Here is a 477,431-nt window from a genome sequence, read left to right on the forward strand (position 1 = left end):
CAGAGGGAGGGTGGCATTGGAGAAGGGGTGGTACTGAGGGAGTGGGAGGGGTGGTACAGAGGGAGGGTGGTGTTGGAGAAGGGGTGGTACTGAGGGAGTGGGAGGGGCAGTACAGAGGGAGGGTGGTGTTGGAGAAGGGGTGGTACTGAGGGATATCCACACTGAGGGAGGGTGGTACTGAGGAAGTGGGAGGGGCGGTACAGAGGGAGGGTGGCGTTGGAGAAGGGATGGTACTGAGGGATATCCACACTGAGGGAGTGGGAGGGCGGTACAGAGGGAGGGTGGTGTTGGAGAAGGGGTGGTACTGAGGGAGTGGGAGGGGCGGTACAGAGGGAGGGTGGCATTGGAGAAGGGGTGGTACTGAGGGTGGTACTGAGGGAGTGGGAGGGGCGGTACAGAGGGAGGGTGGCATTGGAGAAGGGGTGGTACTGAGGGATATCCACACTGAGGGAGTGGGAGGGGCGGTACAGAGGGAGGGTGGCATTGGAGAAGGGGTGGTAATGAGGGAAGCTCACACTGAGGGAGGGTGGTACTGAGGGATATCCACACTGAGGGAGTGGGAGGGGCGGTACAGAGGGAGGGTGGCATTGGAGAAGGGGTGGTAATGAGGGAAGCTCACACTGAGGGAGGGTGGTACTGAGGGATATCCACACTGAGGGAGTTCAAGTTCAAGTTTAATTGTCATTCAACCATACATGAACATGAATATCCATGAACACAGCCAAACATAACAGCGTTATTCCAGGGCCAAGGTGTTAAACACAACGCCAACACCCATACACCGTACAAGGCGCATATAAGATATCAACATAATACAGTCATACAAAAAACATATAGAGTACAACATCCTGTATCCATGAAAGTTGCATCAGTCTGCAGTCGAAGACAATACGGCTTGTATTCTGCTGAGTGACCCCTGGGGGCAGCACTGACTCCGGCTTGTACAGCGGACCACGGTCATTCCATTGGAGCACACCAATTCCAATTCCCCTCTCCTGGGACTTTCACTTTAACAATGTCCAACAGGGGCTTGCGATCACAAGAAAAGCAACGAAGCTCTTCACCTGCTGTTAGACCGCGCACCGCCTTCACGCGGTGAATCCTCCGATGCCCCTCGACACAGCCAGCGGTGTATTCTGCACCCAGACCCTTTGCTTCTCCGCTGACGAGCAACCCGCTGACTTTAAGGCGGTACTGATGGGGAGTCGCACTGAGGGAGGGGCGGTACTGAGGGAGAGGCTCTGAGAGAGGGGTAATACTGAGGGAGGGGCTCACTGAGGGAGGGGCGGTACTGAGGGAGAGTCACACTGAGGGAGGGGCGGTACTGAGGGAGAGGCTCTGAGAGAGGGGTAATACTGAGGGAGGGGCTCACTGAGGGAGGGGCGGTACTGATGGGGAGTCGCACTGAGGGAGGGGCGGTACTGAGGGAGAGGCTCTGAGAGAGGGGTAATACTGATGGGGAGTCACACTGAGGGAGGGGCGGTACTGAGGGAGAGGCTCTGAGAGGGGTAATACTGAGGGAGGGGCTCACTGAGGGAGGGGCGGTACTGAGGGAGAGGCTCACTGAGGGGTAATACTGAGGGAGAGGCTCACTGAGGGAGGGGTAATACTGAGGGAGAGGCTCACTGAGGGGTAATACTGAGGGAGAGGCTCACTGAGGGAGGGGCGGTACTGATGGGGAGTCGCACTGAGGGAGGGGCGGGTACTGAGGGAGAGGCTCTGAGAGAGGGGTAATACTGAGGGAGGGGCTCACTGAGGGAGGGGCGGTACTGAGGGAGAGGCTCTGAGAGGGGTAATACTGAGGGAGGGGCTCACTGAGGGAGGGGCGGTACTGAGGGAGAGGCTCACTGAGGGGTAATACTGAGGGAGAGGCTCACTGAGGGAGGGGTAATACTGAGGGAGAGGCTCACTGAGGGGTAATACTGAGAGAGAGGCTCACTGAGGGAGGGGTAATACTGAGGGAGAGGCTCACTGAGGGGTAATACTGAGGGAGAGGCTCACTGAGAGGGGTAATAGGGAGAGGCTCACTGAGAGAGGGGTAATACTGAGAGAGAGGCTCACGGAGAGGCTCACTGAGAGAGGGGTAATACTGAGGGAGAGGCTCACTGAGAGAGGGGTAATACTGAGAGAGAGGCTCACTGAGGGAGGGGTAATACTGAGGGAGAGGCTCACTGAGGGAGGGGCGGTACTGAAGGAGAGGCGGTACTGAGGGGGAGTCGCACTGAGGGGGGGTGATACTGAAGGAGAGGCTCACTGAGGGAGGGGTGATACTGAAGGGGAGCGGCCTATTGTTAACCTTGGTAGGCTAGTACCCAAGATGGAGCTGACTAGACTGACAAGCCTCTGCAGCTTCTTTCGGTCCTTGCAGTAGCACCCCCCCTGTACCAGACGGTGATGCAGCCTGTCAGAATGCTCTCCACGGTACATCTCCGGAAGTTTTTTGAGTGTTTTTGTTGAAATACCCAATCTCTTCAAACTTCTAATGAAGTATAGTTGATGTCTTGCCTTCTTTATAACTGCATCGATACATTGGGACCAGGTTATAAAGAAGGCAAGATTACAACTGTACTTTATTAGAGTTTGAAGGATCAGAATCATATTTTATGTATGATATTTGGTATGTCAACTAACACACTCAAAAATTTCTATGGATGTACTGTGGAGAGCATTCTGACAGGCTGCATCACTGTCTGGTATGTTGGGGGGTTTACTGCACAGCTCATATCAAACTGCAGGATAAGCCCCAGTTCAATGGGGGTGGGCACAGGAGGGCAAAATGGGATTCAGCATCAGAATACCTAAATGAGTTAACAGCCAACTTAAACTGCAATACTATTAACCAACAAAAACAATATTCAACAGAAAAGTTTAAGTGCCCTCTAGCAAAGAAAACAGATTAAAACTCAGCAGATGAGTTGTAAGTGTTGGTGGCCGGTTAAACAGGTAACGGGAAGAGTACCTCCCAAGTCTCTCCATTCTCGGAGAAGGCTGGAACATTTAAAACCAGATTCACCAGGAGGTGCTGAGTGGATAATCGATTGCAGCTTCCTGTTGACGCTTCCAACAGCACAGAAGCCAATTTAATTCACTCCACATGATATCAAGAAACAGCATCAGGCACAGCAAAGACTATCAGGGAAAACAACATGCCAGCTGTAGCACTGAAGCTGGCCCAGAGACAGAGAACAAATTGTTTGAATACAGTTAGTACCCTGACATCTCCCCGATAACGTGGAGCATTGGCCAGCTATGTCCTGTTCCCTGCAAGCAGGGCAATCCAATCCGGCTAATCATTGCCCAGTCAGTCAGTGGCAAAGTATCATCGACCCTTCTACCGTGGAGCCCATTCCTTGATACCCCTCTCTCTGATGCCCGGTCCCACTTTGCCAGAACCATTTAGCTGCAGCCTGAGTCGAGACATGGGTCAAAGGACGGACTTCGGGAGGCAAGCTGAGAGTGACAGCCCGTGATACGAAGGAGGCGTCGATCGGGCACGGCACCAGGGAGCCATGGCAAAACTGCTCGGAGGGGAGAAAGGGGACGCACAGCTCTGGCTGGGGTCATACCTTACACAGTGAGAGATGGTTATGGCTGCCGGAGGTCAGACACCCCATCCGTGGGACAACCTCCTCCAGCTGCTTCATCGCCTGAAGTGAATGATCACTGATAATCGCAGAGAATTTAACTCCATTTGCAACTCCAGTGAAAAAAGTAGCAGACCCTAAACATCATCCAGGCATGGACTGATAAATAACAAATGAGATCCAGGACACAGACATCCCAGACAATGACAATCTTCAACAAGAGAAATTCTGACCCCTTGATCTCAATGCATTCGCCATGTAACTCCAACCATTGTTGACACCACTGGTACAAATCCACATCAATATTCTGAGGTCACCATCGACCAGAAACAAAACTGGGCAGTCACATGACTTTTTTTTGGCTTTGTGGAACAGTCCATGTTCCAAGGCTATACCGGTATCCATCCCCCCTCCCCACCCTTTCCTTCGCTACATCGACGACTGCGTTGGCGCTGCCTCCTGCACGCATGCTGAGCTCGTCGACTTCATTAACTTTGCCTCCAACTTTCACCCTGCCCTCAAATTTCCCTGGTCCATTTCCAACTCCTCCCTCCCCTTTCTTGATCTTTCTGTCTCCATCTCTGGAGACGGCCTATCTACTGATATCTACTATAAGCCTACAGACTCTCACAGCTACCTGGACTATTCCTCTTCCCACCCTGTCTCTTGCAAAAATGCTATCCCCTTCTCACAATTCCTCCGTCTCCGCCGCATCTGCTCTCAGGATGAGGCTTTTCTTTCCAGGACGAAGGAGATGTCTTCCTTTTTTAAACAAAGGGGCTTCCCTTCGTCCACCATCAACTCTGCTCTCAAATGCATCTCTCACATTTCCTGCACATCTGCCCTCACCCCATCCACCCACCACCCCACTCGGGATAGGGTTCCCCTTGTCTTTACCTACCACCCCACCAGCCTCCAGGTCCAACATATAATTCTCCGTAACTTCCGCCACCTCCAATGGGATCCCACTACCAAACACATTTTTCCCTCCCCCCATCTGCTTTTCACAGGGATCGCTCCCTACACGACTCCCTTGTCCGCTCGTCCCCCCCCCCATCCCTTCCCACTGATCTCCCTCCTGGCACTTATCCTTGTAAGTGGAACAAGTGCTACACCTGCCCTTACACTTCCTCCCTCACCACCATTCAGGGCCCCAGTCAGTCCTTCCAGGTGAGGCGACACTTCAACTGTGAGTCGGCTGGTGTGATATACTGCGTCCGGTGCTCCCAGTGTGGTCTTTTATATATTGGCAAGACCCGACACAGACTGGAAGACCGTTTTGCTGAACACCTACGCTCAGTCCACCAGAAAAAGCAGGATCTCACAGTGGCTACACATTTTAATTCCACGTCCCATTCCCATTCTGATATGTCTATTCATGGCCTCCTCTACTGTCAAGATGAAGCCACACTCAGGTTGGAGGAACAACACCTTATATACCGGCTGGGTAGCCTCCAACCTGATGGCATAAACATTGACTTCTCTAACTTCCGTTAATCCCCCTCCTCCCCTTCTTACCCCATCCCTGACATATTTAGTTGTTTGCCTGTTCTCCATCTCCCTCTGGTGCTCCCCCCCACTTTCTTTCTCCTGAGGCCTCCCGTCCCATGATCCTTTCCCTTCTCCAGCTCTGTATCACTTTCGCCAATCACCTTTCCAGCTCTTAGCTTCATCCCACCCCCTCTGGTCTTCTCCTATCATTTCGTATTTCCCCCTCCCCCAACTACTTTCAAACCTCTTACTATCTTTCCTTTCGGTTAGTCCTGACGAAGGGTCTCGGCCCGAAAGGCCGACAGCGCTTCTCCCTATCGATGCTGCCTGGCCTGCTGTGTTCCACCAGCATTTTGTGTGTGTTGACTAATTCTAACTGGATTTTTACAGGAGTGCCATCAATAATGCCCTGACCAGCTGCATCACTGTCCAGTACAGGAATTGCAAGTCCCTACAAAGGATTGCAAGGAATGCTGAGAAGATGGTCAGGGTCTCTCTTTTGCCCATCAGAGTTATTTATCAAGAGCGCTGTGTATGCAGGTCCCTTAGCATTGTCAGCGATCCCGCCTGCCCATCCTACAATCTCTTTGACCCCCTACCATCAGCAGAAGGTACTGTACTATTAGGACAAGAACTGTTAGGATGGAGAAAAGCCTCATCCCCTTGGCCAAAAGACTACTGAACTCCCTCCAGCCACCCAGGTCTTATCACATCGGAAGCACCTGTCACATATGCAATTTATCATTTCTTAAAGTATTTGCAGAAATACTACTTTATGTGTTACATGTGTGAGCTATATGGACTGTGTTTTCACTTTTTCCGGAGGAACGTTTTTTCATTCGGTGCTGTTCATCTGTGTGTCTGATGACTGAATGACAATGAACTTAAACAGATCACAAGGGTATCTTAGGTCCTGAAGAAGGGTCTTGGCCTTAAAGCTACTTATTCTTCTCCACAGCTGCTGCCTGGCCTGCTGAGTTCCCCCAGCATTTTGTGTGTGTTGATTGGATTTCCAGCATCTGTGGATTTTTTCTTGTTTGCAGAAGGGTATCTTGCTGGGCAAATTACCTCCTGATATTGCACAGTTTATCCACAAAGCTCCAGTCCGGAATGTGATGGAATGCTCTGAATTTGCCTGGAAGCATGTAAATCCAACCATTATTGACACCACTGGTACAAAGAAGCCCAACTAATCACATCCCACCCACACCCTAATGTACATCCCACCCACACCCTAATGTACATCCCACCCACACCCGAACGTACATCTCACCCACACACTAACGTACATCCCACCCACACCCGAACATACATCCCACCCACACCCGAACGTACATCCCACCCACACACGATCGTACATCCCACCCACACACTAACGTACATCCCACCCACACCCGAATGTACATCCCACCCACACACGATCATACATCCCACCCACACCCTAATGTACATCCCACCCACACCCTAACGTACATCCCACCCACACCCTAACATACATCCCACCCACACACTAACGTACATCCCATCCACACCCCAACGTACATCTCACCCACACCCTAACATACATCCCACCCACACCCTAACGTACATCCCACCCACACCCTAATGTACATCCCACCCACACCCTAACGTACATCACACCCACACCCTAACATACATCCCACCCACACACTAACGTACATCCCATCCACACCCCAACGTACATCTCACCCACACCAGAACATACATCCCACCCACACACTAACGTACATCCCACCCACACCCCAACGTACATCCCACCCACACCCTAATGTACATCCCACCCACACACTAACGTACATCCCACCCACACCCGAACGTACATCCCACCCACACACTAACGTACATCCCACCCACACCCCAACGTACATCTCACCCACACCCGAACATACATCCCACCCACACACTAACGTACATCCCACCCACACCCCAACGTACATCCCACCCACACACTAACGTACATCCCACCCACACCCCAACGTACATCCCACCCACACCCTAACATACATCCCACCCACACATTAACGTATATCCCACCCACACGCGAACGTACATCCCACCCACACCCGAACGTACATCCCACCCACACCCTAACATACATCCCACCCACACCCGAACGTACATCCCACCCACACCCGAACGTACATCTCACCCACACCCGAACGCACATCCCACCCACACCCTAACATACATTTCACCCACACCCGAACGTACATCCCACCCACACCCTAACGTACATCCCACCCACACCCTAACATACATCCCACCCACACACTAACGTACATCCCACCCACACCCCAACGTACATCCCACCCACACACTAACGTACATCCCACCCACACCCCAACGTACATCCCACCCACACCCTAACATACATCCCACCCACACATTAACGTATATCCCACCCACACGCAAACGTACATCCCACCCACACCCGAACGTACATCCCACCCACACCCTAACATACATCCCACCCACACCCGAACGTACATCCCACCCACACCCGAACGTACATCTCACCCACACCCGAACGTACATCCCACCCACACCCTAACATACATTTCACCCACACCCGAACGTACATCCCACCCACACCCTAACGTACATCCCACCCACACCCTAACATAAATCCCACCCACACACTAACGTACATCCCATCCACACCCCAACGTACATCTCACCCACACCAGAACGTACATCCCACCCACACACTAACGTACATCCCACCCACACCCCAATGTACATCTCACCCACACCCGAACATACATCCCACCCACACACTAACGTACATCCCACCCACACCCCAACGTACATCCCACCCACACACTAACGTACATCCCACCCACACCCCAACGTACATCCCACCCACACCCTAACATACATCCCACCCACACATTAACGTATATCCCACCCACACGCGAACGTACATCCCACCCACACCCGAACGTACATCCCACCCACACCCTAACATACATCCCACCCACACCCGAACGTACATCCCACCCACACCCAAACGTACATCTCACCCACACCCGAACGTACATCCCACCCACACCCTAACATACATTTCACCCACACCCGAACGTACATCTCACCCACACACTAACGTACATCTCACCCACACCCGAACGTACATCCCACCCACACCCGAACGTACATCTCACCCACACACTAACGTACATCCCACCCACACCCGAACGTACATCCCACCCACACCCGAACGTACATCTCACCCACACACTAACGTACATCTCACCCACACCCGAACGTACATCCCACCCACACCCGAACGTACATCTCACCCACACACTAACGTACATCCCACCCACACCCCAACGTACATCCCACCCACACCCTAACATACATCTCACCCTCACCCGAACGTACATCCCACCCTCACCCGAACGTACATCCCACCCACACCCGAACGTACATCTCACCCACACACTAACGTACATCCCACCCACACCCTAACATACATCTCACCCTCACCCGAACGTACATCCCACCCACACCCGAACGTACATCCCACCCACACACTAACATACATCCCACCCACACCCGAACGTACATCCCACCCACACCCTAACATACATTTCACCCACACCCGAACGTACATCCCACCCACACCCGAACGTACATCCCACTCACACCCGAACGTACATCCCACTCACACACTAACGTACATCCCACCCACACCCGAACGTACATCCCACCCACACCCTAACATACATCTCACCCACACCCGAACGTACATCCCACCCACACCCTAACATACATCCCACCCACACCCGAATGTACATCCCTCCCACACACGATCATACATCCCACCCACACCCGAACGTACATCCCACCCACACCCTAACATACATCCCACCCACACCCGAATGTACATCCCACCCACACCCTAACATACATCCCACCCACACACTAACGTACATCCCACCCACACCCGAACGTACATCCCACCCACACCCTAATGTACATCCCACCCACACACTAACGTACATCCCACCCACGCACTAACGTACATCCCACCCACGCACTAATGTACATCCCACCCACACCCGAACGTACATCCCACCCACACACTAATGTACATCCCACCCACACCCGAACGTACATCCCACCCACACACTAACGTACATCCCACTCACACCCTAACGTACATCCCACCCACACCCCAACGTACATCCCACCCACACACTAACGTACATCCCACTCACACCCTAATGTACATCCCACCCACACCCGAACGTACATCCCACCCACACCCGAACGTACATCCCACCCACACCCGAACGTACATCCCACCCACACCCGAACGTACATCCCACCCACACCCGAACGTACATCCCACCCACACCCTAACATACATCCCACCCACACACTAACGTACATCCCACTCACACCCTAACGTACATCCCACCCACACACTAACGTACATCCCACTCACACCCGAACGTACATCCCACCCACACACTAACGTACATCCCACCCACACCCGAACGTACATCCCACCCACACACTAACGTACATCTCATTTACCACTCAGAGCACTTTGTTGTTTTGAGAAGCGGCCAACTGTCGATCTGAAGCCTGAGAAGAAGAGGCTTGTTGATGCAGTAGGAAATGCACTGGCTCACAGAAGTTAGGCGTTTTGAGCAGATGTCATTCAGTGATCAGGACTGATTGGCAAGAGCAAATTAAAACAAGGCAGGGGCGAGCAGAGTGGCAGATGTTGGAGTGGACAGAGGTGGAGTGGGACTTTGAGGCTTTCATTCTTCAAGGCTTCAGTACGGAGAGAAGCTTGAATGAGAGAAAGCCAGAAGCTGTAGGTAGAGTTCCTCTCCCCCACCACACACACAGTTAATGTATTGTTTTTCCTTCTATATATTTGCTCAGTAGGAATGCCCCTCTTGTGGGATGTGGGAAGGCGGGGAGACTTGTCCCTGATGGCTATACCTGTGAGAAGTGCATCCTGCTGCAGCTTCTAACACTCCGCATTAAGGGATTGGTGCCGGAACAGGATGAACTCGGGATCATTCAGGAGGATGAGGGCGTGACAGACAGGACATATAGAGACGTAGTTACATCCAAGGTGCAGGAGACAGGAAACTGGGCGATAGTCAGGAAAGGGAGAGGGGTTAAACAGCAAGTGCAGAGTACCCCTGTGGCCATCCCCCTCAACAACAGGTATACCTCTTTGGATACTGTTGGGGGTGAATGACTTAGTGGAAGAAAGTCTCAGTGGTCATGTCTCCTCCGCAACTCAGAAGAAGTGAGCTGTGGTGATAGGGAATTCGTTAGTGAGAGCAATAGATAGGAGGTTCTTTGGATGAGTACGAGATTCCCAGACGGTATGTTGCCTCCCAGGTGACAGAGTTTAGGACATCTCGGATTAAGTCCTCAACATTCTTAAATGGGAGGGTGAACAGCCAAAGGCCGTGGTCCTTGTAGGTACAGTGACATAGGTAGGAAGATTGATGAGGATCGACGAAGTGATTTTAGGGAGTTGGTGCTAAGTTAAAGGGCAGGACCTCCAGGGTTGTCATCTCAAGACTCCCTGCCACGTGCTAGTGAGGGCAGACTTGGGAAGATCATACAGTTCAACACGTGGCTAAGGGGTTGATGTAGGAGGGAGGCTGTCAGAGTTTCAGATCATCGGTCTCTATTCCAGGGAAGGTCGGAGCTGTACAGAAGGGATGGTTTGCACCTGAACTGGAAGTGGACTATTATCCTGGTGGGTGGTTTGCTGGTGCTGCACAGGGGTGGGGGGAGGGAGTGGGAACTAGAGTGCCAGAACAGATAATGAAGAGGTTGTGGAGACAGATATTAAGGCCTCAGACAAAGTCAGGAATCGAAAGGTTGAGCATGGTGTGACGAATGTGCTGAACTGTGTACATTTCAAAGCAAGAGGTATGGTGGGAAAGGCAGGTGAGCTCCGGGCATGGACCAACATCTGGAATTATGACATGGAAGCCATTGGTGAGACTTGGTTACAGGAGGGTCAGGACAGGCAGCTCAATATTCTGGGGTTCCGTCGTTTAAGGTGTGACAGAGTGGGAGGAATTAAAGGAGGAAGGATGGTGTTACTAGTCAGAGAAAATGTCACAGCAGTGCTCTCTCAGGACAGATTGGAGAACTCATCTAGTGAGGCATTATGGGTGGAATTCAGGAATAAGAGAGGTAAGAGGTAACTGGGAGAAGGTTCAGGAGCATGAAGGTATGCACGGCCAGATTTGGGAACATCTTCTTTCCAACTGTGATAAGACTGCTGAACAGATCCTGACCCGGATCTGGGCCGTACCTTCCAAATATCCGGACCTGACTTGCACTACCTTACTTTCCCTTTTCTATTTTCTAATTATGATTTATAATTTAAATTTTTATTATATTTACTTCGATTTGTACTTCAGGGAGCACGAAGCGCAGAAACAAATATCACTGTGATGATTGTACACTCTAGTATCAATTGTTTGGTGACAATAAAGTAAAGTATAACCACATTAATGGGGTATATTATAGATAGCCCATGGGATTTAGGGTACAAATCTGTAGAAAATTTACAGATTGTTGCAAAATTGGGGATGTAGTGGACAGTGAGGAAGACCATGAGACCTTGCAGCAGAATATGGACCAGCTAGAAATATGGGCTGAAAAATGGCAGAGGGAATTTAATGCAGACAAGTGCAAAGGTTGCAATTCTATGAAAATGGACCAGGGAGAGCCAGTGGATGTAGTGTATCTGGACTTCAAGAAAGCTTTTGAAAAAGTCCCACATAGGAGATTAGTGGGCAAAATTAGGGCACATGGTATTGGGGGCAGAGTACTGACATGGATTGAAAATTGGCTGGCTGACAGGAAACAAAGAGTAGTGATTAACGGGTCCCTTTCGGAATGGCAAGCTGCAACCAGTGGGGTACCGCAGGGTTCGGTGCTGGGACCGCAGCTGTTTACAATATACATTAATGATTTAGATGAAGGGATTAAAAGTAACATTAGCAAATTTGCGGATGACACAAAGCTGGGTGGCAGTGTGAAATGTCAGGAGGATGTTATGAGCATGCAGGGTGACTTGGACAGGTTGGGTGAGTGGGCAAATGTATGGCTGATGCAGTTTAACATGGATGAATGTGAGGTTATCCACTTTGGTGGCAAGAACAGGAAGGCAGATTACTATCTAAATGGAGTCAAGTTAGGAAAAGGGGAAGTACAACGAGATCTAGGTGTTCTTGTACATCAGTCAATGAAAGCAAGCATGCAGGTACAGCAGGCAGTGAAGAAAGCTAATGGCATGCTGGCTTTTATAACAAGAGGAATTGAGTATAGGAGTAAAGAGGCTGTACAGGTGAGACCCCACCCGGAGTATTGTGTGCAGTTTTGGTCTCCAAATTTGAGGAAGGACATTCTTGCTATTGAGGGAGTACAGCATAGGTCCACAAGGTTAATTCCCGGAATGGCAGGACTGTTTATGTTGAAAGATTGGAGCGACTGGGCTTGTATACACTGGAATTTAGAAGGATGAGAGGGGATCTGATTGAAACACAAAAGATTATTAAGGGATTGGACACGCTGGAGGCAGGAAGCATGTTCCCGCTGATGTGTGAGTCCAGAACTAGAGGCCACAGTTTAAGAATAAGGGGTAGGCCATTTAGAACAGAGATGTGGAAAAACTTTTTCACCCAGAGAGTGGTGGATATGTGGAATGCTCTGCCCCAGAAGGCAGTGGAGGCCAAATCTCTGGATGCTTTCAAGACAGAGTTAGATAGAGCTCTTATAGATAGCGGGGTCAAGGGATATGGGGAGAGGGCAGGAACGGGGTACTGATTGTGTATGATCAGCCATGATCACAGTGAATGGTGGTGCTGGCTAGTCAGGCTGAATGGCCTACTCCTGCACCTACTGTCTATTGTCTATTGTCTATTATCTAATTCGGTAGGATCATCCACACTGAACGGTAGGGCACTAAGGAGTGTGGTAGAACAAAGGGATCTGGGAATACAGGTCCATAATCCATTGAACATGGCATCATAATAGATAGGGTTGTGAAGAAATTTTTGACACATTGGCCTTCATGAAGAAAAATATTGAGTGCAGGAGATGGGATGTTGATGTTGTATAAGACGTTAGTGGGGCCTAATTTAGAGTATTGTGTGAAGTTCTGGTCACCTACCTACAGGAAAGATGTAAGTAAGGTTGAAAGAGTACAGAGAACATTTACAAGGATGTCGCCAAGACTGAAGGACCTGAGTTACAGGGTAGGATTGAAAAGAAGGACTTCATTCCTTGGAAGGTAGAAGATTGAGGGGAGATTTGATAAAGGTATGCAAAATTATGAGGGGTATAGATGGGATAAATGCAAGCAGGCATTTTTTTGCACAGAAGCTGTGTGAGACTGCATCTAGAGGTTATGGGTGAAAGGTGGAAAGTATAGGGGGAACATTAAGAGAAACTTCATCACTCAGAGATTCTTGTGAGTGTGGAATGAGCTGTCAGCGCAAGTGGTGCATTCAGACGATTTCAACATTTAAGACAAGTTTGGTGCCTACGTGGTAGGAGTATGGAGGGTTGTGGTCCTGGTGCACGTTGATGGGTGTAGACAGTTTGAATGGCTTGGCACAGACTAGAAGGGCCAAAAGGCCTGTTTCTGCAGCTCTAACACATACCTCACCCACCACCTTAACATACATTCCACCCATCACCCTAACACAAGCACAAGAAAACCTTCAGATGCTAAGAATTCAAGCATCTCCCTAACATACATTCCCCCCACCACTGTAAAATACATTCCATCCACCGTGACCCAGGGCATAGAATTGACAAAATGCACTGCTGACCCTTGCCTAGGCTGTTCTGGTAGCACCTCCCAGACCTGTGAAAAGGGCAGGAGGAGATTGGAACAACTCTACCAGCAGGATTTATAGTATCCTGATTTGGAAAAATATCGTCAGCCCTTCAATATCACCGAACTGAAATCCCAAAACTGACTTTCCAATGACACTGCAGCAGATCAAGGCAGTAACTCACCAGCATGTTCTCAAAGTAGTTCAGGATGGGTGATAAGCGCTGGCCCTGGACAGGTGAAGGCCAATTTTGATGAGAGGTCATCTATCAAAAACAAGAGCTCTGTTTCTCTCCCCCCCCCCCCCCCCAGATGCCACCTGACCTGCCTGTTTTGATTTCATATTTTCAGCATGTTCTGTTTTTCACTCCCCTTGGTTGGCTGGACCTCTTCAATTGTGTACTTGTTTCTGGCGCATTTGTTTCAACACTTCACTTCCATTTAGCACTTTACATTCATTCACCTCTTAACTTGATTCATCACCTTCCTGGGAGTTTTCATGGAGTCATGGAGTCACAGGGTTACAGAGACAGAGTCCAGCCCAATGTGTCCATGTTGACCACCCATACTAACCCCATTTACCAGCACTTGGCCTTCAGCCTTCAGCCTTCTTGCCTTGGTGATTCAAGTGTGATTTAAATTCAATTACTCATTGAGATACTTCTGAAATGTTGTGATAGCTCCTGCCTTCACTCCAGCCTTTCAGAGAGTGTTTCACAGATACCAGCTGCCCTACACCTGAAAATATTCCTTATACAGCTTTCCTCCTATCTTAAACCTATGCCACCCAGATTTTGACATCTCTGTGTGGAGAAGAGTTTCCTAACTATCCCGTCTATGCCTCTCATAATTTTGTAAAGCTCTCTCCATTCCCCCTCAGCCTGTTCTACTCCAACCCAACCTATTCAGTCTCTCCTCAGAACTTAAATATTTCATCCCTCTGATGAATTCCCTCTGCACCCTTTCCAGTGCAATCCCATCCTTCCAACGGCGTGGCAAACACAACTGCGCCCGGCAGTCCACGTGTGGCCCAACCAAACTTTTATAAAGTTGCACTATAGTTCCATGCTTTATCGTCCATACCCCAATTGATGATGTGTTGTATACCAGTCATCTTCCTCATTACCTTAGCTACACGTGCTGCCACCTTCAGGAATCTTTGAACTTGTACTTGAGACCCTTAGTTCCTTCATATTCCCTAGAGTCCTAGACCCTAATTTTGATTGTAGGTGTCCTATGATCATTAATCCTCTCAATGTGCCTCACCTCACAATGATCAGAACTAAATTCCATCTGCCTATCTTACTAAGTGATCACTATTTTCCTGTAACCAAAGACTACCCTCCTCATTTTCAACAACACCAGCAAATCTGTGAGCTTGGTAATAACATTGCCTCCTGCACCCGTCACAGTTGTTCATGAATATGACAATCAACAAAGGCTTTACTTGCATACATCAGTGTCTACAAGCTTCCAGTTAAAACAAACCAATCCGCCATCATCACTGCTCTGTCTCGCACTGCCAAGCCAGCTTTGGACACAGACGTGTCAAAGACCTCACTGAAATCCATCAACTGCACACATTTTGCTACCTCTTCATCAGACTGGTCAGACAGTGCTTCCCCTGATAACTCCTGAATAATTCCTACCTTTACAAAAGTAGATTAATTTTCCCTCAGGGCATTTTCTGAAAACATCCCCGGAAACTGGATGGCAGAGAAGAAGCTGTCCCTGAAACGTTGAGCGTGTATCTTCAGGCTCCTGTACCTCCTCTTTGATGGTAACAATGAGAAGAGGGCATTCTTGGGTGATTTGGATCCTTAATGATGGATGCTGCAATCAAGTATAAACTAGTCCTCAGATCTGGAGTCCTTTACTCTAATGACTCTAACTCTCTCACAGAACAACTGCTTTGCTATTTATCAAAAATACATACCCTGCTCTGGACAATCAATGCTTGTTTGTTCTCTTCTCTATTCCTGAGCTGTAGCAAGGTCAGCCCCCTACATGGATGACAACGTACTAACAGCTCCACTGGAGAACAACTGGCAGCAGGGTATGGTATCATTTGTATTCAAGCAAGAAACTACACAAGCTATGATTCATTGTGAACTAACATATCGCTGGAATAATTGTTTCTTCAAGGCTTCTTTTAATATTCATACAGATCTCTCTGTGGCCCCGATAGAAGCACAGGGACACAGGGGAATCAAGAGATGATTACAGTAGCATCATTAAGAATCATCAACGCAAAGTGAAGAATTGTCCGCGACTGGACACTAATTCTACCTGCGCTCCATGTGTAGCAGATATCCATCACAACTCTTCAGCAGTAACTGCCAGTGTCCTCCATTCATGTTTGACCTCAAACCATAAGCACATGGTAGCCATGTCCCCACTGCTGACTAAATTCCGCGTGGACTTTGTGGAATGATCTGATCAATCACTTCCATGGTTCTGAACCAGCGCTGTTGTGTGTGTTGAAAGGCTACACACATGCTAATCTCCTGATGTGGGCCTTCATTCAATGACTTGTGTTTGACATGTGATCCATCTGTAATCCCTTCACTGAGGACTTCAGAAATGATTAGTCATTTCCTATTTTAAACATCATTGGCTGGTTCCTAATCAATGCTGCAATGATTAAACTTCATTTGGACACATAGAGACTGGTGACCTTGACAAGGTGCCATATGCAAAAAATTGTTTGTATTATTGATAGTGAGGAGGGTGGTCTTAGATACAGAATGAAGTTGATCAGTTGGTAGAATATGGATTGGAATTTAATTCAAATAAGTGCGAACTGTTGCATTTTGGAAGGACTGCTAAAGGTAGGACACAGGCAATGAATGGCAAGGCCCTTGGGAGCATTGAGGAATAAGTTCAAGGACAGAGAAGATGGTGACTGAAGACATGAAATACCAGGACAAAGAACATAGGAGCTGCAAAGTTACTTCTAAAATATTGGTTATGCCACATTTGGAATATGCTGCGGACTTCTGCTCACCACATTATACAAAGGATATGATTCAACTGGAGAGGATATAGTGTAGGTTCATAAGTAGGTGACTTGGGATGGAATGTTTGAAGACAGAGGAGGCATTGAATAACTTGATTTTGTTTTCCTTGAAGCAGAGAAAGCTGAATGAGGCCTGATATGGTTATTCAAAATTGTAAGAGTCATTGATAAGGAGGCTTTATCCCTGCAGCAGAGATGTATAAAACTAAAAGTCAAAAAAAGGGGAAGAAGGTTTTGAGGAGATCTGGGGAAGAATTATTTTGCCCGTGTTTAAGAGGTATTCTAACAGGCTTGTAAATAAGCAAAGCATAGAAGGGAATGAATAAATGCTGCAAATGTGATGAGTTCAGATGGGCAAACAAGTCACCATGGACATGGACATGGGCAAAGGACCCTTTTCTGTGCTGTACATGTCCACACAAAGGTGAATCGGTAGGAATCTGGAATGCTTGAACTGTGAGGGTGGTTGGAGACAATAGGATCGGGTTAAACACTCAAATTACCAAAGTGTTGAAGGTTGTGAACCAGGTGTTGGTAAATGATTCAATGGTTGGAACTAGAACATTTGGGAGGAGCTAGAGAAGATGGCACCAGAGCTTTTTGCCGACTGAGGTGACTTCTTCCAGTTCGTCTGCAAAACAGCTTCTCTCGTGTTGTTTCTTTCTTTTCAAGGTGGCTGGGGCCCTGTTGGAGTCCATGACCTACAGCTACGACTCAAACTACCATTCACCATGAGCAGTGGGTTCTCATTCCTGGACTCGCTGTGGGGTCTTGTCTTTCGTTATGTCCAGTGCAGCTTGGAAGACATGTGCCTTTGGGGTGCAGCCTCGTGGACAACCCAGTTCCTTGCTAATATCAGCAAATGGAGGCTGAAACATCGAGTCAGCAGGCGGTGTGTGCTGCTGTCAGAAGAAGGCCCCTGTACTCGACCGATATCTCTGTCCTGATGGAGGGTGAGAACTTGTTGGTCCTCAAGTCAGGGACTCGGAGAAGTGACGCGGAAGATTGTAACAGCAAATCAGTGAGCTAGTGAGAGAAAGGATCTTAATCAGAATTAGAATCAGGTTTAATATCACCAGTATATGTCATGAAATTTGTTAACTTTGCAGCAACACTACAATGCAATACATGATAAAGTAGGAAAAACTGAATTACAGTGAATATATATACTAAATAGTTAAATTAAATAAATAAGTTAAAAACAGAAATAAAAATGTAGTGGGGTAGTGTTCATGGGTTCAATGTCCATTCAGAAATAAGATAGCAGGGGGAAGAAGATGTTCTTGAATTGCTGAGTGTGTGCCTTCAGGTTTCTGTACTTCCTGATGGTAACAATGAGAAGAGCGCATGGCCTGCGTGATGGTGGTCCTTAATGATGGAAGCTGCCTCTCTGAGGCACCGCTTCTTGAACATGTCTTGGATACTACGGAGGCTAGTACCCATGATAATCGGACTAATTTTACAATTTCTGCAGCTTACTTCGATCCTGTGCAGTAGCCCCCACCTCTCCCATACCAGACGGTGGTGCAGCCATTCAGAATGCTCTCCATGGTACATCTGCAGAAATTTGAGAGGTTTTTGGTGACATATCTAATTAAATATAGCTGCTGTCTTGCCTTCTTTATAGATGCATCAATATATTGGGACCAGGTTAGGTCCTCAGAGATATTGACACCCAGGAACTTGAAATTGTTCATTTCTGATCCCTCTATGAGGACAAGTGTGTGTTCCTACATCTTACCCCTTCTGAAGTCCACAGTCTGCTGTTTGGTCTTACTGAAATTGTGTGTGCAATGTTGTTGCGATGACACCACTCAACTAGCTGATACATCTTGCTCCTGTACATCCTCTCATCATCATCTGAGATTCTGCCAATGATTGTATCATCTGTAACCTTATAGATGGCATTTGAGCTGTGCATTTGAGCCACACAGTCATGTAGAGAGAGTAGAGCAGTTGGCTAAGCACACACTTCTGAGGTGCCCCAGTGTTATTGTTAGTGAGGTGTAGATGTTATTTCCACTCCACGCAGATTATGATCTTCCAGTTAGGAAGTAGAGGATCCAATTGCAGAGGGAAGTACAGAAGCCCAGGTTCTGCAGCTTATCGATCAGGACTGTAGAAATGATGGTGTTAAATACTGAGCTATAGTCAATAAACAGCATTATGACACAGGTATTCGTATTGTCCAGGTGATCCAAGACCACATGGAGAGCCAATGATATCACATCCACATAGACCTATTGTAGTGATAGACATATTGCATTGGGTCCAGGTCCTTGCTGAGAGCCTGTTGGAGATAGTTTTTGTTGATCAAGGTCTGTTTGGGGCTTTGTTTTTGTTTACATGGTGGGGGGAGGTGCTTTTGCTGGTGCAGTTGGGGGGATGGGGGAATGGGAGGGTCAATGCATTTGCTGCTGCTTGTACATGGAAGGGGAAGGGGCTTTGATGTTTCTGTCATTCATTCTTTGGTGTTTTCTCTGTTTTGTGGATGTCTGTGAAGAGTAAGAATTTCAGGTTGTATACTGTATGCATTCTCTGATATTAACTTGAACCATTGAAGTGAGACCAGTATAGATAGTCAGAGTGGACACGGCCTATTTCTAAGCATTTCATCTCAATAATTCCAAGATATACAGCACACCACATAAAACCACACATACACACGCTACACACTCACAAACACTAAAAATGCCACAAACTACACACTGACACAGAGCAAACCTTCATACGTACCGTAGCACATATACCCAGATACACCATCCATCCACACACATACAAATACATTCTCATACACTCACAAACACTAAAAATGTCACACATCCCTACACACACTACACGCTGATGCAGGGCAAACCTTCATACGTACAGTAGCATTTGTTCACACGTACAACATATACCCAGATACACCATCCATCCACACACACACACACACACACGTGCTATACAATACCACTGTAGATTGCTGCACACAGGCAAATGAAGATAAAGTGCTCTGTATAAGGAAAGACATGTCACTTCATGCATGCTGAATTCCTTTGGATCTGTCCCAGGGTATTCTGCAGTCTTGTCAGAACCTTACTGAAAGACGGCTGCTCAAGTTTCCCACATGAGGTGAGGTATTGCAGCTGTTTCTCCTTCGGTCCCAGCACCACCCTCCCACTCATGGAAAGTGCACACTTCCGTGGCTCTCCTCAGCCTCGAGAAAACGCAGCCATGGTAGGCCAACTTTCCTTGTTTAATACCTACTGCAAATATCCCAATGTGCTTCAGCAGGTCAACTTTCAAGCAAGTTTTAAAGTGTTGAGAGTTAAGAAAAAAGTAGACAGCTGAAAATTTAATCTAAGAGCTGGCTTTAAGGAGCAGCTTAAACGAGGAAGGGGAGAAATTTTGTCCTGGTGTTCTGGAACAGGATTTGGCTGATGAGGTAACTACATTCAAGGATGCTGAAGAGGCCAAGTACTTTAGAGGGAGAGATTACAGAGCTATCGAAGGTGCAGATGAACATGAGGCAGTGTCTCTGAAAGATGGTCAGCTAGATGGTTATTTAGTGCAGCTAAATGGGATTACTATGTGAGAAAGTGTGTGACATGAGCTTGTGTGTGCGTGTGTGTGTGTGTGTGTGTGTGAGAGAGAGAGACGTGAGTTTGTGTGTGTGTGTGTGTGTGTGTGTGTGTGTGAGAGAGGACGTGAGTTTGTGTGTGTGTGTAAGAGACATGAGTTTGTGTGTGTGTGTGTGTATAAGGGATGTGAGTTTGTGTGTTTGTGTCTGTGTGTGTATGTGGTGTGTCTGCTATATATGAGTGTGTGTGGAATCAGAGCTACTACTCCACTCTCAGATGCCTGAATTTTGCAATGGGGTTTGTGTGTGTGGAGTCACTTGATAAAACGTTCACTCACCTCCCAAGAGGAATTAGATGGCAGTCATGGGTTGAAACTGCCTGACGTATTCCTCTCTGTCTTGTGGCCAGTGTGAGCAGTGGGTCTTTGTTGTAGTCTAGGTGGTGCTGGGAACTCTCCCTCAACTCCTCTCTAGGCCCCACACCCTTCACCTCACTCATCGGCCACTGAAAAGGCCAGGGTTTGTTGGTGACAGCTTTGTGCATAGATTTGATAGCACGTTGTTGAATGGCTTGGGGGTGGGAGGGAGCAGGTGATAATAAACTGAGTCAAATAGTTTACAGGGGATTGGCTGCTGCCGGGGGGGGGGGGGGGGGTTGGGAAATTGCTGTAAGCAGCAAGCCCCCAGAATTAACACCCCTTACCAAAGCAGATTAAACAAAGGGTGTTGGTACTAAATGGGGAGCAGCTCAAAGCCATGGATTAACAATCAAATGGCTTCCATGTGCAGGGCCTGCAAGTGCTAATGTTGTACGTACATTTACCCTTTGCGGTTGATTTTTGTGAAGTGCCTGTTTCTCTGAGCACAGCGTGCCTGAAAAAACAACTGTCAGAGGTGCGCTTCAGCCCCCCAGCTCCAATTGCATTCTGAGTCTGCTAAAGGTCAGATTCACTGGCAGGCATGACTGACAGCCCGTTACCTTTGACCCTGAAACAGATATCAAGTTCAGGTTTCAAGGAATATGTGGGGGTGGGGAGGTGAAAAAGGCTGGTTTCCTGCTGAGTAAAATCACAGAACATACCAACTCCCACAGGATTTAAAACACGGCAGGACAAGAACCCGCGGTACAAATCTGCAGGGAAAAGAAGTGAGCTTTCAACATAAAGAGCCCACTAACTGGCAACTGAGAGGCAGATTTTAAACACAGCATCTGATGAACAGAGAGTGTCTTCTCAGCTGACCATCAGAAAATAGCCGTCACTCGCCAGAAACGGAGATGTGGTATCATTTAGAACATTAACCGAGATGTTAAAGCTGTGTACATTTTAAACAATATTTCTCTGTTCAACTTTTTTCCTTTCACTTCTCTCTTATCCTCTCATTTCCATCCCTTCTTCTCCCTTCCTCCCACCTGCCCTCCCTCACTTCCCCACTCAATACTCATTCTCCCTGGTGACTACACCAACAATGGAGTCACGCAATGCCAATTAACACGTAAACTCAGCATGGAGCAGATTGTCTACCAACATATAATGTCCGTCTGACTGAAATATCTTCATGTGGCTGAAAAGAGTTTAAATCACCTGTTTCAAGTCGCAAAACCCATGAGAACAAAATATATGAAACAACTACCCATTACTTAGAGGGAAAATATCTGCTGTAATGAAAAAAAAATCCTTTGTTTGGATTCAAAACAGAACCCTGATTTTCATCTGAATACACACAGAAACCACTGTGGGTCTGATTTTGCAGTGGATTTTCACAACTTCTAGTCGCCTCTAAAGTTACCTTCTCCATCTCTATAAAATGAAAATACCCTGGACATTATTCATGATCAACAGATTTTCTATGACAATTCACATGCAAACAAAATGCCCCACACATTCACTACCTTGAGATTTATCTTTTTGCAGGCATTCACAGGAGGGCAAAGAAATACAACATAATCAATGAAAACCCACAGACAACGAATGACAACCAATGTGCAAAAGCACAAAAATAAATAAGAAATAAAAGAATACGAGAATAAATACAAGATAAACGAACAAATATATAATGCTGAGAACGTGAGTTGTAGAGTCCCCAAAAGTGGAACCATAGGTTGTGGAATCAGTTCAGAGTTAAAGTGAATGAAGTTACCCATGTTGGTGGAAGAGTAATATCTGTTCTTGAACCTGATAGTGTGGGTCCTAGGGTTCCTGTACCTCCTTCCCGTTGGCTGCAGCAAGGAGAAAGCATGGTCTGGATGGTGGGGGTCTTTGATGATGGATGCTGCTTTCTTGGGGCAGCCCTCTTTGCAGATGTGCTCACTGGAGGGGAGGACTTTGCCTGTGATGGACTGGGCTGTGTTCACTACTTTTTTGTAGGTGTTTTCATTCTTGGGCATTGGTGTTCCCATACCAGGTCATGATGAAACCAATCAGGGCACTCTACACTGTGCACCTGTAGAAGTTTGTTAAAGTTTTAGACGACTGCCAAATCTGTGCAACTTCTAAGCTGCCATGCCTTCTCTGTAATGGCACTTATGTGTTGGTCCTAGGACAGATCCTTCAATATCATACCACCATGGAATTGACCCCCTTCCACCTCTGATCCCCAGAGGAAACTTTGCATTAGTAAAAGTATCATGGACAAAATGTAATAGGGCACAAATCAAAAACTCCATTCCTGCCACACTGGACATTCACCAATATGCTTACCAACTGAACCACTCTACAACAGAAGCCATAGCATCAGCCATGCACCTGGCCCTGACACACCTTGAAAACAAGGATACTTAGGCCAGAATGCCATTTCTGGATTTCAGTTCAGCATTCAGCAGCATTGTCTCACAGTCTTTGGTGAACAAGCTTCTACTCCTCGGTCTAAATACACCACTGTGCAACTGGGAGTTAGACTTCCTAACCTACAGACCTCACTGAGATAGTCAAGATGCACAGCTGCCACCTCCCTCCCGATCAGCCTTAACGTGGGAGCCTCCCGGGGTCGTGTGCTGATCCCACTGCTGAATGCTGCTCACACATTACTACTTGGCCAAACACACAAATAATCAAGTTTGTCGATGACACAACAGCGGTGGGGCTCATCACCAACGACAACCAGAGAGCCTACAGATAGGGGATGGAAGAGCTCAAGGCCTGGTGCCAGGCAAATAACCTCTTCCTCAACGTCAGCAAAGATTATTGACTTCAGAAGGACTCACTCTACTCACACCCCTCTTCACATAGTCAGCGCAGCAATGGAAACTGTGAGCAGCTTCAAACTCCTGGGAGTGTGCATCACACACAACCTTTCATAGTCCCTGACACATCACAGACAATCAGAAAAACTCACCAACGCCTCTACTTTCTGAGGAAGCTGAAGAAAGCCGGACTATGCACATCTAGAGTCACTTTTTCCTGCAGATGTGCAGCGGAGAGCATCCTAACTTGTTGCGTCACTGCATGGTACAGAAACTGCTCTATAATGGGTCATCAAAACTGCCCAGACCATCACCACCAGCACCAGCCTACTTGTTATCAAAGACATATACATTGAAAGGTGCCAGAAAAGGGCCAGTAACACCACGAAGGATCCCCCCCCCCACCACCAGCCTGCTCATGGAATATTTGTCCTACTCCCATCAGAAAAGAGGCTATGACTCTATAATTCCATGGATGAAAGAGAAATGGAAGGCAATGTGGCTAGGAATGGTTCGATTGATCTTAGAGTATGTTAAAAGATTGGCATAACATTTAGAGGGAAAGGAGATGTTCCTGAAACATTGACTGAGTGTCTTCAGGCTCCTGAACCTCCTTGCTGATGGTAGTAATGAGAAGAGGGCATGTCCTGCGTGATGGAGTCCTTAATGATGGATGCTGCCTTCTTGAGGAGTCACCTTTTGAAGATGTTTTTGATGCTGGGGAGGCCATTGCCCATGTAGCACTCACACCAGGACCACCAGACTCAAAAACAGTTACTTCCCCAATCAACACCTCCACCCACTAACCCACCACCACTACTTTATCATTTCCTGTCAGGGTCACCTTATCTACAGATACTCCTGTGCCTAGCGTCACTTTACAGAGATAGGCTCAATCTAGGAATTGTTTATAAGATATCGTATGTATATGTTTATATTTATTGTGTTTTTTATCATTGTGTTCTTTACCTTATTTTATTTTTACTGTGCTGCATCAGATCTGGAGTAATGATAATTACGTTCTCCTTGACACTTGTATACTGAAAATAACATGAAACATTGAATTTTGAAACAGTACGTCATAATTCCATGACATTTCCCATCTCTTAATCACTGTATCTCTGTACCTTGAAGAGGTATTTGTAATACTGTGCAAAAGTCTTAGGCACAGATATATAGCTAGCATGACTAAAACTTTTGCACACTACTGTTTATAGTTAAAATAGGAAGGTGGTTGGGAAACAGCAAAAAGAGTACTCAGCTTTGGATTAGCTCAGTAGTATTAAATGTTATTTGGTAGCTGGAAAGACCTAATATGCAGCACTGTGCAAAAGTCTTAGGTGTCCTAGCTATATGTATGTGCCTAAGATTTTTGCACAGTAGTATAGATAGAAAAGGCTTAGAGAGTGCAAGCCAGATACAAGAACATGGGGTCAGTTCGGAGAGGTATGTGGGTCAGAATGGTAATTAGGCTGAAGGGCCTCTAAAACCTGATAAATCAATGAGTCGTTGTACCAGGATCCATACAGTGTCACAGCCAGAACAGTGACCCGTGTTCAGTCCTGACCTCTGATGGTGCCTGTGTGGGATTTCCATCTTCTCATTGTGACTAGGGCAGGAGTCACCCAACCAGGAGTCCACAGATCCCTTGGTTAATCGTAAGGCTCATTGGCATTAAAAAGCTTGGAAACCCCTGCTCTAGGAGCTCCTGTTTCTTCTTACATCCCTAAGACAGGTTGGTCAGTATACTGGCCACTATAAGTTGTCCCTAGCTGTTGGTTAGTAGATGAGCAGTCAGCTTTTGGAGGAGCTGTTGGGAATGTGGGTTGAAAAGGTAGGATTTGTGTTCATGGGCACCTTAACACATGGAGTGGACTCTGTGCACAGTACAACTCTGAACAGAATGTATGTGTGACATTTCATACACATTTCACATGGAACGGTTAAAAGTAAGTTAGAGAAGACACAGGCATTAAAGTGAGAAAACTGGGTGTGAACTATGGTGTACCCATCTTGTAGACAAGATAAAAACATATTAATCACGTCTTTATTAATAATGCCTGCAGTTGCCACATCTTCCATTCCCCTGAGCCAGGAGCAGAAAGCCTACCAAACTAAATGAGTGTTGTAACTCCAGAAACAAAGTGTCCATTCATGTACTTCTTACATATAATCTGCAATGAATTATGTAAACAAACAATGCTTAATGAAACAATGTATTTGCAATATTACTGAAATATTAAATATATACACACAAAAAAACACAGATTAATATATATATACACACACAGTAAATATATGAAATAATTACTATATAATCATGCACAGCATAGTAAATTTCAAATCCTCCCATTCTGGTTTAACGATTGAATCACTGTGGAAGACTTCTTACTCGTGTGGGATAATGTCTTCCCTAACGGGGGGTGGGGGGTGGGATGGGGAGGAGGGGGTGATAGGGGGACACTCTGCTTGGCAGGTGAGACTTGAAACAATCTCAGGTTCTGTGGCCTCCTCTGTGGTGGTTGTAGGAGTTGACTCTGGGACAGCAGGAAGTGATTTTGACAGCTCTGGACACAATTCTTCTCTAACAATTGACTCTGCTCTTCCTAACTGATCGACTGTTCAATCTCCACTGTGTAGGACAGTGGTCCAGTTCTGTCCTTAATCCTTCCGGGTACCCACTTCCGATCATCTCTGTAGTCTCTCTTCAGGACTGCTCATCCAGGAGCTAAGCATCAAACCTCCTTGTTTGAGGAGCCCTCAATTTGTCTCAGCTGTTTCCCCCGAATCCACATGGTTTGAGGAGATCCAAGTGTGAATGCAAAGGACGACCCAGGAGCAGCATACGTAGCTGGTGGGCCATTGGCTGTTGAGCGTACTGCATTGCGATGTGCTAGGAGGAAGTTGGCAAACTTCTGATTCAGTGCAGTGAATTCTGCTAACATTGTTTGCAGTGCATTCTTTAGGCTCTAGACAAACCTTTCTGCCAAGCCATCAGGAGTTGGGTGTTATGATGCTGATGTAATGTATCTTATTCCATTTGTTTCCAGGAATGACTGAAACTGTTCCACGACAAACTTCGGTCCAATGTCACCAACTACATATTCTGGAACACAAGTCCTTCAGAAGAGACCTCGCAACACATCAACAGTGCGCGAGGCTGCTGGGAACTCTTCAGGCCACTTTGTAGCTGCATCCACTACTACCGAGGAATTTGTGCTCATGAATCGTCTGGTAAAATCCACACGGATCCTCTGTCAGGACAATTCAAGACATTCCCAGGGATTGAGAGGCACTGCTCTTGGCATTGTCTGGACGTGTTGGCCATCGTGAGCCAGACATTCCCAGAAGTAAATGGGCATATTGTGTTTTCAATGTATTTGGCTCCGTCTGCCTGGTGAACACTTCCTGTGGCAGAGGTTAGATTAGAGTGTCTGATCAAAGGTAGCTACACACCCAGCTTTCTTTCTTCATTTTACCCAGGTTGATATGAAAGTTCATCCTTGTTCTTCTAATTGCACTTTCAAGTATTCTTCCACAACTTCTATGTAACCAGGTGACCATCAAATGCTATTCATTATCATTAAAAAGTGTTCTCAGGGATTAATCTGGGTAATGCTCAAAAATAGTTGTCTGTGCCTTTAAGTGGAGATGGTGATGTCATTATGCACACATGGGATAGCAGCATTTTGTTTTCTGCTGCCAAAGCTGTTGGGGCATTGGAATCAAGTCCCCCCCCACCCCCAAGAGGTACTGGGCTTAGTGAGGAAAGGTGAGCACTAATTTACAATATCCATGTGAATTCGTTTACACTTGTTGGCAAATCGAGAATATCAGTAACTTGAGATGTTTTACGTGTGGATGCTTTAGATTTTCACGAGTAAAGAACTCGACGCTGGATAGCGTGGCTTGCAAAGTTCCTCACCAGCCAAGTAGGTCAGTCTTCCTGTAATTTAACTACCAGGCAATATCTTGTAAAAGTTGTGCCAAAGTGTACCTTTTGTCTAACTTTATTGTATCATGACTGATTGTGCATGTAACCGCGTAACGTGAATGTTCAGTCTCGGTTCAGGGGTTCGGCACGTATGTACTAGAAAGTAGTAGACGTCTTAGATGAGAAGTATTCGTAGGGCTCACATGTCCAAGGATAAACTTGCTCGATTTTATTCTCATGTTAATCCAACCTGTGACAGATGTCATTCTGAAGACGCTTCATTGACCCACATGTTTTGGTCTTGCCCCTGTTTGCAAAATCATTGGAAAGATATTTTCGGTATTATTTCAACGTTTCTGAATATCAAATCGCAACTGCATCCTATTACTGCAATTTTCGGTTTACCAATGGTGGATAATAGTAGTTTATCCCCCTCAGCCCGGTGGATGATTGCATTTGTCACATTAATGGCTAGAAGATGTATCCTATTGAACTGGAAAGAAATTAATCCTCCAACTATATTTCAGTGGCTTTCTCAAACTATTTCTTGTTTGAGTTTAGAAAAAATTAGAAGTGTTGTCTTTGACCCTTCAGTTAAATTTGAGGAAACTTGGAGACCATTTATTCAACATTTTCATATGAACTAAACTGACTTTTCCTAAGCCTTACTTTTATTATCCTTAATCATTTGGATGGAGGTTCGGAGTTATTGACGCTACTGTGTATAGTTGATATAATGCAATGGCCCATGTTGGTTAGGGTTTTTTTCTTTTTTGGGGGGGTGTTTCTTATTTACTCCATTTTTTGTAACTACTATGAGTTTGGGAGGTTATTATACATGGATTATCATCTATTTGTATTTATACCTTGACCTATTAATTATGTACTCTCAAGCTCTTTGTATTCATGTTTCATTTATGTTTGTTTAAAATTAGTAAAAAGATTTAAAAAGAGATGTATTAGTTTACATTTTTCGCTGCTATGTATAAGATCCAGGGTTGGGGGGATTCTAATGTTGTTTGTATTGTGTTCCTTCAGAATTGCCACCACCGTATTAGTACTGTATTAGTTTTGTGCGATTTTCTTTGTATTTTTATACTGCATACGCAATTGGTCGATACACTAGTGTGTGGATCGAAGGTTAAACGGAGATTGTAACGGCAGGACCAGATTGTAAAGTTTTAAGACCCTCTTCTGGCACTTAAACATCTAAAACAGATAAAGGAATTAAAACCCGAAAAAGTATTTGTTGTCCTGAGTACTTTTCCCCATCTACACTGTGGAATCCTGTATTAAATGTGCTACTGAAAGGAAACACTGGACAACAAAGATTTTGCTTCCTGAATCTTATGAGTGTATCTCATGGATTTTGGGCTGCTGATCGTGAAAATCGCTGTGAGCCTTCCCTAACATGCACCATAATTTTTGAATTGCTTATATTTGCCATTTCAATTCATAATTCAAGTTGATTAAAATGTTGCACACAATGTAAGCTGAAAAGTTTTCTATCTTGTCCAGGCACGCCTGGGTATGCTTTAGGTTGCCAGCGTGACCTGCAACAATGGCATCTTTTTATTGATTGTTCAGTGTTAAGCCTGAAAGCTGTGCTGCTACACGATGGCAATGTCCTCACTTCAATACCAATCAGTTGTGCAGTACACATGAAGGAAAACTACCAAAATTTGGAAGTCTTGTTGAAGCACGTACTGCACAGCAACTACAACTGGAACAACTGTGGTGACCTGAAAGTAGTCGTGCTGTTACCAGGAATGCAGCTTGGGTACACCAGGGACTGTTGTTTCATTTGTGCTGGAGAATCTCATTACATTAAAAAGGACTGGCCTCTCCATAACAAGTTGATTTTGGGGCAGAAAAGTATGGCACACAAGCCATTTGTAGACCCAACAAAGATACTTTTACCTTCTCTTCATATAAAACTGGAGCTTTTGAAAAATTTTGTGAAGGCAATGAACAAAGAAGGTGAAGGGTTGCAATATTTGAGACAGTTGTTGTCCAGAATAACTGATGCCAAGATTAAGGAAGGCATTTTTGTTGGTCCACAGATCAAACAGGCCATCAATGACAGGTGATTCAAAGAACTTCTAATGGGAATGGAGACAAATGGCATGGAAGACATTCAAGAACATGGTTGAAAAATTTCTTGACAACTACAAAGCAAACTAGATGCAGCTGGTTGATAACATGCTTTAATACAAAACTATAAAGTGCAGCATGTCACTAAAGATTCATTTTCTGTATTTCCATTTAGACTCTTCCCTGCAAATCGTGGCACTCTAGGTGACAGGCATGGTGAAAGGTTTCACCGGAACATCATGGTCATAGAGAAACAGCATCAGGGCAACTGGAGTCTGTCATTGATGGCCGATTATAGTTGGACACCTGCTCAAGAAGCCTCAGACACTGAGTACAAATGAAAATCATGAACGAAACAGTTTTAGCTTAGTTGATCTATTGCAAAATGTCAGCACCATTATGCGATTAAACACATCATATTCAATAAAAGTTAATTTCTTGTTTCTCCAAATTCCTACGTGATACAAGCAGTCTGAATTATCTTTGTGTTCAGCTCCAAGTGGTCTATCATAACCAAAAAACAAATACTGAGGAAGCAACACTTCTGAAAAAAGAATGCAGTCCTATGAAATTAATGTTGTTCTGCTTCAGCCTCTCTTTTCTCTTGCAATCAATACCTCTTAACTACATGCCATTGCCAGGTTACAGATACTTAACTTACTGACACCAGTAGTGCGAACAAGTTCCCATAATATTACTAATTTCAAAAGTCTGATGTGTTAGTTCCTACAAATGGTAGAACTAGTTTCCTTTCTCATTAAATGCTCTTATCAGACTTTTAATGCCATTCATTATAATACTGTGGAGGTGTAGTTAGCTCCTTGAGTGATATTTGTGTATTTTCCGACTTAAAAGAAAACATTGATTAAAGGCCATGTGAAAAACTAGAACTGATTCATTACCTGGGAATGGACTGGATATGCTTTCAAGTTTATTTTGTAATTTTGACTTGGCTCTCTCAACCTTTTAAAGCTCAGACATTGAAATGAATTGACCTAATACAGACTGCAACAAGAGACCACAAACATTCCAAGACAATGATGCTGAAACTTAAACGCTTCGGTAATGAAGGTAATATGCACTTACGTTTCCCTAAATACAATAACTAGAGCCATATTTTTTTTATTTTAACTGACAAAAACTGGAAAAAAAACATACCCAAAGGCCTACTTGGACATTTTCTTATTTTCCAATACAACTAGTGATAAATAGGAACTGTGCAGGACTTGCATTTCACTTTCAATATGTTTCATGTACCTTTCAAATTATTTGACAGGCCTGCTTTGCAGAGGATGTTTTTTCTTGTAGGAGAATCTAGAACTAGGGCTTACCATTTAAAACAAGAAGTTTCCCACTGAAGGCATAAATGAGATTTCCCCCCCTCCCCTCCCTCAAAAGTCAGTGTAAGCAGAATCTTTGAATATTTTTAAGGCACTGGCAGATAGCTGATAAGCCAAAGGTTAAAAGGTTACCACACACAGACAGGGTTGCAGGGCTGAGATTAACATCAGATAATCTATGATTTTAGTGAATAGCAGAGCAGGTTTGAGGGGTTAAATGTCTACTCGTGCTCCTGCTTCATATTTTGATTTTGCCATTTGCAATATCCTGCTTCTACTGTCATGAAGAGTTCTGAGTGGTTTGTCATGGCTGGGATCAACTCCTGCCTGAGCAAGGATTTTGACCAGCTGTAATTTGCCTATTGCCATAATAGGTCTACAGCAGTTGCAATCTCACTAGCTATCCACTCGGCCTTGGATCACCTGGGCAATGTACTTACGTCAGGCTGCTGTTGATTGACTACACCTCAGCATTCAACACAATCACACCCTCTGTTCTAACCAACAAGCTGCAAAACCTGGACCCCTGGACCTAGCTCTGAAACAGGATCCTTGACTTCCTCACCATGAGACCATCGTCTGTGTGGACTAGAAATAAACACCTCCTCCCCACTGACAAGCGATACTTGTGCACCTCAAAGATATGTGTTTAGCCCATTGCTCTACTCTCTACATCCTCGACTGTGTGGCTGGGCACAGCTCAAACACCATCTACAGTAATGTCCAAAGGTTTTTGGCATCCTAGAATTTTTTTTACATGGTTTCAGATGGTGTGGCCTCCACAAAGCCCTGATCTCAACATTATTGATGCTGTCTGGGATTACCTGGAGAGACAAAAACAAGCAAGCAAGACAGCCAACGTCTACAGAAGAAACGTGGCAAGTTCTCCAAGATGCTTGGAATAACCTACCAATCAATTTTCTTATAAAATAGCACAACAGTATACCTAAAAGAATTGATGCAGTTTTAAAGGCAAAGAGTGGTCATACAAAATAGCAATTTGATTTAGGGTTGTTTATTGTTTACTAATCTTTATAGTTTTTTTTGATATTTAGAAACCTTTCATTTTTGAAAGCATCTTAACTTTACAGAATATTTTTTATATGTGCAAAAGACTTTTGCACAGTACTGTATAAATTGTTGGCAAAATTTCAGATGGTGAGAGGAGGTGTACAAGAGTGAGATATATCAGCTGGATAAATGGTGCAACAACAGCAGCCATGCACTCAACATCAGTAAGACCAAGGAATCGCTTGTGGACTTCAGGAACATGAAACCAAGGGAATAAACACACCACTCCTCATCGAGGGATCAGCAGTGGAAAGGTTGAGCAGTTTCAAATTTCTGGGTTTCAACATCTCTGAAGATCTATCCTGGGGCCAACATATTGATGGAATTACAAAGAAGGCACAACAGCGGCTATATTTCGTTAGGAGATGTGGAGACTTTGAAGACCAGAGGCTCTCGCAAATTTCTACAGATGTACTGTGGAGAGCATTCTACCTGGTCGCATCACTGCCCGGTATGGAGGGGCCACTACACAGGATCAGAAAAAGTTGCAGACAGTTGTAAACTCAGCCAGCTCCATCATGGTCACTAGCCCAGCATTGAGGACATCTTGAAAAAATGATGCCTCATAAAAAGGTGGCATCCGTCACTAAGGACCCCCAGGACATGCTCTCTTCTCATTGCTACCATTAAGGAGGACGTACAGGAGCTTGAAGATACTCACTCAATGATTCAGGAACAGCTTCTCCCCTCTGCCATTAGATTTCTGAATGGACTTTGATCTTATGAACACTCCCTCACCTCTTTTTCCTTTTTGCACTACTTAATTAGTTTTTAAGAATTTATACTTGTTATTGTAATTTATGGTATTTTTATTATTATGTATTGTATTGTACTATTGCCGCAAAACAACAAATTTCATGACAGACGGTTTCTAGTGACATTAAGTCTGACTCCAATTTAGTAGCTTGTTTAATTAAATGCGTACTGGAGAGCATTCACAACATTTCTGCTAGCCAACACAACCTCTGTAGAAAAATCCCTCAGCCTGAATAATCTGATCAGTTACAAAGGAAAAAAAAGACGTATTTTGTTTTGCCAGCATATGTTTCTGACAGGGTACATCATGCCTTTGAATCAATCAAAGTTTCAGAAAGTGAAGCAACCCATTTTCATTATTAATGCCAGTGGAATGAGAATAATCACAAATACAGTTAACCCCGATAATCCAGCACTTTCAGAATTTTGATAGTGCTGGATTAGCTGGTTTTCCAGACTAATATGATACTTCCTATGAATACACTCTTAATTAACTTTTTTAAAAGAAGGTACACAGTATTATAATAAATTTTCCACAGGGACCATGGAAACAGCCCCTCTAGGTGAAAGGGATTCTGGGGTCAGAGGTCACCGGCCTGGGGACTTGGATGTGAGTGCAGCACCCATCACCTGACAGGCCAGATGCCAAATCATTTCCACGTCCAAGTCATCATATCATGGATTATCACAGTTTTTACTGTGGTCTTCTTTGCTAAACTCCCAATCATTTACCATCTGCATGAAATTTAAAACCCCTATTAAGCCTTTGCAGTGTCTAATGAATACCACCACCAGCAGGACAGTTAACATAACAAAGTATAATAAAGGAGCATGCTATCTTGCTCTCGAGCCTGCTCCACCATTCCATAGACAATAGCTGGTCTCCTGCCTCAATCATTTTTTTACTGCTCTATCTTCAAGGATAAAGAATTCCAAATGTTCATCAAAAGCAAATTCATATTTCAATCCTGGATTTTGATACTGTGACCCCCCAGTTCTAAACTCCTCAGCCAAAGGAAACTTCCTCCCCTGTTAAGACCTCTAAGAATTTCAATGAAGTCATCTCTCTTCTCAATCCCAAAGGATAAAGACCTTAGCTACCTAATCTGCTTTCATTTGACAGGTGGCGACCACAGGGGTGGTCCGGTGAATCCCCACTGTACTCCCTCTATAGGAAATATACTCTCTTCTTTTGGTGTGCAGTACTCAATACCACAGGTGTAATCTCACCAAGTCCCTCAGGGCAGGCTTTCTCCAGTCATACAGCATAAAGTATTTGACAGTCAGAAGACCTTACAGGGAGTTCCACCTGAAATTGGTGTCAGTGTGTTCTACCAATGCTATAGATTGCATTCACCTTCACTCTCTGGGACGTCTGCAAAATAAGGTGAGGAAGAGCTTCAGAAAAATTGGACCTTGTTGTCCACTTGTGGCCTGGATCATAAGGTGGATCACTGATAACATCTCCTTCTCTCCGACAGTCAACACAGGTGCACCTCAAGGGTATGTGCTTAGTCCACAGCTATATCCCCTCTCTGCGCTCATGACTATTTAGTTAAACACAGTTCCAAGGAATTGATTGCGGACTTCAGAAAGGAAAAGTCGGGGAAAGGAACTCGCGAGTCCACGTTAAGGGGTCAGCAGTGGTAAGGGTCAGCAGCTTCAAGTTCCTAGGCGGTCAACATCTCAGTAGATCAAGCCTGGCTTCAATACATTGATGCAATCACACAGGAGCCATGACAGCAGCTCGGCTTCATTTGGAGTTCGGAGAGATTTGGTAGTCAAATATACAAATCTCTATCAGTCTAGCGGAGAGCATTCTGACGTTGCATCACACCCTGCATGGAGGCTCTGATGCACAGGATTACAAGAGTCTGTTGCGGGTTATCAACTCTACTAACTCCACCATGGGCAAAACCTTCCCCACTGTCAAGGGCATTTTCAAGAACAGTGCCTCACAAAAGTGGAATCTTTTATTAAGGATCCTCAGCACTCTTCTCATTACTACCACGAGGGAGGGGATTTAGGAACCTGAAGACCCACAGCTTCTTACCCCTCCACCATCAGATTTCTGAACACCTCATCAACCCATGAACACTAACTCATTTTTCCTTTTCTGGTATTATTTACTTATTTTTTTGATTTATAGTAATTGCATGTTTTTACGCTGTACTGTTGGTGCAAAACAACTAATTGTACATCATCAAAGTCAATGATAATAAATAACTCTGATCTGATCTGACCTGCAAGCAGAGTTTGTTGATGATTATTGCTGTAGGTTTCACAGAGTGATGGAAGCAAGGGCATTGGAACAAGCTGATAACTGAGCCAGTAGAATCAGATAGACCTTGTCAAGTTCATATCAGTAGAAATTGTAACAAAAACTCACATTAATAACCCAGTGCAATACTACGCAGTTTTGGTCTCCAGGAGGCAAACAGTAGGAGATTTACTGGGCACGTTCCTGGGATAAGAGGGTTGTCCAATGAAGAGAAGGTAGACAGTTAGGATCTGAGATTAGAATAATTGGAGTGATATTATCAAAACATATAAGGGTAAGTTTTCCAATGTTTTCACAAATGGGATACAGACCAACAGGATGACAGAGACATAAAAGAAAGGACCATTCATTTAACTCTGATGTGTATAAGAAATTCTTTTCTCAGAGGACAGAAAGTCTCTGGAATTCTCCACCCCTGAGGGCTGTGGCAGCCAAGTTACTTAAGGTGGAGATAGATAAACCTTTGAAAGCTCAGGCAATTGAGTTTACAGGGAGTGGCACCAACGAGGAACTGAGGTCAATAAAGATCAACCACAATCAAACCCAATAGTGGTATGGTCTTGAGGGTGTGGGTTGTCAACTGTTGCTCCTATTTTCCTGGGCTTTTGTGTCCTCAACTGCCTGGAGTCATACCTTACAGATGGTTGCGGCTACTGCAGCTTGATCACTCAGTCCTAAGAGATTAGTGTGGTGGTGGTGGTGGGGGGGGGGGGGGGGGTTGTAATTATGACAGTGACCAGGGTCCAACCAGAATCTTCCATCAAGAATCTGATCCATCAAGAATCTTCCTTCCATTGATAATAATCCACACTGTGGTTATCAGCAAACCTGTAAATTTCACACTTGGTCTCCTCATAAAACATATGGTCTATATCCTTCCATTCCTTGTCCCGTTCACATGCCTGTCCCTTAATCATTACTACTGTATCTGCCTCCATCAGCCCCCCCGCCAGCATGTTCCAGGCACCCACCATTCTATACGGAAAATAAAACAGCCTTGTAAATCGCTCCCCCTCTTACCTTAAACCTACGCTTTCTAGTATTTGATATTTCAGTCCTGGGAGAAAGACTGACCCTGCCTCTCATAATTTTATAAACTTTTATCAAGTTCTCTTGACCCCCCTCAGTCTCTGGCATTCCAGAGAAAACAATCCAAGTCCATGCAACCTCTCCTCATAGCGAATCCTCTCGTATTCCCTCAGCTAGATTATTTGTGGAATTCGGGGAAAGGCTTTGTTGTTAATGTTCAAGTTGTTGACCCTCTTCATAAGGAGTAATATGACAAACCTTGAAACGCTTGAATCCCCAGCACTTTGTGTGTGTGTTACCTTGATTTCTAGCATCTGCAGATTTTCTCTTGTTTGTGAAAGCTTGGGTCTTTCTGCTTCAAAGCTCACAGTGTGATTCTTATGGGCTTTGCTCAGAAAGATCACAAGGTGCTGCAGGTCAGTTCCTGGGACGTATGAATGCTCACTCAGGCTCTCAGAAGTCCAGTCAGAACATCCAGGGGAACATGCACCCAGGGGAACATCATGTGACCAGACAAGGACAGAGCCTGCGGTCAGGAACGAATGCAGGTCGGTGGGGCTGGGAAGCAGGAGCCCTACTGACTGTGCCACTGTGCTACACAGGAAGCTGCCAGCCATCGACAGTGCTCGCGATCTGAGGCCAGCTGCCAATGTGATACTCAAGGCAGGACTGTACCATTTGGAGAGCAAGCTGTTGCCCGCGTAGCAGGCACCTCCTCTTCATGCAGCTGATGAAACCAAACAGATGGCAGTTTGGCACCAGCAACGTTGCAGGAGTTGCCAGCCAGCTTCAAATTCAATATAGGGCTGTCTTCGGGTCTCCAGCTCCAGATTGTTCCCTCGGGGTTTGCTCCTGAAGCCTTCCCCATGAGGGGGTATAGCTACAAGGCAATGGAGGTTTGAGATCAGAGGTTTCCTTCTCCTAGGTGAGCTGCCAAACCACGGCTGATGAGTCCCGACTGCCTGAAGAAATCGGTTTCTTCTGTCGGTAGAAGTGGTTCATATGTAAGCCACACATGAAGACCAAGAGCTGGACTTGGCTGACAGAGGCTACCTGAGGCGCCATTGGGAGCATTTAATAGGTAGCGGGAGCTTATCCCCACTACCACCCGTGACTGTAACAACCTTAAGGAACCAAGTGCTCACAACCACTGCAATGTAAAACATTTCTTCTCTGAGATAAATGTCATCAGTGACCTCAGAGAAAGAGCATCAGTATCCGCAGACTCATTAAAAATGCATAACATGATTTACTAGAATGGATTTTTACAATCTTGCATGTGGAAACCTGCAGTCTGACCCAGCTTTCATGCTCATCGCTAGATGTACTTTATTTTATATAAATTATTGTTGTGTAAATAGGCAATCAAATATCATTTAAATATCTCAAGTTAAGAAAAAAATCCACAGGCAGTGAATTAAACACATTTTATCAATATGAATTTGAATACATGTAATTTTGATTTATTTGTGCTTTGAGCCCAAAGATTGACAATTCTTAGTAAACTCTTTAAAAACTAAAATTAATTGATTTGGCAGAATAATAAAAACTAAAAGAACACCGTGATCCGAATCAAAAACAAAAATCTCAAACCTTTCACTGAGCTCCTCCTATTCCATCTTTATTCCCAAAAGGAGGTGGCTCCTGCTGGACTACCAACACGCACTGTACATGGAAAATTTGGATTGTCTAGGGCTTCATGGAGATCATAAAGTATTCGCCGAGTTTTAATTACCAAGAAATTCTAAAAGGAAATATGATGGACCACCTCTTGGTCCACCCCAAACACAGGAGTCTGTGCTCTAGGTGCTGTTCTGATGGCCACAATGAGACAAACATCAAATACTGCTGGAAGGTCAACACCCCAGTGAAAGATCTACATTGCTTTACCAAAGACTTGCTGGTCTTCCAGGCGTAATGAGGGGACTGAAAGAGAATCCTGTCAACTGGCACTCCCAGGTGCAAAGATCCAGGCTAAGGGATACACTGAAGCTGGTGCAGCTATCTCAAAAGCTGTGTGGGGAAAGGACCACAGTTTAGGGTCCTGCCACCAATGAAAACTGAGGGGCTGGACCTCGGGTAGCAGTTGCTCAATTGTTTCATGGATGCATTGTCCAAGGAGACATGGATGGTATTGACACATTGTGAGAGACTACACTTGAATTTACTAAAGACATTATCAATGGAATATATTCTTGGAAAAAAGAACGTCATTGCTTCTCTGTCAAAACTTGTTCAAAGTGGGCAGTCATCAATAGTGAACCTTGTCAGGAAGCTTATGAGAGCAGAATTAGGGTGCAGGAGCTTTAGGCTGTAGAGTCCGCTCCAAACTCTCTGGCATTTTCAACTTCCAGTTATATGACGCTACAGAACCTGAAATACAGCCTGGTGTCTCAGGACCACTCAAGCAAAATATGAAACTACCCAGCATGGGGACATTTTAAGTAAGCTCAAGGACGTGGGCTTTATGGAAGGAGTGGTGATGCACAGATTTTTAAGGAGGAAAATCTGGAGATGAAGCCTTGGCAGATGACGTACCAAAGGGAAGGAATTTGGGGAAATTGACAAAGCAGCATTGAAGATGTGCAGACATTTCAAATGTTTATAGAAAATGAGGGTAAAGCCATGGAAATACTAAAAGTATGAAAACTGATTTTAAAAGTGAAGAATTGATTAATTAAAGCCAATAAGGTGGGGTTCATTTGTTATGCATCTTGTCGTGTGACGTGGGCAATCACAGTCTTTCAATGACCATGGTTAATCTTGACAGTTTCTTTTACTGGGCAGTGTCTTTGCAAGACGGGTGACCCCAGCCATTATCAATGCTCTTCAGAGATTGCCTGCCTGGCATCAGTGGTTGCATAACCAGGACTTGTGCAACAGCTGCTGATACAATAATTCACCAACGGCTCCCAGGGATTCAAGAGATCCTGATCTGGACGTCTAAATGGGTGCTACACCTTGCCCAAGGGTGAGGCTAGCGGAGGGAAGAGACACCTTATACCTCCTTTGAAGGACATATCTCCACCCTGCCACCAAAGGTACAGTAAACAGTATTTATTGCAAATTAGGTATAGTTGGCCCAGTTTTGGATGACCCCAGGTTTAAAAAGGGAGGTTGGATAGGGAATGAGTGGGGATGGACAAGTCCAATGCTACCAAAAATGTAGATGCAGGGTTATGGTTTATTGCATTACCTTGAGGCCTGATTTCATAAGAAGCCAGAGACAGTTCATGCTAGCTACCACAGATTAAATATAACTTTCTTTACGGAGCAAACACGAGGAAATCTGCAGATGCTGAAAATTCAAGCAACTCACACAAAATGCCGGTGGAATGCAGCAGGCCAGGCAGCATCTCTGGGGAGAAGCACAGTCGATGTTTCGGGTCGATGAAGGGTCTCAACCTGAAACGTCGACTGTACTTCTTCATATAGATGCTGCCTGGCCTGCTGCGTTCCACCAGCATTTTGTGTGTTGCTTTCTTTATGGGGAGCTACTTTGCAGCTCAAACAGGGAACTGTAAATCTTTACAAGAGCAACAACAGAATGGCCTTTAAATATTCAAACAGAACCTGTGCTGTATCCTCTGGTGAAACACAGATGACATCAAGTACACAGAGTTTTGAATACTGTATAGTCTGAATGAGGTGGAGAGATACATTCGAAGATCACAATGACAAAACAGCTGCTTAGCATAATAAATCAAGTTGAAAGAGTATAAGTGCTGGCAGTAAGAAATTGAATGAGCTAATGTTCAGAGCTCCTGCCACACCAAGCAACTCACACCCACCATTCTACTCTCTGACAACAATTGTACAATACACCCTGAGCAAAGCTTTATGTGAAGGAAAGTGGGAACATTGCAATTGCTGCCAGGGCTAGTTAGTAACTGTCATAATGCTCTGAGTGTGGCAACAGAAAGCTACCATTGGGATTGTAGTACTCAAATCAACACCTCAAGCACTAATATACAGTTCCACAAATCGCATTGCTGATGTTTTCAGCATGAACATCACTACCTGTCAGTGAAGACTATCTACAAGACCTGAAATGCAACACCGATCTGCAGATTGTGAGATGTTACAGATAAACTTTGCAGCAGTTTTGGAAGTTCCAGTGGTCACAGAAATTGATGGTAAGTGTTATCTTTACAGCCACTGGAGATACAGTTCTGTTTTTGCAGCTGCAGAAGGATCAGGTCTTTTGCTTATCATTGGTCCATGACGAGGATCATGTAGGAGAACAGCTCAATGAATGCCCTTCTTGAATTGGACTTCCTACTGAGTGTTTTTGTATCCCCCTCCTACACTCTTGGTCTGGCAGCCATCCTCTGTTTGCCCTCTCCTCGTCCTCATGCTCAGTTTGCAATCCTGTTGGGACGGTCAGCAGAACTTACTCCTGCAAAACAAATCACTTGCTACCCTCCCCAAATAATTCAGTCAGCCGGCAACGTGGAAGAAAGTGATGATCCCTTTAGTTAGAGCAGATGGAATTTTTCCTACTGCAATTTGCTGGTCCTCCACGCAAATCCTTGTGAGTTGACGGTCAGGTTTTAGTTGAACTGACGTCTATTTTGTAGTTCTACCATCAAGTGAACTTTGCACACTTTGATGTCAGAATCTGACTGTTGTGCATCTTGCTGCTGTACATAACCATTAAATGTGCTGCAACGTTTCCGATTTGAAAGACCACACAAATCGTACTTCAAAAGTGTACATGAATTATCAAGGTGTTGTCCCAGTGCCCCGGTCAATATTTATCTCTCCATTCATGTCTCCAAAGAAATGAGGTTTTGTCATTTTTCTCATTATCACTTGTAAGAACATGTAAAAACTATTATGTTTGTGCACATGATAATATTAATTGTTTAAATTGAAAAACTGTCTCTAATATAACCTTCTGATATCCTGATAATACAAAAAGACATGATATAAGGCAAATTCTTTTTTTCTCTTTTCACAACAAGATGAAAAAAATGATCAAAACACAAAAATACAACTACAGATGCTGTGGATCAAAGAATACGTACACAATGCTGGAAGAACTCAGCAGGTCAGGCAGCATCTGTGAGAAAAGAGTAGCCAATGTTTCGGGCCGAGACCCTTCATCAGGAATGGGGGGGGGGGTGGGGGGGAAGAGAGGGCTGAAGCCCAGTAATAGAGATAGGAGAGGGGGAAGGGCTAGAGGTGCCAGGTGGAGAACCAATCAGAGGAAAGATAAAGGGGGGAGGGGATAAGCATGAAAGAACTGCCAACTGTCGAGCACCTCCGCTCCGTCCGTCACAATAGACAGGACCTCCCGGTTGCCACCCACTTCAACTCTGCCTCTCATTCCTATCTAGATATGTCCATACATGGCCTCCTCTACTGCCAAGATGAGGCCAAACTCAGGTTGGAGGAGCAACACCTCATCTACCGTCTGGGTAGCCTCCAGCCTGGTGGTATGAACATTGAATTCTCCAATTTCTGGTAATTCCCTCCCCCTCCCCCCATCCTAGGTCCCTCTCTGCCCCTCTCCCCATTCAACTTTCTGCTCCTTTATTGCTACAGTTCTTTCATGCTTATCCCCTCCCCCCTTTATCCTTCCTCTGATTGGTTCTTCACCTGGCACCTCTAGCCCTTCCCTCTCTCCTAACTCTATTACTGGGCTTCGGCCCTCTCTTCCCCCCCACATTCCTGATGAAAGGTCTCGGCCCGAATCGTTGGCTACTCTTTTCTCACAGATGCTGCCTGACCTGCTGAGTTCTTCCAGCGTCGTGTACGTATTCTCTGAAAAAAATGATGATTTATTTTCTGTCAGAGGAAATGAAATCCCACAACAGTTGATACTATGATCTGAGGTTCATAACCAATTAATGAATGTATGGAGAATGTTGCATCATTAAAAGAATTACTATACTTTTCTTACCCCTACATTTGTTTTAGGAACACGTTTTTATGGCTGTCAAGTACAAATGATTCAATTCCCAAACCAGCTCTGATCTTTATGGAAACTGAACAAAATGTCAAAATTCCTCTTAAAAGGTACATTCTTCAGAAATGTCGATGCACTACCAGTACTTCCCTCAGCCATTAGCCAGTCAACACTAGTCCTGAGGGCACCTTGCTCATTTTTCCCCAATGTTCTCCAGCAAAACAGTTCATTTTGTCATTTAAAAAAAAATTGAGATTGTAAATTTTGAACCTAACATGGTGAAATGTTACATTGGGTATGAACATTTAGGGCATTCAGTTAGAGTAGTGGTTAGTCCCAAGTAGAATAAATTTAGCCACAACTTCAATAGAATACTAGTTTTACAGTATAAACGCCCACACCAGCCATTCAGTGGTCTGTGAGGTAAAATTGCTCTGAAAAGAAATTCTGACATAAAAACAAGGATATAGGGCTTCACTTATGTGGGAGAACTAAGGAATAGATTAATGTCCAGTACAAGCCCAGAGGCTCTGTTATATTGAGTACAATCCTTCTACCTTTTAAGGAGTCAATTTCATTTTCCCAATTTTTCCAGGTTTGTTGATAAGAATATTTTCCATATTGTTGCTTCTGAGATTCCTTTCTTCTTCTTTAACTGTGGTTTTCCCTCCATCAAAATTGACAGCATCTCAACCACATCTACTTCATTTCACTCTTTTCTGTTTTCAGTCTATAAACTTGGACAGGTATATAGATGAGGAGGGTTTGGAGGGATATGGCCCAGGTGCAGGTCAGTGGGACTAGGCAGAAAAATGGTTTGGCACAGCCAAGAAGGGCCAAAAGGCCTGTTTCTGTGCTGTAAAGTTTTATGGTTCTGTGGTTCAGTCCCTCTCTTTCCACACAAGTGCAGAGATAGAGTTCTAATTGTCCTCACTTTTCACAACGCCAGGCTCCACATTCAGAGGGTCAACCTGTGTAATTTCTTCCAGCTACAGAGAGATGCCATTTCCAGACACACACTCCCTGTCCTTCACATCCAGAGGGATTTTCGATCCATCGGATGGACCACACAGAGTCTTCGGGCAAGACGAAGGGACGTAGTGTCTGCCTACTGATCAACACTGCGTGGTGCTCGGACACAGTGGCACTGACAAGCTCCTGCAGTCCGGACCTGGAACATCTGTCGGTGAAGTGTCGTCCTTGTTATCTGCCACGGGAATTCACCTCGGTAATACTGACAGTGGTCTACACTCCCCCCCAGGCAGACGTGGAGTGTGCTGCGAATACATTGTATGCCAACTTCAGTGAACTTGAGACCAGGTATCCGGAGGCTTTGCTCATTACAGCCGGGGACTTTAACCAGACCAACCTCAGAAAAGTGCTGCCAAAGTTATACCAACATGTCTCCTGCTCCACTAGAGGCCCAAATATACTTGACCACTGCTACACAGCAGTCAAGGATGCCTACCGTTCCATCCCACAACCTCACTTTGGAAAATTGGACCATCAGGCCGTACTCCTCCTCCCCGCTTACAAACAGAAACTGAAGCGGGAGGGCACGGTGTCAAAAATGGTGTCGTGTTGGACAGAGGAAATGGATGAGGTCCTCCGTGACTGCTTTGAATCAGTGGACTGGTTAGTATTCAAGGACTCAGCAGCTAACCTCGATGAGTATGTGTGGTGAACTACATATACCTGTCTGGACACACTCCCCCCGCTGACTGCTCCTGTGGCTCCTCCCACAGACCCCAGTATAAAGGCGATTGGAGCCACAGACCCTTCCTCAGTCTCCAGGATGTCGTGTGATGGTCACTTGCTGCTTGTGTTTTCTTCCAGCCTACCTTAACCCATGTCTCGGTTATTGATGGTGCATCAGTATGCCTCAGCTGTCATGGACTTTATCTGGAAATGCACAGAGGACTGTGTGTCTCGTAAGACGATCCAGAAACCTTGGATGAATTATGAGGTCCAGTCCCTTTTGAAGGCTAGAGCTGCAGCTTTTCGGTCCGGAGATACCAGTCGCTACACGGAATCCAAAGGTGAACTCCGGAAAGCCATTAAGAGGCAATACCATCATTACCGGAGTACGGCCTGATGGTCCAATTTTCCAAAGTGAACTCGTTGGACTGAACAGTGGGCATCCTTGACTGCTGTGTAGCAGTGGTCAAGTATATTCGGGCCTCTAGTGGAGCAGGAAACATGTTGGTATAACTTTGGCAAGAGGCAATACCGAGCCAAATTGGAAGCCCAGGCTAACCAGAGGGATGCCAGTAGACTATGGCAGGGTCTAAATGAGATCACTGGGTGCAAAGAAAAGGCTGGAAATATCAATAACTGTAGTGCTTAATGTATACTACGCAAGATTCAAACAGAAGAGTAGCATCCCACCCCCTCTGGATGAACCAGACCTAGTGGCATCAAGACTCATCGTCACCGAGGTAGACGTTAGAAGAGCCTTCCTGAGGATAAATCCAAGGAAGGCGACGGGCCCAGATGGCGTCTGAATAAGCAGCATAGCACCCTTCAAACAGGCTCATTCAGCTCCGCTGTCACAATGATCGTTACAGAAAATCTTTCTTACCAAATGCAATAAGCATATACCGTGAGTACTCAGATCTGCAGCTGGATCTTCAACTTCCTCAAAGACAGGACCCAGGCTGTAAAGATAGGGGACAAGCTCTCCTCTACGATCACTCTGAGCACCAGTGCCTGACAAGGCTGTGTACTCAGCCCCCTGCTGTACTCACTGTACACCCATGATTGTGTAGCCAAGTTTCCATCAAACTCAATATACAAGTTTGCTGATGACACCACAATTGTAGGCCGTATCTTGGGTAATGAGGAGTCTGAGTACAGAGAGGAAATTAAGAACCTGGTGGCATGGTGTTGTTACGGATTCAAGCAACAATAAATATATGAGTGAGGCAGGGGTTTTTATAACAAATAACATGTTTATTAAACACTGAAAACAAACCCCCCAAAAGTAAACAAACCACTCACATAACTGGAAATCAGCTGCTGTGCGGCAGCTTAAACAGTTCTTAAAGCAAGGCAGCTTTAACAGTTCTTCAAAGTAGTATTGCAAAAGTTCAAAATGCTTACAGTCCATTTAAGGGAGAGACTTTTTAAGATGATTTAAATTCTCTTTCACCTCGTGTTGTTGCAATTCCCCGTCAAACTACTTTTCCCACGAAGAATTTTACGAAGATGATATGTAACTGCTTAAAGGCTCTGACCTTTCCTCTACAAAACTGTTCCCAATCCCTTCTGCTATTATTCACAGGGATTAACACGGGAACAGTCAATAAATTCCTTCCGAATGAGGATCAAACAAGGTCGAACCTGTTTCACCGTCGAAGTCGATTCTCCTCGATCTTTTAACTCCCGAACTCTGATCTTCACTCTCCACTGACTCTCAACTAGCAGTAATATACAGAAACTGCAGGCAATGACCCTTTAAACTTTAGGCATTAAATAAAACTTCATCTTCCAACTAAACTGCGTCATAACATTAAATCACGCAGTGGCATGAAGTCAACATGGCAAATCCAGCCATGAACTGCCCCTCCTCACAGGGAGGGGTCCTCCTTTTATACCCTGTAAAAAAAAACATGTCACATGACTTCTACTGGCGGGAAAATGACATCACTCCACCATCACAAGACCATTACCTCAAGTCCAGTATATCTTCAACCACTGTCATAACAGTGTGAAGACAATAACCTATCTCTCAATGTCAGCAAGATGAAGGAATTGGTTGTTGACTTCAGAAGGAGTAGTGGACCGCATGACCCCATCTACATCGGTGGTGCGCAGGTGGAACAGGTCAAAAGCTTAAAGTTCCTCGGGGTGAATATCACAAATGACCTGACTTGGTCTAACCAAGCAGAGTCCACTGCCAAGAAGGCCCACCAGTGCCTTACTTCCTGAGAAAGCTGAAGAATTTTGACCTGTCCCCTAAAACCCTCACTAATTTTTATTGTTGCACCATAGAAAGCAGTCTTCTAGGGTGCTTCACAACCTGGTATGGAAGTTGTCCTGTCCAAGACCGGAAGAAGTTGCAGAAGATCGTGAACACAGCCCAGCATATCACACAAACCAATCTTCCAACCTTGGACTCACTTTACACCACATGCTGTCGGAGCAGTGCTGCCAGGATAATCAAGGATAAGTCCCACCCAGCCAACACACTTTTTGTCCCTCTTCCCTCCAGGAGAAGGTTCAGGAGCATGAAGGTATGTACGGCCAGATTTGGGAACATCTTCTTTCCAACTGTGATAAGACTGCTGAACAGATCCTGACCCGGATCTGGGCCATACCTTCCAAATATCTGGACCTGACTTGCACTACCTTACTTTCCCTTTTCTATTTTCTAATTATGATTTATAATTTAAATTTTTATTATATTTACTTCGATTTGTACTTCAGGGAGCACGAAGCGCAGAAACAAATATCACTGTGATGATTGTACGCTCTAGTATCAATTGTTTGGTGACAATAAAGTATTTGTATTTGTATTTTTATTTTTATCCTGAATCTATCTGAACAGCTGATGGTTTCCAGTCACAAACAAGGGAAAATCTGCAGATGCTGGAAATCCATCCTCCTGCCACCCTACCAGGGATAGGGTTCCTCTTGTCTTCACCTACCACCCCACCAGCCTCCGTGCCTAGCACATAATTCTCCAGAGCTTCCGTCAGCTCCATTGGGATCCTATCACCAAGCACACCTTTCCCTTTCTCCCACTGCCTGCTTTCCGCAGGAATCGCTCCCTTCGCAACTCCCTTGTCCATTCATCCCTCCTGGCACCTACCCCTGCAAGCGGAACAAGTGCTACACCTGCCCCTACACCTCCCCCCTCACTACCATTCAGGGCCCCAAACAGCCTTTCCAGGTGAGGCAACACTTCACCTGTGAGTCTGTTGGGATCATAGACTGTGTGAGGTGCTCCTGGCGTGACCTCCTGTGAGACCCGATGTAGAATGGGAGACCACTTCGCCAAGCACCTATGTTCCATCCGCCAGAAGCAATGGGATCTCCCAGTGTCCACCTATTTTAATTCCACTTTCTATTCCTATTCCAAGATGTCAACCCATGACCTCCTCTACTGTCGCGATGAGGCCACACCCATCCAGGTTGGAGGAACAACACTGTATATTCCATCCTGGTAGCCTCCAACCTGACAGTATGAACATCGATTTCTTGAACTTCTGGTAATGCCCCCTCCCATCTCCTTCACCATTCCCCATGCCCTTTTCCCTCTCTCACCTTATCTCCGTGCCTGCCCATCGCCTCCCTCTGGTGCTCCTTCCCCTTTTCTTTCTTCCATGGGCTTCTGTCTTCTATCAGTATCCCTGTTCTCCAGCACGGTATCTCTTTCAGCAGTCAACTTCTCAGCTCTTTACTTCATCTCTCCCCTCTCAGTGTCACCCATTTCCTTGTGTTTTTCTCTCCCCTTACTCCCCCACCTTTCAACTCTACTCCTCAGTTTTTTTTTTCTCCAGTCCTGCCAAGGGGTCTCAGCCCGCAACGTCAACCATACTTTTTTGCATGGATGCTGCCTTGCCTGCTGAATTCCCCCAGCATTTTGTGTTTGTTGCAAGGCCTTCCGGTATCAGTTGTCTAAAGGGCCTGTCTCCTCTATGCCTCCTTATCTTACTCTTCCATTTCCATAAACCATAAGATATCGAAACAGAATTAGGCCACTTAACTCTTTGAATCGTCTCTGTCATTCAATCATGGTTAATTTTCCTTTCTCAATCTCATTCTTATGCCTTCTGCCTGTAACTCTTAATCACCTTACGAATCAAGCTCCTATCAATCTCCACCTTAAACACACCAAATGACTTGGCATTCATAGCTCCCTGTGATAACAAATTCCACAGATTCACCACTCTCTGGCTGAAGAAATGCCTCCTCATATCAGTTCTTAAGGGACATCCCTTTATTTTGTTCCTGTGCCCTTGGACCTTAGACTTTCCACATCCTCTCCATTTCCACTTTATCCAGAACATTCAGTATTCAAAAGGTTTCAATGAGGTTCCACTCTCCTGCCCCACCACCACCATTCTTCTGAATCTGCTGCTTCTTTGTCCTTCTTCAGCACACCTGCCTCCGCCTATCTTTGTACCATCTCCAGACATGGCCACAATGTTACCATCTCCTTCATATAGACCCTTTCCACTCATGATCACACTCCTTCTCATTACGCCTTCCCGTTAAATCTCTGGAGATGCCTTATCTGCTCTCTCGCCTCTTCCCTTCTGCTACCCAGGGATTCAAACACTCTTTCAGGTGAAGCAATTCCGATTTAATTTATGAATTGTTTCCCTCTGCCTCGGAGAAATGATGCACAGTTGAGGAACTGCTTTGAAGACTGGACAAAGGTATTCTGCAGAGGTGTCCCTAAACTTTCATTTGCTTATCAGTTTCCATTCTACTCCCAACATGACCTGTCTTTGGCATCTTATACCATTTCATTGAAGACTGGCTTAAGCATGAAAAATAAACCTCTATCTTTTAATTGAATTAAAAAGTTTCAGATAGACAAACTTTCCAGTTTATGTCAGAGCTGGCCAGTTCAATTGTAACATCATTTGTACAATGCTTACTCAATTTTCTCTCTTCGTTAATGCTGCCTGACATACTGAGTATTTCCATGTAACCTGGAATGTGTCATTTTCACCCTGTCATAGGCATCCCCTCTGTAGTTGCCGCATCCCTAAAGGTCATTACCCTAAAATTGCCACTCAGCTTCTCCACGGATGCTGCCTGACCCAGAGCATTATCAGCACTTTCTATTTCGTAATCAAAGAATCCATTCCTTCTAACACAGAGGAGAAATTTAAAAGAAGCATTCAAAATTATGAGGGCTTTTGATGGAGAGGAGAAATCCGTTTCCACTGCTTGACAGAGGTCAGAAATGTGAGGCAATTTGCATAAGAATCAAAGACAAGATGAGATGATATTTGCCTTATGCACTCTGTGATATTTAAATGCACAAACTAAAAGGGATGGGGGAGGGGAGAATGGGAGGACTGTAGTTCCACTAGTGGCTTTCAAAAAGGGAGATGGATGTACATACAAGAAATTTGTAGGGTGTCAGAGAAAGAACACATCAGAAGACTGTAACTCTTTAAAAGTGCAGCAGAAGCATGATCGATGGATTGCTTTTATTCTGTGCCATAGGATCGATGATTCATTGAAAGACAATTCTGAAATAAACTTTCCCCTACCATCTTCTAATTTCTCAATGTCTCACGCACGTCAAAGGACTTGTCTTTGTCTCATTCTCCAACCCCCCCCCCCCCCCGCTAATCGGAAATATTTCACCTGGCACTGATCCTGAGCATTTTTACACCCCTTTTCACCTCAGAATATCAGAATTGAACCGGTGACCATAAATCAGCTACTATCATCCAGCAAACAAAACCTTGTTTCCATTCCCAAAATGAATGTGCACAAAGGGTTAATTTTATTACTTTTTCTTGCTAATTAGGTTACAGAGAGCATGGGAGATGCAAAACATTGCAAGTCTTTTTCTTTACCATCTGTTGATTGACTTTAAACCATTCTTCATTGGTGACTTTTTATCTTTTTTGCACAAATCACTTAGTAATTTCAGCAACATTATAATCCCTAAAATCAAATTCTGTTGAAAGTACTCATTCAAAACTTCTTATTTCAAATTGGAGAAAAGCTTTCCCCATTGAGCTTCATGCACCAAATAGAGAAGTTAAGCCCTCTCCACCTTTACCCTCTGTTTATTTTTACTTGCCTGGAAAGATCCATTAGTGCTGTATAAAGGGGATATTCACTGGTGACTGGTGATTTATTGTGAAAAACCAAATGGCGATTGACACATGTCACTGATGGTACAGCACGAATAACTCATTAGTTGCTGTAAAACAACTTGTTTCTGACATGTCCACTATTTGAGTGTATGTAAATCTGGTGGCTTATCAGTTAGTGAACAACTCTCGCAATGAGACACCGTTGTAAACTCCAAACATTTCAGGCCCATTATCTCTTTGACCAATTATTCTGCCTTATAACATTTCTCGTATTATACACTTTAATTAACTGTTAACATATCTTATCAACTTGCATTGCAAAGTGAAGTAATACTGCAAACAAGATATCTGATGGTAAGTCATAATTTAAAATAAACAAAAACACTTGCTAACATTTGCTCTTGCTGCGTTTGTGACTTGTATGCACACGCCATTCAAGTTTATTTTTTGTAAACCATCACTCAAATGTCGTGCATCGTCTCTTCAATCTGCCAATCACTGGCTTCGGAATGCGTCAGTCACCAACAGCACCAAGGCAAAACCTCAAGAGCCGTTGCCTAGCAGCAAGAGCTGCCAATCATCCAGTGTCCCTCCACTGCCAATCATTGTCTCCTTCAACAGCAGCCCTCGGAGTCTGTCTCCTAGCAGCGGCATCTGTCAATCATTCGCGCCATGGGCGGGTTCCGCCAACCGACTATGGCCTGGCCGTCCATCAAGCTCACGCGTCCAATCCAGGACGAGCTCGCAGTCGACGAAGGCAGCAAAAGCACCTCCACCAGTAAAACGAGAGACAGGCAGCTCGGGGGCGGGACGGCAAGGTCTCGCTTGAGCGCACTTTTTTTCCTGTGGCTCCCGCCGTCAAAACAATCGGCGACGAGCTGGTGCTGGTGCTGGGCGCTCGAGCTGCGGCGGTTAAAATTCAAACTGCTCCATTCTTCGGCTGGCGTGCGCCCGCGAGCCAGTCAGCCGGACCGGCCGCTCCGTTCCCTCGGTCTGTGACGGGATCCTCTTGGATATAAGCCGGCGTGCAGAGGAAGAAAGACAACCCGTGACATTTGGCGCGGGTGCTGGGTTCTGTGTGTGCGCGCTTGGGGAGGCGATTTGCTTGGGATTAGCCCGCCCTTCCAAGCCTCGGCCGACCGGCCTCTGGCTCTCTTTGTGTGTGTGGGGGCCGGTGTGTGATGGAGGACCAGTCCCGGCTGCTGCAGCCTCACCCCGGGGTGGCTCTGGCGGTGCACTCGCTGCCCCCTCACTCTCAAGCGGATGGAGGCGACCCCGAGGGTCGGAAACAGGACATCGGCGACATCCTGCAGCAGATTATGACCATCACTGACCAGAGCCTGGACGAGGCGCAGGCCAGGTCAGTACTGCGGGTCTAACCAACCTCGGCAGGAAGGTCCCCTCCCCACTTCAGTAACATGACAGTGTGCTCACTGAGAGAAAAAGTTTACCTCCAGTTTTAAACCAAACGCCATTTTAGAGTTTCATGCTGAATAAAAAGTAAACTATCAACTTTCTCCAATCTCAACAATTCACTGACTCTTTGTCCAAAGAAACTTTCACTCATCTCACTACGTACTCCGTACATGTCAAAGGAATAAAATATATGTCAAGTATTCACAATTCTTGATGCATTTTAAAGGAGGGAAGTTCTCCATGAACTTCGGTCGATTTTAATTTTATAATTCTCGCAGATAGGTCACACTTTTATTTTAAATATACCTGGACGTTTCAAATAAATTTAGTCGTAGCCCATAGTGTTCAGATTTTGATACGGAACGCTGTTCAGTGTATTGTATGCGTATTACTATATGGGGGCGGGAACTGATTCTAGTTCTGGCTTGTGGTTTGTCTAACTCATTACAGAATTTAATAAGGGACATGTTTTCCAGTACAGTAGTGGAAAGGGGATATTCGATGACCTGGTAATTCTAGACTTAATTCATTAAGTGTCTGCCTAAATTAGTATTATTGAAGTTAGCAAATGTTTGCGCTGCTGGAGGCGTGTTAGTGTTTCAGGTACATTGGGGTTCAAAACTGAATAAGGTTTAGCCAAATGCTAATTACATTTGTTTGACTAATGTGCCTTGTAACCCTTTCTAATCAAATTTGCAAATGGTCTTATGAGGATAGCAGTAGGCAAAGCAAATGTTGAGAAAATATTTGGAACTGCAAGTAATCGGAGTAGAACACAAACGCTAGTTTGTCGAAGCTTACCGAGTGGTTGACAAACACAACGTAGTAAAAGTTTCTTCTTGAACACACACTTGGGGACTGCACTTAAATAAGCAATTGTTGCCGATGAAAATAAACTCATTACATTATTTACAGTGGAGGGTTTTTGTATTGAATTGAGTAGATCTTTGGCGAAAAAAGAATTTGGCGCCACTATAATTTTGTATATTTTTATCATATGCGCTAGATAAGATTATGATCCGATGAGAATCCAGATTATTTTGAAAGCATCATGTGTTTTCAAACCACATGTTACTGTAAATAGATGGTGACAATCTAATTGACTTCAAAGAATCAATGTTGGTTATACTCATTTAAATACTTGTTGAATAATTTTTTATGGTGTTTGATCTTTTATTTTACCATAAGTGTTAAATGCCACTCCACTCTTTTATGTTAGGTGAGAGCTAATGTAAACTTAAAAAGAGCTGCATTCAGCTACAATTAAGCAGCTCTTTAATGCATCTGTATTTGCGAAGAAAAGGTGAAGACAGAATAATGGAAGTGATTTAGTAAAAGTTGTTTGTCCACAAGTGGATTAGTTTATTAAAATCTATATGTATTTACCCTCATAATTTAGAGCAGCATATGTTTTACTGGTGTCACTTAAGGCAAACTATTTAGAATTGTAAAGAATTTTCTTTAACTTTTATGCTGAAGTGCAAAAATGTGCTTCAAAATTGAACGTTACCCCATTTATCAAAATCTGCTGCAGGTAATTTTAAAATTTAAAACCTTACTTAAGATTATAAAGATTTTAGGAAGTGTATATTATTTATATATTTATGTTTTGCATTATAAGGCAATTATTCCCATGTTTTTAATTAATGTATATTCTGTGATAATTGCACTATGATTTTGATGAGAACAAGGATACCAAAAGAATCCATAAATTCTCTTTGCAGTTCAATCCTTTTCACTATATGCTTTATAGAGCAATTAATTGATTACAATTTTTAATCAACAGATAATTAATCTATTCATCAACATCATCAGGCCAACCAGTATTGGCATTGTGACCAGGATGGGATATGAGATTAGGTAGAGGAAAATGAAATGGGGCCAGGGCTCTTTAAGGTTCAGCTTTGAGGCATTGCAACCAATTTACACCCATTGTTCATATTGTTTTCCATAAAAATCTACCACATACAGGCATTAACAAATATTAAAGAGGCTCTTTTAAAAATAGTAACTCGTTTAATTTCTATGATATGTAGAAGTACATAATACATTGAGCTCATTTAGTAAGCTGTAATGTTTATAAAATTTCAGCTTGCTTTGAGTACTTACTGACAGCTCACTATGGCAGTCTGCTTTCAGTTTTTCAGAAATGTCAGGCTAAGAATTGCATAGGATATGAAATGCTGAACAATGTCAAATATTGAAGTCCGTGTACTTCTGCAACTGGAATGTAATGGCAGAATTTGGACATCCAATTTTGCTTACAATCCAAATAGATGACATGATATACCTTAAATTGTTTTAGACTTTAACAGTCTTCCTGACACCTCCTTTGAATAATCTGTTGTTTCAGGTTCTTGTACAGTGTGTAGTGTTCTGTGATGAAAAATATATTGTGTTCTAGTTGGAGATCTTAATAATTTGACCAGGACTATCTGTATTATTAGCTTTTTTTGGTGGAAGTATATAATTTGTTATATCTATCTGTGCTATTATTACTGAAAGTAAGTTCAGCATATGACTCTATGATAGGTACATTTAATGACAGAGAAATGTATATGATATACATCCTGAAATTCTTGCATGTTTAGTAATTGTTCCTTTTGGTAAACATGATTTCATTTTCATTTGATTACACTGTGGTCAAAACTCTCTTGTATTGTGATCTTTTCACCACCAGCTTTTTGGCTTTGGTTATTTGTATTAGGCATTTTGATCTTGTTTTTAATGTTTTCCCTGAAAGGTGGAAGATTGTGGTTTAGAGATTTTACCACAATATAGATAAATAATGCTGGTGAAACTAACTGCACATTTAAAAAAAAACTGAATTATATTTGATGAAAAATTTGAAGAATGAGTATTTTGATGTGTAACTTGAGCATGTCATTTTACAGCAATTCAAATCCTTTTTAATGAAAGACTTGTGAAACATAATTTTGATGTATTTGAAAATAATAAATAGAAAGCCAGTTAGTTGTGTAGCTTTCAACAGAAGCACTGCTGGAGTTTTCTGCTGACTATGTAAGCAAATGTAAAACGAAAGATAGTTAATTTACTTTTTGAAGCATTTTAAGGTCCAGAATTGTATTATTACAAATAAGAAAACATTGGATTGGAGACAAGATTTTGGTACACTTATGTGGTAGAAAACTAAATCAAACCAAGTTAAATAAATGGTTTGTATGTGACCTCTGCATGGCTTTCACTTTCCTATTGGTACTGGATTTGTTAGTATTATTTGTTATCATGTTCTAAAGCTGGCATTCTTTTTATTTTCCCTGTATTTTGTGTTTCTTATATATATATACTTTGCAGTCAGATTATTTTGTTGACAGTGCCTATGGCTATATCCAGTCTATTTCGTAGGCAGCATGGTGGTGTTGTGTCTTCACTTGAGACAGTTAGCTGCAAGATTTGAGAAGCTTTAGTGGAAAATGTTCTTTACAGCTTTCTATTTTCCTCTTTCTTCAAGTGTTTATGCAGTAATGGGCAATAGTATTTGGTTGAAAATAGTACATTTATTTTAATTGTCCACAAAGAATCCTGTATATTAGACACTGCCATCTAACAACTTTGTACCATATAAAGGGAAACATTGTATCTTTTAGCATCTTTTCAAAACCATTGTTTCCCTTCCTCTACCCCCCCCCCCCCCCAATATTTAATATCTTGCTATCTGGTTGTGGAAAAGACCTGCCAGGTTTCGGAAGAGTGCTTACTTGTGATTGCATTTGGGTACAGTATTTAATTACAGTTAACCACCAGAATGGATTAGGAATTATTTGTACAATTTTGTTATGATATTGTTCTCAATTTTCCTGCTTTGTACTCTAACTTGTAGTATGAATCCTTTGCAAACATACTATTATTTTGCTTTGTCTTTTAAGTTGTGTCCATTGTTCCAGATTGTTGAAGTACAGTCATTATAAGAGACCAGGCATGGTTTAACTAAATTTTTGTAGATTTTCTGTAATGGGATTTATATAGATATAGGAGTTGTATAACTTTAAATTATAAATAATTAATGTCATGTATTTGCTTAAAGTCTGCTAAACTACAATTTTAAAGTGCCATGATTGAATCTGTATATGAATTTTGGATATGAATTTAGAAAATAGCATTGTCCTTCAGCAAAAACATTTTGTAGTTTTTTTTGTTTTAAAGATCTTTTTTGTGGAGTTTGTATAAGGTTTATAAACAACAATCTGAACAATAGCAATAAATAATCAACATTATTTAAGATAAATTGCTCTTGGAAGTAAGACAAATTCTAAGGTAAATGTCTTGAAATGAAATGTCAAGGTTTTAAGACTATATTCACCTCTGATTACTAGATATATTTTCCAAAACTCCTCTGTTTTTAAGTTGATTTTACCATATTTGGTTTCCTTTGGTCTCTGTATAATTAAGCAGTTGCTTATGAGTTATTATCAGTTGTCCAGCAAGAAGATTGTTTGCTCCAGATAGACCAGCTTTATTGACATTTTATTATTAAATTTAGTTTAGAGTTCCATAAGCAAGATATGAAAAGGTGTAGATTTTTGAGTCTTTTGAAGTCTGGGAATCTTTTAAATGAGGAAGTCCAGTTCGGAACGCAATTAATGCTTGGTATGTATCAATAGTGTGTGCAATTGGTTGTCAGTCACTGATGAGCAGTTAAATATTTTAATAGCATGGTTACTAACTACAGCTTTTCTTGACGATTTTGGAACGCTATGTGAAATCTGTCAGAAAGATTACAATATTTTTAAAAGACGTATAATCGGATTTGGAAGTCGGGAGCCGTCCCACGTTGTTATTGAGTGTTAATTTAATGCAATTTTTAGGGGTCTAACCGCTATCTGGGGAAACTCGTTCGTAATTGAATGTCAGTGTTTCACATTGATGTTCCCAATATTGTGCTTCGATATAGTATGTTTTGGATGTTTGAAATCGTCGTTTCCCATTCGCGGTTTGGAAGGCGATTCTAATGTAATTTTAATTATTTTGCAGGAAACATGCGTTAAACTGTCACAGGATGAAACCAGCTCTTTTCAGCGTTTTGTGTGAAATCAAAGAAAAAACAGGTACTGTTTGCAAATGCATTAAACATCCTTTTGCAACTGAGAATGAGTGAGATGCATCTCGCCATGTTAGTGGGTCAGAACTGTCGAAGTCGCGGAGCGGGCGCCGGCTCCTGTCGATCGCGTCCGGAGCGGTCCATCGCCTTATTGACACTTGAGTCGCTATTTGCTCTTTGCGACTTTGTTAATTTCTCCGATTTAGTCGTTGCGATACAAATATTTTTAAACAATATGATCTCGACTAAATCGCTGAAAATAGTGCTTTAAGCAAAAGTACTACCGAGACCCGCAGTTTGTTCCGACTAGTTGAAGCTGATTACGTTGAAATTAGTTGTACTCACTTTCTATGATAAATGTTGAAAAGTCGCCATATAGGGAGTTGAGCGTTTTTCTATCGCTAGGTACAACTGATATGATATTGTGTATATTCATGAAGAACCAAGGCTGTGGCAACGTAATGTGTGAAAGTAGGAAGACAGAAAAGGATCGTTGGGCTGGAAATGGCAGATCTAGGAAGCTTTGTACGAGCACAATAGCAGCAAAAATCTCAGGACAAAAGCATCCCCGTTTCCTTTTATTACGCGACGATTAGCAATCATTTCACAAAGTTTGTGCTTTTGTATGTTCTAAAGATCGTTAATGAGTCCACGGAGAAGTATTTTTAATTAGTTTGCGCACGGAGTCACGATAAAAGCAATTGCTGTTTTCAGGCACTGTTTAAATAGTTTAAAAGGTCAACATTAAAAAATACATTGGGAGAGTATTTTTCTCTCCGAGGAAAATGTAAAATCCCATTTTGGATTGGATAGACAAGACATCGTGAAATAGAAACTGGTTTTAAAACATGTATGATGTTCCATAATAAATTATGTTTGGTTTTTAGTGACTAAAATTTGCAAACCCAATCCAAAGCGTTCTTGGGTTTTTGGATTTACATTGTTGTGGTAACTTTTTATAAATGGAACCTAAATGATAGCTCACCTAATGCAGAAAAGAGCTTTGGTGAGGTTCTGGTAGGGTTGTGTCAATGCAGTAGGAAAAGTTCGAATAAATTTGGGTAGATTCAGAAAAATAATTATATTTTGCAAGTCATCTAATAGAGTTTTGCTTGGAATTCTGTAAAATTTTGTGGTGGTCTGTAAAAGTTTGTGGCAATGTTATCTGGCAACTCCATGCCAAAATTATTTTCAAAGATTGTGAATCAGCTATCTCAGTTTTGATTAGCTAACATTTTTTTGTTGAACTGTGCCCTTAAAATAACACAAAATGCTTCATTATTTTAAGTGCAAAAGCATTTCAATTTACTGTGTGAAGAAAGCTTGTTTAATGTGAAATGTTAATTGATGCTAAGGAGTTTAAAACTTTATTTTTTTGAATAAATCTTTAACCAAAAAATAAAATCTGTATTCTGCAGCAGAATTTGTAGTTCAAACTTGCTGTTAATATTTTATTTCTCTGTACCTTCAGTAATATCACAAAGCATTCACATAAACACTATATCATCAACTGTGATAGTTGAAAATCAGCCTGTAGCAAGTCTGATTATGGGCAAATTAAACACCTAACAGTTTTACCAAAAATTCTCTTCTTTCCTTCAAAATCAGTTTTAAAAATACCATTCCAGTATTTGTGTAGTGTGATTTACTAATAGCATGTCTTTTTGAAATAATAACATTGAACCTCCATGCATATATGGAATAGTCATTTTCCAGCAAAGTGCTATGCAGTCTAGCTGGCTAACTTGAATATTGCAATCAGCCCATGCACTGGGTAGAACAAAACTTATTGCATAGAGTAGTGGTTAGCATGACATTATACACCGCTGGGTGTCAGGAGTTCTATCCCGACATCCTCTGTAAGGAGTCTCTTGCATATCCTCCTCGTGGATTGAGCGGATTTTCTGTTGGTGTTTCCTGTCACAGTCCAGAAACGTACTGGTAGGTTAATTGGTCATTGTAAATTGTCCCGTGATTAGGTTTGGGTTAAATTGGAGTTGTCATGGTGGGGGGGTGTGTTGCAGGTGTGGTGTCCCTCAAAGGGCAGGGAGGGCCAATTCTGTTTCTTTTAAGTAAAACTTAAAAAAAAACTCTGCTGGAGGGATGTATTTGTATTTGAAGTTTAACTGAAATAAATTAAACTCCTACACACAAAATTGTACTGATGTCTTCAGTAAATTTCCTCCAGAGGAGGTTTCATGAATGTCTCTAAATGTAATGGGTTAATAAATTGGCCTCTCAGCTCCAGTCACCTGAGTACAACACTGAATTACAAAATCCTTGTGGAAATGATTTTTGATGTTTTTGAATTAATGAGCATCATAAACAGCTAATCTAATATGCTATAATTCGTCAACTTGCAATTCTGCCTAAAATGCTGTATAACTGTTATGAAAATGGAGAACTTTATACTAGATGTGCAAGTCTGGTTGGAATTCAAGCAAATTAGTGGAAATCACAGATGTTTGGAGTTGGTGACAAAATAGAGTTATAGGGTCATACAGCACAGAAAATAGCCCCTCAGCCTACCATGTTTATTACTAACAATCAGTTGTCTTTCTGCTAATCCCACTTGGTCTCTGGCCTCCAATATAAGTGATTGTACAGACACTAAGTTGTCTTTTTTTTCCTAGGGTTGGGGAGTTGAAAACTAGAGGACATAGTTTTAAGGTTAAAGTCAAAGTCAAGGTTATTGTCGTATGCACAAATACACGTATACATAGGTGCAGTGAAAATTTTACTCACAATTACTTTCTGAGGTGAAAGGCTTAATAAGAATCTGGGGGGTGGCAACCTTTTTTCATAGCTGGTGATAAATAGTATGGAATCTCCTACCAGAGGAAGGGCTTGAGGCAGCTACATGAGATACGTGGCCAGGTATATGGATGATAAATTTTAGAGAGATGTAGGCAGAGTGTCACAAAATGTGATCAGTTTGAATATTCAACTTGGTCAGCAAGAGCCAAAGGGCCTTTTTCCATGCTCTACAATTCTATATTAAAATGTTATAGAAGTACCTGCCTAATCCACCCTCTTGGGTAGTGGGCTCCAGATCCATCCATTCTCACTGATTCCACTTAAACTTATTTTCCCACTTACTTAAAGTTGGTAAGTTTTAGACTCCTCAAATCTATTGGTGGAGAAAGGAGTAAGTTCGTTCTCCACCAGTAGACTTGCTGAGCACACTGTTGTTTCATATACAAAAATTAAAGAATAGCACTCTAACTAGCAATACTATTAAATGTGTGGTACCAAATTAAAATGTTGAAATCATGGTCTTTTCAGCTTAAGGATGAAGAAGTTGGAAGCAGCAGAAAATCTGTGAATGGTGCTTAATAGGTCTGTTCAAAATTTACCTTTATTAAATACTGACACAATTTCAAGGATAATCTGCCTTTTCTCAAGTAATGACATGTGGCATTGATTTATATAAACCAGTATCACTTTGGATAACTTGAATGGGACATTTGTGAGGCATTCCAGCAGCTTCTCTTAAGCTTCTAGCACCTGATTATTGTTGCTGGACTTATTCACAACTGTATAAATTGATAAACTTGACCATGCTGTTATACTTGATGGAATGCTCTTTCAGGGAAAAAATGTTCCAGTTCACATATTCCCATCCCAAATATGAACAGGTTTCATTTAGCTAGCTGAGGTACTGCCTTGAATGTTCTGTGAAGTATCTTATCAGAATACTTCTGTAGTGTTAAATCATATGTAATTTTTAAATAGCATGGTGGTAGTATTGAACAGAGGTAATACAGGTGATTTCTTGTGCTACAGATGCTTTAAATTTAAAAAGGAATCATATTCTTGATATGCACAACATATGTGGAAAGGATACCATTTCAGGTCAATGGCCTTTTGTCAGAACTGGTGGGGAAGGTTGCTGGGGGAGATGGAAGGAAGTTTAGTTGTGCCCTTCTCTTTAATACCAAGCAAACTGATAAGTTTTTCTAAGGAAATATTTAACGTTTACAGCGTTTTCTGTTTGTAAAGATCAATAATCTCAGATTGGAGTAGCAGGGTGCTTGCTACTGGACGAAGTAGTAAAAACTTCATTCTTTGGTGTTCAGGATGGAAGATCATTCTGATTCATTTTGAATGAAAGTATTTTGTTGATAGCTTTGTTGTCCATTAGTGGTTGAATTGCTTTGTATATACTTTTAGACCAAGCCTAAATCTACAGTGGCATGCAAAAGTTTGGGCACCCCTGGTCAAAATTTCTGTTACTGTGAATAGTTAAGCGAGTAGAAGATGAACTGATCTCCAAAAGTCAGAAAGTTAAAGATGAAATATTCTTTTCAACATTTTAAGCAAGATTAGTGTATTATTTGTTTTATACAATTTTAGAATGGAAAAAAAGGAAAGGAGCACCATGCAAAAGTTTGAGCACCCCAAGAAATTTTGAGCTCTCAGGTAACTTTTACCAAGGTCTCAGACCTTAATTAGCTTGTTAGGGCTATGGCTGGTTCACAGTCATCATTAGGAAAGGCCAGGGATGCAAATTTCAAAGCTCTATAAATACCTTGACTTCTCAAACCTTGTCCCAACAAGCAGCAGCCATGGGCTCCTCTAAGTAGCTGCCTAGCATGCTGAAAATTAAAATAAATGATACCTACAAAGCAGGAGAAGGCTATAAGAAGATAGCACAGTGTTTTCAGGTATCACACGTTTTCAGTCATCACACCGTCTGTAAAAAAAAAAGCTGAAGATGAAAAGAGGATGGCTTATACAATAGGGTAATGATCCTAAACACACCTCAAAATCCACAATGGATTACCTCAAGAGGCGCAAGCTGGAGGTTTTGCCATGGCCCTTACAGTCCCCCGACCTAAACATAATTGAAAATCTGTGGGTAGACCTTAAAAGAACAGTGTATGCAAGATGGCCCAAGAATCTCACAGAACTAGAAGCCTTTTGCAAGGAAGAATGGGCAAAAATCCCCCAAACAAGAATTGAAAGACCCTTAGGTGGCTACAGAAAGTGTTTACAAGTTGTGATACTTGCCAAAGGGGGTGTTACTAAGTACTGACCATGCAGGGTGCCCAAACCTTTGCTTCAGGCCCTTTTCCTTTTTTGTTATTTTGAAACTAAAAGATGGAAATAAAAGAATAATCTTGCTTAAAATATTAAAGAAATGTGTCATCTTTAACGTTATGCCTTTTGGAAATCAGGTCATCTTTTACTTTCTTAGCTATTCACATAACATAAATTTTTGACCAGGGGTGCCCAAACTTTTGCATGCCACTGTATATTTCCATTCACTTACATTTTAGAATTTGCTAAAAATAGATTGTCAATTTAGCAAATAAAAGTAAGAGTCAAAATAGCTTTCAAGATCTCTGTGTGTTTCCATACTTGTTGGAATTCATGACTATATAATTGTATGAAGGTGTATGCTCAAAGTTTTGTTTCCTTTGGAGGATCCTATTGAGCTGGATTTTAAATTCAGTTTGATGTCTTGCTATAGTTCAGTACTCAATGTTGAAGATATTTTTCTTGGAATTCTTTCATTTTGAGCAGTATTGAGAAAATAATAGGAATATAATAATGCTGTAATTGAATTGTTGGGTAGATGTTTATATAGTGAAGTGTATGGGAGTTAATGTTGCTATTTATAGCAATGAAGTAACAAATAGCAAACTGCAGCAAATGTTCTCAGCATTTTTGAAGGACTGCTGCCATTGTAATGAATCAGATGTAATTCAGACTTTCAGCTGAGATATATGCTGTTTAATGGGTCAAATTTTTACATAAATTTGTGTCTCCGCATTCACTTATAGAGTTGGAGAGTGTGCAGAGGAGATTGCTATTTCCTGAGATTTGGTGTTCTGGTTCTGACGAAAGTTTGAAGACTCTAGGTCTGTCTTCCTCAGAGCAGAGAAGGTGAAGAAAGGACTTATTGAGGTATATAAAATTGATGTGTATAGATAAGGTAGAAACCTTTACGCCATAGGAGAGATAAAACTAGAGGACATAGATTTAGGTAATACATTTAGAGGAGATCTGAGGGGTTGTTTTTTTCACCCAGAGAGATGAGCACTTGGAAGAGTCTGCCTGAGAGAATAGTGGAAGCAGTTACTTGACAACATTTAAGAACTGTCTAGCTGAGCACTTGGATTACCCAGAAATAGCAGTTTACAGGCTAAAGACTGGAAGGTAGGATTAATAGCGATGGTTGTAGACATGGCGGACCATTTTGTGTAGTTCTGACTCTGACTTGTGTTAGGTTTGGTGGACTAGTCTTGCTGACTCTCCACTTCTGTGAGTCAGTTTGTGAGGCCTGTTGAGTAGACTCATGATGTCATAATATTGAGAGTCATCCCTGGGACATCACTGACAAAAGGTAAAGTTGGGGCGGAGCTTTGTCTTTTGTCAAGGTTGTGAAGTAACTTAATAGTTTTAAGTGTCTCTAATATTATTCAGGAATATAAAAACTACTAAAATTAATGTGAATAATTAAAAGATATTTAAATATTTTATATTTAAGCAACTTACTTTGATTAGTTTTTAATGATTTGCTCATTAAATATGTAGTAATTTGACTTCACTTTTTCAGTGGAGAAATATTCCCATTCAGGTCAATAGGATCTCTGATCTTGTAGCAGGTCTTGAATGTTTGGATACTCCAAGAATGGAGCTGTCTTACTGATTGAATTATTTAACTTATTTCAGTGTATTACAATACTACTTGCTGTTGCATATAATCATGTTATAATTTGACTTACAGTTGCATTCTCTTATCCAAAGTTTAATGATTCAAAATGATGCTCCACTCTCTGGTTGGTATTGTGCTTGGTCCCAGCCAATAGCCTGAGATTTGAAGTTTGCCTCATTCTTGTAATCTACCTTAGCTTGGCCCAAGTTTTGTGGTTATAGTTTGGTAGCGACATCCGGTAAGCGCAGGAAATGTATTCAATGACTTTTAACTTCTTGCATTGGATTCTGCTGGAGTATAAAAAGAAATGCCTTACTAATCAAATGCCTTAATTGGTGGTCAAGGGTGAAACTTTTAAAAGCATTGCACTTTGGAGTTATCTAGTTCCATTCAGCTGTTTGGTTTTCGAATTGGTTTTCAAAAGGAAAATGGTTAAGTACTAATGGCCATTTGATGGCTAAAGTTTCCAAGAACTACTGGATGAATTTTATTTGTGCACTGCTAATTGTTTTTCTATATTTTAGTAATTCCTTAAACTTAAATAGTATGTTTGTCTGTGGAAACAATAAATAGATCTTTCCTAATGTACCTTGGTGATAATTGGAGTTACATACTGATTCACAAATGTAAATTCTGCTAAATGGCTGTAAAATTGAGTAGAATTAGTGTTAACAGATTTTACATACAGGTTTCCCCCACTATCTGAAGGTAGAGTGTTCCTATGAAATGGTTCGTAAGCCAGAATGTCGTAAAGTGAAGAAGCAATTACCATTTATTTATATTGGAAAAATTTGTGAGTATTTGCAGACCCAAAAAATAACCTACCAAATCATGCCAACTAACACATAAAACCTAAAATAGTAGTAATATATAGTAAAAGCAGGAATGATATGATAAATACACAGCCTATATAAAGTAGGAATACTTTTCTGCAGTCATTGCAGCACTGTCCACTTTAGCGAAAATCTCACGTAGGCGCTCTTGGCAGAAGTACTGTCTCCAGTAACCTATAAGCTACGAAGTTGCCAAATCATACCAAATAACACATAAAAATGCACAGCCTATATAAACTAGAAATAATATATGCACAGTGTAGTTTCACTTACCGGAATCGGGAAGACAGTGAGCACAATGATGATGATGTGTTAGGCTGAGTCATCAGAGGTTGGGATGGTAGGAGACTGGGGTGTCATCTCATCGTTGTCTGTATCCATCAGGACAGGCAGGTCACCTTCTATGTCTGCCTGCCTTGATGTCGAAGGTCGAGGGTCATCGTCTGCTGTGGCTGATGTGGAAAGCTTGAAAAACAACAGTATGCTTGATTGCTTAGCCTGGCACGTTTTTCTATCGTACAGTTCTTTGTAAGCACTCAAGCCATCCTGCAAATATGTCCTAAACCTACGTACATTTTCAAAATTAAAGTCATACTTTTCTGCAATCATTTCAGCATTGTCAATCGCAGTGAAAATCTCACACAATTGCTTCATGTTCAGTACCTGGACAACTTCACTTTTGAGCCGTTCGCTACTGCGATCGGTTTCGATTGTTATCCTTTCCTCTTGCAATCGCAGCAGCTCTTCATCTGTCAGTTCTTGGACATTGGATGCCAAAACCTCTTCAACATCATCTTCGTCAACTTCCACAATCCCAACCTCCTTAGCCAAACTCACTATGTCCTTCCTTCATTCGCCATGATTGAAACGCTTAATTATGTCTAGTTTTACGCTAAGTGTAATACCCTTACGAGCTCTTTTAGGCTTTTCCGATACCTTAGAACTCATCTTGCTAACGGATACACAGAATGAATTGACATAAAGCACAGATGCTCACAGACACGTGTTTAAGCAATGCTGGCTAGAATGCAGTTCCGGGGGGAGAAGCTTGGCTGCTCAGCGCATGCACTGCCTTTTTTTGTAACAGTGAAAACACCTGTTAGCGAAAGCAGGTAACTAATGTAGGTCTTTTGTAATAATGAGGTTTTGTAGAGCGAACGTTCGAAAAACAGGGGATACTTGTACAGGTTTCCCCCGCTATCTGAAGTTTAGCGTTTCTATGAAACCTTTCGTAAGCCGAAATGGTGTAAAGCGAAGAAGCAAATACGGTTAATTTATGTGGGAGTAATTTTTGAGCATTCCCAGACCCAAAAAATAGCCTACAAAATCATACCAAATAGTACTTAAAACCTAAAATAGCACTAACATGTAGCAAAAGCAGGAATGATATGATAAATACACAGCCTATATAAAATAGAAATAATGTGTGTACAGTATAGTTTCACTTACCAGAATCGGGAAAATTTAGCCAAAACCGATTCGTAGAAAAAAAAAATCATCACATACATGCATGCGCACACACCTGCCCGTGCAAGGCTTCACAGTCATGGTAGTCTTTCTCGGGGTAAACACAAGTTTAAAGTGGCCGCCTTTTTTAGTAAAAGTGATAATCCTCTTTGGATTTCTTTCGGTTAGTGAAAACAGTACTAATGTAAGTCTTTCGTAAAAGCGAAGTGGTGTAAAGTGAACTTTCATAAAGTGGGGGGACACCTGTACATATACAGCTTTAATTATTTAAATCATCTGTACCAAAGCTAGTATGATTGGAAGCATATTAAATTATTCTTGGTAGTTAACAAAAATACTTTTGAGCAGATATGCAGACATTGCATGACTGCCGAAATTGCGGGACAAGACCAGGCTGAAAAAGCTTGTGTGCTCTCTGGGGGGAAAACGGTTTTGTGGAATTGGAGAATTCCTCTGGAGATGAAGCCTGTAATTGTATGAGAAGCAATTGCATGTATGATGGTCTTACTCCAGAGGAATATATGAAATGTCATTGGCTTGGCATTAAGTTAATAAGAGAGATTGATGTACTAAACAACAGCACTGTCTTTTTCAGTTAGTTTAATTTTAATAGGCTATTTTAGATTTGGTTATATATAATGAGGAATTAACAGATCTTGTGGTTGAAGATCCCTTGGGCATAGTAGCCTGAGTTTTGGTAGAAATCTCAACTTGAATAAGGGCAATTACAATGGTATAGAGGTGGAGTTACCTAGTTTATTGCATAAATAAGCTAAGTAGGAGGGTCACTAAAGAAACTGCAGATGCTGGAAATTTGGAGTAACACACAAATACTGGAGGAACTCAGTAGGCTAGGCTGAGGTGATGGGTGAATCCAGGTGAGAAGGGGAAGACAGGAAAGCATGGTGGGGGAATGGAAGGGAATGATGTGAAAAACTGGGAGGTGATAGCTGGAAGAGTGAAAGGCCTGAAGAAAGAGGAATCACAGAAGAGGACAGTGGACCATCAATTAAAGGGAAGAGGATGTGGAACCAGTGCTGAAGGTGATAAACAGGTCATGAGGATGAAGGAGGGGAATGAAAAGGGGTAAATAGGCCCATAGAAAAGGGAAAAACATGGAGAGGGTGATAAAAACAGTGAGCGGAGTGATTACCAGAAGTTAGAAAAATTGCTGTTGATGTTATTGGGTTGGAGACTACCTAGATGGAATTTGAGGTGTTACTCCTCCAATCTGTGCTATCCTATGGTAGTAGGGAGGCCATGGGCATATTTCAGTGTGGGAATTGGAAGTGGAATTAAATTACCTGGCCACCAGAACATACTGGCTATTGTCGCAGATGGAATGAAGGTGTTGAGCTTTCTGAGTGGAGAAGAAGAGAGGTCAGTTGGGGACCTGTGCCAGATATTTAAACTGCTAGTTCATATTGCTACATCGAATTTATCCCAATTATAAAGGATTCCATGAAAAGAATCATCTGTGGTTAACAAAAGAAATAGAGTATAATGCCAAATCAAAAAATAGAACTAAGGATTATTGCTAGACCAGAAGACATGGGAATTTTTTCCCAGGAACATTAGCAAAAGACTAAAATGCTCATTAGAGAGGAGAAAATTGATTTTCTAGAGAGAGAACTTGCATCCAATTTCATATAGGTATAATGATGGGCAAGAAGGTTGGCATGGCCACGGTGGGTTGAAGGTTCGTCCTGTTTCTCTGCAGTCCGGCAATTGCTCTTTAATATCAAGATTAAAAAAGTTGCTATGTTTGCCACAAGTGCATTGAAACACTGAAAAGTGAAAACATTTGCAGTGAAAAGTGTAATTTTATGTTGATGACCAACAGAGCCTCCACGTGCTGGAGCAGCCCACAGTGCTTCCAATACCAACGTAGCGTGTTCACAACTTACTAACAATAACCTGTATGTCTTTGGAAAGTGGGAGAAAACTGGAATACCTGGAAAAAGTCCACGGTCACAGGAAGGACGTACACATTCTTTAAAGACAGCGGCGGAATCCTAACCTTTAATCATCAACGTTGTAAAGCATTACGTTAACGGCTATGCTTTAGTACTACCCACAAAGCAAGCAATAAAAGTTTGCTTGGATATATAAAAAGGAAGAGGTGGTTAAAGTAAGTGAAACTTTTGGAGAATAAGGCTGGCGAATTAATAATAAGAAACAAGGGTATGGCAGATCTATTAAAACATTTTTTGCATCAGTATTCTCCTTGGATAATATTACAAATATCCCAGTGGCACGTCCTGGATGGTAGGCATACTTGATGATGAATATGGCTTTTTTGTGACTGTGCGCCTTTTAGGTACCCTCATGGTGATTTTCCACTAAAGTGGACTTTTTGTTTTAATTGTGTTCTTTCTTGTAAAAAGTGTGTAATTTGATTAATTTATTTTAATCTATATTTTTCTTGTGAATTCTGTTTATATGTGCCTGAGGTGCTCCTCCAAATAATATTTTTTTGATTGCACCCATGCATATACATACTTGAGTATAGTGTCATATGCACAGCTTTCACTATTGGTAGGATATTTCCAGCTATGATATACAGAGGGGTTTTGGATACAAATCCCTAACTTCCTGAAAATTCCCATACAAGTCAAAAGAGTTATAAAGAGGGCATTTGGTAGTTTAGTTAAGGTGTATTGAGTTCAAGAGTCAGAAAGTTACATTACAGATTAAACTGCATCTGGAGTATTGCATTTGATTTTGATTGTCCTATATTAAGAAGGATGTGGTGGCTATGGAGAAAGTACAAAAGAGGCTTACCAGGATACTGTCTGAATGAAAGGGCATGTGCTATAATGAGAGGTTGAACAAACCACATTTGTTTTCTCTTGAAGTTTATAAGATTGAGGTGCATAGATGCAGTAGACAGCTGCTATCTTTTTCCTTGGGTTGAAATGTCTTAACATCAGAGGGCATGCATTAACGTGAGGTGGGTAATTTGAAAGCAGATGTGCGGGGCAAGATTTTTTTTGTATAGAGTGGTAACGGAAGCAAGTATGGTAGAGGTGTTTAAGAGACTCCCAAGTCAAATGAATTTGTAGAGATTGGAGGAATGTGGATGATATTCAGGCAGGAGGGATTAGTAAGAGGTATCATTAGCTTGATTGGTTTGGCACAGCATAATGTTTTGAAGTGCCTGTTCCTGTACTGTTACTGCTTAGTTCTATGACTTGAGCCTTTTCAGCTGGCTTTGGATACTTAGCTGAGTTATTTGCCACAGGATGGAAGCCAGTTATTGTTAGTAGAAAGAATATTTTATTTCCCCCACTTTTTAAAAATGCTAATGATAGAATTAAATTGAGTATAAATTGAGCAGGTCATTAGTGTAATCAATTCCCATTATTGTACCTAAAGATAACCCCCAAATTCCAGAAGTTCTCACTAAGATTGTCCTTATGGAATTCTACACAGTATTATGCCCAATTTGATATTTACTGTTTAGTTGAGTGTAATACTAATTTGAGGCCTAGTTGCTCAATCATAAGCATCAAGTTTAGGCCAAGGTTCCTTGGTTTTAATATTTGTGGTTTTCTCTCTCTATCTAAAAAAAAGTCAATCAGTTTCCTGATTGTAAATGTTAGAACATTACCAAGATTACTGTTTTTAAACAAAGCATATTTTTAGCACTTGGCAAACCATTAAAAATGTAGATGACTGTATATCCACTAAACATATGTAATTATTTCAGATAAACATCTTTTCACTTAGAATTGTGATTAAGTGGTATTATACCTTTGGTCCAGTAACAAAAGAATAATATTTAGTTTATGTACAAGAACATTAGTATTCATGGTTGATTCTACCTGTATTCAAAGTAGTATTTGATTTATCTATCTAATTTTAGAAATCTTATGGAATAAATGATAATTGGAATAATTTTGATCCATTAAATACTTTAACATTTTTTGCTTTTTATATTCAGAAAAGTAATTATTTGATACTAGTAGTTATTAAATGCAGTATGCATTCACATCATATTGGTGTCAGATCTATGAATGGCTTTTGCTGTTTGGATGTACAAAACCTGAAAGCAGCTATTCATCATGTGCTTTGTGTCTGTCATTCAAAGTAATTTCTAATTTTGAACTGACCTATTTTTGTTCTCTATAGACATTTTTTGTTTGTTCAAAAAAGTTTCTTGCTCTGCATGCATGTGTGGTATGTACTTAAAGGAATTGGAAGACCAAAGATTTGGAAATAACTTCACTGGAGGTTGGGGCAAGTTGCAGTGTTTCTGTGCTGACCAACATTCCCCTACATTTATTTTACAGCTGCACGGACCAATCATTGCTCTGAGTAGGAAATTTTTGGGCTGAAAACTCTGCAGCACTTTCATTTTTTTGCAATATATGCATAGTATTAAAAAATTAGATTAAAAATGGGAAAATTGCATACTTTTGATTTTAGCTATTGAAGGTTATATAAAATACAGTGCAATAAAGGAAATCTTTCACATTTCATAAACCTTTTCTTGTCTGTCTTTATTTCATCAGTGCAGCCATGAAGACTGTGCATATAGGAGCATTTCAGTTACTATATGGCCGTGCACCCACGCAGCTTAGAGAGAATAGAGGTGCTGATAGATATTGGTAAATGGAAAGAATTTCCCCTAATTTTTATGTGAGGTGATTTAGGGTGTGAGACATATAACTCCATTTACTGTAAGATTTGAATCAGAATCAGGCTTATAGCAATGGAATATATCAACTGTACTTTTTTCCATAGATACTGCCTGGCCTGCTGAGTTCCTCCAGCATTTTGTGTGTGTTGCTTTGGTTTCCAGATTCTGTAGATTTTTCTCTCGTTTGGGATTTAACTTGACTTTTTTTTTACCCTGATCAACAGAAAAGGGTCTTTCATGTCAAAGTGAAAACAGATCGCTACAAAGATATTTAAATTAATTACAGATTATAAAACACAAAATAATTGATTGCATGATTATTCACCCCCTTCAAGTGGGTATTTAGTAGATGCATCTTTGGCAGCAATTACAGCCTTGTGTCTATGTGGTTAGGTCTCTATCAGCTTTGCACATCTAGGCGCTGCAAGTTTTCCCCATTCTTCTTTACAAAACTGCTCAAGCCCTGTCAGATTTCATGGGGATTGTGAGGCAGCTCTTTTCCAAGTCCAGCCACAGATTCTCAATTGGATTAAGGTCTGGATTCTGACTTGGCCACGCCAGGACATTGGTTTTGTTTTTAAGCCATTCCTGTGTCACTTTGGCTTTATGCTTGGGGTCATTGTCTTGCTAGAAAACAAATCTTCTCCCAAGTCTCAATTCTCTTGCAGACTACATCTGGTTTTCCTCCAGGATTTCCCTGTATTTTGCTACATTCATTTTATACTCTACCTTCACAAGCCTTCCAGGGTCTGCTGCAGTGAAGCATCTCCACAGCATGATGCAGCCACCAATGTGCTTCATGGTAGGGATGATGTGTTTTTGATTATGTGCAGTGTTTAGCCTATGTCAAATATAGTGTTTAGTCTGATGGCCAAAAAGCTCAATTTCTGTTTCATCAGCCTATAGAACCTTCTTCCAGCTGACTTCAGAGTCTCCCACATGCCTTCTGGTGAACTCTAGCCGAGATGTCAAGTGATTTTTTTTAAAAACAGTGGCTTTCTCTTTGCACTCTCCCATAAAGCTTTGACTGGTTAAGCACCTGGGCAGCAGTTGTATGCGCAGTCTCTCCCATATCAGCCACTAAAGCTTGTAACTCCTCCAGAGTCATCATAGTTCTCTTGTTGGCCTCTCTTCTTGAGCAGTCACTCAGTTTTTGAGAATGATCTTTTCTAGTCATATTCTTTTTATTTCTTGATTATTGACTTAGCTGTACTCCAAGGGATATTCAGTGTCTTGGAAATTTTCTCATATCCACCTCCTGACTTGTGCTTTTCAATAACCTCTTCAGAGTTTAGAGTGTCCTTGTCTTGATGGTATAGTTTTTGCCAGGATACTGACTCACCTGCAGTTGGACCTACCAGATACATGTGTATGTTTACTACAATCAGTTGAAGCACCTTGACTCTACATGGTGATCTCTAATTACAGACTTCTAAAATCACTTGACTGCACCAGTGATGATTTGGTGTGTCATATTAAAAGGCGGGGGGGTGGAGGGGGAAGTGAGTTGAATACTTATGTAATCACTTGTTTTATATTTGAAATTAATTTAGATCATTTTGTACAGATCCGTTTTCACTTTGACACAGAAGTCTTTTTCTGTTGATTTGTGTTACAAAAGCCAAATTAAATCCACTGTGATTCAATGTTGTAAAACAATAAAACATGAAAACTTCCAAGGAGAGTGAATACATTTTATAGGCACGGTATATACAGGTAGTCCCTGAATTACAAACGTCCGACTTATGCACAACTTGTACTTACGAACCGAGGAAGGAGAATGCCGTCCGCCATTTTAAGTCAGATCGTGATGCCATCCTGTTCCGGTCGGCTGGTGGCGCAGTGAGATCAGCATCGAGTCGGAGAATGGAGGTTCCCGAGTTTGATTTAGTGCTGGGTTGATGTCGAGCTCACAACATGACCTTGTAAAAAAAACTCTGCCACCTCCAGTTTAAATTCCCACGGGGAATATTGTGGAGGATCAAATACCTAAACCCAGCACAGCTCCCACTTGTCCCATTTAACCTGTCTCAGTGCGGTGGAGTTTAGGACCCAGGGAATTTAGTGCGGTGGTCCTTAGGACCCAGCGGACTTCGGGAGCCAGCGAAGCGCGGGTCCTGCCGCTCACAGTGTTTCTGTTCCATTGACGGGAAGCGATCACGATTGAAAATGAAGTGAAAATAATAAAGCATTCGGAAAGAGGTGAAACGCCATCGGTCATTGGAAAAGTGTTAGGCTACAGTTGGTCAATGATCGGAACAATTTTAGAGGATAACGGATAAAGTGAGAATATTGGAGCATGTGAAAGGCCCTGCCCCAGTGAAAGCTTCAATTATTACTAAGCAACACAGTGGTTTAATTATTGGAATACATATGTTTCTTAAGTGTTTAATATGCATAGAAAGGTAAAATATATACTAAGACAAATGTTTGACTGACTGACGCTAAATAATACCGGATGTACTTGTTTCGACTTACGTACAAATCTGACTTAAAGACAGACTCAGGAATGGAACTTGTATGTGACCGGGGGACTGCCTGGAAATGACCTGGGTAAAACCATAGGTTGGTGAGTTAATAAGTTGGCAGATTGCTGGTGTTGTCGATAGTATAGAAAAATGACAAAGAATGATCAGAGTTTCTCAACTGGGGTTCCATGAGGGTTGCTTGGGGCTCTGTGAGAGATCGTGTTTTAAAAATAACATTGTTTTTTGAACTTTGTGTGATACACCATGCTAGCACTTGCGGTGGTAGGCACTGCCTGAGTAGCCCCATTAGAGGCCTCTCAGCCCAGTAGGACTGTGTTTATTTGGTTGAGTCCATTCTTAGTTTTTGATGTGAGATAGGGGAGGCCGTTGATAATTGATGAACGCTGTATTGCATGGAGGGGAGGACTGTAAGTTGATAGAAAGCGTGAACTGTGTTTTCCGAGCATTGAATGGACTCGCCCATTTTTATATTTTATTAACCCCTATATTTTACAGACAAGTCTGATGGTCCAGTGTGGTTATTTTTGAATTGCAATCTTCTGAGTCATTTCACTGTACTATTGCAACAATGGACTCAGAGAAAGTCCTTCTTTACAATGAATGCTATTTATCAATGGGATTTACATGGACTGATGATCCAAGTTGTCCTATTCCATTGTGTTTAGACTGTGCAAACAACTTACACATGCAGCAATGGCTCCAGCAAAATTGAATAGCCACTTAACTACAAATTACAACCATGTGCCTCCTAAAAATGCTGATTATTTTAAATGGCTATTGGAATCTCAAAACAAACGAAGTAAAGCCTTTGTTAATAAAGTCACAGTCAGTAAAAAGGAACAGGAATAACGATATTTAGTAGCAGAAATTATTACCCAGAAAAGGAAAAGTCTCATGGTTGGTGAGAACCTAATAGTGCAAGTGTGTAAAATTATAGTGGGTAAAATGCTAGGACAAGATACAGTATGAAAAATTGAAACGGTTTCACACTCAATGAATATGATGGCTGGTTCTTCGCTTGCAAAGATCAGGAGGGAAGAAGAGTCCTCAGGAATGGTGGTACAATCATTGGTGACTGTCGAGGCCAATTCAGGATCTGCAGACTTTTGAGTAGTAGGGACGTGGGGACAGTTGGGATGCGATGCCTGGGTAGTAGGATTCTTCCTGCATCTCCTCTTCAACGGTCGCTCTTCTGGATTCCTCAAAATTCTTGGCTTCGCCTTGGATCAGCATTCTCCAGTGGTCTCTGTCATAAGTCAGCTGTTGCAGTTCATTGACATCGATGTTTGCCTGAGAAAGCTGCTGCTTAAATTAGTCTTTGTACCCTTTGCGCGGGGTACCATGATCTCTCTTGCCTTGAGAGAGTTCTCTCAAGATCACTGTTTTCAGTAACCTGGAGATGTCCATGCGAGACACATGGCCTGGCTGCCGGAGCTGCCTGAGCAGCAAAGTGGTTTCAGTGCTTGGAAGTTGAGCCTCCTCCAGGACCTTGTTGTAGGATACACGATCCTGCCAGCTGATACCCATTATGGAGCAGAGGCAGTGCTGATGATGAGCAACCAGATTTGCTTTCAGTACAAGACCCAAGCTTTGGAGCCGAATAGTGTTGTGACAGTGGCAGCTCTATACACCTGGATTTTGGTGGTACACCTGCACTGTTGGTGGTTTTTCCACACACATTTCTGGAAGTGCCCAAAGGCATTGCCAGCTCTGGTGAGTTGATTGTCAATGTCCCTTACTACCATAGTGTCATTGGAGAATACATTGGTGAACTGCTGAAGGGTGGTTGTCAGCGGTGATCCGCGATGGGTTGTAAATGCCACGAGGATGCTTCTGATGGAGGATCATTGTTTTCTTCAAACTGACTGTTAATCCGAAAGCCCTTGCAGCCTTGGCAAACTGTGACTGCAGCCTGTAGCTTGTCCTCTGCATGAGAAGAACGCTGTCGTCCACATATAGTAGCTCAAGAATGGGCTTTTGCATTGTTTTTCTTCAGGTGAGAAGGCAGCCACTGTCTAACAGTATGATAAGTTGCCATATTGATGACATGTCACATGATGCTGAAGAGCTTTTGTGAGATAAACTGAAAAAACAGCAGCTGTGTATCCAGGTTGATGAGTCAACAGATTTCACCAATAGATGTCATGTTGTAGCATTTGTAAGATTTATAAATGATGATGAAGCTCAAGGAAACTTTTTGTCTGTTGCAAAGAGCTGCCCAAAACAAACAAAGGCCGATATATATTTAATGTTTTGTCTTCATAGGTGGAAACAGAATGTTTGTCTTGGAGAACTGTGTTGGCATCTGAACTGATGGAGCCCTTTAATGGTTGGCTCCATGAAATATTTTGTTTCTCTTGTTTAAAAAAAAGAAAATCCTGACGTTATCGCAACACACTGCTTTCTTCGCAGAGAGGTGCTGATTTCAAAAACTCTTGGAGATAAAATGAAAAAGTTCTGGATGAATCTACAAAAATGGTTCAACAAAGACAAGTTCACTGGGAATGTTTTTTAAAAAAGACTGAAAACCTGGACAAAGAGCACACCTACCTCTTGCTGCATACAGAAATCCAGTGGCTTGACAGAGGAGGAGTTCTCAACAGGGTGTCTGAGCTGAAAGGTGAATTGCAGAAGTACTTTCAAAAAAATTGTATGCCACATTTTGTTGTGTGCTTTGAAGATGAAGAATGGCTGCAGGAACTAGCTTTTTTGCACATGTTTTTCTTCATATAAATCAACTGAACAAGTCTTTGCAAGGCCCTGGAGAAAATGTTTTGACTTCAAGTGACAAAATTCTTGGATTTAAAAGGAAATTGAAAGGAAATCTTGAAATGCTTCCACTGTTACTTGGGCTTGAGAGTGAAGAAGGATCAGAAAGTCTTGAATCTCATTGAAAACCACCTGGAAGAACTGCAGAACAAAATTGAACAGTATTTTTCTGCCCTTTTAACATAAGTGTATGACTGGGTGAGGGCCCCTTTCTCTGAATCTTCTGCTCAGCCTGAGGACTTTGTGAGATGCAGTCTGATCATGCACTCAAGATGAGATTTACTGACCTGCCCCTGGACGTTCTAGATTTCTGTGAAAGAAGAGTTTCCTGCCATTCATAGGAAAGTAACAAACATTTTGCAGTTTTCAACTTCTTACATGTGTGAGCAAGCTTTTTCTTGACCAACATGCATCAAGAGCAAGGGTAAAGATCGTCTCATTTCAGTTCAAGGTGAAATTGTGTGTGCTTATCTCATTTATCCCAGAATTGAGTATTTGTGCAGCAAAAAGCAAGCACAGGTTTCACATGCTAGGCCTAGGCCTATATTTGAGCCTGATCATGTCACTTATTAAGACAATGTTTTTTTTTTACAAAGCCTTGTGCCATATTTTCATTCATATTGCTTTGGCTTGTAGTTTTTAGTAATTTTTCTATTCAAATTGTCAATAAATTTTCATATTGTAAATAGCATTAATTAAAATCAATTTACAGCCTTTATTTAAATTAAATCTACCAAGCCTACTTTTAGAAAAATTAAATCCCAATTTGGCTTAAGTCAGTTATATGACAGAAACTTGTTATGTTTGCCTTATGAGTTTCTAAAATTTATTAAAAGATTAACTTCAAGAAAGGTAAGTTAAACTTGATCTTTTTTTTTCCACGAAAGATTGACTATAAATTCTTTCTCTACTCAAAAGAGCATTGACAATTATTTTTGGATTATTGTATCTACAACTTGCTGATAATGTTAATGTACCATGAGCTGTAGATTCAATAATTTTCATGCAGAAGTTCCCTGAGACCTGAAAATTATTTCAAGGGTTCCTTAAGGGCAAAAAGGTAGAGAAAGGCTGATAAAGAGTGTTATAGATCAGTTGGAGATATGGGCAGAGAAATGGCAGGTATTTAAGCTGGCCCAATATGATGTAATGCACTTTGAAATGAATGTAAGGAACTAGTTAAGGGTCTTGGCATTAACAGTGTAAGGAGTAGAGGGATCTTGGAGTCCAAGTCCATAGCTCCTAAAAGTGGCTACACAGATTGATAGGGTGGTAAAGAAGCCATAAGGCCTGCTGCCTTTATGAGTCAAGGATTTCTGTTTAACAGTTAGCTTAGACTAGGTTCCATCTGAATTATTGCATTCAGTTCTGTTTGCCCCATTATAGAATGTTGGATCTTTGAAGAGGGTGCAGAAGTGGTTTACCAGGATGCTGCCTGGATTAGAGAACATTGTTATCAGGGGAGGCTGGACAAACTTGGGTTATTTTCTCTGGAGTAGCAGAGGTTGAGGGGAGATAGGGTAGAGAGCCAGTCTTTTTTTCCCCCAGTGTTGAAATGTCAAATATCAGGGGCATGCATTTAAAGTGAGAGGGGACAAGTTCAAAGGACATTTGTGGACAAGTAAGATAAGGGGCATTCAAAAGGCTCTTGGGTACATGAATTGAAGGATATGGATATGGTGTAAACAGAAGTGATTGGTTTAGTTGGGTATTTGATTCCTAGTTTAATTTTGCACAAAATTTCGGTTTGAAGGGTCTGTTCCTTTGCTGTGCTCTTCTCTGTTCTATTTCAGGCTCTATGTCAATGGGGAATTTTGTATTTAAAATAATACATCTTACAGTATTGAAAGGATTTTCAGCAGCTAAAACTAATATCTAGTTAGTGAGACAAAAATGTTTAAGAATGAAGGTTGCTTATTGCATTTGGGGGAGGAAAATCTTTGGAGAATTCTGATCCCATATGTTGGAATTTAAAGTAAAATAGAAAGGAGAAATACACAAAAAATCTAGATTTCAGTACAACTGATGACAGAAACCAGGTCTTGTTTATTTGTCAATTTTCTTAAGGGCTGATCTGATGCTCGGTGGTTCAGGAATGTATACATCAGAAGCTTGTTCTATCCAATGATTTTAACATGTAGAAGGGAAAAGGGAGCTTTAGAACTGGTTGGGGATGGGGTGAAGAGCAAGCTCTGTCCTTGAAATAGCAGGAAAAATCACTTACAATTGCTCAAGCCACATTATGATATATCTGTAAAAGACCGTATTTCTGAACATCTGGAATAATAAAAAAATAAAAAAATTAAAATAATACATCAAATAAATATTAAAAATTGTAAAAGAAAACAATTACCTGATGCTTTTATCCATTATCCATTTAAATTGGGTGTTTGTTCTTGCTTGGGTTTAGGGTTTAGAGTGGTCCTTGGTGGCATTTGCATGTTCTTTGTGTTGACATGGGTTTCCCCCCCCCCCCCCCCCCCCCCCCCCCCCGAGTGCTTTGTTAATTGGCTACTGTAATTTGACACTGAAGTAGATGAGTGGAAAATCAGCAATGAGTTGATGGGAATGTGGAAGAATCGGTTGCATGGGGAATGGAACCGTTGGATGTTCTTTGAGAACCATTTTGTCGGCTTCAATGTCAATACAAAATGAGCAGATGGATTTCTCAGTGTAATGGTTGCAGGTTTGTTTTGTCATTGGAGTTTAAGAGAGAAGTTCAATATTGGACTGTAGTCAGAAAATGATTAATGAAAGGAATCCAGTGATTTTGGGATGTGCGCTGCCTGATTGTCTCATTTGATCCTCCCTCATCAATGTCAATCCTATCCACCAGTCCATTAACTATTTTCCCTTATTTGTAAAGTTTTGTAAATAATTCCACTGAACCATCTATAACCATGGATTATAATTATACTCTAACAATTTACATATTCTAGCATTTCACAAATATTTAAACTAATATATTAGCTATCACTGAGACTCTGCTTCAAGATGTTCATGGAATTCAATATACCAAGCATATACCAAAGCATTCTCTTCTAATGGGAATTTCCTGAATGATGTTTACTTTGAACTTATTGGCAAATCACCTGATTATAAAACTCATAGAAGTGTTTTGGCAGTACTTTAAGCCATTCTCCCAGATTGAACCAGCCTTTCACATTGTCAAATAGCTTGAATGTTTGTGAATTAGTGACATTTGGAATATTTAAAAAAAATTAAATGCTCTATTAATATTTCTTAATATTAAAAGAATAGTAAATGCTAAAGTTGATTAAATACATTTAAATTTGCTTAATTTAAAAGAAGTAAATGAATTGAAGCTTATTTGTCTCTCTCACAGTGGTGCGCCTGATTGAAATGAAGTTGCAGATCCAGTTGGCAAATTTTCCAGTGTCACTGCTGGGAAACTGCAGGAGGTTGGCACACCACCTCTGGACTCCATGAAGAGTTCAATGTTAGAGCACTGTTGGAATAACAGTGCTGAGGGCCTGTCAGGATAATGAGCACTTTTGTTATGTGGAATTGTGCTTGGTCCTGAACCTCTTGACATTTATGTGGGAAAATGCTACTATTTACAAGGAGAACTGCCTCTGTTTCATAAATTCCCAGCCATATTTTGTTGTACTTACTTATGAAATGATGTCTGAATGTCACATAAGCAAAAGTTTTTCACTGTATGTCAGTACACGTGACAACAAAAAACCAATAGCAATAGCAGTTCTGTAGTGTATGAATATTCCATAAGATGTTAATCAATATCAGCCCATGAATATAGTACATTTTCTGTTGAATGTTTTGTGCATTGCCGAAGAATTCAATTTTATAAAATTAAAAATTAATGTAATATTGCATAATTTTAATTGTATATTGAATATGGATGCAAGTGCAGACTGGAAGGAAATAATTGATCTTTTAAAGACAGTGCAGTTGGGAAGCTGTTTGAATAAACTGACAGAGGATGCACAGATAAATGTGTGCTACCGAGAAAGCTAATTGAGCATGTATTCAATGGGCCTAAAGGACTAGAAAAAGCAACTGGAAAAATATTACAGCTGAATTAGTTTAATAAAGCAATTAATAATGTTACTGTAATATTGAAAAATCCTCTTTGGAATTCCATAGCAAGTCATCTGACACAATAAAGAACTTAAAATTTAAAATACATATCAATGTGTGGACTGCGTACTTACATTGATCTGATTCCCAAGGTGCTGGGTGCATAGCTTATAAACCATAATTTCTAGGGTAATATTCTAGATTGGTGTTGGCTTCTAGATTGGTATTGAGTTCAAAATCCATATACAAGTGGGTGGTACAGTGGCTGACTTGTTCAGTAATGACAAGTCCTTCACAGAACTTTCTGTGTGGCGTTCACATGTTCTCCCTGTGACCATGTAGAATTATCTCCTGGTACTCTGGTTTCTCCCCACATTCCCCAAAATGTGCAAGTTTTTAAAGTTAATTGACCATAGTAAATTGTCCCTGTTGTCTAGGTGAATGGTATAATCTGGGAGATGATGTGTGGAAGGTGATGGCAATGTATATATGGAGAATAAAATGAGGATTAGTGAGAAAAAGGACATGATGGTTGTTGAGGACTTAGTTGGCCATAGGGCTTTTTTTTTCTGTGCTGTCTCTGTATAACTGACAATCCTGGATGTTTAGGTAATTCTGAAAAGCTTCTAAATGGCAGTTTCCCAGGAAGCGTAGTGGACTGTAGTTGTGTTGAATAAATCAATTAGCTCTCCCAGTATTACCTACTGGGAATCGTCTCCCATTTTTATGGTGTCATGGATACTGCCACACAGGTTGAAAAGAAAAAAAATGGAAGAGCTATTGTGATATGCAATTCAATTGTAAGGCAAGCAGCCAGACATTGCTGTGGCTGCAAATACAGGAATACTTGATTTTTAGGAAGAACATGCAAAAAGAGAGGTGGAATAGGGTTAGGGTTTTAAAAGAGGAAATTAATGCAAAGTGGTAAAGTGTATTACCTCAGAATCAGAGTAGTGGAGTTTTATGTGTACAATGGGCTCTGGAAGCAATCCCAGTATTATGTACTCCAATCGATCTCCCATGGAAGGCAGATTGTTCTGTATTTTGTTGCTGATTTCTTTTCTTCATAGTCTAGATCTGTCCTGAGAGGTGCATTGTAATCGCTGAAGGATATTCCTACTAAATTGGTGGCACAGTTTTGACATTTTGTGGCTGGACTATAATTTTTATGTTGGGATTAGGAATATTTTGAAACAAAAAAGGAAAGCAAATTGATCAATGACATCTGTGGAGTTTCAGGGACAGTTGTGATTATAGCAGAGTAGAGCTGTTCCTGAAGAGCCTTGGAAAATAAAGAGCTATACCTGAAATCCTTGTGCAAGCTAGGGCTAGTTAACAAGCCAAATAAATTAAATAATGAAATGTTTATTTTTCAACAAACGGGAACTATGAATAAACCTAAGACAATTTAGGCCAGTGGTTATTTTGCTAAGTGATGGGTTGAAAAGTTGCTCTTTTAAAAGCACCATTTATTACTGTAATGCTTTATTCTAATTTTATATTGTTTGAGTCTGAACATTTGGGTTGTTATATTTCAAATAAACCCCTGCTGTTTAAAGTAATCTTTGAGGAAATATGTAAGCAACCCATAATCTTGGATACTATCAAATTGTTTGGGTGCCAAAAATTGCAGTTGGGAATACTGAAGTGAAAATCTTAACATTTTTCTTCACTCCAACTCCATCTACAAGTTTATGATGACAGCACCATAGTGGGCTAGATCTTTAAATTGCGATGAGACAATACAGGAAGGGTTTAGTGTCTAGTGGAATGGCATGGTTTCAAGACAATTTTTCCATAATTTCAGCAAAACAAAAGAGCTGGTCATTGACTTAGGGAAGTGGTGCCAAGCATCAGCACATATATGTATCAAAGGTCATGAGATAGAGGTGGTTGAACTTCATTTGTTAGGTGCAGGACCATAAGACATAGGAGTAGAATCAGACCGTTTGGCCCATGAAATTTCTCCACCATGGCATCATGGCTGATTGGTTATCTCTCAGCCCTATTTTCCTAACTTTTACCTATAACCTTTGACACTCTGACACATCAAGAACCTATCAGTATCCCACAGATTCACTACCCACTGGCTAAAAAAATTCCTCCTCCTCTGTTCTATTTTGATTTTGTATTTGGTAGGTTCCAATGAGACTCCTCTCTCTCTCTCCCCCCCCCCCCCCCCCACTTCTTAACTCTAGTGAGTACAGGCTCCATGCCATCAAACATTCCTTAGATGGTGCATTAACCTGTTTGTTTCCCGAGTCATTCTCATGAACTTTCTCTGGACCATCTTCAATGCCAACACATCTTTTCTTAGATAAGAGACCCAAAGCTGCTCATAATACTCCTGGTGCAGTTTGACCTTATAAAGCTTCAGCATTACATCCTTGCTCTTGTATTCTATCTCTCTTGAAATGGATGCTAAAATTGCATTTGCCTTTCTTGCCATGGATCCAATTTGCAAGTTAACTTCGAGGGAGTCCTTGTGCAGGATTCCTAAGTCCCCTTGCACCTCTGATTTGTGAATTTGCTCACTGCATAGAAAATAATCTATGCCTTTATTCCTCCTACCAAAGTGCATGACCATACACTTATACACTTCCCTACACTGTATTCCATCTGCCAATTCTTTGAATGATCTCCCAATCTGACTAAATCCTTCTGCAGGCTCCCTGCTTTCTCAATAGTACCTGCCCCTCCACCTATCTTTTATCATCTGCAAGTTATCAGTTGAGTCATCCAAATCACTGCCTCTCCTTTGTGAATCATGCCTGTTATTTCCTCAAAGAATTCCAACAGATCTGTCAAACTAGATTTTCCCTAAATGAAATCATGCTGACTTTAGCGTATTTTATCATGTACATCCAAGCACCCTGAAACCTCATCCCTAATAAACTCCCAACATCTTCCCAACCACTGAAGTCAGGCTAACTGGCATACTGTAGAATTTGCTTTTTTCTGCCTCCCTCCTTTCTTAGAGTGGAGTGACATTTGCAATTTTCCAGTCTTCCAGAACCTTTCCAGAATCTAGTGATTCTTGGAAGATCATTATTAATGCCTGTACAATCTCTTCAGCCACCTCCTTCAGATGCCTGGGGTGTAGTCCATCTGGGCCAGGTGACTTGTTTAGCTTCAGACATTTCAACTTCCCAAGCATCATCTCCTTAGTAATAACAACTACACTCACTTCTGCTCCCTGACTCTCTTGAATTTCTGCCATACTTCTATTTCTTTGTCCCCCATTACTGTCTCTCCAGCATCATTTTCCAGGAGTCTGATATCCAGTCTTGCCTCTCTTTTACTCCTTATACCCAAGAAAACTTTTGGTATCCTCTTAAATTGTTTAGCATACCTTTATTTAATCTTTTCTCTCCTTGTGACATTTTAGTTGCCTTCTGTTGGTTTTTAAAAGCATCCCAATCCTCTAACTTCCCACTAATTTTTGCCTTATTATATGCCGTTTCTTTCTCTTTGATGCTGTCTTTGACTTCCCTTGTCAGCCCTGGTTGTGTCATCCTCTCTTCAGAATACTACTTCATCTTTGGGATGTATCTTTTTTGTGCCTTCTGAATTTCCTCCAGAAACATCAGCCATTGTTGTTCTGCCATCATCCCTACTAGTGTCCCTTTCCAATGAACTTTGGCCAGCTCCTCTCTCATTCCGCTGTAATTCCCTTTACTCCACTGTAACACCGATACATTTGACTTTAGCTTCTTTCTCTCAAACTACAGAGTGAATTGCATCATATAATGATCATTACCTCTGAAGGGTTCTTTTACTTTAAACTCTCCAATCAACTCTGGTTCATTACATGATACCCAATCAGAATTGCTATTCCCCTAGTGGGCTCTACCACAAGATGCACTGGAAAGACATCTATCTTATGGGCATTCTACAAGTTCTCTCTGTTGGGATCCAGCATCAACCTGATTTTCCCAATATATCTGCATATTGAAATCCTGAATGACTATTGCCCTTTTTACATGCCTTTTCTATCTCCTGTTGTAATTAGTACCCACATCCTGGCTACTTGTTTGGAGGCCTTTATATAACTCCCATCCGGGTCTTTTTACCCTTGCAGTTTCTGAACTCTACTCACAACGATCATCACTCACATATGTCAAGAAATTTATTGTTTTTTGTGGCCTCAGTATAGTGCAATACATAAAATTACTACAGTACTGTGCACCAAATGAACTGCTTACCTGCCTGTCCTTTTGATAGAATGTGCATCCTTGAATGTAAAGCTCCCAGCTAGATCATCTTTTAGCCATGACTCAGTGATGTTCACAATATCATACCTGCTAATCTAACTGCGCTATGAGATCATCTACTTTACCTTATTCTGTATACTGTATGCATTCAAGTATAACACCATCAGTCCCTTTATGATTTTGGCCCCTTGTTGCACTTCATCTCACTGACTGCAATCTTGCCCGATCATTTGCCTGTCCTTGCTCACAGTCTCATTATGTATTGCATCTACTTGTATAGCAACTGCTCCATCCTCAGCTCCATCAATCTGGTTCCTATTCCCCTGCCAAATTACTTTAATCTCTCCCCAGCAGCTCTAAATATAGCTATTCAATTGTCCTGATTCAACCACAAAGACACTGCAGACAAGAAAGTGCCTCTGCTTAGAAGGCTCAGGACATTCAACAAGTCCCTGTGGAGCCTCACCAGATTTTATCGATCCATTCTATCTGGCTGCATCACAGCTTGGTGTGGCAACTGCTCTGCCTATGATTGCAAGAAATTGCAGGGAGTTGTGAATGCAGTTCTTCACAAAAGCCAGGCTCTCTTCCATGGTTCTGTCTGCACTTACCGTTGCTTCAGAAAAGTAGCTGGTGTAATCGAAGACCCCTCCCATTCTGGACATTTGCTCTTTTTTTTCTCCTTCCATTTAGCAGAAGGTACAAAAGCTTGAAAATGCTTGAAAGGGCAGCTTTTATCCTGCTATTTGTAAGACTTTTGTATGGTTCCCTATTATGAAAAACATGAACTCTTGATCTGCATTGCCATTTTGTGCTACGTCAATGTACTTGTTTTGAAATAATCTGTATGGTTGGCATGCAAAATTAAAATTTTCACTGCATCTCAGTACATTGGACAATAGTAAATAAAATGATTTTTATATGAAGCTACGTTAGAGTATTTCAACAAATATTGGCTTCCTTGCAGAAAAAGAGGATTCACCTTTGAAAATAGCAGTGAGTCACAAGAGCAAACAATTTGTTTAGAATTAATATTTCATCATCCCACAAAGTAACTTGACTAATATTGACTGGCATCTCCTTCGTATAGGTGGTTTAGATGGGACAGAATTTGTCAGGTGTGTCCAGTATGTAGACAGGCTGACCAGAGGAGAGACTATACTGGATCTGGTACAAATCAATAAACCTAGTCAGGTGACAGATCTCTGGTGGTTGAGCATTTTGGAGACAGTGACCATAATTGTGTGCAGTTTTGGTCACCAAATTACAGGAAGGATATTAATAAGGCTGAAAGAGTGCAGAGAAGGTTTTACAAGGATGTTTCTGAGACTTGAGAAACTGAGTTACAGAGAAAGGTTGAATAGGTTAGGACTTTATTCCCTGGAGCATAGAAGAATGAGGGAAGATTTGATAGAGGTATATAAAATTATGATGGGTATAGATAGAGTGAATGCAAGCAGGCTTTTTCCACTGAGGCTAGGGGAGAAAAAAACCAGAGGACATGGGTTAAGGGTGAAGGGGGGGGAAAAATTTAAAGGGAACATTAGGGGTGGGGGGCTTCTTCACACAGAGAGTGGTGGGAGTGTGGAATGAGCTGCTAGATGAAGTGGTAAGTGTGGGCTCACTTTTAACATTTAAGAAAAGCTTGGACAGGTACATGGATGAGAGGTGTATGGAGGGATATGGGCTGGGTACAGGTCAGTGGGACTAGGCAGAAAAATGGTTTGGCACAGCCAAGAAGGGCCAATGTGCTGTAATGTTCTATGGTTCTCAGACCTTTACCAGAGCTTCGGACAGGGATGGGAGCAGATGTTTTGGGAAAGTATTTAATTGGGGTGGGCAAATTACAATGCTATTAGGCAGGAACTTGAGAGCGTAAATTGAGAACACATGTACTTGGAAATGCATGCCAAAATATGGAGTTTGTTAGGGAGTATTTGCTTGGGGTTCTAGATAGGTTTGTCCCATTAAGGCAGGGAAAGGATGGTAGGGTGAAGAACCATGACAGTCATGATATGGAACATCTAGTCAAAAGGAAGAAAGAAGCTTAAGATTTAGGAAACAAAGATCAGTCAGGACTCTTGAATGTTTCAAGGAAGACTGGAAGAAGGCTAAGATGGATGGAAAAGCTGGAAGGGTGCATAAGAAGGCCTTGGCAAGTAGGATTAAGAGAAACCTCAATGCATTTTACAAGTACATGAAGAAGAGGATGACTAGAGCGATGGTAGGGCCAATCAGGAGTAAAAGAGGAAATGTGTCTGGAGTACGAGGAGGTAAAGAAGATGCTTAATGAATACTTTGCTTCACCATTGAGAGGGCTCTTGAATAGGCTGATATGCTAGAACATGTCGGCATTAAGAAAGGGGATGTGCTGGAACATTTGATAAATATTAGATAAGTCCCTGGGATCAAATATGATATAGCCCAGGGAATTGAGGAAAGAGATTTCTGCACCCTTGTCCTCACTGGCCACTGGAGTAGTCCCAGAGGATTAGAGGGTGGCAAATTTCTTTGTTCAGGAGAGGTTATAGGGATAACCCTGGGAATTATAAACCAGTGAGTCCTGTGACAGTAATAAGAAAATGATTGGAGAGTATTCTTAGAATCTAAATTTGCAAGCATTTGGAGAAGCATAGTTTGATTTGAATTAGTCAACATGGCTTTGTGAGGGACAAGTTATGCCTCATGAGCCTGATTGGATTCTTTGAAGATGTGACAAAACACATTGGTGAAGGTAGAGCTGTGTATGTGGATGTTAGTAAGGCATTTGAGAAGATGCCCATCCAAGGTTCTTCATGTATGTGTAAAATGAATTGGGGCTCATTCAGTCAGGAGATATGGAATCCATGGAAATATGGCTGTGTGGATTTAGAATTGGCTTGCACATAGAAAGGGGGGAGTAGGTAGAATGTATTTTATCTAGAGGTCAGTGACCAGTGGTGTGCCACAGGGATCCGTTCTAAGACCCTTACTCTTTGTGATTTTTATGAAAGAAATTAGATGAGGAAGTTGAAATGGATGGCGGTTTTAGCCTATAGGATCTTGATAATTTAAATACACGGGGATATTTAAGTCCTTAAAAAGGAAAATCCTTTTTAAGGTCATATTAAAAAATTGTGTACTCTGGGAAAGTTCTTTAAATGTTAAGCAGCCAATAGCAGAATTATAATTGTAAATTTCGAATTCACTAAAGTGGAAATTTCTTTTGCATAATCAAAAAGTGGCATTTGACCTGATAAGAGGGGAAAACAAATATCACTGAGGGATATAATAGTAACCAATTTGTGTAATAGCACTGTAGTTATACTTGTCAGGTTTGGTAGCATTGTCAGGAAGTAGATACCATAGTTCTTGTTCCCAGTTCATGCAAACAAGAACCATACTGCTGCATTGTACCTATCTTATCAGGCCATCCTGAAGCAAAGATTCTGCTGCTTGAATTTGGATGAGTCATGGGGGTGGTGGGAGGAGGAAGAGGGTGGTGAAAGAATGTTATTCAATCTTAATAATAATAATAACCTATGGAGTACTTTTCATATGAACAATGTAGTTCAATATGTTTTTCAATGGGATAAAGTGCAAGCATAAAAGTAAGACAAAATTATGTTAGTTAAATAAATAATAGGTTTTGAGCAAGTGTTTAAGAGTGTCAACTGAGTCTGCATTCCTTATGGTTTTAGGTATTAAATTCAACAAGTTAGGAGCATAGTTTAAAAAAAGTTGACCTGCCAATTTTCTTTTGAGGTAGATAGTTTAAATTTAAGAAGACCTGGAAGCTTGAGCATGATTATAAAATAAAAATGACTCTGTGATGTACTCTGTGATGTTGAAAACTTTAAAAACAAGCATGAGAAATTTAACATCAGTTCTAAAAGATACAGAAACCAAAGGTGAGTAGCTAGGGCAGGTTCTCATTCTGGTTTTGGTTAAAATTCTAGCAGCTGAATGAATTGAAGTTGGTCAATAGAATGCTTTGAAGGGCCAGTAAAAAGTAAAAAATCGTCTATTTAAAGTAAAGGTGGGAATTAGTAAAACAGCCTCATTATGTGACCGAAACTGATGTACCTTTTGGAATATTTCTTCGGTGCAGAAATACTGCTCTGGTCACTTTATTTATGTGGGATTTAAAGTTCAAATCTGATTTGAGGATAACACCCAGGCTTGTCACTTTTGATTTTACAATAGGGGCTTAGTTCCCAAGTTTATCAAGAAGTTTTAGCTTTGGGACCAACTAAAAGTAATGGATATAGCCTAGTCCATCACAGCTAATGCCTTCTTCACCATTGAGCACAACTACATGGAGTGTTGTCACAGGAAAGCATCATCCATCATCGGGGCCCTCCACCACCTAGGTCATGCTATCTTGTCGCTGCTGCCATCAGAAAGAAGTTACAGGAGCCTCGTGACTCACACCATCAAGGCAGGAGCGGTTATTACCCCTCAAACATCTGGCTGTGGAACCAGAAGGGGTAGCTTCAATCAAATTCAGTTGCCCTATCACTTTCTCCCAATCTATGGACTCGCTTTCAAGGACTCATCACCTCATGTTCTTGATATTTGTTGCTTATTTATTATTATTATTATTATTTATTTTTCCCTTCCTTTTGTCTTTCATTGATTTTATTGTGAATATTGGATTTATTGAGTATGCTCACAAGAAAATGAATCTCAGGGTTATATATGGTGAAGTTAGAGAAGCAGAAGAAAAAAAATTATAGGCCAGTTAGTCTGACCTCGGTGGTTGGGAAGATGTTGGAGTCGATTGTTAAGGATGTGGATTTGGAGCACTTGGAGGCACATGATAAAATAGGCCGAAGTCCATATAGTTTCCTTAAGGGAAAAATCCTACCTGATGAATCTGTTGGAATTCTTTGAAGAAATAACGAGCAGGATAGACAAAGAATTGGTGAATGTTGTGTACTTGGATTCACACGAGGCCACTGAACAAGTTAAGAGTCCATGGTTAAGCACATTGGCTGATAGGTAGGAGACAAAGGTTGGGAATAAAGGAAGCCTTTTCAGGTGGTTGCCGGTGATGAGTGGTGTTCCACAGAAGTGGCTTCTTTTTATGTTATATGTCAATAATTTGGATGATGGAATCGATGGCTCTGTTGCCAAGTTTGTGGACAATATCAAAATAGCTGAATGGAAGTTAGTTTTGAGGAAGCAGGGAGGCTATAGAAGGACTTAGATGGTTTAGGAGAATGGGCAAAGAAGTGGCAGATGGAATACAGTATTGGGAAGTCTATGGTCATTCACTTTTGGAGAAGAAGTAAAAGCATAGACTATCTTCTAAATGATGAAAAAAATTCAAAAATCCAAGGTAGAAAGGGACTTTGGAGTCTTTATGCAGGATTCCTTAAAAGTTAATTTGCAGGTTGAGTCAGTGGTGCAAAGGCAAATTCATTTAGCATTCATTTAAGAGGATTAGAAAATAAGAGCAAGGATGTAATGTTGAGGGTTTATAAGGCACTGGCAAGGCTTCACTTGGAGTATTGTGAGCAGTTTTTTTGGCCCCTTATTTAAGAAAGGATGTGCTGACTTTGGAGAGGGTTCAAAGGAGGTTGACGAATATGATTCTGGAATTGAAAGGTTTATCATACGAGAGGTGTTTGATGTCTCTGCGTCTGTTTTCATTGAAATTCAGAAGAATGAAGGGGAATTTTATTGAAACTTATTGAATGCTGAAAGGCCTCCATAGAATAGATGTGGAAAGGATGTTTCCTATGGTGGGGGAGTTTAAGAGCAGAGGGGATAGCCTCAGAATAGTGGGATGTACATTTAGAATTGAGATGAAGAATTTATTTACGCAGAGCGTGGTGAATCCATGTAATTGGTTGCCTTAGGTAACTACGGAGGCCAAGTCGTTGGGTGTACTTAAGGCATAGATTAATAGATTATTGATTAGTCTGAGCATGAAGGGCTATGGGGAGAAGGCAGGAGATTAGGGCAGAGAGAGAAATGGATCAGTTATAATGAAATAGTGAAGCAGAATCGATGGGCCAAATGGCCTAATTTTGCTCCTATAATTTATGGTCTCATCTTCATTATTAATTTCATCTTATGATCCAATTTCAATGAAAAATATGGCATAAAACAATTTCCAAGCATTAAAATTGTTCAAGTTGTTGTTGCGCACAGACTAGAAGTTGGTTGATGAATTTCAAAATAAGATGTTTATTTTTGGAGAGGTCCAATCAGTTACTGAAAGTGAACTCTTTTCCCCCATTAAGAAAATATATTTAGACCATATACCATAGAAATCTACAGCACATGACAGGCCCTTTGGCCCACAATGTTGTGCTGAACATGTTACCTACTCTAGTAACTGCCTGCAATTTCCCTACTGCATAGCCCTCTATTTTTCCAAGCATCATGTACCTATCTGACTCTTAAAAGGCCCAGATCTTTCAATTTTTCCATTAGATGTCTAATATATAATCACTGGCAATTTGGAGTGTTTCAGATTAAATATCTTATGTTCTGAAAATGATACTTAGAAGGAGGGAAGTTATTTTGTTGCCTTACTAAAATTTGTGATCACTATATTGCAGAGACAAATGAACACATATTTTAGGCAAGGCAGTAGAATTGCAAAGGCATCTGCCAGAGAAAGAAGAGAACTCCCTTAACAAGTTTCTAAAGTTACCTCTAAGATAGACAGAGGTATGTTAATCTGTTACCACCAGAAGAAAAGCATGCTATTGAAAGAGGTTTCCTGGTGCTGGCCAGAGTTCATCCAAAGTTCGTCTTGGTTTATTAGTTTAAGATGGTTATTCTGAGCTCATCCTTGTCTAATTTAATTATAGCTTTGTTAATGGTTTCCCAAATAGTGCATGACCATTAAGGCAGAACAAACTATATAATAGACCTCAGAGAAATTTCAGCCAGCAGAAAACACACAAGTTTGCAAATGTTGTAATTACTGATGCAGTTTTCATAAAGTTCTTAACCCATAAGTTGCTGGCTGATCCAGTAACATGGCATTGTCTACAAGAAATAAAATGATTTGATTCATTCTGCTTGCAAAGTTCTAGTTCCAAATTACTTTTGTCTCATCCAATCTAATACTTTTTGAGCCTTTATTTTTCCTCTGTTTAAAGTAAATTTTTAAAGATTTGTTTCTCTCTGCACTGCACTAAAGAGATGTCACAGGTCTTCCCTTTTTAGTAATTAGATATGATGGCTGAAAATAACTTTCAATTTTAGTTTTCCATCCAAACAAAAGATTATTTAACAAAAATATACTTGAGATGTGGGCATGATTCTCATCATTAGTTGCCCTGTCAGTTTGGTACTAAGCTGTCACATTTTGATCTATCTTATCCCTTGGGGATTTTTAAATTTTTTTGGTTTTTCCATGTTAAGTATTCTTGATTTAGGATAAGCAACATACACAAAGTGCTAGCAGAACTCATAAAGGTTGGTCTGCATCAATGGAAATGAATAAATAGTTGTGTTTCAGGCTGAAAGGAAGGGGGAAGACAAAGAATAAAACGTTTGGGGGAGGGGAGGCAGGATGGCTAGAAGGTGATAGGTGAGGCCAGGTGGGTAAGAAAAGTAAAGGGCTGGAGACGAAGGAATTCGATAGGTGGGGAGAGTGCACCATAAGAGAAGGGGAAATGATAGGTAGGTGAGAAGCAGCAAAAGGCCAGAGTGGGGAATAGAAGAAGAGGGGAGGGAGAGGAATTTTTTTTTCAACCAGAAGGAGAACTCTATTCATGCCATCAGACGGAATATACAATGTTGCTTCTCCACTCTGAGGCAAGGAGGCCAAGGACTAACATGTCAGAAAGGGAATAAGAATGGGAATTAAAATGTTTGGGCATTGAGAAGCTCTGCTTTTGGCAGATGGAGCAGAAGTGCTTGACAAAACAGTCCCCCGATTTATGATGGGTCTCAGCAATGTACAGGAGGCCGTATCGGAAGCACCGGACACAATAGATCTCCCCAGGAGATTTGCAGGTGAAGTGTAGCTTCACCTGGAAGGACTGTTTGGAGGTTCTGAATAGATAGATATGAAGGAGGAGATGAATGGGCAAGTGTAGCACTTTGGCTGCTTGCAGAGATAAGTGCTGGGAGGGAGATTAGTGGAGAGGGACGATTGGACAAGGGAATCACGGAGGGAGTAATCCTTGAGGAAAGCAGAGGGAGAGGGGAGGTAAAGATATGTTTAGTAGTAGGATCCCTCTGGAGATGGTGGAAGTTGTGGAAAATGATTTATTAGATGCGGAGGATCATGGAGTGATAGTTAAGGACAAGATGAACTCATAATTAAGGGGTGGGAAGACAGGAAATGGAGGTGATGTAGGCAAGGACTGCATCAATGGTGGAGGAAGAAAAACGCTGTTCTTTGAAGGAGATATCTCTGATGTCCTGGACAGGAAAGCTACATTCTGGGAACAGTTGCAGCAGAGATGAATAAACTGAGAAAAGGGAATAGGAGACAGGGTAAGAAAAGGTAGAATCAAGATGGGAATCGCTAGGTTTATAAAAGACGTTGATTGGAAGTTTGTCTCGATAGATGAGGTAGAGATCGAGAAGGAAGACATAGGTGTCCGAAATGGACCAAGTGAATTTAACGGCAAGTTGAAGTTAGAGACAAGGTTGATGAAATTGATGAGTTCAGCATAGGTGCATGATGTAGCACAAATGCAGTCATCAATGTAGTGAAGAAAGAGTTCAGGAACATTACTGGGGAAGGCTTGGAACATGGACTGTTCTACATAACTAATGAAAATGCAGACATAGCTGGGGCCCATGCAAGTGCCCATGTCTACACCTTGAGTCTGGAGAAAGTGGGAGGAAGACCTACACGTTTCCATTCACCTCCTCCCCTCACCTCCATTCAGGGCCCATTCAGAGAAATGTATCTAATATACATCCTGAAATTCTTTTTCTCCACAACAACAGTGCCCCAAAGAATGATTGACAGTAAAATCATTAGAACCCCAAACCCTCCCCCCCTCAGCTCCCCCCCACACACACAGCAGCAAGGCAACGACCCTTCCCCATTTCCACTAGTAAAAAGCATTAGCACCCTCCACTGAGCACTCAAGTATGCAGCAAGCATCAATAAAGACACAAACTTGTAGCACCCCAAAAACTACTTGTTCACCTGGTAATTTGACATAACATGGGCTCTCTCTGTCTGTCTCCCTAGTAAGGGGAAAAAAAGGTGTCCCTGTTACACAACTAGAGGGGAGACATAACAAACAACTCACTGATTTACGATGTTAACAGTCTGTTGTGTCACTTTTACCAAGCTCTGCATCTAGGGAGGCACTATAAAGGTGCAGCTGTTCAGACACACAACCCTCAGCAGCGAACCTGATGTTCTGTGTTCTCCCATGATGCTTCAGCCAGGGGCACCGGCCTAGAATCAGCATGTCTTCAGAGCCATGAAAATCTGGAACTCCAAAGGTGTGTTTGCCTTTCAGGCCTTGGGATATTAAAAGTGGCTGGTCACGAGGCTGTGAGAGTGGGTTCCATTCCTCCAAAGTCAGAGTGTAACTCCAGGTCAGAGTCTTCAAAAGAACCTTGAAAAGGACAGAAAGAGATATCAAAGATAGAACTAGAGCTGTTTCCGAAGATGTAAGCAAAGGAGTTGCCGTTTAGCGCCATCTTGACTTCACTCCACCTCTATTATACATGTGTCTCTGTGTGTATGTATGTTGTATGTTTAGATGCATCATGCTAGCACTTGATACGTGCTTACTTCGTCTAAAGTAAACATGAAGTTAGACACAATTTTCGGACTCCCTTGTCTTCCTTTGCATTAGTTTAATACTTGAAGTTACACAATATAACAATAGCAACGAGGTATTTTTTAAAATGAACCTGAGAGCAATACTGATCTGTTGAAGCACAGCCAGATGTTGAAATAAAAAAATACAGTAAGAGCAATGGTGAGTAAAAAAACGCAGCCCAGCATGTGCAATGATGGTTCACTTAAACAAAGCAGTGCACCACATGTTCTTCAGAAGGGAAGGCACGATAGAGTTTTTTTTAAAAAAAAGGTTTAAATGGAAGGATTCAGGGTTCCTAAGCAGTGAGTACTGGGTGATGATCATTATTTAAAAAAAGAGCAGATATGGCTGGCTACATCGGAAAGATTGACAAATTTGATTACACAACGGGTAGCTGGCTAATGCATGCTGAGCTAATTCAGCATTATTTTGAAGTACATGAAATATCCAATGAGAACCAAGTTCCAATTTTGCTAAGTGCATTAGGTTTAAAGACATACAGTTTGCTAAGAAATTTGACTGCTCCAATCAAATCAGCATAAATGAGATATACTGTTATTGTAAATGTGATGCAAGAACATTTAGAACCAAAGCCACTGTTGATTGCTGAGGATTTTAGGTTTCATAAGCAGAATCAAAAAGAAGGGGAGTCCATTTCAGTGTATGTGGCTGAATTGAAGAGATTGTTTGAGTATTGTCAGTTCGCTAATGTCGGTCAGTTTGTGGAATGTTACAAGAAACCATTCAAAACCAGCTCCTAACTGAAGCACAACTTGCATTTAAAATAACAGTTGAGATTGCTGTTTCAATGGAAACTGCAGACAGATGCAATTGAGTTGCAGTTAGGAATGAAAATGAGCATGAATAAAATTACAGCATCTAAACAACAATCAGCCTGGTCAAACAAATTGTGTTATCGTTCTGGCAGAGGCCTCACATACAAAGCAGTTTTGAGGTGAGATTTGCAGAAAATGCAACAAAGCAGGACATGTACAAAGAGCATGTCGGGCAAACAAAAATAAATGGTCTGCAGAGTAGAGAAAAAGCAAAAAGTCAAGTTGCAATTTCAAAAAAATCACTAATTTGCATTCTATTGATGAGAATTCTGATAATGATGAGAATATCACAGGACTGTAGCCTTGAGATTTACAGAGTGAAAATTAACAATAGGCAAGCAATATGGCTTATGCCAGAAGTGACTGAGAAATTAATTAAAATGGAGTTGTACACTGCTTTGGCTGTTTCAGTCATTCCACAAAATGAGTTTGAACTGCATTTGAAAGGTACTAAAGCGAACCTTGCAAATATCCAAATAGAACTTTTACTGGAGAAAGGCTAACGCTTGTAGGAATGACATGTGTAACAGTGAAATACAACTAACAAGAAGTCACATTGGGCTTGTATGTAGTAAAAACAGGAGGACTGACATTGTGAGGACGTGAGTGGCTGCGTCAACTACAACTTGATAACAAGTCCATCCACTATTTTCATGCCACATTCTTTGCAATGAAGCCAACTGAAAGTGAACTAAGAAAGGTACTGGATGATGCCTCAGCTGTCTCCAGGCCAAACACCATGAATCATTGCCCAATAGAGGACAAACAGGTGTTGGTGCTGACCTCTGTGCCTTTGCTTGGAAAGTATATAGGACCAAGGAAGGACATGCTGCTCAGAGGAAACATGAAAGTGACGAAAGCAGTGGTCCGACTGCAACAGTTTTCGTAGGCAACATATTTGAGGAAGCTTCTGGTATGTTAATTAGGCAGTTACTTGCAAAATATGGGTTGGTTTTCAGCTGGAAGAGAGTTCAAGGAGCTTTAGAAAAGTAGCAAGCATTCAGCTTTTGTGAGTCTAGAGAATGTTCTGTGAGCAATGACAGCAGAACATACTACACTAATACTGAATCAAAAGCTTGCCGATTTCCTCTTTGTATATAACAATACAGCACATTTCATAACCAACAACTCACCAGCTCTGCTGTTCCTGAGTCGACCTTGTGTTCATGCTTGGATCTCCTCAAATCCAGGATCAGAAGGAGGATGCAGGACAAACAGCTGAGTCAAATTGAAAGCCTCTCAAACAAGGAGGTTTGATGTTTCATTACTGGCCAAGCAGTCCTGGTGAGGGATGACAAAGGTGATCAGAAGTAGGTACTCAGATTAAGAACAGAACTGGACCACTCTCCTACACAGTGGTGATGGTGTCTGATATAATCTGAGACAACACTTTGATCAGTTGAGGAAAGCAGAGTCAATTGTTAGAGAAGAAAGTTAGTTACCACTAACAAAATCACTTCCTGTAGGCTGAGTCATCCACTATTGAGGAGGCCCAGAACATGAGGTTGTCTCCAGCCACAAGTCTCAACTACCAAGCACAGTGATACCCTTACCTTTCCTACCCACTTAGCTTCACTTACCACCTTCTAGCTATCCTCCTCACCCCCCACCCCATCTTTTTATTCTGATATCATTCCCCTACCTTTCCGGTCCCGAAGAAGATTCTCAGCCTGAAATGTTGGCAATTTATTCATTTCCATAGATACTGCCTGGCCTGCTGAGTTCCTCTAGCATTTTGTGTGTGTTGCTTTGTGATTTCCAGCATTTACAGAATTTTTTTGTGTTGTTGATTGAGGATAAGTGTTTGTGAGAGTAAGCATTTGGGATGGACTAGAAGGGACGAGATGGCCTGTTTCTGTGCTGTAATTGTTATATGGTTATAACTTGCTTCCACTCCGATTTTGTGGGCTCTGATGTGACTGATTTTCAAAGCTTTCCATAAATGGGCCATGAGATGGCTGACAGGTGAGCAGAACACTCCTTTTTTGGCATAACTGGGCATCCAATGCATGAACTTGAGGTTCTTGATGTCATTTTGTGTTCATCATCTCTATTTTTAGCAGTGATGGGTAAGAGGTTCCCAAGAGTCTGTGCTATATTTTTAATTATATATAATTGCCCCCACGTATTCTTTGAATTTACTCTGTAACCTTAAGTGCATGAATGTCCTGTGGTACTAGGTATTTTAATCCTGGGAAAAAGATACTGCCTGCTACACTATCAAAGCCTAACATAATCTTATAAACTTCTATTGAATCTACCCTCAGGCTCCACTGCTGCAATGAAAACAACACAAGTTTGTCCAGCCTCTCCTTAATCAGGCAGTGTCCTGATAAAAATAGCACATGCCCTCTAATCCAAGTAAAACATCTATTTTCAAACATCCTTTTCCTGAATGAAGCAAAGGCTGTGGTGATTTATTGAAGGCAATGATGATTGTCATCATCTATATATATATTCATTGAGCAGTGGCTCTGGAGATATGAGGAGCAGTCCACATTTTGTAAGGTCTTGTTGTGTAAACCTTTATTATCAGAGAGCAAGTGGGTTGGTAGGAGATTTGTTTTGTGGATGTAGAGCTCAAGGCCTATCCTCTCCAATGCTTGAATGAGTCAGTGAGAGATTGGAGCTCAGCCTCTTAGTATGCACAAAGGCTTGCATTATTTGTGTGCTGCAGCTGGATTCTGGAAGTTAGATCGTTTCTGGTTAATGACAATGAATTAGATACATCTTAGTGACAATCCAGTAGCCTAATGGCCATTTTAAATGATTTTTAAAGATGTTCTGTACCGACATCATGAGACTTGAATGCACATGCAGTTCAAATCACTGATTCAAATCTCCATACAAGATGTTGGAGGAACTCAGTAGGTCAGGCAGCATCTATGGAAATTAATAAGCAGTCAACGTTTTGGGCTGAGAACCCTCCTGACCAGCTGAGTCCACAATATATTATGTTTGTTGCTTTGGATTTCTAGATCTGGAATTTTTTGTTTGATCTTTCATATGTCCATGCTACTCACAAGGTTAACAGGTTTGTCACTGAAAAGGTATGTGTAGTGCACAGTGCAGAGATTCTTTGGTGAGGTATAGGTTAATATTTCAACAGCCATTTGCAAGCTAGTTCCATTCTGAAGCCATTATGTGAAATTTTAATTTGGTTATGTTTATTCATTGTTCATGCATTCACATGCTTTAATTATTACTTTTATGCTACAAATTATCAATGTTAGTGGACTGGATTATTGTTGGGAAAAACATTAAATCCTGAATATATTAATTTGCTTCATCACTCTGTTATTGATTTTTGTTGCTCTATTTGGTCAGAGGGTTTACTATTGATCTTGGTTGAAAACTAGCAATTTTACTGTGCCCTGGCTAATATTAACATCATTAAACCAGGTTGCTATTTTACTGTTGTTGAGATCTTACTGTATGCAAATTGGGTGCTATGTTTCCTATTTTAAAGTAATTGTGGTGATACTTAATTGTTTCTGTAAAGTACTCTGAGATGACCTGAGGCCATAAAGGTGCCATATAAACACAAATCTTTCATTTCTGATGTGTATGTTGTAGTGTAGGCTTGATATGTGACATGCTAGACAAGCAAGATCAAGGTCTGCTGTAAACCATGTATGGTTGGAAGAGGACCTCTTTAAACTTCATCTCTGGGGAGCTGTGGGTGTTTTGAACAGTTAAGTTAATAAAAAAAAATTAATGGATTCTTTATGCCATTTCCTTTACCAAGTCTGCTAATCCAGAATTCTCTACATAGCAATCTGTTAAAAGTTATTTCAATAATTGGAGTATTTTAAAATAAAATTAGATTCTGTTTACTTCTACTTCTGCTATGCACATCTGCAGGACAACAGATTTAAGCCAGTATTATGCAAAAAATGAAATTACATAAGGGAAAGCAAAACAAGATTTTTGGTAAAATTTTATCCTGACTAAAATTTGAAATGCTCCCACAGTATGTTTTTATTGGTGTCATTCCCTCTATACATTTTATTTTACTTTTAAGACCTGCAGTGTTTTCATGGTTTGAATTGCAACAGGTTTATGTTCATGTTTAAAAAAAAATTCACATTACTTAAGGTGGGAAGAGAGAAATCGAAATAGTGCATAATGAACTTGCAAAACAAATTCCAGTTGCACAGACTAGATTTGTTAATATAACTGAAATGTTCTGTTGCTCTGAATTGTTCTTCATTAACACTCCTTTCCATTTCTTCTTATAATATCAGTGAATATGATTTGCACCAAAACAGAAATATCTATAGATAGAAAAGCTTCAATTAATTAACTGTTTTGGGAATGATGGTAGTAGTGAATTAGGTCATAACTAGCCAGTTCCTTGGAACAATTATAACTTTTTATCATGTCATAGTAAGATCAGGCAAAGGTTCTGCTGTGTTTACAAAGAAAAATTCTTCAAAACCATTCATCCCCATTATGTAGTCCTGTTTCCAGATTCCATATATGCTCCTACATCACAATATGCCATTGCAATGCTTCTTCTCCTGGAGTCCATCCAGTGCTGTGAAATTTGAATGCAAAGGATCTTATCTTTTTAAAGATCTTATAAACCTAAATGTCTCCATCTCAATCTTCCCTTTCTTATCAGGTTCTGATCTTAATATTTTATGATCATCCTTCCAGTTGTAAATCACTAACTTCCCAATGCCTTTTACTATGAAGTAGATCCGCAATAACCCATTCTTCCATATCTCTAGGGCCTGGTTAATAAATTCTGTTCAAGTCTTTGCACATAGTGAGATTAATCTGACAGTCATTAATCTCTCTTCCACTGTACAACATCACATACAAACATGCTTAAGAAAGTTAAATATGATGCCAAGTTGAAATAAAAGATGCATCATGTTGCAAAGACTGATGATGGACCAGGCTACTGGAAAAATTTTAGAAACCAGGCAAAAATTGTAAAAAAAAACAATAGAGTATGGGAGTAAATTAACAAATAATAAGAAAACAGATGGTAAGAAATGCTTACAATATATACACAGATACATAATAGAAGAAGATAGCTAAAAAAAATTGACCCCTTAGAAGATGAGACAGGATAATTAATATTTGGAAATGGAGAAACAACAGATTCTAAATAATTATTTTTGATCATCTTTGATAAAAGTTGCCAAAAGCATGTCAATAATAACTGATAATACCAAGGCAAAGAGAAACCTGAAGCAATTGCTACCATTAAGGAAAAAGTATGAAGCAATATAATGAGGTTAAAGGCTGATAATTCTCCCTGGGTCAGACAATTCGCATCCCAAGGTCTTCAAAGAAATGGCTGCAGAGATGGTGGATATATTGGTGAGAACTTACCAAAATTTCTTGGATTTAGAGACATCACAGTGGTTTGGGAAATTGCAATTGTTGTGCTATTTTTCAAGGAAGGAGGGGTCAGGAAGCCTTTTCCATTGTGTAGTAGTTTTCATAGTTTTTGTAGTTTAGCAGTTAACACATTTCATTTTGCTTGGCCTGATATGCTGTATTCCAATCATTTAGTACTCACAATAATGAAGTAGTGGTTGTTGAGCGGTGACAGATTTTGTAGTATTAATGTTATAAGGGACGTGTGTGTGTGTGTGTGTGTGTGTGTGTGTGTGTGTATACATATACACACACACATATTACTGAAGGCCAATATATATAGGTGCAGTAAGCAATTAGTAGACAATTGGCATGTGGGCCTTCATATATGAGAGGACTTGATTACAAGAATAATGAAGATCTATTGCAATTATATAGGGCCTTTTGAGGCCATGCCTGGAGTATTGCATACAATTTATTATTATTTAGAAATAGAGCGTGGTAACAGGCCCTTCCAGTTCAATGAGCCTATGCCACCCAATTACATCCAAAGACAAAGTATCCTACTACCCTGTATAACTTTGGAATGTGGGAGAAAAACAGAGCATCCAGATGAAATAAATGCAGTCATGAGAACATACAGACTCCTAAGCAACACACACAAAATGCTAGAGGAACTCAGTAGGCCAGACAGCATCTATGGAAAGAGTAAGCAGTTGACATTTTAGGCCGAGACCATTACAGACGTTGACCTAATTGAATTTGTTCATCAACAGTCAGAATCAGATTTATTATCTCTGACTTGTATGACATGAAATTTGTTTTGTGGTAGTAGTAGCATCCAAAGGTATGAAATCTCTATAAATTATGAAGTAGTGCAAAAAGTAGTATTCATGGTTTACCTACCATTTTTGTATTTTGTACCTAAGATAAGATTTTCTTGATATGTCCAGTGCAGTGAAGATTCACTTGGTTGGTCCCAGGAATGATGAATTTGCTGAATGGGCCTGTTTTCTTGGGAGCCGGAGTTGGAGATGGAGACGTCGAAAGTGATGTGCGAGGTAACAGAAGCGAGGCAAATGGGCAGGGGTCCGTGCCAGGCTAAAAGCAAACCCTAGCCGGCCAGCTCTCCCGTCCATTCTGCTCTCCAATGTCCGCTCCTTGGACAATAAAATGGACTACATCCGACTCCAACGTAATACTCGGCGGGAGTACAGAGTTTGCTCTGTGTATGTCTTCACAGAGACATGGCTCACTGATGGGATTTCGGACACTGCCATCCAGCTAGATGGGCTAGCTTTGTTTTGTTCAGTCAGAGATGCAGCTGTCTCCGGTAAGGTCTGTGGTGGCGGTGTCTGTGTTTATATTGACACTGAATGGTGTAAGAAGTCTTTGCTGGTTTCCAGACACTGCTTATCATTAGTGGAGTTTGTGGCAGTTCGATGCAGACCATTTTATTTGCCACGGGAATTCACCTCTGTCCTTATATTCAGTGTCTACATTCCCCCCAGCGCTGATGCTAAGGAGGCACTCTGTGAACTGTATGGGGCTATTAGCGAACTGCAGAACGCACATCCTGATGGTCTGTTTATTGTCGCTGGTGAGTTTAACCACGCGAACCTTAAGTCAGTGCTCCCCAAATTCCATCAGTATGTGGACTTTGCAACGAGGGGGGAGAACGCATTGGACTTGGTCTACACAAACGTTCCTGATGCGTACCGGGCAGAGACTCGCCCCCACCTCGGATACTCAGACCACATTTCTGTTATGCTAATTCCAGCATACAGACCGCTGGTCAGGTGCTCCAGATCAGTTCAGAAGCAGGTGAAAACCTGGCCAGTGGGAGCCATCTCTGCTCTTCAAGACTGCTTTGAGAACACTGACTGGCACATGTTCAGGGAGGCTGCAACCGATGGCGACTCTACCAACTTAGAGGAGTACACAGCATCAGTGACCAGCTACATCAGCAAGTGCATTGATGATGTTACTCTGTCCAAGACCATCACTATACGTGCCAACCAGAAGCCATGGATGACCGCGGAGGTGCGTGCGCTGCTGAGGACCCGCGACTCCACCTTCAGAGCAGGCGACAAGGCAGCTTTAACAACAGCAAGGGCCAAACTGTCCCAAGCCATCAGAGGGGCAAAGCGTGCACATGCCCAGCTAATCCACAGTTACTTCCAGGACAACGGTGACACGCGGCGCATGTGGAAGGGCATCCAGGACATCACCAATTACAAGACAATATCACCTGACTGTGCAGGTGATGCTTCCCTCCCAAATGCACTGAATAACTTCTACGCCTGGTTTGAGGCAGAAAATGACGTGGCGGCGAGGAAGTCCACCCCTCCTGTGAATGACCAGGTGCTGTGTCTCTCCATGGCTGACGTGAGAAGAACCTTGTGCAGGGTCAACCCACGGAATGCTGCTGGACCAGACAACATCCCTGGTAGAGTGCTCAGAGAATGTGCAGACCAGCTAGCAGATGTTCTCACTGACATCTTCAACATCTTCCTGAGCAGCGCCACCATTCCAACATGCTTCAAGGCTGCCACCATCGTCCCCCAGCTGAAGAGGTCTTCAGTGTCCTGCCTAAATGACTACCGTCCCATTGCACTTACATCCATCATCTTGAAGTGTTTTGACAGGCTCGTCATGAGGCATCTCAAGACCCTGCTACCCCCCTCACTGGACCCCCTGCAGTTTGAGGACCGTCCCAACTGCTCAACAGATGACACTATTGCCACCACCCTCCACCTGGCCCTAACCCGCCTGGACAAAAAAGACGCATACGTTCGGATGCTGTTCATAGACTTTAGTTCAGCATTCAACACAATCATCCCTCAGAAACTGATTGGAAAGCTGAGCCTATTGGGCCTTAACACCTTCCTCTGCAACTGGATCCTAGACTTCCTGACTGGGAGACCTCAGTCAGTCTGGATCGGGAGCAGCATCTCCAACACCATCACACTGAGCATGGGGGCTCTCCAGGGTTGCGTGCTCAGTCCACTACTGTTCACTCTGCTGACCCATGACTGTGCTGCAACACGCAGCTCGAACCATATCATCAAGTTCGCCGATGACACCACCGTAGTGGGTCTCAACAGCAAGAACGATGAGTCAGCTTACAGAGAGGAGGTGCAGCAGCTAACGGACTGGTGCAGAGCCAACAATCTGTCTCTTAATGTGAACAAAACAAAAGAGATGGTTGTTGACTTCAGGAGGGCACGGAGTGACCACTCCCCGCTGGACATCGATGGCTCCTCGGTAGAGATCGTAAAGAGCACCAAATTTCTTGGTGTTCACCTGGCGGACAATCTCACCTGGTCCCTCAACACCAGCTCCATAGCAAAGAAAGCCCAGCAGCGTCTCTATTTTTTGCGAAGGCTGAGGAAAGTCCACCTCCCACCCCACATCCTCATCACATTCTACAGGGGTTGCATTGAGAGCGTCCTGAGCAACTGCATCACTGCCTGGTTTGGAAATTGCACCTTCTCGGATCACAAGACCCTGCAGTGGATAGTGAGGTCAGCTGAGAAGATCATCGGGGTCTCTCTTCCCGCCATCACGGACATTTACACTACACGCTGCATTCGCAAAGGAAACAGCATTATGAAGGACCTCATGCACCCGTCATACAATCTCTTCTCCCTCCTGCCATCTGGGAAAAGGCTCCGAAGCATTCGGGCTTTTACGACCAGACTATATAACGGTTTCTTCCCCCAAGCTATCAGACTCCTCAATACCCGAAGCCTGGACTGACACCTTACCCTACTGTCCTGTTTATTATTTATTGTAATGCTGGTACTGTTTTTGTGCACTTTATGCAGTCCAGTGTAAGTCTGTAGTCTAGTATAGCTTTCTCTGTTTTTTTATTACGTAGTTCAGTCTAGTTTTTGTACTGTGTCATGTGAACCATGGTCCTGAAAAACGTTGTCTCATTTTTACTATGCACTGTACCAGCAGTTATGGTCGAAATGACAAAAGTTGACTTGACTTGACCACAAGAAAACTTACAAATTTTTGAAGGTCTTGATCAACTACACATAGTGAGGATGTTTCCCTTGTCCTGTTGAGAACAAGGGGTAGCTTAGTATGGACTGAGATGAGCATTTTCTTCAATCTCAGGATGGTAACCCCTTTGTATTCTTGACCCTTAATGCTTAGAAAGTACAATAGTTTTAGTAATTTAAGATGAATAGATATTTGGGCATGGAGATTTAAGGACATGGAGATACCGCTGGGAAAAGGCACTGTTGAAGATCAACCATGATCTTACTATCATCAGGATAAGCAGACCATTTAGAAAATCATAATAAGCAGAGTTGGAATGAGGTTGTGTTGAATGTTCTTTGACGAAGTTCTTGCTTCATTATTTCAGCAACATTGATTTGATCTTGACTTCCGATGCTATCTGTGAGATTTGTACATTCCTTTTTTTTCCTGTCTGCCTGGGGTTCCTTTGGGTGGTTGGGTATTATACGCATGTTAAATATGTACAGGTAGGTTGATTGATTATACTAAATTATTCCAGGTGTAGAATAGTAGTGGAAAATGGGGGGGGGGGGGTAGGTCATTGGCGAGTGGGAGAGAACAGTTTGTCGGAAAATAAGTGGGGGTATGGGATTGTTGAGTCACCATAAATGTGATAGGTTGTCTGGCCTCTAATTCCATAAGAAAGTATAAAGGGGTGCCAGAAGATGAAATATGCTTGGATTTTCAGACGACCACATAACAATACTGATCAAGAAAAGAGTGTAGATGTTGGAAGAATGGCTAACAGATGACTGAAAGAGTGGGTCCTTTTTGGGTTAGCAGCAGTAACCAGTGAAGTGCTGGTGTGATCAGTGTTGTGGCCAAAAATATGTTTTAAGGCTTTTGAGTGATACCCTATTACAATAAAATGATCTCTTGACCTCTCAATATACTTAGTTATATCTTGTACCTTGTTGTCCACTTGGACTGCACTTTCCCTATCTGTTGTACTTCACTTGCATTCTATTATTGTGTTACCTTGTATTTCCACAGTGCATTGTGATTTGATCTGTATGAGCGTTGTGCAGGACAGACTCTTCTACGTGCCCATGTGCATGTGACCATAATAAACTAATTCCAAGAAATTGAAACCACTGTTGCTAAATTTGCTGCAGACACAGGGTGGGTTTTGGCAAGTTGTAATGTGATACAAGAATCCTACAAAGAGTATTAAAGATAGGATAAAAAGGATGAGAAATTAGTAGATTGTATATAATATGGGGAAATGTACAGTTATCAACTTTGGAAGGATGGTACAAAGGATCTGGGGGTTACAGCTACAGAGAGTAATTAGAAACGTTAAAGAAATATTGGCCTTTATTGCAAACTTTGTGGAATATAAAAATGGGCAAAAACAAAAAAAACTTGGAAAAGGTCAGACAGCATCTATGGAAGAAAATATGGTCAAAAGTTCGGGTCTGTGATGCTTTGTCAAAAGTAAAAAAACAATGTAAGGGTTGTAAATCTTTGGAATTCACTACACCAAGGAGTTCAGCTGTCTGTGTTATTGAATATATTTGAGGTACCTGTATGTATAACTATACAGAAGTCAGACATTCTGGAAAAGTGATGAGGCCAATACTGGCTAAGCCATGATCTTATTGACTGGTGGAGCAGTTTCATGGGGCTGAGTGGCCTATAGTTGTGCCTGTTTTTTTAAAATATATTCTTGCATTATTGTATTCTGTCCTTTATCATCTTCACATCAATCACACTGCTTCTCTGACAGTGCACGGATGTTTGTCGGTGATTGGTAGAATCTAGGGAAAATTGATGAAATGTGAGGAGAATAAAAATGTAAAAGGATGGTGGTTGTCTATCATGTCCAACAATAACAGGAAACCTGTGTGGGAGAGTTTTTAAAGTGAAAAGCTGTTGAACTGGGCAGTTCTACTCTCTTGATCTCAGAAGTCCGAGTCCAATGATATGAACAAGTATCTCAAACTGGAGTCGTCCTTGGCAGTGGATGACCATGACATCTTCTGTGCCTTGTCATGCTCTTCGTTTTCCATGGAGTGCTGCAATACTGCCTTCCTAGCCGTTGGAGCTCTGTGGTAAGAAAAGGGAAGAGGTCCTGAAAAAAGACAACAGGAAGTTAGGAAGGAAGTTGAGAAGCAGGACCACAAAGGTAGTAATCTCGGGATTACTGCCTGTGCCACACGGCGATGAGAATAGGAATAGAATGAGGTGGAGGATAAATGCATGGCTGAAGGATTGGAGCAGGGGGCAGCGATTCAGATTTCTAGATTATTGGGACCTCATTTGGGGCAGGTGTGACCTGTGCAAAAAGGGTTGCACTTGAATCCCAGGGGGACCAATATACTGGAGGGGAAGTTTACTAAGGCTACTGGGGAGAGTTTAAACTAGAATTGTTGGGGGAGGTGGGAACTGAACTGAAGTGACTGGGGAAGAGGAGGTTGTTTTACAAATAGAGAAAGCTTTTAGAAAGTGCAAGAGAGAGGATAGGCTGGTGATAGAGAAGGGACATGCTCAGACCGAAGGTTTGATATGTGTATTTTAGTGCAAGGAGTGTTGTGAACAAAGTGGATGAGCTTAGAGTGTGGATCAGTAAGTACTTGGAGCTATGATGTGGTGGCTATTACAGAGACTTGGATGGCTCAAGGAAAGGAATAGTTATTTCAAGTGCCGGGTTTTGGATATTTCAGAAAGGACAAGGAGGGAGACAGAAGAGGTGGGGGCGTGGCACTGTTGATCAGAGATAGTGTCATGGCTGCAGAAAAGGTGAATGCCATGGAGGGATTGTCTGCGGAGTCTCTCTGGCTGGAGGTTAGGAACAGGAGTTGGTCAGTAACTTTACTGGGTGTTTTTTATAGGCTGCCCAATAGTAACAGGGATTTCGAGGAGCAGATAGGGAAACAGATCCTGGAAAGGAGTAATAAGAACAGAGTTGTCGTGATGGAAGATTTTAATTTCACAAATATCTATTGACATCTCCCTAGAGCAGGGGTCGGTAACGTTTACCACTGAAAGAGCCAATATGGACCCATTTCCCACAGAAAAGAAAACACTGGGAGCCACAAAACCCGTTTGACATTTAAAATGAAGTAACACTGCATACAATGGTTTTTTTTGCCTTTATGCTATGTATAAACAAACTATAATGTGTTGCATTTATGAAATTGATGAACTCCTGCAGAGAAAACGAAATTACATTTCTGCATGCAACAAAAACATTTTGAACTCCGAAAAAAAGACGTTGGGTTGAAGGTTACTCCATAGGTAGCCTACCTTGGATCGAAGAATTAAAAGAAAGCGAGCACTGGCGGGTGTCAGGCATTGGCAGTGGTGATGTATATTAATAGCGATAAAAAACACGTTGTAGTGGTGTAGCGCTACACGCAGCGCTAAAATAAAGACACTGCAGTCAAAGGTAACTTTATTCGAACTAAACAGCCTTGCTTTAAAGCCTCCCTCAACCCGTCCCCGTGGGCGCGGATGCTCCAAAAGACACGTACTCACAAACCCCCGTAGGCTATCTCCCTTCGCCGGAACGGTGGCTAATTGTGAGCTGGTTCGGATGTGCCAGGAAATGGGTCGCCACAACGTTTTTAGATTGTACAAGATCACCATAATCTTCAAATTTCGAATTACATTTCAAAAACTAACAAACTACGGGGAGCCGCAGCACAGAGATCAAAGAGCCGCATGCAGCTCCGGAGCCACGGGTTGCCGACCCTTGCCCTAGAGCAAAGGGTTTAGATGGGGTGGAGTTTGTTAGGTGTGTGCAGGAAGTTTTCTTGACACAATATGTAGATAAGCCTACAAGAGGAGAGGCTGTACTTGATCTGGTATTGGGAAATGAACCTGGTCAGGTGTCAGATCTCTCAGTGGGAGAGCATTTTGGAGACAGTGATCATAATTCTATCCCCTTTACAATCGCATTGGAGAGAGATAGGAACAGACAAGTTAGAAAAGTCAATTTCTATCATTTTGCATTTCCCCCTCCCCCCACTACTTTCAAATCTCTTACTATCTATCCTTTTGGTTAGTCCTGACGAAGGGTCTTGGCCCGAAACGTCGACAGCGCTTCTCCCTATAGATGCTGCCTGGCCTGCTGTGTTCCACCAGCATTTTGTGTGTGTTGTTGTTTGAATTTCCAGCATCTGCAGATTTCCTCGTGTTTGCAAGTTAGAGAAGTGTTTAATTGGAGTAAGGGGAATAATGAGGCTATCAGGCAGGGAATTGGAAGCTTAAATTGGAAAGAGATGTTCTCAGGGAAAAGTATGGAAGAAATGTGGCAAATGTTCAGGGGATATTTGTGTGGAGTTCTGCATAAGTATGTTCCAATGAGACTGGGAAGTTATGGTAAGGTACAGGAACTGTGGTGTACAAAGGTTGTAATAAATCTAGTCAAGAAGAAAAGAAAAGCTTATGAAAGATTCAGAGAACTAGGTAATGTTAGAGATCTAGAAGATTATAAGGCTAATAGGAAAGAGCTTAAGAAGGAAATTAGGAGACCCAGAAGGGGCCATGAGAACGCCTTGGCAGGCAGGATTAAGGAAAACCCCAAGACAGTCTACAAGTATGTGAAGAGCAAGAGAATAAGACGTGAAAGAATAGGACCTATCAAGTGTGACAGTTGGAAAGTGTGTATGGAACCAGAGGAAATAGCAGAGGTACTTAATGAATACTTCAACATACACTATGGAAAAGGATCTTAGTGATTGTAGTGATGACTTTCAGCTGACTGAAAAGGTTGAGGATGTAGATATTAAGAAAGACGATGTGCTGGAGCTTTTGGAAAGCATCAAGTTGGATAAATTACTGGGACCAGATGAGATGTACCCCAGGCTTCTGTGGGAGGAAACAGAGGAGATTGCTGAGCCTCTAGTGATGATCTTTGCATCATCAATGGGGATGAGAGAGGTTCAGGAGGATTGGAGGGTTGCAGATGTGTTCCTTTATTCAAGAAAGGGAGTAGAGATAGCCCAGGAAATTATAGATCAGTGAGTTTTACCTCAGTGGTTGGTAAGTCGATGGAGAAGATCCTGAGAGGCAAGATTTGTTAACTTTTGGAGAGTTATAATATGATTAGGAGTAGTCAGCATGGTTTTGTCAAGGGCAGCCTGTGCCTTACGAGCATGATAGAAGTTTTTGAGGATGTGACTGAACACATTGATGAAGGAAGAGCAGTAGATATAGTGTATATGGATTTCAGCAAGGCATTTGATAAGGTACCCCATGCAAGGCTTATGGATAAAGTAAGGAGGCATGGGATTCATGGGGACATTGCTTTGTGGATCCAGAACTGGCTTGCCCACAGAAGGCAAAGAGCGGTTGTAGACGGGTCATATTCTGCATGGAGGTTGGTCACCAGTGGAAGTGACTCAGGGATCTGCTAACCTTTAGAGAAACAGGCCCTTTGGCTCACCTAGTCCACACCAAACCATTTAAACTACCCATTCTCATTGAACCACACTTGGACCACAGTCCATCATACCCTTTCCATCGATGTAGCTATTCAAATTTCACAAACATTGAAATCAAAATTGCATCCACCACTTGCGCTGGCAGTTCATTTCATATTCTCACAGGCTTCTCAGTGAAAAAGTTTCTCCTCATGTTCTCCTTACACATTTCACCTTTCACTGTTAACCCCTAACCTCTGGTTGTGGTCTCACCCAACTTCAGTGAAAATAACATTTACCCTACTTATACCCCTCATAATTTTGTATTCCTCTAACAAATCTCCCCTCAAGCTTCTACATTCTAGGGAATGAAGTTCTAACCTATTCAATCTTTCCTTGTAACTCAGGTCCTCCAGTCCTGGCAACATCCTTGTAAATTTTCTCTGTACTCTTTGAATCTTATTTACATCTTTCCTGTAGGTAGGTGACCAAAAGTGCACACAATACTCTAAATTAGGCCTCACCAATGCCTTCTTCAGCTTTCTGAGACCATTACTTTTTGTGATTTTTGTATATGACCTGGATGAGGAGGTGGAGGGATGGGTTAGTAAGTTTGCTGATGACACAAAGGTTGGGGGTGTTGTGGATAGTGTGGAGAGCTGTCAGAGGTTACAGCAGGACATTGATAGAATGCAAAACTGGGCTGAGAATGGCAGATGGAGTTCAACCTAGAAAAGTTTGAAGTGGTTCATTTTGATAGGTCAAATATGATGGCAGAATATAGTGTTAATGGTAAGACTCTTGGCAGTGTGGAAGATTAGAGGGATCTTGGGGTCCGAGTCCATAGGACGCTCAAAGCAGCTGCACAGGTTTACTCTGTGGTTAAGAAGGCGTACGGGTGTATTGGCCTTCATCAATTGTGCAATTGAATTTAGGAGCTGAGAGGTAAAGTTGCAGCTATATAGCACCCTAGTCAGACCCCACTTGGAGTACTGTGCTCAGTTCTGGTTGTCTTACTACAGGAAAGATGTGAAAGCCATAGAAGAGGTGCAGAGGAGATTTACAAGGATGTTGCCTGGATTGGGGAGCATACCTTATGAGAATAGGTTGAGTGAACTGAGCCTTTTCTCCTTGGAGCAACGGAGGATGAGAGGTGACCTGATAGACCTGATGGATATGAGATGATGAGAGGCATTGATCGTGTGGGTATCCAGAGGCTTTTTCCCAGGCCTGAAATGGTTGCCACAAGAGGACACAGGTTTAAGGTGCTGGGGAGTAGGTACAGAGGGGATGTCAGGGGTAGGTTTTTTACTCAGAGAGTGGTGAGTGTGTGAAATGGGCTGCCGTCAACTGTGGTAGAGGCAGAACGATAGGGTCTTTTAAGAGCCTTTTGTATAGGTACATGGAGCTTAGAAAAATAGAAGGCTATAGGTAAGCCTAGTAATTTCTAAGGTAGGGACATGTTTGGCACAACTTTGTGGGCTGAAGGGCCTGAATTGTGTTGTAGATTTTCTATTTTCTATATTCTAATTCAGTAGGCCAGGCAGCATTTATGGGAAAGAGTAAACAGTTGACATCTTGGTGCGAGACCCTTCATCAGGACTGGGGAAAAAAGAGATGAGTAATCAAAGTAAGAGGTGGAGGGAAGAGAGGGAAGAGGGGGAAGAGTACAAGGTAATAGGTGATAGGTGAAATCAGGAGCAGGGATGGCGTGAAGTAAAGAGCTGGGAATATGATTGGTGAAGGAGATAAAGGGCTGGAGAAGGGAGAATCAGACTGGAGAGGACAGAAGGCCATGGAAGAAAGGGAAGGGGGGAGCACCAGAGGGAAGTGATGGACTGGTAAGGAGATAAGGTAATAAGGTGGTAGAGGGGAATGGGGAATGGTTAGGATGGTTTGGGGGCGGGGGAGGCAATACTGGAAGTTTGAGAAATTGATGTTCAGTTTTCCTTATTCTTCCAGCATTTTGTGTGTATTACTTTGATTTCCTGTGTCTGCAGATTTTCTCTTGTTTGAAATTTCATGACATGTCTGTGATAATAAACCTGATTCTGATTCCCCTAAATGCATATTGTATACTCTGGAAGAGTCAGTTCTCTTATTTGACATGTAATTTAATTTTTTAAAATTCAATAATTCAGGGTTTTAAATCTACAAATATTTTTCACCTTAAATGGGAATATGTTGGTTTTGAGCACATTATTTCACTTTTGAATGTCTCCCATTTGTCTGCATAGACCTTTCTGCAAGTAAACACGAGGAAATCTGCAGATGCTGGAAATTCAAGCAACACACACAAAATGCTGGTGGAACACAGCAGGCCAGGTAGCATCTATAGGGAGAAGCGCTGTCGACGTTTCGGGCCGAGACCCTTCATCAGGACTAACTGAAAGGACAGATAGTAAGAGATATGAAAGTAGAAGGAGAAAATGTGAAATGATAGAAGACCGGAGGGGGTGAGGTGAAGCTGAGAGCCAGAAAAGTGATTGGCGAAAGGGATACAGAGCTAGAGAAGGGAAAGGATCATGGGACTGGAGGCCTAGGGAGAAAGAAAGGGGGAAGGGAGCACTGGAGGGAGATGGAGAACAGGCAGAGTGATGGGCAGAGAGAAAGAAAAAAAAGGGGGGGGAAAACAAAAAAATAATCTCTATATATATCAGGAATGGGGTAAGAAGGGAAGGAGGGGCATTAACGGAAGTTAGAGAAGTCAATGTTCATGCCATCAGGTTAGAGGCTACCCAACCAGTATATAAGGTGGTGTTCCTCCAACCTGAGTGTGGCTTCATCTTGACAGTAGAGGAGGCCATGGATAGACATATCAGAATGGGAATGGGACGTGGAATTAAAATGTGTGCCCACTGGGAGATCCTGCTTTCTCTGGCGGACAGAGCGTAGGTGTTCAGCGAAACGGTCTCCCAGTCTGCGTCGGGTCTCACCAATATATAAAAACCACACCGGGAGCACCGGACGCAGTATACCACACCAGCAGACTCACAGTTGAAGTGTAGCCTCACCTGGAAGGACTGTCTTGGGGCCCTGTATGGTGGTGAGGGAGGAAGTGTAAGGGCAGATGTAGCACTTGTTCCGCTTGCAAGGATAAGTGCCAGGAGGGAGATCGGTGGGAAGGGATGAGGGGGATGAATGGACAAGATGGACAAGGGAGTCACATAGGGAGCGGTCCCTGTGGAAAGCAGAAAAGGGGGGGGGGAGGGAAAGATGTGCTTGGTAGTGGGATCCCGTTGGTAGCTGCTTCCTCCTATCTGCTTAAGCCAGGTTCTGCTTAATAATAGTAAAATCAATCTTCGTTCATTTCTGGGTTATCCTTATCCTTTTCATAATTGCATTCGTAATCCATATGTATGAATACATGCAAAGTCTTCTGAGTGTGAGCAGCATGAGGGGTGAATACAGTATATGAAGTTGAGTGCTGAAATAAATCACTGCATGTGGATGTTGGAAATGAAAGTGGTGATGGGGCAGATATTGCATTTCCTATGGTTGCATGATGACACGTTGGGAAGTAGAGTATCTATATTAATGGATTTGAATGCTTGTAGCTATTCTCACGGTATTCCTACTAGTAATTTCCTTTTTCTAGGTTGCCCCTTCTCTGTCATATTTTGTTCTGATCAAAACACCTTTCAACCCTGTGACTGTCAAACTGGTGTGTTAACCACAGTTCCTTTGGCTCTCCTTTCACCACTTGTTGCACTTCTAACTTTTAAGTCTTTTTCTGAACAATCATAACCTCAACTGTTAACCCTGTTTCTCTTTCTAAAGTTGAATTCTGTCTGATTTGCTGAGTGTTTTAGCGATTTGCTTTTCCACAGAGCCTTGGAACAAGATTTTATCTAAGGTGATTTCCCCCTTGTTCCCAAGAATATAATGCACCTGTAGATAAGCTGTCATTTAATGTAGTGGAACTCTGATTTGGCCTCTCACTTTAACCATAGAACTGTGCACCACTGTAAAAGGTCCTTTGGCCCATGATGTTCTGTGGAACTAATTAAGCTAGTAATTAAATGCCAAAGTAATCCAATCCCTTCTGCCTACACAATGTTCATATCCCATATTCCTGCACATTCACGTGCTTACCTAAGAGCCTTTTAAACACTTCTGTTGTATTTACCTCCACTACCAACCCAGGCATCCAATACTCAGTTTTTAAAAAACCTACCCCACAAATCTCTTTTGAACTTTGCCGCTCTCAACTTAAATGCATGTCCTCGATTATTAAACATTTTGATTCTAGGGGAAAAGAGTGGTCTACCCCAACTTTGCCTCTTAGAATCTTATACTTTTATCTGGTCTCCCTTCACCCCCTGCAGTTTCAGAGAAAAGTCAAGTTTGTCCAGTCTCCCTTTATAGTATGTGGCCTCTAATCTAGGCAGCATCCTTGTAACCTTTGCCATATCCTCTCCAAAGCCTCCATTTCCTTCCTATAATGGGATGACCAGAATAGAATGCAGTACTCCAGATGCATCTTATCAGTTTTATAAAGCTGCAACTTAACTTCCTGACTCTTGAACTCAGTGCCTCATGCCATTTGCTTGCTTTATCACCCTATCAATCTGTGCAGCCACTCTTAGAGAGCTATGGACTTGGGCCCCAAGATCCCTGTGTACATCAGCACTGTTAAGGGTCTTGCCATTAACTGTGTACTGTTCCTTTACATTTCATCTCCCAAAGTGCAACACTTCATACTTGGCCAGATTAAACTCCATCTGCCATTTCTTTCCCCATTTCCGTAACTTATTGAAATCCTGCTTTGTCCTTTGGTAATCTTCTGCACTATCCACAGCATTGCTAGTCTTTATCATTTGCAGGAGTTAAGAACCAGAGACATTTGTTTTGATCCAGAATCTGTCTCATATAAGAGGTAGTTAGATATTCTGTAATATTTACAATATGTAGATTTATATAATCTCCCAGCCTACTTTGCTAAAACAAGGTGAATTTATAAAATTACTCCCACTCCCCAAATTGACCTAGGATGATCTTTATTGCCTCTGCTAGAAGAATATATTGGACTGTGTGAGTAGGATGTTTCTATGTTGTGATGCAAGGGGGCAGCACAAAGATATGGTTTGATGGAAGCTAGATAGAAACAGGAACATAGAAAACCTACAGCACAATACAGGCCCTTTGGCCCACAATGCTGTGCTGAACATGTACTTACTTTAGAAATTACCTAGGGTTACCCATAGTCCTAAGCTCCATTTTTCTAAGTTCCATGTACCTATCCAGGAGACTCTTAAAAGACCCTGTCGTATCTGCCTCCACCACTGTTGCTGGCAGCCCATTCTACGCACTCACCACTCTGCATTTTAAAAAAAACTTACCCAAGACATCTCCTCTGTACCTAATTCCAAGCGCCTTAAAACTGTGCCCTCTCCTAGATGGACCAATTACTCATTTCTTGTCAGTTGTCGCAAGTTAATAATCTTAAGAAAATGGAAATGTTATGAAATTATCCTAAAGGCCGTAATTTCTTGCCTTACATCATGTCCACTGTCATGTACAAATGGAATAAAATAAGCGGTGTTCCAGTTCCTTAAATATGACTTGCGTGATTTTTAAATATATTAAGCACATGTAAAAATGTTTGGTGCAATTAGTACTGGATGTTTGTACATTCCTTTTGTAAGCTGCAGCTAAATATATACTTAGTAGATATTTGTCTGTAAGGATCTCTTGAAGTGCATTAATGTTTAACTAATGTTAAATATGTTTCTATTATTCTTAGAACATTAAGATGGTCCAAAGGGTTAGATCCATGTGATCCAGAGCAGTTTAACAAATTGTATACAAAATTAGCATAGCAATAGGACACAGAGGGTATGATAAGGGTTTGTTTTTGTGACTAGATGCCTGTAACTGATATTGTTCAACAGGCATAAGAGCTGTGATCCCTGCTGTTTGTAATACATGTGAATCATTTGGATGTGGGTGTAGAAGGCATGATCAATCAGTAAGCTCACATGTCAATAGAATTGTTGACAGTGTGGAGAGTAGTGTTAAGCTGCAGGGTAATTTTAATGTGTGGATGGAATGGTCTGATAAATGTCAGCTGGATTTTAATCCTGATAAATATGAGGTGATGCATTTTGGGAGTACTAGTGAAGCTAGGACATACTCCATGAATAGGGTAGGCTGAATTCGAAATGCTACTTGAATGAAGAGTTCGAATTAAAAACCAATAGCCTGAAGGGTCCTGACGAAAGGGCTAGCCACCTGGGTAAAATTAAAGAATTGGGTGGAAATGGTCTAAGTTTGGGACATGGTGTTGATAAAATAACCCCTATGAAAGAGGCGGGCGGGAGTCTACCACGCCAAGTTGCTCAAGTGTGGGAACTCACCGGAAAAGAGGCGACGGTTAATGGGGATGCCATTTTAAACAGCAAAGCAGTTTGTACGGGATTGCGCCAAAGCCTGTGAATAATAAAGACAGCCCCCTTGGAAACCTGCCTGTTAAGTGAAAACGACCGAAACGATTAGTATTCGCATAAACTTTTGTAGATGCACATAAGCGAAGATCACAACTTCTTAGTTTTATTGCTAAAAAAAAATAGGTGGTTATTAACTTGAAGTCTGATGCTACAAGACTTTAGTAAGGTACAAGATGTTAAAATATTAAAGGAAATTCCGCTGTAATCGTTAACCGTTTGGATGCTGAATTAAATGTATACCTGTATTGCTCTGTAGTGAAAAGAAAAGCTTGTGTATTGTGTTAGATTCTAAAATCCTGTAAGACTCTGTACGACTCTGTTTTTAACCACTGGTAAAAAACGCTGTTAAGAGGGGAGGTGTTATGCCCGCAGCCCCCTCCTTTGTGAGAATCGCAAGAGCACTAGTGGGGGGGGGGGTCAGTAGACCCAGGAAATGGGAGAGAGATGTGCCGAATGCCTCGTTCCCCAGCGATGCAAAATAACGCGGCATTGACCATTGTCTCCTGGAGACCACGTTTGTGGATTGGGGACTATGCTACGTGCAAGCCCTCAGGCAAAGTGGGCTGGTTGAGAGAGAGATTGCATCATCCCAACCTGATTGACATCTGAGACCCCATGAGGAAGTATAAAAGAGGGTCTGGGGGAACAACCCCTTCAGACGCACCAGAAGAAACGCTAACGATCCAGTAGTAGCGGGAAGCCATTTGAAATGAAGCCAGGTGCGTTCGGTTCCCTCGCCTGGGAGCCGGTGGCGGGTACCACAGAAACAATTTTCTTGAACTAACAACGGGGAACCAACTTTCCAGATTCAACGGATTTGCTCCATAAAAGACCCGGGCAAGTTTCTTTTTTCACAAATCTCTCTCTCTCCAACAAGTGAAAACCCAGTGGTCCCCAAAGGCTGAAGCCTGCAGGAACTGAGTGACTTTTATATTTCCATCGGACAATATATTATCCCCTAGACAAACGATCAAGCTGTTTCTTATTGATGGTTATTATTATACCCGCGCTTTTAGATTGAGTCGTGACGACGTATATTATCTGAATGTTTGTATTAATCTTATTTTTGTGCCCCTTTATAAATAAAGACTTTTAAAAATAGTACCATCAGATTTCAAAGGACCTCTCTATCTTTGCTGGTAAGTGACCCAGTTACGGGGTACGTAACAACCTGGGGAAGCAATGGGGAACAGAAGGACTAAAATGTGCATGCTCACAGATCTTTGAAGATCTTAGTACAAGAGCAGGGAGGTTGTGCTACAACTTTATAAAACAGTGGTGAGACCTCAGCTGGAGTACTGTGTGGAGTTTTGGTGAACATACTATAGGAAGTATGTGATAGTGCTGGTATGTGTTCCTTCGTCTTACCCTTTCTGAAGTCAACAATCAGCTTTTTCATCTTACTGATGTTGAGTGCCAGATTGTTGCTGTGGCACCATTCTACTAGTTGGCATATCTCACTCCTGTATGCCCTCTCGTCAGCAAATTTGTAGATGGTATTTGAGCTATGCCTAGCCACACAGTCGTGTGTATACAGAGAGTAGAGCAGTGAGCTAAGCACACACCCCTGAGGTGCATCAGTGTTGTTCATCAGCGAGCAGGATATGTTATCACCAATCCGCACAGACTGTCGAGGATCCAATTGCAGAGGGAGGTACGGAGGCCCAGGTTCTGCTACTTCTCAATCAGGATTGTGGGAATTATGGTACAGTATTAAATGCTGAGCTATAGTTGATGAACAGTATCCTGACGTAGGTACTTGTGTTGTCTAGGTGGTCTAAAGCTGTGTGGAGAGCCATTGAGATTGCATCTGCTGTTGACCTATTGTGGCGATAGGCAAACTGCAGCGGGTCCAGGTCCTTGCTGAGGCAGGAGTTCAGTCTAGTCATAACCAACCTCTCAAAGCTTTTCATCACTGTTGATGTGAGTGCTACTGGGTGATAGTCATTAAGGCAGCCCGCATTATTCTTCTTAGGCACTGGCATAATTGTTGCTTTTTTGAAGCAAGTGGGAACTTCCTGCCCGTAGCAGTGAAAATGTCCTTGAATACACCCGCTAGTTGGTCGGCACAGGTTTTCAGAGACGTACCAGTTATTCCATCGGGACCTTCCGCCTTGCATGTACTTTGATAGTAAACTTACTTTGAACTTTGAAAGTTGATGTCCATGTTCACAGTTAGAAAGACGGTCTAACATCATCCTCAGAGACAGAGATCACAGGGTCATTAGAAGCAGCAGGGATCTTCACAGCTGTAGTGTGCTCTCCCTTTCAAAGCATGCATAGAAAGCATTGAGTTTATCAGGTAGTGAAGCATTGCTGGCATTCATACTTTTGGGTTTTGCTTTGTAGGAAGCTTTGTACAGTGGATGTAATTTGATTTGCTCTTCACATGGCCTTGGCTCACCTGGACAATAGTAAAACGTGTCAGGCTGCTGTTTATTTACCATTTACCATAATAATTCCTACAGGTCTGATCAAAAAGTTCCAAAACCTAGGCTACTGTACCTCTCTCTGCTTCCTCAACTTCCTCATCTGAAGACCACGGTCTAAGCAGATCGGAAATAACATCTCCACCTTGCTGATAACCAACACTGACATACCTCAAGGATGTGTGCTTAACCCAATATTCTACTCTCTCTACATCCATAACTGTGTGGCTAGGCACAGCTCAAATACCATCTATAAATGTGCTGACAACACAACGATTGTTGTCGGAATTTCAGATAGTGATGAAAAGGCATATAGGAGTGAGGTATATCAGCTAGTTGAGTGGTCTCGCGGCAACAACCTTGCACTCAATGTCAGTAAAATTAAAGAATTGATTGCGGACTTACAGGATAAGATGAAGGAACATACACCAGCCTTGGTAGAAGGTTCAGAAGTGGAAAGGGTGAGAAACTTCAAGTTCCTACGTGTCAGCATCTCTGAGGATCTAATCTGGGCCCAATTTATTGATGTAGTTACAAAGACAGTGGCGGTTTTTCATTAGGAATTTGAGGAAATTTGTTATGTTGCCAAAGACACTCAGAAATTTCTACTGATGTACCATGGAGAACATTCTTATTGGATGCATCACCATCTGGCATGGGAGGCGATTGCATAGGATTAAAATAAGCTGCAGAAAGTTGTAAACTCAGTCAGCTCCATCATGGGCACTGGCCTTCCCAGCAGCCAGAACATCTTTAAGGAGAGATAGCTCAAAAATCTGGCATCCATCATTATGGACCCCCATCACCCAGGACATGCCTTCTTTTCATTACTACCATCAGGGAGGAGGTCTAGGAGCCTGAAGGTGCACACTCAATGATTCAGGAACAGCTTCTTCCCTTCTGCTATCGTCTTTCTGTATGAACATTGAACCCATGGACACCACCTCACTATTTTCTCCCTCTTATTGCACTACTTATGATGTAATTTAACTTTTTAAATAAGAATACATACTTTGCTGTAATTCAGTTTTTATTATTATGTGTTGCAATGTACTGCTGTCACATAACAACATGTCTCATGACATATGCTGGTGATACTAAACCTGATGCTGAATCTCTTGAATTTCTTTTCATTATCATAAATAAACAATAGACTTGTTTATCTTTTTTCCACAGATATTGCCTTATTTGCTGGCTTCAAATTTGTGTTTTCCAGGTTAAGAGTTATTCAGAGAGTTAGAAGTTCATACTGTGGTGAATTTAGAACAACGTTTATTTTATATATATCACAGTAGAATTGGAGGTTTTGGGATTGAGAATGACTTGCTTCCACTCTAGTTCTACGTATTCTGAGGTGACTGTTTGCAGTCTCCTCGAGGAGGAGGCTATGTAGCATCTATGTCAGGACTACCAGACTTTAAAAACAGGTACTTTTCCCAATCAGTAAGGCTCATCAATGCCTCCACCCACTAACCCACTCCTCCATATCCCCAACCACCACTACTTTATCACTTCCTGTCAGACACTTTTTTGCCTAGAGTTACTTTATGGTCATATGATCAATCTAAGCATATAAGCTATCTTATGTATTCATGTTTATCGTGTATTTTTATTATTGTGTTCCTTATCTTGTTTTTTTGTGTATTTGATCCAAAGTAACAATTATTTCATTCTCCTTTACACTTGTTTACTGGATGACATTAAACAATCCTGAATAGCAGAAAGTGTCCAAAAGAGTGTAAGGGTAAGTGGGTAGTTTGTGAGGTGGTTATGCTGCTTCTACCATTTATGCTGCTCTTCTGTTGGTCCTGATGTATGGGTTTAGTTAGTGCTATCCAGAGTGGTTCATGTTCCATTTGGAGCAGCTATGATCAAGAATTTCTAGGAGTCAATCTATTTTAGGAATACAACAGTGTAACAAGCACTTCTGGCCCAACAAGCCTGTGTAATCCGACTACACCCATGTGACCAATTAACCTGTCAGTGTGGGAGAAAACAGAAGCATCTGGAGGAAAACCATGCAGTCATGGGAAGAATGTATAAATTTCTTATAGGCAGCGTTGGAATTGAACCCGTGTCCCTGGATACTCTAATTTGCAGTTTGCTGCTATGCCACCCTGCTACACTGCTGTGCTGTATTACGTCTTTTTGAGGAGGCTTGAGAATGTTCAAGAACGTTTTTCTTTACCCATGTGGTAATTACTTCACCTGATGGAGTTCAGATAGAGTGTGGTCTCAGGTATGTTATGGCTTTAGTGATATTTTTCCAGTGCTTTGAGATGTCTGCTGTTTGGATACCAGAATTATATAATAAGTTTTATGGCAGGTTTGAAGCCCTTTTCCTTAATTGACATGGCTAATATGACACTCTTAAAGCAGTCATGAATTTCATTACCTTCATATATATGTGAACTATATATATATATATATATATATATATATATATATATAGGAACTTTTTTATATATATGTCTTTGTTTTCTAAGTTGTTGCTCTGAGACATTATTATTGGAGTGGTGTTGAACAGCAGGACAGGCTGGAAGAGGATTTTGTCCTGTTGATGTTGAATGCCAGGCCCATTCTCTTGTACAGTGGAGCTTAGTCTCTGAAAATGTGCAAATGCAAATTCTGTTGGCATATTGTGACAAGACTACTCTACTCTGGCCTTGATTGGACAATTTCCTGTTGATTTGAAAATTAGTTTTTCTTCTATTTGTTGAAGGTGAGGTTCAGCAAAATTGTGAAAAGCTTTGAAAAAAATTCACAGCAATGATTCTTTTGCATTGAGGTTAGCTCTGTTGGCAAGTATCATAGTCTTTTGCCATCATGAAGCAAGTGTAAAATGGAGATGAATTTATGTGGGCAGCTAAGTGTGAAGAGGGTCTCTCCTGGTTGAGGGAGTTAACATTTTTGGTGAGGTTGAAAATGCCTGTGTAAGTACAGGTGGCCTCCTTTTTCAAGCGTTTGCTTTACAACACTTTGCAGTTACCTACATTAGTTACCTGTTTTCGTTAACAGAAGGTGTTTTCACTGTTATGAAAAAAGGCAGCATGTGAAAAAAGGCAGCGTGCGCCCAGAGCAGCCAAGCTCCTCCCCTGGAAAGCCGCCATTGCTTAAGCACATGTCTGTGAGCACCTGTACTTTATATCGATTCATTTTGTGCATCCATTAGCAAGATGAGTTCTAAGGTATTGGAAAAGCCTAAAAGAGCTCATAAGGGTGTTAAACTTAGCGTAAAACTAGATATAATTAAGCGTTTCGATCATGGTGAACAAAGTAAGGACATTGTCCACTCGTTGAACCATTTGCACTATTTATATGCAGAGAGAAAGAACCTTGAAAGCTGCGATGTTACTGTTGTTTCTGCTCGTAGCAAAGTGGTCTCTTAGTCGGCATCCAATAATGGATAAAATGGAAAGTCTATTGCTTGAGTGAAATGATGGGTGTACAAAGCGTGGTGTTCCATTAAGTTATACTTAAGGAGAAATCAGTCAGTCTTTTTAATAAGTTGAAACAGAAAGCACTGAGCAATGGTGAAGAAAGTGATGCAGAAGTGGAATTTAATAGTAGTCATGGGTGGTTTGATCGGTTTCTGAGGTGAGGGCAGCTTCATAGTTTAAAGTTTACTGGAGAGAGTGCTTCAGCTAATACTGAAGCTGCCGAAAAGTTCCCAGCAGAACTGAAGAAGATAATTACAGAAGGTGGTTATTCATTTAAGCAAGTGTTTAACTGTGATGAAATTGCAATTTATTGGAAAAAATTGCTGAGCACCCCAACCTTCGATGACTCAGCCTAACACACCATCGTCAGTGCTCACTGTCTTCCCAATTCCGGTAAGTGAAACTACACTGTGCATACATTATTTCTACTTTATATAGGCTGTGTATTTTTATGTGTTATTTGATATGATTTTGCAGCCTCATAGCTTAAAGGTTACTGGAGATACTGCTTCTGCTACGTAGTGAGATTATACGCTACGCTAGACAGTGCTGCAATGATTGCAGAAAAGTATTTCTACTTTTTATAGGCTGTGTACTTATCATTTCTGCTTTTACTATAAGTTACTGTTATTTTAGGGTTTATGCGTTATTTGGCATGATTTGGTAGGTTTTTTTGGGTCTGGGAATGCTCACAAATTTTCCCCATATAAATAAATGGTAATTGCTTATTCACTTTACGACATTCCGGCTTATGAACCGTTTCATAGGAACACTCTACCTTAAGATAGCGGGGGAAGCCTGTAGTTGGTACAAGAACGTAAAAACAACTCTAGGCATGAACTTCAGAATTTTATTTGTTGAGGGCAATTATTTTAAACAGTAATGTGAATTACAGTTTAAACTGGTTTTCAGATACATTCTGTTTGGTTAGAAAAATTGCATTTGTTTCATATTTTTAAGAGGACTCTGTACAGCAGCAATAGCATATAAACTTCTGACAAGGCATTCACGATAAAGAAGAGAAATTAGTTTAAACTTTTGAAAAGAAATACTTGTATTATATCCTTCAAATATTTGATTTTTATTCCTTTAATGTTGAAGAAGGTACATTAATATTTTAAAAATTCATTTAGAAAATCACCTTGTTCAAAAGGAGAGCTGTAATGCAGTTTTCATGCTTCAATTTCTGTTATACTGCTGGATTTTATTAGATCAGTGATTTTTATTTTTTCCTGTTTAGAATGTCTAAGGCTGAGTTACAGTTGCTATTTTACCCCTGATGTGTTCTAAAATGAGAAACCTATGAATGATTGAGCAGTACCAACTAGCTCCAATCTAAACAAGAAACATTTGTATTTAGTACATGCCTGTCACATACCCCACAAATTGTACCATATTTACTTACAAATTAAGTTAATTTGTAAACTGAAATTTGCAGATAACCATAATTGCCCATTGATATCAGAAATTTATAAGTAACTACAATTGCCAAGATAATATTAATGGTATAGATCTTAAAAAGCTAGTTTAGCAGCTAATGATGTGCATTGACTTGTAGACTCCAGGCTCATGTCAGGATGGATGCAGAATGGATACCAGGGCTGTCATTGAGTTTTAAAAATTTCAAATACTTGTGAGCAATTTGTGCAGTATTGGATGATATGCGGTACTAATGTGGTGATTAAAATATATGTTTTGAGAGTTTTATAATCGTCTATTCAAGATGTTCTGTTGAGATGTCAGGGCACATTACTGTGAATTTAAAATGTTCTTCCTTGTTTTCAAACCCCACTGTGACATTGCTGCATCCAGTCCCTGTGGTCTCCTTTAGCTCTTAAAAACTGTGTTACAATTTTGGCCTCCTGTAAATTCTCAATTTCAGTACTTCTAGCATTGATCGCAAAGTATTTAACTGTCTAGATAGACATTGTGTTTTGTGATTTCCAGCATGAATCATGTTGCCTCTGTTTCTTCTTTATGTGCTTATTACGAGCTACCTATCTAATGAAGCTTTTGGTCATCTGTCCTAATAACATTATTTGCTTGGCATCAAAACTTTGACAGAGGTGGAGGGAGTGAATGTTTGTTGGTAGTTGGGTGTTAATGTGGGAGTGGAATGGGTGTCAATTGCTGCAGTATACTTCATACAGTATACAGTATACTTCATCTCAGTATACATGTATTTATGTGGCTAGGCTATTTGTGTCTCTGGATACTGTTGAGGGATTTGGAGTTGTAATAAGTAGGCATCCGTTAGTCTCGAGAGACCATGGATTTGCACCTTGGAAGGTTTCCAGGTAGCAGGCCTGGGCAGGGTTGTGTGGGAGACCGGCAGTAATGCCACCGATGTTGTCTAAGGGAAGGGCACTAGGACCCAAGCAGCTTGGCAGAGCAATGTGTTATTAAGTGCCTTGCTCAAGGACACAACCTGCTGCCTCAGCTGAGGCTTGAACCAGTGACCTTCAGATCACTAGACTGATGCCTTATCCACTAGGCCATGTGTCAACTCAGAGTTGTAATATTGTTGAAAATAATGAAATCAAGGTTGTTTAATGTCAATTCCTCTACACAAGTAAATGCAAAGAGAAAAAAAATAATTGTTGCTCCGGAACTGAGGCTGCACCAAAGAAAAAATACAAAGCATAATGAATACAATAATAATAAAACAATACACAGCAAATATAAATCCATTAGATAGCTTATATAGGATACATTGATTGTATATCCACAAACTGATGCTAGGCTGTACATAAGGTGACTAATGAGAAATAATAATGTAGTGGTGGAATTAGTGCATGGAGGTGTTGGTCAGCCTTATTCCTTGGGAAATGTAATTATTTTTTGATCTTGTGATCTTGGCATGGATGCTATGTAGTCTTCTGCCTGATGGTATTGAACAAACAATCCATGGTTAAGGTGGGTGGGATCCTCCATGTTACTGGCTCTTTCCTAGCGCCTTTCTGTTTATATGTACTTGATGGTGGGTAGGTTGGTGCCAGTGATGCATTGGACAGATTTGACTACCCATTGTGCAGTCTTCCTGTCCGCTACATTGCGGTTTCCATACCATGCAGTGGTGCCGCTTGTTAGGGTGCTTTCTAGTGTACATCTGTAGAATGACGCATGGCTATGCAAAGTCCAGCTCTCTTCAGCCTCCTCAGAAAGAAACATTATTGGTGAGCTTTATTGACTGTGCAGGATGCGTTCTGGGACTTAGAAGTTGTGTGTGATGTGCACTCCCAGGAGTTTGAAACTGCTTGCAGCTCCCATTATTGTGTCGCTAATGTAAAGGGGTGTGTGAATGATGCGAGTGCTTCTGAAGTTCTTTTTGACTAAAGGAAGAGGTTACTTGATTGGCACCAGGGTTTGAGCTCTTCCACCACTCTTGGTAGTCTGCTTCATCGTTGTTGGCGATGAGCCCCAACACTGAGATTAGGATATCTTTGCCCAGCACAAAGATAATTGGTATGTGATATAATTGTTACTTGCTACTACCATTTAGGTGCAGGTTAATATTTTCAGTGATATGACAGTTTCAAAATGAATTCAGCAATGTGCAGCAGCAGAGAATGTTACCGTTTCTGAACTTGTAATAATGGGAAGGTCATTCAAACAGCTGAAAGTGGTTGGTTTTGTCCATAGCAATGAACTGGACCAGAGATGATAGGTTTCCAATAATGCCCATTCCCTTTGTACTAGGTTTGACTCCAGTCAGGGAGAGCTCTCCTTTTGATTCCAGTTCTATTCAGTATTATCAGTGTGCCGTAATGTCATTCTTGGTCATAAGCTATCTTCAGCTGAGTAAACACAAAGTGCACTGCAGATGCTGTGGTCAAATCAACACGTACAAACAAGCTGGAGGAACTCAGCAGGTCACGTCATTAGTCCTGATGAAGGGTCTTGGCCCGAAACGTTGACTGCTCGTTTCCACGGATGCTGCCCAACCTGCTGAGTTCCTCCAGCTTGTTTGTACATGTTAACTTCAGCTGAGACTTCTGATCTATTACTTTCCATGTTTAGATCAAGGCTGTAGTGAAACGTAGTGCTAATTGGTCCTAGTGAACTCAGTAAGTGCAGTTTGACAACATTATCAACAGCACCTTCAACGTAATGCTTATGATTGATAATGAATTGATTTGTCAAATTGAATTATTCCTTTGAGAACCAAAAATACCTAGGCAATTTTCCATACAGTTAAGTAGATGTGTAATAGATATGCTGAAGTAGCTTAGATAGAAGTGTGCCCTTTTCTGGAGTATCTGTTCAGTACTGCAGCCAAGATGTCTGATCCATTGTCTATCATAGTTGAAATTATGAAAGGTACATAGATTTTTCTGAAGATTGGATTTTCTCCTCATGGAAACATTTGGAGGAAATAGAGATGAATCAACAATGTGGCAATTCCAGCTGCAGATAATAGTATGGATCAGAATTGGGGTTTTTATGGTATGCTGTGGGTGTATTGCCTACACTGTATATGGTGCTATTAAATTCTAATTTTTGAATCAGTTGGGTCTTTAGTGATAGATGCCTCAGAAAGATATCATCCATCATTAAGACCCCCCATCAGTCAGGACATGCCCTCTTCTCATTGGTACCTTCAGGGAGGAGGTACAGAAGCCTGAAGGCATGCACTGAATGTTTCAAAACAATCCTTCCCCTCTGCCATCAGATTTCTGAATGGACATTGAACCTCACTACTTCTTTTACTCTCTGCATTATTATCTATTGCAATGTACTGCTGCTGCATAACAACAAATTTCACAATGTACAGTTGGCCCTCCTTATCCATGAGGGATTGGTTCCGGGACCCCTCACGGATACCAAAATTCGCGATGCTCAAGTCCTTTATTCAACCTGTCTCAATGCGGTGGACATTAGGACCCAGCGGCAGACATCTGAATCTGCAGTTTTTCTGTTCACGAAAATAATCATGATAACGATTGAAAATAAAGTGGAAATAATAAAGCGATCGGAAAGAGGTGAAACACCATCAGTCATTGGAAAAGCGTTAGGCTACGTCAGTCAACAATCGGAACAATTTTAAAGGATAAAGTGAGAAAGGCTCTGCCCCAATGAAAGCTACAATTATTACTAAGCAACGCAGTGGTTTAATTTTATTGGGTTTTGGGTTTTTGGTCCTTCACATCAACCCGGCATAGTGGTGAGCGCACTCGTGAACGATCTGTCACTAGATCGAACCCGTTCTCAAGCCCGGCGCTGAAACATATGTTCTTAAGTGTTTTATATGCATAGAAAGGTAAAATGTATACTATATACGAAGAAAAACGTTTGACTAACTGACGCTAAATGATACCAGATGTACCTGTTCCGACTTAGTAAGAACATTTCTGATTTTTTTTTTATCCCGATCCACGATAACCCATGCACATCCTCCCATATACTTTAAATTATCTCTAGATTACTAGAGATCTAGAGATTACGTAATACAATGTAAATGCTATGTAAAATAGTTGTTATACTGCATTGTTTAGGGACTAATGACAAGAAAAAAAAAGTCTGTACATGCTCGAACAACAAGTGCTGGAAGAGCACTTCCGGGTTTTCACGATTAAATTGCGGAATTCACGGATAAGGAGGGCCAACTGTATGTTGCTGATATTAAACATGATTTTGATTTATTCTAATATCCATATGATGAATGCTACATACAATAACAGGGTTATTTTATGTTTCTTACTTAGGTTGCAGTCATAGAGTACCACAGCACAGAAACATGTCCTTTGTCCCAAATAGTCCATGCCTAATCCCATTGACCTGAACCTGGTATATAGCCCTCCTTACCCTTCGCATCCATGTACTTATCCAAACTTATCTTAAATGTTAAAATCGAACCTACATCTACCACTTTTGCTGGCAGCTCGTTCCATATTCTCACCTCCCTGTGGGTGAAGAAATTCCCCCTCATGTGCCTCTTAAACATTCCATCTTTCACACTTAGCCTATTACTTCTAGTTGTTGTCTCACCCAGTTGCTGGAAAACGCCTGCTGCATTTAGCCTGTCGAAACCCCTTGTAATTTTATATACCTCTATCAAATCTCCCCTCATTCTCCTTCGCAGTAGAGAATAAAGTCCTAACCTATTCAACCTTTCTCTATCACTCTGGTCTTCAAGTCCCAGCATCATCTTTGTAAATTTTCTTAATACTCTTTAAATTTTATCTTTCCTGTAGATAGGTGATCAGAGTGCACAGAATATTCCAAATTAGACCTCACCAACATTTTGTACAACTTCAACATAAAATCACAATTCCTGTACTCAGTACTTTGATTTATGAAAGCCAGTGTACTGAAAGCTCTCATTATGATCCTACCTATAGGTATGTGACACCACTTTTAAGGAATTATGTGTCTGTATTCCCTGATCCCTCTTTTCTACTGTGCTGCTCAGTCCCCAGTGGTTCACTGTATTGTCCAACTCTGATTTGTCCTCCCAAAAGGCAACACCTCACATTGGTTTGCATGAAATTCCACCTGCCATTTTCTAGAGCAAACACGAGGAAATCTGCAGATGCTGGAAATTCAAACAACACGCACAAAATCCTGGAGGAACACAGCAGGCCAGGCAGCATCTATGAGGAGAAGCACTGTCGATGCTTCGGTCCTGACGAAGGGTCTCAGCCCGAAATGTTGACAGTGCTTCTCCTTATAGATGCTGCCTGGCCTGCTGTGTTCCATCAGCATTTTGTGTGTGTTGCCATTTTCTAGTCTATTTTTCAAGCTGGTGCAGGTCTTTCTGCAAGCTTTGATAGCCTTCCTTGCTGTCCATTATGCCCCCAATTTTGGTGTTATCTGCAGATTTGCTGATCCAGTTCACTTGCAACAGAGTTGAATGCAATGTAGTATAGCAAATGCTGTTATAAGAATCAGTTATTCCTGTGCTTGAGCAAATCAATGCATGAAAGAATCCACAGGTATGTGAATGAAGTGTGCTTCCATTATCAGAGAATGACTTCAATTTTTAATACAAGAGTCAGTCGGTAAGATGTATCACTATCCTTGAACACAGCTCACTGGGGCATTTCTTCTGGCATTAACCTTTGAAGTTCTCTTCTTACACCATATTTTGTAACCTATGGTAGACTGACAGATACCTCCTCAACAAGAGCTTCCAGTGGCCTGGAGGTCTTTTGGTACCCAAAAATATTTAAGAGAAAATATTCCTACAGATTTAAGGAAAGTAGATTTGAGTGGAATTAAAATGTTGAAAATCAAAACTGCAGATGCTGGATGTATGAAATAAAATCAGAAATGCTAAAAGTGCCTAAAGTCAGGAAGCATCTGTAGAAAAAGAAACTGTTAACTTTACTGTTAACTTTTCAGATAAAGGATCTCAACAAGAATTGGAAGTAAGTAAAGTAAGTAAGTTTAAAGTTATAGGCAATGTGGGGAATTTTCTGCAATTTAAAACTCCCAAATAAGGATACATTACTAGGGTTTTCTATTGCTAACATTTGGTGAAAGGGTATATTTAAGAAATAGATAACAAAACCTGTAGCCTGCTTTACCTTCTTTTAATATTACTGAAATAGAACACTGAATCTGAAACCAAAGTTGTTGTGTGCATTCCCCGATGTCAAACTTCATTCAACTAATCCTACCCAAACTCCCACATCTCAAGTCCCATAGAGCCTGGCCAAGGCCTCATCTCACTCGACCTAAAGATCTCGGATAATATGGGATGGTTAAAAGGCAAGGCAGCCAGTAAGGCTGATAAACTAAACTTCCAGTGGTGTGACGAGGACTTAATTTGCTGGTGCACAACAGGTTGGCAGTTTTGTGTAACCAAAAAATGTCCACTGATCAGGTCATGTACAGTTTGCATCTATTCCAGTTTTCTTGGGCTGGAGTGTTGCATCCAGACAAGTAATAGTTTAATTTATATCACCTGGAAACCAAAAGTCTCATATTGAGATAGCAATGGAGTGTGCATGCTTCCTGCATAATGAGCGTGGTGTTAAATGTGCATGTTAACTGTACTTCCTAACTCCTAAGCTTACTCTGGCGTTCTATCAACTTTTGCTTCTATTTAGTTGCACTCCATTCCCTCTCAAATAAGGGCTACCAAATTACTGGCCCAATAACATTCCCTGATTTGTCTGCTCAAAATGTCAGTTATTCAGCACCAAATGGGTTCTTAGGCCCATGCTGACCATCAGCTATTTGCTTATATTAATACCATTTTTATTTTCTTGTACATTCTCATCAACTTTTCCAATCACCTATATACTAAGGGCTTGTGTCAGTGGACAATTAACCTACTAACTTGCACATCTTTGGAATAAGGATGGAAAAGGGAGAATCTGAGGGGAAAACAAACAATCATAAGGAAAATGTGTAAACCCCACAAAGGCAATCCTGCAGGTCAGGGATTGCTAGATCTGTGAGGCAGCAGCTCCGTGGCTGCATCAATGTTGCCTTATCTTTTCTGATGACAACATTTTCTATGCCAGTGCTTTCAAGATATATTTCTATGTACTTAATCTTGTTTCCTTTCCACCATAATAGACAGATCTCCCACATGGAACAAGGGAAAAAAGTTACCCTCTCCTTCCAGCCTATTCACCCTTCGCATTCAATATGTCATCATAATTTCTACTGCTTTCAACATGGTGGACAGTCTGACACCATTTCCTTCCCTTTCAGCATTCCAGTGATCTTGTTCCTTTCAAGACTCTGGTTCAATCTGTCAACCCAGCAGCACTCACTCATGTCATCTACTCATGCAACAATTGTCCTTTATCCCTCTTGTTCCCAACGTCTATAGATCCTACCCAACTCTTCCAGGTGAAACAGCGATTAACTTGTATTTCATTCAATGGAGTTTGCTGTGTTCTGTGACCATGATATGATCACCTCCACATTGTGGAAACAAAATACAGATTGAGTGCCAGTTTGCACAATTGTTCAGTGCAGAAATATAACCCAGTGTTTTCAGTTACCTGTCACTTCACCATCCCATTGCCACTATGATATTTCTGACTTTGGTTCTTGTGCATTTCCAAAAATACCAGTGTAAACTTGACTCATTTCTGTATAAACATGCTATAGCTCTTGATTTAGTCTGTCAGAGTTGGCTAATACTCTGACTAGGTATTCACCTGTAAGATTAAAACTGATTAAGTGCATTACATCAGATACTGCCTACCCGGTGAGTATTTTTGGCAATCTGTTTTATTTCATGTGCCAATCATTTATAGAATTTTGTAGTTGCAGTTCCTTTATATTTTGCTCTTTCTCTGTTCTTCATCCATTGCTTTCTTGAGACAAAATAGCTGCAATTAACAACAATTAACAAGATGAGGTGTTTCATCCCTGCATCTTTTTTTGTCAATCAGTCTTTCACAGTTCCATGCTGTGGTAGAGTTTTTCTTTGTTGTGTTCTCCTTTCTTCCTTATCTAAAACTTAAAATACTTAATTGTTCGTTCTGACGCAAGACCATGACCCGAAAAGTTAACAGTTTTTCTCTCTACAGATGCTGTGTGACTTGAGTATTACTTACTACAGGCAGTCCCCAAGTTACGAGCAGCCTGCCATGTAAAGCCTATTATTAAAAATTGGTCGGCTCGAGAAAGGAGAACACTGTCTGCCATTTTAAGTCAGATCACGTTGCTGTTAACACTATGTTGAGTGTGTAACTTTGTATAAGGCTGAAATTTTTCTTAGCAAGATTCACCCCCTTTTCCAGTCAGCACTGCCCCCTCTTGTCCCATTTAATCTGTCTCAGTGCCTGGGGGAGCTCAGGACCTGCCAGCCGCAGCTGCTGCTGAATCCGCAGTGTTTCTGTTCTGTTGATGGAAAACGATCACGATTGAAAATAAAGTAGAAATAAAGCGATCGGAAAGAGGTGAAATGCCATCGGTGATCAGAAGAGCGTTAGGCTACAGTCGGTCAACGATCAGAACAATTTTAAAGGATAAAGTGAGAATAATGGAGCATGTGAAAGGGCCTACCCCGATGAAAGCTACAATTATTACTAAGCAACACAGTGGTTTAATTATGGAAATACAGTATATATGTTTCTTAAGTGTTTTATATGCATAGAAAGGTAAAATATATACCAAGACAAACGTTTGACTAACTGATGCTAAATAATACTGGATGTATCTGTACCGTCTTGCGTACAAATCCGACTTAAAGATGGACTCAGGAACGGAACTAGTTTGTAACCCGGGGACTGCCTGTACACGTATGTTACTTTTACAGGCATTCCAGAGGTTATGAGTACTCTTCTAATGGAAGCCTCTATATTCCAATAATATTAAATTCAAAAGTTTTGTGTACATACACATTTGTTTCTACAAACACCAGTCTTCATAACTTGATGTGCCTTTGATGTGTACTATGTAGATATGGTTAGCATATCAAATGATTTTTTTTATTGTATTTTACAACTCACAGACAAAAATTGACATATAGACATTTGTAAAAACAGAATCTGTTTATCATCTGGGGCTGGTCTGTACTTCAGATTCCAGCATCTGCAGTTTTGTTTTTGCTTTTTGTTGCCTTTTATAAATACCTGCAGAGTCTGCTCAATTGTATGCCTTCATGTATACTGATTCTATGTCTGTTTCAGATGCTAGCTTGTTACTACTTACAGCTAGGCTGGTTCCCTGTTTTCTTTCTCTTTTAATGGCAAGCTTACATCTTTTAATTTCTAGACAGCAGAAACTAAAGTTCCATGAGAATGAAATATTCATTACTTGTGTCTGATAGTAGTTCCTCTCTCATTCATCTCCATTTACACATTATCATGATCCACTAGTCTCCTCTGTGCTGGTACCACCACTTTTAAAACCCTAGGGTATTGTGCATTTTCAGCATTAGCTAATTTGTAAACATTTTTGGCCCTGTCAATTTTATCAAGCTTTTCTAGTTCTCACGAGAATGCTGATTCTGCACATTTACTGGAATGCTGCTAGTCTTGATCTTAATGACCTCATTTCTATGATAATGACTTTTAAAATATAAACAGTATTAGAATACTCAGCACATCAGACAGCATCTGTAGTGAGAGAAAAACCATATCTCAGGGCATTAATCTTTCATCAATCTTTAGAAAAATTAGGAATCCAGCGCATTTTAAGTTGCGAGGAGGGAGTAATGGGTTTGTCTGGGCAAGGATGGAGACCAAGGGAGACTGACAGCAAATGTTATGGGACCATCTCAAAGAGCTGTAAATTGAAGAAGAATGGGGACAGAAAAAAGGGGGGCAAAAAGAATGGTTTTGAACTGAGATAGTTACTGGAAATTTGAAATAAAAGAGAATGCTGGAAATAATTTCTCCTAGTACTGCCTGTAAGCAACCAAAGTTTATTTTTGCCAGTCTCCCTTTTGAATATTTACAGAAGCTTATGTATCAGAAAGATTTATTCTGATTTTGTTCTCTGCAAAAGTTCTTTTTCGTGTTCATGTTTTGCTAAGTTCTTAAATCCTTCTAATCATTTGGTTTGTTACTTTTAGCTGCCTGTTTTTTAAACCTAAAACTTTTTAATTTGTGAGGTACTGGTGTATTATTTTTCCTGTACAGTTTTTATTCTTGTATACTTGATTTCAATTATGAATTACTTGGTAGATGTTTGGAATTACATCCAACAACTTGTCTTGTAATCATATTTTCTCAATCTACTTCAGCAAATCCACCCAACATCTAGATTTGCTTTGTTCAGATTTAAGACTGCTTTTGTGAATTTATCCACATTGCTTTCATTTGTTTCATCAGACATTCCTTTGATCCTATTAACTATCTTATTATGTTATATGAAATCTAAAATAGATTAAGAGATCCTGCAGATGCTAGAAATCCAGAGCAACACACTCAAAATGCTGGAGGAACTCAGCAGGTCAGGCAGCATCTATGGATATGAATAAACGGTTTATGTTTTGGGCTGATGTCCTTCATCGGGACTGAAAAGTAAATGGGGAAGAAGCCAGAATAAGAAGTTAGGGCAAGGGGAAGGAGTACATGCTAGAAGATGATAAGCAAAGCCAGGGGGATAGGGGAGGGGGCTGAAGTAAGAAGCCGAGGCATATTAGGTGGAAAAGAAAAAGGGATGATTTTGTGCATTTTCCAGTGGCCACCCATTTTAATTCCAATAGCTATTCCCATTTTGACATTTGAGTTCATGTCTTCCTCTGCTAGCATAATAAGGCCACTCTCAGGCTGGACGAACAACACTTTATATTCCATCTGGGTAGTCTCCTACCTGATGGCATGAACTGATTTCTCCAACTTCTGGAAATATTTCCTCCTCCCCTTTTCCTCTATTTCATGTCCCCACTCTGGCACCCTCTTATCTCTTCTCTTCTCCTCACCTGTGCGCCCGTCCTCCTCTTTTTCCATGGTCCACTCTACTTTCCTATCAAATTCCTACTTCTACACCCCTCTACCTTTTCCAATATCACCCCCCAGCTTCATACATCATCCTTCCTTTTCCACTCACCTGGCTACATCTTACAACCTCTAGCTTGCATTCCTTCCTCTCTCCCTCTCACCTGCATATTATGGATTCTTTCCCTTCTTTTCCTGTCCTGATGAGTTCTCAACCTGAAATGTTGAATATCTAAAAAGTGTGCTTCTTGGTTAGTTCCATGATATACTGATCCAGCAAATTACCTTAAACACATTAAATAAACTTGTACTCCACTTAGACTCCACCTAGTCTCTGTGAAATACTGCAAGATTGCTGAATTACTGAGACATTAACTGTTATAGGTAATTTTCCCACCGTGCTTATTGCCTTTTTTTTTCATTTGGCTCCATTTAAACTGATTTGGCATCTTGATTTTCTCTGCATTTGTCTGTTAATTTCAGAACACAGAGCCATTCAAATTATGTTGGCATGGCACCATTTGTTCATAAATGTCTGTTGTCAGTAAATGTGCATTGTGATGACATTTCACAGTCAATTTTTTGGTTGCCATGTCTAAGCAGATTTTGAAGTTACTTTTTTTGTTTTCACGCTTAAAATCTTGGTAATCCACTGATTAAGCTAAGTTTCAAAAAATGTACTTAATTATTTCAGACCTACATTGTGCTTCAGTTTATTTCCCCACCAAAAATTGCTGTTCTGCTTTAAGAAAGCTGTTTACTGTCTGAAATTGATGCTTGAAAACTTTAAATGTGCGTGCATTGATGAGTAGGGAGCATTGGGGTTGTTGCTTTTTCTGTCTTTCATTCTTTGGAGTTTTTCTTCTGTTCCGAGGATGTCTGCAGACATTTCTTGTATATTGTATATATTCTCTGATATTAAATGGAACTACTGAACTATTGATATGTATAGTAAGACGTGCAAAAGGAAAGTGAGGTTAGAAATGAATATAAAGATCAAAAGCGAAGCAATTTGATGTAAAAGAATTAAAGCTTTAATTGCAGTGAGTCAGTTCCTTTAGGCAGGCTTCATAGTTTTTTGTGTCTACCAGCTGACTATCCCAAGCTCTGCCATGAGTAGAGGTTACCAGATAAGGTATCTTATAGGGAGAAAAATGCATCTACCCTACCAACTCCTGGGAATTCCTGACCTATGGCTGCTTAAGTGGAGGTGTTGCTTTCAGGATGGTGTGATAACATTGAGAACCTCCAATCCCTTTTAATGAATGAGAATTTTAATTACTTTATGTAGCAAGTGATAGATTTTACATTGTGATCACAGCATTATCAGACACTGTGCTGGTCTCTAGAACATGGCCTGCTCATCGTAGACTTAAGACAGTGGTTTATAAAGCTACTTCGATTCAGCACAATATCTTGATGATAAGCTAGTTTTCCATAATTGCACATTGAAAATTTTACTATTTGATTTCTAGGACTAGATTTTGTATGAATGTTTGCTCCATTACATCAAAGCTGTTGGATTATATTTATCAGTAGTAAAAATAACTTTATTTATAGAGCACTTTTCATACAGGTGATGTAGTTCGAAGTGCTTTACAATGGGATAAAAGTACAAAAATGAAAATTAAAAAAATTAAATTAAACATAAAAATAAAAGACAAAAAAGATGTTAGTTAAAAGCAAGGTTAAATAAATAGGGTTTGAGCTGGCATTTAAACTGTCTGCATCCATTATAGTTTTAAGTATTGAATTTCACAGTTTAGGAGGGAAGTTCAAAAAAGCTGACTGCTAATTATCTTTTGAATAATTGAATGTAAGATTAACTTGTATTATTCATTTTTAACTGTTTTCCACAATTGTCTAAGAACTGCATATAATTTATTGTTTTTTTTACTTAAAATTATGGACCATTGCTAAAATGGATCACAGAAATGTGGCATGTAGGTTGCACACATTGGAGGTAGATAAGCTGAGGTTTAAAGGTACTAATTTGGTTGTTCAGAGTACCCTGTCTAGCTGTACAACTTGGTAATATTTTTTGTGGGACCTCTGGAAAGGCTGAATTTAGCCTTTTTGTCATAGGTTTGAAGATTCTTTCTTTCTCAATGCCATAAAAATTGTAAAGATTCAGATTCATAGATATTAACAAAATAAATTAATTTCACAGTTAAATTATTACTTTTAAAGCAAATTAAGGTGAGAGAAAGCATTCAGTGCATTACTTCCATTATGTGCAGTAAAACTCTGATAATCACATATTCAATACTTTAGAGATCCTGATAGTTTGCCAGTGGGTTTGGAGCTGGAGATCCAATGCATAAGTATTACATGCAGGCAAAGCCAAGGATCTAGAGTCTGGACTATGGACCAGATGTTCAGCTTGGGTATGGGGTCTGGAACATCAGCCGTCAGGCACATTGATGGGTATAAGGCTGGAGCCAGAGTCTGGAGTATTCCCTTTTTTCTTTACAGTCACTGAGTTCAGTAGAAAATAGGTTATGCCTATGTAACATATATGAAGTTTAAAAAAGATAGTGAAGTAAGTGTTCTGGTGTATTATTAGAAGCAAATTTTACAGCATGTTACAAGTCCCAAGGATGGTGGATTATCAGGGTTGTGCAGAACCCTGCTTCTATTTCCATTTCAATGCATGTCAGAAATATTACATATTTTAAGAGGTGTTGAAAGCAAAGCATTAACTTTATTGAAGATACTGAAAGATATCATTGTTTGAATACTTCCCTTCTAATCCCATTATTGTGGGGTATGTATTACTCCTATTAGTATGAAATATGTTTAACTCTTCATTTCAGTATTTAGAGATTTCAGACACTTAATGTGAATTGAGATTTTGTAAAAGCATTGCCAAATGTTTAGCACAATATTATAAACATAGTGGCTGCAACATATGCAGACTTCTCTAAACTGATGAAACGTTTCTCCAGGAAGGCAAATGAAAACATCTGGTGTTAGACTTTACGTTGCATGTTTGTTTGGCAGGCTGCTGACAGCATGAACTGATAGTATCGCAGCCAAGGGAAATATGGAATTTGGAACTTCACCAGACAAAAAAAAAACAAGGAACTCTTTTTAACAAATGAATTGAAAAATTGTGAGACTTGCAAGGTCTGAGAAAGTAGAATGAATTGAATTTTTCCAACATGTCCTGTGGTCTCCTCTTCTGCCATGATGAGTCCACACTCAGGTTGGAGGAGCAAAATCTCATTCCATCAAGGTAGCTTCCAATTTGATGGCATGAATATCGATTTCTCCAACTTCTGGTTATTTCCACCCTCTCCCTTCCTCCTCCTCCATTACCCCACTCTGGCATCTTATCTCCTCTTCACCTCCCTTGGTGCCTCTCCTCCTTCCCTTTCTCTCATGATCTACTTCCTCCTATCAGATTCCTTCTTCTTCAGGCCCCCACTGATCAACTTCCAACTTTTTACTTCTCCGCTCCACCCACCCACCTTGCTTTGTCTATCACCTTCTAGCTTGACCTCCGCCACCACCTTATTTTTGCATCTTCTCCCTTCTTTTCCAGTTCTGATGGAAAGGCTTAGCCCAAAATGTTGACTCTATTCATTTCCTGAGATGCTGCCTGACTGCAAGGTTCCTTCTGCATTTTGTGTGTTTGTTGCAAATAAATTTGAATAGGATTCAATGGGAATGTGATCACACTTAACATATTCACTTGGGATTGATTTCCATTGGACATTCCATGTTTCTGTGTTGAAAGTATACAATCCAGTCACCTCTTCTGAAGTTAGGGTTAGGAGAAGAGATTGGGTGCTGGAGCACTCAAAATTGATGGTTAGGTTAGATTTGGCCTGGCCAAATGAAGGTGTCCAATTGAATTTCACGATTTGGCGTGATTTGACTGGGCCATGATCATAAATGTAATTGACTCCACATTAAACTGATTTGCAAACCATATTGTTGAAAAGAAATGTAACATATGATTGAATATGAAGTATACAACATTTTATGGGAATTTTTTTTTATCTCCAGCTGGAAATTTGTATTGTTTTACTAAATATGCAATATTAAATCCAGGTAGAAGAAAGTTGAGAGAAAAGAGAATGTTCTACAGTATAGAGGTAGGGTGGTATAGTAGCTTATTAGTTAGCACATAACTTTACAGTGCCAGCTGTAAAACTGATTGGTGTTCGTTCCCGCCGCTGTATGTTTTCTCTGTGACCTCTGAGTCCATCGGTTTCCTTACACATTCCAAAGATATATGGTTAAGTTGTGGGCATGCTGCATTGGTGTTGGAAGCATGGTGACACTTTCAGACTGCCCCCAGCACAGATTTGGACTGTAGACACAAGAAGTACTGCAGATGCTGGAAATTTAAAGTACTGCAAAATGAGCTGGAGGAGCTCAGCTGGTCAGGTAGCACCTATGGATGGGAATTAACTGTCCTTTCATCAGAATGTTGGCCATTGATAAAAATGACACATTTCACTGTATGTTTGATGTACATGTAACAAATAAAGTTAATCTTATCTTTACCTCTAAGGTTCTTTAGCCCCCCCCCACCACCCCCGTAACCATGATATTCAAATGATTCTAATCTCAATTTTCAAATTGGACTGTGTTGGCCATAGATTGCAAATGGTGCATTTCACTCTGTTTGATGAACATGTGACATATAAAGCTAATCTTATCTTTATCTTTAAGGTTCCTTTAGATCTCCTGTAACCATGACATTCAAATGATGCTAATGTCACTTCTCAAAAATTTGGTCATTGCTTTCTTGACCAGTGGCTCATTGTTTTTGTGGTAAAAAACAACTTTAGTTGGTTGCCAGTAGTTGAGTATATTAGAAAAAAGCCATTTGGTTTTGGACTATAATTAATGTAAGTGGGAGAGAGATAATATGAATGGATTTTTTGTCTTTGGTGTATGAAAATGGGGTTATGTATCCTTGGATGTAGTCGGTTGTTGTTCTTTATTTGAACAAAGTATTCAATCAGTGATATGAGAGGGCCTGAATGGAGAGCATTGGAGTTCCATTTGATTAAAAAGCTATCACATTAATCATATTCCTGCCTGGCACTTGCATTTTCACTTCCCATGGGATCAGCCTTTTGTTCTTGCGAGTTATTGTACTTATCCACCAGCTAGACTGAGATCAGCGCGTGTTGGAAATTACCTCTGATTACCTTTAAGGTAGTTAACCATTTTAAAGATGATTTAAACTTTTCTCTGTATATTAAGAAAGATTGCCTAACAATTCATCTACTTTGCTATTGGGTTGCTAATTCAGTCCCAAGTGGTTCAACCTTGCCAATTCAAACATAAAGATTGCAATTATTTATTTCCATGCTCATGTCACTGTGAAAACATGTGATTTTGCGAGGCACTGCTTCCTTATAAAGGAAACAGCGTGGGCCTGGACTAATTTTTATTGAATTTTCCACAGTTGTCAATGCTTAGCTGTGCCACAATTAGTGAGGAGCCCTAATTCTTAAATGGTCTCTTTCCCTGAAGCTGTACCTCTATTGAAAATGATTTAGCAAGTTGAAGTGTAGACAAAGAAGCAGGATGGTGTTTCATATAAGAATTCTAAGGAATTTTTTCTTTCTAGACCCAATTGGACAGTTCTAAAGAGTATCCAACAGACAACCTAAGGTTTATGTTTGAAGGTGACAAGATGTAATGAAGGAGTAGTTAGCAAGCCACAAAAGGATCTTGGACTTAATAATATTTTTGAGCACAAAGTAGGGGAGGTTATGCCCAGTTCTGATCATTACGTTGTAGGTAAAGAAGTGAAGATTCTTGACAAGCAGTAGAAGCAATCCACTTGGTTGATTCTAGGGATGAGAGATTTTAACTGCTATGTTAGTATGGACAAGCTAGGGTTGTTGTGGAGCAAAGGACATCGAGGAGAGTTTTGGAAGTATGCAAAAATTGGCAAGTTTCATTGTCAGTGTCATTCAGCCCAATTTGTCCAAACTGATCACTTGACACCTTTATTAGTACCATTTTCCAGCATTTGGTCCATAGCTTTCTAAATCAAGTGATCATCTGGATCAGGGGTTCCCAACCCTTTTTATACTATGAACCCCTACTGTTAACTGAGAGGTCTGTGGACCCCAGGGTTGGAGCACCTGATTTAGATGCTTTTTAAACATTGTTAGCACCCAGTTTCACTCTTGGGCAGTGTATTTCAGATACTGATAATTCTTTGGTTGAGAAAAGGTCACCCAGATCACCTCTAAATATCTTCCTGATTACCCTAAATCTTTGTCCCCTATTGTCATCTGCTTCTGATATGGGCAAAGACTTTCTGCCCCCTATCTTATTTATATCCCTCATTATTTTATATATCTCAATCAAATCCCCACTTAACCACCCTTTCTCCAGAATGCAAAGACCAGGCTTTTCCAGTTTTTCTTCATAACTGAAACGCTCCAACCTGAGAAACTAACTGGAAAATCTCCTTTGCACCATCTTCAGCGCCACCATTTCCTTCCTAAAGACTGGAAATTCAGGCAGTATTCCATCTGAGAGCAGACCAATGTTTAATAAAGTTTGGGACATAACCTCCCTACTTATGTATTCTATGCCCTTTCTAATGAAGGCCAGTATCTCATATGCCTTAATTCTGTTTTCTACCTGTGTTGCCATTCACAAAGATCTATGGATTTGTATCGTTCCTCAATACTGGTCAAGATCTTACTGTTAATGATGTATGGTCTAACATCATTTGTACTCCCAAAAAGCACCGTCTCACATTTGTCTGTATTAAACTCCTTCTGCCAGTTTTCAGCCACTTCACCAATACATTAAAATCTCTCTGCAGCTTAGGACTACTTTTATATTATCAAAAACTTTGTCAACCTTAGTATCATTTGTAAGCTTACTGATTATCTCCAAGTAATTCCTGTATACAGTCAATTCCAGTTAATTGGGACACATTGGGACCAGTACATTTTGGTCCAACTAAGTGGCTGCCCCAATTAGCCAAAGTTTCATGGAAATAAAAAGGTATAAGAAAAGACAAACTACCATTTATCTGACTAACAAATTATCTGGCTCATCGGGCAATCATGTAATTGGGACAATTCTTAAAGAACAAAATCCAATCTAGGATATTTTCTGAATTCCCTTAGTTTATTTGGGATACTATGCTGCTTAAGTGGGTCAGGAGACTGTTGCTGAATAGGTCCTAACTAGAGTCAGTTATACGCATTTGTGTGCCCTGCTTAGAGCAAATAGTTTTTAAATAACGTCAGTTACTTGTGTTTGTGTTGAAAAAGTGGTGATTTTTGTCAGTACAGCTGGCAAAGAATAAACAGTAAGACAATTCAGAACTGTTTTGCTCAGTGCGGTTTCAAACATTCAGGCTTGGAAATACTAGAAATGACCAGGAGGGAAAATAAAATGATTTCACTACTTCAAGTTAGGAACTATGAAGAATAATCATCTTTATTTTCATTGTAACATTCAAGATTTGGAAGATGTAAATGTTGATAGCATTGTATAAAGTATGAAGTCTGTTATGTGTACTAGGTGTCTGTGCTGATTTTGTTCATTTTGTACACTGGATGAATTCCTCAGTTGATTACTGTTAGGAAAAAATGCAGTTTTATAGCACTGTTGGTAATTTTCTAATTTGTTCTTTATTTCATTTAAATAGATAATTTGTTACCCAATTTGACTTTTTTACACCTTTGTAACTATTTCCATGAAACTTTGGCTAATTGGGACAAAATGTACTTGTCCCAATGGAACACACACAAAATGCTGGAGGAACTCAGCAGGCCTGGCAGCCTCTAGGAAAAGAGTGCAGTCAATGCGTTCAATTAACAGAATTCACTGTATTTAAATAAAATACAAAAGAAATTAGAACACTAACAAAACTATTACAGTACTGTAAAACCGTGTTAGTTCCTAATAGTTATTAACAGAGGAATTCATTCAGTGTATGCTGATGTGTTCCTTTGATTGACTGTAAATGAACAAATTCAGCATAGACACATTGCAGGTAGTAAGTAGATTGCCTTCAAACAGTGCTTTCGATGATTGCATCCTCTGATTCTTCAGTTTCATTGTATCATTCAAGATGATTGTCAATTCTTGCAAATTCTTTGTAGTACCTAACCTGAAGAAGTGAAGTTGTTTCATATCACTTCCAGCCATTTTTGGCATTTCCAAGCCTGAATGGTTGAAACCATAGTGAGCAAATAGTTCTGAATAGTCTTGCTATTTATTACTTGCCAACTATTGGTGACAAAACTCACTGCTTTTTGAACGCAAACATGCCAGTGGTGCTATTTAAAAATTCTTGGCTCTAAGCACAATGTCACAGATAATGGCCACACAATGTGCATGCGACTGACATTAGTTGAAACTGTTTGGCAACGATCTTCTGCCCCAATTAAGTGGCAGAGTGTCCCAAATAAATGAAGGGAATTTATTTGGCTATTTTGTCGATTAGTTTTTGCTCTTTAAGTGTTGTCCCAAACTGCCCCAATTATCTGATGGTCCAATTAACCAGAATCCGCTGTTTTACAAACATCAAAGGTCATGGCACTGATCCTTGTGGGACAAGTGGACAGACAAAAACTGTTCCCATTAGTTCTTTTTGTGTAAGGCTTTGTCCACAAATTTTAGCATATTGGAGGGAAAGTGAGGATAAGAGGAAGAGCTGCATTGCTTGGTGCATGGTAATGATTTGGAACTCCTGCCATCACACACCCCAAAGATTATCTGTGTTTCAAAGGAAATTGGATATGAATTTGACTAAATTCTGGATTTTCACGTTAGACAAAGCATGTGTAGAAGTCTGAAGTTAATATATTCAAGCCACTAGATGCTGATTGGTTTGATTTGAAATCACTAAATATTTGGCAAGATCCGGCTGAGTATTTTCTTCATTGTTCTCATTTTGATTCGATTAAATTTGATGTATGATTCAATATTAGTTTTATTAGGATATCTGGTACGCAATTTACTTTACAAATTGCTTTTATATGTCTAAATAGACATATTATTCATTATTTTAACCAGCTTTTTTCATATTAAGGAAAAATGATTTCCACACACTCATAATGATTAACTTTTGCAACTTTTTGTTTCTTACAAATATTTGGGGACTGGTGTTTAAATTGGGAGATCTATACACAGCTTAACATTGTACTGGCAGAATCCTATCTTACAGACAGTAAGACGGTCTTCCCTTTGGCAGGATGCATCCACCAGTGATAGTGGCATAGTGATATATATCCATGAAGGAGTACTCCTTGTAGGACTCAGAATTGACTCGACCTCATTGAATCTCATGGAATATGATCAAATTTGAACAAAGAAACCACCTTATGATTACCGGCATCTAAGAATCTGTGCTTCTCTATGCTGAATGGTATTTGGAGGATGTAGTGAAAGAAGAGAAAGGCTATGGAACATGTCTAGGTAAGAAACTTCAATATCTAGTACCGAAAGTGGTATGCCAGCTCATGATGACAGAGTTGGATATGTTGTGAGGAAAATAGCTATCAGACTGGGTTTGCAGCAGATAGTGAGCAAATCAACATACAAAAAAAACTCTTTGATCTCATTTTCCCAATCTACTTGTGATAAATGCTTTTACTATTGCTGTCACAGACTACTGCATAGTCCTTGTGGAAACACAACAAGGATTACCTAACATTTCTGCAATTTGACACTACAATTATGCTAAATGGAATATAATATATTCAGCATCTTAAGACCAGGCATGCATGAGGCATAATGGGCCAGCAACATCATCAGAAATGTCGCTGTCAATCTGTCGTGTATCTCATTTGACCATTACTAGAAAGCTTGAGGTGCAGAGTGCAGAATGAAGTAGCAGCAAGCATACTTATAAATAAGATGCCAGACCAGTGATCTTGCAACTCACAAATCAGTTCTAAGTTCTGTACTCCTTCCATATTTAGTTGTGAATGGTGGTGATCAAATAGCTAAGATGATGGGGAGGATTTAAGAGTCTTCAGTAATAGTGGGTTCCTGCATGTGAATACCAGAGATGATGCTGAACCATTCACATTCACGTTCAGTCACAGGTCTGATATGGATTATCCATCATGGCATCCTTCTGCAATTCCCATCTTCACAGAATTTGATTTTTAGCTATTTTAGTTCACTATCAAGAAACAGAATGCAACAAAGGTTATGGGTCTGACAGCATACCATCTGTAGTACAAAAGACTTGTGGTCATTGCCTGCAAAGCAGTCTGGATTCTTGTCTTGTCTTATCTGACCTTGCCTCCAAAATTTATTTCCTTTGCCACCAAGAGAGAAGATGCCCACCCATCCCCTCCCTCTGGTGCTTTCTTCTTCCTTCTGTCTCTTTCACCAATCAATTTCCTACTTCTTTGCATCATCCCTCCCCCTCCAAGCTTCACTTATTACCCAGTGTTTCTCTCTCCCCTCCCCCACCTTTCAAATCTACTCCTCAGCTTTTTTCTCCAGTCCTGCCGAAGGGTTTTGGCCTGAAACATCTACTGTACTTTTTTCCATTGATGCTGTCTGGCCTGTTGAGTTCCTCCATCGTTTTGTATTTGATTGTGTATGTGGGCCTATAGCTTAGACTGAGTCATCTTTTAGACAGAAAGAAAATCTAGTTGGTGGAATGTATTTTTGAAGGTAATTTTGAAGGTAATATTCTAATAATTATTGCCCAACTGGGCAATAATTTAGCAATTGGCAGCTGATTAAGAAGTTTTTTCTTTATTGCCAGTGTCAATGATATCATTTACAGCAATGTTGATCCTGCCCATAAATCTATTGTGTAAAGTATTTTTTAAAACCTCAGAGTAGTTATGTTAAAGGATTCCAACAACTCTGTGGTAATACATGACCTGAGCAAAAAAAGCAATTTAAGGCCCAGCAAATTTGGTTACGATGTAGCTACCGTATATTGCAGGGCAATTTCACTGTACTGCTAGTTAAACTTTGCTGATTATTTTAAAGATTATTCCTTAGAAGCAACAGTTGTTTCTTATGGTGTGAAACCAATGACTACTCAATATTACTGCTAGTTTTGGACCCAGCGTTAATTTGTGATTTGTAATTTCCCTTGGGAATGATGGGGGAATGAAAAGGATTTCTGTAAGCCAAACATAGTCAAATATTCTCCTATTTCTTAATTGCCTGGAATTTATTAAAGTGAATGCTGTTATTTTGGATGTGACAATTTCTGATATTTTGATATACAGTACATGGCCCTCAGGGAAGGAGAGGTACAAATACCATTTGCAACTATTTATAGTTCTACATCCTAATATCATGAAAGCACTTTTGTCAACATATGCTATTTATTAAGTATATACTTTTAAAGGACCAGCTAAGGAGATGAATTAAAATACAAAATAGCTATATTTTAAATAGGAGCACTTTTTCTTTATTGAAATGAACATTCTTAATTGAAAATCAAAGCATGACTGCAAATGATTTCAAAATGCTGGAAAAATTAGCAAGTAAGCTGCATCTGTGGAAAGAAAAACAGTTTATGTTTCAACTGTTCATCAAATCTTTTAATTGCAGTTTGCCTGAGACACTGATCTCTATCCTTGAACATAGAACACTATTGCACAGTACAGGCCCTTCAGCGCACAATGTTCTGCTGACCTTTTATTCAACTCTAAGATCATTCTAACTCAGCCCTCCATTTTTCTATCATCCATGTGCCTATCTAAGAGTTTCTTATGTCTCTAATGTATCTCTCTGCCTCTTCCACCACTCTGAGTAGGGCATTTAATACCCTCACAACTGTAAATAACTTGCATCTGACACCTCCTATACTTTACTCCAGTAACCTTAAAATTACGTCTCCACACATTAGCCATTTCTCCCCTGGGTTGAAGTCTCTGATTTTCTACTTGATTTATGCCTCTTATCATCTTGTATAACTCTATAAGGTAACCTTTAATTCTCCTTCACTCCAAAGACAAAAGCCATAGCTCAGTCAAAATATCTTCATAAGACATGCTCTCAAATCCAGGAAGCATCCTGGTAAATCTCCTTAGCACCCTCTGTAAAGGTAATCAGCATTGAGCACAATATTCTAGAAGAGGTTATAGCTAGTGTTTTATAGAGCTGCAATATTATCTCTCGACTCCTGAACTCAATCCACAACTAATGAAGACTAATGCACCACACCTTCATCATCTTATCACCTTGAGCTGCAACTTTGAGGGATTGATATTTGTTGACCCCACGATTCCTCTGTTCCTCTACATTACCAATAATCATGTCATTAACCCTGTATTCTGCCTTCAAATTCAACCTTCCAAAGGAGTTGCTTCACAGTTCCTCAGGTTGAATGCCATCTGCTACTTCTCAGTTCATCTCCGCATCCAATTGTAACGCTTACGTGACAGGCTCGTATCAGTCTAGGGGAAAAATCCAGCCACCTGTATACGCAGGTGCTGTGGAACACAAGTTAATGCAGCATTGCACACACAATATCAAACTCACACCAAATACAGTTATGGAATATACCCCCCATCCCTCCCCACTGACCTCCCTCCGGGCACTCATCCCTGCAAACGGAAGAAGTGCTACACCTGTCCCCACACTTCTTCCCTCACCACCATTCCAGGCCCCAGACAGTCCTTTTAGGTGAGGCACCACTTCACCTATGAGTCAACTGGGGTGATATACTGCATCCGGTGCTCCCGATGTGGCCATTTATACATTGGGGAGACCCGCCGCAGACTGGGAGACTGTTTCGCCGAACACCGGAGCTCAGTCCTCCAGCAGTGGCGGGATCTCCCTGTGGCCACACACTTCAATTCCACACACCACTCCCACTCTGACATGTCTGTCCATGGCCTCCTCTACCGTCAAGATGAGGCCACACACAGGTCGATGGAGCAATGCCTTATCTCCCGCCTAGGTAGCCTCCTACCTGCAGGCATGAACATCCAAATCACAGACCTCCGTTGATACCCCTGCCCCCCCTTACCCCCATCCCTATCTATTATTTAAGTCTGGTTCTCTTTCTCTCTCTTCCCCCCCCCTCACTATAATCTTCCTCCACCCTACCTTTCTTTCTCTTTTATTTCCCATAATTCTCCACCTTCCCCCTAGCCCATTTCCCTCCAGCCTATCACTTCCTAGCTCTCTACTTTATCCCTCCCCCCACTTCTTATCCCCCCCCCCCCGACCATCCCATGTTACTTCACTCCTGATGAAGGGTTTTGGCCTGAAGCGTCGTCACTACCTCCTCCCATAGATGCTGTCTGGCCTGCTGAGTTCTGCCAGCATTTTGTGTTTTCATAAATTGGAGGTCCACTTTAGCGAACACCTCCACTCCATCCACCGAAAGCAGAATTTCAAGGTGGCCAACCATTTTAATTATCATTCCCACTCCCGTTCCATGGCCACACTTTTGCCACACTGAGGCTACTCTCAAAGTGGATTAGCAACGCCTTATATTCCATTTCGGTACCTTTCAACCTGATGGAATGAACATGGAATTCTCCTTCCAGCTTAAAAAAAAATCCATCCCCTATTCCCCTCTGGCTTCTTGCCTCTTTTCACCTGTCTATCACCTCCCCTAGTGTCCCTTCTTTTTCTTTCATGGTCCACTGCTCTCTCCTATCAGATTCCTTCCTCTTGAGCCCTTTACCTTACCCACACACCAAGCTTCACATTTCACCTTCTAACTATCCTCTTTTACATCTCCCCACAATTTTATTTTGGTATCTTCTTCCTTCCTTTCAAGTCCTGAAGAAGGTTCTTAACCTGAAATGTCAACTGTTTATTCATTTCCATAGGTGCTGCCTGACTTGCTGAGTTCATGCAGTATTTTGTGCGTGTTGCAGAATCTCTTGTGCTTAGGAATCCTTTGTGGACACACCTCACAAATTCTGCTCTTCGATAATTTTTGCACTAAGGAAGTGCTAATCCAATATTAGGGAAGTTGAAATCACACACCTTTCTAAAATCTTCATTGCGCTATTACCTCAGTGTCTTGGTTGGAGTGGGAGAGGGTTGGTAGTGCCATAGGTCTGTAGATTAGATCCAATAGAGTTATTGTTGCCTTCCTATTTCTGCATCTGTCCACGCTGACTTAGTAGACAATCCCTGCATGATATTCTCCCTTTCTGCAGATGTGATACAGCACTGATTAGTAATGCTAACCCCCACCTGTTTACCCTCCTTTTCTCTTTTAAAACATTTAAACCCTTGAACATTCAGCAGCCATTCCTTCCCTTGTGAAATCCAAATATTCATAACAGACACAATGTTGTAGTTCCATACTACCCCACGTTCCGAGTTCATCACCCTTGTTGCTGATACTTTTTGCATTAAAATGCACACCTCAACTCATGCCACTGACTTTTTTTTTGTTCTGCCAAATGCCTATCCTTCCTCATCTCACTACATGTTGTTTCTGCATGTATATTAACTGCTCCATCCTTTGCCGTATCACTCCAGTTCCAAGCTAGTTTAAACTGCACCCCACCCCCAGAAAGCTCTAGAAAACCTGCCTGCAAGGACATTGACTTCCCTCCCCTCGGTTCAGGTGTAACCTGTCCTTTTTGTACAGGTCATACTTTCCCCAGAAGATCCACAAGTCTGAAACATTGTCCTCTCCACCAACTCTCAGCCACACATTCATCTGCCAAGTCATCCTACACTTAGCATCACTGATGCTTGACACAGGTAGCAATCCTGAGATTGAGGTCCTGCTTTTTGGCTTTCTTCCCAGCTCCTTATATTTTCTCTTCAGGACCTCATCTCTTTTCCTAACTATGTCGCTGGTACCAATAACTGTCATGATTTCTGGCTTCTCACCCTCCACCTTTAGAACACTGTAAACTTAATCAGAGACATTCCTGACCCTGGCACCTGGGAGGCAACAAACCATTCGGATGTCTCTTACATCCACGGAATCACCTGTCTGCTCCCCTAACTGTTGAATCTCCTATCACTGTAGATATCCTCTCCTTTCTCCTTCCCTTTTGAGCCACAGAGCCAGTGACTTGGTTGCTGTGGCGTTCTGCTGGTAGGTCATCACCTGCCTCACCCCTCACACCCCCCTCCCACTGTATTCAAAGTGGTATCCCTGTTATTGAGGGTAATGGTCACAGGGGTACTCTGCACTGTCCATTCCCTTTTCCTCTCCTGAAAAACACTCAGCCACCTGCCTCCTGCAAATGAGGGATGGAGCTTCTCTTTATCATCATTCTCCTATATGAACCAAAGGTCAGTTTCCTAATGTGGCTTGTAAGGAGCTTCAGCTAGATGCACTTCATGCAGCTGTAGTTATCAGGGAGATTTGGCCCCCAGAACTCTCACATGTGATATGAAGAATACACCACTGACCCTGGACTCAATCTCACTACACTACCTAGGCAGGAATATACAAAGGAAGAAGAAAATTTATCAGCATCCTACCTTAGTCCCCACCTCTCCTCACAGAAGCCTCTAGCCATTCTAACACTGTCCCATTCACTGTGGCTGTTCCAATTAAACATCATCATCATCATGTGCCATACTCTGCCAGAGCCTCGGTGACCACTTTCTTCCACTGAAATCTGTCGGCAGTCAAACCTCCTGCATCTCTGGCGGTGAGGCTGGATCACTTCTTGATGTTGTTGATCCACGTTGTCCTCTGTCTGCCTCAGAAGTGGCTTCATTCTACTCTGCCTTCAACCTCAGTGCATTTCAGTGTGTCATCAGTTCTTGAGATGTGTCCAAAATAACTTAAGTTTCTTTTAGATAACGGTTTCCAGAAGTATTGGTTTCATGCCAATCTTTTCTAGGATGAAATTGTTGAATCTCCTTTCAATGTATGATACCCTGAGGATCCATCTGTATGTCCACATCTCAAATGCTGTCAACTTCTTTTCATCAGCTGCTTTTAGTGCCCATGTTTCATAGCCATATAGGGTTACTGGCGAGGCGAGACTCTTGAGGAGGCATATCTTGGTGAGAGTGCTCACAGATCTATCTTTCCAAATGTTTCAGAGTTTGGTAGTGCTTGTGCATGGCCTTCGCCTTATTTCCTTGCCGCATTCATTTGTGTCATTTAGTTCTGCACCAAGGTATATAAAGGAGGACACTTGTTTGATCTTGTCATTTCTGGTGTAGATGCCAGCTTGAATTGCAGTTTTACTTATCACCATAACATTGGTCTTTTTGCCATTTATAAGCAATCCAAATTCAGCAGTGACTTTTGCAATATTATTGAGTAGGTCTTCTGTTGTGGCTAACAGGGCTGTGTCATCTGTGTATCTCAAGTTTACTGATGGTTCTTCCTCCTAGGGTCTCTTTTTACTGGCTTTTTGCCAACTGTCTAATTACCCAAGAAGGCAGAACGTCTCAACTGGCCCTTCTGTCTTTTTTCAAAGCTCATGCTCTGACAATCACAAGAGCACCGAATAAGCTGATTGGCTGAAGAATCTGTAATAATTCAGTAATCAGCATCTGGTGTACCACAGGCATTTCTTGTGAGCTGGATGGGGTATAATCAGTTTTACTGTTCTATCAAGATACAGCTTGGACTCTGGATAAAGCAAAGATTATTAACCTTTGTAACATCCTGGCTAATGTGCAAAAGCCTTTTGCTTCAGAGCAACATGTTCTCCCCAGCCAACATGTTCAAATATAGATACAACAACATGTCAAATTGCGAAATTGCTGAAATGTGTTTTGTTGAACTTTGAACGAATGGACAAGTCCAATCTGGCTGATTCTCATCTTAAAAATATGAATTATCAGCAATAATAAGTCGCTTCTCTCATTGAGCCTGAAGTGCTGTTTAGTTATAGCTGATGTGACTCTTAACTTATGCTACGTATTCCTGCTTTACCCCCTAGTAACCATTGTTCACTTGCTTACAAAGAATTTATCTACTTCTACTCGAAAAATATTCAAGGAGTCTGCTTCCACCTCCCTTGGAAGAAAAGACTTCCAAAGGCTCTCAGCCTTATGACCATCACACTTCAACTCTATCTTAAATGGTTGTCCCCTTATTTTTGATTTGTGTCTTCTGCTTCCAGATCCTCCCACATGATGAAACATTCTTGCTTTATCTACCTTGTCAAGACCTCTAAAGACTTTAAATCTTTCAATCAAGTAAGCTTTCACTCTTGATCTCCAGCAGATCCTAGCTTTGCTCATAAAACAGCCTGCCCATTACAGGCATCAGTCCAGTAAGCTTTGTATGGAATACGTCCAGCATGCCCATTTCTAAATCTTGGAGACCATTATTGTATATAATACTCCAATTGGTTTTCACCAATGTCTCAAAGCTATGGGTTAGTAGGTTAATTTGACTACAAGACTGAATACAGTGTGATTCCACATGGCTGTATACCAGGTCTTTTGCTTTTCATGGTATGTATAGAATGTAATGGCAACAGTAAAGAAATTTACTGGTGATGCCAAACTAGACCTTATGGTTGATTGTATAGAAGAAAGTTCTCAGCAGAAAATATCGATGGATCATTTAGGTGACGAAAATGAAATTTTATTCCTGAGGAGTAAGGTATTTGGAAAGCACAAACAAAAGAGAAAGCACAATAAATTGTAGGTGGGAAGAATGTAGAGCAGAGGTATCACAGAGTACATTATAATGTGGTTAACAAGACACATGAGCTACATTCTTTATCAGTAGAGGCAAAGATAATGAGCATGAGGTCATATCAGAATTGTATGATATATTAGTTAGGCCACATTGACATAGAAACAAATGTGTTTATTCATTGCCACTGGATTTAAATTCTGAATTTCTTACCCAACAGTATCTCCAGAAGGTCTGTAGCAGTTCAATAAAGTGACTCTATGTTACTGCTTCGTTAGGGTGTTTCAGGATGGCAATAAATGTACACCTTGGTAGTAATGCCATAACTTGAAAAGAAGCAGAAAAAAATATAAGTCCTGGATAACATTATTACAACAAGAATCTGGTAGCATTTGAGACTTGCAAGAATGTTGCCAATTTGGAAAATTATAGATTATGGAGCCGATTTAGACTGGGTTTGTTTACTTTGGAATGAGGGAGAGACTGAAGGCAGATATAATTGAAATGAGAAATATATACAGAATAACAGAAATAACCTATTTTCCTTAACAAAGAGGTTAGTAACTATAGGGCATAAATTTTGCCAACTAACAGGATTAGTAAAAAATAATTCCATTGTTTGATTGATGATGTTTGGAAATTGCTGCCCAAAAGGGTGTTGGAGAGACAAGTCTTTTGTCACATTTGAAAGGTGCTCAGATGAGCATCTCAACTGGTATGTTGACCCACGAATCAAAAACTTGATCTACTTGTGTTGGCAGCCTCCTTTTGTGCCATAAATTTTGGTTCAATTGGCTAAGATTCAATTTCATGTTTAAAAGCACAGCACTCTTTCTAATGGGTGTTGTGGAATGCTAATTGTTTAAGTAACAATGTATTATCAGTCTGACATTGGGAAGTGCACTATGTAATTGGTAGTTGAATTTCTCAACCACTGATACTGATAGCTACAAGGATGGAGAAAGAGTTAAGTCTAGGAGTTTCATCAACTGTGCCAGTATACAAGTTGAAAAGTGTATTAAGCACAGAATAGATAACATTTTTATTTTAAATAATTCACCCTGTTTTTTGGGCCTGTTTTGTGGTCAAGGATGTTTTTACAGAAGTCTCTGGAGTATTTTACAAATAACTATTTAAAGTAGCAAATATTTCACCATAGCCCTCAAAGCTGAGTTTGATTTTTGTACTCAACAGCACTTTCCAGCAATGGGAATTGCCACAGGGACCTTGGCTATATTTTTCTTTCCTTACCTTGGGGAACAGAGTCCAGTTTTAACCTTAATCGTTCCTCGTGCGAGATAGTATTTTTGTTTTATAGCTATTAAGCTGTCGATAGACTAGCAATTGAAGATGTTGGTGTTGCTTATGCTGTGGAGTGGCACCTCCATGCTGTGGTATGATATACATTTATTTTAAATGCTGGTTTTAAGCATTTTAACTATTTTAGGCATGCATATTTAGTTTTAAGCTCCTGGCTTAACTTGGGGTTGGGAGGGGATCCTAAATTAATTTCGGTGCAAAGACTAATAGCACATTTTTTAACAGTTATATGTTATTCTACTATACTAACTAGATTGAACACATATGGATACTTTAAAATTTTTTTTATCTGTTAACACTGCTCTATCACTAAGAGGACTTGGAAGTTAACTATTTGGAAGTGATGGCCATTATATTACTTTTCGTTCTAGGCATTTATTTATTCTTATAACAAATTCTTAAAGCAGAAAAAGAGTTTTGGTTTATGGTGTAGAACTAGCTTTTTGAAAGATCTTTCTCGTTATTCTGGTCTAATTCCTTTACTCCTTTCCCATAGCCTTATCTTTTCCTCTCTCACGTTTTAGAATTACTATTGAATTGCATCCACCAAGTGTGTATAAGTTCCAGAGCGTCATAACATTTTGCAACGTTTCTCCTTATCACAGTGTTGTGCCTGGTAGAATGAACCTTATATATGCAAAAGCGATGAAAATCTTTTACTCCAAGAGTTGCTTATCTCTTGTGTTTCTTTTGCTAATAACTTTAAATCTGGGTTTTATGAATAATAACTTAAATCCCTCACCTACATCATTAAACCCCTTTAAAATTTTGAATGCTTCTATTTATTCTTCTAATCTACTTTGCTCTAAGTCAAAGGAAAATGTACTAATCTGTCCACGTAACTGATTTTCCTCATCCTTGGCACCATTCTAACAAATCTCTCTTTCAATGCCATATCTCTTTTGGACACATTGTCGCAGCTCAGATGTAACATGTAATTTATAAGGGTTTTATACTGGTGTTGTACAGTTCTAGTTAAAAAGCAAAAGATCCCAAGTGCTTTTTTTTTAAACAGTTTTAGTAAAGTTTTCTGTCATAAACCCAGAGGTTCTGCTGATGCTGGAAATCCAATGCAATACACATAAAATGTGGAAGTCATGCAGCATTATGAAAGGGAATAAACAGTTGACATTTTGGGTTAAACACTTCTCTAGGACTGCGAAAGAAGGGAGAAGAAGCCAGAATAAGAAGGTGGGGGGAGGGGTGGGGTAAAAGGTACAAGATGGTAGGTGATAGATGAAATCAGGTGGGGGAGTGAAGTGGAAAACTGAAGGTGGTAGAGGTAAAGGGATGAAGAAGTAGAATCTTTGAGGAGAGGAGAGTGGACCATAGGAGAAAGGAAAGGAAGAGGGAAGTGATTGGCAGGCGAGAAGAGAAGGGGTAAGATGGGAGCCGGAATGGAAAAAGAGAGAAGGGGTAGAGGGGAGAAGTAACTGGGAGTTAAAGAAATCAATGTTTATGTAATCAGGTTGGAGGCTACCCAAACATGTGTTGCTCTTCCAGCCTCTGAGTGGCAAGAGGAGGCCATGGATCAACATGTTGGAATGGGAAGTTTAATTTAAATGGGTGGCCACCAGGAAAACCAGACCTGTGCGGCAGATAGAGCGAAGGTGTTCAACAAAGCAGTCCCTGATCTACTGTATGTTGGGACTCCGTGCATCTCACCTTTTAGTTTACACCTACATTGCTTAAGGCCATGCCATATGTTGCTGCATTTGTGTAAAATTTAGTACTAATGACATCAGTTCCTGTATTTTATGCTCTTTGTAGTGAATACACAAAATAAACAGCTTGTTTGTGCAAACTCAGTTAATACCTCAACCACCTTGCCCCTATTTTCAATAATCGTACATTAATTCTTCTTCATTTTGAACTTTGTATTATTGATTTCTGTCCAGTTACTCTCCCCTTTCCCCCCCCCCCCCCCCATATTAGAGGGTAGTTCATACCATTCAACCAATCTGCATGTCTCCTGGATGCATGCTTAGTGCTGTCCATGTATTTATGCATTATTCAAGTCAGGAGTAATAATAAGTACTTCATTGATCCCGAGCAGGAAATTATTTAATTACATTTAAAAACATACTTAGCTTTAATAATAGATAATAAATATAATAATAATATTAACTAATAATAAAGAAGGCAGAAAAATGGTTTGGCACAGCCAAGAAGGACCAAAAGGCCTGTTTCTGTGCTGTAATGTTCTATGGTTCTACAAGATAATATACACAATTATTTACCAATGTGTAATAATAATGTACAAAATAATAAAACAGACTATTGTACAATGATGTGTGTCCTCCTGTTGCACAGAAATGGACACACAGATATGGTTCATGCAATTTGCAAAATGTAGTGTTGTAAGTTTTTTTTCTGTTTAAATGGATTAAAGGAAGAGGTGCATTCTGAATAGCTTCGGGTTGTCACCCAAATTCAGTCCTGCATGCTCTTCCTGTGACCGTGTGGGTTTCTTTTGGATGTTCCAGTTTCCTCCTCCATTACAGATATATACAGGCTGGTAGTTTAATTGACCACTGTAAATTGCTTCTAGTGTGTAGGTGAGTAATGAAAACTTTTAGGAGTTGAAGGAAATGTGAGCAGAATAAAATATATTAATGCAAATAGGCATGTTTTTCCACACAGATTCCACGTTGGTTATCTGGAACAGGGGAAGTGGTGGAAACAGATGCAATAGCAACATTTTAGAGGTATTTAAACACATGAGTGTAAGAGATGAGGTTCAGGCAGATGAGGTTAGTTGAATTGGCATCTTGGTTGGCATGCTATGCTGTACAGTTCTAAGTTCTGTGACCAGTCATGTACCGCAGAGATTGGTGCTTGGTTCACTGTTTTCTGTACAGACAGTCCCCGGGTTTCGAACGAGTTCCATTCCTGAGCCTGTCTTTAAGTCAGATTTGTACATAAGTCAGAACAAGTACATCCGGTATTATTTAGTGTCAGTTAGTCAAACGTTTGTCTTAGTATATAGTATATATTTCACCTTTCTATGCATATAAAACACTTAAGAAACTTATGTACTGTATTTCAATAATTAAACCACTGCGTTGCTCAGTAATAATTGTAGCTTTCATCGGGGCAGGGCCTTTCGCATGCTCCATTATTCTCACTTTATCTTTTAAAATTATTCAGATCGTTGACCAACTGTAGCCTAACGCTTTTCCAATGACCGATGGTGTTTCACCTCTTTCTCGTCTACATTAAATATTTGGTCTGGCAAATAACTTCTCTCCTCAATAGTTTTTTTAAACATTTCAGGAAAATCACTCACAGCACTTACATCGGCACTCGCTGCTTCACCTTGCACTTTAATATTATGTAAATTTGCCCTCACTTTGAAACGATTGAACCAACCCCTACTTGCAACAAATTCTTCATCACAAGCACCTTCACTTGCTGTACATGCAGTTTTTAAACTATTGAAAAGGCTTCGAGCCTTTTCTTGCAGTGAAGTAAGGTTAATAGGAATATTACGCTGATTTTGATCGTCTTGTAGCGCCTCATTTCCTAGCGTATCCGAACCGACTCACAATTAGATAGCCTACGGGGGTTTGCGAGCACAGAGCTTTGGAGCCTCTTCGCCATGGGGGGCCGGTTGACAGAGGCTTAAAAGTGAGGCTGAAGTTTTCGAATAGAGTTTTTCCTTCGACTGCAGTTACCGACTCCGTGTCGTAATTTTAGCGCTGCTTGTAGCACACCGCTACAATTGGTGACCCCGACGGTCCAAACGATTTTTGGACCAGAAATGACCGACGCCGCCTCTGTTCATGCGGTTTCGTTGAAACTGCCGGGTTTCTGGACACAGCGCCCGGACCTATGGTTCCAGCAAGCCGAAGCCCAATTCCACGTTCGCCGGATCACCTCAGAAGACACCCGCTACTACTACGTGGTGGGCTCCCTCGACCAGGACACAGCTGCCCAGGTCGCGGAGTTCGTACAGTCGCCCCCGGCAGACGGCAAGTACACGGAATTCAAAGCCCTGCTCCTCAGGACTTTCGGACTCTCACGGCGCGAGCGGGCTGCCCGTTTACTGCACCTGGATGGCTTGGGCGACAGACCTCCATCGGCTTTAATGAATGAGATGTTGTCTCTGGCCGAGGGACACACAGGCCTCATGTTTGAGCAGGCATTCCTGGAGCAGCTGCCCGAGGACATACGCCTGCTGCTGTCCGACGCGGATTTCAGTGACCCCCGGAAGGTGGCAGCCCGGGCGGACTTGCTGTGGAACGCCAAAAAGGTGAGCGGGGCGTCCATCGCACAGATCTCCCAGCCACGCTCCCGGCAGCAAACCAGTCCAGGCCCGGCCGCAGAGCCCACTAACCCCCGGCCCAATGACCACTGGTGCTTCTACCACCAGCGGTGGGGCGCAGAAGCCCGCCGTTGCCGCCCGCCCTGCAAGTTCCCGGGAAACGCCAGGGCCAGCCGCCGCTGATGGCTACGGCGGCTGGCCATCGGGATAGCCTCCTGTATGTGTGGGATAGAAGGTCGGGACGCCGGTTTTTGGTCGATACTGGGGCTGAGATCAGCGTTTTACCTCCGATGAGTTACGACACCCGCAGCAGGGCACCGGGTCCCCCCCTGAGGGCCGCGAATGGCAGCACAGTAAGGACCTATGGCACCCGTCAGGTGCAGCTACTGTTCGGCCCCAGCCAGTTCACGTGGGACTTCACACTGGCCGCCGTAGCCCAACCGCTTCTGGGTGCGGATTTTTTGCGAGCTCACAGCCTGCTGGTTGACCTGCCCAGGAAGAGACTGGTACACGCCGAGACCTTTCAGACGTTCTCCCTGGGCGCGACCCAGTTGCCAGCCCCTCACCTCGGCTCCATCACGCTGTCCGACAACGACTTCACCAGGGTCCTGGCGGAGTTCCCATCGGTTCTGGCACCGCAGTTCACAGCAGCCATGCCCAGGCACGGCGTACAGCACCACATCCCGACACAGGGACCACCCCTCCATGCCCGTGCTCGGCGGCTTCCCCCGGACAAGCTCTGACTGGCGAAGGAGGAGTTCCAGAGAATGGAGGAATTGGGGATCATCCGGCGGTCCGACAGCCCCTGGGCTTCCCCCCTGCACATGGTGCCCAAAGCGACGGGGGGCTGGAGACCGTGCGGCGACTACCGCAGGCTGAACGAGGCTACCACACCGGACCGCTACCCTGTGCCGCACATTCAGGACTTTGCGGCAAACCTGCACGGCGCCCGGATCTTCTCCAAGGTCGACCTTGTCCGAGGGTACCATCAAATCCCGATGCATCCTGACGACGTCCCCAAAACGGCTCTCATCACCCCGTTTGGCCTCTTCGAGTTCCTCCGCATGCCGTTCGGCCTGAAGAATGCCGCACAGACGTTCCAGCGGTTAATGGACGCGGTGGGACGGGACCTGGACTTCGCGTTCATCTATTTGGATGACATCCTCATAGCCAGCGGCAGTCGTCAGGAGCATCTGTCCCACCTCCGTCAACTCTGCGCCCGACTGAGTGAGTACGGTCTTACAATCAACCCTGCCAAATGCCAGTTCGGACTTGATACCATTGACTTCCTGGGCCACAGGATTACTAAAGACGGGGCAGCCCCTCTGCCCGCTAAGGTAGATGCGGTCCGCCACTTCCCCCGACCCACCACGATCAAAGGCCTTCAGGAATTCGTAGGTATGGTCAATTTCTACCGCCGCTTCCTCCCTTCAGCTGCCCGGATCATGCGCCCCCTGTTCGCCCTGATGTCGGGTCCGAGCAAGGACATTACCTGGGACGAGGAGTCCGCCGCCGCTTTCGTTCAAACGAAGGAAGCTTTGGCTGACGCCGCAATGCTAGTACATCCCAGAATGGACACCCCTACCGCCCTCACAGTGGACGCATCAAACACGGCAGTCGGTGGGGTGCTGGAGCAGCTCATCGCAGGTCGCTGGCAACCCCTGGCGTTTTTCAGCAAACACCTGCGGCCACCCGAGCTCAAGTACAGTGCTTTTGACCGAGAACTGTTGGCGCTCTACCTGGCAATCCGGCATTTCAGGTACTTCCTAGAAGGTCGGCCCTTCACCGCGTTCACGGACCACAAACCGCTTACCTTTGCGTTTACGAAAGCATCCGACCCCTTGTCATCCCGCCAGCAACGCCACCTGTCCTACATCTCTGAATACACAACGGATGTCCGGCACGTCTCGGGTAAGGACAATGTCGTGGCGGATGCGCTCTCTCGCCCTACCGTTCATGCCCTTTCCCAAGGGGTAGACTTTGAGGCACTGGCAGAGGCACAGCAGGTAGATGAGGAGATTCCGAGTTACAGGACTGCAGTCTCTGGTTTGCAGCTCCAGGACCTCCCCGTGGGCCCAGGTGAGAGGACCCTACTCTGTGACGTCGCCACCGACCAGCCCCGTCCAGTCGTCCCCGCAGCCTGGCGGCGACGTGTTTTCGACTCCATTCATAACTTGGCGCATCCCTCCATCCGGACAACTGTCCGGCTGGTTTCCAGCAGGTTCGTTTGGCACGGTCTCCGCAAACAGGTCAGTGAATGGGCCAGAACGTGCATGCACTGCCAGACGGCCAAGGTTCAGCGGCACACCAAAGCCCCACCGCAGCAGTTCCATCCCGCCCACCGGCGTTTCGACCACATTCATGTGGATATCGTGGGCCCCCTGCCAGTGTCGCGCGGAGCGAGTTACCTCCTGACTATCGTGGACCGGTTCACAAGATGGCCAGAGGCGGTCTCGCTCACCGACACCACCTCCGAATCTTGCGCCCGAGCCCTGCTCGCCACCTGGATATCCCGCTTTGGTGTACCAGCCCACATTACCTCCGACAGAGGCGCCCAGTTCACCTCCAGCCTGTGGTCAGCTATGGCCAGCCTTTTGGGGACTCAGCTGCACCACACCACTGCCTACCACCCACAGTCGAACGGGCTAGTGGAGCGTTTCCACCGTCACCTGAAGTCCGCCCTCATGGCCCGCCTGCGAGGAGCCAACTGGGCGGACGAGCTTCCCTGGGTCCTTCTCGGCATCCGCACAGCGCCCAAGGACGACCTGCACGCCTCGTCGGCCGAGTTGGTATACGGCGCGCCCCTGGCCGTCCCCGGGGAGTTCCTACCAGCCCCGAGGGGGCAAGAGGAAGAACCCGCTGCAGTCCTGGGCAGACTTCGCGAGAAGCTCGGTAACCTGGCCCCCATACCCACTTCACAGCATGGGCGGCACCCGACCTGCGTACCCAAAGACCTACGGAACTGTAAGTTTGTGTTTGTACGAAGGGGCGGGCATCGGCCACCGCTGCAGCGGCCATACGAGGGGCCGTTTACGGTGCTCCAGAACAACGGGTCCACATTCGTGCTGGACGTTGGGGGGAAGGAGGAGGTTTTCACGGTGGACCGCCTCAAGCCGGCCCATGTGGACCTGGCGCAACCGGCCGAGTTTCCGGCGCCTCGGCGCAGAGGCCGACCTCCCAAGCAGGTTCTGGCCCAGGCTGTGGACATTGGGGGGTGTATCGCCGGTTCTGGGGGGGGGTTATGTAGCGCCTCATTTCCTAGCGTATCCGAACCGACTCACAATTAGATAGCCTACGGGGGTTTGCGAGCACAGAGCTTTGGAGCCTCTTCGCCATGGGGGGCCGGTTGACAGAGGCTTAAAAGTGAGGCTGAAGTTTTCGAATAGAGTTTTTCCTTCGACTGCAGTTACCGACTCCGTGTCGTAATTTTAGCACTGCTTGTAGCACACCGCTACAGTCTGACCAAATTATCTATAGCCTTTCCATTTCAATAATCAAACCACTGCATTGCGTGGTAACAATTGTAGCTCTCATCGGGGCAGGGCCTTTCACATGCTCCATTATTCTCACTTTATCCTTTAAGATTGTTCCGATCGTTGACCGACTGTAGCCTAACGCTTTTCCAATGACCGATGGTGTTTCACCTCTTTCCAAATTGCTTTATTATTTCCACCTTATTTTCAACCGTGATCGTTTTCCTTTTCTTTGATGCATCACCAGCACTTGCATCAGATTTACGCTTCGGAGACATGGTTACAAGGGTAAAAAAGAGAAAAATTTAAGCCAAATACAAAGTTAAACATTCAGCGCAGTGTTAACGGCAATGTGATCCGACTTAAAATGGCAGGACGGCATTCACCTTCCATGAGGTGATGAACCGCTGAAGCTGCACAATGTTTTCATGAGTGTCATAACACAGTGCGTGCGTTCGTTACTACAAACCATTGTATTTAACTTGGATTTTCAATATAATAGGCTTTGTGGCAGGCTTTTTGTAAGTATGAGTTGTTCGTAAGTCAGATGTTCGTAACTCGGGGACTGCCTGTATATATTTTTGATTTAAATGAGAATGAAGATTCAAGATTTGCGATTGTTTAATGCTATTTCCTTAATGTGGGTGTAAAAGGGAATGAAATTATTGTTACTCTGAGTTTGATGTATCGATCTGCCTCTCTACCAGAGGCCTTTAGGTTCAGACCCAGGAATAACTGTCAAACACAGTTTACTTAAAAGTACATACTGTTCATTAGCAAGCTTGCATTCTCCGTTGGCAACACAGAGTCTCTACTCACCAAACTTGAGAAAACCTGCAGCCAAGTGAGCCCAGAATACTGCGTGGAGTAGGTGTTATACATTGTTATCACATACAGATAAGGGTAGACCGAGAAGCTTTTCATGGAACAATCACTCTGCTCATACGTTCTTCTCACAGAACGACTTGCCAAGCTGCCAATAAATCAGAGAGGTTCTAGCCCTTTTAATTCTGCATATAATTCCTCATTCCCTCCTTTTGTCATTCCATGACAACTAGGATTATCAATGTCGGGGTTGTTGTACATCTTAATTTTCATATTCATGTAAGAAGGGTGGATTGTAACCCTTGTGATAGACAGAAGGGCTTTCCGCGTCATCATAGTCTCCATCCTCATCATTTGCACCTTGGTCTCTCTGAGGTCCCCTTCCTTCTTGAGGAACTCTTTGTATAAACATCACTGTGGGTGTGGAGCCAAAGCATTGGCTGGAAGGGGCCATAAATGTCGGAAAAGTGCAATGAGTACTCAGGCGATGATGATAGCATAATGTAGCAGTGTACCGCTCCATCTTGTGAAGATGTAATTGAAGGGTCACAATCTTGCTTTTGAGCTAAAGACATTTAGGTCGGCCCTGATTTTCTGGATTTTATTTAAGTCCTTTTGAATGTGAACAGAGAGAGAAGTAATGTTCTCTGATTCATTTGAGATGTAGGTGTAGCACTCCTGTCCTATAACAGCACATGCACCTCCTTTTTCAGCAAGAACAAAATCGAGGTCCATTTGGTTCTGTAAAACATAGCGCTATCATTTCAGCGGTAATAGCTCTCACCCAATCCTGGATGCCATCCATGGCCTTAGCGCTACTATTGGCTATCTCCTCCAAAACTGCAGCCATGTTGATGATTTTCCTTGAATTGCGGGCTGCCCTGTAGAAGAGGAAAGCTATTATCCAGAAGCGCTCTGGTTGTGAGATTCCTCACTTTTGCTGTAGAAGGGTGCTGGTCCAAGGTTTTCAGCATTCGCATATCGGGTACAAGGTAAGCCAGGAAGCAGCATCCCATCTAATTTCTGCTCTCTTGTTGGGTGACCCATTGGCGAGCTGTCTCTCCTGGGAGCCACAAGTAGGCCTTTTCTCAGCAAACACAATGAATTCTGTTCGGAGGCACAGTGGTTCGGCCATTGTATAAATGGCACAGGTGCTATTGCCCAGAAAGTAAGTCCCCTTACCTTTGAAATTACAGTAGCAGATAGTATTGCTGGTTGGTCAGATCTAACAATAGTGGAGGGTCATAATATGTGATCTCCCCATTGGATGGCTTTTTCCAGACGGATGAGTGTACCAGCCATCAAAGCAGTGGCACCCACAGTCTCCAGTTGCATCACTGGTGCAATTTTGGGTCTTACTAGTCTGAGTGTCATTAGAAAAGGCCCAGGAATCACTACACACACCCAGCAGGCAGATGAGTTAGTTTTCCCAGCATAACTGTAGCAAAGTGACAGGAAGGTGTTTGGCTTGGTTACTACAATACAAGTGCTTAAGATTACGAGTATAGATAGTATTAGCTTAGTAATGAATGCACCCATTTGATGTGTCCTAGATATGTCCATTTCAGAAGTCCTTGTAGCTTGACTGCAGTCAGAGTGGTCAGTAACACTTGGAAGGGTCCTTTCCAGTGAGGCTCAAGCTTCTTTCTAAGATCGCAAACACATGTGTTGCTTCTTTCTAAGCGTAGCCCCCTGGCAAGCCTCAGGCTCACTCAGCTCGCTGTCGTCTAGGGGGAGCAGCCTTCGGCCCCACCAAACTGGGTAATCAAGTTTGGGTAGATGCTGTGTGATGTACCCCACCACGCCAAGTAACAGACAGTACACCATATGCGATTAAAGGAGTACACTTTATAACTCTTTGACTATGTAGATGGTAAAGGAACACAATCAGAACTGTTTAACTGTTTTTTTAAAAAAAAGAAAAAGGCACAGTTATTATTGAACAGTTTGTGCACACATCGTTGGAGCTCTTACAGAACCGGGTCCCCCTTCCTCTAGTCGATGTCTTCTGAACTCCACCGACCCATGAATGGGACCACCCTTGGTGATCGACCAAACGCTCTACTTGAGTCTGCCCTGGTCTCCTCGCCAAAGACCCTGGGCCTTGGACTCCCACTTGGGGTCTGTTCCGTTGCCCAGTCTACAGCATCCCATCTCCTCTCTTTGTCCCCATCGTGCCTTCTCCCCAAAGGCCGCAAAAACAATGGCTTATAGACACAAGAAAGAATAACATCTATCCCAATTTGTTAACAAATGAATACAATTCTCTCTATCAGTAATTATAACCCAAACAAGCTGCGAGGGAGAAGCACTTTCTCAGCAGTTAATGTAACAGAAAAGCCATTTTATTAGCCTTAGCAGTAACGTAAAAGAAGAAACCCCTTGTATAAGATGGTTCTTTAGGAGAACAAAATCTTCTGGCAACTTGATGTTCATTTTCTAGTTCCTTTTCTTTCCTGTGGGCTTCCTTCACCTGCAAGTGCAGCAACTGGAGAGATTTGGTTAGTGCCTGGATAAACCCTATAATTTTATTTAACATTGGATTCAGGTCCATCTCAAGTAATTTTGGGGTCGGCAAGGCAGTATTCCAGGAGATTCTTAACAGTCTTCCATATACTATTTTGATTGCCAACAGGCCATGTTTGGTCTGATAATGAGTCCTCAACTGGAACAAGACAATCAGTCGCACCTTGAGCCAATTTTGACCGGTTTCTTGTCCTAATTTAGCCAATTTGACTTTCAGTGTCTCTTTAGCTCTTTCAATCAGGCTGGCAGCCATGGTCTGTGGGGGCAGTGGAATGTCTGTTTAATCCCCAGAGCTGTCATAGTTGGGTATTAATCTCGCCCACAAAATGAGGGCTGATGTCAGATTCAACTTGCTCCGGTACCCCGAATCTGGGAATTTCTTTCAATAGAATATGCACCTCGGTATCTGCTTTGTTATTTGTGGTGGGATATGCTTCAATCCCTTTACTAAAAACAGCAAGAATCACAAGAAAATATTTATAACAGTGCACACAAGATAATTCGATAAAATCGAGTTGTAGTTGGCAGAAAGGGTATCTTTGCAATAGGGTATATCCCTTTGGGCATGGGGTGCCTTTTCCTGGATTATGTTCTTGGCATATCAGACATCGTCTGGCAGCATTCTCTGCTACTTTCTCCAGGTCCGGGTTCCACCATGATTCCAAACATTGCCTTACCATTCCCTCCTGGACAAGGTGAGTATTGGTATGTACAAAGTCTACAATATAGCCCAGTTTAGTTTCAGGTATGCAGATCTGATAGGCAGGAGTAAGCCAGAGGTGCTCGGTCGGTGAGGAAGCCGATTCCTAGGTGGCTTTCTCTTTTTCAGAGGCGTCCCTCTGTAAAACACACACATCCTCAATTCCAGGCATACCCATTGATTCAGAAATGGGGGATTCATTTTTTCCCCGCTGATTCATCATTTGTGGAACAATCAGTGCTCCAGTAAGGGCAGCTTGTTTCGCAGCTGAGCCAGCTCTGTTTCCACAGTCAGTCTCAGTAATACCTTTAGTGTGTGCAGAGTATTTAATAATGGCCAATTGTGAAGGAAGACGGATGGCAAACAAAAGGTTGTTGATATGAATTTTATTAGTGATGGGCATACCAGAGAAGGTGACATAACCCCTAACTTTCCAAAGTTGGCTGAAGTCATGTTCGACTCCAAAGGCATATCTAGTCTGTAAAAATATTGGCTGATTTCCAGTGGCTAGGATGTATGCTCTATTGAGTACAAGGAGTTCAGCTTGCTGTGCTGAGTGAGGAGAAAGAAAGGAAGCGGACTCCATGGTTTCTGTTTCGTAAGCAACAGCATTGTCTGCACAGCACTGGCCTTGGTTGTCTATAAAGGAGCTTCCATCTACATAGAAGACTAAGTCCAAGTTGGCGAGGGGACGTCAGTCATGTCAGGTCGGACTTCTGTCAATTGTTAATACAGCTACAATAATAAATTATGAATGACTATCTAATTTACAGCTTTCTTAGAAATACTTTGTCTTTGTGAACTGCTAACTAATTTTAAATGGCTTTCTGAAGCTTGAGTCGATTCTGACCAGTTCATATTTTTGACTTTAACCTTGTCGGCCACCTTGCTGGGCGGGGCTTGGAGGAGGTGAACACTGTACTGTGGGGACTGGTTCCCTGCTGTGTACAGCAGATCTCCCGATCATGCAGAATAAACGGCATTAAAGCTTTCTAGGAAATCATCAAGGGTCTCATCTTTCCTGAGTTTGCATCAGGGCTCTCATCTTTCCAGAGTTTACACTCTAAGGCCTTATTTACATCTATGGAGGAGGCCAGAATGTGGGACAAGGCGTCCAGTATATTTTCAATCATCCACGGTTTGGTTTGCCCAGTCACAAATAACTGGTGGTAGTCGTCATGTTTGAGCCAAGTGGTGAATTGTGTCTGATCAGTAGGAGTAAGGGCGGCCATAGTCAGAGGGAACAATCTTGGGAGTTAGCGGAATAAATAGTCAGGACAGTTCTTAAATAATTACTGAACCCTTGGTGGGGTTGACCTTTTTGTCAGGGGCGGCATTCAGTATACCACAGAGTTCGGAAAGGGTCCAGGCTTATGGATTTGCATAGCAGGTGCTTGTCCCACCACTCTGGCTTGTGGGTTAGGAACAGTCTTCATGGGCAATTGACACTGAGTCTATATCGGTCCCAGTAAAACCAATGGCCCTTGTTCAGGGGTCCAGTCTGGGAGACGTCCAATCTGACTGCGTGTGGGCAGAAACGGGTATTGGGCTTCCCAACCGTTCTGGAGGAACTGCGTCAATCGGTGGTGATGCAATGACTGTCGACTTGGTGACTGAGGCACCAGGGTGAGAACCATATGGAATGGGGAACCTGACCGTGGTAAAACAGGTGCCGACGCAGTTGTGGGTAGTATGGTGGGATTATTAGGTTGCTTTATCCATTCCCAATCATCATCAGTATTGTTTGGGGAATCGGTCAGTATGTCTGGATAGAGGTGGGGTACCCCAGAATTATTTTTGTTTTACATTTTCTTTTTCTCTTTACTCATTCTTCCATGTCTCTGATACAATTTCTTCCTCTGTCTCCTTTGTCTGTTTCTGTCCCTTATCCCATTCTTCGCAAATCGCTCTCAACTCTTGCCGAGTCCTTTATCACATACGGCTATCCCTCTTGGCTTAGCATTATCGGTCCAACATTTTAAAAAAAAATCTCTGCCTTCTCTTATTTTTGCCTCTTGTCGCCATAGCCAATTGGGCGACCATACTCTTTCCCTGCCCTCCCTTTCCATATTAAATTTAAATCAAATGTACCTCCTGCAGGCCAGTTGTCTTTTCCAAAATGTTTAGACAATTGAAACAACATTTGTCTCAGTTTCTTTTCATTGTCTGGATATTTGCCTATTATTTTCAGTAACGGATTGCTCCCTTCCCCCCCCCCGTGTGCGAACACACCCATTGTATTCTGGGGGACTCGAACCACCTGTCCTGAATTTACTATTCTGGGGGGCTCAAACCGCTTGTCTTGAATTGCTATTCCCTTTGGGTCCTGTCAGTGGAACTTCCCTGCCAAATGAGGGAACAGAATCGTCAGAGAGCAGAGAGGAACCAAGGTTAAAGCTTACTTTGTGGGCCTGCTCGTCTCTGATTCACCCCAATGGTCCGTCCATCCACTTATTCAATTTTGGCGAGGGGTCCACCACATATTGGGACTTTGTTCGCAGCGCCAAGGTGTCGATCTGCCTCTCTACCAGAGGCCTTTAGGTTCAGACCCAGGGAATAACTGTCAAACACAGTTTACTTAAAAGTACACATTGTTCATTAGCAAGCTTGCGTTCTCCGTTGGCAACACAGAGTCTCTACTCACCAAACTTGAGAAAATCTGCAGCCAAGTGAGCCCAGAATACTGCGTGGAGTAGGTGTTATACATTGTTATCACATACAGATAAGGGTAGACCGACAAGCTTCTCACAGAACAAAAACTTTTTTGTTCATACATTGTTCTCACAGAATGACTTGTCAAGCTGCCAATAAATCAGTGAGGTTCGAGCCCTTTTAATTCTGCATATAATTCCTCAGGTGCAGCACAAGAAGAAACACAAGATAAAGGGTATTACAAATATAGCTTGGACACAGTGCGAGAGGGAGGATAGGCAGGTGATCGAGAAGAGACGCGCTCAGACCAATGGTTTGTGATGTGTCTATTTTAATGTAAGGAGTTTTATGAACAAAGCAGATGTGCTTAGCGCATGGATGAGTACTTGGAGCTATGATGTTGTGGCCATTACAGAGACTTGGATGGCTCAGGGGCAGAAATGGTTACTTCAAGTGCCAGGCTTTAGGTGTTTCAGAAAGGACAGGGAGGGAGGCAAAAGAGGTGAGGTGTTGATCAGAGGAGGAGGAAGACATGGAGGGATTGTCTACGAAGTCTATGGGTGGAAATGAGGAGCAGGAAGGGGTCAATAACAACTGGGTGTTTTTTATAGACCACCCAATAATAACAGGGACATTGAGGAGCTGATAAGGGGACAGATTCTGGAAAGGTGTAATAATAACAGGGTTGTCGTGGTGGGAGATTTTAACTTCCCAAATATCGACTGACATGTCCCTAGAGTGAGGGGTTTAGATAGGGTGGAGTTTGTTAGGTGTGTTCCAGAAGATTTCTCGACATGATATGTAGATAAACCTACAAAAGGAGAGGCTGTACTTGATCTGGTATTGGGAAATGAACCTGGTCAGTTGTCAGATTTCTCATTGGCAGAGCATTTTGGAGATAGGGATCACAACTCTATCTCCTTCACCATAGCTTTGGAGAGAGATAGGAACAGACAGGTTAGGAAAGTGTTTAACTGGAGTAAGATAAAATATGAGGCTTTCAGGCAGGAACTTAGAAGCATAAATTGGGAACAGATGTTCACAGGCAAATGTAGGAAGAAATGTGGCAAATGTTCAGGGGATATTTGAGTGGAGTTCTGCATAGGTATATTCCAGTGAGACAGGGAAAGGATGATAGAGTAGAGGAACCTTGGTGTACAAGAGCTATTGTAAATCTAGTCAGGAAGAAAAGAATAGCTTACGAAAGGTTGAAAACACTAGGTAATGATAGAGAGCTAGAAGGTTATAAGGCGAGCAGGAAGGAGCTCAAGAAAGGAATTAGGAGAGCCAGAAGTGGCCACGAGAAGGCCTTGGTGGACAGGATGAAAGAAAACCAACCCCAAGGCATACTACAAGTATGTTAAGAGCAAGAGGATAAGATGTGAGAGAATAGGACCAATCAAGTGTGACAGTGGAAAAATGTGTATGGAACCGGAGGAGATAGCAGAGGTACTTAATGAAGACTTTGCTTCAGTATGCACTATGGAAAAGGATCTTGGTGATTGTAGGGATGACTTATAGTGGACTGAAAGGCTTGAACATGTAGATATTAAGAAAGAGAATGTGCAGGAACTTTTGGAAACCATCAAGTTGGATAAGTCACTGGGACTGGATGAGATGTAACCCAGGCTACTGTGGGAGGCAAGGGAGGACTTTGCTGAGCCTCTAGCGATGATCTTTGCATCATCAATGGGGACAGGAGAGGTTCTGGAGGATTGGATGGTTGTGGATGTTGTTCTATTATTCAAGAAAGGGAGTAGAGATAACCCAGGAAATTATACACCAGTGAGTCTTACTTCAGTGATTGGTAAGTTGATGGAGGAAATCCTGAGATGCAGGATTTATGAACATTTGGAGAGTCATAATATGATTAGGAATAGTCAGCATGGCTTTGTCAAGGGCAGGTTGTGCCTTACGAGTCTGACTGAATATTTTGAGGATGTGACTAAACATATTGATGATGGTAGTGCAGCAGATGTGGTGTAAATGGATTTCAGCAAGGCATTTGACAAGGGACCCCATGCAAGGCTTATTGAGATAGTAAGGAGGCATGGTATCCAAGGGACATTGCTTTGTGGATCCAGAACTGGCTTGCCCACAGAAGGCAAAGAGTGGTTGTAGGTGGGTCATATTCTTCATGGAGGTTGGTCACCAATGGTGTGCCTCAGGGATCTGTTCTGGGACACCTACTCTTTGTGATTTTTATAAATGGCCTGGATGTGGAAGTGGAGGGATGGGTTAGTAAATTTGCTGATGACACAGAGGTGTTGTGGACAGTGTAGAGGGCTGTCAGAGGTTACAGCGGGACATTGATAGGATGCAAAACTGGGCTGAGAAGTGGCAGATGGAGTTCAACCCAGATAAGTGTGAGGTGGTTTATTTTGGTAGGTCAAATATGATGACAGAATATAGTATTAATAGTAAGATTATTGGCATTATGGAAGATCAGAGGGATCTTGGGGTCCAGATCCATAAGACACTCAAGACTGCTGCGCAGGTTGATTCTGTGGTTAAGAAAGCATACAGTACATTGGCCTTCATCAATCGTGGGACTGAGTTTAGGAGCTGAGAGATAATGTTGGAGTGCTGTTCTCAGTTCTGGTTGCATCACTATAGGAAGGATGTGGAAACCATCGAAAGGGTGCAGAAGAGATTTTCAAGGATGTTGCCTAGATTGGGGAGCATGCCTTATGAAAATAGGTTGAGTAAACTCGGCCTTTGGAGCGACAGGGGATGAGAAGTGACCTGATAGAGGAGTATAAGCTGATGAGAGGCATTGATCGTGTGGATAGTCAGAGGCTTTTTCCCAGGGCTGAAATAGCTAGCATGAGAGGGCAGAGTTTTAAGTTGCTTGGAAGTAGGTACAGAGAAAGATATCGGGGGAGGTTTTTTGCGCAGAGAGTGGTGAGTGCGTGGACTGAGCTGCCGGTGACGGCGGATACAATAGGGTCTTTTAAGAGACTCCTGGACAGGTAACCCTAGGTAATTTCTCAGGTAAGGGAACATTCAGCACAGCATTGTGGGCTGAAGGGCCTGTATTGTGCTGTAGGTTTTCTGCGTTTGTGATATAAATACATAATGATAGCTTATAAATGTAGATTGATCTGATATGCCCATAAAGTGACGCATTTTCATATTTATACTTTACCCCATTGTAAAGCACTTTGATCTACATTGTATATATGAAAAGATCTGTATAATAAGTTGTTATTGTTTTCTTTATAATATGTCTTTGATAGCAGGTAGGCAGGTGCTGGTAATGCTTTGGACAGTTTTGACAATCCATTGTAAAGCCTTACCATCTGTCATAGTGCAGTTTCTGCACCTTGATTAGATGGCATGATTTAGTAAGCTTGCAGAAGACACCAAAATTGATGTTAGGGAAGAAGATAGTCTAATATTACAACTGGGAAAGCAGAAAAGGAAATGACAGATGGAATTTAACTCAGGTAAGCATGAAGTGAAACATTTTGGTAAATTAAGCCAGGGCAGGAAGTACACAGTGAATGGTAGGACCCTGGGGATTGTTGAACAGAGACCTTTGGGTGGGGAATATATATTTCTCTGAAAATAGGAACACATAGTGGTGAGGAAGGTGTATGGCATGTTTGCCTTTATCAGCTAAGGAAGGTATTGAGCATAAGAGCTGGGGCTTCATGTTACAATTGTATAAAACTTTGGTTAGGGTACACTTGTTGTATTTTGTGCAGAGTTGCAGAAAGACATGGTTGTTCCAGAGAAAGTGCAGAAAGGATTGACAAAGAAATTTCCTGATCAGAAGTTTTGATTATTAGGAGAGGATAGGTAGGCTAGATCTCTTTTCCCTGGAACAAAAGACACAGCGAGTGTCGTTATAGAGTCTGTTTCTATTGTAATAGTGTTTGAAACCAGAGGATGTAGTTTTAAATTGAGAGGGAGAAGATTTAAAGGAGATCTGAAGGGTATTTTTTTTTAATATACTGTCTCTGACTAAGACAGTAAGAAGGGGGAAAAAAGCTTTTTACTACTTGCTCTAGTCAACAAAGCTAGCTGTTCACCAAAGCCCATACTTTGACCTTAACAGTAGCATTTTGACCTAAAAACAACCTCTGTTAAAAAGATTCAGATTATGATTTATGTATCACATGTACATTGAATTGTACAGTGAAATGCATTGTTTCTATTAACAACCAACTAGGGTTGGTCTGGGGCAGCTGTCAGTGTCACCACACTTTTCAGCGCCACCATATCATACCTACAATACTCCACACAACAACAGAGAATAGAACATAGCAAAACAATACAACACAAGGCAACAACAGAAAACAAGCCTCTTTCCTCCCTCCTTCCCACTCACACACGTGAATAGTTCTCTAAATTCAGGAGAGGCCTGGGCGCACCAGTCTTCAGTCATCAGGCTTCAAATTCTAGATTGCCAATTGAACTTCGAGCTTTAATCTCTGGTGTCAACTCCAGGTCTAGCTGATCACAGGACCTTGAACTCCGTGTGCATCCATCTGGTATGCTCATCTGAGAGTCACCAACCTGGGACAGCCTGATATCCATGGATATCCTTTGGCGCCTATCCGTGTCACTGGTCTTCGAGTGTGGAGTAGATGCCTGGACTCTGGATGATCTTTGTCACCCGTCCTTTTCGCTGGCCTTTGAATACAGAGTGGAGGCCTTATCTCAAACGCTTCCTGTCCCTAACCCTTAATCTGAACTCTAACTCCCCCATATCACTGGCCTTGAACTCTAACCTGACCCCTGACTCCCCTTTCTGATCCCAAAACCATTGTACAAACTCAACAGAGACCATAGCTCATCACCATCTTTATCACTCCTGTTTGAGCTTGTTTCATCTTTACCAATTGCCGTTATGTCACTCTTGTCTAGATCCAGTTTTTAAAATTGCTGTTGCTTCTCCTTGCTACTGGGCCTGCAATTTGGAAACACTCTGCCTTCATTGAAGGGTGATGACTGTGATACAGGAACTCATCCATACTTACTATGATCTAACCATATATTTTTGGAGCACAGTGTTGTAAATTGAGAATAGATTGGTAGAGGACCTCCCTTTGAAGATGAGATAAGATCCATCTTATTGAAGATAACTTGGAGCATCTCTTAAATACTTGTACACAGTAGTTTTCCCAGTGGGTTTGGAATGATCTTGGTTCTGGAGTAAATTGCCATATATGTTAAAAACTTCCCAGTAGTTCACTCTAGTGGAAGCCTATTGATGGTGAAGCACCTCACTACAGTGAGGAAGATTACAGTAAATGTCAGGCTTTAGATTAGCTCTGTTATGGAATCTTTGGATGGGGGCAAAATGGGCACTATGTGTCCAGTGAAAAGTTGAAACAAATTTCTGTGGAAAATAATGATATAATCTATAAGCGATCAATGACAAGAGCAATGTATTTTCATAACATCTTGCTCATCTCTGTAGCAAAGTTGGTTATGACAAACATTTGTATGGAAGAGGAATCCAGTGATTTGTCCTTGGTTGCTCTTCTCTGGTGCCCAAAATGTGGTTTTAAATGTAATTTTAAAAGCAATTGGATATCTCACTCAAAGCCTGGAAGTATCAAAGTTATACAGTACAGAAAAAGCCCCTAAGTCCACTATGTCTCTGCCAGCCTTTATTCCCTACAGTGCTGTTTGCCTGGATCATGCCTTGTCATTCAAGTGCTTGTCTGAATGCCTCTTAAATGTAGTAATTGTATCCTGTTCCACACCTCATCCAGCATGCTCCAATTCAGGCACCAGCCACTCTCTGTTCAAAAAAAAAAGAATCTCCTCTGCTCACCTCATAGCTATACTCTCATGTTTCTGACCCTTTTTAAGTTAAAATGATATTCCAATTCTTAAAAGTTGTGAGAGTTGATGAATCAGGAATGTCTTGAATAGACTCAGTTGCTTTACTTACCTTAGATCTGTCCAAGCACCAACCAGCAGCTGACATTGGTGAATTCTCTACTAAACTAGCAACATTTGCTCATACTTAGCCAAAGCTGAGTTTTTGCTTCACAGCAATGCAAAACTTGAGAGTTATTAAAACTGTCAAAATACATGAGCCCTGTTGTTGTCCTGGGTGGCCTCACGTCCACCATAGCTCAGAATAACTCTCCATGCCATTCAAAGTTGCATACCTGACTCCAAACTTCACTTTTATTACCCAATACTGCCTAGTGTCCCTGTTAACTGATTACACCCTCTGGTGTACAGCATGTACTGTATATACTGTATATTCTTGATTGTCAGTACTATAATTTGCTTAGGTTTTGTTGAAAGCTTAAGTTGAACATTGAGAACATTTGGACTTTTTTCATGATATATTTTACCATCTATCAAATTTGTATATTAACATCCTATCACAATCTATATTTTTCCACATGGAAGGTGGCTATTCGGCCCAACAAGTCCTTACAGTCAATGTAATGGGTGTCAACATCTCTGATGATCTATCCTGGGCCCAACATATATTGATGCAATTACAAGGAAGGCATGACTGGGGCTATATTTCATTAGGAATTTGAGGAGATTTGGTATGTCACCGAAGACACATGCAAATGTCTGCAGATGTACTGTACTGTGGAGAGCATTTTAACTGGTTGCGTCACTAACTGGTATGGAGGGCCCACTGCATAGAATCAGAAAAAGCTGCAGAAAGTTTTAAATTCAGTCATCTTCATCATGGATACTAGCTGCCTCAATATCTAGGATACTGTGACGACCCACTTCCTAGCGCACTCGAACCAGCTCACAAATAGCCAGCACGCCGGCACAAAGGCCACTCCCAAAAGGGCACCAGGTCTGCTTCACCAACAAAGGGAAGAGCCCACGCGGGACTGTGAATACATGCCCCCTACAGCATCCGCGCTCGGGACAGAACTGTGAATACATGCCTCCTACAGCATCCGCGCCCAAGGAGGGCGGGATCAGGGAGGCTTTAAAGCGAGGCCATGAGGTTCAAATAAAATCTTTTTTAACTGCAGTTTACCGACTCTGTGTCGTTATTTCAGCGCTGTGTGTAGCACACCGCTACAATTGGTGACCTCAATGGCCCAAATGATATTTGGGCTGAAGATGACCGACGTCGCATTTGTTCATGCGGTTTCGTTGAAACTGCCAAGCTTCTGGACGCTGCAACCTCACCTATGGTTCCAGCAAGCAGAAGCCCAATTCCACGTTCGGCAGATAACCTCAGAGGACACATGTTACTACTACATGGTGAGCTCCCTCGACCAGGACACAGCGGCCCAGGTTAAGGAGTTCATGCAGTCTCCCCCAGCGGATGGCAAATACACGGACTTCAAAGCCCTGCTCATAAGGACTTTCGGACTCTCACGGCGCGAGCGGGCTGCCCATTTACTGCACCTGGATGGTTTGGGAGACAGACCTCCATCGGCTTTAATGAATGAGATGTTTTCTCTGGCTGGAGGACACAAGCCCTGCCTCATGTTTGAGCAAGCATTCCTGGAGCAGCTGCCCGAGGACATATGCCTGCTGCTGCCCGATGCGGATCTCAGTGACCCCAGGAAGGTGGCAGCCCGGGCGGACTTGCTGTGGAACGCCAAGAAGGAGAGTGGGGCGTCCATTGCACAGATCACCAGGCCACGCTCCCAGCAGCAAACCAGACCAGGCCCGGCCACAGAGCCCGCTAACCCCAGAGGCAGGGGGAGGAGACCAATGAACAATGGTGCTTCGACCACCAGCGGTGGGGCGCAGAAGCCCACCGCTGTCGCCCGCCCTTCAAGTTCCCGGGAAACGCCAGGGCCAGCCGCCGCTGATGGCTATGGCGGCCGGCCATTGGGATAGCCTCCTGTATGTGTGGGACAAGCGGTCGGGAAACCGTTTTTTGGTTGACACTGGTGTCGAGATCAGCATCTTACCTCCGACGAGTTATGACACCCGCAACAGGGCACCGGGTCCCACCCGGAGGGCCATGAACGGCAGCACAGTAAGGACCTATGGCACCTGTACGGTGCAGCTACAGTTCGGCTTCAGCCGGTTCACGTGGGACTTCACACTGGCCGCCGTAGCCCAACTGCTTCTGGGTGCGGATTTTTTGCAGTCTCACAGCCTGCTGGTTGACCTGCCGAGGCAGAGACTGGTCCATGCCGAGACCTTTCAGACGTTCTCCCTGGATGCAGCCCAGTTACCAGCCCCACACCTCGACTGCATCACGCTGTCCGACAACAACTTCACCAGAGTCCTGGCGAATTTCCCATCGGTTCTGGCAATGCAGTTCATGGCAGCCATGCCCCAACATGCCATGTACAGCACCACATCCCGACCCAGGGACCACCCCTCCATGCCCGTGCTCGAAGGCTTCCCCCAGACAAGCTCCTACTGGCGAAGGAGGAGTTCAAGAGGATGGAGGATTGGGGATCAAACGGCGGTCCGACAACCCATGAGCCTCCCCCCTGCACATGGTACCCAAAGCGACAGGGGGCTGGAGACCATGCGGCGACTACCGCAGGCTGAACGAGGCTACAACACCGGACCACACATTCAGGACTTTGAAGCAAACCTGCACGGAGCACAGATCTTCTCCAAGGTGGACCTCGTCCGGGGATACCATCAAATCCCGATGCATCCGGATGACATCCCCAAAACAGCACTCATCACCCCGTTCGGCCTTTTCGAGTTCCTCCGCATGCCGTTTGGCCTGAAGAATGCCGCACAGACATTCCAGCGGTTAATGGACACAGTGGTACGCTACTTGGACTTCACTTTCATTTATTTGGACGACATCCTCATAGCCAGCAGCAGTCGTCAGGAGCATCTGTCCCACCTCTGTCAACTCTACGCCCGACTGAGTGAATACGGTCTAACAATCAACCTGGCCAAATGCCAGTTCAGGCTCAACACCATCGACTTCCTGGGCCACAGGATTACTAAAGACGGGGCAACCCCTCTGCCCGCTAAGGCAGACGCAGTCCGCCGCTTTCCCCGACCCACCACAATCAAAGGCCTTCAGGAATTTGTGGGTATGGTAAATTTCTACCACCGCTTCCTCCCTTCAGCTGCCTGAATAATGCGCCCCCTGTTCACCCTGATGTCGGGTCTGGGCAAAGACGTTACCTGGGACGAGGAGTCCGCCGCTGCTTTCATTAAAATGAAAGAAGCCTTGGCAAACACTGCGATGCTAGTGCACCCCAGAACGGACATCCCTACCGCCCTCACAGTGGACGCATCTAACACGGCAGTCGGTGGAGTACTGGAGCAACTCATTGAGGGTCACTGGCAACCCCTGGCGTTTTTCAGCAAACACCTGCGACCACCCGAGCTCAAATACAGTGCTTTCGACCGGGAACTGTTGGTGCTATACCTGGCAATCCGGCATTTCAGGTACTTCTTAGAAGGTAAGCCCTTCACCGCATTCATGGACCACAAGCCGCTTACCTTTACGTTCACGAAGGTGTCCGATCCCTGGTCGTCCCGCCAGCAGCACCATCTGTCCTACATCTCTGAATACACGACGGATGTTCGGCACGTCTCGGGTAAGGACAATATCGTGGCGGATGCGCTCTCTCGCCCTAACATTCATGCCCTTTCCCAAGGGGTAGACTTTGAGGCGCTGGCAGAGGCGCAGCAGGCAGACGAGGAGATCCCTAGTTACAGAACCGCAGTCTCCGGTTTGCAGCTCCAGGACCTCCCCGTAGGCCCAGGTGAGAGGACCCTACTCTGTGACATCACCACCGGCCAACCCCGTCCCGTCGTCCCGGCACCCTGGCGGCGTCGCGCTTTCCACTCCATTCATAACTTAGCACACCGCTCCATCAGGACAACCATCCGGATGGTCTCCAGCAGGTTCGTTTGGCATGGACTCTGCAAGCAAGTCAGTGAATGGGCCAAAACATGCATGCAGTGCCAGACGGCCAAGGTGCAGCTACACCGCAGCAGTTCCACCCCACCCACCGGTGTTTCGACCACATTCATGTGGATATCGTGGGCCCCCTGCCAATGTCACACGGAGCGCAGCACCTCCTGACTATCGTGGACTGGTTCACCAGATGGCCAGAGGCGATCCCGCTTACCGACACCACCTCTGAATATTGCGCCGGGGCACTGATCGCCATCTGGGTGTCCTGCTTTGGTGTACCTGCCCACATTACCTTTGACAGGCGCCCAGTTCACCTCTGGCCTGTGGTCAGCTATGGCCAGCCTTTTGGGGACACAGCTGCACCACACAACTGCCTACCACCCACAGTCAAACAGTGGAGTGTTTCCACCGTCACCTAAAGTCGGCTCTCATGGTCCGCCTGAGAGGAGCTAACTGGGTGGATGAGCTTCCCTGGGTCCTACTCGGCATCCGCACGGCACCCAAAGATGATCTGCACGCTTCGTCAGCCGAGTTGGTGTATGGCGCACCCCTGGTCATCCCCGGGGAGTTCATACCAGCCCCAAGGGGGCACGAGGAAGAACCCGCAGCAGTCCTGGGCAGACTACACGAGAGGCTCGGCAACCTGGCCCCCATACCCACTTCGCAGCATGGGCAGAATCCGACCTGCAGAACTGTGTTTGTACGAAGGGGCGGGCATCGGCCACCGCTGCAACGGCCCTACGAGGGGCCGTTTAGGGTGATCAGGAACAATGGGTCCACATTCGTGCTGGACGTTGGGGGGGAGAGAGGAGGTTTTCACGGTGGACCGACTCAAACCGGCCCATGTGGACGTGGCGCAACCGGTCGAGTTTCCGGCACCGTAGAGCAGAGGCAGACCTCCTAAACAGGGTCTGGCCCAGACTGTGGACATTGAGGGGTGTATCGCCGGTTCTGGGGGTGGGGGTTATGTGGCGACCCACTTCTTAGCGCACTCGAACTGGCTCACAAATAGCCAGTGCGCCGGCACAAAGGCCAGTCCCAAAAGGGTGCCAGGTCTGCTTCACCAACAAAGGGAAAAGCCTGCGCGGGACTGTGAGTACGTGTACCCTACAGCATCCGCGCCTGGGGAGGGCAGGATCAGGGAGGCTTTAAAGCGAGGCCGCGAAGTTCGAATAAAATCTTTTTTATCTGCAGTTTACCGACTCTGTGTCGTTATTTCAGCGCTGCGTGTAGCACACCGCTACAATACCTTCAAAAGACGCTGCCTCAAAAAGGCAGCGTTCATCAAGGATCCCATATAACATGCCCTCTTCTTATCATTGTCATCAAAGATGAAGTACAGGAGCCTGAAGAGACAGACCGGTACTCAACATTTTAGGAACAATTTCTTCCCTGCTGCCATCAGATTTCTAAATGGACAATGAACCTTTCTTCAGTATATTTTAGCCTCTAGTTTGCACTACTTGTACATTGTAATTTCTAGTTATTCTATTATACTATTTTTGCAATGTACTACTGTCATAAAGCAACAAATTTCATGACCTGCCAGTGATATGAAACCTGATTCTGAAACAGGCGCACAGATCAATCCTATTTCCCCTACTTATTTTTCTATAACCTATTCTGCCCATACACCCACCAACACCTTGCTGCCTCTCCTATTATCCACCTACACCAAACTTAATTAAAAGCACCAATTTAACCTACCAGTGAATGTGTCTTTGGAGCAGCAAACAGCATCCTGAAGGAACTTGGTATGTTGAGCAGCATCAATGAGAGTAAAATAATTGTTGGTGTTTTGGATTAAGACGCTACATTAGGTCTTGTGCGGGAATCTGTTGCTCTGCACCATAGCATCTGCAATTTCTTGTGCTTCTAATTTTTTTTTTGTGATGTAGGAGGAATTCAGAGCACTTAAGTTGCAAAGGAAAATTTGCAAACTCCATGCATGTAGTGGCAAAGCTGATATTGAACTTGGCTTTCTGGAACCGCAAAAATACAATACAATAAGCAGCACCACTGTGCCACTTTAACTGCATTTAACTTAAAATTTACTGGATAGAAGTATTGATGCTTTTGAACTTCAATGTAGATTCATTGTCAAAGTAAATATATGTCACATACACAACCCTGAGATTCATTTTCTTGCAGGCATACATATTAAATTCAAGAAACATGGTAGAATCAATGAAAGACTGCACCCAACAGGATGGACAAGCAACAAATGTGCAAAAGACAGCAAACTGCAAATACAAAAGAAAAGATGGAGAAATAATAATAATAATAAATAGATAGATACATACATATATACATACATACATGAATGAATGAGCACGCGAGCAAGCAAGCAATAGATATCACAAGCTTGAGATGAACAGTTCTTGAAAGTGAGCACATATGCTGTGGGAATAGTTCAGTGATGGGGTGAGTAAAGCTGAGTGAAGTTATCCCCTTTGCTTCCAAAGCCTGATGGTTGAGGGGTAGTAAATTGTTCCTGAAACTGATGGTATGGGTTCTGAGGCTACTGTACCTTCTTCCTGATAGCAACAGCGAGAAGAGAGCATGTCCTGGGTGGTTTGCAGTTCTTGATGATGAATGCCGCCTTCCTGTGACAGTGCTCCGTATAGGTGTGCTCAGTGGTGGGGAGAGCTTTACCCTGATGAACTGGGCTGTATCCACTGCTTTTTGTGGGATTTTCTGTTCAAGGGCATTGGTGTTTCTATACCAGGCCATGATACAGCCAGTCAATATACCCTTCACTACAGAAGTTTTTAAAAGTTTTAGATGTCATGCCAAATCTTCGCAAACTTATAAGAAAGTAGAGGCACTGCCATGCTTTCTTGTAATTGCACTTGAGAGCTGAGCCCAGGAATGATAACACTGAGAAATTTGAAGTTGCTGATTCTTTCTACCTGTGAACCCCTGATGAGGACTGGCTCATGGGCCTATAGTTTCCTCTTCTTGAAATCAGTAATCAGATCCTTGGTGTTGATGACATTGAATGAGAGGTTGTTGTTATGACAGCACTCAGCCAGATTTTAAATTTTTTCTCCTATATGATGGTTCATCACCGCCTTTGATTAACCAAACAAATGCAGGAAATGGTTCAACACACTATAAATATTTTGGGCATTAGGCACTAAATAGTTAGTAAAAGCATGCCAAAAGTATTATATTATTGTGTTTTCACAATGAAACAATTGTGTGTATTATGTGATTGATATAAATGTGTAAAATGTGTATTTTTAAAATACACAGGTTCACAAATAAATGGGTTGTGTCTTGACTTTGTTGTTGTAAACCACTGGTCAAGTAATTTCAGCAATAAGCAGAGGCCCAAGACCTGTTTTTGATACTAGAGCATTGATCTGTTAGTTTATCATTATGTGTTGTTGATGATGTAGGATTATAATTTGCATTTGGAGATGGCCATGCTACACAGTTACTTTGTCATTCTATTTGCTGACAGTTTGCTTTCCCCGTATATATTTACTTTGACATTCATTTAGTTGGACGATTTGCAATCTTATTGTTCTAAATATTGATAAATCTAATCTGCAGATTCTCAGTGTCGCTTTTAGTATCCAAGTCCATTAATTCTGAAATGCAGATCAGTTTCTTTTCAGAGCTATTCTCTATTATTTTTCTTGTTGTAAGCCGAAGTACACCATGATTAATTATGATTCAGATCTCCACTGTACTTTTTGTTTGAATGTTGGGTCACATAGGCCATCAACTTTTGTAAAGTTGAGTGTTATTAAGTCAAAATTAATGTTATTTCATTTTACTTAGGAATGCATTCTTTGCAAAGTATCTAAGATCTAAGAAGAATTAACAGTCAGTGATAATGAAGGATCTCAGCCCCAAAACTTCGACTGTTAATCCCTCTCCTTAGATGCTGTCTGACCTGCTGAGTTCCACCAACATTTTGTGTGTGCGTTACTCTGCATTTGCAAAATCTCAAGTGTTTGCCATTCTTTGTAAAGATAGTTGTGAGGAATATTCACCTGCAAATTATAGTTCCGAACAGTGGAGGTGATTCAGAACAATTTTTTTCTGGTCGTACCACCCTCCTCTGGATTCATACACCTTTACCAACTCCTACACCCTTCTTATCGGATTTGATTGATACTGTTCTGCAGATAATATTGCATGTCTGCTTTACAAATGAAGATGTTGATGATTATGGTATCTCTTGAGGAACCTGGAGTGTTTTCCTCTTCCCTGATTTAGGAACTTCTCAAATTCTTTCTGCCATCTTCATCTAGGACTTTAAGGAAACAATTTATTCCAGATACCATGTTTTGCCATTGACATGGCCTTTTTCTATCTTATTAGACTAGGGTGGTGTTCAGATAGGATTAAGTAGTGTGCTCTCTCTCTCTCTCTCTCTCTTACCAGACAGTGCTGACTGCCACAATTCTTTGGCCTTTGGGTGTTTAGATTGTAGGCAAAATTATGTTGACAATAGCTGCAAGCTGCTAGATCTAAATCCCTTAAATTCTTTCCACTCACCTGCTTATTGGAAGGTATAAGACTGTGAAGCACACTAGATAGAGAACTACTTTGTGGGGTCCTTGAAAGCTTTGACATTGTGAAGAAAGGAGACAAATCTGAATATGGCATTTATAGAGGATTTATTTTATTTAAGATTACTGCACAGAACAGGCCCTTGTGGTCCAACAGGTGCACTGCCAGCAACTAACCAATTTACACTAACCTAATCACAGGACAAGTTAAAATACCAATCAACCTACTAACAGGTACATCTTCGGACTGTGGTAGGAAACTGGAGCACCTGGAGGAACTCCCCCGCCCCCCTGCACACCAACACACACAGGAAGAAGGCACAAAGTTTCTTAAGAGGACGTGGGAATTAAATTCCAAACTCTGACGTCTTGAGCTGTAATAGAGTCACGCAAACCACTATGCTATCGAGGGTTCTTTTGTTGCTACTGAAGGGTCTTTACATGAGTCCTCTTCAATTGTTAAAGAGTAACTTTGTGAAATTGCATTGTGGATTATGTCTTTCTAAAGGCACTGTGGGCATAGCACAGGAATAGACTATTTGGCTCAAGGTGTTATGCTGAACAAATTACAGTAACAATGCCTAATAACCCCAATCCTTCATTCTGGCACTGTAAGAACTGCTGCCGTAAAACAACAAACTTCATGACATCACCCCAATGATGTTAAACCTAATTCTGATTCTTGCATGTGGTCTGTATTTATCCATTCTCTGCACATTCTTGTGTTTATCTAAGAACCTCTTAAATACCTATATGCCTCCACCACCCCTAGCAGAGCATTCCAGGCACCCACGACTTTGTTTCAAGAACAAAATTTGTATCACACATCTCCTTTGAACTTGCTCCCTGTGACTTGAAATGCACTATCAAACATTTCAGGTAGTAGAGATTTCAGTCACGGGGAAAAATATGCTGTCTATCTTTGTCCCTCATAATTTTGTAAATTTCTATCATGTCTCCCTGTTATCCCTCTCCCCGTCTGGTGTAGCCTCTGCTACACCAGAAATAACAGCCTTAGTTTGTCCAACCTTTCCTTATGGCACCTACCTATTTCTGATCTTCCCACAACCAATCGTTTCACTTTAAGGACTCTTTATCTTGTAATTCAGGCAGTATATTGGTAAACCTCTTATGTACCATATCCAAAACCTCCACATCCTACAATAGGGTGACTAGAATGGAATGTAATTTTCTAGTTGTAGTCCTATCAGTTTTAGCTGCACATTAGCCACAAGAAAAATACAGGAAGCACCATTAAAAGTTCAAAGTAAGTTTTATTATCAGAGTACATACAAGTCACCATATACAACTGAGGTTCTTTTTTCTGTGTGCATACTTCTTGGTTGGTGCGGCTGTAACGAAATTCAATTTCCCTCGGGATCAATAAAGTATGTCTTTGTCTGTCTTAGCAAATCTATAGAACAGTAACAGTAAGCAGGATCAATGAGCAACAAACTGTGCAAATGCAAATATAAATAAATAGCAATAAATAATGAGAGCATGAAATAACAAGATAAAGAGTCCTTAAAGTGAAACCATTGGTTGTGGGAAGATCGGAAATAAAGTGTGTGGTTATCCTCTTTTGTTCAAGAGCCTGATGGTTGAGGGGGTAGTAACTGTTCTTGAATCTGGTGGTGCATGTTCAGAGGCACTTATACCTTCTACCTGATGGCAGCAGTGAGAAAAGAGCATGGTCTGGGTGGTGAGGATCTTTGATGATGGATGCTGCTTTTCTATGGCATTTCATGTATAGATCTGCTCAGTTATTCATTACACATGTACACGGTCCTTTTCAACTTTAAGCCTTTGATCTTCAGTCAAGAGGGACAATAGAGAATCTGGCAGCCATCATAAATTCAGCTCCATTCTTCATCTGTTACATAAGAAAATCCAAGCTGTGATTCCCACTAGTGGATCCACCACAGACCTGACCTAGTACAGACTGAAGTTAGCTAAGACTGCAACATTACTTCAACTTTTGATTTTTCATGTTGTGATATTGCATCTCACCCTCATCACTTTTTGCCATTATGTACAAGATCCTTCTGCATTTATTATTAGCTTATGTTCTTTCAAAAAATGCGGCTACCTGTACTAAACTGGAGGACCTTGCACTCCTCTAGATAGTGTTCTATCTGCCATATTCTTGTCTATTCACAGCCCAACTATCGCTTTACACTCCCTTTAGAGTCATAAAGTAATATTACATGGAAACAGGCCCTTCAGCCCAACTGGTCAATGTTGACCACAGCATCCTCTCAGACAGTCCCAGTTGCCCATGCTCAGCCAGAGCACTCCAAGCCTCTCACCTCCATCTACCTGTCCAACTGCCTCTGAAATGCTACAGTTTTACCATCCTTGACCATTTCCTCTGACAGCTCATTCTGGGTACTCACTGCCCTCTGTGTAAAGAATTTAACACTTGAGTCTCATAAAACTTCACCCCCAAGTGCAATTTGCCTCTCTTGTGAAGGTTACTTCTACGTCAGATGAGATCCCAGTGATTCAAGAATCTGAATCTCTGCCTCCTACACCAGCTCTTCAGCCATAGGTTCATCCGGCCCTTCTTTCTATACCTGGACTCAGTAGCATGTGAGTAGGAGAAATCCAGAGATCATCATCATCACCCTTAAGGTCCTGTGTTTTAGTATCTTCCTAACTCCATATACTTGTTCTTCTCCCTTGTTCTACTTATGTCATTTGTATCAATGTGTACCACAACCTACCTATTTACCTACCCATTCAAGAATTTTCTGTCTTCCTGTTTACATTTCTTTAGATTTGCTAAGTATAGATTCACAGAAAGAGAATCTCAGGGTTGTATGTGGTGACATGTATGTACACTGATATTAAATTTTACTTTGAACTTTGAACAAATTTCAAAACCTGGGCCTCTAGCTCTCTCTGCAACTGGATGCATGTCTTCCTCATCAGGAGGCTGCAGTCAGGCGGATTGGAAATAAAATTCTCTCCTTGCTGACATCAGCACAGGCACATTTCAAGGATGTGTGCTTAGCTTTCGGCTTTACTCTTGCTACACTATAACTGTGTGACTAGGCAGAAGCAGCACCTCTAAATTTGTCGATGACACAACCGTTAACAGTAAAATCTCAGATGGTGATGAGGAGGTGTACAAGAATGAAATAGATCAGATAGTTGAATGGTGTCACAACAATAAATTTGCACTCAACATCAGTGAAACCCATGAATTGATTGTTAACTTCAGGAAGAGGGAGGTGGGAGAATGCACATCAGTCCTTATCGAAGGGTCAGCAGAGAAAAAAATGAGCTGTTTCAAGTCCCTGTGTGCCATTATCTCTGAACCCACCATATTGAACAAATTTCTACAGATGTATATGGAGAGCATTCCAACTGGTTGCATCACTGTCTGGTATGGAGGTGAAATGCATAGGTAAAGCTGTAGAGGGTTATGAACTGAGCCAAATCCATAATGAGCACTGCCTCCCCACCATTGAAGACATCGTCAAAAGGCAGTGCCTCACAAAGGTGGCATCCATCATTAAGGCCCCTGTACAGCCAGGATATGCCCTCTTCTCTTTACTGCTGCAGGGAAGGGCGTACAGGGTCCTGAAGACACACATTCAATGTTTTAGGAACAGCTTCATCCCCACCGCCATTAGATTTCTGAATGGTCTTTGGACTCATGAATACTGCCTCACAATTTTACTCTCTTTTTGTACAAATTGTTCATTTATATTTTATACCCAATTAATCTGTTAGTATATCTTTGAAATGTTGGTGGGGTGCCAGGAAAAAATCTATTGGAGAGCTTGCAAACTCTACACAGATAGCAATCATGTGTGGAACTGAACTGGGTCGCTAGAGCTATGAGGCAGAAGTACCAACTTCTGCATCATTATGCACAAACAGTAACGCAAAACACTGGAATGTTTTTACTCCCTGGAAAAAAAGTTCCAGTAACTCAACTGGATTCTGCTGTGAGCTTTGCTGAATTGAATTGTGAGATGATAGATAATTGCATACCTGACCAGATGCAAAGGAGAATGAATGTCAACTGCATCGATGGAAAGCTAAGTGCAACATTTTGGTGTTGGAAAGCAGTACATTATCATAAAGCTGTTAAAACATGCATTTATGATTATTATGTGAGTTTGGAAATATTATTGAATTTATCTTCATATTTTATTTCTATGAGAGAATAGATTAATCATTCAGCGAACATAAAAATGAGATATCTGTCCAAGATAATTTTTTGGAGGACTATAATCGTCATATAGGTATACTTTTTCTATGCACTTACTTGGGAAGCTGAGTGGTTTTGAAACTTGCCACAGGGGATGTGAATTGTTGCCCATAGTTTAATGTACTCAACCTATGTGGGAAAAGCTGACCCACAAAACCAAGAAAAGCTTAGTTCTAACAAGCCAGTCAGAGAGAGTTTAAGAGAGTGACAGAAATGAATGGTTTCTACCCCAAGCAGCCTGTGATTAATAGCCTATGTGTTTGCAAACATAGTCTCACTGTCAGTCCTAAGGCTGGAGTAAGATAGAATAAAAGCATATGCAACATGTATTGCATTCCTTTGGCTGGTTGTTAGTAGCAATGGGTCCTCTACAACTCCCCCTCCGATTACCACACTTTTCTCTTTTCATCTTCTTGTTCCATAGATCACTGCTTCTGTGCCAGTTGTGCTTTATGAATCCTGTGCATTTTGTTTTCAAGCTACATTACATTACATGGCAGTTTTTCTCTATCAATTTATATCTGTTTCAGTCAAAGCGCAGCTGTGAACTGTAGGAGAGTATGATTCATGAAAGCATGGCGACATCCCTACAGTGGATTAAGCACAAAGTGGATAAAAAATGTAGTTGTATCAAAAATACAGCTTGGGCTTCTTAAAAGATTTCCATTATTGATAAGGGTTGTGAAATAGCCGATAGAATATCTGACCTTTTGGTGACTTAAATTTAAACACATTATTCATTAACGTCAAATATTGATTTTTGACTGAAAATTTGTATTTAATACTTTCGAACAACCTATGGTAAGGCTGTAGGGATTATGAAATGTTTAATTTCTTTATTTAAATTTTGTCCCATACAAATTGGGAGTTATAGCCTTATATTTCTAGAGAAATATTACATCCACATTAAATATCACCGTCACATTATCAACTGTGGTGATTCAGATGGTCTCCTACTCCCACACCTCAAGAGCATTATTTGCATCTCCCTAAGCAGTTGTGTGAAGAGATGGAAATGATCTGGCTAGAAGTTTGGCATATTGGGTCTCTGTCTTCTCCCCACAATAATTTTGTTAATGTTGGCAGTCAGAAACGTTCATTCATAAGAAAGTTAATTCTGAAATAAGTTATCATTCACTTCTTATTTGCATTTATCTAGAATGTTGACTTTATCTTTTTAAACCTATTCAGGACATATTTATTAGTTGTATGTTTCTCTGCATTATCTTGCCTGAGAGATCCTGCACCTTAAGTAGAAAAACTGTCTGAGGTTCCTTCATGGCATTCCCTGACTATCTAATGGACTGTATCTTTTAGGGTTTTCAGGGGCATTGTTTTGTTCTTTGCTATGAGTTTTATATTTTCTAGATAGAAAAGACATAATTATTCTACACTTTTCAGGGTTTCTAACATTCAGCCATACCCTGGAAAGGGTAGATATTTAGGAGTTTATAGTTGGTTCATCTACCTTAACTTCAGGGCAAAACAAATAATGTTAAAAGTTGTAAAGCTTTTGTGTTGTGTTATGTTGCTTACAATGTTTTGATCCTTGACACACATTTAGCCAGTCTAGTCTGAACTCTTTTACCACTTCATTAGTTTGAATGGAGTGGAATGTATGTTTGATCATTGAATCATACATCAATAGATCAATCTTTTTCTATGTAATGAAACAAAATAAAATTTGACCTAAGTGGCAGTTATACATATGTGTGATGGACATCTTTTATCCATCAATTTGAATCTATGCCCCTGACCCATTAATGGGAGCAGCTTCTCCCTATTTGTCCTGTCTCATGATGATCTTGTACCCATCCATCAGACCTTCTTTCAACATTCTTGTTTCAAAGAATACAGTCACTGCTTCTCTAGTCAAAGCCTGTTGCTGAAATAATAAATTTAAGTAAATTCTTTCTGCTTTCTATAGTGTGATCATGATTTTTATACAACACTGAAGTTGTAGCCTAGCAGTGTTTGATAAAGATTTGATTTAACCTCTGTCTTTTTGTATTCTGTGCCTATGTTTATGAAACTTTGGGTCCCCTACGCTGTTGTAACTCCTCAATGTTTTGCCACCTAAAGGAGCTCCTACTTTAAAATCAAATATTAAAATTGTTTAGCTGGTAAAGTGAACATGCCATTGTTCCTTTTTAAATTCATTTTTGAGATCTGAGACTATAATTATATCACAATCATTTTGTCACCTACACATCACCCCAACCATCATATTTGTCCTTCATGAAACACCGTAGTCCTTCTATGAAGGTACCTCCCACTATGCTGTTGGACAGGAAGTTACAGAATTTGAACTTGGTAATGATGAAAGAGTAGTAATATTTTTCTAAGGCAGGATGGTGTGTAGAACTGCTGTATGTGGTACTGCTGACCTTTTCGTTATTGGTGGTAAAGGTTGCAGCTAGTTCTGGAGCACAGGTGTTCAGTACTACATATGGTTGTTTGGTTCCATTGCCTTTGCTGAACCCACTGCTTGCATCTATTTCTTGATATCACATGGAGTGAACTAAATTGTCTGGAGACTAGTTTTTGTAATAGTGAGGATTTAAGTAGAAAGCTGAGATCCTGAACAGGGTTGTGGTGAATTCTGGTACTTCTGTTTTAAGATGCAGCTACCAAAGATAAGTGACAGCTTACTGGTAAATCATAAGGCAAGAGAATCAACTAAAAACATTACATGTAACATCTTTCATGAATTACAATGAGCTATCACCACAGATAGCGAGGAGGCAGGCGTAGGTGAGGCTGGTTCCGGGGATGAGCCGTGCTGGGGCATTGTGAGGAGCAATGTATTTAAGCTGCCAGGTTCACAGACAGCAATTATCATTGGCAGAGATAGTGTGAGCAATTTGGAGAGGAGTTGATGCAGAAGCATTTTGATGCTTGTCCACCTAACCCAGATACAAGGCTGGATTGTTCCAAGGGCCGAGTAGATTTGGTGAGAATGCCTTCGGGTGGGGTGTCCTAGGCAAATTGAGGCACTGAGAACCAGGTCCTGGAAAGTGGAACTACTTGGTGCTTGGACAATTTAAGTGCTGGCTTAGATGGACTGGAAGCCTGTGTCAGGTATGGAAGCGAGGGTTGGGCTGACTTGGTTTACTTTCCAGCGAATTATGATTCCTTTCTCCACGGCACCAAGGCTTGACTTGGGCCTACTCCAGGAGCAAATCTAGGGCTCAGTCAGGTTCAGGATGCTTTTAGCTTGCTTATATTGTTTGCACAATGTGTTTCTGGTTTCTTTCTTTCTTTAGGCAGTGGTTTATGGTCTTATTTTTTTTAGTTGGGCTATTCAAGTTTCTTGCTCTGTGGCTGACAAATTTCAAAGTGTATAATTTATACATTCTTTGATAATGAATGTGCTTTGAATCTCTTTGAATTCTTCAGTGTTCTCTCTAACACTCACATTGCTGAAGATGTACTGGAAGTCTTCTCTACTTCATGTATTATTCCACAAAAACCTCAAAACCTTTCTCAAGTTCCAGGCAGGATATGCGAAGTGATTAATCATTCAACTATTTTTTCCCTTAATTATAATGATAATATCAAATCCCATAGTTAGCTTTAATTATACCACATATTGAATTCTTCAAATTTGCAAATGTTGATAGAATGTCTGTCTACCCAATTTTCCAGTTTCTACTAAGTATACAGGTTTTAGTTCCAGAAGGATCCTCCCTATTTAGAAACATAGAAAACTTACAGCACAATACAGGCCTTGCGGCCCACAATGCTGTGCCAACCACGTGGATCTCTTAATTTCTAACAGCCTTTTCTGCAACATCTGACATATCTGCTGATTATTGCCACAACAATTGCATCTTCACTTTTAAGTGCTGATCCCATGCTTGTTAATTGTCTACACCAGGGGTCGGCAACGTTTACCACTGAAAGAGCCAATATGGACCCATTTCCCACAGAAAAGAAAACACTGGGAGCCACAAAACCCGTTTGACATTTAAAATGAAATAACACTGCATACAACGGTTTTTTTGCCTTTATGCTATGTATAAACAAACTATAATGTGTTGCATTTATGAAATTGATGAACTCCTGCAGAGAAAACGAAATTACATTTCTGCATGCAACAAAAACATTTTGAACTCCGAAAAAAGACGTTGGGTTGAAGGTTACTCCATAGTTAGCCTACCTTGGATCGAAGAATTAAAAGAAAGCGCGCACTGGCGGGTGTCAGGCATTGGCAGTGGTGATGTATATTAATAGCGATAAAAAACACGTTGTAGTGGTGTAGCGCTACACGCAGCACTAAAATAAAGACACTGCTGTCAAAGGTAACTTTATTCGAACTAAACAGCCTTGCTTTAAAGCCTCCCTCAAACCGTCCCCGTGGGCGCGGATGCTCCAAAAGACACGTACTCACAAACCCCCGTAGGCTATCTCCCTTAGCCGGAACGGTGGCTAATTGTGAGCCGGTTCGGATGTGCCAAGAAATGGGGTTTCCACAACGTTTTTAGATTGTACAAGATCACCATAATCTTCAATTTTCAAATTACATTTCAAAAAATAACAAACCACGGGGAGCCGCAGCACAGAGATCAAAGAGCCGCATGTGGCTCCGGAGCCGCGGTTTGCCGACCCCTGGTCTACACTATCCATGAATACTTGTAGAAGGACTGTAGAGATCAAATCTTATTCATTGCTTCTGAGATCTGTTAGCACACAAGTAATCTTGCATTGTAGCTTCACTAGGCGGTTGCTTGATGCATTAGAGCAAGACCTTTATTTAGACTGCAATGTAGAAATTGCTTTAAAATTTAATTTATTGAAAAAAAAATTTCGACATCTTTAATGCACAGACATACGTGTCAGTTGGCTAACTTTAGGAGGACAAAATTAACTGTAGTGAAAAACTAAGTGAGTTGAGAAAAAGTTGATAAATAATGCTTAGTTGGCTTAATATAGTGATGTGATTTTGTGAAAACAAAAAACTGTACTTGCTGGAAATATTGGACTTGTAATTCTAGGATGCTGGAAACATCCAGGCAGTAAAAGGACAGTCAATATTTCAGGTTAATTGCCTTTCATCAATAACTTAGTGAGAGCTGTTATGTAAGGGGAAGAAATAGAATTTGCGTGGGATTGGCACTGAACAGTGAAGATGCAATTGTTGTGGTAATATCAGCAGATGTTGTAGAAAAGGCTATTGGAAATTGAAAGAACATCTGAGGTAAGGAGGATCCCTTGGGGTCTACAAATTACATCTTTGATAGAAATTGGGAAATTAGATAGAGAGACATTCTATCAACATTGCAAATTTGAAGAATTCAATATGTGCTATAATTAAAGCTAACTATGGGATTTAATATTATTGTTGCAACTAAGGGAAATAAAAAAGTTCACATTAGATTGCCTAGAACTGGAGAAAGGCTTTGGGGTCATGGTGGAATATGGAGCCTTTGGTTAAAAGAGGTGATGCATGGTCTTCAGCAGCTAATGAAAAGTAGTATGTGGAGGATAAGAGATTAGACCCAAGTTGGAACTCTTTCATGGATACTGTAGTGGGATAGAGTAGGGAAATAATAGAAAATGAAGCCTAATTACTCAACCTCATTTAGTGGAGGGGTGGTGGTGCCAGTGAAAATGCTGATTTTATTTCAGCAGCATGATATTATGTTTGAGATAAAATTATATTTTGCTGTAGGTTTTCCATTTTCTATTTAATTGAGCTTACTTGAAAGTAATAACATTTTACAAATCAGTGTCAAAGTTGAAAGCTATAATTAGAAAGAACTCATCAAAAGAAATATGAGGCAGACTTACTGAAGGTCAGAAAACAATGCAGGGGACAAACTGACATCGAAGTGTCAATTATGCTGGCTAGTGGAGTTTAAAATTCCAATTGAAGTTTTGATTTCTTCATAACAAAGTTCTTTCATTGTTAAAAGGGCATTTCAGAACAGAACTCTTAATAAATTACTGATTATATTTTACACATTCTGAAAGATGCTATTCTGTGACAGGTTGACTTCTGATCCAGTAGGGTCTGGAGTATAGGGTGCATTTCAGAAGGGAGTACAGTAGAAGAATTGTATAGATTGTTTGGTACGTGAGTCATCCTGGGGTGATTAATTTTGATAGGCAAGGTATTTAGAGGGAAGTTCAAAGAAAATGGAGAGAAGGGCAAGGAAGTGTGTAGGTGCATTTATAGTGGCAGCTGGAAGAAGCAAGGTTGCAATGTTGATGTGGAAATATTAAGAATCTGTTTAAAAAGTGTACTATAGAATCTTCTAGTGATCATTTGTTATACTTATCATACAGCTTACTATGAATAAACTTACACCAAAATCTACAGGTTAGCTTTCGACTCTTCATTGATTTTACTGATCCATTTTATGATTAAATACCTAGACAAGATGTAAGATTTTACAACTTAATAGTATTTCTCTTGTGTTTCATTGTCCACCATCATTTTGAAGAATCAATTAATGAGCTATTCAATTTCGTCATCTGATGAGCAACTTTGAATTTTTCTGGTAATAATTTATATTTTTTTCTTAGAAAAATCCTTGTGTCTCAGCTGGCAGTCTGACTAGAACAATTATTACTGTGTCCTTACGCCCTTAACTCCTGGTGTAGTCATCGGGGTGCTGTTATGACAAGCTTTGCACCAGTTTGTTCCGTCCATCTTTTCCTCTGTCTGCCTCTCCTTCTTTTCCCCTCCACATTTCCTTGTAGAAAGGTCTTTGCAAGGCCACTGGATCTTGTTACGTGGCCGCACCATCTCAGCTTTCTTTTCATCACTGTTGTGAGCAGGTCTTCAAGAGGGCCAATGTGGTGCTGAATGGTCTTGTGGACCTGCTTGTTTGTGATGTGGTCCAAGTATGAAATGTCCAAGATCTTGTGATAGCATCTAATTTTCAATGCTTGTATCTTCCTCTGTAGCTCTGCTGTGAGGGTCCATGTCTGGCATGCATACAGAAAGATGGAGAATACTAATGCATGTAGGAGTCTGATCTTGTACTTCATGGTGATGTTGCTGTCCCTCATATTGTCTTGAGTTTGGATAGTGCAGTCGTTGTCTGTGCGGTTCTTGCTAGGACTTCTGGTCTTGATCCTTCATAACTGACAATTTTACCCCCAGGTATTTGAACTGCTGCACTGTCTCAAGTTTCTGATGATGGACTGAGATGTCTGTTGTGATGGCAATGTTGGCATTTGCCATGAACTTGGTTTTCTCGGCATTTATTTACATTCCAAATTTTGTGGAGACTCTGTCAACATGGCTGACCAGGTTGGCCAGTTCATCCTCTTTTCCTGCAAGTCTATCAATGTCATCAGCAAATCTTAGGTTTGTGGTGTTCCTTCCTCCAATGCTGACTGTGGCCACGTGATCATCAAGGGCATCACTCATAATCCATTCCAGGAAGACGTTGAAGAGAGTGGGGGAGAGGAAGCAGCCCTGACGGACTCCTACAGAGGTATGGAACCACTCCCCAATGGTGTCCTGACTGAGTACTGCACTGGTTGCCTTGGCGTAAAGCTGATAGATTGTATGAAACAGCTTCTGCCCCATGTTGAATTTCTTTATGGTGGCCCATAAGGCATCATGCCAGACTCTGTCAAATGCTGCCTGGAAGTCCATGAAGATGTGGTAGAACTCTCTCTGGTGCTGAAGGTGTTTCTTGCAGAGGTTGAAAATCTGCTCAGTGGTGCTTCTACCCTTATGGAAGCCTGCTTGTTCCTCGGCAATGATGTCTTCTGCCTGAGGTCTCAGTCCATTCAAGATGATTCTGAGCATTACCTTGCTTGCGTGGCTGATCAAACTGATGGTACGGTAATTCTGGCAAAGTTGGAGATTACCTTTCTTGGGAAGCACAATGATCAGTGACTGAGTCCAAGGTGTCGGCCATTCACCTGCCAGATCTTATTGCAGATGGTGGTAAGCATGTCTATCATGGCCTTGTCATAGTTTCTTGAAATAACCAGGAGACGCAGAAGGTTCTTCGAGAAGTTTAAGCCTTTATTTGCAAACAAAAGCTGAGACAGTTAATGAGTGTGTCACTAATTGTCCGCCGAGCCTAGTTCACAGTATTCTTTATAGTAATTTCTTATCTTAGTTTCATTGGCATATATTTGTTCTGGTGCCTTGACTGGTTCTCACACCATCACACCATCACATGATCCTGTCTAGTCTACTCCTTGGAACACGTGTCCCCCTTCCCAGCCTTGACTGGTTCCCATACAATCACACCACTCCACGATCCCGTCTACCACTGTTATCTCTACGTGCTTACTTTCACTGTTAGCTACATTCTTAAGGCACTGAGCTTACTTTCACTGTTAGCTACATTCTCAAGGCACTGATGCATTCAATATTACAGAGACAATACAGAGATTACATTCTGGCTAATAAGTTGGATACATAGTAAATAGCAAACACAAGGCTGGTCACATAGTTCTGGCCACACAGCAAACGTTGCAACTTTATTCTCCAATAGCCTCTCCTCCATGCTTCAGCAGTTCAGCAGGGATGTTGTCAACTCCTGCTGACTTCCCACACTTCAATGATCGTATTGCAGCTTCAACTTCTTCACACATGATTGGATAGTCATCCTTACTGGAAGATTCCTGTACGTTCAGCACACTTGGATCCCCTTTGCTCTGGTAGTTGTACAGTTCTGAACAGTACTCTGTCCACTTTTCCATTATTTCCATTATAAGATTCTGGGGAAAAGCCACCGCGTCTAAACCATGAGTCACTAACAAGATATTGGACATGTGTGACACAAGAAGGAAATTAAAGAAAGATAAAAGCCCAGCAGAGGGAAGAACAGAATACAGGAAAATCAACAAGGAAATCAGGAGAGAAATGAAGGAAGCAAAGCAAAGATAGATAGCTGAACAATGTGCGGACATTGAAGACAGCCTCTCCAACAACAACACAAAGAAGGCATTCCAGCTGGTGAAAGATCTTACCAAGGAAAAACAAGCCAAAGTAAACACTATCCAAGACAAAAATGGTATTACTGCATACCAGCATATTATAGAGCAGAATATGCAGTATGTGGGTTTGAGAAGGAATTTTCAACTATTCAAGATACCTGAAACAGGAAGGAACTAGTTATCTCATATGGATAGATGAAAGCAAATGATTAATCATCTCTTGGATACATTAGATGAAATTTCATTTGTAGTAGCGCAGGGGTTCCCAAGCTTTTTTTATGCTATGGACCAATAACATTAAGCAAGGGGTCTATGGATTGCAGGTTGGGAATCCCTGCAGTAGAGATGAGTTGTTTATAGTTAACATTTTTATTAATGGTCAGATCACCTGCTGCAACCTGAAACCACAGTCAAAAGGTATCATTGTGGGTTTAAGAAAATTGCAGTACGAATATGCAAACTTTTTATCATATTTTATTGTGATGATTTTAAATTGATTTTGTAGGCATAAGGTGACACAATCGTGAATTTGATATTATAATGTTGAATACTTAATTATGTTACTAACTCCTGATTCTGCTACTTAGGGTGTAACTAAAAATGTAATTCATCAAATGCTTTTAAAATGGCCTTGTCAATATCAATTAAAACATTTTTTTTTGTTGAGTGGTCAAATATATACAAAGTAAAGCACACAAAATGCTGGTGGAACTCAGCAGGTCAGGCAGCATTTACTGAGATGAATACACTGTTGATATTTTGGACTGACAACCTTCTTCAGGATTGAAAAGGACGGGTGAAGATGCCACAATAAAAAGGTGGGGAAGGTGAAAGAGGATAGCTAGAAGGTGATAGATGAAGCAAAGTGGGTTGGAAAGATAAAGGGCTTGAGAAGAAAGAATCAGTCAGGAGAAGAGGGTGGACCATAAGGGAAAGGGAAGGAGGAGGGGACCTCGGGGGAGGTAAGAGACCATAGTGTGGAATAGAAGAAGAGGGGAGGTCAAGGAGGAATCGATATTCATGCCATCAGGTTGGAGGCTACTAAGATGGAATATAAGGTGTTGCTCCTCTACCCTTAGGGTGGCCTCATCTTGGCATAAGAGGAACCAACATGTTGGAACGGGTATGAGGATTGGATTTAAAATGTTTGGACACCGCATTCTGTTTTTGAAGAATGGAGTGAATGTGCTCAACGAAGTGGTCCCCCAATTTACGACAGGTCTCATTGGTGTTGAAGGGACTGCATTGGGAACACCGGACACAATAGCAGATTTGCAGGTGAAGTGTTGCCTCACCGTGGAGGTTTGTTTGGCGCTCTGAATAGAGGTGAATGTACAGATATAGTACTTAGGCTGCTTGTTAGGGATAAGTGCAACAATTTGTTGGGCCTTGTGAGCTGTTCACTCTTTCCAAAACTGACCCTTCAATAAAGACTGGTGTGTTCTCCCTACTTCCCCTTCCCGAAGTCAACATTCCTTGGTCTTATTGATTGTTGTTGTGACACCAGTCAACCAGTTAATATCTCTCACTCCTGTATGTCTTCCCATCACCAGAATCAGGTTTATTATCACTGGCATGTGATGTGAAACTTGTTAACTTAGCAGTAACAGTTCAATGCAATACATAATCTAGCAGAGAAAGAAAAAAAATAATCAATAAACAAGTAAATCAATTTTGTATATTGAATAGATTTTTAAAAAGTACAAAAACAGAAATACTGTATATTTAAAAAAAATGAGGTAGTGTCCGAAGATTCGATGTCCATTTAGGAATCAGATGGCAGAGGGGAAGAAGCTGTTCCTGAATTGCTGAGTGTGTGCCTTCAGGCTTTTGTACTTCCTACCTGATGGTAACAGTGAGAAAAGGGTATGCCCTGGGTACTGGGGGTCCTTAATAATGGTTGCTGCCTTTCTGAGACACTGCTCCCAAAAGATGTCCTGGGTTCTTTGTAGGCTAGTACAATATGGAGCCGACTAGATTTACAACCTTTTGCAGCTTCTTTCAGTCTCGTGCAACAGCCCCTCCATGCTAGATAGTGATACAGCTTATCAGAATGCTCTCCACAGTACAACTATCTGAGACACAGGTACAACATGGTAGAACCATTTGAGTTTTTACAACAGTGGTGTCATTGATAGATTTTTAGATGGCTTTTGACCTGTAGCCACACAGTCATGAGGGTAGGGAGAATGGAGTAGAGGGCTAAGTACACATCAAGGTATGCTGATCGTCGGCAAGGAGATGTTACACTGAAGGTGTGTGGGTTTGGATTTTCTTTAATCCTACTTGCCAGGGACACTTCATGGCTCCTTTTTACTCTCCGAATTCCCTGCTTGTATTCTCTCCTACTTTGTGTATATTCTTTAAGGGCCCAATTTGATTTTAGCTTCCTAAATCTTACATATGCTTCATTTTTTTTTCTTTTTAGCTAAATAAGCAACATCTCTCTTCATTTGAGGTTCCCTAACATTGCCATCCTTGTTGGTCTTCTTCACTGAAAGATGTTAGTCCTAAATTCTGATCAGCTGGCCTTTAAATGCTTCCCACATGTTGGATGAGGGTTTATATTGTAACGGCTGTTCCTAATGTACTCTCACAATTCCTACTTCATACCATTGTATCAGTGTAGTTTCAATATTGTATCAATTGCATTTCCCCAATATAGTAGCATCTTTTCTCTATGACATTCTCTCTGATAAGTATTCCTACTCCACCTCTTTTGTATCTCTCTTTATTGCATACCCAATTAATATTAAATTGATGGTACCTAAGTCATTAATGTGAAAAAGATCATTGACTCCATCAATTATCATTATACATGGTGAATTGGTAGTTTGGATACAGAATTTGCCTTCCTTCAGAAGGTATTGGTGGAAGGTAGTTGATGTCATGGCTAAGAAAGCTCACTAGTGTCTTTACTTTTTCAGGAGGCTAAAGAAATTTGCCTTGTCCCTGTTGACCCTTAACAAGTTAGTGGGGATCAGTGCTGGACCCTTTGTTTGTAACACTTGGTTGAAATTGTAGATGGATTGGTGAGTAAGTTTGTAGATGGCGTGGATTTGTGGATAATGATGACGGTTTTCAAAGGATACAGCAGGATATGGATTAGTTACAGATATGGGCAGAGAAATGGCAGTTGGAATTTAATCCAGCAAATGTGACTTTGCTGATCCACTTTAGAGATCCAATATTAGAGAAGATATTCCACCAATACCTTCTAAAGTAAGACAAATTCTGAATCCAAACCACCAATTCACTGTGTATAATGATGATTGATGGATTCAAAGATCTTTTTCACAGCAATGACCTAGGGACCATCAATTTAGTAATGACAGGACACCAAACATAGACCCTTGGAACTGGCCACAGAAGTAATAAGGTGGTAAAGAATGCATATGGCATGCTTACCTTCATGGTATAGGTAGCTGTATAAAACTTTGATTAGGCTGAATTTACAATGATGTGTGAAATTCTGGTCTCCCCATTACAGAAAGAATGTAAAAGGAAAACACGAGGAAATCTGCAGATGCTGGAAATTCAAGCAACACACACAAAATGCTGGTGGAACGCAGCAGGTCAGGCAGCATCTCTAGGGTGAAGCGCTGTCGACATTTCAGGCCAAGACCTGACGAAGACTATTCCCGGCAGCCTGACCTGCTGCGTTCCACCAGCATTTTGTGTGTGTTGACAGAAAGAATTTGGAGGCTTTGCAAATGTACAGAAGAGGTTTAGCAGGATGCTCCCAGGATTAGGTGGCATGAGCCAAGAGTAGTCGTGGATACAATAGTGCATTAAAGAGGCTTTCAGGAAGATGAATAAATATGTAGGGAATGGAGTAATTTGAATCTTATGCAGGCAAAAGAGGTTTAGTTTAGCATTGTGTTCAGCACAGACTGTGGACTGAAGGGCTTGGCCCTATGCTGTACTGTTCAATGTTCTCTACTCTGTAATTGTAAAGTCCTGTGAAAGATGATGGCCAAATTTATTAAGGTGTCAGGTCATGATTGCCAGTACTCTTTGTCGTGGCAGGAGATATTTCCATTCTCATCCTAATTATGGTTGAACAGTGGTTGCTATAACCTTCTAAGTAGTCTTGTCTTCATTAAAGGCTGCTTCCTTGCTGGAATTGCCACTTATTCCAAAATAACCATTTAACCTAATCCATCTTTGTAAAATCACTAGTGCCTGTGTTTCTGATCATCAGTACACTGGTGACTGTGCCATCCTCCTATACCTTGAGAATAACCTTCAGTCTGCATTAATTTTATTTTCAAACCTGTTAAGGCCTAGGTTGAGAGTTAATATCAAAAAGGCCATGGTGCTTTAATCAGCCGGTCTTATGTCTTGCACATGATTCACACAGATCTCAGCCAACGAACAAAATCTGGAGACAGTTGAGTATTTCTGTTATCCCTGTGGACACTTCTGTTGAAGTTCTTGTATCAACTATGAAAAACACAGGTTTCACTGTTTGAGTGCTTCCTCTGAGAAGCTATTCTGCATTTTCTTTGTGTATTATAGAAGACCACCAAGGTCTCAGCAATAAAGTATTTATCATCACTATTCCCACCTATGGATATGCAAATTGATTGATGTACTGGCAATGCCTCAAATCAGGAGTGAGGTCTCCAGTGATACCCCTGGAAGATGATATGCCTCAAGTGGGAAGGTCACCACACAAATGCCTGTATTCTCACTCACATCAATCTTACTTGCATTGAACCAATAATTCTCAAGAACTACTATCAGTTGACTATCTAATCTGTGCTGTTGCAAAATGTTCACGTCCACTAAAGAAGCCTTTTTCACCTCATTAACTGGAGAACCAATACTTGTTCAGAAAAAATACCATAAGGACATTTAGTGACCACCATCCCCACTAAAACCATACCTGAAGGAAATGTGTAGACATCAAAAGCTGGGAGGAGAAAGTGAGATATGGCCTGGTTCCAGGACAAACACAAATTTTTCGGAGCTGGATTGAGAACAAAGGGACCTCCAAGAAAAATGGCACATCTTTTCCAGAACGAATTGGACCCAAATTATCCTAAAACATGTAAATGAAAATGTGGTGAAGAGCATCTTGATGAAGTCATAGAGTCATATATTCATACAACTGGGAAACTGGTCTTTTGATCCAAATCTAAAAAGAAAGAACAGAAGGAATAGGTTGGGATTTCATGTTCATAAACTTTTTAAACTGAGCTGAGGTATTGATAATGATACTCATTGATAATGAGTGGGATCAGAGTGTGCAGAGAAAAAGCTAAATGGGTACAAATTATTGGTTAGGATACAATTTGAATACTTTTATCAAGATGTGTAACTTCAAGAAGGATAATGTGACAAGGAGAACATTACTAACGTGATCTTTGGTAAAGTGAAGAGGTAATAGCATTGGTAGCAGAATACATAATCCTTATTAGAAAGAAAAAATATTGGGAAGCAAGCAGCTGAAAAGGAATGGTTTAAGACCTTTTTTAAATTGACTGAGTAATTTCATATGCTGCAAAATGGATGTAGTTTTGAGTGACTGAAATGTTTAAGGGCAAAGTCGAATTCTATTCATATGCACAGGTCCAATGAAAAATTTATTTGTAGCAGGATCACGAGCACATGGCATAATATAGGCAGCATTCACAAGAGAAACAAACATAAATTAAATACAATTTTTAAAAGAAAACACAGAACAAAAAAAAAGATGCAGTCCATTTTGGTGCAAAGTAGTGTTTCCAAACTGTAGTGTTTCAGTGATTTGTCAGTTGGTTCAAGAACTGAATGGTTGAAGGGAAGTTGCTGTTCTTGAACCTGGTTGTGTGGGACACTTTAGACTTCCGTACCTCTAGCCAAAACCAACTGTGAGAAGATGGCATAGTCCAGAAGGTGGTAGTCTTTGATGTTGGATGTTGCCTTCTTGAGGCAAGCCTCCTGTAGATACTACCACTAGTGGGGAGGGATGTGCCTCTGATACATTGGGCAGATGCACTACATTGTTCAGCTTCTTGTGTTTCCATGGATTTGAGTTGCTGCACCAGACCATGATGCAACAAATAGTCAGGATATAGAAATACCTACAAACTTCATGTCACAGTGGTATAATTATATGAATTCCTTTTGCTAAAGTGATGCTCGACTTCTTTTGGTATACTTGTTAGAGTCTTTAAACCATTATATAAAAAAAATAGATCTGTGAATTAGACCTTAAAATGGCACTGATAAGTGGTGACTCTTTGCATTGCAGTTCCAATGGAAATCAACAAATTTTCCTAATCAGGCCCACTATAGCTGAAATCCACAGTGGCAGCCATGGGTATTTCAGTAAGCAAAATTGCTTAAAGATGCTTAAAAAACCTATTGATCTTCAAAGTTGACGGAACCTGGACGTCAGACCTGGGCCTCTGTTTCTGTCTCTACAACTGGATCCTTGACTTCCTCATTGGGAGACCACAGTCAGTGCAGATTGGACTGAGATTGCAGAGTGCAACATCTCCTCACTGACGATCAACACTGTCAAACCTCAAGGATGCATGCTTAGCCCAGTGCTCTACACCCATGACTATGTGGCTAAGCACAACTAAAACACCATCTATAAATTTGCCAGTGATGCAACTATCATTAACAGAGTTGCCAATGGTGACCATGAGGGATAAAGGGGTGAGAAAGATCAGCTGGTTGAGTGGGGTGTTGAAACAACAACCTTGTACTTAACGTCAATAAGAACAAGGAATTGATTGTGAACTTCATGAAGTCGAGGGAACACACACCTGTCCTCATTGAGGGATCAGCAGAGAAAAGCATGAGCAGTTTCATTTTTCTGGATGTCAACATCTCTGAAGATCTGTCTTGGGCCCGACAACTGGTATAATTACAAAGAATGCATTACAGTGGCTATATTTTATTTGGAGTTTGAGGAGACTTGTTATGACACCAATGTTCGCAAATTTCTACAGATACACTGTGAAGAACACTCCAACTGGTATGGAGGGTCCACTGCACAGGATTGAAAAAGGCTGCAGGAAGTTGCAATCTCAGCCATCTCCATTTCCATTAGCATCCCCAGCATCGAGGACATCTTCAAAAGGCAATGTCTCAAAAGGTGGCATCCGTCATTGAGTTTCCCCATCACCCAGGTCATGCTGTACTCTTACTCTGCAGTCAAGGAGGAAGGAGTCTGAAGAGACACACATCTTGAACCGATGAACACTACTTCACTTTTTTTTCTTTTTTGCCCTTTGCACTTAGTGCAAAGAGTGTGTGTGTGTGTGCGCGCGCGCGCGCATGTGTATATATATATATATGAAATTGTAATTTATAGCTTTTATGTATTGCAATGTACTGCTGCCGCTAAACAGTGATATTAAACTTGATTTCTGATTCTGAATTACAAATGACACTGTCGATTTCTTATTTGCTTGAAGAAGTTCACATCAATCAGTGTCAGATTTTATCTCCAGAAAAACTTCATGTTCGATGATAACATTTTCAAGGCAAGTCTGGTTTTAATGGCTGCAGTGGGTATAAGCAGTTGTGAACTGAATTCCAGCTTCATTTGACGGGTTTATAGGGGAAATTTGTGATGTGTTAAGTAGTTATCTAGTGAGTTTTAGGAAATTCACAGTCTATGGGATCTGTAATCAATCCACTTATAGTAACACTTGGCAAGTCAATAACCCATATAGCTTAATAGTATCAGTTTAACAGTGTTATGTAAAACAGCCATTTCATTTTCCAGCCTACTGTAAACAGTATATTATTGTGTATATAGGGTACTATGCAAAAGTCTTAGACACATATATATACTTAGGATGCCTAAGACTTTTGGATAGTACTGTATATTAGGTCTTTCCAGTTACCAAATTCCATTTAATACTACTGAACTAATCCAAAGCTAAGTACTCTTTTTTTCCCTGTTTCCCAACCACCTTCCTATTTTAATTGGTATACAGTATTGTGCAAAGGATTTTTGTAAATAGTGTAAGTATAGAGTAGATTTTTTAAGCTAGTTTAAGTAATATAAGGATGTAAGTACATTCCTCCCTATTAGCTCTGAGCTTGCATTGAGTAAATTAATGCTTGCAAAGAGGAAATCCCTTAAGGTTGTTACTTATTCTTTTGGTTGAGAGTCTTCTTGGGTTAAAGAGAAAACATTATTCCTGAATCTTAGGTTAATTCTATCTTTTACGTAAACATCAGGAATTCTGCAGATGCTCAATCCAAAGTAACACATGCATAATGTTGGAGGAACTCAGCAAGTCAGGCACCATCTATGGAAATGAATAAGCAGTTGATGTTTTGGGTCAAGACCCTTCTTCATGACCGGAAAGGAAGGGAGAAGATGACAGAATATTATCTATCTAAAGAATTCTGTCTTCTTTATCAGGTAGGACAGCAGACACTGTTGCAGAGAATGTCATACTAAAAGCATGGTGAAAATACATGGCTTTATTTCACTCCATTGGTGACTACGAATGGGTCTGAAAGCTCTGTCATCCATAACTCTGACCAACATTTTGTCATGGAATTGTTGGACAAATGTGATGAACTTCTCATACCAGGGGTCTTCATAGCAAAAGTGTCAATAGCTTTATTGTGATCCTCACCAGTGGTGAACAAGCTGCAGGTTTGTCCTTGTAACATGGATTTCTCTTGTTGCAAAGAACATGCCCACTGTTCTACTCCCTTCATGGAAACCACAATGCTTTCATGTGGTTAGTGACCTACCAATGTATATCCTCTGAAATTGCAAGCTACTAAGTTCTGGGAGATTAGCGAAACAACATAAGTACATCTCTTGTTAGTGACTTCTGTGAATGAATAAGGAAAAAAATATATTTCTGCATTTGGACATGATGTAGAAATGTAATTTTGGATAAACTGGCAATGTAGTTTTTTTTACATGGAGATTAGGTGCCAGGAATAGGCTGCCAAGGGCAGTGGTAGTAGTAGAAACGATAGAGGTGTTTAAGAGTAAGTTAGGCAGATGTAGGAAATAGGGGGTTTTAAAGAGTTTTAATTTAGTATCATGTTTAACACAGATGTTGTGGACCAGAGGGCCTTTTCTTATAATGTATAGTTTCATGTGTTTGGTACCACAGTATCACCTATTATGAAAATCTATAAGGAAAGAAAGCCATTTATTTTCAGTATTTCCCAGATTATCATTTAATGAACATACCTGCATCATAGTGATAGCGTAGTTTTCTACTTGTCCAAGTTTTGCTGTTAAATTTGGCTACGAACTACGGATTATAAATCGAAGCAAGCAACTGAGAGTGAAGGACTAAAGACATCTTGGAGAGAAGCTATTTTTTTTACTAATCGGGGAAAAGAGGCTCGACTGCTCAGGCGCGTGACGTAGCGTGCCAAAGGTTTAAAAAAAAAGACTGACACATACAGTGGCCATCATCATAGTGGTCATCGTTGGAGTGGACTGAGTCAGAGTGGGATGGCTTTGGCTCAACAGGCTTCGGCATGAACAGGCAGAGGTGAGGGTAGGTTCCGGTAAGTTTTGTTTTGTTTGTTTAGAGTAGAGAGAATGCCAGTCAGGATGTTGGTATGCTCCTCTTGCAGGCTGTGGGAAGTCAGGGAGACCTCCAGTGTCCCTGACAATGACACCTACAAGAAGTGCATCCTGCTGCAGCTCCTAACAAACTGCGTTAGGGAACCGGAGCAGGAGCTGGATGACCTCCGGATCATTCGGGAGAATGAGAAGTTTATAGATAGTAGTTTCAGGGAGGTAGTTACGCCAAAGGAGCAGCGCACAGGTAATTGGGTTACCGTCAGGCGAGGCAAGGGGAAAGGGCAGACAGAGCAAGGCTCCCCTGTGGCCATTCCCCTCAACAACAAGTATACCGATTTGGATACTGTTGGGGAGATGACTTACCTGGGACAAGCTGTGGCAGCTGGATCTCTGGCATTGCGTCTGGTTCTGCATTGCAGAAGTGGGGGTGGGGGATGAAGAGGAAAGCGGTAGTGATAGGGGACTCGATAGTTAGAGGTACAGACAGGAGGATCTGTGGTCGCAACAGAGACTCCTGGATGGTTGGTTGCCTCCTGGGTGTCAGAGTTAGGGATGTCTCTGATTGCGTGCACAGCATTCTGAAATGGGAGGGTGAACAGCCAGATGTCATGGTACACATTGGTACTAATGACGTAGGAAAAAGGAGTGAGGCGGTCCAGAAGACTGTAAAGAGCTTGGTAGGAAGTTAAAAAGCAGGACCTCGAGGGTGGTAATCTCAGGATTGCTACCTGTGCCACATGCCAGTGAGGGTTAGAATAGGATGCTCTGGAGGATGAACACGTGGCTGAGGAACTGGTGTAGGGGGCAGGGTTGTAGATTTTTGGATCATTGGGACCTCTTCTGAGGCAGATAGGACCTGTACAAGAGAGACGGGTTACACCTGAACTGCAGGGTGACCAATATCTTTGCAGGGAGGTTTGTTAGTGCTGTTGGGGGGGGGCATGGTTTAAATTAGATTTGCAGGGGGATGGGAACCAGAGTGCCAGAATAGATAGTGGAGTGGGGGTGAAAATAAATGATGTTAAAGGTTCATGCAAAGTCACTAATAGAAGGATTGTGTGTGGTGGCAATAAACTTCTGAGGTGTGTCTATTTCAATGTGAGGAGTATTGTGGGGAAGGCTGACGTGCTGAGGGTGTGGATTGACACATGGAATCATGACATTGTAGCCATTAGTGAAACTTGGCTGCAGGAGGGGCAGGACTGGCAGCTTAATGTTCCCAAGGTTCCAATGTTTCAGACGTGATAGAGGCAGAGGGATGAAGGGTGGGGAGGGTGGCATTGCTAATCGGAAAATGTTACAGCAGTGCTCAGGCAGGACAGATTAGTGGGCTTGTCTACTGAGGCCATATGGGTGGAGCTGAGAAACAGGAAAGGTATGACCACATTAATGGGGTTGTGTTATAGATGACCCAATAGTCAGTGAGAATTGGAGGAGCAAATCTGCAGAAAGATAGCAGACAACTGCAGGAAACAAAGTTGTGATAGTAGGGGATTTTAATTTTCCACGTATTGATTGGAACTCCCATACTGTTAAAGGTCTAGAGTTTGTAAAATGTGTTCAGGAAAGTTTTCTAAATCAATATATAGAGGTATCGACTAGAGAAGATGCAATATTAGATCTCACTATTAGGAAACGAGTTAGGACAAGTGACGGAAGTATGTGTAGGGGAACACTTTGGTTCCAGTGATCGTAACACCATTAGTTTCAACTTGATCATGGATAAAGATAGATCTGGTCCTCAGGTTGAGGTTGTAAACTGGAAAAAGGCCAAATTTGAAGAAATGAGAAAGGATCTAAAAAGCGTGGATTGGGACAGGTTGTTCTCTGGCAAGGATGTTGTTGGTAAGTGGGAGGCCTTCAAAGGAGAAAGTTTGAGAGTGCAGAGTTTGTGCATTTGTGGCAGGATGAAAGGCAAGGTGAATAAGAATAAGGAACCTTGGTTCTCTAGGGATATTGGAACTCTGATAAAGGAGAAGAGAGATATGTATGACATGTATAGGAAACAGGGAGCAAATAAGGTGCTTGAGGAGTATAAAACGTGCAAAAAAAACTTAAGAAAGAAATCAGGAGGGCTAAAAGAAGACATGAAGTAGCTTTGGCAGTCAAGGTGAAGGATAATCCAAAGAGCTTCTACAGGTATATTAAGAGCAAAAGGATAGTAAGGGATAAAATTGGTCCTCTTGAAGATCAGAGTGGTTGGCTATGTATGGAACCAAAAGAAATGGGGGAGATCTTAAATTGTTTTTTGCATCTGTATTTACTGAGGAAACTGGCAGGGAGTCAATGGAAATGAGGCAAACAAGTAGTGAGGTCATGAAACCTATACTGATTGAAGAGGAGGAGGTGCTTGCTATCTTGAGGCAAATGGGAGTAGATAAATCCCCAGGACCTGAGAGGGTATTCCCTCGGACCTTGAAGGAAACTAGTGTTGAAATTGCAGGGGCCCTGGCAGATATATTTAAAATGTTGGCATTTACGGGTGAGGTGCCGGAGGATTGGAGGATAGCTCATGTTGTTTCATTGTTTAAAAAAGGCTCTAAAAGTAATCTGGGAAATTATAGGCCGGTAAGTTTGACGTCTGTAGTAGGTAAATTATTGGAAGGAATAGTAAGAGATAGGATCTATGAGCATTTGGATGGACAGGGACTTATTAGGGAGACTAAACATGGCTTTGTGCGTGGTAGGTCATGTTTGACAAATCTGTTGGAGTTTTTCGAGGAGGTTACCAGGAAAATGGATGAAGGGAAGGCAGTGGATGTTGTCTACATGGACTTCAGTAAGGCCTTTGACAAGGTCCCGCATGAGACGTTACTTAGGAAGATTCAGTTGCTAGTTATACATGGTGAGGTAGTAAATTGGATTAGACATTGGTTCAATGGGAGAAGTCAGAGAATGGTAGTGGAAGATTGCTTCTCTGAGTGGAGGCCTGTGGTGGTGTGCCACAGGGTATCAATGCTGGGTCCATTGTTATTTGTCATCTATATCAATGATCTGGATGATAATGTGGTAAATTGGATCAGCAAATCTGATGATGATACAAAGATTTGAGGTGTAGTGGACAGTGAGGTGGGTTTTCAAAGCTTGCGGAGGGATTTGGACCAGCTGGAAAAATGGGCTGAAAAATGGCAGATAGAGTTTAATACAGACAAGTGTGAGGTATTGCACTTTGGAAGGAAAAACCAAAGTAGAACATACAAGGTAAATGTAGGGCTCTGAGGAGTGCAGTAGAACAGAAGGATCTGGGAATACAGATACAAAATTCCCTAAAAGTGGCGTCACAGGTAGATAGGGTAGTAAAGAGAGCTTTGGGTACAATGGCCTTTATAAATCAAAGTACTGAGTATAAGAGTTGGAATGTTATGGTGAGGTTGTATAAGGCATTGGTGAGGCCGAATTTGGAGTATTGTGTGTAGTTTTTGTCACCAAATTATAGGAAGGATATTAATAAGGTTGAACGAGTACAGAGAAGGTTTACAAGGATGTTGCTGGGACTTGAGAAACCGTTACAGAGAAAGGTTACATAGGTTAGGATTTTATTCCCTGGAGCGTAGAAGAATGAGGGGAGATTTGATAGAGGTATATAAAATTATGATGGGGTATAGATAGAGTGAATGCAAGCAGGCTTTTTCCACTGAGGCTAGCAGAGGAAAAAACATGGGTTAAGGGTGAAGTGGGAAAGTTTAAAGGGAAGATTAGGGGAGGCTTCTTCACACAGAGAATGATGGGAATGTGGAATGTGCTGCCAGATGAAGTGGTAAATGCGGGCTCACTTTTAACATTTAAGAAAAACTTGGATAGGTACATGGATGAGAGGTGTATGGAGGGATATGGTCCAGGTGCAGGTGAGTGGGACTAGGCAGAAAAATGGTTCAGCACAGCCAAGGAGGGCCAAAAGGCCTATTTCTGTGCTGTAATGTTCTATGGTTCAATAAGGTTCTGCTGCATCAGTTGCATATTGATATTGTCTCCTGAATGATCCATAACGTTGCCTCAGTAAAGGTGCATTCAGAGTGTTACATATAGAGACATATTTTAGCATCAGCAAATGTTCCAAAGAAAATTTGAACTAGATGGACAATTAATCTGTCAACATGTTTGCTCCTTTAGTGAGTTAAAATATCCGAAGTTTTTTCACACTGAAGAGACTTCACACCAATCTGAGACTCTAAATTGCTGCTGGGTTCACTGAATTAATCAATTAGGATAGGTTTGCCTTGTTATTTCTCCAAAGGCTGGGAATAAGTAGTTCTGATTCACATCTGGAATGGTGATTGATAAAGAGGAGATAGCACACAATTGGTCAATGTCTGTAAGAATGGATGGGGGTTTGAGTTCACCTATTCTATTTTCTGTAGCACTTGTGATTTGTTGTAGAGGTTGCAAGTTATAGACTCTGGTTATTCAACTGACAGGTGTTCTTAAGTACAGTTGGAGGGTTAGATGAAGAATGTATCATGTAGGGCTACATATAGGTTATATGAAAAAGGAAAGTTAATATTCATTGGGTGGAAGGGTGGAGATATGCCTCTACCAAAGGAGGTGTTATGCACTGCTTTCCTCTGTTAGCCTGCAGGTCACCCTTGGACAAGGTGTAGCAACACCCTCCACCCCCCAATCAGGGTCAAGTAAAGCCATGATCATATGAGCAGCTGGCGCATATCACAAGTCCTGGTCATGTGACTCACTGACAGTAGGTAGACAATCTCTGAAGAGTATTGCTAATGGCTAGGGTCATTCGTCTTGTAAAGATGCTGCCCAGAAGAAGGCAGTTACAAACTACTAATGTAGAAAAATTTTTCAAGAGCAATCATGGTCATGAGATCATGATCACCCACATTGTACGGCACGACACATAATAATGATGGTGATAAATATTCATACTGATCATATGCTACTCTGAATTATTTGCTACACAAAGGGTCAGGAAAAATCCAATTATTTGTCAATGGATTTCCAAAATATTTCTGAGCTCTCAATCTCTTCTTTCCTCCAAAGGTATTATGTATATGCAAGTGCATATACACTTTTCATTGATTAACTAGTAACTTTTGTGATCCCTTTAACTTAAGTGGTCATTGAAAGGATGCAACAATATATCATAAATGAATCTTAATTTGTGATTTAATTTGATTATGGTAGCATCAATAATAATACTGTATAAGGAAACCCAACATGATTTAATGAACAGTCTCCGGGAAACGATGGGTCAGGGAAATTGCATTTCTGTTTATTCAGTATTTCAGCCTATTGCAATAATATGAAAAAGCAATTTAATTAAATGAGCATTAGCTTAATATGACCCATGAAACAGACATACATTTCTTGTTTAACCCCCTTAATCATCATTTAGAAAAAATTATTTTATACAATATCAATGAACTCTTTTAAGATAAATATAAACAAAATGTATAAAAAGCAAAATAAAACATTTCAACATCTATATGCCTGTGATCTAAAATTTTAAAAATATAAAGATCCTGGAAATACTCAGCAGATCGAATGGGAAGAAAAACTGTGTTAATTAGTTTGTGATGAAATGTCACCTAACTTAAAAGTAAACATTCTGTGCTTGCATGCTTCATGACCTAATGAGTATTTCTAACATTTTCTATTTTTATTTCAAATTGTACAGTTGTGTTTGCACTTTTAATTATGTGATACAAAGTACTATTTTGTAACAATCTTTGTTTAAAAGTGAAGAAATAGGATAGATACTTGAAAATGAGAGCATTAAATAGAGCATTTAAGGAGAGGATACTTGGACAATGTGGCTAGTGTAAAATCACTTTTGCATTTTTTTTTAGAAACGTAGAAGCGTAGAATACCTACTGCACAATATAGGCCCTTTGGCCCACAATTCTGTGCCAATCTTGTACTCACTTAGAAATTACCCAAGGTTACCCACAGCCCTCAATTTTTCTAAGCTCCATATACCTGTACAGGAGTCTCTTAAAAGACCTTATTGTTTCTTCCTCCACCATTGTTACCAGCAGCCCATTCCATGCACTCACCACTGCGTAAAAAAAAACAACTTACCCCTGCCTTCTCCTCTATACCTACTTCCAAGCACCTTAAAACTGTGCCCTCTTGTGTAAGCTATTTCAGCCCTGGGGAAAAAGCCTCTGACTAGCCACCCGATCAGTGCCTCTCATCTTTTTATACACCTCTACCAGGTCACCTCTTGTCCTTTGCAACTCCAAGGAAAAAAGGCCGAGTTCACTCAACCTAATCTCCTAAGGCATGCTCCCCTATCCAAGCAACGTAAATGAACTCTGTACCCTTTCTATGGTTTCCATATTCTTCCTGTAGTGAGGTGACCAGAACTGAGCACAGTACTCCAAGTGGGGTCTGACCAAGCTCTTGTATAGCTGTAACATTACCTCACAGCTCTTAAGCTCAGTCCCATAGTTGATGGAGGCCAGTGCACCGTATGCATTCTTAACCACAGAGTCAACCTGCGCAGCTGCTTTGAGCGTCCTATGGACTCAGACCCCAAATATCCCTCTGATCCTCCACACTGCTAAGAGTCTTACCATTAATACTATATTCTGCCATCATATTTGACCTACCAAAATGAACCACCTCACACTTATCTGGATTGAACTCCATCTGCCACTTCTCAGCTCAGTTTTACATTCTATCAATGTCCTGCTGTAACCTCTAACAGCCCTCCACACTATCCACAAGAGCCCTTTCCTTTGTGTCATCAGCAAATTTACTAACCCATCCCTCCACTTCCTCATCCAGGTCATTTATAAAAATCATCAAGAGTAGGGGTCCCAGAGCAGATCCCTAGGTCACACCACTGGTCACCAACCTCCATGCAGAATATAACCTGTTAGCAACCACTCTTTGCCTTCTGTGAGCAAGTCAGTTCTGGATCCACAAAGCAATGTTCCCTTGGATCCCATGCCTCCTTACTTCCTTAATAAACCTTGCATGGGGTGCCTTGTCAAATGCCTTGCTGAAATCCATATACACTACATCTACTGCTCTACTTTCATCACTGTGTTTAGTGACATCCTCAAAACATTCAATCAGGCTCGTAAGGCACGGTTTGCCTTTGAGAAAGCCATGCTAAGTATTCCTAATGATATTATGGCTCTCCAAATGTTCAATAATCTTGCCTCTCAGGATCTTCTCTATCAACTTACTAACCACTGAAGTAAGACTCACTGGTCTATATTTTGCTGGGCTATCTCTACTCCCTTTCTTGAATAAGGGAACAACATCTGCAACCCTTCAATCCTCCGGAACCTCTCCTGTCTTCATTGATGATGCAGAGATCATCAGCAGAGGCTCAGCAATCTCCTCCCTCACCTCCCATAGTAGCCTGGGGTACATCTCATCTGGTCCTGGTGACTTATCCAACTTGATGTTTTCCTAAGCTATCAAAGGCCTGGATAGGATAGATAGTTAGAATCATTTTTGAGGGCAGGAATTTAGAAGTAGAGGTCAGAGATTTAAGGGAGAAATTCAAAGGAGATCTGAGGAGAAATTTTTTTACTCAGAAGGCAGTCGTTATCTGGAATGGTCTCCAAAGGTAGTGGTAGAAATAGATATAATTAAAACATTTGAAAGTGAACTATATCAGATGAATTATGAGAATGTGGTTCAAAGTTCAAAGGACTTCTGTTATCAAAGTATATATACTTTACACATCCTTGAGATTAGTCTCCTTAAGGAAAACAAAGAAACCCTAATGAATTCGTAAAGAAAAGAAGACTGTGAAACACCCAATGTGCAGAGAAAAGAAAACAAATTGTGCAAATAATAAAAGTAAGCAAATAGCATTCAGAACTGAAGTTTACGGAAGTGAGTCTGTCCACAGGTACAAAGCCAGGTATCACCGTGGGTGATTCAAGAGCAGGTCACAGCCTCAGCTCAGCACAGAGCTGAGTAAACGTTGTGGGCAGTGAGCTGAACTGGCCTGTCCCTCACCTCTGGCCCTGAGACTTTGACCTTGTCAATCTGGCCTGGCACTTAAATCATTCACACATAGGGTCAATTCTCACTTCAATTTGGCCTGGCACTTAAATTGATCAAACCTCAGCTCTTTCCTCACTCTCAAGCTGGGGACTGGGCTTCACCTTGACTCTGCCTCGCCTCGGTTTTGGCCCATCGAATCGCCTCCAAGGCTGCTCCAGCAATAGCTGCACATTGGCTTGTTCTCTGCTCACCCACCTGGACCCCGCTGCCTTATTTCAGTCTGTACAAGTCGCATTGTGACCATCCTGCACCTTTGAGACTTCATTTCACACTGCAAAAATGCCAGGTTGTACAGGAGGTTCAAAAGCTCAACTCTGAAGCAGAAGTTACAGACTCTTGTTTGCAGTGATTGTATACTGGAAAAAGTGGGCATGCAACTGATTAATTGTGCAGTGAATTATTGGGCCTCCTATGTGTGGGAGGTGCACTCTTTCGGTGCAAGCATTCGAGTGTGCATGTTTTCATCTCAGTAGGCCCAGTTTGTCGCTCGCACACTTGAAGATGCCCAGTGTGTATCATTACCTACCCAACTGAGTAAAACACTTAGTTATACTACATTGTCATTCTTGCCCCACACATATGTAACAGAAAAGCATTTGGTCAAATAATTAGATAGGAATGATGTAGAGGGATGCAGGCCTAATTCAGTAAGTGAGCTGAGTTTAGGTTGGCATTAAAATAGGCATGGATGAGGTAAACTGAAAGGGCCCATTTCTGTGCTGAACAAATCTGATTTCTAAATTAAAACAATCTGATCCAATGTACCCTCTTGTTTCACATCAATACTATTGTGCCTTGCCAGATACCATGTTAGTAATATTGGAAGTATCAAATTAGGGCAAGGCTGCTTCTGCCAATGACTGGAAAAGTCTCCATAGTAATGAGTTTTTATATTTTGCATTCACTCTAGCCTGAAGCTCCAGATAGTTGTAACATCTCATGTTTTATACCCACTATTGCATAAGGGTGATTGTTGGAAGAAGACTTGCTGATCTAATTACATTTCTTTCTCTCGGGCCACACTAACCCAGAGTTTCATGAGAATATCAGGTTTCCATATTGCTCATGCTGCCATTGACTGCCCACACATCACATTGCAGTAAACAGTGACTTGAGAAGCAGTGATCTAATCTATCAATTTCCAGATGGTGTGTGACCATAAACAAAGCTTAATGTAAGCCAGTACCAAACGTCCTGGCAACAGTGAAGTTACCATCCATTGTGCAGCAATTTCACTGCTATCACAATTATTTGACAGAAGTGTTCTTGAGTATTATGGGTTCCTATCAGAGCCTTGATTCCATGCATATGCCAAAAGCTGTGCTGCTATATGAAGTGGAATGGTGATTCTTCTGCCTGACCGTTACACAGGACATTTGCAAAGTGGGTGTCAGGACTTGTATTACTTGTGGTATGATGTACTCTTGTTCCATTTCAAGAGTCAACCTTGGTCCCCAAATTTGTGGTAAGCAGCTACAAACGATTAAGTGTGGGAATGAGTGGTGAAGTTGGGGTGCAAGGGTCTTGAACCAAAGGGGATAACGTCATCAACTTCACTTGCCCCATTATTGAAATGTTCCCAATGGACTCACTTTCAAGGATTCTTCTTCTCATATTCTTGATATTTATTGCTTATTTAGTTGTTATTATTATTTCTTTATTTTTGTACTTGCACTGTTTTATGCATTCTGTTTGAATGGCCAGTTTGTTGTAGTCCTTCATTAATTCTGTTATGGTTATTTTTCTACAAATTTATTGAGCATTCCAGCAAGAAAACGAATCTCAGTTCTATGTATGGTGACAATTTTTTTTTTGTAATAAATTTACCTTTGAGATGGTGTTAGTGTAGTGGACATATTAGGTAATGGGATAAGTGTGACATGAGTAACAGATACTGACCAAAATGTTCATTAGCAACTTGTAAACAGGCCCTATTCCTCATTCCGAAACATTCTGGCTGGTCCTGGCTGTTGCTATTAATGGTCAGAACTAAATCTTGTTTGACTACAGTGTAAAAGCAAAGCTTTCACATAGCAAACATTCATAACAATATTTGCATATTAGCTCATGATGCAAGCACTGATTAAACACGGCAACACACACAAAATGCTGGGGGAACTCAGCAGGCCAGGTAGCATCTATGGGAAAAAGTGCAGTCGACATTTCAAGCCGAAATCCTTCTGCTGGACTGGAGAAAAAAGGTGGGGGGAGGGGAGAGAGAAATGCCAGGTGATAGGTGAAACTTGGAGGGGGAGCGATGAAGCAAAGAGCTAGGAAATTGATCGGTGAAAGACACAGAAGGCCATGGAAGAAAGAAAAAAGGGGGAGCACTAGAGGGAGGCGATTGGCAGGCAAGGAGATAACATGAGAGAAGGACAAGGGGATAGGAAATGGTAGGGGAGGGATGCATTATTAGAAGTTTGAGAAATTGGTGTTCATGCCATCAGGTTGGAGGCTACCCAAATGGAATATAGGGTGGTGTTCCTCCATCCTCAGTGTGGCCTTATCCTGACAGTGGAGGAGGCCATGGATGGACATATGGGAATGGAAGTGGAATTAAAATGGTTGGCCAGTGGGAGATCTCGCTTGTTCTGGTGGACGGAGTGTAGATGCTCGGTGAGGTGGTCTCCCAATCTACATCGGGTCTCACCAATTATGGCTTGCAGTATCTGCAGATTGTAATCAGATATGTTGTTTATTAGATGATTGAGGTACAAGTTTTAGGCATGATAATGTCATTGCTTTCTCAAGTTATGGCACTATCCTACTGGCTTTAAAGGAAATGACCTCTCCAGGTGATGCTTTTATCCAATCTCCCAGTGCATTTGGGTGACTTGTGAACGGTGAAATCTTGAACTTTAGGTACAATCCTGATAGAATGAGTTTGTTGTTAAATGAGATTGGTTGTGGTGTATTGCACAGTTTCGAACGCAGTGGTGCTGTTGGTGGCAAGACAAAAGGAACCTTTTGCCACGTCACCTCCCTTTTGTGGTACAACCTTGCATCAACTGCCACAGCCTTCATGAGTGTTTTGATAGTTTCTGTTCAGTGAATCCTGAATTAGAATCAAATTCATTATCACTAACATTTGTCATGAAATTGGTTGTTATGTTGCAGCAGTGCAGTCAGTCCAAAGGATAAAAATTCTATAAGTAGGGAAAAATAAATAAACAAACAAGTAAATAGCACAAAAGAAGAATAGCAAAGTACCATTCATGTACATTTCAGAAATCTGATAGCAGAGAAGAAGAAGCTGTTCCTAAAACATTGAGAATGGCTCTTCAGGCTCCTCTACCTACTTCCTGATGGTAGTAATGAGAAGAGAGCATGTCTTGAATGGTTAGAATTCTTAACGATGAATGCTGTCTTTTCAAGGTATTGCTATTTAACAATGTCGTGATTGTGGGGAGAGTTGTGCCTGTGATGGAGCCTCTTTCAATCCTGTGCATTGGAGCTTCCATACGAGGCTATGATGCAACCAGTTAGATTGCTCCCTGCCATACATCTATAGAAATTTGCTACCTTTGAAACTTCCCATCACCATGATGGCAGTCCAATATATGCAGTGCATGGACCCTACTTTAAACATATAATGGCATTCAGTTCTCAAAATGCTTTCTGTTGTAGAATGTCTGTTATTGCTGCTATTGTTATATTGCATCCCCCTCAGAGATTTATGTACAGTCGAAGTTTTGAAGGACTGATTAATATATTGGTAGTTATTCATGATTATGGGTTCATGTTAAGGAATGCAGCCAGTGAACAATGATCCATCCTGGACTCAGCAATAATGCTAATATGTAAGCACGCAGTTGACATGCTGCCTAAACTGTTCTTAACAATAGTAAGTTAGTAGTTGTACATTATGAATCCAACTTCTATTTTCAAATCTGTTCCATTCAGCTTTTATTTTCTAAGGGTTCTGGTGCATATTAATTGTTCCTTTACTGAATAAAGTTTATATTTATACTGACAGATGGAGTTATTTTTATAATGACATATAAAGTGGACTATGTTTTCTTAATGAATCTAGATTAGCTATCGTCTTCACCTCTTATAGCTAGCACTAGCCTTTAGTTGGGTTCCCAACCTGGGTCCATGGTTAAGCATGGCATTGGTCCGTGGTATAAAAAATGGTTGGGAACACCTGCATGACTCAGCATATGCTGAGTGCTTTCAATTGGCAATTTCTGTTAAGACAATAAGCTTTCACATTTAATAATTTTATAGTAGTTAAATCTGCATGGTACCATGTTGATTTTTGTTGTATGGGCTAATCAGGAACCAGTAGAATAGTTCATTTAATCCTTCCTGTCAAAGCAGTTATGCAATTTTTCATAACAATATTATTGATTGCAATTTTAAGATTATAAATAGCATTCTCCAGAAGATTATAGTTCATTAGAAAGTAGATGAATTGCCTGACAAACTAAAACTTCACCTACAATTATGAGCTAAGAGTGCAGTGAAAAGTATTCATAAATATGCTTTTTAAAATCATTCCTAGGAAAATTAGTGATGGTTGTTTATACCAAGGGTAGTGTTTCTATACAAGTCTGTCTTTTGCAGTGAAAACTGTGTGATTTACTAATTATGTACTATTAATTGATATACTGCCTGACTGAGAACACACAAATTTGGGGTGAGCTGCAGAATTGCAAGTGTGCAGAGATGGTATAGGATGATTGAGTACCATATCTCCTTAGTTTTGATCTTGCATTCCACACAAGCTTTGATTCAGTCTAGCTCTTGAATAGATAGGTTCCATGTGCTGCATTGTTGCTTTGTTTACCTGACATCTTTCAGAATGTCTCTTCATAAAATCTGATGTGTTCTGGACAAAGTAGAGAGAAAACGAGTTTGAACAAATTGCATATCATTCTCATTTTGGCATCACTGGGCGCACACAGCTCATTAAAAGACTGCAGATCTTTAATTAATGATATGTAAATATCCTCAAATGGATTGGATTTGCATATCGAGAGAGATTTGAACGCTTTAGGATGTAATATATTCTAATTAAGGTTTAATTAAAAATGATGGGAATTTCATTTGGCCTTGCAGAATTATTTTAAATTTTGATGAACATCAAGTGAAGAATGTAGTGCGAATATATAACCCTCTGTTTTACTGCAGCTTTGATTTTACAATGTGCCTGCCCTTGCGCAATATTTGTAAAAGTGTAATTAAAAATGAAGAATGGAGGAAGCAAGGCGTTAGTACTTGATTGGGTTATCTGTTGTCTTCTTAGTCATGCTTGAAATTTTTTAATAGTTTTTAGCCGATGTATGATAGCCATGCAGCAATTACGTTAATGGGATACTATTAGCCTTGAGCTGCTCGGCAGATAACAGCTGAGATCAGAGAATTAATATTTCTGACTTTGACTCATAGATTTCTTCATCTTGGTGGACCTTTAAGCAAAATTTCCATTCTCGGAGATGGAAGATCATTCTACTCAGATATTTTCCATCTTCATACATAATGGGAACATTTTCAGATGGAAAATGTGTACTTGAGTTACTATTTTGAAACAGCAGTAATTGACTGCTTTACATAAAGCTTCAGAATCTACATGTAGGATCATTGTACATTCTTTGTTTTCTCGTGTACTTACAAATTCTATACATTATAATTATCCCATAGCTGATGAGAATGCTAAACGTAGGTTGCTAGCCAATTTTGCTTTCAACATGTTTACAAAAATTACTATCATATACCGCAAAATGTGAATTAGCATGTGCTTTGATGAAAGTAATTATAGATTCAGATTCAGTTTCATTTATTTATTACGTACATCAAAACATTCACTGAAATACACGGCATATAAAGATGTGCTGGAGGCAGCCTGCAAGTGTCATCATACATTCTGGGGCCAACATAATATGCTCACAATGAAAGCCACTGTTATCCAATCCTATCTCACTTGGAAAAATGAAAAAGTGGTCAGTTTGTTTTGAGATTTTTAGTATTTCTATGAAAGAAATACAACTTCTCAGAATAAATTTTTATTTTAGAAAGCAATTCTATCAATTCTGCAAATACAAGTAAATCTGCAGATGCTGGAAATTCAAGCAACACACACAAAATGCTATAGGAAGAAGCACTGTGACATTTTGGGCCGAGACCCTTCATCAGGACTAAATGAAAGAAAAGATAGTAAGAGATTTGAAAGTAGGGGCGGGAGGGGGAAATCCGAAATGATAGACAGGAGGGGGTGGAGTGAAGCTAAGAGCTGGAAAGGTGATTGGCAAAAGGGATACCGAGCTGGAGAAGGGAAAGGATTATGGGATGGGAGGCCTAGGGAGAAAGAAAGGGGGAGGGGAGCACCTGAGGGAGATGGAGAACAGGCGAAGAGTGGTGGGCAGAAAGAGAGGAAAAAAAGGGGGGAGGAGGGGCATTAATGGAAGTTAGAGAAATCAATGTTCATGCCATCAGGTTGGAGGCTACCCAGACAGAATATAAGGTGTTGTTCCTCCAACCTGAGTGTGGCTTCATCTTGACAGTAGAAAACACTCAGGTTGGAGGAACACTCAACATTCCGTTAATGCCCCTCCTCCCCTTCTCATCCCATCCTTCATTTATTTATTCCCCTCCTCCTTTTTCTTCTCTCTCTGCCCATCACTCTTTGCCTGTTCTCCATCTCCCTCTGGTGCTCCCCTCCCCCTTTCTTTCTCCCCAGGCCTCCCATCCCATGATCCTTTCCCTTTTCCAGCTGTGTACAGGCAGTCCCCGGGTTACGTATGAGTTCCGTTCCTGAGCCCGTCTCTAAGTCAGATTTGTATGTAAGTCAGAACAAGTATATCCAGTATTATTTAGCGTCAGTTAGTCAAACGTTTGTCTTAGTATATAGTATATATTTTACCTTTCTATGCATATAAAACACTTAAGAAACATATGTATTCCAATAATTAAACCGCTGTGTTGCTTAGTAATAATCGTAGCTTTCTTCGGGGCAGGACCTTTCACATGCTCCATTATCCTAATTTTATCCGTTATCCTTTAAAATTGTTCCGATCGTTGACCGACTGTAGCCTGACGCTTTTCCAATGACTGATGGTGTTTCACCTCTTTCCAAATGCTTTATTATTTCCACTTTATTTTCAATTGCGATCGCTTCCCGTCAATGGAACAGAAGCACTGCAGGTGGCAGGTCCCAAGCTTCGCCGGCTCCCGAGGTCCACTGGGTCCTAAGGACCACCGCATTGAATTCCCCGGGTCTGCACTGAGAATGGGACAAGTGGGGGCTGTGCTGGGTTTGGGTATTTGATCCTCCACAATATTCCGCATGGGAAGTAAAACTGGAGGTGGCAGTGTTTTTTTTTAAATGAGGTCAAGTTGCGAGCTCGACATCAACCCGGCATGGATGGTACGGGAGTCACTAGATCGACTTCAACCCGGCATGGGAGTGGTCTGTCACTAAATCGAACTCGGGAGCCTCCGTTCTCCAGCCCGGCGTTGATCTCACTGTGCCACCAGCCGACCGGAAAGGGAGGTGGCAGGGTCAGGGTCAGGGTGAATCTTACTAAGAAAAACTTAAGCCAAATACAAATTTAAACACTCAACACAGTGCCAACAGCAATGACTTAAAATGGCGGACGGCGCTCTCCTTCCTCAGTTTGTAAGTACGAGTTGTCTGTAAGTCTGACGTTTGTAACTTGGGGACTACCTGTATCCCTTTTGCCAATCACCTTTCCAGCTCTTAGCTTCACCCCACCCCCTCCTGTCTTCTCCTATCATTTCGGATTCCCCCCTTCCCCTCCTGCTATCAAATCTCTTACTATCTTTCAGTTAGTCCTGACAAAGGGTCTCAGCCCGAAACATCGACAGTGCTTCATCCTATAGTTGCTGCCTGACCTGCTGCGTTCCTCCAGCATTTTGTGTGTATTGCTTACATATCAATTTTGGCATTGTTCATATTACCTTTTCCTTTATGGTCCTTTATCATTCAAATCACTGCATAATTTCCATGATGGGAAGATGGTTTTGCACATGGCATTCATGCATACAGTGTATGCAATTCATAGTATCACTTGTTCACAATTCTGAATTTGGTAACAGCTTGCTGAATTGGATCCCAAAAGAGGCAGCTAATGGATTAAGTGTGATTATTTAACATTATTGATAATTTGCTGCCCAGCCACTCCTGGTATTTTGAGGAGAGCATGAATCAGTTGGCAAAAAGATGGCTGTAATAAGGAGAAAATATGAGGCTAACCACTTTAATAAGATTTCCAGAGAATAAAATAAGTGGTGCAGGACTGTTAAATGTTGGTATTCTGAAAGGAAGTATGGTATCAGCATGCAAGAGTGGCAAGTAATTATGGAAGCAAATGAAATGTTAGTCTTTAATGCAAGGAATGGAAAATAATTCTAAGGAGGTGTTCCTGCAACTGAACGAGGTTTTAGTGAGAACAAAGCTGAGCAAAAGTTGGAGTTTTGGGGTTAATTGAAAAACAATGCACTTTGGAAGTAACATCGAGTATATTCACTGGAATGATTCCAGGAATGAAAGGATTGTCACCAGGAACGATTGAGCAGATTTGGCCTATAATTAGTAGAGCTAGAAGAATGTAGTATTCACTACTGTTGCTGAAGAACATGACACCATATTTTAACTTCATTCTCCTTCAGATTGTTGTTCATCCCAGCTGTGATACATTGTAGTCATTTTCATAGAAGGTAACATGATGGAGGGAGGGGGGGGGGGGGAAGAAGAAATAACATATACAAGTGAGGAAAGGGTATCACTTATTGGATGGTCACAAGTCCAAAATTTTGATTTTCTCTTTCCACAGTTGCTGACTGACTTGCTAAATTCTTCTGTATTTTCTGTTTCAATTTGTTGGATATTCAGAATATTAGATGTGCTACTAATATCCTAATGTAATCAAGAGCATTGGATGGTTGCTAAATTCATGATAGTGACATAATAGCATGAATTTCATATACATCCTGGACTGGGTTAAATGGGTGCAATCATTTATGCTTTACTATTTTTCAATGCTTGTTAATACAATTTTGTTGTCTGTGTATGTTTTTGCTTCTGATATTTCATTTTATATGAATCATATGTATCCATAATTTCCTAGCTAAGAGTCTCAGTACCTGTAGTGATTATAGCTATTTTTCTCTTGTGATCCGTATACTTGTGCTAAAATTTATGAAGGAAAAGGAAACAAATGGGTCCTGGTACTAGATCACTCATTCTCCATTGTGTTGGAATAATGTGTTCTTTATGGGATTTTGAGAGTTAGTTGTAAGGCCAGAGTTTGGCCTTCTTTCTGAGCTTTATCCAGTCATTAAAACGACTGTAAGCATTTTTATAATTTTTCTAGAATTGTGATTTTTCCATCTGTCTCTCTTTTACATATACTCCAATGTTCCATCCATTGTATAAAGACTGGGATTCTATAATATAAAAAGCACGTTATCAAAGTAGTGATAGATTCCAGAATTCTTGAAATGCTGTCAGCTATTGCTAGGAGAATTGAATATAAAAGTAGGAAAATTATGTATCTATTATGTAAGGCATCTGTAGAGTATTGGTCTTCTTATTTGAGGAAGACTGTAAAAGTGTTGGGTGCAGTTCATTAAAGATTTATATAGTGATACCAGGAATGGATGGATTGTCTTGTGTGGAAAGACTGACAGATTTGACAAGTGTCTACTGGCAGAAGCTAGTATTTGCTAGCATAACCCAAGAGGAAACTTGACTGAAACATATAGAATCCTAAGGGATCCTGAAGGGACTGTGTGGAGAAGGGGTTTCCTCTAGTGGAAAAAATTAGAACTTGGGGTCTTTCTACTAAACTAAAGGACTACTTAATTAGGACAGATGAGACATTTTTTCTCTCAAAATATTTTGGAAGCCTCTTCCTTAAAGGGTAGTGAAAAGAGTCTTCAAATATTGTTCAAAATTAATCCACCTTTAATGAGCAAGGTCTGGAAGATTATTAGTCTATTATTTGGCACCTGTTTGGAGAATCAATGAAAATCTTTTGTTTGTAAGCCATCCAGATGGAGCATTCCATAATGCAGAAATTGCAGTGCAAATCAACAAAAAAATTGCAAGACCATGGTGAGGTGGATTGAGTGATCAACAGTTCATCTTTATTATATAAAAGACCTATTCAAGCATTTTATAACAGTGTTATAGAAAAAGCCTGATGGTATGTATGTGTACTCTAACTTTTGTACCTTTTGCCGTGAAAGAGAGTAAAAGACGGAATGTGTAGTGTGGGGGAATCTCTGATTATGTTGCCAACTTTTACAAGAGAATTGGAAGTATGAACAGTCAATGGAGGGAAGGTTGGATTTTGTGATGGACTGGGCAGCAATCAAAATTCTCTAGTTTCTTGCCAGGGTTCAGTAAGAATGTAAGATAGAGGTTTTAGTCTAATCAGGCATGATTATGTTGAATGACATAACAAACACAAGGAGCCAAGTAGTCTACTCCTCCTTTTCATCTGTTAACTTCTGATAGAATATGACTGTGATAATGCTGAAGTCTGGAAGAGTTGATATGTGAAGAAGATTAAGCCATTCACATTTTAGTGAGTGGTTAAATGACCCATTTTTCATATTCTGTGGAATTCAATTTGTTTATAAGATGAGTGTTGAATCTTTAAGACTTCTAACAGCTCCAAATTGCTGCCATTTATGAAGATATTATGTTATCATAGTACTTTCTAATTCCAACTTTTTGTTTAAACAATTAGTGCAGTATATAGTGGGTAGAGTGTTCTAGGATTTGGTCCCAGCAAAAAAGAGTAACAGTGTTTCTAAGACAAAATACTGTGTGACATGGAGAGGACCCGAAGATGGTAGGGTTGCTGTCCATCTTCTCTTTAGGTAGTAAGGATTGTGGATTTAAGAGTAGATGTGAGAGTAGTCTTGATAAGCTGCTGTTTTTGGCTCTATCCTAGAGTAAATATTTGGGAAGATTAATAGGGTGCCAGTTAAGCAGCTTGTTTTTCTTAGTTGATGTTGAGTTGCTCTACTGTAGTTTGAGTTGCTGTCATTCTGGCAAGGGAAGAGTATTCAATCATAGTCACTACTGTGTCTTTTTGATGGTAGGAAGGCCTTGGGGAGTCAAGAAATGATCAGTGCAGAATACCTAGGATTTGACCAGTTACTGTAGCCATAGCTCTTATTGGGCTGGACAAGTTTAATTTTAGGCTAGTATTGGCCTACAGGATTTTGATGGTTGGGGGTATTGTCAGAGATGGTCTTTGCCTGAAATCTTTAATTGGTTCTAATGTCTACTGTGCATAAATTTATGTAGACAAAATTTCTAACCTTTCTATATTTGGCTTTTCATTTCTTTGCATCACCTTCATTTTCCAATTATGCGTCATTGGTCTTGTTCCAATACCAATAGTTGGCTGCCAAGAAACTTCTGAAACTCGGGTTGTCTGATCTTCTAAGGGTATAACTTTTAGCTTTATACTCTACTTTTGGCAAAAAGTTTGTTTCATTGTTGTCACTGACATAGTGGAACCGAAGAATAATATTCCTGGTATAGTACTATTCATACTGTTTGAGGGAAGATTTTCAAATCCGTTGTCAGGAAAATGAATTTTGCCATTTGTTCCAAGATCAATGTCACTTACATTTCACCTTTTGTATGCTTGACTTAGGGCTTACAGCACAAGGGCTTTGCTTAGTCCTTTATAGAAAGGGATTACCATAAAGATAGCAAGCTCTTCGTGGATATTTTCAAAGCCTCCTTGAAAAACTGTGACATTTAAAAACTCATCAAAAGATAGAGTGAACATCTGAGTCTCTTTACTGGACCACAAAGAAGTCTAGCAAAAGCTGCTGAAGGAATGCATCACCTCCTACAATACTCACTACCTACCATGTTGAGCACCTCCCACCAAGCAGTAGTGCTCTGTGGACCAAGCTTCATGAACACAAATGGTGTCTAAGGAGTGGAGATATCAATTTAATTTATTAAGAAATGTACAATAGCACGTTGCTGTTAAAATTGATGCCATGTCTGGAGAAGTTACTGGAACCATGTAGCAGGAGATTGACACCGACAATCTCCTTCCATACCTTAATTTCAGAAATATCTTCACTTTGATGAAATATAATCAACCTGGACTACTGGAAATCATTTAATGTGCCTTTACAAAGGGGATGCAATCTTAAACATTGACTTTTTCTCTTCTCTTAGATGTGGCCTGATCTGCTATTTTCAGCTATTTAGAACGTAGAACATTACAGCACAGGATGAGGCCTTTCAGCCCGCAATGTTATGCCAAAATAATTAATGACTCTTAATCCCTTCCAGATTAAGATGGTCCAACTGAAGATGGGCATTAACATACTGGCAGTAAATAAAGCAAGAAGTAAATTAAATACTTTATTAGTAACACTTTTTCTGTGGAAAATTGTGGTAGACAATCACCGCAAACAATAAAGAGGCAAGCAAAAGTGAGGCTAACTCAAGGCTCAAGACATACCAGTGTGATGCAAAGTCAGAGCGAGGATGAGGCATGTTTGAGAAGTGATTGGAGCAAGGCTGAGACACAGTTAAGATGAAGTCGGGAAGTGAGAAGCAGAGAAAACTCAGAGTAGAGGAGATTTGGAGCCCATCCACCTAAATGGAGAGCAAGGTTTGATTGATCCATGTGTGGGGCTGATTTTGGAAAGGTCATGTACAGGCCTTGGTGGCAGGGTCCAGGACCAGAGTGACAGAGCCCAGGTCCTAGTGCAAGGAATGGCCCAATGTTTTGATGATTTAAATGCCATGCTGGGTGGATTGAAAAGCAGGGTGTTGCGAACGGAAGTGAGTTTCGGGCTGGTTCTATTCACTGCTCTGGACCTTTACTCCACTCTCCATGGCATTGAGTCCGAGGCTGTGGCCTGCTTCGATTGCTCCAGGCTTTGTGTCTGCGAGCTCTGCAATGATTTGTTCTGCTGTATGATGTGCTGAGGCTGTGACCTGCTTTGGCTGTACTGGACTTGTGTCTATAGACTCGATTTTTTTCTGCATGCTGTTGCTTGCTTTTATTGTTTGTATCATTTGTGTTTTTTTCCCTTCTTTCTCTGCACATTGGGTGTTTTTAATGGGTTCCTGCAACCAATTATGTTGTATGGCTGCCCACAAGGACAAGGAGATGAATCTGAAAGCTGTATAATTTATACATATTTTGATAATAAGTGTTCTTTGAACTTTGAACTTCTGCCTCCACGTGGTCCATATCCCTCCATTCTTTGTGTATTTATGTGCTTGTCTTAAATGTCTCTATTATATGTTCTTCCGCCACCGCCCTGGGTAGGGCATATCAGCCATTTGCTACTCTCTCACCTTAACTGCACCTACTATAGTATTTAGGATGTTGACCTGTAGAGAAAGATACTGTAGTTTATTCAACTATGCCTCTTATAATGATTTGGATTTCTATTAGGTGTTTCCTCGGCCTCTATAACTCCAAAAAAAAACCCATAATTTATCTAATCTCTTCTTACTGCACAGAGCCTCTAATCCAGGCCACATCCTCATAAACCAAATATGAACATCTCCATAGCCTCCACATCATTTTCTGTTTGTATTAAAATTCATTGCTAAGTTCAGTTTCTTTCTTTTGATACTGGAGATGAAATTTATGTCAGCCTTGCTTGTTTAATGAGTATATCCTAAAGCTAGGTGTTCTTCATCTTTTTCTTGCTTTTTCACAATTCTGAAATGTTAATGTAAGTGGAAAGATGGATATTTTACTTGAACAATGTATTGTAAAAGTTAAATTATTCAGTTTTAAAAATAATGATTAGTCCTAAGTAAAATTGGTGATGAATTTAATTTTAATATTGATCAAAAAAATTAAATGTTGTTTATTTTAGGTACTTTTGCATGTGAACAGCCTGTCGTTTTACATTTGATGTAAAAGATTGTAGTGTTGCCATACCAGTGTTCATCTTGTAATGGTAATGGAATTGTTTCTAATTCAAATGACAGATTTATCACAGCCTTTGATTCTCAGATCAGATACTTTTCCATATTATCATCAATAAACTTGCAGCTGGTGTCAGAAAAGTCCGAGGGGATTTGTTTGAAATCTGTAACTGACAAAACTACAGGAGTGATTGGTATCATATGGAACATTAATGTATTCTACACTCTGCCTGCTTAAGCTAGGAGTTGACACAGCTGGAGCACCAAGTGTAACAATTAATGGGGCTCACTTTCCCTGTATTAAGTAGCAAGAGAATTTTATTGTTCTCATGTAACAAATTCATTCATCAGTAAGTGTGGGATCCTTCATCCTGCACATGAGAATACTAATAAAGGAAGATAGTTCAGGAGTACACTCTCTATTAATATGTGACACAACTGTTTTTGGCTATGTTGATTTTTTCCCTTTAATTTTAGTAGATGATTCAAATCTGGCACAATCTAGCTGAACTCATGATTATTCATGGCTATAGTGCTACATTGCACTTCCCCACTGAAGCACAGGGTCGAATTCTGTGTGATTTGCTGTGTATTTTTTTTAAAGATTTAGTTGTTAGGTCTTTGTGGTCCTAATGCTACTGCCACTCTAACTGCAGCTTTACATTGACTCTTAGTTTAGATAACATTGGCTTCAGAAAAACCTCGTGGCATTTTGTTTCTGTCATATTCCAACACTGTAAATTTGTAGTTTAATTTCTTGAATACAGCCATCAACTCCTGTTTGATTCTTTGCCACCTATCTTTTCTATGGTATAATTTAGTCAATTAATCTGTCAATACATCTTGGGATGTGGGAGAAATCTTGAGCACCCAGTAAAAACCCATGGTCACAAAGAGAGCATCCCCAGCTCCACATAACAGTAACTGAGGTTAGGATCAAATCCAGAGTGTCTGAGTTGTGAGGCAGCAACATTAACTGCTGCACATCTTTGCCACCTAACTATTGCAACATAAGGCACTGGGCTAAAGTACTTTCACAAAGGCCTTATAATAAATATACATGCATTGGTTGAGATGAAATTGTAAAATACTTTTAAGGAACATAATGTATTCATATCTAAATGTCATTGGATCCTATCCACCTTAGTGAAGGTTGAATTCCTCTGCATCCTCCAGAAGGAAGTAAGGGAAGAAAATGTCCTCAATATGAATCATGTGTCCTCTTCGCTGATATAACTTAATTATTTATGGTATGAGGCATGATGTATGTTGTTAATGGGATGCTGCCTGACATGCTGAGTTCCTCCAGCATTTTGTGTCTGTTGTTTTTTGTTTGTAATTTATTGTGTCTGTTGATTTAAAATTATCGCTTACTGCAGAACAAGGTAACAAGGGAATGTAAACTCTGATAATCTAGCACCTGATTGTTCAGAAATCCTGATCATTGAATATCCTGTTCACTTGTAATTAGATTCGAATTGAGCTGGGATCCGGAGTGCAGCAGAGCTGGAATTCTCATCTGAGACAACAGCAGTTAGGAGCCAAAGTCTGGAATGCTTGTATATTTGTCGATCCCTTTAAACTCACCAAATTCTCTTGCAAATTCATTATATTATGGTGTTATATCTGTAAAAAGTGAAATAAAAGTGTGTTTGGATAGTAGTAGAACTTACTACCAATATTCTGAAAAATCTGCCAGTGCTGGGTAACAGTTATCAGTGCTGTGTTGTACTACTGGCAGTGAGACTTGTCTTTAAATTTTAATAAAGGTGTTTGTTGTACTGCTCTCCAAAATATTTGATAAATGGCAAAATTGTGATAGTACATTTCAGTTATTCCGTTAATGTTCCTGCAAGCCTGACTACAAAAGTTTTCAAAAGTTTATAATAATTTGGTTTTCTATTGGTCTTTTTTACTTTAAGTTTTCAGTATTTAGTCCTTACAATTGCAAGTGCTTTAGCAAGAAATTGTTATTCATTGTACCATCTTTTCAGGCATTAAATTAGTATAAATAATGCTTAGTGCAATGGTCTTCAATCAAATTTATTCATCCCTTTTTTGGATATTGGAATTCAATGCTTAAAAGAGGTTTGAGGCAGTTCATTGCAAATTAGAAATCTAATGTATGTTAAAGGATCTCTTTTGAAAATGTATGTGTAATGCCCTTGGTTCATATTTTTACTGTTATGCTGTATGTATTTCAATTTGGCAGTTCTGTAAGAGCAGCTTGTTTTCAGCTTGTTTGGGTTATTGTTGAAGATAAGAGATGAAGAGAAATGTGTGCCATCCAGTTAAGATGGTCAAATTAAGGGGAGGTTTCAGTGGTTGGGCTAGGATGCTTTTGTTTGAGAGGAGTTGAAGAGGGAAGATGCAGGAGAAAGTTTGTAGGATTCAATCATGATTCAACAAAGCCAGGGGTGAAATCGATTGAAGATCGTTGACTATGGAGGAACTGTGAGCTCCAACTTATCCACATTAGACTGTTTCATTAAAATGGAAGTTTTTTTTTGTTCTTTTCTTTACTAACTCTCTAGTCAAATTAAAAATCATAAAGATAATCTTTTAATTGTATGCGGTGTGCAGTCATCCCTCCTTATCCATGGGGGATTGGTTCCAGGACCCTCCACAGATACCAAAAAACGCGGATGCTCAAGTCCCTTATTTAACCTGTTTGAGTGTGGTGGACTTTAGGACCCGGTGGGGCTCCAGACCTTATTTAACCTGTCTCGGTGTGGTGGACTTTAGGACCTGGTGGAGCTCAAGACCTGCCGCCCGCAGTTTTTCTGTTCCACAGATGGAAAACGATCACGATTGAAAATAACGTGGAAATAATAAAGTGATTGGAAAGAGGTAAAACGCCATCGGTCACTGGAAATTTTAAAGGATAAAATGAGAATAATGAAGCATGGAGCATGTGAAAGGCCCTGCCCTGATGAAAGCTACAATTATTACTAAGCAACACAGTGGTTTAATTATTGAATACAGTACATACGTTTCTTAAGTGTTTTATATGCATAGAAAGGTAAAATGTACACTATATACTAAGACAAACGTTTGACTAACTGACGCTAAATAATACCGGATGTACTTATTCCAACTTACTTATAATAGCTAATACAAAGTAAATGCTATGTAAATAGTTGTTATACTGTATTGTTTAGGGAATAATAATAAGAAAAAAAAGTCTGTACATGCTCAAACAACAAGTGCTGGAGAGAGAACTTCTGGGTTTTCCCGATCTGTGGTTGGTTGAATCCACATATGCAGAACCCGCAGATAAGGAGGGCCGACTGTACTGTCTGTTATTTCGTGGCACTAATTTGTAACAGAGTAGTGAAATGCACAGCATCCACACAAACGGTTTTGGGGTGGGAGAGTGCCTCAGTCTCACAAGCTTGGCAGGGCCAGGGGTTGTCTTCCCTAGACTTAGGCAGCCAAGAAAACCGGGGGGGGGTTTCATACGAAATAGTATAAATGTTGATGGATTCTTTAGTAGATCCCAACTGAAATAGTTTTTGTGCTAAAAATATCAATTATCAGTCTTCACAAACCAAGCTATACCATTTGTGCAGTGGATATTTAAATAAGCTTGTTTTCAATGTGCTGTGAAGTCTGAGAACCCACTTTTTAGATGAGGAGGAATTTCTTTAAGTAGGGGGTGGTGGACTTGTGTAATTCTTTGCCACTGCTGACTGTGGTGGCGACGTCGTTGGGTATATTTAAAGTGGAGGTTGATAGGTTCTTTCTTATTCACGCTGTCAAATGTAAGTAAAGAAGCGATCCCAACACCAACCCATGCGGAACTTACCAGCAGTCAACCAGAAAAGCCCCTTATATTTCTACTCTTTGTATCCTGCCAGTCAATCCATGCTAGTATCTTTCCTGTAATACCATGGTCTCTTGTTTAGCTGCCTCATGTGTGGCACCTTGTCAATGGCCTTCTGAAGATCCAAGTAAACAACTCTCTTCCACTAACTCTCTCTGTCTATCCTACCTATTATTTCCTCAAAAAATTCCAACAGATCTGTTTGGCAAGATTTCCCCTTCAGCCTATTTTATCATGTGCTTTCAAGTACCCCGAATTCTCGTCCTTTATAGTGCACTTTAACATCTTCCCAGCAACTGAGGTCAGAATAGCTGGCCTATTACTTCCTGTCTTTTGCCTCTCTCCCTTCTTAAAGAGTGGTGTGAGAATGAGTCTTAAGCCAATTTTGCCATGCTTTATGAGACATTTTTCAGGCTTCATTTGATTTCTAGAGTACCTTCCCACACTATTTTCTTGCAGTGACTCTTTATATTTGTAGATATTCAGAAAGAACACATTATCCAAGCTTTTACATTATCAGCAATCAAAATTCAGAATTTAAATTCAGATTTAAAATAATTTGTCCATATTCAGAAAGATTCCTCCTGTTGATCATAATCTGATCTGTTTAAAGTGAGAATGTCAATTGAGGTCAGAATTTTGCTGGCCTCTGGTATTTGTAATGACTAAGCACCTGATAAAAGAGCTTACAGAGAAACCAGGCCAAGACAATGAAAGAACAGACCCATTAAACTTTATCCAGCATAGACATAAATTTTTTCATGTGAAGTTTATAAGCAACAAAGGCATTATATAAAATGATTAGGTTTAAAAGGAGAAAATGGAAACGGTTTGCTAACTGAAAATCCAACGATTTTGTGTAATGGTCTTGGTGCAGAATTCCTGTAAACAGTCTGCCTGTTGCTACTTATTATCCACCTGAATTCCTGGATGTTATTTGTTTAAATTAAAATGGTGTTTTGTGCAAGCGAAACTAATCAGTTGTTATTTTTGGAGAAGCAAGGAATCAAAGTTGATGAAAAAATAAATTATCTTTAGCTTTGTGACGATATAATTTTCTGCACAGGTGCTCCAGTCAGTCTTCGTGAGTAGCTCAACTGAAATTCCCTGATGTGAGAGAGTCAGTAAAATTCTTGCACTCCACTATTAGAGTATGGTCTAATATTAATTAAACACCTGCTTATAGGATGCTCAATATCCTCTTGTGCAATTGGATCCTGGATTTCCTCACTTGTAGACCCCAGTCAGTTCGGATTAGCAAAAGCATCTCTTCTACAATCTCCATCAGCACAAGAGCACCACGGGGATGTGTACTTAGCTGCCTGATCTACTTAATTTACACCTATAACTGTGTGGCTAAGTACAGCTCCAACCCCTTATGCAAGTTTGCTGATGACACCGTTGTTGTAGGCTGTATCAAAGGTGATGAATTGGCATAAAGGAGAGAAATTGAAAATGTGGCTGAGTGATGTAATAACAACATTCTCTCACTCAGTGTCAATAAGAGTAAGGGACTAATAGTAGACTTCAGGAGAAGGAAATCAGAGGTCCATGAGCCAGTAATCATCGGAGGAGCAGAGGTGGAGAGGATGAGTAATTTTAAATTCCTGGGTGTCACCATCTCAGAGGACCTGTCCTGGACCCAGCATATAAATATAATTGCGAAGAAAGCACAACAGTGCCTCTACTCCCACAGGAATCTGTGGAGATTTGGCATGTCATCAAAAATCTTGGCAAACTTCTATAGATGTGTGGTGGAAAGTGACCAGCTGCATTAGAACCTAGTAATAGAATAGCAATGCCTTTGAGTAGAAAAGGTTGTGGATTTGGCTGTGCATCACGGGTAACCCCTCCCAACATTGAGCACATCTGAAAAGAGGATGCTGTCCAAGTTGCATGCCATCTTGGACAATGACTCCCATCCACTCCATAATATACTAGTTAGGCACAGTAGTACATTTAGCCAGAGACTCATTCCACCGAGATGTAACACTGAGCGTCATAGGAAATCATTCCTACCTGTGGCCATCAAAATTTCCAACTCCTCCCTCAGAGTGTCAGATACCCTGTGCCAATAGGCTGGTCCTGGACTTATTTCCACTTGGCATGATTAACATTATTTAATTATTGATGGTTTTATATTGCTATCTTTCTTCACCATTCTTGGTTGGTACGGCTGTAACGAAACCCAATTTCCCCCGGGATCAATAAAGTATGTTTGTCTGTCTACATGAAACGTTGCCATAGAAAAGCAGTATCCATCATCAAAGATCCTCACCACCCAGCCCATGCTCTTTTTTCACTACTGCCAACAGGCAGAAGGTACAGGTGCCTCAGGACTCGTACCACCAGGTTCAAGAACAGTTACTACCCCTCAACTATCAGGTTCTTGAATAAAAGGGGACAACTATACTCATTCAAGAAATGTTTTATCTTGTTATTTCATGTTCATTATTTATTGCAATTTATTTATTATCTGCATTTGTGCAGTTTGTTTACAGTTCCTGATGGTTACAGTTTACAGATCCTGTTTACAGTAACTGTTCTGTAGTTATGCTAGGTGTGCCCACAGAAGAAGAATCTCACGTATGTGGTGACATGTATGTACACTTAATGATAAATTATACTTTGAACTTTGAGGATAATAGGTTATTCAAAAGTTTTGTTCTTTGGGTGTGGCTACCCCATGCTACCAAATGCTAGCCATTAACTGAAGCCTGGTATATCAGCACAGGGAAATTATGACACAATTAAACATTAATTTGGCCATGACATGAATATTAGGTGCAGTGCTGGTCACCATACTATGGAAAGCATGTGATTGTACTTTGAATGAGCAGTTGGGTAGTCAAGACATAGAGACTATGGAAAAATTGCTGGTAAAGTGAGATTACTGCAGATGGAAACTTGATAGTCAGCATAGACCCATTTCTATGCTGTTGCATTCTTTGACAAGCTTCTTTAAATTGTAAAATAGCTGTGTGACTCTGAGGCCAGCATTGTCAAATATAAAATATGTGTAATCTGGCCTGATCTGTGCTGTATAACTTTATAGTAAAGATTGTTGGGCTACATCTTTAGACCTTTTTAAAAATATGAGCTGGTAAATTATGCAAGAATTTCTCACTATATACAAACAGATGGGAAACTGATATCAAAGTGAGATTGAGAAAGGGAAGGGACAGATGAAATCCTACTTGAAAGAATAAGATGTTAGAAATCAACAAGAGAGAAAAGTGGAGAATTGAAATTGGTTTGGAAAGAAGGTCCAGAGAACTGTGATCAAGCAAGCTGATCATGTGTTATCATTCAGACTGAAGAAAACTCAAGCATCTGAGAATGTTTAGTAGGAGAGTTACTACAGGCATTGCAGAATTGAAGGGTAATGATTTAAGTTTCATGCTGTGAGGCGGGGGTAGTGTAATACTATAGTAGGTTATCAAGAATGGGAGCAAAGTGCAAGCTAGGGACTGTAAAAGAGGAGGGACATAGCATTATTGATCAAGGGCACCATAAATGTAGTATTGAAGGATGGTGTCTTGGGTGGTTCTTCAAATTAAGTCAGATTGGTAAAAATTAGACATAAAAAGACCCACTTTGTTGGATAATGCTGCAGACCTACCATTACTCAGTGGGAGATAGAGGATGGGGCAGAGAGGTGTGAGAAGAATAATGTTGTAGTAGTGAGGTTTTTCAAATTTCTCCAATATTAACTGGGATCATCACTTGTGAAAAGATTAGACAAGATGGAATTCTTAAAATGCATCTGGGAGAAAAAAATCATGTTCTCTGCTTCAGAAAAACGGATCTAGTCTCTCCTTATAATTGAATAGCTCCATCCTGGTAACATCCTGGTGATTCTCTTTTATCTTTCTTACTTGGTCTGGTCTATATATGACTTCTGATGCAGAGCAATATGATGGAAATAATATGATTTTTGATGATTAACAGTAGAAGCAAGAAAGCTTCTGGTCACCTCATTACAGAAAGGATGTGGATACTACAGAAAGAGTGAAGAGGAGATTTACAAGAATGTTGCCTGGACAGGAGAGTGTGCCTAATGAGAACATGTTGAGTGAACATGGCCTTTTCTCCTTGGAGTGACGGAGGATGAGAGGTGACCTGTTAGAGCAGTATAAGATGATGAGAGGTATTGATTGTGTGGAGAGCCAGAATTTTTCTCCCAGGGCTGAAGTGGTTAACTCAAGGGGGGAATAGTTTTAAAGTGCTTGGAAGTAGGTACAAGGAGGATGTCAGAGGTAAGTTTTCCACACAGGGAGTGTGGGTACATGGATTGCACTGCCAAAGAAGGTGGTAGAGGAAGATAAAATAGGGTCTTTTAAGAGACTCTTAGATAGGTACATGGAGCTTAGAAAAATAAAGGTCTATGTGGTAGGGAAATTCTAGGCGGTTTCTAAAGTAGGTTACATGGTCGGCACACCATTGTGGGCCGAAGGGCCTGAAATGAGCCGTAGATTTTTATATTTCTATGTTTCTAAGGTGAGTTGGTGGAAGAGAGATAAATGGGGAATGGTTTTCCAATCCTGAGTTCCTTAAAGGAAGATAGTACAGTTCCTTGGCTTCAATATTATTGTAGTGCAAAGAAGGAGAAGAGTTCCATTAACAATTTCACTTGATGATTTAATGAAGGAAAGGAGAAATCTGAGGTGATGATCATACTGACTTGCAATGGAAAATATAGCCAAACCTCTCAGTAAATTCATGAAAAAGTACCTGACTGCCAAAGTATTCCTTTGCGGGCTGACGGCTATTGTAACAATTGATGGAAATGACTTTTAGAAAATATCTGCTGGCTTCAGCAACTTTGCTTGCTATATTGTGCTTTTTCAGGAAAAATACTTAAGATTAGTAGAAATATAAATTTGAGCACTGGGATTAACCCAAGTGCTCTCTGTGCTACTGGATTGTAACAACGTATTACAGCTTTTCATGTTATCAACCTGTGTGCTACTATATTATTTCAGTTATTTATGGCTGTTGTTCACAATACAACTCGACGTAAAACTGTGCAGTATCTCAATTCTAGCTTATCATGCCACAGCTATAGTCATGCAATCTACTACATTAATTGATTTTTGATTAAAGTTTAATGTTTTATTATTTCAAAGACATATCAAATTTGAAATACTGTAGAGGTATGCACTTCATCTGTGAAAGGCCAAAACCTTTCAGCAGAACTTGGAAAGAGGGAAGCCAAGTTGTTTTATTTTTACAGAGGGTGGTGGAATTTGGAACTTTTTTGCCTGAACAGGAGGTTGAGCCAAAAGACGTAATTGTCTTCAAAAAGCATATGGATGTGCACTTTCAGTGGAGTGACCTGCTAGGCTGTATGGATTATACTGAAAGGTAGGGTTAAAATGAATCACTTTCTACTGCTGGCACCTTTTTATATGGTAAAAAAAACTCTTATTATTACAGAATCTCCCTTCTGAAGAGTGCTATAGGCTTTTAAAAAAAATACAAATCTTTACACCATTCTTAAAGTTCCTTCGCTCAGTTATTTGACCAACCATTCCAATTTACCCCCCACGACCCTCTCTATCTATCACCTCAGTCACTGCATTGCATGTCGACCAACGCAATGCATCAAATTCCTAATATATGTAAATATAAATTCATAGGCTGCACAACAACCGAGCGGTTAGCATAATGCTATTGCAGTAACCAATGACCTGGGTTTAATTTCACTGCTGTTTGTAAGCAGTTTGTACATTCACCCCATAACTGTAGTGGTTTCCTCCTGGTACTCTGGTTTTTTTCCTTCCACATTCCAAAGATGTACAGGTGAGAAAGTTAATTGACCACATGGATTTAAGTGGGCAGCATGGGCTTATTAAGCCAGAAGGTCCTGTTACTGTGCTGCATCTCTTAAAAACAATATGATGAATAAACTTGATCCTTGATCCTAGGTAGTAAAGATACAACTAATGATTTAGTTTGATGTAATGGCAAGGATGGAAACCTGATTCAAAATATTTTTGAGTATATTTTTAAATTGTTTTGTCTGGAGAGGGCACAACCTATAATGCCAATTGACAATTGGTGAGGAAATGAGTCTTGTGAACAAAATGAGTTGGAAGAGGGTGTTTGCAGAGATAGGAGGAGGGAAATTAAAGAGCAACTTGGCTCAGTGCATTGCTAAGATACGTGGTAGAATTGGTAAAAGTAGATGAGTACTAAGTACTAAACTATAAGACCATAGGATATAGGAGTAGAATTAGAGATTTGGCCCAACAAGTCTGTCCTACCATTTCATCACCTCAGCCCTAGTCTCCTGCCTTCTCCCCATATTCCTTCGTGCCCTGACCAATCAAGAATCTATTAACCTCTGTCTTAAAATGATTTGGCCTCCATAGCCGCCTGTGACAGTGAGTTCCACAGATGCACTCTCTGGCTAAAGAAATTCTTCTCATCTCCATTCTAAGTAGACACCCCTCTATTCTAAGGCAGTGTTTTCTGGTCTTAGACTCCTCCACCATTGGAAACATTCTCTCCACATCCACTGTTGAAGCCTTTCTATACTCGATAGATTTCAATGAGATCCTCCCTCATTCTTCTGCATTTCAGTGAGTACAGACCCAGAGACATCAAACGCTGCTCATGTGGTAAGTCTTTCAATCCCAGAAACATTTTTGTGAATCTCCTTTGAACCCTTTCCAATGTCAGCACATCCTTCCTTCGATAAGAAGCCAAAAGCTGCTCAAAGTATGCCAAGTGAGGCCTCACCAATGCCTTATTAAGTCTCAACATTACATCATTGTATTAGTATTCTAGACTCCTCAAGATGAATGGTAACATTGCCTTTGCTTTCTTCACCTACAACTCCACCTGCAAATTAACCTTTAGGGAATCTTGTATGAGGACTACCACGTCCCTTTGCACCTCAGGGTTTTGAATTTTCTCTCTGTTTAGAAAACAGTTTATGCTTTTATTTCTTCTACCAGAGTGCATGACCATACAGTTCCTGACACTGTATTTATTCTATCTGCCACTTCTTTGCCCATTCTCCTAATCAGTCAAAGGTTCAAAGGTCAAATTTAATGTCAGAGAAATGTATGCAATATACATCCTGAAATGCTTTTTCTTTATAAACATCCATGAAAACAATGAATGCCCCAAAGAATGAATGACAGTTAAATGTGAGAACCCCAAAGTACCCCCCTCCCATGTGTAAGCGGCAGTGAGCAATGATCCACCCTACCGCCTCCAGCAAAAAAAACACGCATCTGTCCCATCACCGAGCCCAAGTGTGTGCTAAGTAATAGCAAAGACACAGACCAAAGTTACCCCAAAAGCTTTGCATTTCCTCCGACAATCAACAAACCAAAGGTTCTCTCTCTCCTATAGCTTCTCTGCTTCCTCAACACTGCCTGTCTGTCAACTTATCTTCATATCATCCACAAACTTGGCCACAAAGCCATGAAATCTATCATCCAAATCATTGACATAACGTAAAATGAAGCAGTCCCAACATAAACCTTTGTGGAACACTACTAGTCACCGGCAGCCAACCAGTAAAGGCTTCCTTTATTTCCACCCTTTGCCTCCTGCCAATCAGCCAATGCTCTATCCTTGTTGGTATCTTTCCTGTAACATCATGGGCTCTTAACTAGTTATGCAGCCTTGTCAAAGGCATTCTGAAAATCTAAGTACATAGCATCCACAGATTCTCCTTTTTCTATCCTACTTGTAATTTCTTCAAAGAATTCCAATTAATTTATCATGCAAGATTTTTCCTTAAGGAAATCACGCTTTGATCTTTTTTTAATCATGTGCCTCTAAGTACTGTGAATCCACATCCTTAACAATTGACTCCAACATCTTCCCAACCACTGAAGTCAGACTAACTGGTACATAATTTCCTTTCTTCTGCCTCTCTCCCTTCTTAAAGAATGGAGTGATATTTTCAATTTCCCTTTCCTCCAGAACCATGCCAGAATCCATTGATTCTTGAAAGGTCATTACAAATTTCTCCACAATCTCTTCAGCCACTTCTTTCAGAACCCGAAGCTGTAAACCATCTTGATCAGGTGACTTATCTACTTTAAGACATTTCAGTTTCTCAAGCACCTTCTCCCTAGTAATATCAACTTCATTCACTTTTGCCTGTTGACACCATTGAACATCTGGCATGCTGCTATTGTTTTCCATAGTGAAGACTGATGTAATATACTTGTTTCATTCCTCCGCCATTTCCTTGTACCCCATTACTACCCCTCTAGAATCTTTATCCAGCAGTCCAATACCTACTCTTTCCTCTCTTTCATTCTTTATATACAGGTGTCCCCTGCTTTATGAATGTTCAATTTATGCCAGTTCGCTTTTAAAAAAGACTGACATTAGTAATCTGTTTTCACATTACAAAGAGGATTTTCACTTCTACGAAAAATTTTCCCATATAAATTAATGGTTCTTTGCTTTACGTCATTTTGACTTAAGAAAGGTTTCATAGGAACTCTCTTCCTTTGTAAGGTGGGGGGACATCTGTATCTGAAGAAATTTCTGGTACCCTTTCTCATATCATTGGCTAACTTACCTTCATATTCCATCTTTATCTTCTCGATGACTTTTTAAATTTGCTTTCTGTTGGTTTTTAAAAGCTTCCAATATGCTAACTTCCTACTAATCATTGCTCTATTATATGCCCTCTCCTTGGCTTTTATGTTGGCTTTGATTTCTCGTCATCCATGATTGCATCATCCTGCTTTTAGAATACTTCTTCCTTGGGATGTATCTATCGTGTGCCTTCTGATTTGCTCCCAGAAACCCTGGCATTGATACTCTCCCATTATTCCTGCTCGTGTTCCCTTTCAATCAGTTTTGGCCAGCTCGTCTCTCATGCCTCTGTTGTTCCCTTTACTCCATTGTAATCCTGATACATCTCCCTTTAGCTTCTCTTCAAATTTTAGGGTAAATTCCTTCATATTATGATCTTGGAGGGGTGAGGGGTCTACCAAGAGCTGCTTTAAAAAGCCATCTATAGGCATTCTACAAAGTGTATAAGCTCCCCCTCTTGGGATCCAGCACCAACCTGATTTTCCCAATCTACCTGCATATTGAAATCCCTCATGACTATCATAACATTATTGAAAGTTGTTTAGTCTTAGAACTACACAGTTCGGGGTCTCTTCATCAGTGGAGTTAGGAGAGTTCTGCTAGGATTGAGCATGAGGAGGCAATAAGGGGTACTTTAAAAAAAGTGAGGGAGAAAGTTAAAGTTTACTTTAGCAGAAATTATATTTATACTTTGCGTGAAGGCTTGCCTTGAAACCCTTTCTATGGCACTGTAATAAAAAAAGATGATGGTAAAGGAGATGAAATTAGGGCACATCTACATAACACAATACAATATTCTTTTGTTTAAAAGCTGGATAGTCAGTGGCTAAGTAAAATATTTGGATCTTTCAATTAGACACTGATAAAACAAACCAGAATATATTTAGGTTGTGTTCAATGGTTATGAGATCACAATAGTTCAGATACATTTTTAGCTGTAACATTTTCATGTCTATTTGCTGTTCTTTTTATCACCTGTGAGTGACTTTTTAAATGATCCCTGCAAGCTTTTTCTACCAATGCATCTTGTAGGAGCGTCATTTGAATGGTGCTTATTGGCTGGATTGTCATGTTTGTTGCATAAACAACTGTTGAAGCAAATCTCCTTTTCTGAAGGCAAGATTGGTGTTCTAATGCAATGTTCAATATTTGTTGTGGGTAGTTTATACAGTAAGATATAAAAGTGGGAATTATCTTGTATTTTTAGGCTAGTGGTGGAGCTTATCTTTCAGTGGCAGCTGTTGAATCAATAGATTGAGATATCTGATTGTTGATCTAAAATCTTTTAATAATGTATTTGGTTTATTGGTTGATCTTGGCACATGTTCTAATTCCATACTAGATTGGTTATAGGGTTATAGAGCAGGGAAGCAGGCCCTTTGGCCCAATCATTCATGCACACTATGATCCTTACTTGGTTGATATTCCTCTAAACTTTTACTTTCCATGTACCTGTCTTTTAGAAATTGTAATTGTATCCATGTGAACAACATTCTGTGCTCATTCCATTAAGCCACCCCTCTCAGGTCTCCTTTAAATCTTTCTCCTTTCACTTAAATCTATGCTCTGTAGTTTTCACTGGAACAAAGCTTAGCATCTCCCAAGGATACACATTGTATCAAAAAAAATAGGCAGGTAGGCAGAGGGTGTGGGGTGCCCCTGTTGGTTAAAAAAAAGAATAAATCAAATTCTTTAGAAAGAGGTGACATAGGATTGGAAGATATAGAACCCTTCTGGGTAGAGTTAAGAAACTGCAAGGTTAAAAAGACTGATGAAAGTTATCTGCAGGCCTCCAAACAGTAGCCAGGATATGGGGGTTCAAATTATAATAGATAGAAATTGTATGTAATAAGGGTAATGTTCCCATAGTCAAAGAGGATTTCACTATGTAGATAGATGGGGAAAATCAGGTTGGTACTGGTGAGAGAATTTGTAGAAAGCCTACAAGATGGCTTTTTAGAGCAGACAAAAGGTATTTTTTTTGGGCATTGTTTAATGAACCAGATTTGCTTATAGTAAAGAGGCCCTTAAAAGGCAGTAGTCATAATATGATGGATTCACCCTGCAGTTTGAGAGGGAGAAGCTAAAATCAGATGTATTGGTATTACAGTGGAGTAAAGAGAATTACAGAGGCATGAGGGAGGAGCTGGCCAAAGTTGATTGGAAGGGACAATAGTGGGGATGATAGCAGAGCAGAATGGCTGGAATTTCTGTGAGCAAATTGGAAGGCACAGGATAAATACATCCCAAAGAAGAAGTATTCTAAAGGGAGGGTGAGGAAACCGTGGCTGACAAGGGAAGTGAAAGACAACATAAAAGGTGATGAAGTGTTTTGAGAAGCTGGTGTTGAAGCATATCAGCTCCTTTCTGAGTGGCGATTTGGGTCTGCTCTAATTTGCCTAACGAAGCAACAGGTCTACAGGAAATGCCATCTCATTGGCTCTTTACAAAACCCTGGAACAACTGGACAGCAAAAATGCATACATCAGGATGCTCTTTATTGATTCCAGCTCAATATTTAATACCCTGATCTCCTCAAAACTAATCAGTAAATGCCAAAACATGGACCTTGTGCAACTGGATCCTGGATTTCTGCATTTTGCAGGCCCTGGTCAGTTTGGATTGGCAAAAGTAATTCCTCCACAATCTCCATCAACATAAGAGCACCACAGGGATATGTGCTTAGCTCCCACTGTACAGCTATGAATGTGTGGCTAAGTACACCTCCAACACCATCTACAAAGTTAGTTGATGACGCCTCTGTTGTGGGCTGTATCAAAGGTGGTGATGAATTCGCACACAGGAGGGGGTCTGGAAAGTTGGCTGAGTGGTGTAAAAACAACAACCTCTTACTCAATGTTAATAAGCTCAAGGAACTGATTATAGACTTCAGGAGAGGGAAACCAGAGGTCCATGAGCCAATAGTCATTGGTGGATCAGAGGTGGAGAAGGTTTAAATTCCTGTCACTATATCTCAGAAGACCTGTCCTGGACCCATCATATAACTATATTACAAAGAAAGCACGACAGTGCCTTTAGTTCCTCAGGAGTCTGCAGAGATTTGGCATGTCATCAAAAACCTTGGCAAACTTCTATAGATGTGTGGTGGAAAGTGTGTTGACTGGCTGCATTAGGAGCTGGTATGGGAACACCAAAGCCTTTGAGTGGAAAATCCTACTAAAGGTTTTAGATTTGGCCTAGTATAGCTTTCTCAACCATTAAGCACATCTACACCAAATTTTGCTGTAGAAAAGCAGCATCTGTTGTCAAAGATCCTCACAACCCAGGCCATGTTCTTTTCTTGCTGCTGTCATCAGGTAGAAGGTACAGATGCCTCAGGACTCACACCACCGGGTTCAAGAACAATTACTACCCTCTTGAACAAAAGGGGATAACTACACTGCTTCTATTTCTGGTGGTCCCACAACCAATGGTCTCACTTTAAGAAGAACTCTTTATATTGTTTTTTTCTCTTTATATTATTTATTTATTTTTTGTTTTTGCACAGTTTGTTGCTCATTGATCCTGTTTACAGTTATTGTTCTATAAATTTGCTAAGTACACCCACAGGAATAAGAATCTCAGGGTTATATGTGATGGCATGTATGTACTCTGATAATAAATTTTACGTTGAGCTTTCAATAGAGAGGGCATATAATATAGCAAAAATTAGTGGGAAGATAGAGGATTGTGAAGCGTTTACAAATCAACTAAATAGCTTTAAGGAGAGAAAAGATGAAATATGAAGCTAAACTAACCAGTAAATTTAATAGAAGATACCAAAAGTTGTTTTCAGATATACCGTATAAAGAGTATACTGGCAAGAGTGGATATCAGACCACTATAAAATGATAATAGAGAGGTAGCAGTGGAGGACAAAGAAATTTAATGAAGTGTGGAAGACATAAGCAGTAAATTCGAGAATGTCAGGGGGCAGAAATGAGTGTAGTTGCTAGTACTAAGGAGAAGGTGCTTGGGAAGCTGAAATGTTGAAGGTACATAAGTCACCTGGACCAGATGAATTACATTCCACGATTCCAAAAGAGGCAGCTAAGGAGTTTATGGATGTTTTGGCAGTAATCTTTCAATAGTCCTGGAATGGCTCCTGAGGACTGGAAAAATGCAAATCTCACTCTACTCTTCAAGAAGGGAGGGACTCAGAAGAAAGAAAATTAGAGGTCAGTTAATTTGACTTCAGTGCTTGGGAAGGTGTTTGAATCCATTTTTAAGGATGAGATTTCAGTGGACTTGGAGCCACTTGATAAAATAGGCCAGTTCTGAATTGTCTTGCTGCTTTTTTCTTGCCCACTATTAGTGATAAAAAATCACTGCTTTTTGAACACAAACACTTACAACTGATGCTATTTAAAAACTGTTTGCTCTAAGCGCAGTGTAGTGTTTAGTGGCCACATAAGTGCACATAACTGATGCTAGTTAGAAACTTCAAAAACCGTCTCCTGGTCCCATTAAGCAGAAGAGTGTCCCAAAAGAACAAAGAGATTCCCGGCTTATTTTTGATTAGCATTTGTTCTTTAAGACCTGTCCCAAATAAGGAGCTGCCTTGACTCACCGATGGCCCAATTAACTGGAATCTACTGCATTTGTAATGCCCATATAATTTGGCAGCTGGAAATTGTGTTGAATCTTAAGTGTAGTTTAGTGATTGATACAAATCAGCAGTTGACCTATTGGACTCCATCCAGTTAAACCAACTCAGTGTACCTGCTATTATGTCTCTAACCAACCTCTATTTTTACTGGCCGTGAGCATTTTGGGGCTGCTGTGATTAATTAAGAATTTTTTTGTAGAATACTATAAGTGGCTTTTGGAAATATTAAATAGAAATAATTACCACAATTTTCTTAAGTTGTCACTATTGCATTAAAGATAGGATTAGTGTAAAAATTGGTGCTTGTTGGGTTGACATAGGCTCAGTGGGCTGAAGGGCCTGTTTCCATGTGGTGTTCAGTTCACTTATGTTGTGGGCCAGTTGGTTAGGTATGTATTTCTTCATTGATATAATGAAGAAATATCTCCTGATAAGGAATTTGATTATTTTACACTGATAAGAAGTAAAACGAATGGGTTTTTAATTGCTACTATTCTGAATAACAAAGTTTATTCTAATCTGCTGCTATCTCTCATTATGGCACAAACCTGACCAATTGATTTGCTGCTAAGCTTGTGTTCCAAACTGTCAACAAACAATGATGCAAGATACCATGAAATGTTTACATTCAGCACTGGCAATTTGCATGCATTTTCTTCATTCTACAAATATTTACTTGTCCAATAAATAAACTTCTTTTCAAACAGATCTTTTCAAATATGTATCTTTAATTTTCCAATTAGCACTATTGATTTTTTGCCCAACTAAAGCATTCTTACATTTTTACAAATCATTCTAGAGCATTGAATGGGTATTTTCCATGGTGAAATGCAATTGCTTTGCTAAATTACTTTGCTTTTTATGCTCAAGTAATTGTTTTGGCCTGTATTGATGGGAAAGGTTAAAGAGATGTCATGAAACACGGGAATTAAACAGTAAAAAATTAATTCATTCTATTTTCAATTGGCCCATCTGCTGCTGAATTTTATTGACCTCTAAAATGTACTTTTAATAGTTGCCAGCCACTCATCAGCATCTAAAAATAAAAAGGAAGTTATTTGCAAAAATTGTGAAAGTATATGTAGATGTTAATGTTATTAATCATAAATTCTATTTTCTAAATTGGTATGTGTGATTATATTTATGACAGCAGGTTGGTTTGAAATCTTCAAATAATACTGTTTCTTTGTGACATTTATTTCAGAGGACTCATGCTGGCATATTTTCTGTTAGCTATCTGACCTTTCTCCTCCATTCATTCTCATCTTATTTTCATCCTAGTTTCATGCCATTCCTTTTCTTTCTTGCTGTGATTCTCCCTGTGATATCAAAAGGTTCTTCAAAATTTATATACATTTTAGAAGGTCTTCAATATAGCTTTCCTGCAGTTATTCCTGAACGGCAAATGTTGGCTTGCTCATGAACTACTATAACATCCATGCTCTCCAAAAGGAGACATGTAGTAGCAATGAAGCCTGGCTGATTTTTGACTTCCTCCTACATGTAACAAACGTCTGAGGATCTGACTTAGTGACTTACTTAACTGATACCTGAGATAGGCATTTGTAACTTGCTTGTACACACCATACTGTGTAGTTCAGCTACCAGGAAAGCACAGGCAGGGTTTTGAATAAATTACCAGCTAATTTGTTTGGAGTGAGGCATCCTTCATTTAATAAAAATATTAAAATCAAGTCTGGTCATTTTTGAGATTTTTTTCCCTTTTTTTTGTTTACTATCAAAACATCAATTCAGTCCAGTTCCAACCACTTTTTCAATTGGGAGAGTATCTCATTTCACCTACTGATCAGCTGTAATTGGAAAGGCAAATCAGTTGGATGGCTACAAATAAATGTTTTATTGCTATTTATTTAAGTCATTAAAAATTAGCAGTCTAAAAATAATCAAAATTAAAAAATAATCTAAAATTGATTTAGCCATATTAATTGATCAGAGTTGTCAGTTCGCTAATGCTGTTAGATAAGTAATTATATTACAGTGGTCACACTTTACTAAAAAAAAACCTCAAAATCTTATAACACACACAAAATGCTGGATGAACTCAGCAGGCCAGGCAGAATCTATGGAAAAGAGTAACAGTTGACGTTTTGGGCTGAGACCATTCATCAGGATGCTTATAAGTTCAGTCAGTTTTTCCTTCAGGTTATAAAGGGTGCCTTTATTTGCCTTTTAATGTTAACTTTTCCTTACTCACAATGCAGTTCCTTGGTAGAATTACACATTTTATTATTTTCATTAAGTATTTTAATTTTGAAACAAGACAAATTTGCAGTGATGACAGAACCTATCATAGTATTTCTGTATTAAGCAGTAAGAACATCTGTTAAAAAAGACAAATCTATGGTCTTATATTTTGATAAACGAGAGTTCAAATTCACTCTAAATTGACAGTTTTCTTGATTTTTGAGGTGGTTATTATTCTGTTATGTCATATGCTTGATAAAATATCTTTCACATTTACACTGTGGTGGTCTATTACTAATTGAAGTTCAACAGTGTAGACCAGCCTTTCTCAACTTTTTTTACCCTGGAGGAACCCTTGAAATAATTTTCAGGTCTCAGGGAACCCCTGTGAAAAATTATATTATTTACAACTCACAGTACATTAGCATGATCAGTAATTGCTCTTTTGAGTAGAGAATGAATTTTTAGCCAACCTTTCTTGAAAAAGCTCAGCAATTAAGCTTAGCTTACCTTTCTTGATATTAATCTCTTTCTTTCCTTTTCATAAACTTTAAAAACTCATAAGGCAAACATAATAAATTTGTGTTAAATAACTGGCTTGTGCCAAAATGGGATTTAATTTTTCTAAAGGTAAGCTGGGTAGATTTAGTTTAAATAAAGGTTGTAAATTGATTTTCATTAATGCTATTTACACCATGAAAATTTATTGACAATGTTGAAGCAGTGTGTTGTGATAACATCAGAATTTTGTTTTACAAGAGAAGTGAAACCTCTCATGGAGCCAACCATTGATGGAACACCATCAGTATAGATGCCAACACAATTCCTCCAAGACAGACTTTTTGTTTCCTGATATGAAGACAAAACTTTAAACATATCTTGGCTTTTGCTTGTTTCGGGCTGCTCTTTACAACAGAAAATGTTTTCTTGAATTTCACCATCATTTATAAATCTTACAAATGCTACAACATGACATTTATTGGTGAAATCTGTTGACTCATCAAGCTAGATAGAGAAGCTATTGCTTTCCAGTTTATCACACAAAACTTCTTTAGCATCATGTGACATGTCATCAACACATTGACTTATCATACTGTTTGAGAGTGAAACCTTTTCAATTTCTTGTACTGCATCTTGTCCTAGCGTTTTACCTATTGTAATTTTACATGGTGGCATCATTAGATTCTCACGAACTGTGACTTTTACTTTAACACAAAGTTTTACTCTGTTTTGAGATTCCAGTAGCCATTTAAAATAATCAGCACTGATACTTGTCATATGTATGGCTGTGATTTGTAGTTAAGTGTCTTTACAATTTTGCTGGAGCCATTGCTGTATTTATAAGTTGTTTGCCACAAACTAAGCACAATGGAATAGGACAACTTGGATCACCAGTTCATATAAAATCCATTGACAAATAACTTTCATTGTAACAATGCACTTTTTTTTTGTGTCTGTTGTTCCATAATAAGAACGGCATAATAAATAACTGAACAAGAAAACCGCAAAAAATATGAAAACTTCACAATACACTTCACTTCTAACCTACACAGCCTGCCTTTTGCAATGTTTGCGACAAAGGCAAAGCGGCAGTCCAGAAGCTGAGTCACGGTGCATAAAAATTCCTCCTTTAGAATGTAAATTTCCCTCCAGTTTTCTACTACACCGATAGTTTGTTCGCTCCTATAAGTCATTTGACGACACGAAAAGGGAAGTTGGGGGAGGTAATTCAGGAGGGTGAGGCTGATGTCACAGCCCAAATTGAGTGAGTCCATTCAATGCTCCTCATCAGCCTGCCATCCACCCCTCGTGCAATACAACGCTTACAAATTATCAACAGCCTCCCCTATCTCACATCAAAATAAACACGGTCCTACTGTGCACTGCCTTCTGGGCTGAGAGACCTCCAATGAGATTGCTAACAGGGCTGCTCGGTCACTACCCACCATTGTTAGCATCACAGAATGTGTGAAGTTCAAAAACCATTTTTTAAATGTCAATCTTTTGCTGAACCCTAGTGTTGAGAAACCCTGGTGTAGACTAATCAGAAACTTTTTTTTCCACCTCTGAAAAATTAGTGCTGTTAGAAATGATTGAATCTTGATTCACAAAATTCGTGTGCTCCTGAATTGTAGGAATATGCATTGGTTCACTGCAATGATGGGTATGTTGTATTGGCATTAAACCAAGGTGAGTTTTCTTATGTATTGTAACTCCAAAACACAAAAACTAATTGACAGGAAACACTGAGCCGGGAGTAACATAGAACATGGAAATCTACAGCATATTATAGGTCCCTCAGCCTCAATGTTGTGACAACCATGTAACCTACTCTAGAATCTGCCTAGAATTCCCTTAGTGCATGCATCTGCCTCCACCACCGCTGCCGCCAATGCATTCCATTCACCCACTGCTCAGTGTGGAAAAACTTACCCTGACATCCCTAACGCATCTAACTACGTTTTTACTTTAAGTGAGGTGCACACGTATATGATGTGGCGACATGATGATGTCTGCCATTCCTGTACTTCTACATATAACCATAATGAATTATTACACAAACAAAAATGCTTACTTAAACAATATAGTAACAACATAACTCTAATATTACCTAGCTATAAATTTCAACTCAATATAGAAAGAGCCACAGTATATACATATTTTTCCTCCTCACCCCTTATGGGTGGTGTGTATGTGTATTTTCCCTCAATCTTGGTTCCTCTACCAGCAGCCTGGGAGCTTGAGGGTTTGGCGCAGTATCCTTTCTGTTCCTAATCATATTTTCTGTAAGTTTCACCTTTAAATCTGCATTGGTCTGGTGTATATGAATCCCTGCAACAAGTTGTTCATCCAGGCCAGTTTCTTTTTGAACATTGTAATTTTGATAATGCTCACTTTAGTTCCTGACTACAACTCAATTACATTTCTGCCAGCTCTTCCCATTCATGCAGTGATTTCTACTGCTCTTTTAAATGTAAGTTATGTTTCAGTTAGGACCCGTTTTTGAATGTTTTCTTTTAAGATTCCACAAACTAAATAATCTCTCAGTGCATCATTAAACCCATCACTGAACTGACAATGCTCAGCAAAATCTCTTTAATCCAGCAACATATGCTGAAATGGACTCCCCTTCCTTTTGATTCCTCTTTTGATACCTAAAGCATTCTGCAATCAACAACAATCAACAATGGTTGAAGTTCTAAATGTTTCTGTATTACTTTACTTTCATGATATCAGCAAGGCTCGCTTTGGCTGGAGCAGTTAAACTTCTAAGCAAGTTGTATACTTTTCCACCCAATGCTCTCAGCAAAACAGATACTTGTTTCTCATTGGCTGTTTCATTTGCTTTAACATACGCTCAACATACATATTTCAGTTACCTGTTGTGGAATTGTATGCATCTATCTTTCTGGTGTTGTCACCCTTTCCTGCTTTTAAAAAAAAATAATCATGAATATTATCACCTTGTAGTCACTGTTTATGAACTCATGAATTTGTCTGTTTTCTGCCATTTTTAAAACTGAAATGTCTTCTCCTGTAAATAAAGCATGCAGCATTTATTTTTAATTCTACATCTCACTGCACTTGTATCACTCCAACAGGTAGATAATCATCTCAGGTTTATTTAAAACTTCCTTGCCACCACTGTAACTCCAAAACATAAAAACTAATTGAAAGCAAACATGGAGCCAGGAATAACGTGTCTCACTACGTTTTTACTTTAAGTGAAGTCCCACATATGTAATGTGACAGTGTGATAACGTATGCCATTCACATACTTCGTGCATATAATCATAAAGAATTATTTAAACAAAATGCTTACTCAAATAGTATTTACAGTATTACTCAAATCTTACTGATATATTGAATACAGAACAAATTTACCTCTACTATGCATTCAAAAGCAATAGAACCTTCAACAACCACCAATAATTGTTCGATCATCAGCACCACAAGCAAAGTATTATTCTAAAGCTAAATTATAAATTAGTGTACTAGAAATGCTCAGCAGGCCAAGCATCTATAGTCCCTTGTACTGCCATCATTTTGATTTTACTTTCAGAATGTGAGTATGCAGTTTTATTTTGTCTTTATGTTGTTCTACTTTTGATGTTTTGGGACCTTTACTATGCACACTTTGGTTATTATATTTTAAGCATAAGTAGATGAACTTTATATATAATTTTTATGGCAAACTGTTGTACATGTATAGAGTGTTTTATGGCACAAGATAAATGCGAGTTCATTCCTTTCTAGTGAAAGAATTCAGAAAGGGTTTTCAGATCTGCAATTGACAGCAGGATGATTTATTGTGTTTATAGTTTTACAAAGTAAAATGTTTATTATGCAGTAATATTGATTCATGTCAGGATGCTTGTATAACTGCAATGTTTAGAATAAACTAGCTATTTTAAAAATATGGGGCATGACGAATATCAGGGTTCAACAGAGAATATTTTTTGAATGCCCCATGAATTTTTTTAGACAGCTAGGAGTGAGCAAAAACAGATCAGCTTCTGAACTTTTGTAGCTATAAGAATTATGGATGAAAAAAAAGATGGTTCTGGCTCTTTTGGAGGTGCAGAGCACCATTTTGTTTATGTTTCCAATTTGCTATGAATTTTGTTGAACTGTTTCCTCTGATAACTCCAATGTGAATGTGTCATTAAACATATTCTCTGGAAGCTTGTGTTGCTAATTTGAAAGGTGTCATAAAAATAAAGCTGCCCAGACCTAACATGAGTACTCAATAAATATGTGTCATTTGCTGGTGGTTAAAATTTTATAGTGCTTAATTTAAAAAAACATGGATCTTGTGAAATTGTAGAAAGGCTTGCTAGTGACTCAACACTAGTACAAATCTAGAAATTTTTTTGTTCTCTTGGTAAAGCGTTAAAACCACGGTTATCCGCCTTGCCAACCTGTTGCTTAGGAATTAAATCTAGAGCATGTAATGGTTTCAAAGAGGACATTGGCAAGTTAAGTTGAAATAAATCTTTGTACATTTCTGGAAGATTTTTTAGTTATACTTTCAATAGACAATAGACAATAGGTGCAGAAGTAGACCATTCGGCCCCTCGAGTCTGCACCGCCATTCTGAGATCATGGCTGATCATTCACTGTCAATACCCAGTCCCTGCCTTGTCCCCATATCCCTTGATTCCCCTATCCATCAGATATCTATCCAGCTCCTTCTTGAAAGCATCCAGAGAATTGGCCTCCACCGTCTTCCGAGGCACTGCATTCCACACCTCCACAACTCTCTGGGAGAAGAAGCTCTCACTCAACTCTGTTTTAAATAACTGACCTCTTATTCTCAATCCATGCCCTCTGGTACTGGACTCTCCCAACATCTGGAACATATTTCCTGCCTCAATCCTATCAAATCCTTTAATTATCTTAAACGTTTCAATCAGATCCCCTTTCAATCTCCTCAATTCCAGCGTGTACAAGCCCAATTTCTCCAATCTCTCTGCGTAAGACAGCCCTGCCATCCCAGGAATCAACCTAGTGAATCTACGCTACACTTCCTCAATTGCCAGAATGTCCTTCCTTAAACCTGGAGACCAAAACTGTACACAATATTCCAGGTGTGGTCTCACCAGGGCCCTGTCCAAATGCAAAAGAACATCCTTGCTCTTGTATTCAATTCCCCTTGTAACAATGGCCAACATTCCATTTGCCCTCTTCACTGTTATAATTTCAAAAGAGTAAATATTTCAAACATCAGTAACATGTAAGTATTTTACAACTTTATTTATTTTCATTCCAAAGAGCGTAAAGATAGGTAGGTGTTAGGTATTTTAATGATTTCATGGCACTTTAGCTCTCTTTACTGCTCTTGAAATAACTAGCTTCTTATGGTCTTAGAACCTTAACTGGAAAATCTAAATGCATAGAACCTGGTGGCTAACTGACCTAAACTGGGCAAGTCCCAATTAAGTCTATCGGGTTTCATTCGGGAATGAAAAAATATATCCTTGATCTTCAGGTTAGGTTGCTCCACCATAAATAAATGCAAATTTTCAGAATCTGTGTTATATTACATTTTAAACACAGAAATATTCAAATATTTGTTTGTATTATATTTAATTTCAAATGTTGCTATTCAAAATAAAATTTCTCATTTAAAACCTAAAGCAAAAGTGCACATTCCCAGTGAGGTATTGGAAATTCTTACTGTTTTAGAGCTAGCCCCATGCTGCAGGGACTCATGCATTTTATAAACATGGCTTCCTCTATATTGAGGCTCTGGCTGAATTTGGCTCAAAATTCTTCTCTTCCTGGAGTGTTTCAATTGGAATGAGGCTGGGAGAGGGAGCATCAAAATACAAGATTGCCTCATGCTTTGTACCTTGAGTGTGCATACAAGTATTCCCACAACTCCTTCCAAAGCTGAAGGAGAAATTGCTTTAAAGTTTACTTCCTCGCTCAGTGCTCCAGTCTTATTGCCTTTAATTTCTCTGGTGGTAGATACTGCTATATTATATGGATGCTACTGTGTATTTTTAAATCCCAGTATTGCTGTATTGTGTTAATATAATTCCATTAATCTAATGAATGATCTGATAGTCATTACAGAGCCATGATTAGACAGTTACTGCAGTTGGGTATTTAAATATAAGAAATTCTTAAAGGAGTTGATGTGCTGCTGATGTTTTTCTATGACTAAGATGTCTGGGGTGAAGATTGAGGTGGACGGTCATAAATTTCAAAATAACGATCATCGTCTTGGACCGCAGTTGAGAAGAAACTGCTTCATGTAGTGAGCAGGGCAGAGTGGTTGTTCACTGCATTGCAAAGTCCATCGTATTTGTGGGAATCCGCAGGGAAGTGGCACTGAGGTAAAACACCAGTATGATTTTATTTATTTCTTGAACTAGTGGGAAAGGCAGAATAGCTTAACCTACTTTGATTTCTAGTGTCTGTTTCCCCTGAATTTGCAATGCATACAAAATTATCCCAGTTCTATTGGTTTTAACAGCAGCAATGAAATGTTAATTATTAAGTAATTCTGTTGTGAAATTTATCATGTGTAATACACAGTTGAAAAGTAGAAAGGGAAGAATCATATGCAGAGTCACTATCAAAGACAGAGAATGTGCATTTTCAAATGAACTAGCCCTGCATGACATCATCCACATCACTGGCAAAGATTTGCTTATAAGAATAGATTTTTTTTCCCTCTTAATTTCTGAAACATAGGACTAAAGAATGAATACATTGCTATCATGATCACAGGCAAGTAATGAAACACAAACAGGAGTTGTCATAGATCAATAAGATGTAGCATGATTATGGTCTGCACACTGTTCAAGGAATCAGTTGGAAATCCACAGTAATTAAGCTATTGTGCTAATTGTAGATTGGTATTACAAAGATAATCATTTTTAAGGTGCAGTAAAGCTTACACAATTATGTAATGGCATCTCATTGTGAGAGGGAATTGCTATGTAGGGCAAAGCATCAATGGAAAAGTTCCCTCTTTGGTCACAAATTGAAAGGGGCAGAATGTCCACTCATATCTACGTATCTGATATAAGTTCAACGTGTATGCATGTGGATTGCCACTATCAAATGATGAACATTGATGAACTCAATGTTCATTGATGAGCTCTATAGTGAAAATTCCATTTCTGAGCCAGAATATCCAGGGAGATACTTGAAAGAGGCAGATATGCCCAAAGGCCAGTGGAGATATTTTCCATTAATATTTTTACAATTTGTTATGACCTTTGTTGAAGGGTGTAGTTAATTATATGCAAATCAAATGGGTTATTTAGTTACTTTAATTGTTGCTATTGATGAAGCTGCTGAATTTCCGTAATTATAAATTTTCTGTTGGGGCAAAGTAGAGTTGTGTTAGTTTGTAGAGAATATTTTAAGGAATAATGGTTGAGTGAAATTTGGCCCTTTTGAAACTGCCATGCCTAAGGCTGATTGGGTTGTGGTTAGTTTCAGCTACTCATAATGCTCAAAGAATCCATATCTAAAGGATAAGTCAGTTGGTGAGTGGCTTGTTGACAGATGATAATCTCTTGCTCATTGAGTTAAACCCTCTGGGTTATGGAGTGAGCGAGACTGTGGCACATGAAATCAATTGATTATAGCAGAATTCATTGTTTCCTTTAGAAATCTAATCTCCAACAGGTTAGGATTGCTGAAGTACCATTTTCCAGTTTCAGATGCTCCATTAGGACAGGAGTATATAATAGAGGCAATTAACATTGAGAGGGATAGATGGGGTAGATAGTCAGAATATTTTTCCCCAAGATAAGACTAACAAAAATAGGAGGACATTGATCTGAAGTTAGAGGGAAACATTTTAAAAGGGACTTGAGGTGAAAGTTTGTTACACAGAATGGTTTGATTACTGGAATGCACTACCAGAGAGGTGATGAAATTTAGAGACAATCACTAGGTTTAAATAGTTTCAGGCTTTAACAGGTAAGGCACAGGCAGACATGGACCTAATGAAGTCAGATAGGATTAATACAGATAGACAAAAACAATGACATCGACATGGTGGCCCTTGGGCCCTCGTGGCATAGTTGTATTCTGTGACCTAAATCTGCTGTGATACTGAGTAGTCAGACAGTATTCAGCCTCCTGCCCTCAATTATTCCACCATTTCACTGATCTGACAACCACTGCTGCCACCCCTGCCAGAGCGTAATATCAAATTCAGGCTTTCTGTGCATACAGTTACAGTAACCTTCAGAGCCTTTTGCCGACTCTTTCACTAAATGTCTGTTGCTTTTCATGAGCTATGTTATCAGGTTGGGCAAAGATACACTGAAAATAAGACAGTAACTAAATGCATAAGAATAATTAATTGACTTTCAGACTGTATAGATCACAGAAGGAGGGCATGCACAAACCACTGGATAAAGAGCTAATAACACACCTTGAAATCTAGGTTTGATATATAATTGGAGAGTCAGGACTTTTTAAAGATAAATGGAATTATTTTATGATTGTTAGATGTACTGAGGTACAGAGAAAAGTTTGTCTTGCATAGTATTCATACAGATCAATGTATTACACAATTCATTGAGGTAGAGCAAAGTAAAACAAAAACACTGACATAGTGCCGTGCAAATTATCAATAAGGTGCAAAATTATAGCAAGATAGATTATGAGGTCAAGAAATAATTTTCTTCATATTTTTTCATTAACACTATTCTGTCCAGAAGAAACTATTGTATGAGGGGTGATCGATAAGTTCGTGGCCTAAGGTAGAAGGAGTCAATTTTAGAAAACCTAGCACATTTATTTTTCAACTTAGTCCCTTCCTACATTTACACACTTAGTCCAGCTGTCGTGGAGCATACGGATCCTTTCTTTGTAGAAGTCAGCGTCTTGGACCTCCAGAAAGTGGTCCACAGCAGGGGTGATTGATAAGTTTGTGGCCTAAGGTAGGAGGAGATGAGTTATTAACTTCAAACTTTCTGCATAATCACTCAAAGAGTTGAACTGCACATGCATGTAACGAGAGCTGTATAACTCATCTCCTTTCTGGAGATCCAAGACGCTGACTTCTACAAAGATGGGATCCGTATGCTCCAGGACTGCTGGACTAAGTGTGTAAATGTAGGAGGGGACTTTGTTGAAAAATAAATGTGCTAGGTTTTCTAAAATTGACTCCATCTACTTTAGGCCACAAACTTATCAATTACTCCTTATATTTCTTAGAAACGTAGAAACAGAGAAAACCTACAGCATAATACAGGCCCCTCAGCCCACAAAGTTGTGCTGAACATGTCCCTACTTTTTAGAGATTACTAGGTTTATCTATAGCCCTCTATTTTTCTAAGCTCTAAGCACCTATCCAAAAGTCTCTTAAAAGACCCTATCGTATCCGCCTCCACCACTGTTGCTGTCAGCTCATTCCACACACTCACCACTCTCTGAGTAAAAAATAGACATCTCCTCTGAACCTATTCCCCAGCACCTTAAACCTGTGTCCTCTTGTGGCAACAATTTCAGCCCTGGGAAAAAGCCTCTGACTATCCACATGATCAATGCCTCATTTCTGTAATATAAATGCCATGTTCAATATTGTCAATATATAATATAATTTGGTAATTATCTCTTTCAGTTCTAAATAGACATACTTGTTTGATTGCAGGGTATTTGCTATTAGACTTAAGAGTCATCATCACATAATATCATTTAGGACTAAGAGGAGAAACTTCTTCATTGAGAAGGGCAGGAATATTAAGGTTTTTACATCATATAAGTCTTAAGGACATTCAGGAGTTGTATAGTACAGAAATCCATAGCTTTTTGAAGTTAAAGTAACCAAATGTTTGCTAAGGCTATTGGGAGAGTTTAAACAAGGATTGCGGAAGGTTGGGAACCAAACTGAAGAAACGGAGGAGGAGGCGGTTGGCTCACAAATAGAGAAAGCTTGTAGACAGTGCAGGAGGGAGGATAGGCAGGTGATAGAGAAGGGATGCACTCAGACCGATGGTTTGAGATATGTCTATTTAATGCAAGGAGTATCATGAACAAAGTGGATGAACTTAGGGCGTGGATCGGTACTTGGAGCTATGATGTTGTGGCCATTACAGAGACTTGGATGGCTTAGGGGCAGGAATGGTTACTTTGAGTGCCAGGCTTTAGATGTTTCAGAAAGGACAGGGAGGAAGGCAAAAGAGGTGGGGGCGTAGCACTGTTGATCAGAAATAGTGTCACGGCTATAGAAAAGGAGGAGACATGGAGGGATTGTCTACGGAGTCATTGTGGGTGGAAGTTAGGAACAGGAAAGGATCAATAATTCTACTGGGTGTTATTTTTATAGACCACCCAATAGTAACAGAGACATCAAGGAGCAGATAGGGAGACAGATTCTGGAAAGGTGTAATAATAACAGGGTTGTCGTGGTGGGAGATCATAATTACCCAAATATCGATTGGCATGTCCCTAGAGCGAGGGGTTTGAAAAGGGTGGAGTTATTAGGTGTGTTGACACAATATGTAGATAAGCCTACAAGAGGAGAGGCTGTACTTGATCTGGTATTGTGAAATGAACCTGGTCAGGTGTCAGATCTCTCAGTGGGAGAGCATTTTGGAGATAGTGATCACAACTCTATCTCCTTTACCATATCATTGGAGAGGGTTTAGGAACAGACAAGTTAGGAAAGCGTTTAATTGAAGTAAGAGGAAATATGAGGCTATCATGCAGGAACTTGGAAGCATAAATTGGAACAGATGTTCTCAGGGAAATGTATGGAAGAAATGTGCCAAATGTTCGGGGGATATTTCCATCAAGTTCTGCATAGGTATGTTCCAATGAGACTGGGAAAGAATGGTAGGGTACAGGAACCATGGTGTATAAGGGCTTTTGTGAATCGAGACAGGAAGAAAAGAATAGCTTATGAAAGGTTGAAAAAACTAGGTAATGATAGAGATCTAGAAGTTTATAAGGCTAACAGGAAGGAGCTTAAGAAAAAGATTAGGAGAGCCAGAATGGGTCATGAGAAGGCATTGGCAGACAGGATTAAGGAGAACTCTAAGGTATACTACAAATATGTGAAGAGGAAAGACGTGAGAGAATAGGACCAATCAGGTATGACAGTGGAGAAGTGTGTATGGAACCGGAGGAAATAGCAGAGGTATTTAATGAGTACTTTACTTCAGTATTCACTATGGAAAAGGACCTTGGCGATTGGAGGGATGACTTACAGTGGACTGAAAAGCTTGAGCATGTAGATATTAAGAAAGAGTATGTGCCAGAGCTTTTGGAAAGCATCAAGTTGGATACGTCAATGGGCAAGATGTACCTCAGGCTACTGTGGTAGGTGAGGCAGGAGATTGCTGAGCCTCTAGCGATGATCGTTGCATCATCTGTTGGGATGGGAGAGGTTCCAGAGGACTGGAGGGTTGCGGATGTTGTTCCATTATGCAAGAAAGTGAGTAAAGATAGCCCAGAAAATTATAGACCAGTGAGTTTTACTTCAGTGATTGGTAAGCTGATGGAGAAGATCCTGAGAGGCAGGATTTGTGAACATTTGGAGAGGCATAATATGATTAGGAAAATTCATCATGGCTTTATGAAAGGCAGGTCATGCCTTATGAGCCTGATTGAATTTTTTTTGAGAATGTGACTAAACACATTGATGAAGGTAGAGCAGTAAATGTAGTGTATATGGATTTCAGCAAGGCATTTGACAAGGTACCTCATGGAAGACTTATTGAGAAAGTAAGGAGGCATGGGGTCCAAGGGGACAATGCTTTGTGGATCCAGAACTGGCTTGCCCACAGAAGGCAAAGTGTGGCTGTAGACAGGTTATATTCTGCGTGAAGGTTGGTCACCAGTGGTGTGCCTCAGGGATCTGTTCTGGGATCCCTATTCTTTGTGATGTTTATAAATGACCTGCATGAAGAAGTGGAGGGATGGGTTAGTAAATTTGCTGATGACACAAAGGTTGGAGGTGTTGTGGATAGCGTGGAGGGCTTTCAGAGGTTGCATCGGGATGCAAAACTGGGCTGAGAAGTGGCAGATGGAGTTCAACCCAGGTGTGAGGTGGTTGATTTGGGTAGGTCAAATATGATGGTAGAATATAGTTGTTTTTTTTTAAATTTTTTTTATTAGTTTTTCAAAACATTTTACAAATTAAAAACCCCAAATCCCAATGAGGAACATTAAAACAGTGCAAAATTAAGCATACAATAACAATATGCTACAAAGGAAGAGAATTTAGCAAAAAAAAAGGCACCTGAATTAAAGACAAGTAAGCTTAGTGTCCTCCCCAAGCCCCACAACACAAGAAAAAAACAACAGCACCTCCAGACCAACCACAACACAATATAGAGAGTATAAGTCAGGACAGCCAAACTCCCAGACTGTGAATACACTCAGCAACAGAGGGTAATAATGCCTTCTACCAGAAAAAAAAAGGAGCTGAAAGCAAGGGACCGAAAAGAAAAAAAAAACCCTAGTCAAGAGGAAGGTTATGAAAGTACTCGATTAAAGGTCCCCAGACCTTATGGAACTTTAGATCTGAATTGAGAACTGAATAATGAATTTTTTCGAGGTCCAAACAGGTCATGATGTCATTAAGCCATTGAGCATGAGTGGGCGGGGCAACATCTCTCCATCTGAGGAGGATCAAACGTCTAGCCAGGAGAGAGGTAAAGGATAATATTCAGCATTTGGTCGGACCCAGACATAAATCTGTCTCGCCCCAAAAACCAAACAGAGCAATTAAGGGGTTTGGTTCTAGGTGCTGATTCAGAATACACGATAACGTAGTGAAGACATCTTTCCAGAATTTCTCCAAGCTTGGACAGAACCAGTACATATGGATGAGAGAGGCCACACCCCTCTTGCATTTATCACAGAGCGGACTAACGCTAGGGTAGAATCGAGATAGTTTAGATTTAGACAAATGGGCTCTATGAACAATCTTAAACTGTAAAAGGCAGTGGCGAGCACAAAGAGAAGTTGAGTTAACTGATTTGAGAACTGAATCCCAGCTCTCCTCAGATAAGGAGATATTTAAATCCTGCTCCCAGGCCATTTTGATTTTATCCATGGGGGCCCGTCGTAAGGCTGCTGGTTTATCTCGGATGATTGATATTAAGCCTTTACCTAGTGGATTCATGGAAAGAAATAGGTCCATAGCATTTTTCGCAGGCATTTCAGGAAAGTTAGGAATTAAAGGAGCAATAAAGTGTCGGATTTGGAGATATCTGAAAAAATGAGCATTGGGCAGATTGAACTTAACAGAGAGCTGCTGAAAAGAAGCGAAGCGATTATCAATGAAAAGATCTTCAAAATGTCTAATGCCCTTCCTATACCAAACCTGGAATGCTGAATCGTATGTTGTAGGTAAAAAAAGGTGATTATGAGCAATAGGGCTGGAAACGGAAAACCCCTGGAAACCATAGCATTTCCTGATCTGAGCCCATATACGCAAAGTGTGTCTAACAAGAGGATTAGCTATTAATCTGGGCAGACTACTAGGGAGTGCAGAGCCAAGAAGTGCAGAGATAGATAATTCTTTAGTGGAGCTCAGCTCCATCGCCACCCAGTTAGGGCATTCAGGTTGGCCATGGAAGAAAGACCAGAAGGTAGCACAATGTATATTAGCTGCCCAATAATATAAACGAAAGTTAGGTAAAGCCATGCCACCCTCTTTTTTAGATTTTTGGAGATGGATTTTATTAATTCTAGAGCGCTTATTCTGCCACAGATATGACAAAATAATAGAGTCTAAGGAATCAAAAAAAGATTTAGGAATAAAAATTGGGATAGATTGAAATAGGTATAAAAATTTGGGGAGAACATACATTTTAACAACATTAATACGACCTACCAAAGACATAGATAGAGGTGACCATTGTACCAGACTCTGTTTTATAGCATATGAAAGATTGGCAAAGTTTTCACGAAAGAGATCTTTAAACTTCCTTAGAATATAGTTTTAATGGTAAGGATCAGAGGGATCTTTGGGTCTGAGTCCACAGGACACTCAAAGCTGCTGTGCAAGTTGACTCTGTGGTTAAGAAAGCATACAGTGCATTGGCTTTCATCAATCGTGGGATTGAGTTTAGCAGCCGAGATGTAATATTACAGCTATATAGGACCCTGGTCAGACCCCACTTGGAGTACTGTGCTCAGTTCTGGTCACCTCACTACAGGAAGGATGTGGAAACCTTAGAAAGGGTGCAGAGGAGATTTACAAGGATGTTACCTGCATTGGGGAGCATGCCTCATGAGAATAGGTTGAGTGAACTTGGGCTTTTTTCCTTGGAGCAATGGAGGATGAGAGGTGACCTGATGGAGGTGTAAAAGATGATGAGAGGCATTGATCGTGTGGATAGTGAAAGGCTATCCCAGAGCTGAAATGGCTAGCATGAGAAGGCACATCCTTCTACTTAACCTATTTCTTTGTTCAGAGATTGTGAGACATAGGATGTACTGTCATGTTCAGTAATGTACAATAAGATAACCTCATTTCTGGAAGAATTTCATTGGACATTTTTAACACTTTGATTTTAACATACTGATCATTTGAGAGAAAAAAAACAAGTAACTTATTTTATTTTATGGATCTGTTTCACTTAGCAAAATATCATTACCACAGTATTGTCAGTCTGATAAAGGAGTCCAGAACTAACACACAGCTCAAGACCCATCTTTTCCAGTGTGGAACTGGTGGCCTTCTCATTCGCATATGTACTTAACATGATGTAATATCTAGATGCTAGAAATTTGAAAGAAAATATAGAAATGTTGGTAACATACAGCATGTTAAGTAACAGCTGTGGAAAATCTTAAATCAGAAATGGAGAGGTAAGAAAATAAGTATGTTTTAAATTGCAGAAAATGGAAGATAGAGGGATTCTTTGTGATAGGGTACAGGCCAAAGTTGTCAAGGTAACAATTATTTAAAACTGACAGTTAGAGCCAAGAGAATAAAATAAGTAAATTGAAGCAGAAAGATATAGCCACTCTGTGAACAGAAAGTAAAAGGGTAGTTAACTGAAGCATGTAGAACAGAAATGGGGCCACTTTGCCCACATTATAAATACCTTTCGGGTTGCCTATATATGTTAAGCATAATCATATTTGCCTTCATTTGGCCCCTATCCCACTATGTCTTTCTATACAACACCTATACTAATGTTTTTTAAACATTATAATTGTAATTGAATCAGTCTCTACCATTTTGTCTGTCAGCTTGTTCCAGCTAACCTCTCACTTTAACCTGTGCTCTCTAGATATCATAGAGTAATTTAGCATAGAAGAAGGTCCCTTTGGCCCATCTTGGTCTATGCTGACCTAGATTCTTATCTAAGCTAGTCCCATTTGCCTGCATTTCGCCTATATGCATCTGTTGAAGTACATTTTAAATACTGTTAATGTAGTTACCTTAACCACTTTCTCTGGTAGTTCTTGCCATAAACTGATTGCTCTGTAATCAGTTGCCCCTTAAATTTCCTATTAAGTCTCCACTCTCACTTTAATTCTATGTCCTTCTGTTCTTGATTTCACCAACCCAGGGAAAAAGGCTCTGTATCTTCATCCAAAGTATGCTGTTCATGATTTTATACACTTCTATAAGATCATCCCTCATTCTCCTACGCTTTAATGAAAGAAAGTCCCAACCTATTCAACCTCTCTCCATAACTCAGAATCAGAATCAGGTTTATTATCAGTGGCATGTGACATGAAATTTAACTTAGCAGCAGTTCAATGCAATGTATAATCTAGCAAAGAGAGAATAAAATAAATAAAACATAATAAACAAACAAGTAAATCAATTATGTATATTGAATAGATTTTTAAAAATGTGCAAAAACAGGAATACTGTCATGAGGTAGTGTCCAAAGTTTCAGTGTCCATTTAGGAATCAGGTGACAGGGAAAGAAGCTGTTTCTGAATCGCTGAGTGTGTGCCTTCAGGCTTCTGTATCGCCTACTGATGGTAACGGTGAGAAAAGGGCATGCCCTGGGTGCTGGAGGTCCTTAATAATGGATCCTGCCTTTCTGAGACATCACTCCCTAAAAGTGTCTTTACTCAGTCCTTTGAGTCCTGGTAACATCCTTGTATATGTACTTCAAGACTCCCCTGTCCTTCATCTAGACAACATCCTGGTGAAATTCTGAGACCCTTTAAAAGAATGGGAAGCTGAAAGATGGAGAGATCAAAGTTTGAGTTGGATGGAGAGTTAAAGTGAAAGGCAATTACATTGCTTTAGATTGGTGGCAGAGTAGTAGAAACTGCAAGCAGCTTTAAACTCCTGGGAGTGCACATCACATTGGACCTCTCATGGTCCCAGAACAAATCCAACATAGTCAAGAAAACTCACTAATGCCATTACTTTCTGAGGAAGCTGAAGAGAGCTGGACTTTGCTCATCCATACTTTAGGCATGCTACAGGTGCGCATTATACAGCATCCTAACAAGCTGCACCACTGCATAGTATCAAAACTGCACTATGGTTGACAGAAAGACTCTGCAACATTTAGTCTAAACTACCCAACCCATCACTGGCACCAGCCTACCCACCATCAAGGACAGAGATACAGAAGGGTGCTGGAAAAGGGCCAATAACATGAAGGATCACATCCACCTTGCTCATGGACTGTTTGTCCCAGTCCCATTATGGAAGAGGCTACGTAGCATCCATTCCAGGAACACCAGACTCAAAAACAGCTACTTTTCCCAAACAGTAAGATTGATTAACACCTCTATTCACTAACTCCACCACTACTTTATCATTTCCTGTTGGTCACCAAACTATTTTATGTATTTATACTTATTATAAAATTTTTATTATTATTCTGTTCTCTATCTGTGTGATTTTTTTTGTGTGTCATCAGATCCAGAGTAACAATTATTTTGTTCTCCTTACACTTATGTACAACAGGTGACATTAACAATCTTGAATCTAGAAGTTCAAGATTACCTTTGGGACCAAATGGAAATGTTTTGCTAAGCAATTGGAGTCTGCATTTGTTTCCTCCAGTGTAGAGGAGGCTGTGCACATTGATTAATGTCTGTAAAGTAACACTAGGCTGTCCATCAGGTCACTGACGGGAAATAATAAAGTAGTGATAGAGTCAGTGGGTGGAGATGTTGATCAGCCTTGGGGAGCATTAAAGGCAATAAAATAAGAATGGGAACAGTGCAAATGAATAGTGGATCTTTTAGATGAACTATTTGGGTGCCTGAAAGTAACAAGGGAAGAATTAAAAGGGCAGGAATTGCATATCTTATGGTTGTTTGGGAAAGTGTCATATGGAGTAGAATGGTTGATTGAGATGGAAGAATGCCACAGAGTCTTGGATGGAACAGTCCCTATGGAATGTTGAAAGTGGAGACGAAGGGATATCTGGTGGTGGACTTCTGTTAAAGGTGTCAAAACCATAGGGGATGATCTATGATGGTTGCCTTAAACTGCTGCAGCTTTTCTGGTGAAGGTACTCTCTGAGATGTTGGGTTAGAAGTTTCCTGATACAGACCCAGTAACAATGAAGGACCAGCCTTATATTTCCAGGATGGTATGCAACTTTGATGGGATTATGTAAGTAGTATTGTACGCGCCCATGATCATCTTAGTGCTAAGAGTAACTGGAGTAAGTAACTGCAGTGGAGTTTGTATCTCCTGGTCACCAGTCCCAATACAAGTCCTCAACCCAAAACCTCAACAATTCCTTTCCCTGTCAGATGCTGCTCAGCTCACTGAGTACCTCCAATAGCTTGTTTTTAGCTCCAGATAACAGCATTTGCAATCTCTTGATTCTTCTTGATCTTACGGGGTTGTTGCTGGTGCTGTAAGTAGAGAAAGGAGTAGATTAGCATGAATTAGTATCACATTGACAATGAGATCTACAGAAGGTAAAAGATCCATCCATGGATGCTAGATGGATAGGAGATTTAGAAGATGTAAGAAGATTTGTATTTATTGAAGATTTTTAAGGACACAATGGTAGTGGCAGTTTTAAAGTTTTCCATTCTTTTGGGGAGGGGTGCGGTATATAGATGAAACTAAGATTACTGCTGAATTAGCGAATAGACGGTTGGAAGTGAAAGTGAAAACACAGCGAAGGTGACAGGAGAAAGAGATGCAGACAAAGGAAAATGAAGGAAGAAAATGAGAGAATTCAAGTACTGTTGAAATTTGGTGTCTATTTGAAAGAAGAAGTAATTTTATATTGATGTAATGTCTGATGGAATTCACAGTAAGTTTGTAAATTGGATTCAAGTTGGCTTATTCACTGGGAGTAATTTGGAAAATACAGGATGAATTCATTATACAGAAGAAGTATTCTAAAGGAAGGATGATGCAACCAGTTAGAGTCTTTTACCCAATGTGGTAAGGTCAAATACTAGTGGGCATAATTTTAGGTGAGAAGAGGAAAGTTAAAAGAATATTTTAACGAGTAAGTTTTTTTTGTACAGAAAGTTGTAAGTGCCTGGAATGAGTTGCCAGGGGAAGCTTCTACAGCAGATATAGACAATAGACAATAGGTGCAGAAGTAGACCATTCGGCCCCTCGAGTCTGCACCGCCATTCTGAGATCATGGCTGATCATTCACTATCAATACCCAGTCCCTGCCTTGTCCCCATATCCCTTGATTCCCCTATCCATCAGATATCTATCTAGCTCCTTCTTGAAAGCATCCAGAGAATTGGCCTCCACCGTCTTCCGAGGCAGTGCATTCCACACCTCCACAACTCTCTGGGAGAAGAAGCTCTTCCTCAACTCTGTTTTAAATAACTGACCTCTTATTCTCAATCCATGCCCTCTGGTACTGGACTCTCCCAACATCTGGAACATATTTCCTGCCTCAATCCTATCAAATCCTTTAATTATCTTAAACGTTTCAATCAGATCCCCTCTCAATCTCCTCAATTCCAGCGTGTACAAGCCCAATCTCTCCAATCTCTGCGTAAGACAGCCCTGCCATCCCAGGAATCAACCTAGTGAATCTACGCTACACTTCCTCAATTGCCAGAATGTCCTTCCTTAAACCTGGAGACCAAAACTGTACACAATATTCCAGGTGTGGTCTCACCAGGGCCCTGTACAAATGCAAAAGAACATCCTTGCTCTTGTATTCAATTCCCCTTGTAATAAAGGCTAACATTCCATTTGCCCTCTTCACTGCCTGTTGCACTTGCTCATTCACCTTCATTGACTGGTGAACTAGGACTCCTAGGTCTCTTTGCATTTCTCCCTTACCTAACTCGACACCGTTCAGACAATACTCTGCCCTCTTGTTCCAGCTTCCAAAGTGGATAACTTCACATTTATTCACATTGAATGACATCTGCCAAGTATCTGCCCACTCACTCAGCCTATCCAAGTCTTCCTGTATTCTCCTAACGTCCTCTTCGCATGTCACACTGCCACCCAGTTTAGTATCGTCAGCAAACTTGCTGATATAGTTTTCAATGCCCTCATCTAAATCATTGACATAAATCGTAAAGAGCTGTGGTCCCAATACAGAGCCCTGTGGTACCCCACTAGTCACCTCCAGCCAGTCTGAGAAACACCCATTCACTGCTACCCTTTGCTTTCTATCTGCCAACCAGTTTTCTATCCATGTTGAAACCCTGCCCCCAATGCCATGAGCTCTGATTTTACTCACCAATCTCCTATGTGGCACCTTATCGAATGCCTTCTGAAAATCTAGGTACACAATATCTACTGGCTTACCCTCGTCTAACATCCTTGTTACACCCTCAAAAAACTCCAACAGATTAGTCAAGCATGATTTGCCCTTGGTAAATCCATGCTGGCTCGGCCTAATCCTATTTCTGCCATCTAAATGTGCCACTATTTCGTCCTTAATAATGGACTCAAGCATCTTCCCCACGACTGACGTTAGGCTAACAGGGCGATAGTTCTCCGTTTTCTCCTTCCCTCCTTTCTTGAAAAGTGGGACAACATTAGCCACTCTCCAATCTTCAGGAACTGATCCTGAATCTAAGGAACATTGGAAAATGATTACCAATGCATCCGCAATTTCCTCAGCCACCTCTTTTAGAACCCTCGGATGCAGACCATCTGGACCCGGGGATTTATTAGCCTTCAGTCCTACCAGTCTACTCATCACAGTTTCTTTCCTAATGTCAATCTGTCTCAATTCCTCTGATATCTTATGACCCTGGCCCATCCATACATCTGGGAGATTGCTTGTGTCCTCCCTGGTGAAGACAGATCTAAAGTATGCATTAAATTCTGTTGCCATTTCCCTGTTTCCCATAACAATTTCTCCCAATTCATTCTTCAAGGGACCAACATTGTTCTTAACTATCTTCTTTCTCTTCACATAGCTAAAAAAGCTTTTGCTATCCCCTTTTATATTCCTGGCTAGACTGAGCTCATACCTGATTTTTTCTCTCCGTATTGCTTTTTTAGTTAAGATCTGCTGTTCCTTAAAACTTTCCCAATCATCTGTATTCCCACTCATCTTAGCCCTGTCATACTTCTTTTTCTCTAATGCTATACAATCTGTGACTTCCTTTGTCAGCCACTGTGGCCCCTTCCCCCTCTTTGAATCCTTCCTTCTCATTGGAATGAACTGCATTTGCATCTTTTGTATTATGCCCAAGAATATCTGCCACTGCTGATCCACTGTCTTTCCTGCCAGGGCATCTGCCCATTTAACTTTGGCCAGCTCATCCCTCATGGCTCCGTAGTCTCCTTTATTTAATTGCAACACTGACACCTCTGATCTGCCCCTATCCCTCTCAAATTGTAGATAAAAACTTATCATGTTATGATCACTACTTCCTAATGGCTCCTTTACTTCAAGATCACTTATCAATTCCTGTTCATTACACATCACCAAGTCCAAAATAGCCTCGTTCCTGGTTGGCTCAAGCACAAGCTGTTCCAAAAATACACCCCTTAGACACTCCACAAACTCCCTATCCTGGGGTCCAGCACCTACCTGATTCTCCCAGTCCACCTGCATGTTGAAATCTCCCATAATGACTGCATTACCTTTAGCACATGCCAATGTTAACTCCCTAATCAACTTGTACCCAATATCCACGCTACTGTTTGGGGGCCTGTACACAACAGCCATTAGGGTCTTTTTACCCTTACTGTTCCTCAGCTCAATCCACACAGACTCTACTTCCCCTGTTCCCAAGTCACCTCTTGCTAAGGACTGAATCTCATTCCTCACCAACAGGGCCACCCCACGCCCTCTTCCCATATTTCTGTCTCTACGATAGCACGTATACCCTGGTACACTCAATTCCCAGGCCTGATCCCCTTGCAGCCATGTCTCCGTTATCCCAACAATATCGTAGTTCCCCATTTTCATCTGAGCTTCAAGCTCATCTGTCTTATTTCTGACACTACGCACATTCAAGTATAGAATTCTTAGCCCATTCCTCCTCTCTTTGCTTAAAACACTGTCTACTGTACCTAACCCAGCTCCTTGAACTTCCATCGGGCAAATTGCACCCTGAATTTTGATGACCTTCTCAAGATCACCCAAACCTTGTACACATTTAACCCCATGCACCTTCTGACCAACCCTCTGGATCTGGATCCCTGCCCCCTGCACATCTAGTTTAAACCCCCCCGAGCAGCACTGGCAAATACTCCTGCAAGAATGTTAGTACCCCTCCGGTTCAGATGTAGACCATCCCTTCGAAACAGATCCCAATGTCCCTGGAACAAAGACCAATTATCCAAAAACCTGAACCCTTCCTTCCTGCACCATGCTCTCAGCCTCGTATTAATGTGCATAATCATTCTATTCTTCGCCTCACTTGCACGTGGCACAGGTAGCAATCCCGAGATTGTCACCCTGGAGGTCCTGCCTTTCAGCTTCACTCCTAACTCCCTGAACTCTCTAAGCAGGACCCCCTCACTCACCTTACCTACATCATTGGTCCCTACATGGACCACTACATCTGGGTTCATGCCCTCACTCTCAAGAATAGCCTGCACCCGATCTGAGATGTCCCGGACCCTGGCACCAGGGAGGCAACATACCATCCGAGACTCCCGATCTGCCCCACAAAATCTCTTATCTGCCCCCCTAACTATAGAGTCCCCTAAAACTATCGCTCTCTTCTCTTCCCTCCTCCCCTTTCTAGTTGAGGGTTCAACCTCTGTGCCAGAGGCAGGACCACTACAACTCATTGACATTTAGACCGTAAGACATAGGAGACAAATTAGGTCATTTGGCCTGCCGAGTCTACTGTGCTCCATTTAAGAGGTATTTATGTAGTGTGAACAGGCAAAAAATAGGGGGATATTGGCCATGTGAATGTAGATGAGGTGGATTTAGATTAAGATCATGGTTGGCACAGGAATGGTTCTTGAAGTGTATTATGTACAGTGTTCCGATCAAAGTTCAAAGTAAACTTATTATCAAAGTACATATATGTCACTATATACAAACCTGAAATTAGTTTTCTTGCAGGGATACTCAGTAAATCCAATAACCATAATAGTATCAGTGAAAGAACCGCACCAAATAGGGCAGACAACTAGTGTGTAAAAGATACTGCCTGTACAAAAGAAAAATAATAATAATAATAAACAAAAAGGAAGTAATATCAAGAACATGAGGTGAAGTATTCTTGAAAGTGAGCCCATAGGTTGAGGGAACAGTTCAGTGATGGAGCAAGAGAAGTTGAGTGAAGCTATCCCCTCTGTTTCAAGGGATTGATAGTTGAGGAATAATAACGGTTCCTGAACCTGGTGGTTTGAGTCCTGAGTCTCCTGCACCTTCTTACTGACGGCAGCAGCATGAAGAAAGCATGACCTGGGTGGTGGAGTCCCTGATGATGGATGCTGCTTTAAGCTATAAGACCATAAGCTATACAAGCAGAATTAAGACATTTGGCCCATCAAACCTGCTCTGCCATTTTACCTCAACTGATCCAATTTCCTCTCAGACCCTATCCCTTCTTTCTACCTGTATTCCTTTCATACCCTGACCAATCAAGAATCTATCAACCTCTCCTTAAGTAGACATAAAGATGACCTTCACAGCTACCTGTGGCAACGGATTCCACAGATTCACCACTCTCTGGTGAAAGAAATGACCCTTGTCATTTCCATTCTAAAAGGATTTTAGCCCCTCTATTCTGGATTTAGACTCTCCCTACATAGGAAGCATCCTCTTCACATCCATTCTATCAAGGCCTTTCACTATTTGATAGGTTTCATTGAGGTCACCCCTCTTCCTTCTGAATTTTCATGGATACAGGCCCAAAGCCATTGAACACTCTTCATTCAATCCTGGAATCATTTTTGTGAACCTCCTTTAAACCCTCTCTAGTTTTAGCACATACTTTCTACGATAAGGGACCCAACCCTGCTCAGAATACTCAAGTGAAGCCTCACCAGTGCTTTTTAAAGTCTCAATATTCCAACAACACAAACGAAATGCTGGTGGAACGCAGCAGGCCAGGCAGCATCTATAAGAAAAAGTACAGTCGAGAAAAAAGAGAGAAAAGAAAAAAAGGGGGGGAATAATAAATAAAGGATGGGGTAAGAAAGGGAGGGGGGCATTAACGGAAGTTAGAAAAATCAATGTTCATGCCATCAGGTTGGAGGCTACCCAGACGGAATATAAGGTGTTGTTCCTCCAACCTGAGTGTGGCTTCATCTTGACAGTAGTGAAGGCCGTGGATAGACATATCAGAACGGGAATGGGACGTGGAATTAAAATGTGTGGCCACTGGGAGATCCTGCTTTCTCTGGCAAACAGAATGTTCACCGAAATGGTCTCACCAATATATAGAAGGCCACACCAGGAGCACTGGACGCAGTATATCACACCAGCCGACTCACAGGTGAAGTGTCGCCTCACCTGAAAGGACTGTCTGGGGCCCTGAATGGTGGTGAGGGAGGAAGTGTAAGGGCAGGTGTAGCATTTGTTCCGCTTACAAGGGTAAGTGCCAGGAGGGAGATCAGTGGGAAGGGATGGGTGGGAGGGGGGGGGGGGTGGAACGAGTGGACAAGGGAGTTGTGTATTTATTTATTTATTATTTTCCCTTTTTTCTTTTCTCTTTTTTTCTCTCTCTGTCCCTCTAACAATCACTCTTTGCCTGCTCTCCATCTGGTGCTCCCCTCCCCCTTTCTTTCTCCCTAGGCCTCCCATCCCATGATCCTCTCCTTTCTCCAGTTCTGTATCCCTTTTGCCAATCAACTTTCCAGCTCTTAGCTTCATCCCTCCCCCTTCTGTCTTCTCCTATCATTTTGCATCTCCCCCTCCCTACCCCACTTTCAAATCTCTTACTATCTCTTCTTTCAGTTAGTCCTGATGAAGGGTCTCGGCCTGAAACGTCGACTGTACTTCTTCCTTTAGATGCTGCCTGGCCTGCTGCATTCCACCAGTATTTTGTGTGTTTTGCTTGAACTTCTAGCATCTGCAGATTTCCTCGTATTTGCGTTTTTCATTATTACATTCTTACTTTTATATTCCAATCCTCTTGAAATGAATGTTATATCACATTTACCTTCCTCACTACAGACTCAACCTACAAATGAACCTTTAGGGAATCTGGCACAATCCAGAATCCAAAACTCCCAAGCCCCTTTAGGCCTCAGTATTTTCATTTTTTCTCTCCACTTAGAAAATAGTTTACCCTTTCATTTCTTCTACCAAAGTGCATGACCATACTCTTCCGTATGCTGCATTCCATCTGCCATTTCTTTGCCCATTCTCCTAATCTGTCTTAATTCCTTCTGGAGACTCTCTACTTCCCCAATACTACCTACCCTTCCACCTAGCTTTCTTTCTTTATTTCTAAATCTTTTTATTATTATTAGTAATATGGACAGAATACAAATGATATATTGATAAAGAAATTACCAACATACAAATTCCATTACATATAAAAAAACATACATAATAGTTACAATATAAATGAGTTTACCAAGACATAAGCCATAAAATATATGTATGAACATGGTAAATCTAAATATTTCATAATATATGATATAAAGAAAACAGAAAAAAGAAAGAAAGAAAATATATATATAATGCAAAACTAGCTAATCTACTAATCTAATAACTAATATAGAAGAAAAAAGAAACAAAAAAAAGAGAGAGGAAAAAAAAGGGGGCTGTTTATAATATCTCACAAAAATAAGTATTCATCAATGCCGTCACTTCCGGTCCTCTCAACATACATAAGCTAAAAGCTGGGAAATCAAATGAACTTGGCACAGGGTCATATTACATCATATGAAAATGTTGAATAAATGGTCTCCATAACTTTTCAAATTTAATAGAAGTCTCAAAAGTACCACTTCTAATTTTTTCTAAATTTAAACATAACAGTTTGAGAGAACCAATTAAATACAGTGGGAGGATTAATTTCCTTCCAATTCAACAATATAGATCTTCTAGCCATCAGAGTTAGAAATGCAATCATTCGACGGGCAGAAGAAGATAAATGCAGTGAGTCTAACATTGGTAAACCAAAAATTGCGGTAATAGGATGAGGTTGTAAATCAATATTAAAACCGCAGAAATAATATCAAAAATATCTTTCCAATATTTCTCCAAAAATGAACAAGACCAAAACATATGAGTTAAAGATGCAATTTCAGATTGACATCTATCACAAATAGGACTAATATGAGAGTAAAAATGAACTAATTTATCCTTGGACATATGGGCCCTATGTACAACCTTAAATTGTATTAATGAATGTTTGGCACATAACGATGATGTATTAACTAATTGAAGAATTCTATCCCAATTCTCACTAGAAATAATAAGACTAAGCTCTCTTTCCCAATCCTTTTTAGTCTTATAAAGAGGCTCTGAGCGTATCTTCATAATTATATTATAAAGTTTTGAAATAACCCCTTTTTGAAAAGGGTCTAATTCAAATAAACTCTCCAAAATATCTGAAGGCACAAAATTTGGAAACTTAGGGAGTACAGAACTTAAAAAATGTCTAATCTGTAAATATCTAAAAAAATGAAATCTAGGCAAGTTATATTTGTCGGATAATTGCTCAAAAGACATGAAACAATTGCCTGAAAATAAATCAGAAAATCTTAGTAATCCCTTAGTTTTCCAAGCCGAATAAGCTTGATCTATAATGGAAGGGTGGAAAAAACAATTAGATACAATAGGACTATTTAAAACGAATTGAGTCAACCCAAAAAATCTCCAAAATTGAAACCATATACGCAAAGTATGTTTAACTATCGGGTTGTCAATTTGTTTCAGCAATTTAGAAAGAGCAAAAGGGAGAGAAGTCCCTAAAATGGAACCCAGAGCATAAGCTGATACAGATTTAGTTTCTAAACTTACCCAACGAGGGCTGAAAGATCCACCCCCATCTTTCAACCAACATAATAAATATCTAATATTAACTGCCCAATAGTAAAATCTGAAATTAGGTAATGCTAACCCGCCTTCCTTTTTTGTCTTCTGTAAATATATTTTACCTAACCTGGGATTTTTATTCTGCCATATATATGAAGAAATTTTAGAGTCAACATTAGTAAAAAAAGATTTCGGGATAAAAATTGGTATCGCTTGAAAAATATATAAAAACTTAGGTAAAATAATCATCTTAATAGCATTAATCCTACCTATTAGGGATAAAGATAAAGGTGACCACTTAGTAAACAAACCTTTAATCTGATCAATTAAGGGTAAAAAATTAAATCTAAATAAATCTTTATGGTTTTTTGTGATTTTGATCCCTAAATAAGTAAAAGAATCATTAACTAATTTAAAAGGTAAATTTCCATAAATTGGGACCCGTTTATTCAAAGGAAACAATTCACTTTTATTAAGATTTAACTTATACCCAGAAAACTCACTAAATTGAGCCAATAATGATAAAACTGCTGGGATGGATTTCTCCAGGTTAGAAATGAATAGTAATAAATCATCTGCATACAAAGATAACTTATGAATATCTGTCCCACGATTAATACCCAAAATATCCTGTGATTGTCTGATGGCAATTGCCAAAGGTTCTAAGGCAATGTTAAATAGTAATGGACTAAGAGGACATCCTTGTCTAGTGCCCCGAAATAGGCGAAAAAAGGGAGATCTTTGATTATTGGTAAACACTGAGGCTACTGGAGTATGATAAATCATTTTAATCCATGATATAAATATCGGACTAAAATTAAACTTCTCCAACACATTAAATAAGTAAGGCCATTCAACTCTATCAAATGCTTTCTCCGCATCTAATGAAATCACACATTCTAAGTGTCATGTGAGGGAGTATAAACAATATTCAACAATCTCCTAATGTTAAAAAAAGAATAATGATTTTTAATAAAACCGGTTTGATCATCTGAAATAATTTTGGGTAATACCTTCTCCAATCTAGATGCCAGTAACTTGGAAAAAATCTTGGAGTCTACATTCAATAAAGATATAGGTCTATAGGTAGCACAGTTAGTAGGGTCTTTATCTTTCTTCAATATTAGAGAAATGGAAGCTCTATAAAAAGATTGTGGCAAATTCCCCAATCTAATGGCTTCCTCAAAAACCTTACCTAACCAAGGGGAAAGAGTAGCGGAAAAAAATTTAAAAAATTCAACTGTATAACCATCTGGACCCGGTGCTTTCCCAGAATTCATTGAGGAAATAGCCCCTTTAATTTCTACATCCGTAATAGGAGTATCCAATATCAAAAGATCATCAGATGATAATCTTGGAAAATTTAATTTCCCAAGAAAATCAGACATTGTATTATGATCTTGAGGAAATTCAGATTGATACAGGGAGGTATAGAAGTCTTGAAATGCCTTATTTATCTCATCATGATTAACTGTCAGATTCCCATTCTGCTGACCAATCTTAGTGATTTGACGTTTAACCAAAGCATTCTTCAATTGACTAGCTAACAGTTTACCAGATTTATCACTATGTATATAAAAATCAGATTTAGTTTTCATTAATTGATTTTCAATCGAGGATGTAAGTAATAAACTATGTTCCATTTGAAGTTCAACCCTTTGTTTGTAAAGCTCCTTACTAGGAGCAATCGAATATTTCTTATCAATTTCTTTAATTTTATCAACCAATAAAAGAGTTTCCATCTTAGTACGTTTTCTCAAACCAACAGAATAAGAAATAATCTGTCCACGTATATATGCTTTAAAAGTGTCCCAAAGTGTTCCGCAGGAGATATCATCTGTAGAATTAGTTGAAAAGAAGAAGTCGATCTGCTCCTCCATAAATTTTATAAAGTCAGAGTCTTGCAACAAGGTAGAGTCAAATCGCCATTGTCTGGCATTAGAAGCTGTATCCGTAAATTTCATAGAAAGTAATAATGGAGCATGATCAGTGATAGCTATAATATCATAGTTACAACCGATTACCAATGGAATAAAACAAGAGTCTACAAAAAAATAATCAATTCTCGAATAAGAGTGATAAACATGTGAGAAAACAGAAAACTCTTTGTCTTTAGGATGCCGGAATCTCCAAATATCAAAAACTCCATTGTCAGTCAAAAAAGAGTTAATACAAGTGGCCAACTTTTAGGTAAAGTCTGAATAGATAAAGATTTATCCATCAGAGGATTTAAACAACAATTAAAGTCACCGCCCATTATTAACTTATATTCGTTTAGATTGGGTAAAGAGGTAAATAAGGACTTAAAAAAGTCAGGACAATCCACATTTGGAGCATAAACATTAACCAAAGCAACCTTTTTATTACAAAGTAAACCCATAATTAACAAAAATCTACCATTCGGATCGGAAAAAATATCATGTTGAACAAATGGAATAGAGGAGTCAATAAAAATTGAAACTCCTTTTACTTTAGCATTTGTGTGATACTGTTGACCCCGCCAAAATCTAAAAAAACGAAATTTGTCCTCCTTCCTCACATGAGTTTCTTGTACAAAAATGATACGAGCATTAAGTCTTTGGAATACTTTGAAAATCTTCTTTCGTTTAATTGGATGATTTAAACCATTAGTATTCCAAGACACAAAATTAATGGTCTGAGCCATAATTCTAAAATCAACCCCTTGGTATAGAAAGGGTTAACCAACTTATAAACTCATGCACCCGGAAGAGGAACAAAAGTAATGAGAAGACCCGGAAGTGACGACAACACAGACATATTTGAAGTTCAAAAACAGCCCAAATAAAAAAACCAACACAAACTGGTGTAAAAAAAATAGAATTAGAAAACAGACCATCCCCCCACCCCCCAAGAAAAAGAGAAAAAGCCAAAATATGACTTAAAAAGGGAAAAAGTAAGACTAATCCTACCCCCATGTCAGGTGAAGAACACTCCATATATAAAGGATATATATAAAAGAATCACCCCAACTTTAAAAATTAAAATCGCTGTAATAAAAACCGTATTTCTAAGTATAGTTAGTTGTAAAAAAAATAAAAATATAATCACTAAAAAAAAACTTATAAATCGGGCTCTAACCCAGACAAATCAAAAAATATTTAAGCTATGATAAGCGATGCATTGTAGGAAAAAGACGAAAGAAAGAAAAAAAATAACACCATCTGAAGCAAAACCAAAAATCTTTTTCAAAAAACCACCATCTTAATCAAAGAAAAACTCACCTTCAAAGAATTAAAAATATACCTTCGAAGGAACAAAGTTAATGGACAAGTATGTAGTATAATGGTTAAAGTGTATAAGGCAGAACAATTAATATGGAAAACACACTTTAACTTAAGTATAAAGTATAGGATGAACCTACACCAATAACCAAATTTTAATTCTGGTTTAAGAGATCGAGAACCATCTTACACGATCAGAATCGTTCATTTTTTAAAGACCGGTGTCTGTAGCAGTAGGGAAGTTCTCCTCCAGATATTTTCTCGCTTCTGAAGTTGAAAGGGAAACCTGTCATGGAGCATTCGACGGAGAAATTCCGAGCTTCGCAGGGTATAGGAGCGCAGGTTTCAGATTTTTCTCATAACATTCAGCCATCAACGGTTTAAAAAGAAGCCTTCTTTTTAAAAGGTCAGGGCTAAAGTCTTCGACCAGGCGGAAGCAGAATTCTTTGAATTTAATCATTCCTGCCCGACGAGCTGCTCGTATAAGTTGTTCTTTGTCATGTACATAATGGAACCGGACAATTACCACCGAAGGTTTGTCTGTAACACTCGGTGATCGACGCCGAATTCTATGTGCCCGATCCAATAAAGGGGGGGGGGTTATTCGGGAAAATCATCGGAAACGCTTCTTTTAAAAGTTGAGCAAAATATTTCGAAGGGTCATCTTTTTCAATGCCGTCTGGAAGACCAAGTATACGTAAGTTCTGTCTTCTGGACCGATTCTCAAAATCGTCACTCTTAGCTTTAAGGGCTTCCATCAGCTTAATGGTCGAAATTAAATCCTGTTGCAGTTTTTCAATAGTCAAATCTTGCTTCCGAGCATCTTCTTGCAAAGACGCAATAAGAGCTTGTTGCTGCTTAATTACTAAATCCGTCTTAACCATGTACTCTTGAAAAGCCTTTATATCTTCTTTAAAAAATTGTTGTAGTTCAGCAAATTTTTTATCCAAAACCTCTATAAACACTTCCAAAGTTAATTGAATTTGTTGTGGCGGAGCCTGCTTCTTTCCGTTACCATTCTGATTGCGTCCGGGGTCCCGTCCCTTAGACCTGAGAGACATTTCTGTTTGCATATCTTCAAAAGTTCACAACAAACTCTTGGCAGTAAATTCAAAAAAAATTAACAAAGAAACTTTCGGTATAGGTAAAAATAAGCTGAATAAAGGTGATCTCAAAGGTTAAAAAAAAAGTAAGGGTTATGGAGCGAATCCAAAACAGTACTCACTCCATGAGAGTCTCCAGCTGACTCCACCTAGCTTCATATCACCTGCAAACTTTGCAACAAAGTTATCAATTCCATCATCCAAATCACTGTTCTTCAAAGCAAAAAGAATTGCTCTCAGCCACAGACCCCCATGGAACACCACTAGTCAATCAGAAAAGGCTCCCTTTATTCCCACTCTTTGCCTCCTGCCAATCAGCCTCTACTTTATCCAAGCTAGAATCTTTCCTGTAACGCCATGGGTTCATAGCGTTCATGAGTCATATTGCTAGAGTCTTCCACAGTAAAGACTGATCCAAAATACTTACTCAGTTCGTCTGCCATTTCCTTGTCCCCATTACTATCTCTTCAGCATAGTTTTCCAGTGGTCCAATATCCACTCTCACCTCTCTTTTACACTTTATGTAGCTGAAGAAACTCGTGGTATCCTCTTTAATATTACTGGCTAGCTTACTTTCGTATTCCATCTTTGTTTTAATTACTTTTTTTAGTTTCCTTCTGTTGGTTTTTAAAAGCTTCCCAGTCCTCTAACTTCCCACTAATTTTTGCACTATTATAAGCCCTCTCTTTGGCTTTTATGTTGGCTTTGACTCCCCTTGTTAGCCACAGTTGTGTCTCTTGCCTTTAGAATACTTCTTCCTTTTTGGGATGTATATATACTATGCCTTCCAAATTGCTTCCAGATATTCTAGCCATTGCTGCTCTGCCATCATCCCTGCCAGTGTTCTTTTCCAATCAATTCAGGCCAACTCCTCTCTCGTTCTCCTGTAATTCCCTTTAGTTTACTGTAATACTGCGACAGCACTCCATGTAGATGTGCTCAGTAACATCTACATTTGATGAATTGAGGCATATCCACTACTTTTTGTAGGATTTTCCATTCAAGGGCATTGGTGTTTCCATACCAGGCTGATGCAACCAGTTAATATATTTTTCACTACACACCTATAGGAGTTTTAGATGTCATGTGGAATCTTCATATTATGTGCTGGGCCAAAGACAGGTCCTCTGAAATGATAACACTGAGGAATCTTAAGTGGCTGACCCTCTGCACCTCTGATATTCCGATGATATCTGCTTCATGGAATTCTAGTTTCCTCATCCTGAAGTCAATGCTATGATTGTGTTTCAGGCAGCAGAAACCTGCTATTCTCTCAGGATGACTACATTCATTCTGCCAACTTTGCTACCTGCAATAGTTACTTTTCTTAGAGTTGTCTGTCAGTTATTCAAGGCTCAAAGCTCACTAGGATGACCTTCAAAGCCATTGGCACCCTTGCAACATTCTTAACTAATTGGAGTTGTATTATTTAAGCATACGTACATTGTGAAGCAGTAGGAACGTGGACACTGTGTGAATGAACCCTATAGGGTAATTTGTTAACTTGTGTCTGAAATACGGAGTCATTTACAGTATATGTTTGTTTAGAATTTTTATCCTGCAGTGTTTTTTTATTTTCACATTGTGTCCAAGCAGTTCATGATGTTATTTGTGTTGGGGACAAGGTGAGGTGAGAAAATGTTAGTAATGGAGAAATGTGGTAAATGCAATTGGTGTTAGACTTCAATGTGTTCTCGCGGACTGCTGTGGTAGTAAATGACTGTTTGGTTTTCCATGCCCTTAGAAAATTGAGATTACATTATTTTGTGTTAGATCACCACAAATCTAAACATATAGGTCGGTGTACTGCACTCTCCTTTAAAGCACATTTGTGTCTTCAATTTTGTAGCCATCCTTTAACTGTTTCAGCAACATAAGCTGTTCTGGAGTGTTGCTCTGACTTGAGTGGTAAAGTGCTTGGAGCTACACACTTGGAGTCAGATTAAGAATGTTCTTCAAAGATTTCTGAGGCACCTTTCATCCAGACAAGGTAAATGTTGTATAAGAAAAGCCATACCACTACAAAATAACACCACTACTACTTAACTGGTCCTCTTGATAATGTAACCCTGTTTTTGGGCTCACTTCTTTGTAGTAACATTATTGTCAAAAATATTTAGAAACTTTCATCTCTTTAAACACAAATCTCACTTCTCCTTTCAGTTCAACTCTTTAAGTACATTAGGTCCATGTATGTAGTCCAGTGTAGCAGGGCAGAACAATATATAAAGATTAAGATATAGACAGGAGTATGTAATTCATTCTCTCAAGACTACTGTACCATACAAGAAGATTAAGGCTAATGTTGCACCTCAAATGGCATTTCTGTATCCTATCCCATATATCATGATTCTTTTAATATGTGGAAATCTAATCACTTTTGTTTAAACGCAATCCATAACTGACCCTCCACAACCTTCTGAGCTAAAGAATTCGAAGGACTCACCACTCTCTGAATGAAGAAATTTCTTTTCTAACAGTCATTAGTCCTGGACAATTTAGTTGTCAGAATATCCTCCCCGCATCTATTCTGCTTAGCTTCTAAGAATTTTGTATATTTTAAGGAGGTCACAGCAATGGTTTCCAATCTCTCATTATTTCTGTTTTTTTTCCTCTACCAAAGTAATATAACCTCACATTTTTCCATGTTTTACATCATTTGCTACCATTGATTCAACATGTCTATTTTGTCTTGCACTCTCATCACTCTCTAATTATCAATTAGATATTTCATCAACAAATCTAAGCACATAGCATTTTGTAACACCTGTGTAGCACTGGTCTTATCATGTGTGACTAGTCGCTGTACTCTGAGAAAATCAAATTACACTAGGTGCTAGTAGGGCATCAGTAGAATCCAGGTATCAGAAGGAGGCAGTGAATAAAAACCATACACTTCTGGAGATAAGTTTTGTTTATAAGAAAATAATAATATGTACAAAATATTTACATGAGCAAGAACAATTCAGAATTCAAACATTCTGTTTAGGTTCCAAATCTTAGATATCAAACCACAACAAGTTCCTTTTTAATTAGAATCAGTTATATTCATTAGAGTAAACTTTGTTACTCCAATTTCTCTAACTAATTAGATCTAGTGTTATTCCCTATTTAAAATTTACAGATTAAACTTTCCTTTTTACTTATACCTAGTTAGTTAGAAAACCAAATATAATTCCTATTCTCAAGTATTAGAGTTAACTTCAGTTTCAGTTCCAAGCAATATATCTACAATTTTAAATTCAAATTCAAAAATTATATACACAGTTTAACACCTTTCAGGACAATTCTCCAATATCACAACTCTTAAACAAGGTAAATCTCATTCAGTAACTTGTCAAAGTCTTGGAAAAATAATCAGTTCTCGCAAAAAATCTAATTCAGATTTTTTGAATGAAAATAAACTTATACATCCAACCATATTTAATCCTCTGCATCATTACACATTTTGTTCCTGCACTGGTTCTTCATCTTGGGTGGCTCGCCATCTTGTTTCTTGGTTCATTGGAACGAAATAGTTTATCATCCACAGAAAGTCAATTCACAAACTTGTACAAAAACTTAACCAAATCCCTTGGTATGATTTTGCAGAACTAATTCCTGACTACAAGGTAGGGATTTTGCCAATATTGTTAAAGCTGCTGCATGTTATAGCTGTAGCTTCAATAAATCTTTTATTGCTATTGTCTTTCCTCCAGGGGTTTCAATCTGAAGTTTTCAAGTTAGTAGGGTAAAGATACTCACTACTAATTCCACTCTTTAACAGTTCATGTCTTCAGCTTTTAATCGTTGCTGCTTTTCTCTCTTTGTTCGTTCTATGTCAGTCCCATTCTGCCCTCACAGAGCATTTTTTTCAAATTATCTCTTTTTAAATCGGTAAACCTTGTTTTTATCCTTCTGCAAGTAGAACTTTCTAACATCACAATTTTGGGTTTAATTAACCCGAGTTACAATTTGGGTATTCAACCTGGCTGTTGTTATGGGTTGTGAATAGTTGGGATCCAAACACCAATCAATACATTACCTCCCACTAGTCACAGACTGCTGATCTGAGAGCCTGATTATTCCTATACCCCTTTTACTTTCTGTTAACCAGCATTCAATCAATGCTGTTCATATTATCTCCAACCTTGTTCCCTGATCTTAACAAAAGCCTTCTGAAAATCAAACAAACATTAATCGATTCCCCCTTATCTACTCTGAAAGAAATACCCTCAAAGAACTCTAAGAGATTAATTGAACTTGGTTCTCCTTTAGCTAATGATAACCGGAGCATGTAGTATCCCAAGAGTCACTTTTTTTTCCCAAAACTCTGGTACGTTGATCAGATCTTTGGGAATTGCTGGTTTTTGGATTCTTTAATTTCTACAGTAGTTTTATTTGCTAATACAAATAATCTTAAGGAATTTTTGTGATAATGCCATTGACGCTTCATTCAGGCTATACTGATTTTCTCCCCCCTCATTTGCACTGTACACTGGGTTCTTCAGCATTTCTAGGACATCTGTTGTATCTCCACTTCTCTGCCATTTCCTTTTTCTCTCATTATACATCATAATGTGCTTCAAATACAGAACCATATTATTTGACATTAAAAGTTGCATAAGAAATGTTATAACTATAACTTATGCCATTTCATATTTATGGGTATGTTGTTGCTGATGCTTAATTTATTGTCCTGTGTTGTGGGCATGTGAACCTTAATTTCCAACTCCTTAGTTTCCTATTGTTTCCAGTGCCAGTTAACATTACAGATTTTAATATGGTGAAGCACCTATCATTGTAAGTTACACTATGGAATCCTTATGTTAACAAAAAACAGTGACTTCATGCCCGTGGTAAAAATCATTTACAATATATCATTAAAACTGAACTTGTTTTTATAGTGAGGGATAAAGTATTCTTGCTCAGTGTAATTTTATATTCTGTAAAATATTTATATTGGTTTCAAAGAAAGTTTCTATTTGTTTTAATTTAAGCCGCTAGTTGATCAGAAAAGATGTATCATAATACTTTAATATTACTGATGAAATTAGTTGTTACGGTGCAGCTATGAGCCAGAGTCAGATGCAACAAACCCACAAATGCACTAGGAAAGTGTTGTACTGTACATTTTAGCTGACTAAACTGATTTAATAAATATATAGAAGGTTAGATTTACCTAAAAAAAAATTGGTTAGAGAATGCTATCTTCCTGCTTGCCTTTCTGATCACGTACACACCAACTCCCAACAGACTCCCTGATAGCTTTGTAGATTGGGAAATTTGTCTGTAATGCAAAGAATTCTAAGAAGGAAGCCTACTTAAATACATCTCTGTGTGGTACTACTGTCCCGTGGGATGTCGACTTGAAAATTGCTACCTGTTTTAGAAATGAATTGGAACAAAATGAACTCCCCTACAGCTTGCAGTGACGCTGACTGTGATTTTATACTGTCTTTGAGAAGCCCAAATGAATTGTTTTATTAGGCATCAGTATTTAAATATCTGCTGTAAATGTGCCAGCAAATGGAGATGAAGATAGACAGAGAGTTAGATCTCAATGTTCTCTGTGCCATCGAGTCATCTCTAAAAACAAGACACCTCTAAGATGTCAGAGAAAAATCCTGTCACTGAATTGGCTTCAAAATTTAAATGAAAGATGCTGTAAAGTGCAAGTTCTTAATTGCCACCTCATTTGCATAAGTATGCAAATTAATGACCTATCATATGAATAGCAATTTTTCATAAGGTTTTTCAGATTTGCTTGAAAGTATCTGTAATTAATAGTAGTGTTCTGCATAATCTTGGCTAATGGATGGATATTATGCATGCAAATATACAAGACATGACAGTCTTTTCTGTGTTTTAAAAAAAAGCAGTTTCAAGGCCTGTACACATCTTCTGGTCTTTTGATTTGCCTTCCCTGTATGCTATGTTGGTGCTGGAAGGATGGTGACACTTGCAGGCTGTCCCAGCGCATCTTCAGACTGTGTAGGAAGTTGATGTAAAATGGCGCAATTCATTATACATTTTGATATACATATGATGAATAAAGCTAATCTTCTAATTTCAATTGCTTTTGAATAGTAGCATTTGTTGTGCATTTTATGAGCTAGCTTAAACAACCTCTCTTTTAAATTGATAACTTTCATTGTACTTACTTTACCTTCAGTGTTAATTTGAAGCAAAATATCATTTATTTATATGAGGGGTTTCTATAATTACAGTATTTGTTTAATTCCATATTTCTTTTTGAAGTAATACTATCAAAGTTTTGTTAAGAAAAAAATTACTGTAACGGTTAAGTGTCACAATGGCTCAGGGAGCAGAGCTGCTGCCTCACAGTAGCAGAGAGTGGGTTAAATCCTGACCTCAGGTATTGTCCGTTGGCATGATTCTCTGCAACTGAGTATTTTCCTTCCAGTGCTCTTGCTTCCACCCCAAGTGCTGTAGTTTAATTGGCCACTATAAATTACCCATAGTGTAGGTGAATGGTCGGATCTGGGAGTGGGAGAAGAGTTGATGAGAATGTTGGAAAATAAAAAAATAGTATTAATATAGCTTTAATGAAAATGAGTAATAGATGGTTACTATGATCTTAATGAGCTGAATGGCCAGTTTCTATGGTGTAAGTCTCTGTACAAAAAAAGCCACAGTATGTAAATACATTCTTATCTTATGCCTGATCATCTCAAAATCCCTCAGATGTAGTTAATTTTTTTGAAGTACAGATACCATTCAGGTTAATAATTTGTTCTTACAGTTTCAAGACAAAAGTGGTGCTGCATAGCTGAAAATGGTAAAGCAACAGTGTGCAAATTTCTGACTACATTATTTTTTGACAGCATTTTCCTTCATTTTTTGCAGTGTAAGTTAATGGTAGCGAAACAGTGAAGATACATCTGCAGTGAGATTTTGAACATCAATGATTTAAGAAACATCATCTGCTACTTATTCATACATCAACCAGCTTTATAACTCCTTTTACTCCTAAACTACCCTATCTGTAGGGATGCTATTCATTCTACATTGTTCTGTGATGAATCTGTGACCTCATAACACCTTTGAATGATATTACATATGTGCTTTGACTGCTTTGTCAATAGCGTTCAGGCCTGTGGGTACTCTTGGCTTCCATCCTGACTGTAGGTACAGACCTTTGCCATATTTCATTATTTGCTGCTCATGGCAGTATTACGAAAGTTCCAATACCATGTCATGGCGAGGAAACATCACTACTTTTCCTTCAGCCTATTGGAAGACATGGTATTTGACTAAATTGTAGGCTCTCCCAAATTTCAGATATTAAGAGGCTGTTCTAGTGTCATTAAAAGAGATCTGCCTGACGTTCTTCTACCTGGAGTGTCTGGCTATTGCCTTGGAATCTCACTTGCACAAAGAACATGTTTTGTACCAGTGAAGTGTCTCATCAGTCTATGCAGGTTCTTCTGACCTCTTGGAAGCACACTCCTAATCTCTCATTTCTCATCATTGAAACATCAATCTATTCTTTCACTGGCTGAATTCTTCTTACTGGAAGAGTATAGTGTTAATAGCTTGCATCTTTTTAAGAGTTGCATGCAAAAGTCACAGGTGCTGTTTGCAGCAAGAACTGACAATCTGTTAGTCTGGAATGTTGTACCACAATAGACAAGTCAATTTCTATTCACTATTATACACTGAGACATAATAATATTGTTCCAGGACTTTTGAACTGGAAGTTCTCACTCTTTCTGTGAGTATCCTCTGCTGATTTAACATTTTAAAAAGCAAGTGGAGCTATTTCTAGTCCAGCAGTCATTTTGCAGACAATAAGAAAACTACTATCATCTGAGAGGTTGCATTTATTACCTATCTTTGCCTTTGCTGGTACTGCTTGACCTTTTGTTTGACTTCTGTATTACCTTTACTGATGATGTTCATGCAGTGGTGTTAGAGAACCTTTGGATGGTCCCATCAGAAAAAGATTGGGCTCCAACATCCAAACCGCCACTTGCCAGCTTCATACTTAGCAGCAATGGCCATGGTGTATGCTGCTTGGCAAAACTTCAAGCTCAAGTGCAAGTTCAAGTTTATGGTCATTCAACCACACACATGTATACAGCTAAACAAAACTATGTTCCTTTGGGGCCAAACACATAGTCACACACAGCACATATATACTATGTGCATGCTTGTGGATCCAGTCAAGTACTCACTGGAGTTAGGAAGTCTCTCCCTTCAATGAATCTTGTACCTTTTTTGCTCTTATCAGCCCATGTGGGAGGTCATGTGTCTGGACTTTATACATATGGAGGATGCTAACATTATGGTCACATCTCCCTAAAAAACATTGCTTATCAACAACAGGGAGTATCCAGCACATAAATTCCTTTGTTGTCAGGAATGTGGGAATAAAATTTTCTTATTGCAAGTCCTACCATTGTGCATTTTATGAACATGTCACTTCCTTTTCCTCTAGGATCTTGCACTTTGTCTCCATCCTCAATAGTCGGTACATCAAATAAAAGGGTGTGAAATGGAGGTCAAAGTTTATTTTACTGGCTCTGTTGAATAAACTTAAACCACTCTAAATGCCTTTTACGTCCTGATAGGTATAATCCCTAGGTATATGAATGTTGGATTATGCTGATTTCTATCACAGAAACATGAGACAAAAATCTTAATTTAAGTACATTTTCATGCCCAGCTACACTACTCATCTGATCCAGTCCTTGCTCACTCTGAGACCTTCCACCATTAGCAGTCCAAGTGCACTGAAGAAAATCTGATCAGTGGATTGGTGACTGAGTGAGGGACCATTGTGCAGGGAGCAGTTTTATTGTTCCAATCATCTTCCAATGTGAACAGAAGATTAATATTAGCAATTGCAAGATAGCAATGGATAGAAAAGAATGTTTTAAATTGACAACTGCTTAGATATAAAACCATGAAGGGGCTATTTATTTTCATTCATCAATTGCAAATAAAGTTAAGATTGTACCCTTAAATCTGTTTGTAAATATCGTTCTTAGTAAGTAAAAAAAGATTGCTTTCTTCCTACTTTCTTGATGCAAAAAGCAATGTTAATTTAGGTATGAAAATATTAAGTGAAAATTTTTATAGTAAGATCAGACAGGAAAGTAAAATAGTGCTATTGTTGGTATGCTGTGGAAAGAGAAATAGATTTAACGTTAATGTTAGTGATTTTCCATCTAAGCATGGAATACATACCATTATATATCATCACATACGATCATGATTTATAAATATATGGTTTTCCCTCATTTGACTGGATCTAAAATAAACTTGGAACTTCCTAACCAATTACATATTAGGAGTATCTTCATCAGAAAAGCTGCAATAGTTTAGGATGGCGATTTGCCACCTGTTTTATATGGGTAATGAACAATAAAGATTCTGTGCTGGACAACAGTGATTACCGTATCCTGTAAGTGAATTTAAAAAGTACTGGTGGTAGTTACCTTTACTCTCAGGCAGATTGAAAATGACAAAGCACTAATAATTTAACAAAAGGCTGATGGGTTTCTTTGTAAAGTGCCATACAGTTACTTTACCCTTTTCAAGTCCACTAATTAATTTCTGTTCTTACATGTAATATTTTTACCTGTACAGAATCATTAAGTTTGTCACATATGTTGAGTGCCACATTAACTATTGTCTAAAATGTGTATTTATCTCTGTCTTTGAAGCAGTGTGAAGAAGGAAGTATGATGAAACATATTGTGCATTCTTTGCTATCGAAGAAGCAGATTATCATCACGTTTTCTGAAGTTGGTTCTTTGAGAAGATTTATTTTTGCTGAAAGTGATAAATTGGATTTTTGAACAGGAGATTTTGTGCTTGTATTCAATATTCACACTCATATATTCTTACCATCAATGCAAACGACCCTATTATAGAAAATTCCTTCACAGACTTTTTTTCCACTGTGCTTTCTTAAGTTAGTTGTTTTACTGTTGTTACGCCTGTGCTCCCCTCCTGTTTGAGAATCGCAAGATCGCTATTAAGTCAGGGCAGGAGACCCAGGAAATGAGAGGGAGACATTTGGAATGTCCTGGCCCCCACCGATACAAAGCCACGGAAAAGGTCATTGTCTCTTGGAGATGGAATTATGCTTTGTGGAAGCCCTCAGGCAATGTGGGCTGGTTGGGGGATGGCATCATTCTACCCTGAGTGACATCTGAGACCCCGTGAGTGGGGATAAAAGAGGGTCTGGGGAACAGCCCCTTTAGACGCACCAGAAGAAACGCTAGAACTCCTGTAACTGCGTAATAGCGAAAGCCGGTGGAAAAGCCCACGTGTGTCCTTTTCCATTTGCCTCCGAATTGGTGGATCTTGCCACGGAAGAACGGCTTTAGCTAACCCAAAGGAGAAATCAGCCCCCACCGACTCTCAAAGGATTGACATCATAAAAGGAATGGGCAAGTTTAACTCTCTCTCTTGACTCCAACCAAAGGCTGCAGCCTGCAGCTTGAATGAACTAAAGTGACTTTTATATTTCCATCGGACAATACATTAACCCCTAGACAACGATAGAGCTATTTCTTATTGATTATTATTATACCCACGCTTTTAGATTTAGTATTGACGACGTATGTTATCTGTATGTTTGCATTGATATTATTTTTGTGTATTTTTAAAAATAAATACCGTTAAAAATAGTACCATCAGACTTCAACGGACCTCTCTATCTTTGCTGGTAAGTGACCCAGTTACGGGGTACGTAACACTGTAGACATTTATTTAGCACAGTTTCAGTGTACTTCTTAAGCATTCTTTGTATCTCTGTTGTAGATTACTAGCAAATCACAGTTTGTTTGTTCTGGTGGCCCAAGTAGTTTAATCTTATACCAATTGTACAATACAATTTATCAAATCGACAAAGGCCTGTTCCCTTTTTTTAATATTGGATTGCAACTTTATAGTAATGTATTTATTTTAATGTAATAGCAGAATTTTTGTTAAACTGGCTATACATAATTACCCACTTATCGTATAGCAAACTACTAATAGTGCAATTCAGATTGAACATGGGTATGCAGGAACAGGCATTTTATGAAGCAGATGCTAATTAATCAAACTGTTTCAAATAACTTCTTGCTTTTTCGTACATATTACTTGGAATAACAGCAGTTCAGGACCCTACATTACATTCCATGTACGGGGATGTGGTTCTCATGCTCCTTCCACTCATTGGGGTTTTGAGTTTGCACACTCCCTTTCTCTCTTCGCAGTCCTTGGTGCTGCACACCCTGCCCTCACTGGGACTCAAGTTCCTACACTCCCTTTAAATTCACCTACTTCTGTTTGCTTGCTCCTTTAAAGCTAATACAATTCACAGGAACATTTATTACTCTATAATATCTAAAGTAAATTAAAAGCATGTTGTGTTTTAAGATCAAATAATTTGGGAAATCTCCTGATCTAGTACTACCAATGTCCTGAATGTGGCAGATTAAACAGTTTTACAGTAATCTGCTTAACCTGTCAACAGGAATCCCTTTGAGTACTCTGGAAAGGATTCATTGTCTGTGCAGGCTGGAAACCAGGTCTTCTGACAGTGGCTTGCATCTCTTTGCACTCTGGTAAGTTTAACTGATGAAGCCGCTGATATTGAGACTAGGTACATAAATGGAGGCAACATTGATAATAAAATGTTTGGGTATGGAAGAATGATAAAGTATTTTCAAAGAAGTGGGAAAGAAGTTTAGCAAATAGTTCAAGCTTCAGCTGATAAATAATGTTGCATAGTTCCCTGAAGGTGGAATCTTATGTGGATAGGGTGGTGAAGAAAGCTTTTGGGATGTTGGCCTTTATAAATCAGAGCATTGAGTATAGGAGTTGGGATGTAATGTTAAAATTATACACGGCATTGGTAAGACCGAATTTGGAGTATTGTGTACAGTTCTGGTCACCGAATTATTGGAAAGATGTCAACAAAATAGAGCGAGTACAGAGAAGATTAACTAGAATGTTACCTGGGTTTCAGCACCTAAGTTGCAGGGAAAGGTTGAACAAGTTAGGTCTTTATTCTTTGGAGTGTAGCAGGTTGAGGGAGGAATTTAAAATTATGAGGGGGATAGATAGAGTTGACGTGGATAGGCTTTTTCCATTGAGAGTAGGGGAGATTCAAACAAGAGGACATGAGTTGAGACTTGGGGGCAAAAGTTTAAGGGTAACATGAGGGGGAATTTCTTTACTCAGAGTGGTAGCTGTGTGGAATGAGCTTCCAGTAGAAGCGGTAGAGGCAGGTTCGGTATTGTCATTTGAAGTAAAATTGGATAGGTATATGGACAGGAAAGGAATGGAGGGTTATGGGCTGAGTGCGGGTCAGTGGGACTAGGTGTGAGAGTAAGCGTTCAGCACGGACTAGAGGGGCTGAGATGGCCTGTTTCCATGCTATAATTGTTATATGGTTATAAATATTAGAAAGTGCCTATTAGGTACTTTCTTTTCCTGGAATGAAAGGGTAATTCACATTGAAGAAGCTGTCCATAAGACAGTAAGATATAGGAACAGTTAGCCCATTGAGTTTGCTTCACCATTATGTTATTGCTGAATTTTCTTTTCTCAACCCCATTCTCTTGCTTAGCCCCTTTACTAATCAAGAACCTAACAATCCTTGCCTTAAGTACATCTAATGACTTGGCATTCACAACCCTCTGTGGCAGTGAGTTCCACAGATTTGCTACCCTTTGGCTGAAGAAATTACATCTCATCTCAGTTTTAAATGAGTGTCCCTTCATGCTGAGGCTGTGTCTTTGAATCCTAGATTCTCCTATTAATGGAAACATTATTTTCATGTCCACTCAATGCAGACCTTTCGCTATTTCCAGTTCCAAAAGGCATATTCTGTAAGATGTTAGGGAAGGTAATAAAATCCTAATATTGTTGTAAAATGTCATTGGCAGAAAAAAGTCAGGATGCCATATTGATGTAATCAAACTTCAATGAAGATGCCTTTTAAACAAAAACATTAAGATTTATTGGGTGGTCTGAAGTTGGTAAAACACAATTTATTTTATCCCTTTAAAAGGGGGTCTTTTGATTCAGAAAATGAGTAGCTGTAAGTCAAAGTTGACTTTATTGTGCAATGAAAAATTTGCTTCAAGCAGCATCACAGACACATAACGTCATATAAGCAGCATTCAGAAGAACAATGTAAACAAGTTTCACACACTCACCACTCTGTTTAAAAACTTATCAATGACATCCCCCCTATACTTCCTTCAATCACCTTAAAATTGTGCCCCTTTGTATTAACCATTTCTGCCCTGGCAAAATGTCTTTGGTTATCCACTTGATTTATGCCTCTTATCATCTTATACACCTTTAACAAGTCCCCTCTCAATCTCTTTCACTCCTAAAGAAAAAGTCCTAGCTAGTACAAACTCTCTTCATAAGACCTGTTCTCTAATCCAGGGATCATCCTGCTAAACCTCCTCTGCACCCCCTCTGAAGCTTCCACAAGCTTTCCATAATGAGGCAACCAGAACAGAATGCAATATTCCATGCAGTCTAACCAGGGTTTTGTAGAACTGCAATATCATCTCACGGCTTTTGAACTCAAATCCCCCAACTAATAAGTGCCAATGCACTTTACAACTTGGTTGCAGTAAAGGCAGATACATTAGGGGCATTTAAGAACCACTTAGATAGGCACATGAATGAAAGAAAATTAAAGACTATGTAGGAAGGAAGGGTTAGATTGATCTTGGTGTAGGTTAAATTGTAGGCAGAACACCTTGAGTCAGAGGTTCTGTACTGTGCTGTTAAGTTCTTGTATTATAAATTATATAGAACTTTTACAAGAAAGAACACAATTAGAACTCCAAAGTCCGCCTTAGTGATCAAAGTGGTCATTGTGTTGCTAAACTGGGGTGATCAGGGTTTTGCTGGTTGGTAGAAGTTACTGAATGGTTAAAGGGAAGTAGCTCTTTTTGAAATTGGTGGTATTGGACGTCAGGCTTCTGTTCCTCCTGCCAAATGGTAGCTGTGAAAAAAATGGCATGGGCCGGATAGTGGAGAGTGTTGAAAAGATTATTGTATAGTGAATTATTGCTGTATGTTTAAGAACAAGGTCTAACAATAGTCAAGTTTGTAGATCAATAGGTGCATCTTGATTTGGTATTGCCACTGTGGTTTCGGCATATAATCCTCACTAACAGTGCAGTGTTTAATGATTATCATATATGTGGTGGTGCATTCTTTTGTTGCAGTAAACTGGTCCTTTGTATTCTCTAAAGTGAACAAAAGGGAGATCCTATGTTGAAGAATTCATCCTGGTTTATCACTCAACCAGCTCACAGGTTGTTATTGTTTTGCTGTTTGTGTATCCTCTGTACGCAGATTAGTTTCTGTTTCCCAAAGTGTAACAGTAATTATGCTTCAAATATGTTGCATTGTTTACTGTAAAGTCAGAATTAACAGGTTAATTGTTTTCCAACATTAGATATTGTGTTACTCTGTGTAAGACATAAACCCTGATTGTAGTTGATGTTCAGCTGAAGTTAGCTGGATCCATCAGTTTAGCTCTAGCATTGTTAATGATGGCAGTTGCTATTCCTGGGGTTGTACCCTTGATCTGACCAACTTAGTCAATATTAAAAATGTCACTTGTTTTTTAGTTTTTGTTTAATAAAACTTCAAAGTCTTTAGACTTTGAAACTTCAAAGTCTTTGTAATCTAAATGATTAGTAGTAATTTTTTTGCTGCTGAAATAGAGAAGCAGTTTTATTTTTATATACCAGCTGTGGATTGTGTTTCTTAGTTTTTTTTTTCTGTGTAATTTGCTCAATGTTTTAACAATAAAATACAGACTGAATTGACTGTGATCTTTTCAAGCTTCTGTTTTTTTAATAAAGAAATGAATCTGAATAGAACTGCAACATGTTGCACAGCAGCAGCAACAGCAAGAGTAGGTAAAATCATGGGAGAGCAGACTCAATCTATCACAAGTGAAAAGTAGCTTGCATGAAAATGTAACAGGTGCACTATATGCAAATCAAACAAAACATTCAACTTTGTGATCTACAGTGTAGGATAGAGGAAATTAGAAGTGTGATTGCAACAGAATGAAAATTGATATCAACTTCTTTATTGTTTCTTTAAGCAAAGTGTAATAGCCATGTACATATTCATCCATATCTTCTGCGTCAAAGGTCTTCCTTTTGACATATACTTTCTGGTCATTATATTAAAACAATTAAATCTTGAAGTAGACTTATTATGTTGTAATTGCTGAATCCTTGTTGTCAAATGATACTACTTTATCTATTAAGAACATAATTAGCAGCCTCATTAAAACTTAATATACTTACATGACTTGACACGGTGGGTGCGCGGTTGATATTCCTCTTAGCAAGATGTTTCTAGAACCATGGGCCATCGTCGCAAAACATGGGCTGGCCATTGACGACAGAATTGCGAAGGACGTCTTCAACCAGAGGTCGAAGATTATATTTGGTTCAACAAGTAATCTGCTGAAGGAATTCAACAGGTTGAGCAGCATCTGTGAATGGAAAGGAATTGTTGACAATTGGGTCAAAACCTGAATTAGGACTGAGAGCGGAGAGGGGAGATGGCCAGTATAAAGTGGAAAGGAGGAGAGGTGAGATGATTGAGGAGGATTGACAGAACTCGGGCAGGTTTTGCCAGCTGAGAGAGGGAAGGATGAGTAGAGTTAGGACAATAGGCGGATGATAAATGCAGACAAATAGAAGCTGAGAGAATGAGGTGAGGCAGGAGAATGTGTGAATGCTGGTAAGGGCAGCAAGAGGAAGGGAAACCCCATTCTCTAGGAAATTGAGATGCGGGTGAGGGCAGTATCAATGGCAGAGAAGTAGAAGCTTTGGATGACCTTGCTGGTCAAATTCTTTTGAAATCTTCTCTGTAAAATACTAAGGTATTATCTTGTAACATAAGCCTTGTATAACATCCACATGTCTACTTCATACTGGCTCATTTCGCATTTAAAAACGTAATGCATTTCCATAAAATTATCTTGTAAAACTGCACAAAAGCTTGGTTTGGAAATTCATCCTAAGACTTCTAACAGTTTTAAGTGAAATTCAGATATTTTTAAGAACTTTTAAAATTGAAGTAAAGGCTAAGAAATTTAAGAGATTTGTGAAAAGAAATTTAAATATCACAGAAACATTTAAATGTTAAACTATTGTAAAATAATTGTGCAATAGGTTACCTTTTTAATAGCTGATAATCCTATGAATGGTGTTTCAGATCCAATTCCAGGTATGACTTCTTGTTAATCAATACCTTAGGACTGAGGATGATGTACTTACAAATGGCATAACCTGTCTCACATAGCTTGCTTAGTGTAACCAGGACCTCATATTTGGAGTTGTTTGTTTTGGAGAGGACACCAAATTGGTTCTTTCAATGAATTTAGATGGTTTTTGTGGAGAAAATTTTCCAGTGTCTAGCCTGTCATTGCAACAGATGAATAGCGGATACTATTTCATTAGCTGTTCACTCAACATCTGGAACATCTGGACAATGAAGATGCCTATATTAGTTTTTTTTATTATATATATATATTTGCCTTCATTAACTATCACACCTGAAAACTAATCAATTAACTCCAAAACATAGGCCTTAATGCCCCCTTGTGCACTAGAGTATTGATTTCCTCACTTGCAGACTCCAGTCAGTTTGGAATGACCACAACATCTCCTCCACAATCACCATCAGCACAGGTGCACCAACACATTGTGTGCTTAGCCCTCTGTTCTACTCGCTTGTTACTTATGACTGTGAGGCTAAGCACAACTCCAATGCCATATTTATGTTTGCTAATGACACCATTGTTATTGCCTGAATCTAAGGTGGTGATGGATCATCGCATAAGAAGAAGATTTAAAATCTGGCTGAATGGTATCACAACAATAACCTCTTACTCAATGTCAGCAAAACCAAAGAACTGACTTTTGATGACAGGAGGAGGAAACTGGAAGACCGTGAGCCAGTCATCATCAGGGGATCAGAGATGGTGAGGGTCAGCAATTTTAAATTCCCCAGTGTTATCATTTCAGAGGATCTGTGTTCTGGATCCAGCATGCAAATGCCATTACAGCAGAAGGCGTGACAGCAGCTCTACTTTCTTAGATGTTTGTGAAGATTTGGCATATCATCTAAAACTTTGGCAAACTTCTGTAGATGTTTGTTGGAGAGTTTATTGACTGGTTGCATCACAGCCTGGTATGGAAACACCAATCAGGCGAATCCTACAAAAAGTAGTGGATACATCCTGGTGCGTCATAGATAAAGCCCTCTCCACCATTGAGCACATATATAAGGAACGCTGTTGCAGGAAAGCAGCATCCAACATCAAGGACACCCCCATCACACAGACCATGCTCTATTTTTGCTACTTCCATCCGGAACAAGGTACTGGACCCTCAGGGCCCACATCACCAGGTTCAAGAACTGTTATTACCCCCCAACCATCAGGCTCTTGAACCAGAGGAAATAACTTCACTTGTTCCACCACTGAACTGTTCCCACAACCTATGTCTCTTTCGGTGACTCTTCATTTCACGTTCTTGATATTTATTACTTACTTACTTATTTATTATTAATTTGTGTTTTTTTCTTTTTGCATTTGCAAAGTTTTTTGTCTTCTGCACATTGGTTGTTTGTCTTGTGTGTGATTTTTCACTGATTCCTTTGTGCTTGTTTGTATTGACTATGAATGCCCAGGAAACTGAATCTCAAGGTTGTATATGGTGACATATATGTATCTTAATAGTCAATTTACTTTGAACTTTGATTTTGTTGCAGGTAGTCCCACTTTCAGAAATATGGAAGAATGCAGGTATTATTTTTACTTAATAGCCAATGGGTTTTGTACCAAGTCTGTGGTGTTGATCTTCAAATACCCATTTCCACACAAAAAAGCAGCTCTGTTGCCACATGGAAAGCAATAATTTGGGGAATGGTCTGTCTTTAGCAGGGTCTCATTGTGAACCTCTATTGCTCCAGGGCAGCAGGAGGAGCTTGTTGGTTTGCAGCTGTTGAGTATAAGGCCCATGTTATATTCAGTTCATTGAAAGTGTTGTCAATGGTTGGAGTTCACCCTTGGTGTAATCAAATGTGTTATCCATATATTATGACTAAACTATATTTAAGTAACCTTGATTCTGGAGTGTAATCACTGTAGATTGAACAGCTTCCCATGAGTTTTGAAAATTAGCTTCATATGCAAGGGAAGTTTGTTGGAGGTAAAATACAACATTGCAGCCAAAATTCAACATTAGTTCTCACAGTGGGTGGTTCTGTTGATTAATATCGTGGCTTGGATGTCATTATAGTGCAAGTTGTGGAGTAATAGAGAAGGAAAACTGACTCGTTGACCCATCTTGTCTGTTTTTCCACAAGGTCTCTTTGACATTTGGTTAAGTATAAAGTAGAAATGAATTTCTCTAGGTATGTGAATTTGCAGAGGGTATTGTATAGTCCCTCTCAGTTGCTGGAATCAAAAGCTTTGAGGCCATGTATAGTGCTGGTTCCACCTCCTTCATATTTATGAAACTGTCATATGGTGAAGATTTTTGAATGTCCCACTGGATGGATAGGGTGAGCACTTCTATGATTCTAGGGTCAACTGTTTGACCATGAAAGATGGTTGAGCAGTACTCTAATGATGACCTTCTCTGTGACAATCGGTAGGGATTCCTCTTCGTGGATACCATATCAGGTTGTATTTCCTTTCTTGATGATGGCCATGATTATAGCATCTCTACCTACATGTGAATTTGAAACTGATGCTACTAACCATTGAATTCTATGGTTTCAATGGGATACTGTCAATTTTCAACGGCTTGGTATTTGTGATGAGTGCTGTGGAAATCTTAGCTAGACCATGTATGTTCTTTCTAGCATTGGATTCCATGTGGACTCCAGCAACAAAGAATACTGACAGATGCAATGCCATCTGTCACACAAGAAGTCTCAGACTTGATGTTTAACACCACATGTCTGAGACTGACTTAGACAACTAAGCACCCAGTTGTATCTACTGACTAGGAAAATTCATCCTAATATCCAGGGGTGTGTATGAATAATATTATTGAACTGTGCACCATCAGGCGATATTATTTTGAAAATCTCTGGAGTACGCAGAACAGTAATGTAACTCACTAACTTGTGAATACTGTTTTATAAGGTATATGTAAGTAATTACTGTGGTAGCTTTATTGCAAGTCTTTACCAAATCAGAAACGGAGTCATTGTCTTGTATTATTGTACTCTCGTATAAGCATCTTGCATCTTCATTCAAAAATCTTAAGTATATTGCAACATTCCAAGCAACTATTGTGTGAAAATGACTTTGCAATATCTAGTAATATTGTAGTTTTCCAACTTGATTAAGCTTGTTCATTGTACTGATAAAATATAGCATGTGGTTGTCTTCATTTTTTATATGTATTGAAGATTTTCTGAAGTGCTGTGTTCCCATTATAGCTGTATTTTCTCATTAAAAAATAAATTGAATGTTTCACAAAAATAAAAATTCTTTCATTTTCCAGTGAGCAGTTGAGCCGCTGCCCACTAGGCTGGATATAAAATTAGAAATATCAAGATCTTTGTGGATGTGATGCTTAGTTAGCAGGGTTCTAAGACTTACTGCTGATAATATTGTGTATTCATTATGAAGTGTTTGAAAGGGAGTTTAGAATTCAATTTCTAATACTTTTAGCTTAAAACCTCCTGTTTGCTTTGATTTTGTATATGTGGAAACAGTTGAAATGCTGCCGTAATTCATCAGGGTTGTGTAGATGGACTGTTACTGATCTATGGATAGAATTTGAAAACCTGATCCGTCATCCATTTTTGTTGTGTATTGGAAGAAACATTGCGCATATTTTACCTTATTTCCATTTAAAAGCTTCCTCTTTGAAGACTGCTGCAGTGGATTGATAAAGGCATCGATTATAAGTTTCATATTCAGTTTCGAATTCACATTGTGCGAAATTCACTGGAGAGCAACATCAATTAAAATGCTAATTCAGGTATTTGGCAGCGTGTGCAGATTGACAGTGTGAAGAATTGCACATGAAAAGGCAAGCAGAATTGTAATGGAGACCACAGCCACATTCTGTATGCACAATAATGTGCATGGATTGCTGAAAGAAGACAGAAGATGTTTGAAGAGCAAAACAAAGCCATGGTCGTTCATCTCCTATATTGACAATTGCTTGCAGCTAGAATTTTGATTTGGCTTTTCATTTATGTACCTTACCACTCCAAAACAGAGTGTATTTTCAGTCATGACTACTGCTGCAATTATGCTTGTAATTGTAATTGTAGTGTATGTCAGGCACTTGGTAGTTGCTGCCGTTGCCACTTTGTGATCAGTCAACAGGAAGCACAAGTCTGTGGAGCACAATTACCTCTCCCTCACTGTGACCCAAGTTCACTACAAAGATGTGGTGTAAACATCAGATTGCATTCATTTGGGAATCGTGATCAAAATAGTTGGTATTGTAAAAGGGGATTCGTGTCTTTCCACATTAACATGTGTATTATTCTGTTTACTACTGTCTTGTATCGAAACTAAAGCAGATTCAATAAGTGGAGAAAAACATGCTTTGTTTTGTTAGCCATACTATATTTTCCTTGAGAAAACCAAAGCCTATTACACAACAAAATCTCTGTAACATTGAATGGCTCATTTAATATTTTAATATTTCTCCCTGTGTGTGTGTGTGTGAGAGTGAGAATTGGTTAAACAATGCATATTGCAGAATTAGAGGAGGAAAATGATAATTGTATCTACTGAAGAGAATGTGTCCTGTTAAAATTAACATTCGCAATAAACATATCCTTTAAAAGAGTCAGTAGTAAAATAATTGGCTTAAATCCTATGATCAAAGTTGTCACAAAGACAGAATATTTAGTTGGTGTGATCCTGAAAGCTTTCTATTTCTGTCTGTCTTCCAACTGGTGAAATTCTTATCTTTCAGTAATGAAAGTATCTGCCAATTTAAAAAAATGTCTGCTTAAATAATCAGTCCAAAATCATGCGCAAAATGGATAACAACCATGAAATGACTTTGGCAGAGTGGAAGAATTACTGTTGAGCACAAGACACAAGAGCAGATATTTGGTAGAAATACTGAGAAGTGTGAAATATCCATTAAGTATGCATTATTGGTAGAAGTTTCCAATATGCCTACTATATGCATTTGCAATACTGTTATTGTGGAGTTAGAAAGTTATAGGGTCATACAGCACACAAGTAGACCTTGCAGTGTGCCACCTTCATGCTGGTCATCAAGTAGTTATCTCTACTCATAGCACTTTCCAGTCTGTAGCCTCCCATGATTTGAAAATTCAAGTGCTCATGAAGATAATTCTTTAAAGGTGTGAATCTGCCCTTACTAGCCATTCAGGCAGTGTATTCCAGATTCCAATAAACTTTTTATCTCTATTAATGCTTTGCTGGTTATCTATAGAGGATGTTTGTCCTGCTCAGTGAAAGGCCTCCCTAAGATTTTTTGTACTTTGAAAATCATGAAGTCAAAATAAATTTCTTATGTAATTAATTAACTCAATAAATCAACAACAGGTAGTATAAGGTAAATGTTCTATGAATCACAGAATCTTATAATTGAATTGAATTTATTATTTATATCCTGGGTCAGTTTAGAGGGAGACAGAGTAGGAAGGCTTTGGCTCAATGTGGCTTCAGTGTTAATGGGTTGAGGCGAGGTAGGTTGCCTGCGTAGAATACAGACAAGAAAAATGTGTGTGAGGCTGGTGTTCTGTGTTCGGTGTCAGATGTGGGAAGTCCAGGAGACTCCCTGCCTCCCAGGTGGCCACATCTGTACCAGGTGCAGCTCCTTAGTACCATGTTAGGGAACTGGAAATGCTGCTCGATGACCTTTGTCTGGTCAGGGAAAGTGAGGAGGTGATAGAGAGGAGCTATAAGCAGGTAGTCAGCCGGGGCCTGAGGAGACAGAGATAAGTGGGTAACAGACAGGAGAGGGAAGGGTCAGATGCTAGAGAGCACCTCTGTGGCTGTACCCCTTGATAATAAGTACTCCTGCTTGAGTACTGTTGGGAGGGAAGGCCAACCTGGGGGAAGTAACAGTGGCTGTGTCTCTGGCACAGAGTCTGGCCCTGTGGCTCAGAAGGGAAGGGAAGGGAAGAGGAGGGTATTAGTGATAGGGGACTCTATAGTTAGGTGGTCAGACAGGCCATTCTGTGGGCGCACAAAAGAAACGTGGGTGGTAGTTTGCCTTCCACGTGCCAGAGTCCGGGATGTTTTTGATCGCGTCCACGATATCCTGAAGTGGGAAGGGGAACAGCCAAAGGTCGTGGTACATATTGGTACCAATGATGTAGGCAGGAAAAAGACTACAGGGAGTTAGAAAGGAAGTTGAGAAGCAGGACCACAAAGATAGTCATCTAGGGATTACTGCTTGTGCCACCTGACAGTGAGTATAGGAGTAGAGTGAGGTGGAGGATAAATGCGTGGCTGAAGGATTGGAGCAGGGGGCAGGGATTTAGATTTCTGGATCATTGGGACCACTTTAGGGGCATGAATGACCTGTACAAAAAGGACAGTTTGCACTTGGATCTGAGGGGGACCAATATACTGGTGGGGAGGTTTACTAAGTCTATTGGGAAGATATTAAACTAGGATTGCTAGGGGGTGAGAACTAAACTGAAGAAACGGAGGAAAAAGCAGTTGGCTGAGAAATCGAGAAAGCTTGGAGACAGTGCAAGAGGGAGGATAGGCAGGTGATAGAGAAGGGACGAGCTCAGACCGAAGGTTTGAGATGTGTCTATTTTAATGCAAGGAATATTATGAACAAAGCGGATGAGCTTAAGGTATGGATCAGTACTTGGAGCTATGATATTGTGGCCATTACAGAGACTTAGATGGCTCAGGGGCAGGAATGGTTACTTAGAGTGCCAGACTTTAGATGTTTCAGAAAGGACAGGGAGGGAGGCAAAAGAGATGGGGGTGTGGCACTGTTGATCAGAGATAGTGTCACGGCTGCAGAAAAGGGGGAAGACATTGAGGGGTTGCCTACAGAGTCTCTGTGGGTGGAAATTAGGGACAGGAAGAGGTCAATAACTCTACTGTGTGTTTCTTATAGACCACCCAATAGTAACAGGGACATTGAGGAGCAAATAGGGTGACAATTTCTGGAATGGTGTAATAATAACAGGGTTGTTGTGGGAGATCATAATTTTCCAAATATCGATTGGCATGTCCGAAGAGTGAGGGGTTTAGATGTGGTGAAGTTTATTAGATGTGTTCAAGAAGGTTTCTTGATGCAATATGTAGTTAAGCTTACAAGAGGAGAGGCTGTACTTGATGTGGTATTGGAAAATGAACCTGGTCAGGTGTCAGATCTCTCAGTGCGAAAGCATTTTGGAGGTAGTGATCACAGTTCTATCTCCTTTACCATATCATTGGAGAGGGACAGGAACAGACAAGTTATGAAAGCGTCTAATTGGAGTAAGGGGAAATATGAGGCTCTCAGGCAAGAACTTGGAAGCATAAATTGGGAACAGATGTTCTCAGGGAAATGTACAGAAGAAATATGGCAAATGCTTAGCGGATATTTGCGTGAAGTTCTGCCTAGGTACATTCTAATGAGACAGAAAGGGTGGTAGGGTACAGGAATTGTGGTGTACAAGGGCTATTGTAAATCTAGTCAAGAAGAAAAGAAGAGCTTACAAAAGGTTGGAAAAACTAGGTAAATATAGAGATCTAGAAGATTATAAGGCTAAGCAGGAAGGAGTTTAAGAAAGAAATTAGGAGAGCCAGAAGAGGCCATGAGAAGACATTGGTGGACAGGATTAAGGAAAACCCCAAGGCATTCTACAAATACGTGAAGGGGATAAGACGTGAGAGAATAGGACCAATCAAGTGTGACAGTGGAGAAGTGTGTATGGAACCGGAGGAGATAGCAGAGTTACTTAATGAGTACTTTGCTTCTGTATTCACTATGGAAAAGGATGTTGGCAATTGTAGGGATGATTTATAGTGGACTGAAAAGCTTGAGCAGGTAGATATTAAGAAAGAGAATGCGCAGGAGCTTTTGGAAAGCATCAAGTTGGATAAGTCACCGGGACTGGACGAGATGTACCCCACGCTACTGTGGGAGGTGAGGGAGGAGATTGCTGAGCCTCTGGCGATGATCTTTGCATCATCAATGGGGATGGGAGAAGTTCTGGAGCACTGGAGAGTTGCAGATGTTCCATTATTCAAGAAAGGAAGTAAAGATAGCCCAGGAAATTATAGACCAGTGCGTTTTACTTCAGTGGTTGGTAAGTAAATGGAGGAGATCCTGAGAAGCAGGATTTATGAACATTTGGAGAGGTATAATATGATCAAGAATAGTCAGCATGTCTTTGTGAAAGGCCGGTCGTGCCTTATGAGCCTGATTGAATATTTTGAGGATGTGACTAAACACATCAATGAAGGTAGAGCAGTAGATGTAGTGTATATGGATTTCAGGAAGGCATTTGACAAGGTACCCCAAGTAAGGCTTATTGAGATAGTAAGGAGGCATGGTATCCAAGGGACATTGCTTTGTGGATCCAGAACTGGCTTGCCCACAGAAGGCAAAGAGTGGTTGTAGATGGGTCATGTTCTGCATGGAGGTCGTTGACCAGTAGTGTGTCTCAGGGACCTGTTCTGGGACCCCTACTCTTCGTGATTTTTATAAATGACCTGGATGTGGAAGTGGAGGATGGGTTAGTAAATTTGCTGATGACACAAAGGTTGTAGGTGTTGTGGATAGTGTGGAGTGCTGTCAGAGGTTACAGCGGGACATTGATAGGATGCAAACTGGGCTGAGAAATGGCGGATGGAGTTTAACCTAGATAAGTGTGAGGTGGTTCCTTTTGGTAGGTCAAATATGATGACAGAATATAGTATTAATGGTAAGACTCTTGGCAGTGTGGAGGATCAGAGGGATCTTGGGGTCAGAGAAGATTCATTAGAATGATTCTGAGAATGAGAGGATTAACATATGAGGAAAGTTTGACTGCTCTTGGATTGTACTCCTTGGAGTTTAGAAGAATGAGGGGGGACCTCATAGAAACATTTTGAATGTTGAAAGGCATGGACAGAGTGGATGTGGAAAGTTGTTTCCCATGGTGGGGGAGTCTAGTACGAGAGGACATGACTTGAGGATTGCAGGGTGCCCATTCAGAAAAGAGATGCGAAAACTGTTTTTTAGCCAGAGGGTGGTGAATCTATGGAATTTGTTGCCACGGGCGGCAGTGGAGGCCAAGTCATTGGGTGTATTTAAGGCGGAGATTGATAGGTATCTGAGTAGTCAGGGCATCAAAGGTTATGGTGAGAAGGTGGGGGAATGGGACTAAATGGGAGATTGGATCAGCTCATGATGAAATAGTGGAGCAGACTTGATGGGCCGAATGGCCGACTTGTGCTCCTTTGTCTTATGGTCTTATGGTCCAAGTCCATAGGACACTCAAAGTTGCTGCGCAGGTTGACCCTGTGGCCATCAATTGTGGCATTGAGTTTCAGCGCTGAGAGGTAATGTTGCAGCTATATAGGACCCTGGTCAGACCCCACTTGGAGTACTGTGCTCAGTTCTGGCCGCCTCACTATAGAAAGGATGTGGAAGCCATAGAGATTTACTAGGATGTTTCCTGGATTGGGCAGCATGCCTTATGAGAATAGGTTCAGTGGACTTAGCCTTTCCTTCTTGGAGCAACAGAGGATGAGAAGTGACCTGATACAGGTGTATAAGATGATGTTAGACATTGATCGTGTGGATAGTCAGAGGCTTTTTCCCAGGGCTGAAATGGCTAGTAGAAGAAGGTGTCAGTTTTAAGGTGCTTGGAAGTAGGTTCAGAGGAGATGACAACAGTAAGTTTTTTACACAGAGAGTGGTGAGTGCGTGGAATGAGCTACCAGCAATGGTGGTGGAGGCAGATATGATAGGGTCTTTTAAGAGACTGCTGGAAAGGTACATGGAGCTCAGAAAAACAGAGGGTTATAGGTAGCCCTATGTAATTTCTAAGGTAAGGATATGTTAGGCACAGCTTTGTCGGCCAAAGGGCTTGTATTGTGCTGTAGGTTTTCTATGTTTCTATATACATGAGAGGTAAAAATCTTTACGTTACATCTCCATTCAAATGTGCAATGTACAATTATAGTAATTTATAATAAATATTATGTATGACAGGATAGTCAATATAACAGAAATACAGTTATGTCAGCATGAGATTTTAAAATTGGCATGGTTTTTGTATGATGGTTAGCAAACAAACATGTAGTGATTTTCAGTGATTAGCTAACTAGTTTAATATTTTATTAGACCCACTAAGTAAATGTGAAAGGTTCTAAAAGCCCTTCTGTTAAATTGCCCATCACCTTCCTATACTGTTAAATTTTGTTTGAGTGATAGACAAAATACTTGTGCATGATAAATAGAAGTAATTATAAAAAAGTAATAAATTGTTTTGCTTTATTTGAAATCTCAAATTCCTCATGTTAGAATGCAGGCGAATTGTCATTTTGTATGGTATTTATAGTACAGTTTGTATTAAACCAACATTATACTGAAAATGTTAAGTTTAAACTGGTAGTTGAAGGATAGGTTGCCACCACAAGTAATCTTTTAAACTTACTTTTAAAAAAAAACACTGATTTGATATTCTTTGTTCTTTGGTAGGGATTTGCAACCTTTGAGGAAAGATATCTCCCCCCTCCCCAATTAATCCTAAAAGGGAGTCCCATGAACTGAAGGTGTTGTCTAATTCTCGAGTTGAGAGGGGCAGGGTGGGGTCACAACAACACTGACTTGGTGAAGTCTCATTTTATCTTTCTGTGAGTTCAGCCCTTATTCAACTAAACTGCATGTACTGGGGCTCAATTTATTTGGTCTCCATAGAACAATTAGTAGACATCCATTAGTGCTATGTGAATAATGTAATTTTCCAAAATTTATTAAGATAATTTCTGCTTCAGCAATTACTCCCTACCTATCTTCTATTATTATAGAAGTTCTCCTTGGGTTACATACACCTAACTTTTGGACACACATAGTGTTTGGAAGATTGAGAGGTTGAATTTGCCAGTCGCTTTTGGCTGCAGACATTATCTGCTGGGTTAGAATGGGACACTCTTACGTGGTTTCTTTCCCAACCTCATGAACTGTAATAATAGGACTGGGTCAAACCAAGCCGAGTTGGGAGTACCGAGCTGACTAGATTGCTCACTCACTGATTCAAAGAGGCTAGTTAAAGATGGTTGCTGTTCCCCTGCTTGCTCACTCTCTTGTCACAGCTTTTTCTTTGATCCAGTCTCATGTAGTATTTTTGTTTATTCTGACTTAATGAACAATTCATGTTAGGAGTAGTTCTCAGGAACAGAGCCTTTTGCAACCTGGCGACCGCGTATATCTTAGATTGATTAAAGTGTTCGACAAAGATTATTGCATATGGGATCTGCAGAGTTGCTCCTGTTGTGAGGCATAGGGATTGTGACTACAAGGCTGAGTCCAATATGAGCGAACCTTTGTTTAATTGCCCTCACGAAGGAGGTATCAAGGTAGGGTTGCATCTCATGGCTCAATAATTAGATCCAGCAATGATGAAGAAATAGGGACATATTACAATTCAGGACAATGCCTGTATGCAGTGTATGTGGAGTATAGTCTATGGGAGGCTATGAGTATGTCGGCTAGTGGCTGGGCTCTTGACTAGAATATCAAGTTTCTAAAGTACTGGTAAACAAGCCATGCAGCAAGTGGGGAGAAAAATTAGGATAATTCAACCAGGTTCAATGGGCAGAGCTAACAAGGGTAGGTTAGGGATTGTGGGAGGACTTACAGGCTCAGCTTCACTGTTCTTCTTGCAAGGAAGCTCACAGGTTGATCAGATGAGCTTGGAGCATAGATCTACACTTGGAATTATGATGTTGCATCACAGAAACATGGTTAAAGGAAGGGCAGCTTAGCAGTCTAATGTTCCATGCTGTAGAAATTCATGGCACTCTGAGGGAAATGCAAAAGAGGAAGAGGCTCACATCATTGATTTTAAGTAATCAAGAAGCAGTACTTAAAGAAGATATCTGGAGGGATCAGCCAATGAACGTATGTGTCAGAGAGGGGCAATCACTTTGCTGGAGTTAATGTTATAAGCATCCTGATATTTAATGGGAATTTGAGGAATGGCCGTGTTAGAAAATTGCAGAAATATGTAATAGCAATAGGTTTTGTAATAATGGGGGACTTTAACTTATTGTTTGGAGATTGCCTTATTGCAAGAGGTTTTGACAGGGAGAAAAAGTGTGGCCAAATATGTAAAGAATCCTACTAGTGACAGGGGAAGTACTTAACCTTATCCACAGAAATAAAACTGAGCAAGTGAAGGTGTCAGTGGGGAACAGTGACCATAATTCTGTTAAGTTTTAATTTAGTTGTGAAAATGGATGAGGTTCGGCCTCAAACCAAGTGCCTTGAACTTGAAGGCAGATTTCAAGAGCATGAGAGAGACCTGACAAAAGTAGGTTGGAAGCAGATGCTTAAAGGGTTAAAGTAACAGCTGACAAGTAGGACTCTCTTAAAAACAGTTAATAAGAGTTCAGAGCGTGTAAGTTATGGTAAGGGAAGCAAAAATGCAAAAGATTAGGAAACCTTGGATGGCAAAATCAGAATCAGGTTTAATATCACTGGCATCTGTCATGATATATGTTATTCTGTGGCAGAAGTGCATGCAAAATATTTTAATAAATGAATTACAGTAAGGAATAGTTTAAAATAAATTAGTACAAAAAGGGAGCAAAAAAGAAAAGATTGATGTAGTGTAGGTTCATTGTCCATTCAGAAATCTGATGGCAGAGGGGAAGAAGCTGTTCCAAACATTGAGTGTGTGTTTTCAAACTCCAGTACCACTTCCTTAATGGTAGCAATGATGAGAAGGCATTTCTTGGGTGATGGGGTTCCTTGATGAGGATGCCACATTTTTAGGCATTTTCCTCAATATTGGGGATGCTAGTTCCTCCTGATGGAGCTGGCTGAGTTCAGAACTTTTTGCAATTTTTTCCGATCCTGTGCAGTGGTCCTTCTATATCAGACAGTGAATGGCTCATTACAGGTTAGAAGGCTCTCCATGATACCTCCACAAGCCTTCATACCAGTTTGAAGGCTCTCCACGATACCTCTGTAGAAATTTATGAAAGCGTTTAGTGTCATATTGTCTCCTCAAGCCCTTAATGAAATAAAGCCGCTGTAGGGCCTTCTTTGTAATTGCATATGTTGAGCCCAGGATAGATCTTCAGAGATGTTGACATCCAGGAACTTGAAACAGCTCACGCTTTCCACTGCTGATCCCTTAATGAGGACTGGGGTGTGTTTTCTTGACTTACCCTTCCTGAAATCCACAATCAATTCCTTGGTTATACTGACATTGAGCGCAAGGTTGTTGATTCGATGTCACTCAACTAGCTGATATGTCTCACTCTTGTATGCCTTGTTGTCACCATCTTAAATTCTGCTAATAATAGCTGTGTCAATGGCAAAGTTATAGATGGCACTTGAGTTGTGCTTAGCCACACAGTTGTGGGAGTAGAGTAAGTAGAGCAGTGAGGTGAGCTTACATCCTTGAGGGTGGCAGTGTTGATTGTCACAAGGAGGAGGTGTTATTCCTGATCTGTACTGATTGGTCTCCTGAAGAGGAAATCAAGGATCCAGTTGTAGAGGGTGGTTCAGAGCGGTGGTCCCCAACCACCGGGCTGTAAGGAAATGATATGATCTGGCAATATGAAATGATATGAGTCAGCTGCACCTTTCCACATTCCCTGTCATATCCACTGTTGAACTTGAATGCATGCAAAGTCATTACCCGTGCGAGGTTATCAGTCATCTAAACGCAGTGATACCCTTGTGCGAGGGATCACTGCTTGACCTTGGGTAACCAGCCACCTCGTGCGGCCGGTGAGAAGTGCTGTTGATAATGGCCTGGAGTGCGGACAAATGGACGCCGCCTCTAAACCTGTTTAGCATACCAAATGTTCGTGGGGTCCCTGGTGCTAAAATATTCACAGATAACCTAATTCAGGCTCAGAGGTTTTGTAAGTAGCAGAGCAGCAACCTTGCTGCAATCTACTAAAAGTCATCCCTTGAGCCAAACTTTTGTCGGCCGATAGATCCTACCTACCTCCAAGGGGGCAGGCATGCGTCCTGTTGCACTCCTCGCTCGGTCAGTCGCTCTGTCTGGACTGCGACCGCCGTGGCCTTGGTACGGGGCCCTCCGGATCCTTACCTTGTCCTCCCACTGGTGTATTGCAATGATTTTATATGTTCATACAAGGAAAATATGTGCTGTGTGTTTAATATCCAGACGTTACTTAAAATGTTATGACGCTATTGACTTATAAGTGAGTTATAATTGACTTATCACTATATTCATGCAAGGAAAATATGTGCTGTGTGTTTAATATTAAATTCATTAGATAAACCCTTTTAGAAACAAAATTGAGTGTATTAGCCACTTGTAAGTGACTTATAGTTGACTTATCACCTATATTCCAGTTGTAATTAACACATCCCCCACCCCCTGTTATCTGGACTGCAAGAATATTGTCAATATTAAACCGGTCCATGGTGCAAAAAGGTTGGTGACCCCTGGTTCAGAGGACCAAGTTTTGGAGCTTGTTAATTAGTACCGAGGGCATGATGTTGTTGAACCTTGAGCTATAATCAACAAACAGCAGTCTGACGTAGGCATTGCTATTCTCTAGGTGATCCAAGGCCAAGTCGAGAGTCAGTGAGATCGCATCCACAGTAGATCTGTTGTGGTGATAGGCAAATTGCAGTGGGTCCAAGTTCTTGCTTAGGTAGGAGCTGATTCTGACCATGGCCAACCTTTCAAAACATGTAATCACTGTAAATGTGAGTGTAGCTAGGTGATGGTCATTGGGCAGCTCATACTGCTCTTGGACACTGGTATGATTGATATCCTTTTGAAACATGGAACAACTGGGACTGATGTTGTTTCTTGGGGAATGTAAAGTGTTTAGGAGGGAACTTAAAATATTAGGACAAAAAGAGGGCTATGAAATATCCTCAGCAGTGAGATTAAGGAGAATCCCAAGTGGTATCAGAAGCAAGAAGGTCACCAGGGAAATATTGGGTCACTTCAGAAACCAAAGGGGCTGATCTATGTTTGGAACTTGAAAATATAGGCGAAGTGTTAAATGAATACTTATGCTCTGTATTCATCAAGGAAAAGTATGATAGTAAATTCAGGGATGGATATGTGGATAATCTGAAACAGTTCCGTATTATGAAGAAAGAATGTTAGATGTCAGAAAACTGATGAAGGAAGGGGTAGTAGACATTGTCTTTATGGACTTCATTAAGACATTTAACAAGGTGCCACATGGGGACTGGATCAAGGCGAACCGGCTAATTGGATTCCAAATTCAAATCTTTGACTTGAAATGACATTTCTGTTTCTCTTCCCACAGATGCAGACTTGGATATGAATGTAAGAACTTAGGAAGTCAAAAAGAGTGCAGGACATATACGGGAAATAGTAGGGCACTTAGCAATGTTGATGAACAGAGGATCTGAGTCTAAAATTTCTGAAAATGGCAACACAGATAGGATGATATAAACATGCATCATTAAAAAAAATCAAACTTTGCAATTATTAGACTGTTCCATCATGTATGTTGGTTGCTAGCTAAATTTCTTGACTTTTGCTTTGAATGCACTGACTACACTTACAAATATGACATCCTGTTCCAGATAATTATATAGTCAAGATCTGAATTGAAATTTCATTTTTCCCCTATCTGGATTGTTATCTTGCCTTGGAAATACCCTTGTACCCTTGTTCCAGTTGAATCAGCAGTAGAACTCCATCCATATTCTTTTAGTTAGTCCAATAACATAAGAATTCAGAACAGGAGTGAGTTATTTAAGCCTAGCCATCTATTGAGAAATGGTTTATCTATGATTTGACTGCATAAAATCATCTTTTTCTCATTTCACTTCACTTGCAACTTTGAACAAGACTATATCAATCTTAAATATTTTCATTATATATTTCACCACTCTGCCTCCTGTAAGACATTCCATTTTCAGAATTCCTTATCTCTATAGCTTATATTTCAATCGTGAGACATTCCTCACCATTGCCTCTGAAGTGACTTCCAGGACCATGAGATCTGTTCTGCTGTGGTGGCAAAATCCCTTGACACACTTCATCTATTTCCCGCAGTTCTTCTGTCACATGCTGTCTTCGTGAGTACAGCAAGAACAGAGTTTTTCTAGTCATCACTTCCCATCCCACCAGTCTCCATATTCAATGGATCAACTCTTTGTAATTTCTGTTAGCTCCTACAAGGTTCTGTATGTATTCCCCTCCCCTTCTGTATCAGCACTTTGAAGTGATCACTCCCTTTTCAACTTCCTGGTCCATTGTTCCACCCTCACAGACCACTCCCTGTCTTTGTGACATTTTTTCGTACAACAGCCAGAGGTGCAACAACTGTGCTTTCACCTCTTCCCCTTCCACTATCCAGCAAACGGTTATTCCAGGTGAAGCAGTAGTTTACTTGTAGCTTCTGCAATCTAATATTTCACATTTGGTCTTCGTAGTGTGGTTTATAAAATTGTTGGGGACATAGGACAGACAGCCAATCATTTTCCCAGGGTGTGGGAATCTAAATCTAGTCAGCACAGGTTTAAATTGAGAGGAGAAATTTAAAGGAGGCCTGAGAGGCAAGTTCCCCACCCCCCACACACAGAAGGAGGAGCATATATGGTCCAAGCTGCAGAAATGGTAAAGGCAGATATAACTGTAACATTTAAAAGGCACTTGTAAGGGTACATGGGTAAGAAAGAAGTGGAAGGAAATTTGCAAATAGGGTTAGTGTAGATGGGTTTCACAATTGGCATGGATGAGTTAAGCAGAAGTAGTATTACTCTGCTATACTACTTTATGACATTGGAGAAACTTTCTTTCAATCTGCAGGAATGACCCCAAGTTTCAGTTGTCCAGCACTTTAATCTGCATTGTATACATTCATTGTCACCTGTCCAACTAACTTGTTTCTCTCATACCCATTAAATTAATTACTCCTAAATAGTCAAAAGGTCAGGAACAGGACAGTATGATTGCAGAAGAGGCAGGGAGAAGGATTCAGAGGATAGCTTTAAGTAGCTTCAGCTCTTACCATTGTTTAGCTGGTAGAAGATTATTGCTCCCTCTCTAAGGAGGATGTGCAAACTGTCCAGAATCATGGCACAGATAGCCATTTAAATGGGAGGAGTAAAGGAAAGTAATGTAGTCATAGGGGATAGCATAGTTAGATGAATGGACACAGTTTGCTGTAACAAAGACTGTTGTCTGCTTGGTTATATGGTTTAGGATGTCTCTACTGGTTTGGAAAAGAACTTGAAATAGGAAGGAGAGAATCCAGTGCTTATGTTTCATGTAGCCATTAGCAACATAATGAGGATGGGGAGCTGGGGGCAAAACTTATAAAGCCTAACCAAAAAGGTGATAATATCTAGATTATTACCTGAGCGATATGCAGATTGGTTAAAGGTAAGTAAAGAGAGGCATCCTTTACCTTCACAGGGTTAAGGGTGGATAAATTCCCAGAATCAGATAGGATTTATCCCATGCTGTTACAGGAGCCAGGTGAAGAGATCACTGACATTTTAAAATCTTTTCTAGCCACAGGTGACATACCAGATATTGGTAGGAAACCAAAAGTAGATCCTCTTTTCATGAATGGCAACAGGGGAAAGTCTAGTAACTATAGATATGTTGCCCTGACATTGGTGGAGTTACTGGAAAAAGAACATCGGGAGAGGATCAGTTATAATGGCAGAACAAATCGTAAACAACCTTTTAATGGCAAGTTAATATTTAGGAAAATGAAATTCCTGTTTTTATAGCATCTGTCTGATATCTGCCTACATACCTATTCCTCTACCTCTTGTTGATTTTTGTTTCTAATCTGTATCTATCTTGCAGTGTTTGAAATGTCTGGGATATCCTCCCTGAAATAACGTAATCTATGATTATGAATGCAATACCTCCTCCCTTTTTACTCCCCTGAAAATTCTATATCCTGGGATAATGAGTTGCCAGTTTTGCTCCTTTCAACTGTGTATCAGTGATGGCAATACTATTTTTTGACCCATCTGTTAATTAAAGCTTTGAGTTCACCTGTTTTACTATTTATTCTTTTTGATTTAAATTAGATGTAACTCTTGAGTTCCCTTGATGAGTGCTTACTTGCTTGTCCTGCCAACTGAACTTTGTATTTCTCCTCATTATCTGAGCTTGCTACCCAGTTTAAACCTTCTCCAGACGTTCCCATCAATGATATTGGTCCCACTCTGGCTTAAATGCAGCCCATCCCTCATATACAGAAAGTACCATCCCCAGAAATAGTCTTTATGATCAAGAGACCTAAAGCCGTTCCTCCTGCACCATTCTTTCAACGATGCATTCAGCTGACTTATCCTTCTAATCTTCTACTCATTGGCCTGTGGTGCCAGAAGTTGAACAGAGAATAGAAGCTTGGGGTTTTGCTTTTTAAATCACTATCTAGCTCACCAAACTCACTTTTCAGTACCTCATCCCTTCTCCTACCCAAGCCTTTAGTACCTACATATACCATTACCTCTGGTTGTTCATGTTATCCTTTCAGACTGTCCAGTAGCTGCTTTCAGGTGTCCTTGAATCCAGTGAGGCAATATTCCAACCCAGTGTCTTGCAGCTGCAGAAATGCCTATCTGACCATAGACTCCCTTATCATGATTTTCTCCCAGGCTTCCAACTTCTTATTCAGTGTTCATTTCCGTATTCACTTTCTCTTTTGGTTTCGTTTGGTAAATGTATGGTTCTTGCTCTTGGGGTTGTCAACTGGCTGCTAGCACAGAATAATCATTCTTGGGCACCTTTCTAATAGATAAATTATTATTTGCTGTTTTGTTGTTTATTAAATCTTGCTTAATGTTTCCTGCTTCCTTGTTAGTCTAGGGCATATTATTGTAGAAAACTATCCTGAGGGCACTTGAGAAATTTACGGCTTTTCAGATGTGTAGATGTCTGCTTATCTGCTAATCTATCTATTTTGTCTGTGTATCTGCTTAAGTACCATATTGGTTGTTAATGCAAGAGTAATGATCTAAAAGGCTACCACTGATAATTCAGAGACATTAGTTTAATTCCCTCAGCAGCTGCAGAACTTAAATTTGGCTAATTAAATACATTCTGGAATTAAAAAGCTAGAGTCAGTAATGGTGCCCATGAAACTACTGGATTATCATAAAACCCAACTGATTTTTAATGCCCATAAAGGAAATAAAAATCTGCAGTTTGGACTAATGCAGGATTCCAGACCTAAAATGTTAACTATTACCATTTTCATAGGTGTCTGAGTTTTTCCAGCATTTTCTGTTTTCCTTTTGGGCTAGAGTGACTCCAAATTCAGAGTAATGTTAATGGCTTGTAATTGTCTTCTGAAATGGCTTAGCATTAGGGATGTTAGTGATGGGCCCAGACATCAACATCCTGTAAATACTTATCTCCCATTTAAGTTGTCTTATTTTTTTAAATTCTAAATTTGTATATTTGGATACTTTGTGTTTTGTATAATTCCCATTAAAGTTTCTTGTCTGTTTCTTAATCTTTACATAATCCAATGTCAGCTTTCACATTGTTTAATTGATTTCACCTGAATCACTTTGGTTCCAAGGTGCCTATGATCCCCTCTCATGTAGATGCTATAACCTGCTTTATGTCTCATGTTACTGTGCCTTGCAGACATGTTTTAGTAATTGCTAACCTCTTACTCAAGTTGAATTTGCACATGCATTTTATTGAACTTGCACTTCATGCACTTGATTATGAAAAAAAAGCTTATGTGTCACTTATTCTGACATGTCCATGTACTCTCATGTATGATTCACAATATCTTTACATTCATTAGTTTTCTTCTTGCCTTTAGTGCCCAATGCTAATTTTCTGATTATTAATCTTCACTTTTTTGTTTCAGACAGTATAATTAATAAGATAATAGCTTTTTGCTCACTTGTCACGTTTAAATTTTAAAATACATCTATTTTCAATGTATACTATATACAACCTTGAGATTCATCTTCTTGCAGGCAGCCACAAAATAGAGAAATACAATAGGACCCATTTAAAAAACCCACACAAAAAACACCCAACATGCAAAAAAAAGAAAAAGTTGTGTAAACAATAAAAGGTAAGCAAATAATACATAAAACAATAATCCCATCTATGGGGTCAGTCCAGCACTGAGGTGAGTGAAGCCAGTCCAAGAGGCCAGTGGCTACAGGTCACAACCACGAAGCCACTTCAGTGCTGAGGTAAGTGCCAGTGGTTGCAGGCCACAGTTACAGAGCCAGTTCAGTACTGAAGCAAGTATACCCTGTGGATTAGAGAGTTTATCAATGGTTTATCCTTCGTCCTCAGCCTTGATGCCTTAATCAAATCGCAAAAATAGTCTTAAAAAAAGTGAAACAAGAAGGACTTAGAACATGACCTGTAGGGTCCCCGAAAGTGACTCCACAGCTGCAGAGTCAATTCAGCTGAGGTGAGTGAAGCCTATGCAGGAGCGCAGGACTCCTATACCTCCTGACAGTAGTGAGAAAGTCAAACCAGTCAAACGCAAGCAGATGGTGCCGAACACTTTGTTCATTTTCCGCTATCGTCTTTGACAAAAAATTTTTCTTGCTCAATGTTTTTATCGGTATGGAATAATGGAGATGTCCATAGGTTCATCTTATGCTATCAGGCCACGACACAGCATGCACCCTTCAGTGATGGTTGTCCTGGGTTGTTCCTGCACTCTCAAGAATCTGTTTTGTCACTCAGGAGATCACAAAAGTGCCAGATTCTTTATTCGATTCAATAGAACATCTTTAAAAGGGAAAATACAGGCTGCAGACCGAAGCGATCGCAGTTCAGAGGAAGACCAGGGTATCTAGTAGTTTTGTAAGCTGTCTGTAAAACGTTGTTGGTTGCTGCTACCATCTTTACAGACTGTCCCTGATTTATCAAGTCCGACATATGGAATTCCCTATATATAAGCAAGCTCACATAATACTATTAAATTCAGAAGTCTGATTATACATACATATGTTTATAGCAGAATTAGTTCTCCTCCCTGTCTTCATCTCCATCTCCCTCCCCACTTTTAATAATTGTTGTTTCTTATCAGTTTTATGTGCTTTTGATGTTATTTATTAGATAACTGCAGAGGTATGGTAATCTCTTTGATGATTTTTGTACATTTTCTTTATGGATGAAATTGATTTGAGGACATTTTAAAAATGGAACCTGTCCATTTGCCACAAATTGTATACATTAGTTTAAATTCCTTGTGAGCCCCCAATGGCTATTCCCAATCTGGTTCAGTTCCTTCCACATACTGGTGCTCACGTTGTAAAAGAAATAGCACTATTCTTCTCAACATTGTTCCTGCACCATGTGTTCTCATATCTTTACGTCATATTGTTTACCCTGATTTGAGATACCATCTTGGGAGCAGATAGGAAACAAGACTTTGCCCAAATTAGACTTTGATTGAAATATGCTATCACTCCTGCTTATGGTAATCCACAGTGCTGTCACATTAAACTGCAGCTCTTGACTACCATTCTTACCAGCCTCTTATTAAAAAAGGTCAGGATGTTTGGAGACCTTCTGACAGCAACTTATGCTTATACTTACAGTAGTAATTCTATTGCACCTGTTGTTAAGGGCCTAATTATAAGTAATGACGAGGCTCCTTTTACTCTATTCTATTGATCCCATCAGTCTTGTTCCGATTCCATAGAAGACATTTCTAGACTTACTCCACGCTGATGTGTAATTCAGCTTATTTATTGTATTATTGCCAGAGGAGTTCAAGATATGGACATAAATGAAAGCAAACATTCACATTCTGAAAATATCAGGTGCAGGAACCTGGAACGAAAAACTTTTAGTTGAACTTGGTGAGTAAGGCAGCATTGCTGAAGGGAAGTGAACAGTCAAATGCTCCAAGATTAGATTGGACTTGGCCTGAAACATCAGCTATTTATTTCCCACCACAGATGCTGCATGACTTGCTCAGTTCTTTCAGCAGCTTATTGTAAACATTCTGTCATTGAAAGACAGAATCAGCTCTGTCATAATCTGTTACTTTGTTATATTTCCTATTGACATGAGAGGAGGCCATTTGGCCCAACAAACCTATGTTAACTTTTAGAGAAATAAAATCAATCCTGTTAGTCCAGTTATTATCCTGTATCGTGTTCTTTCCCAGATGTTCATTTATCTCCTCTCCCGATTTCCCTAACGACCCCTTATAATAAAGGCAATTTACTGTCAGGAAAATATTTCTAACCAGCAATTCTTTGGAATTTGAGAGGAGCATCCAGGGGAAATTCAGATGGTCACAAGGAGAGCTTGTAAACTCTACCCAGACAACACCAAAGGTCAGGATTGAAGCCGAAAAGCTTTTGCAGTGAGGCAACAGTGTTATCTGTTGTGTGCTCTGTCACTGCTTGTTAAATTAATTGCATTTTATGTTTTAGTCTATAATGTGTATTTAATGTAAGTTAACATAGTTAATTACATCCTAAAACAGTGCATATTTTATCTACTTATTGCATCAAATTTATTGGAATCGCAAAACAAGCTTTGAAAGCAAAAGCAGCTGTCCGTTCCCCTCCACATTAAATTCCCTTGAAACCAACTTTCCAGATTTATAGTCTAAGAATGATAATTTAAAAAACCATTCCACATTCCCACTCACAGCCTTGTGAAGTTAGACTGAAGGATTTACCAAACTTTGCAAGACAGCACAATTGAGCATCTGACGAGTTTTTTTGTATATTCTATCCTTAATGTAATGAAATGTGGAAAGGAAATTTATGGAGCACAAAATTTGACACTGAGGCATATAAAAATAATGGTAGATTCTTTGTCAAAGTTAGAGACTTTAATCAATGTCTTTAAGGGACTTTAAGAACAAGGAAGAGAAGCTGAGGAAGTGAATTCTAGAACTTAAGTCTTTGGGGTCCAAATGCATGTTTTCTAGTGGAGGAGCAATGAAAATTGATTAAATGAGGTTGAAAGTATTTCAGGAAGTTATTTAAACAGCTCCAATGTGCCCTTTGTATGGCCTTTCTCATTCCATCATCCATAAATGGGTGGTAAGGAAGCATAGTGGTTAACATATTGCTTTACAATACAGGGAAATTGGGTTCCATTCCCGCCACTGCCTGTAAGGAGTTCGTATGTTCTCCTTATGACCGCGTGGGTTTCCTCCCACAGTCCAAAGATGTAACAGTTAGCAGGTTAATTGGTCATTGTAAATGGTCCTGTGATTAGGATAGGATGAAGTTGGGGAATTCCTGAGTGGCACGGCTTGAAGGGCTGGGAGGGCCTATTCTATGCTGCATATCAATAAATAAATCTTGAGATCACCTTAAAGATTATTGCCACCTGCCAATCCTATTCACCTATCAGCTCGTTGACTGACTAATGTTCTTGTTAAAGCATTGAATTAAGGTTTGATTTTTCTTCACATACGTCTCTATAGCTTCACTTTCTTTCCAGAATTTTATATTCTTTTTGATCTCTTGAGTTAACTGTTTTTCCAGTGCTGGTCTTGATCATTCCAGATTATTTGCAATGGGTTTTATATCTTTAGTCAAGCCCTAATGTCTGATATTTTCAGTCTAAACCTTGGCAGTGGTTAAATTACCAGATTAATAATCCAGAAACTGAGATTAATAATACTGTGGAATTTAGCTTCTGATAATGTGTTTCTAAAATCAAGTCGATACCAGTGAAGACTGCAAGATTACTGGACTGTTTTTTTTTTAAAAAAGTCACCTAGTTCATTGATGCTTTTCAGGGGATAAAATGTGCCATCTTACTCAGTCTCACCAATGTGGTTGTCTTTTAAATAACTAAGCAAGCTAACCATTTCAAGGACAGTTAGACATGGACAATAAAAATGGTCTATTGAAGTTCAACAATAGCTGAAACCTGAAATAAGAACAACTTTGGTTAAACCTTAAAAGTTACCTCTATAAGTAATTTATTTTTATCATCTGCATTAATATCAATTTATAGCTGGTATTAAATCTTGTTTGATAATGGTATTGTAAAATGCCGTGGGATGTTTTGCCATCCAAAAGATACTACTTAATTACAAGTTTTTATTAGTTATAGGTGCAGAGTTAAAGTATAAAATAAGGAGAGAAGAGACTAGTATTGTGCTTAAGACAATGAGTGTGGTAATATAAAAATGGTAGAAGGATTGAGAGAGAGGGGAAGTAAGGAGAGGATGGGCTCTGTTACTGTACACTATGCATGTGGGGAAAAAAAGCTTTGTTTTCAGATGATGTCTTTGAGGTCAGTGTTCAGTGAGAAGTGTGAGGAAGCTAGAATTAACCCTCTGAGATGTCAGGGGTAGTGGTGTGGGAGTAGAAAGAGAACCCATTGCAGGTGATCACTGTTCGATCAAGTTCAAAGTAACTTTATTATCAATGTACATAAATGTCACTACGTACTATCCTTGGATTCATTTTCTTTCAGTAGAGCAAAGAAATACAATAAAATCAAAGCAAGACTACACACAAAGACTGACAAGCAACCAATGTGCAAAAGATGACAAACTGTGCAAATAAAAAAATGAAAGCATGAATAGTAAATAAATATATAAGATAGTGAGAACATGAGTTGTAAAGTCCTTGAAAGTGAGTCCATAAGTTGTGTTCAATGATCACTCAGCGTTGAGGTGAGTGAAATTATCCACCCTGGTTTAGGAGCTTGATGCTTGAAAGGTAACAACTATTCCTGAATCTGGTGGTGTGGGACCTAAGGTTCCTGTATTTCCTTCCCAATAGCAGCTGTGAGCATGGCCTGGATAGTTGGGGACTTGATGATGAATGCTACTTTCTTGAGACAATGTTCCTTGTAGAACAATGGTGAGGGTAGGCTTTTCCTGTGGTGGATTGGGCAATTTCCACCACATTTTGTAGGCTTTCCAGTCTTTGGGTATTGATGTTTCCATCCCAGTCAGGATACTCTCACTGTGCATCTATAGAAGTTCGTCAAAAGTTTTAGATGATATGCTGAATCTGTGCAAACTTCTAAGTAGAGATACTGCCTTTGAAAAGGTAATTACATGCTTGTTGGATTTCTCCAAGTCAGAGAGGTTTGTTACTTTGGGAGGAGTATGCCTGTCCTTGTTCTTTAAGGCAATGTAGATGCAGTTTTGTAAGAAGCTGTCTTGGAAGTGGTTTTTCTCAGCTGGTTGTTAGAGTTAGATGGCATAAGACCATAAGAGCAGAATTAGGTCATTTGGCCTATCTAGTCTGATCTGTCATTTCATCATGGCTGATCTAGTTCCCTCTCGGTTCAAACCTCCTGCCTTCTCCCTGTATCCCTTCATGCCCTGACAAATCAAGAATCTATCAAGCTCTGCCTTAAATATACCTAGTGACTTGGCCTCCACATCCACCTGTGGCAAAAAAATTATTCAACCTCTCTCTGGCTGAAGAAATTCCTTCTCATCTCCGTTCTAAAAGGATGCCCCTTTATTCTGAGGCTGTGTCCTCTAGTCTTAGACTCCCCCACCATAGGAAACATCCTCTCCATATCCACTTTATCAAGACCTTTCAACATTTGATATGTTTGATGAAGCATTGAAAAGGGCAAGGAAGAATATTTGCCAAAATTAGATAGAATGCCACCTGTGTCTTTGATAAAGGCCAGTTTGGCATTGTAACAAGGCAGAAACTTGATTTAAGTACTTTGGAGAGTAGCTGGGATAGTAGGTTGCAAGGGCAAGGAGATCAAGATATTGCTTAAAAAAGTGATGAGGACAAATTTGAAGGAGATGGGATTCAACCTGTTGAGAGAGAACTATCAGTAATATCAACATATCTTAGTTATTTTGTTGGATGTTGGCATCACCTTACAAGGTTATCAATTTTTGGCTGTCATTTATTGACCTTCCAAAGATTGTGATCTATCTCCTGAACTATTGAAGTTCAACAAGTAAACTATTTCCCCAGTGCTACTCGTGAGAAATGTCCAGGACTGTGTTTCGGCAAAAGTTAAGGACTTACAATATATCTCCAACACATAGTGGTTTGTTACAACGTTGGATCTATTCTTGTTCTTTTGATGCTATAGGTTGCTGTCATAGAATTTCTGGTGCATAATACTGTAGTATTCTAAAACTACAGTGAGCTGATGATGGAAAAGAAGTTACTTACAGTGGTGGGTGGGTTGTTAGGCATGAAGGTAACTTGGTGTCAAAACTTTTTCTTTATATGAGGCTTCAGGAAAGTGAAGAACACCCCTTTGCACACTTGCCCTACCTGTAGTAGGTTGAAAAGATTGAAGAGTGAGGTCTCTGGCTGGAAGTCCATGACTATTGGTGTTTCACCTGGGTCCATACTGGGACCTCTGCTGTTGATGACAAATGTAAATGACTTTGATGAAAGTGTAGATGAGTAGATACAGTTTGGAAGCAATACAAACTTGATGGCAAGGTGAATAGTCTAGAACAGGGGTCTGCAACGTTTACCACTGAAAGAGCCAATATGGACCCATTTCCCACAGAAAAGAAAACACTGGGAGCCACAAAACCCGTTTGACATTTAAAATGAAATAACACTGCATACAACGTTTTTTTTTGCCTTTATGCTATGTATAAACAAACTATAATGTGTTGCATTTATGAAATTGATGAACTCCTGCAGAGAACACGAAATTACATTTCTGCATGCAACAAAAACATTTTGAACTCCGAAAAAAAGACGTTGGGTTGAAGGTTACTCCATAGGTAGCTTACCTTGGATCGAAGAATTAAAAGGCTGCGGGTGTCAGGCATTGGCAGTGGTGATGTATATTAATAGCGATAAAAAACATGTTGTAGCGGTGTAGCACTACATGCAGCGCTAAAATAAAGATACTGCAGTCAAAGGTAACTTTATTCGAACTAAACAGCCTTGATTTAAAGCCTCCCTCAACCCGTCCCCGTGGGCACGGATGCTCCAAAAGACACGTACTCACAAACCCCCGTAGGCTATCTCCCTTAGCTGGAACGGTGGCTAATTGTGAGCCGGTTTGGATGTGCCAGGAAATGGGGTCTCCACAGCGTTTTTAGATTGTACAAGATCACCATAATCTTCAAATTTCGAATTACATTTAAAAAACTAACAAACTATGGGGAGTCGCAGCACAGAGATCAAAGAGCCGCATGTGGCTCTGGAGCCACGGGTTGCCGACCCTTGGTCTAGAAGATTACTTAAGAATACAATGAGAAATATATCAGTTACAGATACACTCAGTATCCAGCTTATTAAGTACTTCCTGTTCCATCTGAACAACGATTGAACCTCTTGACCATGCCTGCATGCTTTTATACGCTGAGTTGCTGCCAAATAATGGGCAGCAACTCATACATAAAAGCATGCAGGCATGGTTGGTTGGCTGATTAGATATTTTCACTAAAGTGCAGATGTACCTGATAAAGTGGTCACTGAGTTACGTGTGGAGAAATGGCAGACAGCTAAGTGTGAAATGTTGCAGTTTGGGAAATCAATGTAAAGGGACAGTACTTGATGAAATTTGAACACTTAACAGTGTTGAAGTAAGGTATACAGTACAAGGATTTTGGTGTCGAAGTCCTTAACTTCTTGTAAGTAGCTGCACAGGTTGATAGGGTGCGATAAAGGCAAATAGTATGCATGCCTAATTAGTTGAGGCATTGTCAAGAGTCAGGAAATGATGTTGCAGTTGCATAAAACTCTAGTTAGTCCACACCTGGAGCATTGCATTCAATTCTGGTCACCCTATTATTAGAAGGACATGGAGGCTTTGGAGAAAGTGCAACAGAAGTTTGCCTGGTTGCTGCTTGTATTAGAGAGTATGTACCATCTAGGAAGATTGGACAAACTTGGGTTGTTTCTCTATAGCGCTGGTGCTGAGTAGTGACCTGATTGTTTATAATATTATGAGAAGTATAGATAGAATAGAGAATTTGTATCTTTTTCCTAGTGTCAAATTGTCTAAAAGGTGAGAAAGGGTAAATTCATAGGGGGGATTTGGGCAAGTTTGATTTTACACAGAATACTGGGTGCCTAAATGCTGTGACGGGGACGTAGTGGAAGCAACTACAATAGAAGCTATTTGATAGGCACGTGAATATGGTTAGAGTGGAGGGATATGGACCCTTTGTAGGCAAATGGATATAGTTTAGTTAGACGTTTAATTACTAGCTTAATTAATTTGGCACAGCATTGTGGGCCGTAAGGCCTGTTTGTGTGCTACTGTTCTATCACATGGTCAGTTTTCATATGATTCATCTAGTTAGGTAATGCTAACGCTGTTTTTTTTCATGTGGTATTTCTCTACAATGCTGTAAGGAATTTGTACTAAATGTTCATTGCTTAATGTGGCACCAATGTGGGTGTCTGGAAGTTGGCATATCAGCTGCTAAGTGAGAATAAGTTTGAGGCAGGAGTTGGCTTCTATGGAAAAGGTAACTATTTTGTGTCATCCATATGTCTATCCCCTTCAAGTGTTTTGTGTGGAGATAATTTTACATTTGTTTATTTCTATAATTTCTATTAATATCATAAAGGATATATGTGGCTGATTAATTGTGCATTAGATTTAGAACTAAAAAATAAAATTGTATTGAACATGCCTAATAAAAGAGGGATTCATATAAAAACATAAGTTGAATTATCATTGGAGCCAGACATTGTAAAAGTGAGACATATAATCAAAGAAATTAAAGAAACCACTGACTATACAGCATTAGAGATTTTTACATTAAATTGAAAACTTGGTAGTTCTATGAGAGTCCTACTTCCCACTGTGTAAGTATATTGGTTGCCAAAGATTCAGAATAAGAAAATGCTGTAGTACTTCGCTGAGCACGATAGACTGATTAAATTAAAATATCTTTTCTTACTGTGCTCCGGGCTATATGGAAGCTATCACTACTTAGCAGAGACAATATCTGTTAGTTTTGGTCATTGTATAATGAGATGGCCAGCTAGGAACATGCTTAGAGTTACTCAATAGCTTGTAGTCAGATAAGGCACACAAATATTAGTTTTATTCTTTAATTTTTCATTCTGATGAATGATGTTGGTAGTCCACCGTGGCAGGAAGCAAGGCCTTGGGCAATTCTTCATATAAGAGCATTTCTTTCAAATTTTTCAATGAGCTGTCAAAGACAGTTAACTTCATGCAAATTCAGTCTGTAGCTTCTCTTAATTTGGCATATAGGCCTACTGTGTGTTATGGCATGTTCTAGTTGGCTGGGACTTAAGGCAATGCAAATACAAAGTAAGCAGATTTTCATAAATTTTGTTACAAATAGACTTCAAAGAGAATTTTGCATTAGCCTTTCCTACAATTTTGACATTTGTTTCAGAGTATGGCTTTCATCTTTGGGAAATGTACACTGCATGCATTCTCCTTTTAATCCATTTTTAAACAAAGCTATATATTGAATATTTGCATATAAATCAGGTTATGCACATCTACAAAAATGTGCTCTGAATGCAGGAAGAAAGATGAAAGTGAAGAAGTTAATGATTAAAAAATTTAACATACCTAGGACTGTCTGATTAAAGTCCTGCTTCAGTGAGAGCAATGCTTGTGCATTACTTTTCAGGAATTAAAAAGAATAGATGAGTACACAATTTTAGAAGGTGAGGGGTTAAAACACTAGACCATTAGCTGGAGCGGTAGCATAGACTGGTCATGTCATTTCTCAAATCCATAACTCAGAAGTTTCTAGGTCTTCTGCAGTTTGCCTACAAAGCCAATAGATCTATAGCTTCAAGACTCAGATTTAGTTTATTGTCATTTAAAAACCACAAATGCAATGCAGTTAAAAAATGAGACAACATTCCTCCAGAATGATATCACAAAAACACGTGACAAAACAGACTACACCAGAAAATCCACATTACGTTTGGCAATCCCCAATCCAGAGTCCGGAGAGGCTGCTGCGTATTAATATCGCGCTACCATCTTAGCGCATTTCCTGGAAAGGAGCTCCAAATCCACCAGACAAACAAGACCAAAAACTACAGCTACAAGACCTGCACAAAACCACATATTTACAACAGTGCAAACAATAGCATAATTGATAAAAAAACAGACCATGGGCACAGTAAAAATAGTCCAAGGATGTTAAAAGACTAAGTTTGAAAGAAACCACCACAGTTTCCATAAGTCCTCAGGGCGCCCGATTGACTGGTCATCCCACGCCGGCGGCAGAAGGGAATCCCCCCGCTATGGACAAGATTGTTTAATGGCATATCCAATACACAAGTGTAAAGGAAAATGAAATAATTGTTAATCCAGATCTGATGTACCACAAAAGAAACACAAAGATAAAGAGTACTATAAATATAACTCTGTAAGAGAGCTTAAATACACAGATTGATTGTATGCACATAAAGTGACACTGGTATAGGATTATCTCTGCATAAGATGATTCTGACAGGAAGTGATAAAGTAGTGGTGGTGGGGTGGAGATGTTGATCAGCCTTAGGAAAGTAACTATTTTAGAGTTTGGTAGCCCTGATGGTTCAGTTAACATCGGTCTGGACTTCATACTGTAGCACCTAGACTCCCCTGGAACTTGCGTTGGGATTCTCTTTATTTATTTGATTTGAGCATTTAATACCAACATTCCTGAGTTTATGCAGGAGACACTCTGTAAACTTAATGTTCCAGGTCCCACCTGCAGGTGGATCCCGAATTTCCTGTCTGACAGTAGGCAGTATGTAAGACTAGGCAAGCACATCTCCACATCCTACTCACTCAGCGCTGTTGTATCACAAGGGTATGTGCTCTCCCCAATTTTATTTTATCTCTACACCAATGACTGTGTCTCCAGTGATTCATCTGTTAAATTCATAAAGTTTATAGATAAAACTACTGTCATTGGATTAATCACAAGAGGTGACAAATCCAAGTGCCATCAAGATTAAACAACCTAGTGTCCTGATACAATCACAACAACTTGGATCTGAATGCCCTGAAAACCATGAAGATGTTTATTAACGACAGGAGAAATGTGTCTCCTCTCCACCCATTCATCAGCACCATGGTAGCATAGCTATTAGCACAACACTATTAAAGATCAGGGCATCAGAGTTCAGAGTTCAATTCCGGTGCTGTCTGTAAGGAGTTTGTAAGTTCTTCCTGTGACTGTGTAGGTTTCCTCTGGGTGTTCTAGTTTCCTCCAACAGTCCAAAGGTATACTGTAGTAGGTTAATTGGTCATTGTAAGTTATCCTGTGATTAGGCTCGTGTTACTGGTAGGATATGGGTGGCATGGCTCGTTAGGCTGGAAGGGCCTGCTCTGTGCTTTATCTCTAAATAAAAAATAAAATAATATTCAGGTTCTTGGGCATCATTATTTTGCAGGACCTCAGCTGGGAGAACCATATCTCCTTCATCAACTGAAAGGCTCAGCAGAGGATGTACTTTTTGCAGCACTTGGTAAAATGCCATCTCCCCCAGAAAATAGAGATGTAATTCTACACTGCCATCATAGAGAGCATCGTCACATGTGCCATTACTGTCTGGTTTAGTCAGCATCCTCTCACAGTATGCAGAAACTACAATGAACTGACAGGTCAGTTGAAAAGGTCATTGGCTACAGTCTACGATTACTGTATGTGTCCAGGACAAAGAACTGAGCAGGGAAAATGATTGTGGACACTACCCATCCAGCAAACTACCTTTTCTAAAACTACCCTTCTGGAGCGCACTGTAGTGTAATGTGTAGGCCTCCATTAGTCTCGATAGACCATGGATTTGCACCTTGGAAAGTTTCCAGGGCGCAAGCCTGAGCAAGGTTTTTTTTTATGGAAGACCAGCAGTTACCTAAGCTGCAAGCCTCCCCCCTCTACACCACCGATGTAGTCCAAGGGAAGGGCATTAGGACCCATATGGCTTGGCACCAGTATCGTTGCAGGGCAATGTGTGGTTAAGTGCCTTGCTCAAGGACACACATGCAGCCTCAGCCAAGGCTCGAACCAGTGACCTTCAGATCACTAGATGAATGCCTTAACCACTTGGCCACATGCCAACACTGGAGCGCACTACAGTGCTATTGAAAAAAAACCTTAACGCCATCTTAAAAGTTTCTTCCACAAGGCAGTTAATCTGTTCAACTACTTTAGTTACCCTGACCCCACTCCCCTCTATCTATTACCTACCTCAGTCTTTGCACTGCACTGTAAACACTTCAAAATACTTTCTAATAATGCTGTTTTTATGGTGCTTATGTATTTATGCATATTTTATTGCATATTTGTATTTTAACCTCTAATTTTATTTTTATATAATTCTTTATTATAATTGTTGAATGTTGCTGGTTTTGTTGTATGTTGTGCAAACACAACAGCAATTTTCAAATGCATATAAGTGTATTGGTGAATAAAGTTGATCCTTAAGTTATTGGATATTCCTAGACTTCTGGCTTAACAATCTAGAAGCACTAATTGAATCCTACCGTGTGACAGCTGGAGAATTTAAAATCAGATAATTAAATAAGTATTTTAAAATATGCTAATCTCTAGACTGTAAATACTGTCATAAAAATGCTTCTGGTTTACAAATCACATACAGAAAGGAAATCTACTGACAATTGCAAGTGCAGAAAAATTTAACTAAGCTCTTGGTTTATTTATTTATCTTTTTTCTGTCTATTTAGAGATGCAGCATGGAACAGGCCCTTTCAACCAATGAACTGCACACCCCAGGAACCCACGTATTTAACCCTAGCCTAAGCATTGTATAGTGCCTAACGGCCACACAATTGCATATGACTGACATCAGTTAGAAAGTGTTCAGCAACAGTTTCCTATCCCAATTAAGTAGCATCATGTCCCGAATAAACAAAGGGATCCCAGCTATTTTCTCCATTAGTTTTGTTCTTTAAGAATTGTCCCAAATAAGCAGCTGTCCCAATTAACTAATGCCCAATTAACTGGAATCCACTGTACTTTCTTCTTCTATAGCCTAATTGGAACATAAATATTGTGACCAGTATTGGGGATAGCAAAAGCTTTTTTAGCTATGTGAAGAGAAGGAAGATAGTTAAGAACAATGTTGGCCCCTTGAAGAATGAATTGGGAGAAATTGTTATGGGAAACAGGGAAATGGCAGCAGAATTTAATGTGTACTTTAGATCTGTCTTCACCAGGGAGGACACAAGCAATCTCCCAGATGTATGGATGGGCCAGGGTCATAAGATATCAGAGGAATTGAAACAGATTGACATTAGGAAAGAAACTGTGATGAGTAGACTGATAGGACTGAAGGCTAATAAATCCCCGGGTCCAGATGGTCTGCATCCGAGGGTTCTAAAAGAGGTGGCTCAGAAAATTGCGGATGCATTGGTAATCATTTTCCAATGTTCCTTAGATTCAGGATCAGTTCCTGAAGATTGGAGAGTGGCTAATGTTATTCCACTTTTCAAGAAGGGAGGGAAGGAGAAAACAGTGAACTATCACCCTGTTAGCCTAATGTCAGTCGTGGGGAAGATGCTTGAGTCCATTATTAAGGACGAAATAGTGGCATATCTTGATGGCAGTAATAGGATTAGGCCGAGCCAGCATGGATTTACCAAGGGCAAATCATGCTTGACTAATCTGTTGGAGTTTTTTGAGGGTGTAACAAGGATGTTAGACGAGGGTACAACAGTGGATGTAGTGTACCTAGATTTTCAGAAGGCATTTGATAAGGTGCCACATAGGAGATTGGTGAGTAAAATCAGAGCTCATGGCATTGGGGGCAGGGTTTCAACATGGATAGAGAACTGGTTGGCAGATAGAAAGCAAAGGGTAGCAGTGAATGGGTGTTTCTCGGACTGGCTGGAGGTGACTAGTGGGGTACCACAGGGCTCTGTACTGGGACCACAGCTCTTTGCGATTTATATCAACAATTTAGATGAGGGCATTGAAAACTATATCAGCAAGTTTGCTGACGATACTAAACTGGGTGGCAGTGTGACGTGCGAAGAGGACGTTAGGAGAATACAGGGAGACTTGGATTGGCTGGGTGAGTGGGCGGATACTTGGCAGATGTCATTCAATGTGAATAAATGTGAAGTTATCCACTTTGGAAGCAGGAACAAGAGGGCAGAGTATTGTCTGAATGGTGTAGAGTTAGGTAAGGGAGAAATGCAGAGACCTAGGAGTCCTAGTTCATCAGTCAATGAAGGTGAATGAGCAAGTGCAACAGGCAGTGAAGAGGACAAATGGAATGTTAGCCTTTATTACAAGGGGAATTGAGTACAAGAGCAAGGATGTCCTTTTGCATTTGTACAGGGCCCTGGTGAGACCACACCTGGAATATTGTGTACAGTTTTGGTCTCCAGGATTAAGGAAGGACATTCTGGCAATTGAGGAAGTGCAGCGTAGATCCACTAGGTTGATTCCTGGGATGGCAGGGCTGTCTTACGCAGAAAGATTGGAGAGATTGGGCTTGTACACACTGGAATTGAGGGGATTGAGAGGGGATCTGATTGAAACGTTTAAGATAATTAAAGGATTTGATAGGATTAAGGCAGGAAATATGTTCCAGATGTTGGGAGAGTCCAGTACCAGAGGGGATGGATTGAGAATAAGAGGTCAGTTATTTAAAACAGAGTTGAGGAAAAACTTCTTCTCCCAGAGAGTTGTGGAGGTGTGGAATGCACTGCCTTGGAAGACGGTGGAGGCCAATTCTCTGGATGCTTTCAAGAAGGAGCTAGATAGATATTTGATGGATAGGGGAATCAAGGGATATGGGGACAAGGCAGGGACTGGGTATTGATAGTGAATGATCAGCCATGATCTCAGAATGGCGGTGCAGACTTGAGGGGCCGAATGGTCTACTTCTGCACCTATTGTCTATTGTCTATTGTCTAATCATTGGAGAGAGTTCAAAGGAGGTACACATAAATGATTCTGGGATTGAAAGGCTTGCCATATGGGGAACATTTGATGTCTCTGGGCCTGTACTTAATGGAAATAAGAAGACTGAGTGGGCATCTCATTGAAACTTATCAAATGTTGAAAGAGTAAACACGAGGAAATCTGCAGATGCTGGAAATTCAAGCAACACACACAAAAGAACACAGCAGGCCAGGCAGCATCTATAGGGAGAAGCACTGTTGATGTTTCGGTCCGAGACCCTTCGTCATGTTGAAAGACCTCGACATAGTGGATGTGGAGAGGATGCTTCCTGTGGTGGGGAGTCTGAGACCAGAGGCCACAGCCTCAGTTAGGGGGACATTTATTTCGAATGGAAATGAGGAGGAATTTCATTAGCCAGAGAGTGGTGAATCTGTGGAATTCATTGCTGCAGGCAGCTTTGGAAGAAAAGTCATTGGGTATATTTAAGGCAGAGGTTGATAGATTCTTGATTAGTCAGGGCATGATGGTATATGGGAAGAGGGAAAAGCATCCAGATGAAATTGCAGAGCAGACTCAATGGGCCAATTGGCTTAATTCTGCTCCTATATCTTACGGTGTTATCCTCTTAAGTCAGTCTTTCATGATTGTTGCACTATTCGTTGCTGATACAAAACCATTTATATTCCTTGATTCCAGATCTATTTTTATTAATTGGGCTAGCATCAATTACTTTTGTGGGATAACTATGTTTTTCTACCACCCCTTTCATCTGCTGTCCTTGTTGGATCTGGATGTAGACACTAAAATCGAATACTTAACAATTCTGAACACCCAGACTCAATATCAGCAACTAAAGGTGAATAAAATGCACTGTTCCATCCATCCACTGATGATGGATGCTGCTTTCCTGTGACAATATTTCATGTAGATACACTCAAAGGTTGGAAGGGCTTTACCTGGGATGGACTGGGCTATAACCATTACTTTTTGTAGGATCTTCTGTTCAAGGACTTTGGTGTTTCCATACCAAGCTGTGACATAGCCAGTCAATATACTTGCTACTACATATCTATAGAAGTTTGTCAGAGTTTTAGATGTCATGCTTTCTTCGTATTTGTACTTAAGTGCTTGGCCCAGGACAGGTCTTCCGAAATAATAACACCTACGTAATTAAAGTTAGTAACCCTCTCCATCTCTGATCCTCCGATGAAGGCTGGCTCATGGACGCCTGGTTTCCTTCTCCTGAAGTTTATAATCAGCTCCTTGGTCTTGCTGACATTGAGTAGGAAGTTGTTGACTTGACACCACTCAGTTAGATTTTTAATTATCCTCCTATAAGTTGACTCATCACCTCCTTTAATTTGGCTTACAATGATGGTGCCAACTTGAATGTTGTATTAGAGCTGTGCTTAGTCACACAGTCATAAGTATAAAATGAGTAGAGCAAGGAACTAAGCATACAGCCTTATGGTGCTCTTCTGCTAATGGAGATCATGGAGGAGATGTTGCCTATCCAAACTGACTGAGGTCTGCAATTGCACATGGAGGTATTGAAGGCAAGTCTTGGAACTTACTGATTAGTTTTGAGGGGATGATGGTATAATTGATCCCATGCATCTTAATCTTCTGGATGAACTGACCATCTGTTCCTTGTCAAGTGCCTTATTAAACCTATGTTGAAAGTGATGAAAAGCTTTTGGTACGACATTTTAGCTAGGATCTCGAATTTGCATGATGGATAAAGAGTCATGACAATATGAGAAACAGAAGCAGAGGTAAGCCATTTAGACACCAGGTCTGTTCCACCTTTCAGATCATGATTTTTTTTTTTACCTCAGCAGTACATTTCTGTAAAACTCTTAATTCCTTCAATTCCCTTAATATCCATAAACCTGCAAATTTTAGTCTTGAGTATATTCAGTGACTGAACCTCTGCTGGCCTATTGGATAGAGAATTCCAATGATTCACTACCTGTAGTATGAAAAAGAGATTTTTCTTGTGTGACATAAAGAAAAAGCTGAATGTATTTTGAGAGTATGATCCCTACAACTGTATCAACTCTTTCTAGCCCCATAAAAAATTGGTATATTTCAGTGAGATTACCCGAATTATGTAGGTCAAATTTGCTTACTTTTTTTGTAAAATAGTGCCTTCAGTACTCATAACAGGAATTGATCAATTGGTTGAATTATGCTGTCTAATATGTAATATAACCACAGTAGGATACTTTTTGAAAGCATGGTTAGTGCTGATATCTCTTAGTTTTGTATCATTTGCAGATTTGAACATTTTACAAATGGCCTCCCGATGTAAGTTATCATGAAAGATTGTGAAGAGCTGGAGTCTCAGCCCCATTCTCTGCAAGCCCAACTAGTTAGACCATTTAAAAACTCCTACTCTGATTTTTATCCATAATCAATCTTTAATTCTTTGTGCTCAACCACTTCTTGTGTAACACTTTATCAAATCTGTACTTTAACTTCTTACTTTATTTTCTGTGCAATTCTTTATTCTTTATAAATGCTAAATGTTGTTTTCTGTTGCATGTCGCACCCTGACCAGCACACCACACCAAATTCCTAATATGTGTAAATGTATATGGAGAATAAGGTTGATCCTTGAATTGTGTTCTGATATTGAAATACAGCAAATTTACTCCCTATAGTTCGTTAGTTACCATCTCAATATATCTACGTCTTGTCAAAGGTGATTTCTTTTTCACTGACTCTGCCCAATCCTATTAGTATTTTGTAAGTACCCGATGAGCACTTCCTTGATAATGTTCAAGTATTTCCCCTACAGATGATGTTTTTCCCTCTCTTTCCCCCACCCTTCTCTTAAATAATGGGGTTACTTTTCCTACTTTCCAGTGTTTAGCAATCTTTATAGAATGTGTAGAAATTTGGACAAATGACAAGTACTTCCAGTATTGCCATCACCACCTCCTGTAAAACTGGGATGTGTTCATCACGTGCTGGGTATATTAGTATCAGCCTGATTAATTTCTCCATTACTACTTTTTACATACTGTGTATAATCAAGGCTTTCAAAAATAAATAGGATTGGAATTTGAAAGAATAATTAGCAGTGCTATAAAGGACGAGGGAATGGGACCGATTGCTGTACTTAGCCACAGCACAAGCTTACTGTGATAGACCTCTTTCTGTGGCATAATGATTTAATGATTCTATATGCACCATTGGCAATAATGACAAAGGCAGAGGTTATAAAATCAAGATGAAAGTTAGTGGTCAGTATACTAATATAAAAATCAATACACCTTTTTATTGCCCACATATGAGCAGTTGTATTACATCAAGAATTCTGTAATGTGCCTTTAACAAAAATTTGGTCCAAACTGAAGGAATAGTCTGATGAGAAGTTTCAACCCCAGGTCAGATATTAATGTGTAGTTTCTCATAAGTGTAAACCTACTGATCATAGTAGCTGACCACACAACAGGTTCTACTTTTCTACTATTCTACTTTTTGTCGATGTTACCAGATATATATGCTGAACTCTCCAGTGTTATGGCCTTTGCTACATTGCGCCTGTCACAGGCGTGTAGAATGGAATTGTAAAGTGTGAAATGTAAAAAGTTTGATCAGGGAGCAAAATATATTGATGAGGGCAGGGTTGTAGACTTTAAAGGATTTTGTTAAGGTCTCTCTTGAGAGACTGGTTCAAAAAGTTGGATTCAGGACAATGTGGCAAAATTGTTTTGGCAGGGGGATGGTAGAAAATTGTTCATGTGACTGGATACAGGTGGCCCCCATTTTTCGAATGTTCGCTTTATGACAGCTCACTGTTACAAAAGATGTACATTAGCACCTGTATCCGCTAACCAAAGAGGATTTTCGCTTTTACGAAAAAAAAGACGCCCGCTTTATAAGTCAGTTTACCCCGAAAAAGACTACCATGACTGTGAAGCCTTATTCGGGCAGTTGTGTGCGCATGCGTGTACGTGCCGACTTTTTTCTCCAAATTGATTTTGGCTCACAGTCTTCCTGATTCTGCCAAGTGAAACTACACCATACATACAATATTTCTACTTTATATAGGCTGTATATTTATCATATCATTCCTGCTTTTACTATATGTTTGTGTTATTTGCTTTGATTTGTTAGGTTATTTTTTGGGTCTGGGACCGCTCAAAAAATTTTCCCATATAAATTAATGGTAATTGCTTCTTCGCTTTATGACATTTCTGCTTACAAACGGTTTCATAGGAATGCTCTACCTTCGGATAGTGGGGGAAACCTGTACCCGTGACAGGTACATTTCAATCCCAATTCCATTGGGATTGGCGCTGGAACCTTTGCTGATTGTAACATTCGTGAATGATTTTGTTGTGTTTATAGGAGATGTGATCAGTAAGTTAACAGATGACACTAGATTGGTGGAGTTAGTAACATATTGAAAAGACTTAGGTTACAAGGTGATATTGTTGTGTTGGTGAAATGGGCTGAGAAATGACAGGTGGAGTTTAATTGAGGTTAAAGTAAGGTGATGCATTTTGGAGGTACTAAAGAGAAAATCTGGAGTGCTGTGACAGCAAAAAGTTATCTAAAGAAGAATTAAAGGTTCAAAGGTACAATTTAATGTCAGAGAAATGTATCCAGTATACATGCTGAAATGCTTTTTCTTCTAGACGAATTGGAAGTAGTTCAGAGACGGTTTACTGCAGTGATCCTGGAATGGCCAGGTTATCTTTATTTTTTCTGCCAGGTGTCTGTGAATTTTTAGAACTCTCTTTTTAGAAGGGTAGTGAAAGTATTTTTAAGACCGAAGTACATTGGTGCTTGGTAAGCAAGAGATTACAAGATAAAAGGAAGTGGATTTGGAGTTGATGACATCACAGATGATGAAGTAGGTTCAAGGGACCAAGTGGCCTACTTCTGTTCTTAGTTTACACAATATTGTAACAAAGGTTGTATCACGTGATAAATAAATTTTCCCGAAGATGCACACCCACATGTTATTCTTCTTTACAAACAGTCCCTTGGCATTGATGATCATTTGCATCTACCCTGATTTGGAGGGTTCTTAAGTGGCTAATAAGGCCAAGTATGGGAACTGCAGCTTGACCACTGAGATTTGGCTAACCTTTGCTGTGGAGTGTGCTGACTGCATTGAGGTACTTCCCATATGTACACCACATAAGCTACACTTACTGCAATGTCAGCTGATGAACAGTAGTTGCTAGTTTCAATATATTTATAAAGAGAACCCGAGCTAGTGTCGAACGGATCTGAGAAAGACAAGGGAGTTAGATCTTGTGAACTTAAAAGGGATTCCAGTTCGTAAGTTGCTGACTTTTTTCAATATAGCAAAGCAATAGTGAGGCTTATTAAAACTTATTGTTTTCAGAACATTGAATTTGAGCATTATCAAGTTGATGCTAAGAATGGCATCCCAGTCACAAATTTAATAAATTATGAAAAGTAGAGATCTGTGACTCACAGCAGTCTTATTTAATACTCCATATCATTATGAGTGTTTATTAATTAGTTAGTAACTATGACCAACGGAAAAGTTGTGAGAATTGATTTTGTGGTTAATATGCAGATCTGTGTTGCAGTTTATTCAGAGAAATATGATATATTGTGAAGATCACTCCCTTATCCAATATAGTTCCTATTATCTGGCATCTTTGGATATACATGTAAGCTGCATTTTAAAAAAATTATTTGTAGCAGTATCAAAATGTTGGCTATCCAGTGGAGAGTACTTCTTCATTTTATTCTTTTTTTAAAATATAGAACACAAAACAGGGACAGTACAGCACAGGAACAGTTCCTTCAAAGTCTAAGTAAATTTTATCATCAAAGTATATAGAGTATATGTTACCGTACACTACCTTGAGTTTAATTTTCTTGCAGGCATTTTACGGTAAATAAATAAATACAATAGAATTCATGAAAAATCACACAGTCAAAGATGGAAAAATGTATGTTGGCCTTCATCAGCCATGAGATTCAGTTCAAGAGCCATGAGGTAATGTTACAGCTATATAAGATCTTAGAACCCACTTGGATTACTGTGAAAACATATGGGTGGAGCCAGAGGAGGTAACATAGGTACTTAATGAATACTTTGCTTCAGTATGCACCATTGAAAAGGACCTTGGCATCTGTGGAGAGGACAAAGTGGACAGAAACGCGTGAGTGTATAGACATAAAGAAAGAGGATGTGCTGGAGCTTTTGAAACGTACTAAGTTAGATAAATCGCCAGGACCAGACGAGATGAACCCTAGACTACTGTGGGGAGGAGATTGCTGAGCCTCTGACAATGACCTTTGTGTCATCAATAAGGATGAGAGAAGTACTAGGGGATTGGAAGGTTGAAAGTGTTGTTCCCTTGTTCAAGAAAGGGAGTCTAGAAAACCCAGGAAATTATAGACCAGCGAGTTTTACTTCAGTGGTGGGCAGGTTGTTGGAGTAGATCCTGAGAGGCAGGATTTATGAGCATTTGGAGAGATGTAATCTGATTAGGGATAGTCTGCATGGCTTTGTCAAGGGCAGATTGTGCCTTACAAACCTGAATTCTTTGAGGATGTAACAAAACACATTAATGAAGGTAGAGCAGTGGATGTAGTATATATGGATTTCATTAAGGCATTTGATAAGGTTACCCCTGTGAGGCTCATTCAGAAAGTAATGAGGCATGGGATGCAAGGAGACCTTGCTTTGTGGATCCAGAATTGGCTTGACCACAAAAGGCAAAAGGTGATCGTGAATGGCGAATGGCGGCAACCAGTGGTGTTCCACATGGATCTGTTCTAGAACCCATCCTCTTTGTGATTTTTATAAATGACTTGGATGAGAAAGTGGAAGGGTGCGTTAGTAAGTTTGTTGATGTTGGGGGTGTTATGGATGGTCTGGAGAGTTGTCAGAGGTTACAGCGGGACTTCAGTAGGATGCAGAAGTGGGCTAAGAAGTGGCAGATGGAGTTCAACCCAAATAATTGTGAAGTGGTTAATTTTGATAGGTCAAATTTGAAGACAGAATATAATATTAATGGTAAGTGTGGTGGATCTTGGGGTCCATGTCCATAGGGCATTCGAAGCTACTGTGTGAACAATATTGTTAAGAAGGTGTATCGTGTGCTAGCCTTCATCATTCGTGGGATTGAGTTTAAGAGTCATGAGATAATGTTACAGCTATATAAGATCTTAGATCCCACTTGGAGTATTGTGTTCAGTTCTGGTCAACTCATTACAGGAAGGATGTTGATACTATAGAGAGAGCACAAAGGAGATTTACAAGGATGTTGCCTGGATTGGAGAGCATGCCTTATGAGAATAGGTTGAGTGAACTTGGCCTTTTCTCCTTGGAGTGACGGAGGATGAGAGGTGACCTGACACAGGTGTATAAAATGATGAGAGGCATTGATCATGTGGATAGGCAGAGGCTTTTTTCCCAGGGCTGAAATGTCTAACACAAGGGGGCATAGTTCTAAGGTGCTTGGAAGCAGGTACCGAGGGGATGTCAGAGGTAATTTTTTTTCACACAGAGAGTGGTGGGTGCATGAAATTGTCTGCCAATGAATGTGGTAGAGGCAGATACAATAGGGTCTTTTAAGAGAGTCTTAGATAGGTATATGGTGCTTAGAAAAACAGAGGGCTATGCGGTAAGGAAATTCTAGGCGTCTTCTGGAGTAGGTTACATGGTTTGCATGTCATTATGGGCTGTAGATTTTTTATGTTCTATAAACAAAGACTGACAAACAACCAATGTGCAAAAGAAGATAAAATGTGTAAATAAATTAAAAATATATAATACTTAAATCATGAGTTGCAAGGGGTCCCTGAAAGTGAATCTGTAGGTTCAGTGAAGTTACCTATGCCGGTTCAAGAGCCTTATGGTTGAAGGGTAATAATGGTTCGTGAACCTGGTGGAGAGTCTAAGGTCACTGTACCGTACACTCTGCCCAATAAAAGTAGTGAGAAGAGAGCATGGCTTTGATGGTGGGAGTCCTTGATGATAGATGCTGCTTTCTTGCAGAAGCACTCCTGCTGAAGGGTCTCGGCCCAAATTGTTGACTGTACTCTTTTCTATAGATGCTGCCTGGCCTGCTGAGTTCCTCTAGCATTTTATGTACGTTGCTTAGATTTCCAGAATCTGCAGATTTTTTCTTGTTTTTAAGTGTGCTGAATGGTGGAGAGGGTTTTTCCTGTGATGGACTAGGCTGTATCCACCACTTTATATAGAATTTTCCATTCCTATGCATTGATGTTTCCATACCAGGCTGTGATGAAACAAGTTAAGGACACTCTCAACTGTGCATCTATAGAAGTTTGTAAGAGTTTTTGGTAACATGCTCAATCTGTGCAGACTTCTAAGGAAGTAAAGGTGCTGGTTCCAGGACAGATCCTTTGATTTGATAGTGAGGACTGGCCCTTAATGAGGACTAGCTCATAGACCTTCGTCATCTTCCTTCTGTAATCAATAATCAACTCTGGTTTTGCTGATGTTGAGAAAGAGGTTGTTGTTGTGGCATCATAATATTGTGCCAAACCAATTCAGAATCAGAAGCAGGTTTAATATCACTGGAATATGTCAATATGTTGTTTTGCATCAGCAGTGCAGTGCAATACATAATAAAAACACTGTAAAATACAATATATACATGCTGTAGTTAAAGATGAAAGAAATAATTGTGTGTATGTAATGAAAGTATTACCACAGACGCCTTGTGCAGTTAATGGACTGCCTTTTACAATGCTGTTGATGATTACGTCCTTCAATTTCTTCATAGGTCCTAACTTGTTGAAGTAGTGAAATTATTTCATTTTCACTCCTGGCATTTTTGTCATCTCCAAGCCTAAATGCTTGAAACCACAGTGAGCAAAACGGTTTGAAATGCTTATTTCTTTTTTAACACAAAAATCCTTGCTCTTTGAACATAAACACAGCCAAATGATGCTATTTGAAAGCTGTTGCACTAACACAGTGTAGTGTCTTAACGGCCAGACAAGTGCACACAATAGACACGAATGAGTTGGTGCATCCTTTTATGGCTGGTAGATGGTTCGGCAACAGTCTCCTGCCCCAGTTAAGTGGCATAGTCCCAAATAAACAAAGGGAATCCTGGCAATTTTTTTGATTTTTTTTTCTTCTATAGAAGTTGTCTCAAGTAAGTGGCTGCCCCAATTAACCAATCGCCCAATTAAATGGAATCCACTCTGTGTGTGTGTGTGTGTGTGTGTGTGTGTGTAAAATAGAGGGAGAGAGGAAACAATAGAGGTGGTGTACACAGGTTGATTATCTATTCAGAAATCAGATGATGATGGGAAGAAACTGTTCCTAAAATACTGAATGTGTGTCTTCGTACTTCTGTACGTCCTCCATTGGTAGCAATGAGAACTGGGCATGTCCTGGGTAATCTAGGTCCTTAATAATAGATGCTGCATTTTGAAGCTAATGTCTTAATTAAACTAATCTATTCTGCCTGTAAATGGGTATTCCTCCATATATTTAGCATCTGCCTCCAACCTTACCTCTGACAATGCATTCTAAGCATCCACACACATCTCCTCTCACTTTAAATTCATCTCTCTAGTATTAAACATTTTGACCCTGAGAGGATGATACCAGCTTGCAATCTATTTTATAAATTTATCTGAGATCTGATTTGATCTACTGATCCAGAATAAGCAACCCAAATTTGTCCAATTTCTCCTTGTAGTACATTGTCTCTAAGCCAAGCAGCGTTTTAGTATATTTCTTCTGCATCCTCTCCCAAGCCTCAGCATCCCTGCTTTAGTGAGGAAACCAGAATTAAATACAGTACTCTGGATACAGCCTACCCAGACTTTTATATAGCTGCAACATAACTTTGTGAGTCTTAAACTCAGTGCCTCATCTAATATAGGCAAGCATGTCATATGCCTCCTTTACCTTCCCATCAACATCTGCAGCTAGTTTCAGGGGACTATGGACTTAGACCTCAAGATTCCTCTGCACATCAAACAGAATTTATTCACAGGAAATAGACAAGTTTAGAATTGTGAAAAGGGCTGAATATTTGCATAATTTTGAAAAACAAATGAAAAATCTTGTTAGCCTTCTTCATTAGATCATGTCTATATGCAGCTAATGCTGAAAATACCACTTTTATTCCACTATGAACATGACAACATATATTACATATGAACCCCTTATTTTGGAGAATGGATTACTGCACTAAGTATTAATCTATCATTTAATTACTTCTGTACTTTTAAAGTGCTGCTTTTGGTCTTCATTGTACTGCATTAGACATTATTGAAGTCAGCTAATGAACAGAAGCTGCTAGTTGGAACTGTGATTTACAGTTGATATCAGTGTGCTTTTAATTATCATTTGAATTTTATGACTGCTTTTTATTGGGTGAATCGTGTATAAAATCAGTTGCGATTTGCACGGACCAATTAACACCACTTTCCTAACCATATCCTCAGCATGAGAGCAGTGAGCAGCACATCAGAATGACCCCTTGTAAAACACAATGACAAGCTGGACAAAAAGAGATTCAGCACTAGGCATCAAAGATGAAAAACAAAAGTGCATGACAATGAATCTGCGATGATGTCTCCTCAGTCAGTCAGTCAGCCATCCTGGTGGTCGTTGCATCGTCCCCCTGGATTTGTTTGGCAGCAATGCCCCAAGCCTCTCTATGCTTCATTTGGCTGTGCTCCACATCATCCGTTTAATCATGATTGCTATAGTCAGTAATGTTTCATTGGGCAGATGCAGTATAGGCTATAGAGTTATGAAATGATAGTCTGGTCCAAACCACAGGCCTGTGTCGATCTTTGTTGTGGTCCAAGAGTCTCTTTTGTACTGAATTATGTAATTACAAAACTATAGACTATATACAAAGGCATTTAGCAAGGTTGAAATTTGCTGAAAAGGAGCACAATAAGAACTAATTTTGTTTTATGAACTTGATGTTTTCTGAGCCAACTTAACGAGAGAAATGTTTATTTATTTAGAGCTAAATAATGTTTGTACCTGAGGATTAAAGTAAATACACATAAAGAATATTCTCTGGGTAAATAACATAATATAATCTCCAACATATCTGACTTCATAACCCATGCTTGAGTGAACTGTTAGTGGCTTATAAAAATCATATAAAATGTGAGTTTTTTGTTTGCATCATTGGGCTTATGGGAATGTTATTTTGTAATTTCTTAAAATTGGGTATAGATCTATGTTGAGATAAATGTATCTATTTGCAAATATATCATTTGCATTATTTTTATCCAGCACACAATGCATAAAGCAGTAGTGCTCTTGGACAGTATCCTGGATTTACTTGCATTTCAACATCCTTTCCTGGTTAGAAATGGCCTGGAGTTTATTTGATCCCTTTTATCACAGGTTGACCTGATTTGGGAACTTGCTGCATTGGAAATTGAAACTTCCATAAACATTTCTCAGTTACCTCTAAGCATTCAGCATGGCACTGTAAATTTTCTTGTGAAGCATCAGTGAGCTAATAATGAGGCAGACAGTTGGATACATCAGCATCAATGTTATATCTTATTTATGGACAATTGTTTATTTCATTTAAGCTTACCTATGAATTGTTTTGTGAATGTGAATAAGAAAAAACTGTTAGGGGTGTCAGTAAAAGGACACAATAATTTGAGATTACTTAAGAGATTGGGAGAATTTTCTTTACCTAAAGGACTTGTATGTGGGTAGGTCTAATAGGGGAGTATTTATTGTCAATGAGAAAGTATTGGTGAAATGCTTTGATGTTCCCCAGTGTCTGATAAAGGAAGTCCCACAATTGCACAGGGAGTTCCAAGATCTAAATCAATGAGGATGAAACAATGGCGATACATTTCCATATCGGGATAGTGTGACAGGCTTGCATTTTTTAAGTTCCCTTATGTCTGCTGCATTTCCTTTGGTGGAAATCACTGTTTTGAAAGGCACTGTCAAAGACACACTGACAAGTCATTGCAGTGCTTTCTGTAGCAATGATGGAGCAAGTGAATGTTTATATTGATGAAGTGGGTTGCTTTGATTGAGATAGTGGTGAACCTTTTGGCATGTTCTTGGAACTGCATTGAACCGCTTGTGGAGAACCCTCCATCATCTTTTGGTGTGTCCATTCTAGATAGTAGAAAGGCTTTATGAGTCAGGTGTGAGCTCAATTGTTATAGCTAGACAATTTACAAAGGTTGTTCACTTAAATTCTTAGTCAATGGTAACTGACCAAGCTGTTGATGATAAAGGACTTCACATCAAGGGTAGGTGGTTAGTCTCTCTCATGTTAATGGTCTTGCTGCATGCTGGAATGGAATTTTCTGAGATGTTGCAAATAGAATCAATGGCATCAGTGGTGAATATCCCCAGCTGACCTTATAATAGAAGGAACATTACTGATGTGGCAGTTAATGATGGGTTGGCTTAGAAACTACCTGAAATAACTCCTGTTAAAAACAGAAAACATGGAGACTTGAGTGGATGCTGAAGAGGTTTACTGAATTAGCTATAAAGGAGATGTTTGACATATTTGGATTGTTTTCTTTAGCGTTTCGTGTCTGATAGGCAATCTGATACATGTGTATAAAATTATGATGGAATCTTTTTTGAAGAGTTTTAATGTAAAATATTATAGGTTTTCAGAAAGGAAGAGCAAAGTTTAATGCAGATGTATAAGGGAAAATTTTTGTAGAGTGATAGGTGCCTAAAAAGTGCTGCCACAGAAGGAGGTGAACACATCTACTGTAACACTTAAGAGGCATTTAGACAGGCACGTGAACAGGCAGGGGATAGAGGGCCATAGACCATATGAAGGCAGGTGGGGTTAGTTAAAATTGGCACGGCTGGCATAGATATTGTTGGCAGAAGGGTGTGTGCCTCTGCTGTACTGTTCTATGTTCTAGATTAATGAGAACCATTTTCCTTTATGTGAGACGTGTCCATCTATAAACCTTTTTCTTTCCTCTCAATGACATCAGATTTTACCAGGGTTAATTGATGTCATAGTTGGTTAACTGTCATCAAGGATGGTGTCTCTTGCTGGCTCTTTTTTTTACAACATTTAGACCAAGGTTATGATGAGTTGTGGAGCTCAGTAGATGTGACCCAACTCAAGCAGAGAACCAGTGAGCAGATTTTGCAGTTTTGGAAGTATTGTAGAATCTTGCTGTTGAGAAGAGTTGATTGATTGCCTGCATGAGATTTGTCTGATTTTTGTGAACAGGACATAAAGGTATATTGTTAGGTAGCATGTAAATGCAATTATGAAGAAAGTACGGCAGCAGCTCTACTTCCTTAGGAGTCTGTGGTGATTTGGCATGACATCAAAAGCTTTGACAATCTTCTATGGATGTATTTTGGAGAGTGTATTGACTAGCTGCATTACTGTCTGGTGTGGAGACACCTGTGCCTTTGAACGGAAAGTCCTACAAAATGTGGTGGATTTGGCCCAGAACATCACGAGTGCAGCTCTGCAAACATTGAGCACATCTACATGAAACACTGTTGTAGGACAGCTGCATTCATAATCAGAGATCCTCACCATCCATGCTCTTTCTCGCTGCTGCCATCAGGTAAAGGGTACAGGAGCTTGGGACTTGCACCACCAGGTTCAAGAACAGTTGCTATCTGTCAACGATCAGGCTCATGAACAAAGAGGATAACTACACTCACTTGCTAATCCATTGAGATGTTTCCATACCAATGATCTCACTTTAAGGTCTTTTTATCTTGTTTTTTCATGTTCTCGTTATTTATTACTATTTATGTATATTTACATTTGCGCAATTTTTTGTCTTTTGCACTGTGGTTGATCTTTCATTGATCCTGTTATTGTTACTGTTCCATTGATTTGCTGAGTATGCCTGCAGGAAAACAAATCTCAGGAATGTATGTACTCTGATAAAATTTACTTTGAACTTTGAAATTGTATCTGTACTGCAAGTATCTGGCAAAGAGGTATGACTTATTCTAGTATTATAGCTTTTTCTGTATCAATTGCTTTAGGTTGGATGAAGACTCGTTTCTGTGTATCCAGGGACATTGGGAGGTAACCAAAATGGATCATATGGTTCTCAGTATGTGATTGAGAAAATTCCATCTTTGAAAAGAAAACTAGATTTGAAACTGGTTTCTAAAAAGCAGAATTAGTTTTGGATTACTCCAACATAAAATGAACTGAATTGCTATGTTACACTGTAACTGTGTGCCATAACTTTGTCTATTCCTGGCATTTCAGTCATTATCTTTTCGTTATTAGCACTGTACTTATCAGTGGAATACCTCTAGGTCCTCAATGAATGTGAACATGCATTCAGTACATCTATGCAAACATATGATGTATGATAGTATGCAACAGTTTATGATGTTACAATGTGAAGAAAAAAACCTTGAGTTGTTGACAAATGCTGTTGATCTACTGAAGTTCCTGTGGTCTAGGTTATTTCATTGTACATTCCCCAGGCACTGTCGTTTATTACTTAAATTATTTGGTGAAGATGTCAACACATCCCAGGCCATGAAACAGAGTGTGCACCTTAGTTGTGTGAAGAGAGTCATTATTCACTCATGGCTACTGTCAGCTGTGGAGTGTGCAATATCAGCCTTTTTTTTAAAAAAGGAGGTTTTACATCAACATTTTGGAATGAAGTATTCTGTGCTAGTTTAAACATCTTTACTCCACTGCTTTTAATTAAGGTATATTGATTTCTTTCCTCTTTCTAAAAATTTTGAAACAGGGATTAATTTCTCTTTCTTTTCGCTAGGTGAAAATGAGCTGCAGCTTTTGATAAAGTGGTCACGTTTGGTATAATATCAGGCTCAAATGTGCACTTTCCATTGTGCAATCATTTATTAAATGCTTAAATTTTGAAATTATTTTTCACAATTGGACAGTCATCCATCTGATGAGTGAATAGATTTGGAGTGACTGAATGATAACAGATTAACTGAATCTGAATGTTGGTTACGACAGGAGTTTGAGTTTATGAGCAGCCAGATTGAGAAAGTTATTTGCCTGGAAATTCAATTGTAACTGCTCCATGTTTTCAGTACTAGGCAATTGAATATTGATTTTACTTTTCCAGAGTGAAATCTGATAACCATTTAGATGGGTCATATTCTGCATGGAGGTCGGTCACCAGTGATGTGCCTCAGGGATCTGTTCTGGGACCCCTACTCTTCATGATTTCTATAAATGACCTGGATGAGGAAGTAGAGGCATGGGTTAGTAAATTTGTTGATGAAGCAAGATTGAGGGTGTTGTGGATACTGTGGAGGGCTGTCAGAGATTACAACGGGACATTGATAGGATGCAAAACTGGGCTGAGAAGTGGCAGATGGAGTTCAACCCAGATAAGTGTGGGGTGGTTCATTTTGGTAGGTCAAATATGATGACAGAATAGAGCATTAATGGTAAGACTCTTGGCAGTGTGGAGGATCAGAGGGATCTTGGGGTCTGAATCCATAGGACACTCAAAGCTGCTATGCAGTTTGACTCTGTGGTTAAGAAGGCTTATGGTGCATTGGATTTCATCAACCGTAGATTTGAGTTTAGGAGCAGAGAGGTAATGTTGCAGCTATATAGGACCCTGGTCAGACTACACTTGGAGTACTGTGCTCAGTTCTGGTCGCCTCACTATAGGAAGGACGTGGAAACAGAGGAGGTTTATGAGGATGTTGCCTGGATTGGGGAGCATACCTTATGAGAATAGATTGAGTGAACTCAGCCTTTTCTCCTTGGAGCGAGGATGAGAGGTCACCTGATAGAGGTGTATAAGATGATGAGCATCATTGATTGTGTGGATAGTCAGAGGCTTTTTTCCGGGGCTGGAATGGCTAGCACAAGAGGGCACAGTTTTAAGGTGCTTGGGAGTAGTTACAAAGGAGATGTTGGGGTAATTTTTTTACGCAGAGAGCAGTGAGTGAGTGGAATGGGGTGGCGGTGGTGGAGGTGGAAACGATAGGGTCTTTTAAGAGACTCCTGAATAGGTACATGGAGCTTAGAAAAATAGAGGGCTATGGGTAAGCCTAGTAATTTCTAAGGGAAGGACATGTTCGGCACAGCTTTGTGGGCCGAGGGGCTTGTGCTGTAGGTTTTTTATGTTTCTGTGTTTATAGATAGTGTGTGCTATTTCTGAAATTTAGTTAGGCACTGAGAAGTGTGTGACACAATTTTGGCATCAAGAGTACATATATTGGCTTCATTCACTGTGTGAAAGTGCAGATGAATTTAGACATAGAATACCTGAGGTCCAGTCCATTGATTCTGGACACTAGTTTTTCCCAACTCCTTCCCAACAAAGTTCTTTCCATTTTCTCCAGCTATCTCTCATGCAAACATTAATCTCTGCCAGGACTTCCAGCCAGTCATTGATCAATGTCAGGCTTCCTTTAATACTTCTTCTGATTGACCATTGCCATCCCCCACATCCCCACTATATCTTTGGCATGGCTGTCTAGTCACTCACCCCTCTGCCCCCACCCAGCAGAATAGAGAATATTCTTAACCATAAGTTTGCAATAGTAGATAACTACAGAAACTGTCCTTGTTGCCTCACAGCTTTGCTCATCTAGTGCATTGCATCCATATCTATGTGACATGATCCTAATTTACTCATTTATTTATTGTACAATTCATCCCTCTTTTTCTAGATTGTCTTCTCAGTGTTTGTTTATTTGTCTCTTTGAAACAAATGATTTCTCAACAAAAGGATGAGCAGATGATAATTTCAAGTTCTTTTAGACAACTGCTAGAAGCTGCCTGCATGTGGATCTTGGGTTTTCTTAATGTGTGTTTTCTCTTTGTGGAGCATTCCTCAAGTCTAATAGCAAAGTACAACTACAACGTTTTGAAGTGAGAAGTGGAGCTAATATTTCATTTCAGTGTTTTCGTACCTGAACCCTTTCTCTGTTCCAATTCTGATGAAAGTTCATCAAGCTGGAACATTTACTCTATTTCTCTGTCAACTGATGCTATCTGACCTCCTGAGCATCTCTAACGTCTTATGTTTTGTTCTAATATTTAATTACTGACACAAACACCCCCTAACCTCATATTAATGAATACTTTGAACTCAATTATAATTGTCTAGATAAAAATGGGTAAGAATTGCTATTCCATTGCCCATATTTCCTATAAAAATCAATTTGCCAATTAACATGCACAGTGTGTCTCCACTTCCAGTACGAATCTACACAGACATGTCTCAATCCCTTGATCTTTCCTGCTAGCTGTCTTTTGTTCATATCTTCCTTTTCTTGCCTCCTTCCTATTTTAGATGAATGAGAGTTTAGAGGAATAGTAGTGATTTTACTGAGATAGTTAAGATTCTGAGGAAGGCAAAATGCAGTGAGGGTATTTCCCCTGGTAAGGTAGGCAAGAGCTCAGGGATGTAGTTGTAGTATAAGCAATGTCTGATTTAAGACTAAACACAGAAGGAGTTTTGGGTTTCATAGCCGTGAATCTTTGTAATAAATTAGAGAGCCCTGAGAGCTGTGCATGTAGAGTTATTAAGGGTATTCAAAGCTAAGACAGAAATGTTTTTGGGCTACAAGGAATCCAGGGCTTGTAGAGTTGACTTATTGAATGACAGAGTAAGCTCAAGGGCTAAAGTCCCTCGTGTTCATATGTTTTGTCCATCACTCTTTCCCTTCCATCACCTTCATCTTTTTCTGTCTTTTATCTCCAGTAAAGAGACATCAAATGGAAAAAAATGTGAATAAGAATTGAATTGGCATATAAAATCCCATTTTAATTTTTCAATTTTTCCTCTTTAGGCTGTGCTTTGGGATTGAAATGACATGTATTTTCCCCATTAATTCTTTCTAATAAGTTCTGGTGTTCCCATCATAATTATTGTGAACAATGACGTAACTATCGTTCTATTACAGTACCTCTGCCTGACACTCATGAATGAAATTAGCTTAATTGCATGTGAGTGGATGTTGAGAAAATGAGCAAAAAATCATGGAATTAAGTAGATTAGCAAACTATAAAACTGATATTTGAAATGCTATATTTGTTTCTTTACCCTTTTTAACAATATAGCTGTCTCCATATCCTATGCACATCACAGCTGGAATCACTGCATAGAATTTACAGGTTTTACATTTAACCTTGTGTTCATGACAATGTCACCAACATAGCTGCTAAATGCCATAGCAGTTGTGTTCATTAATTTTCCATCTAGCCTTTGAAGAGGACTAGATATAGATACTGGAATAATTACAGTAATCATATAAAAATTCTTTTTAAAATGCATCTATTTTGCATTCAATACCAGCCCTGTGAATTTGTTTAAAGTGTAGGGCTTCCCTGTTGGGTTAATATTGATGCTAAACTCAGTCACACAAATCAGGCTCAAATGAATTCTGAACAAATGATGCCAAAAGACTTTCAATATTCATGCATAAAGCTTTGTATGAGCTTTTTTTTCCATCCTCCCCCACTGCTTTGAGCCACTGAGACTTCTCCCTGCATTAGTCTCATGGAGATGCTTCTAGAGAGATGAATTGCCATAATGGAAATAGTGAGTGATGATTCACCAGCCATGCACTGTATAATTACCTGCAGGCAAGTCCACTTCATCCTGTGTGTGTCATTCTCATCATAACACTGGATGCATTAAAGGTATTATGTCTTCTCTCTTAGTAGACTTGTTAAATATCTCTGTTCAAGAATGGATGTTGGTCTGAAATCTGCAAAGTATTTTAATTGAAACTAAACTATTTTAAAGAACTCATAACATAATAATAGAAGGAAAAGGGGGACAAAGATCATACTAAGATTTCTTTAATAGAATCCTGATATTTTTAAACAATTCGAATACAGTAGCAGAGCTTCCCTAACAAAGAAATACTGCATTTATGTTAAACATTACTTCAAAGATTTAACTTTACAAGTTATGCCATATTCATGTTTCTGCCAAAGTAGTGTGTGTTTTTTTACTGCTAGGCGATCATTTGTTATGGTGCAAAAGTTAAGAACATAATGCAAACCTTCCAAATGAAATTATTTCCAAAGGAAAGTAAATTCTATTGGAATAACAGAACTTACTTTCATTTGTTTTCTTTTAATATTTTTCATGTAGTTAATTGACAAATAAACTTCATTCATAATGGCTTTGTGGCTAAACTGTTGCTTGGTGCATTGTTAAATCAGGCAAGTTTCTAGGTTCAACAAATGATTTTTCCTGTCTTTAGTTGGGCTGACAGTAGTGGTGATATTACAACTAATACCAGTTCTATGGCCTAAAGAGGAGAACACTGAACTAAGTTTCTTACTTTGCAACATCACTCACCACTGGAATTATTTTGTATGCTTTTCTGGGCATACGAAGGAGGGTTCGTACTGTCCATGGAACGATGTCCAAAAGATATTGGGTAGTTGAAGTGGTGAAAAAGTAGGACAAGGAAAAGTAATACTGTATTTGGGAGAGAGAATATCATTTACAGTTGGGAGAGAACATCGTTCATAGTTTAGAAATTTACTTTGCCTTGCTGTCTTAAACTTGCCCTTCCTTTCCCCCCCCCCCCAAAAAAAAAAGCAGGTAGTCACACATTCACTACTGAAAATGTCCAGCTTTGGTCAGTTGCCTTGAGATAAGTATTATTTACCCAACTTAACCTCTAGTGTTCTAAAAATCTTATCACCCAGTTTTGAAATTTGGGAAGTGGGGGCTGTGGAAATGGAGTTATAGATTTTATCTAATCTTTGTGTGAATAAACATTTTTTGTGTATAAAATCTCTGAATGATCTGATCCTAATTTTAAGGTTATGACCAGTTGTTTGTGACTGCCTCACCAGAGCACACTCTATTTCTCACTATCTATTGAAATATTTTAATCAACCTTTAATATTCTGTATTCTGGCAACTACTCCCTTAATTTGAACAACCTGTGCTCTTCTTTACTCTTTTAACCTTAGTAGCATTTTGTGATGCAACCTTTACTATTTTCTTTCTAAAATAAAAACTGAAAATTCTGAAAATAATTAATTGATGTAGTTTTTGTGAAGAATGAAAAAGAGCAGATGATTCAGGTCAATGAATTCTCATCAGAACTTGCAGTGCTCTAGATGCATTCAGAGAGTTTTAACTTCCAATACTTAGCAGAGTAGACTTTTGGAGAAAATAGATCAATGTTCCATTCATCTGTGTAATGTTGATTTTTTATTAATATCAGTATTTGGATGCCTAAATCTTGACATGGACAGTTTTTAGTTTCTCAGTCTTCTCTGATACATCTCATTTCCAAAATGGAGTTCATTTTCATATTAAACTCCGTACAAAGCATGTGCTGAATCACTTAATATTTATTTATGATCTTCCATGACTATCTACACTGTTTATTGGGATCAGCATTATATATAATTTTTTTTCCACCATTTATAAACAGTACTGTTCCCAAGGTCAACCACTAGTCACATCATTCCAGTTAAGATGTTCTGTATCTTACAATTCCATATGCAATTATTTTCATTTTATTAATAGTCTGTGTAAATTCTATACCATATATGCTTTCTAATGTGTTTTATCTGCCATATTGTTTTTCAAAATTTCACTAATTGAGATTTGTTACCATGTTGGGCGTCTTGAGTCAGCTCTAATCTTCATGGAAATATTTAAATGCAAGCCATGATACTTGCCACCAGATCTACAACAGAACCAGTCTCAGTGAACTTTGGAGTTAAACATCATTGCTCCAATATGTTTCTCTATGTTTCTCACAAACTCTGTTGCACAACATCTCCATAAAATGTTCAGTAAGAGTGAAGCAAATCTTCAGAACTAATGGAAAACTTTTCATCTTACAGTATCTATTCTCCAGAACCAATGGAGATTTAGCTTCTATTTGTGTTCTATAGAAGCTTCAGCTCCAATACATCATCAGCAGTTTACAGAGTCACAGGAAAGGTTGGGTCTTTTGTACCCCACTGCTATTCAACAATAAAGGTTCATGAATAGCTGCTGGCTCCCAATATATGGGAAATAGTCTACCTTTTAGCAAACCTCAATAATAAAATTCACCACTACCTTTTTTTATGCTAGCATAGCATTTGGTTAGTTGAGGAAAAGATTGTCTGAAGGCTAGGACTTCAGTCCTGCCATAAAAATCCATGGTAGAGCAGCAGTGATACCAAGTTCCTATCAGCGTCTGAGACCTGAATTATCAAGATAAGCGTTTCAAGATACTTACAATCGTTTCTGTGAAATCTATTAAATTTACTGGAAGGATAAACAGATTAACAACAACATCATCTTCTCCCAGACCAACATTCCCAACAATGAAGCCCTGATTACTTGTATTTGATGCATTGGGTTCTTCATATGTTTCAAATGCCTGATACCAGATTTTTGAAATGGATAGCAGTCTAAACTCTTTCATAGGAGAATATTGCTAGATAGAGAAAGAAAAAGATTTTAAAATGTTTTCAAACATTTTTTGAAGAAGGTGTAACATCCCCACTAGCTCCTAGGAATATCTAGCCACTCAAAGGGGTGAAGGAACAATAAGAATTCTATTGAGAACCTTGAGGCCATGTATCTGACATGCACAACAGCCTTGTTTAAGAAAAGAGATGTGTGTCCCAACTCTCAAACCTCACACTACTTTCCCTATCACCCACCTCTTGCTCCGTCCGTGGAAGTATCTGTATTTCCCACATCGGCCTCATCAACCACTTTAGAACTCATGGAACTAGAATCAAGGGAAGATTCTGAGGGACAGTCTTTGAAGCAGGAGGTGAACAATGTCTGTGTTTTTGAACTTTGTAGCAATTATACATTATCACACTCCTAGTGGCGAACCCTGGACTAAAGTTAGCACTTAAATAACCTCAGATTAAGTAGTTACACTCTTTGAAGTTGTCTTATTACCGCATAGTGCCTGGTCTGAATGCCAATTCTTTGGTTACTTCTTTTTGTGGTGAATAATTATAGCCACATAATTAAAGTTGCATATATTTTTAAATGTTACATCAAGATGCTGGTGGTGATGTTAATGATCTATTTATTACACACCTCCAGTTAAAAGTGCTAATATGGTTCCTCAAGTAATTTTGTCTGTGTACTGATTGCACAATATAATAGGGTACCAGTGTGTGAACAGGCGACAGAGATCTGGACTATTGAAAAGAGACTTGAGTTTGAATATCATTAGCTGGGGAAACTAAATTAAAATGGGTACGGAATTCAATCTCAGTGTCAGTAGTCGTGAAACTTCTGATTATTTCATTGATATCCTTCAGGGAAGAAAACCTACCATCTTTACTTAGTGTGGAATCATGACTGTGATTAAATGCCTCCTCAGACCTGGGGAAATTAGAGATTGACATATCCTGTGAATGATTTTTTAAAATTTTCATCTGTTCAGAAATTAGAGTACTTTTCAGGCTAATTATTCTGACAGAATGCATTTAGTAGCGGTTTATTATGGGAGCACGCATACGTACAGAGCATACTATGTATCGCATATGCACCAAATACAATATCTTATTAACATTGGCTATATTTGGCTGTAAAGCACTTTGGGAAATCATCATGAAAAGTGCTATATAGACCAACGTTTTCCCCTTGGCAATCTCTGAGGCATTGATTTCTAGTAGAGTTACATTGTCATAGGTAATGACTGCCGTTAATACCTTGCTTAATTGCATGCTTTTCATGCATGGCCCTTCAGCAACAAGCACTGGGAAGTATATGATCATCAGACAATCATAATCATGCCTTATCTTGTCCTTGATCAAATTTGAACATAAGTACAATTGCAGCCTTTTCTCTTTTTAGCCCTGGAGATCAAATCCTTTCACAAAAAGTAGCACTGTCCAGAGCATGAATTTGACACTGGTTTTGATCAATGGGTCAGCCGTTCATGGAGCTTAAGGGAAAAATATATTTATAATCTTCAATCTCTGCACATTCCTTAATAGCATTGTGGCAATATCAAATAATCTTAGATTTTCATCTGATTAAACTCTGATGTGGGTTGTTACTATATTTTTATTATTCCTCGAGTTGCTATCTTTAAGGGATTTCCAAATTTTCTTCAAGTAAGCCAAAGATGACACTTTATCCTGCACTGCTGGATAGAACATGATGTATTCTTGCAATACTTCATAGTTTATTATAATAGTGCAACATTCCCCCTTTTATGTGAATGATGACATAGAATACATCTTCCATCACAGAAAATCAAATTTAAAGTGTAATTTGATGTCATTTCTAAGTGAAGCCATTTAATCAAACTCAGTGATATATTCCTGCATACACTATACATTTTGTTCTGCTACTACCACTTTTAACTACATTGTCAAATCTATGAGCTGCTTCTTTTATTCTCAAAAACACATTTTAAGATGAATTATTTTAGACTGCAATTCATCCCACTGAAATTATAATAATAGAATAGAAATGCTTATGTTATTAAGTACAATAAACCTAGCCACACATGTTCACATACTCTGCAAATCTTACAAGCCTAATCTTTTTATGCTGAGCATTTGTTCAGGTGCACATGGCAAGAGTTTGTCAAGCTTAATAAGTTCTGGGGATTTAGTAATTATTAACCTCAATATAGAGGATAGTTATGAGTTCAAGCAGTAATTTTGCTGCTTCAAGTGCGTCGTCTAAGTATGCTGTGTTAAACGAAAAGTTAAATTAGTAGATTGTAGGAACCTCAAATTAGGCCTAAAATATTGTTTAATTCATATAGTGATTAATACCATATGAATCTGGTAACAACATTTTCACAGTGGAGATTTCATCCTGACCAAAGCATGACCTGTCATAAACTATATGTGTCTAATAAGTAGATGTACAGTATTATACAAGCAATACTTCAAATTTTATAAAAATAACTGGTCTCGAGCACATAAGATAGTTTGTTCAGAATAATAATGTTTATACTTATTTGATGGCTGATGGGCATTCTGCTTGATCAAAGTGTATTTAGATTTAAACTCATCCTCTTTGACTCTACTGTCAGGCAAGAGACTCCTGTTTAGATTACCTTGCTAATTTGGTTGAGATCAATTTAGTCAGCTAATATGACTACATGGTTTCATAAGATTTATTGTTAGATTTTGTTTCATAGCAAATGTTTAGCAAAAGATAGCTAAATAAAAACATATGGAATGAATTCACAACATTGTAGCTAGGTAGTATCCAATGAGGAGCAAATAGACCAGTTACATTTCAGTTCAATAACTTTTTGTCAGAAATGTCAAATTTGACCTGCTAATTATTTCCAGCATTCTGTGTTTATTTAGTCAAATATTCTGTGCTTAGCAGCACCACTCATTCAGTTGGACCTCTTGACTGCTTAACTTCCATCATCAGGTTCAAATGAAAATTGCTGTGAATTGCTTTCCAACTAGCAACAGTAGTGATGCAGTTGGCTATGTTAGTGCTCCCTCTAATGCCAAAAAGACGCATTTTTCAGAGGAGGTTTCTGATCTCACAATCAGACAAGATTCTTTCCATGTTATTGTGGAGCTTTAAAATTGTTCCTACTTAAAATTTTGTGCGTAATTGAATACCAGTTTTAAGATGCTGTTTATTCTTTTCATATCCAGATATGTTTCTAGATACTGTGATGCAGGACACCACATCTTGGAACAAAGCAGGAGATAACTGACTGAATTTGATATTTTTTTCATCTGCGAGCAATATTTTCTTAGCCCTTTGCCCAATAATAGTTATTCTTAAAAATAAAATCCAAGATAGAGAAGAAAATATTCTACAGGACTGAATTATTTTTATACATTGTTAATTCTTAATTAATCATTGTTACCTGCTGTCTGAAGATACTTAATAAGGGTGATGCTTTGAACATAATAGATGGTGTTGATGGAAGGGCTTCTGGTAATTGCAAGCCTTTGCCTTGTCTGCAGAGCACATTGGCAATACTAGGGCCCTAAGGATTTTAAGGGTTCCAAGCTTGTGTTCTGTCATGGGCAAGCCCAATGACCTGCCATCATTGAACAGTGCACAGTTTTCACATGTAAGTTGTACGACAGATTTCATCTGGCTTTTACCACTTGACTTGCGACTAGCTTATGTGTGAATAATTAATGGCAATTAATGTTTAATTACAGTAATTAGACAAGTCACAGAAAATTAAGCTGCAGCTGGGAGGGATGTAGTTTGTGGCATAGAAGAAGGCTGCAGCATCCTAACTATTCTGAGCATTTCTGACAGCGTGGCATAGCTCATATATACCGTTTCCGACACGTTTTTTAATTGCTATTGAATTACACCCCCGTGTTTCAACATTCCACTAAAACGGGCAACTAAAATATCATGTCAAGCATGTCATGTGATGTATTTTGTGATGTTGTTGGGAAGAGATGGGCAGATTAAAATCACCAAGGTGGAGAAAGGATGGGTTCTTTTGCATAGTTAAATCCCACTGTATATTGGTATCTGTACTGCTCTTGAAATAAATAGAATTATTGGACTTGGTGACATTTTAATTTATTTTTATTCAAACAAATGAAATAATTGCACTCAGTGATTTGGTATCAGATGATAGCATGAGTGGATATAACCAGACTGTAAAACATTTTCTTGGTGAGACTGGCTGTACAAAAATGGAAATAGTGTCAAATGATATTCCATAATAATATTTCCAGTAGGGATAAGGAGATATTTTACTAAGACAATAGTTTTTTCAGTAAATTCAAATAAAAATAAAAAAGCTTTAAACACCGTCAAAGCGAAAATCTATAATGCTGATTTATAAAGTTAGCCAGTGTTTTGCTGTTTAAATATATTGTATCTTCAGTTTTCAATACTTCCCCCCCCCCCACCCTCACAGGATAATTTATGGTGATTGAAGTGTGTGGCTACTGATTACTTTCAAACTATCTGCCCAAATGGGTCTAATGATATTCATTCAGTTGTGCCTTAGTAATTGGGTTGAGAACCCTGTTCTGGATAGTAGTCATAAAGCATGCATTTTGATGTTGATACTTTTTTGCAAAATGCGATTCATTGTACAGGCAGGAGGGATCGGATCACAAGACAATTATTAACCATCCATGCAGACAGATTTTAAAGATGCTTTCTCTTACAGCACCTGCAGTTGATTTGACAGACTATTCTGTCTCCATTACTCCAGCTGTTAGGCTTTTCCACATGTATATTGCACTGTATGAGGAAAAAAATTCTGAATTCAGCCCCAAAGCATCTTTTTCTATCTCTGTTCTTATTTCACTTGCACATGGCCTGTGCACATAGGAAGTCATATTTGCTGTTAACTTTGCTGTACTCTCATTTTACCTTTCAGACACCTTATATTTAGGTTAAAAATTTTGTGTTCCCAGTCTTTCACACCCTGGCTTACTCCTTCTGACCTCAGTGATTCCGTTCTGACTTTGGCAGTTGTATATCTCCCATGTGAATTTTCTGCAGGCAAAGGGGTGTAACCCCCTGGTAACCCTCAGGCTCGCTCAGCTTGCTTTCGTCTAGGGGGAGCAGCCAAACTGGGTAATCAGCTTGTGTGGATGCTGTGTGATGTCCCCACACGCCCAATAACAGACAGTACACCATATGCGATTAAATGAGTTCACTTTATAGATCTTACTGGAACTATGTACTTAATAGAGATACAATATAAAAGGAAAAGTAAAAGGCGCCAAACTTATCAAAGTCCAAACCACTTCGTGCACAACCGTTGGAGCTCAATTAATGAAGTCTTCTGGCCACCATTCAATCCCCTCAGACCTCCTTGACTCAACTCAGGACCACCCGAAGTGATCAACCAAGCACACCCCGCACGTCTATCTTCGTCTCCTCTCCTCGTCGAAAACCCTGGCCTTGGACCCCCGCTCAGGGTCCGTTCCATCGCCCAGCTTACAGCATTGCGTCCTCTCTCTCTCACATCCTTGCGCCGACTCTCCAAAGCCCGCCAACAATAGCTTACTGACCAAGAAGAGAGAATAACATTTATCCCAATTGGTTAACAAATGAATACAATTCCCGTTATCAGTAATTTTAACCCAAACAAGCTGCGAGAGAAAGCACTCTCTCTCCAGTTATCATAACAAAGAAGCATTCTTATTTTTAATAGAACAAAGAAGCCATTTTGATTAACATATGCGGTAACATAAAGAAGAAACCCCTTACAGTGGATCTTCTAATGATTGGGAGTAGGGTTGGGGGGGGGGTAATGTGGGTGGTAGAGTTCTCTGAGTGTTAGATTGCTAGGAAAGGATGATAAAAAACAGTACTCCACAGAAGGGAGTAATTTAATGCTTACATTTGGAACGGCTGCATTGCAGGTTGGCCACTCAGCTGCTTCTTAGAGGTGGATGAAGAGAAGATGAAATCTTCTGTTCTTCAGTATGGAGCTTCAGCAACCTGCCCAATGCAACTATGAACATCAAGTTCTTGAGATGTGGCAGGGAACACCTGACTGGAATGATCCTGAGATGAGGAAACTAAGAAAGAGTTTGGCCCCCACTAGCAAAGCCGTCTAGCCAGACTTGGGGCTGTATTAGAAGTTGCAGGAGGATACAGATGTAAATGGACACAAATATACAGTTTTTCCTTTAAATAGCACAGTTAGAATCATTGAGTCATAGAGCACTACTCCACAGAAACAGGCCTGTCAGACCATCTGTCTGTGCCAAAACATTAATCTGCGTATCTCAATTGACCTGCACCTGATCCATAGCCCTCATCACCAATATACCTATGCAAATTTCTTTTAGATGGTGAAATCAACCCCGCATCTACCACTTGTGCTGGCAGCTCATTCCACATTTTCACCAACCTCTGAATGAAGAAGTTCCCCCTCATGTTCCCTTTAAAAATTTAACCTTTCACCCTTAATCCATGACCTCTAGTTGTGGCCTTACCCAATCTCAATTGAAAAAGCTGGCTTGCATTTACTCTAGCTATACCTCTCATAATTTTGTATACCTCTGTCAAATCTTCCGTCAATCTTCTACGTTCCAGGGAATAGAATTGTAATCTACTCAACCTTTGCATAGAACTCGGGTCTTCAAGTACTGGCAACATCCTTGTACATTTTCTCTGTGCTCTTTCAATCTTAGTTACGTCTTTCTTGTAGATAGATGACCAAAACCACACAGGATACTCCATATTAGGCCTCACCAATGTCTTATACAATTTCAACATAATATTCCAAGTCCTGTACTCAATACATTGAATAATGAAGGCAAATGTGTTAAAAGCTTTCTTTGGGACACTATCTACAATTATGAATCTGTATTCCCAGATCCCTCAATGCCCTACCTTTCATTGGTTGGTCCTACTGAAGTGCAGCACCTAGTATTTGTGTAGATTAATTTCCATCTGCCAGTTTTCACCCATTTTTCCAGCTGGTCCAGATACCACTGCAAGCTTTGGTAGTCTTCCTTGCTATCCACTACATCCCTAATCTTGGTGTCATCCGCAGATTTGATGATCCATTTTATCACATTATCATTCAGATCATTGACATAGATGACAAACAGCAATGGGCTCAGTACCGATCCCTGCAGTGCACCACTAGCCACAGGCATCCAGTTAGAGAGGCAACCATCTACAACCACTCCAGCTTCTTCCGTGAAGTGACTATCTAATCCAATTTACTACCTCATCTTGAATGTCAAGCATCTGAGCCTTCTTGACCAACTTCCCATGCGGGACTTTGTTAAAAGCCTTGCTGAAGTCCATGTGGACAATATCCACTGCTTTGCCTTCATCAACTTTCCTGGTAACTTCCTCAAAAAAAGTTCGATGAGGTTGCTTAAACAAGACTTACCATGCACAAAGCTACGTTGACTATCCCTAGTCTATCCAAATCTATCCAAATCCTTTCTATCCAAATACTCATATATCTAGTTCCTTAGAAAACCTTCAATAACTTTATCACTACTCATGTCAGGCTCACTGGCTGATAATTTCCTGGCTTATTCTTAGAGCCTTTCTTAAACAATGGAACAACATTAGCTATTCTCCAATTCCTACATGGCTCACACGTGGCTAGGGATGTTTTAAATATCTCTCCATAGGTCCTTACAATTTCTGCACTAGTAGGGGCGTGGCCTCTCTCATCCATATGTACTGGTTCTGTCCTAGCTTGGAGAAATTCTGGAAAGATGTCTTCACTACGTTATCGTGTATTCTGAATCAGCACCTAGAACCAAACCCCTTAATTGCTCTGTTTGGTTTTTGGGGCGAGACAGACTTATGTCTGGGTCCGACCAAATGCCGAATATTATCCTTTGCCTCTCTCCTGGCTAGACGCTTGATCCTCCTCAGATGGAGAGATGTTGCCCCGCCCACTCATGCTCAATGGCTTAACGCCATCATGGCCTGTTTGGACCTCGAAAAAAATTCATTATTCAGTTCTCAATTCGGATCTAAAGTTCCATAAGGTCTGGGGACCTTTTATCGAGTACTTTCATAACCTTCCTCTTGACTAAGGTTTTTTTTCTTTTCGGACCCTTGCTTTCAGCTCCTTTTTTTTTCTGGTAGAAGGCATTATTACCCTCTGTTGCTGAGTGTATTCACAGTCTGGGAGTTTGGCTGTCCTGACTTATACTCTCTATATTGTGTTGTGGTTGGTCTGGAGTTGCTGTTGTTTTTTTCTTGTGTTGTGGGGCTTGGGGAGGACACTAAGCTTACTTGTCTTTAATTCAGGTGGTTTTTTTTTTGCTAAATTCTCTTCCTTTGTAGCATATTGTTATTGTATACTTAATTTTGCACTGTTTTAATGTTCCTCATTGGGATTTGGGGTTTTTAATTTGTAAAATGTTTTGAAAAACTAATTAAAAAAATATTAAAAAAAAACAATTTCTGCACTAGCTTCCCACAGGATCCAAGGGAACATCTTGTCAGACCTTGGGGATTTATCCACCTTAATTTGTCCCAAGACAGCAAGTACCTCCTCCTTTGTAATATGTATAGGGTCCATAATCTCACTGCTGCATCTATCATGTCTAAAACAACAGAATTCTGCAACATTGATCTGCCTTTCCTGCTCCTCCTGCAACAAAGTCCCACTAATGGCTACATGTCATAACTCCATGTGCTGATCTATGCCTAAATATATATACAGTTTAGAACATTTGTCCAACCTTTTGTTTCCTGACCTCATATTTAGGTCGAACAACATCTTTCTCCACGACCTCTCCACTATCTGTTCTGGTGCTCTGGTTCTCATCCCCCTGCAACAATAGCTTACATTCCACTCCCCCACTTCCCCGATACAGCATTAGCAAACCTTCCCTCTAGCCCTCTAGGATATTATTCCCCCTGTAGTTCAGATGCAAACTGTCCATCTGTACAGGTCGTAGCTTCTCTGGAAGAGAGCCCAAGGATCAAAAATCTGAAGCCCTCCCTCCTGCACCAACACCGTAGCCACACATTAAACTGTGTGATCTTCCTATTTCTGGCCTCACTAGCATGTGGCACAAGTAGCAATCTGAGATCACAACCCTGGAGGTCCTGTCTTTTAACTTAGCACCTAACTCCCTGAAATCACTTTTCATGACCTCATCATCCATCCTTCCATGTCATTGGTACCAACATGGACCATTCCAGCTACTCATCTCTCACTTAAGAATGCTGTGGACAATCTGAGATGCCCCTGACCCTGGCACCTGGGAGGCAACAAACCATCTGGGAATCTTATCCTCCACAGAACCGCACTTCTGCTCTCCTAACCAACAATATCACTGCAGCTCGCTTCTTCTCTTTCCTTTCCTTCTGAGCCACAGATCCAGACACAGTGCCAGAAGCATCCATGGTAGGATGTTACTCCCACCATATGCCACCCCCCCCAAGTGTATCTAAAGTGGTATACGTAATATGGAGGGGAACGTCCACAGGTGTTCTGCACAGGTTATCTTTTCCCTTTCCCTGTCTTGACAGACACCCATGAATCTACTTCTTGCAACTTAGGAGTGATTACTTCCCTGTAGTTCCCATCTATCACCTCCTCATTCTCCCATATGAGCCAAAGGTCATTCAGCTGCAGCTCCAGTTCCTTAGCATAGTCTCTAAGGAGCTGCAGCTTGGTTCACTTCGTGCAGATGTAGTTATCAGGGAGACTGGAGTGTCCCATATTTACCACATCTCACAAAGAATACACTGTAAATTCTCAGTGTACTAGATATGTACTGACAGGAAAAAAACTTGAAATAAGAGCTTGTGTCTGTGCTTAACCAAGCCTGTTGAGCCAACTCAACCACTCTAACACTGTCCCACTGACACAATGGTCACTCCACTTGCACTTCCTTTCTTTTTATTGGCTTAAACAATGATTCGCATCTGATGAAACTTGCAGTTTTCAAATGGCTCCTGTCCTACAAGTTGTTGCTCTCACTTGCTACTTCACATAGTAACTCACTGCTGACAAGATGTGCAGTTTTCAAATGACTCCCACCGATGTGTATTTAATATTTAAATAATTGAAATATTGCATAATATTGGTAGCTCGTATTGGATGTTTGGTTGGTCACCAAGCTTGGCACAATTTTTGCAGATTTTTGGTTCCAATCGAGAGGCTATCATTGGTGCGCAATTGAGAGTGTTGTCTCCTCAGAATACAGGCATATATACTCCTCCGGGGTCCAAATGGATATTCATTGGACAACGTAACCTGGTTGGCTGGTTCAAACACACTGAGATCAGTTTAGCAGTAGAAGATTCTGAATGGCTAACTTTGAGGGAAGTCCATTGGAAGTGTTTGCTTCATTGTCCGGATCCTAGGATTACTGGAGATTCATTGATTATTGACACCATCATTTTTCTTTTCTCCATTAAGGGTTTATATATTGGATCTATTTTGATATGTTTGTTGATAGATCTTTCTGTAGAGAACCACGCTCCAAAAAATTCTCATTCTTTTCTTGTTCGACAAATCGCCAGTAGTCTCGGAATCTGGGCAGTGAAGCAAACACTTCCAATGGACCTTCCTCAAAGCTAGCCAATCAGAATCTTCTACTGCTAAACTGTTCACTGTTTTGAACCAGCCAACCAGACCATGATGTCTAATCATATCCATTCGGATCCTGGATGAGTATATAAGCCTACATTCTGAAGAGGCAACACCCTCAACTGCGCACTGATGATGGCTTCTGGATTAGAGCTGAAATGTCTGCAAGCATTTTCCTAAGCTCTGCAATCAACCAAACTCCCACATATTTCAGTAACGTTTGAATAATCTTGTATATATATTGGTTGATTAAGCATTCTTTTTCATTTTAGTAATTCATTGCAAGCTATAGGTATAAATACATGAATTATATATGTGATCACACCACCATGTGACACATATGCACCTCACTTAAAGTAACCACAAAGTTAGATGCACATTTAGACTCCTGCATCTTTCTTTTAATTAGTTTGTTGTTTTGAAGTTATAAAACATAATGCCCACCCTACCAGATGTCGCTCTCTCACTCAATACTTCAATAAACGGATAAGCAATGTTTCTTTGAGACTGAAAATTACTCTGGAAAATTATGAGAATCCTGCAAATTGAACTGAATTGACTTTATTTTTTACATCCTTCAGATACATGAGGAGTTAAAATCTTAACGTCTCCGTCTGATTGTGCAATGTGCAAATTATAGTAATATGTAATAAATAGTATGTACAGTAAGATATACAACAGAACAGTCAATATAACTTAGAAATACTGTTGTGTCAGCATGTTAATCAATCTGATGGCTTGGTCGAAGAAGTTATCCCAGAGTCTGTTGGTCCTGGCTTTAATGCTGTGGTATTGTTTCCCGTATGGTAACAGCTGGAACAGTTTGTGGCCGGGGTGATTCGGGACCCTAGTGATCCTTTGGACCCTTTTTACACTCCTATCACTGTAACTATCTTGAATAGTGGGAAGTTCCCAACCACGGGTGTGCTGAGCTGTCCACATCACTCTCTGCCAAGTACTATGACTGAGGCAAGTACTCGGCAGAGACCAGCCAGTGATAGAGCCGGTCAGGATGCACTCAATTGTGCCCCTGTAGAAAGTCTTTAGGATTTGGAGACTCGTTTTGAAATTTCTTCAACTGCCTGAGGTGAAAAAGGTGCTGTTGTGCTTTTTTCACCACACGTTCAGTATGTACAGACCAAGTGAGGTCTTCGATAATGTTTATACTGAGGAACTTAAAGTTGCTTACCCTCTCAATCGTATATAAATAGGGTTGAGCCTGTCTCCGATCCTCCTGTAGTCCACAATGCTCCTTTGTTTTTGTGACATTGAGGGAAAGGTTGTTTTCTTGACACCACTGTGTCAGGGTGATAACTTCTTCTCATTATTATTTGAAATAAGGCCAATCAATGTAGTATCATCTGAAAATTTAGTTAGCAGATTGGAGCTATAGGTGTACAGAGAGTAAAGGAGGGAGCTTAGGACCAAGCCCTGGGCTGGCTGCAGTGTTGAGGAGCAAAGGTGAGGGAGCCCACTCTTACCACCTGCCGGCGATCTGACAGGAAGTCCAGGATCCAGCTGCACAAGGCAGGATGAAGGCCGAGGTCTCTGAGCTTCATGTTTAGCCTGGAAGGAATTTTGATGTTGAATGCGGAACTGTAGTCCAAGAACTACATTCTTACATAAACATTCTTCTTCTGCAGGTCTGTAAGGACAGTGTGAAGAGCTATAGCTATTGCGTCATCTGTCAATTGGTTGTGTCAGTAGTTGAACTGTAGAGGGTCCAGTGTGGATGGTAGCAAGCTGCAGATGTAGTCCTTGACCAGCTTCTCAAACCATTTGCTTGTTATTGAGGTGAGTGTGATAGGACGCCAGTTATTCAGACGTGTTACCTTGGTCTTTTTAGGTAGAGGGACAGTGGTGGATGCTTTGAAGCAGGAGGGCTCTACACTGGGATAGAGAGAGATTAAAAATGTCTGCATACACATTAGTCATTTGTACCGCGCACGTTCTGAGTACCTGACTTGGGATGCCATCCGGTCCCATAGCCTTGCGGCTGTCCACCCGTTGGAAACACATGCGTACTTCAGCCTTAGAGATGACCAAGGTGCAGGTTGCATCAGCAGCTCAGCGTTGGTGACATTGAACCGAGTGTAAAAAAGACTTAGCTCATCTGGGAGAGAGGCAGCAATGTTGGCAGCACTATTGCGTAATTTTTGAAGTCTGCAATGGTGTGTAGACCCTTCCGTAAGTTGTGCATGTTGTTGGTGGAGAGTTGTGTCTGGATCTTGTCTCTGTATTGTCTTGCATTACTTACAGTGTTAAAGCGCACCACAGTGTTAAAGTCAGGACCAACAGGCTCCAGAATAGCTTCTTCCACCAGGCCATCAGACTGATTGCATTACTGTTGCAGTTTGAGGAAATTAATGTTTGCACAGGTGGATGGAATTGCAATCGTGGTTTAACTTGGCCTGAATGGTATTTTGAGTTTTTCAAAATACCTAAGTTATGCCTCATAAAAGGTAGAAAGCCCAAGTAATCCATCTTTGATCTTCTTTTGCAGCCATGATATTTGTGTGGCCTTTCGAGATATATATCTCTCTTCCTCCCAAGTGGTGGTGGAGGACTTAGTGATAGTACCATGATGGAAAACCAAGGACAGGCGGTTCTCACTTACTGAAAAAGTGATGCAAAGGAGGTCAGAACAGAAAAGACCAAAATGCATAAGCCAATTCAGGTCATGAATTCCAAATTATTTCTGTCATCTACACTGTTAAGGAGTGTTTTATTTCAGGGACCTTCCTCAAATTTGATTATAAGTCTATATGAAAGTAATGGATCTTTAGTGATCCATCCAGTTAGCAAAACTGCAAAGTTTGTTAGAAACCTTACAAATAGCATGTTTTCACTCAGAATCTCATGATATTAGTTGCACAGGTTTTTAAAATAAGTTGTCTTCATATGTTGTACCACAGTATTATAAATAATGAGACAGCTCATCATCATCTAGTGTGTAACTGCAGTGTTCCTAAACCACCTCGCTCCCATTTCATTTCATTATGGACTTCCTCATATTCTGATCTATCATACTGAAATTTTTTTAAAAAGACCATGTAATCCATCACTATAGGATGTTACATATCTATGTGGTTTCTACATTGACCACTAAAGGAAGCAATACAAATTGATATTGTTCTGTGTGGGGATTTCAGTTCAGACTGTTTCAAGCAGAGTGCTTTGTAAATATACTCATAAATACATTTGAATTGGTCTGCAGAGGTGTTGTCGTTTGTAGGCTAGGTTAACTTGTCAGTGATTTTATATTAGCTATTTTAGAATAGTTATACATGATATTTGTAGTATTATTGCTTTGATGTTCTACTTATAGCTTTAATCATACAGTTCTTTGACCATATATTTTGGGAACAGTCCCTGAATATGATCTATGTCCCCAGGCAAACAATGATCCTTGTGAAGTGTCGATTCGCAACATGGATCCCCACAGTTTATGTAGACTGGCTGACAACTTGGAAGTTATATTATTCTGTATATGCATATGTATGTACCTGAGTAACCTGAACCCTGAATATCTAGTGTTGCAATGATCAGAGAGGAGCAAAAGATGGTCAGGGGAAAGGTGGGAATCAAATGGGAGAGTGAGAATGAGGAATGCAGAGAAATGTTCAACCACCAGTGCTGTTTCCACTCTTCAGGAAGGACAGGATTGCACTGGAGATGGTGAAAAGGAGATTTAAGCATGGTATTCTTGGAATGAAACGTTTCAGTTATGAGAAGAGATTGGATAGGTTAGTTTTGTTTTGCACATTGGTACAAATAGTTAAGTCATTCATTGATTGCTAATCCATGGTTCCCACGAAGGAGGCATTAACCTGCATTTATTTATGAAGAGTGTTTGATTCTGTTTAAGTAAAACATTACTACATGCAATATCTGTCTTTCATTTATTCTTAAAAGATGGGTTTCTAAAAACTTTCACTGCACCATTCAACCTATATCTTATCTCCTGACTACTCTGCTACCATCCTTTGTGAAAAACATGATTACCCTGCTGGGTAACATAGACACATACTGCAGAAGCTGGAAATCTAGAGCAGTGTGCTGAAAGAGCTCAGCAAGTCAGGCATTATCAATGGAAAAGAGTACGGGTCAGAATGGGAATGGGAATCAGAATTAAAGTGTTTGGCCACCAGGAAGTTCCGGATGGTGCAGAGGTGCTTGATGAAGCTTTCTTCCAATTAATGACAGGTCTCACCAATGTAGAGGAGGCCACATCGGGAGCACCAGACACAATAGACGACCCCAGCAGACTCGCAGGTGAAGTGTTGCTTCACCTGGAAGGACTGTCTGGAGCCCTGAATGGAGATGCGGGAGGTGGTGTATAGGGAGGTGTAGCACTGAGGGATTGCAGGGATAAGGTCCAGGAGGAAGGTTAGTGGGGAGGAGCGAATGGACAAAGGAAAGTAGAGGGAATAATTCCTGCAGAAAGCTGGGAAAAGGGGAGGAGGTAAAGATAAGTTTAGTGGTAGGATCCCTTTGGAAATTGTGGAGGATAATATGTTGGATACAGAGGCTGATGGGGTAAGGACAAGAGGAGCTCTATCACTATTAAGGCAGTGAGAAGATGGCTCCATTGCAGTGCAAATTTATTTATTAAAGGGAAACAAAATATTGAGGATATTAGAATTTTGTAAAGTTGTGTCATGGAATGTGAGTTTCTGAGTTGCTAAATGCAGATTCCCACATGCTGATTTCTGAACTTTTGTCCTTTTTAGAGGCCTGATGCCTTTTCTGTTTCCTCCATTGAAGGAAGAGATTTAACTGTTAAAATTGTTGTGGTTCTTAGCTGACTCCTGGCAGAAATATGAGAGTAGGTTTTGTATGTGAGAATGATGTATGATATTTGGAGAAGAGAGGAGAGAGACTTAAAATTTGGGAGAAAATCCATTAAATTATTTGTTCATTGCTGTAAGGCAATAAGAAATTGCTGAGTTTGGTGGTAATACATTACATGTCACATTATCTAATTTGGTATGGCACTTTTCTGTCATTCTGCATCGCAACAGAAAACCTAATAAAATATTGATTTAGCAATACAGTGTAAGTGTGCTGCTAAATCGGCTTTCCTCTAAGTCCTTTTACAAAATGCCTGTGATCTGTTGTATATAAATGAATTGCAGTGCACAAAAAGTCGATATGTAGCAGAACACTGCAGCATTGCTGCATTTTGAATTATGTTTCAGCCTGAGTCTATTTCTACCACTCCAGAGTACTCTGTGGTGTTTTATTCTTTGGAGATTGTAGGTCAAAAGTTCATTCATCAGCGGGGAGTTTTGTGATAGTGCTGGGTCCACTGAAAAGTTTATTTATCTTAAGCAGTTTCTCAACAGTGTGAAGTGTTATTTATTTAAATACAGCATGATAAAATACCCCAGTAGCCAGTGTGGATAATAGTTTTCATTTCATCATGTGGCCAGCTCAGGATGCTGATGACTTTTTAGGGAAATACAAATTTGAGAAGGATGTCACATGATGTTTCACGTTTGACAGAATCAGAGCTTTTTGTTTGAAAGCAGACAGGCTATGTAGAAAGGAACACACACAAAATGCCGGAGGAAGCCTGCAGGCCAGGCAGCATCTATGGAAAAGAGTATAGTCTACGTTTTCTCTAGTCCTGATGAAGGGTCCCGGTCCGATACGTCGACTGTGCTCTTTTCCATAGATGCTGCCTGGCCTGCTGAGTTCTTCCAGTATTTTCTGTTTGTTGCTTGGATTTCGAGCATCTGCAGATTTTCTCTTGTTTGTAATAGACCATATATAAAGATGGTTGCCGATTCCTACACTTTGGATTTGTCACATGGTGAAAATCATATCAATTGTGCCCCTTAGTGTATAGACTCCATAAAAGGTATGGGGTATATGATAGGGTATAATCAATGAATGATTGAAAGGTGTAGTACAGTTGAATAACTTATCACATGTACATTGAAATATACAGTGAAGTGTGTCATTTGCATTAAAAACTAACACACCTGAGGGTGTGCTAGGGTCAGCCTAACTTACTAAGATTTATACATTCAGGACCTTGATTTCTGGACTTCTGATCTGATCCCTAGACCCACCAATCACCAAACATATTAGGCCTTGAACTCTGGACTCACTGATGATGGGACCCCAAATGCCAGGCTTCAAACTCTGGTTTCACCGATGAGGAAATCTGTGGAGGGGGTAGGGTATGCACATTGACCTTGTTCCACTTGCCCATATGGAACTCTGGTAGCTGGCAACAACTCACTGTGTGGGAGTGGCATTAGCTCTTGTCCATGATGGCCTACCGGCCTGATATCCAACTAGACACCTAGGCCTGGTTTGTGGTTGTCTTATGTCCATGTTGATGGCCTTCAAATATGGAGTGGCAATTTAGTCTCCAGTCTGTCCTTCAGTTTCTCCATATTCCTGTCCCTAAATCAATACCTGACACCTAACTCCTCTTTCCGCAAAACTATCACTAAAGCTCTAAAAACATTGAACTAAATCTGAACTGTGAATTGGAGGTTGTAGTTCAGGGCCATAGTGGATATGTTAATCATAATTTTCCTAAAATCTTGAGATTCTGGAATACTACCAGATTGAAGAACTACCAAATAATGGATAGCAAAAGACAAGTAACTGTAGGGTGATTGGCCTAATTTACATTGTTGGAAACAATATAAATGCTAGGATCAATTATTAATAGCCACATATTTGGAATGTTATAGTTTAATCAAATGGATTCAGCATGATTCATGAAGAGAAAATCATGCCTGACAAAATCATTAATTTTTTTGAGGACATTGTGGCTAGATATATTTAGATTTTTAGAGAGATGCCTCACAAAGTAACGTACTATGGGAGGTACTATACTGGCAGTATCCACCACTTTTTGTAGGCTTTTCCATTTTTGGGCACTGGTGTTAACATACCTGACCATAATGCAACCAGTCAGGATACTCTCCACTGCACATCTATAGAAGTTTGTCTAAGTTTGAGATGGCATGCTGAATCTGCACCAACTTTTAAGAACGTAGAGGTGCTGCTGTAATTTCTTTGAAATTTTTATGTGCTGATCCCAAGATAAAAGGACACAGAGTAGAATCTTATGAAATGATGCACAGGACAACCTCAGTGAGGATTGTGGCTTCAATGTATCAGCACAGAGAAAAGTACATTCTCATAAAAATTATAACTAATCTGTCCAAAATTATAATTACTGCAAATGTGTACATTAGAACTTACTTAGAAAATGAGACATAGTGATAGTATTAGGCTATTTAGTCCATCATGTCTGCTCCACCATTTGATCATGGCTGTTTTATTTTTTCTCTCTCAACCCCATTCTCCTGCCTTCTCCCTGTGCTTTTGATGTTCTTACAAAGCAAGAGCCTATAATCTCTGCTTTAAATGTACCCAAATGACCTAGTCTCCACAATGAATTCCACAGATTTACCATCTTCTGGCTAAAGAAAGTCCTCCTCATCTCCATTCTAAAGGGACATCCTTCTATATCAAGGCTGTGCTTGCTGGTTCTAGACTCTCCCATTATTGGAAGCATCCTCTCCATGTCCACTGTATCCAAGCCTTTTAATATTTCACATGTTTCATTGAGATCCCCCACCCCTAAGGGAAGGACAAGCAATTTAACTATTTACTCTTAGTCGGGAGTAAAGTCAGTGTTAAGATTTATTTTGGACAGATATGGGAAAGACGGATGTATGATTTGACAGAGGGCTTTATTGTGTGACCAGGGATAAAGGCAAACTTGCAACTTGACTAGGCAGGAACATAGAAATAGAAGCAGGAATGGCTAGTCATTGGCTGCTAATGAATATTGAATATTCCTTCTTGAATGTTTAAGATGCCTTCTATAGTGGAGAATTTCAAGGATTCTTCATTCTCAAGGTGAAACGTATTTACTACTCCAGGCTCTTTCAAGATTACTGCGTTAATTGTTGATTGGGAGGGGATGTTGAATTTTTGCATTGCAGTGAACAAGAATTTCAGAGTAACAGCCACAGTGTATACTCAATTGACACAGAACTATGTGGTAGTAAAGGTTTGTAAATACACTTTGAAAGAATTGGGATGCATTGGGTAAATGCCTAAATGAAAATTTACAGTAATTATAATTTCGGGTTTGAACTGTTACCTAATAGTATGGTCAATATAAAGACATGGAATAATCATTCCAAGCATCCTCAGGAAAAGGATTTTAGTCAAGGTGCATGTCATGCGCTGTGAAATTATCAGTAAGAAGATTTCCTCCAGTAGTTTTGTATATTGACTGAACATTGGTTGTGTTATGGATAGCAAGGAAGGCTATCTAAAGCAACAGCAGGATATAGATCAGGTGGAATGTTGAAGGGAATGTGTGGGGATAGAATTTAATTGAGACAAGTTGAAGGTTGATAGATTTTGGGAAGTCATGTATAATAAATGATAGGCTGCTAAAGAATGTTGATAAATAGAGGGGCTGTACTGTTCAAGTTCCTGATGTTACTGTGAATTGAGTCACTGGAGAAACACTGGAGCTGGGTGATACAGCAGTCTTTATTCATTGTGACAACCAAGGCACTCTGTTGAACATTCTCTCAGTAGAATATTTCTGGACTCAAAAGTTATCAAGTTTTTACATTCTCATGATCAAAGGTAATGGTAGGTGATTCAATACAATTTCAATAGCTACAATAACATTGCTTACTTAGATATCTTGAGTCCGACAAATGGTTTCATTGAATTACACCATATCATTGGGAGCCCACTGTAACTGATAAGACAGCTCTAAATGCTCATAGATCTTTACTGGGATATAGTAATTCACACAGATGGTCTAAAAGAGAAACCCAGACACCCACAATATTGTGAGGGCTGACTCATTGGGTAGACAAATATTCTGGTGATTGATGGAACAAATATTCCAGTGACTGTGTTTAATGTGCTAGGTGACAAACTAAAATGGCTGTTGTGAAGGCTTCTTTGAACTCAGTTAGAATGGTTGAAAGTGCCTGATGCACGGTTGCAAATTGTAAGCCAATTAACACTCCCAGTTGTCTTACTTTTGGCTGATGTATACAAGATATATCATGGTCACACAGTTTACAAACCATGTCTCTTGAGCAGCCAACCTGCTGTGGGCCAATATAATGTGCTCTGTGGGCAACAGTATTTAATTTCAAACTGATTAATGCTTGCAATTTACCTTCAGTGCTGATGACTGGTACTCATTTCAATTAAGCCTGGTATGTTCACATAATTCCATAATCCTTGAATCCCTAACATTTTCCCAGATACTGGTAGATGGCATGTATGAAAGATGGCATGTAACATGCCCGCCTCATTGTTTGGGGTGTAGAATATTAAAGTTGGAATATTATATTGCAACATTATGAAACACTGGTTAGACTACACAGAGGGTTGAGGACAGTTCAAGTCATCATATTACAGGAAGGATGTGGTTGCATTGGACAGTGCAGAGAAGATCCACTGGGTTATTGCCTAGATTGGAGAACTTGAGTTATGGGGAAAGCTGAGTTTGTTCTGCTTGGAGCGAAGGAGGAAGAGGCAGTGACTTGAAGTATATAAGTCCATTTGACTATAAGAAGCAGGAGTGGGTTTAGGCTATTCAGTCCATCAAGAGAGCTCCATAATTCAATCATGGCTGATTTGCATTTCTTTAATATGAAATTGTAAGAGGCATAGAAAGTGTAAATCAGAATTTTTGTTCTCTTGGTCGGGATATCAGAAGCAAAAGTGTATAGGTTACGGTGAGACAAACGAATTTTAAAAGGTTTTTGAAGGGAAAGGTTTTCATACAGAAAATGGCAGATGTCTGGAATTTGCTGCCAGGTGAAATGGTGGAGTCTAGGTTTAAGAGTCAATCACTTTAACAGGCAAGAATCCAGACCTAATGTAGGAAAACAGGATTAGGGTAAATGATCAAAGTGGTCAGCATTGATGTGACAGAACAAAGGGCCAGGTTCTGTTCTGTGACTTTGTTGATAAGGTGCTGGAGGAATTGTGTCCAACTATACAGTACACTCCCTTGGGCATCAGTACAAAATAGCTGAATCAAGTAGCTTCATGTTTGAATGCTGTACAACTCCACACTCTTCTTCAGTGGGGCTGTTACTCCAGGTGTAAGAGTTAATTGTGAAAATTTATAAGAATAATGCTTATTACAGAACAATTAAAATTGCTTGTTTTTGAATTGTAAATAATCATGAAAGACAAGGTTAGAAGAAATATTGGAAAAAAGCATACCTAGAAAATTTAGTGCAACCTAGCAGAGAGTGAATTGCTAACTGTAACTTCAGTCCAATCTGCCCATACCCCTCTAAGTCCTGCCTGTCCATCATTTAAGAAGCACTGGGTATATATCCTGCCTTAACCAAGTTTTCTGGTTACAAGCAAAAGAAAATCTGCAGATGCTGGAAATTCAAGCAACACAAGTCAAGTCGCTTTTTATTGCCATTTCGATCATAAACTGCTGGTACAGTACACAGTAAAAACGAAACAACGTTCCTCCAGGACCATGGTGCTACATGAAATAACACAAAACTACATTAGACTATGTGAGGCAGCTCAAGGTTACACTAGACTACATAAAACAACACAAAAACTGCACTAGACTACAGACCTACACAAGTCTACATAAAGTGCACAAAACAATGCAGGGCAGCTCAATAATCAATCAATCAATTAATTAAAGATTAATAAACAAGACCATAGGCATAGTAGAGGACAAATTTCAATATAATAATAAATGATGTAGATGTCAGTCTAGACTCTGAGTATTGAGGAGCCTGATAGCTTGGGTGAAGAAACTGTTGCACAGTATGGTTGTGAGAGCCCGAATGTTTCGGTACCTTTTGCCAGATGGCAGGAGGGAAAAGAGTTTGTATGAGGGGTGCGTGGGGTCTTTCACAATGCTGTTAGCTTTGCGGGTGCACACAAAATGCTTGAGGAACTCAGAAAGCCAGGCAGTGTCTATGGAAAAGAGTATAGTCAATGTTTCAGGCTGAGACCCTTAATCAGAACTGGAGAAAACATCATCTGTGCTCTTTTCCATTGAGGTTGCCTGGCCTGCTGTGTTCCTCCAGCATTTTGTGTGTTACCAAGTTTTCTGCTTGCTCATTTAATATACTCACTACCCTGTATATGAAAAAGTTGCCCTTCGTGTCCCTCTTTCCCCTCTCAGCTAAACCAGTGCCCCCTAGTTTCAGACTACCGTACCCTGGTGAAAAGACTGGGTTGGGGAGCTGACTATTGACCTAATTCATTAGGGCACTTTAGATGAGGTGCTTGCCGTTTTAGCTGTTCTTCTTCTTGCTTAGATACTCTTACAGGAGGGAAGGCTTTGAAGTTACTATTCATAAGGTGAAAGGCACTGGATGTTCATCTTTCATGTCACATGTATGTGACATTTAGAAAGGTCATAACAGAAGGAAAATCAGGCAGGAATTGAGGAAAAAGTGGAGGGAAACATTTTTGAAGTAGGCAGAGTGGATGTGGTAGTCAAGCTAATATTTGGAAGGGGGTGAGATTGGAGAGGCTAGTTTGTTTTTACAGAGGCTTTGGAAGCATGAGTTTGGTAAGATATGGGGTTGAGAGGGTTGGGAAGAGAACACGAACTGTGATAGGAAGAATTGCAAGGCCAGTGTGCATGGGGCTCAGGAAATTTTCTATAGGCCATCTAATAAAAATATTGCTGTGGCAGAGGCAATTAACCAAGAAATTACTGAGGCTTGTAAGAATGAAACGGCAGTTGTCATGGGGGGATTTTAACTTCCACATAGATTGGGTGAATCAGGCTGGTCAAGGAAGTCTTGAAGGGGACTTCATAGAATGCTTCCATGATGGCTCTCTTGAGCAGTATGTTAGTGAACCTACAAGGGAAAATACTATCTTATATCTAGTCCTGTGCAATGAGACAGGTAAAATTAGTGATTTTGCAGTCAGGGATCCTCTTGGAAAGAGTGAAAGTGCGGGGAGAGCCAGCCTTGGATAACTAAGGAAATAAAAGATAGCATCAAATTAAAAGCTCGTGTACAAAGTCGCAAAGAGTAGTGGGAGACTGGAGGATTGGGAAAACTTTAAAAAGCAACAGAGAACAACTAAACAAGAAATAAGGAAAGGGAAGATGGAGTATAAAAGTAAATTAACACAATATAAAAACAGATAGTAAAAGTTTTTATAAATATATAAAGCGGAAGAGGGTGGCTAAAGTCAACATAGGTCCCTTGGAAGACGAGAAGGGGAAATTGGTATTGGGTGATAGGAAATGGCTGAGGCATTAAATGACTATTTTATGTCGGTCTTCATGGTGGAGGACACGTATAATATGCCAAAGAATGATGTTATAGACGAAATGGAAGGTGAAGACCTCAATAAAATCACTGTCACTAAAGAGATAGTGATGAGCAAACCAGAGGGCCTGAAGATAGATAAGTTTCCTGGTCCTGATGGGATGCATCACAGGGTGCTGGGGGAATTAGCGGAGGTTATAGTAGCCACGTTGGTAATCATTTACCAAAATTCTCTAGACCAGGGGTCGAAAACGTTTACCACTGAAAGAGCCAATATGGACCCATTTCCCACAGAAAAGAAAACACTGGGAGCCACAAAACCCGTTTGACATTTAAAATGAAATAACACTGCATACAACGTTTTTTTTTGCCTTTATGCTATGTATAAACAAACTATATTGTGTTGCATTTATGAAATTGATGAACTCCTGCAGAGAAAACGAAATTACATTTCTGCATGCAACAAAAACATTTTGAACTCCGAAAAAAAGACGTTGGGTTGAAGGTTACTCCATAGGTAGCCTACCTTGGATCGAAGAATTAAAAGAAAGCGCGCACTGGCGGGTGTCAGGCATTGGCAGTGGTGATGTATATTAATAGCGATAAAAAACACGTTGTAGCGGTGTAGCGCTACACGCAGCGCTAAAATAAAGACACTGCAGTCAAAGGTAACTTTATTCGAACTAAACAGCCTTGATTTAAAGCCTCCCTCAACCCGTCCCCGTGGGCGCGGATGCTCCAAAAGACACATACTCACAAACCCCCGTAGGCTATCTGCCTTAGCCGGAACGGTGGCTAATTGTGAGCCGGTTCGGATGTGCCAGGAAATGGGGTCTCCACAACGTTTTTAGATTGTACAAGATCACCATAATCTTCAAATTTCGAATTACATTTCAAAAACTAACAAACTACGGGGAGCCGCAGCACAGAGATCAAAGAGCCGCATGTGGCTCCGGAGCCGCGGGTTGCCGACCCTTACTCTAGACCCTCAGCAGGTCCCGGCAGATTGGAAGACAGCAAATATCATGCCACTTTTTAAAAAGGATGTAGGCAAAAGATGGGCAGCTATAGTCCGGTAAGTTTAACATCTGTAGTTGGGGAAAATGCTTGAAGCTGTCATTAAGGAAAAAATAACGAAATATTTAGGAAGGAGTGCTTACATTAGACAGACACAACATGGATTCAGAAAGGACAGGTCCTGTTTGACGAGCTTACTGTAGATCTTTGAGGACATAATGAGTGCACTGGATAGAGGGGAACAGGTGGATATCGTGAACTTGGATTTCCAGAAGGTATTCGATAAGGTGCCACACAAGAGACTTACAAATAAAATACGGATGCATGGAGTCGGAGAAAGTGTATTGGCATGGATAGTGGATTGGTTAACCAATAGAAGGCAGAGAGTTGGTATAAATGGGTGTTTCTCTGGTTGGCAGTCAGTGGTGAGTGGGGTGCCACAGGGGTCAGTGCCGGGTCCGCAGCTGTTTACCATTTACGTTGACGATTTGGAAGAGGGGACCGAGTGTAATGAGGCAAAATTTGCTGATGATGCTAAACTGAGTAGAAATGTAAATTGTACAAAGGATGTGGAGAGTCTGCAGAGGGATACAGATAGGTTAAGTGAGTGGTTCAAGATGGAATACAGCGTTGGTAAATGTGAGATCATCCACTTTGGAAGGAATAATAGAAGAGCAGATTATTATTTAGATGGTGAAAGATTGCAGCATGCTGTTGTGCAGAGGGACTTGGGAGTGCTTTTCATGAATCGCAGATATTTGGCTTGCAGGTACAACAGGTCATTAAGAAGGCAAACAGAATGTTGTTCTTCATTGCGAGAGGGATTGAATTCAAGAGCAGGGAGGTCATACTGCAACTCTACAGGGTATTGGTGAGGCTGCACCTGAAGTACTGTATGCAGTTCTGGTCTCCATACTTGAGGAAGGTGATACTGGCTTTGGAGGCAGTGCAGAGGAGGTTCACCAGGTTGATTCCAGAGATGAAGGGGTTAACCTATGAGGAGAGATTGAGTCAACTGGGACTATACTCTCTGGAATTCAGAAGAATGAGAGGGGATCTTATAGAAATATACAAAACTTTGAAAGGGATAGATAAGATAGAAGTAGGAAAGTTGTTTCCATTGGTAGGTGAGACTAGAACGAGGGGACATTGCTTCAAGATTCAGGGGAGAAGATTTAGAATGGAGATGTCGACAAACCCAGAGAGTGGTGAATCTGTGGAATTCTCTACCCAGGGAAGCAGTTGAGGCTTTTTCACTAAATATATTTAAGATACATTTAGAAAGGTTTTTACATAGTGAGGGGAATTAAGGGTTATGGGGAAAAGGCAGGTAGATGGAGCTGAGTTTAGGGACAGATCCGCCATGATCTTATTGAGTGGCAGGGCAGGCTCAAAGGGCCAGATGGCCTACTTCTGCTCCTATTTCTTATGTTCTTATGAATTGTGAGGCTGGAATGTGCGATTTTGGAGGAGCTTAAGTGCAGAGTGTGGGTGGACTGAGAGTTTTGGTAAACGTTTTACAGTACTTAACTGCTTCCCTCCTGAGACCTCATGGATTTGTAACACTACATGTCCACCAAGTACATCAACAGGAGTTGTGTGAAGAGAATGTTAGATGATGTCATGAACAAGATTTGCAGCATGATTTAAATGCTTTGACCCCGAACTGGTTGCAACACCAAAATTCAAAGTACATTTATTATCAAGCTATATATACAGTATACAACCTTGAGATTCATCTTCTTGTAGGCAACCACAAAACAAAGAACCGCCATAGAACTTCATGTTATAAAGAAAGTATCCACACACAAGCCCATCAAGTGTACAAAAAAAAAATCACACAAATTGAATTGAATTTAAATTTAAAATTGAAGTTAAATTTAAAATCGGTCCGGGTCTACGCAAATCAGAAGCCTTGGATTCATAGTTCAGTGTGTGTTGTTCTCAGTGAAAGGGATAAAGACTTTTTTTCTGGCTTTGATCGTTTCTTCTTTCGCAACTGAAATCTGAGCACAAACCAGATTATAATCTATCTAGCTGTTGGTTGTCCGTTGTATTTGACGATGACAGTAAAACCTGTACAGGAGAGCTTTTAAAGTGGAAAAACCATTATGCTGGGGCAGGTCCATTCTCTTGACTTTGGAAACCTGGATCCAGTGCTAAGATTAGTTCTTACAACTGGGCTGTTCCTTGGATGTAGAGGATGACTATGACTTCTGTGCCTTGACAATGCCCTTCATCCTGCACAAAGTATTTCAGGTCTCACTATTGATCTCATGGTGTGAGGCCCACTGGCTACCCGCAGCTGGCTTAGTCTACCTAGCTGTTTGAATGTTACAGTGGTCACACTCCAGGGTACCGGAAACAGCTGCTTGGAGCTACAGGTGAGAGCTGAGTGTCCGGTGTGGCCTAAAGGTGAGAGAGCTCCCTCCAAATGGACATGACAAGCCCCTTCACCCGAGATACTAATCCTCCCTGAACACCCCACAGACCCCATCTAGTTACACACACACTTTAATTATGTTTCACATATATCATCTTGATTATAAATCATCGTATGTTAGTATTTTTAATGGAATATTTCTAGAGTATTCAGGCATTATCTCTCTGCATAATTTTAGCATACCAGTAATTTTATGGGGTAAGTAGCTGTTACTATTTAGTTATAAGGAAGGCTGAACAAATGAGAAAGGTTTAATATTTCCTTATTTAATAGGTAAAAGTAAATTAACAATATAAAGGAACAAAGAAGGAATCCAGTTATCTACCTGAGTACTGAAGGGACAGATGAGCTTTAAGAATGTTTCCACCTTCCGTTGTGGGAGATGTAAGATGCCTCTATGTACCATTCTATGATCTGAACTAATAGCGAAAGTAAAAAATAATGAGGCTCCAAACATTAGGGTAACTAATAATTAGTTAATAGTTTATAACTAAATATTATAACTATTTTGTGAATATTATCACCAGATACAGCTTCCACTATTAGCGTTACTGCTATAAACATTGGCAGAAGCCTGTAGTTTTCTTTTAAACAACATAATTTTGATGATTGATTTTCTGTACAGTGTCTCTTGATCTAATGATAAAAATAAACCATATATAAAATCAGTTAACAGTAAAGATGTGACTAGTTGTGAAGGACTGACTTGTTTTAGTTGGGAAACCAATGTGATGTGTAACCCGCCATCTCGGATCTTTGCCAATGTTGGGACCCTGCAGCTGTACTTTCTCTGTTCCCTGGCAGCCTGACCCACTTTCCAAGATGACCTATGGTTAATGTCAAATACAGTAGCTTTCTTATTGTGTTTGATATTTTACCTTATTGTCATCAGGATTTGAAGCCTTAAATGAAGTTTAAACTACATAACTGGAAATGTCAAGTGTTGGATTCATCAAGAATACAAAGTGTTCCAGCAGGTTGAGACAAAAGCTTTACTGTCTATTCTTAAATGTTTCAGTTGTACACTGATGTACAGGAAATTAACTTATGAGGTTAATATATTACTAAAGTTTGTAAATATTTTTTGTGCAAGAGCTCATTTACAATATTTGGAAAGCCCTGGGAACCTCCTGTCTTTTATGAGAACTGCATTTCTTTCACAGAAGTTTGTATGTTATTACAACTTCTGTGATGGAAATGTGATTCCATTAAAAGGCAGATGTAACAATGCATCTAAAATGCTGGAGGAACTCAGCAGGCCAGGCAGCATCTATGGAAAGGGATAAGCAGTCAAAGTTTTGGGCCGAGACCTTTCATCAAGACTGGAATAAAGAAATTAGAAGCACAAGGTTGTGTTCTACCTGGAGGACTCTGAAATATGTAGCAGCTGTATTACAAATTAAGCCTAAACTGCTGCTAATTTGTCTACTAAATGCTGTTAGATTTCCCAGTGGGATATACCCCAGATTATTGGGAGAGGCAAGAGATGGGATTTTTGGGGCCTTGACCAATATCTTTATGTCTTCTCTAGCCACAAGTGAAGTCTGGGATGACTGGTAAATAACTAATATTGTTCCATTACTCAAGAATGTTTTGTTGAAGCTGTATAATTGAATTGGAAAAGACTTATAGAGTCTCTTTCAATCAAATTGAAGAGACTAGGAGAGAGGAGGTTAGTGCACAAATAGAGAAAGCTAGTAGACAGTGTGTGAGGGAGGATAGGCAGGTGGTAGAGAAGGAGAGCGCCCAGACTGAAGATGTAGGGGAGAAGGAAGAAAAAGATAAAGTTGTGTGCACTGTTGGGGATAAACAGAGAGTAAGAGGTGGAGAGTTTCTTAAATGCATCTATTTTAATGCTTGGAGCATTGTAAGAAAGGTGGCTAAGCTTAGAGCATGGATTGATACCTGGAAATATGATGATGGTAGGTATTAGTGAAACATGGTTGCAGGAGGGGTGTGATTGGCAACTAAATATTCCTGGATTTCATTGCTTGAGGTGTGATAGAATCGGAGGGGCAAGAGGGGGAGGTGTTGCATTGCTTGTCAGAGAAAATATTACAGCGGTGCTTTGGCAGGATAGATTAGAGGGCTCGTGTCGGGAGGCTATTTGGGTGGAATTGAGGAATGGGAAAGGTGTAGTAACACTTATAGAGGTGTATTATAGACCACCAAATGGGGAGAGAGAATTGGCGGAGCAAATTTGTAGGGAGATAGCAGATATTTGTAGTAAGCACAAGGTTGTGGTTGAGGGAGATTTTAATTTTCCACACATAGACTGGGAAGCCCATTCTGTAAAAGGGTTGGATGGTTTGGAGTTTGTAAAATGTGTGCAAGTTAGTTTTTTTGCCGCAGTACATAGCAATACCAACTAGAGAAGGGACAGTGTTGGATTTCCTGTTAGGGAATGAGATAGGTCAGGTGCTGGAGGTATGTGTTGGGGAGCACTTCGGGTCCGGAGATCACAATGCCATTAGTTTCAATATAATTATGGAGAAGGTTAGGACTGGACCCAAGGTAGAGATTTTTGATTGGAGAAAAGCTAACTTTGAGGAGATGTGAAAGGATTTAGAAGGAGTGGATTGGGACAATTTGTTTTATGGGAAGGATGTAATAGAGAAATGGAGGTCATTTAAAGGTGAAATTTTGAGGGTACAGAATCTTTATGTTCCTGTTAGGTTTAAAGGAAAGGTTAAAAGTTTGAGAGAGCCATGGTTTTCAAGCGATATTGGAAACTTGGTTTGGAAAAAGAGGGAGATCTACAATAAATATAGGCAGCATGGAGTAAGTGAGGTGCTCGAGGAATATAAAGGATGTAAGAAGAATTTCAAGAAAGAAATTAGAAAAGCTAAAAGAAGATATGAGGTTGCTTTGGCAAGTAAGGTGAAAATAAATCCAGAGGGTTTCTACAGTTATATTAATAGCAAAAGGATAGTGAGGGATAAACTCAGAGAATCAGAATGGACAGCTATGTGCAGAGCCAAAAGGGATGGAGGAGATTTTGAACAATTTCTTTTCTTCGGTATTCACTAACGAGAAGGATATTGAATTGTGTAAGGTAAGGGAAACAAGTAGAGTAGTTATGGAAAATATGATGATTAAAGAAGAGGAAGTACTGGCACTTTTAAAGAATATAAAAGTGGATAAATCTCCAGGTCCTGACAGGATATTCCTTAGGACGTTGAGGGGAGTTAGTGTAAAAATAGCAGGGGCTCTGACAGAAATATTTCAAATGTCACTAGAGACGTAGGATGCCGGAGGATTGGTGTATTGCTCATGTGGTTCCATTGTTTAAAAGGGGTCTAAGAGTAAACCTAGCAATTATAGGCCTGTAAGTTTGTTGTCAGTGGTGGGTAAGTTAGTGGAAAGTATTTTTAGAGATGGTATATATAATTATCTGGATAGACAGGGTCTGATTAAGAACAGTCAACATGGATTTGTGCGTGGAGACACCAAGCCTTCCAACAGCTGGTCCGATGTACTATTCCCCCTGGTGATGCTCCTAAATGGCACTAGCTTAGCATCGGCCTGTCCCCAGGGCCACAAAACCTCAGAACCCGAGGATGTGCTTGTCTTCTAGGCCGTGTCCTTGGGATATGGAAAAGCGCCATTCATGAGCTCCTGAGAGTGAGCCCCCACCACCGGAAAGAACCTGTAACTGTAACTCCTGGTCAGGGTCTTCAACAGAACCCCATCTACCCTGAAAGTTAATAGGAGGGACATTACAGGTAGAAATTAAGCTGTTTTCACAGATGAACATGAAGGTATCACAATTTAGTGCTATCATGACTCCACCTTCACCTATGAAATGGAGTGCTTGGTTCTTGTTTTGAAATTATTCAAATAGCTGATCTATCTCACTTCTGTATGCCTCCTCATTGCTAACTGAAGTTCCACCAGCAATTGTCGTCATTAAATTTACAGATGGTATTTAAGCCATGCGTTGCCATACAGTTGTGAGTTCAGAGAGACTAGAGCACGGTCTAAGCCAGTGTTGATTATTAGCGAGGAGGAGATGTTATTTCCAATCTGCACTGACAATGGTCTTCCTATGAGGAATAAAGGATTCATTTTGCAAGGGTACAGTAGGTACAGAGGCCCAGGTTTTGGTGATACCAAGGGTATGATTGTTGAATACTGAGCTGTAATCAGTAAACAACAGCATGACATACATACTGCTGTTATCCAGCTGGTCCAAGGCCAAGCGGAGAGCCAATGAGATTGCATCTGCTGTAGACCTATTTTGGTGATAGGCAAATTGCTGTGGGTCCATGTCCTTGCTCAGATAGGAGTGAATTCAAGCCATAATCAACATCTTAAAGCACTTCATTACAGTAGATATGAGTGCTACTGCTCAATAGTTATTGAGGCAGCTGACTAGGTTCTTGGGTCCCAGTATGATTGATGTCCTTTTGAAGCATATGGGACTGCAGGAATGAGAAATCGAAGATGTGCTTGAATATTCCCACCAGTTGGTTGACACAGGTTTTCTGTGCCCTACCAAGTACAGCATTGGGGCCTGATGCCTTGCAAGGATTCATACTTTTAAATGATGTTATACTATTGGCATCTGAGACAGTTATTACAGGGTTGCCAGCTCCTGCAGGGATTTGCACAGGCCTAGTTTTATTCTCCTTTTCAAAGCGTGCATAAAAGGTGTTGAGATTGTTTGGTAGTGAAGCATCGCAACATTCATGATGTGAGGTTTTACTTTTTAGAAAGTATAGCCTCAAACTCTACTACAGCCGATGTGCATCTGATCGTGTCTCTAGGTTCACTCAGAATTGCGTTTTTGCTCTTACAATAGCCTTCCGTAGAACATAACTGGACTTCTTGTAGATTTCTGGATCACTGGTCTAGACGCAGATTTAGCCCTCAGCATCCTGCGAATTTCACAGTTCATCCAGAGTTTCTGGTTTGAGTATGTCCAGTATGTTCTCAAAGACACATACTGTACTCATCTTCACAGGTCTTGATGAAGTTAATGACAACTGAGGCATATTCATTCAGATTCAAAGATCAATCTCTGAATGTGGTCTAGTCTACCAATTCAAAACAGTCCTGTAAGCAATCTTCTGCCTCCCCTGACCAAACCTTTGTGGTCCACACCACTAGAATTGGGGTCCTCGGTCTCTGCCTATATGTAGGGAACAAAAATTATTTTCCCTGAGATTGGACATTAGCCAGGAGAGTGGTAGGGAGTAGGGTCTTCAGGGAATTGTGTTTCATTTTAAACTGCACTCACTACCTGGGTGGTCTGTGGTCCAAAGTATCTCAAAGATAGAATTTTTAAACATCTTGAAAGGATGGTGCTTGCTGAAGTACTTGTGACTGTAGATTTCAGTTGTAGTTATAAAGGAGAATATTTGATGATTTCCTTGGGCACTGTAATAAGTCATTGCTCTCTGGCACCACCTTGATAGGGTGGTAAAGAAGGCATATGGCATGCTTATCTTTATTAGTCAACGAATTGAGGTCAAGAGTTGTAAAGTTACGTTGCAGCTTTATAAGCCTCTAATTACGTCACATCTGGAGTATTACATTCAATTCTGGTCACCCCATTATACAAATTATTTTATTACAATATTATGATGAAGCTTTGGAGAGGCTGCAGAAGAGGTTTGCCAGGGATAATACCTGGATTAAAGAGCATGTGCTATAAGAAGAGGGACAAATTTGGGTTGAGGGTGAGAGGAAATCTGATACAAGATTACAAGATTATGAGAGGCATAGATAGAGTAGGCAGCTGGTATCTTTTACCCAGGGTTGAAATGTCTAATACCAGAGGGCATGCATACATTTAAGATGAGAGTGAATAAGTTCAAAGGAGAAGTGTGATGCACCATCAATAACTCCGAGACGTGAGGCGAGATATAGGCTTTTATTGGCTGGAAGAAAGAACAAGCAGCAATTGACCACCATACTACATCCTGGAGACTGAGGCCAGGGCTCAGGCTCCAATCGCCTTTATACCGGGGTCTGTGGGAGGAGCCACAGGAGCAGTCAGCGGGGGGGGGGGGGGGGGGGGTGTCCAGACAGGTATATGTAGTTCACCACAAAGTGCAAGGCAAGTATTTTACACAGTGAATGGTGGGACCTGGAATGTTGGAGGCAAATATGATAGGGGTGTTCAAGAGGTTCCTAGATAGCAATGTCCATATTCATTCAGGAAGGATGTAGACATTGTGTAGGCAGAAAGGATTAATTTGGTTGGACATTTGATTACTAATTTAAATAATTTTACATAACATCATAGGTCTAAAGGCTTTTAGTGCTCTGTTTTCCAGATAATATGCTTTCATATTACAATACATTGTTTGTGATTCTGTGCCAAACAACACCTCCAATGTTAGAACAAGTTACTTTACTTATTTCATTGCTGTTTCTGGTCATGAGGGTGTCTGATTTGATGGAAATCCATTCTATCCTATCAGCTGCAATTGCCATTTTTTAAAGGTAAGCTGTCAGCTTGAGGTTCTGTCTGCTTTATTGTGTTGAGATTCTTGCTGCTTTATTTACTGGGTGTTCAGTAACCAGAACTCAGTATTGCAAATGACATTGCCAAAAGTCTCAATATTAATGTGCCACCTTACTGTTTCTACCTATCACTTTGAAATGGGCAATTAGTGGCAAATACATGTGACGTCAAGTGAAGTTCAGGTATATTCACCAACACTCTCCCTGGCATCATCTGTCTGTTCTCCAACAAAGTTATTAGAAAATATTGCATTGTTTTGCCAGTTTTTTTTGAAAACCAAAGTCATTTTTGTTTCAAAAATTACTTATTTTTAAAATGTTAATTAAAAATATGAGTATCTTGAGACAATGATCCAAGGACTTTTGCATGGAGAGCCAATTGAATTTATTGCAGATATTAACCTGAAAAAAAATCAGTATTGTTTTGTAATTACAATCTTCACAGTTTTACTCAACGTCATTATATTAAGGTGTGAGTTTGGTAACATATAAGGCAACATATTTATCAACAATTTTAAGGTGATAAGATTATTTTGAAAATATGACAAAATTCACATCTGCTTTGCATCAATCTTGCCAATAACAATTTATGTCAAAATTTCCTGAGAATCTTATTAATAAATACTAGAATATAAAACCTAGCAGAAAGCAGCTATGGCTTTCAATGGGCCTTACATTATGAACCATGTTTCTTCTTTTTTTCTTCATTAGTGGATCAATGTTATTAAAATCCTTTCTGTGTATAAGCATACAGATATAAATATAATTTAAGGAAATTTATTAATTCATTGATTCTGGTCTCAGGAGAAATTATACAAAAATACAGGATATGTCTCTCAAAAAATCTATAATATGACACGCTGCATCTAAAACTTTGATTGCAATTGCTATTTATGTGAGGAATAAGCTATGTAATAACACTAGATTAGCAGCAATTGGAGTACTATGTCTGATACTTGGTACTGTAATTCAGGAGTGATATAAAATGGATGTAGAAGAAATTTGCTAAGTAACTCCAGGTTTGAGGTATTAGTGAGAATAGGCTAGAGAAAAGAGAGAGCTTTTGGATAAAGTGAGAGGGAGCAGTTTCAAAGACCTTTGAGGGGCTAGTTTTGTGTACAAAAATTGGTTTATATTTGGGGCTCACTCCAGGGGCTCTGGATATGAACAAGGAACTCCAGGAGATGGCAATATTCAGATACATAAAAAGATACAAGTCTATTACAGTCAGAAAAGATTAAAATAGATGAGCAAAAAGGTTGGCATGCATTTGGCAAAAGCTGGGCTCGGGGCCCTATTCCTATGCTGCAAAACTCTGTGACTAAGGGGAGCTCTAAAGGGGTTAAGATTAGGATATAGAACCATAGAACATTACAGCACAGAAACAGGCCTTTAGGCCCTTCTTGGCTGTGCCGAACCATTTTTTTGCCTAGTCCCACTGACTTGTACCTGGACATTTCCCTCCATACCCCTCTCATCCATGTACCTGTCCAAGTTTTTTTTAAATGTTAAAAGTGAGCCTGCATTTACTATTTCATCTGGCAGCTCATTCCACACTCCCACCACTCTCTGTGTGAAGAACCCCGCCTCCCCCAAATGTTCCCTTTAAACTTTTCCCTCTTCACCCTTAACCCATGTCCTCTGGTTTTTTTCTCCCCTAGTCTCAGTGGAAAAAGCTGCTTGCATTCACTCTATCTATACCCATCATAATTTTATATACCGCTATCAAATCTCCCCTCATTCTTCTATGTTCCAGTGAATAAAGTCCTAACCTATTCAACCTTTCTCTGTAACTCAGTTTCTCAAGTCCTGGCAACATCCTTGTAAACCTTCTCTGCACTCTTTCAACCTTATTAATATCCTTCCTGTAATTCAGTGACCAAAACTGCACACAATACTCCAAATTGGGCCTCACCAATGCCTTATACAACCTCACCATGACATTCCAACTCTTATACTTAATGCTTTGATTTATAAGGCCAATGTACCAAAAGCTCTCTTTACAAACCTATCTACCTGTGACGCCACTTTTAGGGAATTTTGTATCTGTATTCCCAGATCCTTCTGTTCTACTGGTCTCCTCAGTGCCCTACATTTACCTTGTATGTTCTACCTTCATTTTTCCTTCCAAAGTGCAATACCTCACACTTGTCTGTATGAAACATCTGCCATTTTTCAGCCCATTTTTCCAGCTGGTCCAAATCCCTCTGTAAGCTTCGAAAACCTTCCTCACTGTCCACTACACCTCCGATCTTTGTATCATCAGCAAATTTGCTGATCCAGTTTACCACATTATCATCCAGGTCATTGATATAGATGATAAGTAACAATGGACCCAGCACTGATCCCTATGGCACACCACTAGTCACAGTCCTCCAATCAGAGAAGCAATCCTCCACTACCATTCTCTGACTTCTCCCATTGAACCAATGTCTAATCCAATTTACTACCTCACCATGTATACCTAGCAACTGAATCTTCCTAAGTAACCTCTCATGCGGGACCTTGTCAAAGGCCTTACTGAAGTCCATGTAGACAACATCCACTGCCTTCCCTTCATCCATTTTCCTGGTAACCTCCTCGAAAAACTCCAACAGATTTGTCAAACATGACCTACCACGCACAAAGCCATGTTTAGTCTCCCTAATAAGTCCCTGTCCATCCAAATGCTCGTAGATCCTATCTCTTACTATTCCTTCCAATAATTTACCTAATACAAACGTCAAACTTACCGGCCTATAATTTCCCAGATTACTTTTAGAGCCTTTTTAAAACAATGAAACAACATGTGCTATCCTCCAATCCTCCAGCACCTCATCCGTAAATGCCAACATTTTAAATATATCTGCCAGGGCCCCTGCAATTTCAACACTACTCTCCTTCAAGGTCCGAGGGAATACCCTCTCAGGTCCTGGGGATTTATCTACTCCCATTTGCCTCAAGATAGCAAGCACCTCCTCCTCTTCAATCTGTATAGGTTTCATGACCTCACTACTTGTTTGCCTCATTTCCATTGACTCCATGCCAGTTTCCTCAGTAAATACAGATGCAAAAAACAATTTAAGATCTCCCCCATTTCTTTTGGTTCCATACATAGCCAACCACTCTGATCTTCAAGAGGACCAATTTTATCCCTTACTATCCTTTTGCTCTTAATATCCCTGTAGAAGCTCTTTGGATTATCCTTCACCTTGACTGCCAAAGCTACTTCATGTCTTCTTTTAGCCTTCATGATTTCTTTCTTAAGTATTTATTTTGCACTTTTTATACTCCTCAAACACCTTATTTGCTCCCTGTTTCCTATACGTGTTATACATATCATTCTACTTTTGCCTTTAATCCTGACAGGAACATATAAACTCTGCACTCTCAAAATTTCTCCTTTGAAGGCTCCCAATTACCAATGACATCCTTGCCAGAGAACAACCTGTCCCAATCCACGCTTTTTAGATCCTTTCTCATTTCTTCAAATTTGGCCTTTTTCCAGTTTACAACCTCAACCCGAGGACCAGATGTATCTTTATCCATGATCAAGTTGAAACTAATGATGTTATGATCACTGGAACCAAAGTGTTCCCCTACACATACTTCTGTCACCTGTCCTAACTCGTTTCCTAATATGAGATCTAATATTGCATCCTCTCTAGTTCGTACCTCTATATATTGATTTAGAAAATTTTCCTGAACACATTTTACAAACTCTAACCCATCTAGACCTTTAGTAGTATGGGAGTCCCAATCAATATGTGGAAAATTAAAATCTCCTACTATACAATTTATGTTTCCTGCAGTTGTCTGCTATGTCTCTGCAGATTTGCTCCTCCAATTCTCGCTGACTGTTGGGTGGTCTATAATACAACCCCATTAATATGGTCATACCTTTTCTGTTCCTCAGCTCTACCCATATGGCCTTGGTAGACAAGCCCTCTAATCTGTCCTGCCTTAGATAAAGAGAGACTGATACCCAATGGAGAATGGGTGGTGACTTAAAAGTAGGGGACTTGAAAGAACTAAGGTGACACAGCAAGTATAGGGTCTGGCAAGGACTGCCATGAGTATTAGTAGATTCCGTATTTATATTAGAAAGAGAGTTGGAAATGCATGAGAAAAAATTTATAGGGCACTGAGGACAAGGTCAAGCTAGATTTCCCCTACCAATTTGGACTCAATAGGCCAAATAATCCTCTCATGATTTAGTCATTCTAAGATGACTAACTTAAAAGAACAAAATTGATGAACAAATTGCTTACATTGCCAGTGATCCGGGTTCAATTCCACTGCTATCTGTAATGAGTTTGTGTGTTCTCTCTGTGACCACGTGGGTTTCCTTTAGGTGTTCCAGTTTCCTCCCACATTCCAAAAATGTATGGGTTAGTAGATTAATTGGGCATCACAGGTATATTGGGCCAGAAGGGCTTGTCATAGTGCTGTATCTAAATAAAAAGTAAGTAAAATAAAGTTGGTGTAATTTTTGTGAATTTCATTAAATCCACCTGCTCATTATCCCCTTGCCATCCAGTTCTATCTATCACCTACCAGCCTTTATTCCATCTGTTTCATATCCTACAATCTCTCCTGCTCCCCTCTGTCATGATGTAGGGTCTTGACACAACATGTTGACTTGCACCTTCTGCTTTCACATGATCCAAATTAAATCAATATATGTGCTGTGCTCAAATTTAATTTTTAGAGATCTTTCAACCTTATTGTGCTAAATTACTGTCTGTATTGTTCATTCACAGAAGCATCAGACTTAAGTAACAATAAAGAATCAAAGGGTCTTAGTTAAAGGGTCAAATATCTCTCTTGGTCAATGGCAGAATTCTTCCTCTTTCTGTAAAACACATGTTAAGTAGACCAACCTAAGTTGGGATCTCAGTCATCACACCAGCAGATGGGCTCAGCAAGATCGCTTTCAAAATTAAGTGGTCAGAAATAAGTAAAGCAACAATTGAAGAATGGAATCAAAAAAGGTGGCATTCATGGCAAGAAGGTGCCGGTAAGATTTCTGCAAGAACCCGAGTTCCGTCATAAATGACTGCATGATTTAGAACTCTGAGCTGCAAGTGATAATCTCTTTCAAGTGTGAATACAAAAGTCATACTTATAAAAGACGAAAGGCTCCCCAGTTTGTCAATGGAGTTATTCTGACTTCTGCATGCAGCATGAGTGCCATATGTAGCATATTATCTGCAAAGACAGCAGTTATTATAAGTTAATCAAGCTCCTTGTATCGCTTACACTGGCAGCTCGTTCCACACTCTCATCACCCTCTGAGTGAAGAGGTTTCTCCTCATGTTCCCCTTAAACTTACCACCTTTCTCTCTTAACCCATGTAATTTCACCCAACTTCAGTGGAAAAAGCCTGCTTGCATTTCTCCTATCTGTACCTATCATAATTTTGTATACCTCTATTAAATCGCCTCTCAATCTTCTACATTCCAAGGAATAAAGTCCTAACTTTAATCGTTCCTTATAACTCAGGTCTTCCAGACCCAGCAACGTCCTTGTCATTTTCCTCTGTACTAGTTCAACCTTATTTATATTTTGCCTGCAGGTACAGTGGTGGTGCTAGAAAGCTTGTGAATCCTGTAGAATTTTCTATATTTCAGAATAAATATGACCTAAAATATGATCAGATCTTCATATAAATCTTAAAACTAGATAAAGTGAACCCAATTAAATAAATAACACAAGAAAAAACATTATGCTTGTTCTTCTGTGAGACTTTGTTGAATGCCTTGATAAAGTCCATGTAGACAATATTCACTGCCTTACCTCAATCAACTTTCCTGGTAACTTTCACGAAGAAACCTATAAGATTGGTTAGATGATGTATCATGTATGAAGCCATACTTGACTATCCTTAATCAGTCCATGTCTATGCAAATACTTGGATATACAAACCCTTAGAATACCTTCCAATAACTTTCCCACTACTGATGTCAGGATCACTGGCCTATAATTTCCTGCTTTATTTTTAGAGATTTTCTTAAACAGCAAAACAACATTGGCTATCCTCCAATCCTCTGGTACCTCACCTGTCACTAAGATGATTTAAATATCCCTGCTGGAGCCCCGGCAACTTCTGCACTTGCCTCCCACAGGGTCTCAGGGAACACCTTGTCAGACCCTGGGGATTTATCCACCCTAATTTTGTCTCAAAGACAGCAAACACATCCTTCCCTGTGATCTGTATAGAGACTGTGAAATTGACACCATTTTGCCTCACTTCTATAGACTTTGTGTCTGTTTTCTGAGTAAAAAAATTCATTTAAGATCTCCCCATGTCTTTTGGCTCCATGTGTGGATTACCATTCTGAACTTACAAAGGGCCAGAGTTGCCCTTTCCAATCCTTTTGCTCTTAACATATCTGTAGAATGCCATAGGATTCTCCTTCATCTTGTCTGCTAAGGCAACCTCATGCCCTTTAGCCCTCCTGATTATTTTGTTAAGTATTCTCTTGCATTTCTTATACTCCATAAGCACCTCATTTGTTCTCACCTGCCTTTACCTGCAATGCACCTTTTTTTTTCCTAACAAGACCCTCAATATGTCTTGAAAACCAAGGTTCCCTACACCTGTTATCTTTACCTTTTTTTCTGTCAGGCACATACAAGCTTTTACTCTCAAAATTTTGCTCTTGTAGGCCTCCCACTTACCAGGTACACCTTTGCCAGAAAACAGCCTGTCCCAATCCACATTTGCTGGTTCCTTTCTAATACGATCAAAGTTGGCCTTTCTCCAATTTAGAATCTCAATCCACGGTCCAGACATACCTTTTTCCATATTTACTTTGAAACTAATGGTATTATGATCACTAAATGCAAAGTGTTCCCCTACACAAACGTATGTCATCTGTCATGTCTCATTCCCTAATAGCAGATCAAGTATCGCACACTCTCTCATTGGGACTTCTTTGTACTGATCTTTGTAACATTCCTGAACATGAAACCTTCTGCAGTATGGGAGTCCCAGTCAATATGTGAAACTTAAAATCACCTACTATAGCAACTTTGTTTCTTGTAACAGCCTGCGATCGCTCTACAAATTTGTTCTTCCAAGTTCCTCAGACCATGTTAATATTAGCCCCATTAACATGGTCATACCTTTCTTGTTACTCAGTTCCACCCATAATGTCTCACGAGATGAGTTCTGCAGTCTATCTTGACAGAACAATGCTGTGGCATTTTTCTTCACTAGTAACACCATCCGTCCTTTTTCAGTACCTCTTGCTCTTTCAGGACTTAGGAACTTTATGATGGAATTGTAAGTCCATTAATGGGAGTCCAAATGGTGTGAAGTTAAGCTGAACAAATGAATCAAACAAGTTACCTTACTGCTTTCTTTATCCATATTACCAGCTTTTATTCTGATAGCATCAAATACAGAAAAATGTGCAAAAAAATTGTAACAAGAACTGTTGGGATTAACTCTGGATTTAGCTTAGTATAATCATCTGACATAAGATTTAATCTATCTGTTAAATCACTGTATTCCTTTGTCTATTGGTAAAGTATTGCAAACTTTTTCAATGATAGTTAACATCAAAATAAGTTCATTGCCATATGCACAAGTGAAATGAAAAACTTGCAGTGGCATCACAGGCACATGGCTTTGAGATCAACAGGATTTAGAAGAAAAACAAATTATACACAATTTTTACAAGAAAAAAGACAGTAGTCCATTTTAGAGGTAATGCTGTTGAGTTGCTATAATGAGGTTGTTACTAGGGCTGTGCTTCAGAAGTTTAAGGTTTATATTATTACGTTTCTCCCATGCATCATCAGCTCTCTCCTCCACATTTCTGTACTTAGTCTCAGAAGTAACCATTTGATGTTCTGCTTCTTAACCCTTTCTTTTGCTGCCTAAATACTGCTTGTAGCCTTAAGTAACGTACACAAAATGCTGAAGGAACACAGCAGGTCAGGCAGCATCTATGAAAAAGAATAAAGAGTTGACATTTCCGGCCAAGATCTTACATCAGGCCCCTCACTCTCCCCTTTGAGGATATTCTGTATCATTCACTGGTATTCTTGAACCTGACACCAAGGAGGCAACATTGAAGATGTAACTAGCTTTGTTCCTTTAGCCCTATGAGTTCCCCTAACAGTATTTTTTCACTGTACTTATTTACTTGATTTTCTCTCTAACTAGTTTCCCAACATATCTGAGGGAGGACACAAAAAAAATCAGTTTGGCTGTTTTTGTTCTCAATTAAAATTTCCCCATTTCTGAATGTAGGGGATATTTACCTTCACTAACCTTTTTCTCTTCACGTATTTGGAAAAAGGTTAATATGTTTTTATGGTCACTGAAGCTTACCTTCATACCTGTCTTCCTCTACCCCTTAATCTTTTTGTCTCTTTACCTGCTGTACTTAAACTGGTTAAAAATATTATTTTGATGATATCAGATGGACTGCACTTCACAGAGATGTAAGTGAAGACGTTTCTTCTTCCTGCTGACTGGCTCGACTGTAGTACCCTAGACCTGTAACTAGAGTCTTAGTGAAATATGGAAATAGGCCCTTTGGTCTATCAAGTCTATGATGACCACAAACCACCCAAACCATCCATTTACACTGAGAACACGACTGGTACAGCTCAGGCATGATGCAAAGATAATCATTAATACCCTAGCAATCTCTTCCCTCACTTCCTGGAGCAAACTGGGGTATATCCTGACCGAGACCAGTGACTTATCTATCCCAATGTTTTTTTTAAAAGATCCAGCACTATCTCTTTCTTACCCTGAATGTTAGCCTTTTACGCTGAGCTCATATTCTTTCTCCCTGGTGCAAATGTGTTGAAGCAACTGTTCATTTAGGACCTACCCTAATTCCTTTGCATCCAGGCACATATATCCCTATTTATCCCTGAGAATTCCTATCTTCACTTTAGTCATCCCCCTGTTCTTCACATACATATGTGTAGAATGACTTGGGGGTTTTCTTAATCATACCTGCCTCTTCCAGCTCTTCTAATTCCCGTTTTAAGTTTCTTCCTGGCTACCTTATCATTCTCAAGAGTCCTGACTGCTTCCTAAACCTTATGCTTCCTTCTTCCCTTTAACTAAACACTCCGCCTCTCTTGTCAACCATGCTTCATTTACCCTACCTTTCCATGTCTCAGTGTGACTTGTCTATCCAGAGCTCCACATAGGTAATCCCTAAGCAACCACCACATATCTGCTGTTCATTTCTGTAAGAACATCCTGTTCAAATATACACTGCCAAGTTCCTGCTTATTACTGTTGTAATTAGCCCTCCCCCAATTAAATACATCTCTATATCATCTCCTCTTATTCTTGTCCATGATTATACTAAAGGTTAGGGAGTTGTAGTTATTATCTTTGTACTATTCACCCACTGAGACATCTTTCATCTGAACAGGAACATTGCTTAGTATGGCCTCTATTCTAGTCGGCCTGTCCACATACTATATCTGGAATCCTTTCTAGGAACACCTAACAAATTTTTTCCCATCTAAACCTTTTGTACTACTATTAATCCCATTTTTTAATCAGCCCACTTTCTTATCACCACCTCTAATCATACTACTCACCTACACACTTCTTTGGGATATGGAAGGAACCCCTTAATAAATAGTTGGATGAGCAATTGAGCAATGAATGAACCATGGTCCCTCTGCTGGAAGAATGGGGAGAATTGCTGTTACAAAACTTTCTTAGTTTATATCATGATCTTAGTAATAATAATTATTATTATAATCTACTATTCATTTTTAGTATCTTAGAAAAGGGAACAGGTATAGGCCATAATGACTTTGAGCCTGCTGTGCTTTGATCAATATTGACCCTCGGTCTCAGCATTTTCCAATACTATTACATATTTTCCTCCAAGTCATGGTAACATTTCAGAATGGAATCCTTGTTAATCTTTGCATTATAGACTTACAAATCTATAACGCAAGGATTTCATTCTTTGTGTTATACTGATGCAATGAGAAGTATAGAGTCCACAGATGCTAGTTTCTGTAATTTGAATCCAGGTCAGGTCATTCAATCTGCTCCTGTACGCTGACTCATCACCACCTATGATTCATTCAACAAGAGTGGTTTTGCCTGCTTATCCCTCTCTCTTTCTCCTCTCTTTATCATGGCATCTTCAAATCCACTGAAATAATTTCAGAATATACAAAAACCTTGAAGATAAAATTATCTATTTCAAAACTCGGGGTATAGATTATCAGGTCTTTGGGATTTATCAGCTTTGAAGCTCATCAACTTGCCTTGTGTTATTTTTTAACTTAGTTCCTTCAGTTCATCATTCCTGCTCAACCTTTCATTCTCTAACGTATCAAGCAAATTTTATCCATGAGGTAAATTATTCTGCCAGTTCTTCAGTTCTCATTATAAACTGTGCTGTCTCTGTTTGGAAGAGGCCCACATTTGTCTTCACTAATCATTTCCTTTTTATGTACCTATAAAATATCCTACAATCCATTTTTATGTTTCTCATCAATCTACATACATCTTGCCTTCAATTTCATGATCCTCTTTTGCCAAGTTCCAAAAAGCTTCTAATCCTTAGGCTAGCTGCTATTTTTGGCAACTTTGTAGGTCTCTTTTTTTGACATGATACTTTCTTTAATTTTTAGTGGAAGCCACAGATGATTTGATTTTCCTTTTGGGGTTTTAGTGCCTTTCAGGAATGTATTATTTTGCAGTGTATGTATGCATTATTTCTTTAAACACCAGCTACTGCCATATCTTTCAAAAAAGCGTTCTACCAGTCACCCATTGCCAACTCTGTCTCATATCTTCAGAGTTTATTTTGTTTGATTTAAGATTTTAGGTTTTTGAGATCTAAATATGGCAGAAAGCCAGCATTTATTTATAAACTTGCTTAATTGGACTTGAGAAAACCATGATATGGTACCTTCTTGAACCTCTGCACTCTTGCTGTCAGTTTCAGGATCCGTATTCAGTAATAACTTAGTGATGGTGATATATTTCCAAGTTAGGATGGTGTGAGGCTGAAAAGAAAAGGTAACGGGTTGGTAATCCAATATACCAGTTGCCTTTATTATTATTTATAGTAGACACTGAGTGTTTGGGAGTGTTAGGGAACATAACCTAATAAGTGTACAAATCAGCAAGGAAGCTAATAGTACTATACAAAAGTATGTTTACAGAATATGCTTCAGTACATTGTTAATTTTTCTGTGTTCCATTGTTTGCCAATATCACTTGAAATCTAACTGAAAAATGCAGGGCTTTCAGTACACAATCAATTAATTGGGAATCATTGCTGAGGATCTTTTAACTGATTATTGATGCTGTTACAATTGCTCTTCATTATTTTACAAGCTTTTGTTAAAATTCAATAGTGTAGTTTAATTTTGATATAGATCTTGAGTAATATAAAATCTCAATGAACTGAAATGTTAAATATCAATATCATACTACGGATTTATTGTGTAGTTATTTGTTAACCTTAGATAATGAATCTGTAGTTCCATTGCTAAATCCCAATCTTTGGAATTTTTAATCCTAATCCCTATTTGATATGTTTTACAACAGGCAATGCTTCTGACCTTGTGTGAGAAGGCCACTTAAAAAGAAGCTTGTACATTTTTAAAGGATTTTCTACCACTAAAACATTTCTTTGACTGTATCTCTTGTGATTAGTTAAATGGTACATGTACCATTCTTCAATTCCATGCTTTACTGGATAACAATGTGCTATGTCATTTTAACACCTGTTGATTATGGCAAAGTTATGATTTTATTTCTTGGCACATTTTTTTAATTGATGTTTCCATTGCAAAGTCAGTAACAATCTCTTTTGCTTTACACAGTGCTGAGTATTCGGGGTGTCCAAGAAGAGGAACCTCCAGATCCACAGTTGATGAGACTGGATAACATGCTTTTGGCAGAAGGAGTATCTGGTCCTGAAAAGGGTGGAGGTTCAGCTGCAGCAGCCGCGGCAGCAGCGGCATCTGGTGGATCACCAAATGACAATTCCATCGAGCACTCTGACTACAGAGCCAAACTTGCACAAATCCGACAGATTTACCACTCAGAGCTGGAGAAATATGAGCAGGTGTGATCCATGTAACCAAATATTGGAAAGGAGTAATAGCTCATAGGACATCGGTTTTACTTCTTTTGAAATTTCATATTTGTGTTCAGCAAATAAATCCTTTCACCAGTAGTAAAATCAATTCGAACATGAAATGGAGCATTCGGGTTGTTTGAGTGACAAACATTAGTGGATTGCCTTACAAGTTTACATTTAACCTTTGTAAAGCATGATTTAATCATAACGAAAACCAAATGTTAGAGCCAAGTGAATTTTTTTTAGAGAGATATTTACAGAATATAAGCATCTACCTGTTAATGAATCTGGCATAGCTGGATAATAATGAATGAGAAAAACTTTACTTACACTCCATAGTTGTCCTTAAGTGGTGTCCAATGTTTTTACCTGGTGGCTGACAGCTTGACAATCTAAACTACATACTTCAGAGGCTCAATCATAAAAACATTTACTTTTAATAATGTTTAACAAGATACTGATAAATGTTATAAAGCCACAAATACCAGAGTGTAAGTTAATTTTTCTTTGAAGTGTAAAATAGTTATATTTTACAAATTACGTTCTGGTTATTCAAACAATACAATACAAATTCCTTCATCTAAGGTTCTCATAAAGATCTGCTTGTGTATAAAATGAAAATCTGACCCATCTACAGCAAATCTGTGCCCGACCTGAGCTCAAGTACTTACAACTTTTTCCATTACCAGACCCAAAGGCACTTGGAGAACTACATGACCCATTTTTTTTTCCCTGAAGCTGTGGGGTATTGCATGTGAACTTTGTAGCATGTTGTCTATAGGAGCTGAAAGCTTCATTTACTGATATAGAAATAAGACAAATCTCATTTTTACCATCCATTTATGAATTCCATCTGATGAATTCCTTGTTAATGCATCTTCTAACCTTGGATTGTTCTGTGGGTAGGCATGTAGTGAATTCACCACACACGTCATGAACTTGCTTCGTGAACAAAGTCGGACCAGACCCATTTCACCAAAGGAGATTGAGCGCATGGTTTCTATTATCCACCGCAAATTCAGCTCTATTCAGATGCAGCTAAAGCAGAGTACATGTGAAGCAGTGATGATCCTCAGATCTCGATTCCTTGATGCAAGGTATGTTTCAAACTGCTGGCATCTGTTGAAACTGTTGATGCTGTTGTTACTTGTAAAAGTGAGGTATTGCTAAATCTGTGATGAGTTTTTGACTGCAAGCTGCTAATTAAGGACTGATGGAGAAAGTACCTCATTTCTCCACTTGCCCTTCAAGAAACCATCAATGGACAAACATTCAAATGTGAGGCTTTCCATATTATACAAAATAAACTGCTGTCATAAAATGGCTGCAGATCTACAGGCGAGCATGTGTGTAATAAAGATGTTAATGAAACTCTGTGGCGATGCTTGAATGTGTGCTAACTACACAAATGGAAGCTCAATGGAAACATGAACTTGAATGATCTGGTTTCATGCTTGTGACTTTCTGATTCTATGGCATTGTGATTTCCAGGGAAGCAAACATTGCAAGAATGGTACTGATGGGTAATATTGAACTTTGCAAAAAAAAAATCTAATGTAATGAAAGAACATAGTGACAGAGTTTGTTTTATGGTGCTGTTAGTTACAATATATATTCAGTGAAACATCCAAAGAGAAGTGCTGGTTGTTTTTATTCTCATTAGAATGTAGGAGGCTGAGAGATGACCTTATGAAGTTTTGTAAAACATTAAGAGGCATGGTTAGGGCAGGGATTTCGAGTCTTTTTACAGAATATATGGGTTTAAGGATAAGAGGGGAGAAATTTAAAGAAGATGTGAGGGGTAAGTTTTTCCACATTGTATGTGGTAGTTATATATGAAATGAGTTCCAAGTGAAGTTGTAGATGTAGATATAATTACAGAATTTAAACATATATACATATTTGGAGGGTACTAGGATGGGAAAGGATGGGAGACAAGCCTAATAAGGGGAAATAGGATTAGGTAGATAGGCATCATGGTTTTCATGTGTAAGTTGGGCCATAGTAACTGTTTATGTGCCATACAATTCCATGATGCTATAATGTTAAGAATACGTGATACTGAAGATTTGAAATAAAGACACGTTCACATTTGAGTATAGGACAGCATTAAGTGATGCTGGTAGGACTAATGGTAAAGAACAGTAACATTGCTTTGAAGCTTGAATGAGGGGATCATTTTCATATCAATAACATGGGATTGGAAAGTGAAGCCGAATAGGTGAGGAGCCAAAGAGACTGAAGTTGAGTTTCACTGTAAACTGAAAACTTACCAACCATGTCTTGTACGTTGTCATCCAAATCATTTATACAGGTGACAAACAGAAATGGACCTGGCACCAATCCCTGAAGCACATTACTAGTCACTGGTTCCAGTACTAAAAGCATTCTTCCACCATTGTCCTCTGCTTCCTATCATCGTGCCAATTATGTATTCAGTTAGTTTGTTCTCCCAGGATTCCAGGGAGATGTAACTTTTCATAGCAGCCTATTGTGTGGAACTTTATTAAAGGCCTTACTTTGTGTAGATTACTGCCTTGCCCTCAATGACCTTGATTTGTTTGTTTGTGATGTGCCATGTCATATGACATTGGCGACCATGATCTATGACCGTGATTGTTTTTTGCCAATTTTTTCTACAGAAAGGGTTTGCCATTGTTACCTTCTGGGCAATATATTTACAAGACAAGTGACCTCAGCCATTATCAATACTCTTCAGAGATTGTCTGCCTGGTGTCAGTGGCCACATAACCAGTTCTTGAGCTGCTCATACGATCATCCATCACCTGCTGCCATGGCTCCATGTGACCCTGATCGGGGACTAAGCTGGTGCTACACCTTGGTCAACGGTGTCCTGCAGGCTAGTGGAGGGAAGGGGTGCCTTACTCCTCCTTCAGTAGAGATGTATCTCCACAATCCCACCTCCCCCACCTTCAAAACACTTAATCAAATTCATGAGATGGAATCTCCCACACACAAAGCAATGTTGATTATTCCTAATTAACTCATTCTTAAAATGTGCATATGTCTTGTACCTGAGAATCTCCTTTAGTCACTCACCTACCTAGATATTAAGCTTAGTGGTCTGTAGTTCCCCAGTTTTTCTTTGCAGCCCTTATTAAATAATATTGGCCCCTTCCTGTCTTCTGGCACATCATCTGTTGTTAACAACGATAGATATATATATATGTATCACTCAATTTGTTCTCAAGCTTCCAACAGTGTTTTTGAATATACCTTTGATATTGTTTTGAGGAGGTCACCAAGAAGGCTGGTGAAGGGGTCGTGGATGTTGTCTACATAGACTTTTGCAAGATTTTTCACAAAGTCTCACATGAGAAACTGGTCCATGAGGTTAAGACACTTGGCATTCAGAATGAAGTAATCATTTAGATTCAACATTGACAATGGGAGAAGCCAGAGAGTGATAATATCTGGTCATCTCTCTGACTGGAGGCCTGTGATTAGTACTGAGCTGCAGGGATCAAAGCTGATTCTTTTACATATATGTTTTTTAATGACTTAGATGATAATGTGGTAACTGATCAGCAGGTGACACCAAGATTGGCGGCTTAGTGCACACTAAGGACAGCTATCAAAGCTTGCAGCCTCACCTCAGCCAACTGGGCAAAGGGCTGAAAAATGATAGCTGGAATTTAAAGTAGACAAGTGTGAGATGTTGCACTCTGGGAGAACAAACCAGGGTAAGACCTACACAGTGAATGACAGGGCTCCATAGTGTATGGTAGAACAAAGGGACTTGGGAATACTAATTCATAATTCCTTGAAAGTGGCATCCCAGGTAGATAGGGCAGTAAAGAGAACTTCATAAATCAGGGCATTGAGTACTGCAATGTTGAAGTTGTATAAGATGTTAATGAGGTTGAAATGAGTTATATAGGGAAAGGTTAGGACTTCACTTATCACAGGAGAATTAGGGGCAATTTTATAAAGATATACAAAATTATGAGGGACATAAGCTTTCAATCGTCAGGTTGGTTGAGACTAGAGTAGAGATCATAGGTTTAGAGTGTAAAGTGAAATACTTAAAAGGAATCTGACGGGGATCTTCTTCACTTAGAAGGTGGTGTGAGAGTGGAATGAGCTGCCATCAAAATTATGAGGTTCAAATTCATCTTTTAAGACCGGATTGGATACATGGATGAGAAGGGTATGGAGGGCTATGGTCTAGGTGCAGATAGATGAGACTAGACAGGAGACAAGGCTGGCAGGGACTAGATTGGTCAAAGGGCCTTTTTCTGTGCTGTAGTACTCTAAGACCTGATCAGTCCCTGGAGATATACCTTGATACACTTTAAGACATCCAGCATCTCCTCTGCTGTAATGTGTAATCCTTGATTAACTATCTCACATTCTAAAATCTTCATGTCTTTATCCAGAATAAGAAGGTGAACTATTCATTGAGGATCTTATTCCCCTTTTATGGCTCCACACATAGATGCTTACTTTGGTCTTTGAGGGGGCTTGTTTTTCCCTATGTTACTCTTTTTCCCTTAACATCTTATAACATCTCTTTGGATTCTTCATTATCCCTTCTGTCATTGCAGTCTCATGCTCCCATTTTGCCATTCTGATTTCGTACTTAATTTATACTTTTGCATCCTGTACACTCATCCAGGGATTCACTTATTCTCAGCTGATGTATCTGAACATGCATCCATTTTTTTACCTGACCAGAGCCTCAATATCCCTCATCATCCAGGGTTCCCTAACCCTACCAGTCTTATCCTTCTCTCTAACAGGAACATGACAGACCTTGAATTCTTGTTACTTTACTTTTAAAAGTCTCCTCCCCTTACTATATATAAATTTGTCAGCAAATAACCTCCTGTATTCAATTTTTGCAAGTTCCAGCCTAATACCATCAATATAGAACAGTATAACACAGAATCAGAATCGGGTTTATTATCAATGACATATGTTATGAAATCTGTTGTTTTGTAGTTGTAGTACAGTGCAATACATTAAAAAAGTTAATATGAGTTACAGTAAGAAGTATAAAAAATGCATAAGTAGTGCAAAAAGAGAACAAAGTAATTAGGTACAGTGCAGGCCCTTCAGCCCTTGGTGTTGTGTCAGCCTTTTAATCTACTCCAAGATCATTCTAACACTTCCACATAGCCCTCCATTTTTCTTTCATCTAATTAGAATATTTCTTAATTGTCCCTAATTGTCCCTTCCTCTGCCACTAACCCTGGTAGAGCATTCAATGCACTCATCACCCTCCATGTATAAAAAAAAACTACCTCTGACATCCCACATGTACTTCCCCCCTCCCAATCACCTTAAAATTATGTGATCTCCTATTTGCCATTTCTGCCCTGAGAAAAAGTTGCTAGCTGTCCACTCTATCTATACCTCTTATCATCCTGTACACCTCTCAAGTCATCTCTTGTCCTCCTTTGCTCCAAAGAAAAAAGTCCTAGCTCACTATTTTTCTTGTGAGTCATGCTACCGAGGCAACATCTAGGTAAATCTCCTCTGCACCCCTACTAAAGCTTCCATGTCCTTCCTATAATGAGGCAATATTAAGAGGAATTATCTCAAAGTCCTAATATTCAATTATATGAAATAATTCAGGTTTGGAAACACAATTAAGGTCATTTTAATTCTTAATCACAAAAGATAACTAAATAAACAAGAATCATCAATTTCTTTTTGTTCTGTTGAAAGTGATGGAAAATTAAATTGGTCAAGATAGACAACACACTACTTAACTGTTATTGACCAACACTAAAAAATTGTTATTATTAGTTTAAAATTAAAACTTCTAGTATTCACATGAAATGAAGTTAAGGGAACAACATTAGTTGAAGCAGCCAGCTAGTTTAGAAGAATGCAATGAAAGTTAATGTAGTTATTTGCAGACTCTTGCAACAAGAAAACTTTAATCATGGGTGTTACACTTCCTGAAGAGTGCGTACATGCTGGAGCATCTTGGGGGATAGATTTATTTGTTATCACACCTTGTTGCTGCAGAGCAATGATCAAATCTAACAAAAAAACCTTCAGTCATTGCTTTTGGCCAACCACTAAATGTGTGGGATTGGTAAAGCAATCACAGGCTGTTTTGCATTTATTGCACAATCTCCTGAACATCACAATGGGAATTCAGATCTTCAGGGGAATACCCTATGCCCCTGTATCACAGCAGTACTTATTCATGCTCTAAACTTGGCTTGTCAGTTATTAATGCTCTACGTTATTTCCTTGTCTTTCAGAATAATGCGCTGTATCTTTTTCCTTAGTGTGATTACCTATTCTCCTATTAAGTACATTAGTGATTTCTATTAGTAACTAGCTTCAGATTAACATCAATCTGCTCCATTTATCTCTTAGTGACCATATTATCTTAATGGCTTCCAGATTTTCTTTTACCTGAAGTGGAAACAGTTTTATAATTATCTAGATCCTTGTTAGGTCACCCACAGCTTTTGCAAATAAAGTAAGACCTAGCCATTTCATCCTTTTCTGGCAAGTGCAACTTCACAGTTATCAGCAGTGCTTTATCATTCCAGCCAAGGCCTCCACGAGTTTTACCTTGACCCCATTCTGCTCTCTGCTCTGAATATTGTTCCTCAACAGCTTATTCTCTGGGGTCAGTTTATATCAGTTCAAATTTCATCTTGCCATTATCTCTAAACTTTTATCTGTATCTATACTATATCCATTTCTCAGCTCTCTATTGGAAAGATAGAATTTCCATCCCTAATTGTTTTTGTGAAGACAATGATAGTAAGGAGTCTCCCACAGCATTGTTATCCAGACTGTCTTACACTTTTAATCCAGCACAGTAAAGGAATGGTAGTCTATTTCTAAGACAGGTGTGTCACATAAGAAGTTTGGTGTTAAAATATGGTTAGTGTCCCTCTTTGTCTAATTGGAGCAGTTATCTATTCAGTCAGTGTTTTTGTGGGAGGCCTTCTAAGACAACATTAGTATGCCACCAGTGTGGGGGATAAACATGTAGTATGGCGCATGGAGTACCAATTTAGTACATTAACTTGTTATGCGCAATTTCAGGTTTTAAATACTTTTGAAGTAGTACTCATGAAAACTAGGTGGAGCACTCCTCATGCTCCTGACATTCCTTGTTGAGTCATATTCCTAGGATCATAGAGCACAAAGAAGATCATTCAGCCCATCACATCCATGCCCACTATCAAGCATCCTTCAGCCAATAAAAAAGAAACTGCTCGAGGAACTCAGTGGGTCAACAGCATCTGTGGCGTGAATTGGACAGCTAACATTTCAAATCAAAATCCTTATACAGATATCCATTTCTAGCACTTAGTCCGTAATGCTCTAACTAATACCGTCAGCCAGATGCGTACATAATTCTTCAGCTGTGGCCTAATCAAAGTTTGGTAAAGTTGCACTTAACTATATGGTGCACCAATTTCTTCTAAGTAACTTTGTAGTTGTCTGTTAGAATAGATGAAATATGTTGACTTTACAACTTTAATAAGTCATGAAAGTCTAGTGCCTTTTCACAATGTAATTTCTGAGGAAATAAAGCAACGTAATCCAATTAATTTAGCTATACCATTGATTCTTTACGGCTATTAATTTTAACTTTCAACCAAGCCCTTTTCCCCACCATGTTCTCACCACTACCTCAGTTATAATGCATCAATAATTCCACAGCCACATGAGTGTTATGCGGAATGTCATCCAAATGTCCACACTGTATGTGTTTTTATCAGCCAGTTTTTAAATAATGTTGAATGATTCATCATACAGATGTGCCATGTCAGCTGTCAATACTGTTATCTAAGGCAGCAAAATAAAGCAATAAAATTTCAGGCAGTGAATTGTAATTTTGTCAAATGGTCAACATCTGTGTTCTCTGTTCTTCTGGTAACTCTGCTAGTTGACAGATTCCCCACTTTACTGCAGTTTACAAGCAATATCACATTTGAAGGCATTACAAGGCAAACTCTATCTTGGGTTCTGAGTATACAAGTGAATATGGAAGGAAAATTTTGAGCAATTGACAAAAAGGTCCCTCACTGGCCAGCAATGTGTCTGTAAGAAGAAATTTGAAGAAAACTTTGTCTCCTGCAATAAAGGACAATGTACCAGATGCCTCCGTAATTGGCTGTTACATCAGTATGATAATTTTCAGTGGCATATATATACCTCACCACTTTAGATGTCAACATTTCTAATCTCTCCATTTCAAAATCTGTGGTACTTGTCAGCAAATAACCTGACATTTTTCTTACTTCTTGTCCATTCTGTTCTTCTATTACCTTTTGAACTTTCTTTGCATCCTCATCACTACTGACATTGCCATTTACTTTGATTCACCAGCAGACCTGTCAATGCTATATTCACTGAGCTGAGTTGTTTATTGTGAACAGCTTTGGCCCAAAGGCTTTATCATGGCGAGTTCATTTCTTCCCTATTGAAACTAGTTGTCCTCCATCTACAAAGTTTTCTTAAGATTGATTTTTTTCTCTTCTCCATTATCCATTGCTCATTGCTGTTCCCAGGTGTTCGCCATTGTTACATAGTCCACTCATCCTGCTTCATTGCTGAGAACCAAACCCAGTAATTAGACTTAATTTGTTGTTCTGAAAACATGTTAATCAAGCTTTCCCTACGTACTTCAGAAACTGCATCTCTTCTTTATCTTTTCTCCACTGTTATTCCAATCACCTCTGTAACTTCTCTGCAGATTTTCCTTACTTTTATTCACTATTTAGTAGTCTGTAGAACACTGTGTATCATGATTATAGTCTAATTGTCTAATTCTGTCCTTAACCTTTCAAGGCCAACTTATGTCTTCAGTGTTACAACATCCTAAACAACAGTACCACATCATGTTTTTCTATCACAATTGATGCCATCTATGTGGACTTTAAAATGGCATTAACAAAGTGCCTCATAGTAGGTTTGCCATTAAGGAGACACAGAGATTCTGTAGATGCTGGAAATCTGGAGCAAATGGTAATTTTTTTGTGAAAGATTGAATGGAATAAAATGGACAGTAGCAGCTTGGATGGAAAATTGGCTAAGTGATATGAAAGAACTAGAACTTTGGAATTTCTTAGTGAGCAGGACTGGAACTACTACTTTTCTTAATGGTCTGCATATAAAAGGACAGATTTCCAATGGTGGAGATGGCTGAACACTTGGAATTATTGCAAACTAGGGAAGAATACTAGTAAACTTATGGGTGACATAGACAGATGTAGAAATAAGTGGATGTATATCAAATGAAATGAAACACAGAAGAGTGCAAAATATTACATTCCAGTCATCAGAATGAGATGAGACGCACAAAGGCACGGTTTCAGGAGGGGAGGGGTATGTAATCTTGTAATAATAGAAAGTGGTAGGGTGAGAAGATGCTTAAGAAAATCATAGGGGATACTGGACTTTATAAACAGCAATAGAATCACACAACAGGAAAGCAAGTTGTTTAGCTCATCATAGCCATCCCAACCATTAAGTACCCATCTATACTAAGTTCCCTTTAACATAATGGGGCCTAATTAGTGGCATATCAAGATGGATTTCCACAGAAGCATACATTTGCACAGTACAGAAATGGGCCTTTCAGCCCCCTATCTCCATGCTGACCTTTTTGCCCATCCACACTAATCCCATTTGCTTGCATTAGGACTCTATCTTACTATGCCTTGCTTCTTTAAGTGTTCCAGTGAATCAAAATGACTGGTTCTTCTTCAGGCTGGAATTATGTAATTAGTAGAGTGCCACAAGAATCACTTCATGCTCCTCAATTATTTATACCATACTGTAGAATAGGATAGCTAAGGAATAGACCATTTGGCCCAAAATGCTAGAGCTAACCATTATATCAATCCAACCTAGTGCAAATCTCATTTAAATGTTTCTCCTCTTACCTTAAACCTATAACTATATAGCATTTCTACCCTGGGAGAAAGACTACATCCTATCGGTAATAATAACTTTGAGGAAGGGAGCCGAGTATAAGGTAACCAATGATTTGAGAACAGTTGAAAGGGCAAGGTGCAAAGACAATATTTGTACTCGGCAACAGGGTACAAATGGGTTGAAAGAGTGGATAAAAGCTTATCCAGTGAATTTAATGTGAGAAACTATGTGTTCATGAGCTTTGATAGGAAGAATCAAAAGGCAGGGAGATGACAAATGAGTGATTAGGTGTTATGCATGAAGCTCACAAAATGTTAGACTACTGCACAAAGTGCTCACAGATGCAAATGGTATATTATTGCAAGAGGATTGGAGTTCAGAAATAGAGAAGTATTGTTACAATTGGACATGATATTGGTGATGCCATAAGTGGTAAATTCTGCACAATTATGAAACCCTTATCTTATAAAGTGTGTACTAGATATTGCAATGTTACATAAAATTGGTTAGATCATGCACAGAGAATTATAAGCATTTCTGGCTACCACACAGAAGGTGAGAGTGCAGAGGAGATTTGCAAAGATATTGCTTGACATGCTGAGTTCCTCCAGCAGACTGTTGCTCCAAATTTCAGCATCTGCAATCTCTTATGTCTTCACTAAGATGTTGCTTGGAATGAATGACTGTTGTTATGTGGAGAGACTTATAATATAAACAAATTCATAATAAACAGAAATAGGTCATTAGACTCACCAGGTCAATGCTGATCAGTGGACATCAATCTGTATTAATCCATAAATCTTCCAGAAATTGGCTTGTATTCTTGTATGCCGAGAACACTTCTTAAGTGCTGTCGACAACTCTGCTTCTATCACTCTCTCAGGCAGTGTATTACAGAGACTCACATCTCTCTTGAGTGAAAAAGGTCCTCACCAAATTCCATCTGAATCTATTCTCCATCATTCTAAATCTCTTTATTTTAGTTAACCTTAAGAATTCAAGTCAAGAATGGCCAGGGTGAAGTAATGTTAAGAGATGGGAGTCACGTATGATGAAGAGAGTGAAAATGACAGTAAATTCTTTGAAGTGGGAACCCATATAAACCTCACAGATAAATTGAAATTGATTTAAAATATATTTTAGATGTGCATAAGTATTTTGTCAAAGTAGAGAACAGACAGATAGCCTAGAAATTATTTAAATGCCCAGAATAGTTAGGAGAGATTTGATGACATGAAATGTAAGCGATCAGGACATTGTCGCAGAAGTGAAAATACGGTAGTGCAAAAGACTTAGGCACATATATAGATCTAGGATGCTTAAGATGTTTGCACAGTACTATAGTAATTTTATGTATTGTACTGCATAGCTGCCACAAAAAAAATACATAATATACGTGAGTATTGATAAAACTGATTCTGATATGGGTCTCTGTTGTGGACTGAGAGTAGAAGGGGCTGGGGGTGAGGGCGGGGAATCATAGTTAGGAAAAGAAGCAGGGAGAAGGAAGGGAGCAAGAATCACCAGAGAGACATTGTGTAATGATCAATAAACTAATTGTTTGGGGAATCAAATGACCTTGCCTAGTGTCTCAGGGCTGATCATGTCTGCACCCGCACTGGCCCTTGCCCTAGCTTCCACCCCTAGCAGTCCTTCTCTGCCTCCTTTCTCACACCCCTCCGGCAACACTCCACCTTCGCCATTCCCAACATCCTTTGTTTCCGCCAGGTTTATGAACGTTCTTTCTGCTCCACATTGACAAATACAGTACTACGTAAAGGTCTTAGGCACCCTAGCTATATCTATATGCCCAAGACTTTTGCACAGTACCGTAGCTTTTGCTGGAGATGGATTAAATAAGTGAGTGAAAGTTTAGGCCATGTACAGCACACCACCAAGATGTGTGTAGTAACTTGATCAGCAGTTGAAAATTTCTTTGGTTGTGAATGGTGGCCAGGGAGTCGAGCTTTTGGCAGAGATAACAGGCAATGGCTTTATCTTTTCTTATGTATTTAGTTATAGAAAGCACCTGCTTTTCCAGTGGTGTCCAATAACAACAATACAACTACAGAAGAACAAAAACTTGAGGTTAGGGAAGAAAAGTCATTGGTAAAAAACAAAGGTCAGATAAGAAGTAACACTTCGGTGCAACAGGTTTTTATTATCTTGTCAGCACTAGAGTCATAGTGATACAGCATGGAAACACACCCTTAGGCCCAACTGGTCCATGTTGACCATAGCATCCTCTCAATGAGTCCCAGTTGCCTGTGTTTGGCCCATAACCCTCCAAGTCTCTCCTCTCATTATACCTCTTAAGTGTTGCATTTGAACTGGCCTCAGCCACTTTGCGAGCTCATTCCAGGTTACTCACTACACTGTGTGTAAGAAAGTCTCCTCTCCATTCTCTTTAAAATATTTCCCCTCTTATCCTGTATCGGTGCCCTCCAGTTTTGGACTTCCCAACCCTAGGAAAAAGACTACAACCATCCACCTAATCCATACTCCTCATAATACTATAAACTTTTGTGAGGTCACTCTTCACCTGCATTCCAGGGAATAAAGATCCAGGATGGCCATCATCTCCCTATATCTCAAACCCTCTAGTACAGGCAGCATCCTCATATATCTAATCTGCACTCTCTTGAACTTGACAATGTTTTCCTATATCAGGATGACCAAAACTGCATACAATACTCCAAGTACAGCCTCACTAGCAGCTTATAAAACTGCAGCATAATATCTGTATTCCTAAACTCAGTGCCCTGACTGTTGAAGGTCACAATGCTGAATACCCTCTTCACATGCACAAGTGAAAAGGACATTGCACAACTGCTTTCAATGTACTGTGAACATTGCACTGTGGGCACACAGCTAGTCATTTCGTCTCCAGTCAGAGAATTAACCTTTAACCATCACTCTCTGCATCCTATCAAGCCAGTTCTGAATCTACCTTACTAACTCCCCTAAATCCCATGCGAGCTAACATTCCAGATCGAGCTGCCATGTAGGTGCTTAGCAGGGATCTTACTAAATACAATATAGACAATAACTACCGCCCTACCTTCATCTATCCCCTTAGTTGCCTCTACAAAAAAACTCCAAGAGATTAGTCAGATATGACCTCCCACACACAATATGTGCTGACTTCCTGATCAGGCTTTGACTATCAAGTGATGCTAGATCTTATCTTCAGAATTCCATCAAGGACCTTCCCTTCAACTGACGTGAAGCTCACCAATGTCTAGTTCCCTGGTTTACCCTTAATACCCTTCTTGAACATTGGGACACATTAGTTCCAGTCTTCTGGAACATAACTAGTAGTTAACAGGAAACAACTATTTCCACAAGGGCCTTACTGTTTCTTCCATAGCCTTTTGTAAGGTCTGGGGTTACACTTGGTCAGGCCCTGCTTAATACACTTAAAAGTTGCAAATACTGCCTTCCTCATAATAGGCATATGATTTAAGTCTTGCTATTTATTACCCTTATCTCTTTGGCATCCATAATATTCTCCTTAGTAAACATCAGGGAAAAATAGACAATTATGTATCTCAGCCATCTTCTGTGGCTCCACACGTAGATTTCCCTAATGGTTTTTAAGAGATCTATTCTCTCTTAATTCCCAAGAACCCCTTGGGATTATCTTCCACCCTGTCAAAAATATATATCTTATCAATGGATTACATGAAGCAGATTCAAAAATAACTTTAAAAGGGAATTATATATAGGCAAGTGAAATGAATTAGACAGCTGCTTCAAAGAAGTGACACAGTGATGGCAGGCTTCAGGACCTCTAATATAAAATACTGTGATTTGTAACAGTGTAAATGGATAGCATAACATTGATAATTTGCAAGTTGAGGAAAGCAAATGACAGATTAAGATATGATTGGTTTAGTACAGTAAAAAAAAGATTAAATGCTTGAGACCCACAGTAAACCAACAATTTTGAAACCTTTGTTTGTTTCACTTCAAAGGCGAAAACGACGTAACTTCAGCAAGCAGGCTACAGAAGTCCTGAACGAGTATTTCTACTCTCACCTGAGTAATCCCTATCCTAGTGAGGAAGCCAAAGAGGAACTGGCAAAGAAATGTGGTATCACAGTGTCACAGGTACAGCCTACTCTCCCAGCTTCAGCCTGGGACTCGCCTGCAGTCCACATCCACAGATATCACTACACATTTCCCTCAAGCCAGCTTGGAGAAACAAGCAAAACAACAAATGTAGGAGAAAAATTTAATATGTAAAGTGTGCTTATATATATATATATATATACATGTTTGAACTATTTGCTAGGGATTATGAGATACTGCGATATTGTACATCATTAAATTTATGGTAGCTGGCTGCTCTCTTTCACACTGCAGTTATACTGACATTGTGTATTTTGCTGTAGCCCAACGTAGAGAGATGAAAGGGTTCCAAAAAACAAGATTCTTTTTTATTAGTTAATTTGTTTCCCAAATCAAAGCTGGTGTAGTACTATAGTTCGCTGTTGTTTTGAGTTCAAATCTAAACAAAGTGTAATCATGTGTATAAACTGTACTACTCCCCCAGTGGGATTGGCAACTACCTCTTCTAACCAAATCTTATTTTTTTTAATATTACATCAATTAAATTGTCACAATCAAATCAGTTGCTCCTATTGTGTATGTAAATATACAGTATTCATGATTCAGATAACAGGGACTTAGGCTTTCCGTGAAGGTAAAAATATGTTTATGTAAATTGGTCTGGTGTTTTTATGTGCCATATATTGCTACATACCTTCCAATGCCAGCGTCAATCTAGTGATTTTCATGCCCGCTCTACTGTACAAGCACTAAACTTCATGGATTTGCAGGGTAAAGTTTTTATTACAATATTTCAAGAGCTGCAATAGCTGCATATTAGAGAGTAGTTTTATGAGGTACCAAAATATGCAATAATTACATCTCATCTCGTGTTTCCCTAGGTAGCAAATTCAGTACATTAGAAACACCTTCACTTTTAAGCGAGATCATTGAGAACCTGTATTTTGATTCCTATATGACTGGGATAAATATTTTATTTTGTGTCTCTCAACATATCTGCATCTCACTGAAACTCAGATCTTTAGTCTTTTTTCTCCCATCCTGCTCATGAAATTCTCTGTAAATTTGAAATGCTGGCAGGTATGTGTCTGGCCAAAAATATACACTTCTGTTTTGCAAGATGACCTTTTTTTTGTATTTGGGCGGGTTATTGGTAAAACACTGACCTTTTTGGACATATATTGTACTGGTAATGTCAAAACAATAAAATAAACCTGATAAGGCATTTTTGTTAAAGATGGTATAACACAAGCCTCCTTATGGAAACAGCTCTTTGGCGAGCATGCCCCTCCCTTGATCCAATTGTTCTATTAAACAGACATTACTGAATGTGGAGACTGAATCATTTTGGTAAGAAATATTCTCTTTACAAGAACATTCACATTTAATCAGTATTTAAATTGGCTTCAGTTCAAAATATCTAATTTAAAGGAAAAATCTGTGGTTTCAAAAATATAAGTAGTAGATGGATTAAATTTACCATTTTAAAAACTAAGTGCTAGCACTCCAATACAATTGTGTTTTTATTTTGCCTTATTTAATCATTTAAGTCATGGTGTTCTCTATCAGTGCAGAATATTGTGACATTATTATACCAGTTTGCAGCACCATCTTGTAATATTATGATGCCACAATATTGTATGTTATCAGGCACATCTAAACTAAATAAAATGCATGCCTTAAATTTGAGCTGAAATTCTTGTTTCTGTGGTAACTGAGTCCCTGGTTCACTGTAATATGGTTGTTAACTTGTTCTGGGTAGATAGTGGTTGAAGCATGGGGTTTCTAATTCTGGAAAGGTTTGTTATTCCCTAGATTATCCACTGCTCGAATTTACAAATACACATTGGGAAAGGGTTTCAGTAGATGCCTGCAACCTGTACCAAAAATTTATGAGAGTGAGAAAAATGCTATGCGTGGTTCATCCTGTACCATCACTGGTGAAATGCAAGAACTTGACAAAACTTTCAAGTTTACAGATGTCATCAAAAGTTGTACATTTACTGCCAAAGGAGTAGAAATTTTAGGATTTTATTTTTCTGTACTCATTAAGGTATTTTTTGTGAAATTTTCACAGACACCGGCTTCTGTGGTGGTTGGTAAAACAATTGTGCATAATTTTTAGAGGTCTCCTGAAATTAATCAAATTGGGCCAAGAATGAATATAATTTCTGCTCTGCTTTTAAAGAAAAATCAGAGACTTTTCCTTTAAACCGCATGTGTGGTTTAGGAATGTTTCAACAATTTTTATGTGGCACATCCTAAGCAAAACATAAATGCCATATCAGGTCTATGCTTTGGAGTGTTAAATATTTTCTATTAGATATTACTCTGCATTTTTATAAGCAAACTTTATTTTGAATCCCAGTTACCAGAACGTTAAATATTTAATTGCTAGAAAAGGAAGAAGATTAGATGAAGCAGTTTTATCAGTTATTTTTATCAGTTATTTGCAATACAGTGGATTCCGGTTAATTCCGGGCTATCGGTTAATCAGGGCAGCTGCTTATTTGGAACAACTCTTAAAGAACAAAAACTAATTGAGTAAATATCTGAATACCCTTTGTTTATTTGGGACACTATGCCGCTTCATTGGGATGAGAAACTGTTGCTGAACAGATTCTAGCTAGTGTCAGTGGTGTGTACCTGCATGGCTGTTAGACACTATACCACACTTAGAGCAAACAGTTTTTAAATTTCAACAGTTGCATGTACTTGTGTTTTTAAAAAAAAAGTGATTTTTGTCACTGATAGTTGGCGAGAAATAAGCAAATAAGCTGTAAGACACTTCAGGACTCTTTGCTCATTGTAGTTTAAGTATTTAGGCCTGGACAGTGAAAATGAAACAATTTCACTACTTCAAGTTAGGGACTACAAAGAATTTGAAGGTATCGGCAATCTTGAAACTTACAATGAAAATGAAGAGTTGGAAGATGCAATCTTCAAATGCATTGTATGAGGGCAGTCCGTTATCTTCACTAGGTGTCTGTGCTGATTTTGTTCATTACCGTCAATCAAAGGAACACGGCAGCGTACTCTGAATGAATTCCTCCATTGATAACTATTGTGAACTAATACACAGTTTTATAATACTGTATTGTATTGGTAATGTTCAAATTTGTTCTGTACTGCATTTAAATATATAGTGTGTTGCTCAGTTAAACAGTAGTTTGTCTCTTTTTGTATCTATTTAACCATTTCCATGAAACTTTGGCTCAGTAGGACAGACACTTAATTGGGCCAAAATGTACTGGTCCTGATGTGTCTCAATTAACCAGAATCCACTGTACTGTATTATGAATTTCTTAGATATCTTTCAAGATGAGTCACATTTTAAAATTACATTGGCCTTCTGTTATTTTGGCTGTCAATTGTTAATGATGGTTTGCTTTGAGTAGCAAGATACTGAAGGTAAAAATACTGGCCAGTTCAACCAATAATCTCCTGTATGCCTTCTATACTTCCAGCAGGAAAACAGCTGGGTGTAATGCATAATATACCGTAAAGTATTTTTAATGATTAAATCATGAAAGATAAAATCAATGTTTAAAAAAGGAAGAAATAGCAAAAATGTGATAAAAGTTGATTATCAAAAAGATAGTTAAGAAATTTACATCATTATGAGACCTGTGGAAACTTTTTGTGTGGAAATTTCTGTGGAAATTTACTGTCCCTAGCAGTCTTTTGATGATTATTACTGGTGAGTCATGTTGTTCACTTTTTATTTTATTACTGACTTCTTTTACATTACAGTGTAGAATAAAAAAGGGGATAACATTTTAAAACATAGAATTTAATTTAAAAGATATGAACAGATGTGAAACAGGATTTCCATTCAAATTATCTAATTAATGGTCATAGTATATACATGATATTCAGGAACCATTTGGCTCTACAGTAAATGTTCACCTCTTATTCTTTGATTCTACCACAAACTTTAGAATTGTAAGCTGCAAAATGCTTCATAATTAAGAATAGCTAGTTCTGAACATGGAAATGTCAAATTCTAAATTAAATCTATTAAAATGTAAAGAAGATGATCATTTCCTATGTATCCATTGTAGGCATGAGTTAGTTGCTAGCATGGCACAAATTAATTAATTGATTGAGCAAGAAATGGAAATCAAACAATCCTGAAAAGTTTATTCTTTGTTCTCCTCCATAGATGCTGCCATAGTTTCTCCAGCTCTTTGTGTGTAGTACTCTAGCTTTCCAGCATCTGCAGAATCTCTTATTTTCAAGCAGTCGTTAATTAGCAAAGAAGAAATGTTGTATCTAAAAATCAGGAGTAGAATCAGGTATATTGGTCTAAATATTCAAACTTTTATCTTCTACAATCTTCTTTCCTTATGTAAATTCAGGGGGGAAAATGTGCAAGACCGAGATGATGTTAAAACCAGGGCATTGTTTTAATATGATTGATGAGCAGTTCAGATAATTGTGTTGGGAAATGAGCACCCTGCACATTTTAATTGGTTAATTATTGTCACATGTATCAACAATCAATTAAAAAAATTGTTTTGCACGCTAACCATACAGAGCATTTCAAAACATAATACACCAAGGGAGTACAAAGGGAAAAGGGAATGCAGAATATAGCATTACTGTTACAGCGAAAGTGTTTTGCAAATAGACAACAAGATGTAAAGACTGAGATAGACTGCAACTTCAACTTTATCGTACAAGAGGCTCATTCAAGAGTCTTATAACAGCAGGATAGAGTTGCTGTACAACAGTTGCCATATCAAGATGTGACACATCCAGATAATATGCTTTCCATAGTGCACCTTGAAAATTGGTGAGAGTTAACAGGGATATGCAGAATTTACTGAGCTTTCTGAGGAATTAGAGCTTCTGGTGAGCTTTCTTGGCCATATTATTTACATGGTTGAACCAGGACAAGTTATTGATGATATTAATGGCAAAGAATTTGAAGTTCTCAATCAACTGCACCTCAGCATTATACTCTGCCCCACATCCTGAAATCAATTACCAGCTCTTTTGTTTTACTGACATTGAAGGAAAGGTGGTTTTCTTGACACCATGTGACTAGGCTCTGTTTCTCCTTCCTATCTTGTTATTTAAGATCTGTCCCACTATGGGGGTGTCATCTGCAAACTTGTGGTTGGATTTAGAGCAGGATCTGGCTACACAGCTGTCAGTAAAGTGAGAGGCTGAAGATGCAGTGTTGCAGGAATCACTGCTGAGAATAATTGTGGATGATAATTATGGGGAGATGTTGCTGCCTATCCTTGTTGATTGTTGTCTTTTGGTCAGGAAGTGAATGATCTAGTTGCAGTGGGAATGTGCTGAGTCCTAGGTTTAAGGTTTTGGGAATGATTTTGTTTGGAATTATGGTGTTGAAGTTGGAGCTACAGTCAATAAACAGGAGTCTGATGTAGGTGTTGTTGTTATCCAGGTGTTCCTGAGATAAGTGTAGGACCATGGAAATGTCACCAGCCTTGGGCCAGTTTCAGTGGCAGGTGAGTTGCTTGATGTCAGAGCCACTGCACAGTAGTCTTTAAGGCATCTTACCTTATTTTTCTTTGGCAGTGGGTTGGTAATGGTCTTAAAACTGTGGAAATCTCTGAAGTAGGAGGAGGTAAACAACCTCTTGCAGATACTCCATGCAGAATTTGAGGATGTGATCAGGGATTTCATCCAGGCTTTCAGTCTCAGGAAAACTGACATCTGCAATAGTGACTGTGGATACTGTGCATCAGAAGCTGTTCAAAATGTGCATAGAACACATTGAATTCATTTTAGAAAGATGCATTCTTGTCAGTGATGCTATCTGATTTTGTTTCATAGCTCATGATAAAGTGCAAGCTTTGCCATGCCATAATTGATAGCTAGTCTGGGACAATATTGTGGATTGGTATTGCCTCTTGGCATCCCTGATAAGGTCACCCGACTTGAATGCTGCAGATCTGGATTTCAGAAGGGTGTTGATCTCTTGGTTCTTTCATCTGAGGAACAGTCAGATAACAGTCTCTGGTATGCATGCCTCTACACACTTGCTGCTGAAGTCTTTAACTTTGGTGACATACTCATTCAGATTGTCTGCTGAGACCTTAAATATGAGTGTACTGACTTAAAACTGTCTTATAAAAACTCATCTATTTCCTCAGAATAGCACTGAATAATATTCTGTACTGGACCCTCCACTTTAGTTTCTGTTTGTATGCAGGGAGATGGAGCACAAGCTGGTGGCTTGATTTACTGAAGTCAGGGAAACGGATGTATCGGTAGGCATTGTTATTGATTGAGTAGCAATGGTTGAGAGCATTTGGGCCCTGATGGTACAGGAGACATGCTGATAGAATTTTGGTAGCACTCTCTTGAAGATGGCCTGGTTGAAGTCACCAGATATGATGAATGGGCCCTTGTACACCATTTCTAGGCTGTGGATCACAGAGTGTAGTTCACTTAGTACAGGCTTCAGGTCCACCTGGGCTGGGATGTAGCCTGTTGTCAGGGTAGTTTAAATGAAGTTCTGTGGTAGGTAGGCACTTTATTGCTAGTCTGGTGAGTGGGAATTCATCAAGACCTTCACATCAGAGCATTATGAGGAGTTGATTAGGAAACGGACCTCTCTATCACTTTGCCAAGCACAATTTTAGGAAGTCTACCCTTATATAGAATGGGAATAAACTTAGCAAAAAAAATTAGTCCCTGATACAAAATTACTTTCCACATATGGAATGACAGCTTCATGGTGTCACAGGCTTGAGCTAGGTTTCATGCCTCCCTGAAATTTATGGTGGCAAGTGAAAAGAAGGAATTAATGTTCCTCAGCTCTTGAGAGATCCCCAGTTACTATATATGCCATAGCAGAAGTTGCTGAAAAGGGTCAGTTGTAATAGCATCACCCTAGGATCTAGTATCAGTGTAGGAAAAGATTCAGAAAACTCACAGGAGAAACAAATGTCAGTAAACCTCTTCATTTCTCTTAATGTCATTAGCCAATATTCCTTTCTTTCTTACTCCACCTTCCTAATATATTCCCTTTCTAGCTATAGGCAAAATGTTATTCTCCTGCATCTCTGCACTACACAACTAACACATCCTCCCAGGATTCTTCAAGTTCTGTATCGTTGCTCTTTTCACCATCACCCTCTCAATCCTCATTCCATCTTCTCCAGTTCTTATCCATGAACATGTGCACCTTTTGTTACCTACTCAGCAGACACTTAGCAGCTGACACAAGTTGTTTCTGCAGCACATAATATCAAAGAAGAGACCACAACCAGGGAGGAGAACCTATTTATTGCAACTGGCACTGAAGTGGAACGAGAAACTCCAGAGATTACTGACAAAGGTAAGGCCTTGAACATCGCAGAAGGCATGGCTGACAGCTCAGATGAGCAGTTTGTCTGCAATGTAATTGCAACTGCTCATTGATTTCAGGATATATTCAACTAAATTCAAATTGCATTTTGAAGATTGACACCTGCAAATTTCAGAGTTGTCATCATTCTTGACATTTTTCTCTTTCGTTTAGGTCCTGGTTAGGATGAATAGCTTCCTGCAGAAGATTCTTCAGAGGAGCAAATTCTGAAGATGCACAGTCAGGCTTTCCAGTACCCTATTAACATTCTTTGGAGTTAGAAAGCATACCAGAAGGGTCTACTGTACATGAGATAGAAAAACATATAATATGTAACAGCACGATCTGTTGGTGAGGACAATCCTGAAGAATGAGGTCCTCTCCCAGCTCTGCTGAATCTATGACTTGGGTCAAGCCATGAAATAAACAATTTTTTGAAGTATACATACCAAAGCTCAGAAACTTGCTAAGTAGTTTCAGGATCATTGTTGAGGAAGTAGAGAAGTTTCTTTCCAACTTGTGTGATCTCTGCAACTGCTGGTCTACCTTAGTAAGTCAGCAACTTTCATTGAAGTCATTCAACCAAGTAGATGACTGCAGTCATTGTAGCTTTGGGACAAGCTCAGTCAGCCTGCATTAGACTTGGTTCATTTTATGCTGATTAATGAATGGAAAACGTTCAGCACTTTGCAAGAGTTATTCTTCTTCTGCAAATTACTCTCCCATTAATCAGTGGAAGTGATGAACACCAGCCTTAAGTGATGCCTGCTTCTGAGATGGTAGTACACTTGCTCCTTCATCATCCCCTTGATCCTTGCTTACTAAGATGCCAACATTCAGAACGGAGCACTCAAGGCTGTCAGCTGCACCCACTGATGGGCCCTTCCAGTGAAACATTTCTATTTCCAGTAAGTTTACAAAATCTTACAAGAAAGGCAATCTGATTGAAAATAAATGAAAAAGTATCCTTGTCATTAAATCCTATTATCATATTTGATGGTTGCGCCTAGAAAATATTGTTGATCTTGCAATACCAGTACATTAGTATGATTGCTGACCAAATGTTCATTGATGAGGATAGTTATGTAATGATGAAAGATCAAAACAGACTTTAATTGAGAGAAATTTTAACTAGTTTTCAGGGTAGGAAGGTGGTGAGCAATTGACATTCTTTACTTCTGTCCAAGAATTGTTGTGATGGCTTTCTTCTGTTCTTCTCTTCTTAGTCCTATATGGGGACTGTAGCTTTGGATTTCTCTCCCCTGGATGCAAGATTTTAAATATGTTGAGAAACAGTGGGTTGTCAGGCTCATATGGAGACACTTGGCGGAGACGGCTGTTGGCAATCCAAATGCTGTTCAGATTTCTGAACTCCTGCTTCAACATCTTTGATCAGTGTTTCCAAATGCTTTTGGTGCCTCTGATTAATTCTGTGCTGCTCAGTTGTTCGCAATTCTGAGGATACCCAAGGAATTCTTAATTCTGTCCAGCAGCAGTCCTGCAACCTGATAAGAGGATCAAACATTGAGGTGATGATTCCATTGCAGGAAAATTATGTCATGGAAGCAGGCAATAGGATACATGAAAAGCAAAAAATGCTCTAGAGTAATTATATATTCCACACAATCCAAACATCACAGTGACAGACAAATCTAACTTTTTTTGGTGAGTCCTCCCTTAAATATGGTATCAGTGGCTGCTTGAGTTTCATTTGTTGGATACTGGGTATAGTTGCTAGCTGGGTCTTACATGGCCTGATGATATGTGTGCGGCTTGCCAATTCCGCTTCCTTGACACTAGGATGAGGACTGTATGAACATTCTGAACAACAGTTCATCATACTGCCCAGTTTATCAGTTCATTGTTCCTTCAACAGAGGCTAGCAGATATAGAACAAATGAACTTACTGAATAATTAAGCAATTAGATAGCTCAAAACTTGCCTAATACTTCAAACCCCAGCGAGGCAGACAGATTCAGGTATTAATTCCACCCCTCCCCCCATATACTGTATCAGTGATTTCAGAGACCAGATTAGACTTTATTGTTCTGGCCAAGGCTTCCTTAACTGATATTGAGGTCCAAACTGTGATTTATGTATGGGGACACTTTTCACATTTTCATGCCTATGCTGATAAGTAAGAACAAAACAGTAGTGGAGGACTTATACTTATAAATTCTTGCACATAATTTGAGCTCAAATAACATAAAGAATGAAAGACACCACCAAATCTCAGATATGAATAAGGTCCAAAGCTGTTACTATGTACTTTATGGAGATTAGATCCAGGAAGAACATTCCTGATGGGGAGCTGGGGGAGTCCAGGACCAGGGGCAAGGGGTATATCACTAAACACTGGGATTAGGAGAAATTTCTTCTCCCTGGGAGTAGTGAAATCTGGCACTCTCTGCTACGGAAAGCAATTGAAGCCAAAACATTAAATAGACCCAAGGAATTAGATATTGTTCTTGGAACAGGGACTGAATGTTGGTATTCAGTCATGATCATATTGAATGATATAAAAAGCTAGAAGAGCTGATCAGCCCATTCCTGCTCCTAGCTTTCATGTTCCTGTGTTTCTATGTGTGTGGTGGGCTAGCAGTGGGAAAATGTGAGGAGAGATTGGTAGATGGAAGAAGACCAGCAACAGTGACAGGAAGGTGATGGGTAATTGGATTTGGAATATTGCCACAGAGTTGATGGATATTTATGGCAGACCAGGAGGTGGGGAGGATATCTGGCATAGCATTTGTATCATGCATGACCATTTGTTAGGTGCTGTAGAAATAAAACCATTGTTACCCTTGAATTGCTGTCCAAATGGCAATGAGGCTCATGTTCTCCTGCAGTTCTCCAAATGAGCATTGTATAGCTAACAACATCATCAAGCTAGCTGAGTGGTGTCGCAGCAACAACTTTATACTCAGCATCAGTAAGACCAAAGAGCTGATTGTGGACTTCCGGAAGAGTAATATGAGAGAACATAAACCAATTCTCATGGAGGAATCAGCAGTGGAGAGAGTGAACAATCTCAAGTTTCTCGGTGTCAAAATCTCTGAGGATCTAACCTGGTCCCAACGTATCAATGCAGCTATAAAGAAGGCAAGGCAGCAGCTATAATTCATGAGGATTTTGAGGAGATTTGGTTTGTCACTTAAAACGCTCTAAAACTTCTGCAGATGTACCATGGAGAGCATTCTGACAGGCTGCATCACTGTCTTGTATGGGAGGGCTACTGCAGGATCGAAAGAAGTTGCAGAAAGTTGTAAAACTAGCTCCATCATGGGTACTATTACTAATCTCCATAGTATTCAAGATGTCTTCAAGGAGCGGTACCTCAGAAAGGCAGTGTCCATTATTGAGGACCCCTATCATACAGGACATGCCCTCTTCTTATTTTTATCATCAGGAAGGAGGTATAGAAGCCCGAAGGCACACAGACAGCGATTCAGGAACAGCTTCTTCCCCTCTGCTATCAGATTTCTGAATGGACATTGAATCCATAAACATAACCTACTATTTCTTTCTTTATAAAATATGTATATATACTACTGTAATTCACAGTTTATGATTCTGTTTTGTACAATGTATTGCTGCCACATAACAACAAATTTCAAGACATATGCTGGTGATATTAAACCTGGTTCTGATTCTGATTTCCACCATCCAGGTCATTCTGTCTTCTTGCTGCTGTCATTGAGTAGGAGGTAAAGAAGCCTTTGGTCCTACATCACCAGGTTCAGGAATGGCTATTACCTTTTAACTATTAGGCTCCTGAACTATAACATGGATAACTCAACTCTGAGTATATACACAAACATGCATAAAACATTCAAATATCTATCTGATAATGAAATCTTTCTTTATTAACTGGTTCCACTCTTTGCTTAAACCAGAATCAAACTGGACAATGCAGAAATCTGTTGAAAGTAGGGTCACACCACTCTTCTTCTTTGGAATTTGGGAATTGCCCCCAATGGGCATACTGGCTAACAAATCTACTGTAGAACCATTGGTTTTGAGAAAGCCTACTGTTTTCATTTTTTACTTTTCAGGGAGTAATGAAAAATTTAGGGGTCTCCTTGAATTTATTTGCCAGTAAGAACACAATATATAATAAATGAGCAGGAGTAGACCATTCACCTGTTTGTATCTGTCTACCATTCAGTAAGATCACTACCAGTCTTTAGCTTAACTCCACTTTGCTGCATTATCCACATATCCCTTGTTTCACTTAGTCAATAAAAATATGCAGATCTCTGTGTTGAGTGTATTTTGTGACTGAGCCTCCACAATCCCACTAGTTAGAGCTTTCTGGGCCAAAAGATGCTTTATTATTTCTGTCCTCAGTGGCCTATCCCTGTAGCTATGATATTTTGTTCCTGACACCCCAGGCAGGTGAAACAACAACTCTGCATATATCCTGTCAAGTCCTGCAAGAGTTGTGTAAATTTTAAACCACTTCTAAATTCAGGACAGGAAATGTTGTTGGGATATACAGTAAGTGATTCATTCAATGATATTTTTGCTAAACTTCCAGCATAATTATAATCTTCATGGTGCATTCATTTTCTAACTTTGTGCTTTGCAGGACTACCTACATTGCTCATCTTGCATTCATGAATTAATCCTCGTTTAATTTCTTAAGCAGCTGACAGTAATTGACCTCACAATGCAATGGCTAAGAATACATTGAAGGGCTAACATTTCAAGCCAGGGAAGACTACACTCATTCATTGATGTGAAGGCCTACTTTGTGGTTGTCTTTGTGTTGTGCCTGTCATTACTAAAGTCATGCATAATGGACAACTTCTAAAGAATGGGCTGTATTAAGCAGTTCTTTTGTGTGACCATGTGACTTGTGCATACCTTATGGTCTTTCCTTCAGAGGTGGCTGTTGTGAGTATGAAATAACACACCAAGTAGAATCAGCTTCTTGGTGGAGGCCATACTCAGTCACTGTCAGAATAATATGGCAATTATGATATGAGTTGAATTATTTCACCATGGTTACCTGTGTTACAGTGAGACTGTACTTTTCAGTTGAAAAAAGTCCTCATTGTCCAGCCACAGTCAGAGTTTTCCTCAAATAAGAATGGAAAATGCTAGAAATGCTCCAGTGCATCTTTGGAAAGAGAAACAGGCAATGTTTCAATTTTGCATCCTATTTCAGAGCTGGGAACAGAAGAAATGCAAGTTTTCTGTAGAAACAAAGGTGCAATTCCTGTAGTAGGATGAGTCCAACGGTTGAATGTACGCAGTTTCTAGAGCATTTTTGTCTGAATAATGAGTTGTTAGTGGAAGATGGGGGAATTTGCCTGTAACACTAGGCATATGCATTTAGGATTAAAAAAAAAGTAAATACTGGGGAAACTAAACGGGTCAGGCAGCATCTGTGGAAAAAGAAACAGTTTCTGAAAAAGAATTCTCCAGACAGCTCCATTAGTTGACTGGATTTAACCTTTACACATGCATCTAATTAATGAGTGCTTTCATGTGCTGTTCAGAAAACTTGGGAACTATCTCCCTCTGCAGCCCAGCTCTCCTCCAAGCAGCCACAGTGTAAGTTCTGCTTTGTATCTGCAATTGGGGTTGTGCTCAAATGAGGGTGATTTTCCTTTTTTAATAGCAGAACTGTATTTATGTTGTGAATTATACAGGTCATGAATTAGCATTTCTTTCAGGAGGAACATATAATGATTTTGGCCAATTTTCTGCAAGTGTTAAATGTTATGAAGGGAGTGGGGAAAAGGCAACGATGTGAGGTTGTTCATTGCGACCTTTGTGAAAGGTGCAATCCAATTTTAAGCTACAGGTGTCTCTAGCACACTAACACTGTAAAGACCCCATCATTTTCTACCAAAACCAGAAAATATGAGACTAGATATATCTGAGTAAGGCGTCTTTTAGTGAGATGCTCCTTTTCACTTAACTTTGTGAGATAAGCTGCCCAGGATTAAAAATAAAGATTCTGCTATTACTTTGAAATATGATTTTAGAACCTAAATAAAATAAGCAAACTGAGTGAAGGTGAGTATGGAGTATCCCATTGTGGTAGAAAGTTCCCATTCTCTTGCTACATTGGATCCTTTCCAGTTCACTTATCGCTTAAGTCGGTCCACTGACGGTACCATTGCATCTGCACTCTGTCCATCCTACTTGGAAAATAGTGCCTCATATGCCAGGGTAGTGTTTATCAACTTCAGGTCGGTATTTAATACTAATATCCCTCTAAGGTGTTGGGAAACTGTCAACATTTTGTTCCAATATCTCTCTCTGTAACTGGACATCAGACTTTACAGAACAATCACAGTCAGTCAGTGTTGACAACAACATCTTTAGCTCCATCAGTGAGTACCAGTGTCCCCCAGGGCTACGTGCTCAGCTCACTGCCGTTCACACTACTGACACACGACTGTACTGATAAATCCAGTGCAAACCGAGCCATCATATTCGCTGATGACACAACAGTGGCTGGCCTCACTAGCAATGACAATGAGACAGCGAATAGAGAGGAGATAGAGCAACTGGTGGAATGGTGCGACCATAACAACTTAAGTCTCAATGTGGACAAGACTTTAAGAGATTATTATGGACTTAAGGAAAGTCCTGTTGACCACTTCTCACTGCGCATAAATGGCTTCTCTGTTGAGAGTGTTGGGACCCTCAAGGTCTGGGAAAGCGCATAACAGACTATCTTATCTTGGTCCCTCAAAACTACCTCTTTAGTCAAGAAAGCACAACAGCATCTCCACTTCCTGAGGAGACTGAAGTGTGAGCGAGGTTCTCCCCACCCATTCATACCAATTTTTACAGGAGCACCATTGGGAGTGTCCTGACCAGCTGCATCACCCTCTGGTATAGGAATTGTAAGTTATCTGACCACAAGTCCCTACAAAAGATTGCAAAGACTGCTGAGAGAATCATCCAGGTCGCTCCTCCACTCACTTGAGACATTTATCAGGAGCGCTGTGTATGCAGGGAGCTTAACATTGTCAGTGACCCCTCCCTTCTGTCCAACATTCTCTTTGATCCCCTTCCATTAGGCCGGAGGTACCGTAATATCAGGACAAGGACTGTTACGATGGGAAATGGCTCCTTCCCTCAGGCTGCAAGACTACTGAACTCCATGGCACCACCCAGGTCTCATCACGTATGAAGCGCCAGTGACATTAACAGTTAACTTTTTAACTTGTGTCGTAAATGCGGCTGATTATTTGTTATTTTATTTTGATAATATTGCTCTCTGTGTTGTGTTCTGGGTTTTTCACCTTGCTATGGAGGAATGTTGCTTCATTTGGCAGTACATGTATACAGTTGAATGACAATAAACTTGAACTTGAATTTGAGTAACCATTTATTTAAATAAGATCACTAATACATATCCAGATGTCCTGTCTGCACAGAACCATTGGAACTATCTGTGTTCAATGCACTATCTGGGCAAGTAGCAGTGTAAATTACGAGCACAACGGAACTTCTCAAACTATTGAACTGAACAAAATAATCACTTTTAAATGAGAAGACAATCTTAATTCCATGTAATTGAACAGGAGACACCTTTGATTCCCAGTCTGCTGAATTCATTTATTTTATTTGGGTAATGAGATATCAATCAATTTCAGAACCCTAGGAAATAGAGGTAAATTATTTTTCTTCCATTTCACCACTCACTGATCCTTGCTGAGAAATAATGTTAAATAACAACAGAATGGGATTTGGTTGAAATGACATTGCAAAGAAATAGGAATCTCATATTCTTAGTTTTCTGTGAAGACTATTAGTTTGCTTAAATACTGGAGGACTGCCAGTACTCACGGAACTATTCCCAAGCAGATCCACACCTTCAAAAAGAGCAAAAATAGACATTTCAAAAATATTGTTAAGTAATTTTCTATTTGTATCCATTTAGTTTCATATCAATTATGTTTTGAATAAATATTGTGCAAAATCCCATGCTGCCAGTTAATTTGTTCTATATTTAATTTCTTCCTATTTTCTATGACATGATTAATTATAACATGTCACTAATTCTTCTTGTCTTGCAAACAACAGGTGTCGAATTGGTTTGGTAATAAACGAATCAGGTATAAGAAGAATATTGGAAAATTCCAGGAGGAGGCCAATCTTTATGCAGCCAAAACGGCAGCAGATGCCACAACTGTGGTAGCCCAGCAAGGGAGTCAGGCAAATTCACCCTCCACACCCAATTCAGGTAGGCCTCTCTGATAACCTTGTCTATACAGAACAGTTAAGGAATTCCAGTCCTCTTCACAAGAGAAAAAAAAACATCAGCACTTCTAAGAGCATTGTGTAGAGTGCATGTCACTATTTAATGATGTAATTTGTTGTTGAATGACAATTGTAATTGGGATTAAGGTTTCACAATTGTGTATTTCACATGTTTGTTTCTTTTGGGATATTATTCGATGGACAAAAATCTATGTAAGATTACATCAAGGTATCAAGAACCATCTCAGAATGAGACTGTGATGATGTTTTGACTGTAGAGAATAAATTATATTTGCTTAATCCCACAGTTCCTAAATATATAACAGCAATGAAGTAATCATGACCTTTGAAGGCAGTTGCTCATGATATGTCATTAGTTTTATTTCTGGCTTATAACTGTCTGCTTAGTGAGCACACGCAGTAAAGCAGTTCTGAGCATGGTGAGTATAAAGATCCAGTCAGCAAATCTTTTCAAGTTAAATGATATGTACTCAGAGAAGTTCAAGGCTACCTACCCTTTTAAAGAGATGAAGTATCTAACATTATGATTTATCTCTTGAAATTCCTGTTTAGAAACTTTCTGGAAGTCTTTCCCACTCTCAACTCCCATGATTGAAGATTAGTGGAAGGGTGTGGAGGATTGGTAGTGTTGAATGGATTTGAACAGTAAATGTTAGAAAATTGTACAAGGGGAAGAAGTTATGGATGAAAGAGCAGATAGTATTTCAATATTTCCTTTCATTTGGGAAATGATATGGATAAATATGGTTTAAGATACAAAGGAAGAAAAAGGAGAGATGAGAACGAAAAGGAAGCATTGAAGGCAGAAGAGTTTATTGACAAAATGATACTGTAAGCCTCAAAGAGGATAAAGGGATAGGCAGTGGTCAGCCTGGCTGAAGGATTAGGGGAGAGAACAGAATATTGCTGTGATTACACAGAACGGTGCTATATATAGTAAGAGAAGTCTGTATTGGTGACGATGGAAGATAAGTTAAAGTCCTTGAAGGAACACTTTGTTAGGAATGCTGAGAAAAGAAAGAAGTGGACAGCATATTTGATGTTGGAAACGTGTTTGAAGGAATCAAAAATAAAAGAGTATAATCTTCAACCATAGAACAAAAATAGATGCTGCATATACTCAGGAGTCCAGGCAGTACCTGAGAAGACAGAGTTAGTATTTCCTGTTGATGACCACTTACCAGAACTTGGAAAAGTTGGAATTAAAAATAGGCTTAGATTGCTGAGAGGAATGTTTTGAGGATGAAGATAGTGGTGGTGGTGCTATTTGTAGAAGGGTAGTGCAAGTTTGTTAATCGTAGCTGATCAGTCCCAAAAGAGATGTAAGTAGAAGGTGATGAATAACTACAGAAGAGAGAGAAAGAAGAATGTTGTCCCAATGAGGTACAAATACTGGAATTGGTAGAAGCCTGAAATATAAGTGAATTCTGGAAATACTCTGTTGGTGAGGCAGCAATTTAGAAAAACAGAGTTAACTTTATGGACATTCTCAATGAGAACTGACTGGTTTTGATGCAGTATCTGAAATTGTTGAATTCATTGCTTGGTCCTGAGAGCAGTATTGTGCTTTTGTTTGAGAATGGTGATGCTGCCCTTGGAACCGCTTAATTATCTATCTCACTTTGACCTTTTAGCTTTAGTGCTTCTACACTTTTGCAATGAAGCTTAGCATAAGCCTGCAGAACAGTAATTCATCTTCCATCTGGGCACATTGTAGGGCTTAGAATTTAACGCTGTATTCAACAATTTTTGATAAAAAGCCTTTCTAGTCTGTATCGGAACTGGCTATTTCCAATGAAATGTCATTTAAAAAATTAATTTTCTGTGTTTTTCTCTACACAGATGTTACCTTACCGGCAATTCACTCTCATTAAAAATTTCCAACAACTATAATGTGTATTTTATCCCCCTCATCTCTTTTCACTTGCCTTCTATTGACATCTCCTCTGCTTCAATTAATAGATTTTCATTACCCTCTCAGCTAGTATCACCACTGCTTATGTTACTCAGTTTCTTTTGGTTCCATCATATCACAGACATTTCCTTTCTTCTTTCACTTTGTTATAATTTTGTCAGGATGGTGCTGGCAACACCACAAGACCATACGACATAGGAGCAGAATTAGTCCACTCAGCTCATTGAGTCTTCTCCAGCATTCTATCATGGCTGATTTATTACTCCTCTCAACCTCCTGCCTTTTCCCCATAACCTTTGATCCCCTGACTAATCAAGAATCTATCACTCTCTGCTTTCAATATATCCAGTGACTTGGCCTCCACAGCTACAACTGGCAGTGAATTCCACAGATACACCACCTTCCGGCTAAAGAAATTCCTCTACATCTCTGTTTTAAATGGAAATCCTCATATTCTGAGGTTATGTCCTCGGGTCCTAGGCCCCCCCCACCCCCCACTGCAGGAAACATCCTCTTCACATCTACTCTATTTTGGCCTTTCAATTTTCAATGGGTTTAAATAAGATCTCCACTCATACTTCGCAACTCCAAATGAATACATGCCTAGAGCTATCAAATGCTCCTTGTACATTAACCTTTACATAGAAACATAGAAAACCTACAGCACAATACAGGCCCTTCGGTCCATGATGCTGTGCGGAACATGTACTTATTTTAGAAATTACCTAGGGTTACCCATAGCCGTCTATTTTTCTAAACTCCATGTACCTATCCACGAGTCTCTTAAACACCCTGTCGTATCAGGCTCCACCACCGTTGCTGGCAGCCCATTCCAGGCACTCACTACTCTCTGCATAAAAAAACAGGACTTACCCCTGACATCTCCTCTGTACATACTTCCAAGCACCTTAAAACTGTGCCTTCTCGTGTTAGCCATTTCAGCCCTGGGGAAAAGCCTCTGACTATCCACATGATCAATGCCTCTCATCATCTAATACACCTCTGTCAGGTCACCTCTCATCCTCTGTCATTCCAAGGAGGAAAGGCCAAGTCCACTGAACCTATTCTCTTAAGGCATGCTTCCCCAATCCAGGAAACATCCTTGTAGATCTCCTCTGCACCCTTTCTATACTTTCCACACCCTTCCTGTAGTGAGGCGACCAGAAATGAGCACCGTGCTCTCAAGTGAGGTCTGATCAGGGTCCTATAATGCTGTAACATTACCTCTTGGCTCTTAACTCAATCCCACGGTTGATGAAGGCCAATGCACAATATGCCTTCTTAACCACAGTCAACTTGTGCAGCAGCTTTGACAGCCCTCCACTTCCTCATCCAAGTCATTATAAAAGTCACGAAGAGAAAGGGTCCCAGAACAGATCCCCGAGGCACACCACTGGTCACTGACCTCCATGCAGAATATGACCCATCTACAACCACTCTTTGCCTTCTGTGGGCAAGCCAGTTCTGGATCCACAAAGCAATGTCCCTTGGACCCCATGCCTCCTTACTTTCTCAATAAGCCTTGCATGGGATACCTTATTAAATGCCTTACTGAAATCCATTTAAACTACATCTACGGCTCTACCTTTATCAAGGTGTTTAGTCACATCCTCAAAAAATTCAGTCAGGTCGTAAGGCATGGCCTGCCTTTGACAACGCCATGCTGACTATTCCTAATCATATTATGCCCCTCCAAATGTTCATAAATCCTCCCTCTCAGGATCTTTTCCATCAACTTACCAACCACAGAAATAAGACTCACTGGTCTATAATTTCCAGGGCCAGCTCTACTCCCTTTCTTGAATAAGGGAACAACATCTGCAACCCTCCAATCCTCCGGAACCTCGCCCATCCCCATTGATAATGCAAAGATCATCGCCAGAGGATCCGCAATCTGCTCCCTTACCTCCTTAGGTACCCTGGGGTAGATCTCGTACGGTTCTGATGACGTATCCAACGATGTTTTCCAAAAGCTCCAGCACATCCTCTTTCTTAATGTCTATATGCTCAAGCTTTTCAGTCTGCTGTAAGTCATCCCTGCAATCGCTAAGGTCCTTTTCCGTAGTGAATACTGAAGCAAAGTATTCATTAAGTACCTTCTCTGTCTCCTCAGGTTCCATATACACTTTTCCACTGTCACACTTGATTGGTCCTAGTCACTTACACAGCCTGTTGCTCTTCACATACTTGCAGAATGCCTTGGGGATTTCCTTAATCCTGCCTACCAAGGCCTTCTCATGGTCCCTTCTGGCTCTCCTAATTTCATTAAGCTCCTTCCGACCTTATAATCTTCTAGATCTCTATTATTAAATAGTTTTTTGAACCTTTAGTAAGCTCTTCTTTTCTTCTTGACTAGAGTTACTACAGCCTTTATACACCATGGTTCCTGTACTTTACCATCCTTTCCCTCTCCAATTGGAATGTACCTACGCAGAATTCCACGCAAATATCCCCTGAACATTTGCCACATTTCTGCCATACATTTCCTGAGAATATCTGTTCCCAATTTATACTTCCAAGTTCCTGCCTGATAGCTTCATATTTCCCCTTACTCCAAATTAAACACTTTCCTAACTTGTCTGTTCCTATCCATCTCCACTGCTGTGGTAAAGTTGATAGAATTATGATCACTATCTCCAAAATGCTTTCCCACTGTGAGACCTGACACCTGACCAGGTTCATTTCCCAATACCAAATCAAGTACAACCTCTCCTCTTGTAGGCTTATCTACATATTGTGTCAGGAAACCTTCCTGAACACACCTAACAAACTCCCCCCCCCATCTAAACCCCTTGCTCTAGGAAGATGCCAATCAATATTTGGGAAACTCAAATCTCTCACCATAGAGACCCTATTATTATTACACCCTTCCAGAATCTGTGTCCCTATCTGCTCCTTGATGTCCTTGTTACTATTGGGTGGTCTATAAAAAAACACCCAGTAGAGTTATTGGCCCCTTCCTGTTCCTAACTTCCTCCCACAGAGATTCAGTAGACGATCCCTTGATGACTTCCTCCTTTTCTGCAGCTGTGATACTATCTCTGATCAACAGTGCCAAGCCCCCACCTCTTTTGCCTTCCTCTCTGTCCTTTCTGAAACATCTAAAGCCTGGCACTCTAACCATTCCTGCCCTTGAGCCATCCAAGTCTCTGTAATGGCCACAACATCATAGCTCCAAGTAGTGATCCATGCTGTAAGCTCATCCGCTTTGTTCATGATGCTTCTTGCATTAAAATAGACACATCTCAAACCATTGGTCTGAGCGTTTCCCTTCTCTACCATTTGCCTATCCTCTCTCTTGCACCTTCTCCATGTTTTCTCTATTTGTGAGCTAACTGGCCCTTCCTCCATCTCTTCAGTTTGGTTTCCACCCTCCAGCAATTCTAGTTTAAACTCTCCTCAATAGCCTTAGCAAATCTCCCTGCCAGGATATTGGCTCCCCCCCCCCCCACCCAGATTCAAGTGCAATCTGTCCTTTTTGTACAGGTCACACCTGCCCCAAAAGAGGTCCCAATGATCCAAAAATCTGAATCCCTGCCCCCTGCTCCAATCCTTCATCCATGCATTTATTCTCCACCTCACTCTATTCCAATACTCACTGTCGCGTGGCACAGGCAGTAATCCCAAGATTACTGAATCCCAAGAAACAAAAGCCCAATGAATGAATTGCAGCTCCTCTCCCCCTTTGACACACAAACAGCAGCAAATCATCAACCCTCCCCCACCTGCCTCAGCAACACATCTATTTCACTAACAAGAGAGGGAGGGGTATCATTCACAGTGACAGGGGAGACCAAGAGCTCTCTGTTTTGATATTACAGTCTACCACATTGCTTTCATTTCATGTTCCTTCACCATTGAGGGAGAGCGATTGCTCGAGAGCAGAGGCTTCCAACAGCCACACACACTGTCTTGATGTTCCGATCTCCTGCGACCCTTTAGTTGCTGACACCAGCGAGGAATCAGGTCCACAGAGGCACCCCCTGAAGGCACACATCTTCCAGGCCACTGCTGAAGATACTGAAAATGGCTGCTCAGCAAGCTCTGAGAGTGGGAACCCATTGCCATGGAGAACTGCGGTTTAAGTACAGCTGTAGGTCATGGACTCCAACAGGGACCCAGCACCTTGAAAAAGAAATAAAAGAAGAATTTAAATTGTTTCACAAATGGACTAGAAGAAGTTGCCCTCTGGTGCTATCTTAGTTCTTTAGTCCTCTCAAAATGAATGGAAGCATTGTACTTGCCTGCCTTACCACTGACTCAGCTGCAAGTTAACCTTTAGGAAGTCCTGCATGAGGACTCCCAAGTCCATTTGCACCTCTTATTATTGAATTTTCTCCCTTTTTAGAAAATAGTTTACACCTTTATTCCTTTTACCAAAATGCATGACCATGCACTTCCCTGCACTACAGTGTTGCTAGAAAGCTTGTGAACCCTGTAGAAGTTTCTCTGTTTCTTCATAAATATGACCTAAAACGTGATCAGGTCCTCACTTAAGTCCTAACACTAGATAAAGAGAATATGATTAAATAAATAATACAAAAACTTTATATTTGTTCATTTAATTGTTGAGAAAAGTGATTCAATTCTACTTGTATTTGTTTGAAAAAGTAGGTGAGCATCTGGGGTAATGCCTTCTACAAAAGCTATTTGGAGTCCGTGTTCCAATCAATGAGATGAGATTGGAGGTGTGGGTTGTAGAGGTGCCCTGCCTTATTAAAAAAGACACATGAAGTCAGTTTACTGACAGAGCCTGCTCTTCTCAAGAAAGATCCATTTATGTGCACCATGCCTTGATCAAAACAACTTTCAGAGGACAGAAAGAATTGTAGAGATGCATGATGTTGGAAAAAGCTACAAAAGTATTTCTAAAGACCTCAGTGTCTATCAGGCCACAGTAAGAGAAATTGAGGAAACCTAGTACTGTTGCTACTCTCCCTAGGAATGGGCATCCTGCAAAAATCACACCAAGAGCACAACGTGCAATGCCGAAGGAGGTGAAAAAGAACCCAAGGGTAACAGTAAAAGACCTGCAGAAATCTCTAGAACTTGCTAACTCCTCTGTTCATGTGTCCACTATGTGAAAAACACTGTACAGAATGCTATTCATGGAAGAGCACCACAGAGGAAGCTACTACTCTCCAAAAAAAAACATTGCTGCATTTCTCAAGTTTGCAAAAGACCGCCTGGATATTCTACCACACTTCTGGGACAGTGTTCTGTGGACAGATGAGTCAAAAGTTGAACTTTTTAGCAGAAATGCACTTTGCTATGTTTGGAGGAGAAAGAGCACTGCACACCAACACTAAAACCTCATCCCAACTGCAAAGCATGGTGGAAGGAGCATCATGCTTTGGGGCTGATTGCTGCGTCAGGGCCTGGACAGCGTGCAATCGTTGAGGGAACAATTAATTCAAAATTTTACAGGAGAATGTCAGGGTAGCAGACCGTCATCTGAAGCTTAATAGAATAATTGGATAATGCAACAAGTCAATGATCCGAAAGACAAGTGTTAAATCAACAACAGAATGGTTTAAAAAGAAGATTTGTGTTTCGGAATGGCTGAGTCAAAGTCCTGACCTTAATCCTATAGAAATATTGTGGAAAGACCTGAAGCAAAAAGTTCATCCAAGGAAGCCCACCAACATCCCAGAGTTGAAGCAGTTTTGTAAGGAGGAATGGCCTAAAATTCCTCCAAGCCAATGTGCAGGACTGATCAGCATTTACCGGAAACATTTGGTTGAAGCTATTGCTGTACAAGGGTGTCACACCAGTTTCTGAAAGCAAAGGTTCACTTACTCTTTCTAACAAATACATGTAATATTAGATCATTTTTCTCAATAAATAAATGAACAAGTATAATGTTTTTGTGTTATTTATTGTATTCTTTTTTATCTAGTTTTAGGACTTCCATGAAGATCTGATCACATTTTAGGTCATACTTCAAGATTCAAGATTCAAAAATTTTATTGTCATTCTAACCGTACATCAGCTCTGCAGGGCAGAATGAGACAGCATTTCCCAGGAGCAGTGCAATCATAACATAACAAACACAACACTAAATAATAAACATAACAATAAATAGTAAAACACAACAGCCACATGACAGTTAAAAACAAGTTATAAGTGTCCAGTGCAAGTTAAAAGTATCCAAAGCAGAGTCAGGTAGAGCAGCTATTTAGCAGTCTGACTGCCTGTGGGAGGAAGCTGTTTAGTAGCCTTGTGGTTTTAGTTTTGATGCTCCTGTAACGTTTACCTGATGGCAGAAGAACAAACGGTTCATGGAGAGGGTGTGAGGGGTCTTTAATGATGTACCATGTCTTCTGGAGGCATCGACTCTGAAAGAGGTCTTGGACAGAAGGTAGGGAGACCCCAATAACCTTCTCTGCTCCCCTAACCACCCTCTGCAAGGCTTTTTTGTCAGCAGCACTGCAGCTGGAGTACCAGATGCAAAAGGTCAGCACACTCTCAACCTCGCCTCTGTAGAATGTAGTTAAGATGTTAGTGGGGGGTGATGCTTGTTTAAGCATCCTCAGGAAGTGCAATCTCTGCTGGGCTCGTTTCACAATCCCAGTGTTGTTCCTGGACCAGGTGAGATTGTCCAAGATCTGCACCCCAAGGAACTTGATGTTTTCCACTCTCTCTACTGTGGAGCCACTGATGCTGAGGGGTGTGTGCTCAGGCTGAGACCGTCTGAAATTGACCATCACCTCCTTGGTTTTGGTGACATTAAGCATCAAGTTGTTGTCACTGCACCAGCTCTCTAGGTGTTTGACCACCTCTCTGTACATTGTTTCATCATTTTTGCTGATGAGCCCCACCACTGTGGTATCATCAGCAAATTTAATGATCAGGTTCTCCTTGAATCTGGCTGCACAGTCATGTGTTAGCAGTGTGAACAGCAATGGGCTGAGCACACAGCCTTGTGGGGATCCAGTGCTCAGTGTGATGGAGTCAGAGATGTTCCTGCCAACACGGACTGACTATGGTCTCTCTGTCAAGAAATCCAGAATCCAGCGACACATGGCAGTGTTAAGGCCAAGCAGCGACAGTTTCACCACTAGTCTCTGCGGGATGATGGTATTGAATGCTGAACTGAAATCAATGTTCAGGATTCTGGCATGAGTGTCTTTGTTGTCCAAGTGAGAGAGAACTGTGTGCAGTGTGGTGGATATTGCGTCCTCTGTAGAGCGATTTGGACAATAAGCAAACTGTAGAGGATCCAGCGATGAGGGGAGGCTGGCTGTGATATGAGGCTTGACAAGCAGTTCAAAACATTTCATCACCATGGGGGTCAGGGCAATGGGACAGTAATCATTCAGGCTACAACTGATTTCTTTGCTACATGGATGATTGTGGAGGTTTTGAAGTATCTGGGGTCAATGGCTTGACTGAGGGAGATGTTGAAAATGTCTGTCAGGACATCTGCTAATATGTCAGCACATTCCTTAAGCACACGTCCAGGGATTTTGTCAAGACCTCCTGCTTTTCGTGGGTTAACCCTGGCAAGGGTCCTCCATGTTTGCTCTGAATCAATGATTGGAGCTTGCTGGTCAGATGGTAAGAAGGGACTGGCTCTCCCCCTTGCTGTAGTGTTTGTTGCTTCAAAGCTTGCAAAGATTTTGTTAAGCCTGTTAGGAAGAGAGGCGTTGCTGTCATCAGTTTTCTGCCTGATCTTGTAGTCTGTCAGAGCTTTAATTCCCTGCCACATCCGTCTGGTGTCACCTGTGTCACAGAAATGTCCATGTATTTTGCCCATATGAAGAAATAGAGAAATTTCTACAGGGTTCACAAACTTTCTAGCACCACTATGTATTCCATCTGGCACTTCTTTGCTCATTCTCCTAATCTGTCTAAGTTGTTCTGCAGACTCCCTGCTTCCTCAACACTGCCTACCCCTTCATCTATTTTCATATTGTTCGCAAACTTGGCCACAAAGCCATCATTTCTGTTAGTCAAATCAGTAACATATAAAGTGAAAAGAAGCTGTCTTAACACCAATCCCTGTGGAACATAAGTAATCACTGGCAGCCAACCAGAAAAAGCCCACTTTATTCTCACTCTTTGCCTTCTGTTAGTCTGCCAACCTTCTGTCCATGCTAGTATCGTTCCTGTAATACCATAGGCTCTTATCTTGTTAAGCAGCCTCATGGATGGCACCTTGTCAAAGGCCTTCAAAGTAACAACATCCACTGATTTTCATTTGTCTCTTGCTTGTTATTTCCTCAAAGAATTTCAAAAGATTTGTTGGGCAAGATTTCCCCTTACGGAAACCATGATGGCTTTGGTGTATTTAATCATGTGCTTCCAAGTGCCCTAAAACCTCATCCTTAACAGTGGACTCCATCTTCTCCACTACTGAAGTCAGGCTAACTGAGACTTGGTGACATCTCGCAGGCAGCTCACAGAACTTCTAGATATGCTTCTGAACTATTGTTGCTGCAATCTGTAGCCTATAATTTCCCTTTAAGTAAAGTACTTTTAAACTTGCAAAACAAACTAGCGATTTTACCATCTTCTGATAGACTCAGTGCACTCAACTCTCAGGAATGCAGGTACGGCACCTTTAAGTGGACATGGCCAGAAGAGAGGAAGAAGGGGAGGACTACAAGCCAAAATGGCAGGGTGTAAACACTCCTCCCCCCAGCATCTTGTTAGCAAATGTACAATGACTGGGAACAAAACAATGGATCTAAGGACAAGATTGTTGTATCAAATGGAAATGAGAGATTGCCATGTTCTCTGTTTCATTGAGACATGGTTCACTCAAGACATGTTGGATAGAGTGTTTATGCCAGAAGAGTTCTCAATCTACCAGATGAATCAAATCTGCAGAACGTTTGGGTAAGGTAGGGGTTTGTGTTTCATGATAAACTCTTATGTGACAAGAAGATGGTTAGTACCCAAGTGCTGGAGTGTTCAAGAATAGAATCAACGCTACACGTGTCTGAAATGAGGACAGTTTTCTAAAAACTCCCTGGTTAAGATTTTTACTGCTATGCTGTGGGTATTTCATTTTTAGCATTTCTGTAACAGCAGTCTGTTCTGCTTTCAGCATGCTTGGGTTTGAACTTGTAATGTTGTGACTTAATGTTGTGAACTAAGAGGTTGTGATATTCATGCTTAGGAATGTAGTGTCATCCAATCAGGATGGTGGAATTGGGAGAAGGTTCTAGAGAATGCTGGGTGGAGTGTTTTTTGTGACAGATACTGGTGTGGGTCGGGATCTTTTTGGAGGGAGCTGGAAAAAGACGAGTGAAGATGGCTGAGGATGCCGTCCCTGTTGCACAAGAGGCTTTGTGCAGATGAATGGCTTCAAGGAGGAAGGACCAATACTCCCTTTGGGGAGCCCGTTTGTTCGATATGAATTTCAAGTGACATTTGAAAGGTGGTGTGGGGTTTCACCCAGACAGTGGGTAGGCCCAGTGCGTGAGTTAAAGATAACTTCAAGATGAGCTCCAACTTAGGTGCACATTTGGACTGGGTTAAATGTAATGGGCCCTTTCATTTTTTTTTCTTTCTTTTTCCTACTAACGGTCTTCACGGTGGAGGACACGTCTAATATGCCAAAGATTGATGTTATTGACTATGTGGGAGGTGAGGACCTTGATAAAATCACTGTCACTAAAGAGATAGTGATGAGCAAACCAGAGGGCCTGAAGGGTAGATAAGACCCCTATTCCTGATGCATCCAGGGTGCTGAGGGAATTGGCGGATGTTATAGTAGATGTGTTGGTAATCACTTACCAAGATTCTCTGGGCAGGTCCTGGCGGATAGGAAGACAACAAATGTCATGCCACTTTTTGAAAAAGAATGTAGGCAAAAGACAGGCAACTATAGTCCAGTTAGCTTAACATCTGTAGTTGGGAAATGCTTGAAGCTGTCATTAAGGAAGAAATAACAAAACATTTAGAAAGGAGTGGTTCCATTAGACAGATGCAGGCAGCGTGTATTCATAAAGGGCAAGTCCTGTTTGACAAACTTACTGGAGTTCTTTGAGGGCATGAGTGCAGTGGATTGAGGGGAACAGGTGGATGTCATATACTTGGATTTGCAGAAGGCATTTGGTAAGGTGCTGCACAAGAGACTTATAAATAAGATACGGATGCATTAAGTCGGAGGAAATGTATTGGCATAGATAGTGGATTGGTTAACCAATAGAAGGAGAGAGTTGGTATAAGTGGGTGTTTCTCCAGTTGGCAGTCAGTGGTGAGTGGGGTGCCGCAGGGGTTGGTGCTGGGCCCGCAGCTGCTTACCATTTACATTGACGATTTGGGAGAGGGGACTGAGTATAGCATAGCAAATTTGCCGATGACACTAAACTGAGTGGAAAAGCAAATTGTACAGAGGATGTGAGGAGTCTGCAGAGGAATATAAGTGAGTGGGCCAAGGTCTGGCAGATGAAATACAACATCGGTAAAGGCGAGATCATCCACTTTGTAAGCAATAATAGAAGAGCAGATTATTATTTAAATGGTGAAAGATTGCTGTTGTGCAGAGGGACTTGGGAGTGCTTATGCATGAATTGCAAACAGTTGGCTTGCAGGTGCAACAGGTTATTAAGAAGGCAAATGGAATGTTGGCCTTCATTGCTAGAGGAATTGAATTCAAGAGCAGGGAGGTCATGCTGCAGCTATACAGGGTACTGTTGAGGCCGCAGTTGAAGTATTGTGTGGAGTTCTGGTCTCCATACTTATACTGGCTTTGGAGGCAGTGCAGAGGAGGTTCACCAGGTTGATTCCAGAGATGAAGGGGTTAACTTATGAGGAGCGATTGAGTTGCCTAGGACTATACTCTCTGGAATTCAGAAGAATGAGAGGGGATCTTATAGAAACGTACAAAATTTTGAAAGGGATAGATAAGATAGATGTAGGAAAGTTGTTTCCATTGGTGGGTGAGACTAGAATGAGGGGACATTGCCACAAGATTCAGGGGAGAAGATTTAAGACAAAGATGAGGAGAAACTGTTTTTCCCAGAGAGTGGTGAATCTGTGGAATTCTCTGCCCAGGGAAGCAGTTGAGGCTTCTTCAATAAATATATTTAAGATACTGTTAGATAGGTTTTTACATAGTAAGGGAATTAAGGGTAATGGGGAAAAGGCAGGTAGATGGAGCTGAGTTTACAGACAGGTCAGCTATGATCTTATTGAATGGCGGGGCAGGCTCGATGGACTGGATGGCCAACTCCTGCTCCTATTTCTTATGTCTTATGTAACTGTTTGATAAAGCTGAAATTTGTAAGTATACTTTCTGTATAATTGTATGCAGTGTATGGAACGTTATTTCTTGCCGACAGGTGATTGCATGGGGGCAGTAATTACACAGTATTCACATGGATCGGGGTTCAGATGGATGAGACATCCCAACCTCCTGGGTTTGGCGGGAATCGAGTCATAATGATCCTAGATGTATGAAGTCTGGAGTCTGGAGATGTATGGTGGTTTTCTCACCGCTGAGTCTGGTGGCGAGGGGCTAACGTGCATCTCTAGAGACACCTGGTAGAAAGGGGTTTCCTGTTAAATTCCTGGCACCCAAAACATGGCTGCCTATTAGTGGGGCAGGCTGAATCTTTAAAGGGTCCACACACAGGTGCTTCTGGAGAGTCAGAGCACCTAACCCCAGAAGATGGCACTGTCGGGTGCGTATCCTAACACTTTTCATTGTGCTTACTCATAGCAGTCTTGTCACTCTCTTGTTCTGCTGAGCTGGAGCATCTAATGATTAAATGCTATCCATTCTACTTAGCGAGAGAGTTCTTCTCCATGATCCTGACCACAGTTTAAATATGCCGAGGGTGGATATTAAGCAAATATTCTATGTTTTGAGTTCTGCAATTAGCAACAGCCTAGCCTGACACCTTTTAAATCTTTGCTGGGGCTTCAATCAGATTTACCAATTGTCATCAACATGTCACCTGTGGTGCCAGGGATTCCAACACACTTGACCATTATTATACTACAATTACCATTCGATCCTTATACTGCATTTCAGGAAGAATCAGATTCAATGTACAGTACTTTTATTTGGAAGCATGTATACAGTATACAGCCCTGAGATTTGTCTTCCTTCAGAAGACAGAAAACAAAGAAAACCATGGAACACATTCAAAGAAAATCAGCAAACCCCTCCCCACCAACGCATGCAAAAAAAAACACGCAAATGACAAAAAAACGAGCAAAAACGAGTCTATAAAACAGCAAGAGTCCCAGTATATTCAGTCCTGCTGAGTTCAATTCAATCTAGTGTTGTGTTATTTGTTATCTGCAGGCCACCCTGATCAAAATCTCACAAAATAGCAGCAAAAAAAGAGTGACCAGAAACACATCATTATGTGGTCCAATCCACAAAGCACATCGATTAAACCTTGCCCCAGACCTGGGACTTCAGCACCATCCTCCAACGGCATCGAGGGTGAGAGAGAGAGAGAGAGACCATTCAATTACAGGGACCTTCCTCTAGGAGCAGTGAACAAGAGAGAAACCGTCATGTGCAGACATCATCTTCAGGCAGCAACAAGCAAGAGGCTGGCAGACAGCACTGAAAACCTGCTGGCCTTCCACTTCTGCCTCGCTGATTTCAATCTTCCTCAACGCTTTAATCAACAGCATCCGTGAGAAATGGAGTCGATCATAGATTCCAGGCTTCTTGGCCTCAATGCTGCATGCTTAGTTCAAAACCTCACCAAACACCCAAGTTGTTTAATCAGCCCGAAAACACACCACCAAACTGTAGATCACAGGCTCCAACAGTAGCAGAACCATATTTGAATGAGAAAGAAGGTGTAGAAGAAGTAATTTTGTGAAGGGACTGAAGGATGTCTTCCTTCATCACATTGTTTGCTGATGCTATCTTCTTCCGGAAGAAATCTGGCTATCTTCCTCCTACCTGCATACTGGCAGAGACTAAAGAGCAAGGCTCCAGAAGTAAAGGCAACAGTGGCCGCAGGAAGTAGAGGAGTGGCTACAGTGTTGCTTCAAGCTGGTGGACCAGGCCATGTTCAAGAACTTATCAGAAGACCTGAACAAATATGCCACTTTTTTCACAGACTTTATAATAAAGACAGTCATGGACAAGTGTGTCCCCACAAAATCTTTCAGCATCTTCCCCAACTAGAAGCCCCTGGATGAGCCAAGAGATCCACAATGTGCTGAGGGCCAAATCAGTGACGTTCAAACTGCCAGATAAGTAAAATACAAGAGGTTCAGGTATGACCTCTGGATAGCCATCTCAAATGCAAATGGCAATTCCAGGCTAAACTTGAATCTCAGGATGCTCAGCGTCTATGACAGGGCTTGAATGCTATTGCCTCTTACAAAGTGACAACATTGTGCCACAACAACAACCTCTCACTTAATGTAAGCAAAAACAAAGAGCTACTTATAGACTACAGGAGGGGGAAACCATGAGCCAGTTCTCATCAAGGGTTGAGTGTGTCAGCAACTTTAAAATTCTTGGTGTTATCATTTTCAAGGATCTGTCCTGGGTCCAACATGTCATCTATAACTTTGACAAACTTGTATATATGTGTGGTGAAGAGTATACTGACTGGTTGCATCATGGCCTGGTATGGGAACACCAATGCCTTCGAACAGAAAAAACCTACAAAAAGTAGTGGATACAGCCCATCCATCACAAGTAAAGCCTTCCCAATCACTGAGCATATTTACATGGAGCATTGTCACAGCAAAGCAGCATCCATCAGCAAGGACTCCACCCATCCAGGCCTTGCTGTCTTCTCATTGCTGCTATCAGGAAGAAGGTACAGGAGCCTCAGGACCCATAGCATCAGGTTCAGATAGTTATTACCCCTCAGCTACCTGGCTGTTGAACCAGAGGGGATAGCTTTACTCACCCCAGCAATGAACTAATTCCACAATTATGAAGTAACTTTTAAGGACTCTGCAACTCGTGTCCTCAATATTTATTTATTTATTTTGTATTTGCACAGTTTGTTGTAATTTCCACAAAGGTTGTTTGTCTTTGTTGTATGTCATTTTTCATTTCTGTTGTGTTTCTTTGTATCTACTGTGAATGCTTGCAAGAAAATGAATCTCAGGGTAGTATATGGAGACATATATGTGCTTTGTTAATAAATTTTCTTTGAACTTTCCATTCCTCCCCTTCTAAGCAGCTAAGAATTTATTTTGTTATGTGTACAGGCAGTCCCCAAGTTACGAATGTCCGACTTACCGACAACTTGTACTTACGAACCAAGGAAGGAGAACACCATCCACCATTTTAAGTCAGATTGTGACGCCGTCCACCATTTTAAGTTGGATCATGACACCGTCCACCATTTTAAGTCGTTGCCGTTGACACTGTGTTGAGTGTTTAACTTTGTATTTGGCTTAGATTTTCCTTAGTAAGATTCACCCTGACCCCGCCCCCCCCCCTCCTTATGGTCGGCTGGTGGCGCAGTGAGATCAGCACCGGGCTGGAGAACGGAGGTTCCCGAGTTCGATCCAGTGAGAGACCGCTCCATGCTGGGTTGATGTCGATCCAGTGACTCCCATACCATCCGTGCCGGGTTGATGTCGAGCTCGCAATTGGACCTCATAAAAAAAAACACTGCCACCTCCAGTTTAAATTCCCACACGGAATATTGTGGTGGATCAAATACCCAAACCCAGCACAGCCCCCACTTGTCCCATTTAACCTGTCTCAGTGGACTTTAGGATCTGGGGAATTCAGTGCGGTGGACTTTAGGATCTGGGGAATTCAGTGCGGTGGTCCTTAGGACCCAGCAGACCTCAGGAGTTGGCGGAGCTTGGGACCTGCCGCCCGCAATGTTTCTGTTCCATTGACGGGAAGTGATCGCGATTGAAAATAAAGTGGAAATAATAAAGCATTTGGAAAGAGGTGAAACGCAATTTGTCATTGGAAAATCGTTAGGCTTCAGTCGGTCAATGATCAGAACAATTTTAAAGGTTAACGGATAAAGTGAGAATAATGGAGCATGTGAAAGGCCCTGACCCGATGAAAGCTACAATTATTACTAAGCAAAGCAGTGGTTTAATTATTGAAATACATACGTTTCTTAAGTGTTTTCTATGCATAGAAAGGTGAAATATTCGCTATATACTAAAACAATCGTTTGACTAACTGACGCTAAATAATACTGGATGTACTTGTTCCGACTTACATACAAATCTGACTTAAAGACGGACTCAGGAACGGAACTCGTATGTAACCCAGGGACTGCCTGTACCTAGGTTCAATGTAAAGTCATCAGATTTAAGTGTTATGTTTCTTTCTGTCTCCATAGTTAATGGCTGATCTGCTAAGTATTTCCAGAATGTTCTGTTTCAGTTTCCAATTTCCAGCATATGAAGTTTTTTTTCCTTTCTGTTGAATGCAGCTGGAATGCAAGATAATGATAGGAGGGACCCTTTCATAGCTTTGGGAAGGAAGGAGAAATGCAAGAAATAGAATGTTGAATGGACAAATGTTGTGCAATGTATTAAGTGTGATGCTTTCTTGTAGAAATGTGTAGAAAATGATAACCTGGCACAGATGTTACTACACAAGCCCTTTCCTCCATCTGTGTTCAAGTGTGGGTTAGAATATCCCCATGGTAGATGGGAAATTTAAATGAAGTTAATAAATCTGGACAGAGGGGAGGCACAGTGGAGCTGCCTCTGCTCTCGTGACCCAGATTTGGGTACTGACATCTGCTGATTTATGGGTACAGTTTCCATTTTCCTCCGAGACTTCATTTTGCCTGGGTGCTCCAGTTTTCTCCCACATCCTGAGATGTGTAATCTGTTACACTTAGATTTAGGTTCCTTTAATATTTGAGAATGTATACAGTATGCAACCTGAAATGCATACTCTTCACAGACATCCATGATACAAGAGACCCCATAAAATGAATGTTAAAACATCAATGCCCCAAAACCCCCACCTCCTCCCATCCTTTGCAGAAGCAGCAGCAAAAGTACCGCTCCTCTCTCCCCTGCCGACACTAGCAAAAGCACCAACCCCCACCCTGCAAGCAACTGTAAAAGCTCACAAAGAGACCTTGACCCAGAGTGCATCAGGTCTATATACTGACTACTGTAAATTCCCCCTGCTGTAGTGCCTGGCAAAAGAATTGGGGTCAGTTCTAAAAGTTGATGATAAACAACCTTTTCAATAGTTTTACTTAAACATGGTAAATGTGATATAGACCTGTAGTTATTAATTACTGAGGCATCTAGGTTGTTCTTTTTCAAAAGAGGCTTAACAACTGCAGTTTTCAGGGCTTTTGTGAAGCAGCCTGATAGAAAAGAAATGTTGACTATTTGCAAAATGTCTGGTGCCACACAACTAAAAACATTTTTTAAAAGGTTGTAGGTAAAATGTCAAGGGAACAGGAGGAGGATTTCAGATATAGCACAATTTCTTCTAGAGTTTTATAGTCTATATTTTATAAATAGGGGAAATGAGGCTCTGGTACAGAAATGGAATTGAGGGCAATACAGATCAACCAGGATCATATTGAATAGCAGTATGGCTCGAGGGATGGAATGCCCAAGTTCTGCTCCTGTTTTCTTGTGTTTGAACATAGCACATATAACATTATGCACAGTACATGGCCTTCAGCCCATGATGTTCTGCTGAGCTTTTAGCCTATTCTAAGATCAATCTAGTCCTTTCCTCAGCCCATAGCCCATAACCTTCCATTTCTTCACATCTGTATTACAATCTAAGAGAATCTTAAATGTCCTTTATGTATCATCCTCTATCACCGGCAATGCATTCCAGGTACCTACCACTCTCTGTGTAAAAAGCCTACCTGTGGCATCTCTCCTAAACTGTCCTCTAACCACCTTAAATAGATATCCTCTGGTATTAGTCATTACCTACTTTTGAAAAAGGCACAGGCTGTCTACTCTATCTATGCCTCTTATCATCTTATATCCTCTATCAAGTTGCCTGCCATCCTCCTTCGCTCCAAAGAGAAAAGCTCTAGCTAACTCAACCTTTCTTCAAAACACATGTTCTCTAATCCAGGCGGCATCCTGGTAAATCTCCTGAGCTTCCCTAAAGCTTCCATATCCTTCCTATAATGAGTCAACCAGAACTGAACACAATTCTCCAAGTGTAGTCTAAAAGAGACTAACAGAACTGCAACATTACCTCGTGGCTCTTGAACTCAGTCCACTAACTAATGAAGGTCAACACACTGTATGCCTTCTTAACTATCCTATCAATTTGCCTGGCAGATTGGAGGGGTTTATAGAGCTGGACCCTAAGTTCCCTCTACACTGCTAAGAATAAAAAATTCTTGTGCATTGAGAGAGAACAGGTTACATGTAACTAAGGGGGAGAATGCAACTCATTCTGAGCACTAGCATAAATTGATGGGCTGCAAAAAAATCTTCTGTGTCATAGGAAAATGTGAGATAGGAGAAAAATGTTACGATCTTGTGGAATTCGATGTATGTAATTTCTTGGCTTTTGTTCCTCAGCACAGTATAGACAGAGGAAGCTCATATAATATAAATTGCTTCATCCTTTGCAATATACAGTGCCTCTTGCCTGTTCTGCACATATCTTTTTCTCTGGAGCTTACCAGAGGGGATCTTAGATATGTTGTTTGGCTGTTACATAGCACTTCTAAAACTGGTCACATTAATATTTTAACCCAGAAAAGATATAAGCTATTGAGCTGAATAGAATTATAATGAATTTTTCTTGACACTGGTGTGTCACACTTCTTGCGAGTTGAAAGTAACTTGCATATTCCTTTCTTTAGATTAGACCTTTGGAAATACATTTCCAGTTATTGATTTTATTCTCACTCTGTCTTGGTTTTCTGCTTGATGACGAGCATGTGAATATAATGTATTCTTTGTCACTCTGCACATGGTTTCATGATGTACTTTGATGCATTTCCAGTGTGAGAAATATTGTAAGAATATTATACGACACATGTTCATAAATCAGTGTGATATTTGATTGAGATTGTTCTCTGTAGATTCTGGGACAGAACCTGTGGGCTAAGCAATTGAACTTTGTATCTAACATTGGATGAGAGATGTATTTCATAACTAAACCAGTTTGTCTTCATTAAACATGGACACATTCCCATTTATCTTCTGGACCTATGATCAGAATGTGTGCCCCAGTTTTATTTTCTCCTCACTAGCTCTGGCAGCTGGAGTCATTTGTTTCCTCCTACTGCCACCCTTAATGAGATCAAACCTGGGATTCTCAAACAGACATAAATGCAAACATATGAATTAGGAGCAGGAATAAGCTACTTGCCCCTCTGCCCTTATGGTGAAATGATAACCACAATTCTACATTCTCATCTGTCCAACAGTTGCTTAACACTGCTTTAAAATAATCAAAGACTCTGCCTTCGTTACTCTTGAGGTCCAAATTTATTCTGAGAGAGAAAAAATAGTTTCATCTCTGTTTGAAATGAGTGGCCCCTTATTTTGAAACAATGACACTAGTTTTAGATTCTTCCACAATTCTTTCACATCCTCTCCACATTCATACTGTCAAAGCCCTTCAAAATAAACCCCTCCTCACTCTTCTAAATTTCACTAGATACAAGTCACATTTGACAATCTGTTTTCTTAATCCATCCATTCAAGATATGGGTCTAGGAAACCTTCTCCAAGCTACTTCCAATACCTATTCATCCTTCCTTAAATAAGACAGCATATTCTCTATATTGGATTTAAGATATGTTCTTACCCAATACTTTAAAGAACTAAACACAAAGTACACTGCAGATGCTGGGGTCTAGCGTGTTGTACGTGTTATCTTAAAGAACTGAAGCATAACGTTCCTACATTTGTATTCAAATCCCTTTGCAGAAAATGATAACATACTGTGAGCCTTCCCAGCTCTTTGGCTACATGTCTTCTGATATGAGGAAAGGTGAAAGATGATAATATTTGGAAAATATAAAATAAATTAGGAGATTAAATTATTTTGCTGTCAATATGTTACTAAATGATACCTACCACTTGCACAGTTATAACTTACCATGGATTTTTAAAGGTGGGCATTTCTTAATCCTGAAAGTCAGAATATTCAAGCAGCAGGATTTAATTCAGCAGTTGGTCATCAATTCATCTCTGTATTACAGGGCTTGTATGGGTTGGTTGTTACAAGATACAGTCATGTAATGTGGCTGAAACAATGAAAGAGAGTGAGAGTTGCATCTTGTCTGTTGAAGTCTGATTATGATGTTATATCAATTGCTGCCTTTAAAATGTTCATAGTTAGTTTATACAGGGTAATTCTATGTACACTTACTAGTTAAATAAAATTAGTGTAGATATAATACAAATCTTTCTTTTTCAATTATTATAGGGCGTTACAGTATGTCCTTTCACTACCAGAAATTAAAACACCAATTTTTACTTGTAGCAACTTTGTGTCTATCTCATGCACATCTGTCCTCACACCAGGGATAGGGTTCCTCTTGTCCTCACCTACCACCCCATAAACCTCTGCATTCAGCTCATAATTCTCCGTAACTTCCACTATCTCCAACAAGATCCCAACACCAAACACATCTTTCCCTCCCCCTGACTTCCCATTTCCTGCAGGGACTGGTCCCTATGCGACTCCTGACACTTATTCTTGTAAGTGGAGTAAGTGCTACACCTGCCTAACACCTAATTGGATTCCATGTTTTCCAGCCCTTAATCTCTTTCACCAATCAACTTCCCAGCTCTTCACTTCACCCTTCTGCTTCTCCCAGTTTCACCTATCACCTGCCACCTTGCACTTTTTCTTTCCCTCTCCCCACCTTGTTGATCTGACTTCTTCCCCACCTTCCTTTTCAGTTCTGAGGAAGGGTCTTGGCTCAAAAAGTCAACTGTTTATTCCCATTCATAGATGTAGCCTGACCTGCTGAGCTCCTCCAGCACATTGTGTGTATTGCACTTTGTATCCAATATTGATTAATCATTATTTGCATAATCTTTAGACACAGGATTTAAAGCAGTGACCAAAGTTTCAAAGCCTCAACTTAAGCACTTGATAGCCAAAGAGCATCTCTGGCTTTCATACTTGCTGATCACCAACATTCATGTAACTGCTGAGTTTTAATTTATTTTGCCATTTCTCATCTACTTGGCAACAAAAGGGAGCCCTGATGAAGGGTCTCAGCCCAAAACATCAACTCTATTCATTTCCTTTGATGCTCCCTGACCTGCTGAGTTCCTCCAGTATTGCGCATGTGTGTTGCAAATATGGAAAGGCAGAGAATTCTTGGCTTAAGCTGAATCACTGCTTTCCTTGGTATTCAAGTTTCAGGATCTTACTGCTTCTTCAGAACATTTTTTGAAGAAAAGGGCACATTGTTGTATTTGTAGCTAGTTGCCATATCATATATCCAAAGGATGTGTTTTTGCCGGGACCATGATGATTGAATTGTTTCCTTCCCACTACCCTTTCCTGCTTCCTCCCAATCCATCCATCCATTCAGCCCCTTCAGAATATACTTTTCTTCCCGAATCCTTGCAGCTCCATCTTGCAGTTTTTTTTTCAGGTAGTAATGGAAAAGCAAACTACACTGGATGTTGCTAATCTGAAATTAAAACACAAATAGCATGAAGTCAAGAAGGATCTGTGGAGACAGTATGTTTCAAGTCACTAATCTCTCATGGGACCTTTGTCTTACCATAGATGTTGACTATCTTTAGCATTGTCTGTTTCATTAGCTCATTTATTGATTCCAAGAGTACAGTGGTTTGGAAGTAATTGCTCATTTAGTGTCCCATTTCAATGCATTTCAAGTTCTCAACTAGCCCTACAGATCTATTTCTACTAGCAGTATTTCTGCCTCTATGTTGCAAGATCTATTCTGCATTCCTCTCATTGACTACAGACCCATGTGCAGCAGGGTAACAATAACAGCAAACTTACAGCAACAAGTTGCCAGGAGCTTTTGACTAAAATGAACAAAATCTGTGTAGATTTTCATCCCCCTTCAAAGTGATGATGTGTGGATTGTTCTGCTTCTGAAAATGCAGTGTGTTACTACAAGTTGTTCTTTTAGCAATGCAGTGAATGCATTTTCACCCAATCGTTTGCAGTGAGTAGGGTGTAATGTTTCCCTTTATTTATGTGACATTGATCATTTTTGTGTCAATATTTCAGTCAGTATGTAGAATATTTTGGGTACTTTTCTCTGGGGGAAATAAAAGCTTACAGTGATAAGCACTTTGACTTTGCGCGTAGTCTACATAAAGTATTATGTGAGAGATATTGAGGCCTTATACCAGCTGACAGCATATTGTTCTTGTCCATTTACACCCACTTGCTCAAGTATTACTAATCGTGCATGTTGTCTTCAGTTTTAAGTTACTCTTCACATATACTTAAGGTATTCTCTAACTAAGACTAATTCTGTCTAAATAATCTGTTTTCTTTCAACTGAAACCTTACTCTTCCTACTATCAGCTGAGTAACAAAAACTAAATCCTTCAAGGTGCATAATGCATGTAACTAACAGAGGATTGTGAGCATGTTAAATGTTTAATCTGGGCATTTTGGGTGCATGCGGCTTTGATTGTTAACTCCCCCCTTCCTGTTGGCACTATCTCAGTGCTTGGCTCAAGGGGAGACATACTGTGTGCAATCTTTGCGTGATTCAGGTACCTGACTCTTTCCTTTCCAGGTTCTTCTGGTTCTTTTAACATGCCAAACTCTGGAGACATATTCATGAATATGCAGTCACTGAATGGGGATTCTTACCAGGGTTCTCAAGTTGGAGCTAACGTACAGTCACAGGTAGGCATAGGACAATTCATTTGGAGTACAGGACATCTCAAAGAGAATAGGATAACAACCCCTGTCCACAAAAGAAGCTTCAAGGTTTGATAATTCCTGATCCTATTTACTAGCCAATACCTCCTGCTAAATATTGTGTGTTTAAGGTCTGTGAAGCTTCCTATGGTTGAATTGTGTTCTAATTATATTTTAGCTCTCACACAAAAAATAGTTACTTTTGTATGAAAATCTGAGAAAACAAATCTCTTGGGGAATTGTCTCAGAGAAGTATCTAAGTAGTAGAAGAAAATATCGTAGTGCTATGGGTTCTGATCTGGATCAGAAACTTTCAGTGAGTGGACTTGGTATTGGGAGTTTTTAGTTAGAGTCTCCCCAGCAGTTAGGTGAGAGAAGCTATTGGAAGCAAGAAGAATGGAAAATTAACTAAGGTGCTAAAATAGCAGCATTATAATGCCACTGTTCCAACTTGAGACAAAATATTAATGCAAGAACAAACTTGGAATGAAAAACTAGGAAGGAAAGGGCTGAGAGTGAAATGATAGTCCTCGGAGATCACTTAAAAATACCGAATAGCTCAGTAGATTAAACGTTACTTAAATAACATAATTAAATATTTACTGTAATGCTTTGCTGTCATTGATTCACTTGTGCATTATACCTCATATTATTACCAATATTTTTTTCAACACTGCATTTTAGCTTTCTTCCCAACACAATTTCTTTGGTATTTACATTCAAAAATGTACTCACACACAGAAAGTGGTGGATGGTGGAATGCACTGCTGGCAGTGATGATGGAGGCGGATACAACAGGGTCTTTTAAGAGACTCTTAGATGGGTACATGGAATTTAGAAAAATAGAGGGCTACATCATAGGGTAATTCTAGCAGTTTCTAGAGTAGGTTACTTTGTCGACACAACATTGTAGGCCGAAGGGCCTGTAATATGCTATGGATTTCTATGTTCTATCTATTGAGATTGGTATGGAACAATAATAAAGGAATATTTGGGTAGAAAGCAAATTTTATACACCCTCTGTGTAAGTCTTCAGTGCTTAAAGTTTAAATTGTATAGGTACTGCAACATTAATACTTAATTGGTGATTTATTGTATGCATATATGTTTGTTCCAATCCAGGGGATTAAGAATAGAATACAAGCTGAGATAACTAGTCAACCAAGGGCATGCTCTATTGTCAGAGGTTTTGAATTTCAGGTGAGATGTTATGCTCATCCGTCATCCTCAGGTGGAGTTTAAAAGAAGTGAAGAAGAGCAGTGGAGTTTTTCCCTGGTGTCATGACCATTATTTATCACACCATAGGTTCTAATATAAATAAAATTAACTGATCATTGCCATATTACTCTACATCCTAACTGTGCAGTCAATTTTATCCTCAGTTGTCACCTTTTGCTTGCTGCATGCCTTTGATTCTTCCACCCATTGCATTAACTGGATGCAGTTCTAACATCCCAGGATAAGAGAAATTTACAGCAAAATTGATTGCCATTTGGCACATCATATCCATGACAGTCAAGAAGCAAGTTGTCTAAGTTAACTCCACTTCCCAAAACTCTGTAGATTATAGCTTTTCAAATGTTCATTGGCTATATATAAAATGTGGTGACAAGATGATAGTGCATGGTCATGCATTTCAGTAGAAGGAATAAAGGTGTGGACTACTTTTTAAGTGGGGAGAAAATTCAAAAATAAAATATGCACAAAGACTTGGGAGCAATTGTGTAGGATTCCCTAAGGGTTAACTTGCAGATTGAGTCAGTTTTAAGGAAGGCAAATACAATGTTCACATTCATTTTGAGAGAACTAGAATACAAAAGCAAGGATATATAATGCTGAGTCTATATACAACATTGGTCAAACTGTACTTGGAGTATAGAAAGCAGTTTTGTGTCTCTTATCTAAGAGAAGATGTGCTAGTATTGGAGAGGGTACACAGGAGGTTCATGAGAATGATTCTAGGAATGAAAGGGTTAACATGTGAGGACTGTTTGATTGTTCTGAATGCTAGAGTTTAGAAGAACGGGAGGGGGCAGAATCTCTTTGAAACCTGTCCAATCTTGAAAGGCCCAGATAGAGTGGATGTTCCCCATCGTGGGATAATCTATGACCAGAGGGTCACAGCCTCAGAACTGAGGGATGTCCATTTAGAACAGAGATGTGGAAAAAGTTCTTTAGCTGAGGGTGGTGAACCAGTGGAATTCATTGCTATAGACGGGCTGTGCAGGCCAAGTCATTGGGTATAGGTGGAGGTGGATAAGTTCTTGACTAATGAGAGTATCAAAGGTACCGGGAGAGGGCAGGAGAAAAGGGTTGAGAGGAATAATAAATCAGCTATGATGGAATGGCAGAGCAGTCTGATTAGGCCAAATGGCATAATTCTGCTCCTATGTTTCTGCTGATTTATGTTAGTCCACGAACATGTTTAAATTAACTTACAATAACCATTAATGTTAAGATAAATGGTATGTGGTTACTCAGTCTTTCTCTTTCTTTAAAATAAAGCTGCCTTACTTCCAATCTTCTTTACCTCTGGAACCCCTTTAAAGAGAATTATAGCCAGAGCCTACTCAATATTTGGATCAGCAAGTTTGCAGATGACACAAAGATTGGGGGTGTATTGGACAGCGAGGAAGACTGTCAGAGCTTGCAGTGAGATTTGGACCAGTTGGAAAAATGGCAGATGGAATTTAATTCAGGCAAGCGTGAGGTGTTTTTCTTCGGTAGGACCAACCAGGGTGGATCTTAGACAGTAGTACACGCAAAATTTTGGAGGAGCTCAGCAAGCCAGGCAACATATATGGAAAAGAGTAAACAATCAATATTTCGGTCCAAAACCCTTCATCACATCAGCCTTCATACATCAAGATGTTGAGTACAAGAGATGGGATGTTATATCGAAGTTGTATAAGACATTGGTGAGGCCTAACTTGGAGTGTTGTGTGTAGTTTTGGTCACCTACCTAGAGGAAAGATGTAAATAAGGTTGAAAGAGCACAGATAAAATATGGGGACTGGAGGACCTGAGTTATATGGAAAGGTTGAGTAGGTTAGGACTTTATTCCTTGGACATAGAAAATTGAGAGGAAATTTGATAGAGGTATACAAAATTATCAGGGGTATAAATAAGGGAAATGCAAACAGATTTTTTTGCCACTGAGATGGGATGGAGCTACAATTAGGGATCATGGGTGAAGGGTGAAAGGTGAAATGTTTAAGGTATGAGGAGAAACTTCTTCACTTGGAGTCGTGGAGGTGTGGAACAAGCTGCTAACACAAATAGTGCATGTAAGCTCAATTTCAACACTTAAGAGAAGTTTGGATTGGTACATGAATGTCAGAGGTATGGAGAGCAATGGTCCGGTGCAGGTTGATGGGACTGGGCAGCTTAAATGGTTTGGAGTGGACTAGATGGGCCAAAGGGCCTGTTTCTGTGCTGTACTTTTCTATATGGTTGCCCCCTTTAAAGGCCAAGGATTTAGTTTATCCATATCTTCTGATTTATTTACCTCTAGTAAGCTGGAATCCTTATCTTGTCTCATTCTTTTTATATTTATCACCTCTATTACTTCACATTTTTTCACAGCCCTTCTTTGATGACAGATACACCTGCACTCTCAAGCAGAATTTTGATCTCTATTTGGAACACTGGACTTAATCTGTAAAATTAATTTATCTGTGGTCCAGATCTGATGTTTTACTTAGCTGATAGATCCATCTGAAGTATCATTGGTGCTTCCATGCTGTCCTACTGCCATTCTGTCTTCTCACCCAGTCCATTCCTAAAACACTGTCCACACCTGTTGCTGGGCTCGCTAGCTCTCTTTAACTATGTTTCAGGAACACTGTTCCTTCTGTGTTCCTTACTTTGTTATTTCCCAGGTAATTTTTGAATAATTGAAATGCTCTCCTATTACTACCTGATACCTTCTAGTTTCTGATGTGTCAAACTTACCAACGCAGTTTCTCTTCTTTTCCCCCTGTAGGCACACATAACAACCTGACGGTCATCCCTTATTGCTCTTGTTCACCTTACTGACTTTATCTATTTAATTTTGTAGCATATCATCCTTCATCACAGTGGCAGTGTGCTTAAGCTGTCTTGCACCCACATTATCTTCTCCCCATCCCTGACTCCACATCATGTGAAAACCAAAGTGTGAAAATATCAGGTTACTTTTTCTATCAACCCATGATTTTATAATGACATTGGTTATAGAATGGCTACTTGGAACTAAGTCTTGTAAAGCAGAGCATGCATCAAGGTGAGGCAGACTCTCCTGTGCTTGCCTACCATTACAGAAACCAGGAAATGCTGCTCTGTCAACATCGGTGGAGAGAATAGATGGTTATTTCCAGTGTAGACCCTAACAGGGAACTGGAAAATATCACAGATGAACACCACCGGGAGCAATAGATGTACATGTACACACATTCGATCTTTCATTTGCACAGACAACAATTGACATTAATATACAATCTTTAACATAATAAGATGTTCCAAAATGCTCCATACCAAGCAAAAGCTTAGAAATTGGATTTCACCCATTCTTGAAGTATTAAATAATGCTGTTTTCCTAATGACAAATTGGAGTCAGCAAAGAAATTGAGAAATGCCTACATTAAGAAATTGCTTTTGTTTTTCTCCCCCATTTATAGGTAGTTGAACTTGACATGCAAGCTGACATCACATTTGCCATCTTATTTAGTGTGCTAGGATGTTATGGAATTAAAAAGCACAGAAACAGGTCTTTTGTCTCTCCATGATAGATCTTTTTACCCATCCATAGTAATCTCACATTAGGTCTATCCTTGTTTATTCAAGTGTGTGTTTAACTGTCTCTTAAGCATAGTGATTGAATCTGATACCACCAGCTCCTCTGGCAGTGTGTTCCACTCTCAGTATTAAGTGAACTTACTCTCAAGTCCCCTTTAAAATCCCTTCTACTTACTTCTTGTTTTTTGATACCTATATCACAGGAAAAAAGATTCTGACTATCTACCTATCCCTGCCTCTTATCCTTTTATTTATCTTTGTCAGGTCACCTCTCAGCTTCCTACACTCCAGGAAAAATACTTGGAAAATAATTGTAGCAGAGTAAGAGCGGACTGGCTGAAGTTAGATTGGGAGTAGATCCTTGCAGGTAAAATAAAATCTGACAAGTAACAAACTTTTAAAAAGGGTTAGCAAGGCTTGAGCGACAGCATCTTCCAGCAAGGGTGAAAGGAAAGATAGCAAAATGATGGCACCTTGGATGACAAAGATTATTTAAGGTTTGATCAGGTAAAAAAAAAGGTAGCATTTGATTGGTCTGGGCAACTTGGATCCTCAATCCCTTGAGGAAAATATAGAGGATGTAGAGAGTATTATCAACAGAAATTAGGAGCACAAAAAAAGGCCATAAAATATGCTTAACCAGTAAAATTAAGGGCAATCCTATATATTTCTATTGAGTATATCAGGAGCAAGAGAGTATATGGAGAAATTGAAAAGGCCAAAGGGTTAACTACTTCTGTGGGGCCATGGGGTATTGCTGAGGTCTTAAATAAATAGATGGATCTATATTCACCAAGGAGGAGTACATTAAAAATAATGAGTTCAGGGAGGGACACGTTGATTGTTAGGACTAAGTAAGTATTGAGAAGGTGTCAGATGTCTTGGAATGTGTATATCTTGATAATATGATCTATCTTAGAATGTGATGAGAAACAAAGGAGAGATTGCTGGGGCATCTTTATAGGTGAGGTATCAGAAAACTAGGGAATGCTAATGCTGTTCCTTTACTGAAGAAATGCTAAGCCAGATAACTACAGATTGGTGGGCTGTTGAAAATTCTAAGAGACAGAATTTCTGTTCAAGTGGAAAGACAGTGACTGATGGGTATAGTTAGTGTGGTGTTGTTGGGGGGGAGGTGTGGAGGGATCCCTGTCTGAATTTTTTGAGGAGGTAATGAAGAATCATGAAGACAGGGCAGTAGATATTATCTAAGTTGATGAGGTCGCCCTTGGTAGGTTGGCACATGGGATGCAAGGAGAGCTGGGAAATCATATCCAAAATTGGCTTGGTAATAGGAGGCATAGTGGAAGTTTGTTTTCTGACTGGAAATCTCTAACCGATGGTGTACCACAGGGAATTCTGGTCACCACACTGTAGCAAGGAGTTAGTAGTGCAGGAGGGAGTACAGAGGAAATTAACTGAGGTGTTGCCTGGAATGGGGGGACTTCAATTAGGGGAGAGATCGGGCAGATTCGGCCTGGATCAAAGAAAACTGATGGGTGACCTGATAGAAGTATTCAAGGTTATGAAAGGCATGGATAAGGGCAGATAGTCAAAATTATGAAAACAAAAGCAAATAGATTAAAGGCAAGATGGAAGAGATTCAGAGGGGATCTGAGCTGGAAGTTTTTTTTACAGAGAGTGTTGATATCCAGAATACACTGTCAGAAGTCTTAGATCACTTAGCTCACTTAAGAGACATTTAGACAGACATTTAAGTAGCAAGCATACAATAATATGGTCCTAATGTAGGTAAGAAGGTTGGCATGAAAATGGTGAGCCAACAGGTTTGTTCCTGGGCTGTACAACAGTATGGCACTCTCTTAACTGAAGCCGTCCCCGGTGAATCTCTTCTGCACTCTCCATCCTGCAGGGTGGTGACCAGAATTATACAAAGTGTTCCATGTGTAATCTAACCAGTACTGTTTACTTACTTGCTTGTTACGTAATTGACGTTTTGGAGCAGCAATAAAGGTCCTCCATCTCTGGCAGTGTTCAGGGCTTCCTTCATCATGGCAGTAGCTTCCCCTCGGTTTTCACTACTGTCAGCCATGTAAGCCCCAGAGCAGACACAGGAACACCATCACACTCAGATGTAGAAGGATCCTTCCTTCATTGCTGTTTCTGTAACAGTTTTATTTTACTTGTCAGGGTTGCTGGCCCTAAGCGGAATACTTGAACCTGGAGGACCAGTAGACCACTCTTAATCTGGCCTCCACCCTTTGACCTGTTTGGCATGGGGGACCCTACCAAGAGCCAAAGCATAAAGCCCTGACTCCAGCCAACATAACTCTCCAGGTCATTGAGACATGAAAACCCTCCAAACCGCAACAAAGTTGTGGTCCTCTTAGAGGAAACCAGTTTTAGTTGCAACCTATTGTGCCAATTTTTATCTCAACACCACCAATTTTTTTTAATTATTGAAATTACGAACATTTTTCCTACATTCACATCAAAGTTAATAGTACAAATTGCAAACAATAAAGATCACAGCATTAATTCCTGCAATTCAACATTGGTCACAGACATAAGAACATAAGAAATAGGAGCAGGAGTAGGCCATCCGGCCCATCGAGCCTGCCCCAGCATTCAATATCTGATCTGTCCGTAAACTCAGCTCCATCCACCTGCCTTTTCTTTTCCCCATAACCCTTAATTCACTTACTATGTAAAATTCTATCTAACTGTATCTTAAATATATTTAAAGAAGAAGCCTTAACTGCTTCCCTGGGTAGAGAATTCTACAGATTCACCACTCTCTGAGAAAAACAGGTTCTCCTCATCTCTGTCTTAAATCTTCTCCCCTAAATCTTGTGGCAATGTCCCCTAGTTCTAGTCTCACCTACCAGTGGAAACAACTTTCCTACTTCTATCTTATCTATCCCTTTCAAAATTTTGTACGTTTCTATAAGATCCTCTCTCATTCTTCTGAATTCCAGAGAATATAGTCCCAGATGACTCAATCTCTCAGATTAACCCTTTCATCCCTGGAATCAACCTGGTAACCCTCCTCTGCACTGCCTCCAAAGCCAGTATATCCTTCCTCAAGTATAGAGACCAGAACTACACACAGTACTTCAGGTGTGGCCTCACCAGTACCCTGTATAGTTGCAGTATGGCCTCTCTGCTCATGAATTCAATCCCTCTAACAATGAAGGCCAACATTCCGATTGTCTTCTTAATAACCTGTTATACCTACAAGCCAACTTTTTGTGATTCATGAACGAGCACTCCCAAGTCCCTCTGCAGAACAACATGCTGCAATCTTTCACCATTTAAATAATAATCTGCTCTTCTATTATTCCTTCCAAAATGGATTATCTCAGATTTACCAACATTGTATTCCATCTGCCAGACCTTGGCCCATTCACTTAACTTATCTATATCTCTCTGCAAACTCTCCACATCCTCTGTACAATTTGTTTTTCCACTCAGTTTAGTGTCATCAGCAAATTTTGTTATGCTGTACTCAGTCCCCTCTTCCAAATCATCAATGTAAATGGTAAGCAGCTGCGGGCCCAGCACCGACCCCTGTGACACCCCACTCAACACTGACTGCCAACCGGAGAAACACCCATTTATACCAACTCTCTGCCTTCTTTCGGTTAACCAATCCACTATCCAAGCCAATACACTTCCTCTGACTCCATGCATCCGTATCTTATTTGTAAGTCTCTTGTGTGGCACCTTATCGAATCCTTGTTGGAAATACGACATCCACCTGTTCCCCTCTATCCACTGCACTCATTATGTCATCAAAGAACTCCAGTAAGTTTGTCAAACAGGACCTGCCCTTTCTGAATCCATGCTGAGTATGTCGATTGAACCACTCCTTTCTAAATGTCTCACTATTTCTTCCTTAATGACAGCTTCAAGCATTTTCCCAACTAGACGTGTCCTCCACAGTGAAGACTGACACAAAATAGACGTTCAATGCCTCAGCCGTTTCCTTATCACCCAATATCAATTTCTCCTTCTCGTCTTCCAAGGGACCTGCGTTGACTTTAGCCACCCTCTTCCTCTTTATATATTTATAAAAACTTTTGCTATATGTTTTTATATTTTGTGCTAATTTACTTTCATGTTCTATCTTTCCTTATTTCTTGTTTAGTTGTTCTTTGTTGCTTTTTAAAAATTTTCTCTATCCTCCAGTCTCCCACTACTCTTTGTGACTTTGTACACATGAGCTTTTAATTTGATAGTATCTTTTATTTCCTTAGTTATCCAAGGCTGGCTCTCCCCACACTTACTGTCCTTACTTTTGACTAGAATATACTTTTCTTGAGCACTGTGAAAAATCTCTTTGAAAGTATTCCACTGTTCCTCAGCTGTCCTACCAAATAGCCTGTACTCCCAATCCACATTAGCCAACTCCTCCCTCATCCCGTTGTAGTCTCCCTTGTTCAAGCATTAAACACTAGTTTTAGATATAACTATTTCATTCTTCATCTGTATGTGAAATTCAATCATACTATGATCACTGTTTCCAAGAGGATCCCTGACTACAAGGTTGTTAATCTTACCTGTCTCATTGCACAGGACTAGATCTAAGATAGCATTTTCCCTTGTAGGTTCACTAACATGCTGCTCAAGAAAGCCGTCACGGATGCAATCTATAAAGTCCTCATCAAGACTTCCTTGACCAACCTGATCAGAAGAGCATCCTCTACCACTATCTGCCTTTTGGGTAAATCAGTACTGCCCATGAAAACCACACAAACTGCTGTAAGAAAATGGAGGGACAGATGAGCAGGAATTGGGTTGGGGTAGTGGTGTGTGCTGCTCTGTAGCCCATCTGGAGGAGACCTGAGGGACACAACTTACAGAACCTTGCACTGTGGTACACAAATGAAATCTTTCTCATGTTGCCCAGTTGCAAAAGGGCAGCCAATGATTCACTAACATTATAGGCTCATTGGAAATCCTTTAGAAATATCTGATTCCCAACTTGCTTTATGGTTTCCTCCCTTTTTTTAGCTATGAATGAAGTACGTGATCTATTGTCAAGTCATAAAGCATGCTGCACATATTGATGAAGTTGTCACATGCGTGAAATGTGAAAAGGAGTGTACTCCATCATCGTACCAGCAAGTTCCTGATGGCCAGGACTTCTATCATATAGGTGCAATTGCTTCAGAACACAGAAACCATTTGTTTAATATTGCATACACATTAAAAAAATGTGCTTTTCATCTAACCTAGTTTAGATGCTGAGCCACGGACAATATTAGGAAGAGACTTTGGGAGAAAGTTGTGTTTCAGTGCGGTCAGTGAAGGAGTACTAAAAAATCAAAGTGTCAATGAGCTTAAAGATTGAGGCATATGGAAAGGAGGCGACGAGAGAGATAGGCAGCAAATAATGTCATGAAAGAGCTTGACATTATGTGTTAACACAATTGCTTTGCAGATTTCATAAATGCCAGACTTGTATCAAAGCAAATTTGGTAACATTTTCAACAGTTTTAGAAGAAAATATTAATTTCTAAAGTTAAAAATGTGATTTTGACAAATATACACATTCCACTTGGAAAGCTTCCAATCATGTTAGATTGCTGACTGCATTGGAGAATTTGTAGCTTATAACTGTAAATTTCCTTTGAATGAAAGTAGGTCACGGAAACAGTGAGAATTGTACTTCATCTGGAACTTAAAGGGAAAGGTATTGTTTTGTTCCACAAAATCTTATTGCTGCAGCAGTTTTATTAGCAATAATCATCGCCTATTACTGCAAGCCTTTAGAAGATTCCTTTCATTTGAGGAATATAATAATTTATACACATCATAACATTATAGTACATCAACCATTGGCTTACTCACTCTTCATTAAAATTAGTCCTTAGATTGACTTTGGGTTGCTTATTCTACACAGACATTATACTGCTCATAAAATGTAAAACATACAACATTATCAGCATAGTGTTCTTGCTTCCTTCTACCCTCCCTCATTTGCTTCTTCATGTGATTATCTAGCTTATTGTTAAATATTTGTCACTTCTATTCCACGAGTAAATAGGTCACCAAATAGCAGTGGTGGAAATTTCAGATGGACATGGTGAATTCACAAGCAATTGATCTCTTCAGCAGAGTCAATGCTTCAGAATGTCTCTAAGTAAAATTTGAGATCTAAAGTAAGTGTAATAATAAGCAGGTTTATACAAGATATCTTAGCTCAAATTAACAGTGAAACTGATATTTACTAAATATTTTTACTTGGAAAGTTTGCACAAGAATCAGATATAATTCTATGCCAGTGATCTTCCTAAATAATGCTGCTGTAAATGGATAGCCTGGTGCATTTGCACTTATAGCTTTTAGTACAGGTTTGAATGAGAAAATCCAAAGCTCCTCTAAAATATTTCTACAACAGGATTTAGAGATCCTCTTTGAACAAAAATAAATCACTGCTCTCCTCTGCAATTCAGTGTTCAGATTTCATATTTTGTTCTTTCTGGAAGTTCTATTTCATGTCATAACCATTGATTTTTAAAACGAATCTTCATCTTGCCCTGTTTACCACAATACTAGACACTGTGCTTGTGTATGACTAAGAAAGGATGACCAACTGAACAAACAAAGCAAGTTCTACGTGGCCCAGGACTGACATGTGAAATTATTGCTGCACTGGTGTTGTAACAATCACTCTGTATTCAATATTGCTTTACAAATAACATACAACCATTCAGCATTGACACAAGCCCTTCAGCTCACCTCATTCATGTTAACCGTGATGCTTATCTGTGCTCCTCCCATATGTCTGCGTTAGGCCTGAATCCCTCTACATATTTCCTATTCAGGTACCTGTTTGAACATTGGAATTGTATCTCCATCTACCACCTCTGACAGCTGATTTTGGGGAAACCTGACTTGTGGTACCATCTTCCCTATCTCGAGCTGTATACTGTACATTGTGCAGGCTATACTGCACTATTTAACACTGCGTATGCTTGCTAACTACAAACACAATGTTCTCAAACAACCTTCCCAGAATAACAGAGTTCAAATGACAATCAACTGAACTATTCTGTACAGTCTATAGCCTTAGCATAAGTAATATTAATACAAGGAAAGAGATTATTACACAGACCATTTTGATTGCAGGTCGTGATTGATTTTGAGAAATGAGATGTCCTGGGAATAGTGCTCCAACAGAGAATGGGTACAATGTGTTTACATTGTTCATTTAGATACTACGAGATTATATTTACATATATTCATTCATTATGAAAGTGGATAAAGCATCCTGTGTGGATTCGGTGGAGAAATTGATAAGTTGACTTGTTCTGCCCTTTAGGTGGATTCCCTGCGTCATGTTATACACCAGACAGGCGGCTACAGTGATGATATAACAGGAAGCCAGATGTACACCCCAAGGCGTATAGATGTAAGAATCATCTTCTCATATTTTATGTCTGTGGGGAGAATTAAATGGTTACATATATATATTAATTAATATACACATATTAATTTTAGTCAAGGTTCCCATTCATTTCTGAACATGATGCCTGGATGAAATAAGATCCAGTGTTTTCCTGGTGTATGTGATGAATAAACTCTTCTCGGGCTTTCAGCCAGGTACAGGTATCGATTATTACCAACATTTTGATGACAAACTCTGCCATCTTCTCCCTGAAGTGTCAGTTATAATCTGTACCCAGCTGGAAGCCAAAGAAGAGTTTTTTTTTAATTTCTGTATGTTTTTAACATGAATAGCAGTGTCTGTGGTTAACTATAATCACAAGTCACCCTTGACTGGCCTATTTTTGTCCACTGCCATTTAGTGCCTCCAATGTGGTAAGGCAAGATTCAGAGATGAGTTACCATTTGTGTTGAATGCTCTTTAAACATTCCTTTTTCACGATGTCTCCAAAATTCACTCTTTCTTATTAAGAAAAGGAGAAGTTCAAATTTTAGCTAGGTTTGTGTTAATGCTAATCACAGAATTACTGGATTGCTACGCTCAATTAGTTTGTTAGTGTTCTTCAGCAAAAGAAGTCTGTTGTTGCTGCTCAGATTCACAAAGCAGATTTCAGAGGTCTAGAGCAGCTTGGGATGTGAATTTTTTGGTCCAACTTGCTTTCCACACACCCATTCTGCCTTCCACCCTCCTGGTTATAATGAACATAAGTGGAGGGTGAAAGGGATGAAGAATGGGTGGGGATGGAGAGGTCAGTGACTAACCCACACTCTGGAGACATTCATTTACATATGGCAATGAATGTAATGGCTCAGATTTTAACTCCCATGTTTCTGGCCTTGAGAAATCCATCAGCTAAAGAGGCTGCCTGGTGGGATAGAAAAATCCAGCCCAAACTGCTCTCCTCCATAGTACACATGCTGCCAGCTGTTTGCTGCAAGTGTATGATCAGGTGAAGGAGTGCTGTCACCTTTACCTTTGACTATCTGAAGGAAGAAAGATACGGTCTGATATCATGGTGAATTGGAAAAACCATCTGAAACTTCTGTTTCAAAAGAGGTTGTAGGATAAAGGGGAAGGAGCATCTGAGGAATATGTAGAAGCACACCATCATCTTCAGTGTGCTGCTCTTGGATGTGGACTCAGTGGTAATTGCACCAGTAACTGTCCGTGCTCTGTTCCAATGGAAACAAACCTGCTCCGTTTACTGTAGCCGGCACCAATTACATATCATTGCCACAGTACCATAGTAGTGAGCTCAACGCTATTACAGCTTGGGGTGGTCTAGAGTTCCAGCTGAAAGTCCTCTCTGTGGAATGTGTGGGTTTTCTCCAGGTTGTCCAGTTTCCTCCCGCGATCCAAATACATAGCAGGTGGGTTACTTTGGTCATGGTAAATTATCCCATGGTTAGGTTGGGGTTAATGGGTTGTTAGGTTGCTGGGATGGTGTGGCTGGAAGTGCTTGCTCTGTACTGTATCACTAAACAAAAGATAAATCTTCTGCAATAGAGTAAGTTAGGTCTTAGTGAATGAGTTATAATGTGTCTCAATGATGGTTCCACATCTAGCTGAAAGCTGTGCTTGTGAGGTTCAATGTGTGTAAAGATGAGCAAATCAAGTGTCAATTCTATTTACCATAAACATTTAGCTGGATTAGGAATTTGCTGTGGTGCATTGGCACACATGCAACAAAAAACAACATTCCACAATTATAAAGAATAAAGAATTATATAAAAAATAAAGTTAAAGGTTAAAGTATGAATATGGAATAAAAGGTCCATAAATACACATGCCAGCATGTATTTATAATGTAAACAACATTATGAAAAAGTGGGGTTTGTGTTTACAGGGCAGTGCAGCGGCTGAGGTAATGGATGTAGGGGAGAGGTGATGAGCTAGCTCGAATGGTTGAACAGATTACCCGCCTGGAGGAAGAAGTTTTTAAGATGATGTGGTTTCTGTTTTAATAGCCTATAGCACTTTCCAGAGGGAAGCTTTTGGAAAAGCTGGTTTGCTGGGTGGATTAGTATCCACATGATGTTTTACCTGTCCACTTCTTGGAGTCATGCAAGTCCTGCTGCGATGGTAGAGTGCAGCTCGTGGGATCTTCTGCTTTCCTGACAGTTTGCTGTAGTTTTTGTATAGTGTGAGAGGATGCTCCATGTGTAGAATTGCATCGGCTTGTTCTAGGGAAAATAGAATCTTAATAACCAAATGAATGTTAGGTAGGAGTGATAGATTGTTGGTAGTGGGTGGTGGGTGATGAATAAAACACTGTGCGAGGCTAGTCATGCAAATGGAATCTGATGATGACTGGCCTCGACCTCATATGGATGTGGAAGTTTGGTGTGTGTTTTGTTAAGTGCTGTGCAGGCTCTCCTCAGCTGCCTGTACCAGTAGCTGAAGTGCTCCTCCCAGAGCTGTGCATTCCATCCATTAGTAAGCACAATGGACATGGTTTTGGCCAGGAAAAGTCTATGGAATCTTCAAACCCTCCTAGGTCTCTGAAATGCATTTCAATTCCTGCAGCGTCCAATAAGCTCTATCTTTTAAGAGGTGGTTTCATTCAGTAATAACGAGCTGTAACTAGCATGGGACAATCATGAAGCTATGGAGATAATAAACACTAGAAGTGGATTCATACAAAGAGCATGGGACTGGAGTTTGGGCCTGTCCAGCATCAGGTTAAATCAACTTAATTGTGCTTTGTAGCCCAACAGCTAATTACAAGATGTCTCCAGCTTAGCACTCTCTAGTTTACTCTTCATGCTGTGGACATCACGGCCATTAGACTGAAAGTGTGATTCCTATAATGTTGAACTTGTCTGGAGCATTCTGTTAGTGTTAAATGTCCAATTCAACTTGTAAGTAATATGGCTAATGATTAGCAGCAGTATATTCTTAAAAATGAGACCTGAATGAGCATGTCAGCTCCTTCTAAGCCCCCTCGTGTACAAAACTTTCAAAATTATATGGGATTTCTTGAACTTTTTAGAACCTATGAATCAATGAACAAAATTAGGATAAAGAGTCTGAACGTAGAAATGTTTGAGACCATAAGTGAAATCTGTAGATTAAAACATCTTATATACTGAAGTGAACCCCCCTCCCATAATTCTCCGATCCTTCTCTCCCCCAAAATCCTCTCCCTCCCTTCCATACTCCTATCCTTTTATCTCCAATGCCCTTTCTTTCCCAGCACCTTCTCTCTTTCTTCTAGCCTGTCCCACATCTGTCTCACCTCCTCTCACATATACTCATGATCAATTACCTTTCTCTATTTCACTTCCATCGCTTCCTGTCTCTCCCACAGCTCCTCTCTCTGTACACACTTTTCTTTCTTCTCATTGACACATTCTGTCCCCTACTCTGTTATTCTCCCAAGCCCTGTCTACCATGTCTGTTATCCCCATCCCTCCTCTCTTTTTTTCTCATATCATTCACATCTACAGTGCCAATAAATGTATTCACCCCCTTTGGAAATTTCCATGTTTTATTGTTTTACAACATTGAATCACAGAGGATTTAATTTGGTTTTTTTGACACTGACCAACAGAAAAAGATTCTTTCACGTCAAAGTGAAAACATCTCTACAAAGTGATCAAAATTAATTACAAATATAAAATACAAAATAACTGAATGCATAATTAACCCCCTTCAATTTAGTATTCAGTAGATGTACCTTTGGCAGAAATTCCAGCCTGGAGTCTGTGTGGATAGGTCTCTGTCAGCTTTGCACATCTGGACACGGCAATTTTTCCCCTTTCTTCTTTACAAAACTGCTCAAGCTCTGTCAGATTGCATGGGGATCATGAGTGGACTTTTCAAGTCCAGCCACAAATTCTCAATTGGATTGAGATCTGGACTCTGACTTGGCTGCTCCAGGGCATTAACTTTGTTGTTTTTAAGTCATTCCTGTGAAGCTTTGGCTTTATGCTTGAGGTCATTGTCTCAGTGGAAAACAAATCTTCTCCCAAGTCACAGTTCTCTTGCAGACTGCATCAGGTTTTCCTCCAGAATTTCCCTGTACTTTGCTGCATTCATTTTACCCTTTACCTTCACAAGCCTTCCAGGGTCTGCTGCAGTAAAGCATCCCCACAGCATGATGTAGCTACCACTTTGCTTCATGGCAGGAATAGTATGTTTTTGATGATGTGCAGTGTTAGGTTTACACCAAACGTAGTATTTGGTCTGATGGCTAAAAGTTCAATTTTGGTTTCATAAGACTATAGAACCTTCTTCCAGCGGACTTCAGTCTCCCACATGCCTTCTGACAAACTCTAGACAAGATTTCATGTGAGATTTATTTCATCAGTGGGTTTTCTCTTTGCCACTCTCCCATCCTCCCATAAATCTGCGACTGGTGAAGCACCTGGGCAGCAGTTGTTGTAGGTGGAGTATCTCCCTTGTCAGCCACTGAAGTTTGTAGCTCCTCCAGTAGGTCTCTTGGTGGCCTCCCTCACTAGTCCCCATCTTGCACGGTCACTCAGTTTTTGAGGACCTGGCCTGTTTTGGGCAGATTTACAGCTGTGCCATATTCTTCCCATTTCTTTATGATTGACTTAACTGTACTCGGAGCTATATTTAGTGACTTGAAAATTTCCTTGTATACATCTCCTGACTTGTGCTTTTCAATAACCTTTTCGTAGAGTTGCTTGGAGTGTTTTTTTATCTTCATGATGTAGTTTTTGTCAGGATACTGACTCACCAGCAGTTGGAATACAGGTGTGTGTTTACTACAGTCAATTGAAACACCTTGACTGCACACAGGTCTCCAAAACAGATCTCCATTTAACTAATAATGTGACTTCTAAAACCAGTTGGCCGCACCAGTGATGATTTGGTGTGTCATATTAAAGGGGGGTGAATAGTAATTCATACAATTATTTTGTGTTTTATATTTGTAATTAATTTAGAGATGTTTTTACTTTGACACAAAAGTTTTTTTCTGTTGATCCTTGTCAAAATTAGATCCACTGTGATTCAATGTTGTAAAACAATAAAACATGAAAACTTACAAGGGGGGGTGATTACTTTTTATAGGCACTGTATATCACACTCACTTTCTCTCTGTGTCTCCTCTGTTTCTCTTCTACTCATTCCGCTCCAATTTAGAGCCTGTGTATGAAATGTCCCTACCCACTGTCCATCTCTGGAGATTGGCAGCTAGGCCTTCACTCCCACACCTTGAAGTAGTGACCCTCTTCATCTGCTTGCACCCAATGGTTGAAGAGCTCCTTCCAGAGTCACCATATGGATTCTGTCCATCAGGAGACACAATGGACATGATATTTGGCAAGAAAACAATTCCCCAGAAATGCATGAAAAAAGTACTAACTGCTTTTCCAAATTCCAAAAGCTTCTAGAACCTGGCAGTGCTCAAAAAATTCCCCTCTATCCTAAGCCATAAGTTCATACAACCGAGAAACAGGCCCTTCTACCATACTTGTCCATGTTGATCATCAAACACCTATTCACACTAATCTTCCAGGTACCCTATATTCCCATTAACTTTCCCGGATTCCACCATTCATCCACATGCTAGAAGCAACGTGCTGAGGGCAATTATCCTACCAAGCAGAACTGCCCAGTTCCTAGGTTTCTTCCGGCTTGTACATGAAGACCTTACAAGCTCTGACCAGAGATTTGGATTGAACCTAGTTCAGCAAAGGTGTGATACAGCAGCACTACCTGCTGTGCCACTGTACCACCTGTCACAAGCTGTAATCCACTGCAGAATGAGGCCCAGAAGAAACATACCACTGCAACAGCCTGTTCTTTCCTGCTGCAGTAGTATTTCACCCACAAGAAGCTCTCAAGCTCTCAAGAAGCTCACAATGAAATTCAGACATTTGAATATGTGCACACTTGTAAGGAATAACAATTCAGGAATTATGGATTTTTATCCCAGTTCACTGTGTTCCACCAGGCTCCCTTGTTCCCAAACCTTTCTCTGCATAAGTCTTACCATAGGTTTTCCTCCTAAGATGAAAAACCTCACACTTGTCTGCCATTTTACAGACCATTTATACAGCTGGTCCAGATTTCTCTGCAAGCTTTGATAACCTTCCTCGCTGTCCACTACACTCCAAATCTTGGTGTTATGCATTAATTTGATGCTCCAGTTAAACTCTGTATCGTCCTGCTCTTTAATATGGATAACAATCCTTTTCACCTATGGTGCCACTTGCAAGGAATTATGGCTAAATATTCCAAGTGCCATTTGTTCTACCACACACTTGAAGCTCTGCCATTCACTATATAAGTCTTACTTTTATTCTCCTGAAACGTAACATGTCACATTTCTCTGTATTAGATTCTGTCTGTAATTTTTCCAGCTGTTCTAGATCCTGCTACAAACTTTCATAGCCTGCTTCATAGTCAACTACATTCCAATTTTGGCGTCATCCACAAATTTGCTGATCCATTTCAACACATTATCATCTAAATCATTAATATTTATGATAAACAACAATGACCCAGCACTGATCCCTGTGGCACGCCTCTATTCTCAGGTCTCCAAGTCAAGGAAGCAATCATCTATAATCCCTCAGTGGCTACTGATTTAAACCTCTGGACCAGCCTGTCACGTGGAACTTTGTCAAAGGCTCTCTAAAGTTCATGTAATCAACAGCCATGATTGACATTAGGTTCAGTGGTCTCTAATTTCCCAACTTATTCTTAGTCTTTCTTGAATAAGGTATCCTCCAGTCTTCTACCACCTCAACCACGGCTGTTTTAAATATCTCTCCCAAGGATTCTGCAATTCCTGAACTAGCCTCCTACAAGACCCAAGGGATACCTTGGGGATTTATCCACCCTAATTCACCTCAAGACAGCCAGCACTCCTCGTCTGTAATCCTGACTACCTGTAAGACTGTACATTGGCTGAATGAATTTCTTATAGAGTGTGAGTTAATTCCAACAGATTTGTGACTTTTTGTTTCTTTCCAATAGTTCAGGTCACTATTATGAAGAAATACTCGAGAGTCTTGTCTTTACTTACAGTTTGTCATTACTGTGATGCCATAGGACTTTTTGATGTAATTTTTACCAGAGGCATTGGAGAAGGAATCATCAGCTTTCTGATTTCTCTTGAAAGTTGTCCTGATGATGAGCATCTTTGTGTTTTGACTGTAATGTGGCTGGCTGGGGTTTAACCTGCTGGAGGGGACAGGCTTCTTTCAAAGCAGTTAATGAGCTGAGCCCATGTTGAGCACTACTTTGAAGAAGCAGTCATTGCTAGCACAATGTAGATGTGAAGAGCAAAGCCAAAAGGGATAGATACTGACTCTTATTCTTTTTCTCTCAGGTTAATGGCAGCTGGCAGGATGCTGCTACCCCATCTTCTGTGACTTCACCCACTGGAGGACCAGGCAGTGTCAACTCAGATACCTCCAACTGATGAGTTGTCAGTGGTCGTCTACTGCCCATTACTTTTCACTTCACTAGGCCCATTGGATGAGAACGTGATTCCAACTTGCTATCATTAGAAGGGTCTTTAGGATACTTTCTCGGGTAGAAGCTCCCTGCCACCTGTATGTAAATATAGTATGACAAGAAAAGGTATTTATACATTTTTCACACAATTGAGTGCAGCCAATTACCTCACTGTAAAACCCTTTTGAAACCAATAGAGGAATGCTTCCTGTTTAGGTTACAGTGCTTACACACTACCTCTCAGCAATACACAATTAGACATTCCCATCCTTTAGTCACCACATACATCTGTGAGTTTTAACTATCTGTTCCCTTCATTCTCTGTGTTGCAATGCAGTTCAGCCTCACAGGTCAGTTGTATTAGGAAAAGGTTATTTCAAGTCTGATGCATGAAAATAAAACCCACCTATTACTGCTTTTCAAAGTTCCTGCTTCTAAATGAGCAGCTGTTTAGCCGTGTTTTAATATAGGTTGACGTGACTGCAGAAACTGACATTGAACCCTACACTGACCACGTGATTGTGTTAGGGCATGCAGGTCTAATAAACTAATGCAGACTGACTTGTTGTTTTCTGTTGACGTGTTAGTCTTAGTGTCTGACTAGAAATTAGTACTAGTTTTAAGAGATCAGCTCAAAATCTGGCTAGAAAACAAATTATTTCTCAGGGCTGACCTTGGATCATTTCATTTTCAAGCTTGGTAACAATAGGATAAAGGATGTTTTACCAGTAGCACCAATGTGTTACAGCGACATGAACTTACACATAGCCCCAGCCAAATGGATTGCTGTGTTCTATACAAAAAAAAACAATTTAAGGATTGACCTCAGTTACTGTGTGGAAAGTCTCTGTTGGTGACTGGACCGACTTAAACCTAGTCTGCACTTGCCTGTGTGATAATGTTGAAGCAGTGAGGTAACATTGTGCCTGCTGACAGCTGTTACTGTTCTGCACAGTGTGAATGTTAACAATGGCCAAAGCCCTTTATTAACGTTTTCTTAAAACTGAGATTAACAATGAAAAATAAAATAATCATGAATTTTGTTACTTATTATGACCTTATGTACTCTGTAGTTCAATTCCTTAGTTATGCTTTATCAAAATCCTGCTTTTCTGGAGCCCCAGTTGGCAATGCCTTTTGGGCAAACTCCTGTTTATCAAAATGGCAAACCTATCGACTTGTTTCAAATTGGGGGTGGGACGGGTAGAATTATTGGAATAACAAAATAAAACTTGGCTGCCTATATATAATCAGAGTTAACAGCAGGAGACAAATCTATCATACAAACGGGACATAGAAAGTCTACCATTACCAACTAAAATTTGTTTGTAAGTTTGGAAAATTACTTTGGTAAAGTACAGTAGGGATGTTTTCATTTGAATTTTATAAATGTCAGCACAGACCGTCAAAAAGTAACATGATATCTTTTTGCAAATGTGGAGTTGTAACATTCCCGAGTATCTCCTCCTTTTGGTGGTCGCCTTCTGTGTGCAATTAGTGTCTATCCAAATCTACACTGCCTGTACCAAAAATCTCCATTAACACAGACGCTAACAAAAAGTACACGTGGTTCAGCTTTACTAACTTTTTTTAATCTTACGTTTCTGACGTTCTGTATCTTGATGGTTGTGATGTTTGAACTTTTGAAATTTGATGTTATTGTACAAATTCTGAATCCCAAAGGTAATTTTTACTTAGTGAACATGCTGATTCATTACTGTAACTGTAAAGGAATGACTGGTTGAAGTTCAAGAGGGCTCTGTCCCAGGAAACTTCCTCGTCTCTTTTTAGAACAGTGTATGGAGGCAGTTTTCTGTTTGCTGCAGGACTCCTCCCTGCCCCTGAATGTGACATGTTTTGCTATGAATGTATTCAGTCTCACGAAGCTTTAGGTCGGCATTACTGCGCGCATTGGTCCGAAGTGATCTGCAGATTTGGATTTAAAAGTTGACAACAGACTACTGAAGTTCTGTGTGCAAGATGCCAAAACTGCAGGACAGCCGACTGAAAAGGAGCGGGAAATCCAGGATTACTGGGAGACCAGCAAAAAAAACCACAGCCAGTCACTCCCGTTTAAACATTCAAGCATTTAAGATAGTCTCCTGCATATTACTTTTAAATTAGAAGTGCTTTTTATCAGTTTTCATGTAATTTTCAATGCAGAAGGTTTGTACAAATTGGATGGAAATCTTCCTGATGTGCGAACTTTAGCCTTCAGACAAGCTGCTATTACAGTCGATGACCACAGGAGGCAGCCAGCACTCCCAACTCGGCACTGATCACTTTTAAACCACGCTGCAAGATGCTGTTCACCCACTGTACTAAAACAACACAAATGTTAAAATCACTGTGTGCTGCACACGTCCTGTTAAATGTTTCAAATTAATGTCTAATATGGTGGCGTGCCCTCTCCAACCTGTCTGCCGTTTTCCGAAAATGTCATCCAGTCCCGAAGGTTTGATTTCAGTGTAAGAATGAAGCTGTGTAAAAAGCTGTGACTGTGATCCACTAGGATACATCATTTTCCAATGCCAAATACAAGTGATTTCTGTTTGTAGAGACGGAAAGCGATGGAGGTAAGGGGTACATAAAACATTTAACAAATAACAGGCCTAATCAGTGGCATTTCATTATCAACACAGGTTTCAATTTTTCAATCAAGTTGAAGTTTTAGCAATATTTTGGCAGAGGGTGTTTTTCTCAGTGGAATTTCACCAACTGACCATTTTCTAACTTTGTAACCTGGGCCTGGGAAGGGTGGTAACATTCAGTCCACTGGGATAATAAATACGAGACATGTTTTTATGTTATATTTTCACCTGAAAGTCTATTCCCACTCACCCACCCCAAAAAAACTTTTTCCCCAGTACACAGAACCTCTCGTTGGGTAACAACAAAGCTCAATTTATATATATTATATACATTCAGAAACAATTTCCTGCGGCAAGCTACCATCTAAAGTGTCAGTGTTCTGGAAAAATAAGACTAACTAAAGTATCAGTATCTTCTGGTAGTAATAGAATAGTGGTCTGAGACAAGCAGAATCAGATATCTGTTTAAATAGAATTCTATTGTAAACTTTTAATTTAAAAACAACACTTAAAATTTACACTTCTGGTGTAACTGCAAGCACGGTGGGTTAGTTTTCAGTTACTGACTGGAATGGATTCATGCCTTCACAAAACATTTTTTCCATTCCATTTCCTTTAAAGCCATGTTGTTACAGCTCGATAGTAATTTGGAGAAAAACCATGTTGAGGAAGAGTGTATTGCATTTTTATTTGTATGGTTAACATGAAACAGAATAAAATGTTCCTTTTGCCACAAACCAGAGTTAATATAAATCTCAATGATATTTTGTGCAGTTTTTTAAAGCATAAATTAAATCAGCAGGATGGTCTGTCCTGGGTAAATGGAAAATAGCATGATCCGTGCTCAGCACTGGAACCTGCTGTCTCTTCAATTATGTACCTCCCTCCTTTTGTATCAGTGTTTAATTGTGTACGTTTTAATTTGTTCATTTTTTATAAACTCCAATGAATATAGGCCCAGCCTGTTTTATCTATTTTCATGTGACAAACTCACCATAACACTAATCTCTCCCCTATATACTATATTCCCATTAATACATCATCCTTCTTGGATAGGGAGACCAGATCTATACTGCATTCCATGAGTTGTCTCATCTAGACTCTTATTACAATTGGAGCAAGTTGTCTGAATCTTGCAATAAAGACCAATATCCTAACCCTATTCCTGTGCTATTTGTTATTCATCCATGTGCAAAGATAACCAGTCCCTTCTCACCATTAAGACAGACACGTGCTTTATTTTTCTCTTGAAAATATACTTACAATTTTCCCCTCATTATATTTCATATGCATATGTTTGTGTTCTATTTAACTGATCTATATGCAACCTCACCCCGAAAAAAAATTGCATCTTCATCCAAACTACTTGGCTTTGTGCCAGCAGGAAACACATTTTAAACAATCCCTTCATAAGTCCCTAAGATACAGGAGCAGAATTAAGCCATTTGGCCCATCAAGGCGGCGTTTCATCATGGCTGATCCATTTCCCTCTCAGCCCCAATCTCCTGCCCTGACTAATCAAGAATCCACCAACTTCCCTTTCATCTTTGCTCTAAATGGGGCCCCTCTATTCTGAGGCTGTGTCCTCTGGTCCTAGACTGTCCCACCACAGAAAATATCCTCTCCACATCCACCCTGTTAAGGCCTTTCAACATTTGGTCGGTTTCAATGAAATCCATGCCTTCCCTTCTGAATTCCAGTGAGTACAGGTCCAGAGCCATCAAATACATCTCATATGATAAGCCTTCCAATCCTGGAATCATTTTCATAAACCATTTCAAACCCTCTCCAATGTTAGCTTATCCTTTTTTAAACAATGAGCCCAAAATGGCTCACCTCACCAGTGTCTTATAAAAAGCCTCAGCATTACATCCTTGTTTTTATATCCTAGTCATATTGAAATGAACACTAACATTTTCTAAATGAAGAGAAAATTTAAAAATATCAGGTGCAAGAGGACTTGGGAGTCCTTGTACAAGATTCCCTAAGTGAGCCTTCTTCACCACCGACTCACTTAGGGAATCTTGTACAAGGACTCCCAAGTCCTCTTGCACCTGAGGTTTTTAAATTTTCTCTCCATTTAGAAAATAGTCTATGTACCTTGACCAAGACCACCTGAAAATTCACCTACACAACATACACCTATTCTCTTTATCTATCCTGCTTATTTCCAAGTACTCCAAAACCACATTCTCAACAATTTTCTCCAACATCTTCCCAACTTACCTACCTTCAGATCTTCCAGTTTCCCAAGCACCTTCTCCCTAGTAATTGCAATGTCACTTTCTGCCCTGGTGCACTCAAACTTCAACTCTTATTTCAAATGGCATCTTATCCAAACCAATCCCAGCGTCAAAACACACCCTTATCAATTTCTCACTATGACAGTTACGGCCTTGAAAATCAGAACTAATTTATTATGCAATTATCTTTTCTTAAATCTTTGCCCATTTCTACTGTTTTATAACTGCTGATGTCAGTATTGTACCAATATGCTGGCCGGGAGGCTCACATTTTGTTTTTCTATTTTATACAATAAAGTTACAATTGCCGGTTTCCAAATTTAGAAACCTATTAGCTGTGGAATTTAAATGCATCCAATTCTCCAGCTTCTTCTCCAAAATGAAGGTCATTATATGCTGGATATTCATCATTTTGAAATTCCATTTATTTCTTTTTTTAATATAAACACACCATGCTCTTTTAGGATTCCTCATTCACTGTTGAATTGCATCTCTCCACACCCTCCAATAATGCAATCTTTAGCTTTGAAGTAAATTAATACTTTTCTATTTTTCAAATGGCTTATTATTTTCCTCATGGAATTTAATACCTGTCAATCAATGAAACATGCATTTCCTCATTAGTGTGGCAATTGATTTTTCAAATCCACTGGCACCTGCAAATTCTTCAATGTTATATCCACTGGAAGAGTTGATGCATATGCTAGATTCATTTACACCAGAACAATTTCACTACTGGAATTCAGTACTAAATTCCATTATTTAAGTGTCATACAGAAAGGGAAGTATGGTAAACTGCTTTTACTGAGGTGTTCATACCCAAGGTACAGGCTTCAAACAGCTATTTGACAACTAGGAGAGAAGGCAGTCCGTGCCGGGTTCCCCACTGCAAGAAGTATATCTCTTTATGTATTGTGGGCCGAGTACCTTCAGAGCACAGCAGCAGCAGGAGCCAGGTCAGTGGCTGTGCAGCTGGCTCCAAGGCTCAGCAATAGTTAGACTTGATAGACAAAGAGGAAAAAGATGCCAGGTTGGTGTGTTGGCTCCAAAGTGCTAGGGTTGAGAATGCCTCAGAAAGGCTGCAGAATATTCTCAAGGGTGGTGGGCAGAGTGAGGTCATAGTGCACATGGAGTCCAATAAATGGAAAGGGGGAAAATCCTCACTCTGCCCACCACCCTTGATACAAAAACCTGAAACCCTGCCCTTTGCACCAGTTTCTCAGCCACTCATTCATGTCAACACGGGGCGGGGGAGTAAACTGGAGATTACTAGGTGTGTGTATATATAGCAGAAAAAGGACATCAAAGCTAGTAATCTCGTTTACTCCCCTGCCCCGTGTTGACATGAATGAGTGGCTGAGAAACTGGTGCAAAGGGCAGGGTTTCAGGTTTTTGTATCATTGGAATCTCATGGGGCAGGAGTAATCTATACAATACCTTCATCGGAAAGGAACCAATATCCTGGCTGAGATGTTCACTAGTTCTATTCAGGAGGGGTTAAACAAGTTTGGTAGGGGGATGAGAACCAGAGATTATGTCAGAAAATGAAAGGTTTGAGAGGAAAGTTCATACATGTCCAGTAAGAACAGGCAGGAGCAAAATCATTGGCACAATGGGTCAGATGAGTTGAAATATATAACCATATAACAATCACAGCACGGAAACAGGCCATCTTGGCCCTCCTAGTCCGTGCCGAACCCTTAATCTCACCTAGTCCCACCTACCCGCACTCAGCCCATAACCCTCCACTCCTTTCCTGTCCATATACCTATCCAATTTTACCTTAAATGACACAACTGAACTGGCCTCTACTACTTCTACAGGAAGCTCATTCCACACAGCTATCACTCTTTGAGTAAAGAAATACCCCCTCGTGTTTCCCTTAAACTTCTGCCCCCTAACTCTCAAATCATGTCCTCTAGTTTGAATCTCCCCTACTCTCAATGGAAACAGCCTGTTCATGTCAACTCTATCTATCCCTCTCAAAATTTTAAATACCTCGATCAAATCCCCCCTCAACCTTCTACGCTCCAATGAATAGAGACCTAACTTGTTCAACCTTTCTCTGTAATTTAATTGCTGAAACCCAGGTAACATCCTAGTAAATCGTCTCTGCACTCTCTCTAATTTATTGATATCTTTCCTATAATTCGGTGACCAGAACTGCACACAATATTCCAAATTTGGCCTTACCAATGCCTTGTACAACTTTAGCATTACATCCCAACTTCTGTACTCAATGCTTTGATTTATAAAGGCCAGCGTTCCAAAAGCCCTCTTCACCACCCTATCTACATGAGACTCCACTTTCAGGGAACTATGCACAGTTATTCCTAGATCTCTCTGTTCCTCTGCATTCCTCAATGCCCTACCATTTACTCTGTATGTTCTATTTGGATTATTCCTGCCAAAATGTAGGACCTCACACTTCTCAGCATTAAACTCCATCTGCCAACGTTCAGCCCATTCTTCTAACCGGCATAAATCTCCCTGCAAGCTTTGAAAATCCACCTCATTATCCACAACACCTCCTACCTTAGTATCATCGGCATACTTACTAATCCAATTTACCACCCCATCATCCAGATCATTTATGTATATTACAAACAACATTGGGCCTAAAACAGATCCCTGAGGCACCCCGCTAGTCACCGGCCTCCATCCCGATAAACAATTATCCACCACTACTCTCTGGCATCTCCCATCTAGCCACTGTTGAATCCATTTTATAACTCCAGCATTAATACCTAACGACTGAACCTTCTTAACTAACCTTCCATGTGGAACTTTGTCAAAGGCTTTGCTGAAGTCCATATAGACTACATCCACTGCCTTACCCTCGTCAACATTCCTCGTAACTTCAAAAAATTCAATAAGGTTTGTCAAACATGACCTTCCACGCACAAATCCATGTAAATCTTCTAATCAGATCCCGTCTATCCAGATAATTATAAATACTATCTCTAAGAATACTTTCCATTAATTTACCCACCACTGATGTCAAACTGACAGGTCTATAATTGCTATGCTTCCTTCTAGAACCCTTTTTAAATAATGGAACCACATGAGCAATACACCAATCCTCCGGCACAATCCCAGGTGACCAACCATTCTGTGGGAGAATAGTTCAGAACAGATGGCAACTCTGTTTTAAGATGGACCTTGCAGCAGAGTATTAAATCAGAGCAGAGCAAATTATAACAGTATTAGACAGGAACTAAGGAGAGTTAATTGGGAACTGCTGTTTTTTGGGCATCCATATCGGACAAGTAGAGGGTGTTTAAAAGCCAACTATACAGCATGTTTAAAATACACAGGTATGTTCCAATAAGGAAAGGCATGGCATGGTGAGGAAAGTTTGGATATCAAGACAGGCAGTGAATTTGGTCAAGAAAAAACATGTGTGGTTTAGGAAGCTAAACTGAAACAGAGCCCTTGAGGATTATAGAGAAGCCACAAAATGAACTAAGACCAAGAATGGCCACCGAAATGAGTACTTTGTGTATTTCCCAAGGAGCACGTGGAGGAGAGATCAGTGTGGAGTATGCTAATATACACTCGGTGGCCACTTTATTAGGCACCGCCTGTACCTAATAAAGTGGCCACTGAGTGTGCGTTCATTATCTTTGCTGCTGAAGCTCATCCATTTCAAGGTTCAACAGATGCATTCAGAGATGCACTTCTGCACACCACTGTTGTAATACCTGGTTATTTGAGTTACTGTAGCCTTCCTGTCAGCTTGAATCTGGCCATTCTCTAACCTCATTAACAAAGCCCACAGAACTAACACTCACTGGATTTCTTTTGTGTATTACACCATTCTCTTTGTAAATTCTAGAGATGATTGTGTGTGAAAATCCCAGGTTTTAAAGAACCCATTAAATAAGACAGTCATACACCAAACGCACATAGAGGGAAAAAAGAAATTGTGCAAACAATAAAGTAAGCAAATGGCTTCAGAATTGAAGTTTTATGAAAGACACAAAACCAGATATCACTGCTGGAGCAAACCACAACCTCCGTTCAGTAGTTGAATAAACATCACGGAGCAGAACAGCATCTCGACTTCTCCCCAGTCCGGACACACTGACCTTTCCGATCTGGCCCAGTACTCCCTGGGGCATGAACCCCGCCAGCACGATTTGCACAGCACTTTAATCAATCAGACATCAGGCCTTCCCCTCACTCTCGAGGACGCCACAACACTGCTTCAACCCCGCTCCCACTTTCCTCAACCATTTACCTCTCTATTGCTAGTAGTGACCATTATTAATAACTTTTCATTAATAAGGTATTTAGTAGTTTTTTTTGCCATGAATAAACAGTCTTTGGGCATCACTGGTGCCATCTTAAACCAGAAAAAATAATCCTGGAAACTAAAGACCATTAAGTCTCATGTCATTGGTAGAGAGGTTACTGGAGAGAATGCTTAGGGATACGATTTATCCACATTTGGAAGACTGTGACCTAATTAGAGACAGTCAGCAGGACTTTGTGCTGGGTAAGTCAAGTCTTAATAATTTGAGTTTCTTTCACGATGGTGAAAAAAATGATTGATGAGGTATGGCTGTGGATGTTGCCTACCTGGATTCTAGTAAGGTATTTGATAAGATCACTTCTGGGAGACTTAATTAAATTAAGAGGCATAGGATGCAATGGGTGGATTCAGAATTCACTTGCCTATATAAGGCAAAGGGTAGTGGCTGATGGGACTTAGTCAGACTGGAGGTCTGTGGCTACTGGGACCTCCACTGTTTGTATATATAAATGACCTGAGTGATAATATAGATGGGTGAGTTAGTAACTTTGCTGATAATATGAAGATTAGTGGTGTTGTGAATAGCACAGAAGATAAGGATGGAGAAATGGCAGGTGGAATGGTGTTGCACTTTGGGAGATCAAATGGCAAGACCTTTAACAGTGTTTATGTGAACAGAGGAATCTTGGAATCTAAATTTATACTCACTGAAAGTGGCTACGTACACTGACAGGGTGGAAAAGCGAGCATATGGCTTGCTTGCTTGCTTTTATTAGTCGAGGAATTGAGTTTGAGAGCTGGTAAGTTACATTACAGTTTTATAAAACTCTAATTAGGCCTCATCTGGAGTATTGCATAGAGCTCTGGTCACCCCTTTATAGGAAGACGTAGAGACATTATTAATGGTGCCAGGTGGTTTACCAGGATGCTGCCTGGATTAGAGGGCAGGTTTTATAAGGAGAGGTTGGACAAACTTGGATTGTTTTCTCTGGAACTACAGAAGCTGAGAGGTTTAAGATCATGAAAGGAATAGGAGAGCCAGTATCTTTTTCTCTGGGTTGAAATGTCTCTAATACCAGAGGGCATACATTTAAGGTGAGAGGGGAAAAGTTCAGGAGGTGCAGAGCGGTGGTGCCTGGGGTGGTGGTTGAACGAAGTACAATCGAGGCATTCAAGAGGATCTTAGACACATAACTGTACAGGAAATTGAAGGACATAGACATTGTGTAGACAGAAGGGGTGAGTTTAGATGAGGGCATTTGATTACTAATGTAATTAGTTTAGCACAGCATTGTGGGCCGGAAGACCTATTCCTGCACTATACTGTTCACAAAGTTAAAAGTATGGGCAAGAGGATACAAACTAAATATAGCTGACAGTACATTTAAATACCTGATGATTGTAAGCAGATGTTCCACTTGTTAAAAATCAAATGCAAGTTACAAAGCATCAAGAAGAAACACTGTATTCAATCTGATACCAATGAGCATATTTCTTGTGCCTACTTTGCACTAATCATTATCAGTCTCATCAGCATTAAGACCATTTTTTAAAAAAAAATTGAACATGTATTTTAAAGGTTTATTAATTCTTGGAAAGACGCCATTGATACGGGCCATTAGTTGATGATTCTGAGCCTTCTGGAACCACTACAAGTATCTAAGTGACTTGAGGGTGCTGTGCTATTGGAGAGTGAGCTGTCAAACTGGGACTGTTGTAACAAAAGAATCATTATCAACCAGCTGGTGTTGTACCATAATCAGCTCCATTTCTGTTCTAATACTCCAGTTGCCAGTGGTTTTCAGTTCACATTTTCTGGATGACTGCTCCAGTTTTCTATTATATCACTGCGCTGTAACCACCAAAGATTAAATACAAGGAATGAGACACTAACACTTGCAAAGCCTCAAAAATTTAGAATCCAAAAGCAAAACACAATAGAACTGTCCAGCTCAGGAAGAAGTCCTTTGGCACACCAAGTCTGCACGCACCAAGATAGCAACCTAAACTAATCCCAAATGTCTGCATAGGATCTATGTCCTTCTATTCCCCACTTCTCAAACATTGCTCCCAGATGCACTTCTGACACTATCCCTGTCAGCATGCTTGAGGCAGTTACTACTGTTTAAAACTTGCTTTATAAAATCTCCTTTAAACCTCCACCCCTGCACTTCAAACCTCTGCTC

General features: G+C 40.3%; 1 protein-coding gene across 4 annotated transcripts; it reads left to right on the forward strand.

Moving 5' to 3' along the window:
- Positions 1-50,713: 50,713 nt before the first annotated feature.
- Positions 50,714-469,486, forward strand: pbx4 (pre-B-cell leukemia transcription factor 4). 4 transcript variants are annotated; one of them, XM_059992097.1, is made up of 9 exons: positions 50,714-51,272; positions 56,321-56,394; positions 393,040-393,284; positions 394,206-394,396; positions 407,165-407,411; positions 422,647-422,806; positions 446,395-446,507; positions 458,591-458,680; positions 466,026-469,486. In XM_059992097.1, exons 1-9 carry the CDS (start codon positions 51,094-51,096, stop codon positions 466,116-466,118), a joined length of 1,392 nt encoding a protein of 463 aa, XP_059848080.1. In that variant the 5' UTR covers positions 50,714-51,093; the 3' UTR covers positions 466,119-469,486. The 4 variants fall into 4 exon arrangements, with proteins under 4 accessions (XP_059848080.1, XP_059848082.1, XP_059848083.1 ...); XM_059992099.1 differs by having other exon boundaries at positions 50,719-51,272; positions 407,165-407,300; XM_059992098.1 differs by lacking the exon at positions 50,714-51,272 and adding an exon at positions 51,815-51,837.
- The last annotated feature ends 7,945 nt before the right edge of the window (positions 469,487-477,431 follow it).

This window comes from Hypanus sabinus, chromosome 16 (genome assembly GCF_030144855.1).
Source record: "Hypanus sabinus isolate sHypSab1 chromosome 16, sHypSab1.hap1, whole genome shotgun sequence".
NCBI lineage: Eukaryota > Metazoa > Chordata > Chondrichthyes > Myliobatiformes > Dasyatidae > Hypanus > Hypanus sabinus.

Coding starts and splice junctions, on each gene's coding strand:
- pbx4 (XM_059992097.1), top strand. CDS start 51,094: ATGGAGGACCAGTCCCGGCTGCTGCAGCCTCACCCCGGGGTGGCTCTG. Junction 56,395..393,039: donor TGAAATCAAAGAAAAAACAG/GTACTGTTTGCA, acceptor TGCTTTACACAG/TGCTGAGTATTCGGGGTGTC. Junction 422,807..446,394: donor ACCCTCCACACCCAATTCAG/GTAGGCCTCTCT, acceptor TTTCCTTTCCAG/GTTCTTCTGGTTCTTTTAAC.